The 508304-nt window shown below is 34.3% G+C and overlaps 31 protein-coding genes, 2 long non-coding RNA genes, 2 other non-coding genes and 1 pseudogene across 73 annotated transcripts in view; 23 read left to right on the top strand and 13 right to left on the bottom strand.

The window, feature by feature from the left end:
* Positions 1 to 6407, top strand: part of Calx (sodium/calcium exchanger Calx) — a 54674-nt gene extending 48267 nt beyond the window's left edge. The window contains 3 exon segments of the mRNA XM_070292720.1: positions 3516 to 3687; positions 5169 to 5478; positions 6071 to 6407. Of these exon segments, the coding sequence (XP_070148821.1) occupies positions 3516 to 3687; positions 5169 to 5373 (377 nt within the window). The 3' untranslated portion in view covers positions 5374 to 5478; positions 6071 to 6407.
* A 16409-nt stretch (positions 6408 to 22816) lies between these two features.
* Positions 22817 to 26946, top strand: LOC138931648 (alpha-glucosidase). The gene is made up of 10 exons (XM_070292638.1): positions 22817 to 23041; positions 23292 to 23471; positions 23543 to 23700; positions 23824 to 23958; positions 24419 to 24621; positions 24787 to 24985; positions 25207 to 25661; positions 25895 to 26041; positions 26453 to 26553; positions 26674 to 26946. The coding sequence occupies exons 1-10, from the start codon at positions 22870 to 22872 to the stop codon at positions 26847 to 26849; spliced, it is 1926 nt and encodes a 641-aa protein (XP_070148739.1). The 5' UTR covers positions 22817 to 22869; the 3' UTR covers positions 26850 to 26946.
* Positions 26947 to 30064: 3118 nt separating this feature from the next.
* Positions 30065 to 32901, bottom strand: Cog3 (conserved oligomeric Golgi complex subunit 3). Its single transcript, XM_070316142.1, has one exon. It carries the CDS (start codon positions 32729 to 32731, stop codon positions 30293 to 30295), a length of 2439 nt encoding a protein of 812 aa, XP_070172243.1. The 5' UTR covers positions 32732 to 32901; the 3' UTR covers positions 30065 to 30292.
* Positions 32902 to 43736: 10835 nt separating this feature from the next.
* Positions 43737 to 58151, top strand: LOC138944915 (collagen alpha-1(III) chain-like). Its single transcript, XM_070315986.1, has 8 exons — positions 43737 to 43776; positions 51095 to 51218; positions 51447 to 51788; positions 51983 to 52045; positions 52974 to 56354; positions 56449 to 56574; positions 56736 to 57625; positions 58059 to 58151. Exons 1-8 carry the CDS (start codon positions 43741 to 43743, stop codon positions 58059 to 58061), a joined length of 4965 nt encoding a protein of 1654 aa, XP_070172087.1. The 5' UTR covers positions 43737 to 43740; the 3' UTR covers positions 58062 to 58151.
* Positions 58152 to 59491: 1340 nt separating this feature from the next.
* LOC138944963 (keratin-associated protein 19-2-like) lies at positions 59492 to 62929 on the bottom strand. 2 transcript variants are annotated; one of them, XM_070316067.1, is made up of 4 exons: positions 62820 to 62929; positions 62032 to 62182; positions 60484 to 60676; positions 59492 to 60103 (listed from the first exon to the last, which is right to left on the bottom strand). In XM_070316067.1, the coding sequence occupies exons 1-4, from the start codon at positions 62835 to 62837 to the stop codon at positions 59740 to 59742; spliced, it is 726 nt and encodes a 241-aa protein (XP_070172168.1). In that variant the 5' UTR covers positions 62838 to 62929; the 3' UTR covers positions 59492 to 59739. The 2 variants fall into 2 exon arrangements, with proteins under 2 accessions (XP_070172168.1, XP_070172167.1); XM_070316066.1 differs by having other exon boundaries at positions 59493 to 60103; positions 60484 to 60694.
* Positions 62930 to 66298: 3369 nt separating this feature from the next.
* LOC138931804 (ankyrin repeat domain-containing protein 13C) lies at positions 66299 to 72245 on the bottom strand. 3 transcript variants are annotated; one of them, XM_070292939.1, is made up of 9 exons: positions 71523 to 72243; positions 71330 to 71371; positions 70979 to 71083; positions 70493 to 70624; positions 69022 to 69233; positions 68642 to 68773; positions 68294 to 68455; positions 67790 to 68190; positions 66299 to 66774 (listed from the first exon to the last, which is right to left on the bottom strand). In XM_070292939.1, exons 1-9 carry the CDS (start codon positions 71647 to 71649, stop codon positions 66759 to 66761), a joined length of 1329 nt encoding a protein of 442 aa, XP_070149040.1. In that variant the 5' UTR covers positions 71650 to 72243; the 3' UTR covers positions 66299 to 66758. The 3 variants fall into 3 exon arrangements, with proteins under 3 accessions (XP_070149040.1, XP_070149039.1, XP_070149038.1); XM_070292938.1 differs by lacking the exon at positions 66299 to 66774 and adding an exon at positions 67324 to 67401 and having other exon boundaries at positions 69034 to 69233; positions 71523 to 72245; XM_070292937.1 differs by lacking the exon at positions 66299 to 66774 and adding an exon at positions 67324 to 67401 and having other exon boundaries at positions 71523 to 72244.
* Positions 72246 to 73982: 1737 nt separating this feature from the next.
* Positions 73983 to 80119, top strand: LOC138931700 (lipase 3-like). Its single transcript, XM_070292721.1, has 9 exons — positions 73983 to 74054; positions 75665 to 75999; positions 76235 to 76433; positions 76777 to 76891; positions 77113 to 77356; positions 78223 to 78381; positions 78582 to 78666; positions 79016 to 79158; positions 79441 to 80119. Exons 2-9 carry the CDS (start codon positions 75787 to 75789, stop codon positions 79606 to 79608), a joined length of 1326 nt encoding a protein of 441 aa, XP_070148822.1. The 5' UTR covers positions 73983 to 74054; positions 75665 to 75786; the 3' UTR covers positions 79609 to 80119.
* Positions 80120 to 80804: 685 nt separating this feature from the next.
* Dgo (ankyrin repeat domain containing protein 6 diego) lies at positions 80805 to 100224 on the bottom strand. 5 transcript variants are annotated; one of them, XM_070292698.1, is made up of 11 exons: positions 99551 to 100224; positions 98475 to 98770; positions 92293 to 92398; positions 90425 to 90523; positions 84586 to 84795; positions 84002 to 84100; positions 83549 to 83786; positions 82565 to 83463; positions 81986 to 82226; positions 81455 to 81697; positions 80806 to 81259 (listed from the first exon to the last, which is right to left on the bottom strand). In XM_070292698.1, exons 3-11 carry the CDS (start codon positions 92383 to 92385, stop codon positions 81096 to 81098), a joined length of 2286 nt encoding a protein of 761 aa, XP_070148799.1. In that variant the 5' UTR covers positions 92386 to 92398; positions 98475 to 98770; positions 99551 to 100224; the 3' UTR covers positions 80806 to 81095. The 5 variants fall into 5 exon arrangements, with proteins under 5 accessions (XP_070148803.1, XP_070148799.1, XP_070148800.1 ...); XM_070292699.1 differs by having other exon boundaries at positions 98475 to 98741; XM_070292701.1 differs by having other exon boundaries at positions 98475 to 98741; positions 99812 to 100224.
* On the top strand, positions 87251 to 87369 carry Trnal-caa (transfer RNA leucine (anticodon CAA)). Its single transcript has 2 exons — positions 87251 to 87288; positions 87325 to 87369. It is a non-coding gene; the product is annotated as a tRNA-Leu (tRNA).
* On the top strand, positions 88918 to 88990 carry Trnar-ucg (transfer RNA arginine (anticodon UCG)). The gene has a single exon. It is a non-coding gene; the product is annotated as a tRNA-Arg (tRNA).
* LOC138931686 (uncharacterized) lies at positions 97998 to 100492 on the top strand. Its single transcript, XR_011446663.1, has 3 exons — positions 97998 to 98811; positions 99017 to 99149; positions 100192 to 100492. It is a non-coding gene; the product is annotated as an uncharacterized lncRNA (long non-coding RNA).
* A 1855-nt stretch (positions 100493 to 102347) lies between these two features.
* LOC138944914 (uncharacterized) lies at positions 102348 to 103584 on the top strand. Its single transcript, XM_070315985.1, has 2 exons — positions 102348 to 102645; positions 102806 to 103584. The coding sequence occupies exons 1-2, from the start codon at positions 102348 to 102350 to the stop codon at positions 103582 to 103584; spliced, it is 1077 nt and encodes a 358-aa protein (XP_070172086.1).
* Positions 103585 to 103660: 76 nt separating this feature from the next.
* Positions 103661 to 111088, bottom strand: LOC138931826 (nucleolar pre-ribosomal-associated protein 1). The gene is made up of 9 exons (XM_070292982.1): positions 110655 to 111088; positions 109969 to 110560; positions 109493 to 109786; positions 106047 to 109410; positions 105686 to 105813; positions 105413 to 105622; positions 105072 to 105292; positions 104252 to 104648; positions 103661 to 104045 (listed from the first exon to the last, which is right to left on the bottom strand). Exons 1-9 carry the CDS (start codon positions 111056 to 111058, stop codon positions 103782 to 103784), a joined length of 5874 nt encoding a protein of 1957 aa, XP_070149083.1. The 5' UTR covers positions 111059 to 111088; the 3' UTR covers positions 103661 to 103781.
* Positions 111089 to 111944: 856 nt separating this feature from the next.
* Vir (VIR_N domain-containing protein) lies at positions 111945 to 117645 on the top strand. The gene is made up of 5 exons (XM_070292690.1): positions 111945 to 112118; positions 112493 to 112605; positions 112708 to 113074; positions 113264 to 116897; positions 117122 to 117645. The coding sequence occupies exons 1-5, from the start codon at positions 112065 to 112067 to the stop codon at positions 117412 to 117414; spliced, it is 4461 nt and encodes a 1486-aa protein (XP_070148791.1). The 5' UTR covers positions 111945 to 112064; the 3' UTR covers positions 117415 to 117645.
* Positions 117057 to 119916, bottom strand: LOC138931681 (pentatricopeptide repeat-containing protein 1, mitochondrial). Its single transcript, XM_070292691.1, has 4 exons — positions 119705 to 119916; positions 118132 to 119354; positions 117763 to 118068; positions 117057 to 117629 (listed from the first exon to the last, which is right to left on the bottom strand). Exons 1-4 carry the CDS (start codon positions 119796 to 119798, stop codon positions 117519 to 117521), a joined length of 1734 nt encoding a protein of 577 aa, XP_070148792.1. The 5' UTR covers positions 119799 to 119916; the 3' UTR covers positions 117057 to 117518.
* Positions 119917 to 120306: 390 nt separating this feature from the next.
* Positions 120307 to 127896, top strand: Hdac6 (histone deacetylase 6). The gene is made up of 19 exons (XM_070292689.1): positions 120307 to 120527; positions 121228 to 121392; positions 121560 to 121982; positions 122151 to 122248; positions 122450 to 122623; positions 122770 to 122962; positions 123051 to 123110; positions 123579 to 123668; positions 123775 to 123881; positions 124073 to 124216; positions 124375 to 124481; positions 124929 to 125098; positions 125292 to 125632; positions 125725 to 125920; positions 126066 to 126195; positions 126342 to 126923; positions 127015 to 127178; positions 127301 to 127588; positions 127742 to 127896. Exons 1-19 carry the CDS (start codon positions 120525 to 120527, stop codon positions 127823 to 127825), a joined length of 3519 nt encoding a protein of 1172 aa, XP_070148790.1. The 5' UTR covers positions 120307 to 120524; the 3' UTR covers positions 127826 to 127896.
* A 1364-nt stretch (positions 127897 to 129260) lies between these two features.
* Positions 129261 to 132160, bottom strand: Pig-z (phosphatidylinositol glycan anchor biosynthesis class Z). Of its 2 annotated transcripts, XM_070316104.1 has the most exons (5): positions 132035 to 132160; positions 131628 to 131799; positions 131162 to 131562; positions 130425 to 130963; positions 129261 to 130351 (listed from the first exon to the last, which is right to left on the bottom strand). In XM_070316104.1, the coding sequence occupies exons 1-5, from the start codon at positions 132044 to 132046 to the stop codon at positions 129427 to 129429; spliced, it is 2049 nt and encodes a 682-aa protein (XP_070172205.1). In that variant the 5' UTR covers positions 132047 to 132160; the 3' UTR covers positions 129261 to 129426. The 2 variants fall into 2 exon arrangements, with proteins under 2 accessions (XP_070172205.1, XP_070172206.1); XM_070316105.1 differs by lacking the exon at positions 132035 to 132160 and having other exon boundaries at positions 129264 to 130351; positions 131162 to 131326; positions 131628 to 131759.
* A 342-nt stretch (positions 132161 to 132502) lies between these two features.
* Ythdc1 (YTH domain containing 1) lies at positions 132503 to 136305 on the top strand. Of its 3 annotated transcripts, none has more exons than XM_070292687.1 (7): positions 132503 to 132802; positions 133623 to 134025; positions 134335 to 134551; positions 134738 to 134942; positions 135076 to 135343; positions 135457 to 135603; positions 135769 to 136305. In XM_070292687.1, the coding sequence occupies exons 2-7, from the start codon at positions 133676 to 133678 to the stop codon at positions 135941 to 135943; spliced, it is 1362 nt and encodes a 453-aa protein (XP_070148788.1). In that variant the 5' UTR covers positions 132503 to 132802; positions 133623 to 133675; the 3' UTR covers positions 135944 to 136305. The 3 variants fall into 3 exon arrangements, with proteins under 3 accessions (XP_070148788.1, XP_070148787.1, XP_070148786.1); XM_070292686.1 differs by having other exon boundaries at positions 132503 to 133522; XM_070292685.1 differs by having other exon boundaries at positions 132504 to 132802; positions 133107 to 134025.
* A 308-nt stretch (positions 136306 to 136613) lies between these two features.
* LOC138931677 (carbohydrate sulfotransferase 11) lies at positions 136614 to 141098 on the top strand. Its single transcript, XM_070292688.1, has 5 exons — positions 136614 to 137480; positions 137554 to 137750; positions 138013 to 138132; positions 138300 to 138446; positions 138558 to 141098. Exons 1-5 carry the CDS (start codon positions 137229 to 137231, stop codon positions 138940 to 138942), a joined length of 1101 nt encoding a protein of 366 aa, XP_070148789.1. The 5' UTR covers positions 136614 to 137228; the 3' UTR covers positions 138943 to 141098.
* Positions 136790 to 142654, bottom strand: Uba2 (Ubiquitin-like activating enzyme 2). 2 transcript variants are annotated; one of them, XM_070292684.1, is made up of 9 exons: positions 142474 to 142654; positions 141907 to 142061; positions 141545 to 141832; positions 141313 to 141380; positions 140851 to 141069; positions 140517 to 140774; positions 139784 to 140370; positions 139453 to 139706; positions 136795 to 138687 (listed from the first exon to the last, which is right to left on the bottom strand). In XM_070292684.1, exons 1-8 carry the CDS (start codon positions 142615 to 142617, stop codon positions 139461 to 139463), a joined length of 1965 nt encoding a protein of 654 aa, XP_070148785.1. In that variant the 5' UTR covers positions 142618 to 142654; the 3' UTR covers positions 136795 to 138687; positions 139453 to 139460. The 2 variants fall into 2 exon arrangements, with proteins under 2 accessions (XP_070148784.1, XP_070148785.1); XM_070292683.1 differs by having other exon boundaries at positions 136790 to 139706.
* Positions 142655 to 142881: 227 nt separating this feature from the next.
* On the top strand, positions 142882 to 159539 carry Spn (protein phosphatase 1 regulatory subunit spinophilin). 9 transcript variants are annotated; one of them, XR_011446660.1, is made up of 20 exons: positions 142891 to 143231; positions 145410 to 145503; positions 145814 to 146085; positions 146356 to 148172; positions 149720 to 150806; positions 151233 to 151253; positions 151524 to 151748; positions 152175 to 152358; positions 152607 to 152870; positions 153237 to 153595; positions 153725 to 153980; positions 154332 to 154385; positions 155121 to 155426; positions 155525 to 155911; positions 156100 to 156364; positions 156610 to 156813; positions 156896 to 157048; positions 157503 to 157609; positions 157888 to 158239; positions 158334 to 159539. XR_011446660.1 is itself a non-coding variant. In XM_070292676.1 (19 exons), exons 3-19 carry the CDS (start codon positions 145826 to 145828, stop codon positions 158137 to 158139), a joined length of 6201 nt encoding a protein of 2066 aa, XP_070148777.1. In that variant the 5' UTR covers positions 142882 to 142950; positions 145410 to 145503; positions 145814 to 145825; the 3' UTR covers positions 158140 to 159539. The 9 variants fall into 9 exon arrangements, 8 of the variants coding, with proteins under 8 accessions (XP_070148777.1, XP_070148779.1, XP_070148780.1 ...); XM_070292676.1 differs by having other exon boundaries at positions 142882 to 142950; positions 157888 to 159539; XM_070292678.1 differs by having other exon boundaries at positions 145824 to 146085; positions 157888 to 159539.
* A 3101-nt stretch (positions 159540 to 162640) lies between these two features.
* LOC138945145 (dynein axonemal assembly factor 4) lies at positions 162641 to 167560 on the top strand. 4 transcript variants are annotated; one of them, XR_011448920.1, is made up of 8 exons: positions 162641 to 162829; positions 163013 to 163250; positions 163773 to 163971; positions 164148 to 164913; positions 165166 to 165266; positions 165346 to 165499; positions 165888 to 166570; positions 167135 to 167560. XR_011448920.1 is itself a non-coding variant. In XM_070316413.1 (7 exons), exons 1-7 carry the CDS (start codon positions 162710 to 162712, stop codon positions 166092 to 166094), a joined length of 1785 nt encoding a protein of 594 aa, XP_070172514.1. In that variant the 5' UTR covers positions 162641 to 162709; the 3' UTR covers positions 166095 to 167560. The 4 variants fall into 4 exon arrangements, 1 of the variants encoding a protein (XP_070172514.1); XR_011448919.1 differs by having other exon boundaries at positions 166744 to 167560; XR_011448918.1 differs by having other exon boundaries at positions 165888 to 166934.
* Positions 166264 to 166949, bottom strand: LOC138945146 (placenta growth factor). Its single transcript, XM_070316414.1, has 2 exons — positions 166800 to 166949; positions 166264 to 166626 (listed from the first exon to the last, which is right to left on the bottom strand). Exons 1-2 carry the CDS (start codon positions 166865 to 166867, stop codon positions 166281 to 166283), a joined length of 414 nt encoding a protein of 137 aa, XP_070172515.1. The 5' UTR covers positions 166868 to 166949; the 3' UTR covers positions 166264 to 166280.
* A 2962-nt stretch (positions 167561 to 170522) lies between the features above and the next one.
* Mgtor (nuclear basket protein megator) lies at positions 170523 to 183532 on the bottom strand. Of its 7 annotated transcripts, none has more exons than XR_011446655.1 (14): positions 183034 to 183532; positions 182583 to 182745; positions 182102 to 182323; positions 181455 to 182014; positions 180913 to 181304; positions 179034 to 180788; positions 176519 to 178954; positions 176012 to 176410; positions 175537 to 175899; positions 175264 to 175438; positions 174702 to 175025; positions 174196 to 174336; positions 171809 to 172302; positions 170523 to 171702 (listed from the first exon to the last, which is right to left on the bottom strand). XR_011446655.1 is itself a non-coding variant. In XM_070292663.1 (13 exons), exons 1-12 carry the CDS (start codon positions 183206 to 183208, stop codon positions 174221 to 174223), a joined length of 7080 nt encoding a protein of 2359 aa, XP_070148764.1. In that variant the 5' UTR covers positions 183209 to 183532; the 3' UTR covers positions 170523 to 172302; positions 174196 to 174220. The 7 variants fall into 7 exon arrangements, 3 of the variants coding, with proteins under 3 accessions (XP_070148764.1, XP_070148765.1, XP_070148762.1); XR_011446653.1 differs by having other exon boundaries at positions 170523 to 171699; XR_011446656.1 differs by having other exon boundaries at positions 171809 to 171876.
* LOC138931669 (uncharacterized) lies at positions 170747 to 173268 on the top strand. The gene has a single exon (XM_070292671.1). The coding sequence runs from the start codon at positions 171331 to 171333 to the stop codon at positions 171826 to 171828; it is 498 nt and encodes a 165-aa protein (XP_070148772.1). The 5' UTR covers positions 170747 to 171330; the 3' UTR covers positions 171829 to 173268.
* Positions 183533 to 184087: 555 nt separating the features above from the next.
* Positions 184088 to 197382, top strand: LOC138931666 (uncharacterized). Of its 3 annotated transcripts, XR_011446657.1 has the most exons (4): positions 184088 to 184408; positions 184856 to 185309; positions 185690 to 187374; positions 187863 to 197382. XR_011446657.1 is itself a non-coding variant. In XM_070292666.1 (3 exons), the coding sequence occupies exons 1-3, from the start codon at positions 184377 to 184379 to the stop codon at positions 187322 to 187324; spliced, it is 2115 nt and encodes a 704-aa protein (XP_070148767.1). In that variant the 5' UTR covers positions 184088 to 184376; the 3' UTR covers positions 187325 to 187854. The 3 variants fall into 3 exon arrangements, 2 of the variants coding, with proteins under 2 accessions (XP_070148767.1, XP_070148766.1); XM_070292666.1 differs by lacking the exon at positions 187863 to 197382 and having other exon boundaries at positions 184862 to 185309; positions 185690 to 187854; XM_070292665.1 differs by lacking the exon at positions 187863 to 197382 and having other exon boundaries at positions 185690 to 187854.
* A 760-nt stretch (positions 197383 to 198142) lies between these two features.
* On the top strand, positions 198143 to 200947 carry LOC138931670 (superoxide dismutase [Cu-Zn]-like). Its single transcript, XM_070292672.1, has 4 exons — positions 198143 to 198439; positions 198821 to 198917; positions 200061 to 200248; positions 200636 to 200947. Exons 1-4 carry the CDS (start codon positions 198359 to 198361, stop codon positions 200741 to 200743), a joined length of 474 nt encoding a protein of 157 aa, XP_070148773.1. The 5' UTR covers positions 198143 to 198358; the 3' UTR covers positions 200744 to 200947.
* A 520-nt stretch (positions 200948 to 201467) lies between these two features.
* Positions 201468 to 204362, top strand: LOC138931671 (superoxide dismutase [Cu-Zn]-like). Its single transcript, XM_070292673.1, has 4 exons — positions 201468 to 201741; positions 202100 to 202196; positions 203397 to 203584; positions 203964 to 204362. Exons 1-4 carry the CDS (start codon positions 201667 to 201669, stop codon positions 204069 to 204071), a joined length of 468 nt encoding a protein of 155 aa, XP_070148774.1. The 5' UTR covers positions 201468 to 201666; the 3' UTR covers positions 204072 to 204362.
* Positions 204363 to 205908: 1546 nt separating this feature from the next.
* Positions 205909 to 213716, top strand: LOC138931672 (chitin synthase chs-2). The gene is made up of 17 exons (XM_070292674.1): positions 205909 to 206162; positions 206239 to 206460; positions 206655 to 206957; positions 207176 to 207609; positions 207685 to 207958; positions 208217 to 208491; positions 208653 to 208863; positions 209158 to 209405; positions 209500 to 209692; positions 209784 to 209938; positions 210108 to 210407; positions 210679 to 210905; positions 211140 to 211524; positions 211894 to 212070; positions 212397 to 212558; positions 212830 to 213067; positions 213368 to 213716. The coding sequence occupies exons 1-17, from the start codon at positions 206009 to 206011 to the stop codon at positions 213613 to 213615; spliced, it is 4206 nt and encodes a 1401-aa protein (XP_070148775.1). The 5' UTR covers positions 205909 to 206008; the 3' UTR covers positions 213616 to 213716.
* Positions 213717 to 213883: 167 nt separating this feature from the next.
* LOC138931667 (BRCA1-associated protein) lies at positions 213884 to 220273 on the bottom strand. Of its 4 annotated transcripts, none has more exons than XM_070292667.1 (7): positions 217189 to 218531; positions 216456 to 216641; positions 215924 to 216221; positions 215605 to 215794; positions 215108 to 215426; positions 214462 to 214886; positions 213884 to 214277 (listed from the first exon to the last, which is right to left on the bottom strand). In XM_070292667.1, exons 2-7 carry the CDS (start codon positions 216538 to 216540, stop codon positions 213894 to 213896), a joined length of 1701 nt encoding a protein of 566 aa, XP_070148768.1. In that variant the 5' UTR covers positions 216541 to 216641; positions 217189 to 218531; the 3' UTR covers positions 213884 to 213893. The 4 variants fall into 4 exon arrangements, 2 of the variants coding, with proteins under 2 accessions (XP_070148768.1, XP_070148769.1); XM_070292668.1 differs by lacking the exon at positions 217189 to 218531 and adding an exon at positions 216716 to 216876; XR_011446659.1 differs by lacking the exons at positions 213884 to 214277; positions 214462 to 214886; positions 215108 to 215426; positions 215605 to 215794; positions 215924 to 216221 and adding exons at positions 219000 to 219414; positions 219582 to 219819; positions 220198 to 220273 and having other exon boundaries at positions 216543 to 216641; positions 216716 to 218789.
* LOC138931668 (uncharacterized) lies at positions 216739 to 218396 on the top strand. Its single transcript, XM_070292669.1, has 3 exons — positions 216739 to 217030; positions 217210 to 217687; positions 217833 to 218396. Exons 1-3 carry the CDS (start codon positions 216997 to 216999, stop codon positions 218350 to 218352), a joined length of 1032 nt encoding a protein of 343 aa, XP_070148770.1. The 5' UTR covers positions 216739 to 216996; the 3' UTR covers positions 218353 to 218396.
* Positions 220274 to 223625: 3352 nt separating the features above from the next.
* On the top strand, positions 223626 to 232503 carry LOC138931663 (purine nucleoside phosphorylase). 4 transcript variants are annotated; one of them, XM_070292659.1, is made up of 6 exons: positions 223626 to 223868; positions 227765 to 227859; positions 228476 to 228669; positions 229470 to 229645; positions 230469 to 230659; positions 231510 to 232503. In XM_070292659.1, exons 1-6 carry the CDS (start codon positions 223771 to 223773, stop codon positions 231731 to 231733), a joined length of 978 nt encoding a protein of 325 aa, XP_070148760.1. In that variant the 5' UTR covers positions 223626 to 223770; the 3' UTR covers positions 231734 to 232503. The 4 variants fall into 4 exon arrangements, with proteins under 4 accessions (XP_070148760.1, XP_070148758.1, XP_070148761.1 ...); XM_070292657.1 differs by having other exon boundaries at positions 223633 to 223868; positions 228446 to 228669; XM_070292660.1 differs by having other exon boundaries at positions 223635 to 223868; positions 228476 to 228654.
* A 1690-nt stretch (positions 232504 to 234193) lies between these two features.
* Syn1 (Syntrophin-like 1) lies at positions 234194 to 447067 on the top strand. Of its 3 annotated transcripts, none has more exons than XM_070292653.1 (9): positions 234194 to 234523; positions 235254 to 235893; positions 241637 to 242237; positions 355988 to 356176; positions 413506 to 413714; positions 426236 to 426459; positions 444433 to 444647; positions 445797 to 446014; positions 446379 to 447067. In XM_070292653.1, exons 2-9 carry the CDS (start codon positions 235870 to 235872, stop codon positions 446469 to 446471), a joined length of 1773 nt encoding a protein of 590 aa, XP_070148754.1. In that variant the 5' UTR covers positions 234194 to 234523; positions 235254 to 235869; the 3' UTR covers positions 446472 to 447067. The 3 variants fall into 3 exon arrangements, with proteins under 3 accessions (XP_070148754.1, XP_070148755.1, XP_070148757.1); XM_070292654.1 differs by lacking the exon at positions 234194 to 234523 and having other exon boundaries at positions 234865 to 235381; positions 235461 to 235893; XM_070292656.1 differs by lacking the exons at positions 234194 to 234523; positions 444433 to 444647; positions 445797 to 446014; positions 446379 to 447067 and adding an exon at positions 435648 to 437142 and having other exon boundaries at positions 234865 to 235893.
* On the top strand, positions 245508 to 247656 carry LOC138944869 (uncharacterized; annotated as a pseudogene).
* On the bottom strand, positions 434869 to 436429 carry LOC138931664 (uncharacterized). The gene is made up of 3 exons (XR_011446652.1): positions 435643 to 436429; positions 435228 to 435306; positions 434869 to 435039 (listed from the first exon to the last, which is right to left on the bottom strand). It is a non-coding gene; the product is annotated as an uncharacterized lncRNA (long non-coding RNA).
* A 14164-nt stretch (positions 447068 to 461231) lies between the features above and the next one.
* Positions 461232 to 477584, bottom strand: Dachs (unconventional myosin-IXb-like dachs). Its single transcript, XM_070316381.1, has 17 exons — positions 477425 to 477584; positions 470323 to 470685; positions 469716 to 470002; positions 467272 to 467443; positions 467024 to 467196; positions 466577 to 466736; positions 466343 to 466459; positions 465910 to 466145; positions 465054 to 465243; positions 464533 to 464810; positions 464042 to 464231; positions 463598 to 463769; positions 463098 to 463309; positions 462601 to 462863; positions 462120 to 462395; positions 461660 to 461759; positions 461232 to 461394 (listed from the first exon to the last, which is right to left on the bottom strand). The coding sequence occupies exons 1-17, from the start codon at positions 477513 to 477515 to the stop codon at positions 461237 to 461239; spliced, it is 3438 nt and encodes a 1145-aa protein (XP_070172482.1). The 5' UTR covers positions 477516 to 477584; the 3' UTR covers positions 461232 to 461236.
* Positions 477585 to 508304: the final 30720 nt, after the last annotated feature.

The following is a 508304-nucleotide window of genomic DNA, read 5'->3' as shown; positions in this document are numbered from 1 at the left end:
GCAACTAAATTATTCTATGCCTCGTGATTCCTTCTCTAATAAGTATCTCGAATATTTCAGATTCCAAAGAATTTTACATGACAATTTAAAAAGTTATTATAAAAAATAAACACTATATATTAGAGAACGCAGTTTTTAACATTTTTATTTAACTGTATCAAGACTGATTGTATATTTTATTGCCCGAAAGATACTGAAATGTCCGAATGGAAATCTTTAGAGAAAAATCAATGTTGATTTATACAATATTAAGATTTTCAAGGATAATATTGCAAACCCCCAACACTTTTGTACTATTTTCGTATAAAGATCTATTCGAAATACAATTCGAAAAACAAAAGCATTTAATAATTCACTTGAGTGGGCGTTATCAAAAGTTATTAAAAGCTTAACGACAGCCGTAATATTTCAAGTTTCTGGGTCAATAGGTTACGTCGAAAATTTGCATCTAAAACAGCGGCTGCCTTGCATGAAATTGATTATCCCAAATATGTCTATAAAATATTAATGCGCGGTGAATGCAGCTATTCCAATTTGATACCAGGAATTAATGAAGAGATATCTTCTTAATTCTGGTACAATTTTAACTATCATTATTTAAAGACGCATCGCGATGCTTTCTTCTTGGAAACTTTTGCATTCGCTATAAATAAAAATATGTATATAAAAGTAAATATATTCTATTGGCGAGATAACTTTTTCACTATATTTTCTCTTACTGTCCTTGAAGTATAAAATAAAGCATGATTTTTATCGGAAACGGTTGAATATATATACCATATACCATATATATATATATTTAAAAAATTCAATGAACACCTCTGTGTTGTAGAGAATATTTTATATGGTACAATTTCTTCCACTTTTATTCTCTCTCTTTCGAAATATCTTTCTGCTTTCCCATATCTGCAACCATTCTGGAGTTTCTTAAAGAAATTGACTCTTTCTCTTTTGATCTTGATGCCTGGATTTTCAAAATATATCGCTGTTTCATATACACGATATCAGTATCTTTTTCTCAGTACGTAATTTTTTTTTTGTAGCATTGAAATGATTTCTTGCTTTTCGTAGATCGCATAACGGAATATGCGCTTCAAAATTGTATCTGTCCTGGAGGCTGAGCCATCACGTTCCGAATATCGACGAAATTTGCATGACGTATTGGCTTCCCCTGGTTAGATTACTTAAGTCGCTGTGCTCTCCTTGCTACTCTCTCTCTCGCGCTCTCTCTCTCTCTCTCTCTAGGTGTTTCTTCTCCTCGTAGGAACTCCGCAAGTAACTTTCTTCCCCCAGAAACTCATCAATATTTATGTTGGGGGGTACCTCCGATCTCCCAAAGTACCGCTCGAGATCAGTTCAACGAGATCCTTCTTTCTGTGCATCGTCGACGAAAAGAAGTACAGAGAATTTTCTGAGAATACCTGTATAGGGTATCCGAGAATCGCACCCAATATTCGATACAATGCATCGCTACTAATCCCATAAATTGTTACTACTGTCTCTCTTATTATATTATATAATTAAATTGAAATACGTCAAATCGTAGGACGTACGATGAATTTTTTACAGTTACGTAATTGATAGCATGGTAATATCGTAAAGACAAGATGTTTATTCTCTGTACATAACTAAGTCACAGAATTACATAACATCATAATTAATTATATAAATTCATATCCTATATTTCATATCAACCACCGTTTTCACAAATAAAACCTATCCATTTACTTTTCTTTTTAATTAATCGATTAATCTCGTTGCAAGAGATTAGAAAAATTCAGTTTACGATCGATAATTAATTAAACCTTTTAAGCGTGATAATTTTGATCGAAAATCGATAACCGAAGCAATCGTTAAAATAATTAATTATCGCTCTGTATTAATGCAAGGCTGATTATCATTCACGGCTGATGAATTATTAGGCATTATTATTGCGCGATGACAGCCAGTAGTAAATATCAACGGCGTAGACCGGCGACGTAAGCTCAGCGTAAACAATCGCGCTCGCTAATTCGATTGATTAATTAGCACGCGGGGAGTGCTTGAAATAAGCGCAAAGTAAAGAGGAAAGAAAAGAATTACAGGAAGCGCGACGAAGAGGAAGATCAAATTTTACCGATCGCATATCGGAAATAATGATAAAGATTTTTGTAAAAATATATTGTAAATGCTCGTTCCGGGAATATATAAATTAATATAAATTAAATAGGATCTTCTCTCGCGAGAACTCGCGTCATTTTATTTCTCCAAACAGAACGCGACTTCGGGATATCTGTCACATCCTCGCATCTATACCGGGACATAATTCCGGGAGACCGATTGAATTCGCAAGGCGCGTTGCCCCGCGTTATTACGCCACGTTTCGCGAATCTCTATCTCGTGATAGCGGGATTTTCTTACCCGCCGCCGCTTCGACATAACGACGACGCAGAACTCACTTTGGATCGAGATTATTCTGCCGTGAACTGCAAACTGGTATCGAATCGCGTGCACGGCGCCAACGTCGAAACATCGCCGCAAATCGTTCTGCCTCGGTGGAGCCGACAATCTTTGATTCCCGATGGGACGCGTCCCATAAATCCACCCCGCTACAATGATACGCAGTTTTATATCACGAACGCTGCGAATGAAGCGCATGTAATACGCGCGAGCCGCAATAAAAAAAAAAAAAAAACGGCACTGGCTTAAGGTTAACGGCGGACTCTAGTTTACTTGAAAATTTTTTTCTTAAATTCAGAGAAAATATGTTTACGAATAAATTTATAATAAAAATAATATAAAATAATATAATTTTGTAAAAGTACAATAATATTAAGTATTCCTACGTTCTGGCATGAATTCTAAATTCTGAAATAAATGTCCATTGATCATTCTATTAAAAATAAAAGCGAGAGAACGAGCGATGAAAAAATAATAACGAAAAAAAAAAATATCTCAGAGAATAAATGGTGATCGATATGTATACGTACAATACGAATACATTTTTCAATCGTCGAGCATAGATATCTCGGTCGTCGGCCTTACAAAGCGATATTTGAAACACAATAACGATATATCGAATTGTGCGCTGGTCTTATAACACCGGTCTTTCTTTACTAAAGCTACAACATCTTATTTGACGTATTTAGTTTGATGTTATCAATTAATTAAATTATATTATCCGTAATTAATGCGATTTATATAAATATGCAAGGTAGTATTATTTAAAACTTAATTATCCTCCACTTTTTCATATCTCGAGTGGATCCCTATATGATTTTAAAAAATTAGTCCTTCGATGAAAAACGTATAATCGCATTTCTATCTAAAATAGAAAGAAATATGGTAAGGTTCTACTTATATTTCGCGAACGTGTCGTATATTTTGTGCCATAATAAATGCATAACGCCGGAGAAAACTTAAGAATATTCTAACAAGACTCTCGTTATTCGTTATTTATCGATAGTTCCTATATCGGTGCTCTCGATATATACCCCCCTACTCGTTAAAGTGACAAAAACTCGAATTTATTCCAGATACGTTCGCGAGCAAAGTGGCAGCTTGCCAGGACAAGTACGCCGACGCGAGCGTGGGCAATGTCACCGGGAGTAACGCGGTGAACGTCTTCCTTGGAATCGGCGTCGCGTGGAGTATCGCCGCCATTTATCGCGCCTGTCACAGCGAGCCGTTCCTCGTCGAACCCGGCAAGTGAGTATAAAGCGATGAAAGAATTAATTAATCAGTATCATAAAGGAATGTTCGATTCTCGTTACAAACTCGAGCGATAGTACGAAGCATGATTCGATGATTTTCGAAGATGTATCGCCAAATTATTGGAAACTACTTCTTCCTGAAAGACAATCTTCAACGTGACAGATAACGAAGCGATGATATTAATTTCGTATCAAATTTCGATGAAATTAAAGAATTTCAGGAGATATATTCCGCGTTAATTGAGACGTATGTATTCAATTAATCTAGGCAATTTTCACGTGCGCACGTCTCCAGTACGCGATCGATAGAATCTGGATAACATGATTCAGGATGATGTCGAACGAGATAATATTAGAATCAATTTAAAGCAAAATGACGAGGCGTGTCCTCGATAACTAGCCGTCATTTCCCATTTACGATCCTGTTCGTGAAACTATTGCCAAGAAATTTGATCGAGATTTAACAAGGGCAACTTGGACGGCGTTGCGATAGATAACGTGCGTGACCGTCATTGCATCGATAGAAAAATCAGCTGTTTATATTTTTATATATCTGTTTTAATAGACATGACACGTTACGATGAATTAATGAGAACTGCTTTGAACTTTGTAAATTCGTAAATTCTCGATTAAAATGACTGTATTTGAATTTTCTACATTTCGTGCGCATTATTTCGTCTGGAAAATAACGCTGTGTCGTCAGTTGTGAATCCCTGCTTCACAATTTTCCACGCTACGGCGTTGATATTCCATTTTACAAGGATTTCGACGGGAGTTGCCGTTCGCGAGATTCAACTTTGTATCGAATAACATTTTCGCGAAAATTGACGACGTACACCTATACACAGATACGTATGGTGCAAAAAATATTTCTCGTATTTTAATTCATTTTATCAATTAAGAATTAAATTATCGGCTCCGCTAGTCCATATAATTTCGCAAAAAGTAAATTTTAGCTCGTTTTCCGAAAAAATAAATTTAAGCGACAAACTTAAGTTGTCAGTTCGCTGTACATAGTTATCGAACTTGGAAATGCTCGTCCGTCGATCGACCTTAAACGAGAGTCAAGTTTCGACGTTGCCGATCCGGAATTGGGAATGAATCTGCCATCGCGGTTAGAAAGTTTTCCCATTTATCTTCGGAACGAGAAATCTCGGTGAAATCTGGAGTTCGAAGTCTCAAGAAAATAGAAAGATGTCCTCTAGTAAATTTTCTAATCTAATAAATATACTAGTTTATTTAACGCAACGAACATAAACAAGATCTTGATCGAAGATTTCGATTAAATCGCATTAATTTTTATAACTTTCAGGAATTTCAAATAATATTCTTTCAAGAAAGAGAGATATAATTTTAAACAGTTAAATTCAATACTTTGCAGTTGGATCTCTTTCGCATCTCCGCGCTCTAAAATTCCAAATACATAACGATGGTTTTTTCAATAACTACATCCACGTGACATATTTTATGACGCAGCTTGGCCTTCTCTGTCACCATATTCTGCAGCGAGGCTTGCCTGGTGATCGCGGTGCTGTTGGTGAGGCGAACCAAGTCCATCGGCGGCGAATTGGGTGGACCTTTTATACCGAAAGTTGTCACATCCGTGTTCCTGTTCTCCCTCTGGCTGCTCTACCTCATCATGTCCACCCTCGAGGCCTACGGCGTAATCCAGGGCTTCTAAACTAAGAAAAAGGCCCGTGCGACGCCATTACGTCGGCCTATCCACTGCGTATATATCTTAGCTCTGGCGTCCGCCAAGGCGTGTGCTCAACGAAACTTCTATTCGGTAAGTCTGTCAATTGCTTTGACATTTTCGCGCGTTTCAATTGCCGTGCGACTCGAGATTATACTGCGTCTATTTTTGAAAAAGCGAAAAACCCGCGCTACCAAGAGTCCGTTAAAATATCAAAGATGTTGTTTGAAGCTGCAGCAAAACTGTTGAATTCAACTGCTATGAATTAATATGACCAAATATTCGAAAACTAATCGACAGAGATGTCTCGAGCCATTATTGAATATAGCGAATGATCGTCATCGCGCGGACAACCTTTTGCGTTCGGTTTCACATGACTTACATACGAATTAACTCGCGAATGTTACACAAATTAACAGAGTTTTTTTTTTTTTACTCTACACATATCCTTGTTTTTCTCTTAAGAGTTTTATTCGGAATGCATAATAGGAAAAAGTAATTTATACTGCAAATATTTCCTTTACACATCCTTCTCACCTAACATAATTATTGTATTAATTTCCATTTGATTATTCTTATCTCATTTTAAGTCAATTTTTTTACATTTTTCTTAGCACCCGAGTCCTTTTAATTCCTTTTCACATCCGCGCAAGTTTCTTTAAACGATCCCCGATTTTGATTGCAGGGTACAGAAGCGGAATCGGAATGGCACGATTCCGCGAAGAACGAATTCTGAACTGTGCCGGGAACTCACATAAGTTCACCCCTGACCTGAGACAATTAACAACGAACGTGATCGCGTGACGTATTAAATGCGTGAATACGTGTATGTGTGTGCGTATGCGTGCGTAGATACCTGAGAGCGCAAGTGTGCGTGCTTGCGTGAATCCGTCTAATGAAGAGAAGAAAGAGAATTGATCGAGGATCTGAGAACGAACGAAGGAAGAAAAAGTAAGGTGGCGAAAAGTGCGTGAGAAAAAGTGAGTTTGCCTTAAAATAATGCAAAAAAAAAAAAAAAAAAGAAGGAAGAAAGAAAGAAAGATAATTGCGTTCTAATCATACCATATTCCCCGCGAGGAGAATTTGGTTGCAATCGAAAAGGAAAAGAGAAAAAGATAATATTGTATAAGAAAATATACGTATGTGTACGCGGATATAAAAAAAGGACATCTCGCGAGTACGTACGCGTATTTATTTAATCCTATAAGAAGAGGATTTCGCGAGTACAGGTTTCTATGGTATTTTAGTAGCGGACTGTATTGTGCAATTCCTTTTTCGGAGAATGCGACGTTTAATTTTATATACGCGTATATATTATTGTACGATATATTCCTTTTATGTGTTGAGGAAGTCTCTCTCTCTCTCTCTCTCTCTTTGATGTCGGATCGATTTACGTAAGATTTCGAAGGGATGCGAAAGCACCTGAGAAAAAATGAGCAACTCTTGAACGTAGTTGTGCAATACAGGACCAGCTTTGAAAATCAAATTTTTAATCTCTCTCTCTCTTTTATTTCATAAAATTTAAAAAATTATTTTCTATTCTAATGTTACATATAGCTCCGACAATGATCGTTAAATTATTTCGTATTTTCCGTTAAAAATATCTTTTCTTTTTCTCGACGTAATTCTTTCGGTAAAATGTATATTATTGTTTGCGACGAAACGTCAAAGTGAAACTTACAATCTTTGAGATTCGAGAGATGGCGATTGGTCCGACGTTGCACGACCGCGTCGGATTTGTGGTAGAATTCAAAAACATAGTGCATTTTATCGTTGCAATAATTGCATAGCCAGAAAATATGTGTATGTGTGTGTGTGTGTGTGTGTGTCTGTACTCACACGCGTACGGATCTAATCGAATTTGCCATTTTGGTAAGATTTGCCAATGGTCAAAGTTGCCATTGGAAAAGTCATCCTTTCATCTCGGATCTAGAACAGCCGATGTCATTGCCATCTGTCATATGTGAAATGAATAAATAAATATAACTTTTTGACAAACGACCGCAAGTAAATTGCGCGATTTATTTTACGTGTGAAAGATCGGACAAGCTTCTAAAAAATGGGGCTTATAAAAAAATTGTTATTAAAATCTTAAAAAAAAAAAAAAAAAAAAAAAAAAAATCCCCCATTGTAATGCCATATATAACGATTTAAATTTCAAAGTGAGACACATGGCGTAGTAGAATTTAGATCTCAGGCAACCCCGTTTGACGATTTATAAATCCCTCTCAGCGCGTTCGCGACGAAAAATTATACTTCCCCGTTATTCAGATTAGATTTTTACACAGGAACGTCGTAGACTAGGTTTCCGTTAATACGAATCAATGTTAATGACTCGTCTGTCCAAATTATATCTTTCAAATCTTATATAGACGAATAATTTATAGAGAGCATTCATAAACGAGTAATAATTACTTGGATTTATGGATGGTTTCATTACAATCGTAATAAAACATTGATCAAACAATTCTCTTTGTCACTTGTCATCAAAACTCTTGAAAATTACAACATTGATTACAATTACATGTAATTATAATATGCTTCATTGAAATTGAAACTAGCAATTAGAACTGTATTATTTCCATAACAATTCAATACGTACATATATACAAATGTAAGATTCCGCAAGAATTCATAAAATTACTGCATGATATTATTGACAAAATATGAAAAATACAATTTTGAAAACAGATCTGGCTCTCAAACTTTAAAAGACATAATAATAATAATTAAAAAAAAAAAAAAAACTGAAAGAAACAAAACTCGTGCGTAACACACACATTTTCTAATCTTTCAAATATTTTTTGGACGGATATCTTCGGATATGTGTCAGCTGTTTTTATTATTTTCTTATGAACGTCATTAAAGAGGGATTTCGAGATTGTCGTTAATCGAGAAAACAACGTGAATCGTTAACAAACATAATAACTATCTTGCCAGCAAGATCACGTTATTAAATACCAGCAGAAACATATTTACAATTGTTAAGGATAGCTAGGTATCGCGACAAACGTTAATTAGACTTGTCCCTTCCCTCCACCCTCCGCGAGTTGCATCGCGGCCTTCGTTCGAATGTATAAATCGCACTCGTTTTTTTTTCCCCAAAATTACAACGTAAAGAATTACATTTTTTTTTCCGCGATCGATGTGTAATCTAACATGTGTGGCATCGAATATTTTGAATTTTTATTTTATGCGATTAGATTCTCGTAATTCTATCGTGACATTCTTGCAGGTTAAAAGTTCAAATACATCGACGTTATGATGAAAAAAATACGTTTCTTTTACGATGTCAATTTTGAGAAAAAGGGACGTATAAAATGTTCTCGTTGGTCTTCACTGCCTTTGATCGAAGGTCGCGTCATACGCGAGGCGAACAGTTATTCAACAGTTATTCGTATTAGACGCACTATGATCCAACGATACCCAATTTAGGATGTTAAAACGATTCCTGATATGCTTCGAAATCGCATCTGCATACACGATCTGAATTCAGAGTGTATGTCAGTGCGCCTCCCCCTTTCCCCCTAACCCCATTTGCGCGATCAGTATTGAATTTTAAGTTTGCGATTGTTACAAGAATCTCGTACGATTTTAGGGAGATTTTTAGAGTACGTCTGAATATAGGCGGCCGTTTTTAAAGATCGCGACATGTTCTATGGACAGAAGCAAGGAAATACCTCATATGAACATGATGCGAATATTATTGCTAGCATTTTGTAAACCGGCTTTTGTAACACGCATCGTGAAGGAAGAAATTGTTTCTCACACACACACATTCTCTCTCTCCCCCACCCCTGTCAACAATTAATCTCAGATTTAATCTCTGTCGTGTGGTCTTAAGATGAGGTGCTCTCTCTTACAGGATGTCGCTTTAAAATTGTTGCATCTAAACGAGCTGCACGTACGTGGATAAGCTCGTTGCATGTTTGTTTCTGTGAGTATCAATCTGATACATATGAAGTGACAAATACGACATAATTAGTGGCTACTGCACAGTATTACGAAAGCGGGGCGATGAGTAATCGGTCGATAGCGCTAATATGATCAGCGTTAATTCTGATTCTCCAGCTATTGCTTTATTTGCGATATATGGATAAAAACATGATTTAAAAAAGGACAGCGAATCGTTGTTACTTTGGTAATTATTTCATGGTGTAATTCTGCTCGCGATGGAACTCTCTCGTTCTCTTTTACCTTCTATTCCACCCCCCCCCCCTCTCTCTCTCTCTCTCTCTACAGTCATATTGGATTATGATGTCAAATATAAAATATTATAGAGCAATTTCTTTTGCAGTTTGAAAATCATTTTCCATTAATACGAAAATAAACGCGAATCATCCCGATTTATAAATCGCTTTTATTTTATAAAATTTAAACTACGTTTCATTGATTGAAACACTTGTCTGATTTATCTTAATCTCAATTAATCCAATGAATTAACTTTTACTGTCAATTTTACATTTTACAAGTTTTGTCAAACGTTAACGATAAAATGGGGGAAAATGAGTTGCTTATTTCCAGACGTAATTCATACAAAAATAATTCATAGAATCTTTCAATTTTGACATCATAATCCAACATGACTGCGAAACATAGTATATCTAATCAAATCGTCAGATCAATGTAGTTGATCTGTCGAAAAATTGATATCGTGCTTTCAGGAAGGGGAAAAAAAAAAAATTGATTTGAATCTGGTATATTCATATATTCCGTTTTTCGTTTCAAAATACAAAATTTCCTTTCCGTCCTAAGAAAAAATTGCTTCCATTCAATTTGATATATTAACTAATGTGGCTGTTTTTGACGTACACACAGAAAAATATTATTTTATTGCTAAGAAAAATGATTACTCAGTTTTCTTTACTTCTTTTAAGTAGCAATTAACTTTAACAAAGAATATTTTCTTAATAATAATCTTAAAATAGACCTGTCACAAATTTTAGAAAAACTCATTATCGTGTACTCAAAAAAAGTAAATATTTTCCATTGAAGAATATTATAAAATTTTATCGAAGAAAAGTCAGGGATATGGTTAATTTAACGTAAGAGAATTTATTAGATCAGAAAAATTTTGTGTATCTCTTTCAATTACACAATCTAATATTCTTGATTGAAGTATTAAATTTATTAGGATTCAGAATACATTTTGAATAAATTTAATGCTTATAATAAACTTATGATACATTTGAGGATATATGAATCTTTGAAATACTTGAAACGAATATTATTTACTTGTATATAGTATGTATTTTTCTGTGTGTACATATCACACAACGTTAAATTAATATTTATTAAATAACCCTAATAAAATATGGTATATAAAATTTAAAAAAAAAGAAAGAAAAAAATGTAAATGAAAAACATTCAGAGATATCTCAATTAATTACATTACTTATATTTTCGCTCAATATATTTTGTGTAATAATATGTTAAATTATTAAATAATATATTAATTTATTTTTTTGTTACAGTATACAATAATTTATACGTATTTACTACGCAAAATAAAAAGTTTCTTATAATAAGAGAGTGTAAGAAATTATTATTATATAGTATACCAGATTTTCAAGTTACTAAATAAATCAAAAGTATATACGTATTTGTCATAAACAACAATATTGCATATTTGGATATAAATTTATTCTCAAGAATACTCAAATTAAATAGAATTATCGAAATAATAATTTATATTATTATTTATGATTAATTATTTTTATAAGCAAAACTGTATATTGTGAGACTTGTTATAATTGTACACAATTAATATTTTTTCTATTATTCTTGCCCTTACTATAAAAATATTTAGAATCTAAATTTGATATTGAAATAAATAACTGGTCGCAACATTATCATAATTAAATATTGTGAAAACCATTTTCTTTTTATTAATTTTAATTCTCAACTATTGCAGTGTTAAAACTAATCTAATCTTGCAGCTTTTTTAATTTTACATCAATCATACGTGATTATACATATAATAAAATAATAAAAGTAACAAATTTTAATCTACCGACCTATAATATAAAAGACATTTAATAGTTTTTAGTAGTTTGGTTTTTTTAAGATATCTGACTAGTAGTTAGATAAATTCGTCTCTAACACATTTGATTAAAAACTTTTGAAGAATTCCGCTTGTTGGATCAATATATTGTCAACTTTTTTCAGTTTAATAAATCATTTGAAATTATCGTTTCTTTCTTTTTTATATTCCTTTTGTGATTTTCCCTTTGTTCCTACTGATATTGCAATTGAATTTAAGTTAATCAATCAACTTGCGTTATTAATGTAAAATATTATAAATACAGGGAAAACATCATTTTCGTAAATTAAATTAAATTGATCAATTTTTATATTTTGCTTTAAATATGAAATTTTATCTGAAACAAATTTTGCGAAATATGTAGATTTGAATCGTTATCGCTCTTCAACTCATTAAAAATTATTTCGTTTTTCTCATATTTGAATTTTTCAATTGCAGCTTTTCCTTCTTGCGACAAATTAAGAAAGAATACAAAGTAATTTTCCAAGTTTTTAATTTTTATCTCTCTCTTTATTCATAATCCGGATATATTAATTTTATTTTATTTTAAACGTGAAAGGTGTATATTTATATGCAAAAAAAATAGCTAAACGGAAAATATCTGAGAGCGCGAGAGAGAGAGAGAGAGAGAGAGAAAGAAAGGTAAATTAAATGTACGAGGAGGAAAGAGAGATGATACGTTTAATTTAATAGCAAAGAAATGTAATGGGAACTTAAAACGGCAAAGAAAGTTTCTGCCATTAGTCTACAAATTAAATTAAACGCAATGATTTCAATCATAAGATTGTTCCAGTACGTTTAATTTACTGTTTACTAAAAGCAGAACTTTAACCGTGTATCTTTATCAAGTTATTAAGCTCAAAATAAATGTCAAAAGATGTTTCCAACCGCAGTCACGCAGAGAGAGGGGGAAAAAAAAAAAAAAAAAAAAACGCTTGTAAAAAGAAAAAAATGAGAACAACAGGCGAATAAATATTTTATTAATCCGAATTTCGCGATAGTTGTGTATTATGTAAGTATGTATGTGCGCATACAATAAGGCGTACACAGAGATAGACACTCAATAGCAAAGCGTTCAAGTGATAATACAGTAAATGGGATCCGAGAGCGTCTCCCGAACCTTCGTCGCTCGACTGCTCGACCGATTGGACAGCTATTTACGCGTGATAGTTTTAACGAAGACAGTTATATACGAGTAAATTCGCCGTGATACGAAATGTGCTCCAGGTGGCTAAGTGAATGTTCCGAACAACAACGGCACACACATCCGTCGTTTCGATCTCTTACTTCTCCAGAGAATTCCGCAATAATGAACTCGCATGACGCAGAGAAACGAATAATTTACTCTCGTTTTATTAGTTTTACATCACACGCCGGACGTGTTTATTGCCGTGACGAGCATAGATATCAAAATAAAATTAAATTAAATAAAATAAAAAAAAGAAAGCGAAAATCACAACACAAATTTATTTTTTGAAAAATAATTTTCCACGCTTCGTTCCAACTTGACAATTGGCGCACCTGGTCGCACGCGAGGCGCCGTGCTGGGAATCAGAGACGACAGCGAATGAAAATAATTAATCGAGCGTAATCAAAAAGTGCTACACGTACCTCAGCGCTCGTTTGCATTGCGGCGTCGTCGACGAGGATTCAACAATGACGTACGATCTCTATATTTCTGTCTATCCTATCTCTTTCTACTTCACCTTTTTATATCTATCTATCTATTTATCTATCTACCTGATTTTCTTCATATCTATTCCTGCCTTCTCTCTCTCTCTCTCTCTCTCTCTCTCTCTCTCTCTCTCTCTCTCTCTCTCTCCCTATTTTCAAATACACGATTAAAGAGTTTAGAAGAAGAATGCAAAATTTATTATTTGCAAAGTACATATTCGATAGTTAAAAATTAAAAGAGTTTAAATAAAAAATAGAATTCTAAACTCTTAAATATGAAATCACACAACTTAAAGTAGGTCTTACGAAATATGGACTTGAAAATCTGTCCTGTTCTTGCACGATTCTTTCGATTCCCTTTAATCTAACATTAAACAATTATAGAGTAAGGTGAAGCACGATTAATGATAAAATTTTACACGCTAATCGAAAAATCAAATTGCAAAGATGAATTTTTTCGAGATTTAGAACGCATTGTCAGACATAGATTCAGACAAATTGCGTGATCAAACTGTTCGAATAGTTTGAAATAGAAATTAAAGATTCTGAAGTGCTCGAACAATTCGTAGAGTTCAAACGGAATTGATACATCGCACTGTTCGATCAGGTCACGATACTCGAAAGTTCGATTATTCAAACAATTTAGGCACAAAAGAAAATTCGAACGCGAAATAATAGTATTCCTCGGAAAAGAATAATAATCAATTGTAGAATATGTTCCTTTCTCTCACGATATTTCGCGCGCCTAACTTTACTTTATTACATATTTTATCTAAATTAAAAATAAACACACACAAAAACTGTGTTCAAATATATTCTGAGGCCTGAAAAATCCAAACAATTCAAGTTATTATATAATTAAGCTTAACTCCTCAATATAAAGAATTTTTCATATCATATCGATAGAATTCGCGCGCAAATCTTTCAAAATCAATTAACTTTGCAACGAATTGTAAAGGAATGTGAAGTACGACTGGATTGATAAAATTTATTTTTATCCGAAAATTATCGCAGATGTCAAATTTTTTTTATTGATAATAGTGTTGTTCTCGTTTTTACTTTCAGATACTAAAATGTAATTTATATTTTCCACCAAAACGCGAGGACATACCTCATAGTTGTCTCTGTATCGTTTCATACGTCTGATTGTATATTTTTTTATTTTATTTATTTCTACTGTAATTAATACATTTTATATATGTACCTATTCCCATCTTTCTTTTTAAGCGATGTCTTTTGACATCTTTTGTATTTTAAAAGCCCATTTCTATCAATTTCATACAGAATAACATTTATTGATATCTTGTCTCTTATATATTTTATTTCTCGATTTTCATGAAAGATTTGACGAGTCAATTTCAATTTTAAAATCTATGATTCTTTCAATTTCTGCATATGTATCCGCGTTATAAAAATTCGTTGAAGAATATCGTTAACAATTTGATAAACATTGTTAAGTTGAATATAGGCATGACGGATTGAAATCCGTCAAGAGCGCATCCACGCGTTTGAGAGTCTCTTCTTTTTCTCTTTGTAAATTTCCGATTCGGGCCGATTGATAACAGGCCAACCGTTTATTGCGCTCCGTCACAATAAAACGGACGTAGGTTTGGTTAGGCGAACCGTATTTTGCGTATCGAAACGTGACGCGCTTAAAAAATCGCTGTTCCGTGAAAAGAATTCGCGAACATCACGCATTCGATATTCCGCACGAGAATTTCCGGGCGTGGGGGGGGAGGGAGGGGGGGGGGAAATCCCGCGGGAATAATTCCATAGCTCGTCGCTCTCGATGAACAATACTGATTGAGATCGAGTAGATCCTTTCGTCATACGGGGTGTTAACGAAAAATGAATGTACACAGAGAATGTTATATTTTTTCTAAAGATAATACTTAACTTCTCAAAAAAAGATTATTTGAATTCTTCGTTCTATCAAGCTAAAGTTTTATTAATTGGAAAATCATATATATGATTCTGAGATAATTTTGATACACGCAAGCTTGTATCACATATACAAAGACATATATATATATATATATATATATATATATATATATATATATATATATGCACATATGGAACAGTGCAGAGTCGCATATTGCGCGATAATATTTGATTTTCAAATTATAAGTGTATGTGTGTGTGTACTATTAAATATATATGTGTGAAATATAGAAACATTTCCACTCTGTTTAAGTTAAACTCAAGTTCAAATTGAAATTGCGTGACGTGAGAGTATTTTCAAAAACTTGGATAAACATTGTGTTGCAGATGTAACAGCACGTGAATAGTAAATAACGGAAACGCTGTTGTGTAAAAACTATTGTTAGAGAGTCAACAATCAATACGCATATTGTAAAATAATATTTCTATTTTCCTTTCGTTAACAACTTCAAAACAATTAGCCACAGCGACTTTTTAATTTTTATTAGTATTTTCAAATGCAACACTCTCATCTATATAGAAACGCCAAAATTATCGAAATTTGTCTCGCATTATCAATAAAGAAATCTTGCATATAATGCATACCTGTCATTTATGACATATTCCCCCGATTTATACCATACATGCAATCATAATGGCCAGTGATATGATAAAGGTAAAAATATAATTGCTATTATACGAGATGACTAGATACACTATTGATATGAAATCGATTATTCAATTTAAAGTAACTTCTTCTGAGATTTCTAACAAATATCAAAGAATATTTGTCGACGTATATTTAATTTCAATATCAGTCTTATAAACTCTTCAATGATAAAAAGATTTAGGTAACAAAAGAAATCAATTATATAAATTAAAATCGAAAGAGATTTATCTTGTAGGATAAAAAAAAAATATTAAAAATATATGTTGGAGATATCTTACGACAATTTAGAGACACCCTACTACTTTTACATATTTATACTGCGATAGTTATCCTTTAAATTTTTGAAGTGTGCAACATTTGCAAACGAGAGCGACGCGCTTAAAATTATTTTCGCGAAAAATATTACAATTTGCATCATGATTGATCGTTTCAAATTTATGCCGTTTTTGAAAAATTTTTCTCGCAAAAATTTTATAACAATATTATTAAAGATTTATAGTAGACACGCGGTTCGGATGCCAGATTCGCGCGTGTCGTGTTGAATTAATTTGTATTAATCTGATAAATATATCTATAAAACTCAATCAATTTACCTTTATTACGGCAATCTCCGTACTATTACACGCAATGCGTTCGATATACCGTTTATTCCGTTTCAAAAATAGAAATTGAAGCCACGGGGATACATACAATTTCGTAAAGCTTAAATTCCGATGTTTAAGTACACAAATGAACTTTATGTGCGCGACTTAAGATCGCTTTCTCGTGTCTAAAACATGGGCGAAATTAAACTTTACAAGATTTATATGAATGCTATATTCAAAACACAGACTGTCATTACATGCGGCCAGCCCCTATCGATACATCCGTGAATAACTATAAATGTCTATCAAGGACGTTAAATTCCAAACAAATTTAAGACTGGATTGGAAAGGACCAGAAGTTATTTTCGAAACAACCGTTCGAAACTCCACTTTGATTACAAGAGACCGTTGGTTGTTTCACATTTATTAGCCTTTTATCCTTTTAGTTTTACTACTTCAGAGAAATTAGTTGAAATTAGATTCGTACTATTCATTTAAAAGTTATATGTCATAAAGATTATTATAAATTTATTATAATTGAAATTATATATAATAATAATATTAAATATAATATTATTATTATATATAATAATTAAATCTTTGCAAAGAACTGTTAAACGGGCCAATTTTGCGTAACATAGTAGAGCGAATAATTATATATAAGCTGTTTATATCGATACTTATTGAATGTCGGATGTTAGATCTCTTCGTTATCTTTTTAGCGCGATTAAATCGGAACGATTCAGGTTTATTATCTTTGAAATAAATCGTTGCGTATTAAGGAATGATGTAATCGTATAATTATTTTCTACAAATAATCGATATACTAATAATAACTTCCTAGTACTATGTTTCTTTATAAACTCGTCGAGATAAATTGCGTCTGTAACGATAATCGGCGTTCGTGGAAACAAAATTAAGCGATACGCACAACAAGGACCAGTAGAAAGTACGTAACAAAAAACAAAACAAATCAAAAGTCTGAAGTAAAAGATGAAGAAAATTAATTTTTTGCACTTTTTTGCTGTTACATTTTATAAGCAATAAAATAATAAATGTCAGTTGCAATAAATCTGAAAATAATCTCTAAAATAATATATATTCTCAATATTTTTGAATATCTCATAATTTTAGAATTCGTTAAATTTTTAAAAATGTAAAAAAATTATTGTATATATATATATATATTTTTTAGTTTTAGCTGAAATATTTCACACGACTGATCAAAATCAATCAACACGAGCCATCGATTTTTCTATTATATTATATATTGTTATAATTATTTATTTGATACAAACTACTTTGGTCCTTCGTCCGATTAGTTAATAAGTCATAAAAACGACCAACATTCAACGATAAAAAAACTTTTGTGCTCGGATCAAATTAATTGATTCATGATTATAACAGTTGCATAAATTATCGAACATTATTCGTGAATTAAAAAGGAATAAAAAACACTGTTCTGAATTTTCACGATAAAATCGAGAATGAAATTTTCTAATTTCTCAATGTTTGTGCATTTAATATTAAATTTTTTTCTTCAAGAAAAAATTAATAAAAACATAGTCTTTATTAAATGTTTTGCGTTCTATTTCTGTCGAATCAAAAGATAGTTTTTTCTAAATTAACAAATCATATTAACAAAAATTTTGGCATAATCCTAATTTACGACGATAGTTAGACACTGTTTTTAGATATTTATAAAAAATACATGCACTTTTTAAAACGGAAATTTTAACAAAATATAACCGTTACTCGCTATAAAAATAAAATTTATATTATTAATTCATTTATTTCTCCCTCTATTATTTCGGCTCGATTACATTTTATCTGGATGACGTCGTAACCTAAGATTTTACCATAAAGTTTTTAAAGCATTTATTTAATAATTTATTTATTCATTTTTATATATATCACATTTTTTATATTATATCTTATGTAATTCGCAAGGGGATCATACAGAAGTCTTTTTAATTGTTGAAAAAAAAAGACAACTGTACGATAAAACTCATTTATCGATTCAATTTCTCACAAGACGAAAGTGGAAACGACAAACTTGTTCGAAAGTAGACGCCTACGTAAGATGTATTAGAAACAGGTATAAAACTTCTTCATAAGTCTAATTTATAAGAAACAGATTTTGTACTATTTCTAGTGTTTTAATATACAATTTCTGCTTTCGAATCTTATCGTCATATTCGCGGGGCTGGCCGCACCCCATCTTGTAAATATCAAACAACCCAGATAAAAGTCGTTTCTGCATTTTACCAAAAAAATTGTAGATCTCCTGGATCTTCCCTTCCCTCTCTTACTCTTTCTCCAATTTCTCTCTCTTTTTTTTCCCCCCTTAAAAATATATACACATAGACAACACACACATCTTTATATAAATTATACATATAAATACACACATACACATACAATACACATATACGTATAACACATGTATGTATACCTATGACTATACTATGTACCGTACTACTATCGTGTGAAAGATATATCACACTCTATCATTCAATCTATCTTTACTGTCTTTACATGTCTTTAACGACGTAGACGATATTAGTTAGCGAACAAAGATATTTATAACTATTGCTCTCTTCGAAAGGAGAACGAAAATTGCAAGAATAAATATACGAAGAATCCAGAGTAAAAAAATAGACCAACTTCGTATATAAAATATTCATATAATTTTTTACTTTAAATATATAATACTGTTGTTGAAGTATATTAATATTTTATTGATATTAACGTTTTTTATTAGCATACATATATAAAACAAATTTTTTATCCTCGGTATGGGCGTTTTCTTCACTTCGCAAAGTAGAAAAAAAAAAAGAAGAAGAAGAAGAAGATATTGAGGTTTTTCTCCGAACGAATAGAATATTTGGTCTATGTATGTATCGCGTATAAATTGCGTCTTTTGAATATACGTGTCGTTAATTACATAATATTACTTTATTAATATAATCGCCTAGTATTAGAAAAGCCACATGCATATTTTAAAAAATCCATGAACTTGGTCTGAATTTGACTCTGAACTTTTCGGATACGACTGCGAAGTCCGCCTCATCGACGATCTTCAACTCTGTGTGAAAGGATAAAAGTAAATTACGTACAAGATAGTCGGTGTGCGTGTGCGCGTTCCTTAGAAAACAGTTTTGCGATTAAGATTACGTAGGGGCGGTTCTCTATAAACGGCGAGAAAACTGTGGTAATCCGCAACAACGTCGCTCCATTGCAAAATCGCTTCCGAAGTTATACATTTAAGATAGCGAACTGTTATATATACGACGAGAAAAGTACAGAAAGCTATCGTCCTAGATCGCGCGCGAGTACCGTTAATATTTATAGTATTCCGGAGAATATACAAATTCAAGCTGAACAACGAGAACTTTCAATAGATAAAGAGAAACTGTTGTAATAAAAACAATAAAGAGAGAGAGATACCTATGTAGAAAGATCAATTTAGCATTGTTGGATATCACACGATTATGACAAACCTTAACTTAATCTAATCACCGAGCAGCTATCTCATAAAGTTATTCTGTTTTAATTTAAGGTAGTTGTTCCGAGAGATATCATTTTAAAATTAAACCGCACGACGTAAGAAAAAAAAAACGTAATTTATAACTAAAATTTATCTCTCTGATAATATATAAATATATTTAATTTAAAAAAATATATTTAATTATGAAATTAATTTATAATTAATTTATAATTAAAAAATTAATTTATAATTAATATTGTATATGAAGAAGAAAAAATAATTTTTTACTGCACAAATATATCCTTAACGAGAATTTAAATCCAGAAACAAATAATTAATCAAAAATATTAGCGGACCACGCGATACAGGACGATCAGGTTCGACGTTAATTAAAGGCTGCGTCGAATAGCAAACGCAGAGAACGTTGTATGTGAGTTTTATACCGTATAAGCGAAACATACATACTGCTCGCCAGTAGACGTACATACATATGTATATATGTATTGTTATGTTATTGCCTAATAACTACGAAATAGAACGTTATGAGAATTATATATAATCCACATTCCTTTCTTTTCCTTCTTATCTTATCTTATCTTATTATCCAAGTATCGTTCCTCAAATATAGTCGATCTAAAGGGGAAAATAATATATAGAAAACATATACATGTAGAAACATCCACGTTGCAAATCAATGATCGCGCACAACTGTGAGATATATTGATACGATAAAATGATACAACGAAAAAGAGAATTTTATAATCATCTAAAATTAAAAATGTTTGTAAATCTAACACTTCTTTATACGTATTATGTCCTTATAGGAATAGAAATATTACTATTATATATTCAAGCGTCATGTGGAATTAACGTTAATAGATTTCTGTTCAACAGTTTATTCCTCTAGCAAATAACTAATAATCTCACTTGATACGACGATTATAATTATCGGCATGTGTCGGCTAATCGGTGTTTTGTCGGTATTTGTGTGTCATTATTTGTCAAAGATTATTTATAAAAAGATTAGAATTTAAATAAAGAATATCAATCTCTCTTCAATTTGATTTAATTTAAATTTTGCAAGCAATTAATAATATTAGTATTAAAATTTTATAGACAAATATATATTTTATATTTGCAAGTATACACAATGTAGTTTTCTACATTTTCTTACTGCTTTCCAAAAACATTTTACACTATCAGCTTAAAATCATTAACGAGTAATTACAATGCTTCGACATTGCTTCAATGGAAATTGTAATGCTATAATGATAATGTCATATGTAGTCGAAAATTGTAATGCTATAATGTCATCAATTATGACGTGACATTATTAATGTAATTAGATGCTATTACAGTATTATATGCTTTTACTGCGTCCTAATTATGGAACGTAATTTTTCAATATGATTAGTGCTGGCATCAGTTTATACCGACACAAGATCTAGATATATTATGTTTATATATTTCATATTTTGTATATGTATATATAACGCGTATTATATAAACTGCGTCATTATTTGTCGCAATTATACGCTTCTGAATTGCTCACAATAAATAAGAAAGTGGTTGATATCGATCATGGTTATCACGTTGACACGTAAGGTAATTATCTTATGATCATTAAAGAGTTTTTCGTGTTACATTTCATTTCATACACATGATTCGATGATAATGTCGGCTTTTTAATCTAATCGCCGACACAAGAACCATACAGTATATTGCTGTAATATATAAAGGAGCTGTAATATTTAATAGTTTTAAATTATATTATCTGTTATTTGTCATCGGTTTACTCTCAAGAAAGATGACAGACGATAATTTTATAAACTATAAATTAATTAATTAAATAGAGAGATTAATTCGATTAATTAAAATACAAAATAATTAATTTAAAAAGTTTAGCAACTAAAGATTTATTCTTGTTTGTTTACTTTAAATTAAAATTACAATAAAAGTGTAAATTCATGATGTATTCCTCGGATAAAGTATCATTTATTTAAACTATTATTATTTTTTTTCATCGCATAATTAACTAATGCAATTAACGACAGTCTCTCATATAGCATCGTTTTTTTATCGTTTTTTTAAAATAATAATAAAAATAAATTAAATCATTCGCAACGAATTGGTACGAAATAAATTTACCTTCGCATATTTTTAATGAACAGGCATGATGAAAAAAAAAAATGTTACAAATTAATCTCAAAATTTATCAAAAGATAAAATAAATTCAATTATGATCTTTAATCTTCTAATCAATTTCGCGATAAAATTTTGTATCATATACGTCATTTATCGAACAACACATTTTTAATATGAACGCTACGCTATATTAAATAATAGATTTGAATACTTTTGGTAAATCGTTACATCACGATATAATTAACGCACAGTTGGTGGCACCAACTATCTTCTGTAATAATTGCATTGCGCTGTAACAGTTGCAACGAGAAACGCAATATCGTTCATTACTATGCCCTCGGATATCAACGGGCAAAAAAACAAAGATACGATATATTTTTATGCGGTCAAAAGTGATAAAACTTGCAAATTAACCCTTGACGTTTTGCGGTTATTGAATCGTCGCGCTACTTTCTTAATGTGATAAAAGAATAGAATAGATACGCGATGTATGTGCAATGTACACACACATATATATATATATACACGTGATATTTAAAAAAAAAAAATTATCATTATTCTGCATATATTATACATATAATCTGCACGTCGTTGCTATCAGAATATAAAAAAAGACTTTTCTTCGAGAATGTTAACTATCAGTTCTTGACAGAAGGATTGATAGAATAGGAATGTTTGAATATCCCTACCCTAAATAACGACGGTGATAGGCGGGACCGCGACACCGATAACATAATTATCTATTGTGCAGACCGTGAAATTTTTCCCGCACCATTTTTACGTCGTTCACGAAAAGAAGACGATGTCGCAAACGGACGTATGGGAAAAAAATATATGAATATTGATAAATACAATATATTAATATAAATAAAATATTTAAATTGATTGTGATCAAGCAAAAGTGCAGTTAATCAATTAACAATCGGCGAGGAAGATTTATCAAATTTAATACGCCATGTTAACGCTTATACGCTACATCGCACTGATAAGCGCTTTAGGATTTTTTATAAGCGACGCGGATAGCGAAAAGCCTGCGGATAGAAAATGGTGGGAAACTACATTGGTTTATCAGATTTGGCCTAGAGGATTTCAGGATAGCGATGGCGATGGTGAGGGAGACCTGAAGGGTAAGTCACACAAATTGCTTTAGAGCAGGAAATTATAATCGAATTAAGTTTTCATCGATCACGTATAAATCCGTGAAATATCCGTATTAATATATATATATATATATATATATATATATATATATATATATATATATATATTCATATATATATTTATTCACGCGTATACAATATGCTATAAAAATATTTACAAGATATTTTTTTAATGCGTATTAAATTATTAAATTTCTCTAACACATTTAAATCGCAGGTATTATTAATCGACTTGATTATCTCAATGATCTCGGAATCGAGACAATTTGGTTAAATCCTATTTACCCTTCGCCATTGATCGATTCAGGATACGATGTTTCCAACTATACAGATATACATCCCCTTTTCGGAGATTTAAATATTTTCGATAATTTCATACAAGAGGCACATAATCGAGGTATAATAATATGCCATATATAATTTTTTTAAATCGCCTGTTTATTTTTAATTTTTGTTAATTCCTTTTAGAATTAAAAGTCATTCTAGACATTATTCCGAATCATTCCAGCGATCAACACATATGGTTCCAAATGTCGGCAGAAAATATCGAGCCGTACACTGACTATTACATATGGTCAGATGGTAGGATCGATAAAAATGGCGCAAATATTCCACCAAATAACTGGGTATATTTTTGCCAGTTTTATTGTTTTATTAATATAGCATTATCCCATCAATCTCTTTTGACCAAACTTACCTATCTTAAATAAAGATAGGAGAAACATATATTTTTTATCATTTTCGTATAGACGAGCACATACGACGATAATAAAGAATCTGCATGGACGTGGCATGAGAAGAGAAAACAATGGTATTATCATAAATTTCATCATTCTCAGCCGGACCTTAATCTGAGAAACGAGAAAGTAATCAAAGAATTAATGGTAATTATATATATATATATATATTTACTTAATATATAAATAAGAAAGTATTGTTTTATATTTCTAAATCTAAATTAAAAAATAAGATAAATATTTAAAAATATTGAAAAGAATAAAAGTTAGAATGTAAGATTCTAATTTTCTTACAGCAGACTGTAATTTTCTTTTTAACAATTTGGTAAAGTTTAAAACTTTAAAATTCAAAAGCAATTTAATATTAATTAATAATTCAAATAAATTGAAAAAAGAATAAAAATATGTATTATAAATCACTTTCTCTCTTTAAATTCAAAGAAATATTTAATCGATATATGTATATGAATTATATTAATATATTCAATTAATAATTAATATACACATTTCCAATTTTTATTTAAAAAAATACGAGATTCCGAAGAATATATAATTCTTATTTTTTTTTATCATAAATAATTTATAAATTATTAATTTTTGTCCATAGGATATATTTGACTTTTGGTTGAAAAGAGAGGTCGACGGTTTCCAAATTAATACAGTGCCGTATTTCTTCGAGGACAAAGCCTTAAGAGACGAACCCGAAAAAGGCATTTATACCTTTGGTCTTTCCGAAAGCACTGCTCTTCTTTACGTATTTCGTAAATACATCGATGATTGGATATCGACTCATAATAAAACTACATCAAAGTATGATATATTAAATATTTCTAAGACGAGTTATTTGAAATGCTATTATTAATATATTATATGTATAATATTTATATAAAATAATTTCAATATATTAGTCTTTATTTCAATATATTAATTCTTATAACTTATTATACAACTAATATGATTTAATGACATTATTAGATTGTTAATCGCGGAATCATATGATATTTCTGACGATAATTTAATGGCATATTACGGAAATAGCACACACAAAGGAATTCCACCTTTCAATTTTAAATTTATTACACATATTCGCAATAGCAGTAGTGCTAATGATATTAAGCGTATCTCGGATGAATGGATCAAACTTCTTCCAGAAAATTCTAGTACTAATTGGGTGGTAAGAATAAGCACTGAATTAAAAGTAATTTTATCAGAATAAAAAAAAAACATATATATATTTATTATTGTATTATATTATTTGATACTTAAAAGATACTTGCATATATTCGTTCTCTCTCTCTTTTTATTTACTAATAATTAGAATTTAAAAATATATAAATACTAATTTAATGTACGTTTCTGGTGTCATTCATGTATAATTATTTTTTACAAATGCAGCTTTCAAATCATGATAATTCGAGGGCAGCCTCGAGAATCGGATTTAATCGAGTCGATGGCCTTCATATGCTTAGTTTGCTTTTGCCTGGACAAGCATATACATATTACGGCGAAGAAATAGCCATGTTGGATACGAAGATAAGTTGGAGCGAAACCATCGATCCTATAGGATGTGCCAGTGGCATAAACAAATACGAATATTTCTCGAGAGATCCAGTGAGAACACCCATGCAATGGAATTCCGAAATTTCAGCTGGCTTTTCAAAAAATAAAACTACATATCTCCCTGTTCATAATCATTATAATAGCAACAATGTGGAGATGCAGAAAAATAAAAATGAGAGTAATTTAAAGACATACAAAGACTTGGCTATTTTGAGAAAAAATCCAATTTTTAGGAATGGAAATTATGAACTTGCAAGTTTAAATCATGATTACGTGTTGGTGTTAAAAAGGTTGGCACATTAAAAAAATATTGATATAATAATAGATATCTTGTTAATATTGGGATTTATAAAAAAGAGATATCTATATTATTTATAAGATATTATTTAACATTTTTTTATATTTATACTATTTGTGTGTGCATGTGTGTATGTGTGTGTGTGTGTAAATTATATAGAAATTTACAAAAGTCATATAAAAAAATTGCAATTTTTGTTGTTAATTATATTTTTGATTGAATTAGATTCTTGGAAAATTATCCAGCCGAATTATACATCATTGTAATTAATCTGGGTCTGCGGCAACAGAAGATTAATCTGAGTTCTATATATCCTAATTTGAACAAAACTTTAGAGATTGTTGTGGCTTCTAGCAATGCAATTTGCGATACGTAAGTTTCATCACATAGTGTACAGAATATTACCGAATAGTTTATTCTTTTTGATCGATCTTTTCCGTTAATAAGAAAAAAGTAATATTTTTCTATATATAAATCTTCATTAAAAATAAATTTATAAATCTTTAGCCAATCCTAAATTAATTTTTCCTTTACAAAAATGTTTACAAAATTTAATTTGGCAATTTTTTAAATCAATTTTCTTGGAAATAGAATACCGTAAAAAAAAACTAAACGGAATAAATTCTAAAAATGTTAAGCAATTTTAATATTTTCGACTTTTATTTTTATGAGAAATTATCTTTTCCATTGTACGATATTACAGTTATCAACACATATAATAATAATTTTTTTTTTTATTTTATTCGATTTTCGCGAATCACTCTATTAATATATGTTTTTTAGAAATATTGTTCCACGGGATAATATTGAATTAACAGCGAATGCCGCATTTGTATTAAAAGGCCAAGAAGAAAAGGAACAGAGCTCAACTAAACCTAGCACAAGTGCGTGTCTTTTTAATTAATTACAATTACATATTTATCAGTATTTATCAGTTTCGTTAAAATAACAATAATTATAGATCTTATCAATATATAATATGTTACTCATAAATATTATTTTAGCGGCAAAAGATGAATCCACTATATCTCCCATAATCGAAACAACAACCAATCCTACTGACAGCACAACGAAAAAAGGACAAGAGTCTAATAATGCAGCCTCAAATTCTACACTTGTATTTCAAATAATGATAAGCGCCGTTATAACTATAATAGCATCGTACAAACTTTATACATAGCGTAGGAAAGAAATAAGAATTTGTACAATAAAAAATAGAATTCTAAATACGTATATATAAGGCGCTTATCAGGTTCTTGATAATCACATATACGATATTTTAGATCCAGCATTCCAGATATCACTATCTTTCACTGATAGATACTTCGATTCATTTAGAATAAATTGTTTGAGAAAAACTTTTTTTAAGAAGATATCAAAAAGATATTTATCTTCTAATACAAAATTTTTTATGATTAATTCTGAAGAGTTGAAGAAATCTTTTTTGTGTGACTAATTTTTAAGAGTTCAAAAAATCTGTTTATTTGTTTTTTTATCTGTTTATTTATTTAAAATTTAATAAAAAATATAAAGTTTCATCATATGTATATAAAATTAATTTCCCCTTAAAAACGCTATATTTTGAGTCATTTATAATTTAACTTTGGTCTTTCAATATTTTTGTAATTAATCAGGTAGAAAAAAATATCATAGATCGCGATACTTAAATAAAATCGATAGAAGCTATATATTTAATGAATGTAATATTAATCCGACACTTTTAATAAATAAAACGCGCGTGATTTAATTAAAATACTTTTTGTTATAATTAGCCTAATCTTTAGTAGCTTAAAAATTCTTAGATGGAAAGTGATTCGAATTGAAAATAATTAAGAAGATCATCTAATAATGGCACAAAGCAGAGACTACTTTAAATAGTGACTCATAATGAGCTAAGAAAAACGTAACCAGATGTTCGCGGAGGTCATTCGGGATCATCAGGTGCATACATCGAAGAACACGAGTTTATTATAATAACGATATTTACGCGGTAAATATGCTTGATGATCTATTCTTTGCGAAGACGTGGATGAATCAACATCTATGTTATATTTATTTACAAATTAAATCTGAGAAGAAAAAAATCCAGCTCAAATTTCAGTCGGAGTGTGAAGTGTGTCAGTGATAACTTACAATCATTAACGCGAAAAAATGTGAAAAATATTTTATTTAAAATTTTTTTTATTCGTCTTTTTGCATATTTAACAGAATCCGTTGACAGACAATTTTTAATAACGTATCCAAAGAGAATGTTATCGCAAAAAATTGAGCTTGACCCCGAGAATTGATCGCTCCAATTATATGTTATCGATATACATATTCGTGTTCAATTAATAAGAATAAACAGCAGATAACTCGGGAAAGCAATGACTACGATAATATACAGTTAATGAATAATGGCTTTTTTGCACTTTTATCTTTCGTATATATTGCTATCTTTACCCATACTGTTCGTTTGTACCCAAACAATTTTTCTTTCACACAATTCGATCTAAATCTTCGTACGAACGATGTTTATGTCGACAGGTTCGTAAACATCGAAAAAGAGACGAAATGAAAAGGTCCAATTAGAAGTATTTGAAAATTTCTCTGCGCAAAGTTTATACTGTTATTGTGTATATCAAGGAAAGCATTACAAAATGGAGCTACAGGAAAAATCCGCCTTTGCTCAGAAAAACCTGATTTACGACACCATCCCTCTTATTATTATCGATAAAATGGAGAGGAAACATTTCAAAGGTTCGTAAAGTTTCATTATGCTATCCAATTTAAAAATTTCTCTTTTTCTCTTGTAGAAATAATAAAAGCAAGTTATTTTTAACCTTTATTGCTCCTAATTTGAAAATATAATAATTAAAAGATATCAGAGAGAGCATCATATATCTTTTATTCGCAAACTGTTTTATAAATAATAGCACAATGGCGTTAAATACTTTATAAATATTTGAAGATGAGATATATATTGTATATATATAATAAAAATAAAGTAGACTTCAAAATAATATTGAGTACATGAAAATATATTAAATAGTAGGTCGTTTCTTATTTCAGATAATAGAGAAGCCCCGAAATATTATTACGTTTCTAATCCATTTTGGATGAAGTTCCGTTTATTATTATTTTGGACATTGTGGTTTGTATTGATTATGGCGATGATACTCTGTATTCTCACATATTTTTGTTTCATACCTCGAATGTATTATAGTTCAAACATACACAGAAATACAAACGGATGAGTAAGTATCCAAAATTGAAATTCATCAAATATACAGAATGTTCAAAAATTTATGGTATGTTTTTTACGGTAGGTTAGGCCTTCTCGTTTATTTTAACGATTATACGCGTGCAAAGTTTATGCCACAAATTTTTGAACATGTTTTTTAATGTTCTCTCTCTCTCTCTCTCTCTCTCTCTTTGTAAGAAATATATAATTTTATAAAATCCTCCCAGATTCTGTTATCCAGTTATTAGTTTTTATCAAAGAACAAATTTTTGTGAAATTCAATTAATTTTGTCAATATTTAAGTAATTTCGTTCGTATTCAATGAAATTGATAATCTATTGATTTATAATATCGCTCCAATATGTCTCTCTCTTCCAATATTCAACTATTTTTAAATAAAACAATAATATCCCATTATATTTTAAATATATCAATGTATGTTTTAAATGTGTATGTTTCAGCAAACCATCATTCCAAAAAATGCAGTGTAAATGCATAATAAATGTAATATATTATAATGATTTGAATATTATTATATGTTTGTACTATATAAATTATAAGAATTAAATTGTTATATATATTTTTTGCCGTAGAAGATTATATAACTTTATTTTCTAATATTAACTCTATTTCCCACAATTTCATGTAATTATATTTCTAACAAAGTTTTTATCTAAATGCTATATACATGTATTATTAACGTACAATTTCAAAAGTTACATAGCAATGTAAAAATTTAAAATTTTTATTTACACGAAAATAATTTTTATCGCAAAAATTTGACAGAAATTATATATAATTACATTATGAAATAAAATGACAAAGATTAGACAAAACACAACAATAACAAAAAATAAATTGCATTACAGCGATGATGATAAAATAAGTAAATCATAGCTTTGTTAAAAAAAAAAAAAAATATATATATATATATATATACATAAACAATTTTATTTTATTTTTTAAAATAAATAGCAAAGATTTAATTTAACTCCAAATTTTATTTTTAATGAATAATTAATTTGATCTAATAATGATAAAAAATTAATCACTTTATTTTGAGTTAATTATATTTATAGAATTATAAGATATATATATACCATATATATATATATATATATTGTATCGTAAAATACAATTATATATGAAAACTGATGTGTATCTCTGTTAAAATCTATCTTTTTCTATCTTTATTCGATTTAATTCTGAAATTTAATCAATTTACTAATTTTATTTCAACTTTACTTTTATTTTTTTATCATAAAATTTTTTTACGTTTATATAAATAATTATATCTAGCATACAAAATTTTTATGTTCGTTTTATTATAACTAACTCACTATTCTGTCCAATACTCTATACAATTTCGAAAAATAAGATAAATACAGAAATTTTAGAATTTAAACTTCTTGTTTAGTAATCGACTGCGACCGTTTAAGAGTTGATTCCCGATTTAATTTTCCTTGAACAAGCGTCGTCGAGCTCAACATAACAGAAATCTGTTCTGGTAAAGGACACGCGATTAACAAAAGTTCCTCTGCATTATAATACTTATTCAATATTTGATGCAACTGTGTGAACGCGGCGCAAATGTTATTTTTTATCGGTTTAAATAAAATAAATTCAGTTTCCTTATTAGCCAAATACAATTGCATCGATTGCTGTATCTCGGGACATTTAAACTTGATTATCCTTAAAACATCAACCACTATGGCTGCCACTTCCTTTGCACTTCCTAGCGCATTTTCCTGACTGAAGTTTGCATCATGCAATTTGTCCTTTTCCAATAACTTGATAATAAGATTAATCAATAAATAAGTTGCATGTTGTATCAATCGCTGACATGTAAACTTCAACTTTGCATCCACATGTTTTCTCGAATCAATAAGTTGTTCTTTCATCTGCGGTGCACCTTCCAAGAGAAACTGTAATAATGCATTGTTCGATAAAGTGAAGAGCCTGGAACTTTTCTCAAGCAGGCCAAATGCAGCGGTCTTCACTTTGGAAAAGTCCAAACTATATTCCTTAATAGTAAAGTCAACTTGAAACGGTGCAATTTGCTCTCTAAGAATCAGCAAGTGTTTTATTTGAAATAATTCCGCGTCCAGAATGCTCGCTCTCTTCTCAATTTCTTGCCTGGCATTCTCGATGCTTTGGACACAGAGGGAAATAGCCTCCTGGCTCAGCGATTGGAACACAGATCTATCCACACAGCGATAAAGCCTTGATAGACATACCAGAGTCCTACGAACTGTAGGATACCACATAGCATGTAGATCTGCCGGAGAACTTCCCACATATGTCTTTTGGTAAATAGAATCCATAACTATATGATTTCGAGAGACAGGTTCTAGAACAGAACTGTCAGCAGATGACACCGAGATCTTTTTCATACGAGTCTGGCGATTCTCTTCTCTTATCGACTCCGCTATGTCCTCCATCATCTTCAATTTTTCTGGATACGCCAAGTCTCCTGACGAAGGATTGTAGTTCAATACGTCGGATTGTAGATACAAATGCGCGCGAAATACTAATCTCTCTTGCACATCGTGTAACAGCTGCAAGCATATGTTTCCAAAGCCTTCCAACGGTTCGAAATTGTTCTGTACATATTCGTCCAGCATTTCTATTCGTAGAATACAGCAGATTTCTGCCAACGTCTCGAGATGATTGATGTGTATTATGAAAGGTCGTAATGCGTCGTACAGCGAAGTGCACAAACTCTCCAAATATGCGGTCAGCCCGCTTGATTGTTTCGAAAAGAATTCATAAAAAAGTTTGTGCTCATCTATCGATGCGTGCAAGAGCAGCGCACAAGAGTGTCGTACTAAACTACAATGATCACCATTGTATTTCTCCCTGATAGAATTCAAAGATTTTTGTATGCTTGCACCCAACACTAAGCCTCGTTGACTCCAATAATATTGATGACATTCAAGCAATAAACTATCATATTCCTGTCTCTTGTACGACTTGTTTTCAATCTGTTCAATAACCGGTTTTGTCTTGGACAAAATTGTCTGAAATCTGCCATAGAATAAAGCAAGTGCTGTATCTGTATTTTCTGGTGAGCCTTCGCTGTCTTTTAAATTTAAAATGCTCTCTGTAGTTTTAGAGAACAGATTGAAAATATAATTCTGTATCAGTGTAATTGCCTTTGATTGGCAATGCCTGTATCGTATCAAATAAACTCCGCTTTCATTGTATGACGAGTTATTTTGCATAAAGTCTATATTTGTATCAATTTTGTCTAATATAGCGAAAAATATTTCGCTATTGACCGACAAGATAGGCGCATCTAGTTTCTCCGTGATCATATTGATTTCCTTGAAATATTTAACATATTCTGTAATACTGTCGATTGTCGCGTTCAATTGCTTCTGATCAGAAATAAGTTGCTCGCTAGCATCGTATAGAGAAGTGGTTTTAGCAGAAACTTCGTTATACTGTTTATAAAGCGCAGAAAGATCGTCCAATGCTTTCTCTATCTGGGAACAAACCTCGTGGCATTCAGATCTCCTCGACTTCAGCTCGTCGAGATACAGATTGTACTTCATATCATGCGTAGACATGTATTTACTCTCTAAAGACAAGTAATGCTCAAGTAACTCCTGATACCTTTCTATCGGAAGGTTGTTTTCCTGAGAATCTTGCTTTTGCAATTTCTCTTTATCGCTATGGATTACATTGTTTTGCAGATTCGACGACGGAAAACACGAAGTTATGGCAGTTTCTAGATTTGTTAAACAATCCTTTTGACACATTGTCAATGGGGCCAAAGGATTGTCATTCTGATCCCATTGAATGAGGTTATGTGGAATCGCTCTTGCTTTAGACATACTTTTACTCGCGATAAGAATATTCAAATCTCAACATAATCGTACGTATGCCATTTATCCTGACCCAGAAAACGGTCCAGAATTCAATTTAGATGTGCGTCTTTAACAAATCGTATATAACAAACTTTAGAAAATTGAGTAGAAATTTCAAGAAACTGTCTACGTATGACACACCGACATTACCGACAGTACTAAAGGAAGAATTTCCCGTTAAATCTCTACCTAACCCTACCTACGTATCGCTGACGCGCGTACCCCTATTTATTTAAAAATAGTGTAATATGTAAATCGTCCTCCCCGAGAATGAAATATCGTCATTTTTATCAATTCAGTCAATTGCCTCCACAATTTAAATAAAAAATAATTTAACACTCATCGGCGCGATACGCAACGGCGCTATTGTAGCAGTACACCAGTTTTGATAGATTTATAAACAAATATATCAAAATTAAAGCAATATATCCGATAATCAATATATCGAAAGGAAAGAAACATTATTACGCGCGTATCTTTATAAGATATTAGATTATAAATTAATAGAATAATTAATATAATTTATTAAATCGATTATCAATTTTTGTAAAATTATTTCGCGGTAGCGATCGAGAGAGAGAGAGAGAGAGAGAGAGAGAGAGAGAGAGAGAGAGAGAGAGAGACACAGGGAGGGAGGGAGGGAGGAAGAGGGAGAGAGATCTTACGTTAAAATATAATATACTAAGCATAAAATATTATCGTGGATATTATGTTAAAAAAATAAAATTTCATACAAAATCATCAACATTCCTAATTAAATAATATAATTAACAAAATTATAAACTGCTTACCTCACGGTTACTCCGTCCGACGCCTCCCCGGATCTCCACCTCCTCCTCCTCCTCCTCCTCCTCCTCCTCTCGTCATCCGTTCATGGCACTCACACGCGAAAATACACGCGAGATTAATTATACGCGATCGCGCGGCATTACCGATAATTTATTTCATCGTCGAACGTGAACTTATTCATTATACATTGCGATCATTTACGACGTTTCACTTCCACCGACCGTGCAAATCGACAATGTATACGTAATCTCGATACCGGACGGCTACTACGGGATACGGGAACGAATTAACGACAATAGCGATAATAGCGGAAAGTAATTATTCGCACTGATTGACAATCTTTAATTATAATTATTTTAATAGAAATGATCGCGTTTATCAATCGACACGATCGCGTTTCGAGACACAATACAACGAAATACACGGAGCGACTCGCGTTGTTGCCTGCTCGCTTGACTTTTGGCGCGCGAATGACCTCGCGATGGAGGGGGAAGAGAGAAGAGTCACCGGCGTATGTAGACAATATCACGTTACACGTCACGCAAAGGGCCGGCCATAAAGTATTGTACAAGCTTCAAGGTTTGTTGTTGTATGCAAACAATATCACTCTGTACATCTCAACAGACGGGCCGCGAACACGTTCGAGGTTCGTTGTTTCGTTAATATATTAATATAATAATTTAATCGCTATGTAAATAAATTCATACGCGAAATATTTTGGGTTTGTTTAGTTGTAGGTTAATCGTGATTAATAAACGGTTGATGTCATCGTGATTTTTCGCTTAATTTTAGTCACTCGATCCCGTTATTCCCGTATGGCTGTGTTCTCATCTCTGGAAATCATTGAAAAATTGCATGCTTTGACTCGGCGAAATATTTAATGGAGATATATATATATATATGGTATATATGTGTGTATATTCGCATTCATGCATCGTTGGAGAAACCATATAGGTAAGCGTTGAATTATCAATCGTAAAATTATCACGATAGAATGATTACTTTGTAATTCCCATCCCCTTTGATTTCTATGAAAATTTATAATCATTTGAACATTTCAAATTAGATTTTGATATTTATCTTTTGATCTTTTTGTATGATATCTTGAATTTTTATCAAATATCTAAAAAGAAATTCTTTTCGTAAATTATATAATTTACTTATTAAATATGTAAATTTAGAATTTATTCATTCTTATAAATTGTTTAAAATATCTGAATCTTTATTTTATTTATTTTTACATTATTTCTATATTAAAATAGCATCAAAAATTTAAATTTGATGCAATAAAAATGTGTGTGCTAATCGAAGTGCATGAATTTTGACTAATTTACGCGATTATTTGGCAATTTTTTTTTCTGTTTTCTTTCTTTTTTTTTTTTGAAAAATTAATTTTATTAATTACGCGAATATAATAAATAAATTTACTAATCGGTGCAACACTACTGTCATTCTGTCAATTTCTTTGTCGACGAGAAACTCATCCAGATTTTACTTGGAAAAATTTAATTTTCGAATTTTCGATGACGCATGTCGATTATTAAACTGTAAACGTGTTTCATTCGGTTCCTGGCGCGATCTCTACTTATATGTCATAATTCGCATTATTTTTACGATATGTATTCATTCGCAAAACTTTTTTTGATAATATCAACATTGTACAAAATTGTAGAGAAACACGCACGTAGCAATTATGATTAAAAATAGATATAAGTACTATTATATATTTTTATTAATATATTGAAGCAATATATTTGGAACTACAGTTGCGCGGAATTAACTTGACGAAACTGCTGCACGTTCGTATTACGATTCGTGATATAATTATAATCCCTGGGTAATTTTATCAATATGCTTAATCTCCAATGTTTCTAACTATAGTTGTACAAACTTCTTTTAATAGAATCGTCACACGTTTGCATCACGATGTAATATACGGCATGTATGCATAATAAAATAATCATCCGATAATTTTTTAAATATTCTTGATACTATATGATTACTTACAAATGCGCGATATTTATTTTTAATAACTTAAAATCCAAATAAATAATAATTATATATACATATATATATATATATATATATATATATATATATAAGTATTCAATTATAATTAAATATTTATAAATTTATTAAGAATAATTAAGTTTATTATATTATATATATATATATATATATATATATATATATATATATAATAAATTTTAATATAAATCTTTTTTTACTTTCCATTTTTAGTCAAAAATTCTAAAAAATCACCAATAATAAAAATCACCAACTTTTATTTTATTTTATTTTTTTTAGTTTTTAATCTCTAAATTATTTCTATTAATTATTATAAAATTTTTTTTTAAACTTTATATTTATAAGATTTATAAAAATATATATTTTTATATATTAAACTTCAAAGGTTTAAAGTGTAATTTAACTTAAAATCTTATTATTTTAATTAAAATGGTAATTAATGATATTATAAGTACATAAATAAAAAAAGAATATTCGAGATAAAATTATTCTTAAATATAAAAAAAGGTAATTTTTTTAAATTAATAAAATTAAATTTTATAAAAATGTTATTAAAAAGTTTAGATTTATATATATATGTGTATGTATGTATAAATTTATACTTTTTAATAATCCTTTTATAAAATTTAGTTTTATTAATTTTTAAAAATTACCTTTTTTTATATTTCAGAATAATTTCGCCTTTAATTATGAAGAGAGGAAAAAAGATTCTGAGATACTTTATGCATGTTAAATTAATATATGCGCGGATATCATGTGCTATAGTAATATAACAATAGCCTTCCAAAAATTCAGATTTTCCGAAATAGATGAAGTTATATAAATGCATTCCTCGCGTCGTTCTCACTAAGATCGTGACTTGTAAGAACATATAAGACAACGGTCATTTGATCGATCTATTACATGGATCGAGTACACTCGCTCCGCATTTGAACAACGCCACGATTGGTCATGAATCAATCTAGGTTGCTATTACAATGGTCACATTCTACGAGTCGAGGATTCTCCCTTTTTTTCTGTGCATTCTTTTTCGTGGATCTATTTAAGGATTTTCTATGACCAATAGGAAATTAATGTTACTAAAAAGTGGTTTTTTTTTTTTTTTTATTGGAATTGCTGAACTGAATTTTGAGTAGTTCATTTCAAATTATAAAAGTATTTTACATATAAATTGTATTATATTCTCTGGATTAAAAAAATAAAATTTTCTTGTATATTTATACGTGCTTTTAATTTAACAAGATTTTTTAAAGCGTCAACCATGTTTCAACTTTTTCCTCGATTGGCATGTAATCTTTATGCAATCTTTGCAATTTTTATGAATTTCATTAGTAATTATTTCATTAGATATATACTTTTATTTTTATATAAATCTTTTAAATGTTCTCAAAATATTTAGATTATATATGTATATGTATTATATGTATGTATATATAATGCATATAAAAAAAAAATTGTGGACATTCAAGATCTTCAAAATTTCCTATCTCTTCGATTAATATATAAAATGACAAATTATATATACACACTTTCTCAATATATTTGAGAATTAATTTAAAATTGAGTTTTTCTAAACATCTTGTAGTTGCAAACATTGTGCGTTTCTAATACTAAATAAATATAATTCTAATAAATTTCCGCGCTACATAAAATTCTTTCGTAATATATATAAATAAACGCTTAAAAAAAAAAAGAGAAAAGATATTACATTTTGAGTTTGTGAAAGAGATATGATAACGGACATTTAGATACGTATTAATTAACGGAAAACGAAATCAATGATTTGGTCGGTAGGTCGTCGCCTTGAAAAATATCTGCGGGCTTCCTAAAGCAATTTCACGTTACGGAGAATATCATCAAACCGGTTTGCCCACCCTAATGGCCCAGGGTCCTTAACCTTCCTGCAAAGACAATGATTTAAACTGCAATGCCGAGCTCACGAGATAATCCCACGCGGTTTCCAACATAGAGCATGACGTCACGGATGTAAATTCTCAAAAAGCAGGAACTCTGCGATAGGTTAATTGCGTAGGCTAATTTCCAGAAGAATTAGATGCGTAAAGCATCGCTATACTTCTCAGGCTGACATTTACGATCGATAATACCAAATTATGCCGAATAACTGGATTTTTGCTATAGCCATGCATCGTCTGATTGTGATCTTCATAGCCATTATGTCTGTTCTATTTCCTTTAAGACCCTAAAAATTTCTTACAACCCGGAATCCACGTAACGAGATATCTTAGATAACGTTGTAACTAATATAGTGATAAAATGTTTAAAATCCCACGCAGCTCATCTTATACATCATCATCACATATTATATCTTATCATGTTATAATCTCTAACTCCATCGGAATTTTAACCCTGTCAAGATAAAGTTTAGAACACGGTACATAGTATATGGAGATTGAAAACTTTTAATTTGAATTCGCAGGACGCAGTTAATTGCCTCGTATATTTAAGAGGGAGAAGAATTTTGCGTCAAAAGTCTTGGTTAATCGTAGTAACTATCAAGATAACGAGAATAATTTATGTCTGTACGTTTTAGTAGCGCTTCCTACATTTTGTTTTTTCGTATTCTTACCTCAAAACAAAGATAAATATTTTAGACAATTTTCTTTGAACATAGTTAAAAACGAAGTTAAAACGAACGAACCTTACGAATGACAAGCGAACACTTTCTCCAGTAATAAAATTCATCTTTGATGTAGCGTCCGAGGCAAATTCCTGCCATATATTAGCACATCAATTTATCGCGCCAACTCCCAAATTCTTTTCAATGGGTGCCGATAAATTCTGATACATTTCCGGCATCTGATAACTCAGGATAAATTAATGCGAGCGTCAGAAGTGTCTCCGTAATTCGGAATTGATAATGCTTTCTTGCACTTTCTGTCTTTTTACAGTTTTTCTCTCTCTCTCTCTCTCTCTCTTTTATTTTTCTCTTTTTTTCTTTTGTCTCTCTCATTTAATATACTTTATTTCAACAAAATTCTAATAAAAAATTCTTAATTATTTGAAAATATTTAATATTCTGAAAATTGAAGAATTGTAGAAAAGTCACGTTCGTTCAAATTTTCGCTATGAAAAATAAACGTCAAATTTATCAAAGAATACGCCTTCCAAGCTTAACAGAGTATTCCAGAATTAATTAGTAGAAAAAAAAAGAGGAGTAATACGTGTATATAAATTTTCGAAACTATCATGTTACATCTACTTATTACTCGACAGTTTCTCCAAATAGGATCAATATCAGAAAGTACTCGATGTTGGCAGTAAAGTATTGATGTATCGGAAATATTAGGTTCGATAAACTAATTAATTATGTAACGCGATATTCTGAGGTATCTCATATCTTTTTGCATTTTAATTCGAAAAGACAAAATTCACATTTCAAATGTTAATTTAACCAGAGAAGACGAATCACTTATATTCCATGATATCGTAATTATACGCGATATTTCATCTTATTTTCTATACGTGAACTCGGCAAAACCCTGTTTTCGAATGTCTAATGGACCGACGGCTAAAAAATTCGAAGCAGAATCTCCAATGACATCACTCGCGTGAATTTCCGGGTCGGAATCGGAGCAAGCCGCAAAAACATCCTCGTTCCTTCGCATATACGTGAGCTCCCTTTCGTGGCTTTCCTCACAAGTATTCGCATTTCTTGCAACAACAGTCAATCCTAATTTAACCTTAATTAATCTAATTTAATACAAATTTATTCTCACATATATATTCTAAATTACGAATCTATAAAAAATTTTTTACCGATTAAAAATAATATAACTTACATTTATAACGAGTTTTTGCCCTCTCAGTCATTGCGTGTGAATGCAGCTTTACGTAAGTCCTATATATCTCTGACAGCAAGGAGGGCAAGAAACGAGCGGACTTTAAACGACGCGTAAATATGCATATCAATCCGCTGACATCGTGAGGAACTGCTTTACGCCAGCGGCATGCGAAAAACGCATGGCTATCACCGGAGAATGGCAGCATGCGTATTTCAGAACATTTGTAGCAAGTTTCAATGCCGTACTCTTCTCTTTTATATATTGTATTTACTATAAATATATAAGGTACTCCACGTTACACAGAGCTCATATATTTATCTAGAAATTTTTTTATTATTATTTTGTATACCAATTATTAAATAAAAAACGATTAATGAAGACAATTTTTCAGAAAATAAGTAATAGTCCTTATTTTTTTATTTTTTTACAAAACAATTTTATTTTAACAAAACTTATAAGTTAAAGTTTAATTACAAAGACACTTAAGGAAGAATTGGCGATTAATTATAATCTCCTTCGACATTTTATTAATAAATAATCGAGTCGTGTTCGAAGAGAAGTGGCTTGTTAAATTTCGAACACCTTGTACATTCGCTAACCGTTGGTATAATCTGCAAACGAGATATGCTAACACGAATCACAATACGCATCGTCCTCTCTCGCAGTCTAAAAATTTACATACATTTACGGTGCATCTGTGTAGACGAAATCAGCCAGCTAAAAATATTATCCTAGAGAAACGTCATTTACGCCGTGACGAAATGTATCGTTAAAAATTAATGAAATAAAAATTAAAATAAAATAAAAATAAATCTTGTTTATATATTAAATCGAGCGACGTACTTTGCGAGAACAAATGTTCTTTATTTCGGGTCACCATAAATCCATCATTGACTGTCGAAATCGGCAGATATGCTTCCGGAAATGCGTCTGGATTCTTACATACTTCAGGCATCTTATATTTACACATCTCGAAATCTTGTCGCCTTTAACATTTTTAGGTAGCGTTAGCATATATTTGCCTTAGAATATTCTGAAAGAGAAATGCCTACTTTTTACTCTGTTCCTAACGTATATCTGATTTTATATGTTCGCGTTAATCGTATAATATGTATTTGTCAGAATTATTTATTTGAAAATAATTTGGAAATAATATATATCCTTCTGTCATAAATTCAACTACATTCTATATTAAAGTATAATATAAATATATTATTATATATTTTATTTAAAAAACGTACTTGCAGTATATAGACAATTTCGAAGAATAGATAAAATGTATGTATGTTTTGCGGCTACTTTTGCTATATATTGCTCAAATGGTTCTTTCTCTTTTGTATAATCTTATCTTTCATATCTTCTAAGATATTATATTTGCATTAGAATTGATTATTAAACGTGAATTTGAAAGACAGGCACATATATATATTAGTCGGATATTTTTAATGAAATATTAAAATGCTTCCTTCTAACAAAAATTATTGAAGGCTGAAAATTTAAGAATTTTGATTAAGATTAGATAGAGATAGAGTAATCTCATATACTTTAAGATCTTGCAGTTTCTAATATTGGCCGTATGCTAAATTTGTTTCTCTTAATTTAATTAAAGTTATATTTTAGATTTAGCGACTTTTATATATATTTTTTTGCTCGGAATTTAATTGTTGAATTTAGGCGCTTATTTTGTTAAATTGTAAACAGCTGAATTTCATTGGACATTACTTTCTTTTACAGACTTTTAATGTAAAGTTACAAATGATCGAAATACTAAAAATATTGAATATTATAAATTGAATATTTTCAAAATTATTTTTTTCCGCGAATGTTTTTTTAAGTAATTGGTTACCGAACTTTCCTTTCGTTACTTTTATACTCGCTGCAAACCGGATCAGTCGGGATTATTTAAAGGTAAAATAAGGATGATGTGAATCAACCGCGTGCGTTGAGGTAGAATGGTTAAATCCGATAAAAGACTCTTTATACTTCTCGGAAGGCATCCTTGCGTGCTGGACGATACTTCCACAAACTATGCATTATTTCCAGAATCAATGAATACCCGATTTATCGTAAAAAAAAAATAATGAAATGTTGCAGGAGAGAAATGCGTTTAGAAAGAAAGATATAATTCTTAGCATAACATGCTAGTGTGTACGAAACACAAAAGAAATAGCTTAACAATTTGTACAATTTCTAGAATATATTTTATAAATAACGGTACAAAGAGAGAGGGAGAGAGAGTATTTACTTATTTAGGATATGTATATAATATCTCTTTATATATTACAAAATATAAACAAATATATAAATTGTTTAAAAAATCAATCAATAATTTTTCCATATTATTAAAAAGCTACATATATTTTTTTATGCTAATACTTTATTTAAAAAAATGAAAATTTGATGAATTGAATAATATTAAAAGATATTAGAGAGAATTAATACTTTTCTTCTCTCTCTCTCTCTCTCTCTCTCTCTCTCTCTCTCTCTCTCTCTAGAATTTATTATAATTGGTCAGGTGGAGATTCGGGAATTAAAAGTTTTCAGTATCTGCAATACTTCTTATTGCGGATCTGCGTATTGTCATTTCAATTTTAATTTATTCGAGCTCATTTGGAAGGAAAGTGACTCTTGCCGGTATGTTATAATATCTACATCATTAAATCATATCTTCAACATCATTAACAAAGCACAGCAGGATTTCGGCAAGAAGAAAGTTATTTTTAAACAGATAAGACATGTATCGCGCGCGATAAGTCTATTAAAAACAGGATTTCTAACATCGATATTTTATATAAAAAAGCGTCTTTTTTTAAAATATTACCAAATTCTATTATACGGGAGTCATCTATTATAAACATGTCTATTATAAAGTAATTAATAGCTGTTATTAAGAATCTCCCTGGAGAAATCTTTAAATTTCTTTTCACAAGATCTGTACACAAAGAAAACAATAAGAACCTATTATTGCTATAATTTCCACGAAACGTGCGCCGAATAGTGATAATAAAGATGTGCTTCAATTAAGAACGCGATTGCTAATAATCAATTAATGTTTATCGACATTTCGAAGCCATCGTTTCACGCGATACGTTCTTCAAAGAATAAATAAATAAATTATATTTTGGTAAATTTTTTAAAAATAAAATTTTTTAACAATTAATGAACTAATCCTTCTGATTTGTATCTGTTACACTAATTAAGCAAACTTTTGACCAATTGATTCTGTAATCAATAATACAAAACGATTATATGCTAAGGACACACAAAGAGAAAAGTTAACCGTTGCAATGAACAATGGCCATGCATTCTAGAATCATACAAAGCCTTATAAAAGTCAACCGTATACGAACAACAACACAAAGGGCATTGAAAGAGCGATTCCTCGAATCCAAACGGCATATTGATCCATAATTAATTAATTCCTCTGAAAGCCGATCGTTATTAATCACCTCAACGTATACTCCACGCGTTACCATTAACTAAATATGGAGAAATTATTCGAGATTAATTCGTCTGCTTACCCATCAAGCGTGGGAGACAAACATAAGGTTAAAGACTTAAGTACGCTTACGTAAGACCTCACCTGAATCACATTCCCCGAGCAACGCATCTTCAATCGAGGTCCATCCGTTTAACCAACCGAGATCAAGATGCGCATACTGATAGGAATAATCCTTCGCAAGCGATATCGAATATCAAGATCCTATCACACATCTGATCCCGTTATTTCCAGAGACAGAGATAGATTCAGAGACAGAGTAAGGCAAATATAAATTGAATTGAATTAACGAGATAATCTAAAATAATAAATATAATAATAATATAAGATAATATAAATATAATAAAAGAAAATAAGATGACATTATATTTACATCTTTGTAGTTTCGCATTATAATAACGCAAGCGAATGCTCGTAATCTTTAAAAGACAAGAATTGTCGAATAATGTCCTTCGTAAAGTGAAGCAATTCAAAATGCAATCTCCGAGACGAATTAAGATAGAAGGAAAATTATAACGATTAGATAATGTACTAAATTAATTCTATCATTACTAATGACTCGGAATGGAAAAATTATATTCTATATGAAAGAGGAAGAGAGCGCAGGAGAGTCGAAACGAGAAGAATAGGGAAAAGAGATGATGCGAGCATGTGGATATAGGATCCGTCGGGGGGTCGGTCACCCGGGACCCCCACCCTGTATAAAAGTCTTTTTCTGCCGGCGACCTGTTCAGTCTTTCAGTTCGAACGGCGCGCTGCGTGCGATTATCTTCAGGAATCATCCTCGTTCTTCGTCGTCGTCCTGCAAAGGTGATCAGTCGCATACTATGCCCTACTGAGAGAAGATTCTCGTTAAGATGCTGCGGCGTGCCACCGCTGCTCTCTTCACCCTGGTACGTTTAACTTCCTTCATATCGTTCCGCGCGCTTCCCTCGGGATTTAGAAAATCACTAAATTGGCAATGAAAGCCGCAATCGCTCTCGAACTAATTTCCTTCTCGAGATGCGAAAAAAAAAATAAAATAAAATAAAAAGGTTTAATTAACTGATCTAACGAACGAAATGGTGAAGCAAGGATAAATTATAAAATGAAGAATAGAATTTTATCATATGTAAATAATTGTTTTATGTCAAAAAATTTATTGGAAATAATTAATTAAAAATTAAATCTGAAATTTATTTAAGTTGTTTTATATTAAATAAAATTAAATATAAATTTAACATAATTAATTTATCTATTTCTTAGAAAAAAATATACCTACGCTTCTATATTGCTTAGAAATAATTATTTCTTTCCCTTAATAAATAATAAGCGTTAAAAGAATTAATATTAAACGTTAATAAAATCTTAAGTTAGCGTTTAATTTTTATATAATTTAATGTCTAATGTTTTTCTCCGGCACGGTCATTACTATTACTATCTATTATATAATATTTATGCAGTACGTAATAGTACGTAATAGAAAGTGACGCTGATTACAAGCCGATAATATCCGCGCTTTGTCGTGACTCATTATCCATGAGACTTTCATTGATCTTGGCACTCAGTCAAGGGAGAGAGAATGCTATTGCACTATATTTCATTCATAACTCTGTCGATGCCGCGATGTTGATATCGTGCAACATTGTGCGCGATGCATAATGCAGTGTCTTAAACTTTGACCTGCGACTTCTCTATCCAGTTAACATCAAACTTGCCTAACTATCTCAATACGCTATTAATATATACATTATATTATTATTTAATTATTATATACATTAGTCTCACGTATCAACATTATTCTATTATTATATAAATATCACATTGTTAATTTATATTATGCAAATTGATCGACTTAAATAAACCGTAATTGTAACAAGCGAGTTATTAATATAATATATAATATTTTAAACTTAATTTATATACTTAAAAATATCATTTTTTTTTGTTTTTTTTTGTTTTTAGTAGCATTTTCGATATGAATATAGAAACACCGTATATCTTCAGATTTATTAATAGCAAAACGGACTGTATCCGAAGATAGTTTCTATAGATGCAAGATAATTATAGTATGACCGGTAGTCGTCAATCATTGCCAGAACCACTTTCCATGGAATGACTCGAACATTTCGCAAGTACGATTCTACCCTGTAATTCGAGTCGATTTTATGTTTCCAAATTAAACTCGAGTGCAAGATCTTCAATATTTAGGACGCATCCGATAAGATCTATTTGTTTTATGTACCTTGTAAAATGCGTTTTTTTTTTTTTGTTTTTTTTTTTAAGATACAAAGGTGTAGGTATGTATTGAAAAGATCAAGGTATGTATTGAATAATTTTTTATGAATTAATATAAAACAGAAAAAACAGAGATCTTTTTAAGGTGGATTTTATTTAGAACTTTAATATAACACTTAATTATCAAGATAATATAAAGAAAAACGAATTCGAGTTGAGATTGATTAAAAAATGACTTAGTAAGTAAAGTTCGTATGAATTTTTCGAGAAACCGTTTTATTGATTCTTTTAACGATAATTGTCGGTTAACTGAAGTCCATGGAAAAATTCATGGAAAGTTTATTGCCAAAATAGGTATCGGGTCCGAGAGGCGATCAAATGTCAGATGTCGGGCAAAATGAGTCACGTGCAGAGGTTTGTCGTTAAAAATACGTCATTCACATCAGATGCGAAGTTTCGTCCTTGGCGTGCCGGCACGTTATTTGGAAGCGTTAAAAATAAAAGGCGTGTGATTCTGCATACTTCGATAGATCTTCTCCTCGTATCACCTTATACGCATTTGTAGTTTGATTGATTGACATCGGAATGTTTGAAACATCAGACTTGCTTATTTTAATTGTACTCTTTGTACAAATAAGTATATTCTAGTTGTAACGACAGATAAGAAAGAAACAAAGAGTGCAATTATAATCTTTTTAATAATCTTTTAAATTTATTGTATTATATGAATATTTATGAAAATATATATATTTTATATAAATCAAAATATTCTTTTGAAAAGTGACAGATATTTTTTATAATACTTAAGTAAGATTGAAAATCATTTAGCAGAGCTACGAAATATATATTTAATTATACCATATGTGTATAAAAAGAGAGAGAGAGAGATTTATTGTCAATAAAATTCATTAATTTTAATTATAATTACCGGTATGAAAATTGGTTGCGGTTTTATGGCATAGTGTAATGAGATGGCGGTACATAAAAAAAAAAAAACTGAAAGACACGATAGAGGATATTTAAAGACAGTTATTCTTACATTTCATTAACGAAATCCCGACATTTATAATTACCTCTTTATCGGTTCTGTTATTGGAATATTGAAAAATTATTTGAATGTTGAAAAATTATTAATCTTGATTGAATTTTATTTTTAATGAAGCTACAGACAAAATTATATGAAATATCTTAAATAATTCACTATTTATAAGAAACCTATTTATAGAAAACTAGCGAGTTTTTTTTCAACATTTTGTTATCAAAAACAGATGTAAAAATAACAGGCAATTCCATCAATATATTTTACCCATTCATTGCCAGTGTATATTTTTAGTCACTTGGAACTTTAACAAGCTTGCTCGACATTCAATAACTTTATCCGTAATTGACTTAAAATAATAGACAGGGTAGATATTGCTATTCTCGTTCTCCCCATGCACGATTAATTGATCGAAATTTTTTTTTAAATGACTGAACTCTAACAGTGAATAATATCGCTGAGATCAATGCCGTCGACCGTGCAAACAATTGTGTACCGGAGGCTTCGCCCCAGGCTAAAATCGCTGATTCCTTACGCAACCGCTTACAGGTGACTTTCACTGGAAGATGATGCATTGATCCGGCCCCTATGTACGCGATTCATAAGGTGATACAGCTTTGGCCATTTGACGGACAGATTTGCCACGAGCAATTAAAAGAGATCCGGCTACGTCAAATGTCGTCCTCTTTACCTTTAACTCATACTAAAGTCTCGAACACGCATCTTTTGTTTGTTCCGATCGATTCTTGATATAATGTTCAATCGCACAGATTCGCAGAAAGTAAATGCAATTTTATATGTTCGCGATCAAAAATATTAACCACCCTCCCTTTCTCACACTGTGATTTTTTTCATATAATTCATGTAATACAAATGTCAATTAAATCCGCGATAGTGAAAGCAATTTTAATGATCAGCTCTTTAAAGACGAAGGTTGATTAGCGATTTCTAGCATAATATTAAAGATCGCATTGCATTCTTTGCGTAGTCAAAGATAAAGTCGAGATCGAGTGAGATGAATCCGCGGCTGAAATAAAAGCACGCGGTTGCATTTTTCCAATGCTATTATATAGATATTAATACTAACATTTTTTAAAATAATTTTAAATAATAAAATATATAAATAAAATAAAAATGAAATATGATAATAAAACGACTGAAATAATGGAATAAATAAGGTATAATGAAAAAAAAAAAAAAAATATATATATATATATATATATAAAATATAATTTAATTAAATAATTTAATAATTTAATGATTATCTATGCATTGAAAATTTATATAGATTACGTAATGATAGTTATTACTTCTTTCACTCTGTATATAATATATTTGGCAATTGATAATCGATTAATCAGTAATTATTGGCAATTGTTGCAAAATTTGCTAGATCTATTAATTCACTTTTCATTTGTAACCTCTTTGATTAATTTGAAATGGATTAAAAGGGGGTTTACTAGGTCTCTGGAGCATTTCTTTTAGCATTACGCATCCGCCCATATCGGAAATTTGACTCATGGCATTGCATAAATTAACATATCTTATACTATATAGTCAATGACTCTATAAAACGTTTGCTTAAGTCGAGGGTTGAAGCTATAATTAATAAATCGTAGTATCGTAATTTTCACAGTTTAATTTCCGAGTAAATACGTGGGAAAAGAACTTTATTCCAATTATTGTTTTTACTATTACGAATGTGTATTGTTCTCAAGTCTAAGTTTGTCATTTCAATTTAACAAATAGATACTGGTTCCGATCCTTTAAACAAGACCAGCTTGTATCTAGACATATTCATATTTTTTAGCACATAAAAAAAATCAAAATTACGAAAACTAAATCAAATCGATATATTTTAATTTATTTCATTATTTTATTAACATATTTTTTTATCTTACATTAGTTTTAAATTGTTAATGCTCGGTTGTCAAGTTTACAAATTATTTATTAATTGAATTTTTGGGGTGAAAAGAGAGAAAAAAAACATGTATAAATGTACTTTAATAAAATAAAATATAGAATAAAACATTTTGTCTGAAATCAAAATAAATCAAATATGAAAATAAGATTGCATCAGAGAGCAAATGGCTTGTAATACTTAAACATTATGATTGCCTTGACTGAAACGATCTCGCTCTTTCTCTCTTTCTCTCTCTCTCTCTCTCTCTCTCTCTCTCTCTCTCTCTCTCTCTATTGTCCACTAAAATATCGCAATATATAAATACCGTAGGGATTAATCCTCACGGCAACATTTGACGTGGCAAGTGCGCACGGGGGAAGGGTTCGGCCGTTCGGAGTAGCATATATTAACCTTTTCGTTATATAGTCTGTCAACTCTCGGGGAAGAAAAAGACGACGAAGAGGAATCCCGCTCGCGCAGCCTTCTTGGAATCGCGACTTTCCCTTCTCGTGGGTGGAACGTTGAGATCATCAATCGCGCGACATCGAGCCGCGGATTTTGGGGCCAGACCTAACTTAACGCGGCCGACCAGGACACGTGCTACTTTTGACAGCACGAACGAACGCTCTCTCGTTACTTATACGAGAAGTTTTCGCCGAACATGAATCGATTACGAAATCGGATAGAATGATTTATACTAGCGATTGTTAAGTATCGTCGAACCAAAAGTTTTAGACATGAGTGAGAATAATTGAGAGATTATCTTATGTAACTGATACGAAATATAAAACATGAATATAAATTTAAAAAATTGAAAAATTATATTTAAAAAAGTGGATTAATCTCGGTTAATTGTTGTGATACAAGTAGTTTTTTTTTGTTCCACCAGATAAATTTATCGTGACAATCAAACAAAATTATTAAGCGTATTTTATAATTAATTAAAATACTCGGGGCAAGTGAAACAAATATAAGAAATTAAGTTTGGCTTTTTCGTGATTGATTTTAAAATACTGGAGCTCAAGATACAAACATAACAATTTATTTTCATTGGATTGAGACTTAAATTTAATTTAAATTAATTAGGTATCAGTAGTCTTTCTTTTTCGCAGATTAAGTGCGCGATTAAACATCTGCCAAACGCGTTTAGATATATCATGACGAAGGAACTCCAATAATGCATCCTTACCTTGACATTCTCTTGACTTGTAAGTGCGAAAGAGACCATTTCATTCGCCACGTCCATTTAGGGAGATAGTGAAGACACAAGTGTAATCTTCCGAGAGAACATTGCTAGCTTTCGTAACAGCATTCAACGATCCTGTTACGAGAGCACAGGTATTCATCGTTATTATTATCGCCACAAAGCACATCGGTGATAGAACAGCGAGAGTGAACGGGGAAGGTTTCGGATTCGGTACCAAATTCGAAAATTTTATCTCTGGAACTGATTCACCGAAGAAATATAGAAATCACCTGTTCTTACATTCGCGTAAGATTTTATTATCGAGGTTTATCAAATAATACATGTGCCTCTGACGAATAGCGCATATGAAATAACGGTTTGCTAATTGTTTTTAAATATTTAATTTTTTTTTATTATTACCTTCAGCATCATTGAATTATCTTACGCAAGCAATTAATTTGCTAGAAGCAAGTTTATAAGAGAGTCTTCGTCTCATGCAAATTGAAAATTAAAAAAAGCATTTCTACTGTTAGTTATTGATCATCTTCGACTTTCGCTTATGCAGAATAGATAATTAATTGAGATCGGAAACGGCAGCGAAAGATACATAATTTGTTTACCATTCGAGAAAGTGGAAATATATTACCTCATCGAAGAGATGGCAATATATTCGAAGATAAAGAAGATGAGTTCCGCGTATTGAGCAATCTTCTGTTTTAAAGGTGTATCTTGATCTCATTTCAACTCTCATAATTTATACATTACGCATATTTAGCGAGAACTGATCTGTATAGCTACTAATTGAATTCTCTTAAAGTCGAAGTGATACATCAATTTGTCTTTTTACGTATTACAAGAAAAAAAATTTATGCTTCTATTGAAGAAAAATATTAGATGACTTTAATCTCTCGTAGAAAAGCATTAAAAAAATTTTTGACATTTTGTTCTTCATCGAAAACCAATAAATTTTTTTGTCCATATCATGACAAATACTTTATATACAATATTTTCTAAATATATATTACATGTAATGTGATTAAAAGCAGTTGATTGACAGAAATATCGCGCTCAAGGAGAGATTTTTGTATTTCCATAATCATACGATACATCTTGTGCTTAAACTCAGTAGTTAGAAATCGCTCCGACTGCAGGAATGGGAAATATCGATGATATTTCACGATTGTACTTATAGATCGTATCAAATACTTAATCTTGGTGACTGATATTAAAGGGCAACTGTTTTTAAACACCACCTGATAATCACGTTATGACGCGTTGGAAATGTCACTATGTCACGAGCCTTGACGAAGCAAAATTATTGCGACTAGTACAACCATTCCTTATTAGCACAAGATATATTTCCATAAAGGTAGCATAATGTCTTATAGCACATACATTTATGTGAGTTTGCAGAAATAAATGATTATAATTTCATTATTAAACATTTGAAAAAATTATTATGTTTATATAAGATAAAATAAATATATTTGAATTTTTATGTGTCATATGTAATAAATTCGTAATAAAAAATTAAATTTTCTCATTATTAGAGTCATTATTAACGATATAATACGATGATGCAGATTCGTTGTGAATGGAACGTTATCTTCTCCATTTTTTATTCAATTCCGTTTTGTTATCAATTTTTAATTTTTTAGCTTACTAGATACATCATATTGTATACGTGTGTCGCTAATTTATTAATAGTATTTTTTGTATTTCTATTTTTGTAGGGAATTAAATACGACTTGTAAGAAAATAAAAATAAAAATTGAATTGCGGATTAAATATTCACATGGCTTGTATGCAGAGTTGAATTATCTCTGTCTCGACACTTATAAATAAAAATTAATAATTGTTTTTTAGTTGATTGCTACATCCGTGTCGCAACTCACTCAGGAACCAAAAAGCAGTAAACGGGACAACGATGTGATTCTGAATATTAGCGATGAACAAAAAGTTCAATATTTGAGTCAAAATGTTGATTCGGGTAAGTAAAAAAATAAGAATAATGAAAAAAACTCATTATATTGCAATCCACTACAAGAATTAAGAAAGAGAGAATAAAAGTCTATAATTTATATAAAATTTACATATAAAATTCTATCTAAAATAAATCATACAATCTATGTATTTCTTTTTCACTTGTGGTAAAGAAACTTTGACTTATAACAGAAATCGCAATTATATAATTGATATTGTATAATATTTTACACAGAAGCATATAAATACGGTTATGACGTCGGTCCAAATGGTCAATTCCATCATGAAGTGCGTGGACCAGATGGTATCACCTACGGATGTTATGGTTACATTGATCCGTTCGGTCAACTGAAATCGACGTTCTACATCAGTGATGGATGGGGTTATCGCGTTGTTCGACCCGGAAAGGAAGTGGAATTATTCATTCACCAGCATGAACATCATCAAACCGAAGGCAGTCATGATCACCATGAACATCACGGTGTGGTTACACCATGGCGAGAATTGTATTTTCCCGCAGTATGCGCGCAATACGAAAATCCAAACGTTCCACCTCACGTAAAACCAGGTGCAGGGGGTACGTATAAAAAATAAAATGAAAGTAGATAGAAAATACTACATTATATAGCATATTATAAAATATATAAAAATTTTATAAAATATATTTTTCTTTTTTATATAAATTAATATTTTTTCATATACATATATGAATATAATGTACATGTGTGTGATCTTTATTCCAAAATAAAAATGTTCACGTTTTACTTCCAGCAGCACCTATCGGAAGTGGATCAACGATAGACGCAAGACCGATTGGACCTCCTTATAAACCTGGTATAACTAGTATATAATTTCTAAATATATATCGTGTTTTATAATTAATAGTATTTAAAAATTATATATTGCAAAAGATTAGAAGCGCTGTAGCATATATATATATATATATATATATATATATATATATATATATATGTATGTATAATAAAAAGAGAATGGATTTTATATATAATATATATATATATTGAGAATATATATATATATAAAGAATTAAATTATCTTTAGATGAAAACCGAAAAAACGGCTGGAATTTTCCGTTCAACTAATACAATAACTTTGATCTCATTTGAAAGATAATTTAATTCTCTACAACTTTTGTTTCGGTACTTTTTGTTAAAAAGTGCATACACTTTCCCTGATATTTATAAAAATATAAAAAACATCCGCGACTCCACAGGTTTTTAAGTGCTAACTTTTTAAGGAAGCATTTTTCGAACTAGGTATATGTATAGAAAACTTTGTGTTCGGATTTAAATTATCTTTCAAATGAGATCAAAGTGATTGTAATTCGCTTCATAGGTTTTGAAATAAACCAGTTAATAACCAATTGCAATACCGAAACGAAAATGTTTTTTCGGTAATTCGAAAATCTATGGAAGTACATAGTAATTTACTAGAAAGAGTATGTATTTAACAATAGAAATAAATATAGAAATAAACAAAATGTTTATCTTGATTCTTAAAAAATGTATATATAATTTTTCTAACGAGATAAACATTTTAATATTATTTCTATATATTTTCTATTGTCTTATACATATACTAATAAATTATTATTAGATAATATAAATAAAACAAGTATATACTATTATAATTTAAAAAAAATACTACGTAAAAACATATAGCACAACGCTAAAGTATTAGAAGGAGCAATATAATAAATATCATAAATCAAAGTTATGATACATATTTTTTCTGTCCCCAGAGCATCCAGGAACTCCTGGTAGTCCTGGTACTCCGGGCACACCGGGCTTGTCACCACAACCAGGATATCCCGGCACGCCAGGAACACCCGGTACCCCAGGCACACCAGGAAAACCAGGAACACCAACTTATCCGGGGTATCCAGGAACGCCTGGCATTCCAGGAACTCCGGGCACACCGGGCTTACCACCACAACCAGGATATCCTGGCACGCCAGGGACACCCGGTACTCCAGGCTCATCAGGAAGACCAGGAACACCAGCTTATCCGGGGTATCCAGGAACTCCTGGTAGTCCTGGTATCCCGGGCAGACCGGGTTTGTCACCACAACCAGGATATCCCGCCACGCCTGGAACGCCAGGAACACCCGGCACACCAGGAAAACCAGGATCACCGGCTTATCCAGGATATCCTGGAACTCCTGGCATTCCTGGAACTCCGGGCACACCGGGCTTACCACCACAACCAGGATATCCTGGCACGCCAGGGACACCCGGTACTCCAGGCTCACCAGGAAGACCAGGAACACCAGCTTATCCAGGTCATCCAGGAACCCCTGGTAGTCCTGGTATCCCGGGCAGACCGGGTCTGCCACCACAACCCGGATATCCCGGCACGCCTGGCACACCCGGTATTCCAGGCTCTCCAGGAAGGCCAGGAATACCACCTTATCCAGGGCATCCAGAAACTCCTGGCACACCAGGAATCCCGGGCACACCAGGAGTGCCACCACAACCAGGATATCCCGGCACGCCCGGAACGCCAGGAACACCCGGCACACCAGGAAAACCAGGAACACCAGCTTATCCAGGACTTCCAGGAACTGCTGGAACTCCGGCCACACCGGGATTGCCATCACAACCAGGATATCCCGGCACGCCAGGGACACCCGGAACTCCAGGCTCACCAGGAAGACCAGGAACACCAGGTTATCCAGGTCATCCAGGAACCCCTGGTAGTCCTGGTATCCCGGGCAGACCGGGTCTGCCACCACAACCCGGATATCCCGGCACGCCTGGCACACCCGGTATTCCAGGCTCTCCAGGAAGGCCAGGAATACCACCTTATCCAGGGTATCCAGAAACTCCTGGCACACCAGGAATGCCACAACCAGGATATCCCGGTACGCCTGGAACGCCAGGAATTCCCGGCACCCCAGGAAAACCAGAATCACCAGCTTATCCAGGACATCCAGGAACTCCTGGCATTCCTGGTATCCCGGGCAGACCGGGTTTGTCACCACAACCAGGATATCCCGGCACGCCTGGAACGCCAGGAACACCCGGCACACCAGGAAAACCAGGAGCACCTGCTTATCCAGGACATCCAGGAACTCCTGGCATTCCTGGAACTCCGGGCACACCGGGTTTGGCACCACAACCAGGATATCCCGCCACGCCTGGAACGCCAGGAACACCCGGCACACCAGGAAAACCAGGATCACCGGCTTATCCAGGATATCCTGGAACTCCTGACATTTCTGGAACCCCGGGCACACCGGGATTGCCATCACAACCAGGATATCCCGGCACGCCAGGGACACCCGGTACTCCAGGCTCACCAGGAAGGCCAGGAACACCAGCTTATCCAGAGCATCCAGCAACGCCTGGCACTCCAGGAATCCCGGGCACGCCGGGATTGCCACCACAATCAGGGTATCCTGGCACGCCTGGAACGCCAGGAACATCCGGTACACCAGGAAAACCAGGATCACCGGCTTATCCAGGATATCCAGGAACTCCTGGCATTCCAGGAACTCCGGGAACACCGGGTTTGCCACCACAACCAGGATATCCCGGTACGCCTGGAACGCCAGGAACTTCCGGCACCCCAGGAAAACCAGGATCATCAGCTTATCCAGGACATCCAGGAACTCCTGGCATTCCTGGTATCCCGGGCAGACCGGGTTTGTCACCACAACCAGGATATCCCGGCACGCCTGGAACGTCAGAAACTCCTGGCACACCAGAAAAACCAGGAACATCAGTTTATCCAGGACATCCAGGAACTTCTGGCATTCCTGGAACTCCGGGCACACCGGGATTGCCATCACAACCAGGATATCCCGGCACGCCTGCCACGCCAGGAACACCCGACACACCAGGAAAACCAGGATCACCAGCTTATCCAGGACATCCAGGAACTCCTGGCATTCCTGGAACTCCGGGCACACCGGTATTGCCACCACAACCAGGATATCCCGGCACGCCAGGGACACCCGGTACTCCAGGCTTACCAGGAAGGCCAGGAGCACCAGCTTATCCAGGGCATCCAGGAACGCCTGGCACTCCAGGAATCCCGGGCACGCCGGGATTGCCACCACAATCAGGATATCCTGGCACGCCTGGAACGCCAGGAACACCCGGCACACCAGGAAAACCAGGAAAACCAGGAACACCAGCTTATCCGGGGTATCCAGGAACTCCTGGTAGTCCTGGTATCCCGGGCAGACCCGGTTTGTCACCACAACCAGGATATCCCGCCACGCCTGGAACGCCAGGAACATCCGGCACACCAGGAAAACCAGGATCACCGGCTTATCCAGGATATCCTGGAACACCTGGCATTCCTGGAACTCCGGGCACACCGGGCTTACCACCACAACCAGGATATCCCGGCACGCCAGGGACACCCGGCACCCCAGGCTCACCAGGAAGACCAGGAACACCAGCTTATCCGGGGTATCCAGGAACTCCTGGTAGTTCTGGTATCCCGGGCAGACCGGGTTTGCCATCACAACCAGGATATCCCGGCACGCCTGGAACGCCAGGAACACCCGGCACACCAGGAAAACCAGGAACACCAGCTTATCCAGGACATCCAGGAACTCCTGGCATTCCTGGAACTCCGGGCATACCGGGCTTACCACCACAACCAGGATATCCCGGCACGCCAGGGACACCCGGTACTCCAGGCTCACCAGGAAGGCCAGGAACACCAGCTTATCCAGGGCATCCAGGAACGCCTGGCATTCCAGGAACTCCGGGCACACCGGGCTTACCACCACAACCAGGATATCCTGGCACGCCAGGGACTCCCGGTACTCCAGGCTCACCAGGAAAACCAGGATCACCAGCTTATCCAGGCACTCCTAGCATTCCTGGAACTTCGAGCATACCGGGCTTACCACCACAACCAGGATATCCCGGCACGTCAGGAACACCCGGTATTCCAGGCACACCAGGAAGGCCAGGAACATCAGTTTATCCAGGACATCCAGGAACTCCTGGCATTCCTGGAACCCCAGGTATACCAGGATTACCACCACAACCAGGATATCCTGGCGCGCCTGGGACGCCTGGAATACCCGGTATACCAGGAAGACCATGCACATCGTCATATCCCGGATATCCAGAATTGCCTGGAGCATCTAATGTGTCAGGTACATGTATAATATTATTATATTAAAAATATTTTAGAATTCTTGTTGTTATAAAGACATGCTACTAATGCTACAAATACATTATCTTATTTAGGATATCCAGGAACTTCCAGCAAGCCAGATACATCAGGAAAACCAGAAAAACCAAGTATTCCATCATATCCTGGAACTTCAAATACATTGGATAAACCAGTCGTTCCTTCAAAACCTGTCGGACCTGGTATGTTATTATTAAAATTATGTTTATTTTGAATTAGGATTTTATATATATATATAATATTAGTACTTTTGCGAATATGTTTTATATAGGTTTTTTACAACTGCATAAGATATGCAGTTGCATAGATGATTAATGATTTGTGTTATGTTGCTTTCTTACAGTTTATCCAGGTTATCCTTCTTATCCCGTTTATCCAGGATATCCGGAAGGTCCAAAGGGTCCAGAAGGACCTGACGGCTCAATTGGCGGTGTAGGAGGTATCGGTAGTGTAGGTGGTGAAGGGGGAGATGGACCTAATGGACCTGATGGTCCATGGCCAACTGGGTCACCTGGTCCTGATGGACCCTGGCCTGGTGATCCAGGATATACACCTAGAGTAAAAGCAACAAGTAGACCTTCATACGCAGGACCAATAAGAAATCAATATCCTAAAATTTATCCACTTGATACTGACAATTATAATCCTGTTACGAAATATTATTCCAGAAATAAGATTGATTCTTCATACACAGGCAATATTGTAAAAGACAATGAATTGACAAAGTTATCTCATTCGACAAACGTTAATTCGCCATTATATACAAGCCATGAAGAGTACAAACCACAATATGAAACCAAATCTATACCATCAATCTATGAAAAAGAAGAGACCATTCACAATGCAGATGAGATCAACTCACTTTTGCAAACTAGCCCGACGTCGCCATCATTGCAATACAACGGCGAAGACTATCAAAACATAGATTCACTCAAGTTGACTCCACAACCTTATGATTATACTACCCAATTTGGGTTGAGAAAAGTAAAGAAACCATTGAAGAATGATTTCAACCAATTTTCTGTGCACGATCAAGATCAATATCAGAAGTCAGTATTCTATTCGCCTCATAACTTGCAACAGATATCTTCCAAAGGTCGATCAAGTAAATCTGGACAGGAGAGTGTGTTTAATGTGAACGAACAGTACAATAATTCTACCGATGTGGATAACAAATCAATTCCTAATCTATCTTTTCAGCCGGATGGACCCTTCAGTGTTGCGGGAGGACAGGTAAATGCACGTTTTGAACAGTCATTTCAAGCGAATCCCGGCCTCGACGCTATTGGGGTTCAGCCACCCAGCTCCATCAATGTTAAGCCCTTTTCGTTACCTATAGGGCCAGACCCGCAAGCATGTCCTTGTTATTTAATCGAGTCAAATAATAATACAAACATATCAGCCGGCACGACTCCCATCCCTATCATTGGTCAGGTCGGATTCATTCCTGTTATTTTTGTACCATACTGTCCCGGTGATGAAATGGACAGCAATAAGATGAAAGTCATGTTCCCATCCGTTACCCCCGTCCCATATGCATGCGACGCATGTGGCATACAAGACGGTAATTTTGGAATAAAAACGCTCGATGTAAGCCAGCTTGGCAATATCGATTATCTGAAACAGGCGTTAAGTCAAGCCAATATTGGCTTTTTGAATGTTCCAGTGAAGAGCAGTGCCGAATCAAGGAAGAGCAGAGGCAGAAAAACAGAAGAATGAGAAAGAATTAATTTATTGCTTTTAAATCGCGATTATATATTTTGAGGAAAGAGAGCTTATATACTCTTCTGGAAAATATAAATAAATATAGGATATTGGCATTGCCTGTCCGCCAGCTGATTAGCTGATGGATGGCCAATTAGAGATACTTATAACACTTGTCGGAATAACCAAAGCTGGTAGAATACATGAAGAATTTAGATCAAAAGTGAATTTTTAATTATCAATTTTTTTTAGCATTGTTAATCCCATTTGTATAGATGCATTTAACTCTTTGTTCACATAAGATACAAACAAACAAATAATTATTTGTTCAATATTAAAGTCTCAATCCAACCGATTAAAATTAAAAAATCTGAACATAAATTTAGAAGTTGTAAGACTCACTTTAAATACAAACAATAAAAAAATATTACAAATTATAAATATAATGTAACAATATCTTTCTTTTGAACTTTTTAGATATTGCTTTATTATTTTACTACTTTTAAATATGCTATCTTGTATTTATATGATCTATAAAAATTAACACCCTTATTTAAAAATCGATAGATATTATGACTTTTCTATTAGATCGTTGCTTGTGGTTATTTTCATTTAATATCTAATATGATTTAAACCTATTGAGATTTTTTGTAGATGCCACTTTCAATCTCGCGTTCCGACATCTACCAATATCTTAATATTTATTATTATAACTTATATATGATAGGAATACACAAATTTTTATATCGCGTAGTGTTTTATATTAGATTTTATTTAGGTTATAGATTTTCTGAGATATATAAGTGAAATTAAATAGTATATAAAATAAAGTACATCAGATTTAGATTATAGTACTCTTAAAAATGATATATAGATTGATATAATAAAATATATAGAAATTTATTTACTTTGTTTATTATTTCAGTCTTGGACACTTAATAATATTTGTAATAATTAGATGAATGAACAGATGGCATAAATTAAATAATATAATTTATGCTGCATATAATCGATGAAAAAAATATGTAATTAATCCACGATTAATCCATATATATATATAGTTTATTTCTATCAATATGTATTTTATATTTTAAAAATTGCCGAGTTTACAATTCAACGTAAGAAAATATATGTCAACTAAATAGCATAAAATTATCATAAAATAAATCTAGAAAACTGTATACACAAATATATTAGCTCTACTTACTTTACCAAATGTATTATGAGCTTCAGAAATGTTATGAATATTAATAATATTATAATAAAAACTTCTAATAATGGAATGAAGGACTATACGAGGAATAATATAAATGCACATATATAGGAAAAATAAAACATATAAATATTATAAATATAGATAAAAATATATATAATATTATATTGTTGTGTTATGTATAAAATATAAGATTTTTTATTTTATTACATAGCTCGTATCTGTTTTAGATTGTAAAATTATACATTATTGTTTATTTTTTTGTATTACACATGTGAGAGACATTATTTTATACATATATTGAAGAGTCTTATAGATGAGATTAATCGCTTCATGTTGATAAAAAGAGGCCTTAGCAATAATAGACATATGTATTTGTAAAGATATTGTGTGAAAGTTATGCGAAAAACATATGTATATAGAGTCACGTTTAAGAATAACCACGATAACCAGTTGGATTACCGAGGGAAGTACCATAATTACCACCACGATAACTGTAGGGACTTCTTGCTGCGTATGTCGAACCATATCCGCTTCCATAATTAGAAGTATCGTATCCATCGTAACGACCGTAACCACCACGTCCATATCCTAAATAACCGTCCTCGTAACCTCCGACACCATAACTTCCGTAACCTCCGTAACCTCCAGGAATAGATCCCCTTCCATAATCCCCATAACCACCGTACCCGCCATAACCACCATAGCCGCCATAGCCGGACCCTCCATATCCTCCATATCCGCCATAGCCGCTGTATCCGGGATAATTTCCTACGTTACCGTAATATCCATATCTGCCACAAAAGAAGACTTATTTTTCTTTGTATAATTTATTATTACTCACAATCAAATACGTTATGTAAATATGCAAGGAAGAATGTATATGCATTTTTTATGCTTTTCTATTATTATTTTATTTCTATTTTTTTTTATCTAATATTTTTTTTCTTCATTTTTTTCTCTCCTTTATTTACTTACTTTTCTATATATTTTATATTTTAGATTAAAAGAAAAACTTGTACTAAAAATTCTAATTATATTTAAATGGATAAAGTATTATAACATTAAAATATTGCACTTTAATCAAATCTAAGCAAAAATATAATAATAAAACGTAAAAGAATTTAAAGAATATAACGCAATATATCGGAAAGGTCGCATTTGCAAATCTTACCCGATATTACCGGTGCCGATGAGACCTGGATATTGATAACCCCTATTATATCCTGGAATTAGGCTGCTACCGCGATATGAAGTACCGGGATAAACAGATCCAATAATTCCCGGAGTAGTGCCATATGAATACCCAGGATATACTCCAGAATATCCTCCAGGATATCCTCCGGGATATCCAATTGATCCATAATCTTTGGTTATATGGAATGCTAATATAATTATTTTTTATATTAATATATATTAATAAATTATATGTCGAGCAATCTATGTTATGGGAATTTTTTTTTTATTTTGGAAAATTATTATCAAAAGTAGGGCTACTCACACAGAAAAGAATTAACAAAATTTATGAAGATACTAATGAAAAGAAACTAGTGTCTTAAATTATACATTAATATATCTTTTTATTGTATTAATAAATTTTGTGTATATTTTTTAAATCATGTTCAAATTAGATCAACTTAAATCAAATTGGATATAAAAATAGATCTAATCAGATTTCAATAATGTGATCTGATTTTGATCCGATTTGAACTGATTCGGTCTAATTTGATCTCTCATTTTTTCCGCGAATTTACATTATATATATAAATAATTGTTTAGAAAAGATATATTGTATAAAAATAATAACAAAAATTTACATCCTAAAAATCCACTTTGATATTTCTATTGTGTATTATATATTATATCGTGTATTAATTGTTTATAATTTAAATTTGTTTGTTTAGAAAATGAATCATTATCGTTTATATGTTAACTGCTGTTATTAATAATATAACTATTATAGAGCGAGATAATAATCGCAGAGAAGCAAACATGTAATAAAGTGAATTTCCTATTCCGCGTAAAATATGCGGAATAAGATTACGAGCGGCGATAGGTGTAATAATCGATTCATCTATTCCGACGTGATATAATGTAGTAGTGCTATGAGTAATTGGTATATATCATCTGTAAGTGTGTCACTACCGTTCTCACGCTCTGACTTCGAGTATCGGGCGCTTCCCATTACAAAAAAAAAAAAAAAAGACACTTGTGATAATAAGATGCTAATATACCGAACTGTTTGAAGGCCTTTCCTCTCGCGAAGACATAACACATGATTCATGGGATTTCAAAGAAAATAATTTCAGCATATATGTGCGCGTGTATATATGTGTGCACTTCTAAAAATATATATACATAACATCGTACTTCTCTGTATAAAAATAATCCACTTTACAAGATTCTTAAAAATATTTAACAATTTTTTTTAACTCGATATTTTAAAAATTACAGAATAATATTAATGTCACAAATGGAACGGTATTGCTTTTGTTATTATACGTTATGCAACAAAGTAGCTATTAAATTGTCATATCAAAAAAGTTAATTCGGAATTATGCGTCAGTGATCTCCTTGAATTACATTCCGCGTTTAATCATTTACCCAAGGTAGGATTATTCCTTTTTTATTCGCGTAAACCATATATTAAAAGGATATTAAAAAAAATATATCAATAATAATAGATGCTACAAATCTAAATAAAATATTGCTATACTCTTACTTCGATCGCTCGCAGATGTAGTCAAATCTCCCTGGTTATCTGCATCACTCGCGTATACACGTTGTGCATCGTTTAATTTTGGGAATAATTTTGATTCCGGAGATTCAGTCGCACTATGGCATAATGCAACTAAACCGCTTATGGTCGATATCTGTGTGAAACATGTATAATATATATTAATAATATATTACATATAAGTACGTAGTGTTGTATATAGTATAATAATATAATCCTGGTCTCACTTTTTAGGAAACAACAAATTTTAATCCAAAAAAATGACATTTTCAAATATGAAAAAAATTTACTTTGATGTTTAAACACATTCTCTATGTTATATTTTGATATTATTTAGCTTGTTATTAATTTCTATTTAAATTTAATTTTTTTTTTTAATAACAAATATATATATATATATTTTTTTTTAATTAAAAAAAGTAATTTGGAATTAGAATTTTATAAAAATTAATGAAATTTTACAAATTAGAATAGAAAACAATTTAATTCGTGGTTATCAAAATATTGAATGCTCAAAATAAAGAAACTATATACACGACAAAATACACAAAAATATGTGATATTAAATAAGAAATAGACTCCAAATTCGAGATCGGTTTAATGTCAATTTAGCTTGTCCGCCAACTTAACTTAAAAAAAAAAAAAAAAAAAATCACTTTAATATTTACTCTCGAATGCGGAAACTGTAAAAAAAATGCAGCGAGAAAGATTTAATGTGTAAGTATAATCAGATTCGCGGAAAAATATTTAATAATTTACTAATTTTTACTTACAGCAAGAAAGAATTTCATATTGCTGTTGTCACTACTTGCATTTTTCGATGAAACACAGTGTTCGATACACGAACAGATATGATCTACTCTCGCACCTGCATGCAAAACCTCTATATATCCTATTCTCTAACGAGATACCCCTCCTCATATTTCAAGGTGGTCTCGGTTGTTTGAGCTTAGGTCGCTCTTAGGAGCCGCGATGACAAGGACATTGACAAGAATCGGTTCGACACGCCCGAAGATGTAGAAACTATCTCTGCTTTACATTTCCTTTCGTTCAAATATACACATATGCATATATCAGTCTCTCTCTCTAAGGTATGGGATATTATGTAAGTATCTTGCAAATACTGACACGTAGGTTTAAATATAGAAGCATTTTGCAATAGCAATTTTGTTTCTTAGGAAATTATTCTGTTATGTGTTTCCCATCATTTTATACGTTAAGAAAACACTTTGGTGTTTTTATAAAAATATTCTTCGGAGATTTATAGATAAGTTCATATTGAGAGCTGGATTATGTTTTTGTAACAAAAAGCTGCATGCGATACTATTTTTCTTAATGTTTATTATTTTATTTCTAAAAATATTGAATTATATTAAATGAGACATATCACAAGTCGATAAATTTTTCAACAAATGTTATTCAGATATCTCTAAAATCCCGTACAATGTAAAGCATTCATTCCACTTATTTAATTCCAACTCGACTTTATTTGAACGGAATTTTAAATGTAATGCTTAATTAATTGACATTTGATATCGAAAGTTAAAGTGTGAGAAAAACTAGACATGTGATTTCGGGTTTGTAGAAAAAATCAAATTCAAATTATTCAATGAATTTATCCCTAAATCGTGTGTGTGCGTGCGTGGATTCTGTATATATTATATGTGATTAAAAAAAAAAAAAAAGTTTTCCACTTTTTTTTTCTTCTGTAAATACAATCTTATGTAACTATTTCTATATATAGTTATGACATTTAGGTTCGCCATCATATCGTTACGTTTCTTGTATGCTTGCAAAGAGTTAGTTTCTCTTCATTAAGCCTTCAGTACCAAGATACGTCAAAGTTTCGATAAAATACAGAAAGAGAGAGAGAGAGAGAGAAGTTCCTATACTAAAATGTTTTATTCTTTCTTTTCTTATTACGCTCTTTTTTAATCTCCTCTTCACGCTCTTCAATTCCTATATGGAACTTTATTTATATTAATTTCAAGAATGGAGCTTATCATTTTACAAGTTTTAATGTCTATAAATTTTTGATTACACATCGTAATTTTTTTAGAAATATATCAATCTTACGCAAAGAACGCATACATGTCGTAAATGCAAAAGACCGGAACTTTCGCAATAATCTGAAAGACAACAGACTCTCTCTTTCTGTAATCTTTATCAGTACCTATGTGTCCACCCTAATTTCGTATTGTAAATATATACTCTTGGTATAGAACAAACTTTGCACAATCAGAGAATATCACAAAACGGCTTCACACAACTCTTTCATAATCATATTTACTTTAAATTTCATTTTCACTATTCATAATTTTTCGTTTTGATATGTTTTATTTAAGAATAAGACAATATCACAATTATCAATATATTTTTGTTTGTCAAAAACGAAAGATGCAAATTTAATATTATTACACTCGTTTATTCCGAGATCAATCAAGAAAGCGACAAAAGTTAAACAAATACAATAGTACAAGTTATATGCAATTTGGCATTTTATATATTTTTTAAATTTCTACATATTACAATTGATATTAATCTTTTATTACACATGCAATTAAAATAAAACTGAATTAAAGACGAAACGATGCAAAGGAAAGTGAACAATGAGACATGTTTGCATAAGAATTAGCACCCCATAGGGCGTATCCTTGTTTTCAAAATAAATAAATAAATATACGTACATATTGTTCTTCAGTTTTGGCTGCGTCAGTCGACAAAGCCATGCAAATTGGTCGTAAGTAGTCCAAGATCGTGTGACGCGTGACGTCGCGATTTACTTCAAGGGATGACCGTGCTCGGATTACATGACGATTAACGAGAATCGCGTGTCGCGAAGTAACATGCGTAACGTATCCTATGCATCGCACTTATTGTTAAACATGTTCTTTATTTAAATTTGTATAACAAAAATTTAATACGTTTTTAAAATTCTATATTTAATTTTATAAAAAATATAATTAATTAAGTTTAATTATATATAAACTGAACAAAAAGGTAACAAAATTTATATAGTAATAGACAAAGAAGATTGTGTTCATTGGGAAATTTATCTATTATTCACTGAAAAATCCACACTCTTCACAAAAGTTTCATCGAGTTAGGTCTTATTGTGATTAAGAATTATTCAATAATATTCAATAGCGAGGAAGTTTGATTCGAACTTATACTTTCACATTCTTCAAACAATATATCATCCAATAAGCTCTTATTTACACATAACGCGATATATATACAAAGTGTTGAAAATCTGCATGTACAAACTTCGGAATTATATTGAAAACGAAAAACGTAAAAAAGCTTCACAAATGTACCAAACAGGTACCAAAATTTTTATTTTTTTATATATTTTCAAGTGGACTCAAATTGTTTACTTCTATAAAATTTTAATGTAATACTTAAATATCAAGATATTTAAAAATTTTTTAAAAATTGTAAAAAAGATGGCATACAATCAAATTTTCGCTAGAAAAGAAAAAATCAGTTTGATCATAGAATCTCAAGATGAAGTTTGTAGATATTGTTTTCCAATACTTTGAATAACTACAACATTTACATTTATATAAATAAATAACGTTTAATATTGAATGCAATACGAATATACAAACCGTTATTATTGTTATTTTGAAGATGGCTTTATGCACTGATTTGTGCAAGAATAAAAAGCTGGAGCAAGTTTCGTTTAAAAACAATGTTTTTGTACTAAAGGAGTATTACAATTGCTACAATGTAAATTACATAAGTGTGAACTTTTAATACTGAATTATATATTATAGACTAACATTCTTTTACCGATCGAATGCTATAATATTTATGAAATTCCAATAGTAAAAATACATATTGCTCATAAGAATAGCGAAGAAATAAATGTGAACAATTATCTTCGTTCTGTTTGAAGGAGATAGATAATTAGCGAAGAATACTAATACAGCAATACCATTCATTATCTCTAATTCACTTTGTTTAATTATTATTTCCTGATCCATCATTGCAATCATATTGAATTATAAACAAAAAATCATATAAATATATTTTTTTCACTTTGCATTGAAATTAATTTGTTTTTCTTTTCATTATTATTATTAATAAGAAATAACTTATGTATACATTATGCAGAAATAAATAATATATAAATATTTCATTTATAACATATTATAATCCAATATATAAATGCAATAACAGGAAAAATGAAATAAAAAAACTTTTCTCATGCAAGAGAAATTTAATTTTCTCATTTAACTAATTTAATTTTCAAATATATTAAAAAAGAATAAGAAAATTTTTAACATGGTATTTAAAAAAATTAAATTATCCTTATATATAGCACGCAGTATATATCTACCGATTGCAATACGATATATGGAATTGATATTTATCTTTATAAATTAAGTTAGACAAATATTGTGATTAAGTTTAAATAGTAAAAGATTATGCGCGCGCTGAATGCAAATTTATCTGATTTTAGTGCACTGATTTATCTCTCTCTTAACTTTACTTCCATATATTAAATGTTCCATAAATATTCGACACTATTCGCTGTTAGATGTGTGATTAAATTACAATGATAAGTTACTCAATGAACGACACACAATGGCGTAAGTAGATGCTTTCCAGACTGGCCCAAATCTCAAAAGCCAGATTGTCCCCAAGCACAGAAGAAAACACACTCCAACTAAGGTGGCCTCGATTAATATTAGGATGTCAAAGCGTCATAAGTCTGGAAATCTGCAAAGCGATTGCTAATAATTAGTAAGAATGTTATGTATGATGTAAATGCTGCAAATGATATAAAAAACATTTAAACGAGTATGTTATACATAAAATGATAAATCGTGCATCAATTACAAAGAAATTTTTAAATATATATTTAATGTGAAGCTTGATTTGAAAAACTCGACGAAATATTTGCAGACATCAAGATAGATGCTACTATCACCAATCCTGCTTGCTTGTTCTATTTTTAAACGTGCATGTTTCATTAAAAAATTATTTCACATAATATATCACCCATATTTAGAAACAAAAAAATTAATGAAATTGTTTGTATAGAACATGCAGTTGTTAGAGAAAAATAAATCATAAAAATATATTAGTGTTAAATGATTTATTATTTAAATAAATATTTGCAACATCTGTTTTGTGCAAATATTGATATGAATTTTTATACTTTAATAAGTTAATATAATTAGGCAAAAAACAAATATTAAAATAATTTGTTAACAAGACAAAAAATTTATTAAAACAATAAAAATTTGTAAATTGATAATAGAACACTTTTATTTTGAAGTTTATCTTCAAACACATGATGCGTTATGAAGAACCATCATCATAATCATGTATGCATCGTAATCTCTGAAATGTATTATTGTGTTTCAGATTTAAAGTAATGTATGTGCAAAACATTTAACATATAATTTATTATTTACCTTTGAAAAATGTCCAAATTCAAAAAAAATTTTTATTGCCGATCTTATACATTTTTTTATATGTACAGTCGAACCCCTATATTGTTGGTATCTCTTCTCCTGTTACTTTCGGTTACTTCCTGTTACTTACTCTAATAGTTATTACTTCCCGGTATACTACTTTTCCACTATTTGCCATGTGACCATACAATTAATACATTGGAGCACGAAAGAAAAAAACAAAAAAAAAATATCACTCGCAAATTCAACTAATATAGGAGCACGACTGTAACAACAATAAAGTATGCAATCTATATTTTCGAAAGCAAATTTACCTCATTGGATCTTCGAAGTAGTCGGATGGCACTTGAAACAACTCTGGATCTATATCATTTCGAAAGGCGAACTCTTGAAAAGTTATTTTAGCAGTGACTGTAGGCAAAATCGGTATGTCGATCTTAACTGGAAATCCAGGGGGCAACTTCATAAGTACAAATTGTCGTAACTTGCTTAGATGCTTAAACGGCGTGATCACTTCCAAAACATTAAGTAACATGTCGACGGTGAGGGGAAAATCCGGACTCATCGCCACAGTGGCTTTGAAAGATTTACTACTTTCCTTATAAACAAGATTTCTTCCTAGAAGCGGACACTGACCGGGTGGTGCAATGATATATTCATCCCACGTGATGTTCGATTCTGGCGGCGGATTCAACGATGCTCTTCTTAGAGGAGGCTGAGTAAGTAAAATTAATTATACAATTTATTACTACATCAATTATTTTATGTAAGCTATGAAACTTTTAAAGCTTAACACTACATTTTAATTGAAATCTCACCTCGCCATTTTTAAAGCTTTGAGAACTACCCTTGGTAAGAGACTCCATAATAGCTTTATTTTTTTGAAGATCCTCCTCACTTAAATGTTCGCGACGTTTTCTACTTTCCAGTACCATGCCATTGATTTGATAGAAATCAGCATGAAAGGCGCCTACCATTTCCTAATTTTAAATATTTATTTCAATATTATTTTTTCTCTATGCTATACCATTCTTGAGCTAATTTTGAGTGTAAAATATCATAATTGACTCAAGCTTAAAAAAATATAAGTTAATTTTACTCTGTATAAATTGTTTTTTATCCTATTATCAGTACTAATATAATTATGAATATGTGTGTATACTTACTCTTTTGTCTTCTCTAAAAATCCATCCTGTCTGTGCTCTAGAAAACGTGATACCTTTGGTAGACATTTGTGCTGCCATAATATCACTAGACATAAGAATATCAACTTCATCCTCTATCTCGAGTTCCGTTTCCTAAAATGTATTACAAAAGAACATTGCATTAATAATAAATAAGATAAAATAGTCATCTATAGATTCCATTTTTCTCTATTGTGGGATTTCTATTTTAATATATGTATAAAAGGACAATCAGATTTATTGCTAACATTATGTATACTAAGAACATTCATCAAAATTTTAATGTTTTCAGAAGTTATACAGAATAAAGTTCATTATATATAATGTATTTTACCCCACTATATATGTGTAAGTATGTTAACCTTATGTCTCACTCTTTGGAAAAGTTTGGCTTTATTGTCGAGGACAGTCAACGAATGGCCGGGTTTTTGGTCACCATTGAAGATGAAAGATATGTCTCCCCTTTCCCATCTCATGTCGTTAAAGTCTACAAGAGTCGTGTCCATTCGAATCGAAGCCCCACTTTTATGGATCTTACAAATATCCGATGGCAACACTCTCGAAACTAATGGTACTGAAAAGAATTTATCGTTCGTCCACGAGAGAAACGTACATATAAAATTATATTTACATAGCTAAGAAAAGATGACATATATGATGCATCTGAAAAAGTGGGAATAAAGTAATTGAAATTTATTTTTTGATAAATCAATAGATTTGGTACAAGAATATCTTTCATTTGTCTGTTTGCTCTATTTTAAACATGATATTGTATTTAACCCTTAGTAGACAACATAAATTTTGTTACATTTTTAATATAACTGTACATATGTACACAATTGATATGTATAATACCATTAAAAAAAAAGTATTTATTGAAAATATTAAAAATTTATAAAGAGAAATATCTTTTAAATTATACATAATCTTATAAAATGTATAATTTATATAAAATTTTAGTTTTTATATATTATACTTGGTTAATTATAGCAATCTTTTTAAATTTGTAAAGAAATCTCTATGGTATCTGATTGAAAAGTTGAAATATGCTTTATAAATTATGCACTCACCTCATATTTTAATACAAGAGGTAGAAGCGTATCAGAGCCTTATTATAATATTTACTATAATAACTTGAATTAATTATTTGAGATATTTATATAAGATAAAGAAATATATTTAAAAATTCATATATAAATATAAAATAGTAAAAATTCATGCAATTTTAAAATAAATATATTACGAGATATCGGTTTCTACTGAATCGGTTGTTAATAATAAAAATAATAGTAAGAAAGTCTTCTCTGGCAAAAAATTTAATTGTCCGAATTTTTTCTACTATTTTTGTTTATTGTATCCTTTCCAACTATTCCAAATAATTTTTTTTTTTTTTAAGAAAAATAGTAAACCGCTTTTGACTTTTGGTAAAAAAAAGGAACTAAAAATGAATAATTATTTACAATTTCGAATTTGAATGATAAAATTAAGAACTTTTAGGATATTTCCACATACATGTTATTTTGAAAAAAGAAACATCAAATATTTATACAGTTATAAGTTAACAGATTTTTTTGAGGAAAGTACAAAGAGAAACAAATTATTCAGTTCAATTATTTCAGTTCTCTCAGCGTTAATTCGAGAAAATTATTTACATGAAAGTAAAAACACATAATATTATGACGAAAGTGCTAAGAAAAAATTGAGATGCCATATTCATGGAAGTAAATATTCTGATTATTGCTTTCCACCTTTCCAGGTGCATGCTAATCAATATAATTCTCCAACGAAAATAATCAAGTAATTAGAGACATAAGCAGCGCTTGAAAAGCTTACCCCAACTTTGAAAATCCCATTTTAATTCCATATAAAAATCGCCCATTTGATGTAAGGCGGCAACTAGATTCGGCCTCCTTTCTTCCATCTGCTCCCTTGTTTGTTGCTTCAATTTGCGCACTAAAGATGATACTATAAAGAAAATATTACAACTCTGATCTTATATATCATAATTATATAATAGTACATAGAGTATATCATTTTGATTAAATAATTTTTCAATTATTATTATAATTCAGAAGCTAAAAAATTAGTATTTCATATCTCTCAATATTAAAATGTTTGTCTCCAATTTACTTAAGCAATCTGCTTTTAATATAAAATTCTTATCTACTTATTAATAAAAATACTGACATGATTTGTTACATATAATAAAGTATGCAGAATGAAAAGAAAAGTCAAAGTTTTACAATTCTCTTTTTAACACTTTGTATATGAATCACAAAAATAAGTGACATATATATTAAATTGTTATATTATACGAACTGGTTTGCCTATCTCCGTAACTGATTGCTTCAGCTAATGGACTCCAGCCAGCTAGATTCTTCACTTTTACAGGTGCACCATGTGCAAGCAATAATTGAACACATTCTGTAATATAAAACAAGATATATGTCGATTCCTTCTACTTATCGATTCGAAACATTTTTATTATTTCAAAGCATTAGTTCTCTCAAGCAAAACATTTAGATAAAAAAATTTAATTGCTTGATCAATTATTAATTATTGCATAATAAGCATGTTATATTTTTTATATCTGATTAAATGTTTCTGTAATTCTGCAGTTTAAATGCTAATATGTATATAGTGAAAAAAAATATATAAAGATTTCCATACCTTTTCTTCCTAACATCACAGCTAAATGCAAAGGTGTATTTCCTGGAACAGAGATCGTACAGAGATAAATACAAAACTGCACTATATTTCTTACTTCAGATTCTAATCTTATTTTACATTTCTTTGTGTACTAGATGTCAACGAGAACTATACGAAGTATATTGTGGAATGCAATTGTATTACAATGTCACACCTTGTTTATCCTTTTCAGCAATATCGTATGTCTTAATTAAGGAACTCAGCGTCTTGACGCTGCCTTGAAATATACATCTGTGAATCGGGTACTTCTCGCCTTCCTCCTGCGCCATGATCATCGGCATTTGAGATCTGTCATGCGTTACAACGGTAGGCGAGTTGAACGCAAGGCGCAGCGTTTTACATCGTAACACGTTCCACGTGTGACGTTAAAGCGTATCATCATAAACCATCATATTGACGTGATGTTATAAACATCAGAGCACATGTTTCATTTTCTGTCAAATTTGCGACTCAGTGTTGTTACACGATACTTACATAACTCTCGCAACTCTCTCTCTCTTTCTCTCTCTTACTTAAATTTTATACACCTCTATCGACCTTCTCTGATGTTAAATAACGTCGTTTTGTCACTTAAAAGTGAATTTCTGCGGAACTCTTATTCACCATTGCACACTTGCCCAAAATCCATACGCGCATATGTACGTATGTATGTATACATATATGTGCCGAGACCCGAACTGCTCTCGCTATGAGACGTTAACCTTACTCAAGGCAAGGCAATGCTAATTTGCAGCAATTGACAATAGACGGCGGATGATATGGGATTTTTGCTGCGATTTACCGTGAAACTTGTATTTGTTTTTACGCAAGTGTGCACCATCATCGGTATGCTGCTAATCACTGCTAATTGTCCCAAGAAGTATGTTCGTAAATTAGTACGATCGAAGATTGAACGAGCACATTTACCGCTGAATTGTGTATACACCACATTAAATGCCATTCGAGAGAGATCTTGATCATTGAATCTTTCTAAGTCTAAGAAATCGATCGATCAGGAAATTTATCGAAAAATGAATTGATTGAACTTTTGACAGGGCTTTTGACTCGGGGGGCTCTTTCTTTCTCTCTCTTCTTTCTATCATTACTTTCTTTATACGAGGATTAATTTTTAATATAATTTTTAATTCGATTAATTTAATTATCTGGCAGACCTTGTCCTAGTATGTCGATCCAAAATTGTTGAATGGAAAATTATTTAACAATGGATTTAGGAATCGGAATATAAGCTGAGCCCAGTAAACACAAAGTAACAATAACATGACATTAATGTTATAATTTCCCATTCAACAATGTAACTGTTTTACGTACAACGCATGTTACATTATAGTTACATTGTTGAGTAGGAAATTATTATAATATTGATGTTATATTACTTTTGCTTTGTGTTTACTGGGAGGTATAAATGTGTTCTAAAAAAAAAAATTCTTCCGAATTAATTGTTTGAATGTCAAAGTTAAATCTCTCGAAAACAAAATTTCATATAAAAAAATTTTGTTTTGCATTTTCAACTTTTACTTTTACGCGAGATATTATATTGTATTTTCTTTCAGTGTTGCACCATTTCATTCTGCATTCACATATCCTACATTATATATTATTACGTATTAAATACAAAATGAATTCTCTATGATGTTATTTGCTGCATATTATTATTAGAGACGTCTCTACTATAATTAGAGATGCTTTATCTTTCAAGATGGACTCCTACGATCCTGTAAAAAGATGTTTTGCATCACTATACACACGTGTGTATTTTTAATATCGCTATTATTTTGTAATAAAATATTTCTACAACGCTTCATTTTTTTTTTTGCTGTGTAGATATAAAATTTGATCGACATTATTTTTTTATAAACCTTTAATTACTTTTACGCTAAATGTCTAGATAATAAACATTAAAATTACACTGAAATTCTCCTTAAATAAAATTAATTTAAAATTATGCAACTCACATACGCACAAATGGCTATTTATCATCCACATTCATATTTTCTCTTATTTTTACGAAACATTGGAAGTTTTCCTAAATTATGAATATTTTTTTAATGATTTTTCTTTTATCTTTTATATGAATTATGATGAAAAAAAGCAGCTTATATAAAAGAAATACAACGAGAATTGATTTATGTAAAAAAAAACAACATATTGTCTCATTTAAATATAAACATAAACTTGAAATTACGAAAATGTATGTATCTATATCTGGAAAATCGTGTTGACTGGAATTGTATCGTGCCCTCCTTCTATATAGGAAAATTAAAATAGAGAGAATAAGCTTTAATTAAAATATTTTTTTAAATAATCAATAGTTTTGTAAAATAATCTTGCATAGCAATATAAAAATATGTACACCCTATATATAAATAGATCATAATGTTGAGACTCTTAATCTTGATCATAGTCTAACTGCATCAATATGCATCAATAAAATCTCGGATTGAATAAACAAACTTTATTTATTCAGGCAGATTGCATTTTTTTCCTTTCTTTCATAAAAATTGATTGGCTGGATGACATTGAGTATCAAGGTGTTTTTCACGTGACCATGAAGATATGTATAAAAGATTGCTACATATATATATTTAACAGAGTGAAGCACTTCTTTATTCACAGTGTCATTTTATACGCTGCACGTGATAGTGAACATTTTTCGAAATAAATGTGATCTCGTGTGTTTACGAATTAGGTATTTCACAATTGAATAATGAGTAGACGTATCTTCTTTTATTTTCTTATTTTTTAATTCAAAATATATTAAAAAGCTTGTGTGTGTCTGTATATGTATTGAGTATATTAATACAAAAGAATAAATAAAAAATAATAAACAATGTAAATAAATAACAGAAATATTTGAATTAAATTTCTATTCTTTAAATAAATTTTTATTGCGGATTTTGTAAACTTAAATTATAAAATCAATAAAGCGAAAAAATAAGAAAACTGATAAAATATTATAAGAAAATATTATAAAAGATATTATAAGAATACTTTAAAAAATGTTATAATAAAAGAATATAGTATGTTAAAAAGAACTTTAAAAAATATTATAGTAATATTTAAATAAATAATATAGAATTTGAACTTGAAACTAACAATAAGACTGAAACTATATAACTTGATACGAAAGAAATGAAATATTTTCTGACAAAAGTAAAATCTTTGAAAGATTGCTAAAAAAATATAGCCAGCGGAACAAAAAATATATAAATATATTAAATAATACCATAAATTCCATAAACAATATCTGCAGGTTTGGAAACACTAAGTATACATAACTATGATTATGCTGAATACTAACAAACAAGATATGAGACTGCACTTGAAGTGACGTAATTGTCAGTCGTTAACCGTTGGTATAACGATATTACGCATATGTGATAATCGTGAAATTGTTATATAATTATACGTAATTTAATATAACTGTAATATAATTTAATAACCAATAAATATAAATTTATATAGAGAAGACCCTTTAATTCGAAAAAATTTAATTTCAAAAATTAATCTTATTTGATTCAACTGAACACTAAGTTTTAACGATTAAATCTCTCTTTCCTTGAATCATAATTAATTCAAAGAACTCTTTCGTTTACTTTATCAGAAACTTAAACTGCGATTATGTTATTATCTCTTATCTTATTAAATTTTAAGAAAAGCTATGGTAAATTATACGAATAACTGTATGATTATTGTGAAACTGATATTAGTTTTCAGATAAAAATGATGACGTTCCACGGTTGTTAAACAGAATTGAGCATCTTCAAAAACTTGTTCAAAAATTTATTAGAAAATCTTGTAATCTTAAAATTACTAATTTTTTACTGTACTGAAAATAAACTGTTTTAGTTAATCCATTAATTTTAATTTACTCAAGGAATTATTAAATGTATATTTGCTGATAATACCTGCAGAAATATATAATTAATTTTTAACGTTAAATATACATAACTGTGATAATTGTGCTAAATATTAACAATAAGATAAGAGACTGCGTGAAGTCACGTAATTATCAGCCGATAATCTCTGCATAATAACGCATACATGATGAAGATATTATTATAACGACATATTAAATATATATATATATATATATATATGTGTGTGTGTTTAAAAAATTAATAAATAATAATATAAATTAAACAATTTAAAGATAACATTATTACCACAATTATATTACCACAAAATGTCAAAAGATCATTAATTCATGAATAATAAAAGATTGAAAGTTAATAAGACAATGATAGGTCGAACTTTTGTAGATTAGATGAGTAATAAAATTTTATATTGTACCTATAGATCTTCTGGTAATGGAGATGTGAACAATAAGTTCCACAGAAGAAGTACTTCAAAATAGTCCTGTACCTGTATATGTTGTATTCTATTGTGCAACTTATAGAATCGCAAGGATCATCTAAATTATGGAAATGGACGTGAAATTCCTTTTAATCTCATTGTCATTAATATTTATTATAATGTTATCGGAAGCAGAACTGATCCGGTCAAAAAGAAGCATATTTTTTAACGAAACAGAGTTTCTGCTCAACCTTGTTTTTCCTAAAGAACCCAATATAGTAAGAGTAAGAAACTCGGCAGAAGCCAGAGCAACGAATGAAGTGACCACGTTAGATTTCGTAAGTGTAACGCGATTTTTTTTTAATCTTCTTCTTATTAGCACCTTTTCGAAAACCGTTAACGTAATCGAAAAAAAATGATTATTTAAACAGAAAGATTTTATCAATACGTCTTGTATCAATGATAACTATATAATAAGTGTAAGCAATTTTTAATGTTTTTTTTTTAACGATAAAGATATTAAAATCATATATGTCTTAATTCTATTCTGATTCCGATTATGCACTTGAACAGATTGGTTTGATAGAAAGATATGGCTATCCCAGCGAGGAGCATCATGTTACAACGGAAGATGGATATAATTTGAAAATACACAGAATACCTGGTAGTCCTCTGTCTAATAGCCAACAAAATAAAATAGTTGTGTTTCTTATGCACGGTATCCTATGTTCGTCCGATTGTTGGGTGACATTAGGTGCTAACAAAGATCTCGGTAAGTCCATCAATAAAAATAATGCTAGAATTGTCTTATACATTTTAGAAATTATCAATATTTTTTGTTGTATCAAATTTATTCAGTCTGATTCAAAATCGATGGAAAAATCCATTAAATGAAAAACGTTAATTCTGAATTATCGAATTGTACAGTATATTTTATTTTAATGTATAAATTCATGATATGTTACATCATTTTGTTGAGTAAATTTAGCAAGAGGAAAACATTTGAATAAAAAGCTGTTTTTGCTCTATCTTTTTATAAAAGATTATATTAATAATCAATTTTACGATATAGTAAAAAAAATCAATTATATGTATATTGTTATCTTGTATTGCAGCATTCTTATTGGCTGATCAAGGATACGATGTATGGCTTGGAAATTACAGAGGAAATTCCTATTGTAGATCACACATCGAAATGTCTCCACGTGATGCCAATTTCTGGCAATATAGGTAAAATTTTATTTGATCATCATAATTTTGAAAATATGTTTTATTTTTCATTGAATCTTTATTCTCTTAATTTATTTATATAATTATTATAAGTGTTAATTTTGCTTCTCTTTTTTATTTAATTTTATTTCAATTTTCTTAAATCTTTAATACTTTGCACGTATAATACATACATATATAATACGTAAAAAAGAATATTAAAATTTATTTTTATTTTACAGTTATCATGACATAGGAACAAAAGATTTACCGACTATGATCGACTACGTACTTAATTATACAAAATCCGAAACTCTGCATTATATCGGTCATTCAATGGGAACTACCGTATTGTTCGCTTTATTATCCACGAAACCTGAATACAATGCAAAAATAAGATTAGGAATTTGTTTAGCTCCGATTGCCTTTTGGAAGGAAGTGTCTCCCATAATCAAATTTTTAATTGACTTAGCGCCACTGCTTGAGGTAAAGATGGAAAAAAAACTTGTTCTAGCTTTCTTCTTTCAGAATCTAAGATGCTGGTTCCGTCCATCTCCGGGTTTTTTTTTTTTTTTTTTTTTTGGGCTTATTTCTATAAATGTCCTGGAACTCAAATCAGAACATCTTTTTTTTCCCTTTTTAATCTGAAGAAATCTGAATAGATTCGTTCGTCTTCTCCGCTATTTAAACACCTCTCAAGACCGCCGTTATTTACGATTGAAAAATCATGACATAATTTTCGAATCGGGAATTCTTTTTCATTCTTGCATGATATAAATTATTGAAATGATTAAAATCATTTTAAAATCATTTGTACATCAAATATTTGTTTCCGAAGAAATTGCATCTTACGCTTCTTCTATGTCCAGGAAGTGCATCTTGTATGATCGTCCAAAGTTGCGTATAATATCGGCGTAATTCTACTACGTCTTAAAGACAAGATAAAACCTTTTTCGAAAACCTCGTGCCTTCGGCATCTTTTCATTTCCTCTTGCATCATAAATAATAGCAGCCATCTCTATCACCATATAAGGGAACGGTTCAATATTAAATAATATTTTCATCGCTGCCATCTACGTATATGGAATGGTTCAATGTTACAATATTGTACTTTTTATAATTTTGCTTTTTTAAATATATATATATATATTTTTTTTTTATTTTCTAAAATATTATTTTTGCAAGATGTGTTTTGATTATAATTGTCATACATCTCTTTACATACATAATAATATATCATTTTACACATTACACTATTACGATATTATTTGTAATATCAGATATATTATGTTACATATTGTAGTTTCTATTACAGCTCTTTTATGTTTACATCTTTTATATCTGCTTATTAGGTATTTCTCGATAACAACGAAATAAATGAAATAGCTCCATTGTCATCGACAAGTGTTACGCTAGGAAGAAAATTGTGTGCAGATGAAGCAATTACTCAAGTTTTCTGTATTACAATGTTGTTTTTATTTACAGGACCCGATCTAATACAACTTAATGCCGTACGTTATACCGTATTTCTATTTTAGCATAACTTTGCTAATTTTAATACTATTTTTTTATTTAATGTTTATTTTATAAAATTTAATAACTATTTTGATCTTTTTAAGAACAAAAAAGATCATAAAATATAAATTTTTATTTATTAATATGTTATATAAATCTATCTTTTTTAAATCTTTCTCTAATAAAATTATTACAGACGGCATTACCGGAAATACTATCGTATTATCCGGCCGGCACTTCTGTAAAGAATTTACTGCATTATTCTCAGAATGTAATTAGAGGTACGTATTTTTTTACCTTAAGTATATAATAACATAATACTAATTATAAAGATAAAAGTATTCAGTATATATAAAATATATTCTAAGTTCTGCTAATATTTTTATTCTTATAATTAACATATTGAAATTTATAATACCTATCATCACTATATTATTATTTACTAGAGAACTGAATAACACATAAGATAAAATATTTTTATTCTCTTTAGTCGTCCTTTTCCTTTTACATATTTTATGTATTGTATGTATAAACAAGAAATAAATTTTATTCCATCTTAAAAAATATTTCTTCAGTTATATACATATATACGTTTTACATGTTTACGATTATCGATATTGATTGTTTCAGGTGACTTTCAAAATTTCGACTACGGACGTCTGGGCAACTACGAGCGATATAAACAGCCAACACCTGTGAGATACGATTTAAAAAAAATTACTGCATCTATAGCTTTATTTTATGGCATTAACGATGTACTTTCTCTGAAATCAGTAAGTATTTTCTACTTCCAAATTTATTTTAATAAAAATATTATTTGTTTAAAAATATATTTAAAAAAATATTTGTGCAATTTTTTATACATTATAATACTTACTTATATTTGATTCTGTGCTTATATTATCATTTACATATATGAAAATCATTATATTTATATATATATATGGAGAGAGAGAGAGAGAGAGAGAGAGAGAGAGAGAGAGAGAGAGATAAATGCTTATATTCTAAAAATTATTATTTTCAGTATTATCTTTTTTGTTTTGTTTTTTTCCTAGAATGTCCTCTATTTATATGAACGATTACCAAATGTTGTCTGGTTAGAAGAGCATCCGTTTAGACTTTTAAATCATTTCGATTTCCTGTGGGCCGTCGATGCAAAAACTCTGTTATACGATCGATTAATAAAAATAATGCAGAAGTTTGATGCTGAATTAGACTCGTAACGGTTTTAGTGACATAAAGATATATCTGAAAGTCATAATAAGCAGTTGCTCATAAATCAAACACTCGAAGTTATGAGCTACAAATTTGACGAATTCACATATCGTCTACAATAAGACTCAATGAAAATCTCGATTTTATATCAACGACGATTGAAAGTACAAGAAGAAAGATTTAATTAATATTAAATAATATTAGAACTAGTATAAATCTTTCTCTTATTTTAACATATATTTCATAAAATTATTACAGGAATTATATTTAAAATATAATGTTAGAGAAAAGTTTATTTGTGTGATTGTATGCGTATGAATATAATTTAATTTATAAATTTTTATATTTTCGGGGGTAAAGGATAATTGAATTTTTTAAAAATAGATATGTATCCAAATTGTTCGAAATTTTTTTCATAAATTTTTTTAAACATAAATATGCAAGGAAATATAAAAAAAATAATATTATTAAAATAAGATACTTATTGTTATGCATATTGTTAAAATATTGTTTATTTTTTTACTTTAATGTACATATTAAAATAATCTCATGTACATATCAAGAAATGTGAATATATATATATATATATATATATATATATATATATATATAACCAATGATTATGTTTTTTTCATGCCTGTGACCATATTTGGTATCGCGATATCTCGCGTAATATTGATTTGAGTATAAAAATGTTAAAAGTTTCTTTTATATCTCATGGAGTGCTACTCAGAACTCTAAACAAAAAGCTGGAAATGCGAAAAATCTACCCCTCTCGATACTTGAATATATATATTGTATATCTTTATGACACACAAAAAATTATCATTTCCAGAACACGAAGTTCCATTCTATTATAATTATTGTATTTTTCTATGTTTTTAACCGTATTCTTTTGAGTTTGAAGAGTTTTAATTATTAACAGTGTTAATTAATTTTTTCACGTTTATATGATCGCCCGATGATAGATACGCTGTCAAGTTTTCGCACAATATTATACGAATAATCAAGATTTATTTGCAATATTGGTTTAACCGTAAAATTGTTAAGAATCTCTTTTGAATTTCGTTGTGCTGCTACACAGAACATTAACATTCACTCGACTCACATTATCGACCACTGATCAGGCATGCGAGAAAAGGGTAACAATAGAATCAAGAAATGTGATTCAAACACACTTCGCGCATTTCATAGATTTTTTTATTATGGAGAGACAAAATTCACATATATTACAGAAATAATAAATATATTGTTGCTCTCATTTTATAATATTTATTTCTATTTCTGTGTAAAATAAAATCATGGCAATGCGGACGGATATGACACTTATAACGATGATATTAACAGCAAAACAGTCATTGCTTTAACATCTCTAGAGCAGCCTATGTATATATTTTATATATGTACAATGTGTGTAACACATAACTACATATATTTTATATATTTTAAAAATTATTTCCTTTTCGATTGAAGAGCTATTATGGTTTCAGTTGCGCTAAACCAGACTGGCAGTACCGATGTTAATTACGACATTATCAGCATTTCGTTCGTAAACTGTTAGATCGTGTCCTCTTGGCTGCTCCAACAAAGCGGCGAGTTGTTCTCCATTCGTGAATGATCCCGTCGAAGGTGGTAGAATCACGTCACATTCTAATTGACCTGTACAGAGAAAAAAGTGATATTTTCTAGAATATCCAGAATTTCCTTTGAGACATCATTCTTTAATGACAGAATTTTCTCTTGAGTTGCAATTATAATTAATCAGTTAAATGGAATATTTCGTAAATGACATATATATATATATAATGTTTTTTATATAAATTACTTCTTCAATATCATCATTTTTTGATTTACCTGATAAGGAAGGCGATGCGCCTTTGCTAGAGCCGTACATACGAGTACTGTATCCAGAATCGTTATGGGTATCGTGCAGAGGCGGTGTAGGACTGTATACCGGATTGCGTGATCTGTAGGGCATTCTCGCGATACTATCGTAGTGCATGTCCTCGGGAATACCTTTTATACAGTTCGCTCCTTTGTATGCCTCGGGTTCTTCGGTGTCATCGCCTTCTCCTTCGCTACTTTCGCTGTCATTATCTGTGACATCGATGTCGTTTAAGATGAATTAGTTCAAATTGACAGTATCTTTTTTAATGATTTAGTTTTTAGAGATATTAAAATTTTGTTCTTAAAAAACAACGATTAGACTTTTCCTCTTAATCATGATAACTTATATTGTATTTTAACGTAACATAATCTAATTTAATCGATTTTTTTTTTTTTTTAATTTAGCTATATCTTTACCCTATATAATTCTTTCCTGTCGCTATAACTATAATTTTTATTTGTTTATTCTAACATATATGTTTTCTATTCTTATATCACCTTGAGAATGCACTCTCTGATTTTGTGAACATTTAGTATATTCATCCAGATTAGCCTGTTCGTTACTTCTCGAGCGAATCCTTTGCCAGCCATTATGCATATCAGGTACTTGCTGAAACCGCTTAATTATCTCGTGGACGCTGCGACGATCACCATTCCATTCCATCGTATTTCCATCGCCGATATTTCGAGTATTATTATTATCCACGGCCATTCCATGCATATCATACGACGCGCAATCCTTAAAAATTTACAAGATAAATGTACTTTATATTCAGCAGGTTGATTTTAATTTGCAGAAATATTCTATCCCGAGATAACTAATTATTCTCTAATATGTTAAAATAACGTTATAAGAGAGATTCTTGTTATCATGAAATTTTTTTATTATGGTATGTCAGATTTTTTAACTATTTATTATAGGGGTTTTTTATAGGCAACAAAAATAATAAAAAATAATTTTATTATTGGATCTTAATTTAAGATTTTTTTCAAACAACTGTTAACTCGCATTTTTTGTATTCATTTCTTATAGAAAAGTCATGATAAAATTGCAATAAACGATAATATAATTCTTACCCTTTGTTGATGCCTTCCTTCCATACAAGGTGATTCCGTCGGTGCTGCGTCTAAGGGCGAGATTTCACCCTGTCGAATGACCCCGTCGAATGTTTCGTTCAATCTCGGAGGAATGTCCAACACTCTGAGCGCCGATCTAGCCGTTCCAGATCTCGAAGGTAGATCTCTCATGGATGTGCTAAGTCTAGGTATGGCCGGTATATCAAGATCATCCAAACTTCCGCGATGAATCGGCGTTTCCCCCGGAATTTCGAAACTACGATCCTGCGGCCGATCATCCAACAGATCTTCCAGTGATCTCGTTCTAACCGGTATCACCATCTCCGACTGACAGTAGTTGGTTTTCATCGGTCTTTCGCTGTATCTACCTCTTCCACCTCGCTGCAAGTATCGCTGAAAGTGCGAGTACCTCTCGTCGCATCTGGATCGTTCTTCCTGAACGCATCGTGTCAGTTCGGAGATCTGTCCCCTGGTTCTTCTTTCCAGATTGGCCACCTTTAGATCCAGCTTCTCGTGAGCCTGATCGATGTGCGCTTTTAACTCGGCCTTGTCTCGTTCCAGCTTTGCTTCCATATGACGGAAAAATGGCGCGCAATAGCACGTATATCCCACGCCCACCGGACCTTTTCTGATATTGCCCGCTAGATCCAAATAATACTGCTCGCCTCGTCCTAAAGGGTCAGCTGGCAAGGAGTCCAGACGGGGTTGAGGAAACGCTTCCGGATCAGGGTAGTAGTGACAGCCATAAGGCGACCATTGTCGGCCCATGATGACCTTTTCAAAACGGACCTTGTGCTGCTTGTTGCTGAGCTTGTGTTTCTTTCGATCTTTCTTCGAGTTGCTTCCGCCGCCACTCGTGCCACTTCCAGTCTTTTCTCGCTTTTTATTCATTGCCTTATCTAAGATAAAATCATGATACTCATCAAATAGAACATTTATAATAGATCGCTGAAAATTTTGTCGACGAATTAATTAATTTCTCACCGTTATCTATCTTGCCGTCTACTAAGTCTCTTTCGCAGCTTTTGCTACGCATTCGGCTTTTACCGCGAGCCTTGGAGATAATCTCGAGAATTTCGGTATGATTCTTACGGCGAGCGATATCCTTCGCTGTTTCACCCTGTTTGTTTCGCAGACTTCGATCGCAACCGGCTTCCAGGAGGATTCGCGTCAACTTCCGGCGACCCATCGCAGCGGCTATATGCAAGGCGGTGTCGCCATTCTAAGATAAACCAATTTATCTGTATTATGAATAATTGAATAATGCATGCGCACCGCGTAAGAATTAATCGCGAAAAAAATTGTTTTCTGGCAGGCAAATTATTTGATTTGATTTTTTAAATTAATTCCTTCTTGCATTTATGCTCGCGTGATCACGCGTTTGTGAATAATTTCCATCTCTCGAAGATTCAAAAATAATGATTATAGTTCACTTACTTTGTTCCGATCAGATACCCTACACAGGGCTGAAATTAGTATACGCGTTACACCGGCATGGCCGTAACGCGCCGAAGTATGAAGTGGCGTATCGCCATACTGAAACGAATGATTAAAAATTTATAACTGTCTCATTTTTCAAGTGATACAGGTAATCAAAGTTTTTCAGATAATTTTGCGGAAAAAAATGGCATTCATGACGGCATCTTTTATTAATAAAAATTTGATATCTATTTTAAGAGAAATCTCATATAAGAAAATGATAAATAATAGTACTACTATGTTTGTATATTATTCACTTCATCATATTTTCATTCAATTAAAAGTGTACTGTAATATTATTTCCTATAATTAATTTTCGTACATCTACCATTTATTTATACACAATGTTGTCTTTACGCATCTGTATGAAAATGTTGTGTGCGTAACGATATTATATCATTGCATACAATTACGTGACAGAGGGATCTCCGTGGGGTTTGACTTCACGCGATATTAATGCTAAATCCCTCTCTTTATCCCTCATCCATGTGCCGCGATGAATGCGATAAAACGGTTGAAAAAAAGATCGGCCGATCGCTCACGTTATTCTGAAGATCGGGATTGCTGCCGGCTAGGAGGAGCTCTCGACAGCTTTGATTATGGCCGTTTTGACAGGCGAGGTGAAGCGGTGCAAATCCGGCGAGATTCCTAGCATGCAGAGGGGCCCGCTGGGTCCCGAGGGCCTTCGCCAGAACCGCCACGGTTCGACTGTATCCGCGCCATGATGCCTCGTGTAGCGCCGAGTTTCCATGCTGAAAACACGCAGACGTATTCATCGAAGGTTGTTCAGGTTCGAACTATAGGGTGTCTCGGAAGAGTTACGAATTATTTGTAAAATATATATACAGAATAATGACGATAATATACCTACAATAATTTCTATTTTGTCACCTTGCAGCATCTTTTTCAGTTTTTCTTTTTTTCAATTTTTTTAATCATGCACTTCAGACTTTACATAAAGATCATTATATTTTTTATTGCAAGAAGAGCGAGAAAGATCATTGGAAGCTCTTCTTCTTAAAAAAATTTTTCTATTTTTTTGGAACAAAAATGCAAAGTTGCAAAGAGAGCGAGATTAGTTTCGAATATTATAATAATCTTAATCAAGGTAGCTTAATTTGTAATATCAGTTTGTACTCTAAAATTATTATGTCGCAAGAGGTGAAAATTAGCGGTACGCTATTTCGCCCAAAAATCGTCATAATGCGCGCGATACACCATCGTGCAGCTGGTGTGCGCACAGAGAAACTGGTGTACGGTACACGGTGTAGCTCAACAAAGGAAAAAGGCGGACGGGCAAAAGAGGATGACCGAGAGACTTACAACCGCTCGCCCGTACTCGCTGGTCGATGAACCGTGCTATGCCACTCGCGACAGCATCGCCGCGCATACACCTAAACCATGCGTGCTCACGCACGATGCTGCTCGACATATAGGGTGTCGGAGACTTGGAGAATAATATAACTTAATCGTACTCCGACTATTTCTATTTCTCTAAAAGAAACTCTGAAAATGACGTTGAACATTTTTAAATAAGTTTTCCAAGTCATCTTCTCGAGCTTCCTTTAAATTTGAAATCTTTTTAACACAAGGTACTCTCTAATAAAAAAAAAAGGCGGTATAATTATTCCGCGGGCTTATTACCTGATTTAAATTATGTAAAAAGATATTTGGATTGTTCTAGCAATGGTAAATAATTAATATTAAGTTAAATTGCATAGTCGATATACCGTATAAAGATCAAATATATAATTTTTTAATCTTTTAATTTGTATATAATTATGGATTTTGAAAAAAAAAATATTAATGATATAAAATATGTGATGAGTATTTTATATAATATATAGAGATTAAATAAAAGTTAGCATACTCTAACGTACATATATTTATATATAATTTTAAAAAAATATACGATTTTTTATAATGAAGGAAAGCTGGAAGACTAAAAGGTATAAAGAGATGGTCTTTCGTTCTAACTCTTTCGCCTTATCTTTCATTCTATAACAAGAGGGTACCTTGTCTCCGTGTATCTTGTTTTCCCTTCTCCGGCCATGAAAAACGACACCATAGAACGATAAAGGAGTGCGAGATGCTCATATTTACGATTCATCGTCAGGGATCAATCCAGTGACGGATGTTAATCTTTTTATGATCCTAAATCATAAAACGTAGTTAAAAGTTTTTTTTTTTTTTTTTTATTTACACCCTTGATCAAATTAAAGAGATTTTAATAATAAATTAAAAATATTTAAACTAAGAATGAAGTTCACGTTCCATTCGTTATTATAATTTGAAAAATAAGTTAAAAAAGTGATTCGATTAGCAATTAACACGTTGAAGTTTTTATTAAAAGAAAAAATTATTAAGATATATTATAATTACACAATTTTTTTTCTTTATAATAATCGGAGGATAATTTCTAAAATAACACGAGGCATTATTTTGTAATGCAAGAAATTAAATCTGTAGCTTGTTTTTTTTAGTTTAATCCTCATCCGTCGACTTTCCTCTATCGAATCATACGTTTTGTCCTTTGACAAGTCGACGTCTCTGATCATAAGCTAAGCAATCCAAGTAACTGCATAATATTAATGACGCTTTTTGTTGTTTGCTTGGCCACAGTTTTATTGTAATCACGTAGCATAGAATCGTCTAACGATAAGAGCGATAAGAACGAGAAAAGATAGTGTGTCATCCAGCACTTTCTTCGTTGCCGTATAGAATAAAAAAATCGTAGACGGCTTTCATCGATACGAACCCATACAGGACTCGTATAATTACGTAAGGGGTATTCGGAGAAGTTGACCATGTGACAATTCTAAAATCGAATTTACATAAACAGAGAAAGACTCTTGAAAGATTTTTTCACTCTATTAAATTATAAATATAATATCATAAATATAATCTCAATTTTTTATAAGAATCAAGAAATTTTTATTGCAAAGAATTGCAAAGATTTTCAATGCAAATTTTCAGAAACTAAAAACAAATGAAACCAAAAAAAAATCGATACTACATTTCAACAGGCAATTTAATATATAGTATATCGAAAGAAAAAAAAAATATCTCGATAATACACGTGTTAAGCACGTGTTGAACTTACGGCTCTTTAAATACGCAGGAACTTTATTAAGAAATTTTATCAATTTTTATCATTTTTAAATTCATTACTGATTTCAATTACATTTGTCCGTGTAAAATTTACATGTCAGGATGGCCGAGCGGTCTAAGGCGCCAGACTCAAGGTATTAACCTTACCCGTATATGACGGGTGCAGAGCGTTCTGGTCCTCTCTGAGGGCGCGGGTTCGAATCCCGCTTCTGACACATATTTTTTGTATTTTATCTCGCCCTTTTTTTAACATCGCATTCTTATCTCAATATCATATCTTAATGTCCAAGCCGCGAATTAGAATTCCTTTTTTTTTTTTTTTTTTATTCTACACGAATATTACAGAGAGCGCGATATTTATTTGCTTATCTCGTATATTATTTAATAAACTACGATTAAAAAATCTTAAATTTAAAACAAGTAGAATTGTGTGCTGAAAAATATATAACGAATATATATAAAGCGTGTTATTTAATCTAGGGAATTAAAACAATAAAGATAAAAATTCTTAATTAATAAATCATTGTTCCGTTGCGATCTTTACGAGCAATAATTATAATATTTCTCTAATAATACTTGAAGTCAAATATATTTTTCAATACTTCAAATCTTTTTTGTCAATCTAATTTGCTATTTGCATTAAGAATGTACAATAAGAAAAACTTTGTTATATATTAATTATTTAATTAATAAATATTGTAGATATAATTTCAGAAACTTATGTCCTTGGTATATATATATTATAACATGTAAAATATGTTGACAACGTGAATTAACCGTATTCAGCGTTATCGACATTTCTAACATCATATATAATACCAGATAAATCGCGAACCGCTGTTTATTCAAGGTCACGATGTATATAATGATGGATCATGTATTCAAATACTCACCCACACCGATTGTATACCATGCACTCACACATATTCACGCACAAATACACACACAGACACATACTTGCAGATATACTCTTTTCCACGCGTTTGTCGAGTATCCGGTGGGATGTTGCCGCGAGGAACACTTTAATGTATTCACCCCTCCTATAAAGAGGAGAGTCGGACCGGGCATGCTAATTGTCTGCGGGACAATGGTGGGATTCTACGACGACCTGCGATTCCCCAGCCGCGTCGTATCATACATCGGGAATAATTTCATTTTATTTCAACCCACGCGTATACGCACGACATGAGCCGTTTCCTGCATGCTTTCGGTTTAAACTTTAAACACATCACGAAGATTGAACAATGCGGATGAGCGAATTTAGAAGCAGTTTGTCGCATTAAATTTAAAGTAAAGATTTTATCCATTTAAATGAAGAACGTGATATATATTAATGTATTATTTAATGTACATAATTACACACATGCATATATTCATATACATTAATTAATTACTGCTGATCACAGAACACACAGAGCATGCAGAATGTGAAAAGCAAAGAAAAAATATATTTTTCTTATAAATATTATTGATAAGTAATTATCTCAATTATTTCAAAATAATTTTAATTACAAGTTTTTCCACTCTATATTCAGTTGAGCAGTGTATTGATCTATTTATTTACCAACGATAAATAATAATGTTAAATAATTGTCTGAAATTTTAATCTTTGCGCAACAAATAATCTCTCTTAATTCCTCGTATTAAAAATAATATATAAAAAATTTTAATAAAGCGGAGAAAGTTAAATATTTAATTTTAATGATGTTAGCTTTTACGAGATTAATAATGAGTCTAGGGAGATGGGGTAACTACCCCTAATAGACCGTGTGGCCTAACGGATAAGGCGTCGGACTTCGGATCCGAAGATTGCAGGTTCGAATCCTGTCACGGTCGATAAATTTTTTGCTTTTTGCAAAAATGACAGAGAATAGAATACATATATGAAAAAATAAGCTACATCAAGAAATTGAAGTGATAATATGAGAGTTATATATTTTTTATGGTTTCAAATTAATTTACCCACACAGAGAGAGACGTTAAATTATATTTTATCAATATAGATTATACATCCTAAAATTTTCTTTACATTTTCTCGCAGCTATAAAGCTTTCGATCAATGAAAAAAATTGATTTTTCCCTATAAAAACTTTAACAAAAAAACCTTCACGGCAAATATTATTTCGATTTTTCAAAAATACATCCGGTAAATCTTGATACAACCAAGATAAGAAGATAATTTTAGTAAAAGATTACAAAAGGGTAAATAATTAAATTTTTATCAAAAGAAAGTGAACTCGAAATTGATTAGAAAATCGATATAAGAGAAGGTCGCAGAATTCACATATAAGCGTAGAAATTTGATATATCGAAAATTGAAGAAAGTACGATACTTGGACAATCTCTGTAAAAGATTGCTAATAAAAAACACAGAGTCTATATACATATATATTATATTTAATTTTTATTTATAAGAGAAACACATCAAACAACGCGCACGCGTGCGTATTCGAATGCACGGCGTCGACCTACACCTTCAGCATCGATTAATTCTCCCTCTGCCTCTTGTCTCCCCTTCTTTATCATCTCCTTTCTCCTTCTCGAAAAGATTATCCCTCGTCGAGTGTCTTTCATCCTCGAGAAGTGAAATTATTTGCCTTAAGCAGACGGTATACATGCGAGAAGATGAGAAAGAAAGACAACCAATGCACCGAAGAGATGAGAAAGAGTAGAGATGTAAAAAAATCGAAGGAAAGAAGATGAAGTCTCAGAAGAAGGCGCGTTTCTAGTTGACCCATGATCGCAAGTTCACGGTTTGCAAGCTCACGGTTGGCAGGAAATATCTGTTTGCGAAGATATCAGCCGCGATCGAGCGGACAAACAAGGGTGGTAACTTATATTACGGAGTTTTTTAAGTCTGGAGAAAGAAAATTGAAAGTCTCGTAAAGATGATGGGGGTTTATGTTAATCGCACATCCACGTTGAATAAAATTTGTTAAATAACAGATTGTTAAAAAAAAATAACATGTCTTATAACTAAACAAACTGTTTTCTTCCTATAGTATCGAATTAAGATATTACTAGAATATATTCAGATAAATTAATATGTTGCAATTCATTTTATTAAGAAATTTAAATTAAACGTAGATATTTGAACTTTTTTATGACGGTCATTTGCCATTTTCTCCTTCCATCCCCCTTTAGAGAGATATTTTTATCGACGGCAAATTCTCGTAACAAGTTTTATTAAATTTTTATTGTCCTTGCTGAAATTAATAGTTTCTGCATTCTGTTTAGGATATAAAAGAAAATTTATGCGATACTACTCACATCGTCTGCGGCACTAACGTCGACGCCTTGCAGTAACAGGGTCTCGCACACTTCCACGTGACCACCTGCCGCGGCCAACAAAAGGGGCCCCCGGCCATTCTGAAAGACGACAGGAATTCTGAACATCCTCGTACGACCATGCTGGTAAGCGTGCTCGATAAAACTCACTAATTAAGAAACGTCCACCGAAAACATTCGAAAGTGGATATCATCTCGTTTGGTGACGCCCAATAAAATTTCTTAATCAGACACGGAGTCAATCGTTTCAATACAAATTAATGTCTCTAGATTTTTCTTGTCTTTTTTCTTTAAATTAATATTTCCAATAAAAATTAAACTTTTAATAATATATTAATAAACTTACTTCTCTTTGACGTAAATTTTATATATTTTTACGCTTATAACGTGCAGGTAATTTTCTCTTACTTTAGGAAATTTTTATCAAAGACGTTACGTATTTTACAACTTATTAATTCCCAATTAATTATTTTAGAAAAAAATATATTTAGTTATACCCCCATGAAAAAAGCATAGTTAGGAATTTAGAGAAGAGCAAAACTTTTTTATTTTTTATTATAACTCAAAGATAATTTACGTTACATTATTTTACAAAAAAAAAAAAAAAAAAAAAAAAAAAAAAAAAAAAAAAAACTGTTTTAAAATAGTCAGTAAATCTGTATTAAATAAAAAGTATAATAATCAAAGAAAGAGAAAGAGAAAAATTAATTATATATATACTTTTTATATGTATCTAATATTTAATTGTTATATCTTTTGCTATATATTTATACTCATATAATATTTATTATATAAATTCTTGAGAGAGAGTAATTTCAAAATTGCGTGTTGAATGTCATCTTCCAGTAACACAACGATTAATAAATCGAGTCCAACAGCGACGAAAAAAATCTCTCGGCAGCGATTAATTTCATCGATGTAATTAAAGCAGGAGCAACCTCAATAACCGTATAGATAATCAATTGGATGTTCCATTCGTTCGTATTCTTCGTACGCTTTGGACAAATTGCGTGTCTATCTGTATTTTAAATTTAATCTAATCTGCTACGCAACCACGCATATACACACACATAAAATCGCGCTGCCTGAATTAACAAATAGATGAAATTAATTTATTGCTGTCAGTTGTGCTCGGAGTTGATAAAGTTTTCCCTCCAGCTAATATCGTAAGCAATTACAGGAGAAATTCAATTTAACGTTTTGCGATACTTTGTTAATTTAATATTTTGCAATACTCTACAACTTTCTTAATTATATCAATTTATCGAAATATCGTATGACGTTTTTATTCTATCTTTTTTTCCTTTAAGAGATATATAGATAAATATAATCGAAAGCAAGTGTTACAAACAGGAAATAAATGCAAGTATAAATATAGAGAAGGACACTTCATTATAATCTTTGAATTGCTGAAAATTTCTTTTTCGAGTTAAACCAATTTTAATGCGAATTTAATTACCTTCTTTTCGGTCTGCTATATTTGTGTGTGTCACGCCAGTTAAAATTTCAAAAATTAATTTTTCTCAAGATCTTAAAAATAGTAAATTATAAAAATATGTCAGAAGAATTGTTTGTAAAATTATGTGTAACTAATATTACAAAATAATTCATATAACATTAGAATACTTATTTTATACGATATATTTATAAAAAGTTTTTTGGACAAAAGTTACACGGTTTCTCTCAAGAGACCCATATAATATGTGACTTCCCTCTTCTTCTTTTTATTATTTTTAGGTAAAATTGTATAAAATTAATTGTATAAAATTGTATCAAAATTGCATTAAAAGTTCCAACGTTAGACAAATTATCTCATATATATTTTTAAAAATCTATGAAAAATATCATACCTCGTCGGGTAACGGTTTAACATTTTCATCGAGCAAGCGTGTGACTCGAGCAACGTCGCCGCGAGCAGCCGCCTCGCGCAACTTTTCTGCCATTCCAGTCGCGCATCTGTAACAAAAACAATATTGAAAAACAATTATTAAATCGTATTTAATTCATCTAAATTCTTATTGCAACTAAATAATGTCTTTATTGTAAAGTTTCTCTACAGTCTTCGCTCTTACTTTATATATGCAAAATAAAATCACGAAGCAAATGTGAAAAACAAGACGGACAAAAAAAGATCACTTTACTTGAGTACTTGATAGATATACAATAAAAATAAGATTATATATATTAATATACAGCACTTTATACGGATATTCAACTGTACTCGTTCTGAGATTAATTTAATCATATATTACGCTCTATAGATTACAAATTCTTATTCGTCATTTCATTTTACTTAAATAGAATCTGAACGTAACTTATTTAATCAAGATATATATGCTGAAGAAATTCGAGAAAAGGCGTAGGAGTCAGATAATGAAATTTTTATTCACAACTTTCTTTTCGAAGAATTCGTGAATGAAGCCTGTAGTTTTCTCTATATCTATGCTTAGCTCCTCATATTCTTGTCGTATAAACCGTGTAACGCGGACAGTAAATTATCTCGATGTCTAGCGAGGCGATATATGATCTAGGATCCGAAGTATGTCCGCTAATGAGATAGACTATTACATTTCCCTGGCGAAGCGAGGCTCGTCCCCGTTTGGAATATTAATCTCGATCACGATTACTTCTTTTTATAGCTATAACGATCCCAGAAATAACGTTCACGCGAACTGAAAGTACGCAAGCAAATTCGTATGTGAAAGTATAATACTTTGCAAGGTGCGAATTAATACATAGTTTTGAGGAAAGCTACCGATAATTTTTAAAACAAACACGATTTTTTTAAAATACGCTGAGAAAGATATAAAGAGGAATATCCTTCATTTCTATCACTAGTAGCAATATTGGGTCATAATCCATTTGCGAGCAAATCGTAAAAATATATTGAAGTACGAATTAAAATGAATTAAATTTAGTTTAATCTAGTTTTAGTTATTAAACATCTCAATATAAAGTTACAAATACTTACTTTGCTTTGCGTATCATAAAGACATGCGATACACGCTGTAAACTGTGTCTATATTTATTACGTGATCAGCGATGCGTACGTGCGCCTCCTCTTATAAAATATACAGGGCGCACCCTCTGACTTATTAGTGATGTAATTCCGTCACGCGCTGCAGCGTCGAATTCGAGTTTGAGGCATGCGATGACGGAATTACGCTTCGCCGATTATTCCAATATAGCTGAGCACCAACTATCGCGGATGTACACAAATAAGGGTGCAGTTTTTGTTTGGGAGAAATTTTCTTTTATTTTGTCTCGATTAAATTACGTCTCTCTAGCTGACAAGTAAATTCGAATAATTAAATTCCAGATATTAGTTCAAGAGACAAGTTAAACGTCTAAAATTTTATTTCCGGGATAAAAAAAAAAGAAAAATGTCAAGTAAATTCAGAACTTATATATAAAAATAGCATAAGTTCGTGTTATTCGCCAAACAAGTTTCTATCTTTTTAACAATATTAATTGTTTATTAAAATTAAAAAAAAAATCTGTATTACTCTTGTCTCGTTAAATATTGTAATAGTATATTATCGAAATTTCTTTCTTCAATTAACTTATTTATTTCCAAAATTATATTAGCTTGATATTAATACGCATTTTCCGAATTTTTAATAACGCCCTTAGATTGTTTCTCTATATCAATTCACTTGACATGATATCGTATAATGTACCTCTCGTATAATAGAAAATAGAATAGAATGATTATATATTACGAGACCCACATATTCAATTCATTATGAACCGAACACTTTCTCCAGAATTATAAACCAGCTTTTATGTACTTCCTTATACATAAATGCATAAGAAAGCACAGAGAGTATTTTACAACTAGCGATTATTCCACTCCAATCCTGACGCTAAGAGTCTAGTATAAATGGCTGCAGCCTCAGCCTCTTACATTGAATAGGAAAAAAATGCGGTTCTTTACAATCATCTTTGCTTCCTATTTTCTATTTGCGTGCAACGAGACTCGACCTTGCCGATAAAATGAGCGGTGTTATGGCGGGTAAAACCAGCAATTTTGTCTTGTTTATTTTATCCGCGACGTCGATGATGGTGCATCTCGTGGATCATAGTGTTTCCTGCTGCGACATTATTACACGCAGGGCCGACCGTTGTGTTTCGCGCTCTTCTCATTAAAGAAGTTAATGGAACTACACTCTCTGAGTACAGAATCAATACGTTGGATCGCATATATACAGGACGCTGAAGAACGAAAGAGAAGTATGCGCATGAATTTTTATTATCTATTTAAAATCGATTTTTTTTTTTTTTTTTTTTTTTTTTTCAGCAAAACTTCGATTATAAACCATTTTTTTTCTTACGTTTCCTCAGTTTTTAATAGCAAATATTTTAATGTGAGATTAAGCATCGTATTAAAATTTCGTTTGAACAAAATTTATTTAAAATTAAGTAAAAAGATGAGGATTTGGTACATCTATAAAGATTATTTCATCGTCTATTTTGTTTGTGATTCAGAAAGCAAAATATATCCAGATCTATATATTTATATTAGATTTTGAATCCTCGATATTTCTAATAAATAATATTTTTTTATAAATAAATAAAAGTAACATTTTAAAGGGGCAAAACACATCTTACAAATTTATGATAGTTGAAAGATACAGTCTCGGCAGCGTTTCTCGAAGAACGGGAGACTTGCTTGAGAGAACGGCCCTATCTGTAAGATTATGGGCAGTAACTTAACGAAATTGGCATCTTAAGTGTTTCCAATCGTGGTTTCACCGGTAATCGATCTAACAACTTAATATCACGCGAATGGTATCAAGGCCGTAGTTAATTATTATCTCGCATACAGAAAATGCATCATTGACTAGTCAAAAAGAAGTTTGTAAAGGAAAATTGCCGGCGTTTGCCATCAATTATACATAATTAATTTTGGCGAGATAAAAGGAAACAAGATATATATCTATAATACAAGCTTTTGTATTAGTTTTCGCGTTTCTCATAAAATACAGATAAATAATATCGACAAAATATAACATGTAATTATGTAGATATTTTTGCATAATCGATGAAAAGAATTCAAAGTATAATTAGTAAAACATCTTTAGGAATTAAGAAATAAAATTAATAATATAATTTAATTAATTAATTTCATTTCTTTTCTTACTTTATTTTATATTATTTCTCACATATTTTATTTAATTTCATTGCATTTAAAATTCTTTATTTTTGCTTTTGCCAAGTGCATTTTTTCTCCTAAACTGTATTTTTTTTTAAATAACACTAAACGTGTTTTCCACGCATTCCATAAACTTCCGCCATTGATAATGGAGGTTGTTATAAATGTAACCTGTTATAATCTTTTTGCAAGTCCAACGTTTCTATCATGCCGCATTTATCACAGGGTGTGCTCATTTTTCTCAGAAATTATAATGCTCCGTCGTAAAGCCCGCATCCCGCTGTTTTAACGCAACTCAAGTCGGAGCGGATTATCGATCACAATCAGTTTGTCGTTCATATGCAATTTATCTGTCGCGATTTATCTGTTTGTACAACAAGTTATTCATAACACGTTTTATTACACAGGCAAAGTTTTGCTACGTTTGTAATCGAGATTCTAAAATTTTATTTTATTCAAATTAACTTAACAAAGGCTCTTATGAATATATCATACAAGGGAGATAAAAGGAAATCAAAAACCAGCGCGATAATTTGTGCGCGTGTGTTTTATTATAATCAAATTATATTTAAAAAACGCTTAATTTCTGAAATAGTATACATTAAAAAACAAGAAAATAATCTTAATTTATAGATGGATACGGAATGTTTATATTATCCTTATGTATGTACGTGATCGATAAGTTACCAAAACTTTGAAAGTCATGCTGTCTTATTTATAAACATTCCTCTGTATACTGTATTTTTACTATATATATCGTGCGATATGAAGAGATTTGACATTCTGTCTCGAACATCCGTGTGTAACATTTGCCTTCTGTACAACATGGATAACTCATTCAAATTCGGTATAATTATATTGCCAGTTATTTTTTAATGTAGTACATTTTATCGGACAGTCTCTTTCTGTCTCGAAATTATATTATATAACATTTATCACTTTTTATCTCCTTCGTATGATTTATTTTATTTTATAGAGAAATTTTTGCCAAATATATACATTTGTAATCGAAATCCTGATCGATAGAACACTGGCAAAACTTCTGTGAACTCGTGTTTTATTAACCGGAACGTATTTTTTTGGCATTCTTATTTCGACCGAAACATTGCGGTACGTTCCGGTCCACTTCGGGCGCTGCCCTAATGTGGTCGTACAACTAGAGAGAGAATCGCCGTAGGCAACTCCACAGCATACATCGGTGCATCCTTCTAGCCTTAAATCCTTGAAGCCTAGCATTACGAACGGCATGCCTAAGCGTGGTCGCACAAACGCACCATTTTCTTATTGGAATATTTGCGCACGTACATATATCAATTATTCATAATCGGAATGATAGAAGTTATAAACTGTAAATAGAACTGCATCAATTTGCCGTAACTCTTTCAAAGTTGTAGAAATTTTTCGGGAAATTGATAGCAACTCGGATTTATTCATTACCTCCCTCGTTAAATTATACGACGATATTTTTCTTCTCTTCTTTTACAATTTTTTTTTTCTTTCTATAAGAGATAAAAATAATAAAAAAGTAAAAATTTGAAATGATGTTGTTTCTAAAATAATTAATTCATCTTTTAATCGCTTAATCGTTTGGTTAATAAGAGAAGTGTTGATTTTCGCACTTGATTGCGGTACAATTTGTGATCCCCCGTTCTCAAGAAACGCGACACAAAGGCACAGTCGGGGCCCGCGCGCGGTCTTAACTCGGGGAAAATACCTGACAATTATCTACTCGTCTCGCTATCTTGAACGAAACCGCTCCATCCGGCTCCAAGGTCCTGCGCGTTCTGCGTGTTCATTACTTGACGTTACGAATCCATGTTATAATAATAACGAGACACGAGAGCTATTTTATTTGAAAATTAAATGTACGAATTATAGCCGATCGCACCTGGTCCCTCGCAAAGCGACCGTTAGTGAAGAAATTAAGAGCTTCATCTAGATTAGGGCCCGTTAAACTGGCAATTTTAAAACGCACGTACACAGTCATGTTTATATATGTATAATAAAATAAAAAATTTTGAATTAAAAAATTGTGAAAAATATTTTCTCTCTTTATTTCTAAATTTTGTAATGTACACATATATTTTTGTAATCTTGAAAATATATATATATATATATATATATATATATATATATATATATATATATATATATATAGAAATAAAGAGAGAAAATTCTATTATTACAAATCTTAAAAATATAAATTGTAATAAAAAAATATAAAACGCAAATTTAAAAATATAAAATGTAAATTCGTTTAGAGAGATAATTGACAATTAGAAGATATTTACATTATACTTTTCGAAGTCAAACGCGGATACGATTGCATAATTTGTTGATGGAACATAGTGTTCTCGAGTGAGTAGCCACGGCGCCGCCACGTGTGAATGTACACATGTATGTACATACAACCACGTACGCGCTCACGAGCGAATATCCACTTGCGTCTAACTCGCGCGAAACCGGTATTTGCGCCTTTCAGAGTAAATCTTTATATACAGGGATACTCACACAGAGGATACAGGGTGCTCCAACAAGCTGTATAATCTGCATAAATCACGAAACTTTCTGAATACAGATACTGAAACGTTACAGATACGACGAACCTTCTGGGATGGCACTATATAATGTAAGGACTGAGAAATAAGTTATGAAATTTTTAAACGAAATTTTAAAACAGACTTCAACAATTATTTAGTGTTCAAATAAAATTGAATGAAAAAAAGATTGTCTCAATTTTTAACGAAGAGTCTTACTCCCTATCGAACATTCTTATTATTCCGCAAACAGCCTATACAATCAACAAGGAGGTTCGATCTCTGCGATCATTATGCGCTATTACTACTTATGTTAGAGAGGCTCCATAAGGATACTTACCGGCCATATACGCTTATCCAAAAGGCGTCGTTTGCGAAAGTAATCCTTAATCCGTGTCGGAGATAGTTCGTCTTTTACAAAATCCACTACCAAGTTAAGCACACAAGCCGCACATCACTTCTTATAGCACTCCGAAGAAGCTATCGCACAAAGACTCGATCACGTAGCTCGCAGATCGAGTATCAGATATAGTGAATCATCGTCAATGTAATGATATTCGGTTCAACAGGATTTACCGTATAACGAGATTATTTATCACGGTGAAATCTACATCGGAAATCAGGATTTTTTCAGATCTATGCCACAGATTGCCAAATTTTATATAGTATAAACGTGTGTGAGTATATATTCCTAATCAGTCTTAAAGAAATAATTATATCGATTTAGAAATTAATTTTGCATTCTTTATATTTCTTTCTTAATTAAAAAACTCTCTCTCTCTCTCTCTCTCTCTCTCTCTCTCTCTCTCTCTCTCTCTCTGAAGAAAAATGTATATTTTATTTGTTTTTATTCGTAAATTATCGGAATTTATTTTTATATAGATTAGATATATTCGATCGATCAAATTTCTAACAAGCAAGGAGTACAGCAGGAGATTTCGATGCCCGCACGTGTCGCAGGAGACTTCGATGCTCGGATATGCAAGTCGGCCGCATTAGTTGCAGATCATATATTGTTAAGTATTTCGTAGAATTGAATTCTTCAGCAAAAATTTAATTTTTTGCGATTCTCATTTTCATCAATTTAATTTTTCACCCATTTATTCAGACAATTAAATTTAATTTTAATTAAATATGTTTAGATTTCTTTCGTGAATGTATAGGTATAATAAGAAATAATGAATACTTTATTATATAATATATATATATATATATATATTATATACGATACGCGCGTAATAAAATCTCATATATTGATAACGGTTTTATGCCGCGGACAATAGTAATGCGTAATATACAATTTTTGGGATATATCTTGTTGAAACTCCTTGATTTTTCAATTTTACGATCATTAAATACTTATTTACACAGCAAAGTTTAAAATATATAAAGGATCAAAATCTTTTAGACGTTTACCTGAATAGTTTTTATAGCGGATAGTTCTTGAACTTTAAAATACCGTTGAACGAAGTGTGAACCAGAATGATATAATAAGTAGCTGATTTGCAATCTTTTAAAAAATTCACAAAATTGTAAATTCAACAAAATAACTCTAACAAAAAATATTAATTTTTAATACAATAGGAACTACAATAAACTGAGATCTGTAATTAATTAGTTTCAAATCTAATGAGTATTGTCGGAATCGTATTTTTTAATCTACAAAATCTCTTTTACTTTCTCGAAAAATTTCAAAATGGTTGGCGACACAACCGATGTTCTGTGGATGATACACGCGCGCTTCAGTCACATAATATTTCTTCAATGGCAACAGTTGTTCTCGGGAAATAATGTATTTGGACTTAAAACTTTGGGAAGTTTTTCTATAATTGCAATCACACGATTTTTTAACTATTCTTAATCATTTTCGATCACTCTTCCCATCTTTTTCCTCAAATTTCCGACATTTCCAATGCAAAATCACGGAATGAAACACTTGAAATTTTCCACGAGCACATCCGCGATTTAATTCATTTTTTTTTCACTTTTAACAGCGTACTCCGAATTTGCGATGTATATCGCTGCTTGTCGACATGACTAATTTGTGCATGTTTCAGAGGACGTGTTCTCTCGATCGGAAGACTCGAAAGGCGGCCGCATCGAGACTGGTCGCATCGGGAGAAAGCTACGAATTGTAAGCGATTCTCCAGGAACCCACGCCAGTACCGGCACAATCCATCGACTCGATAAAATTCGGAGTTAAAAGAATGGAGCAGAGAGTAACGCTGTTTAACAAATCCGATAAGAGTCTTACGTTTCTACATAAAAAAATGTGTTTCTTTAAGTCTTTAATATTTTAAGTTAAATATTTATTCTTTCTCTTTCTACATAACTTATGAATTCTATTCAATTAATAGATAACAATGGGATGTTGATATATACATATAAATCTATATTTTAATTTTATCTTGAAAAATATATATTTTTCTATATTTGTATAAAACTATACATGTAAGAGACATAAAATATGTCGCATCTCTCTTATTGCTTGAAGATACAATTCATAATTTAAATAAACGCGATAAGAGTTTTAATTCCCGTTCTCACAACACACATAATTACTGTTTTTCATAAGAACAAACTGATATTAACAAGCATGTGCAATTCTTTACTGGATAAAATTCGTGGATCATAATCCACGAAACAAGAGATTATATAATATTTAAAAATCTAAATATCATTTGGATCCAATAAGGGCAACTTAAGACTCCTTATCCGGCACTGTCCCCTTCTGTCGAAGCAATGTCATCCCTTCCCTCATTATTTCGCTACGATAACCGAACTACCCGACTATTATGAATCCGTTTTGTATCGGCCAATGGCGCAATTAATGATAGCGTTTGAGCCAAAATCTTCTTATTAATAAAAAAAGGCTGTTTGTCACATTTCGAAATTTTGCGAAAAAGAACTGTCAAGTAATTAATTCTCGGAAAAATTTGATACATAATAAAATTATCTCAATTCATGCGAAGTTGATTGCAAAGAAGTAATCAGCAAAAAATCGTTGATTCAAAAAAATGAAATGCTGCAAATGTCACAGAAACAATCACAAAGCAACGAAAGTTGCTTTGATCGGTTCGTTATGTCGTCAAAATAAAGAAAAAATATTTTAAAAATCTAAAAAAATTTTAAGTAAAAATCTTATAAAATCAAAAAAGAAAATGTCCGCCATTCTAAATTCAAATTTTTATCAAAATTACGGTGTAACATAATAAATTTTCCACACAGCACAGAAAAGAGGTATACTAATATAAATCTCTTTGCCTTTTTACATTTTAATATTTAATTTAATTTGTAAATCTTTAAATCGTTTTTAAATCTATTTATATTAATATAATTATTTTTATTAATTTAAATTATATATATATATATATATATATACGTATATACATATACATATATATCAATACATAACGCGTATAGTCTAAATAATAATAAATAATTCAATTAATAAAATACACATCGAGTAGTCTAAATAATAATAAATAATTCAGTTAATAAAATACAAATAATTTCCTCTATAAGGAAAATATATATAATTAATTTGAATATTAATTGTATAATAGATATTGTTCAATAAAAAAATTTAAACAGGGTCACAAAATGCAGCAGGGAACAAAATGCAATTAAATTGAAAGATGTGATAATTCTGCAAATTTTGCAAATCATGTAAGCTTGTTACTTTGGAGGCTTAATTCTCGAATTAATCTGGAGCAAAATTAATTAAAGATGTCAAGAAGCTTTTACACTAAAATTAATGGCAAATTTGTAAAGGTATGTGAAATAGATGATTTATAAAAAGATCACATTCTTCAAAAAAAATCCCAAAACAACTTTCAAATAATCATTGTCTTATTATCAAAGAAAAATTTCCGTTTTAGACAATTCTATAATCAAAGCTTTATAAAAATTTCACTAATATATATATATATATAGTCTCTCTTAATTCTCAAAAATAATTGATTTATTAACTTCTTTTATTTTGTCATTATTTTTGTAAAATTTTATTAATAAGAAATTTTTCTTTTTTCTTTTTATTATCTATATCGTATTCTTCGTTTCCTATATTTTTTTCTGTCTAAATGTTAATATATTTTTCCTTTGTATGTATTTTATATTTCATTTTATAACAGAACTCGAACTTCCACAAATCGAAATCAAAATTGCAATTCCAAAGATAGCATTTCATTCATTTAATACAACTTTTGGAAAAATGGCCGAGGCTCAAAAAATTTGCGATAGAGAAGTGCGCGGAATTCGATCATCCAATTGTTACTTTAATCGCATAAATAAAGATAAGATTGACAGAATTAAACGAGCGGAGGACATTATACAAGACCTGGAATGCCATGGGCCAGCTGGTTTAATACACATCAGTGTCTTAAGTAATATAATTGGAAAACCCATCCAGATATGGAACCCTAACGGTAGTTTAAATAGAATCATCGGTAATGGAAAAACGGGACGTCCCATAGACATCGAATATCATACGACCGATTCAGAACAGATAGGTCAGTTCTTAGCTAAAGAGTTTCAAACAAAAGTAGATAAAGGCAATTTATAAGATCCATATTTGCGTTATTCTATTTTAAGATGATTAATTTTATAATCCACTTGATACAAATTCAAAAAGCGTTAAAAATAAAAAAAATAAAAAAATGTGGAGAAAAGCATTGCGCGCAATCAAGACTTTTGAAAACCAATATTTCACTCTTGTTTGTAATCCTATCCACAATTTCCATCCCATCCACTTCCTTAATCCTTCTCTAGGACATTGGACTCTGAAATACGGGAAAGATCCCGATAACATCTCTATCGATTTGAATAGCTGTCTCTTTTCGGTGATCGGTTCTCAAATCGGACGAGATCCATCAGAACTTCGTAAATGGACAGTGCTAAAGCTAAAGAGCAAATTTCGAAAGTTGGTCAATCTGATAAACAAAATCCTAAGATTGGAGAAAAATGGCGAGATAATCTTGATGATTGGTGGGGCTCGTTACTGCGGTACCTCACCCAAGCATGCCAGGATTATCCTAGACAATTCGCAGGATCATAAATGCCACGGATTTTCAAATCCGGGCCATCCCAGAGGACACGCATATCATCCTTCTGGTTTTAGCATCGTGCATTATTCTCTAAACTCTGTAAAGACAGGTTTTCCAACACGAGCTGATCAAGACTATGTTACTCATTTGGCCTTGAGGACAGAACAAGCTCAAAATGCGATGACTGTCCTCAATAAAGGTCGTGATACAATAACTATACATGTAACTCCTAACGAATTAGGAAATTCGGGAAATTTGCCCAGAGTGATAAAATATACTAACGGAATAGAGGAAACAACAGGCGACATGAGAGATGTAGTTTTGGTATTAAGGCATCACGAAGGCCAATTCGAAAACCCGGACGCGGATGTTTTCGTGCAGACTTGTTATCCCAGATTGGCATAACTTAAAAAAATATAAATAAATCGAAATATATACAGAGTAATCGTTTATTTCGTAGAGAAATTGAATTTACAACAGACTTATTTATTTTAATTGCATTTCTTGCACTTTATTTTTTCCCATTTGTCTATTCTCAAATATTATACATTTCTGTTTCAATCACGGAAATTGCAAAAAAATGCAATTAAATAACGCAAATTTTATGTTTGTCTTGAATATGTTTTTAATCGCAGAAGTATCCTAAATAATAGAAATTTGTAATGAGTAACGTTCTCTGTTGAATTGTCGAAGCTATTCAGTAGATTTTCAATTATACTAATAATAGTTCCAATTTCTGTCTCACAAACGTTCTCGTCACGGTGAATAATTTCGTGCAGCCAAGGAAGTATACCGTATCCTCGTGCGAGGAGCAAGGCTGCCTTGGGAATTTTGGTAGTAGAGGCGATCACTTCCAAGATCAGTCTCTGAGAAAAAAAATCAAAAAATATGAGTTTATTGATATTAATATTTAAATCAAAGATTCATTTGCTATAAGGAATCTTTCTTAGAATCATATCTGCTCAATTATTTTTTTAATATACAAAACAGTAGGTGAATTAGATCTAGAATATTTCTTGATTGAAGTTAATACATGGAATGTATGCCAAGCAGAGAATTGTTTTTAGCTTACCTTAGTCTTGGTGTCTGATAGTATGCAAATGTAAAAATCTAGAAGCATCCTGAACAATACGCATTTCAGAGCTATATCTACATCGTTCTCCTTTCTCATGCCGTCCCGAATGTTCTCTAGGATCCAGTGCCGATGCGCATGATGTTCTATGTGTGAACTATGCAATAACTGCAACAGTTCTGGTATGGTGTTTAGATTCAATGCAGGTTTGGCCATTAGAAAGGTATGCAATGCCGAGTAAAGCGGATGCAGAGGTTGACTGGCGATCAATGAAGCCCTGGCGAGGAAAGTGGTCACCAGACAACTCAGACGAACATTCTTTAATGGACATTTCAGAAATATGATGCCATTTCGTAAAGCATCGATCAGACGCATCCATAATAATTTCTCTTTCGACCTGATAAATAGAAAAACTTAGATTACAAATTAAGGAAAACTGCAATAATTCTCGATTATTCAAATAGATTTACTGAGGATTTGAAAAGTATTTTTAATATATATGTAACGATAAATAAAAGATAATACTTTTCAAAAAAACAAATAAACTTTTGTACTTTAACTTTAAAGATACATTTCTCATAAAAGTATAGAAATATAAAAAAATTAATTAAAAAATGTTAAAAAATTAGCTAAAAATTGAGTTTAAAACTTGAAGAATTAAAATATGTAATCAAAACTAAATAATTTTAATGTACATGTATTATAACACACAAACATGAGCTAAATTAAATTATAAGCAATAATTTTTCTACATTGTAGGCCATTTTGAAATTTCTCATTATATTATGTAATCTGCTATTTGTTAAAATTGCTATCGTACTTAGACACTTCCAAGTGGAAATAATATCTAGAAATGATGGTGTATGCTGCCAACCGAATACCACTCGAATCGCTACAGCACGCGACAAATACCAATGCTAATATGCCGCACTGATTTATTTTGTGACACGCAATGACGTTGTTTTCCGCTAATAAAGAACACAATAACGGCAGATAAAATGCTGGATCATATACTTTGCTGTTATCATGTACTTCATCAACCTGCAGAAAAAAAGGGAATAAAATGGTTAATTTGTTATTTCCCAGAGGATAAATGACAAAAAAATCTATATAATATAGAGTATCGAAAAGAACATTATGATACTATATATACTGGCTTACTTCCAATGTCCTATATATAGGATAATTTCTTATAGTCTCGTTGATAATATCCTTATCGAACAAGTTAAAAACCTCGGAAGTGGAAGGTTGTCTCCAAAGGACAGTATCTGTCTCTCCCTTTACACTGTAACGCGTTGCCGCCGCGTTTCCCCATAAGTATGGCCAGTATTGTTGAAGTTTAATGCCATGAGCCTCATAATACCGAAGAATCTGAAATAGTTGAATGACATCGTAATTCTAATGATTGATGATATAATGACATTGATATATTACCTTCAAAATGCGCTGATCGGCATTGCTGAGAGTGGCGTTGTAAGCCGCGAGATAAAGAGGCACGTGCGAGGTAGTTATCACCGATTGATTCTTTCGAATGAGTATCCTGAGTAATTCGACCAGATCGTCTGTAGTTTTATAAAATATTCAAAGGAATTAAAATTCTTTATCTAATAAAATGTTCCTTGCACTTCAATGCTTCATAGCGTCGCAAATCGAAAGCAATTTTAACGAACGATGAAAATGAATTGCGAGTGGATATTATCGTAAAACATAAAACTATGATCAGACAAGCTTTCTTTATTCTTTCTTATATTTCTTCTCGAGTGACAAAAATCATTGATAAAATCATTGAATTTACCTTTGACGGTGGACGAACCGAGCATAACGTTAACAAACTCTGAATGAGATGTCGTCATTTCGAATAAAACCTTCACATATTCGTCATTCTCGTTATCTTCGTACGCGATATCGCATAAATTGCTCAGATTCTTCAATATATTCGATTGAATCTCGTCATCCTTAGCATCCTTCAGACCTAATTTTAAGGAGAATCTGGTAAATTGTGGCCACGAGTAACTCTTGTTTAGTAAACTGAAGATGAAGTCGCATTTAATTTTCTTTAAACAAACCACTGTATTGTTAAGCTTCTCGCATAATATTTTGATCTTTTGTATGTTCTTTGACTCCTTCTTCAGCGTTGAGGTCATTACATGCAATAATATCAATATCAGATCGGTTAAAGGCTTTTCTTTGATCGTTATCAAATTTTCGTGTCTCTTGTACAGACTTTCCAACAACTGCACGAAATAAATAGACACCATGTCCAATTTATCGCCGTTTTGGGAAATACTGTCACAAGTTTTTTCACATAAAGGACGATCAAAAGTGTTCTCGATGAGATAGGCGATTGCTACTGCGTTTTCTTCGATCCAGGGAACAGGATTTCGTGGCTCGGTTAAATATGCAGCAATATCGCTGCCATAACATTTGTAAAGACTTTGAAGAAATTTTTCGGTCCACTTGTATTTTAAGTTGCTACCCAATATTGGAAATACGATATCTCCTTGCTTCACATTCTCCATCTTGAGAAGGTATTTCATCAGTGATGGAATTAGTCTAGTATTTTTAACGATTAAGATCGCTATCAATTGAATCATAGACGCAGTAATGCCCTTTGTTAACAATAATGCAAAAGTGTCAGTACTGATACCAGCAATATTATGTGGAAAAATAGACAAGTATTTTGTCAAAGCTTGTTCCCATTTTTCTACGCATTGTATTTTATTAGATTTCAGATGCACCAGGTATAGGCTCAATTTTTCTATAAACTGTTCGTTCAATGCATTACATTGATAACACTGCAATATTGACTGTTCACTGCAATACATATCTAACAATATTGGAACGATATGTCCGAATACGGACAGATTTCGTTTATCATTTGAGATAAATACAATTTTCTTCAATTTCGTCAAAGCAAGTAGCAAATTCGCAATATCTTGTGCCTTCAATTGCAATATTTTCAATAATGCTATGTCATAATTATTACTGCAAGTTTCCAGAGGAACTTTTTCAATAATGTTTTCCAATTGAGCAAGGAATTTATTTCTAAATGCAAAGAAGATATTATAGACTTCTGCACTATAATGTTTCCCGAAAAAAGACACAACAACTTCACAGAGCTCTAGGATAGTTCGAGTTACCATATCTTCGGTCGAATCTTTGAACGCTTTTCCACAAAATGGTGAGAAATAATGCAACAGAATAGGATGCGTAAAGATACATTTTACGTTTTCTTCAAATATCTCCAGGCTTTTTAGATTCATAGATTTTGCAATATTTAATAGAGAAACAAGCAAGATTTTGCAGTTTTCATTTTGGATCTGTTGTAAGATTTTTCTCTGAGCTAACTGTGCTAAATAAAACACAGTCATCCTAAGTAAAGCCTTGATATCATATGAAGACAAAGAGTGTTTAATAATGATTTCTTTGTTGCCATATTTAAAACTGCATAAGTGATCATCGCCAGACAGCTTGAAAAAATTAATTATGTCTACCTCAGAATTCATTAGCAACATATTGCTCAATTTGTGCAATAACTTCAAAGATGGAAGCTTATTTTTTAAGGCAATTGGTCGCTCGTTACTCGACCAACTTTTTAAGTATTTATAGATCGGCAAATCGGTCATGATTTCTATCGCTATATGAATCAATACATCCGGAACAATCTGATAATGTAAAGTGTGAATTGTCACATAAGATAAATAACTCAAGATGACGATGGAATAATTTCTTGCTCTGATTTTTTCAAAAGCGCAACATAAGAGCGGCGATACCAATGTACAAGCTTGCATTTTACAAGGATTAAGATTTTCTTTGCTAAATTTGTTGAAGGGATGATTGATCACATTATCAGTGATTTTACCCAAATTAGTAAGTTCGTTAATTGAAGTTGTCACCGATGCAGAGAAAACTTTATTCAAAGGGAGAGAGTGGCCATTAGTATTAGAAAGAAAACTAATGGAACTGACCTTATCAAGTAACCGATTGATCTTCTTCACTTCTTCAAAATTAGTCATTTGCTCATTCCTCTGCATTATGTATTTATCATTATGCTTAATGGCGACTTTCGAGTTTTCTTCGTTGAACTTATTGAAACTATAATTAATTATATTATCTCTCTTTATATCAAAATTTAATTTTCCATTAATTAAAGATGATTCTATTCCAAATTCTTCTTTGCAAGGATTCGGGTTATTATTGGCCTTATCAAATAACTCATTAATTATATCTTCTGCTTTTACATCGAGACTAGCCACCTGGTTGTTTAATGTTTCTTCTGCTTGCGTTATGTTATTTATATATTTATCAATATGTCTGGTGCAACTTTTTAAAACGGACATAAACCAGTGTGTCAATTCTTCCTTCTCTTTAGATTCGATTATCATCAAGAAACCATTAATCCAAATATCCAGCTCATCATTACAGGTTTCAAACAGGCCTGTCGCGTTTAATAACATTCTAATAGTATCATAACTTTCTGGTGATGCTGTTTGATGAATCTGAGATAACAAAAAAGGAAGAGCTTCTTTGAAAGCTTTCTCTCTAGGCGCGAAGATGGAAGAGTCCAAAGCGAGCAGAAATTGTATTGCTTTCACCTTCATGCAATTTAGTCTTGTTAATTTGGCTCCTCCATCCTCTTCTTCACCATCCTGGAGATTATTTAAGCTTGATAGAAGCACATTCGGCTGCAAATTCATCGAATTATGTAACAATTCTGGGCATATATCTTTGTACGAATGAAGAACGTTCAAGATGATATCGAGATGATCTAACAAATCGGGGTTGTGAATATTTTCAGTATTTTCCGAATTTATCATATTAGCATCAACTTCAAAGGCTTGGTTCCATACTTTTAAGATCATTTCCAAGTTGGGAATAACCCTCAAAATAAAATCCGTAATCTGGTTTTGAACTACAAACATCTTGTGAGAGTCTTTTAAGGTAGAGAAAATGATTTTCAACTGAGATGTCATTGCTAGGAGAAGAGACAAGATCTCATGTCTAACAAGTAGACTGCTGTGACTTAATCCTGGCAAGATAGCGCTTTTTATAATTATATCCGGAACTGTCAAAGACAATAGCGTGTTTATCAATCTAGTTACATTTAATTCCATAGTACAAATCTTGATGCAACTGACTGGATCAAGCGATTTGATTATCTACAAAAAGAAAACTTAGTAACTCAAAATGAAAAAATAATGTGCAGAATTACAATTTGTATGTGCAGATATCTCATTCTACCTTTTTTACAAATCTAAGAAGACAAATCCATTTGGGCGACACGCGAGGTTCGAGAAATGGTTCAATGACACCATATTGCGAACGTATTAAATCCGGGCAAGCCCCCATTATTTTGATAACTAAGTCCGACGGCTTTTCATGTTCCCAAGGTTTCTCCAAGTTCTGAAGAACTGTATGCACCAACTGATTGTGCTTATTTTGTGAACTACCCAATGTTCGATCGTGGAAAATAATTCCATAACGATGTGATGTCAATAAAGTGATTAAAAATGCATGAACTGCATCATTAACGATCTAGATTATAATAGAAAAAATAAAGAAAAAAACATTAAGCACAGAAAATTTATATTTTTACATACATTAATATCAAACAGATCTATAATCGTTTATCAAACAAACTTCCTGTTAAACAGTTTTATATTGCATATTTGATGTTTTCGTAATATAAAATATCATATAAAGATTATTATAATTACCTCTTTGTCTGCTAGAAAGTCATCGCTCTCACCAGGATAGCGAGTTTTATTTTTGGGCCATTTGGTTGGGCCTTTCCAGTTATACAGTGATATTAGGTTTAGTACAACAGATGTAGAGAATACATGTAGTTTTATTGTTTTGGTGATGCTAGTGTTCTCCAAAACATATGTTTTCACAGTGGTCAGAGTCAGAGTAACAATGTCCTTGGAATCATACAACAAATCTGAGAAGATGCAGGACAGTAAACTACGCTTATCCAACAATGTTTTAATCACTGATGAATCTCTCTCCACAAGAAAAGCAAGAAGAAAATGGATGAAACATGTCCTGACATTTTGAGAATCCGTGGGCTTGTTGTGTTGTGTTAGATTCTCTAATACATTTCGTTGCAGTGATAGATGTGCAAGTAACTCTCTGGATAAACTATTATCCAAGGACACTACCGCTGTGAGCAGTTTCAATATCACTTTACGCTGCTTGATATTACTTTGAATTGAAAGCATTGAATGTATAACAGACATGTATGAATTCAACAAGTGGCGACATGCTTCCACTGCATTATTCTGATATTGAGGATATTCTGCCAAGATCCTATAAACAAAAAGATATGTCTGATTAATTAAAAGAAAAAAAAAGAAAGAAGATATCAAGTATTCGTAAAGACACAAAAGATATATAAACATACTTCATGAGTAAGATGTTAATTGCGGAAAAGACGGTAATGGCATTAATAGTATTTTTCTTGTCAGAGGACTCTAATAGTCTCAGAACTTCGAGAACACCACCACCAGCGAGCAAGTACTCCGCTGCAAGGTCCCTTTCCTTGTTCTTGTTGCATATCATTACGAACTTTCTCAGAGCGTCTAAACCGTTAGATGAGGAAAGAAGTGCTCTCAGAGATCGTCCGTTGAATTCATCCCATTTCTCGTTGCAAATAATGTCTTTTGTATCATTTTCTTCCGAATCTACATCACATTTAAGTTCTTCCTCGATAAATCCGTTGATCCTTGCCTTTTTCGTCGGCGTTTCATTCTTACTCTGCGAGATTCGCTTACTCGATTTTCTTGGCTTGAGGACCGCATCATCCATTATCACGTGTTTATTCGCACATGTACCACATGGATGCTACCATAGTTTTTAGCCATAAACCTTAGAATGACATTAGATGTATCGTGCAAGGTCGGTATTCATAGTCAGTCCTTACATTTAAGACCGTCTTAGGCTGATATTACATTTGTCGTACGACAAACTTTTTAAGCGCATTGATTAGATAATTTCTAGAGACTCAAAAAAGTTTCTATTTTGCAGCCAATCAATATGCTTAAAAAGTTCGTCGTACGACAAATGTAATATCGGCCTAAGGCACAATCTTAAGATGTCCTAAACCAATCACAGAGCCGTATTAGCATCTTAAAGCCCGTATCAGACTACGCATTGAAAATTGAGATTAAAGATTGAAGATTAAAATTTGACCAATTAGGACAAAGAAATTTTAGTCCCTTTTATTCTGATTAGTCAAATTCCAATCTTTAATCTTCAATCTTCAATTTTCAATGCGTAGTCTGATACGGGCATTAAGACATTATTTAAGACAGTCTTGAAATAAGAACTGACTATGAATACCGACCCAAGTCTATCGAACATATCTGATTGGTTATTGAATAGAAAATTTCTAGGAGGTTTTCAAAGTTTCTTGCAATGACAGCCAATCAGTGTATCTGATAAAACTCGTTATGCGATACATGTAAATAGCATCCAGGGTGATGCCAATCCAGTGTTTCAATGGCTGCGTTCAGCAGAAAAAGCAGCTTTGCAACTGTTGTAAAATTCTTTAATATGATTGGTTTATACATTTAGATCCGGCAGGAACTAAGGGCAACAACCAATCATATTAAAGAATTTTACAACAGTGCAAAGCTGTTTTTTCTGCTGAACGCAGCCATTTATGCTTTAGCTCGATATAAACATAACCAAATAGAATAAAAAAGATAAATAAAATAGATAAAATGGAAAAGAGAATAAAAAATACTCAGTTTATTATTAATAATTAATTGTTGAAGGATCAAATATTATTCGAAAGTGTTCAATTGGAAACATGGATAACACTGAATTATTATTCTTTGATACATTTTCCCACGACATTTCAGAGGTTTGTTTTTTTATTACATAGATTTAATAGAATTAAATCTAAAATGAAGCTTTAAAAAAACAAGAGGAAAAAAACTACCTATTCGAATGATTATTAAAAAATTACTTTTGCATAAAATCTTAAAAATTAGAAAATCTAAATACTTACTGAAAATGGCATTGTATTATATATATCATAATTTTGTTTTCCTTTTAGAAAAGTATAGTATTAAATTTACAATATCGAAGAGAGAGAGAGAATTTCCAGATTATTTTATTTATGATAATTTTCCTAAAAGAAAAACATGTAACATAAATGACTTCTATAATTTTTCCTACTTTAGAAAAAATTGTTTTGAACATTTGTGAAATCTCATTTCTCTCTCTTACTTGCAGGAATTAAATTTGGATTTGGTACAATTTCCCAAACCTGTTTATATCAGCGAAGTGAGAATAATTCCATTAGGTGCACGAGTACAAGCGGACTTTCCAGGAGGTGTGCGACTTGGGTAAGTAGTGCTTTATTTTTGATATTGATAACCATAAAAACTTTTTTGGTTACATGATATTAGTGTTCCAATCCCTAAAGATAAAACTTGTTATCTTTCCAGAGCAACCAATCCCTCTCAATTTGAAATTGAGTTCTTTGTGAATGATCTCAGTAAACCTGGAGCTTCCACATTTGAATTTTTGGGAAATTTAGAATACAAACAGAATATCCATATTCAATTGGAATGTGAACGGAAACAGATTCCAACTGATGGTTTAGTGTTAAGAGGATGGTACACCACTATAACACTGGCAGTGTATGGTACATTGACTAAATCACTGAACAATCCTCAGGAAATCGTAAGTTCAGCAGCTGGATCCACTGCTTGTGTTAGTGCACTCGAAGAAAATACTGAGAACACAGCACAGGTTTCCTCTGAACAACAATCTGAATGGTACTACGAGAATCAGCATCAAACAAATTCATTGGTAAAGACACCTGCATGGTATTGTTGCAATGATGGAATTTATTCTAAAGACATTTTCTAGACAAAAATTATCTAAAGGATATCGAGAAGACGCATCTTAAAGATGTACTTTAGATGTCTTTCAGATGTCTTATTTTAATTCAATATATATTTAATCCCCTACTTAAGTTTACTGTATTATCACCAACAGGAAACATGCATAACCGCAACTCCACCGCCTCCAGTTCAACCAATACAAGTAGTAGAACCATCCAGAACATCCGCATCAGATACTGGAAAGACAGAATCAGTGCAATGGGAAGAAGAGACGTCTAACGCGAGCGAAAAGATCTCAAAAAGGCCTTCGTCTCCTCCTACCGAATCTCTAATTTCCCTCAGCCCCGAATCTATTTCCGCCGAGGAAGAGGAGGCAGAGCAACAGGAAGCTGGCGAACAGGAAACTGGCGAGCCCTTTGAGCCTATATTATCGGACGAAGATATAATGACTGATGATGTTCCGCCTGCAGTCGACTTCGAATGCGAAACCTCGCAGATCGACGAGATTTATACGCTGATACCACCAGATTTGTTGAATTTGGAGAAATTAAGTAATTTGGAAGACATCTGCGTGAACCGCGAAACTATGTCAAAGATCAAAGAGATTCTCCAGTCTTTGTCCAAATCGGTTTCGCATTTCCACAATGTATCGGGTCAAGAGAAGGAAACGTTTGTTCACAACTGCGAAACTTTGTGCGCCATATTAAGTCCGTTTGACTTCAATGCAGACGATATCGATAACTTAACTAGTATCGTCAATGCCGGCCTGGATATGGAGCTTGCTAGAGCTCAACCGCAACCGGCATATAAAGTACGTCATGTGAAAGTAGGAGTTCGTTTGGCTGAAGCACTTTGTCGATTATCGAAGGGTCCAGAGATCCTACTAAAGGTCGAAGTTCCATCCAAATTACTGTCTCTTTGTATGCGCGAAAATGTGGCTTTGCCGGTGAAACTTTCCGCTCTGCGAGCTCTCGACGCCGCGCTGATCAGTCCTGTAATCGTACAAGAGTTTCTAAACTCGAGGAACAATTTGTACAGCGAGGCATTGACGATGTTGGACACGGCGAAGCTAGCCCGCCTCAAGTATGCCCTCAGCTCGCTTCTTCGCAAGGTCCATGTGTACGAATATCTGGAGGAAATCAGAGAATTCGACGAATTCGGTCTAACGGAATTGATGAACACTTATGTGTGCGCCCCGACGTTAATGGCGCAGCCTAAACGTCAGTTACCGGCTAGCGCGCAGATGGAATTCGAACGAGAACACGCTCGCAATCCTCGCGCGCATCTAATAGCTTATTTCGAGCACCATAAGCTAATCTATCGTCTTTTATTGGCATTATCCTCTCCCAATTGCGACTTGAAAACAATTAAGTTAATTCGTCGTTTTCTCCTACATCTCTCCTGTACGAAAGACGGCCTGTTCTATCTACTGAAGGAGACGGAAACGATTCGATTGATGTTGAAAGCTTTAAAATACGAATTACCCGGAATTGGCTGCATTATAGCGTGGCGTCTTCAGGTTGCACAATGTCTGATTCGCCTAAAACAGACTTCCGACTGGACGATCCTGAAAAAATTGCATTCTTTTCTTGCCTTTCCTGATGGTTTGCGCGCTATTATCACGATTCTACCTTTAGGCGATTTTATAGACATCCTCATCCCCTTTCTATCGGATTCTAATCTTTGCGAGTTTGCCGCCGAGATTATCTCTGCCATTGTCCGTTATTCCGATAGAGTAGAAATCTTCCAGAATCGAGCGGAACTGATACTCGACAAAGCTCGCGAGCATGCAGTTCTTAGAGATGTGACATCATACTTGACAACCGCCGCTCAAACTTCTCACTGGGATTACAACGATGTTTCTTTGTTGGTGGCAATTATCAGGAAAAGCGCGGAAAAGGCTGCATCACTTCATGGCCAACTAATTACTGCTTGCAGGATTTTATATTATCTTATTTTTCCATTTAACAACGACATCGATCCTATGGAACCATATATCGAGCTCAAGTACAGGAATGCCCTGACCCAGCTCTTCGCCGCCGATGGTCTTACCGCTCTGATCGCCGTAATGATGAACGTGTCCGATTTCTACGAGCAACCATTCCTTCATCGCGCCGCCCTGACAGGTCGCAGAGGTATGGCCTTGATCGCCTTGTTGCTACCCTGTGTGAAGTTGACCAGAGCGCTGCTCGAGAGACTTGTCAAATGTATGGCGACAGACTTCAAAGATCTTACGGCTGTTGTTCCGCTGCTCGGAGTTTATTGTTTAATCGAAGCCATTCCGTCTAACCCGATGATGCAGACTCTGTCCGAGGAGATTGTGGAAACACTGCTAGTGTTCACCCAAGCCGTCGATTCCGACGGTTCCGGCAATGTGGCTAAATCACTGTGGACTCAGATGCTTGGTGAAGTCCTGAAAATGGTCTCCCTCCGCCCATGCAATTTTGTACCAGGTTTGAAGCTGTTGACTCGTCTGCTACCGCCTGTTTTAACGCCGAAGGAAACTGCTACTGAAGATGCAACGAGAATCTTGGGCTTGCGGAAACTCTGGTCAGCGCATCTTCAAGCTCAGGCCGTAAATCTCACCGAAACCCTACGACTACTATGCGCCAGTTGGAACAGAGATGTTTTGCTACTTTTGTCGACGGTTTGTAAGCAATTGAGTGATCTAGCAGCACCGACGGCTCTTCTAGTTGGGAGATGTCTGTTAGACGGTATTCTAGTAGCCACTCCCCTAGAGAACAATCTTCCTATCCTCGCTCTAATCAGCGACCTGGTCAGGCATGCGCCTATGAAGGCAACTCTACTGACTTTGACTAGTCCCGCATCCAGGGCGCAAGTAAAATCCGACCAAAAGTACCCGCCGGTCATTGAGATGATGTGTACCATTCTGAAAAATAACGGCGACGTGCATGTGCAATATGAGATTCTCGGCATCTTTGAGACTCTGTGCGATTGCAGCCTCAGCTTGGTACAGGAAGACAGCGAGTCCTTCGAGAAGAGACTGAGGCATTCAGTACCCAGCAAGGAACCTCTCTTGTCTATCCTCACGGTACTGATCGAAATCCTAGCGACTAGCACAAAGTTCCAACTGGATATAATAGAAAATACACTGCACATTCTCTTATCTCTTAGTAGTCACAACTATGGCTTATATCATGTGAAGAGCTGCCTAGAAAATAATCCCGGCGCTTTATGCGCGCTATTAGACCACGTGTCCACTTTGGAAAAGCCTGAAACGAATTCCATTACGGACTTAACTGTGACTTTTCTGGAAAATTTGATTGCTTCCGACTCTGAACGGAGATCCTTGCATTTGCGTACGCAGCAACTGGTGTTATTGATTTCTTGGGAAAAAAACGACCATCCCTTAGAGAAATTAAAGCGAGCGGAAGAGTTGGTAGAAACTTTGAAAGCTGCTGAAGAGAAAGAAGAGAAAGAACCTATCCCGGAGATGTTGGAGCCTTTATTGCCCACTCCGGAAGCTCTTTTAAACCAGTTCTCGCAAAGATATCTTGGTGCGATTAGTAATAGTCCATTTCGATCCAAGAAGTTCTTATTTACGATGGCTAATCAAATACAAGCCGAGAATACGGTAGATCTATTAGCACTTGCTTCTGAATTACTACCTGCCGATTTTAATTTATTAGCAGAAGCACAAAATTTATGCTCCAAGACGCCTCCCGACGATGCCACTCAACCTCTACAATCGAAACCGCAGGATGAAAATCAAGAAAATAGAACGGAAAAACAAGCTTCTCCAATGGTTAAATCGAAACAGCCGTTTGGTAAGATTATTAACGATCTATTAAATGTTTTTTGAATTTAATTTCTTTGTACTTTGTGAAAAAAGTAAATATTGAAGAAACGAGATTAACAACTCAATTTTTGATTGAAAGAATATCGTTTGATTCTTCATATCAATTATAATCAATTACTAATAATTATAATCAATCATATCAATTACAAAGCGGTCTCGTTCGGCAATTTCATATTTTCTATTTCTTTTTAGTGACTCCAGTACGAGGTCGAACACAATTTACCAATTCATTACGGGGTGGCCCAGTGGGTGGAGGAGTAGGTAGAGGAGCTGATCCTTTCCGATCGAGGCCCCCCAACACTTCTAGACCACCGTCTCTTCATGTAGATGAGTTTGTAGCGCTAGAAACTTGTGGAGCTCAGCCGACGGGCCCTACTGGGTATAATAAGCTCAGCATTCGCGGAACGTGCCCGTCGCGTGCCATTAGCGGCGGTGGCAGAAGTCGACCTTGGGCGCAAGAAACTCGTCCTCCTTACCTTCGCTGACTCATTTTTTTCGTTTCATATATGTATATATTTACGAACATATCAATAATGATATAAATTTTTCCAACAAATTTACGCGTTTTGTTGAAATAATACATTTAATTTCACGACGAATTATTCTTGTCTTCTATCATCTTTTGCCATTTCAGATACTGCTGTTTAAATTTCTCAATGTGCTTCTCTAAACGTTTCAATTTTCGAAATCTATATTTTCCCTGCAAAATATATTATTCTATGTATATATGTTTGTGTATAAAAAAATTTTAAATATTATTTTTAACTTATTAAACACACAAGAGAAAAAATATCGATTCTAATAATAGTTATGACAAATCCTTTTCAACATACTGTCGGTTTTTTGATATTCGATAATTCTTTCGAAAATTTCTCCACTTCTTCGATGGCTTGCGTGTTTGGTCTCATTTCATTTTTCAGCATATAAATCATAACATATAACAGGTATTCAAAGTTTTTCTTATGGCAGGCTATGTGGATGAAAGTACTCATGATTATACTATTGGGTCTATAACTAAAAGCCTCCATTCCTTTCAAAAATTCTTCAGCCTCTCTACGTTCTTGACAACCGAGTGCCAGGACTCCGAAAGTCATCACAGTTGGGGAAAGATTCCTCTTCTCTGTCATGCTTATCACTTCCTAAATTATTAAATTGCATCATGCGTTACTCGAATGATAAGATAAAAATTTTGGATAGCTTACCTTCGCAGCTTTGTAATCAAATCGCATGCTACGCCTTTTAATAAGCATATTGAAAAAATCAATATCCAACTCGATATTTCTTTCGTCTGCAGCTGCAATGAGTAAATTCTCAGCTTGCACTGAGTTCGGAATTAAATAAAGAAGCAACGTAATAGTTTTAATGTCGGGTTTGACTTTGCAATAAGCCATTCTACTTAAGAATCCTTCCATACCACCAAATAAAATCAAACGATTATTGACCAACACATCATTCAAATTTGTCGATTCTATCTCTTTCTTTGAATTAATATCATCTTGTGTAACTTTTTGTCCTTTTTCCGCTAGTAATAGTGTACTTAAAATGGGTGGAGATGCCAACAAGTCTGGCCTCTCGCTTTCCTTCAATATAATTCTACTCTTCTCCCATCCCGAGATAAGAATGTCATCAAGCTTTAAATTCCCCAATTTGGTGTCTCTGATCGATCTTAGCAAAAGATTATATGTAGTCAAAGTTGGATTAACCTTTTTTAGACGCATTAAATGCCATATAATCAAGCTGTGTCGCAAGCCAGCCTCCTTATCAGCAATCGCTCCATGGAATAACGAATTGTAAGTACTCTCTCGAATAGGAATTTTATTGTCTCGCATCTCATCTGCTAATTTAAAAACTTCGACAATCTGATTGTGCCAACTGTATGCTTTTATCATGATGTTGTAATGCGTTTCATTCAATGGAAACTGCTGTTCATAGAGCGATTGTCGTAACCTGTTCAAGTGTTCTAGAGCTATCTCGTTCTTATCACACACAGCGCATGCATTGAACAAAGTGGTATAGGTTGGTGCATTTGGTTCTAACCCCTCTTTCTTCGCCTTATTATATAGACGGAAACATTGTTTTATGTCGCCCTGTTTGGCGAAAGAACACAATAGCAGATTGTACAAATATATTGTAGGTTTGTCCCGATTTTTCTTTATCAGATCGAGCACTTTCAGAGCAGAATTCAGATCCTTCTTAGATAAATGTGACTTGATCATTTTAGCGTACCCTCCTGGACTAGGTTTCAGTCGACGTGGAATACGTGCTTCGGTATTTTGGAATTTCTCCTCTTCCTGCTCCCTTTCATCCATCTTAAAGTGTTCAAATTTCCTGCCCGATATGTCTCCGAAAATATTGGCAGTCTTCGGTAACTTTTGTGTACAGAAATTACTGATCGGAGACTGCCATCTGAGTTGCTCATTTTTAGCTGTAATAAATATAAATTTAATTGTTTCTGTCATTATTAATGTGCTTAAACTTTTATTAATTAATTCCTAAATGTTATTTTCAGAAGATAATTTATACATATATAAATAAGAAATAATAATATATAAAATAATAATTCTATATAATTATTATTTTATATATTATTATTTCTTATGTATATATATATATATATATATATAAATTATTTATGAAAATATACGGGATGTAAAGTAGTATGCTTAATTTATTTTCTGAAAATATAATAAAACAGAAAATCTCGAACTAATTGACAAACTATAAAGCAGAATCATTATTGATATTAATTATTTGTTATTTATTCTTTTTACATACGTTGTTCATTGCATGTGATCATATGATTGAATTCATTGATATAACCTATGACATTTCTGAGCTTGATCGACATGCGAAGTTTCGGACAAAACATTTTGCACACCAAAAAATAACTGCATTAAGAAAATAAACTTCGTTTCTATTCGATAATTTATTTTTATAATACTGGAACCAACTGAAACCGTACAAAAATTGTATTGAATTAAATTAGGTTATGGCTTTAAACATTTAATATACGTAGACCATAGAGTGTATATTGCTGTGCAGCTAAGGCCGGTATTCATAGTCAGTTCTTATATTTAAGACACGTTTTAAGCACAACTTAAGATATTCTAAACCAATCATAGAGCCGTATTAGCATCTGAACTAACTGACTATATGAATACCGACCTATGATGATTTTATTACATGACAAACTCTGCGTTGATTGGCTGCTATTGCAGATGATTTTTAGAACCCTAAAAATCTCTAAACGATAGTGAATTGGTTTATCCGACAAATAGTTGATCGTATGATAAACGTAAAATTTATATCTTGTTTCCTTCCATCATGCAACTGTCATTTTATGACATTATTATATACTATAGTTGTTTTTCGTCAGAGATAAACACGAAAGTGACGGTGAAATTGAAAAAAAAAATGAAAAAAGGCAGATAAAACAATGCGAATGAATCAAAAGTATTTTATTCTTTGAATCTCTTGGCTTAATTTCTGGGAAAAAATTAATTAAGTGAATAGTAATTTGCATCGCTTGTGATGAGTTAATGTCTACTTATAGTATCTGATTTTGAAATTTATTAGATCTTCCTGATTAGAGCAAATGGTAAGAGTAATCATTGTTAATTATCTCTACATATTTTTATGCAGTGTTATCTTATCATTAGTCTTTGAAAATAAAGCGATAATATGTCTGAGGGAAGGGATATGTCTATAAAAGAACAGATTGCACCGCCTACATAACGAATAACTTTGCTTTATTAAGCTTTATATGTAGGCATTACTTTATTACAGATTTTGACATTACAGATTAAAGGTGATCTTGGGAAATGCGTATTTTTCTGAAACAAAAATTGCAGAGAATGGTTTTTCTATTGTTTTGCATTTGCTAGAATTTGTCTTTGTCAATTGATTTGCACTGATTAAAAATTTCAGAATTCTTTAGTCAAATAAATGATTTTTGTAAAACTGTTCTCTTTTTTTTTCATAAAAATTGCAGAATTAGAACAAGTCCAATTCTTTTTGTTTTTTCTAATCTTTCTGTTCTTTTGTAATTTAATCTTGTTTTTGCACTAGTTTTGAAATTTTTATGCTATTAATATACTCACACATAATATATACTAACATTAATTATAATATATACAAATAAAAAAATAATAATAAAAATATGTTAAATAATATGATTATTACAAATAATGTAAATAATTTAAATAATATATCTTCAGAACATCTGTCTACTTGTATCTGTTCATATGGCTTATATATCCATGCTTAAAATTTTATAAAAAAACATTATAATTTTACAGACTGAACCTATAGTGAGATCGGATTTATTCACTGCTGCTAAACAATTAGCAGACAGTGAAATTGAGCTAATAAAAATGATTGAAAGTTCCAGCAAGTGCGAAAGAACTGCTACAAATATGTTTGAAAATGTTAAGAAAATAAGGAAGACTGGAAAATCAAAAAATGTAAATATTATTAACAATTTATTATATTGCTAAACATTATGTAAAATCTTATTAAAAAATATATATACATATTTGCATAGATCATAATATAACTTAGCAAATTTTTCTGTAATCAAATCTCAAATATTTAAAATCCATATAATATATGATATTTTTTGACATTATAGATTCATCCATCAGCTGCACTATTGGCTGCCAAGCGAGAAGCAGCGCAACGACAGCTGCTGTTGGGCAAGAAGTCCAATAACAGCTTTATACGAGACGTATATCAAAATGCAATTGATGCATATAAAATAGTGCGAAAGGAGACTGGTCTTGTATTTGATCAAAGTATGGCAGAGCATAAATGTCTCTGGGATTCAAATTATCCCGAATGCCCTGCTAGATTTACACAAGTTTTGCAGAGGTGTGAAGAACTGAGTTTGATGCAAAGATGTAAGCTCATCGAAGCAAGACTGGCTACAGAGAGTGAGATTATGACAAAACACAGCCAGAAACAAATTGATATCTTGAAAGCGACAGATGGCTGTGTAGATTCTGAGAATTTGGAATTGCTGTCCTCTAAATATGACGCTATCTTTGTTCATCCAGTACGTACAGATATAATTTTGTTTTAAATGCTAGTAAAAGAAAATAATAATAATATTAATTAATAGTGAGATTATATTTTAAATGAAATAATATTTTCCTTTTATACATATATATAAATATATAAAATTGTTATATTGAATATATCTATAAATTAATTGTATTTACAGTCTACATATAGATTATCTTTACTAGCTGTGGGCTCAACGATGAATCTGGTGGAAAGTATCTGTAAAGGCGAGATTCAAAATGGTATGGCTATTATTAGGTAAGCTAGAAATATTTCTTGATGAAATGATCTTGTCGATCTTTGATTTTATTAGATTTATTCAGTCATACCAAGAAAGATTGATATACAATGTAATTTTAGATTTAATTTATTAATCTTATTTTATTTTATTTTATATGAATGATGCATATAATATTATTATTAGATAATAAATTTTAATATTAACATAAATTCTTTTAGACCACCAGGTCATCATGCCATGAAATCAGAATATTGTGGTTATTGCTTTTTTAACAATGTGGCTCTTGCAGCAGAGAAAGCTTTGAGTAGTAATTTGGCCAACAGAATTTTAATTGTAGATTGGGATGTTCATCATGGACAAGCAACGCAACAAATGTTTTACAATGATCCACGGTATCTTTTTCGTCTTTCTCTTTTAAATTTTTGTTTTGAATTATTTTTAACATATATTAAATATTTTGTTGGTATTAATTTAATAATTAATCTATAATGTAATTTTATAATAATGTAATTTTAATTGCTTTCAAATTTGTTTACAGTGTAGTTTATTTTTCAATACATCGATATGAATACGGTGAATTCTGGCCTAATCTGAAGGAATCTGATTTTCATTATATTGGAGAGGATCTCGGAGAGGGTTATAACTTTAACATACCCTTAAATAAAACTGGCATGACTAATGCTGATTACATTGCGATCTTCCAGCAAGTTCTATTGCCCATGGCTTATGAAGTACGTATTATAACATGTATTTTATTAGTATATTCAATTGGATTAATGTGCAAATTAATTTTTAATGAAAGTATCAATATTGTTATAGTTTCAACCAGATCTTATAATAGTATCAGCAGGTTATGATGCAGCTCTAGGTTGTCCAGAGGTAAATTTATGCATGTTTTTTATTATTCTCATTTTTTTCTCAGTTTTCTCCAGACCTCATTCTTATTTCCGCTGGATTCGATGCCGCAATCGGTGACGAGAAGGTTAAAAAATTTTTTATTATTTTATATAGCCATGCATATATTATTTATCCCAAGAAATTAATTATTTTTTATTATAATGGCATTTTTATTTAATATAAATTACAAATATTGTTAATGAATATATTTGTTTTATTATTTTTGTTAGTTAATATAATTGTTATATATTATGTATTTAAGTTACTTTTTTATCAGAAAGAAATATTTATAATATATAGAACTTTATTTCATCTCTTTTATAATTTTACTTATATAAAATTATTTTTTAAGGTATATTATTTGTGTTTGTTATATTAAAGCCTTATATAAATCGATAATAAATAATCATCAATAATAAATTGATAATGAATTATTACATTATTATATAGGGTGAGATGTTAGTAACCCCAGCGTGTTATTCTCATTTACTATCATCGTTATTAAGTCTAGCAGCTGGAAAAGTCGCTGTAGTTTTAGAGGTAAAAAAATACTTTTTTTCTTTAATATATATATGTTTGTATTTTATTTATGTCATTTAAATATATTTATATATTTATATATTAAATATAATGTTTTAACATATAGGGTGGTTATTACTTAAAATCTTTAGCAGAAGGTGCAGCACTGACTTTAAGAACTTTACTGGGTGATCCATGCCCTATTTTACAAACACTTGACTTGCCATCATCAAGGTAAGCAATGAAAATATATATATATATATATATTTTATAACTTTTTTAATTTTAAATTTATTATTGTATATAAATTAATAATATTGATATTGTTTTTAATATTAATAAATCTTGGGATTATATATTGTTATCTATTATTTGTTGTTGCAATATTAATAATATGTTCTTTACAAAGCTATTTATTGTTCCAGTATACGTGACACTATTCTGAATGTAATCTATGCACACAGACCATATTGGAAATGTTATCAGTACCAGGATACGCATAGCATCAATAGCATAACACATAATAAGGAGGAACTTGCTAATAGACATGTAGTTATGGTTACATACAAGTAAGAAATTAATTTATGTTATTTTATAATATATATTATTATATAATATAATTTTTTAAAGAACTTGATATTATATATATATAAAAGTTTTGTGTGTATATGAATTTTATTATAAATTATATTTATTTAATTATATTAGCATCTTGTCGTTATTTCAGAGGCAGCATTTTTAAACAAGACAAGTATGAAACACGGAATTGCTATCCTACACAAAGCAAAGAAGTTTTGGAAAGCATGGATAAGAAATTGAATGAATTGATACTATGTAAGTATTAAAAAATTGCTTTGTAAAATTGCTTTGTCTACAAAAATTATTTGTAGACAATCGAATAAAAATATTTAGATAAAAAGATCAGAGTATACATTTTGTTTATTATTTATTGTATATAAAACACACTTAATATGAAACATTTTTACCATCTATTGATCTTAATTTTAATACTTTGTCAATTAATAATTGTAACAATTGTTTCATTCAAATAGACTTGTTATTAACTTTTATTTTTTTGATGTGTGCTGGATTTTTTATTATTTCTTATGGAACATTTGAGACTGTTAAAGATGAAAAGATCAAATTTATTATTTATGAATAAAGATTTAAATATTAAAATACACATGATATATAAAAGACATCTGAAATATATATATATATATTGACAAGAAAATATATTATTTTATTATTGCTATTATTAAAGACTATTAAATTTCGCAGTTACAAAATTGCATAAGACACCTCATAAAGTGTGTATCGTTTATGATGAAAAAATGCAGAAGCATTGCAACATTTCTGACAATACTCATCCAGAGAAGCCAACTCGCATCTCTAGCATTTATAATAATCATGAAAAACATGGCTTGCTAGAACGGTGCCATTTGCTACAAGTATGACAATCTAAATATATATATAAATTTAATTTTCAAATTAACAATTATATATATCTAAGTTATATATAATTCTATATATTTGATTTATTATAAAGAATCTTGAATACAGTTTAACTTTTTATTTAACTCAAAACAAGTTACAGAAAAAGGAAAAAAAAAATATGATTATTTCTTTTTCCCACACACAAAGGGAAGGAGTGCAACAATAGAAGAACTATCCTTGGCTCATTCAAAAGACTACATCGACAGCATCAAAAGAACATCGACTTTAAAACCTAAGGAATTGCAGAAGCAAGCGTCGGATTATAATTCCGTTTATCTTCACACCGAAACGTGGTCGAGCGCCTGTGTGTCTGCCGGTTGCCTTTTACAAATGGTAGACGCGATTTTAAATGGGGAAAGTCAATCCGGAATAGCCATTGTGAGACCGCCGGGACACCATGCTGAGGAAGATATTGCATGCGGTTTTTGTATTTTTAATAATGTGGCTATAGCTGCGCAATACGCTGTACAGTTTCATCATGTAAAGAGGTACACTATCCAGTTCAACTTTGTGAATGATCGTGGATTATCTAGCAATTTTATAATGTGTATTTTAAAAATTTAATACATGTGTGTTATAGAGTGTTGATAGTGGATTGGGATGTGCATCATGGTAATGGAACACAATCCATCTTTGAAGAAGATCCAAAAATTCTTTATATTTCTATTCATCGTTATGATAATGGAAGTTTCTTTCCAAATTCCAAAAGAGCTAATTATACGAACGTTGGTTTAAATGCAGGCGAAGGATTCAATGTAAACATACCATGGAACAAAGTAAATAAATAAACAACTAGTCATACATCGTTTCAAATAATATTTCAAACTATTATTTCACGTTTTATCTTGTAAAGATTTATATTCTAATAGAGAATAAACACGTAATAAAAATTATATATATTTTTATTTATTATATTTTTAGAAAGGAATGGGAGATGCTGAATACGTAGCAGCTTTCCAGCAAATCGTGATGCCCATTGCTTATCAATTTAATCCGGAACTGATCTTGGTTTCTGCTGGATTCGATGCTTGCGTGGGTGATCCCCTTGGAGGTAAATGCATTTTAATGTAAACTAATTATTGAATATTTGCAGTTTTTTAATAGAACATTTAAAAAATTTAATAAAAGAACATATATACTCCAAAAATATTTACTTATAATATCTTTCATTTCTAATGAATTTTTTTATTTTGTAAGGTTGCTTGGTAAGTCCAGAACTCTACGGCCATTTGATCCATTGGCTGTCGTCCCTGGCCAACGGTCGTATAATCCTCAGTCTTGAAGGAGGCTACAACATCAATTCCATTTCTCATGCAATGACCATGTGCACCAAGGCTCTCTTGGGCGATCCCCTGCCTATGCTGGATCCTGGTTTGATCCCCTGCGCTAGCGCAATCAATTCCATCAACAATGTGTTAAAGACTCATAAGAAATTCTGGCCTAATCTGCAATATGGAATGTCCTTGCCGAAAGAAAAGCTACTTCCCAAGCTCAAGAAAACTCTAAATAAGCTTGACGAACAAGGAAGAATTACAGAAAAGCCGAAACAAACGGAATCGAAAATCGCCTTAGAAGTAATTGAAAGCGAGAAACTGGAGTTGAACTTGGCGATCGATAAGAATTGTTTGAATCTAGTGACGGATGAAGAAATTCTGAAATTGACAAATGAAGTGGAGAATATTAAAATTAAGAACTCTGAATTACGCCCGACGAGAAACGCAACGGACGAGACTAGGAGAAATCTTGGATTGAAAAAAAACGAAATAAAAAAGTTCGATGGTATAGATATAATTAAATTTGCGATTTCATTAACTTTATGAATAATTATTGTATCCGATCGTAAAATAAATGACATGCATTTGACTTTCAGTTTCGCAAAGTATACAAAAATGCTTAAACAAAACGAACCAATCGAAAGACAGCCAGCAAGGAGGTTCTCGTACACACGAGAATCGTGATAACGAAAACGCGATCTCTCAAATACATAATACACCATTGGGATCTCTTAGGCAATATCTCTCTGAAAATTTTCAGGTAATGATTTAACGTGTGTCGTCATACAAGATGTCTTTTTCATGTGAAAATAAATTTTTATGAAAATAAATATGTATAAAATGCATATAGATAAATAAATGACAATATTCTTCACTGCATAGGCTCTGACAGCAGAAGAAATGTTCGCGGTGATACCTCTGCGAGATTGTCCTCACCTGTTCACAGTCAACGAGGTTCCTCCTGGTGGAATCGATGTAACTTTACCTTGCATGGAGTGTGCCAGTACTGCGGAGAATTGGATCTGCCTGCAATGTTACACCGTACATTGTGCTCGTAGTGTCAATCAGCATGCGATGCAACATGCAGAGGAGTGTGAGCATCCCATCACGCTTAGTTTCAGCGACATCTCCGTTTGGTGCTATAGTTGTGAAGCCTATATCGATAACCCTGTAAGTATATCTTCTTAAAAAGTTAAGAAAATGATTTCCTTGAATAGAATAATTCAGGATAGTACAATCAGATAGACTAAAAAAAAGTTTTTTAAATTAAAATTGATTACTTTGTAAATAATATTTTTATATAGCTGATTAATGCATTTCCAGCGATTATACGCAGCAAGAAACGCGGCTCATCAAAGCAAGTTCAATGCACAACTTCCTTGGACTTATAACGAAAATGACATATAAATGCATTTTAATTAATAAATTAGTAATAAATAAGTTAATTAAAAAAAATAAAATTAATAAAACAAAAAAAATTTCTGAAATTTGCAATTAGATAAAAATTCGGAAGATGATCAGTATATATTCTATTCAGTATAATTTAATATATTCTATAATTTAATAAACTACGCAAAGAAATTACACTATATAAATTACACAAAAAATTATTGCGCCATAATGTAATTAAAATCTACATATATATAATTACTTCCAATTATTTACATATTTATTTTCATAGTTTTGGACAACTTAAATCTGAAATTTTTTATAGGTATAAAAATTAATTTTGACAATTTTTTAAATTAAATATTAGAATGCTCAAACATACTTCAAAAATAATATGTCCTACTGTACATTAATCTTCGTCGATGTTGGAAACATCTCACTTTAAAGGAATTAAATAATGAAATTTTTCATAATTTACAAAAATGTTTTGTTATAAAAAAAAATTGAGACATTAGGACTAAAAATAAAGTAACACACCAAATTAATTTATTATTATTATTTGTTAGAAAATATATTTTATCTATAATAAAATAAAAATACCTTATGCTGATTCTCAATTATAGAATTACATATAGTGTTCTGAAATTTCAGGGATTCAGCGAATTTAAAAAGAATTCTTTAAAAAGTAATCCGCTTTTTCAATGTAAATAATTTAACCGTTTAATTCACTAAATATATAATATTCTTTACTGAAATTTTTCTGGTACACTGTATGTATTATATTTTTCTATATGTATATATATATATATATATATATCTGATAATCAGTCATTCTCTCTTTCTTATGGGACAGAACATAGAATAATATATGTGTAGAAGAGAGTAAGAGTGTTATAGATAAAAAATTATATCAGAAGAATAAAATTTTTGTTCATAAGAATTTCCATAATACTCTGAAGAGTATGAATATTATCACATATACAAAGAGAGAAAATGCAAAAACAACAATACATTTTGTATTTCCAATATGTTATGTTACACAATATCTTTTCAAAACAGATAAATTAATGATTTCATTTTTCTTGACTTAACTTTTAACAAAAAATTCATTTTTTCAAATTAATGAATAGAAATCCATTCTTCCAAATTAATTTAAAAAGATTTATCCTTTTGTATTAATCAAAGGAAGTTTGGATGCTGAGAAATATATGTTTACTTTAATAAAATGAATTATATTTACAAAAATAATTTCTTTTGTTGAAAAGTTAAAGAAATAAGTAGACATGAATAACAATAAATAAAAATGCGTATAAAATTTGTATTGTCATTATTTATTTATTAATTTCTCGTAAATTTCTAAATCTTTAATGATCTCCTCGCGCATATAAAACAGCTGTTTGAATTGAAATTTATATCTTTACTATATTGCTTATGCTACATATATTGCATATATATAACATTCTTTATATAAATCTTTTAACAATCAATCACACTTTAATTTATTTTTTTCTCTTTGATTAGTTTTTATTATTTTGTTATTATTATTTATATTATTATTAGCTTATAGAAGTAAAAGTCTGGATATATTATTTCTTTTTTATTTATTCAATCATTATTAATTATTTCTTTAATTTGCTCATTGTACTTTGCTTCAACTTAGGCAGAAAATATTCGATTTTTAACAATAGTAATCTAAACTGCTCGATGTATTCATAAACATCCTTTGTAACTTCGATAAAGCTACCAAAAATATCATCGCTCTGCAAATTTAACAAATTTTCCAGTCTGTCGAGCGATCGCAAAGATGGTAATCTTTCTATGGAGATGTGGGGATAGAAAGTCTTAACTATGTGAAATCTAAACAAGTTCGATTTGTTGTTCGACAATTCCACAAACTCACTTATCGCAGAGGCCGGTAACGCGTAATACAATCTATAAGGTATTCTCTTGAGGGCGAATTTCTCTTCACAGTCCGTGATTTTCCTGGCGATGCTATCAAACACCTGTGGCAAGGGCTTAGAGCCCTGCTCATACAGGTGGAAATCCTGTGTCAACTTATATTTGTGATTACTGCTGCTACGGTAGATTCTGCGAGTATTGCGAAGCTGTAGCAGTGCTGTAGGCAGCGAGTAACTGTATGAAGTGTATAAATGCACATGCGTGAGATGCGGTTTAGCCCTCAATTCCGTTGTAATGTGGGATGTCAGCGGGAAAACCCCACCCTGATGCGCGAAAGCATAGAAGAAAGCCAGCAACAGATTGCTGACATACCAAAGCGTTAACTTTCTGGGTTTGCATCTGTGCGGAGGTTCGGCAGCAGATTCATCGCCGTTATCGTCGAATCTTCGAACGATATCCAGACAGGGAACTTGACTTAACTCGGGCGCGTGAAGGAATACCAGTGGGAAAAGTACCGGAATTATAAAACGAGGTTCTTGATGGGGAAACAGAGACAGCAAGGCGATTGGAATGATGAACGTGGAAGTCATCAACCCTACAATGCTCTGCAGACGTGGCAGATGTAGCCATTGCGCCTTCAATCCGCTAGAAACGAATATTATTGTTAGTTCATTTCACTATGCAAAAAACGTAGTTTTCGTATATATATATGACTGACCTGTATACCATTTTCGCAAATGTCAGCAATCCGACGATGCCAAGAACGCTAAACAGTAACGGAACGTTTACGAAAAAGTGCAAAAGACGAGGATGCAGTCCATGTGCCTCCAAGTTCTTCGTATTTGCGTTATATTTGAAGAAATTGATCGGTGTCACCACAAAATTGTTTATCCCGATCTTCAATTGGCCTATCTCACCCATCGTCAGATATCCGAAATAGAAGCTATCGATTAGGATGAATAGCAGCGTGGCCGGTAGTCCGCAGAGAATTAAAACAAATATTCTAATATGGAAATCTTTGAAGCCAATGCTTTTGGAACCCAGGCCTCTTTGCAGCCAAAAGAAGATGGGAGCGAATGCAAATGCAACGAAAGTCGGTCTGTTAAATATTCCTATTACCGTTATCGTGGCTAGTACGAAGCAATGGTTCAGCGAATGCGAGGGTAACATAGCCCTGAGTTTATAGTACTTGACACGCTCCACTCCTGTTGTCGCTTCCTTATACTTTTTCGAAAGATAATCGCTCTGGAGTACCACCTGTGATACAATAAAATTGTTAAAACAGAAATATGCATAAATAATGACAGAAAACAAAATACGAAAAGTTCTTAATTATTTAATTATACAAAGAAAAAATTTGTCCTATAAAATTAGATTCGATGAATTTTTTTTTTTTTTGATATGTCGATCGTTTCTATTCGTTGCATAATCTTTTTAGAGGGAAACTAGACATACCTTCTCCGAATATGCCATGCACTGAGAAGCAAAGTATAACAATGCAGCAGTCAACACCAGTTCGATAGAGTTGGATAATGTACGAGTGGCGTAAGTCAACATAATATAGGAACTGGCATATGTGACTAGTCTGACTCTGTAGTTCTGCCCATACATACAGCATATCTTGTACAAAAAATAATCCGACAGAAATGACAATGCACACATGAAGAGACGCGGAAAGAGCACGAAAGAATATGGTCCCTTCAATGACAATCCAAAGAAATGAAATGTATACAAAGACAATCTCTTGAGAACTGCATAAGGCAAACCGACTACGAGCTGAGGAATGAATGCGGTGCGTATAGGAAATGTGGCATTGAATTCCCATGGCTTATAAACATCGATGTCAAAGTGATCTCCTGTTTGAAGGAAATAAAAACGTATTGGAAAACGAATATTGGAACATGACAAAACAGTGACATACCGGAGATAACTTCGATAGATTGAAAGAATTCATCAGGATGAATGTAGCCTGTCTGTGGAGCAAAAGTCAGAGCAATCCTTAGCATAGCTAAAATCCAGTAGAGACCAATCTTGCGTCTGACAGGCGTTGCAGGCTGATAGTCATCGATAGACCTGCGATACTCGTTTTTGTGCTGACAATTATAAGAATATATAAAAAAGAATATATATAGAAATAAACTTAAATAAAAAAAATAATAAAAAGGAGATATAAGAAAATACATACTAATAAATAAACGTGAATTTATACGAATATGATTGAATTATAAATAAATATAAATGATTCTTAGGCAAATTTAAAGATAATTGAGATATAGAAACATATGCATAAATATATTTATAAATTATGTAACGAGATATACAAATTACCTTTAATGACATATTCTTAAGAATTAGTTTATCCTAATTTAAACTCAATAATAATTTTTTGATATTTGCTTGAAATATATATCGCTGCCATATTTAACCGTATTTAAACCTGCGACACACAGTGCAATTTTTCATGCCAAATCGCATGAGTTAATAAATTATTAGAATTGCAGCATATAGCAATTTATATTACTAGATCAATCTAATAAGTAACTACATCAAGCATACCAATCAGCATACAGTATTTCTAGTAATTTACTAGTGCGCATGCGCGAAAAAAGATCTGCGCGGCAAAAAGATTTGCGAGTTTGCGACATTCGTGCTCAATCTATTCTTTACTATATCTATGGTCTATTAGCTCTGCTCTATATAGCTGCGCTCTTTCTTTACACCTTTCGTCTTTTCTCCTTTTCCTTCCAACGCCTAAATATACATCTATCTCATTTTGAATACCGAAAGTGTATAATAAGTGCAACTATAATACGGAACAGAGCACAGAGCTCTCTATTGATTGGCAGAACCCAAGAACACGTCTTTGCGGTCACGTAGTGCATACGTCATACAATGAACGCTGTAGTTTGTGTACTACAACGATCTGCTCGCGCGAACAATTGTTTACCGTTGTAATCCTCTCGGATCTCTCTCGCGACTCGCGCGTCCGTAAGATATTTGGAACGTGTGTGTAGTGCGTGACGTGAGATCGTGTTGGACGATCCCCCGAGCGTGCTACCGTGTGAAGTGTGTCAATGAAGGGACAAAGGGTGTCACGTAAGTGTGTGCGCCGCGAGCCCTCGGGAGGACTCGTCACGAAAAAAAAAGACTTCGAGAAAAAAAATTTTAAGAATTATAAATGATGACGAGAAAGTAAAATTTCATATTTAGTGATCTACTATCTCCGCGTGACAAACTTTTCTAGATAACTAAAAAAAAAAAAATTTGATAAAGTAAAAAAAAATAAAACCCGATAATAAACGAGATCTCTTTTGACAGACTCTTGGCAGGTTTTGCGAGCAAAAATAAAACGGTTACGCTGTAAAAAAATCTATCCATAACTCATCATCTCTGCTTTCAGAAGGAGTGTATAAAAGATAAATAACTACTAGGACGAGAGGCAAATCGCAATCCAAAATAAGAAAGAAAAAAAAAAAGAATTTCTTCGTGTTTTCAGAGACTCTCTAGAGTAGCTCTCCGCATATGGAGCAGCCTGTGTTATCATTACTACATAATCTTCAGGACTGTTCGTAAAACCTAGTTTACGTCCCGGCCAGATAGCTGACTGAGCTTAAGGCTCAGTCAAGGCATTGCCATGTGTCCCTTTGATCGATTTGTGTTAGGTGTAAGAGAGCTGGGTGCCACTACGGCGCGTGTAGGAGTTCTTCCAATTGAAAGTTCTCGGGACAGTGTGGACCTTCTGTTCGATTCAGAATCCCCGAACTATCCTTGCTGTATACTATATAATCCTTTGCTACTGCGCTATTGTCGTAAGATGTACGAGAAACGTTACGATACTTGGTCGTACCTCCTGCCGGAGTGCTTTCACGCGACTCGCGACATAGTAATAAGCCTCTCTCTCGTGTTTGCGTTACAGGCAGAAACCTTGCCTGATCCTCCGGCGGCAGCGAGCGACAGCCCGGATTGACTATGGGCAGCAACACAGACGGCGACAATTTAAACCTCAGCTGCGGCGAGAACGACAACGGCGATGAATTGAGGATTGCCGCGGACGAGACTTATGACACTCGTAGCGAGGTCTCCTCCAGCAGTTCTAATACCAGCAACTCGAGCCATCCCACTATCAGCACAGTTTCCAGCAAGTCCTCGCGCGGCGACAACAAGCGCGGCAGAAGAAACAGAAACAAGCGCGGTAGATCTAGTAGAGATTCCAAGTCGTCCAGTCCTGAGCCTAAGCGAGCCAGGTCCAAGGAGAGCAAGGGGACCACTAAGAGCTATGACTACGCCACCAAGTTGAATTACTTATTTAGAGATGCAAGGTTCGAATGGGGATAACAATAAATAGCTATTGCAGATGTTGCATTGATATAATGAGATTTGATAAAAAAACATTTTTGTATATTAAAAAGTTTAGATTTGTTCAAAAAATTTTATAGCTGTTTACATATTTTTTATTGTTCTATATATTTTATAGGAAACTAGACCTAGAAAACTTTCCGAATGATTTGAAATTTATACAAACATAATATTTGTATCAAATAAATGTAAATATTTTTTTAAGATTGTGTATTTAATAGAAAATGTCTAAATTTGGAGTGTTTTAAATGTTTTCAAGTATCTTTTGCCAGATTTTTCATCATCAAGTCCAATAACGCGGAGAATGTGACACTGTCCAAGGCCAAGGGAGTGTGGAGCACGCTTCCGCAGAATGAAGCAAACCTAAACCAAGCCTATAGAGAGTCGCGAAATGTGTTGCTGGTATTTTCCGTAAAGGAATCAGGAAAGTTCGCTGGCTTTGCGAGACTTAATACAGAATCGAGAAGAGATGCTGGACCAGTTTCTTGGGTATGCAAATAAAATATGAACAAATTAATAAATTTATATATATATATATATATATATATAAGTACAATTGTGATTTGTTTTTATGATTAACTGATTAATTTTAATATATATTAATTATCTTCTTATTATATATATAATTATTTAGATTACAAAAGGAAGTAACATAATGTTTTTAATGCATTTCAGGTTTTGCCTCCTGGTTTATCGGCAAAAGCTTTAGGTGGTGTATTTAAGGTTGATTGGATCTGTAGAAAGGAATTACCGTTTACAGCTACATTACATTTGTACAATCCTTGGAATGATGGCAAACAAGTCAAAATCGGTCGAGATGGTCAGGAAATCGAGCCTAGAGTTGCCGAGGAATTGTGCAGACTGTTTCCAGAAGACGAAGGTAACTCTCGAAAGAAATATATAAATATATAAAATCTATTGATAACATATTTATATGCAATTTTAATATATTATACAATTTCGTGTATATTGATAAATTATATTCTATATATAAGTAGAATATATATCTGCAGGAATCGAGATGACACCTATTCTACGTAAGTCCAAGGAAGCGGGAAAGCATGTTGTAAAGTCGTCGCGTTATCGCGATAAGAGACCCATAAGCAGTTCCAGATTTTTACGAAGAGGTGGACGGGGGCGTAGATTGTTCTTGACTTCGAGATCGCGTTTAGCCTCCCTGGCCAGAGGTTCCCGCGGCGTTGCAGGCGATCACAGGGGCTCCAGAGATCATTCCTATCGGTACACACCGTGGTTTAATCGAGGAGATTCACCTTATACAAAGTACGATCCGTCCAACTGATTATTTAAAACTTCACAATTTTAACATAACTTCAACAATTTTTAAAATGTAAAATTATATGTAATTTATTCTATATAATAATTAATCATTTCAGAGGTTATGGAGCTGGTCTAGGCGTCGCCGCGGTTGCAGAGGCTTATGTGGCAGATTATATGCGTACCATGCAACATCAATTGCCACCGTTGCCGCCTTACGGTCCACATCCGTACGACACTTTGCCACCTCCTCCTCCACCACCAAGGTAAAAATATATTTATTGACAAACAACATATAAGTTTTAATTAAAATTGAAATTAAATCAAGATATTTATTTAATATATATATTAAATAACTTCTGTTAACATTAAATGAAATAAAAAATATTATTAATATTAATATTTTTTTAAGAAAAATTTTTTCTTTTAAGATATTATGACGGTCTGCCACTGCCTCCGGATTATAGCGCAACAGCGTCTGCATTGGAGAAGCGTAGTTATGAGAGGAGCGTCGACGAATTTTTGTGGAGAACAGCTAGTCGTCACAGTCGCCATAGCGATCATCGTTCTTCCCGCGATCATCACAGATATAGAGATCGCAGATAAGAATTGACTCCATTGTTTCCCTATCGGCCCGTCGATTCCCAAGTCTTGCTCTATTACTAGTGATAGTGATAAATTGGACAATGCATCTATCATACACATATAAAAAATTCAGATAATGTTTCTCAGAGAAATTCTAGATAAATTAAATTGTATATAAAGTAAATAATAAAATTTAATCTTAATAATTGAATTTTAATAATTAAAATATTAAGATTGATATCTTTTCCAAAGATGTATAAATTCTGAGGCCTATAAAGAATTTTGGGAATTGACGGATTCAATCATATATCCATTATCACAAAGGCAATCGCGCGCGCGCGCGCGCATGCACAGAATCATGTTTCAATAGCCTTCAATTGTCATTAATCATCGAGCTGCCTGAGTATAGATAGTGATTGTGAACGCATTTTCTCTATTGTAAAATAGCATTGATTAGTTAAGTAAATTTTGTACTATTGAGTATTGAAAATTCGCGATTCTTTCTATGAATTTTCCACAAACAAAATGCAATAATATCGAAATATTTCATCTTCATTCTTGATTACAAAAGAATCTACATAATAAAATATTTTTTCTCTTTCTACAGTTTTTTTTAAACATATATATCTGTATGTATGAGATCAGTGTGCATGTGTATGTATGTGTGCATTATCATTTTAATTATATATTTATACAAGATAATCTTTAATGAATATAAAAGCTGATGATTTGATCTCTAAAACGAGATTGATTTATTTTTCAATGAATTTAAGCAAAATAAGATGTTTTTCAGTTTAATAATTTTTGTGTTTATATACATATGTATGTGTATATATATATATGTACACGAAAGACTTACAAGATACATAACATAAGAAAATTATCAATATATTATTTTGCCTTATTGTTTTTTCAATACTTGATAATTATTTCATAGAAAAAAGTATTTAATAAATGGAATAAGGAGAAATCAGCAAAGATGAGATAAGAATTATCATTCTCATACCACCCACATAAAGAGGGAATCTCCCAAACAGATATGTTTATCCATGATATGACAGAAGACAAAAGTACAGAAGGATTCTAACACGCGTTGCGGTATTATTTTGCCGTCAACTTTTATTTTTTTATCTTTCATAAATTTCAGTTAAAGAGTATTGTGCATAATGTCCAAAATTTTAATTAAATATGTATATATTTATTTTTCAAAATTTACATATATAATCATTATAAAATTTTTAATTTCTTTGATGAATTATTTTGAGTATCACGTGGCTATACATTAGACTGTTTAACTGCATTAACAATGTCTGTTAAAGCGGAGTGTTTTAAGTGCGGTTTGTGCGTTGTGTTTTATCTCGTCGTCTGCTTTATTTTAATTAATATGAAGAAAAGTTTTAACTTGAAGGAAGAACAAACAGACAATCTGATAGCGACCGAACGTCAATTGCAAACACCCGGGTTCTCGATTCCAGATAGAATAATCAAGAAGAATGTCGAGTCGGAGCTCGATATGTTGCGGATAGACGAGTTGAATGGTGAAACTATCGATCTGCAGGTATAAAATTCGAAAGAATCTACGATCATCAATTCCAACTTTCTGATATGTATTTCTATATTCCTGTTAATAGAAGAGCACGACTCTACTCAAACAGGTGTCGAACGTCTGCGCGAAGTACAATCTGACAACTCCTTTTATCAAAAGGCATTTTTTATATAATGCTAAACACAGATCGCTATACTGTTGGATCCGTAAGATTGCATCCACCAGTTTCACCAAATTATTTTCCGACATGAGCAATCGTCAAGTCAGCCACAATTTTTACAAGTAATTATATTAATATATATATTCTTTGCTTTAATTTTTTTATTTGTTTATTTATTTCCACGAAAATAAAGTAATAACAATATTGACCTCATACACACAGAAAACGCTATTTCCGGATATGACGCATACAAATATATTCAAATATGAAAAAATTGTTTTATTTTAATAAAAAATTATAGCTTTAGTATGTTATATCTATTGTATTATTCTTACAAACAAAATATATTATTATATTAATAATTCGAGACCACGCAATTTGCAGAGAAGTGGACTTTTTATCGCCGAAGAGTTTGAAAGATCTTCAATATCTTGCTACCAATAATACTGTCTTTAAATTACTTATCGTCAGGCATCCGTTTCAACGGCTGGTCTCATCCTATAGGTAATTGATCTTATCGCTTTATTAAAAACAATTGATATTCTGAATCCACAATTGGGGTATTTAAAAGAAAAAAATGTAGATTTCTTTATAAAATTTTGAGTTATTGACAGTATTGATTATTCTATTACCGAGATTAGCATGAAACAGTGATATAGAATTATATGTAGGGATCGCATTGAGGACAATAGCAGATATACTGCGCAATCTTGGCTCTATGCTCGTCAGATTCTTTATCTTTCAAGACCGGAACTCTTTCGTCCCAACATAATACAAAGTGGCAACATTCTACAAAGGGTATTTTCAGCAAATAGAAGGTACACATGGCAAATGTGCTTAATCCATATCTAATTCTCTTACTTTGTGTGTGTGTATAATGTGTATTAATTTATATAAAAAAATTGGTTTCTGTCTGCATCTCTTAACAGATTAAAAATGGTGCCTAGCTTCCGAGAATTCTTGGAATGGTTGCTAAAGCAACCTCCAGGTTATGATGATGATCACTGGGCCCAATATTATACTCATTGCGCGGTCTGCGATACGAGCTACAATTTCATCCTGAAATTAGATGAATATACTTTTGGGGAGGTCAATTATGTTCTGTCGAAATTGAAATTGGACAAAAGTAAAATCTATCTGCCTATGTTGCAGCGCACTCATGCTGGGATCACTAACTTTGATATAACATGCAAATACTTTAATAATCTGACAACCGACATAATCCTACAGCTGTACGGAAGGTATAAAGTGGACTTTGAGATGTATAACTATAAAATAGATATGTATTTGCCTTGCGCTAAGAGAAAAAATTAATTCTGACTTTACAATTAATATTTTACCTATTGATATTTTAACAATAGAAAATACCAAAGGCCTTAATCGATAAAAAAAAGGTTCGAAATTTATTTTTTAACTTTTGTACATGATCTTTTTCTACAGATGTCAAGAAATGTATATAAATTTTTGTAGTTTTTTTGCATTTGAGACAGCTAAAACTGCGACAAGATATTGTAATCTGTATGTGACAAGGAATAGAGTAAAAAAAAATGTATGACTTATAAGAATCGATATAATCTTAATACGTAAAAAAACAATCTAATATTATGATTTATATTTACTATACAAAATTAAATTATCATATCAATTCTGTTCTTCATAAAAAAAAAAGCAAACGAAGGGAAAGAACAATTTTTCTGCATTGAATCTCAATGTTGTGTATAATTCCCAATAGAAAAAAAAAAAAAATGTTTTTATCCTTCTGTTTTTTATCTTCGATCTAAGTTTCAAACATTCTCGTGTTAAATTATAAAACTTATCTATTACTTTTGAAACTAATCAGTCTGATCATCACACACTATCAAACAATCAGTGTCCTCGGAAAATTTCCGTTTCCTTGGGGTCGATTTTTTCAATTCGGGTAAGTTCTCATGGGATTCATCATCATTGTCAATAATCCAAATGTCATCGTTATTATTCTTGTTATTATCAATTTCCACTTTGCGTTTTTTGGCTGCAATTTCAGGTTCGGCTGAATCGTTTTTACGCTTTTTAGCCGTATCTGATATATCGGTCACGTTCTGCGCAGAAAATTTTTCTTAGTAAATAAATAATCAAAACAAAGCAACAAGAAATATCTCTAAAAATAATTATTTACCTGTCCATTAGACGTCGAGGCTTTCTGCTCTTCCTTCTCATCTTTCGGTTTAAGTGCATTCTTATCAGCCAGTATCAAAAATTGTGGACTGTCATCTTTTGGACCAGGTTTCTCTCGGTAAACTACAAAGATAGTCAGCGAATAATTCTGCTGGAAGTCATCGACTTTGAGAATAGCTCCGTCTCTGATTCCCAATTCTTCCAATTTTTTGTTGTTATTGCTTTCTGTCTCGCCCTCCTCACTGCTGATGACGACAGCGCCTGTGCCATCAATTATGACATCAGGAGCGATCATGTTAAGTCTGTTTTTGAGCACTAATTCCTCTAGTTCTTTAATAGTCATATTGGAGGTGTCGACCGCCAGCACGGCCTGCGGAGTAGGCGCACAGACGTAGCAGTACGGATTGGGTGGATTCACTGCCTTCTCTGGTACCAGCAACTGATTACGATGGTTCATTTTCAGACGCAGGTAAACAGATCTACAGGCCCGTAAATTATTTTCAAGAACTCGGAAAGCGTGGAGAACCACCATACCCGCAATTATAGCGTTTGTAGTTGCGATCGCTGGGATTATATTGCCGGCCATTGCTAGAGGTGAGAAAATGAATTTGACATGTGAAAATTACAATTAAATTTCGTAAAAAATAGTTTAAGACGAGATACTTTGCAAAAAAAGAAAAGAAACAAAATGCGAAAAGAGTAACTAAATAAGCAAAGTGATTATTGTTATTAACATTTGATATCAAATCTGCTCTTTTGAGGAATTCCAAAGATGTGTGCGCGAATATTAGCACATGCGGCGACGAAATCCATGGCATGTTGATCATCCTTATCCCAGACTAGATGATTGTTCAGCGATTTTTCTTGGGAAGCTTTCAATGCCTGGCTCAAATTTTTCAATGAATCAGCGAAAATGGAGCCACATTTAGAAATGCTCCAGCGTTGTTGATCCTTCAATCCAAGCTGATTAATCTCTTTACTACATCCAGCCACTTTGAAAAGAGATAAAATATTATTAATCTCGATGAGAAAATGAAAGAAAAAGATATTTATGGAACAATGGTAAACCTCCATCTGGTAATTCCCTCCAATTCAATGGTGTTGGTGATCTGCGCTTCTTCCACAAATTGTCCATACTTAACAAATACTTGATATCATCATGAAAAAGTTTTGTGAATAATTTTTCTGGATCGTAGTCGCAAGATTGGGCCCAAACTCGCGTGGAAATTCTATCAATATTGCCTTTGTCATTGTGCTCTGTCTGCAAAGCTCCCTCCCCTGCTATGTCTACAATACCAAAACATTCTATATTGCTTCATGACTTATATTAAGATATTATCAATAATAAAAATAATTATAATTAATAATTATAATAAAAAAAGTAACAAAGTAAAATAAATGAAATTGGTTAATATATAAGACAATATAATTTTTATAACAATAAATAAGTAATAAGTAAATTATAATAAGATAAAAAACAAAATATTTGATTAACTCTATCCCATATTACAATATAATAATAAGTATTACCAGCAGCTTCAGGATCTGCTGTATCTGGAGAAACATCTTGATCAGGATCTTCTTCTCCAAATAATTGACTGTAAAATAGATTAATTAAAAATAATTATTCATGCTCGTAAAACTAAGTGGCATAAATAAAATATACAAAATATACAATAAAATATACAAAAATCAGATTAACAATATAAAATATTTGATCCCCCCCCCCCCAATACAAATTATATATTCTAACAATACTTACTTGAAGAGATGCTTGGCCCACACTATGCAGTGAATAGGCTCACTAGGTGTATTACGAATTGTGCAACCAGGATAAGTTTTTTGTGCAGCTTTGGGCGTGCACTCATAGCATTGGCTCAGACCTTTTTTAATGAGTTCTACCTGACCTTCATAGCCTGCAGTACCAGATTCGATCAATGGTACATCTGCTGCTAAGCACATTCGATTTACATGATTTCTGGCTGCTCTATTGTCAAGAGCATTTAAAACCATTGTAAACCTCTTAAAAAACGACAAGCCAAACTCTGATCTGCAAGCATAGAATATCAAATAAATGTGATATCAATATTGATTTATAAAACAAAAATGTCAAGATACACTTACGATGTAATACTGTCATGGTAGTGTATCACTTTGATATCTGGATTAAATGTTAATGCAGTTTCACATGCGACACTGGCTTTTGACTTTCCCACATGTTTCTTTTGAAACAAAAATTGTCTGTTTAAATTGCTTACATCTATTGTATCCAAATCAATCTGAAAAGCAAATAGATTTATTTGTAGATAATCTATGATAAAGATACAATATTTTAATCATATAAAAAATGATCCCAAAAACATTAAAATATACGATATATATATGTATATATATATATATATATAAATTAAAATATGATAAGTAAACTAAATTGGTCAATAACATATATAGCAAAATTGAAAAGAGCAAGTAATTAATACAGCACCTGAGTAAACAAAATTAAAAACAATGGAACAAAAAAAAATCACGAAAAATAAAGAAAATTATCGGTTTGACAAGAATAATTCACGCGAATATAAATTTTTCCCGAATTGTTAAAATTATTCTTATACAATAAATAGAAGAGATAGATGTCAACTTGTACGCGCGCATAAGTGAGGTTATATTCGCTACCGAAAATAATACACTTACGATCTCGACATCCGCGAATCCGGACATGACCAGGTTCTTCAGGATCTCGCAGCCGATGCCGCCGGCACCCACGACGAGTATCTTGCTGCGTAAAATTGCATCGCGCAATTCCTCACGAAACACTCCGCTCACGGTGGTCGCCATCTTATGCCAAATGAGCCGTTTGAGGTTTGAGCTATTCCACGCGAAATACAAAATTGTGCAATCTAACAAATTACCAGAAATCCACCAAGAAGCACGCGACTTCTAGTCAGCTTCGACAAACGTGCCGATTGGTTATAGCTGGGGAAAGTTCTAGGGAAAATCTGGTGGAAAAATCTAGAGTTTTTTTGAGTACGCAGCCATGTTCGAAACAAACGTGGCGGTCGACCATCTTGGTTCGTTCCGCACAATCGTTGACGCAGTCGGGCAGTGTCCGCGGTCGGCACCTCGCGATGCGGAACGGCGTGTCGCTGAAACGGCGATTTATAATTATAGGTGCGCGCGTGTGTATGTGTGTATGTGACTCGCGAATTCGAGATCGACGTCGCGATTAAGCTCGCCGGATATGGCGTTCGCGTATTGTTAACAACGTACGCGAACAGTTCGCCGAACTCGTTCGCGCGGCCCTTGGGAAGGGCGAGAACGCGAACGCCGTTCTCGAAGCGCCGCGGAGCGGAATCGTGCGGAGTCGTGCGGCTTGTCTGATCGAAAGATAGAGAGAGAGAGAGAGAGAGAGAGAGAAATGCTAGGGCGCACATGGTGACATCGTCTTCCGGGTCAGTTGGAAAGCAAATCCGAAGTTTACGCTCGATTATATTAAAGCCCTCGCCTTTCCGGATGACGCCGTCATTGACGACGACGGCGTTTCTGTGGAATTTCCGGCGAGCTTACGGAAAGGCGACGCTTCCATAGGGGCAGGCCTATGGGGTGTAATGGCGATTGGGAAGGTGTTTTGTTTAATGAAATTCTGGAATTGGCGAATACGAAAATGATATTTGACTTGTTGCTTTAATTGGGGTTTTGTTGCATTTAGTGTATATTGACATTTTTTGGTACACTAAGTTGAAGTTGTGCAAAACTAGACAATTTGCAAGTATTGATAATCAGGGAAGAGCGGATTAGAAAGTTTTATTTTTAATGAAATTGAATTATATATCAGTGAATTTAAGGATCAATATTCGATTTTCATTCCTGATCTTATTGGAATATTAATCAAAGCGACATATATTGGAATTATATGTAATACAATCTGGAAATTTAATGTTTGATACTAATCGGAAAACTATCTTACTTAAGCTGTGATTTTACTTAACAATGCATATAAAAATCATATTATTAATATGCATTTTGCTAAATTGTTACATTTGAAATTGATGGTGAAATCACATAATCATGATTTAACATCACTGTTTAATGGTCATTAAAGGAGCGTTATGAGAAAATTCACAGAATTCATGAAAATTTGAAAATTTTATTTTATATGATTACTATTTGATTAATTTATACATTTGATGGAGATTAAGACAGTGTTTTGTGTAGTAAAATCAAATTTTATCTATTGTTATCTATTTCATAATTATTATTAGACTATGATTAATATCTTAAACATATGATTAGATATCTGGGACACGCAAGATAACTGCAACATTATCACTTGTTTATTATTATTCCAAAACAGATTATAGAAAAAATTAAATTTGTCATGTTATATATATAAATGACTAATATAAGTATAGATGCTGTATGTATGTGTGTATATGTGTGGATAAATATATACATATATATTTTCAGAAAATATTAATTATCTAGATACATTCATAGATACTTGTTAGACTATATCTAAATAACAACATTGTCAATGAATCTCATAATAAGCTCCATTCGATACAAATATAAATCAATCTACCATCAACAATTATGTGAGTGATGTAAAATCACACCTGTCTACCACAGGGACAGCACTCAAGTATTGATTACAATAGCATGGTGTGCTATGGGAGGAGGATTGAAACCCAGACAAGAGAAACAGACCTGTTTATTATAGTATATTTTATTCCTATATTATTCAGCTTTTGCTTTCCTTAATATTTTTTTCTGATACTCTATGAATTTACAATATGTTAAAATTTATTTTCTAAATTTGTATTGGTTATATTTATCAAAATTTAATTATTATATCAATGGACAGTTCTATTATTATAAAATTATTATCTTTCATTATTCAATAATTTGTTACACAAAATTAATTTTTATTGTTATTGCATAAGATTTGACTTCAAATTACTTTTTTATTCTTTTCTATTTTTATACTGTATTTTTAATGTGTGTATATATATATATTTTGTATTATATTTGAATTATATTCATTTTATTTTTTAAATGCAAAAAAATTTAAATTTTGGAAGAAATGTATGGGGTATTAATTTTCTAAGAAAAGTAGATATTCAAATTCTGTAAAGGTCAGGAAATCCAATTGACTGTGCTAATGTGTGATAGCTATAGACGAGTGATAGAAAGTATGTGTTGCGTAGTATAGTGCGAAGACATGATGTGTGTGTCTAAATACAGATTTTAACTATGAATATCAATCGTAAATTTATTTTTGAATACACAAATTCCTTCTTTGTACTATTTGATGATTTAATATGATTTATTTAATTGATTAAAATTGAATTAAACTTAAATTGTGCAAATTGTAACTAAAAAATATAATTAAAGGTATATTGGAACATAGTAAAATAAATTAAAATAAGAAAAAAGGAGTATTTTATTAAGTAATAATTAAATGCAAATTAGATTTGATCGATTAATAATTAATTAATTTGTATAAACACATACACACATATATAAACCTTAAAAAAAGCATTGTATATATATTTGTCTAAATATTCTAATATTTCATCTCTCTTTAATAAATATTAATTAAAATATAGATTTAATATTTTATTTTATAGATCTTTCTGCATTGAAATGCATGAATGACAATGGGCTGAAATCCTTGAATGATTAGCATCTATACTTAATTGTTACAAACTTATTGTCAACAAGGTAAAATATCAATAAAACATTTTGTTAAATACTCATAAAAATATTTGATTAATTGAAATGTGTTTTGTCAAAATATAAATTTTTTTTTAAATATTAAAAAGATTTGTCAACAGACATTGTTAAAAAATAATTATAACTTTATTATATTATATTCTTTATCTATGCATGTTTAATATTTGCATTTATATTATTCTCGAAAATTTGTTAACATCTTATAATTTTTTAAAATCAATTAAAATATAAAAACATAAGGTAGTGAAAAATAATATTGAAAGTATATGAAATATAATTTTATTTTCTTGTGTGTAAGTTTGCATCAGACATGGCAGCTATAGAAGAGAAAAAGCGAGTTGGTGGCTCCAAGGTATCAGCCATTGCAAACATCTTCCAGTCCAAGCCACAATTGGATCTAAGCCATAGAACTAACAATATTTTGTCGGAGGGATTTAAGGAGCCAACTGTTCCACTGAAAGAATCCCCGACGCAAGTAACAGTGGTCAGAACGGAGAGTCATGTAGCACGTTTTAATAATGCTCGAGCTCTCTTTGAGAAGCTTGGTGAGGAAAACAAATCAAGCAGGCCGTAAGTATTCAGTTTGAATTTTACATATCCTCTCTTTTTGTAAAATGATCTTTTTGCTTATTTTTATCAATTAATTATTTTCGAATTTTATCAATGATATTGTTTTTATATGTTTTTATTTAATTTTTTGACTAAAAGTTTTTGATTTTATTAATTTATCGCTCAATTTATAATCACATAAATTAATTTTTTTTTAAATCAAATCTCTCTCTCTCTCTCTCTCTCTCTCTCTGTTATTGATTATATTAATACATTACATTTATATTATAGGGTGGATCGGGTTACTAAACCCAACAATTTACACGGTCTTCGGTCCCGCTCTAGCTCCGCAAATTCGGGTTCCGGGTGCACCTCTCCCGCGAGGTCACCTCGTCCTCGTTCACCTTCTCCGCCAGGCAATCGCGAGCATCTGAGTACATGGAGCGCCAGTGTACCAGCTTTGAACGCGGAACGGCATTTTGAGAACGGCCATTGTGCACCAGATCGACGTCTCTGTGCGGATAAGGTCGAGCGGACGTTGGGCAAAGAAAACGATCGTCCGGAACGGCCGGAGAAACCGGAACGTCGGCCGAATTCAAAAGAGCTTATCGAGAAGCAGAAGAATTGGACTAGCCATTTCTCCAAGACCAGACCAAGCCGCTACAATTCTGATCCGAATCGTTCGTTGGTGCAGACATCCCTAAATTCGCAGAACCAGCAATCAGCGTCCGTCGACGTCTGTCAGAGCTCGGTGAGCGCGACGGTTAATGACTCCGTCAATCCGGCTACCAGGTCGGCGAGCTTCTGTTCGGCACGTTCGCCTCCACCGCCGCCTCCGCCTATTCGGAATTCGTCCGCGGCCGGCAGGAGAGAACGACCGGCGAGTATCGCCACTGTCAATCCGTCCGAGCTATTGGAAAGCCCCGAATACGCGACGGTGGAGAGGTTTGATGACATTTCGCCGACTATTCCCGAATATGCAGTTGTTCAGAAGACAAAGAAGCTCCAAGATAATATGAAAGAGAGCCAAGATAGTGGTAAGATTCAAGATGCCACATTGCCGGAGTATGCTGTTGTGCAGAAGAACAGCTCGAAGGCAGCTTTGAAAACAACGGAGAAGGAAGCTATCAAAGTCAATGCAAGCCAGAAGAGCGCAGCTACTTCGGAGGCAACTTCAGGAAGTAAAATTGTGATTTCGAAGTCCACAGAAAGTGCCAAGGACATCTCTAAGATCACTTTGCAGAACTCAAAGAGCTCAGCAACTGCGGAAGCAGTTCCAGGAAGCAAAACTGTAGTTGTAAGGCCAGTAGAGGATACCAAGGAGATTTCCAAGCCTGTTGTGCAGAGTTCAAAAGATTCACCAGTTGTGGAAGGAGTTCCAGGAGGTAAAAACGCAATTTTGAAGTCAACGGAAAACTCGAAAGAAATCTCGAAGAATTCCATACCCGTAGATGGAGCACCAGTATTCAGAACTGCGATTTTTAAGCCAATAGAGGATTCAAGAGAGAAGACTGAAGGATTAAAAGAAGTTATAAAATGCTCGACAGTTACAGAGAAAGTTGCAGAATCTAAAACTGCTATCACAAATGAAATTAATAATGATATTTCCGAGCAAACAAAGGCATCACCAATATTGCATTACGAGGTTTCTAGTCCGACTCGAAGCGTCTCGGATAACGTGCTAGTAAGGAGGGAGAGCGATCTGCTAGAAGCACCGGAATATTTTAATTGTCCTCCGAGCCCGATTCATTCGCCGGCGAAGACTTCTGAGTGGAGAAATGAGTGGCTGGCAAAAAACGACGAGATTTTAAAGAGAACTGTAGATCTGAAAATCTCGACGAAGGAGGTCCCAGAGACAGAGTTGCGTAGCGAAGTCATCAGACCGGATCCGAGACCCGATTGGGCCAGACCAAGCGCGAATGCGAAAAGGAAAGACACTGTGGCGGACGATAAGAAAGTCGAACTGATACGCTCTCCAGAATCCGAATTAGGACTGCCCTCCGTAGGCACGGACAGCGCTTCATCCAGTATGAGCTCGCCTAGTTCACCCTCCAAGGATAGCAAGGAGGAGAAGGCAGAGAAGGAAATGTCAGAAAAGCATCAGACAGGTAAGTTATATATATATGAAAAAAAGTTATAAAAAATATTTTAGGATCGAAAAGTTTTTTAATTATTCTTAATGTATATAATTTTGATTATTAATATTATAAATTGGTTTTATTTTATTTTATTTATACTTCGATTTTAATTTAATATATATTTGTTACACTTATATATGTATGATAAATAGCTTGTTTTAAAATTAAATCTCCACATTTTTATGAAGTATTGGTAAAGTCAAGTGATTTTCGCTGTCGTGAGCTGAGATGGCAGTGGGCCAAAACGCTAAAAAGTAAAAGTACCAGACGCAATCCCCCTTCTTTCCCTTTCTTTTCTCCCTCCCTCGTTCTGTCGCCTTCTCCTACCGATGTGCCACGGTATTATTTATAGAAATCACTGTGTAGCTTGTCCAGCGGCCAAACGTTCGTGCCTTGTCGCGTTTACTTTGCAAAAGTGTCTCTGGGACTTTTCACAGAATTTTGGAATTTTGAAATAGTCAATATTGTGCTCCAAACAAATTTTTGATTATTATAATGACTTCTCTGAAAATAGAATGAGCTGTAATACATTTTTAAAATTTGAAAACAATAAGTTTGTAAAATACTTTTATATACAAATTTGATATAAATTTCTGAAAATAGATAATATTAATTTTTTGACAAATATACATAAGAAAGTTTTTGGATATATTTTTTAATATTTTTAATATTTTTAATATTTTTGGGAAAAGAAAGGAATATGTTTATATAATTGTACATAAATAGAAGTTTTTATTCTAGTTTTATATACATATAATATATATATATATATATATATATATATATATATATATATATTTCTTTTATAAATTAATAAACTAACAAAAAAATTAAAGAAATTGCGTATATAAATTGAAGAATTAAATAAAATGAAAAGTAAACATACAATTTATTATAAGAGAAAAAAGAACTGAAGAATTTTTATATTAAGTATTTTGTTCTATAGTAAATTAACTTAAATTAAGGGATTAAATATTAAAATGTAAATATATATTTTTCTGTAGAAACAATATATAAATATTGAATAAGAGTTTTATAATAACTTGAATATATTATTTGTTTGTTCAATATATATAACTTATTATTTATTTTATTTAAATAAGTTGAAATAAAACTTGAGTAGAATTATATCAAATAACATTAAATAATCTATATCTCTTTTAATATAAAATTTTATCAAGTTTGTATTACAATTGTATTAATAAAGATAAAGGTTATGCTCTATGCAAGTGGATAATATGCTGTAATTGTACAAATATAGAAGACCATAATACAATATTTATATATGAAATATTGTGTATTATATTTTATGCAATTAAAATTTTTATATCTAAGTGAAGTTTGAAGTTCTACGCATATCAAAAAGACATAAAATTATGTGCCTGCGGTTGCTTTGCATTGATTGTGGAGGTACTTTAGAGAGATGTATTAGTTTGATAAATATATTTTTTTAAATAATAAAAGTGTTAATTCCAATATTTTTTAAATATTATCATTAATTTATTTTTTAAATCTAGGTCGCAATAGCTATGACTTGGAGACAGAGGACCAAGAAAAACCAGCCACATATCAAGGCTGTATCTCGGACATGGAGAGCGTCTCCGAAAAAGATCAGTTCCAGTTTAATGAAACAGACACAACTACAGTCATTCGACGTTCTCACGTGCGCCTTGACCTTCAGGCTGCGGGTTTAGGTCCACGTCCGCCCTCTGTGATCAGTTCTGACCAAGAATATCCTCCATTGGAGCACAAGGATATTCCTGTGCCCTCTCCATATGCCATAAAGCTACAGAGTGAAGATACTGTTTCGCAGAGTAATATTGAATGTAAAATACAAACTAAACTAAGTGCAGAAACGAAGAATGATAGTGATGCTACAGAGGCAATAAAAATCAATTCTACATCTGCGGAAGTATTGTCAGAGACTAAGCCAAAGCCCAGCAGTGATGGAGTATGTCAGAAGACTGTTTCGAATGCGAAAAATGATCAAATCAAGATCAGTCTAAGGGAGAAAATTGCAAAGAACAGAGAGGAAGTCTCTGACAAGCGTTCCAGCTTTGTGGAGGCAGAAAGCAAGATTGATGGCGTAGACAAAGTGACCCATCGCAGCCAGGAAATGAACAATTTTGGATCCATTGCAAAAGAGAATAAAGATGAGGAAAAATATGCAACAGAGGTGGTCAATTCCGACATCAACAACAGAAAGGACTGCATCGCAGCAGTGAATAATGTCTTAAACAAGAAAGCGGAGAATGTGAAGCAAATCCAGACGACATGGGAGCAGGAGAAGCAGAAGGCTGAGTTGGCAAAGCTCAGATTAACGGAGAATTATAATCAGAGTTCTCTATTGGCATCTAATGTGCTTTCACAAAAACATTCCAGCAGAAAATCCATCGAGCATTCTGCATCAGAAAGCAGTCAAATCGAAGACAGTGATTCTAGTGATACTAAGACCGTTACCAATGTTGAGTGCGCGACGATGGATATGCAAAATAATCCTCCTAGATTAACGGAGACTCCTTCGAAGATCGGTGTCAATCATATCATTCCTGTGACGCCAGATACCATGACTCCAGATGAAGCTGAAAATCTGCTGAGCTCTCGGTGAGTATTTTATGTGAGTGAGAAAATGAATTTTTAATCAGTATATTAGATTGCATTTGAAATATATAAATAATAAGAATTTTGACAATAAAAATTTTAGATGCGTGTAGCTATTTTTTACTCTATTGATATATATTAATGCATTAATATCACTTATCAATAAAAAAAGATCTTTTTGTGAAAGGATGCTGTTCTTGTTTTTAGGAAATAGATTATAATTTTTGCTCTTTGATACAGCGATTGCATTTTTCATAGTGTTTATATATTTGACAATATAATCAATATTTCTTTTGTGCTACAGTTTTATAATTTAATATTTGTTTTGATTTAAAGCTTAATATTAACAATCTTATTTCTTTTTATTTCGATTCTAATACTTTCATATTTATTTAAATGCAAATCTCCTGATCGCCTTGGTCTATGCAGCATCTTAGAGAAAAAGATCAGGTGAGTACAGTGCAATTTGCAATTTTGTAATTGGACCATAGAAGCAGATATGTCATCTTATAATAATTACAAGATCATGTATTGACATTTTTTATTATTATTTCATTATATTTATATAGATTTATATAGATTTTATTATTTAATTGAATTAATTCTTCCAATCGATATAACTGCATCTGTCAACTTTAATCGCGGAATTGATTCGCTATCAACGACGACGTAATTGTTCGTTTGTAAAGCAAAGTTGAATGATTCGTGAACGTAAATTAGACAAGGTTCGGCATTGCTATCGGATGAGGAGGCGCAGGAGATAGCGAGGCTGCTGTCTCCCACCGGTGCCGATGGCGCGGCAGGTGACGGGATTTCTAATGACAAGAATAAGGAAGGACAGGACAGGGATAGCAGAGACGACCAGGATAACACGCCCGATTGGCTGTCCGATGTCCTGTCTGCTCCTGATTCCAGTCTTATCAATAGCGCCACTCACGATTATAGGTGAACGAGCTTAATTTTCATGTTCTTTTGTTGCGCGTCTCTTTTTGCACTTTTAATTTCTATTCTTCAATATTTTTCATCCTGAAAGATTTTAAACTTTAAGACTTTTTATATCATGTTAATCATATAAACTGTGTGTGCGTGCGTGCGTGCGATTGGAGAATTATTTGCTACTTTTTAATAATTGAGGTTTTTTAAATCCTTGACTTCTCCAATACTTGATATTGTATTCCTAGAATTTTTATAATTTTAAAAGATACCTTTTAATTCTTGGATAATCTTGGATCCAGATTCTAAAATCTTAAATTCTAAAATCTTTGAATTTTTAGAATTGTTGAATTTGTTGCTAGGATTCTCTTAGACTTAAGATTCTAATTTCAGTATTAATTTCCTTATTAATTTGCTATTGTCAAATCTCTGTTTCAGCCTGTCCCATAGATCCCGCAGTGACCTGACAATCGACTCGTTGACGGAGAGCCAAATAGGATCAGTTACTGGAAGTGAGAGTGGACTGCTAGGCTCCGTCAGTAGTTTAAATGACACCCAGGAAGCTAACGACGACACCGAAACCGAGCATCAGGACGAATACATTCCGACTCCAGGAAAAATAGTAATATATATTATAATACAATGCTAATATATATATATTTTTTTAACTAAACTAAATCTCAAAAAATAATTAAAAAAAATAAAGACTAAATTAATAAAAAATATGTTTTTTTATATAATTTTTTAATAGAAATTTTATCTGTTTTGCGCAACATCTTTATTAGCAGAAAATATACATTTTTCGGTGATTTGAGGTGGGCTTAAGGAGAGTTATATGATCGTATTAATTTGGATATATCAATTGATCAGGTACTCGTCGAGAATGGCGTGCACTATTTCGAGGACGGCCACTTCTGGATGGAGGTTGCGGGAATTCCAGAATCCGATGAGGACGACGAGGATTATCCGTCTACCGTGCCCGTGAAGAAGACTTCCAAGGTGTCTTTTGACACTGGTCCCATGCGTGTTTATTCTACGCATTCGGTCAACGAATACGATCGCCGCAACGAGGATGTCGATCCTGTCGCAGCCAGCGCGGAATATGAGCTGGAGAAACGTGTCGAGAAGATGGAGGTAATGCTGTGAATGATTCACTTCCGATTCTTGACAATCTTTTCACTGCCAGAGAATAATAGCGATCGATTTGGAAATTTGGAAAGCGATCCTGAGTAATTTTTTTAGTGTAATTGTTTGTTATGATATATAAAATTTTTGAAAGTTATTTTGTCGCTGCGTTCCCATTGATGATGAATTTATCCTTGCTCGCAAAAATTCCATGACGATACTTTCTGGCCACTCCAATGAGAGCCTGAGGCATCTTGGAGTACTGAGGGAACCAGCTTCGTATATAAAATCAAGCTTTATTTGTTTTATTTTAGATTAAATACTCATTTAAAAAACTTTTGCTATAATACTAATCAAAAACAAAAAAAAACTTAGGTTTTCCCAGTCGAGTTGATGAAAGGCCCGGAGGGTCTGGGTCTCAGCATAATTGGGATGGGCGTGGGTGCGGACGCAGGTTTGGAGAAGCTGGGCATTTTCGTGAAAACTATCACAGAGAAAGGTGCGGCCGCGCGCGAAGGAAGAATCCAAGTGAACGATCAGATCGTCGAGGTCGACGGCAAGAGTCTCGTTGGCGTAACGCAGGCTTACGCCGCCAGTGTGCTAAGAAACACTTCCGGTCTTGTACGATTTGTCATTGGCAGGGAAAAGGATCCCAAGAATTCTGAAGTGGCAATGCTGATTAGGCAGAGTCTCCAGGCGGACAAGGAAAGAGAGCTGGCAAATGCTGCCAATAGGTAAATCTATTCTATTCAAATATAATTTATTCATATCATATATAGTTTCTATAAATTGAATTTGTAAATTTTACGCGAATTGTACTTTAACCAGCCAATTAAAAGGATCATTCATTGCTTTTCAAACAGAAAACTCAATTTTTCCGATGCATCCCCCGACGGCCAACGAGGCAGCGAAGATATCTCCATCGGTAGCGGAATAAGCGGGATTCCCGGTTCACCGGCGATGTCTTCCTGTTCGGAAGGGGAACCAGCTCATAGCCCCATCGAGAACTACCTATCACCTTCTAGTCGCAGCCGATCTCCTATACTTAGCTCATCCATGCCACAACACACTGCCACTACACAAAGCGATGTAGACAGTCTGCGATTGCTCTTGCAAGAGGTACCTTTGGCACTTACGTTTTGTACTTTATGAATCACAGAAAATGTATCTTTTTTTTATTAAAATATTTTATAAATTTATTTAGCAAGATGCTTTATTTATATGTATACGTGTGTAGTAGTGTTCGTTAGTATTATTTTTTGTAAATAGTTATTAATATAGTTTTCAGCAATTTGTGTATTTCCATGATATATAGTGCATTTTTTTGCACATCTGTACGTATGTAAATGAGGAGTCTGTGCGCGCGCGCGCGTGTATCACGTGTGTATGTAAATTTACTGCAATTGCACGGTGTGTATCATTGATTTCCTTTGTTTTTGTTTTGCTATGTGTCTCATTGGTTGCTTGCAGAGTCAGTATAAACTTGCAATAGCAGACGAAGAAGTTGAAAAACTCAAAGCAAAGGTAACGTACTATTATAATAGTTATTTAAATAATTAAAAAGGATAAAATAATTATAATTGATCTAAAATTATTCAAGTAATACTACACATGTAATTGCATGTGAATTAACAAGATTTATTGATATTAATATAATGTATAGAAAATCTAAATAATATAATGTATAGAATTAATGTAAAATCTATTTAAAAATCTATTTCTCTCTCATACAGAAAAGTAGGAGATGTGTTTGACATATCTGCATGTTTATTGCATTTGCATTTATGCTTTAGCATGCTTTTCTTTGTTTCTTTTTTCGAGTCTACAAACTTGTCTTGCTTTTCTTTCTGGCTACCTTACTATATCAAAATGCATGAAATATTAAATGTATAATATTTATAACTTATAAATTGTGCTATTGGTTGAATCTATTAGCTTGTATCTTGTGGTTGAAATAATATTGACACGATTATTAGATCCTTCAGATAGAATATTTCTATGCCATGCAGATTCAACAAGAGAGCTTTTGAAAGAGTAAATATATATATATGCGCCTTCTATCCTCCTCTTCCCCCAAAGAAGGATTAAATAATAAAAATTGTCCTTCTCTCTTCGCTATAAAAAATTTGTCCTTCTATCGCCACATTTTATACGATTAATTTCTTTATCTATTATTGTATTTTTTAAATATAAATTTTTTTATTATATATGTCTTGTAATCTTAGTTATATTATAATTTTTATATTATGTTTTGGACAGTTGGTGGAATTGGAAAACAGCGGAGCGAGTAGCGAGGAGTACGCGGCCAAGCTACGGGAATCAGGATTGCGTCTTCACGAATCGGAAAGGGCGTTAAGTACTGCCCGTCAGGACCTGTCGACGGCCAGGGAGATGTTATCACAGGCGACAGCGCAAAATGCGGCATTGCAGCAAAAATATGCCAGGGCTAGACGAGCCGCCAGAGAGCTACGAACGGACATTGCGGCCAGAGACGAGTTTTATCAGCAATTATTGCAGGAGAAAGACACAGAGTACAATGCATTGGTGAAGAGTCTTAAGGATAGAGTACGTAGTACGAATTAACGAATCAATTGGCTTTGACTAATAATATTATTTATGATTTCAAATCAGAATGAATGTGTTTAAAAAAAAATTTATTTCAGGTGATCACGTTGGAGGTGGAGTTGACGGAGACGCAGAGACGATTCGGTCTGCCAGTACGATTGCCATACGACAATACGACTGCCAGGATAGTAACGCCACAGCTTTCCCGTCGACAACTACCTCCGCCGCCTTCGTCAACCAGCTGCCAGCTCTCAGACACGGAGACTTCCGATCTCAGTAGTCCAGATGACGGCGACAAGACCGCGACTGTGGAGAGAAAACTGCCTCTGCCAATACCGGTGAAGGAGGAACTAGATCGCGCCGTACCGGCCCATCGGCTGCTGGATAATTCTGCGGGCAAGAGCAAGGCTGAGCTGGCCAGTCGGGGCGGTCTGGCTAATCGTCAATTGCCCAAACGCTCCGGAGGCCTCAGCAATAGCAGCTCCGTATGTTAATCTTTTATATTAATCCATTAAAGGCCGTATTATATAATACACTGTTCGATATGGCCACAAAAATATAATTATTTAAAAATTAAGATACGAAAAAATAAATATAACACTGGATTATCGCACACTGTATAAACAATTTTTAATACGATGTTACATGATTAATAAATTAACTTTGATTTTAGGATTACGGTCTGGACGAATCAGGCGATAATACAGATGACGATTCTTCTTCAAAACTTACCTCGCAGGACAACAGCAGCAGGTCGCCCAACGACTTCACATGCAAACAGTCCAATTTGAGTTCTTACTCCAGTACTTCGTCTATCAGTTCGCTCAAGGGCAAATCGCACATGGATCCTATACATGCCACTATGATCCGACAGCACAGTACCATTAGCTCACAAGTCAGAGCAATGACCGAACAGAGCTGGCCACAATCACAGAAAAGTATGTTAAGTATATATTTGCCTTAATATGTTGATCATAAAAAAAGAATATGCAAATTTTAATATGCATTCAAAATCATGAAAAAACAAAAAAGTTATTACATTTATTTCACAAGGAATTATCTTCTTGCCAGTTATACTTTGATTTTGGAAGCATTTTGTATACATTATATTATAGTTTTATTTTATATTTAGCTTTATTGAAAAATATTTTAATAATAAAAAATTCTGAATTTCTTTTGATAGCTTTAACTGGACCTCCTGCATCATTGGCAGAACAGCTAAAGCAGGTTTTAGCCGAGAGAGAAAAACGACTTGGCGGAAATGATTCTTCGCGAGAAAGCTCCGGAGACTTCAGTGATCTCAATAATCCCCATAATGATCCAACGATGGTTACACATCATCTTGTGGAAGAGATACGACAAGCTGTTAATGAGGCTAATCAAAGAGGTAAATGAAAATAAATTGAGATTTAAATTACAGTCAATTACAACAATAAGATTTTATGCTAATTAAATTAATTATTTCTCAGTGAAAAAGGTGTCAATTTCCTCATCGAACTTAATCAGTAGTGGAAGTGCACCTTGGCACCATCCAGGAAGTTCTCCTTCAAGCTTGTCTTCAGGTGGTTCTGTGAGTCCTCCTGGTGTTGATCCTAGTTCTTCAAAAGCTGGTAGCCTAGCAGGTACTTTGGATATTTTACATATTAATGTAGTCCCAGCATATACTTTATTTTCTCTTAGGAATTAAAATTGTTTAAATCAAAATTAAGGATATCTCTAAAAAAGTTTAACTTAAAGTTAAGAATGAATTTCTATCAGCTTCTTTCAATTTGCTTCCTTTTAAAACGCTATCAATATAATGCTTTATTCAAAAATATAAAAATCTTGCTTTATTCGCTTAGCAATCTTAATAATGCATGACGTTTTGATTCAAGACGTTTTCTTTTTTTTATAAAAGTTAATATTTATTTAAGATATTTAATGAAAAAAAAATAACGAAACAGTTATTAGTAAAATAAAAGATGCAAACATCAGAAAGGGATACGGTTAACGATAATTTGCCAATAAAGACCAATAGCATAATAAGATTTTGCTACATTTTATTTATTTTCCATCATGCATGCATTATCAATATAGATTCGAGCACAGTTTGGTTGCCCGCTCACCTAAGCGACTTTGGTTTAGGTGACAAAAAATCTCACTTCTGGCAGAACGCACCAGTGACGGATTGGTCCAAAGAGCAAGTGAGTATATTCGACTGACTTTTTAAAAAAAGATAATTTGCGATTGAGAAGAATTCATTTTCACACATACATACAAATTGTTTTAAATAAACATCTAAAAAACAAGCAGATTTTGTGCTGGAAAGTCTTCTTAACATAATATATATATATATATATATATATATATATTTATTTATTATGTTATTTCCTTTCTCTCTCATCTCTCATTGTCATAAAAATAGTTATACTTTGCTTTTTTATTTTTAATATCATACGGTTTAAAAAATATCTTTTTATAGGTTTGCCAGTGGCTTACAGGAATTGGTTTAGAACACTATTCATCGCAATTTTTGGATAACGGCATCAACGGGAGTAATTTGTTACGTTTGGAATCCAGGGAATTGAAAGCCCTAGGAATTTACGGCGAAGCTAAGGCGCATCTAAAACGCAAGTTGAAAGAGTTAAGAGCCCAGGCCGATCGCGAGCGCAAAGAGCGCAAGGAAATAGAGCGAATGCGGCGAAAAGCGGAAAAAGCCGCGCGGAAAAAGTAGCTCGAGAGCCAAGTATAGAGGTGTTCAATATCAATTAGAGGCGCCCGGTAAAATAATGCGGATATTCTCGAGGCTAGGTGTACAGGGTATCTCGAAAGAGGTAAATAGATGAATTAATAAAATGAATTATATCAGAATTTATGTATCGAAAAATTATATTTATTGAGAAACATTGGAGATCAAATTTGTCTTAGGAAATTCGAATAAAGAAATGACGATTGACGCCGTCCATTTCACACAGGATGTCACTTAGATATATCATCTAGAAAGCTACGTATTCTTGTCATATTTATGAAAGGATTGTACGTAAGCAAATTTTTTAAATATTGTTTTTTTTCTGACAGCCATTTTTTGGGGGTTCGTCATCTTTTAAAATAATTTCAAGCAGTATAGAATTGAGAACAAAATCATATTAAATAGTTACTGATAATAACTGAGATCATAATTATTTCAAATAATTCATAATAGTAATTATGAGGGTAGTATTAATTTTGTAATAATTTAATTTAAAGAAATAATTTATGCTTAATTATGTTTATGAATTATTTGAAATAAATAATATAATGTGATGACACATAATAGCAATTTTTCGTCATTTAATGTCATTTGTTACTACAATCTAATTTTAATCAAAAGAATTATTATACTTCAATAATAAATTATCAACTTTTATGATAACCCTTTTAATTTTAAAGGAATAATTATATTAAAATTTTCATTAATTTTAAATATTTTCTAATAAAATAATTGTAAAAGTACATAATTAGTCGAAATAATTCCTAATAATTGAAATTATTATTACAAATAAATTTTCATAATAATTTAAGTTACCTCTCTGGGACACCCGGTACACACTAGCGTTTTCTTCAAGATTACTTCGCTTTCGTTCAATTGTAATCTGTTTCCTTAAATGAGGGCCACGTACTGAGCCTCCGCATTTATTTGTTATCGCCATACTTATACTTTTGCTATTATATATATATATATATATATATATATATATATATATATATATTAGTATTTTTTTCTTAATTATTAATAATATTTAAAAGAGAGAGCGAGTGTGTATGTTGTGAATGCGTGTAAAGAAATTCTAGCGATTTAATTAAACAGCCGCGTTCTAATAACGCGTCTTGCCTTACATTAGCGGCCGCTCGATTTTCGCTTTAATGAATGCCGATTCTTTTATGATGGATATAAAATTGTGAGCCGCTTCTATATTGCTAGACGGGTTTAGAGCGCGGAAAATGTGTAATAAAAGATGTCATATTACTTAAATACACTTTTTTGTAATTGTATGTACGTATATAGTATACATACTCTTATACATATATGTTATATATTGCCACATATATATAAACATTGTTCCCATATTTATTTCTACGATCGCGTGAATTATATATATATATATATATATATATATATATATATATATATATATATATATATATATATATACACATATATATAACTTATTTGCAACTAAGGATCGATCTTTCGAATGAAATGTAATCATCATTTTCCCTCGATTTTATATATGCATCGCGTGCGTCAACGAATTATTAATTAAAAGTTTGTCTCTGATCAATTATGTTGGATTTTTAAAATGTCTGAAAAATTTTAATTTTAATTTTTTATAATTATCTACTTTAAGTAAATTTTAAGTGGAAGAAAGTTACTTTTTGTTGAATAATTATGGCATTTCGCACTTTGTTACATTGTAACAAGCGCTTGGAAAAAATAATGGACCATTAATAGATCATTCTATGCAAGCTTAAGGAGAATGAAAGCACTCAAGAGTACCAAGAGTGGATCCTGTACACTGCAAAAATATCTATCAATAATATTAATAATAATAATAATATATATATATACATACAATCTCTCAGTATATAAATAGTTATAATAAAAATATATTAATATTTTTCAATAATAGTTATTAAATATTAGCATATTGTTTAATCAATGTCTTTTTCAATTAAATGTTAACATTTATATTAAATACGAATTTGAATATTAATAATGTTTTAATATTGTATGATATAAAAAATACTGATAAAAATATAATTAAAATTTGATCAAAATTCTTGTTAAAAAGAGAAAATGAAATTGATCAGAGACAACTTATACTTTACAGACTTGTTATAATTATTTTGTAATTAAGAGATACCGTTTCCCGTAATTTATATTTATTCGCTCCGAATTTGCTCAAAGCGAGACTTTTACATGTCAGATGTTAACAGATTTGCATCCTTCCCTCGATCATTTTCTATAGAATTGTCGAACACTCGTGAAAGACTCAAGGATAAATCCTTTGTTGTCAAGCTATTGCTGTAAATTTCGGGATACTCAGTGTCGAACATTCCACGTGAAATCAGATAGAATAAAGCAAAGCGTGTGGCCAGATTGCTCCCACGTTAAGGAGAGATTCTGAGCGAGCAAGCCTGCAATAAGTCGACGCAGAGTTGCGCCGGAGACGAGGACGAGCGTACAGCTGTACGCGTACTTATTTATAGTAGCTTTGAACTTTTGAACGCTCCACTTTGAACATTTCGAAACGCTACGCAAACCGCGAAGGATCGAAAGTGTTGAACATTGGAGCGTAATATGTAAATATTACGTATGTACTGAACACGATATATGATTAATAACGACGACTGTAACTGGTGAGAGAGAGACGAATTAATGTATATGTATGCATGTGTGCGATTTGTATGAGTACGCGGAGTGACAAAAAATAATTACAGTGTCATAATGCTAATCTACGAGGCATAATCCTGAATTTTCATCGTCGTAAATTCTTATAGAAGTCCTCCATAGTTGCATTACTCAGCGATTGCAACACGCACTTGTTGTTTTTGTTGTTATACTCACAACGAACTGCGGGAATGAATTGTCTATGTTTCTTATAAGGATTGTAATGATATATATCACCGTTGGCGAAACACGTTTCATTAACGGAATGATCCTCCTGCACTTCGGTTATCCATAGTGAAATTTTGCTTTTATTTCTTTCATTACTCGTTTAATTACACTTATTAAGAATCTGTGGATCTTGAACTTTGAGGATTTCTTAGTGTCGTGAAGACTATAGATGTTCTGGAATATTTTAAATTTGATCAAATCTTTCTCATTTTATTTTTTTATTTTTGGATCTGTAGAAAATCTATAGTCTTCTTACAGTCTATATATTTGTAAAACTTCAGATTATTCTTATGATTTTATATTTTTGAAACGCGTTGAGTTCTTTGAATTCTCTGGTTTTTTTGAATGAAGTCCTGTATTTTTTTCATTGTATTGTACATCTGGAAAATCTTTGAAATTTTAGATTCTTATAATTTTAAAAACTTCCAGATTCTCATGGAATTATTATTCTTAAGCTCTTGGATTTTTAGATTGTTTTCAAATATTTGAATGTTTTTAATCAATCAATTTATTATCAATCTAATCGTTTTATTCTTGATTTATTTGATTGTTTTTCAATTGTTAAATCGAACACATTCTTTTGCTCTTTGAGCAAATTCTCAAGTTTGGACTCTCATTTATGTACTTCCGTTCCCCAAAACTCCTGATCCTTCAGTTATCCGTTATATTGAATTATGACGCGAGAAATCGTGTGAATGTTTTAAAATAAATTTTTGTAATAAATAACGGCCGGAATAACAAAATTTATACGTATCATAATTCAATATAGCTGCAGTGAGAAAATAGGAGCCTTTTGGGATGGAGTCTTTATAAAGTCGACTGATTTATCATAAGTTTTGTAGCCAATTTTCAACATCACTTAACCGCATAATTTCGAAAAGCGCCTCATACACGATCCGATTAATCGCTTAAATCAGCAAAACTCTTAAAAAAAAATTCTCACCGTTTCTACTGGATCATGTTGCGCGATTGTTTGACTGTCTATAGCAATTGTAAAAGCAGGAAGATAATATTTAAACGTATTGCTGTAGCATTAGATACAACATAGCGTGATTAATCGTAAGTGACAAGCGCGTGTAACATATATATGTTTGATTTTATATTATAAATACTTCGAGAGAGATATATTGATAACTTGTTTTTTAAACGTTATCGCATACATTTTGCTTTTGTCGGATCGTGTGTGATTCGAATCATGTACATGTTTTCATTAATTTGAGATTGTTGCTTACGAGAGGGAAAAGATAAGGTGGAAAAGAGATGGTGAGAAAATGATGACAATGGAAGTACATGCGAAACGGCAGCTTTTTAATATGTCTACGAAAAATATTGTCAAACAATACTCTTGAACGTTTTAATTAAAAATAATTCGTACGATACATAAAACCTGATTTTTTAATTTTTTACTCTTAATATTTATACAAGGGTAAGAAATTTTAAGATTTCTTGCTTTGCATAAAAATATATATTTATTTAATACGTTTTTATAAAAAACAATTTTGACCTTTGGTTTATATATGGTTGCTTAGATACATTCGTTTGATCGATATTTTACATAACATTGTATCGAGTTTTGTAGCAAACACACAAGAAGAGAAGTTGCATTGAATTGAGTGAACTATTTGTTAAAATTCGAATTCGAATTATGGCAATAATTATCAAGGATTATCAATGGCGTCAGACAGAGAAGAGGATAATAATTTATGTGCCTTTGAGAGGTCATCCTAAAAATGTAAATTTATTTGTGATAGATGATTACGTAAAGGTATATTCAATTGTTTTTTAATTTTTGAAATAATATTCTTTTACAATTTTTCTGTTAAAATTTTAGTGACTTTTAAAAACGATGTATGATATAAGTAAAAAAAATTCAACGTATTAAAATATCATGAGTCGTAAATATCACAATTCATAAAACTTGGAATGATATATTGAATTTTTATTGAAGATTAGTTTTCCGCCATTTATTTTGGAATTATTTCTATGGGCAAACGTACTTGAGGAAGAGAGCGAATGTACTTTGACAGATACTGAAGCAATCTTTTCTTTGCAAAAAGCGAACGTGGCTTCTGACTGGCCAAATCTTGAGGTGAAGGACATTAGCGAGGAGCAGAAACGCGATTCTAGAAAACGAGCTTTAGAAAAAGCACAAAACGTTTCGGATAATCGTGCAAAATCTAAAAGTGGTAAAGATTGTTAATTAAAAAATGATTCGAATCCTCACTTTTGAACTATAAATATAGAGCAAGTAATTACATGGAAAAAAGATTGGCATAATTATATATATATATACATATAGATAAATCTTTATTATACACATAATATATGTTATATTAATTGATATTTTTAGATATTAGGTGACATATATTCTGTAATATATACTGTTTATAGATTCATTTATATTTGTGTTATAAATATTTATTAATTATTATAATATATAATTCTAATTAATTACTTTCTGATCTTTTTCGAATCGAACAGGTAAGATATTTATAACAGCATTCTAAATATATTAGAATGTGTAATATATTTTTTTATTTTTTAATATATATTTTACGTTATAAGTTGAAGAAACTAGAAATATTAAATTGGAAATAATATTCTATTCATAGAATTAAAAAATATAAGAGTAATTATTTTTTTAAACTAAAAATATTTTTCATAATAAATAGGAATTATTTATTGAAAGATGTACCACTGCTTTGCAGAAAAACGTCAATATTTGCAAAAAGAAGCCGTAAAATTGCAAGTAAATTTGGATACTGATACATTAAATAAAATAGAGGCTTTAAGAGATTCTCAGCGTAGAGATGCAATGCAGGATTTTGAAGAATGGCGATCAAACGCAGAACTGCCGATCTTTCAGGATATTTCCGGCAAGATGCAAGAGAATAGAAAGGCATACAGGTATTGTTTAAAAAAAAAATAAAAAGTACGCCAAACCGATTAAAATTTCACATATTAAACGGTTAAAGATTGATACATATTTTTGGAACTATAAACGAAAATGACATCTCTTTTTCTATAACATATTCTATAAAATATTAGATTCTTTTCATTTAATCAAAGAATTTTTTCGAAAGAGCTCCGCTTAAATGGTTCAAGGATGATCTTGGCATTCTGCGCTCTCGAGAAATAGATAAGAAAGAAAAATTAAATGAAGAACTAAAAGAAAGGCAACAAGACAGCTCAATAGTTATAGAAGAACTAATTGTCGAAGAAAATGTGAAGAAAACATCATCGATTGAAGAAAATCTGAAAAAAGAATTAATTGTTGAAAAAGATACGAAGAAAAAATTAATTAACGTAGAGAATCTGAAAGAAAACTCAATTATTGGAAAAGAACTAAAGAAAGAATTAAATATTAAAGAAAAAATGGAGAAAGAATTAACCGTTAAAGAAAAGTTGAACACAGAATTAATTGATAAAGTGAATCTGAAAGAATATACAGTTCTCGATGAAAATATTCAGAAAGAAGGGAATATTTTAGGGATAAAGGAGGCAACTCTAAGTAAGAGTTCCGATCTTGAAGAACAGTTTTCTAGTTATTCCGAGGATTCCGAGTCGGATTATGAAACGACATCCTCCAGATCTGCAACAAAGTCTTTAATCAAGAAAATGGATCAAAAATCTTCGCAAAGATTCTATATGAAAATGAAGAAACAAAAGCCAAATCAGAATTTGATCGATAAAGTACTAAAGGGTCAATATTGCAAAATGAATCAGATATTTGATGAATCAGCGAACGCAGTTCCACTTCCCAGAAGAAACGGAACTATCAATGTAACTTTCTCTGAACGAGTCTTTCCTACTCCAGCCCGGGAGAGTTCTCTTATTGAGGAACAGGAAGTAAGCTATATATTTTTTATTGTATTATAAATTATATGATAAGTAATCTTCTTAGCAAGAAAAATTGATAAAAATTACATTTTCTTAGTAAAAGATTGATGGAAATGAATTTTTTCTTAATTGAGAACCTGAAAGTCAATTTTTCTCTTCGAACTTCTCTCATCCTCTTCGAAATTCCATAAGAATTTGTTCTTCACATATAATAATAACTTGATATTAAGTAATTTTACAAATGTACATATTTATTTTCAGTGGCTTTCCAAGCAAGCGGAAGCTAGAAGAAAAACTGGATTTGTTGTCGAGGATCTTCGTCCTGAAGAACAGGATCCTCAATGGTTAAAGGATAAGGGCGAGTACGTTAATGATGTTAAAACGTGTTTTGTCACATATTTTTTGATTATTAAAAATTAATTATTTCTATATTTTTTGCAGTGATTTTTTCAAGGCGGGAAATTATCTGGCTGCTATTAGCGCGTACACGCATGGGATTAAAATCAGTAACGAAATGACGCCGCTCTACGTGAACAGATCGGCTGCGCATTACGCTCTCGGAAATTATTACAGATGCATTGACGATTGTTCTAAGGTAATGAAAATCTTAATCGATATATATTATTTTAAAATATGTTATTCAGAAATATTTTTTAAAAGTTTCAAAAAAATTGAGAAGATAAGGGAATAAAAAAATATACAGAAAATATAAAATAGGAAATAAGCAACAAGTTTACAATATGAAATCGCTTAAAATTAAAAAGGTATAGAGCAAAAGAATATAGAAAAAAAATTATGTATAACTTAGTTGATTTTCAATTTCCAAACATTTATAATTAAGTTTTATTTTTGTTTTATTATATAAAACACTGAAAAATATCGATATATGACAAATATTTTTTTATATCACTTTCAATTCTTAATTTTTACATAAGAAATATAGAAAAGTATGTAATTAAAAAGAAAGGATTTTCTTTTTCTAGGTATTGGAGCTGATGGAACCAAAATGTGAGAGTAACAGAGTATCGAGGGCAAGATGTCACGCTCGACGGGGCGCTGCACTTTGCAAATTGTCTGCACCGCAACACGGAATTCCTGAATTAGAGGCTGCTCTGAGATTAGACCCTAATAACGAGAGCATTAAACACGATCTTTTCGCCGTTAAACAATATTTTAATATAAAGGAATAAGCATAGGGACAAAGGACAATTATATCGATTTAACAAAATTTTCCCTTTTGTCATTACAAGGATCTTTCGATTTTTTTTTTATTTTAAGAAATAGAAATCCTCTAATCTATATAATTCATTTCCATTGTTTTCTTTTAATTCATCTTGCGTTAAGAAGATTATTGTCCTCATATTTATTATTCTTGTTTAAAGCTTACTATTCTTAGCGGCCACAGATTCATTCATACAGGCGCACTTGATGTGCTCCAGAGCATGGATGACTTCATGATGACGATCTCGTTGTTGATCGATGCAATGCCTAATCATGAAGACGAGGCTAACATTTTTGGTCTCGATCGGAGCGCAAACTTGCTTGGAATCGGGACAACATCCCGACTCTGCGCACCGCGCTAGAACCGTGGATGCGGGATAGAAGATTTCGTCAGGTCCTGGACCCGCGGTTAGGAGATCCTCCACCCGGACAGCCCTTGGTTGAGGTAAGGAACATTGAAATTCATAAACCAATTGCGCGTGGTTCAGGAAACTACTATCCCTGTATTGAATAAAAAGAATGTAGGTGCGTGATTATGAAAATGGAGAAAATGAAGATAGAAGAAAGGACAATGAAGAATAAACCGAGAAAAGAATTTGATAAATAATTTTTTTTAAGATATTAAAAAAGAAATAATAAGTCATAAACACCGACTGACTACATCATGTTCTCACCTGTAATATCTGCCAGTGACAGTTAGTGCGAACTGAACGCAAATTACGAGCAACAAAAATTTTTTCATCTTCAGAATATAATTCAAGCAAGCTTTCACAAGTCTTTAAATCACTGCAACGTTTTTCTCAATAACAGTAAGTTTAATTCAGTAAATTCTTTAAAGCGAACGTTACGACATTTTCATAAAAAAAAGCACTTTCTTTATCAATGATGTTTAATAAAAAATTTAATTTCCCGAATAGCGATTACAATATTTATCAAATATACGTCACTTTGTTTCACCACACACAATAATTATATATTTTTCAAAAGATTCAATTTTAATTTTTTCCAGAAAAAAGCCAGTTCTTTTTTATTCTTCCTCCCCGATCCTCGCAAAATTCGCACCGAAGATGCTTGCTGCGATTGCTGTCGAGACTCTACGATCTGAATTCTTTCGTTCTGTGTATATACGTAATTTTTATCCAGACTGTTCCCTCATTCTCGTCCTCCCTTCTCCGATTTCTTGGTCTCACCTGTTATTCGATGTTTTTTCGCTTGGAGCATCTCCCTGCGGATTCACGGTAAGAGAAAGAAATTCGAAGAGGGATCAGTCTAATGATTCCGAGAAGTTCTTTGAGTTAACTATAATTACTAGAAACAGCGAGAGCACGATATTGCTTCTCGTGATTCCTTCCCATTCTCATTACACTTTTCTCCTCCTTTAAATGTTTTCTTTCTTCGATTCATTTAATCACTTATTTTAGGATACAGAAATCCGAAAAGCTAATACAATGAAATAAATTCAATAAGTCGTCTTTATTAATTTTAGCGATTAATTTAATTAAGTTTGTTTAAAATTATTAAAAGATTTTGAAGTTCTAAGAAGTTAATACTTTTTAATATGTATATTTTCAAATCAGCGGATTTTACATCATAATTTTACCTCGTATTGCAAATTTTGAAATATATTTTTAATGTTGTATTAAGTGATTAAATAATAATAAAACTATGACTAATTTATGAATAATAAATCCATGACGAAATTCGTACCGTTTTGGCGATCATGTATTTCAAAGATTGAATCACCATTGAGTGACTCATATAGAATGAATTTGAAATTTTTATGGGACAAATCGATATATTCTACTGCTTATTTTATTGAAGTGAGCGTGGTATTAAAGTATACTATAAATAAATTAAAGCCGATATATTCTTGAAAATCTTAAGTAGCTACAATAGCATTTTGAAATATAGAAAACTTATAGTTAAATAATTATAGGTAATAACTTATAGGTAAATAATTTTTATGTGATTAGAAAGAAGGAAGAAAAAAATTTGACAATGAAAAAAGTTAGAAAAGAAAATAGAATTATAAGTAAAGATTCCGATAGCCATTTGGGTAAGCATACGAGTCATCCATCGTGAAAAAGACTAGAATAGAATTTGTATAGCGTTCATTAAAATTAATTACATCATGTAATCGTGTCGTAATTATAAACCCACTCGTATCATGTTTTATTTCTGGAACAGAAGTCTGGTCAATGAGTTTCATAACCCAAGCGGAAGGAAATTCCATTTGCGAGAGGAAGATTAGGAGTATATACCAACGGTATTCCGATATAACAATACGTCACTTTTATGCCTCTCTCTCTCTCTCTCTCTTTTAGATATTTATATTTTTATGAGATGGATTATGCGATTAAATTAAACAAATTGATTACTACGTAATATTTAATGTACCGATATGTATTACTATCCAATAATATGATACAAATGATCTAAAAATATGTGCTTCTTACAAGCATGTACATTGAAATATCCGGTATAGCGTGATGCGAATGACAGAAGGATGCATCAGCAATAAGGAAACCCCCCAGTAATAAAAAAAGAATATCTTCTCGACTCTATAGATGTTCTCATCTACGTCACAACAGGAAATTCACGGTATTCGGGTCTTCTACATAGAATTATCTGGCGCCAGTGAAATCATTTCGCATTCTTCATCTGCATTTAATTCTATGACTAATGACTTGCGTAAATAAAAAAACGTTATTAAGTTTTCCACAATTTCTTAAAATAAAATATATGTATATCACATTTTTTTATTTAAATAATTAGAAGGCTATTTTATAGGAGTTGTATTTTGTACTAGTTCTTTAACTGAAGGTATTTTGTAGATCATCATGGGAAATGATGAAAGTTGATATTTGATACATTCATTTCTTGTTTTAAAATCTAAAAATTTGCGTCATAGATTATTTTACATAAATTTATTAAATAGTAGAAAATAACTATTAATAAAATATATCTATATAAAATGTAAAGAATTCTTCAAAGGGATTGCACATATACTTGCAATCGTTTTCAAATTACGTAAATTATAGAGTGTTCCAGTATTTATGGCATCATCTTCTATGAAGATCATTAGTAGCTTGGAATTTTAATCTGTTCTTGATAAAGAAATGTCATTTTATTTCATGTATATCTTAAAAATTAAAATAAATTATTTTTATAATATTAAACTAGAATAAAGTTAACACTATATATTTTTGAATTATTACAAATTAGACAATTTCTTACACATATGCACATATACTCGTAAACTTTTGAATTTAAAATAACTGTTGTATGCCGTGAACACGTGGTGCACGACTCTGATAAAGAGGCGCGTATGTAATTAAGAATTCCGATCTTGAGCTTCATCGCATGTATAATTATAATAGCTAAGCAACACAAGTTCTAGCGGGAAACTTAACCACAATGAGAGACTACCAAGTATATTGGATTCGCTAAAAATACCGTTTATTTCATCTGAGTCATCTAGCCAGATGCCGATTCCTAAAAAAAAATGGATAAAAATGGAAAAGGAAGAGATTCCTTACTTTATCCTGAAATAAATTCGAAGATTAGGGACTTCGTTATAGGTGTAAAATAATTTAAACTTAATTTTAATTATTTTGTAAAAATGCTTATGTTAATTATGTAAAACTGATCTGAAATAAGATGCCTATAAGACAATGCCTTAACATAAATCATGTCATAAATCAGGACGTAAAACTATGAAGACGTCATAAAGCAGTTTTTTTGACATCTTTGGAATTTAAAGACGTTTCAATTTTATCTTAACATTTCAACCATGCATCCTTACGTATTCTAATAAACGAAAGCCGTGCTGCTGATGATTATTTAATTGCACGTTGATAGTCATCGTAGTCGTCAATATAGTCGCAAAAAAAATGCTTTAAAATGCAAATGCGTCATATTACAATATGCAAACCAGTTTAATTGATACTAGGAAGATAAACGTGATCGATTTCATTGCGTTTGGTTATTCACCCGCTAAGACATACGGAATATATAGCATCATCGAGTTCTGATTTTCCAAGAAATTTATCTTCGTACTACGAGTCAACTTGGAATTAATCTGGATAAATCTAAGATGCACAATGATTTCAAGTCTTAAAGTCTATAAACTCTGGAAAAGGAAGAGAATACGAAAAGAACTTTATATCTAAATTTTTCAAGTTTCATCAATATATCAATCAAAATTTGCATCTTTTTTATAAAATTATGTTATTTGCAAGGAAAGAATATATGAATTAAGAAATTGCAATGGTATCGCATTTATTCTTCCGGCAGTACTTACATCCTAACGTTTGCGATGAGATTAAGCATAGCAAAACGAGCCACGCCACTTATTTTTTACGTGAGATGAAAAAAAGTATATTTTATTAATTTTATTATTATTATTATTATTTGTCTTCATTATATCACATCATTCATTGCATCAATAGCATTAATATTATATATTGATACTTGACAATCCGATTATCAACTACGAGAATTATTATTCTAAGTGCAAGGGGTTAAACAGCAACGATGCGGTCGTACATTAAGCGCGAACAACGGTGTTGCACAATAAAGCGGAATCATCGCGGAAGGCAGACACGATCCGGACTTTACGCGTGCTCTCGTGTGAGGCATGCGTGTGCAAGCTCTTCCATATATAAATACACGTATGCCAGTGGGAAAATCTCAGTCGACCGATACTTGGTGTCTGTAGCTTCTCGTCCATTCGAGCTACTTCCGTCCAAAAATTAAAAATTTATCGGGACCGCCACGTGAGTCTACCGTCCATTAATCCCCCCCCCCCCCAAAAAGAAGAATATTTCATCAAGAAATATATCAAGTTCACTGTGTCGATACACATTTTCTTGTCTGAGAAAGTTGCACACGAGGTTCGTGAAGCGGAAGAGACAAGAGAAAAAATTTTTTATCTTTGAAAAAGCAACAAGAGAAGAAAAACTTCTCATTTGTTCTGCATATCTTTAGTTTTTCATCCAATAAGCCACAGTATGAGGCAGTTTTCGAATTAGGTATTCAATGGAACCAGATTTTTATAAGTTCAACACGATTGATTTCTCATAGCCAGGAATCATTGATTTCTCTAATCAGTGATCGAGTGCGATTTAATTTTTGAACGGAAAGTACAGACTTTATGTCCGCGCAATTTCCATATTGAATTAAACGGATTCAGGTGAAACAATTATGAAAAGCAGATCGATGAAGAGATCTCTTCTAAGACTCTTAATTTTGATCCTGACGACGGTGGATCAAATCATGGTTGTTTTGGCGACTCATCACGGTGGTCATCATCATCTGGTGTCGAGGAGGATCCACCTGTCGCGCGCGATGGAGGCCACTAAGAAGTTTCTTTGCAGAGAACCCCAGTCAAGAGCCTATAATCTGAGAGATCTGATGCAGAGTATGCATCCAAGCGAGAGCGCAAATCAGCCAGTGTACATCGTGTCAAAGAGATGCGACAGTCACTCTGGTTGCTGCGTCAGCCCTGATCTCAGTTGCACGCCGGTGCAGACGTCAATCTATTACGAGGAGATGGAAGTCGAGGTTTGGAGCCTGCTGACAAATAGTACGAGGAGGGCGTGGATTAGAATTGAGCAACACGGCAGGTGTAGTTGTGAGATCAGTAATGCCACTGAAAGACTCAGGACAGACATTCAACTACCTGGTATACAGATCCTTTGAGAAGTTCATCGAATCCATTCATTCAGTATTATGGAGCAGAATGGAAGGCTGTAATTGAATTACCCAGGAATTGATCAAATATCTTGCATTTTTCTGTTAGACATAGTTACGGTACAAAAAGAATAACATTTTCAGTGGTAATTGAAATTAGTTTATCAAGACAAAGAGACTGAAGTTAAGGTTTTTTAAGGTTGATTAGGATTGAATCTTTTTAGTTAATTAGAAAGAATGAATTTAGAAATGCATCAATAGTAGTAGTGATCTGTTCATAAAAAATATTTGAACCTGATCAGTGCTATAGTGTGAAAAAATTAATATAAAGTGCTAAACAAATATTAAATAAATAAATATAATGATATAAAAATAAATATAATTATGATCATAACTGAGACTGAGACAGATTAGATTAAAATAAGCTTCTTAAAACTTCTTCTATTAATACTCATCTGAATTTAATCTCCATTATGGCTATGACTACGACGATAAAGGACAAACAATGATAAAAAGTGAAATTAGTTGACAGATATATAGCAGATTTATAATATCAGAGATTATACAAATTTAAACTACATTGTAAGGATCGCTAAAGGAAGATATGGCCGGTGAAGATCTTTCTAGGATATTTAATAAATAAATCATGAGAGTGATTGTGATTTAGAAGTATATTATAAGTATTTAAGAATACTTTGAAAGGATTGAATATCAACTTAGAAATATAAAAATTTGGATGACTGATAAGAGGTAAAAGCGAAAGTCTTTCAGTTGATAAATATATGCGAAATAAAATACCAGTCTACTTTTCTCACAAGTTCTACACTCTATTTCGACGTGATATTTATATGAAACTTAATAACACTGCAGAAACTGACAGCCTCGTTTAACGCTAAATATAACTTCACGATGTATTGGTAAAATTGCGATGCTGTTCGCGCGTTAGACACAATGTATATGCTTAGTTAAACAAAGTCCAGACGCGGCGAAAATAACATATTGCGTTTATATGTAAATAGCACTGTATCTTTCGGATACAGGAATAAGACGTTTTTAGTTATAAGATTTTTTACGATGTAATCAACTCGGCAATTATCGTAGCCAAAATTAGAAGAAATTTATATACAATTTATCCAAAAAACAGTATTTTAATATTAGTTTTAAATTTAATGTAATTTTGATAAGCGTTCACTTTTTTTATAAGATAATTTATTAAACAAATTATTTTTCAATTGTAGAATAAATAATTGATAAGCGAGACGAGATGTGATATAAATCAACACGTCGAAAGGATTGAACAGTATTCCTCTAGTATATCTAATTAGAAATTATTAATATATATTACTCAATTATTTAATTTTTATACTAATTAATTTATGTATATATCGATTAATTTATGCAAATCGATGCGATAAAAATGTTTATAAAAATAAATCGCAATTTTGGCTATTTTTATATCAATTCATGCAATTTATTTCTCCATATCTTATTTATTTTTAATTTTCATCTTTGATGAAAAAATCCTAATAAGTTTTCTTATATAATATTCTTTTCTTAACAATTCTTAAAAAAAGGAGTTTAATTAAAAATAAAATTTTTCGAACGGTTAATATTAATATTTATGATTATAATTTTATTAGCTATATATATAAATCGTTTATCTGTCTAACATCAGCAGAACGGAAATAGTATAACAATGCGAATTCTCGATTTAGCACATAGACATGCGAATAGAACTGGGTTGGTGCCCAATCAGGACCCGCTATGTCAACGCCGACTCTCGCGGACACCTGTTCCGCAAAGTTAGCTTTGTTAAAAAGAAAAAAAAAATTTCGCTACTCATATACACAATCGAGCCCGAATTGAGTATCTGTATAAAAAAAAACATTTCGATATTATACAATATTATCTGCTGGAAAAATTGATGTATATTTTACATATGTGCCTATTTAAATTTTACATATGTTTGTTTAAATGAAATGGTAGTGGATATTTTGCATTTTTTTTTTCCAAAGAATCCACTCGGAAAAATATAAAATTTAATTCTCTATTTTCTTAAAACTAGAAAAAATTTATTGTAATTTGTTGTAGGATTTCAAAATAACAAAACTATAATCAAAATCCTTGATCTTTGTGAAAAAATTCTTCCGGTTTATCTTTAAATAAACAATTTACTACAAAAAAATATAGTATAAACATTCCTACACATAATTGGTCTGCACATTGTTTAAAAAAAAAAAAAACCAGAAAATCAAAGTATTTATTATACAAGAATGAATTAATCGATTTACTTACTAAGTTACCTTTACTTGCTTAACATACAATAAATCGACAGTATAAACTAAGCACAGAATGTCTGACGAATAAAAGACTTACAAGACACAGAAGTCGATGTGCGATATTAGGAGTATCGGGTGTAAGGATATTTCGAGCGCATTCGTCGGCCTCGTGTTCCTCGTCCTCGTCCCCCCTCATTGCCGGTTCCTCTATTAGCGTGTCCTCGCATTACAGGTTGTCCTTCAAAAATAAAGATATTACAAATTTTGTCACATAAAAAATATCTTGATAATGCTAAAACGGGATACACAGCATATTTTATTGTAAAATCTATTTTCATCAGAGACAATAAGGAGATGTTATATTTTACATGTACACACGTGCGCGCGTACAATTATTTTTAAATAGCCATAATTCATCAGCCATATGCATAAATAGTAAATTAAATGTATTTTTCTAAAGAATTAATAAATATATATATATATATAAAAAAAAAATCTTTATATAAAAAATTAATGTAATAAGAGAAAAAAATAATATAAATTTATATTCTATCTACAAATAGACAGATAAGGATTTAATAGTCGCTCATTCTCTCCACTCACCTCTACCCGACTGACTATCTCCCCACACAATCGGCGTAGGCCTCGCGCCCCTCGCTACCCTGAAGGTCGATCTCGGTGATCTTCTCACAGTCATTCCCCTAGCACCATTAGGATCACCCGCAGTTGCCAGACTGGCTGCCATTGTTCTTTGACGAGTGTTACTGGATGGCGAAGCCTCTGCTTCGCGACTCTCTTCTTCGACTTCGTCTTCAGCAAGTTCACTTCCCGCTTCTTCTGTCACTTCCACCGTGTCTACGGTATCGTCCTCGCCGGATGCCAAAGCTATTGGCTCTTCCGGTCGTTTTTCACCCTCCGAACTCACTCCTGCAAAGAGAAAAAAAAAGAACGATAAGATTGATACGGATTGTAACAAATAAGTCGTTATTATTTAGAATTAGAAACCAATGAGCAATGTAACGCAGTAGTAGATAATCATAATTTTCTGCTAAGTGGCATATTAACACGAACAACGTTATGAACTCTTTTCATCCGGTCTCTAATAATTATTTTTATATAATATCTGTTTCTTAGAATAAACCTTTCGATGAATTTGACGAGATACCTTCGTTCGGAGCTGCGCCAGATTCTGTGGCTTCAGTCGAACCGCGTTGTTGGTCATCGGCACCGATGATGCGGATATTAGGAATGCCAGGTTCCTCAACATTGTCACCGGAAATAGCCGTTACGGAAACGGGGGTTACAGTGGTTTCTTGTTCCTCGGATTGGCCACTACTTGTCTATTTGTTTTAGATAGGAATTAAATAAAAGTATTAATTATTAATAATATTAATATTTTATTTTTATAGAAAATAATGATAAAAAAAGATTGCCTTACCGAAGGTGGCAAGTCCGCAGCCGGAGAGACCTGGAGAGGTGTTGTAGGAACGCTGCGACCAGTTCCGCCGTCTTCCAGCTGTGTCAAATCTATCCTACTATCGTCCATGCTTTCTTGAACAACCTGAGCTACTGTAGAACTGGAAGAACCAAATATGGTCCTACTAATAGAACCTGTAGGTGTTGCTAGGGACGGTGTTGAGGAGGCTGTTGTAGGTGTTGAATGATCTCCGAAGGTAAAACGTCCCTGAGGTACTTGTGGAGAACTCACAGCTTCCCCGAAGCCGTCGCGACGAGGAACAAAAAGAGTTGGTGTGCTAGGAACAATGCAGTCATCGCCGCCGTCTTCGTAACCTGGTTGAGGCTTTTAAAAGAAGAAAAAGACAACAATATGAGATGCGCGTATGTAAAATTTTTTTTATAAATTAAAAAATTTAAATTTCAAATTTTAAAAATGTTATCTTTTAAATATCAACCAGAAGAAGATGTTGCTGTTGCTGCTGTCTCGGCATAGGCGCGATTCCTCTAGCTCTTGTGAAGGTCGGTGGCTCTCCGGTCGGTCCAGCGCTGCTAATGGCTTCAGATTGTTGCTGATTAGTAGGAATGGATGCTTGACCTTGTCTAGGAACTTCGACGCTAGTTCTAGAATCTTCCTCCATGATAATTTCTACCTCGTTATTATCCCGTTCTACCTCAACTTCAACTTCATAGGGCATCTCTTCTTCCTCTTCCATTTCCTCGTATGGATCATTTTCAAATTCCTCTTCTTCTTGGGCCTGATGGTTGCCTCCACCTTCACCCTCATCACAATCTACTACTACTACACAGCCTTCTTCTACTTCTTCATCTTGATCCCTCTGACTGGATGTAGGCACCTGATAATATCGATATCAGTTAAAAGATTATTTAAAAAATTGAATTGTACGCACGCATGTATACACAAATCTTTTATCTTTTTGTTGTATTGTTGTATATGTTCTTACCTGATATTCCACTTCAGAAGCGCTGGCACTCGCAGTCGCGCTAATGTCCTGTCTACTCCTCTTGGTCTTTGGACTCTGCACCTGCTCCTGCCGTCCGTGATCTACCTCTTCGGCTATCCCGGAGCCAGAGGCAGTTGAGTCCAAGGCCCGGGGTCTCTTCAGTCCCGAGGAAGCTTGGGACGTACTAACCGACTGCGTGGAGCTGCTCGCTACAGTTTGTTGTTGATCGCTGATAGCAACTTGCTGCTGCTGCTGCTGCTGCTCTACTCTGGGACTTACGAGCGCTACTGTTTGCTGCTGCTGTTGTTGGCATTGTTGCTGCTGCGGCTGCATGTTGAGCGTCTCGGCACTTTCCGGGTCTTCTCTCTGTGTGGATTCGGCCGATTCACTTAATTGCGGTTGAACCACCAATTGACGAAGACTACTGGTTTGCGCACTCTGCGAAGAACTGCTGGTGCTTGCTGGCTGGAAGTCGGTTAAACTACTAGTCGGCGAGCTCGTCTCTGTGGTATGCACCACTTGTTGTTGTTGCTGCATTTGATGCGGCGCGACCATGACTGGGGCGCTAGCCGTAGTTGGCAACACAGCCGCCGTTCTCGATTGCACGACGCTCATCGGTCTGATACTCGCCAAGGGAGTCTCTGCCCTTGCTGACATCGGCTTAATGTTCGCCGTGGGCGGCTCCGTAGTTGCACTCACTCCGCTTATTCCTGACAGCTGTCTCTGCAGCTGAGCAACTCTCTGCAACAGCGCCTCTTTCTCCGCTTGCACTTCTAATTTTTCATGCTCCAATCTGGAGATGCGGCCCTCCATCTGCGATTTTAACGCCATTAATCGCGCATCATGCTCCGTATCGGGATGATCTCCTTGAACTCCTGCGCTGCCTCCTCCAGATTCTATTCTAGATCTTAAGTCTAATAATTCTTTTTCGCAAATCTTTTTCGACTCAGTCAGTTGCATGATTTTCGTTCTAGCACCTTTAAGAACTTGTTTTGCTCTTTCCTCCTTCTCCACACTATTGCGATTCATAGCTTCAATTTCCTTTTTCAGATTCTCGGCCTCGCTTTGAGCCGTTGTCATTTGACGAGTTAAATCATCTACCTTCGTTACAAGTTCGGCGTTTACCTGACGGAATTCCTGACGACCCTCTTCTCTCAATTGATCTTCGCGGTCATGGACAGTTGTGCCGGAAGTTTCATCATTCCTGGTTTCTTCATTACGGTTCTTTTCTTCTTCTACGGTTCTCGCTAGCTCTTCGAATTGTGTTTTGTATTTTTTAGCTATTTTGCGGATCTGAATCTCTTTATTTCTGATGTCGTTAAGAATTGCTTCCTTGTCGCCTAGCTCTTTTCTGAGGAAAACCAAGTCTTTTGCCTTCGAAGAGGAGTCGGCTAATGCCTCGTTGAGGTCTTGGCCCAGTTTGCGCGCCTCTTCCGATACTCGTAACATTTGTTCATCTTGCGCTTGTATCTGTCTCTGCAATTCCGCCATTTGCTCTTCGAGTTTTGCTTTCTCCGTTTTCACTTGATTAAATTCCTCATTTCTCTTTGCATGAATTTCCCTCTCTGATGTCAGCAACTTACTCAGGTTCTCTCTTTCGGTCTGAAGCCGCCGCCAGTCCTCAGGGCTGGCCTTATTTGCCTTCTCTAATAATGTGTTTGCCCTTTGCCTCCATCTAGTCGCTTCGCCTTTCAAGCTGTTGTTTTCTTCAACCAGAGCTTCAGTTTTGGCTGTCAAGTTTCTAGATATATCTCGAAGAGGCACTACTTCTTCTGATAAAGCGTTCGCTTTAGCTGAAAGTTCGTTAACTTTTGCACTTAGATGATCTCTTTCTTCTCTGAGGATTCGGTTAGAATCTGTAATGGCATTCAAAGTCTCCACCTTGCGCAGCAATTCTGCATGTTTGGATGTAGTCATCACATCAATTTCGGATTTTTCTCGTTCAGAATTTAGCAAGATTTCGATTTCTTTCAGTCGTTTCTCCGCTATCTCGATCTGTGATTTCAATCTGAGGTTTTCTGCTTTAAGAACATCGGATTTGGCTAAAGCCAGGTCTTTCTCTCTTCTTAAATACTTCATAACCCTCAACAACTGTTCAATTGAGTTGGAATCTTCCTCTAAATTACTGTAACTTTTATTCAGAGCTTCGAAACTAGTATCAGGACTATCTCCTCCACTTATCTTGGTCTGCTGACTCTGCATGACGGCGACTCGGTCGCCCAATTCCTGAATCTGATTATGCAAAAGCGCATTTTGGGCATCTAAATCTACAATCCTTTTTTGTGTTTCCTCGATCTCATTCACGTACTTCTGCTCTCTTTCTTTGGAAGCTAATTTCTCGATTTCCAAAGCTTCCACTGCTGTGTTTCGCTCTTGAGTTAAAATGCTAAGTTTCTGTTGAACTTGCTGGGCTTCTTCTTTCAACTTGGCCAAAACCTAAAGAAACAATTATGTAAATGAATAATTTCTAAATTTGTATAAAAATTAATTAATTTTTTTTTATTGCTAGACTTGCCTGCAAATCGGATGAATGCTGCATCATCTCCCTAGTATATTTGTCTTCTGCCTCTTTAGTCGTGATAGACATAGATTTTAGATCGTTCTTCAACAATTCTAATTCACCTTTCAACTCATCCAATTCCTCGACTTTTCTCTCGGCCTCAGCCAATCTATCTCTCAACTCTGAGTCAGTTTCTTGTCTGCCATTCGATATTTTCGCCAATTCATCATTCAGTTCCTTTACTCTCTTGTGTAATGAAATAATTTCCATGCGTGATTCTTTTAAAGCGTTCTCTAATTCCTCTTTACACTTGTTATACTCAGCTGTCAATTCTCTCAACTGCGTTTCAGCGCTCTCGGCTATGTCACAGTATTGTTGATTCTGCTGTCTGGCTGCTTTCAGATGTTCAGAGAGTGATTTTGCTTCAATCTGATAAGTGCTCAGTTGCATTTCCAATTCCTTAACCCTTTTTACAAGATTTTCATCCCCTGTCAAAGGTTTAGAAATAGAATGGGCAGCTGCCTGTCTTAATTTGTTGTTTAGTTCATCAATCTTTTGGCTGCTTTGGGTCTCAGTCTCTCTTGCTTGATCCAATTCAGCTTTAAGTCTCTCATTTAATTCACGTTCTTCCTTTAATCTCTCCTGGACAGTCGCCAATTGTCTTTCCAAATGGCCTGCCAACTCTCTGAAGCGATCCTGTTCTTCCTGAAGACGACGCCGAAGAGCGGCACATTCTCTGTTGGCATCGTCAAGTCTCTGCTCAGCTCTGAGATGTCCTTCAGCCTGGACTCGCTCCAGACTGGCCTTAATAGATTCCATGTCTGCTCTAAGCAAAGATTGCGTCTGTCTTTCCCTTTGATAGACTTCTCGCTCCTTTAGAAGACGCCCTTCGGAATCTTTCAAGAGTTGACGTTCCTGACGAAGATTCTCCAGTTGAACCTCAGCTCGGGCTAAGCGAGTCTGAGCGGCAAGCGTCTCGTCCTTTAGAATCATAATACTTTGCTCGTGTTTACCGATAGTGACGTTGTAATTAGTGCATTTCTCTTCAAGGACCTTGATCTGGGATTTATAAGAAGCAACATTGCCTTGCAATAATGTAAATCTTTCGTTCGCCGAATCTAATTGTGCCCTCAGTCTACAACACCTCGCTGAATTTGCCTCTGCTTCTTTCCTGAGCCTTTCCACTTCTTCGCTCAACATCTTCTCATGCGCAGTCCGCTCCTTTCGATATATCTCGTACTCATCTGAAACGTGTTTAAACTTATCCTCGGTTTCTTTTAACTTCCTAGACCATTCCTCCTTTTCTTCATTATCTTTTGTCGTCTTCGACTCTTTGTTCGATTTATGCTCTTCGACATCTTTTTCTGTTTCCTTTTTCTCATTGGAGCTTTTCAGTATCTGTTGGTACATGTTCTTGTATGTGTCTCTCTGCTTCAAGAGACCATCCACCATCTTTGAATGTCTATCCTGTGCAGCCTGCATGTCTGCCAACTGTTCCATATAACGCTCTAGCTTCTCCTTCATCTCACCCGAATTTATCTCATCAGTAGCCCGTTCAATCTCTTCTTGTCTAGATGATAATGCGCGAACAACCGCTAAAAGTTTCTGATTATTTTCTTGCAATTCCTCAATATCCTTGAAAGTCACTAATTTCTTGCTGATAATCTGTGATGACAAAATGTCATCTGTATCCATGGAAGAAGACAAATCTCTAGTTTCTATGCGAGTACCGATGCGGCTTTCTTGAACCTCTTTGAGAAGATAACATACCTGCAGGAATGCAAATTGATATAAACATGTATATCAAGATAGATCACTTCAATTTATAATTTTTGGAATCCCTCTCTTTAATATATAATAATATACAAAAAATATGTAATTGTGTATAACTCACTTGTCTGGCCAGATCAGCAAGTTCAGTTTTCAATTTTTGATTTTCTGTAGTGTGATGTTTGGCAAGACGATTGGCTTCATCAGAACTTTCGTGAAGACGTTGATTTTCTGCAAGAAGTTCGTCCAATCTAGAAGTTAGTGTTGCCACATTTGACATGGCAGTTTCATAATCTTGACGCTGTTGCTGCAATAACGGTGCTTTTTGCTCTAATTCGCGAAGAATCAGGTCCATTTGTGATTTCAATCGTTCATTATCTTCTCGTTCCAAGGTCAATTCATTGGTGGCTTCAACTAACTGAGTATAAATCTGCGTGAGACTTAGGCCCTTTCGTAGCACTCGACTTGTTATTGCTGCTGTAGGTGCCAATTGTTCTACAGCTTGGTCTAATTTCTCTATAAAATCAAAAAGTTTATATAAATATTATTAAAGGTTAATACGATATATCCAATCCTAAGATATAAGATGTGTGTAATTAAAAAGTATCTGATAAATATCAACTAACAATCATTGATACATGACAAATGGAAAAATATATAACTCACCCTGTTGGATATTTTTTAGCAGTTCATTAGCGTGTTCAAGTTCTTTCGTTAGATCCTGAATATTTTGTTCCTTGTCATCAATATCTTGCTTGTGTTGGAGCATTAATTGATTGTACTTTGTTTCCAAGGTTCCGTACTCTTCTGCAGTGCTATCCACAAGTTTCTGTAGCTCGCTTGCTGCATTGGAAATTGCCTCAGCCTTAGCATTGGCATCATCCTTCATAGATTCATACAAACTAGCTAGATTTTTCTGCGCATTAATTTCTTTCTGATAAGAATCATTTATGGCAATTTCATGAGCACGCTGCTGTTCCAATTTCTGCGCTAGTTCATCACATTGCTTTTGAAGAGATGAGACTGATTCTCGCGATTGAGAATTGGCTTCATTAGATATTCGTAGCTCTTCTTCACGCTGAGACAGTTTGGTATCAATTAAGAGGGCTCTGCTAGAAGCTTCAGATCTTGCTGCTTGTAATTCAGAAGTCCTTTTAGCCAATTCTTCTTCGAGACTTGCCATTTGCTGGGACAGAAGTGATCGTTCTTGTTCTAGCCGTTTCTCCCTGTATACATAGCATATGAAGTGAATAATATATGTTACTGAATTTCTACATATATATAAAAGACAGATTTTCTTTCAACTAACTTACTTAAAGTCTAAAGTCATTTCTCGACTACGAATTTCCTCTGTCTCAGTTAAAGTGTGGCACTTGGCTGCAATAGCAGCTTGAAGCTGAGAGCTCAAAGAAGACAACTCAACACGCATCCTTTCGATCTCAGTGTCCCGCCTCTCAACTTGCAGTTGTAATGCATTTGTCTCATCCGTAAGTGTATCTCTCTGCCTCCGTAATTCACCATTTTCTTTTTCCAATCTATAATTCACATTATATATAAAATATTACAAGAGATTATTAAATATAATTAAAATTACATTAAGAGCAAGCACAAAGTCTTCTATGTAAACATAAATATATAATTTTATTATTTATATTCATATTATATTATTTTATTTTTTAGAGTAGTAGTAAAAATAGTTATTAATATATACACATTTTAAAATATATACATATATATATACATATACATATATATATATATATATATATATATATATATATATATATATATTACCGTTTAACTGATTCTTGTAATCTATGTACTTCATTCTTCACTTCCTCAAGGTTGTTAGATATCTCTGCATTATTCTGTTCAGACAGTTCTAATTTTCCCCTACATTCGTCAAGATCCAATTTTTGCTCCGAAACTTCCTTCTGTGCCTTCTCTAAATTTTGTTCTGTATGCCAACATATCATATAATTATAGCTTTCTACAGTGTTTATTCACAAAAGAATTTTTAAATTTTATTTGGTTATACATTTTACTATACTTCTTATATTTAAGCCCACACTTAAGACCGCATTGAAACTTTGAGAAGTAAACATGCATCAATTAGAAGAGATTTAAACGAGAATGACAAAAAACGCATTTTCAAAATACGGTTCTTAGAGATAATGTAAATAAAACATGTGTGTCGTGTTAATATTCATTCGAATGTAAATTCCACAACCGGCATCCAGCTTACCTAAGGTCTTCCTGCTAGTCTCGAAAACGGCCTTGGCGGTTATAAATTCATCGAACTTCGCATTAAAATGCGCGTGAATCTTTCTCGCGAGCTCTTTCGGGATCTGTTCCAGTTCCTCATCGCTCGCTATCTCCCGAAGAACGTTCGGTTGCTCGCCGTCCTCGACCGTTTCCATGTCGGTCGGAGGTGTCAATTGTAATATTTTACCGAGATTAAATCAGCGTCGTCGAGGTATACGATCACAACGTTCTTAGATTCCGGGAATTAAATCGTCCAAGTTTTTTTCGGTAGAAGCAACATTTGCTTTGCACCTTCGTCAACTTGCCGCGTTTTTCTCCCGAATGCGAACGATTTGCCGCCCCGTTATCATGTAGCGCAAACCAACATGAACCAGCATGAACAACGCGAGAATCGAGGATCATCAGAATAGCCAATCATGTGTCTAATGTAAAAGTGCCGCCAGATTCTAGATATTCACTGTCGACATTCGACATCCAATAGAAGAGTTTATTTTCTAGAAACAAAAATGTCGTTGGTTAAAATCCACAATTTCTATTAGATATCAGCATTTGATTGACCAATCAGGACAAAGGAACCATTCCTTCCGATTGGTCAATCAAACATTACTCCGACGAATAGATTTTTTTATGCAATCCGAGAGAGATAGCGAGTATTCTTTGTCTTTCAATATAATTAGATTAGACAGTTTTTCTGTAAAGATTAATCAGAAAAGGAAAGGGAAAATGCGACACAGAAAGTACTCGACTATGGGAGTCTTCCACTTTTTAGATATCAAACAATGATTTTTTTCCATTTGACAGTCATATTGTGTGTGTTTCTTTCTGAAGAGTTTTCTATATATATTATGGAAAAATCCCACGATCTGGGAGCAGTGCTCTCTGAACTGTCCGTTCTATACCTGCGAACATTGATCGATCGATCGGGTCAACTGCGCGTGCGCGGCGAGCGAGCGGCCGGACCAATCGCGCGTGCCCTGACTCGCGGGTCGATGCCGCATGTGGAAGCGGAAGCGCTGATCAGTCGGCCGCTTCCGTCCCGTCGGAGCTTGTCAGTTCGTTAGCAGCTCCGTTCGCCGGCTCCTGTGGGTTGAGTCCGTGGATTTGCTGTACCGAGAGCACGCTCGTTCGCGAGTATTATCGCTCGCGCGACAGCATCCGAAGTTATACGAGGACCACGCTTTTGTCCTTCGACGTCCACGATCTCGTTGCCGTACAGGCGTTACAGCTGACGCGCTGTCTTCGTGACTCCAGGGCCCAGCCAGGATCCACTTCTGCCGCCGATTAAACGTCACTAGACTCAAACTGGACCGCGATACCGTAACAATGTACAACGGATACTCCCAAACGCAAAGCAGGTATGTCCGAGATATGAGATTAGTTCGTCGTCGAGGGATACTGAGATCTTTTTTCGTGATGGCTGTCTCTTGGACTCTTTGGGCCTAGCGGCCGCCATTTCGTGCTACGAGCTTGTAGCTGCTCGCTCCATTTTCTATTTACGAGATGAAATTAAATCCGACGGATTCAAAAGCATTTTAAGTGCCCGACGGATTTCTTTTATCTAATAACTGTGTTATAGCGATAAATTGGCCGCGGTGAAAAAATATATTGTATTGTAAGAATAAATTTATTTTTTTTTTATACTTTAAAATTTTAAACAAAGTGAATATATATACAAATACATACATTATTAATTCGAAATAGTCGACAAAAAGGATTTTGAATCATGAATTAGCCAAAGGTATCAATTATGTTTTTATTTTCTGACTTTTTCTTTGTTCAGATATACATAAGTTTTCAATCAGTTATAGGACCAGGGGAAATCGAGACCATGCTAATCGCACTGGAGGAAGTGGCGGAACTTACTGGAACAGTCAGCAACAGAGCCAGAAGGAATATGGTGCAAAGAAACAGAACAGGAAGACTCCAGGCGATTTGTTAAAGAAACCTAGTTGGGATCTGTCCAAATTGCCTACAATAACAAAGAATTTATATATTCCTCATATAAATGTTCTGAATAGAACACCTGATGAGATTAGCACGTATCATGCGGGCAAGGAAATTACTGTCAAAGGCAATAATACACCTTCTCCAATCCAAGCCTTTGAGGAGAGCAATTTTCCAGACTATGTAATGGAGGAAATCAAAAAACAAGGATTTGCCGAACCTACTGCAATTCAAGCTCAGGGCTGGCCAATTGCACTTAGTGGACGAGATCTTGTTGGGATTGCACAAACTGGTTCTGGGAAAACCTTGGCAGTGAGTATAGCGTATTAATTAAGTAAGTATTAAATTAATATTTCTGATTTCTCTTCTATACTATTGTAATATTGAATTGATATTAAAATCTAGTAGGATGTATGAAAAAACTAATTTATTTGACATAAAATGCAAGAAAAAAGTTTATACATTTTCTCTTATTTAATATCAATTTAAAGCTATGATGAGAGAACAGAAGGTTTAATTCTTTAATTAGGATATTGATACAAAATAAATTTGAATGGTGTTATTTAGAGAAATCGATTGATGAATGCAAAGAAAAATTTGAATGATATAGATATGTTTACTTCTTAATATAACATAACACAAATTTTATATGAAGAGCATTATATATATTTTTTTTTCTATATTTGTTTTAGTATATCCTTCCGGCAACAGTGCATATCAATCATCAGCCTCGCCTCAACCGCGGCGATGGTCCAATTGTTCTGATTCTCGCTCCCACGCGCGAATTGGCCCAACAAATTCAAACAGTAGCGCGTGATTTCGGCTCGTCATCGTGCATTCGCAATACCTGCATCTTCGGCGGCTCGCCAAAGGGGCCTCAAGCTCGCGATCTTGAACGCGGGGTGGAAATTTGCATCGCGACACCCGGCAGGTTGATCGACTTCCTTGAAAAAGGCACCACTAATCTACGTAGATGCACGTATTTGGTATTGGATGAGGCCGATCGAATGCTGGACATGGGTTTTGAACCGCAAATCCGCAAAATTATCGAACAGATCCGGCCTGATCGACAGGTGCTCATGTGGTCTGCCACTTGGCCCAAAGAAGTGCAAGCTCTTGCCGAGGATTTTCTCACCGATTACATCCAGATTAATATCGGCTCTTTGACTTTGGCAGCCAATCACAATATCCGACAAATCATCGAAATCTGTCAAGAACACGAGAAAGAATTGAAACTGTCGCAATTGTTGCGCGAAATCGGAACCGAACGCGGCAGCAAGATGATCATTTTTGTGGAGACAAAAAAGAAGGTGGACGATATCACGAAGACGATCAAACGCGAGGGCTGGTCAGCTATCTCGATTCATGGCGACAAATCGCAGCCGGAGCGCGATTACGTTTTGTCAGAATTTCGCAATGGAAAAACTATGATTCTTGTCGCGACCGATGTGGCGGCACGCGGCTTGGACGTCGAGGACGTTAAGTATGTCATTAACTTCGATTATCCTAACAGCTCCGAGGACTACATCCACAGGATCGGCAGAACTGGCCGCTGTCAGAGCGCCGGCACCGCCTATGCTTATTTCACACCGAATAACGCGAGACAGGCAAAAGAATTGATTGCGGTGCTAGAAGAAGCTGGTCAATCTATAAATCCGCAACTGGCAGACATTGCAAATTCTATGAGGAACCAATATGGCAAAGGACGACAGCGATGGAGCCACGGACGAAGCAATAAAGATAACAATCCTCACGGCAGTCCTAGGAACAATATCAGTCCGACGATAAGTAGCTGGCAGAATCAGCACATACCGCACCAGACGAACCAGCACGTACATAGTCAGATGGCGCAGGAGAAAATGGTAACGCGTCATCAGCGTAACAGCGGTTATCAAGTCAATCGTCAAAATAATTATCAGCCGCAGCATTCTTATCAACAGCAGCAACGACAGTCCACTAACAACTATCAAAATGGTTACCAGGCGGCTAACAGCACGTGCCAGCCGGCACATCAAACCGCCAGCGCACCCAGATACCAAGGTAGAACCACTGGTTATCAGGGTAATCGTTTTCAAAATCGACAGAACGGCTTCAGCGGCGGCCAGAACGGGCCGAATGTGTATTCGATGCCGCCGCCCTTCATGATGCCGTCCGGCGGGCCCGCGGACTCCGGGATACAAAATCTCGTGAATAACAAGTTCTTCCAGACTAACCGACCGCCGCCCAACGCCGGCGCTTGCGCCTACCAATCGATGGGCCATTACAGCCAGTTTCAAGCGGTGCCGACATACGGATACCCGTATCCGCCCACGCCGGTGCAGCAGTGACGCTTCCCGCGGTGCAAGACCGTCGGAGTACGGGCTAAATGAAGAATTAGGTAAGCAAGCAGGCAAGGGGCCCCGCCTATCGGGTGCTCTTGTATATGATAGCAGATCCAATTTAGCTGCGGTAGACTGTCGATGATAATTAATTGATCTGTAAAAAGTTGAATAATCTTATTTTCAAATATTTATGTGGTGTATTCTGGAAATTAACTACTGGAACTCGAACTCTTTAACCGGTTAGAATCTCTTTTGGATTTTAACTCGTGAAATTTCTTTAACACCTTGTAAAAGGGAATTATCTTTGTTAAAAAAAAGTTACTAATATTGTTTTGTTTTCTAAAGATAATATTAAAGATTTTTTTCGTTTTTTTTTTTTTTTTTTCGTTTGAAATTAGTCTGAATTTTGATTTGTTTAATTTTCCATCGATGCCAAAATTTGAGAAAATCGGCAGTCTACTATACCTATATCTTTAATGTAACACTTGTTTTTATTTTTTTCATTAATTTTTTCTGGAATTGTGCCCGTTCAACGTTTTTTCAGTATTTATTTCAAGATATTTAATCGACGAAATTGTTGCTCGAAGAGTCATAGTTTGGGAAATAAAAAAATATTTGATTTTTGTTTGTTATCGTCGCAATTGAGGAAAAATAGATGCTTTAACAATTTGAGTCCAACTGATATGTTAAAATAACACTTGTTACAATTAAAAGCTGTAATATGAATCTGGAACAGCGAACTAGGTACAAATGGTACAAGCATATTCAACTATATATAAAAATTATTATAAAAATTATGAAATAAAAAAAAAAGTTATCTTAAATTATTAATATATAAAATATAATCTATTTTTTAAATTATGTAAATTATATATGAAATATTTTCAATTATATATATATATATATTTGTACTTTATTATATTAAATTATTATTATTATATTAAATTATTATTATATTAAATTAAGAAATATATCTTTTCAATATTGCATTTATACGCGTTTTCAGATCGAAAGAGTTCTTCTATAATATATCTTACTTATCTTTTTGTTTGTCCTTCTCGTCTTAAATTGAGAAGTTTGACGAAAAGCTATATATGGACTTGAATTGTTAAGCGGCAAAAAGACCGGAGCAGCGCTTTAATCAATCGAGGCACATTCTGGTTTTCGAATTTTTGATGTAGTATTTAGCATAATTAGCGATGAGCATACACACGATATAATATCGAATCTAGATGTTGATCGTCACGTTGATGGTCTACGAATCCCTTTAATGGTATAATTGAGAATAAATAGTAATCCTCTTGTGCGAGTACTATTGTAACTATATTATAAATGCTTTTTCCGAAATGCACGAAACATATAGAAGGGGGTGGGTTAAGACTATATATATCAGGTGTAATAATTTATAATTTATTTATATAGTTCGCGTGAGATTACACACCTACACAGAGAAAAAAAAGAATAAAAGCGAATAAAACGCGCGATATGCTCTATGTGGAAAGAAAATTTGTAAGGCCTTTTGCATAAAAATTAAGCCATTTTTTCATGTGCTGAAGTACATAATAAACAAGTTGTCATGCCCACTGTTTCGCGAGCAAAAAATTAAAAAGATAAAATAAAAAAACGAACAAGAGAGAGAGAAAGAGAGAGAGAGAGAGAAATAGAGTAGAACAGCTGTAGAATGTCTATTCGTCTGGAACAGCTTTGCTGACGGAACTATACTGATTTCTGGGCACTTCGATACAAATCTAATCGTAGCGTTATAAAATAAGTGTCTCGTGCTCCGGTGATCCTACAAAAATTCAAACGAGCCTCGAGGTCCTTGAATCCTTGAAATTCTGCAGAAATTCGGCGGCTTCGAGATATTTGTAACTCGTATTAATATAGGTCTTCCGAGTCCTTCGAAGTTTGTTAATATCTTGAGTCTCAAATATACATCTTGTATTTATCCAGGATTTTTAAAATGCAAAAACATTTTGTCAAAAATCTAAATTTCTAGAATTCTTCACTCGGAGGATTCCATAAATTTTAATATTTGGGTGTTTTAATTCTTATATATTTAAAATCTCTTTATATTTTCTCGGATTAATTCCATATTTTTTTATAGGCTCAATCCTTGGATATATAAATATATATACATTATCTTCGGATTCTTTCAAGCTTGTTCTCTCTTGGACTCTAATCTTTGGATATCTTGTTAACATGTCAAGTATCTAACTTCTCCCTAATTCTTGAAATCAGAGATCCAAGGATCTTGGCGAGGCTCGAACACTCGATTCTTGGAGAGACGCAGATGGTTTCTAGGGGACAACACACGTAAATTAAGCACGTAGTCACGATGGCTGTGTACCTCGACGCAAATCGACGCAAAAAAGTTTGATACCTTATTTTTATATATATATCGAAAGTGATTTGTTGTTGAACCAACGAATGATTATATGATACATTGTTGTTTGATGTTTATGCAATTGGCCACTGAGTGGTCTTGTCTCTGCGCCTTGTACGCGCGGACTGGCCGCCATCGAAACTAACGTTCAGTTGTACCTGCTATTTTAGTTGATTGTGACAAGCAACGGTCCAAATTACTGCGCCGTCATTTCTCACTCCGGTAAACAGTGAGCGATTATATATTTTATTTTTTGCTAATGTTTCATTCTTTGACCAGTAACTCGTGTTTTCTTCAAGATTTGTTCTTCAAGGATTTCAAAGAGTCAGAATCTTTTATTTCTTCAATGCTATCTGATATTTTCATTCTTAAGAGTGTAAATTTTAAATGCTAAGAATTTTTGGTTCTCAAACAAATTAAAGTCTTTAGATTTTGCGTTGAGATTACAATGTCTTGAAGTTGTATTTAGCGAATTCATAAGAGATACTGGTTGAAGGATGAATTGTCTTGCGTATAATGAACTTAGGATATAACATATTGTTGTATTCTGAAGCAGCCCTTTGCGGTACCGGAGGACATTTTTTAATCAACATGCCCGATTAATTGTCGAACTAATAATTGGCGCACGGCTGATATAGGGCATGTGATACATTTTATTAGCAGCGTATAGCAATTTTGCGAGCCTCCAGATTACTCTGCACATACCACCGTATATCATGTAATTATCGAGAAAAAAGATAGGAAGAGATGGTGTGATAAAGAGAAAGAAAAAGAGATAATTCTCTGGTCTCAATCAGGGAAGAAAGCAACTAGTCGAAAACCTCATTTTTCTCATAAGAGCATTTCTCTCATCGATTTCGCGCTCTGTTTAACAGCAATTAATATTGCGTAATTAAAAATATAATTTTATAATCATTTATTGAATTTCATATATATTTATTTTCTTTCTTTTGTGAACAATCATAAAAATCGCGGTGTAAATAATTTTTTTTTTTTTTTTTTTTTTTTTAACTTTCTAGAAAGGCCAGAGAATTAATACGGATAAATAAATGCAGGAATGCACTCGCGCAGGGACGCCATTATTTAATGACTGTTGATTGTTGCCACGTGGCGATTATTCACTCTCGTAACTTGTTTTTGTAAAATAATTAGCCATTATCTCATCGTGCGCACAGTGCACGAAATGCAGAAATGCAGAAATCTCTTTCGCAGAAAGATCCCATTTGTCTCAGTTAGATTCGCGCATACTTTAGGGATCGGACATGATCTCCGTGGATTTTTGATTTCGGACGCTGTTAATTGTCATAGAATCTATGGTATTTTTTACGGGGGAAAAAAAAACGATAGTCAATAATATTCAACGAAGTGGGCCATTCGCAGTTCCTGGGGATCGGTATACTCGTGTCTTCGGATCCTTGCATCTTTAAAGATTCATATCTCAGGGTTGCTGTTATCACAGTTTTGTCGTGTGTCGACAAAATTGTCGGGTGGATTTTCAGACAGATTTTCAAATTTGTTGGAATTCCGAATTCCACAGCGCTCCGAGAGCCTTTACAACTCTCGATTCTTTAAAAAAGGAGAGAGAGAAGGACAGTTTTGGAAAGTCTTTGAAAGTTTGGAACTCGGAAGTTTCGGGTATCTTAGGATCTTCAGTGAAAATATGATAAATGTAAACATGGTATCAATTTCAAGACTTTAGCGATTAGGAATTTTTAGTATTCCCACAGTTGAGAATTTCGAAACTTTGACAATCTCGAATTTCAAAACGCAAAGGATATCAGAACTACGGCACCTTTGGAAATTCTGGCATTATCGAATTGCAGAACATAGGGATTTCGTACTTTTGGAACTTATAGTTTACGATTATTTTAAAAATTTTAATCTTTTAGAATTATAGAATCTCTTACTTCAAGTGTTACGAAATATGCAGCTTTATTATTTCGAAATATTTGTCCTTTGGTTTTTTTTTCAATCTCTCCATTCGATGCCTTTCGAAAATGAAACTTTGAAAGATCTTGCATAGTTTTATCTCTGGAAGATTAATTTTTTTTACTGCTAATTATACGTGGATACTTAAATCTTCGAGTTAAAGGATCCCTGGATTCTAGGATTCTTGATCGGCGAACATTCAGCTCGACACATGCGCCTACTTTGTCAGTCTGACTACATATGTGGATGAATAGTGATATAATAATAGGAAATGTATGTGTTGCGAGCATGAAAAAAAAAAAAAAATATTAAATACTCTCGCACATTACGTGCACCTGCTATCAAATCGCGACAATCTTTCATCTAAATCGAATAACGAATGGCACTGAATAAAAATATCGTTATAAAGTTAATCAATTTAGTTAATTTCCTTCGATGAGAAGAACTATTGTCACAATGTTGGAATAATCCTTACTATTGCTATTTGCATTTTACTTTGCTTTTAAAAAAAGTTTGGATTGATTTACAACATTGCATAATTATTATTTTATCATAATATAATTTTGAATCCTTTTTCTTTCTTTCCGTTTCCTTTTTTTGTCTTGTCTTCATTTTTTTTTAGATAAAATAATAAACAATGTAGATAGCGGGTGTACGTGTAGTTCTGTGATATGTAAAATGTAGCATATTTCTAGACCTACCTATCGTGCATCATAATTAAAGTAAGGAACGTATTTTCTCAGTTTTATAAGCAGTATATCAATCATCTGATCGTAACGATATGCTTAATGCAGGGTCATCGATATCCATTTTTTTTTTAGCTAACGGGAAACGAAAGGGAAATGACACCGAAGGCACTTTTTTCTCACTTTTCTGGGGTAAACAATATATGTATAACGAGATGGACTTAATTAGATTGTTTAAAGTTTTTCTGACCAGGAGATAACAACTTGATATTGTCACTTTATTTAACAATCTATGCATTATTTTTTTTTTCTATAAATTCCCGATGTCTATTAATAATAAGCCGTTTTGCACTCGTCTTTAAATATTAAAAATATTTTTCCACAAGTTAAGAATTATGAATTAATTCGCTTTTGTTAAACTATATTATTTATATTAACTATATTATTTATTTTAGGAGCAGTTATATATTTCAAACAAAAATCATGAAATATAAATCTGTAAATGTAAATTTGGTACCTGCGTCCATAGTGTTTACCCTATATCATAGCAGATATTACGATTCAAATTGAGATTATTCAAGAAGAATTTAAACTTAATTTTGCAAGTATTAAATGTACAAGTTTCGAAGTTGAAATTGTACTTCGTAAAATACCATGAAAATAACGTATTTTAGGATGATATATAATCTCAGGATTGAAACGAAATTTTTTATATCTTGTGAATATAAAATGCAGTTACAGAGAGAGCTTTGTATCCATTGAACATTTTTCATCTTTATTTTTATTCAAACCAATTAAAATTTTTGCAACCCCTCAATCCTTTGCACGTAATTCGTAAAGGAATTAGAATCGTTCGATTCCTCCGAGATGAACTAGAACGTTGTAGGATAGCAAGCTGGTTCGCCATTCCGTTTGAATTTTCGTTGATTAAGATCATCATTATTCAAAACTGTCCAATAAATCGTTATGGGACTTATAATAATCGACGCGCCCCTGTGGTAGAGTCAAGCATCGGTAATCGATCGAATCCTGCGACGATAAAACGGAGTCGATATAATCGCAGATCGAGGGAGAGTACCTTCTTTTTCTTCTACTTTCTTCTTCTCTTCTTCATACGATGAACGCTGACGAGTGCTGTGATATATAAATAAACATTTTAATTAATCGCAAACATAAATATCGTAATATTATAGGAGCTATTCTTTTTTTACACGAAGACTGAATCTCGCCAATTTATATATGAGTTTAGTAAATCCCTTCTCTCCCTCTCCCTTCCCCCTATACTCATCTAAACACGTGTCGGTCGATGACAAAGAGTCGCTTGCGATACTCTTTTCTTTGGCAGGCGCAAAAATTGCGAGATATCGCTCTCGATCGAAAGTGAAGACAATTACAATCTTTTTTGTTATCGATTGTATTTGTATATCGTGTACGAGACGATACCGTTAATTCTTTTAATGTTTGGTGTGATTTCATCTTGTTCCGAATGTGGCCATGTAACCGTGTATTGTTACTACTACTTTTGATCGTTCGTGTATTTTTCACTTTATTTAAAAAGACGTTCGTGATTTTTCAAGTACTTTATATAATGGATCCTATGGTCTCCGTGATCACGATTTCGGGTTTTTCCTCTTTTCTCTCGAAACTATCGTTATGTGCTCTCTTCAGGAATTCTTCTTTCGTAGAACCCCGACTTGCATTCTAAGGGTGTCCTTATAAAGAAATTAATAAGATAAATTAATGATGCGTTAATTTTCTAGATCTAAATATTTCATTAAAATATGTTTCTATTTTTCTTAAAAATACGTTAAATATTCGTTAATAGAAATATTAAATCCGAGATATGGTCGACAATTTTATGCGAACGGTGACGGATTAAAATATATTAAATTCAACTCATTATATGAAATGTCGGTATAATTTTATAATAACAAAAAAAAAATCCATTTAAGTTCTTAAGATATGAAAGGGAACTTGAAACAAAATTTTCTCTTCATATATGAACTTCTTAAGATTATGTCCGTCTAATAATAGTTAAAATCTTTAAGAGGCTACCGAATACAAATAAACGCACACATAACGTTTTTAATTTAATATGCTCTTTAAAACGTACTCATTAAATATACTTTTAATTTAACAAGGATAACGGTTTTTTTTTTTTTTTTTTACCAAAACAAAGAACTGTTTAAAAGTTATTAGAGCACTTATAATACTCGGCGAGATGAATCATTTCGATCGATCGATCCGTCATTGTAAACTTAAAACTTAATGAAAGAGCGATCAAAATGTTCAGCCAAGTTAGATTCAGAGGCTGATTTTTGTTATATATTCATAATTTTCTCGTTTGAACTCGCAATAAAATGTTCTATAGTATAAAACTAGTATGTGCGCAATTATTAATAAAACGCAGAAAAACATCATCGACTAAAGAAATTGAGCCACTAAGATTAATCGAACCGTCGCGAGATAAGCAAGATGGCGAAAAGTATGTGCCGAAGATGTAACCTGTTGCTCTCAAAAAACAAAGTATCGCGATTAATTATCCTCTCTTTACTAACATACTCGGAACAGGTGTTGCAAGACCTGTCTCGCGCTTCATTTTTTGTGGTCCTTCGACGGGTGAATCCTTCAACAACAGTATGGTATAGCGCGTCATATATTGATCAGATCGCGTTTGGCGGCACGTTTTTAGCGCTAAACATAATCGTCCGATCCTTCAATCGAATTATATACAATCATCCTCAGCACGTGCGGATTTGTTCGATTCGATATTCAAACGAAAAAAATTGTATGTTGAGCGCTAAGCGTGCGCCGAGAATGCGATGCGTTTTGTCCTAATTCGAATGTACGATGAACAATGAATTCGACACGGAAAATGTGATCCGTAGCGATATTTTTTCTTCTTCTTATTTTACTTCCAAAATTCTCCGTTGAGACTCGTACGCCTGTATGTATGTGTGCTTATGTGTGTATGAGTGTATTATCTTCGACTGGGGAATCGAGGTTGCTAAATTATATAAATTTATATCATTAAATCTAACTTGCGAAATAAAAAAAAAAAAAAATATATTGTATGCGAAAAGAGGGAACTTTGCGAGTTCCAATATCGCCTTTGTTTGATGCGAACAAAACGCCAAGTTAACGCGAGACATCGTCGTTACGCATGTCACGTGCCTGCGAATGTCACGCGTGACACGTTACGAATAATAATGTGGCGAAAGTTGCGCGCATGATATGCGAGAAAAACATTGAGAAAAATTACATTACTTCTCATCCTTTTAATATTTTAAGCTCCAAATGTAATGTCACATCGCATTTTAGCGAATTACGAAACTGAATAGTAGTATCTTTTAGAATAACGTCCAATACAAATCACACTCCTCTTCGAAATGAAACTAGAACAATACGATGTCGCTGAACTTTTCATCTCTGAATTATTCATGAAATATTATGATGACAAACATAATCTTATCCAAAAATATGTGCGATCAAGATTTTTGTAATTGACTTATTTAATTTATTTAGAAGAGAGCGTATATGTGGTGTGTGAGTGTAGTTATGAGAGTGGTAAAGAATGAGCTCTTAAATCATTGCACATAAATAATATGCATATATTTATGTGCGAATACAGATTGTATTTATATAATTTTCAAAAGCCACTCCTTGGTCGTAAAAATGTCTCTGCCGTTATATATCAATAAATTTTGTTAGAGTTTCGAAAGATCATTCGCCAAGTATGACGTCAAAGAATTTAAAAGTTTAAGACCTCGCGATATATGTATACAATCGTCCAATACTTCACTTCGATATTTTAGTCTTGCTACAATTTTTTTCTCATTTTCAATGCGTACAAGATGTATCATAGTTATCACAATTTCACCCACTTTCTCTTTAATTTTCTGCGCAAATGTATGCAAAAATATTTTTGCATTCTCGAATCGCTGGCTTCTTGGATCTTCGAATCGGATCTTGAGAAAAAAATCTAGATTGTCTATTTCGTAATTGGGAGGGGAGAGGAGGGGGGGGGGGGAGGGGGAGGCATCCTGTTATAGTTTGTGATATTAAATATCTATAATATCTAGTCAGAACAGAATTTTATAACGTTGCTTGATGATTCATAAAACAAGTTTTAAACACCGCATCTCTCAAGGAAAACCTGCCGTTTTATGGCGAACGAGTTCGGGAGTCAGCGACACGGCGTTGGCCACAAGATAATATAATTTATAATGTTTTTCGTGAGAAAGAGCAATTGGAAAAAAAAAATGTGCCTGTAAAGAAGTGAATAAATTCGTCGAAATAGCGAAATTCTAGTCTTTAAACTTAAAATTATGTGTGCGTGTGTGTGATTTGGAGTTTATAGAAATTGAATCTCTAATCAAAGAGCTGTTCTTAAGAAGAGATTGGGGGCTTGATTGAGTGAAACAAATTTTCCAGCGCAATTCTTATAAAAAAAACATTATGAATTATTAGCAATGTGTGTTGCCAATTATAGATCCATTCCTATCTTGGAGCGATCCTGCTCTTTGCTTGATACAATCGAATTTGCTACAAGGGTGATATTGCAATACACAAACGAGGAGTCATTAATTATACCATGTGAATCGCGTGACGATTCCATTTCGCGGGGATAAATTTTTACGTTTCGATAACACTTGTCGCGATGTGTAAAGGGGAAAAAAGACGTAAAAGTAAGAAATAGAAAAAAAAAAGAAAAGAATGAGCGGAAGCAAAGAAGTGGCGAAATTTCCCGATCGCGAGTGATTTTATTAACTTCAGTGTGTAATTATTTGATTAATTCTCACGGCCAAAGAGAGGTAACACATGGGAGAAAAAAAAAGTGGCTCGTTTATTTTTCCACCATGACATATATTTCAGAGCGGCAAGTATGGTAATAGCGGTATACAATAGCGTGTGTGTATGTGTTTAGATGCGTGAGTATTCGAGAAGCGAACAGTGAATGAATTTGTCGTACGAATCGCTTATATTAATCGAAAAAAAAGAAAATAACGATTAATGGAAATATGTTTGCGTTTGTTGCTAAGCGAGAGAGAGAGAGAGAGAGAGAGAGAAAGAAAAAAGTATACATTTGTTACATTGTGTATTTACGGATGCAAAGGCAAAGAATAGCGCGAAGCGATGTTAAGAGAGTATCAGGCTCTATATTCAGATTCTCTTCTGTAGGTTTCATTAAAGTGCATTTCTTGTATGTTATTACAGTATTACAGTAGAACATAAGAAAAATAAACGAATGCAATAGTAAAATGCATTTGTCTCTGTTTTATTTGTATGCTCTCGCGAAAGCAGAAATATATATATATATATATATATATAATTCATTTTTCAATCGTTCATTCTTTTTTATGTATTTTACATGAAATAAAAGTGCAATAGAGACAAGATATATATAAACGAGAAATACATAATCCCTAAATAAGTAATTGTCAGATGGAACAAGGATCACCCAGTTCAGCTTCGAGATATAAGAGACTCATTCAATTTATATAAAATTAAAAAAAAAATGGATATGATACGATATGGATACGCCATGTTGTTGACACAAGGTATCGTCTGAACCCTGATTGGTTACACGTTACACGATGCGCTCACTAGTGACAATATATATAATAGTTACTAGACATAGTTCTATCCATAGACTAAGTAAAAGAGAAGACTACTAAACTTGATACAAAACAAAAATCTAGAAAGCGTCTCGTATCTGTTTCTCTTCCCTTGAATTTCACCAGTAAAATATTATAGCAATATTATAGCGTTCTTTATTACTATATTTTATTACTATATTTATGACCGCTCCGCTATCAGTTCGTTATTGGCTTATTGGCTATCTTATCGCTTGAAATTTCGCCGGACATAAATATATATTAGCCATTGTACATAGCATGTCAGCGATTTTTCTGCAATTTTGATCAGGCGTGATTCAGCAGTTCAATTTTTTATTTCTTGCATAATCCGAGTATCACGCAGTCTATCTCGAACCATCCATCCATCAAGTAGTCTTGAACGATCAAGAATATTCGCAAAATGACGGTCAAGGCGGTCTGTGTCCTTGAGGGGAGTCATAACGGCAAGCTTATTAAGGGAACCGTTCACTTCGAACAACTGGTAAATCTTTATCTATAAGCGAGCTTAAATTTTCGAATCGATCTCGCTACGTTTTTCCGATAAATTTATTTATTCGCATTTATTGCGTCGCGAATTTAAGATTTTTGTCTTTGAGACGCAATATACAACAGTATTTTGTACTTAATATATCTTAAATTTTTTTTTATATAAATTGAGTCTGAATTATATCAAACAGTTTATATATTCTCTGATTTGTGATCTTTGAAAAGGTATGATTGATCTCTATGAAAGCTTGATTTCATATAATGTTTAATTATTATAATCTTCAATTTTTATATATAATTAAAAAGAAATCTTTTCTTGATTTTTTTTTCTTTTCTTTTCTTTTCTAATGTATAGTAAACTTGATTTGCATTGCAGGATGGTTCAAGTTCAGTGAAAGTGACTGGAGATATTACTGGATTAGAGAAAGGCTTACACGGCTTTCATGTTCATGAATTTGGCGATAACACTAATGGTAAAGATTGAAACACAAGAATATTTAAATATATTATTTAAATAACTGTCTTGCATAATTAAAGAGTTTAAAAATTTTTAAACTTATAATTCTTCGAAAAAATGATTAATTTATAATTTAAATTTATTGTAACATTTTTAACTCTTTCAAATCTAAATTCCAATCTTGTTAGTTCTAAAACTTTGGTATTTTACTCCAAATGTAAATATCACTTTTTACATAAGAATTTTCTTTTTTATTTTACAAAAATTGATATTTCTTTAGTTTTTGTATTGTGTAATATTTTGCGAAATATACAATTTTATATAATTTAATGTATATTTTCTGCTTTATAAATTTACAAGAACATGTGAAATACAAAATTAGAGAAAAATAATTGAAGATGATAAAAGTATTGACTTTGATTCTTATCTTTATTCTCAATAAATTATATATATATATATATACATATACATATATCAAATATAATAAATATGTGCAATGGTATGCATTAGTAAAATAAACTGTTATGTAATGTTATGTAAAAAAATTGAAGTGCAAGGGATTATCTTGTTTTTGAATTTATATAATTTCTTAGTTTATTTTTGTATTGTGGAACTTATCATTTTAATCTAGTTATTTTTATCTTTTGTAAAGTTAATAATAAATCAATTTTTAAAAAATTATATGATATCTCTGTTTACTTACTGATAGAGACAGAAGATAGAGAGACTATATATACGATATCTAATATACAACATACTGTAACTTATTTATAATTGTTCGATGAATTGTTTATGAATTCAAATTAACTTTCTTTTATCCCATTGGTCGCAACATTAATTTTTAATATATGAAGTTGTTTAGTTAATATTAAATTAACATTTTGTTAGAATGGGTTTCATGCTGAATGTAGAATGTAATTATCATAGTCTTGAAACTTAATTTAGTAACATGTTTTTTCAATGATTTATTTAAATTATAATTTGTTTATTTCTATTGTTTACCTAAAAATTTTTAAAGTTTTTAACAATTGTAAGAATTCTTGTATAATTTTAGTATTCCTTTGATGTAAGATTTGTAGCATGCAAATACATTAAAATATTAAAATGCACTTTTAAACCAAATTACAATACATAAAATATATATCATGTTTTTGTGCAGGTTGTACAAGTGCAGGCGCTCACTTTAATCCTTTGGGAAAAGAGCATGGCGGTCCGGACTATGCTATGCGCCATGTTGGAGATTTAGGAAACGTAGAAGCTGGTGCTGATGGTGTCGCAAAGGTTAACATCACCGATTCCCAGATTCAGCTTAGTGGTCCGCATAGTGTCATTGGACGAACTGTTGTGGTATGTATTAACTTTAAATCTCGTTTTCTCGTCCTCGTTCGCGTCATTCTACATATCATCTTCGTATTTACAGTATTCATCATTTTCATAATCCACAATGTGGATTCGTGCTTTACCCAATTGTAATGCAAAAATTATTCCAATTGTATGTGCTGTATTCTTTAGCCTTTTATTACTACACATAGTACTTAATAGATTATTTGTATTTAACATATCTAAGAAATGTAGAGTCATTACAAAGTAAGCGTTTTGATGATTTCATCAGAGATATTTGCATATTTATGTTTCAATAGTACTATTAAGGAAAATTGTGCAATATTTTATATAGATAAGGTAATCATTATATTCTTTTCTTGGCTATTTTTTTTCATTCTGTTCAATTTTCAGGTTCACGCTGATCCTGATGATTTGGGAGTGGGCGGCCATGAGCTTTCAAAAACAACCGGCAATGCTGGCGCTCGTCTCGCTTGCGGCGTTATTGGCATCACGAAATAAAAATTCGTCTATATGATTATGCGAAAAGTTGATGGATAGAGGTCAGACTCTACTAGAGACATACTATTTTCTTATTGTTCAGCTTTGATGTATTCATATTATGCAAACATATTACTTTTAGTTTTTTTCGTTATATATATTAAGCACGATAGAAGCTATCAGTTCTTCCTTAATACGAAAATAAAGCGCCAAAGCTTCAACTTATATATGTCTTTTGTTGTATATTAAATAAGAATATATATATATATATATATATATATATATATATATATATATATATACATAAATACAATTGTAGAACATTCCTTCATAATACATTAATATTTATAAATATATATCTTTTTATTATTTTAGAAAATCATATCTTTGCGTTTAGTGTGTGTTTATTGATATCGTTTATTCATTTATAATTTGACTCTGACAAGAAATGGCCGCCATATCCCCTCCATTTTGTCTCACTTTTCGGCCGAAAGCCGGGAACTATCAGTCTAGTAATATGTAGGAGCACTGTGGTAGGAGTCTGTAGGTATGGTTCTATCCATAGACTAAGTAAGAGAGACTACTAAACTAGATACAAAAAAATCTAAAAAACATCTCGCGAATAAAAATCTGTTTTCTCTCCTTTTTCTCTTCCCTTGAACTTCACCAGCAAAATATTATGACAGCCTCGCTCTGTTTATTACTATATTTATAGTCATTCCGCTATCAATTCGTTATTGACTATCTTATCGTTTGAAATTTCGCCGGACATAAATATGTATCAGCCATCGCACATATGGCACGTCAGCGATTTTTCTGCGGTTTTGATCAGTCGTGATTCAGCAATTCAATTTTTTATTTCTTGCATAATCCGAGCTGTCGCGCAGTCTATCGCGAACCATCCATCCGTCAAGTGATTTTGAAGAATCAAGAATATTCGCAAAATGACGACTAAGGCGGTCTGTGTCCTTCAATATTACGACGAACCTGTTAAAGGAATCATTCAGTTCGAACAAGCGGTAAATATTATCAATAAGCGAGCTTAAATTTTCGAATCAATCTCGTTACGTTTTTCCGATAAATTGTTTATTCGCATTTATTACGTCGCGAATTTGAAAGATTTTTGTGTTTGATATAATAGTACTTTGTATTTAATAGATTCTATAAATTTTTTTATATATAAATTGCATCTGAATTATATCAAATAGTTTATATATTCTCTGATTTGTGATCTTTGAAAACGTATGATTGATCTCTATAAAAGCTTGATTCCATATAATGTTTAATTGTTATAATCTTTAATTTTTAAATATATTAAAAAATAATCTTTTCTTTTTTTTCTTTTTTAATGTATAATAAACTTGGTTTGTATTGCAGGATGGTTCAAGTAAAGTAAAGGTGACTGGTTTTATTAATGGATTAAAAAAAGGTTTACATGGTTTTCATATTCATGAATTTGGCGATAACACTAATGGTAAAGATTGAAATACAAAAATATTTAAATATATTATTTAAATAACTGTCTTGCAGCATTAAAGAATGCATGTTTTTAAATTTGTAATTCCTAGAAAAAAATTATTGATTTATAATTTTAATTTATTGTAACATTTTTAACTTTTTCGATTCCAAATTCCAATCTTGTTAGTTTTAAAATTTTGGCATTTTATTCCAAATATTACTTTTTACATAAGAGTTTTCTTTTTCTTTTTATAAAAATTGATATTTCTTTAGTTTTTGTATTGTGATATTTTGCAAAATATGCAATTTTATATAATTTAATGTTATAGTTTCTGCTTTTTAAATGTACAAGAATATGTTAAACACAAGTTAAGAGAAAAATAATTGAGGATAATGAAAATATTGACTCTTATTTTTATCTTTATTCTCAATAAATTATATATATTTCGTTTTTAATAAAAGTATAAATATAGAATGCGTGTGTATGTGTGTGTACACACGTATATACATATATCAAATATAATAAATATGTGCAATGGTATGCATTAGTAAAATAAACTGTTATGTAATGTTATGTAAAAAAATTGAAGTGCCAGGGATTATCTTGTATTCGAATTTATATAATTTCTTATAAAAGTTTATTTCAGAATTGTGGAATTTATCATTTTAATCTAGTTATTTTTATCTTTTGTGAAGTTAATAACAAATTAATTAAAAAAAAATTATGTGATATCAATATCTCTGTTTACTTATTGATAGAGACAGAAGATGAAGAGACTATATATACGATATCTAATATACAACATTACTGTAACTTATTTATAATTGTTCCATGAATTGTTCATGAATTCAAATTAATTTTTTTCTATCCCATTGGTTACACAACATTAATTTTTAATATGAGATATATTGTTGAGTCGATAAATTAATATTTTGTTATAGATTGTACTTCATGCTGAATGCAGAATGTAATTATCATAGTTTTGAAGCTTAATTTAGTAATATGTTTTTTTAATGATTTATTTAAATCATAATTATTATTATATTTATTTCTATTGTCTACCTAAAAAATTTTTAAGTGTTTGTTTAAGAATTCTTGTATAATTCTAGTATTCCTTTGATGTAAAATTTGTAGCATGCAAATACATTAAAATATTAAAATGAACTTTTAAACCTAAGTTACAATACATAAGATGTATATCATGTTTTTGTGCAGGTTGTACAAGTGCAGGCGCTCACTTTAATCCTTTGGGAAAAGAGCATGGCGGTCCGGACTACGCTGTGCGCCACGTTGGAGATTTAGGAAACGTGGAAGCTGGTGCTGACGGTGTCGCAAAGATTAACATCACCGATTCCCAGATTCAGCTTAGTGGTCCGCATAGTGTCATTGGACGAACTGTTGTGGTATGTATTAATTTTAAATCTTGTTTTCTCGTCCTCGTTCGCGTCATCCTACATATCATCTTCGTATTTATACTATTCTCATTTTCATAATCCACAGTATGGATTCGTTCTTTATCCAATTGTAATGCAAGAACCATTCCAACTATGCGCTTTATCCTTTAATACTACACATAATACTTAATAGATTATTTGTATTCAACATATCTAAGAAATGTAGAGTCATTACAAAGTAAGTGTTTTGATGATTTCATCAGAGATATTTGCATATTTATATTTCGATAGTATTATTAAAGAAAAATTGTGCAATATTTTATATAGATAAGATAATCATTATATTCGTTTCTTGGCTATATTTTTTTTCATTCTCTTCAATTTTCAGGTTCACGCTGATCCTGATGATTTGGGAGTGGGCGGCCATGAGCTCTCGAAAACAACCGGCAATGCTGGTGCTCGTCTCGCTTGCGGCGTCATCGGCATCTCGAAGTAAATGCGTCTACATGATTTATGCGAAAAAATTGATGGCTAGAGATCAGACTCTACTAGAGACATACTATTTTTTTATTGTTCGGCTTTGATGTATTAGCCGTATTATGCAAACAGGTTACTTTTGGTTTTTTTGCTATATATTAAGCACAATAGAAGTTATCAGTTCTTCCTCAGTACGAAAATAAAGCGCCAGAGCTTCATCTCATATATGTTATTTGTTGTATATTAAATAAGAATATATACATAAATACAATTGTAAAATATTCTTTTATAATACATTAATATTTATAAATATGTATCTTTTTTTTATTACTTTCAAAAATCATATGTTGTTTAGATGCGCCTAGTGTGTTTATCGATATCGGTTACTCATCATTCACATGTTCACCAAAATATGTTATCTTAAATGAAGAGTCGGAAATATTTCGATTCTTTCCGAATTGACCCTAATTTCGAATCTTATCTGACTTTATCGTAACATCTATGATAATAGTTTATCGATCGATGACACATCCGAAAACCGTATCGCGAATACATATTAATTCCAGCAGTCTTCACGATCGTAAGTCGCGAGATTCATAAATATGTCGTCGATAAATCGAGAAAACGAACCGAGAATCAGTATCTTCGATAATGACTACGACGACAGCAGTTCAAATGAAACTGAGGAAGAGGGGTACGTATTTAAATCAATCTATTTTTTATTTAGACTATAACTAATACACATAGCTCTTATAATAATCTACGAATTAGTCGAAAAGTATCCATGAATGAAACAGCTCGAGAAATTTATTTATATACAGAATTATTTAAGAATACTGAGTAAATACTGAATAAATTTTAAATTAAAAATAATAATGAATAGATAATAGTAAGTAAAATGTTGAGAGAAACACACAGGTTTTAGATCATACGTTTTCCAGTTCGCAGAAAGATGTTCCACACTGGGACATGTTCAAAAGCTTTCCCTCTCAAATAGAAAATGGATCTTTGCAGAATAATCAGTGTTTTGAGATTATCATTTGGATTTTAAAAGTGTTAATTTACGGGTTGTTATTTATCGTGGTTTTATGTAGCAGTATCGCAGCTAAGACGGGTGTCTTATTTGCAACCTCGCAGTTGCAGAAGAATCAATCGTTGCGCTATTGCAACGTTTCAGGTAGATATGTAATTAAAAGATTTTATAAACAATTGACCAAAGAAAATTTCGAGTTTTCAAAGTTTAGAATTTTTAAAATATATATTTGGCAATTTTTTTAAGAAATTTTCAAGATTTTAAACACAATTTAAATTTTGTATTACAGTTATAAAATATAAATTTTGAAATTGATTAATTTTTGCAGTTAAAATTTTGTATAAAATTTAAAAATCAGATATTTAAAAGACTGCTACAAAAAAAATTGAATAAAAAGAAAGTTAAATTAAGATTATATAAATAAAAAAAATATTTTAAGATTTAAGATAATATTTTATTGAAAAATATAATTAAATAAAAAGAATTTAAATTAAATAATATTTACATAAACTTTGGAAAAAAGTTCATAATTTTATTGTAATATTGAAAAAGATAATACTATCGGGAATTATCTCTCTTATCGTTAATTTATGATATTACCATACAATATATGTATAGCAATATATATATGATATATTGCAATATATTTTGCTATACAATATATATTGCTATCAACTCTATCATATTTTGCTATTAACAATTTTGAAGCAAATTAATTTTTATCGTATTTACGTGCACACAATATATCTTTTTACGTAAAAATTCTGAGTTTTCTAGGGATGGAGCGACATGAAGTTTTGATTGAACATACAGAAAACGGTCGCTTAAAATGGACTTGGTGTTTGATTTTTATATTCCTCGTGCCGGAATGCATCGGTGTATTAAATACATTATGGCATCACTTATTCAAAAGGAAACCGAGGATGCCGAAAATACGAAATATCATGTTAATGATCTTGATAGATACTCTCCATACTATCGGTTTGCTGTTGTTAACTTTTATCATTCTACCTGAAATTGAGGCAGTGCAAGGCGCCGCTATTTTCTGTTGTCTATGTTTCGTACCGGGATTGTTAAGTAAGTTTATGATCAGAAATAAATTCATATCTCTATTTCTGCTAATTGAATTTATAGTATTAATAATATTCTACAGATTTACTTTCGCGAAATGAAAATCAAAATTTATCGTCAAGCAAATCAAGATTATTCAAAATTTTTGATGCACTGGCGTTAGTCGCACAAATTAGCGGAATGTTTTTGTGGCCGATTAAACGACATGATGTTAACAAAACGTCGACGTGGATCTTTCCCGTTGCTCTCATATTGTGCTCGATTCGTTGGTGGAGCAACTTTGTATCCTTTCATAACAATATTGGTATGTATGAATTGTATATAGATGATACATAATTTCTTTAGAGGTGAAACTTTGGAACAGCAGAGAAAAATTGTGTTATTTCAGCAAGATAATATATGATTTGTATAAAAAAAGTTGAGATCAAATTGATACAGCATATTTAGAACTGGTTGGATATGTAATTTCTTAGCAACTTTTTATATATTTTTTTATAGGTCTGGTACGTTTCTTATCCTCTGTGAAGAAGGATCTCCAGCCAGGTCAGCATATCGTACAAGGATATGTATCTCTTTGGAGGATGTTTGTTTTTATCAATGGTGCTCTCGTCGTTAATATATGCGAAGGATTGGACGCCAAAAGCTTCTTCTCGCCTAGATTCATTGAACAAACATACAACATTAATCTAATTGATTCTGCGAACTCATTGCAGAAGAAAAATTTTTTGATTGCAGATGGCTTTATGCCCTTTTATATCTTTGCGATACAAGCCATCTGCGCCATGATAATGTACCAAGCTTGTAAGTTTACAGATAGATGAATTTGGATACATGAAAAAAAAAAATCATATAAATCCATACAACATAAAAAATCCGAACAGTAAAAGATTTACTTTAAAATAGGAAATTGACATCTTCTTTTACTTTGATTTATTATATGTTTCCAATTTTTGTATATTTCCCCACAATTGGACGACTCTTCTGAGATCTTTGAATTTTTAGAAAAGAAATGATTTCAGGCAAATTCGCCTATAGGACCCATATGTATCAGTTTGGCTTCGCGTTTCCAACAAGTCTGGCTGGTCTAGGAACAGTATGCTTGATCATGGCTTTTTGCGATATCAGGAACAAAGACCTTTGCGCCTTTCACAATGTTCCATTTAGAGACTACTCTGTAGTTTTCTTCCTCAGAGAATCCTTGTTCGGAAATTGGAGCGAATTTATCTCCACTTGGTATGTTTGGTGTTGGTTGACATGGTTGATGTCGCAAATATGGATCACGAGGCATTTGTGGACCACTGAGAACGAAAGATTGGCATTAGTAGAAAGAATCTTTTCCACCATCATTTACGACTCGCTTATGATTGATCAATGTTTAGCCTTGAACAGAAAAACACAGAATGAGAATGATGATAAGAACGATGAGGAGAAAAACAAAAATGCCGAAATTTTGGTAAGGAATTAAATGATTTATCCATCTATTATCGCAATTACATTTATTATGATAATCAATCTTAGAGTTTTTCAGAATGACGATGATTTTAAAATAGAAGCTATCGATATCAGTTTAGACATTGGTAGGATCGAGCAAGATTTTGACAGGGAAGATCTGAACACGACGATCAACAAACGCAAAGATCGTGTCACGAAAATTTACGCGTGCGCTACTATGTGGCATGAAGAAAAAAACGAAATGAATCATTTGGTGAGCAGTATCCTGCGATTAGACAAGGATCAGTGTGCAATGCGCGTCACGCAAAAATATTACAAGGTTTATATCGAGGACTATTATGAATTGGAAAGTAAGTCGTATTCATAGGAAATTGCAATTAAAATAGATATGTACAATAATAAATATTACAAATCACAAATTTTATTTGGGCAATAGGCACTAAGTGAATGATCGAATCTATATATTTGAGTCAATTTTGATTTGGTACTTTTTAAATAAAAAAGACTAAAACTGAACTATCCATGACATACAATTTAATCTTCTCTTATTTTGTAAATACCGTGTTCTTTTTTACTAATACTTATGTAGTATCTTTTTGATACTACAGCACATATTTTCTTCGACGATGCCTTTTGTTGCATGCATGGTTGTATTGATCTGTGCAACCACGATGAGAATGAGACACAAGTCAATCAATATGTGATAACGCTGGTAGAAACGATTCAAAGAAATGTGGAGAATTTGAGGATGCATTATACACCGCCGATTAAATATCCGACGCCTTACGGAGGTCGTCTTGTATGGACGCTACCTGCAAAAACTCAACTGGTAGTTCATTTGAAGGATAAAAATAAAATCAGACATAGGAAACGATGGAGCCAGGTAATTGAACGTAGAAATAAATATATCGATATATAAAGTGCATCAGAAGAAGCAAATAGAGATACTGTGTTTCTATATAGTTCTTGTCTTAAAGAAAAAATTCAAGATGTTTCAAAAAAATTTAACTGTGATTTAAAAGATATTTTGTATAATTTTTCGAGGTGATGTACATGTATTATCTTCTGGGCTATCGCCTGATGGGTTTATCAATCGATGTGGATCGGAAAGAGATCGTCGCTGAGAATACATATATTCTTACACTGGATGGAGATATCGACTTCCGTCCTGCCGCTGTCAAGATTCTGGTGGATCTAATGAAAAAGGATAGGGATCTTGGTGCCGCATGCGGTCGAATACATCCGGTCGGATCAGGCATGTATAGAGGGTGTGGAACTCCAATTAATATCTAATCTAGAACGAGACAAAAATGTAGGGGTGGATGAGACAAATTAAATATTTAAAATCTAGGATGATAGAATGAACTCTTATTGTGATTAGAACGCGGACAAAGAACGTGGTTCTTTGTGAAAATCGATAGATGGAGAAAAGTTTCATTGTTTATTACGTAAATAATAAACGATTTTTCATATTAAATTCTCTCTCTCTCTCTCTTTCTACGTAGTAAAAAGATTGTTTTAGACTCAAATGTTTTATCATTCTGAGTAGGTCCAATAGTCTGGCTCCAAAAGTTCGAATACGCTATTGGCCACTGGCTGCAGAAATCTACAGAGCATACGATCGGTTGCGTTTTGTGCAGCCCTGGCTGTTTCTCGCTCTTTCGAGCGAAGGCATTGATGCAGAATAACGTAATGGCAAAATATGCAACCAAGTCGACCGAAGCCAGACATTACATTCAGTACGATCAAGGCGAGGACCGATGGCTCTGTACATTGCTTCTCCAAGTAGGTTCTAAAGTAAGTTGTAAGATGTATTAAATAAACTGAGAAAGCTATCAATGCTAAACAATATGATACTATTTAAAGAATTAATCTACTTCTCTTCTGTTAGGTTGAATATTCGGCGGCAAGTGACGCGTATACTCACGCACCAGAACGCTTAAAAGACTTGTTCATACAACGTCGTAGGTGGATTCCCTCCACCGTCGCGAATATATTTGATTTATTGATGACCGCTAAAGAAACGAGAAGGGTGAATGACGATATCTCGTGGATGTACATCGCTTATCAATGGATCCTGATAGGTGCATCTTCAATATGTCTTGTATATCAGCGTAACATTAATTATAATTCTCTATTATATAAATTATATATTAAATCGATCGTTTTTTAAAGGGAGTACAATCTTAGGACCGGGTACGATATTTCTGATGTTGGTCGGTGCATTTGTTGCCGCATTTCATATTGATAACTGGAGCAGTTTCTGGTACAATTTGATTCCAGTCGGCGTGTTCATTGGAGTTTGCTTCACTTGCAAAGAACGCGTACAGGTATACGATTTGGGTATTTTATCTTTGAGCAAGTAGTAGAAATTTCAAAGATATTTGAAAAGAATGGAAGAATATATTTTTTCATGACTTTATTAGACTAACTGATGATTTCATTGGATGGACAAATATATTGTACAATTATGCCTGCTAATAAAACAATTTGACATAGTTAATATTAGCTGAGATCATCAGTGCCATGTACGGACTGGTGATGGTGATCGTCCCGGTGGGAATTATGCTACAAATCGCCGAGGACGGATGGCTAGCACCCAGTAGCCTTCTATTCTGTATTGTAGCGTGCCAAATGATAGTGGCTGGCTTGTTACATCCCCAGGAAATGACATGTCTACTATGCGGTCTTATCTATTACATCACGGTGCCGTCTATGTACATGCTGCTGATCATTTTCTCCGTCTTCAACGTGCATAACGTTACATGGGGTACGCGAGATTCGAAGAAGGCGAATACCGTAAGTATCTGCTGTTTGCTAACTTCGAGTTATTCAGAGATGTAAACTGTAAATATATCACAAAAAACAGTTAGAATACTATTTCTTCAAGAAATATCATTTTCTTTCTTCGTCTAAATCATGTATATTTTGTAAATTTCTCTTAGAGAATTTAATCTGAGTTTATGAATTCTTTTTCTATATTATATAAAGAGTACTCTCTTTATAGAATTTTTTGATAGAATGTTGTGAAAAATAATTGTGTTACAATCATAATGAAAAAATGAAGAAGCCTCAAGAGGAGCGGAAATCTATGGCAATTGGCAATCTGTCCGAGTTTATGACGAGAATAGGGAACAGACAAGATAGGAATCAAAAAGGTTCATTCGAGTTTTCTTTGGGGGATCTTTTTAAATGCATCTGCTGTATTCATTCGGGAATCAGTTATGAAGAGAAGCGATTGAATGAGATCAACGAATCCTTACAACAAATAAACAAACATCTGAGCCTATTAGACAGGTTTGAAGGAATCGTTTTATTTACAATCAGTCATTTTATTTACAATGAAATTCAATCATTTAAAGTTATTTTTATATTATAAGATGTAAACGGAATGTTATTAAGATTCCTTTTGTATTTTTAATATATATTAAAATTTTATTGATCGCTAAAAAATTGAATTGTCTAGATAGTTGATTTACTGATCTTATAGGACTTGTATATAGTATAGACTTAATTATTGATAAATTACAGACAACTACATGCAACAAACGTAGAGGCAAATAATGTTGCTCAGTCATCTTCCAACACTGATATGTACACAACATCATATTTTCCAATGGAAGAGATAGTAGAAGAAGTACACGAGGAAATCGAGCTAGAACATATGACCGATAAAAGCGATCATGAAAACGAGATTTATAAGGACGCTGATGAAGATGAAAGCGACGTTCTGACGCAGGTGTCGGAAGTCTCTAGCCATGATCGTTCTTCTAATTTCCTTATTAGTCCTTACTGGCTCCAGGACGAAAGAATGCGAAAGGGCGAGGTGGATTTTCTATCGAATTTTGAGGAAGAATTCTGGAAAGATTTGATTGGTAGATATTTGCGACCCATTGAAAGCGACGAAGAAAGTCAGGTATAAACTCGATCTATTTTTATCTATGAAAAAAAGAAAAAAATTAAATCAAGAAAACAATTAATGGGAATTCGTTCTATGATATCCGACAGAATATATGTATTATAAGGAGCGTAACTTCAATCTGAAGATTATGTCCAAGATGTGCAAAAAGGATATCTATCTATTCTTGTGTTTTAATGCTGTTTGTATGCTTAAATGAAATAATAGTAGAAATAGAATACGAAACAGAAAAGTAGATATGCAAAATTTTCTTTCACAATATTATCAAAGAATAGTTCTATTCTTTTCAGTATAAAATGACACTGAACCGCTACTAAGCGATTTATATGTTTCTTATTGTTTTATTTTTTAACTAAATTTTTTTAGAATAAAATAACTCAGGAACTAATCAACTGTCGTGATGCATATCTATTAAAATTCTTTATGATAAATGCTCTGTTTGTGCTGATCGTGTTTCTTATGCAGTTGAATAAAAATATATTGCATTTGCAATGGCCACTGGGATCGAAATATAATATTACATATATTGTGAAGAGAGATGAGGTAAATATTTTTATAATGTACAACATATTATTATCAGTTCATTAACAATAATGTCACATATTTCTTATATCTGATGATATTATACAAATCCTAATTTAACATATGTTATATAGAATATTATACAATACATAAATTTGTAAAGCTCAGCGCAAAAGGATATAGTTAAAAGTACATAATTTGTAAGATCTGCTCTAAAGAGAAACTTATGAATTATGTACTTTTTCCTTTCTTGTCCCAAGCTCTTTAATTACAGAAGTTAAATTAAATAATTCTTGATTACTATGCATTTTATCATGCATTTCATCATGCATTTCAATCTTTTACAGGTGCATTTAGCAAAAGAATATTTAAAACTAGAGCCGATTGGATGTCTATTTATTGTTGCATTCATCAGCATATTGAGCATTCAGTTTTTTGCAATGCTATTTCACCGATTCGGCACATTTTCCCATGTGCTCGCTAATGCGAGGCTTTCTTTCTGCACTAAGGTAATATAATTTTTAAGAATATCTTATTTGTAAAATACTATTATTTTCTTTTCAAATATTTTGAAAAAAATTGAGAATTTTTGTGACGTTTTTTTAAATATCTATTAAAAAAAATTTTAGAAATATAAAATAAAATAAAATTTTGAGAGAGAGATGAAGGATACGGAATTTTTATCAGAATTTAATTTAAATAGAAAATTTCTTTTTTCTACAAAAATATATAATTCTCTTTTTCTCTATTATATAATTTCTCTTTGCTTTATCTTCTTAGATGACTTCTTCAGAAGATAGCATATTTGAGAAAGATGCTGATAAAATAGCACAACAACTTCAACGCATGGCAGAGGACGATTTGATTTTTGAACTCAGGCGAAGTACCATGACGGCTCCTAGCAGACGAAGAACAATACACGAGTTAACGAAAAAAGAGACGTTGCAAGGGCCGTCAAGGATGTTGGGAAATTTCGAAAGGCTCTTTCGACGAAAGCTTCGTGATCCAAATGCATCAGGTATAGTTCTTTTTAAGATTCTTGTTTCTTTATACTTAATTTTTAAATTAAAGAACGTAAGCGTTTTCATAAGCACTTAATTACCAAAGACAAATATGAAGTTATCAAAGTTGAGAAGGTACAAACAAAAAATAACCATATTTCGAAAAATAAAATAAAGATCGAAAAATTTAATACTATTTATCTCACATATACACAGTGTATACACACATATACATTCCTATGTTAATGCAATGGCATTTTTGTCACATTAATTACTTGTATAAGTTATTTTTGTTGAGAATCTTATTTATTTCGCAGGTTTGTCGCGACACATGTCCACACGAATGTCAAAAGATACATTTAACGCCTTTGAGCGGAGACGATCAACTATTCTAGCAGAAAGGAGAAGGACACAGACTCAGAAACCATATGATATTTACGATGATGCTAATAATTTAAGGAGGCCTTCAAATAATCAGATTTTTAAACTGCAAACAAGACAATCGAATTCTAATCAATTTCAATATGATAATCCGGTATTTAAACAGGACGAGACCATGTTATGAGATATGTTAAAAACTAATTTAGTTTAATGACATACAGTGCCGACAAAGTTTATGTAATAATTTCTCATTGTTTGATAACTTAGAGAATTCCTTTTATGATGTTTTGGAATATTAAAAAGTTTTGTAACTGACATTTACAAAAATATTGTTTTTCGCATTTTTTTTTTACAAATCAACAAAAAATTCTCAAATCTAAACGAAAAAGATTAGACTCTAACAGACTCTAAACAGATCAAGGATGAATATCAAATTTAAGCTTTCAACAAACCTCGATGATGTTAATGCCTCTTATGACTTTTGTGCCCTCGAGATCCTGACGATTTCCCATTCTTAGAACTCGGAGGAATGACAATACGACCAGAGGCAATTTCGTCTCGATCGGCAGACTCCTCGATTTGTTTTTGAGCATCAAGGAAAAACATGAGATCTCGGATTTGTTCTTTCAAATCGGTGATCTCGATTTCTTTAGTTGCTTTTAATTCGGATAGTTCATCCTGCAATTTCTTGTACTTTGTTTGCCACGAAGTCTGATTCAGTTGCAGAGCTTTTCTCAAGTCTTTTTCTTCAGTTAATTCCGCTTGCACTTGTGCTAATTTGTTAGTGGAATGTTGCAAGCGCTTTTCCAGTATCTGTTTGTCGCGATTGTGCATCGCAAATTGCTTCTGATAAAATAAAGATATTTTCTTTGTGTAATTAAACTAACAAAGAAGAGAGAAAAAGGAAAAAAGAAAACGGATAAAAAAAACGATAAAAGATTCCACTAAAAAAAGGAGGAAAAAAAAGAGTAAGAAGAAGACAAAAAGAAAAAACATATTTGTTTTACCATCGATTTTAACGATTATCTACCTTGAACTGCGAATTTTCCTCGAGCATTTCCCCCAGCTTATCCCTCAGCTCGTTAATATCCGCCATGGAGCGTTGTTCCGAACGACTTAGTCTCTCTTCAAAATACTGCCGTTGTGTTTCCAATTGAGACGTTAATAAATATGTAAACTCCAGCTGCACAGAATCAACCTTCTCCTCCACGGCAGCACCCTCGCTTTTGGCTGCGGAATGACCACCTTCCACCATTTTACCATCTTTGTCCTGCAGTAGTCGATGCACAAAATTGTCACCTACGTAATCCCAGACACGATTGTTGCCCAGTTGCATCGCATAGCAATGGTGTGTGTCGCGGTAATGTTCGAACGCATGACCCTGATGATACCGCGAGCAACCCACATGACCGCAAATCAAACAAATCCACAATGCGTCATTGCTAGTATCTGCAACTGCAAAGGAATTCATATCTCAAATAAATATAAAGTACATTTCAAATTTTGATTTTGATAGAAATTTCGAATAATCATCTTTATAATAATCGAAGGAATGCAGAGTTTTAAAAGAAAGATAAAATATCTCAACTTTTTAAAGAATTATATATCTTATCACAAGTCCCGACGAGAGATTCAAGTTCCAAGCAACTTGAAGCAATTAGACAAATTATGCTTACCACATTCCATGCAATGGCTATCAGCCAATGGCTCAGGTGTTTGTGCGTATCGACAAATCGGACAGGACGTATCGCCCCACTTTACGAGACAGCTGGAGTGGAAGGTATGATTGCACAATATTGTTAGAATTCCGTCCACGCTCTCGTCCATTCTTTCCAGACAAACGGGACATGATGGTAATTCTGTGTGTCCACTTAGGGGCATTCCATCATCTCCTACTTCGACTCTGGATACAAATACCATATGACAAACCACCTCTGGTTCCAGAGAATTGTATGGTGCACCATTAAAGGTTTCATAGAACTCGCTTGCTGCGCTCTAAAATGTAATAAACTTATCAAACTTTGGATGTAATCTCTAATTAATTCTTTACATTCAATTATTTTTATACAATCTTTTTTAAACATTTTAATTTAAAACTATTTAATTTTATATATAAAGTCAGCAAGTTTTCTGAAATGCCAAAAATATATTGCTCAAATTTTTATTTACTTACTGATGATCTGAACGTAATCAGAGCCATGTATTGATTAGGACTGCCATCTCTAAGAATTCTAAAATGTTGTATGTTCTGATGACAAGCTGCTGTGAAAGTTAGGAGGTCATGGCAAGTCATTGTCGCTGGTACTGACAGGATACAGATAGTGTGACTGCGATCGGCAGCGCAGCGCATCTCAGTCAGCTCACTACAATAAAATAAAAATAGAAATTAAATTACAAAAGAATTAGCACTATGTTTTTAATATATTTGTATAAACTACATATAAATCAATACTATATAATTGAATGATTTAGTAAAAGAAAAAAGAACTTACTCTTCCTTAAAAAGATGGAGAATGCCTTTTGTAATTTCGACAAAGGGATTTCCAGAGATAAAACTTATTTGATCTGGTGAAGTGCTGGAAGCGGCACAGTTAATGTCACCTGGACAAGTAGCATGATTAGAATTTACAAATGATGTCTCTTCAGAATTAGACCTTGAAGATGAATGTGATTTGCTTGTGCTTTGATTTGACAACAACGGAGATGTGTTTTCTGTTACATTTGTATAAGTTTCCACACTGATATCCCTCGATTCTCTGCAACCTCTCATTTTCCTTGCAGCCATGGTACCTATAACAAAACAAGATATTATGTAACTAAAACTTTTTTATCCATAATTTATAATCATCACTATATAGTCGACTCTACATAGTTATTTATCAACTAACGGAGAATCAATAAAGTTAGAGTAATTTAATTTTAGGCTATCGCAATTTGGAGAAATACATACGATATTAAAATATAAAACATATATAAATAAGAAACTACTTGTCGCAATAAATTTGTAAATTGCAAGATACCTACGTTCACTAGTAGTTTCTTCTAATTCCGGATCACAAATCTCGATGCGAATAACGCATAGGGATACCAGGACAGCGGACGAATTCATGCCACATAATCAAATTATGACATATTATACAAAACATTTCCTATTTCTTGTTTTGTTACTACAAGTGTCGTAGGTCGTCGCCATGCTGGCTCATCGTCGATCTGCAAATAAAATTTAAAAATTCTATATATGTATATATATACATATACATTTGTACACATACACAAACACATACACAACCTCCAACCCAACGTATCATCGATGGAGATTGCGCAGAGGTCCCGCCTGATGGGATTCGTTCTACGATCTTTTGTATGTCATATGACATATGTGTTTTGAATATTTTGAACATTTATAACAACAAAATAAATTGCGCTAAATTATTTATTCGAAAATAATATATCTTTTAAAGAAACATATTCATATTAAAAGATAAGGATATAAAAGGATTAATTATCTCGTTGTATCAGTTTGATATCATTTAAATTGTGAATTTGTTAAATAAAGACATGAATCATGAGTAACTTTAGTGATCTTCGTCAAATATCGGGTGAGTGATGTATTTTAACTTGCAAAATTATAGACAAAAATTATTTTGTTAATAAAACTGATATTTTTATCTAAAAGTTTTTATATATCTATCTATATGTATATATATAGTTTCACACAATCGCAATACAATAATATTAAAATCTTATAGATTCTTACAGATATAGTTTGTCCTTACAGATATTTCCAGCATTTCGACAATTTCTCATTCTAGCAGTAGATTTATTGGCAGAGTGGACTCGTCACAATGCTTGTTAGACAATAATTCTAGCATTATAAAAAGTAGTAATGATAAGCTTACGATAATCCAAGAAACAACTGCAATTGAGAAAGCGATGAAATCTTTTTTATTATGCGAGAAAAATATGAATGAGCACAGAAAAGTCAATATTGTTTATCAATGCGTGAAGGAAGCATCCTTGAACGACAAAGATATTCTGTCTAAAAGCATAGCAAGCAAATTGCGAGTATTACTCTTAAATCATGAACTTGACAAATATATGCATCTTCCTTCATCAATAAAACATATGCAAGACGAATTGATGCTTTTAGGAATTATTGATTTACCATCATCAGACTTAAATCCTGATGAGAAATTAGAGATTAAATGCTGTGTCGAGACAATGCTTCGAGAAAAAATACACAATATAATATTAAGGTAAATATGCTATCATACAGTTAAAGAATAATTTTATCAGTTTAATACATACATCAAAATATCTAATATCTAGTATATAATATACATAAATTTCAATATTTTTTAAATAATTTTAATATATTGAGTTTATTTCTATACATTACAGATATGAAGAATTAGGAGGAAATGTCAAAAAGGCATTGAAGAGCAATGAGTGCAATGTGCACAATAAATTCCTGACATACTATGACATACCAGCAGTAGAATGGAAGAATAAAATTGAGGAATTAATTATGCAATGCAAAAGCGATTCCCTGAAATATATAAAATTAATTGATAGATGGAATAAGATGAAATATGAGAATATGACCCAAGCATATTTGGAGAAGGCGGAGCATTTACTGCTGCAGGCACAAGTTGCTGACTTGCAAGCAAAACTAACAAATATTTCTTGTACGATCAGAATGTTTAAGGAGACTCCAACTACAATCGACGCTTTCAAAATGCTAAATCAACTGGTTGAAGAAAAGTTGAAGGCAATCAGAGATGAAATCCGTCAAAAAGAAGATTTAAAGAAGCTTTATGATAGTTTGAAAAACACAGAATATGATAACATATTGGAAAACTATTTGCAGCTTTGCAATGCAATAAAAAAAAAGAAAAGTATCTTACATAAATTAAAATAAATTTTTAAATAAAATTGGAGGATATTTTGATAATAATAAAAGGAGTATTTCTGCATTTACATCTTATAATCTCTATATTCGATTCTTCTTCGATAAACGTCCTATATATTGTATAGTTTTTAATTAATAAGTTATTCCACGTTTAATTAAAAGATCTCTCGCGATAAATCATCTTTAAAAAGATGACAATATTAAATTTTCTTTTTATTCATTATCTGATGTCTTGTTTTCGTTCTTCGAAATGATGAGAGGTCTACAATTTTTGTCTGCAAGTATTCCATGTTCAATAAGAAATATTTCGACATCTGATGAGTAAAAGTCCATTCCGAGATGATCTGTCATATGTACAAAATTCCCTATAATTTGTCCTTTTTTATATACTAACAATGCTGGCACACCATACTTTTTGAATTGTTTGCTGAGGCCTGCAATTGATCCTGAAAGAGCATAATATTAAAAGAATTTAATTGAACATCCAGATTAAAACAAGCAGTTGAAAAATAAAAACATTCTATTATATATTCTATAACAAGATTCTATTGTTGATTTATAGTCTTAAAACTTGATAATAGAAGCATTTAATTTCATTTAATTAATGATAGATAATGGAAACTTAAATGCATAATCTTAAAAGTTTTAGCACAGACCTAGAATTCTGCAAAATTTCACATGAGGATACTCTTCAGCAAGAGATATCAAGCATCCATTCATAGCTTCACAGCCAGGTACATTGTCTTCATAAATATGAACAATAATAGTCACTGATTTATTTTCTTCATCAATAGCTTGCAAAAATTGATCCGCACTCTCTAAATCAATAACTTTTCCAAAGCAAAGCTTCTCTGTTTTTGCTAACATCTCTTTCATTCTCTGTTTCTGATATTCCAATAGGAATTCATCAGTTAATAAATTTACCAGATCTGGATCTGTCTCATTCAGCTTTTCTTTCTCTTCATCCAAAGCACTGCGGCATGTTAAACTCAGTTTTTTAAATAACTCCAACTTTTCTTTCTTTTGTAATTCTCGCTTTTCTGCTTCTAGTTGCTTATATCTTTGCCAATCCTGTCAAGAATACATTTAAAAAATATTAAGGGTTATATCTTTTAGACTCGAAATTGATTATTCGACAATAAAACTTAAATATAATTATCTAGTATCTTTTCCACAATTAAAGAGTATAATTATAATAAATAAGTATAAATTATGATTAGTATTATAATATTTTATACCTTTATGACACCTTTAGGTCCTGTATTGTTGGAAACTCCATCCCATTCTGCAGGTGCAGCATATTGCGCAGTGTCCTCAGTGCATTTCATATCATATTCCTTATCGAAATCTCCAGAATCATCATTTCCCTCATCTTCGCTCGAACTGCTGCAGTAGTAGTGCAACTTCTCTCCCAAAATTTTATCCTCCAATGTGGACATAATCTCAGGATTTTATATAACAATGGATTATATATACCTGTCGATCTAATGGTCTGTTATTCTCTTGATTATTATTCATGAACAATGAATTACATATGTACATGTAAGACAGTAAGACCCTCTTTAACTAGTCATATACAATATGACAAAATAATTCCTAATTTAGATACATAATACCTGTATTTTAATCGAAGAAACACATTTTTAAAACATTAAAAACTCGGAATAATTGATAAATTTAAAGAACGTTGTTGAATATTGTACGAATGTAATTAGATTCTTAATTTTCTTTTTACATCAGCAGAGTAAATTAATATTTAAATGTGTATTATATATTTATACTTTGAAGACTTTTAAAGAAAAACATTAAGAAAATCGTCTTTTTTATATTGATATTGACATATCGTGTACTTGCTTTTTTCAATTATATTTAGAACTGTTCTTTATAGCTGAAATGGCTGCACTAGTGGCACTAGTTTAGAGTTTATCTTTTTCTCTTCTCTTTGGAAGGAGAAAGATAAAATCTGAATAGTGCAGCCAATTCAGTTGTAAAGAACACATCTCTTGCCTAGTACTTTTCAATATTTTTAGAACTAGTTTTATGCAGCTAGTTTTTAGTTTGCGCCTAGTGTAATATAAAATTTTTGATTGACCAATCGGAGCAAAGAAATCTTTGGTTCCTCTTGTCCTGATTGGTCTATCAAACTATTAGTTGGGGATATAGCTAAATCCATCACTCCTATTGATCCTTGTTCGTTTTACTTTCTATATTATTCGTATTCTACGACCGTGTCATTTGCATACTTGTTGGAAAACTATGTGTAATTTCATATTTAATTCTCGCAGGCTTATTTTTAATATCGATAAAAATATGCAAAATTTTCTTTTTTTTTCTAGCTTTTGTGCATTCTATTTTTATTCTTATAGTAAAATATAAAGCGTTTTTTTTTTATTCTTAAGCTAATGCCAAATGTAATAAACACAATCAATCTTCATTTTTTAATTACGCGTCAAAATATCAACTTTTTATTTATATGTGTAAAATTGAAAATTAAAAATGTATTTACGTAATTCATTGACGCTAAAACCATTGATTGAAAAAAAAAAAAAAAAAGACTTGTTGATCGAGACAATATTTCTTATGTGAACAAAATCGATTTTAATATGTCAAGGATTAAATAAAAATCTATATTAGGTCGTTTGAAAGAATAAGTGTGGGCTATTAACGATATTATTTCGAACAATGCGAGAAGTGGAAAGGTTAACCCGAAGAGACAATTGTAGGTTGTTGCCAGCATCTGATGGTTAACCCGGAGGTAAATAGGCAGCCGAGAATATTCCTACTTGTTGCTTAATATGTAGCGCATATATACAATATATACGAATAGTTCTCTGCATTAGGTTTGCTTCATCTTTATTATTCAAATTATTGAGAGTTGAATTATATATATCGTTTCTCATATGTATATTTAAATATATTGAACAAATTTCCAGGGGTAAACATTTTTGGAAATTCTTTTTGTAGAATATAAATCTTTTTATACCGAAATAAAAAATATAAGTCTCCTTAAAAATTAATTTATCCTTAATTTGTCCTACAATATAATTTAACTAAATTAATAAAAATTAATTATATATATATAAATCTTTTTTTCTGTATAAAATAATTATAATCAATTATATATTATTTGATTAATTAATTGTGATATTTTAATCTTTACATTTTTTGATTCACGAAATGCAAACAGAATTAAAATAAAATAAAAAAACAAATCGGATTTTTTGATACATGGTAATACAATACATTGTTAGAATATTTCACGTAGTTTGAAACATTCGATAATTCTCTTCTCCAATAGAGTTACAACTTTCGACCAACTATGCTGACCAGTTTTGTCGTTCAATAGTTGGGTTATTAAGTACACGCACATTATTCAGTATTGTGCATGTGATAGCGCGTTATCTAAAATATTAAAATTTACTTAAAAATTGATTTAAAAGAAAGAAAATTTTCTTTTATGATGACTTTAACGTCGCGTTACGTAAGTGCATTATCCATTCCTAGATATGTGTTTCTAATAAAAGATATCTTATCGCTCTTTAGACATTTTTGAGATTTTTTGCCCTTTTTATATACAATATGTGAGTGCTATCTGGATTGCTCTATATTGATCATTTTGAATAAAATATTCCCTGGCATCATCTCGTGTATGATGCAATATTATTGATTAATTAGGAAATCATGTAGTATAACATTATAAATGTAGCGTATAATAATAGTAATTTTTATCATGTATATTAATAGGGTCTAAAATTACTTGTTTCATTGAAATTTGAAAATGAAAGTATTATAGTAGGAGTGGAGAGAGAATGGAGAAATTAATGGAGTGATTTATTACAGCCAGCAGATAAGCGCAATACACAGACGTCATATAAAATGTTGTAAGACTACAAGGAAAAGTAAAAATGCGTCAATCTCGACCCAAGTATGATCCATATAGATCTGCTGGGGTTCTCATCGGTTGACCTTCAGTAACTTATCCTTATAGTTTATCGTTTTAAATTTACGAGCGCAATATGCTGCGTGTAAATATTATGGCATGTTGAGTCCGATGTTAATTAGTTTTGCAATCGCAAAATGCAGCAGCTAATCTGACTCAAGTCAATTCGTTTTTACCGATAGATTTCTTCGAAGGATTATGGGAGCCGTAAAAATTAGCACTTTGCTGAAAATCAAAACTGATCCATTCAAAGATGTCCGAAAAATTTAGGTTGTTTAAAATTATGTGAAAAAGAAACTAAAGAAAAATACAGATCTTTTCTCTTCAATAAATAAGATTTAAATATTTTATTAATAATATATTAGGAAAATATTGAAATATTCTGAATAATCTAATATGAATTCGTAGAAAATAGGAAATGGACGAGCACAGTTTTGAGGACACATTTCGTCATGCGTAGTAACTATGTAATAACATGGGAATGCTTCTGTATATTTCACTTGCTTGTCTATCGATGCTGCGGCGAGAGAAATAATAAAATTGCATGCTTCACAATTGAATCCAAAGAAAAACGAATTGATTTGAGAGCTACGTTTTATCCTTTACATTCTGTCTACTTTAAATTATTTTAATAAAGGAAGATTTTCTTGTTATTATTTATGACAAATAGAGGAATATTAGAGATATCAAATTATATAGGATTGAACATAACTGATTATTTTCAATCAAAAGTAATAGAATATGTTCAATTCATGTAATTAGCTGCTTGAATATAATTACTCAGATAATTAATTGAGCATGAAACTCTGACTTTATTTATCTATCTATTAATTTTGCATTTAATTTTAAAAAATTAATTATATTATTATTAATTAATTATAATTTTTTATATCAAAGATAACAAATAAATATTTAACTACAATTATATATAATACAAGTAATATTATTGCACTTGAATTATAAATATAATAAATAAATGACGGATGTTTTATAGATTTCTGTTGTATCTAGTTTTTTTTAAATCTTTCCGAGTCAGTTTCCTTTAATCAGTTGACGTCAATTAAAATATTATTCTGGCATTTCGTAGCGCTAGATTTCGCGCCTCATCGACGTCAAAACGTCATTGTTGGAACAAATAACAATAATTGGACCACTTGCTCTGTAATGGGTTATCGTCTTATGCGTTTTCTCCCCTCTTCATCTTTTTTCTGATTATCCTATGTGTCAGTACTTTGCAGTCGCCGATTGGTCAATGTGCTCATGCGTGCTCTCGATCACTGGTCGGTTCATTAACGCTCGCATTTTTTCGACTCGTGCTTGAACTTTTCTATAAAACGGGAGTACGAGAGTCACGCCGGTCATTAGTAAAAGCGTGTTCGAATTGATCTGTCAGTTGTTTGCGGTGTTCTTATCTTTTTTTAAATTTTATCGCTAGTTATTAACGAGTAATTTTTTTTTTTTTTACACGTTATATATTTAAAGTGAAAATGCCATTTCCGGATACTATTAACGGTCACGACAGTTTTCCGGCCATCAAACGATCGACCAATAACGACATGTCGCAAACGAATATGAAGCGACATACGTAAGTCCGATTCAAATTGTTTTGTCGTAAAATTTCGAGATTGACGTGAAAGATGCAAAAGTCGCATTTAAAAATGAAGAGAAGTAAAAAATCGACAGAATTTATATTTTCTTAATGTAAAATTTTTGCTATAAATCACATAACTTCTTGCAGCTCTCGTAACGTATAATGTTAAGTGCCTCTGTAATTGACATTCGAGTTGAAATTTTCCAGAGTTTACATTTGCAATCGATTCAAGATAAACTGTTCAAATTATTATCAAATTATTATCGAACTTTATCTGAGGTTTAATAATCTATTTCAACATCATGGTCCCCCACGTTGAGGAAGAATACATGTATATAGGATGTAATAGAATTGGTGTATGTTAAAATATATACGTGTACAAACAATATTTGCTGAATGCAAATGATTACCGATATTACAAAATTAGTTGGGTTAATTGTACCTCTCACAAATATCTGACGCAAATCGAATGAATGAAGTATTCCGAGCGCGCCCACTATAATTCGATATAATTTCGCTTCGAAACTGGTACAAAACGGTGCGGTTACCTGCTAAACTACCGGCACGCTCAAATAGTAGCGGATTTAAGCTAAATGCATAACATAGGCTTCAGGGGTATTACAAATCATGCATCGGAATATGTATGCGCGTACGCGAAATGCGCGATTGCCGAAATATACGTGGTGTTCAAAAGAAAGTCGTAAGCCATTTTTGTGAGGTCTTTTAATTATAGATTGAATAGAAGTTACACAGAGTAATGATTTCAATGATTAAAGACATGTTTAAATCGTGAAACGAAGAGGAGGAATTTTTCAAAAAAATTATGTAAATTATATTGGAGATCGTATATATTATTATTTTGGTAAATTATTTCAAAGTAAAATATTTACACCCGTGTCTATGTATGATAATAGTACTTTAAAGATTAATCTGCAATATCAATTTGAAACTTAATGCGCTTTAGTCGAATAAAAATGTGACTGACAATTCGTCATAGTATTTTTCCTTCATGTACATATATTTATTCAAGGAGAAAATTTCACAGTTACGAATAGATCGATTGTTCCATTCGCTTTGAATGACTGAATCAATTGTGAGTGACACATTGATACAACGGTTTGTCTGCTAACCGTAATACATCAACGATATCATAAATGAAGGACAATTAAATATAGCCTTTTGTTGTTTTTTTAATATTCAAGAATAAGCTGAAAGGCAACTTTCCAATCTTCAGTTGATTGTATTTTTTCGATGGCATTCACCGTGTGAGCGAAAATCGATAAGCGCGCTCTCTCTCCTCCTCTCTCGTGGATATATCCTGGACAAACGCGCACTTTTATCCATATATTTTTTTTTTCTTTTTCGATATTTCGGTTACACTGTGTATGCCGAATTCACGCACAATTGCATCTATTGTGTATGCGTCGCGCGCATACACGCGCGTAAATGCATACGCAAAATTTCCGCGCATTCAGATGAATAAGAACGCACGTCACATGCGAACGTAGTTATCGAATTTACGTAGTATTGGAATTTACTCGCAACCACTTGGTCAATTGGTGTTTATAATTTCGCAAAATGCCAGATGTTACGGTCAAAGAAATCTCAAAATGCACGATCTCAATCATTCGATCTAAGGATCCAAGAATTTAAGAGATCTCCAAATCTCGAGAGCGAACGATTTAATAATTCGTAGATCAAAGAGCCGGTATAGATCGTGTATGCTCGCGAATCATATGAGGCAATTGCCTGATTCAGAAAAGACAAACGTTCTATAAAAGAAAGAGAGAGCGAGATATGTAAGTGGCGTGAGAAACTCAGGAAACCGAGACGAATCAAGGTTTTAAACATTCAAGTTTTTATGAAATTGCAGCATCAAAAACATGACTTGGAAATATATATGTTTTAGCGTTATTATAAAATAAAATTTTTATACACTCTTAAAAAAAAAAGGTATAATATAAAGTTGAATAGAATTTTATCGTTGCTTCTTTCTCATAATGCTTTTCTTGTTATAAGCTTTGTTATACGTTCGTATTACGAGCAGTCCTTATCGCGTATATTTCCACTATACATATTTCGACAATGTTAGGGTTAACAATTATGTCAGTGATTTGTTCGTTAAAAATGAATTTAATATTGATTGATTTGACGTCGCAATAACATAGCGCTAGATTAATTTATTTTCTTCTCGCATGAAAATATTCCGTTATTGTGCATTCGATCTTTAGAATTCCATCCGCAATAATATCGTTTTATCTAAGAGTTTTAAATTTTTTATAAATAATGATTATAGAATGCATGAGCACATATAAAAAATTCCAATTTTTTTAAATTTATGATAAATGATTATGCTATAGTAGTCACGTATAACGAGATAAAAACAATATTAGTTATGTCATAAAAATCAATGTGTCAGCTCTGTGTGTTGTATGAAAATTAATAGAGTTAATAATATACACACATATATATATATATATAATCGGCTCCGAGCGTACGAACTCTCAATACTAATGTTTAATTATGGTCGCTTATAACTTTGAAAGCTTGTTTGTAAATCTTGATATTTCCACATCAGGACTTTCGACTCTAATTAATTTCCAGAATACGAAATTAAAATAATTGATTTAACGTTTTATGTATTTTAATTTGATTTATGAATACTGCTATGCAAAATATTAAATTAATTAGTTTAATAATGTGTTCTGAAAATTAATTAGGATCGAAATTCCTAATATACAGAAATATCAAGGTTTATAATAGTATATTCAAAACTATAATTATGCACACCGTTTACTCTATCAATTCTCTTAGCTCGACTAATATAGATTCTTGTTGCATAATTGATCTTGTTTCTTTAACTTATTATATGACCAATACACGGTACATACGCACAATATCTCACATAAATTAAAATAAGATTTAAATTTTTAATTTACACGCTTGTACGGGTATACGTATCTCTTGATTATTATTTATATAAAGTTCAAGATTTTATAATCTGGTTTTACTTGCGTATGGATATATCATTCAAGAGATATGAAATATCAAAATAAATGCAAGAAAAAAATAAATAGATCGTCGCGCGTTACATGTGTGACGTCATATCAATCAATGACAGTAAAGTTTTATTTTTAAAAGTTAAACTGTCGTGATCTTTGCGATAACAGCTGCTTGGTACGGTACGAAATAAGCATATTAATACTGCAGAAATAGTGAAATTCGATTCGACTCAACTTTGCACGTTTTGTTTTAAGAGCGAAAAATTAATTACGAAAGAGAAATAAATGGCACACAGGATGAGTATTATTGCGTTCCAGTAGTCATTATTAAATGACCGTCTTTGCAACATCCAACTTTTGAAGTCATCTGGATCGTAGCAACTACACGATCTCTATAGACGTCATTATCATAAGCAAAGCTTGGGTACGCAATTACATGTAATCATGACAGGACGTTTAATATAGTCGCGCGATAGTTGTAAGCTGTGGCGGCGGGTACGACGTCCGCTTAATCAGTACCAATCTGTTGAATACGCTTTAATATGTCTCTGCGATATTGGCACAGAGAGAAGGAAAGCCGCGCCATGTACGACCGCGCGTCTGAAAATTAGTTCGCAGCCCTCTTACATCATCAATAGCTTCCCCTAACGGGTCGATTTATAATATCGTGAACTAGGGTAAATTGGAAAGTTGCGTGAAATCACATGAATTACATGCGAAATTCACATTTCTGCAGAGGACTTGAAGTATCTATATTCGATCATATGAATTTTTTTTTTAGAATATTCCAGACGCATACGTCTTTGATTTCGAACAATTCCCTCAATCGACATTTATTACAGCAAGAGAAAAAAAAAGAGAAAAAAAAATTTATATTGTGTCTTTCAGGTACACCTTTGAAGCGTTGCAAGAATCAGCGCAATATTTATTGAGTCGCATCAAGATCAGACCGAAAATAGGAATTATATGCGGCTCGGGAATGGGTTAGTGATTGCTTATTTGTACACTTAAGTGTAAACAATTTGTTCATTATTGAATTATTAATGAGATAATTTTATTCGATAATAAATTGGTATAATAAAATCCATTACTAATTCATTATCAATCCAATATAAATAATTGTACAACGAATAAAAAATGTCATAAATTTAAGGATTTACTAATTTGTACGTATATTCTAAATTTATATATAAATTTTTTTCTTTTTAATATGCAAGTGATGATTACAATATTGATTTATCACGCGTCTTGAAGTTATAAATGAAAAAAAATTCTTGTCCATCAAGATTAAAGATTTCGAGATATAGTTATAAAGGATCTTACACGATATTATTTGTGTGATATTTTTGAATATTATTACTATAGTATTAATAATGTCCGTCTGATTATTTATGATTCTGACATTCACGCTTATATATTATATTTGGTACTAAACTTATCTGGGGTTCTGACCCTCTTTGTATTGTTACTTATTTTTTACCACGCTAGAAAACTCATGTTACTTCGAACATTTATGAATGGTTGCGGGACCGTCAGTATGTATATCCTACCCTTTTTATTCTTAAACAGGATCATATGAGCAAAACGAGTTGTGTCCAGGTTCAATTGCGGAATCTCTCGTGGACAAGCGATGCTTTCCCTATGAAGAAATTCCACATTTCCCGGTGTCTACGGTAAAGGGGCACACCGGCCAGATGGTCTTCGGGTATCTTCAGGGTGTACCGGTCATGTGCATGCAGGGCAGGTTTCATTATTACGAAGGCTATCCATTGTGGAAGGTACGGCAAATTTTGGTAATTACGCACAATCGTCAAATAATATGGCGTATTATGCAGGATCGGGAAGTAACGGGTTACTTGTAACGTTGTTACCGTTACAGTTACTTTTCTTCGGTAACGATCGTTACTTTTTTTCTGTTTGTAACGGTAACGGTAACGTTGTTACATTTCTTACAGTAACGGTAACGAATTAGCCGTTACTTTTATCGTTATTTTTTGGTTCTTTATTATCTTATATCTATTCAATGGGATAGATGTATTTTTTGAAAAATATTTTGTAGCCTTCTATCATAGGCTGCATTCTGATAGTCACTGTCAGTACTGAAAATCTGTAGTAACGTAAATTACAGATTTTGCAATACTGGCAGTGAAATATTTGAATACACTCTTAATAATATCGATATTTCTCTTATCAATATTTAAAAACAATGTTTGATAAAAATTTTCGACAAAATTGAAATTTTTAAATTACAATTTAAATTCCTATAAGGACAAGTGTATTAAAAAGTAAAGATATTAACCGAAAAAAATTAGAATAATTAAATAAGTTTAATATAAAAAACGCTTGTGCTATGCTATATAGAGACTAATTTAGAGTTTTTAATTGTAACATAGATTATTACATTTAATATTGATTATTAAATAATTTTATAATCTAATAGCTTATATTCAGCATTACAAAAAGCAAAAACAAAACGAAAAAGTAACGAATCGTTACTTTCCAAGTAACGGTAACGGTAACGCGTTACTTTTATAGAGTAACCTTCCCAATCCTGGTATTATGTTAATCGAAATGTAACAATGCCTATCCGCAGTGCGCCATGCCAGTGAGGGTGATGAAGCTGGTAGGTGTGACGCATTTAATCGCCACTAACGCAGCCGGCGGTTTAAATCCTACTTACAAAGTTGGTGATATCATGATGGTGAAGGATCATGTGAATATGATGGGTTTTGCCGGCAACAACCCGCTTCAAGGACCGAATGACGACAGGTGGGACACAGGATTAAATTTCTCTCTCTCTCTCTCTCTTTCTCTTTCTCAGGGTATATTAAAGAAGATTAAGTTAAGTTAGAAGAAAGAATTATATGCGTACAAAAATATTCCGAAAAGATTAATAATCTTCATAGTCGCAATTGACAAAAAATTAAATTCACTCGTCTGGGAAAAGCGAGAACAAATACAACTATCGAGTTGGTTAAGAAGTTGTAAGAGGATTCGAGGAAAAAGGTGTCGAACGATGAAAGGAGGTAAAAGAGAGAAAAAGAAAAGTGAGAAGGACCGGGTCAAGGGAGCGAAGGGGGAAAGAAAAAAAAAGAAAAAAAGAAAAAAAAAGCAAGATAGAGCATAGAAAGACTTTGCTGAGCAAATACGTCAATCAGCTTCTTTATATCGCCGTGTGTAAATAGTTCATCAATCCGATTTTCGAGAAGTTATTCCAATAAAATAAATTAATGCCATTCTTTCTGTTAGTCTCCGTATTCCCTCTCTCTTTCTTGTTTCCGAGAGTTCTTCATAGATTCGACAAGTTTCGATAATGTTTCGAAGAATTCAAGCGGAAGCGGATTCGAATTCGTTAATAATGTAAATTTCTATTGTTTTTTTTTTTTTTTTATCAAATTTGTTAACGTTTTTAAAACGAAGAAAGATATTTTACTCTTGCTTTTTCAACGGATATTGAAAGCTAAATAAATCGAAACTATCTAAATATATGCTCAAAATATTGACAATCACGACATATTGTTCTCTTAATAATTTATTATCGATTATTAATTATCGGCATTCTTATCTTTTAGCACATTTTTCTTTTTCTCAGATTCGGTCCTCGATTCCCGCCCATGAATAAAGCCTATAATACCGAACTGATGGAGATCGGTATGCAAGTAGCCGAAGAGATGGGTATCGGCGATCTCGTACACAAGGGGGTTTATACGTGTTTAGGTGGTCCTAATTTCGAGACAGTGGCGGAGTTAAAAATGCTGAGGATGGTCGGTGTTGATGCAGTTGGTATGTCGTTCATTTTAATCGAGCCTTACAAACGTGTTAATATTTGTTTGCGAATATCTTATAAGTAATAAAAAAATATTAATATTTAATTATTAAAAAATTAATATAGCATGCTTTATTACACTCTGAATATTCAAATCGGAAAAAAAAACAGAATTGTATTAATTTTTTGGTTCTTATAAGCGACACTCCTTAATCATAAAAAATATCAATGAATATTAACACGATTTAAAATACTATGCTATGAATTATTGAGTGTTGATAATATCAACGATATTAATATTGACATTATGCAATACCGCGTATACGTTAAATGTAAGTAAATAAAAAATTTTTTTCACAAAAAAACTAATGATAGATTCAACATGTTTTGCAATTTCATATCTCGCGTTTATCAGCATAACGCAGCAGGGAGTAATTAAATCTATAAGGCAAACGACATAACAGAATGATGAAATTAGTATTTCCTTTACAATCATTTTGAAAATTAATTCTAATATTTCTAATATCTCTAATAATTATCATAATACGATATATATAATTGAAAATTTATTTATGTTATTTTATCATTAGATACAAAATACATATATAATAATTATTATTAATTTTGTCTTTAAAAAATTATCGCGTTATTTTTATTTGGAATGAGGTGTTAGAGGTGTTCATTATCCTTATATATAAATTTATTTCCGCATACGCGTTTATATATTTAATTATTTTTTTAATTTGTTTTGAATTTGTTTATTGTTACGTTATATGTAACTAACATATTTAATTATTTCTTTATTTCTCTGTACGCACGTTTTTTTTTTCATGTATAATATTATATATGACATAATTATACATTTAGGAATGTCCACGGTTCACGAGGTTATCACTGCCCGGCATTGCGATCTCACCGTATTTGCGTTCAGTCTAATTACCAATCAATGCGTCACCGAATACGAGGATCATGGCGAGGCGACTCATGAGGAGGTAATGGACGTCGGCAAGGCGCGACAGCCACTTCTTGAAGAATTCATATCCAGGATCGTGATATATCTTAGGGATATCCTGAAACTGTCAACAAATTGATTGAATTGAGACTCATTCTCTTATGACGATTAAAACCCTTTCATTCTAAGAAATTCCTTTGAATCATTGATTCATTCGTTTTCGTATTTATAGATAGAAGTTTCATTTATTAGGGATAAAAAGATATTGATAAAACAAGTAACTTTTTCGTACCGTTATTTTTAAATTTAAGATTTGCTTCTTCGTTATTTTTTAGTTTTATTAACAAAAATATCAAGGCTTTAATGTAGATTTGATATAAAATAAGTCAATTAACAAATCAGTCCTCGAATCTTCATTATCTTATCTTCATTATCTTCATCGTGTTTTACCTATTTAGTTGGCGCTTGAATTCTACTTATTTGAATTCGAGCTCGATTCAGATCTCAATTGATTCGTTACACGCCCTGAGAGGCCTTGAATTGGAAAAGGAGAGATGAGAAAAGGGGAAATAGGGAAGCCTTACAGACGGTTAGTCGGCGCTTTCCCTCGATTTTCCACCCTCGTTTCGTTATCCTCATCTCGTTTTCGCCTTCTTCTATCGCTAATGCATCGTCGTTCAGCTCCAATAAATCTTAAACCTTGAAGACCATACGGCGCAGGAATAGCAAATTAAATTATGATTCGATAAGCGGAAAAATTGTGCGGTATTAGAGCTATTGTATCAGAAGTATCTTCTTGCTAAGCTTACGATGTCTTGTGGGTTATGAAATTCTTTTTTTTTTCTTTTTTTTTTTAACAACGCTTAGTTTATAGGAAGGATATTATATTCGAGAATAATTTTTTTTTTTTAAGAACTATCATAAACATTATGTATAAAGAGAGGTTTGACAATCTTCGTATCACAAATTTACATGAAATTTCATAAAAGATATAAGAAAAAAGTAAGGCATAAATGTAATTATAAGATTTAAGTGTAAATATCATAAATAAAAAAAAAAAAGATATTTATATAAGTAATTGATGCAATGCATATCTATATTATCGCGTTAATTATTTCATCTTGGAAATTGGTTATCGTGTGCAACATAGTAAAAATTATACAGAAATAACTTTCATTTGGATAACTTTTATTAAAATTCGATATTTCTTATGTGAGACGATGAAGGAATTCAATATCGAAATTCTTATTTGAAATATCGCGTGTCTCTCTACAAGAAATAGAATTGAAAAATAACAATAGAATATCGATGTATTTATTGATTTATTATATATTTATTACGAGCAATGAATTATATATTTATTATAATATTGATTGAAGAAAATGACGATACAATAATGAAAAATAAAAAGAAATTAAATATATCAAGAAAAATATTTTTATTTTAACGATGTGATAATTCAAACACAAATTAAATATACTCATGTTGCACTAGTTAAAATAATTATATGACATTATCGAATAGAAGCAATATAAAAAAAATTAAAGGTAAAAGCGTAATTTTATTACGGACATTTATTGCATTTTTTAATCAAATTATTTTTAATTTAATCATTTCTTTACTATTAAATATACTAAATTGTTTTTATATTTATTGCTAATACAAGTTATTTCTAGTTTGACAACTATTCGATTATATGTTCTAATTGATAATTTATTTTTCATTTACGTGTCTCAATATATAGTTACTATTATTATATACGTTATATTATATGTTATATTATTATTATATGTACTTATATATTTTCAATCTATTTTATAATTCTACAAGGCTATTATTTTTTGATAAACTTTTCGTCTTTTATAGACACTGTCAAGAAGCAAAATTTTTCATTTTTCTAAATGGAATATAATGAATAAGGGAGAATGTATATTGCGATTTAAAATGTAGATTTAAAGCGTAGAAGATAGTGTTATACTTTAATTATATATACATCGATTAACACTGTATCGACAAGGATTGTGTAACAAATTGTTATCCACCGAACGAGATTCATGTATCTCCAGTAAATGAAAGATGCAAAAATGCAAAAGGTGTGCATTTCGTATAGTTGTATATATATGTTCTGTAAAATGGTATGCGTAATCCGATTATCGATTATCTCATTTACTTTCTAATTCGTATCAATAAAATATTTTCGTTGCCCAAATAGTTTTACGTAATTTTAATTTTCGATATTAGATATTTATGTGTATGTGACAGATCATTTAACAGAGATTCTTTTAAATTTTCTGTATAAAATCCGATTAAAATTTAGTGCAAGAATTAAATGAATTTGAATTATAATAGATGGCGAGATGTAGTCGCGAATGTACTTATATAAATCAAGTATAAAAATATAAAAGAAACTGACGTTATCCGCGTTCGGCTGAAACGGGTCCTATCTGACATCCGAGCAAAGGAGCCCCTCGTGGGTCGATAAAGAAGAGACCGCCTTTACGGCGCCAGCTGTCGAGCCAGCCTCGCCATTTCTCTCTCGATCATATATGACGTCATCGTATGGCGCGTTTCTCCCATCGTTCGCCATCGCCACCTACGGCAGGTTGACTGCGACGAACGGAGCTCCGTTGAATTTCAGTACGTTTGGTGCTGTCGCGGAGTGAGGTTAGGCGATATATCGTTGTTTTACGTGATTCGCGCTAGCGACATGGTCGCCCCTCGCCAAGGATCGTGCGTCTCATTTTGCGTCGATTACTCGAATCTCGACGGCATTCGAATTTCGAACGCGCATTCTCGCAGGTTCGCGGCGTGAAGTTTGGCGTACGTGCGTCATGGTGCGTGTCTGAAATTCGATTCATCGTTATTCGCATCGCTTCCCGCAAGACGTTCAAGTACGACGTGCGATGCGCGTATCCTCATCTGATCAATCGTAAATCGTGCTTTAAAAAAAGAAAAAAAAAAAATAAATAAAAAAAATCGTTCCCTTCGAGAAGTCGTTCGTGACTTTCAAAGATTGGTGATATAATTTTGGAATAATCGAGCACAATATTTGTTTCGAAAAATTGATTTTGCCAACGCGTGTCTCTCAAATGAATATATTACGTCGTTGCTTCGGAAAGTAGATAGAATTTATTAAACTCAGAATTGAGAATTTAAACATTCCGATTCAAGCGTATACATATCAAGTTGAGATATGCCAACTTGAAGATTTAAATATATCTGAAGTTTTTCAAAAAGAAATAAAATAAAATAAAAGGAATAAAATAAGACTTCGGGAATATTAAGATAAAAATTTAAAAGATGAAAGATTTAGATTTAAATATCAAAATATAATAAAAAATTTAAATATCGCGCTTTATAAACATATCATAATTTAAAAGTTCGAATATAATTTTCGATGATACTGGAACCTGAATAACGCGGCAAACTTAAGAGACATTTAAAATTTCAATAAATTTCAAATTAACAATATTAGTATTTTAGAATCCAAAGAATAAATTATCTAATTATCTAAAACTCTAGAGTTTGAAGCATTCTAAAGTTGTGCGGGGATAATTAGCGAATCATTCCAAAAATCAAGCGTTTCATGATCAGAAAAGTTGAATTCTTCAACTTTTATCTTCGAATTCACAGCGATCGAAGATTTATCTATTTCGTAGAGCACTTAATCAAAAGTGGAACATTTCATTGGTTCCGTGTATCCACAATATTCTCGTAGAAGCTCAATCTCGTAAGCGGAGAGAGGACTACAGCGCGAGGTCGAGAGTAAAACAGGTCTTCGCGAATTGTAGGTGTCCGTTTGGTGAACGGGATAACGAATCGACTCGTCTATATTCAAGACGACTATATACTTTTCTTGTTAACAGTGACAGACTTAGATATCTTGATCCCTGATGCGTACATCGACCTGGGGACGCTCATAGACCAGGCAATCACGTCGATCTCTCGCTAAAAGACGGATAGGGTGATCACGGTCGGATTGATCGCTGAAGGAGCGATAAAACATGTCGAGGCTGCTGAAAGGAGAGCCGACAGGCGGTTATGTGATTGCCTCGTGCGCGGATCGAGGATCGTATTAGCCCGACTGGCAGTGACGCATGTCGTAAGCCACGTGAGAACGGAGAAACGACGCGGTGGACGCCACGCAGGATTTACGAAGAGAGAGAGAGAGAGTGTGCGAGAGCAAAGCAAGAGAAATAGAGAGAACCGCGATAGAACTAGTACGAGCGCAAAACAGGCCAGACGACGAGCCTCCCATTACCTACCGGAAGTCATATGCCCATATACGCGCGTAAAACGGTAAATCTATACACACACATATATATATATATATGTATATATATACACTATTTTGTTTTATACTATCATTCAGAACTTTGTAGGTATGAATTTTAAAATTATTTTTGCAAATACTTTAAAATATGAAAACATTTAATGGGGCAGTCTATCTTGGGGAGCTTAAAATTGTTTTTCCTTTTGTTTTTTTACGAAAATGCATGTAGATTTTTATGATATTTTTTTTACGATATTATATATGTTTATTAATAATTTAAATGTGTTAAAATTTTAGAGAAAAAGATATTTTGCAAAAGTTAGTTTTTGAAAAAGATGAAATGAGAACTGAGAATGAGAGAAATAATATTTATATCTGGGATTGATAATAAATTATTAAATATGAAACTAAATATGAAATGGAAATTTTTTAATTATGTACCCACAAATGACAGTGAGTAAACAACAAGGAATGGTTAATGGTACGCCTCTGATAGGAGAGATTATTCTTCTTTATCGGGCATATCATTAACGATCGTTCTTCGATTTAATATTGTTTTTCGTATATTATTAAAAAGTCACAGTAAATAAATCTACATTTTTGGTGCATAATCCGGTGATATATAAAATTGGGTAAAATCGAATTGGCGATGATTAATCCGACGGAGAATCATTCGTAAAACATGAGAAATCCCATGCGAATTACGCAACTGACACATGCATCGGGATGCCTGAGGGAGTGAGAGGATCAGAAAGAGGAAATGACATACTGGAGCGCGGAAAAGCATGGCGCGAATCATTCGCGCGGCTATAAATATGCCACTGGGTAGACGGAGATTGTACCGGATGGCGTAATTGAATTAGAACGGAGACGAGCACGTGAAACCAGCCGGCAGTCGCGGCTCTTCATTCTTTGGTAAAATCGAACACTCGCTAAAAAAGAACAATATATACCGTGTAGCGAAAAATCTGCAAAAATTTAGAGGCAGGTCACGCAATAAAAGAACGCGAAAAAGATTACGCTACATTTTTTAAAATCATATTTTGGCCGCAGATTTAAAAGGAGCAAGTATTTAATCTTGCCGGTAGCAACATATTTACTTCGTATTTTAAAAATGTATACTTGCATTCTTATATAATGCATAAAATAAAATTAATTCTTTGTAAATATTTTCTCAACAATATCACAACGCACTATAAATTTGTTATAGATTTAAAATTTTTGCAGTTAATCTTTTTATCTGTGATTAAAAGATACTGTTCTCGAAGAGTTTAATAATATCAATAAATGTGATAATTCAATGTTTGAATGGATGCTTGTGTTATTTCTATTATAATAATTATTTTTTTAGATATATAATTAAAATATGTACGTCAGAAAAATGGTATCTGACAAAAGAATAAAATTTGCATAAATATGAGGTCTGGAAATATCTTCTTTTCAAGTCGCATTGTTGAGACTATGCTAGCTGTTATGAAAATCAAATAAGTAGCAGCAATAATAATACTGAAATACTTTGCTTAATCGTTTTTGTAAGTTTTTGATTGCTTTTTATTTTAAAAGAATACTGAAAAAATTGATGATTTTATAAATACATTGTTCGAGCAGCGGATATTTAGATAGATACATTTTATTTTTATAAAAAATATGTTCTTTTCCAACGATGTTAATAAAATTGAATTATTTTAGTCGTTGGACATCTTTTAATGAATTTATATATTTGATTTTCTGAGAAGCAAAAAAAAAAAAACATGAAAACCGTTAATAAATATCTGTATAAATGCGAGTTGCATTTAAAACTATTATTTTTTTTAAGTTGAATATTAAACTTATATCGGGGAGAATGCTGATTGATATTATCTTTATATTACAGAATAACTCGAGAGAATAGTAATTTCTAAAATATTTACATAAACTTTTTTCTTTTCTTTTCTCTTTCTTTTCGTTACTCTTTTCCATAGTTACGTTGTATATTTTATCGGGGTGTATCAAGTTTTAATAAAAACGCCTGCGAATATTCTATAAGAAGATTCAGGGATTATTTTGGAGAAATAAAATTCACTCGCGCAAAATGGAGGTACATATATGGTAGCGTGTATACGGCACTGTCAAGCCCCTTGCAAAAACCAATAACCTCAGCGTACGTCGGGTACTAGTAGTTTATGACCACTGAGTGCGCGTGCGAGAGAACAAGGGAAAGAGAAGGAAAAGAATAGACGTAGATTGGTAGGTGGCCGAAAGTGCGAGTGAGAGAAATGAGAGAACAAGGCAAGATGTGCCGTCGTTTGGAAAACGTTGGTGGGAACAACGCTTAACCCTTGAACTTGTTACGTGTCTATTGTGCCTGCCATGTGATCGAAATCACGTTAGGGATTTAGACCGATAGCAATTTATACAATATATACGAGCGTGTTACAAATGCATACGATCAAGCATACGATCTCAATCGGATTTATCATTTTTTTTTCAAAATTATTAAAACCATTAAATTCTTGTTAGACAAATGAATTTGTTACATAAAAATTTCTCTATTAATGATATTAATGTAACTAAAGTATTATTTGTAATTATTGAAATTGAAAAGACTGTTTAATCGAAGAGGTTTTTGCAAATAAGAATTAAAAGAGCAAAAAAGAATCAACTAACGAAATCTTGTATTTTTTTACATGTGATTTTAAATGATTTCTATTTTAAGCAAATAATTTAAGCAACTAAAAGACTTGCGCTTTTTTTGCACTCTATTTTTCGATGTTGCGGTTTATTTTCGCGATACAATGCACGTGCGTAATGTATTTTCCAAATATTCGACATCCAGTCAAAATTTCCCAACTCTTCCATCTCGCTCTTTCCTCTCTATGCTATTCTGCTCTGTCTCCCCCCCCCCCTCCCCCCCCACACACACACATGGACACGATAGTTCGATGCATTCGCTTTATGCACGCGTTTTTGTTAAAACGATTGCGCGAACGCGCACGTGGACGTCTGTTTCCGTATTTTAATACCTCGCGCGAATCAATTTAGTTAAAATGATGGCGTGACGCGACACTTTTTATATTTTTATTTACGCCGTTGAAAGCTTATTTATGTCATATTGCGTAATTTTATTAATGCTTTTTTGAATGGATTAAACTTGTATAATTAATTTTATAATATAAATCAATAAATTTATTAAAAATTGTTATATATGTTGTAGTTTTAACAGTTTTGGATTTTTTTTGACGATATTAAAATCTTTGCAAATATTGTATTTGAGATCGTATACAGTTTCAATTTATATTTGTTCAAATTATAATTGAAAGACAGTCTATGAATTATAACATTATTAAATTTCTTAAAACGCATATAATACATATAATAAGAAAATTTTCCGAATATTAAAATTCAATAAAAACTCGAATCTCTTTAGGTAAAAAATATTCATTTCATATTGGTTTTCAATACATTTCTCTCTCTCTCTCTCTCTCTCTCTCTCTCTCTCCATAATATGTATAATTATGTAATTATATTAGTATAATTCGTGCGGGCCCTGAAAGATTTTGTTGAGAGTTTTATTGTCGAATGCGGTTATCATATATCTGTATTTGTGAACGTTCGAAATTTCTCGTATCGTTTCTCTTCCACGGCTACGATCTACCAACGCTAGTCCATCGTTATTGAGAGCCAACGTTGGACCCGTTTAACAGAATCGGCAATTTCTACGGACATCTATCTGGTATCATTTCGCCCGATAGCCCCGATATGAAATCCTCGCCGCGAGGTTGGAGCCGGAATCAATTCATTTCTGTGTCCTTGTGCGTAAAAGGATCACTTGCGGCCGTAGCGAGTTTATCGCGCCGAGGGCATCGCGAGACTAAAACGACTTAAATTTATATCCGCGTGTGAACTGTTGCAGCTCGCATCCGTTTGCTTGTTCAAAATGTTAATATACTTGTTGGTTCGCGACAACGATCATCTCGATGTATTTCTACGTTTTTATCTAGGAATTAAATAATTAAACACGACTCAAATCCGATAATCTATCCGATTACGTTTAATCCTTAAATTTGTTTGATGAAATGCTTGAACCGGTACAGTATCATATATATGTAGCTGATATTTGTGCGCTTTTTTCCTTCTTGATAAACGGATTAGAAAGAGATAGCAAAGACTTTTTAAATTTAGCATTAAATCTTTAAAGATTTTTAAGCTCAAGGCACGAAATAATCAGAAATGCGAAATTGATCATTATGGGAGAGATGATCTCGTAAGAATGACTGATAATAAATTCAGAATCGTACACTTACGGCAAATGAGAGGCTATGAATATAATATAAATTGGTCTATAGAAATAATTATTAAATTGTTCCAACTCGTATTGTAAATTTATGATCCCGGAAGGTGCCAGATGTTAATTGGCACATGGTATGTATGTAATATCGTGGGCGCGCTGCACACATTTATATCATCCATGAAGACATCTCTCGTGTATTTTCACGTGGGCGACGCGAAGGCAGAACTAGCACAGGACTAATTCCCAGAGACAAACACTTTAATTATAACCTTGCCACGTACCTACGTGCCGTCATATCGTCACATTCATTAAACATGGTCGCTGTCGTTCGCCGTACCGTTCGCGCTATCCCATTACTTTTGTGCAGTAGAACTCCATTGGGGAAACCGCAGAGACTTTTTGCAGAGATCTCATTTGCCAAAAGTATCGTTTTGTATATAGGGCATCCAATAATATACACAATTAAATTGCCATTTTCAACCAGATCTCCAAATTAACCAAAGAGTTAACGCTACCATAATCTAAACTACAATACTTTCTCGTACTAATTGTAAGTGAAATGAAGATGGTTTTTCTCCGATGAAAGTGCTACGTACTTTAAGTTCAAAATTTGATGAGACTTTGAATTTTCGAATTGTTGACTTTTGTTTTGCAGATTTCTTGTTTTTATAAACTAATTTTTTAACTCTAATTATTCTTCTCGCAACCTGAATTTATTAAAACTTTTAGAATTAATTAAGAACAAAGTATTATGAAATGTATATTAGTTGGACGACGTTATCGTAAGCGCATGCAATTTTCTTCTAATTATTTGCCATCCGCTGCGCCCATACGCCATTTCGCGCGTGCAATAGTAACGCTATTGTTGCGGCGCGATACTGGATTGATGGTGATAATGGTGCAGGGGGGAAAACAAAGAGAACTTGGCCACGTCACTGCCGACTACTATCAATTATTTTCAAATTACGAATTTTGCCGGGATATAGTACAATTGATTTATTCGCGTCGTCCAGTACCGGAGCCATTTATTCGCGATGCATTATAGCATTCATTTTTTTTGTCATTCTTCTGAAATCTCGCAGACAAAATTGAGCGACAAATAAGTGAAATCAAATTCAAGATATTTTCTAATTCTCTCTTCCTCCGTAAAAGCGTGCCTCTTTAGTACCGTGGATAGCATCTTTATTTAAATCTATTTATTTTCAATCGCTTTTGACTCGAGAAGACAGCTTTTTCAATTTTCAGAGTTTACATATATAAACTTTTTATTTTATTTTTATATTCCCAATCGTAAGTTTGTATTACATAATTTTTTATCATAGATATTAATATATATGAATAGTTAAAAAAATGATCAAAAATTGACCTAATATATATAAATAAATATATTAAAATATTATATATTATATAATGTATTAAATACATAATATATTAAAATGGAAAAATGATAAAGAAGAGAGAAGGGAGAAGTTATGCGTGAAATTATTGGTCTGTTGCAGCGTACGGCTTGCGAAGAAATTGAAATGGTGGAGTTGTGTGGCAGCGGCCAAGCTTCTTCGGCCATGGGGGTGATAGGCATCGGTTCGATGGTGTCCGCGGCGACTTCGTCGTCTTCTTCGTCGACTACCACGACCACAGGCGCCTCATCCTCGGCATCGGGACGTGCCGGTGTCCTCGAGACTCAAGTGCGCGGTCAGTGGTACCGCGTCTTCGTCTCCTTGGAAGACGATTATCTCAGTATTTCGCTCGACGAGAGTTGTGAGACCGGTAACAACACCCTCAACAACGGTAATATCAATAATAATAATGTGGACAGTCTGAACGATCCGGATGTGCCCGACTCGGTGGCCAATCAGAAACGTATCGTCCGCGTGGTGAAAAGCGATAACAACGGCCTCGGAATTTCCATTAAGGGCGGAAAGGAAAACAAAATGCCTATTCTCATCTCGAAGATCTTTAAGGGTATGGCGGCAGACGCTACTGAACAGCTTTACGTTGGCGATGCTATTTTGGCGGTAAACGGCGAGGATCTACGAGAAGCCACGCACGACGAAGCGGTAAAGGCGCTGAAGAGAGCCGGCAAGGTCGTTGAACTGGAAGGTAAGTGCTTCCTTTCCATTATTATTTGCCTCGATACACGGATATAACATATAATCCATATCGTATCGCGACTACATTATACAGAGAAAACATACGAGATATTAATTTCACTTATGACTGTTCCTCGACAACTTTGTAAACAAGTTTCATGGATCTGTTTCTCGGATCTTAAGATAAATGTACTAAATGACACAAAACGTCCCTGATATATGCAATATTAAATTCCGCGTCTTTATTTGCACTCTATTTTGCGCCGTTTGTCATCCCTTGCGTACCGGAAAATGTTAAAGAAAGAGAATCAGAAAAAGAGCGTACTTGCAAGCGCTATCCAAGGCTTTTAGCTGGATTGGTGCATCGAGTGTGTGCAGCCAGCTAGAAAAAGTCGACTAGTTTTTTTTTTTATACTCGGTAAAAGGGTCACTGTTCTGTGCCCTTTGCGCTGGAAATCAAGAAGTTTGAAGATGCATCGAGAAAATTGTCATTTTAAGAGTATACACTTAAAGGAATATGATATTAGATAGGATTGGGAGTATAGTACATCTCTCCTTATTAACAGAAACGCGCTCGATCCTTTTCTATTGATAAAATAATATAATGGATTTTAAAGTTTAGCTTTCAAAAATTAACCAATAAATCTCGGCTCATCGACGACGAGAGATAAAAGAGAGGATAAAAATTAATGATTTTCAGAAAAGAGATACATACGCTTGAGAATGACATAATGTCATAAAACGGAACGAAACATCGCTCATAGAAGTAAGATAATATTTTATAAAATTTTTATGATATTCTGATTTTGAAATATTTTCTTGAATTTTTCTATCATTGAAAATTATACAATCTTTTTCGTACTTTTTTCTCTTTTTCCACAACATCAATTCACGATTTCTGTCATTCTCGCATTCTGCATTCTTGATCATATAAAAAGATATAAATATAAGAAATAAATACAAAAAGCATCATCGAAACTTACACGCAGTTATCGTTCGTTATTTTGCGTCCGCTTTTTTTCCATATTTTTTCACTACATATATTATCACTTTACCGTCTTTGTTTCCGACTATCGTTAGTTCTCATTCGAGTATGGAATAAAGCGACACGCGTTTCTCTGCATTTTACATTTCCCTTCTCGATGAACAATCGGCGAGTTGCATCATTATGCCTTCGGGCTCTTCGGGTATGGGAGATCATCATACTTCGCTGTGTGATTGTATGCGCGTCCGCCGCATCGTTATTTTCTCGCGTCTAAAAAGTTAGAAAACGCCGCGATGGTTGTTACCGGGCTATTTCAATTCACAACCCTCTACCTTTCCGCCCTTGCTCGCGCGTTGGACCCGCGGAAGGACGCGACAAAAGGAATTCCACCTCGAGCAATAGGGATCGTTGGTGGCGTATACGTACCAATTGAAAGAACCATTTACTTGATGCAGCAAATAACGAAGTGCTTTCAATCTCGCTGAATCTTGAATCGTTTCTATGAAGAGGCACTTTTCACCCCGATTTTATGCAGTGTTTGATGAGAAATACTTTAGATATTTCATGGAAATATTTGTGTTGCGAAAGCTCATTAAGGATTGGCGATTGTACGATATTATGAACTAATTAATAAGCAAAACTTTCTTTTGATTTGATTTGTTTGAGAGTCTGAGAAATCGTGAAAAATTTTGGCAAGAAATTTACAGATGTGGTAGTTTGTTTTCAACATATATTAATTGTTGAATAATTGTTATTATTATTACACAAGATGGGAGAAAGTTTCCATAAATATAGCACTGGAACTGTAAGCAAATTATTATTAAGGTAAAATCGACTTTAAATCGAATTTCAAAGGATCTGCAAACTTTTCTTAACAAATTTGTCTATATCTCTATATGATTATTTAGTATACAGTATGACTCGTTTCCACGCGAATTATCATCAAATAACACTGATTATCCAAAAATTAAAAAAAAAAAAATTATAATAACGATGAGCAATGTAAATATATTAATATATTTCAATCGGCTAAATACGAATTCATCTATTCAGCAGTTAAATAGGAAATTAGATCGCGTGATTATACGAGAAATTCGTAGAGCTAGGCGCGAAAGTCATGATGATGCTCTCGCGATACGATCCTCGCAGAGCACAATGCCCAACTTTGCGTGACTTTTCCGCAACGGTTATCTATTTGCTGCTTGATAATCTTTCCGTCAGATCTAGGAAATTCTGTCTGTGAGATATCGCATGTCCTTGATTATGGATCACCGCGAACGAGTCGCTTAAGCGTGCACGGGTGTGTCGTGTTGCGTAATCGTTATGCACATATATAAAGTTATTACGTGCGGCAGGTTATACGAGACAAAAAATAATAATGCATCTGTATTTTATGTATAAATTACTGTAATAGACACTTTTTCCTTTCGCGACGTCCTTGTTTTAAAACATTACACAATATTAGATTAACGGTGCCTATATGTCAGAATCGAAAAGTAACGTTTCCGCATTCGCGATTAAATTTATGCACGCAAAATTTCAAAATAGACATGAGAAATTTTTTAACGTACCATTTTTTTCGTTTAATAAATAATCAAGGTACCAATAGTCAATACTATAATTTACAAAACAGTTAGAATTGTAGTTTTGACATGTGAGAGACAGGAAAAGAATGAAAGAGAGAAGGAGAAGGTAGAGAGAGGGAAGAGAAAGGAGCAGATTGCTTGCAGTGTTGAACGAAAGGAATTCCAGTTTGTAAGATTTAAGATGCAATTTCCTTGACGATGTCGCACGTCATTCGTTACGCAGTATTCTTCGAGGAACAATGCTAGCCGAAAATTACGCATTCCAATTACTAAAACGCGTCAAATGGAGGAAGTTATCCGATGGCTTTTTGAGAGGTTCAATACTAATCTAAATTGTAGCCAAATGTCAGCATTACATGCAATTTGTTAAGAGAATGTAAAAGATTCTATCAGATGATATGGACGTATAAAATTTAACGAAAATTGATGTATATAAAGATCTAATATTTATCGATACTCTACGAAAAGGTTGCACAAAAAGGACCCAAAAGGATGAGTTATCTTTATTTAACAAAATTTATATTTAGAATAAAATATTTTTGTATTGAATAAATATTAATATTTTGGATATATAACTCTCTCTACACACACACACATATATATATATGGTCTCACAAATTAAATAATAATAATCTTAAAAATGGCCAGAAATTCTAACTCACGCGCAATGTTGATTAGCAAATAATTATTCGTAGCTGGGAACTAATTAGCAACGGATATAAATTAGAGAGTGTTCGTTTTACAGGGCATGATAATAATTAGCTCTCCGCCTCGTCATTAATCACACAATAAACAAACGATGATTTGTGCAGCAACGAGCTGGTGTATTCGATTGTAGCTGTCGAAAAAGTGATTATAGAACGATTACGTAATGACGGTACGTTTGTAAATGTTCGAAATTTTGATAGCGCAGCCGCGTGTGAAGTTAATACGATTATATGTATATACAAGGTGTGGCTATCAAACGGGATTGATTTTTTTGCCGATTCTCTTGCTCGGCAAGGCACAGAATGGAATAAATGGTCTGTGCTCTCCCCGCTATCTACCGTTACATGTCCAAGTACGTGCGGTCAACTATTCGGTTATCCAGTAGCCTTTGAAGCGAACCGTGTATCTGAGCTCCGTCGGAATAATGTTAAGTATTAACGTGGAGAAACGTGTCAATGTGAAATTTCTCGTAAAACTTGAAAAATCCATTACAGAAACGTACAATTTGTTAATTTGGAAGTTTATGGTGATGAGTGTCTATTCCGTACTCAAGTTTTCGAATGGTTCAAAAAATTTAAAGACGGAAGGGAGAGATCGGAGACAGACGCTAATTGAAAAAGTCGATAAAATTGTTTGAAAAAATCGTCACCTGAGCATTCGAGCAATTGCTGAATTAGCTAACATCGATAAAGAAACTGTTCGACAGATTATACATGAAAATTTAAACATGAAAAAAATTTACTCAAAGATGATGCCGAAACTTCTCATTTTTGAACAAAAGGAAACTCGAATGAACATTCGTGCTGACATCCTTCAAAACATTGAAAATGATCCAAATTTTTTAGGAAATGTAATAACTTGTGATGAATCATGGTTTTTCTAGTATGACCCAGAAACTAAGCGCCAATCCATACATTGGGAGAGTCTCATCAAGACAAAGTTCATCAAGACAAAGGAAAGCACGGACGAGCAAATCTAAATTCAAAGTAATGATGATCGTTTTTTTTTTTTTTATATCCGAGGAATTGTTCACGTTGATTGGGGTGCCTGAAGGTCAGACCGTTAATCAGGTTTATTATAAGGAGGTTTTGATAACCCTTCGTGAATGGATGAGAAGAAGATCTGACGTGTGGAAGAACGGTTCGTGGATTCTTCAATCAAGACAACACGTCGGCACATAACGCGCTATCTGTCAAGTTGTTTTTAGCGAAACACAAGATTCCCATGTTGGAACATTCACCGTACTCACCTGACCTAGTCCTGCGTAATTTTTTCTTATTTCCGAAGATCAAGTCTGCATTAAAAGGAACCTATTTTGTAGATGCAATGAAGACAAAAGCGACAGAGCTCATGAACAAGCTATCAGAAGAGGATCTGCAGCATTGCTTCCAACAGTGGAAGATTTGCATGGAGCGGTGTAGAAATCGGGGAGGGGAGTACATCGAAGGCGATAACATTTCCATTGCGTATTTGTTGAATAAATAATTTTAGAATCCGGTTCATTTTAAAGCCACACTTCGTATATATGTTGACGGGGCACAAACGATACTCATTCCGTAGTTATGATAATTCAAAAAAATATTTTTCAGGTTTATATTTTAATACAGTTGAATTTTCAATTGTCTGCAAAGCTTCATTTAAATTTGAATTTTAAGTAGATTGACATATCAAAGTTTGCGATATACGTTATCGTTAATTTCTACAAGCGTTATAAATTTACAAATTTATAAATTTAATAAAATTATTCTACTTATTTAACGAAATATTCAGCTCATTAATTCAAAATTAATATTACTGCCAATACGAGCCTAAATATCATTGCGTGGGTATAGAATTCTTTTATTTATATAATTAAATTTCTAGAACGTGTTTTGATCAGTCGCTTCGGTCATCTCTTCAATCATATACAGGGTGTATTTGAAATGATGCACTAAACTTAGGAGCGTATTCTAGAGGTCAAAATAAGACTTTTTTTTCTTATGAACATGGGTCCGCGAATGAACCCTATCCCCCCCCCCCCCCTCGAGCTTGGCAAATTAATGTTTTTCATAATATACGTTTTTATTTTTTCATTTTTTCATCATGGCTTACTTTACTTCGTAATTTACTGGGCTATACCAAATTTTAACCTTCTGCCATTTTTTTTTCTGAAATACAGCCAATTTTTAATTCTTTCCCCAAACTTTAGGGGCTTCTAGCTCATGTTCATAGGGAAAAAAGTCTTATTTTGACTTCTAGAATGTGCTTCTAAAGTTTAGTGCATCATTTCAGATACACCCTGTATATATAATTATATTTTTAAATTAATTGGCGACAAATTAACGGATAATATAAATGAAATTAAAGATTGACATGACACAAAAATTAAAAAAAAAAAAAGTATTTCGATTTGAACATTTATCGTAATTTATAATAAAATTTTTGAACATCTCAAAAACATTTTCAAGTGGCCATTTAGTGACTAACAGCGGAATCGGGTCTTCAAGGATTAAATATTTCAAGGATGTCTGCCGCGTTTATGCAATCCGCCGTATCTTATCGCTGCCGTGACCTACCGTATCAAGAAAATGAGAGAGAGAGAGAGAGAGAGAGAGAGTTCGAAGCAGCCGCGACTTCCGTCGAAGCCGGATCAAAGGAGTCCTTTGGCGGAGCATCCTTCTCCGACTACCGACGAGAAAATTACAGGCGGGTATACTGACGCGACGGAAACCATAAGTAGAGGAAGGAAGGAAAAGCGTGAGATACGAGAGAAGGAACGGACGAGAGAAAGAGCGAGATATGCGCGTGCACGCGCGCGATGCCGTCGTTTCTCATGCGGATACATCGTAAATCATGACGAAGTACCGTAAAGGACGAAATGAAAGGCATGCGAGACACTGCGGGACGATATATAAGACTCGTAGAGGACGAGAGAGCGCACAGCTCATGGCTTATATCCGAGTCAGTATATCGTGCCGGTATAGTAAGTGTTGTACTCGAGCAGCACTAAAGATGAACATGAGACGAAAATTTTCTCCGTCACCAACATTTTTGCACTTGTACGTAATTTTGATAAACCTATCTATTCTTCGTTACTAATTTTTCGCACCGTTACAATTCGTGTTAGAATGCGGAAACACATCATTTGTGCGTCTGATCATGCATGTGATTAAGCTCGGGTCGGTCTAAATAAATTCTGTATACTTGTTGATTGAGGTTCATCATTACTTTTCGTCCTGTCACGTATATTATCCGCGTGAGCTATATTATTATATAGTATTTTTATAAAATTTAATTTTTCGAATATTTGGCATTATGGAGCTTGAGTCAATCGTACTTCTTAATTTTCTCCGATTTGACATCCGATTAAATTTTATATTACATTACAAAACTGTCTATGATTTAAAAAGGGGGAAAAAAATATGGTGTATTGAAAACGTATTACCTTAAATTTGAGATAAATTTTTGGAACAGGTTTTAAAGATTAGTTTTCTGAAATATTACTGTGTGCATACATTTGCAAAATAATTAAATGAGAATCGCTGTTTCGTACGATTGAATTCCAAAGTTCTTACCAATTTGTGAGAATGATGTTTCAGAGCTATTCTAAAATTTGTTTCAAAAATTTATTTTGAATTTACAATATAATATTGTATAATATTCATTTAATGTTAAATTGGAAAATATTAAAAAATTCCGATTCGATAACAGCTACACCGTAGTCGCGAAAAGATAGCGGAAAGAGAGTTAGATTACGAAAATCACACTTTGTGTTTGGCAATCAGGTCAACGTGATGACGACGATCGATCTGCAAGTAAAGCGTGAATTGTTCGTTTCGCATGTAATTATCGCTAGAGACGGCTATAATTGTAATATATAACGGCCGATGTTCGAGCCCGGAAGATATCGCGTTTTTGTAATCACCATTGTGAGGCCGCACGTTCGCTATTACATGTAAAGTGGCTCAGGTAGTAACGATGGTGGACCAGTATAAGGTAATTGCTGCATTGAATTAAAGGTTGATGTATAACGGTATATTGAAATAAAGTACTTTTTTTGAATAATTGGTATTGTTAAAAATAGATATACCCTTTTTTTTTCAACGAGAGAAATATTTATGACGTGAATTTCTTATACACGTCAACAGCTTTATATGAAATATTGGTTCGGTGCGTAAGCAATATATAAGGGAAGAGAACATCATTTTCCAATGAAACATTAAATATGCATTAGTTGATTAACATTCAGACTCACTGCTCTGAGAATTTTCTTGTAATATTTGTTCTGACGTATCGTACAGCTCGATAAATATTATACACGATTTAGTTGATGAATTAAGACCAGCAACATGCGTAGAAAATATTTCGAATCGATTATACAATCACGTTTGTCGCTGTTTTTGTCGACGCGTTCAATTTTATATCGCTCTCAATCGTTATGGATGCGGAAAGTTATAATAATTTCCAGTCTTATAACGTGCAATTATTCTATTTTGTCATCTGTTCATAAATAAATGTAGCGCGTGCACAAGTCTTCGTGTCACGATACGGAGATATATCTCGCCGAAGATCCTCTATTTCCACGATGTAATGCAGTGAATTACGTCACTTCCAGCTCCTTTCAGCCACGCTCTCTTCCACGAAGGACTATCGTAATTCGTAAAACTTCCGAATTTCCCGTATATAATAGAGCACGATAATAGTCGTGCTAATTAAACGACACGATCGTGTCCCTCTTGTGTTGCTTACACGCGTCGAATATCTCAGAATTTATTATGTTTTTATTTATAAGAAATATGTATATTTTTCTTTCCTTTTCTGTCGAACAAATATGTACAAGGATATTAAATTTTGCTTCGTAATAAATACTGTAATCAGTTTGAATCGTCTGTTTTTAACAATAATCGAACATTTTATCACAAATATAGTTATTGTAATATCTCTATTACAATATAGCTTGTCCTGAAGATTCTAAAATTTAAAACTCATCGAAACCTCATCTCGCTATGATTTCTATCCCCGAAAAAGCGCGCGGGGTTAAATCTACAAGCTCGAAGAGTTAACCAGCGAGCGTATAAAGGCGTTAAACAATAATTACGTGTGAAATAACGAGACATCCGCCGTCGATGTTTCGGTCTAATGATCGCGTGATTAATGCGGACTGTAAGCGCGAAGGGGGTTGGGGCGGGGGTAGGAGGAGGGGACCTAATTAATCAGCATCAGAGGCGTCTCGAAAGCGCGCTGCGGAATCACACAGACGATTTTCCAACAGCGATTCGCGACTTCATTGTGTCTGGGCACCGAATTATCCCGTGCGAGCCTGATAACCGCACGACACACAATGGTCGGAACTCGGGCCGGAACAAAGAGCATTCGGCTTCGTCGACGATCCACCAGCCAGGCGACGCCCAAAGTCCGAAAGAAGCGATATTCTCATCGTAATGAGCTGTCCTATTCACTACTTGGATCTCTTTTCCTTTATATATATATATTTTTTTTTTTGCCTCTCTCTTTATCAAGTGCTATACAACAGTTGTATGCGCTGCAACTGTTCCGGAATGCAAGCTTAATCTTTCCTGTATACGCGTTAAGCATTGTTCTATTATACTTTCGATAAGATGCGAATTTTTTTTTTTTTTTTTTTTTTCTAACGCATTGGAATATTGTACGGCAATAATACTGTAGAGCTCCAATTTAGAGGGATACGCGAGGAAAACACGAGAGAAAACAGGTCGTATAGTAGTAATCGCGAGAATCGATAACGGTTAAATATACAGTAGCCAGTTGCATAAGTTAGGTTTGCACGAATATCGGGGGGGGGGAAAGAGTGAGAGCGTCTAAACGCTTCCCGGCAGGACAATCATTTTGGTTGTTGTGTTTTGCGTTGCTCCTCGATATCAATATTCATCAGAGCGCGAAAAGCCGCTTTTAATATTCATATCCTCTGATCGCGTCTCGACGAAAAGTAAAGCGCTTCGCGGTCGGTAGAACGATTAGATGGATGTTTGCGGTCGTTCAAAGGAACAGGGATGAACAGAAGATAAAGTGATTTTTTTTTTTTTTTTTTTTTTTTAACTTTATACCATAGTAAACATATATAAAGCAATTAAGGGAATCAGAATCTATCAGAAGCCAATCGTGTTATTAAAGGTAAAATAATATTAGTATCTGATATGAATGAGAGAGACAGGGGGGGGGGGAGAGGGAGGGTAGAGAGGGAGAGAATTTTTATATATTTTTATTTTTATCTTTATATATTTTTGCATTTTTATAATGTGTGTGTGTGTGTGTGTGTGTGTGTGTAAAAGCTAGTTTTATTAAATAATATGGAATTAATGCAGAGATATTTATTATTTTTATGAGAGTACCTTACAAAATACAAGTCAAGATTAACGCGAATTTACATAATTATTGGATTTTTCAGGTTATACGCACACTAATCGGCGAAATATTGATTGCAATATTAATTACATAACTGATTGCAAGCCCCTTGGCTCTTTCATCTGCTAACGAGCAAATTATTCCAAGTAAATAGTTAAACAAACAAGGTTCCTCGATTTTCACGTTTATATAGATTTTTCTTTTTCCCCTACATGCAAATTCGTTCTGACGTTTTCAACACGCATCGATTTAACTTTTATATTTTATTTGCCTAGACAAAAATTCAAAATTTTATTATTTTTTAGATTTAATTTAACTCGTAATATAAATACAAATAATAGATCTGTTGTATTCAAAAAAATAATTACGCTTAAATTAATTTTCTTGATTCACCCGCTAATCTTTAATTTCTAAATGACGGATCTAAGTTGCTATGTATATTACTTTTGTATGTTGTCGTATGTTGACTTTTTCTTCCCTTAATCCAATTTAATACAGAGCTAAAAATTCTTATTTTTACTCGCAATCAATAAAAGTGAAAGACTGAAAAAAGATACAACGCAACATCAATGTCAATTTTTCATTAATTTCAAAAAAAATAATTTTGTATGAATAAAATAATAATGCAGGTATCTTTGTGCGATTCTGCAAAAAGTACTATGCTGGCGTCGCGTGTTCTCTTTTTATAAGATTTAATTTAAATATTAATTTTTTCTCATATATGATTTTATCTTGATTTTTCTCGATTTAATTTAAATTATCCAAATGCATTTTTTAAAAATTTAATTGATGAATGTGAAATTTAAATACCTTATAGATGATTTCTGACGAAAGAAGTGAGAGAGGAGAGAAAAATAAAAACGTACAGTTTGGAAGAAAATTCGAGAATTTCACGATGTATCACGAGAGTGATGTGTCGCATTTATCACCTGTCTTGATGATTATGTATGACAGGTCATGTAAAATCGAGCAGTTTCAATTGGCCTTTGAAGTTCGCGCTTTTTAATTGCCGAACGCCAAACGCTCCTGCTTTAATTAGAGAACTCCCATCTATGTGTGTGTGGTTGAAAAACAAACTTCAGCGGCGCTGCAGTTTCGGTTCCCGCTGCATCCCCATCTCTTACCGTTTTCATCGTCGCTGTTGCCGGCTGCTTTCGAGAATGCTTTACAACCAACAATTTTGCAGCTTGGTTTGTTAACGGCGCGAAAGGGAAAATTCTCAATGACCCGAATTAGCATGAAAACGCGATAATATATATTATCATATATATATATGATAATTTATTTTATTAAATTAGTTAAAACTATCGAGCCAAATCGCGATTAAGTCATTTCTTGTAGTACTTAAAGAATTTACAGAATGTGAATATCGAGAAAGTTCCAAATCAAAGTTCAGAATTTCCTGGAGTAGTTTTGAATAGTGCAACGAAATTGTGTCGCAATCAAGCGCGAATAAACATAACTTTAAGCGAAAGCTCTGGGCTGACTTTACTAACAAATACTTTATTAACATTAAGTCATGGATTTAGATCGAATATAAACTTTGGATTGCAAAATTTTTTTAACATTATTTTACCGTTAATACGCGTTTCAAAACGGTAGGAGATAGTTAATGATGATGATCTGGAATGATTTGAGTTTGCATATTCAAATTAATAATTAAGCGTGAAATTTTATTTTTTTATTTGATATGATTATACGATTTGAATTCTCTTAAATTTATAGAAAATCTATCTATATTCTTTATCTCTTTTTTTATAAATATTCTTATTCTTACAATTATTTTCTATTTATTCTTGAAATCTGTTATCTTAAATCTCTTTGTGTAATTTTTATATTCGAATTCTCTTTCTGAGTTTTTGTGTTTTTTGATATAAAAGATAAACATTAAGTTTTTTTTTAAGAAATGAGGGGAAAAAGAATGGAATAATATATCCGTAATAATGTAACGCTTCGATGCAAGTACTATCCCGAATACAATCAACGGATAATAATATTTGTTATCACGTCCGCTATGTTAGCACATCGACCTTTACGTAATAAATTAATTAATCATGGTTGATTTAATTAACACGAAACCGATGACACGGGCGCTGTCGAGTAAAATGCGAGTCGCCATGACGCAACGGGAATAATTGACATTTTATGACAGATCGATGCGAGCACACCTCGCCTATAGTGACGATAGTGAAGTTTTAAGCTTTAAATATCAAAATTCGCGGTTACCCTTACTACCTTAAGTCTTCCTCATTAAAATAAGGATCGCGTGTCATCGCGCTGCCTCTGGAATCGATAACCCCGTTATCGCACATCTTATGACGGCTCTATCGGAATAGGAGTTCTCGCTCGTATGCAATCACGCTATGCCACACACAAGCAGCGCGTTCGATTGATCGACCGATGCATCATTCAACGAGACATAAGTGGCGTTACTATGTTTCGAGACTCCACGCACATAGGCTTGAAGCTAAAGAAGAACGACAGGTAAGTCGCTATGAAGTATTCATATTCGCTCCGCTTTCAAAACTTCGTGCATAAGTTAAACAACGCCGCCGACGGGGTTAAGATCTAGCTTGACAATATATCCATAACATACTATTTTCGAATACTACTTCGAAATATTTATTACGAGCTTGTGTCAAATCATAATGGAAATAGAAGGAGCGATAATCGGAGTTACTTAAGAAATAAATGAGATACAAGATGTGTCGAATTAATTTCAGCTCTCTTCAATATTCAAGAAATAGGGGTATAATAATTAAATTTTTCGATCCCTCTTTTTTTCTTCGGGATAGATATTTTCATACCAAATATCGACAGTTGGGAATAGTTTAGAGAGAAATTCCGAACGAAAAGTAATGCTGCAAAGGGATTTGAGCAAGCGACAGAAATGAAGAGGCGACTGAGATAGCTGCCTTCTGTCGAAAGAGAGAGAGAGAGAGAGAGAGAGAGAGAGAGAGAGAGAGAGATAAAGAGGAAAAGAGAGATCCTTGGCATGCCTAGTGGAGTTTTTCTCTAAACTCTTTGATCTGCCATCCCATGCCTTTTGTTTTTCAACCGTGGTTGTCGCGCTCGAAATAAAAGACTTTAAATGCGGTCTGCACCCTTACGGAGAGTGCTCTATCTCCTCTTACTTCCGTATTCCCAGCCTTTTATTACCGTTGTACTTCCAAATCGTCCGCGAAATGCGCGTCTTTGTTTTCTAGCCGTGCATATTGTATTTCACTTTCGTCCAGATAGAATGTTCCGTTTGCGGATTTAAAGTAGTAGCAGTAGTAGCGAATGAAATTGCAAAAGGTTTTTTTTTATCGCGTGACGATATATACGCAAAGTGCTGCGCGAGCACACACGAATTGCGAAAAAAATATTGCGTATTTTATGGAGAAAAATTCTGCACTCGACGCGATAGAGCTAAAGATAAAAAGGGAGATTCGCTAGCTTTTTCTATATATGCAAAGTTACTTTACATTTATAGGAGAGATAACTTGGTCCACTTGCGCAAGTTGGGTATTAAATTATTAGAAGGAAGTGTGACTCTCAAGTAACAGTGCTGAATGCAGCGCAGTTATACATAGCGACATATAGTACATAAGCGTATTGTTAAAGCAATAATATTACGGATTATGTAGAACAGTACAATGTGGACTAGACTGATAGAGGCACATGGCGCTTATATCCACAATTTATAATGTAAAATGTTAAATGCTAAGCGCCCTACAATTGATAGATCTACATACACGGATGTAAATATGAGTAGAAATGTATTTTAATATAACTCGAAATTGATTTCTTTTTTTTTTTTTTAAAGTGTGGTTTCTTTTTTAAAACGTGTTGTTCTTTAGTAATATTTCCAAAGATCTTATTAATTTATAGATCTAGATATCAATTGTAATATGTATGCGATAAATTTTGTATATTGTATATTGTATGTTAAATGTGCATTTATATGAACTCTCTTTCTTTATTTTTCTCTCTTTATATGCAATTTATTCAGTTCCAATGATTTCACATATAAATTAATTAGTCATTTCGCTTTGTTTCCGTAAATTTTTGCTCGCAACAATTGATTATCGAATAAATCTATAATTTACTGTATGTGACAAATTTTTCACAAATGGCAATTAATAATTACATAAATTTATTAGATTAATATTTTAAGATTGAAGAAACTATAATCAAAAGCTCTATTTTTATATTACCTTTTTCTATTTTAAAAACAGTATAAAAGTAAAAGTTTCGTTCTTTAAAACAGTTTCCAAAATTTTACTTTGACATAATTGTTCAAATTATATTTCAAGTTATAACGTTCCAGGTTTAACAATTTTTGTCGAGAAGAAAGCAATTCTATTTTTTATTGAGTAATATATATATATAAATATGAGAGAGTTATAGATTATACATTGAAAGTTCCAGCATCAAAGCTTACACATTCAGAGTTCTTTTTTAAATATCTTTTTTTACCCTCTACTTTTATGCTATCTCTTTCTTTTGTTTAGTTTCCTTGGTTTCCCACCAAAGTTGCGGCAATCCCTCGTCGCGTCTCTCTGACGCCCATACCGGCATTATCCTTTCATTAATGGTTTATTATCCTTTGCAAACAGCTTTCCTCTCCGTCCCCTTTTCTCTCTCTTTCTTCTCTCAGCCTCTCTTTCTATCATTGAATCTCCTCTTAACGTTTGTAAACTGCGCACGCTAATTAATACCCGCATCTTAAGCATTACCGGGATTTTAACGGTGACTTTACCCGTTTTTCAATCCACTCTCTTAAACTTCTTTGCACCCTCCCGGCCACCTTTTCCAGTCCGTTTCCCTCACACTTCCCCTCACTCTCTTCCATCCTCTAGTCCTCTAGTTCGAGCGTGTAACCTTTGTGGGCCGTGTTTTTGTTCTTTCTTTATGCCTCTCTCGAGCCAATAAGTCTTGCTTCGCCTCCACTCAGAATTTTCTGAGGTAAATTCTACCGAAGTCCTCGCCATTTTCGCTATTAATCTCGGTCGAAAAATTAATCGGGAGATTTCGAATAGCCGGAGTAATACAGGGTATTTTAAAAAAATTAGGATTTTTTTTATATATCCAGACATCTAAGTTTCATTTTCGATTTCTCCTTCTTGATATTAGTATAATATCGTTTTATTAATCAATGTTATTAATCAATGAATCAATTTAAATATTATTTATAAATTTTCCAAAAGTGTTTAAAATCTTAGATTAAAATATATCTTAAGCGGAATGTACATGTTATACGTATACTATGTTACAATCTCCATTCATAATTTTCTGTCAAATAATTGCGAAATAATTTTTTTCATGACAGTCAAACTCTTTCAAGAGTATTATCAAATTTTTTCATAGAAGATTTAACGTGGACGTTATTTACTTATACATAAAAACGCGAGAAATATTGTTTGAAGATGCTATTGTAAAAAAGTTGGTAAGCTACGAGTGAACAGCACCGAAATTGAATATTTCTGCTTTGTTCTGAGTTTTTTCTCGTGACTTTTAGCTTTCCCACGTCCTTCCCATACGATTTCATTTCTTTTTTGCACAAAAGCCGATCAGATTTGTGCACGCGGCTGATTGCCAAAAAGTAAGACAAATAGCGCGTTAAAATTGAATTAAAATCGAATGACTGGCGAATCAATGAGTGAGAACAAGTCAATGCATACGTAACGTCGTTATAGATATGATAAAATAAAGGAAACCATCGTGGTGTCAATATAAATTTGATATCATTCAACCGGATATATCCGTACTAGCGTTCATAATTAAGCAATAATGATATAGGTCTTGTATTTTTTTAATAATAGTCTCTGAAATCAGTTTGCTGTTGAATAAAATATTCCTTTCGATTAAATAAAAAGAAAAAAACAGTTTGATTTACATATATAATGCATAATCATACGATTCTTGTCGCTCCTCTACGTAAAAGGAGAGAGAGAGAGCGGGTTATCGAACAAATATTAAGATTGTACAATTGTTTTCGAAATCATTATGGAATTCAAGGCAATTAGTTAGACATTCGTTTGTTTTTTAATTTAGAAAAATCCAATTGAATGCATTAGAAAAATTCAAGTTAAAACGCTATTCTTTCGAATTGCGTGTATCGCGGTTTTCATTGTATATTCCGACCGCATCGTTCTTTTGCAAGTATCGAACGGACTAATCGCGTTGTTCCAATGATTTTCCTGTGCCATCTCCTCTCCTGAATCGGAGGATGCATTCGTTAAAGAACAGACGATAGTAATAATCAATCGTGTGCTCGATTTTGTACGAGGTAAACTTTATTATAGAATTGTCGAATGCGATCTCGGTAATGATTCAGACAAAAGAGAAAGAGGGAAAGCTCATACAAGTCTTTCCTTTTTCTTTTCCGCCTTTCTGAATCATCCCTAAATCCTGCGTTTACCGAGAGCCAAATTTCTTCAGCAGATAAGTAAACATGACCATGAGATAGAAATCGACTCAATGAGAGCAACATCAACGAATTCAATTGATTTTCCAAGCTATTGAATCATCCCGATGTCAGATTATTTACTTTCTTTGTTTGGAGACAGTGATCTTGAAGGTTGAGAATTTTTATTTGTTCATAAGATAACACAAAGTAAAAGGCGAATCTTAAATGCATTGCAGGTGAAAATTTTTTCTCACTTGTCAATTGATCTCCAGCTTGTTTGTTTCATAATTAATATAAGTGTTTTCATTTGTTTCGCAGTTTATTAATATTGTATTTTTAATATTTTTTGTTTATAGTAAATTTAACAATATTAATCAATGATATTCATTTGAAATTAATATAGTAATATATACTGAATATTTTAGTATTCATAAGGATATTCATAATGGGAGGGTCGCGATTATCGAATCGGAAATATAACTTGCTGGATTTTAGTTTTTCGCACGATTTTAATTAATACAGGATAGTGATCTTCTGGGAGAAGCAATTAGACCGATAAGAACATAATAGTATATCTATTAGAACGCTTTAATTGAATTCCCTTCTTTTTCTTTATCTTCTCTTTTATCCTCTTCTATTTCGCGATCAGAAGCACTTGCGGATGAGCTCAACCGTTTCAACAGTTTCGTCATACTTTTCTTTTTCTTGCAGTGTCTACAATACCTAACGGCTTTCGATCGTCAGTATATTGTTATTAAATAGTCTCGAGATATGTAGAAGATAATTCAACATGATATTACATTTTTTTGAATTTACAGGAGCGATGCTACAATTTAATGGGATATCGATACTTTAATTTGTTTGATACTGATACTGTTCCATATTTTTCTCTAAATATATATCCATTTTGTATATATATATATATATATGAATTTTTTTATTTTTTAGATATTAGAAATTTTAAGATTTGTTTATCGCTGATGAAATTTAGCGTCTTTTCTCATAAGATTATAAATATTTGAAAAACATAGAGTCGATCAATCTGTTTTATAATACCTGAGGAGGATACATTGAGGAATTGGAATGAGAGAGAATAGAGAGAAAGGAAAAAATCCCCGAAGAGGTAACAATGTAAAGTGAAAAATTAGCAAAACGAATGAAGCAGCAATTTAAATCCGGAGGGGGTAGTTCCACCATGCTCGGTAATAATTCAGTCCTCTACTACTCCCCTTTCCCCTCTGCCTTTAGAAGGGCGACATAATTCATCCCCATTTATAATGCAGCACTGCCTTTTCATTCACTGCTGCCTCGTACAACACGCATTAGGACTATAGCTTACGTAAACGAGTTACAAAACAGCCGGAAGTTTGCGTTCGCCACTGTCACCGTGACGAAATAATAAAAGCAGACAGCAAAAATTAATTACGGAATTAATTAAAAAACTTAATTACCGATTCTGGAAACTAGCACGATTAGAAAGAAAAATAATATTCCTGATACTGAGAATGAAAAATATAAAATTAATATCTTTCCTTAAAAAATAAAATATAATGTTCAATATAATCCCCTCTCTTCAGTAGCTTTCATTATTAAATGATACATTTGTACACTGAATAATTAGATATACGTGTCTGTTAAGGGTATGTTAAATGTATGTACATACATCGCGCTTCATGCTAACTGTAGTTGAGAGATGAACATGAGAGAAGATTGAAGGTAAGGGACGAGGGAATAGTAGAGGAAGAGAAGTCTACGAGAGAAACGAGCTCCTCGATCTTGCGGACGTTAACGTACACCGATTGGGCGAGCGCCAAAGCAGCAATTTCTAACCGAATCTCCCTATTTATCTATTTATCGATTCTTGTCCCTTCGGCCTCTTCGTCTTTTTCACGCATTTCATGAAGTAAATCCATCTAGAAATCAAAAATGTTGATGCCTTCGATTACATTATTCTTTCCCCTTTTCTCTGACCGAGGATTGTAATCTCCGGACTCGATCTCCATTAGTCTTCTACGTGAAAAAAAAAAGCGACGACGAAAGCAAAAGAACGAAAAAGATCAATAAGATTGCCTATCTGCCGTGTCATCGAATAAGGACAGATTCTCTCGGGCCATTTCGTAATAATGGCAATCCTAGGGGTGGCTTTTATTTCGGCAGACATTTGCTATTACGAGCACGTTGTTAAGTATGCATAGTGATAAATATAGTATTTATTTAATTTTATAAGCGTTAATATGTACGCGAAAAAAAATTAAATAAAATTATATGCGAGACAGAATCCATCAATATTATTATGAAGTTATGAATATTAATATTATCGATATCCACAGAGTAACAAGTGAAGTATTGATGCTACGGCATGACCGAAACAAGAATATCGATATCTCGGTATCGCGTCGATATCTTTCGGTAAAAAACGTGATCGTGTCTGCGGTTGCGGTCGCTCTCGCAAACGAATCGACTAGTAAAAGCTTTTTTCGAATGCTGATCGAAAAAAATGGCGAGTGAGCGGGGAAAGGATGAGAAGGTAGTGGGAAGGGAAATGGAAGGGGGCGGTTGGAAAAATTCACGGTCGGTCATGCACGCGGAGTTAAACCGGTAACGGAAAAATTTGTGTCCGTGCTTGTGTTCCGGGCACGGTTAAGTGAACGCCCCGGTTGTTCATCGGACGGGATGGGGGAACACGGGGGCGGGGGGGGGGGAGGGGGAGAATGAACTATCGAGGGGTCGACAAATTGCGCGCGGCGGTGGATTTACAATCTTTCGTTGCTGCGTTTCCTATGAAGCATTGTATTGCCATTTAGTGAAACACGTTGGGCCCCCGAGTGTGTCCGATTGCCGTTCACGGGGGGCACATCGGTTAGCTGGCTCGTTAAATAACGATCGGAATTATAAAGATATATGCCATATACTCGAGCTATCCCTGTTTTTGCCAGAAATTTTATTAGTCACATATATAATATAAGAAATATTTTTTGTTTAATAAGAAATCTATAAAAAGTTCGAATGAACGAAGGAAAAATTGTATTATTCGAGTTATTTTAATTTAAACTGGGCTTAAACCAAGTTAAACTAGATTAACGTAAAATAAATTATATACAAGTTAGATTAAATTACATTAGGTTAAAGATAAAATTTGATGGTGTAATTGAAATAACAAAGTCTTTTGAAATAATACAGTATTTTGAGATACGGGGGTTGGGATAAGTCAGATTATAGCTTTCTGCGGATGTGTATGTGTGTGTTATTTTAGCCAGGGGACATTCTATTTGTATAAAGTGTTGTACGTCCCGATGTATATTCGATTTATTTGAAGGAAGCTCCAACGATATTTCATAAACATACTCGGGAAGTTATCTTTCCCTATCTCATTCACCATTCTTCTTCGATTGCTCGGACATCCTTTTTTGATTGCCTTATCTCTGGCAGTCCCTGTGACAGTATATTTATCTCTTAGTTTCCTTGACGGACGTATCGGAGAAACGATGTTACCGAAACACGCAAAATATAAAAATATGGATAACGTTATAAATACATAAAATAGGACAAGTTAGGCCTGAATTTTTTAGAGAGTAAAACGAGAGGTAGAGTGACACTTTATATAATATCAAATTTGTTGCTATATATGTGTATTAAAAATAAATGATTTGGAAATATTTGAAAATAAATGATTTGAGAAAAGATCGTAGAAATATTTCATATGCATTTTAAAGAAAATTTACACACCGCGTACAGCATTAATGATTGAGAAACATTGCACGTTATAGAGGATACATTATGTATGGATATTTCGGAGCTTTCATAACGTGACATGTGTCTGTTCTGGGAATTCTTCTTCGGAGAATTCCATCGAAGCTGCTTGTTGAACGTGCTAATTAGTCGCGACAAATCAGCCGGAGGGTTCTGATTAATTGACTAAAAACCTCTCTAGAATACGCGCGTAGACGAGTTTTTCGATAATTTGGATGAACAAACCAGGAAGTTTGAATTATTTCAAGAGCGATCCATGTTCGCGGATTCTCACGAAACTTTCAAGAGGAGATAAGAAAATAATGTGGCAGACTTACTTTTTGATTTTTGTAAAGATGTAGGTTCGATCCCTGCGTGTTTTATTATCTATTTTGAACTGTATATAAATCGATTTTGCTGATAGTTTTTTCTCTTCGTAGATTTTAAGAGAGTTTTTAGCTTGTCTTTTAAATTATTCATCTCTTTCTTTAATCGTGTAATTTTCTTTTAACAATGATAAAATAAAAACCTTGTAATTAAAACCTGCTTGAATTTTCAAAGTTCGTAAATTAAAAACTTCGAGTTTGTAATGATATTAGATGAATTCTTATATCATAGTACATTTTTCGTGGAAAATTGTCTTAGCTGTTTATATTTGTAAGTTTCATATTTTTTAGATATTTTATATAAGAAAAACTGTAGAAAACTAGAAAAAAATGTTGAACAACCTAATATGTATAAAATCATTATACACATTATTATTATCGTCGCGTTTAAAAATTTTTTAAAGGAAGGATGTAAAATTAATTAGAATTAATATATATATTCTTAATATATATATTAATCCATAATTAATAAATATAATTAATATATATATAAATATATTCAAATACACTTTTAGAAATCAAGAGATTAATAAGACTGAATTTTTAGGATTGTATATAGTTAAAGAGTATATTGTATATATATATATATATTTATGTATAAATATGTATGTATAAATATGCGTTATCAAATGTAACATAGAAAAATACTAGCATTATATTTGAAATAATATGAGATATAACTGAGAAATAAAATGACTTATTAATGTTTGGCAATGGCAAATTTCCTATCGTCATGTATTAGAGCCACCTACTCGTACATTCGCGATCGTAAACGTATTTTATACGGACACTTTATGCACGATTTGTGTCAACTTGCCAGAATAAGTACGAAAATTTAGAGATGGGAATGTATCAGCCGTAAAGCGTTGAGCAATATTGATCTGCGGAAATTACGACCGCCATAAAATATTAAACAGTCTCGACGACGCATTTCACAGTTTTTTCCCCTCTTCCAATATCCTTTATCGATAGACAGAAAATAATATTCGGATAATTACTCAATATAGATCTTCTTGAGTTTAAAAGATTGACATGAAATAATAGAGAAACAGGGGAGAAAGTACATTTCGTCCTTTTGGACATTTACTATATCATTACATCACATTTCTATCAGAATTATTATTATGGAAGAAAAATTGCGAGAATTGTATAATTTTTTTTATCCCTGCAATTGATGAGACAGCAATGTACCACAAATCCCATTCTATCTCGCAATCTTTATATCCTAGAAAGTTAATTACTCGGGGCGGCTGATAAGGATCTCAGGATCAGCGGACGACGAGGTCCTCCATCGTAGGAAATGGAAGTGTCGAAGGCAGAGAATGTGTGGTAAGAGTCGGCTCTCGAAGCTCTTAAAGTTCTCTCGTTAAAGGACTAAGGAGGAGAAGAAGACACAGAGAGGCGAAAGATGCGGAGAAGAAGAAGAAGATGGAGAAGCGTCATGAGAGGGGAAGCTCCTGCGATTTTCTGAAAGGAGAGGACAAGAGGGGAAAATCTTGGGAGATCTTGTACGAGGGAGAAAAAGACGAGCTAACCTTTTTACAGCCATTACTGGGGGTTAGGGAGTATAATGTCGTTAATTCGACGTTTTCGCGAGCCGACTTCCGTCCCTACCCCATCTCTCTCTTTTTCTCTTTTTCTCTCTTCTCGAAGACTGTCTCAGGCCAAAGTTGCTGCAATCCAATTGACCCGACAGGCCATATCCACGTCGTCACCGTGATGTTTCATCGTGCCGAACTTGTCTTCTTAACCCATTAGCGCCCGATAACTTCGATAAATTGAACGTGAGGGCAAGTATTTTGCAGACGTTACATTTCGGGACTAGTAATGCATTCTCGACTCTGCATAAGCATAATTAAAAATAAGAAGATAGCTGTTCTTTTAATCTGTCAACGTTTAGCAAGTTTATTAGACGATGAAATGCGCGAATTATTATTGAGGCATTTTTAATTTTATAAAAAGATTTGCTTTAAATTAGTTGAAGAATTCATTATTAAATATATCATGCAAATAAGTCATTCTATAAAAATTAATTATATCTTGGCATTTATAATATATGTATTACTCAATTTTTCTCGTTATTACTATAGACACGGTAAAGAAAGTATTTCTTCTCTTTCGATTATTCCTAAATATTTTTGTTTTTGATTGAAGAGAAGGATCTCGCTATTTTCGTATCATTATTATTCTGTACACAAAAGGTCTATATTTTTGTAAATGTTTAGCGTTATGTTTTTTAACTATAATTTTGTATCTTTTATATTTTTGGGTTGTGAAGAATTGAAATGCTTCATTCAATGAGATGCATTAAATTTTTCCACCGCGTCTAAAATGTAAGTATGCGGTCCGTGGATCTTGTACCATCTCTCCTCTGAATCCTTCGCTTGCTTCCGAAGGATTCAATTTAAGGTAATGCTGATCGTCACGCGTGAAGCATTTCCTCTTCCTCAATCGTCGCTGTCTTACTAACCGAGAAAAAGAAGGCGCAGGCAGCGCATAATAATCGCATAAGCCTGGTTGAAAATCCTATTACTTTCCACAAACTGGGGAGATTTATCATTTCAATTTTCAAATTCAAGCAATTTCGAAACTCGGAAACGCGATGGTCTCTTTTTCCATTTAATGAATAATATTAATATTTTAGCAAATGAGATAAATAATTTTGCTTGTGTATTGATTTTAATAAAACCTGTCAGATATTGCATTATTGATCAAGATAATTTGACATTTTTATTTAAAATTTCATGGCTAAAATGAAATATATTTGAAGATTGAATATTGGTTATTAAATATTATATATATATATATATATATATATATATATATATATATATAATTTTTTCAGATTAAACAGATCGTAATATCTAATGTCTCTGAAAATTTAATATTTAATATTTTAATATTTTATATATGAATACTAAGAATTTTATAAAATCAAAGAATATAGAGATACAATTCTAATTTTAATTTATGAATAATCTGTATTATATAAATGCATATGTATGTTTATATGAGACATACAAATCAGATTGTCTCAGATCCTGATGTCTTAATCTGGACTTTTATAGCGCGAAGCATCATAGTATATATATATGTATCTAAGGTTTCTGCTAAAGGATAAGGTCAGAGTTCGCAAAGTCGCGTCGTGTTCATGTAACAAATTGATCGTCGCCTTTGATCAACGTCACTTTGAAGCCTGATCAACGTCACTTTGAAGGTTGCACCGCGACGAGTAGCGAAGCTATTTCTACATATAAGTAATCTGTATAATTGAATAGCCGGGGCACCCAACTTCTCTTAGTAATCGCTTAGTTGGGAGATTGTTCCGCAAAACAGCACGTGGCTATATCGATCAAAAGTTATATACGATTAAATTCCGTCACGCGCGATTGGCCCGGAATTAGCATTAGCATTTAATATCAGCGTGCAACGTAATTAAATCAGCTGTGATCTTTGCGCATTTAAAGAACTTTTAAAAATTAGGATTTTTTTTTTTTTTTTTTTTTTTTTTTAAAGAGATATCAAAAGTTTCTCTTTTATAGAAAAAAATCCATCGCAAGATCATATCTCTTGTATCGATTATATCACAAACAGATATGATACCTGAAATATTAAATTCTGTGACATTTAAAATTAAGTCATTTTATTTTTTTTTTTTTTTTTACTAATCTTATTAAAGATTTGCGAATTTGAGAAATCGACGTACGGGATGTCGACAAAAATGGCGAACAGTCGTATGGACGCATCCGTTAGGTAACAATTTTCGGCATAGTTTAGCTCGAAGGTCTGAGTTACGAATAACGAGGCCATAAATACAAATGGAAAGGAAATGGGAGTGGAACGGCGCGAACTTCTTCTGCACTTTTTCACCATCCCCCTTCCCCCCTTTTTCCCACTTTCCTCTCCCTCTTCCTGTGCTCTACCGTCTCGTGCCAGTCTGTTTCTTCGCTGCCGACAGCGAGCAACCGATATATCTTGTTTAAAGTTATCGCCTATCTAGTTATCTTGAGACTGATTGCTTCTGCGTTCGCGTTAACTTTCAAATTCCAGAGACACAGTTAGGTCGGGTTAGATATAGACAGGTAAAAAAAGGTCGGAGAATATCTGCGGTATGTCTTTCCTATTTATGAGGTAGCTGAGGATAATTTTTGAAGGTATAAAGCAACTTTTAATGAAGATAGAGCAACAAGGTTAGAAGGAGAGCTGATTGATCAGCAACAAGATAGCGCTTAAGAAATATATTTTTGTTTTTCATGTTTCGGTTCTTTTTTCTTACTCGTTATAAATATTTTATTCGTAATGCTTTTTTACGGCCAAATAAATATTTTATTTGAGTATTAGAATGAATGTTCAATGGACATTATTGGCAGCACATGACGCGATAAATTTATTCGTGTTTCAGTCTCTACAAAAATAATTAATTTACCATACATATGTCATATTAATAGCATAAGCTTGATAAAGCATTTAATGTATTTTACTTATCGCACATTAGCACAAACAATAATTAAAAAAATGTAGATAATATATGTATATTATCTCTAAGAAATATGGCCTGCGTTACACTCAGAATAATATCTGCGAATCAGAGCACTATCGCAGGATCAACATCGCTACGGTTTTCGCCGCAATTTTCGTCGTGTCGCCTTTACATTGTACATTCCGTAGATTTTTCTTTTTCGCCTACGAAATATCGGGCACTCTAGCTAGCCGAACTGGCGGATGGCGGAAGTGGGGTCGCGGCAGGACACTCGAGAGAATTAAAAAGCTTTTGAAGTTCCGGAAGCGCGAATTTTTTATTAATGAAAAACTTTCGTATCCACTCTTCGCATACACAATGTCGGCGAGAAAGCGCGTGTTTAAAATCTCCGGTGGAAAATTCCGCGTCGCCAAAGTTGTAAAATTTTTAATGATCGTCTCGCGCATCGTCTCACTGGCTACATGACATATTATTAATAATTTATAAAATTCCATTAACTGCAATTCATCAATCTCAGTCTCGACGACGGAAAAGAATGCGATATGCAAATATGTAAATTTACTTTATCACGTTTATTTCAGGAGCTCGAGATCCGTGCACGATGCGTATGGTTTAAATTAAAACATATTTTAGATTCCCTCGACCACCTCTCCCCAAATCTTCCATTTTCATTTTAATTTTGTTGGTTATATATCTTATAATCTGATGTATGATTTGATATCGAGATATTACGCTATTGAGGAACTCTGAAACATTATCGATGTTTAATTAATTCAAATAAATACGAGTCTTATTTTTTCCCTTTAATTTTTTCAACTTAACGAATTGAACAATAATTGACAATAATTTTGAACAATTTTACAGAAAATAATTTATGAATTTAATTAAATTTATATTCTTTTCTTTCTATTTTTTTCTCTATTCTTTTGACATTTTGTATCGAGCTCTCTTATCGAGAAGTGACATTCCATTTTATTGAGATACTTTACGATACGTGACATGAAATTTGTAGCGATATGAAAAATGGGATCTTCGCGTAATCAACGCGTGTTATAATAAAGAGGAGATTGGCAGAGAGATAAGTGGGATTGAGAATTCGCCGTAGCGCGCAGTATGCATTTCAAAAGCCCGTCGACTGGCTAATGTATAAAGTTGATTAAGCTCAACGTGCGGTCAAAATTATACGGCGCTAATTGACGGATGGCTCGCGCCAATCAGTTGTACGAGCAATTATTGTAAGTGGCCAGCTCCCAGGCTGGACTTTAGTCGAAAGCCACTCGCGTTCTCGTGTGAGATCAACAATCGTGAAACCGCTTAATCGTTTCAGCTTAATGAGCAATGTGCTCGAACGAAGTCGAAAAGAGCATCGACTCGCTATTCGCATTCGCGAACATTGTCAACAATCGATAAAAGCGTAAAAAATGTTTTTATTCGTGCTTTTTCTCCGCATTTTCTGTATGCTTCTACCGCAAAAATCGTAATTAAATACCTTTCATCTCTTACGTCTCACATAAATATTACACAATTTAATGCGCGAATCACAAAATTACCTTAGGTATACGTACATATTCAATTCGATTCAGCTTTCAATCGATGGTTATTTCAATTCTTAATTTAATATAGTTAACTCCGACTATATATATTGCAACACTTATGTATATGTGTGCGTGATCCCATTCGTATTATATAATTAGCGATGTTTATACATTATTCTAGTTTATAGCGTATCAATATAACCGGAATTAATAACTTTGTAATAAAATTTTATTTTTGTTGATTTGATTTATAATTAATAATGGCAATCCGATGCATTTGCATGAAGCATGTTTGAATTTAGTACTAGTTATGATTCATTGTCTATTAAAATCAATGTATCTGTAACATTATATTATATTATATATGTGTTAAATATATTTCATGTAAAGTGTATATATAAATCTTCTAAATACACTTGATAATTTTGTTCACTTTACAATATTATTTAAATGAGATAATATGAAAAAGAATTTTTAATTATGATTTACTTGTGGAAACTTTCTTGCCGGTTTATCTGAATTCTAGCGAGCATTCTGAACGAAAAATAGTAGCAAATTTAGAACGTTTTATTAAACTTACGTACAAGTAAATGTAGATCGATCGTGTCAATTTTTTAATGCGTACATGTTTATACGCAAACTTTTAAGTGATTGTATGCATACCGTTTAGTTCAATTCGGTGCACGCATTCATGCAAATGCATGCCGAAATTTTTCTCATTATACAGTCCGGAGGACCGAATCGAGAGTGTTCCGCGAAAATGGCATTCCAGGCGCTTCCTCTCTCTCTCTCTCTCTCTCTCTCTCTCTCTCTCTCTCTCTCTCTCTCTCTCTCTCTCTCTCTCTCTCTCTCTCTCTCTCTCTCTTACGGTCTGCGCCTTCTCACGCCTCCAACTGCACACCGTTGGGACATTAATTTTTATTACGATCTTTTTTCATTCGCCCCAACCCGTTCTTCGCTATACGGCAGACAACAATAATTATTCCCTCGCGCAATTATAATGATATCTAATGAAACGCCACCAATGTACTTTCCTGCGAGTCGGCAGAGAGTTCGTTTTTTTAATGCATCTTTAAAATTCGAAACGAGCTGAATTCCGAGACTCTTGTTGCGAATGAATCATTAATCCGTAAAGTCACGGCGGCGAAGCCGTGAATTAAAATTATCGCGTGCATAATTACAATGAATTATAAACACGCGTAATTAACGTAGTATTACGTAGTATATTTTTAATCCGATGGTTAAATTTTTTACGATCTTTAAAATTTCTCACGCGAATCCGCCATTCGGTCCGCGCGTATGCGAAAATACGCGAGGTAATTGTCTCCTTTCCATCACGGTAAACATAAACGGAATTTTCGAGAGGCCGGAGAGGGCGAGTTTCAATCCGAAGCGATGCCTGCCCGAATGCGCGTGGTCCACTCGTCACCAGAGAAGATTTTTCCGACAACTCGGACACGCATGAAATCTCGCGGGTGCTGAAATCCGCGAATTTATCGTCGCTGTACGTCGTATCAACCGAGCGCGGCATCGCGCGGCGCGATACGCTGCGTTGGCGCGTCGTGACGTTGCGTGACAAACGACAACGTGGCTGTTACTTCCAACGAACGCGACGCTGTCACCCTGATGCTACTAGGGGATGCAGGAGAGAAGGAAAAGGGAGGAAGGGCTGTGTGCGTGGGTGTGCGCGCGGCTAGAGGAAAAGATGACGTCGTCGGAGAGCGAAGAGAAGTTGGAGTATATGATGCCCGGAAAAAAATATAAGACGGAAACCATCGATCATGAGTTTTGCCGGCGTTTTTCCTCCTTTTTCCCTTTGTCCCATGTAGATAACGGTATCGAGGAAGTGAGTAGTTGCATTGTAAATAATAACACTATATAGGTAGCTACATGTAAATAACATTTGCGATATAGAAAAAGAGATGTGAGATGATATCATATTTAGCGCAATGATTCTGGAAATTATCCCTTAAAAGAGAGAAACAAAAAAGAGAAAGAAAGAGACGAAAAAATGGTGATATGGTGCGAGGAAGAGAAAAAAGAAAGAGAGAGACGAAATGGTGAATAGATGGTGGCTAAATAGATGGGGGTGAGTAGATTTTAATTTAAAATTTAGAAAATGATTTTGTCGCGACCATCTATTTTTGCACGAGTATAAAGACATAACAAATATTTATAAGAGAGAGAGAGAGAGAGAGAGAGAGAGCTTAATGTTTCTCAATTATTTTTAAAATGTAATTAACATTTGTTTTTATTTTTCATATATGTATCTATATAAATACAATTTTGTAAAAAATATATTCTTAAAAGATTTTTTTCTTTAAATCTTCAGCTTGGCCTCAAATCAATTTTAGTTTAAAATTAAATTTATCTTTGAACGCAGAAGATCTTTCTTTTGTTTTCATTATTGAAAATTAAAGATTTTATGTTATTTCGATGAGAAAATTGGTTACAGTAAAGGATAAAAATGGAAGTTGAGAAATTTTATAGATATTGAGAGCACCGCGGGTTGTTAAACCATAAGAAGGACGAATAGAGGGAGGAAGAAAATTGGAGAAAATTGATAGAAAGCATAGAAGCAACCATCTGGTATCTTGGGTGGTTATCGGTTGGCGGTAGATATCAAACCATTCGTGATTTAGTGGGGGCTTCGAATAAAAGCAAAATGAAGGGAATTGAAATAGCGGGATTTGCAGCATCGGTAGGTAGGTGGAAACGGACATCAAGGTGCCGATTGGAACCAGAAGGTAAGAGGAAGAGAAGGAGGGAATCTACGATTAAAGATACTGCGATTTCCTAGAGATCTCTGCACAAGCTATCTTCCTCGTTTCTATTAAGTGGCGACTTTTTCCGAGGACTTCCAGATTTCTGATACACTATTTCTATTCAACATTGAAAGTTCGATGGATATTTGCGGATGTACCATCTACTTTTATAGGATATCGCGAGAGCGCGATACACGACACGCTATTAATCGTAAAATGATATTATTTAATCGTGAAATTTTTGTAGAACATACTTTTTCAATTAAAAACATGGATAATTTTGATATAAAACTATCTCCGTTAATCTGACATTTTATCACGTGATTATAGCGTGATTATATTGCCTGGTCTGTTAACTCATGTCAGTATTCTTGAAATATTTTATATTTGCAGTATTTTTTAGAGCAATTAATTAGCGATTAATTTTAATATGTTTGTTATTTTATGGAGATGTTATCGTAATGGCCAATCGACATTCCTATTTTTAAGATTAATTTTCTAAATTGATTGCTAATTGAAGCAATAAATTCGAGAGGTGGATAATAAATTAATACTTTATTATATCATATATTCGAGGTTGATTTCTCGTAATGAGAATACCAGATTAACGGTCATAAAATTCGTATTGTTGGAACTAGAGAGAAATTTGAAACGATATTTTTAAGAGAAATCTTAGTTAACGTAATTTAAAGTCGTATCTGAAATTTCAGATCAAAGCTTAGATGAGAATTTTATTTGATCGATTTAATAACCTTTTTGAAGCTTTTTAATGTTTACTCTTCACAAAAACATGGCAACGATGTGTGGTTCTAATCGGGAAATGGCCTGAATCTTCGTGACGTTATCTGTTCCTGACGAAGGATATGAAAAGGATGAGGGTGCGAGAACGGCGCTATTGATCGGTTTACCGACTATCTCCTGACAAAGCGGTTCTTCCAACATCCTTCGCGCGTTTGCTCATGCGTTAATAGATAATATCTCAATAATACCCATGATACCACATGATTTGTAATGTCATTCTTCTGGCAATTATTACCACAATCGTGGGCCGTATATCTTTCATAATACTTGATAGTATCAGCTGAATTGTATTTCTGAATTTGATCAAATTATTTATTTATCAAATAATATTTTCTCACGTAAATAATTGTTATGAACGTGTAAGCTGTTTGAATATTCAGAAAATCGAAGAAACTTAGTTTATAGAAAATCTTTGGAAAAGTTAGTTCTAAAAGAAACTGTGTATGATTAATCATAAATCAAATCGTAGATCATAGATCAAAAATGTTCGAGAACATTTTATTGCGATGCAGATATAATCAAAGAAGCAAAACAGTGATAAAATGATTTAACTGACTGAGTAGAATAAACATCTATATTCGAATTCAAGTGTTGTACTTTTCTCAGGTCAAACAGCACGAGTTTTCTCTGTATCTTCAGCAAATAACATTTTTGCCCTCGCCTACACCTTCTATACGCTTTCTATCTCCGTTTTTCCCCTATACGTCCCGACAGTTGTCGTATCTGTGTGTTTGTATCCGGACCGGACAATCTTCCCGTTTCGCTTGAATTTATCGCGATACCCACCCTCGATGTCGTCTATACGCCTTAAGCTCACTCCCAATAGGGGGGTTGGTTTTAGTTTCGATCTGGTTCGTTTCTCCGGGGAGCCGCGGTCCATTACTCTCGGCATTCTCGCGGTGGGATAAATATTATGAAGACAAAAGATTCCGGCTTCCTGATAAAATATAGCGGCGACCTCGGCCCGCGCGGAAGCTTACAAGAAGGGCTGTATGATAAATCCGCACCCCTGTCCGACACTACCTTTGCGCTGGCCTGCGATAATGTCCCTTCGCAATTATTTATGACGTAACATAGGCTAGTCGCCCGACAAAATGGCCTCCCCGTACGCTGGGATATTCCTAATTTAACTATTAGAACAGTTGCGATTTTTTCTTTCAAGGGATAAAAGGATTATTTCGGAATATTGTGCGTTTCTCCGATTAAAGTAGGATATACGTTAATAAATTATCTTTTCAAAAATAGAGTTTGCGTATCCGTTCTAAAAACTCTTTGAAAGTGAAAAAAATAGAAAGTCGAAAGATTGTAACAAATAAGTTAAAAAAATAGGAAACATAAATTTCTACATAAATTATTTCTATTGCTTTTGTATCCCCCTTTTATTGTTGAAGCGAGCCTATAGATTATGAAACATTCTATATGTTACAGGATTTTTTAGAACGCACATTTATCGATGAATTTTTTTTTTGTCAATAAAACTGATTTAAGGATTCGACGATATTTATCGTCAGCGTCTTACTCTTGAATTTTTACCGGCCTTTTCAGTTTCTTTTTCCACGTTTAAATAAAATAGCGCCAAAGGAACATACGGTGCGACGCCTCTCAGCTTTTCTCCGCGACTGCTTTAGGAAGTGACCTCTTTAAGAGTCGAACTGAGATCGGTACACAACGCCGGGCTCTTTTTCGAGCTTTTCCTCTCTCTTTTTTCTCAGTACTATTTCTCTTTCTTCAAAGTACACTAAACGCTCTCACGCGTCCGACGGCATTAGGAAAAATTTTCGTTATTCTGCCGAGTGGAAGCACACCGGGTCGTAGCTGAGCGAAGAAGGTACTTGGCAGGGCCCCGAGGCGACTATGTACAGTTAATTGGGACCTTCGCGAACTTTGCGCCAAGTCGAGTCACGAATTACTATCGGCAAAGTTTCGCTCCTCTCTCCTTATTCCGTTAGCGTCTCCTCTCTCCTTCTGCACGGCCGATTGCGTTCGCAGGAAGTCGACGGGAAAGTCGAGGCAAAGAGAGTTTTCGTTCACGCGACGATAATTTCGAGTTGAATTCAAGGTTGCGTAATGATAAGGAGCCTCTTAGGAAGATAGAGGTTCAGTTAGGATGACGAAATTCGAATAAACCATGTCGTTGGTCTTTCCCGTATCGAGACTGTTCATTTTGTCATTTTAACACAGTTTAAGAAGTTGAAAAATAACTAGTGTCAATAATTTCAGAATTAGATATAGACAATTAGAAAAATATGCAGATAAGTTTAGATTTAAAGATATTGAAGACAAAATTTATATATGCCGTTTTGTAACTGCAGTGAATTAAAAAAATTAACTGTAGATTTGATAAAGGATGTTAGGATATAATGAAAGCAAATTACGCTTGCTACGTCAGCATCATTGATAACGATATAATCATGATATTTATACCAATTGAAATAATTCGGATTGCATAGTTCCGTGAAGCACAAATACGTTATTTCACTCTGTTATGGCATGCTAGCTTAATCCTTTTTACAGTCGTTCAAGTCAGAGAATTTTAAGACAGAAATTTTATTTACTACTTGAAAGTTTGAATGTTTAAAATTCAGAGTTATGCTTTAACGTCAAAGCATAATTCGATTTTTGCCTTGTTTGAGAATATCTCTCCAATCATCCGAGGCAAAATTTACAGAATTTCGTGCTTTCGACTATTAGTGAAGTTTGCAAGGACACGCGCGATTAAACAATTATTATTCGATTTTCCGAGCACGTTACGCTCGATCGAGTCGCATCTCGCATTGTTGAATTTCACTTCCACCATCGCGAAAACTCCGAAACTTGCCAGATTTTCATTGAAAAAATATTCGTTCAACTCTGATAAGAAAATATTAATCTCAATTTTTGATAGAGGCTATTTTTTTATTATCATTAGATAAGTTTTCTCGTTGGGATATTGTTTTAATTTTAATAAAAAATATTTTTTACAGTTTGATAAGAGGGATGTAATCTATATAAAAATTCTTTTTCGCTATAAAACAATTAAAAAAAAAAAAAAAAAAAATATTTTGATCGTACCCATTCTATTTCAATTTCTAGCCAGAGATTGAAAAAAGAAAAAATTCCTATTGGAGATAGGTAAATGTAAAGATTTTATTCTCGTTTATACAATTGCAAGATAATCGTTTTTGTCGGCGGAAAGCGGATTATTCATAACTTGTGCCTTAAAATTATTTTATAAATTATAAGTTTGAAAATAATGAAAATAAAAAAAAATATTTCATATGTACGCGTATAGAATTAAAATAAATATCTTTAATTAATATTTTGAAAATATTTCTTTTTTTTCTTTAATTACACACTACATACAAGTGGCATTTTAAAAACAGAAGAACAGTTCAGAGATATGATAAAAATATAATTAATTTAAATTTTAATATAAAATTTTATTTTTAGATACACGTGTTAAAAAAATTTTGCTACGAGTCAAAATTCCCAGAATCCGCCGTGCGTGCGGTGTCAATCTGTTCTCATTGTAATTTAAGTACTAAGTAAGTAGAATGCAAGAATCTTTTGCCGGGGAATACCTAGGAGTCAAAGATCCTATAACTTGAAAATCTACAATTTGTAGTCCCAGATTACTAAAATCTCCCCGAGATTATCAAGGATTTCAAGTCTCAGCAAGGATATAACAGGAATTCCATATTTACCTAATCGGGTCATCGCCGGAAAAGTAAAAGAATGGAAATTCGATTGGGCTTTCCGTGAAATAACGTTCTCGAGGATCTTTTGATGCAAATCGGAGACATCTTTCCGTATGCTGGCTTCCGCTCTTAATCTCCATCTTTCATCCATCACCTGCCACCAATCATTTCTCGAGACCGGCGTCAGGAGAGCGGTAGGAGTGAGGAGACGATTTTCTCTGATGTGTGAGTAGTTTGGGAGATTTGCGCGAGTTTGAAAAAAAAGGAGGATCTCAAGCAGGAAACGAGAAATCGAAAATGACGCGAGAAAAATTTTCCTGCATATATAAGGTGACCCATTTAAATTTTTCCGCACGGTTATCTCTAAAAATATCAGTTTTTATACGATAGTAACTCACGCAGGTTGAAATGACGAACGTCTTGATGATGTAATTACTTAATTAAGAATTATAATTGAGAGAGAGACAAGCCGAAATTTTATTCTCGATTGGTTCTTTGATATTGAGTAAATAGTGCAATCTATTCAATACTTTTCTCTAATAAACTTATTTTCCAAAAGATTATGCAAAAAGAATGTACATGGTAAATCTGATCTTTATTATAGATATAGATGATGACGTGCATTTGGATAATAAATTTTCTATGATATTTTAACGTATTTTACGTTGTTGTAGCTTGTGCCACTTTGGTGCAACGATATAATTTAATACGCGCTTTTATACTTTAACGTGCTCAAGATATCTCGTTTCTCGGTTGGAAGTACGGATCTTATCAGAGAACACATTGTTCAAAGCTCGTCGTTAGTTAGGTTCTAAGCCACTCGTATTAGTATCCTACTAGTCTTTGTAATAAAAAATTGTAAGGGATTTTTCTTATTCCCCTCATAATTACTGATTATAGAAGTAATACAAGTGACTGTGAATAATTGCTTTTTCTACACCAAAATGGTTGGTCGAGAAAGTCCAGGTAGGTTGTGTTTTGGGACTACAATGTATAGAAACACCACTTGAGCGATGAAGCTCTAAATAGAAACCGCTTGATGGACTTTTCCGACTTCCTTTCCCGACATTCTTCGTATTCCAGCTATCGAGAGGCAAAAAGCGCTAAAGAACCAAAGACAATGGTTTTTAACTCCGACACAGGATTAAAGCGAAGCTCTAGTAATATAAGAGACTCCGTGAGAAAAAAAACACACAACTTTTACAAGAATTTTAGAAAATGGAGAGAAAATGTAGTTCGTTTTTCTTTTTCTTTTTTTTTTAAGTAACGAAAAAGGAAAATTTTTTTTTCGTATATCGAAATTGGGAGAAATGAAGGGAGTTACATATATCAAAAAGTGTAAATCGTTTGATGTGACTGTGAGTTGAAAATCTCACGGAGAAAAGTGAAAAGTCAAAGAGAAAATTGCGATAAGAAGGATAGGATGTTCGGAGGAGTTAATATCACTCAGAGGAGATATTCAGACTATTAATTGTCTTCCGAGAGAAAAACTGGAAAGTTTCGACACCTTTGTCGTTTGCTTCGTGTAAAGCAATCGGGGGAAGAGAGGGTTAACTTCTCGCGACACAGCTTACCAAAAACTCTTTCGTCGAGAATTTTTGATTTTCTTTCTATCGTTGTCATTAACGCACATTTCACAGCCAACATTTTCAAACATCATTCTTAGAATTAACTGGCGAATCTCTGGATTGATTTTTCCGTCTATTTAAATGCGCCTCTCTTAACGATCATTTTTATTTGCATATTATTCGAGCTTTGAAATACGAAAAACATTTATGTCCGATGAGTGGAAGATTATTAAAATTTTATCGCAGAATAATTTCCATCTTATTTTAATCGTAGTAAAAAGAATTTGTGAAGGATGTGTTTGGATAAAAGAACCTATTGTTGAATTTTGGCATTTTTCATAGTGTTCTTTATCATGTAATAATCTAGTACATATAATTTAGAATATAAAAAAAAATGCATTAAGAATTTCGACATATTTTTGCAAAACAAAAGTAGCTTTAAATTAGATAAGATTATTATTAAAAAAAATATATATTTTTTTTTCATTACGTTATGTTTTTGGAAGCTTCCTGTACGTGAGATTCGAGATTATCAAACTAGCAGAATTCTAACGTTACTTCCTAATTCTGGCATTTTTGCAGTCGGTCGGGAACGCAGTTTATTCTAATTAAGTCGATACAGAAGTGGCTCATCGAAAATGTAATGGCGAATTCCCTCGAGCGATTCTCGACCTAATTCATCAATCAGTAGCAAAGGGTGAGTTTGTGACCGGAAAGTACTTCGAAGCGAAAAAGAGGCTGTCGGATAATTGCGAAACAGAAGGAAATGCTATTTACGAAGGATTTTCCGTGATACTCATTACAACCGATATTTCTTTCAGTCTCTTTAAGATCAGAGATGTAGAAAGATATTTATTTTCTCTGTTTCTGATGTTTATTTTCTCTCTGCTATTGACTGATGATTAGCATAATATCTTTCGGAAACTAATAGAATTTATATAAATTCCGGAATATATATATATATATATATATATATATATATATATATATATATATATAGAGAGAGAGAGAGAGAGAGAGAGAAATTTTTATTAAAATTTATCATCGAAATTACCTATCGAAATAATCTACATATTTGAGTTACAGGGTGAGGTTGAGTTACATATATGGTATAATGGATATTTATCTATTTGTATTTATATATGCATAATAATGTTACGATTTTAAATAGAAATAAATTAATAGCGAGTGTGAAAATGTTTACGCGAATATAGTTAGAAAAGTGGATTGATAGGCGGGTAATTTTTTCGCGAATATCGCATCCGGATGATAAATTTTTCTTACAATCTTCTACGCGAGCAGTATCTCCTGAAAAGACGAATGGCTCTTTCGTCATTTCTCTCTCCTTTTTTGTTTCCAGTACTTCTTTTCTTCTATTTGGAGATAGCGTTCTATTTTTAGTTCCCTCCCCCCCTCCCCCTCCCTCCCCTTGACATCACTTGGTAAAGAGTAACGACTGTCTTCTGGTTGAATCGCGATTATGATGAATGGATTTTTTAAAACGCACCACTACTTAATAGCTAGATAAATATTGTTTGCAATAGCTTCCTTAACACTTTCTTTTTGGTAGATCTAATAATTTTATTATGTTAGCAATATTGATTCATACGATACTGAACAATATTTTATTACTATTATTTAAGTAATTTTAAACAACTAAATTTTATTAAATTTTGAAATTATTTACATTATTGCGCGTGCATGCGTGCATATCTACGTATATATGACACAATTATAATAGCTTGTAAAATCTTTTATATATATGTAAGTACGTATACATACACGCACAGAAAAGATATTGTTTAATTATGAATAGAATATTCCTTCCAAAACGCGTAGCGATAATGTAATATAGAGTGACACTTGATCGGCGAAATTTGTTACTCGAATTTTTCATCGCCAAAACCCGGTAAAAGCTTATTGAGAATTTAATCGCGCTTAGGAAAAACGGCAAAGACCCCGGCGAGGAGCCACCCTTTACTTTAGTCGTAGAGAAAGATATGCTTTCATATTTCTCTCCTTTTTTACGATCTCATGTCGCTAGTAGTGGGATTGTCGATGAGGACAGGAGCAAGGGTGACACACTTCTCATATATGTATAAGTGTAGGTAGAGGTAATTTTGCGAAGAGTAGAAAGACTTGAGAATATTGGAAAAGTTAGGAGAAAAGTAAGGAAGGGGGAGGAGCACAACCCCTTTTTTTCCTTCCGACAACAGAATGCATACGGAATAGGGTGCGTCAAAAGAAGTTCCGTGTCGCAGCTTCGTCGTGAAAAAACGTAAACAATACTTACGTGTCGCTGGACGACGAACTAATCAAGAAAATTTTCAAAAAGTTTCAATTGACAAAGATCGTTCTCAATAACGCGGAACTAGTTTCAACGTTTACTCAAGATCTTCCTCGCCCGAAAATTGCAGCTCGGAATGAAGGTTGAAACTAACTAATTCCGAGCGAATTTTTGAGAATATTATGAGTTATGTACTTGGAATACCCTGTGCCACCGAATATTTATGTCTAACGTCTCGTATTGTCTCAAACATCTTTACTCTGATTTCTTTCCACGAGCATGAGGCAATAATTCACTTTTTTTTTTAATTTCATTTTTATATATGTTTATAATATATAATTATTTTTATACATGTATATATTTTTATACATATATGTTATATATATATATATATATATATATATTTTTATATACGTGATTGAATTTATTTCGAATTATTTGAAGCAAATGCACTCTGATTATTCATAGGAAATGCAACATAATAACATTGTTATTTAGAAATTAAATCAATCCGATTATAAGGAAAGTAAAAATCATGATTTAAAAATTTTTAGAAAAGGTTTTTTTATCTATCCTGTTATTTCCGATTCATCACCGGTACACATGCGATCAATGTTTACTTTCGATGAAACAATTCTCTCTCTCCTTCTTCCTTTCATTCATCCCTCCGGGCTTCTTTTTGCATGTAACACAGCTGCTAACATATGCATGGAAAGTTACTTCACTTGCGAGGCCCTATAACATCCGGTGACAAAATAGTCTGGAACGGGCGGTTCTTTGCGTTCGTGCTGCCACTTTCTGAATAGTCTATTGGAGGGATTCTAAAGCATGCTTGTGTTTATTTTTTTTTCTTTTTTTTTTTTTCATGGACACCAATGTGTCGCGCGAATATATGAGAGCGTTTAGAAAAGATGAGATGCACATTCTCGCTATATATATGGTATATATACAACAGATATAATCGCGTCGACATATGAAAAAATATTGTGCAGATCATTGCTCTCTCAAGAATATCCATTGGTATAATAATTGAAAAGTTTTAAGAATTGAAAAAAAAAAAGAAAAAATTCTTTAAAGAGAGAAAAATTTTTTTAAGATATTCTTTTAAATTTTCTCATTTTTCTACGTACGTGCAAGTGCTTCTTAAATCGTATACAACTAGCGAAATGATAATACTTCACAAAAAAATATATCTTTTAGAGACAATGTGTTTTAAATATAAAAATCGGTTAAAATAAAACGAAATAAAAGCCTTTTACAATCTATTTTACGCATATTTTATTTTAACCGATTTTTATTTAAGTATAAAAAAAAGTTCTATTTTAATTCTTTTAATATGTATAATTCAAAATAAATGATTTTTGAAGCATCGTATTAAAATTATAAATAAATTTAATATCCATATTCGATTTTTATTTAAGAATGAAGAATTTCTTAGAACTCACGAACGGAGTGTTTATTTGTGCTCTACAATAGGAAGCGAAACGGAATGGTCAAACGAGAGATTTCTCTCAGAGCCGCATCGTGTTTGCCTGTGAGTTTAATCGTTTCCATCCCCTCCGGAATCGTTCTTGATCGCACGACCTTGCTTTCCGCGGTTTGCGAGAGCCCGCAATTTTGTTCGCCGCAACCTCTCGTTAGCTCTCTGTCCCTTTTTAGTCTATTCCTTCACCCTTGCTCTCCCAACTCTCTTGCACCGGTGTACCGCTCTTTTCTTTCTACTTCCTGACGTTACGGTCTAATTTAAAGCTCTGCATTGTCGCGAGCCCATTCTCACTGTATGCACTCGCTACGCCGGAATAAGGGACGCCGACGAGAATGGAGGGAAGGCGGTGAAGAGGATAGGCCGAGAGGTTGATTGTCGTCTAACAAGGAAGAAAGGACGTAGAGCAGACAGAGGACGGAAGAGAGGCGGCGGGGAGCTTTTCAACAAAGTTGGGGCTGAAAGTTTTTAAAGAGTGTCAACGCAGGACGCGCTATCCCTTTTCTTCGTATCTTTTCCCCTCTGCTCTTATCGCTGCGTCTTACAAGCATCTCTCGAAGCACCAAGCGAAAGGATACTTCCTATAAAAGTCCCCGCACCTGGCACTTTGTATTTAGAAAGGCGATACTGGTTAAAATAGCGGGATCTTTTTTGAAAGCGTGAAAAAAAAGTATCTGCAAGATCCTCAAGATTTATATATTGACCCTTATTTAATTTTTAATTCTTATATATAATTATGAATATTCTCTCATAAATTATTTTTTTATTAAAAAAAAAATAGTATAGTCATTTTGGTCAAAGAATATTTTAGTAATACTAAATATTAGAATTAACTTAGCCTTGATTTTGTTAATAAATGAAATGTTAATACTATAAACTTCTATGTATAGGACGTGTGTCCTAATTATAATCACACAGTAAAGTTAATTAAATTTTAGAGAGAGAAATAAAGTTATCTTGGAAATTAAATTAGGTATTTTTTTGTTTATTATTTTTTATATACAATAAAAATAATTAAACACTCACCGGTACGATGCGCAACAGCGGTGTTGTAGTACACAAAGATGATCTGTAAAATATAAATATATGCAAATTATATACATAAAGCAGTGTCGAAAATAATTTATATTTAAAAAAAAAAAAAATTATTGCAGACAATTCAACCTTTTATTTGTCCTTTAAATAGATTTTAATAAAATGTTACATAATTCCCGAAATAAAGTTTTCTTTTATATTAATTTTTATAAATTATGAGAAATAAAAATTACTTTTTATATACAAATTATCTGAATAATTATAAATCTTAAATAATGTCAAAATACTTTACATATTTGCATAAATATTATTTATTATAGATATTTTATTAAATATTTTAAATATTTTAAAATAGAATATAAAATATTTTATATTCATTATATAATGATGTAAAATGAACGGCGGAGGTAAACGAACAATTAATTTTCACAAATAATAAATTAAATAAATTATAGAATATTTACCTCACGGTTGCTCCGCCGTCGCCTGATGCCTCCCCGGGTCTCCTTCTCATCCTACTTCTTTCTCGTTCATCTTTTACTGCTTCTTCATGCCACATTTACTCGCGAAAACATAAATAATTACGATCGCGCGCGTATTAATCAGCAAAATACTATAATCGCGCGGCAATTTACACGGCGTTCCCGACATTAATCACACGCGACATGCACTTTATCATATTGCGATATGATGGAACAATACGAAAATTATATATCGCGAGAAACTATTCTTCATTCTTTCATTCGCACGGTAGATTTACGCATCAATTACCGCGACAATACTATCTCTAACCTCTTAACAATTAACATACGTTGGCATTTTAAGCTCATCTTAATATCTTGCATTATAAATCGTGAATAAATTAATGTATAAGTTAAAATTAGAGATAAGTATCTATAGAATGTAATATTTGAAAATATGTAATCGTTTTATCGATTATTAGCGAGACAGATTTCGATGAAATAAATCTCACGAAATTTGGACAAGTTACAACGATATATGGTAAACGATTGATAAAAAATTACAACACGAATTTAATAATTAATCGGACGTGATTAATTGAACGTATTTATTAATTAAATGCGTCTCGCGATGCGAATCGTTTCGTCTCGTATTTGCGAGAGACGCTCTGTTCATAACCTGTACATTTTAGAATAATTTCAGCGACTTGTTACTTTAACGCGATATTTTTTACACGAATCGAATTAATAGTTAGTAAATATCGATGTATTATACGAAAATATACAATAATCGTTGTACCATTCGAAAATACAATTAAATTTCAATATTGTACGCACGATATATTTCGAACGTAAATTTGGTGAAATAAATGTATTATTAATAAACTCGGTCAATACATTTCGCCTTTCTTTTGCTCGAATAGTTCGATTCGATAATTTATGTACTCTATTCTATGTATTCTCGACTCGCAAATTATATTTATATCGACGGAAATTTCAAAGCGCGATGCGAGATATATTCGCATCCAAGCATTAAATAAGTAATTATCGCTCTAGATATTGAAACGCAATAATTTATAATCGTATAATTACCTACCGATACGCATACGATCTCGTACGTAATCGTAGGTATTAACTAATCGCGCGAGTTGATAATCACTAATTATGTAATAATCGAGAGAGGAAACGAAAGGATCGCGTTGACTTTCCCTAGTGTACTTTCCGCGCTCGCGTTTCGAAGGAATGTGTGCGACGTCAGATGACGATGGTACGCTCCGCGGCCTTCGCGTCTTTTCCCCCACTCTACGCGCCAAGGACGGCACAGTTCACGTGTAATAACGCAGCCATATTCATTACGTCGCAGGCAACGGGCGCCGAAACATCGCGCGAGGTAATTCGTTCTTTCACTGTAAAATATTTAACATATTACAAGATAAATATATGTGGAATATTGTGTTGCTTGTATTTCATGTTGATCGTCGAACGATCCACGCAGCTTTTCGTTATACCTTTATCACTCGATTCTGCAATTCGTGTGGTATCGTGCGTTTTCTGCGCGAAAAAAAAAAATCAACGAGTATTACATTTGAATGGACGAAAAATTCAAAGGACGAGGCGAAGAATATGCGTGAATCCACGCAGACGTTTATCGAAATGCGTACTTTTCGCGATATATTCATTTGAAGCAGGAATGTGGTATGGGAATTGTTTTTTTATCGCCATATTTGCGAACAATTATGACTTTTTAAATATACATGGATTCGTGCATATTTCGCCTTGCCATTTGAATTTCTCGCTGATGTAATAAATGTAACTCGCTAATCTTTTTCGAATTGAGAACGCTTAATAATACTCGAATCGCGAAATTAAGCGATTAAAATATAATGAAAAGCCGTGAGATACATTGACGTGCTAACTGTTACTATATTTAATTAATATTTAATTAATTGATTTGAAATACAAGTAACAGAATATTTTACATGATTTTATTTTCTAATATATTAAAGATTTCGTAGCGAGTGGGGGGAAGCACGAAGTGGAATACAAATACAGCGCTATTATTTACATTTCGTGTTACTATTTATATTCCAATGTCGCGACGTCATGATCTTGTTGTCGTTCGTGTAGGAAGGTTGCGAGGAACTTCACGCGTGTTGTCGTCACATTATCCTTCGAGACACGATCGCGGAATGTGCCGGTAGAAATAAAACGCGATTATTCCTTTCGATTATTATATATATATAACTGATCATCGCTGTAGTTATTACGCGTGAATGTTGCTGTCCTTTGCGCGATGGGTAGGGGAAGGCGCGGGGCGCGAGGTGTTTATGTCGATGTCATATGACGTCACACATTCCTCCGAATACGAGCGCGGAAAATATATAGTGGGATAATCCTAGGGGAGAAATATAGGGAGAAGTCAAAACGTGATGCTTTCGGTTCCTCTCTCGATTATTATATAATTAGTGATTATCAATTCGCGCGATTGGTTAGTACCTACGACTATAGAGATTGTAAGCGTATCGGCAGGTAATTACAATAATAAATTATTACGTTCCGATATCTATAGTGATAATTACTTATTTAATGCTTGGATTTAAATAGATATATCTTGTATCGTATTTCGAATTTTCCATCGATTTAAATATAATTTGCGAGTCGAGAACATAGAAGAGAGTACATAAATTATCGAATCGAACTATTCGAGCAAAAGAAAGGCGAAATGTATTGATCGAGTTTATTAATAATACATTTATTTCACCGGATTTACGTTCGAAATATATCGTGCGTACAATATTGAAATTTAATTGTATTTTCGAATGGTACAACGATTATTGTATATTTTCGTATAATACATCGATATTTACTAACTATTAATTCGATTCGTGTAAAAAATATCGCGTTAAAGTAAAAAGTCGCTGAAATTATTCTAAAATGCACAGGTTATGAACAGAGCGTCTCTCGCAAATACGAGACGAAACGATTCGCATCGCGAGACGCATTTAATTAATAAATACGTTCAATTAATCACGTTCGATTAATTATTAAATTTGTGTTGTAATTTTTTATCAATCGTTTACCATATATCGTTGCAACTTGTCCAAATTTCGTGAGATTTATTTCATCGAAATCTGTCTCGCTAATAATCGATAAAACGATTACATATTTTCAAATATTACATTCTATAGATACTTATCTCTAATTTTAACTTATACATTAATTTATTCACGATTTATAATGCAAGATATTAAGATGAGTTTAAAATGTGCCAACGTATGTTAATCGTTAAGAGGTTAGAGATAGTATTGTCGCGGTAATTGATGCGTAAATCTACCGTGCGATTCCCGAGCGAAAGAATCAAAAGTTTCTTGCGACGTATAGTTTTCGCGTTCTTCTATAATCGTAATACGATGAAGTGCGTGTGCGATTAACGTCGGAAGTGCCGTTTAAAGTGCCGCGCGATTATATAGTATTTTGCTGATTAATACGTGTGCGGTCGTAATTACTTGTGTTGTCGCGAAGGAGTGTGCTATGAAGAAGTAGCGAAAGATGAACAAGAGGGGAGAAGGAAAAGGAGGAGGCCCGGGGTGGCATCGGGTGACGGCGGAGCAACAGCGAGGTAAATATTTTATAATTTATTTAATTTAATACTTATTACGGATGAAAATTAATGATACGTTAATTTTTTTGATCCATTTTACATCAATTGTGTAAGGCATATAAAATATTTTACATTTTATTTTCTAAATATACTTGAAATATTTAATGAAAAATATTTATACTCTAATTATAATATTTTTATATAGATGCATATTTAAAGGATTTTGACATTGTTTAAGATTTATGATTTAGATACTTTTATAAAGATTAAATTTTTATTTTTCATATTATTTTATAAAAGATGAATGTTGGTATCAAAAAAAAATTTTTTTGCTCTATAATTATTTATAAAAGATGAATAAAAATTTAATTGCCTGAAATAATGTATTTTTTATTTTTTTTTTATTTTTTTGGAAATATTAATTGTTTTGGACACTGCTTTATATACATAATTTGGATATATTTTTGTATTTTACAGATCAACATTGTGTACTACAATTCCGCCGTTGCGCATCGTACCGGTGAGTGATATTTTTTTTTATTCTCGTGATAATATGGATTGTAAAAATTGTATTGTAAAATTATAACAAATGCGCGGCTTTATAATATTCTATATTAGTTTACCTTACAATATTTTTATTAATCTATATAATTCTAGATAATGCTCAGAATATACGGTTATTTTCAAACAAAATTTTTCCTTTTAAAAATATTTCTACAACCCATACGATCTCTCTCTTTCTCTGTGTTTTTTAGTTCGCCGATTGCGATAAACTATATTTCTGACAAAATTTTAAAAGAATCTGCAAGAGTGAAATCATGAAATCTTGTTGGCCATACAATTGAACCTCTATTATCAATTCATTTTAAAATAAAATAAAATATATCGAGTAAATAGTTGGATTTAATTTTTAAATATATTAGGTAAAACACTTATAAAAATACATGTCTCTTTTATCTCAAGCCATTTTACAACATGTTTGAAGTTTATTGAAATGGGAGAAAGAAATAAAATAGTATGCGTTTCTTTCGAAGTAAATAAATTAAATCTAATTAAACAATTTTAAATTCAAAACATCTTGAACTGTAGAAACTCTTGAGAAATTATCACGAGTATCTCGTTTTATCAAATTTTTATATTTTCCGTGCAGATATTCGTTCTTGTTCTCGTTCTCATTTAAAAGAAGGGAAAGAGAAAGGGAAAAGTTCGCGTTACGGTGGATGATTACAGTTTACGGCGACGATTAACGTTATTGTCGTTATTAATATGGCTTATTCGCGACATTTACTGTCCGCGGAAACTTTCTGCACGAGCAAGCCTAATCTTAATCGTTACGAAAATCTTGTTCGGGTGGCTTAGGCTAACCCTAATTCGGTGTCACCCTAGGTTGACGAAGAATTCGCCAAATAAACCGATCAATAAACCGCTCTTGCCTCTGAGGATAAAGGAAACGATATTGAACAATGGGTCATCCTTTCACGTGAAGTGAAAGAGGATTTCCTTTATTCCAAGCGATTTTAATAATAATAGAAGTACAACAAAAATATAAAAATAAAGATTATAAACAGATATAACACAATTAGCATTTTTTTAATTTACAATTAAAATAAGTGTTCTTGACAAAAATAAGAAAGTTAATATCACGTTTATTTAATTCGTCAGTAAATTTTATATATCTGACAAAATTCATGAGAGAAAAACGGATTCTGAAATCGAATTCTTATTTTTCTCGATGAAACGAGACATTGGGAAAATAGAAGGCGGACTTTGGGAAGAGAGAAAGAGCGCGGCACAAGAGGGGAAGGGATGCAATAGCCCGCGCAAGAGTCGTACGATTAAATTGAAATTAGTTGCGGAACTTTTTAATTGCATATTCGATAGTGGCGCGGGTGTGCGAAGGGAGGGCGGTAACGCTACAATTTATCCGAGTCCTGGTCTCTCTGTTTATCCCCGCTCTTTTCTTTCTCCTCGGGATGAAAATCCAGGACCGTCTTGGCGCGTTCCGCCTTACAAATTCAGTACTCTGGAAGTGCGCTTATTATTGAGCGACGACGCCGGATTAACTTCTTGCGGATCTTCTCAGGTCCGTTCATGGTACAAGCTCAAGTTTGCCCGCTGTTTTCCGTGCTACGAGTCAGGTTTGAGATGGTGAGAATAGAACGATTATGTTCTATTCACGCACGAGTCGTGTTTAGTTTTGCTGAATATTATCTGACACTGACAAGAGAATCTAGCGGAAAATATATATAAAATATAAAATCATTCAATGATTTGCGATCGGTTTATAATTGGACGCTTAAAATTGGACGGTTTATAATTAGGATGCGCTTTTTATATTGAATTATTAAAATGTCTTTTAATGTCAAAAATATATATCCCTGATTTTTAAGTTTTATCTATAATATATTATAATGATCGCACACATATATCGAGAGAAAGAGAGAATGTTATAATATTATTATAATATTGGGTTGAAAACGGAAAGTTTGTGCCGTTCTTTCGATCTTCATCTCTTAGTAAAAAATGGAACGAACTTTCCGTTCAATAGTTGTATGTTTTACATACATTTCTCAAATAAAATTTTATAAAAGATTTTAGATAGAGAATTAAAACTCTCGATATACAGTATATAGATTCTTTTATTGTTTACAATTACATTTATTGTAATATCTCGTGAAAAAATCTTTTTTCTAGTAAATAAAATTTGAATTTGGCAAGATGTAACATTAAATAAATCTAATTATAGATGTAACGTTAAATAGAGAATAGGAATATACATAAACAGTAGATGCAGCTCTCTCTTTCTTTTTGCGTTATCAATTGCATTATTGTCATTCAGCGTGACAAGCATTTCGTAGCTTGGAAACAGATTAATGAAGCCTGTCGTAGTATCGTGATTTGACCATTGAAGATGGTATTACTAGTGTTAGTGACCAACCATTGGAGGTGAATCCGGTTTTAAGCGCGTTACACAATTAGAACTGTGAGTGGCCTCACAATCGAGATGAGGGCTTGTCTGCGGCTTTATATATATTAGCGATAATAAGAAGGAAGTGAAATTTACTGTCATCTTCAAGAAATTGCCGTTAGAATCGGGATCGTTCAAAATAATTGAGCGAACAATGAGAATAGCATAATTGGACAAGCGATTCGAAAAATTATAAGCAGACTATACGCTACAATAATAATGATCTTAAATGAATTACAATCTCAGAGAAAAGTAAGAATGTTGACTGCAATTGTTATACAGCCAAATTATGCAAAGAGCTTGTATTATGCAAAAAAATTATTAAACTCTTATTTATTTTTACTATTCCTTTCGTCTTGACAGAAGAAGAAGAGTGGACGGACAGTTAATAATCAAGAGATGCGGTAGTGTCTCGACAAAGTACATAAAAGTATCGACAGGTCGGCTGTAGTCGATGTTCATGTCATTGTCTATCGTAGAGCAGCTTCTTTTTATCCGGAAATTTTATGTCAATTGTACTTTCGAATAAAGTATCTCGAGAATTAATGCTATAATAAAAATCGAACCATACTTTTATAATCTATAATGTCGAGATATTCCTTTAAGTATAATTATTTTGGGAATTAAAATTGGTAGGCTCAATTGTGAGATCTCTCGAAATATAAAGTATTCAAAATTTCAAAATATTTTGGTCTCTTAAATAGAAGTTTTAACCTTGTTCTATGCGATTTGGAATTTATATGAAATTTTCTTCCAAACTATATACATCGTATAAAATGTGTTTTATGAACTATAGGAATCTTGAATTGTTCATAATCGATTTATAAATCGATAATATTTATAAATTGATTTATAAATCAATTTATAGATGAATTGATATATAATCACCTGTTTAACTAGTTGCATTTTGTCAAATTTTTACATTTTGAAACTTTTGTATACATAAGTTTTGGATACTTCTTTATGTATAATACTTGACGTACGTTTTTGACTTTCTTTTTTTAAACATTACATATTATTAAAAATATTTTTTTTTGAATATACAAATTAGTATATTATTTTAATAACATTAATCTGATTATTAGAATTATAAATTTTTATTCAATATTATTTATATTTAATATTAATTAAATTATTGGAATTTATATATTTTTAATTTACTCTCTTGTTTTTAAGATTTAAATTTATTTTTAAAAACTTTGAGACAAAGAGATGTCAGTCTGATGAAATCTTAGTTATGTCACCTTGGGAAAATCCTTGAATGCATCTCTACCGTAAGAATGAAACGAACTATTCTTGGCACATTATTTAATATCATTTTGCTCTTATAAAGCAAAGAGATCGCCGGTGTGATGGGATTGCGCTTCGTTACTCGAAAGGGTCGGAAGTGGCTGTAATAAATTTGTCCCAATGTTTTATACGTACCTCTGCGTTGTTTTCCGAGTAAACATTTTAAGCCTCAATTTTTCCCCGACGCCTGTCCCACGTCCCACGGCGCCGGTCGCTGCGCGAGAAAGCTTCAGAATGTTCCTCTTCACGGACCCAAATGTATTTAGCGCTTTTGCACTTTGTTCCGCGAGAAAAGCTCCTTTCCTTTCAGAGGAAACTACTCGCCGGCCGCCTCTCGCCTCTCGGCTGACAAAGTCGCAGCTGTGACAATCAAGCAATTCCATTTGCCCGAGCGATTGCTTATTTTCTTTCGTCGACTCGACGGTGCGTTAACGGCCGATTCCGTAAAATGCGATAATGCGAATTTGATTTAACAGATTTCCTCAGTTTCTTCTTTTCTTATCGCATTTTACGCGAAATGCACAACAACTCTCGAACAAGTATTCCCTTGTCTATTGTGCGCTGACTCGCGATATTTCGTAAATATCTATAAAGTAGCATCATTCATTTAATGTTTTTAAAATATTTTTTAGATATTTATGGTGTGGGAAATAATTATTAATATTTTCATAAAAATATGCCTTTTTTATTTTCAAAATATATATGCACACATGCAATAGTTATGAAAAAATGCAGGATTTATCATACCTTTATTTATTATTTCTGGATTACATAATATTTGAATATTTCATTATTTTTTGATAATTTATTGTATAATCGCATCGCGCTATTTATACACAAATATCCAATAAGTTTCCCTTAAACATTGAATGATAATCGCTTTTGTGTGTACATTCCGTTTCAAAGTCTCATTTTATCTTGATATCTTGAATTTCAAAACGCTTCAAGACGTTGTGTATACTTACGCCTTAAGAAATGCATGAAAGACGTATGAATCCAAACCAGCAATCCCAGAAAATCGTTGTAAGCACTCAAGAGAATATGAAAACGAGCAGCGAGAGCGTCCACGCGCGCTTACTCGGTTTCTCGCCGCTCTCTCATATAATTTAAAGCTACGCGAGCACGGATAAGCTCGTTTTATTTTGCTTTTACTACCGCGTTTTGTATTCTCGGCCCGCCGGCTTTCGCACAACCGCCAGGGTACTTTAGTTGATCTTGCAAAGTTAGTATGTAGTTTCCCCTTGGTCGCCCGCGACGCCTCGGCTATATGCGTATCGCCACGCCAGCGTCTTGAACTTTTTTTCTTCTCCACAATTAACAACAATTAGTTTCAATTCTTATTATGTGAATAATGAGAAATGCCGTGTGCACAGAAATAAAGATTAGAAATTTAATTAATATTCAATTTTGAGATGTCGCCAGTAAATAAATTAATAGACGGCTGTTTATACGACCAAACTGGCAATTTATTGTTTGATTGTTATATCGCAACGTTTCGACCATATGATTTTGGTCCTTATCAAGTGAACTGCGTTATAGTTGACAAGTTGAGAGAGAAAAATCGATATGTCATAATGACTGTGTCAACTCTCTTTGAGAAAGACTAAACGACATTTATCAATCTATCGTATACCATATGTTATTTAAATTCTCTGTGTCCTTTTGAGAGTTAATAATGTTGTCATATTTTTGAATAAAGAACATTTCAGTTATTTTTCTCTTTATTACATATCTTTCGGTATGCAGAATATCAGGCGCTGACCAATCGAAGTCATGATCGTTGAGTTTTACTGTTCCTGTTTATTATAGATACGTGGATGATATCTTTGCTATCATTTCACGCGCAACGCTTAAAATTCACGCATGAAATAGAATCAGATTCATGTATTAACTTTTGGGACATCACTGTTATCCGTTCTAATGGAAAAATTTTAACTAATTGGTAATTTTTAACTAATAGAAAACTTACTTGTTTCAATAGATATATTAATTTTTATTTTAACCATCCTTTTAAATATATAAAATAAACACCATTTTTAATCTGGTTGACCATGCTATTTTACTATCTGACGATCAATTCCATGGTAAAAATATTGATGTCGTGAAACGGATTTTACTCAATAATTGTTCTCCGAGACACATTATAAACCGTTATAATATAGCCAGTACCATTTGTTGAAGGTTCGAGTGACAATATCAATCGGTTTTTAAAAAATATGGGTTGTCTACAATATACTTAAAAAATTAAACTCATTGATTAAAGATTGGTAAAGGTGGCCTGCTAGTAATAGAACGGAAGTTGTTTATAAAATAAATTGCAAGAATTGTAGCGCTTCATATATTGGTCAAACGAATAGACATTTAAGTACCCGCGTGAAGGAACATTTTGATAACATAAAAATGCACGCAAGTAATCTTTCCGTAACTAGCAAACACAAATTAGAATTGGATCATGACTTGGACTGGTAAGCGCCTGATATTCTGCATACCGAAAAATATGTAATAAAGAGAGAGAAATAGCTGAAATATTCTTTATTAAAAAGTATGACAACATTATTAACTCTCAAAAGGGACACAGAGAATTTAAATAAGATATACGATAGATTAATAAAGGTCGTTTAGTCTTTTTCAGTATCTCAAACAGAGAGGTTGACACAGTGTCGTTATGACATATCGATTTTTTTCTTCCAACTTGTCAACTATAACGCAGGTCACTTGATAAGGACCAAAACCATATGGTCGAAACGAAAATATGTCTCTTGGACTCTTGTGTATCATCATAGTTTATTATTATTTATCATATACTTTATTTACCCTCTACATCTCTAGCTCTAAGAAAGTAATTTTAAAGCACGAACGTCGAACGTAAAATAATGCATCGTAATTAAGAAAGGATCGAGCCTGCGTAGTATAAAGCAAAGTCCAGAGATGCCTCGCACTCCGGAGGCTTGAATAAACAACAAACATACACCTCTGGAATTTCTCGATGAGAAGCGAGCGGTGTAGTGGGATTGGGGGAAAGGAGGGAAGGATTTCAAGTGTTCGCGCCGCGGCAAGTCGCATGTCGGCTTCGTAATTCTAGCCGGATAAAGTGGATAAGCCTGTCGGTCGGGACTCGACGAAAATTCGACGGACCTTGCCTCTCTTTCTCCAATTTCCCGACATCGTCCCATCGCACCAAGTGGATTCGACCCAGTCCGATTTGACCTAATCATTCGGTGGCACGCGATTCACCTTCCCTCCGTCCATGTTCACGTTTGCTACTGCTGGTCGAACGATTGATCCGAGGGGATTACATGACGCATTAATCTATCTTTGCATCTATCCTTGCAATTCGCGCCCCGCGTGCTTCCCACTTTCACATCTCAGACGTGTGTGATTACAGCAGCATTTTATACAGATAACATGTTAATTGATTTCTAATTGAAATGCGCCTCAAGTTAATCAGAGTTTCATACAATATATAAGGGTGATTTATTTATTGCCATCGAATCGTGATGAAACTTTGATTGTGCTCCTCGACTTGATCTGGGTTAAAAAATAAACGTATGTTTAGATAAGATAAGGGCTTGCGATAGCTACGATCTTAATTGAAAGAAGTTTCGAATCTTGTGGGAAATCGTGAAATTTGCCACGCGGCGATGTAGAGCCACTTGCGACGAAGAGACGGCGAACACGGTTATGAAAGTCAACATTCTGTCCGAGCGAGACTGCACTGTCGTGACATAATTAAGCACCTAGTGAGGATGTTATATTAAACAGCAACCGTTGATAAATGGTGGCGCGGATAACGAAGGCGGCGAGATCGCGAGAAAAGACGGCAATGGCGGAGACGACGAGGTTTCAATTATGAATAATGCATTGTTAAAAATGAAAACCCAGCCACGTTTCCTTGATTATAATTCGACAGGAAACTCGGATAAATCTCTGTACCGTGATATCTAGCCACTTACTTACGCGGTGGGAGGCTAAAGTTATGAATTTGAAGTTTTCGAGAATGTAAACTGAGCATAAACGTACCATGTACATAAGTATCGAAAAAGGAGAAAGAGAGAGAGAGGATAAAAAGAGGGAAAGCTGAGAGGAAAAAGGCGCGCGAAAGAAACAACGAGAATTTCTGGTGAATATACATATATACTCTAGAGAGATTCATTTAGCTATTTGTCAGGATGACACAAATCCTCATGGAAGTTACCAAATCCCTTATGAAAATTTCGCGCATATAAACTCATATATACACACAGCACATTCACAATGTAGAATTCAATTCAAAATGTAATACAATTTCTTTTTTTTATATTATTTATAAAATTTTTATAATAAAACATATCTCATCTCAGTAGAAATATTTTTAAACATTTTTCTCGAAAAGATTAATATAGCGCCACGTTAGAATATTAAGAGGATCAGCTGGAAGTATTATTGAATTTAAAATAATCCCAGGTCTTCAGTGACGGGGTGAGCCGATGATGCAATTAATCTGTATAACGACGTAATGAGACATAATGGATCTATCACAATGTATCCGTTGTACATAACTCATTTGCTCGCCTAAATTGATATACGCGGATGGTCGTTGGGCGGATTTATTGCCGTTTCCCCGACCGAAATTTTACCGGTCTGTCCGAAACTTTTCAATGTGTAGTCCAGTTTTATTTGCATACACCTTTTATCTTTCTTTCTCTCTCTCTCTCTCTTTTTTTCTCTCTTGCTTTTTTTTTGTCATACGCGTCGGCTTTCTACGCGCACAATGTCATTCGCAGCATACGAATTCTCATAGCTGTTATAACGTTGCTTTGTTCGCGCTATCGCCCACCTTGTGTTTTATTAATTATTCCGCGTTTCTGCAACGAGCCCGGAAAAAATGCGTAGCGCATACATAGGGTGTGTGCAGTGCGTAACAAATATAGGCGCGAGCAATTTGAAGCATTTGTTGCAATATAACTTTTCATTGAAACACGAAATATTGTATGGAGGAATTATGTAACCGACGATGAGAAAGAGCGGGCACGTTCGAAGAAAATGCAAGAAGTGTGAGAAAATTGAAAATCGAACGAAACTCTTTAGATGATAGAATTATATAAAGTATGATTACGTATAGTAATTAAGAATATCGAGATTTTACAAACGGTGAATAAATTATATAACAACGCATTAATAATATCCGTTAATTTATAATGTAACTTCTCTTGCTGATTAAAATTAAGATTTAAGATCGAACATCCCGCAAATATCTGTTGCGTTACGTTTATCCCCAAAATGGATAACTTTGCAAATTTTTAATGGAATAATTTCAATTTGTCGCGTGGTATCATTAACCTGCTCATAAAACGCATAAGGGGGCTCTCTATTTTCGCTTTTCCACGAGAGTACTCAATTAAATTTAACTCGTGCGGGAGATAAAACCGAATCCCGGGGGATTTAAACGTTTTCTTTCCAGGAATGGAGAGAAAGACGAGGATCACGAGGAGCTTCTCGTCCTCATTCTTTTCTCTATCGTTGGTTAAATACGAGCGTGCGTGCCTGTGGACACAGAACACGACCGCACGCAAACACACACACACACACACACACACACACACACGTGTGGCTGGGCATACGCGTATTAGAGAATCCAGCCGTATCAGCGGGAATTCTTCTCTCTTCTATATAATCTTATCCGGTCGTAATCTCTTCTTTTTTTGGTCGATACGAGTTATTTCACTTCAAAACAGTCGCTTTTCGGAGCAAAAAAAAAATAGGATCTCTCGTGTGTATATTTTCGGCTCCGTCTACTTATATATTCCTTTTAAATTCGTCTCTCGGAGATTCATATCGCGAATGCGGAAGGAAGATCCGAGTCGGGTGTTTTTAGTCGCAAAAGCGGTAGTGTGCTTCCAAGGATAATCGAGATGCACTTTTCGAGCCGAAGAACATTAGTAATGACGGTGGGAAGAGAAACGAAAAGTTCACGTGGCGCTATTCCTGGGGAGAAACTTGCCGGGGCATCCCACTTACATCGGCAGAACGCCATTGTTCTCTCGCGATCAGGGGAGAGTTGAAACAAGAAACGCTTTTATGCGCTCTCTCAAATAATAAATTTGATGGTCGTATTTAAGTATTGGTACTTTGCTCGCGGAGATCTCTCACGGCATTGTTTAATTTTGCCCTCAATAATTGCGCCATTTGTTAATATTACGAGAAAATCGCGTGCAATTTGTTTCGAAATATATTGCCAATCGTATATCGAATTACATTTGGGAGATTCGGGGATGATTTTAACGATGCGATATCGATAGAGTCACGTCAGAGTTATAAATGATCGAGTTTAACGAACTTATAATTAAGGTGTATTTGATATACATCATAGCGTACAGTTAATTTTTATTCGTTAATTTATTTTTTTAAATGAGAAAAAAAGAGATAATCATTAGCATATTAATTCTGAGCGTGAACATATTGAATCATCCTCGCTCTTTAAAGAGCCGCCCGTGTCGTAAAAATTTTCTACGCGCGAGAATTGAGAGTTCCTTTCAGTGTGCGAAGACAGCCGCGACTCCATTAGCGCGATGGAAGTGCGTCGTTTCTGCGGCCAATTTTTTCCCTTTTCTTTCCACCCTTTCCCGTCACCCGTTCGCCGCCATCGCCTATGTCGTTACCTTCGCGGCAGTTAGGGACTCCTCCGCACCCTTCCCAACGGATGAAGCCGTTCGATTGCTTTTAAATTATCGAGTGGCATATCTGGAGAATTGCTTGAAAATTTATCGGCTAATATCCCCCGAGGGACATACGGAAAAGTAAGTCAGTCGCTTCGAATGGAGATGGACGGAGTGTCTTCGCGAATCGAGTGTCTTTTCACGAATAGTCGGAAAGGATTTCGAGAATACGATGACTGGAGGTGATAATCTATAGTTAGACGAAAGCGAGAGTAATTCAGATACTAGCAGATTTCGAAACTATGAAAATTCAGAGGACGTTTAAGGGATTCGAAAACTTGACAATCCGAATGACTAAGGACTTTAGAATGTAGACATTTGAACATCGAGAACTTTTCGAGAAAATATTTGCTAATTCAGAAATATACGAATTAGAGGAAATTAAATCGAATGAATTAACTCCTTATTATCAGAATTTAGCGATTTAATCCTGAAAAAATACTAAGAGTGAAAATATATAGATTGAAACATATTACATAAACATGATGTTATAACATGTATGATTTTGTATGGATTATCGATGCGCAATGCTGATATTTATTTATATTTATTATTTCTCTCTTTATATAATAATCACTTGTATAATATCAAAATATTTCTCTGTATATATAATATTTTGAATGTATAAATCAATTTATTCTTCTATCTTTTAATTATTTTCTCATTTATTTACGTAAATATATTATTAATCTTATTTCTTATTATAAATATTCTTACATCATGTATTTTATATCTTCGTGATTATACTTTTCGAATTGTAACCTTATCACCTTATCCGTATATTATTACGTGCACCGCAACTTCTTAGCTAAATTTCTAACTTTCAAACTATTGTAAAGCGAACTTTCATAACTCCCATAATGTAGTAATAAAGTATTGTGAATAGTATCTTATTCAAAAGTCTCCGTCTGTCTTATCAAATTGATTTATCGCATTTGAAAAGTGATGAACGCGCCGATAAAAAACCTCGCGTGGATCGCGAATCATGAATTTGCATTCCGAGCATTTTTACAATCTTTAAAATTCTCGTTGCGAATGCGAAATTCCAGTGACGTCGACAAATCGTTACACATCCGAGATGCGCGCATCTGTGGCGCCGGCTACAGATTGTTGAAGAGTTCTCTCAGAAGTCATTAACGGTGTCACGTTAGGGGTGTTGCCGTAACGACGTCCCCGGCTTAGGGAATAAGTCTCTACATCGACAGCATCCAAATAGGATTCCAGTTTGCGGCAGTCGCGGGAGTCGCGGGAGTCGCGGGAGTCCCGCAAACGGCAATTCGCGAAATCCGACGATACAACGCGCGAGGACGCTTTCGTCACGTTACATACATAATCGCATGATTAAATCCCGCCGGCTTAACGCGCCTGTTTTCGGCTCGCGTTACTACTACGTCTCGCGCTTCATTATGCTTCGCTAAATTAATTACAGCTCCTGTAATCACCGCAACCTCCTTCGGAGAAGCTGCAAGGCGCAGGTTGCGAAAACGAGGGATTAGCGAGCCCTATGCTTGATTATATGTTGGATATATATATATATATATATATATATATATATATATATATATATATACGAAAGGCACGGGGGAGCGATATACAACGTTCTTCTTGAACTGCATTGTATTAGATTTCCAGATTATACACAACTGTACACAATTGCGCGAGAGATGATTTTCTTCAGAGACGATACTTTTTAATTAATAAGGAGAATATTAAGCTTCAGTTTTTTGTCTCTTACTTAAAAGATATTAATCGAATGATAAAATTTTTTTCTTTTTTCTGCGCTCCTTCTTTAACTCTCGGTATAAACTACGAAGCCCTTTAATTTTTTGTTGACGGAGGAAAGTCAAGTCTAAATTCCTCAAAGGATTCAGGAACAGCTATCGGACAGCCGTCAACTATTAACTAGATTACTATTATATTAGGAGCTTCGCAACATTTCTTGTAACAAGTCTCAGGCGGTTTCTCAGTGTCTGCGACGGTCGGAAAATGGCGGCGGAAGAGAGTGAAGCGGATTACGGAGACGAAGAAGACGACTGGCTACAATTGCGTTGCAAAAACCGCAAGCCGACACCCCCAGTGGACCCGTATCCTGGGACACTGTGTTATTTCGAAGCTCGAATGAAATTTCCTCACCGAGGCGGAAAACCACGTTGACCGAACAGCCAGCTTCGTCCGGCGAATAAACGTAAAGCGCGATTTTCAAGCGCCGCGAAATAAGAGAAGTGTGAGCACAAATTTCAACGCCCTCGTGACATGAGGGTATACTGGAAGCTGCGCTTCGTAAAATTTATAATTTCGCTAGTTGAAGATCAATACGAGATGAAATAGTAGAAATGGGAAAAAGCAAAATAGAATGACTAAAAGAAATTGGACGGTTTTATTTTCCTCTTGCGATATACTACACAATTCAGAAGAATTTTTCTATATTGTAAGATTAGCTCCGTCCCAATACAAAATAAGTTTTCTAAATAAAATTATATTTATCGATGTCGTATGAGAGACATATTGAATAATAATAATTCTTTTCTCCAGGGTGTATTATTCGCAAAGAAAAACATTATTTCGCTTATTTTCATCACATTGTGAAAATTACAATTTTATTAATTTGAAAGTTTATAAAACCAAATGAATAGTAAAAATCCGACTGTTAATAATTATAATCTTTATCTGCTTTGGTTATTAAAAATAAAAATTTTCATGATTATATTTTTATATGATATATAATTTATATGATTAAAAGAAAGCCAAAGTATCTAAATGAAAAATTTAGCAACACCATAAAAGATTTTTATAAAAGATGAGAGTATCCCTAAAATTTTAAGTTGCTGAATGATTAATCCAACTTTCCGCATTGCCGTAAAAGTCGAAGCGGAGGTTCTAAATAACGCCGCGGCGAGAGAAGTCTCGTGTAACGCAATCGTAATCATTCGCCTTACTCGTGATTCCTTTGACCTTTTCCACCGTTATTACACAGGCAATGAGGAAAAGAGGACAAAGCAAAATAAGTCCCGTAGTCCGCGGAGAGGCGGTATAGTTTCGGTATATTAACCGTTCGAAATTTATGGTTACTTTTGGCTCGCCGGTTTCACCGCAGTTCGCGCACGTGCACCAGCAATATGGCAGAGATCTGACTATTTTCTTCTTAAGGCCGTCGTTTTTCCACGGCTCTTTCGCGTAATGAACGAAAGGTCCCTGTAGGATAAATATGTTCGTGAAAGAAAGCGGAGGAAACGTTTCTCGAAATAACGGCACGCATTCATAAGCGACATAAATTAAAAGTTTTGAATTCTTTGATGAATAATAATCATTTCATAAATCTTTTTTCTTTTTATTATTTTCTTAATTATAATATCGTCAATTAAAATCATTGCTATTTGACTCAAAATTCTTAAAGATTTATCATTTCTCTCTGTCTTATAGTTTCGAAAGATTGATTAAAATTTAAATAGCTAATCTGTATCTACTGTTTTAATTCACCGAACTATTAATCTACTGCTTAAATTAAGAGAAGACGATGAGAGAGGAAGAGATGAAAAGATATACAGAAGAGGCATGAGAGTTACGAGTTCGAGGTTGCCTTCACTCATCGTTGGGTGTATGGCGATTTTTTTTTTTTTTTTTTACATCCGTTATCAGTGGGGAACTTTGATCTAAAACTCGAGCGCGCGCGGGTATGAAAGCATAAAAATGGCCGACGATAAAAACGCACGGGCACACATATAAAGCAAGTGCCGTAAAACGTTCAGAGGCTGGTACACTCGACAGTACGTGCGAAATTGTTCACTGGGTGACGAGGGAGGGAAAGGGGTTGGAAGAGAGGGAAAGAGATGGTTCCGGTACGCGGAGTACGTTTCTGGCATTTCGCGGAATATTCGCACTGCCAGGATACTTGACGTGCCGACGAATGTATAGGTGTCGTTGATACGCGAGTATCCTTTCGGTCGGATAAAACAATAGCGGAGATCTCCCTTTAGAATTTTTGGAAAGTGGCGAGAAATTGTGGAAAAATTAAATTCATTATTTTGGGGGAAAATTAAATTTTTAATGCTTATAATCTAATACGATCTATTCTTCATAATGGAATCAGTGTATTATCATTGATAAGCATAAGGTTTTAATATAACATTACGAACAGTGAAATCTCACTGATAGTGAGAAGAATCAATTAATGATAATGGTTGATTTTTCAATGAAACTATTCTAATTAAAACGAAACATAAAACGGAGGAGCAAAGTGTGACTGTTTTCACTAAAGATCAGTGAAATACTCACTGATTTTCGGTAAAATCTTGTCATTGCTTTAATCAGTGACATTTTCACTGATTCAGTGGAGAGTATTTAACGTAAATTATGATTTTATCCAATCTGATGTACACACCTACATCTATAAACTTTTTAATATAATTTATAATCTAATTTAATTTAATATAATCCGTGACGTTTTAAAAAAATTGTTAACAAATTAATATACTTCATAGTTGTATGTTAAAATTCTAAATAAAAAATCTCGAAATTTAAATTTTTATTTCTTGAAAATATTTAGCGATAGTTATTTATATGCGCGCTAAAATTCCGTATATTTTTTTTTATGTATAAATTATATGATTTTAGGATTTTTTTAAACCATTTTAATATTTTTTTTTTTTTTTTTTTTTTTGCGATGCACTTTTATAGCGAAATATTCGAATACGATCGTATGCAACTTGGAGTCTTATTCATCCGTGAATTCTCATCCTTCCTACAAATATGTACAGAACGAAATTAACTCGTGTTTCAACAAGCAACTCTTCGCGACTATATTCGCTCGAATATCCCCGTTTCTGGTAAAGCCTGTCGTTGCGAGGTGTATATATATATATATATATATACATTAAGGAAAAGTTCCGGAAGTGCCCACATTTCCACGCGTATGTACTTTTCCGAATGCTACTCACGGAAAATGTCTCAGAATTTTTGGCGACAGGTAAAATCTTGAATTTTTTGGTCACATTTCTAGTACTAATTGTAAGTGTAATCTCGAATTTCATTTTCAGAATATAATATAGATAGAATATTGATAGAATATAATACTCTTTTTTTTTTTTTCAAATTATACACAATGTCTGCGAACAATTAGATATTTCTCTAATTTTGTATAAAAGATGATTAGATTTGATGGAAGATTAGCTTAATTTTAGCCAGCTTATTTTTATATTTTGTTTTATTTTTTTTATTTAGTAGAATATATTTTATATCTTTTAGAATTGTAGTTTTTATATTTCCTTCTTGCCCTCGAGAAATAAGCTTTTCGCTCAAAAGTTAAAAATTAACTTATATAATTTGCCCCAACATATTCCATAAAAAATGCAAATAAATATAATGTTATGCATGTGAAAAATAATATAATTTTTACAAAGAAAAAACAAATATAATATTCTTCTTTCTAAATATATTTTTTTTTTATTTTGACGAGGACTTATTATCATTATAACAATAGGAGATAAGATTTATTAATCTCTTTGTGATTTTTTCGAACATTTTGTATAGAAAGAAAATGTATTTTATGCGAAATATTGAAGACTTCACATTTATGATGTTTGAAGAGTTGGATGAAGGATCCAACGAATTAGAATCTGAAATAAAGTGAGGTGGAAATGAGGTAAAGTCGCACTATAGAAATTTCAAGAGATCCCGTGAGCACAAGTTTAATAAATTGCCACCCCTTATATGGGGGTGACTACGCCGTCGCGACGTTGCCACGTTTAAATCTGAATTATCTGGACGGGCGTGGTCCTTAGATAGCATTTTTTTCTCTGAGAGGGGAAAAGATCTCTTTATATTCCGTTAATAAACAAGTCTTGTTTAAGATTTTATGTTTGGGAAAAGAAGAATCTCTTTATTTTACGTTTACGATTCTTTAGGGAATGTTTCTACAAAATAGTTGGATTCTTATATTTTCATAATAATTCTTATATTTTATAATAGAATGAGAAAAATAATAAATAATATTGAAAAGTATTGGAAAAATAGAGAAAAGCAATATATAACGATATATATATATATATATTTATAAATATACAATTATATAAAAAAAAAGTAAATACGAATCAAAGTGCAAGAATGAAATATATTCTTAAGAAATTTCTGTTTTTTGTTATATATTTATCGTATGTATTCACCATCATTTAACGACGATAGAAAGGCAGAAGCCAACTCTACATTTTTTTTATAGAATTTGATGATTTCTTGCAATGTCAGTCTCCATTTTGAGCATTAATATTTGATCTATCTAAAATGGAAGTGGTACTTCCCTCGGGAGAACTACCCTTTTCCGAACTCAGCTCGAAACTTTGTACATCTCTATTATTTTATCATCTTGCCGCGTATTAGCGCAAAGTTCAGGTCGTCTCTCGCAAACGGTGATCTCGGCAAACGTGAGAGGATCCAGAAATAATTGCCAAATTTTCTTTCGTGCTGAAAATAACCCGCTTATCAACTAATTTAAATATGAATCCTGATAATGTGATAAGAAGCAAATGCAGCGAGAATAAAATTTTCAGAATTTAATATCGGATAAAGTTAGAGATACATAAAAATTAAATTTATAAAAAGCAAGATTTTTGAAGATTTACAAAAATTATTCGAGAGTTTTATTCTAAGATTTATAAATATATGATAGAGAATTATAGAGAAAGAGTACAACTTGATTTTGAATAAAAAGACAAATGAAAATTACAGAATTACGTAAAATATATTCAAAAATTTTTTATTGATGAAACAGCTGAGTTTATGGTTTTCACGATATGGCTTTAACGATATGTTATATATATCTCGCTATTTTTTCAAGCTTTTCAGGATTTTATATAAAATGAAATATTATAATATTTTTCATGAAATATTAGAGATTAAAGAAAAGGACATCTACTAGTTTTGTCAGACTTTACAATTGTCCTGAGATACTATTCTTCGAAACAAATTCACAATTTACGTTTCTGCACTTGAGCAATATTTAACAATATCAGAATTTGAAGACAGGATATAAATTTCGTTATCCGCAGCAACATAATTGACAACGGCATAAAGTCTTGCGAGAGATCCTTTTGCAAAGGGAAAGCTGTTAAATGTGATTAGTTGAGAAAAGCGTTGCGCAGAAACTCTTGTTAAGATGAGCTACGGTGACGTGACGTCCTGAATTATCCGTTTCTACTTTCCGGCCTGTTCCACTCCATCTTACCGGAGCATCCCTCCAGTGCAAATGAAACGCCCGGTGCAATCCTCGCAGACGAAATTCTCGCCGTGCTGCAACCTCATTGAGCCATTCGTGCTGCTTATAATCTAGCTGCCATCGCTCTCATTTGACTTTTCCAATTCAGAAGGTGTAATAACGAACTACTTTTGAATTGATTGCAATTATAATGAGATAAAAATATATACGAAGATAGCGAAATATTTCTCGTCATATTTGTTGTTGATTATTGTTGCAATATCTCTTAAAGAATCTATTGCATACATTAATTATTGCAGAAGATAAAGAAAAAGTCTTTGTATCTCACAGAGAATATCTTATTTTTCAAAGCATTTTATAGATAATTTTTTGTAGCTACAGTATAGAACTGTATATATATATATATATTTTTTTTTTATAAAGAACTGGTATTTATGTAAAAACGAGAAGCTAAACAGAATAGAAAGTATTTATTGTAGATGATCATCAAGAGTGCGTGTATGGTTTCGACATTAATTATTATTATTCAAGAAGATCCAAATTTAATATGATGGAAAAAATTAGTTCTTATTCCTAATTTTCTGGTGTCTCTATACGTATATGCACGAAATGAATATTCGTCGTCAGACTTAACGATATTAGATATTCGATAGAAACGAGTTTTGCCTCGCACCGGATCACAATATGGCCGATAATCATAAAGATGCAACGTGAGATTATACGAATACGGAAGCAAACGCTCGAACGTGTCCCATCGTCGAAATAGCGGATTGTCTATATTTAGATATGTTCCTGTTCGGCTTAAAGCGCCTTTTCTTTTTTACTCTTCGGAAAAAATACCAGCGAAATAAGATTCATAATATATGCCACAATAGCTAATTAAATGTTTAATAATGAGAGAGAAGAGCAATGATAATACCATGTCGCTTCATTTTTCTTTAATATTATCATAATATATAGTAGTACTTTTTGATCTCCCTTTAGAAATAAAAATTATTAGAAAATTGTTTTTTTAAATTAAAATAAATTTAATTTTCCTTAACTTTTTATTTAATTTTACATATTCATGAAAATTAAAAATCTTAATCTTTTACTATCTTTACATGTAACATATATTATGATTTAAAAAAAAAGAAGAAAGAAACACTTATATAAATTTCATTATTTGAATAAAGCAAATATTATTAGTTCAATTTAGAGATAAGAAAATAAGACAATAATATTCGAAATTTCTATATTTGTAAATTTCTTATTATACCGCCTATGAGAATATTTAATAATACAATAAATCCGAGAGATAGAGAACATAACAGATTACATGATGCGTTGTTGGGATCGCGCGAATAAGTTTTGTTCGGTCTTACATGCAATAACCTGAAAATGTTGCGTTTAGGTATTTGAGCGATGAGGCCCGGTGTTATTTATGTGCACGCCAGCATGGGAACTTACCTTTAAAGTTAACGGCGCATTCGCAATTCGCGCTAGCTTGTGTGCACGTATCCTCATCGTAGAACTATAAGTTAAAAGTAATAAGAGGGGGAGAAAGAGAGAGAGAGAGTTAGCAGTATGATAAACGATATTACGCTGACTTCTCGTACGAATGACTTTGCCAATGTATCTTCAACAATTGCGGGATTAATTTTAATTAACTGTGGAACACGTTATATTATTGGTGGAACGAGATACACTTTTTTTTTTTTTTTTTGACACTTTAAGGTAATATTAATAGTATAGTTAAAGATCAATTAAATAGATAAGTTTAATTAATATAATCTAAGAATATATAAATTTTATTTGTCTTATTCTGATGACAGATTAATAGATTAAAAAAATAAATATAAATTAGAGTCTTTTTGTGTTATATTATATTCGTTTGAAAAAAGCTTTAGAAATCTATCACTTTTTGCATAAAGATGTTAATCTTTTTTTATATAAAAAGAAAGCATAGAAAGATTTATAGAACTTGAAGGTTCGAAGAAAATTCCGAGTCCAAAGTTCTTGAAAGATCGTTCGAGTGAAAATCTATACGTGGGTTTTCCGATTTGTGAGAAATTACTAGTTTCAAGATACGTGACAGTCCTGCGGCAGGATGCGAGTTATAGGCATATATATGTACACACATGAAGGATACTCTGGGTTTAGCTGTAGAAAACTTTTCCAGTCTGCAATTTCGCAAAGTAGCTTCATCGACTTATATCCCATTTCCATTTACCGATAGAGCGATCTTCGGGAAAGCATTGGATACCTTTCTCGTTTTGTATTCTTCCGATCTATGTTGAAATCAGAAAATGCGACAAAATATATTGTATATATATATATATATATGTGTGATTTGAGAAAAAGTTAAATCATTGGAATTTCGGACAAGATCCGGCATTTCACATGTGCGATTATATATTAGCGGATGGGAAAGAAATTGTAATTGCGATTTCCGTGAAGTTTCTTGTTACGAAGCAATTAAACGGGACAATCGACACAAGTTTATTAGACAGAGGTTAGAGGCAAAAACAGAGCAGGAAAATAGCAGGGAGAAGAAAATACTTTATGGTGCGCAGAATCGTGAGAACGGCGAAAGTCTTTTCTTCTCAGAACAATTTGCAAGGACGAATGATTGGGGGAAAAGGGACGATTTCTTTCAATCTAACTAAATGAACGGATAGCAAATTAGCACACGAGTATACATTGGAAAAATTCTGAAACTTTTTATAAATATGCTTCCGTTCTTCCCAATTTTCTTAATATATTTGTTGACACGAAGTTGGAACCTATTTTTTCGTTTTTTTAAACATAAACCTGTCAGAAATTAAAATTTTCGACTGTCATCACCGATGTGACAAGAAATGACGTTTGACTCTTTATAAAAAAATTAATAAAAGATTAATTTATTATATGGTATATATAAAATAAATTTTTATTTATTTATAAAATCTTGTTTTAGATTTATATCAATACAATCATTTTACAATATAAATAATATATTACGAAAAAGGATTTAAGAGGTTGAGAAAGATTGTATGGTAGATCGGCTTTATGACAATCGCGAAGCGAAGAACCCTGTCATAGATATTACATAAAACATTACTCTCATAAGCGGTGAATAAACAACATTACGTGATATTTAAGTAACGTACTAATATGGCGTACCAGCCATCGCTGTTACGGATCATCGATATTATAAGGTGAATAGCAGAGTTTCGTGCCTCGAGCGATGCGCATTTCAGCTTTTACGAGCGATACGAAAATTAACGACTCGTCTACGTGTTTGGCGGTAAACCGCTTTTACGAGTGAATAGCCGCGAATAAGGAAACTCCATCGACATTGAACACAAACAAATTTGTTTATTTACGTGACTAATTCGTCTCGTCGCGCCTAGCAAGACCAGCATTTTGGAATTGCATTTCCATGCTGTGCGAATGACATTTGTTAATATGAAATATCGAAATTTATATAGAAATTTGTGTTAAATTATACATTAAATTATCATACACATATGCAATTGTGATAATATATAATATATAATATTATATGAAACAAATTGATTGCTATATTTCAGTGTTATATTGAAGAATAGAAATCTTTTAGAAGATAAAGAATTCAATTATATATATATATATATATATATATATACATAACTTTTCTATATTTTTTTATTTCATCATTTGTCATTTATGTCATTTGTGGACCTTTAATTTATTACATAATCTATTTTATTCGTTAAAACTCGTGCATTCTACGACAGAATCACGACTGATAATTGACGCTCACATTTTCAATCGTTGCTCGTTATTGAAAACGCGGAACTATTCCCGAATTCTCCGGCGATGAGACCGATTCCTTAGCCCTAACTTATGGATATCTAATAGAAGTTCTTCCAAGTTGGAAACAGTGGTGCAGCATGTATGGCAACGCGAGTGACGATAAAAGCGCTGCAACGGGGAGAGAAACCGGCCGCACAATGAAGCATGGAATGGTGGCACATTAACGGCGAGAAGTCGTCGAATTCCTAGCAGACTGGAAGCCGAAATATCTTTGAAAGCATTTGAGAGAGGGAGACAGAGATAGAGAGAGAGAGAAAGAGAGAGAGGAAGAGGGTGTGAGACTTGGTCACGAAGCCTCCCGAGGACTCTTTTGTCGAAAATTCGTCTGCAAGACGACAAAGGACCTTGCGACGAATTGCTCTTCCGCTTGATATCGTCGGGATCGGGTTCTGCCAGTTTGGCTTAAAAGGCTCCGCAGGACGATGCGTATGGAACATTCTCAAGGTTTCCGCGTCTTTTTATGAAGAAAAAAAAACCGAAAAGGGAGAAGACGACAATGATTTTAGTTTGCAAGAGTGGAGAAGGAAAAATGTCATTTTTTAATCTTTTTTTCTGAAACTGTAAACTTATGCCACTTACGTAAACTCATTTATTTAGTCTGTTTCAAACAAACATTGTTATTTTCCTTCTCCAAATAACGCATGTGTGACAAACTCTTATATTAAAAAAAAACATGCCAAGGGAAAAAAAAGCAGGTTGAAAGCGGGGTGCGAAGAGTCAACCCATTTCCACCCCATTCCCAATTCCACCGACTTTACCGCCCTATCACGTAATGGTGTAACTTTTACTATGAGAATGGTCCGAGGGGGTGAAAAAGAAAGAAAGTCTCGAGAGAAGGGAGGAGGTGGCAAAAGGGAAAGAGGTCGACCCAGGGGAGTTTTAACGTACGGTCAGTTTCTCCTCGGGATGTGACCATCTCCGTTCACTATCGCTATCCTTGCGAGTCGATCAAGTCGGTGCAAACTTTTATCTTCGTGGCTTTCAGGAAACAGTCACCCACTTTCTGTTTCATATATATATATGTGGTATATATATAAAATGAAAGAACGAAAAGTTTCGACACAATGTCTTCCAAAAAAAAGATGCCAAAATAGAAATTGGATAGATAATTTAATCGATAGATATTACAGTATCTGCTATATTTATTCTGATCTTACTTATTTTATATTTAGTAAGAAATTTTTTCCCATCAAAGCAAAATTGAAGAAGATATAATTAACATAATTAATTTTATTTTTAAAGGGCAATATTTTTAAATTAATGTTTTGTTAAAATTTAATTTTTTATTAAAATAATATTATTTTCTAAATTAATTTTTTCCCATCAAAGCAAAATTGAAGAAGATATAATTAATATAATTAATTTTATTTTTAAAGGGCAATATTTTTAAATTAATGTTTTGTTAAAATTTAATTTTTTATTAAAATAATATTATTTTCTAAATTAATCATTAAAAGCTAATATTAATGTTATATTTGTTCATTCTATTATATTGGATAATACGTTAATACAATAGTAAAAAACGTTTTTTGATATTTGTATCATTAGACACCAGATCACGTGATTCTTCGTTGGTAACGTCTGTTACGTCCCGGCATTTGAACTTTGCAATTGCTTGTTATACTCTTGATGAATTTTAATAGGCGACCGCCCATCTGGGTCAACTTTATTAATCAAAAGTCGCCAGAGTTAAGAAGTAGAGTGGTTACTGCTGAGATTGTCATTGAATCAAAAATATAAAGTTTTTGCACTTCACAGAAGTATAATTGAGGAATTAATAAATGGATACAAACGGTAAATTTGTTGAATTCTTATTTATTGTTTATCAAATCAAATCAATTTTTGATGAAAATAATGCGAGAGAAGCTTGCTTAATTTTTTCTGTTATTTTTACTTTATATTCTGATAATATTATAGAATAAAGCGCTTTATTTCTGTTATTACGGTGTTTTAATAATAATTTTTATATGAAAATAGGGCATATATAAATTATGCTTTACAAAATTAGAGATATTCAAGTTTGTAGTTTAATTCAAGGTATTATTAAAAAGCTTTAAAGATTTATTACGACAGGGAAACAGTAGATTATTTACCGAGCCCGCAGCGATGAGATCGATAAAAAGCGTGCAACGTAAATACTTACATTCTATTTGTTTTCTCTTTCTCGTGTTCAGTGATCTCATCAAGCGACCGACCTCCTTCATTATTTGTCTTTGATAGAAAGGTGAGGGTGAATCGAATAAGGGTCTTTGAAAACGTCATTTTTTTGACTTTTACTTTCTCGCGATGCAGTCTCCTATTTTTATAAAGATTATACCTTATCTTTTTGTGGAATACAGAATTGAAATATGGCTTTTATTATTGAGAGATTACTAAATCTAATTGTTGTTCTTTTCTTTTTTTTTTAAGAAAAAAAATTAATAGAGTTAATGTTAGTGTTTAAAAAAAAATCTAGTCTTATAAAAGATATATAAAATTGATCACTCGAAAGTATAAATAACAATAATTAAAATGATAAAATAACTGAAACATATAAATAGGATGAAAAATCGAATGATATGTAGATTTTTCTTTTCTAGACAAACCTCATTTTCTAAATATGTATTTATACATTAATAAGAGAAATAATAATAACTCTTTTGCATAGAATTTACGTTCTACAATATTTCATTTTTGTATAGAGATTCGGTTTACACGTTTCGCTTCCGCTCCGTTTTGGATGATTCATCTGGAATAATGATACAGACCGAAGCGTGTAAATTCGCCTTTAGCGCGAGCGTTGTGGCTACATTACGACGTCGGGCTGCGAGTAACTTGCTTTATCTACTTGCGCTACGCCCCTTCCTGTACTTCGTCGCGAATACCAACCGCGACTACAAGCAGTAATATCTCTTTCTGTCCCTTCTCTCTCTCTCTCTCTCTCTTTCTCTTTCTCTTTCTCTTGCTTCCCTTTCCGCGATATAATAATTATCCTACGACGGAGCACACGATACTGAATGTGGCTGGAACTGCAACCTGGAAGTTACGCAATGTTCCGACTCTCTCAAAAGTCTTCCAGTGCGACCGAGAAGATAGAGGAGAGAAAATTATATTGTTGAGAGATGACGAGGAACGTGCTGGGCGAAAGATACGCGACAATCGCTGGATCATCAGAAGGCGATGATTGCTTTTGCCGGGAGTATCTAGGGAAGTCGCGATTCGGAGAAGAATGGTGATGGAAAGATTGTTCACAGATTTTTCGATTTTCGTAAATCCTTCAAATTTGAACTTTCGAATTTGTTTAAGCGTACTTAATTGCAATTGCAAGCTTTGTACACTGTTGTACGCTTTCACGAGAGCATTTGCCATGGTCCGCAGAATTCAGGACCGCGGAGAGGTCCGAACGCGGGAGAGGAAGAGGGAATGGGGAAATCCCGAGTCAAGTCAAGTCGAGTGTTTTGTCGGGCTTAACAAGAGTTACGCTCGATTGATAACGAGGACATCCGTGCCGTCTCTCGTTCGGCAAACGAATCTCGACAAGTTTGCATAACTCTGCAGCGACTGGCGCAACGCGAAGTGGCGCGATGTCTGTTTTGTCAGAGATGCCGGCTTGCTTCGCAGAGAAATAGGATAACGTCGATAACGACAGAAATATGGCCAGAGGTGGAATTTGTAGTTTATTGGATTTGCGTGTAAACATATAAATCAAGTTTTTCAAGTTACTTCGACAATATTTTGCTCCGAATTACATAGTTACGAAAATATTCAATATCAAATATAAAAAAGGCCTGTAAAGAGGATAATGATTTTTACTAAGAAAATATCAATTATATATTGTGATAGAAAAATCATAAATGAAAGGGGAAACAGCAAATTTGAAATATCGAGCAGATTCGTATTGATATTCGCTGAACTGTTGTCTCTAATTTATAGGTAATGTCTACATTATCTTTCGATTATTCGAGTGATAAACGGTAATAGGTATCTGATCGTCTAATTGTCTAATTTAATAAACAAATCGATGAGATAAGAGCGAGCATCAGCGGAAGGATGGAATTTTCGAGATATCGATCACGAGTTTAAGAGCAGTTCGGTGTTGATCCGTTAAACTCGGTCAGTCCGTTTGCGGTTAAGCTTTAGCTGCTCTGTCATGATCCTCCGGTTGCAACAGTTGCCGCGAAGGATCATCAATTACAGGAAATATTCCGCCGTTCGTCAAATCGCACGCAAGATCTGTCTGACAGCAACGGACATGCCTTTAGGATACGTCACACTTCAGTCAGCGAAATTCCCGCGATTATGAGAAACGCATTCGGAGATAGAAATTTGATTAGACTAGAGTGTTAAATTTCAATGCGCATCCAAACGGAAAGACTTATTCATTTGACAATTTTCTTTTTTTTTTTTTTTTGCTAATATTTGGACTAACATTTAATAAATGATATATATGTCTAACGATAGATGTAATAAATATATTATAGACATATAATAGAGGAGATAGATATTGAAAATTATTAGATTAGATATTCAAAAATTGAATGGGGATAATTAAATTTTTTGCTGAATTTAATTAGATTCTCGGTACGTTTGCATAATATTCTGTTCATCGCACACTTATATTACTCGATTTTTTCTGATATTTCGGTTTTCAATCATCGTGTTATAAATTATAAATGTCACTGGAGTGAATTATTGTACGTCCGATTTATATTTTGCTTATATATCGTCGACATTCCCCTCTTCTCGTTACGAGATACATTTCCATTCGACTCTTTGTTCTTTAACGAGATGTCCTGCGCATCTCTGCCGCCGTGACAGTGACTGACCCGCGCGAAAAGGACGATGGTGGAGGCTCTTTGACAACGGCTCGACGGCTTTAAACAAAAGCCAGTCGACGTTTACATTGAAAACGAAATTCCTCCGGACTACTGATATTAATTAGTCAGCGTTGGCATGTTGCTTCAGTTCGTTTATACTCGTATTTCATAGCACTTGCACATCGCTGAAGGCCTCCTCATGTTTGCTTCGACGGTGGCTGACTTCGTTTCATGGCTGAGTACGGCGTGTCTCGTTAGGAACTTGAGCTTTCCCATTTTCCTTTCCCCTCCCTTATCCCGCCGTCTTTACGTAGTCCCGTCAGGGTAACTCTGTTAAGGGCTAGTTTAAAGATATGTTCTCAGGGTTTAGATATCGATCTAATTTTTGACACGATAGCACGGATGACACGATAGCATCTCTTCTTCTTTTTAATCCTTTTTCTTCTCGTTGCTTTTTTTTTTTTTTGCAAAAATAGTGCCCTTAACTGCATTAGCAATTTTTCATTGTACATGGATTAGAGCTTTTTGCAAAACGTTATATAAGTAAGAGCGATAATAATGATTTAATTTATATCAATGGTAATAAATAAATTTTCTTGCAATGAATTATATATAAAACGACTCGTTTCTACCGAATATACTCTCTTAAATGGAATCAATGTATTATCATTGTCAAGCGGTGATGAGAACTGACAAGAAGAATTAATTAATGATAGTAGCTGATTTTTTAATAAAATCTCTAATAATCATTATAATGAGTAAAATATAAGACGAAGGAGCAAAGTATGAATATTTCATTAATTTTTGGCGAAATTTTGTCATTGCTTTAATCGTGTAATATTTTAATCGATTTAGTTTCAAATAGAAAAGACATTTGAGGGAAGAAATTATTATTTTTCTACAGAATATTTTGACATTCATTTTCACTCGAGTTTTACCGAAAATTATAGTATAATATTGGCCAACGTATGCTCTGCGAAATGGTTAACTATGCCGACGTTCCAGATTGGGCTTATCTCTGATAGTGATCGGGGAGACAACACCGGGTGTTCACGAAACACGAAAGAGGTGGGACGCGAGAAGGTGGATGATGTGCGATGAGGAGACTAGGATCCGGTATCGTCTCCTTGTACCGGGCTTTCGTGCATGTAAAAGGAAGCTTAATCCCGCGCGACCCCAGCTATGATTCGCTTTGAATAATAACTCAAAGGACCAGACGCGAGACTATATGCGTACGAGCGAGAAGCGTGAACGTCGCTCGTTGTCCTGCCTATATCGCGCGCTTATGCTTTCATACATATTTCAGTAACACTCCGCGAAGCATCATACTTGATAATTCGAGCTGGCTTTGTCGGAAACGAAGCGGACGAGAAATCGTTTCGTTATCATCTCTCTCACTTTTCTCTTTCTTTTCACGATGATTAGAGATTACTGTTTTTTGGTGTATGATTGTATCAATTATTACGCAACGCATATCTTGCGTACCGTTTTAACCGACGAGCTCTTTTTTTCCATATAAAATCTCGAAACTAATTTTCTATGTAATTAAGATCGTCCGTTATTGCATTTTTAAACGGTGACCGCGGAAAAACTAAAGTCACGTAATTTAGAAATTGTTAGAGACAAAGGGTTAATAATTTCTGTGTGCAAGTGCTTATTTTAATCTAACGTCTCTCTTTGTTATACTTTTTCTTCTCAATTATTCAGGAGTTTCATTATCGATGATATTTCATCGCGGTAAAACGTTGAATTCTATATGAAACAAGAGAGGATAATCGCGTTTCTCTTGATGGTCTTTCAGAGGCATTGTTTCAGAGCCGTAGCTAATTTCCGTTTCCGGCTGCTGCGTGACTTCCGGGTATCGCGCGTAGCCGCTCCCTCGTTATCCGGAATGGCTATCGTCGGAGCACGGGACCAGCGATCAAAGCGATCTTTGATTCCTTGCGAAATGTGTAGACGAGAGCCCGGCTAAACTCCAATTTCCCAGAAGCGATGCGTCAGATTGCGGCGATTCGGACTCGCCTCCGTTTAATTTCCACCGCCTGACAAATTACGTTGCGCATATTGAGCTTTTCCTACGCTTATAGGATCGTTCGCATCAATATTGGCTCTAACGCTCTATATCCTTTAATTAGGTTTCATTCGCGTTGCAGTTAATTTCGCGTTCTAAAAAGAGCTGGAAATTCCTTTTACTATTTATATGATATTCTTCCAGACAACGGAAGATTTAAAGAAACTTTTTCATAAATTTCATCGCGCGCGTTGCAAGTTATGCATAATTTTTAATAGCACTTTTCGTGAGTTCATCGAGATATATAATTTTTATAAATCTTTTTCTTGGTTTTGTCAAAAAAAGTAGAATTAAGAGAATACAAAATGACAAAATGTCACGCGCAACGTCACGTGCTCTAGGAAGCCATTGAGGTGCTTGGAATTTGAAGGAGACTTTCCTGTGTAATCAGAGGGGATAAAAAATTTTCGATATATATGAAAGGACATATAAAACGATAAAGCCACCGTACCAAAGGTAATGAAGAAATTAATAGCAAGAGTAGGTGTGGTAGTTTTGCAATCTCTGTCAGGAGACTGAAAATGACGGATTGGAGACGGATAATTAAGGTGTGGATTTCTATTGGGAATCTTCATCGTCTTTCCTCCCACTCCTTTCATTAGGCCAGTTTTTGTTAATCCAGTTTGGAATTAGAAGGAAAGTCTTTAAATCACTTGCTGTATTTGAGGGCAAATCCTAAATTATTATCCCTTGCTTTTGTCTACATTTACGCTTTTGTCTTATTTTTATTATCATAATTTTAATCGAACAAATTCTTTGGTTCTTTATTTGGCGGATATGTTTGTATTTTCTTTAATGCTCAGCTTAAGAAGTTAATATGTGTAAATTTTATGGATTAGTAATCGCGTAAATAGAGACTTTTTCTTCATCTTATTTTTATGTAAGTTGATATACGAATAACGGAAAAGGAAAAATTCTGAAAAGTGTTTAGGAAAATTTAGATGTTTTATAGAAATAATCATTCGTGTTATAAAATCACGTAAAATCAGTTTATTATATCTTTTTTTCTCTTTAAGAAAATTTCAATTTTTCTCCCATCAAAAGTGTGCAGCGCGCAATATATTTTTCGAGAGAAGAATAAGCGATACGCATAAATTATTTAAAGAATCATTTATTTAACGTATTACACGCGTGTTTTCTAAATCTCATACACATTTGAGATCGCGGCGGCTCTTGCTCCATAAAACTATCGCAATAATAAGCAGCCAGGCAGCCAGGGTACGCTATTTGGTAATGGTAGTGATCGTGGCTAATGAGAGCGTGCTGCCGACACTTATGAATGGGAAGAGATTTGCGAACGAGATTATGAAAGGTATCATCCACTTAAGTGCGCCAAGCTGTGGCTCGCTATAAAACATCGAGATACTGCCTTTAGTAACTGATTTGCTTAAATTCTCGGTTTGATCAGTAATCGTAAAATCGCAATAAAAAAGTTTGCAAAATGTAGGAAGAGGTGATGATCGCGCGTGATGGGATACAAATTTCTAGAGGAAGCAATACTTCTTTTAAATTCATTATTACTCACGTATTTCACTATAAATACTTTATCATCAGAGCTTTTATTATCGCGAATAATACGATAATAGTTTGTTCTCATAAAACAAAAATCATGAATAACAATAAAGTACGTTTAAAAAAATTTCATATATAATGTTTGATTTATAACTTTTGCGGAACTGATTAAATATTAGTCGAAACGATTTAATTAAATATTTTCGCGCTGATTAAAATTTAAAAAATTGAATTTTATTCGAAATATTCGAAGTAATGTGCAATTTCATTGAAGCGGCATACATATATCTCGTAAGTCAGACAGCAATTTTGTATCATAAGCTGTACTAAAATCTTTTAATTTCCTTTTTAAGAAGAGACATCTTTTATTTTTTTCTCGATAAATATAATTTCAGTTAGGAACAATGTGTTAAATGATTTTTGCAACTTTATTCTCGTAATGCGGAAACTAACGTAAGGAGATGCACGCATGTTGAACTAATTGGAGTAAAGGGTGACAATTGTTATCTCTGATCTTTGTCTCTTTTCGCTTCTTTGATGATATGTTGCGATGCTTTGCTTGTCACGATCTCGCAGTACGTCTTCTTTCACGTCACTACCGACCTTGTTTTCATTTTCCTTGTTTCTTTTCTGTTTTTTTTTCTCCCGTTTTTTCTCGTTTTCCTAAATGTAATGGCTTTTAAAATATTTACTAATGACTTTTTCCATTATCTTCCAGGTCGTAATATTTTATTAGAATTTTCAGATATTGCAGCCTATTAAATTTACAGCTATCCATTGATGGAAAAAAATTATCGTTTTATTAATTAATCAAATGTTTATTATTTTATCACAAAATGCAGAATGTTTCTCTCTCTGTTTTGCAACAATTTGACAAAGTATCTACATCACGAGAAATTTATGTAATTTGATCATATACAGATAGTAAATTTTCAATTAAGAGAAATACGAAATTTACGATTTTTATTATTTCTAGGAGACATTTAATAAGTTCGAGATATCTACAGTACATATTATACACGAGTAGAATACGGTGCCAAATCTTGGCGATCTATTTCAGGAACACCCTGTATATATGGGCAGTCCTGTTCTCAGCAGAATCTGTACAACGAACACAATGGTATTGTGTACGGTACTCTATGAGTTATTACCCCTCCAGTCTCTAAGCTTCATTCCTCACTCCTCCTCCGCTCTTCATCCCCGGCAACTCCACGTACACATAATTCAACATTCTATACAGTCTGACGATGCTCCCCGTTTTTATCTTTCGCCGCGTCCGATAATGTTTCATTATCACTCTTTTATCTTCAGCACACTTATCTGAATATTGAAAGAGACATGTATTTATTTTTTTAAATCCTTCAATGATTCAGTATCTGTATCATACGATTTTGTATTCCACTTTGTTTCTTTTTTGTTAATCTTTAATTATTTTCTTACTTTTTAAGAAAATATTACACAAGTTTTTAAATTTCATTTACTTTCAAAGTTCTTAGATCTTAAAAAATAACGATGTCGACATCGTTATCGATATTGTCGATTATTTTCTTTTCTACAAAATTTTTATCTAGAAAAATATCAGCGGTTTTTCTCTCTATTATTGTTTCATCGGTAGAAAGTTTAAATTAATTATTAGAGAAATATATTTCATAGATTTAATTGAAATTTATACTTTTGAATGGACGCTCTAATATATTGAATCGTGGTAAGATACGAACTGACGGACGTATACATTTTTTACGAGATTTTGAAAACGCTGCGAATGACTGATGTCACTCTCAAAATGAACGACTCGTATAAATCCCACCGAATAAATCGTCAGACGGTTGTGTCGATTTTGTCGAAGAGAGAGAGAGAGAGAGAGAGAGAGAGAGAGAGAGAGAGAGAAAGGGAGCACACACGCGCTGTGGTAGTTGGTATCGAACAAATGACAATAAACGGCGTGACATGTCACCAAAGACAGTTCCAATTTATTTTCTAAAGAATTCCCCGATAGAGTCGATCGTACATACAGCAGCGTTTCGATTTTTTTCTACGATTTCTTCCTACGCGCCGGACTATTTTTTTTCGAGATTCTCGGCTCTTTATGATTCAGATAATTTTGATAATAGATCAATATTATGAGTATCCCGTTAAATGAGCATTCTTTAATCAATATTGGAGTGGAAGATAATTCCCTGCATCAAATTCAGCTTGATATAAAGCTATAAGGATTAATGTTATTTAATTTACAAAAACGTAAAAATAAATTTTCATCAATTCCTCTCTAGGGGTTTTATAATAAAACATATATATATATATATATATATATATATATATATATATTATAAAAATATTATGTAAATTGTTAATAATTTATAGGTTATCTATATATCTATATCTATATATATCTGTTGTATATATGTCTATATATAATATATTCTTTTAACTGAATTGTTGATTCTGTGACCAAAAAAGATCAATTTCTTTTAATAATAAAAATAATGAAGACGAAACATAAAAGTCGATGGAGAAAAGAAATAATTGATAAAGAGAAATAATTTATTTTATCTTTCTTTTCATATATTTTTATATTTCAGAATAAAATAAAATATATATACAGTAATAATAATTTATTTCAATTTTTTGACATTATTTTTAATAATTTTGAATAATTAAATACTATTTAGTATTACAATTTTCTGTTGTTTCGCTGAAATTTTTCATACAATTTTTATCACGATGAATTATATAGAACGAGAGGAGGAGTATTTAAAATAACAGGAAAAACTGCGTACTTGAAGTTGACTTATTAAATTATAGAGAATAACTAAATTGGTAAATAGGTAAATTTCTTCAACATATATGCAATATAAATCAATGCATTATTTGTCCGAGTGAGAATATTATACGCTTACAAATATTACGATGAATTGCATTGTGTGGCTTGCTTTTTATGTAAATATAACAAATGCAAATATTATCCTGAAATTCGGTATACATTTCTACATTAAACTCGTATAAAGTGAATAATGAATAAAAATATCAATCGGGATAAAAATTTTCTGCTGAATTCTTTTTTCAATTCGTTAGATCTTTCTCCGAATAATATGAACTAAGAGAGTATAATATACATATATAATTATTATATATAAAATATTATATAAATACAATATATATATATATATATATATATAATATAAATATATAATTATATATATTTAATAATCAAAATATTTTGATATTGAAAAATAGAATATGTATGCAAAATATGTCGCATAATTATTTAAGTTAAAAGATAATGCTATTTAGTCTAATTTAATTTTCTCGAGAAGTATGATATCGTGAGATTATTTTTTGTCATTGTCTTGTTCACAGGTAAGGAAGCCGAGCCTGCATAGTCATTGCCAATGATCCTGTTACGGTAAGAAGCTTGGCGCATGCCGTGTTTGCTAATCTGAATTACTTAATGATCATTAAAGCGACGGCTGCCACGCGAAACGCGCTTTGGCACCTTCTAATTCGAGCCATCTGTGTCACGTAATTAGCACGTAAACGTTCCTGTAAATTCTCGTGTAGCCTCTCTACAAAGTAACGTTAATAGCGCGTATGTGTTGAAAAATATAATCTCCAACAGTTCCGTTAGCGGTCTGCTGCGATACATTTGATTTAATTTCTTTAGCACTGAATCAAATTTCTTTTAATTTCTATTTTAATCCATTGGATTTTAAATTAGTGAAATTGGCATGCTTGTCCGTAGTTTTATTTCTTTTTTCTTATCGATGTTAGATATCGATATCTTCTTTCATCATCTTGGAGGCAAAGATACTATTTAAAGCTCTAGTATTATCTAATAGCAAAAAAGATTGCGGTTAAATACAAGATTAACGGCAGGATTTTACATTCTTATATTAAACATATTCAATAATAAATCTATAATTGTATATCAAAATACGGCGATAATTTTCTTAGCTCGTCGAAGATTAATTAATCTTTTCGAAATTCGAATTCTATTAGTTTTATACGGATTAATACTCACTGGTATATCCTTCCTAATTCGTCATAATGTGACGGCGTGCGCGATGAAGTACGGGAACAGTCGGGGTGAAAATTTTATATACGGCGTTGAGTAGCGCGTTTTTCCTCTTCCGAAGCCCGATTTCAGAAGCAACATCAACACCCCGTAAGGATCGCTTTCACGACACACGCGATACGTATCTCTCCTCCGTTCACTTAGTTAGGATCCTTTTTCCGCGCGGCGGTAAACCGAGTCGAAATTCACACGCTTTATGCACACGGTATGAGCGTATCGCGGCCATCTTAATTCCCCAGCTTGCGCGAGCCCTTATCCACCCCCCTGTCGGCGTCACCCTTCTTGCGCGCCGTGACAAATAGCTTTTAATTTCTCGGCACTGTTTACCCAAGCTACTCCCGAATTAATTGCCCGTTACCCGCCTTCCGGACGTTATCTTATCGCCGGCCACTTAAACAGGCCTTCCTTACCCCCTCCTCCCACTTCTCCATCCACTCTACCCCGGCCAGCAATTCACCCTCGCGGAGACTCCACGGGGGTGCGATGTCAGATCTAAACCGATGATTATAGATGCAGACAGGCGTGGAAGTCTTCGCTAGGGCTCTGTGTTCGTCTCAAATGAAGGAGGTCGGCGAAGGGTTTCCGTTTGCAGAAGAAACACCGTTATTTTTGACTGTTCGAACTAAACTAGCAATTAATTTTTGTTGATAGCTAGAATTTACCGCATCTCTCGCTTTATCGTGCACATTGTGTGCAATATGTGTCTCAATAATCCATCCAGAGAAATTTTATAAGGTGTTTGAACTGATATCAGGAACTTGATGGCAGCTATTATTTTTAATCAATAATCGTTAAATTAAAATCTCTGCTCGAAGTTACTTGATTATTTTCTTAAACACTCCAAAGGTGAAAGATGAAAAAAGTTATATAGACGTTTTTATCGAATAATTTTAAAAAGAAATTTTTATTTATATTAAATTATTTTATAATTTTAATACGCACGCGTAAAGATTTCATAAATATTTTATATTGATGATTATGAGAAATGATGTAAATATCCAAATGTAATGAAATGACTGCATGAGAATTGTATTTTTTTTTTTTTTTTTTTTTTACGAGGAGAAAGTTGTATATGTATGTTAATGCTTTCTTCTAATGCTCTACAAATACATTATTTTACAATGTCAAGTCCTATCAGGATGATTTAATCGCATCCGCGAACGACATATCCGATTTTTATGTTCGAATTCGGATCGTGCAAGGCGAAAGCGGGAGTCATACAAATGTATTACACGCGCGTAAATCATCACGGCAAGCTTTCTATGAATATGCGAGGAGCCACGATGAGTTATAATCAGCGTTACCGAGTTCGTCCTCCCCTACATGCCGCGTTCACTCTGTTTCGCAAACGAATTTACGGGCGAATTGATTAGTTTTTTGATTTTTTTTTTACAGAGGATTTTGATATATCCGTTAACGCATGAATTTTTCGCAATACAATCTTTCGACAAATTGATTTCATTGAAGCATCTGTTAAAAAAAAAATGCACACACACCCACACACAATATTCCATTTCAATCGATACAAATGCATGTGTGTTAAAAAGGTAAGCAATAATGAGAAGAATATTTGAAACAAAAACTGTAGAAAATAGAGAAGAATATTCTATTTTTGTCACTAAAGTTATGTTACAGATAGATGTGGAGGCATTTCCAAGATATAAAATTTATCTTTTTTTTTTCTTTTTTTCTTTTAACGAAACTTATATAACCTCGTAGAGATACGCGTGAAAAAAAAGTAACGCTCCTACAGAAAGTTTTGCATCCTTAGCAATACTCTGATTATTTATCTTGAAATTTCTAAATATTTTCCGTAAAGCTTTATCTCGCTTCTCTGGCGAATTTGAGTTGACAGCGTATCGCTAAAATGAGAAACGAATGTCACTGATTGTGAGAGAGAGAGAGAGAGAGAGAGAGAGCTCGAAATTTCCAGCATTGTTCCGATGGTCTCGTGAGATTCGTCTCCTCGGCCTTTCACGTTTACGATAGCGTCGTTAAATTCGGCACTAACAGCGCATTAGAGACATTCGCCGGATTCCTTTTACGAGTCAGCATATCTAGATACTGTAGCTGGTAGACAATGCCTGGAAATTAACGCTCTTTTTCCACGAAAATTCTTCTTATGAAATACACTTTTTACTCTGTGCAGTAGATATTGTAGGCATAATATTATTGGCATTTAAAAAAAGATATATTTAGATATATTCACAATTATCGATTATGAAAAATGCAAATTTATATTTTATTAATTAATTTAATAATGTGTTAAAAAAATATAATTTTTTAATTTCATGTATATTAAAAATATTTAAAAATGTCAAATTTTTTAACACCTTTGATTCAAATTCGACGTTCATTTTAGAGAGTATTTTAATCGTCTTTTACGAATGCTTCGAAACGTTTAAAGCGCCATCTTAACCGAATCTATGCTCTTTTGAAATATAAAAAAGTGGAGATGTTTGAAGTATTCGGGAACATCAGGTGGAGTGCATTCTCGATTGCCTGGAATTGCTCACTGAACGCCGCGGGCGCCAAGTGGAACAGATCAGAGTTTGCGAACGCCAAGCAAAACATTCCTTTCACAAAGGCTGCCAAACACATGAGTTTGAATCATTTTTCCGTCATATTTTAAGATTCTTCAGATTCAAACAATGTCAATGTACAATAATGTTAACATTAATACGTAATAAGTGTTTAACTGGACAATAGACGTACAAATATATATCTGGCTAAAAGAGAAAAGCTACTCTTTTTTTATCTATTTTTTATTATCGTAAAATTCCAATGAAAGTTTAGGCGATGTACGAGTAAATTGACCGATTTTGCATATTCGCCGAAACGCACATGACAATGCGCGATGAGACGCCGAGTCGCGCATATCAATCGCCTGTTCTTGCGAATCGTGTCACATCGCGTTTTCGCGTGTGACTGATAAGGGGAAATTACTTTATGTAACAGAGACAACCGCGAGATAGTCTCCCGCTGCTTTTATTGCATTCGTTCCCGGCTTGCCATTCCTAAGCTCTCGAGCCAGAAGGTGCGTAAAAAGCGCACCGAGCCACCAGCTGACTCGATATTACGATCACGTACCGCTCCTCCGCCATCCTTCGAGTGCAGTCTTTATGCAACGAATCGTTACTCGCCTCGTTTTACATTTTTCTTTTGTTTCTCTCTCTCTCTCTCTCTCTCTCTCTCTTTCCTTTTATTTTTTCAACGATACAAACTGTCTTCAGAGATGACAATGTCTCGAGGAAAGACACACAAAGTACCTGCAGGTTATATGCTATATACTAATATCAAGAAAAGTTTTAGTATTCTCCTAGAAATTCTCTTCTGTGACAGAACGATTTCTTCGCCGGTCAAACATAGCTAATGCGATGATTTAAAATCAAAAGTTAAATTTTTAATAAATATATCATTAAATTATATTAGCCTGTATAATTATAATTTATTTCCGTCATCTTGAAACTCACAGCATTCGAATTTCTAATCTTTTAACGTAAATTTTATCAATACTTTTTTTGAAGATTTCTGCGTTCCCACTTTTGCAGACATTTATTTTTATATGTAAATTGTCAGACTATATTTATGATGAAAATTGGATCATCGTATTAAACATGCCGATATGTGAGAATCTGAAATAAGAATTGAGAGAATTTATACGTTTATGTTTAACTGTACGAAGAAAAATATTCAGTCAATTTTTCAACTTTTCACGTTCAAACGACGAGGTACAAAACTCGCAAACAGAGAGATGTTCGGGGATGGGGACGACAACAACGATCGTCAGATGCGTGCGTAAACAGCCACTTCGGGCTTCATGAAAGGAAATAAGAAGGATGGTGGAAAACGCGGAAGAGGGCGACGGCACTTTTCGAGTCCGAAGGAAGCTTCGTACATCGCGAGCGCGGCGCTACCCTCTTTTACCTTACCTCATTCCCTTTTTCTCTTGCTTATTTCGATGCCGTTCTGCATATTGGGGCGCCATTGTAGCGTCGCCCGAGAATACGAACGGCGATCGTCGCCGTTGAACGGCGAGCAAAAAAATCCCCTTTCTCGTTCTCGCGATGCAAGTCCGTGCATTCTTGCACTTTATTCGCGAAGTGCTTTGAATCCACGTCGAATAGGGAGATGGGATTCGACAAGCAGCTGTTTCGAAGGACGAAGATCCGCGAATCCTGGAATTGAAAGATTCGAGAAATCGGAACCGATTTATTTATTTACTTATTTTTTTCAAAGAAGTTCTCTTTATAAAATCCGGATGCTCTTATGCTGCGAGGAAATAGATACGTTATCGATGAAGGAAATAGAATTTTTCGATCGAGTTTTGTATATCGTCGCGTAATGTGTTTTCTCGCTATAATATTATTAAGAGAAAAAAATATTTATTATTTAATATTTATTGTATAATAGAAAAATGTATAAAATATGGTCTAAAGATCATTCCATGTATTGTATTTCTCGACGTCAATATCATTTATAAACGTCGTTCTAAAGTTTCAAGAAAAAAGTTAGCGTCTCTATTCCGTCTTACGTAACGCGATCGACGAGAGATTTGTACGGCGTGCATTAATCGGCGCGTAGGCGAGACAAGAAGAAAGGGATAAAGAAAGAAAAATACAGAGAGAAAATGTGAAAGAAATTAAAAAACTTCACCAATTAAGAAGTTAATCGCTGCCGCGCTTGATAACGAACACCCGGTAGCTCGATGTTTCTCCGATCGGTCGATACTCTTTTTATCCACTTTATTCGTTCAATGGAGTCGCGACCTAGTTCGCGGTAATTATCGGCGGCTTTAATAAAACTCGTCGTCGACAGAATAAAGCGAATTTAATTGGCGCGCCGCTATCGAAACGGACGGGATTCAGGGTCATTCGAGATATCGCGCGTAAATGTATTCTTTCTAAGTCCGATTCAATTAAAAATTCCCGGTGCAATTTTGAAGTCGCTGCGCTGCTATTCTTTCAGAAGTGACACAATAAATGAGTTCGTAGGCTAAAGCATAAAAAGAAAGAAGAAAAAAGAAAAAAGAAAAAAAAATTGATCGAGTCGACGGACATTTGCGAGGGCGGAATTCAAAAAGGGGTGCGTACTATTCTTAATTATTATAAGTTATTAAGATGGAAAATTTTTGGATCATTCAGAGAATCAATCTAATCGATATATTATTCTATATAATAAATGTACGATTTCAATTTCGATGAGAAGTGAGATCGGAGAGTCCTCAAAGAGATAACGGCACATGAACTAATTACGCATCCGCACAAAGGCTGGGCTATATTATAATCGTATGGAAATTAACAACGGTTGCCAAACGGGACCCCGCTACTAATTATTAGTGCGCGATTAATTCATTAGAGCGGAGGTTCTATGTGCGTGCGCGCGAGAACCACAGGCGATCCTTGCGAATTGGGTTTCATGGTAAAATCCACAAAAACTCGGAATGCTTCTTCGTGCAGAAAGGATTATCCGCACTCGTGACGATCGGCCGTGAACACAATCAGAACGGTCGAACAAACGCGCGTAGATCATTGCGTTCCGGGTCACGTGGCCCCGTTTCATGGACGAGCGCGAACCAAAATAATGACGTTCGCGCAGCGAGATCTCCTCCGCTAACTGCGGCTTTACTTAACTTTTAATGAGATTCGTAAGATTCTGTCGAGAATATTTCCATTCACCTCGCTCTTTACGTCGGCTTAAATCCGCTGCTGGTTTGAAGGTTAACTTCCCCAGACTTCCCGCTAGAAAGTCTATTGACGGAAGAACTCGCCGGGGATATCGATCGAACGTATCGTGGGAAAAATTTTGTTTCTCCACGATGCGTTCCTCCGGTTAAACGAATATATGAAAATAAACGAAAATGGAGTACTAAAGCTTGTAAAATTTATAATGATAACGCATGCATATTTTTAAGATAACAATTTAATTAGCTTAGGACCTTCGTTTTTTAGAAATTGAGTCACAAATCTGTTTTCATTAATTTCGGCAATTTTAAAGATCAAATAGATGAATTTCTAGATAAGGATTAATTAATATAATTTTAGCTGTTAATTATTGAATATTAATTTCTCCTGCAAAAATCTCTATTTTACTAACTAGAAAGAAAGAGAAGGAATATGTTCTAAGGAAATATCATTAATATTTGCCATAGGGGCATGTTCGGCTTTCTTTTCACAGTTACATCCTATTTAAATTCAGCTTTCGAATATTGCCTCGAAATGTTTCTCTCTCCTTCACTTATGAAATCTACCATTTCTCAAAAGAGTTTTATTAAATTGAGTTAGGATGAATTTCTCACAAATAAACGTTGTAATAAATGAACAGCAAAATACATAATCCTGACGAAAATAAAAAAATTTATAATGCATTCTTTATGTGCTTGGATTTTTCATTGCGACATTTATTCGGCGAAAAGCGCTTGCGCAAAGCGCGCAAAATGAATATGCATACGCATGTGCGAGATACGCGCGTATTCCGCTCCGCGAATGTTTCGAGTATGAGAAATGACCGAAAGTTGTGGCGGGGATTTCTCATTTTGTGTAAACGTAAGAATTTCCCCGCGCGTTGCGAAGTTGCGAAATTCCGTCCGCTCTACACACGCGAAAGTTACGGGTGATTTTTCTGGATACAATACTACGCAAAAAGAGAAACGATGCAGGGTAAAAATTTGATATTTTATCAAGGGAATGCTTTCTTCTTCTCAGTAGCTCTTTCTTTCCGTGTGAGATCCTTCATCTTTCTTAAACGGTTCAATTAATCTCACCGAACGCGAACGTACATACCAGTAACAATTACACGTGTACAATGATAGATACTATTGCATTTTCTTTTTACATTCGATCCTCGATGAATATTTCTGTCAGAGAAACTTGTGATGTTGAATTGATTTTCGAATCTATTGTTGCATTAGTCATAGATAAAAAAATAATTTAATGCAAAATCAACTTTCATTCTAATCGGTATAAAAAAATTTTCACTTCAAATTTTGAGGTTTCGTTTATATTATATTCAAATTCAGCGATCTCAGAAATTCTTAATTAAGAAATATGATAAAATTGTATTGTTGATATTGTAGCAGATGCGTAGAGATATCATTTTTATTAAATTTTTATATAATATTTACTTAGTTAAAGGAGAAATGTTGATTTTTCTATCGCATGTCGGAAATTTCTGCATTTTCTGCATCGCCATATTCGAGGAATACGATTAACAATATCTCATTTAAAGGTATGCGTCGATTTTATGAGATTTGCGGCGCTTTTTACGCCGCGTTTAAATGGCCCGTGAACTTTTAATTAGCAAAACGATTTTAGCCGGCTTAATTCAAGACGAACAATTCCCTCGCGCTCGTCAGTGGCGCCATGTAAACTGGATTGCACATCGAAAGGAGTACATTAGCACATTCGAGCGGGTTTCCCGAATTAACGGCCGAATGAGCGAAAACTTGGGCCACTTAGCATGATTCTACGCTCGGCTGCCTCGCGCCGCATATAGTCATTCCTTTTACGGCCATTCCACCAGCCGAAATGGCATCCCCTTCCTCAAATTCCGGATTCTTCGCGACCGCCAAGTTTCTAGGTCATAAATTGCGAGGAACGCGATTGCCTCCGAATGCGACCGTAATTATTGCTTTGTACGAAAGGGGATTTCGGAACGTGCATCAAGTATTACTAATTGAAGACAAATTTTTTACTTTAAGTAAAATTAATTAAAAAAAAAAAAATTTGTCTCCGCGTTTTATACACATATAGGATATCTGACATAATGCCCCAGAATTATCTTATATTTATCTATAATATTATAATATATGTGTATAGAGAACGAGATGTAGAGAATCAATCTGCGTATTGTGATCCCTCGGGGCTTTGACTCTCGCCATAAGATTGCGGAAGAGACTACGAGAGGCTTTCTCGATTTTCTAATGGAATTACACCGCGTTACACCCGCGACGTCTCACCCTCTCGTCCACTAGTCCGGTTGTAATCTATCATTTTGAATTTATTGCCTTTGCGCTTCATCGTTCAATACGCCACGGATGAATTACCTTCCCCGCGTCGATTCTCTGATAGGCAATCGTCTCTAATACAACCATTCCCGCGCTCATTCGCGTTACCCTAACGTCGTCACCCTAAACTCGTCTCTACTCCCCTCTTGCAGCCATCCTCTCGGGGGGTTAGAAGGGGTGGGGGAGAGTGGGTGGGTTGGTGCGCCGAGTCATCGAACTCTGGAGGTGACGCCGGTCCCGGAAACGAAGCACTTGTATCGTCGTAATATCCTGAGTGCCTCGTTTTACCTGATGCGCTGTTACATACCCATATATCTCTTATGTTTTATGCGAAACGGCGCAAGGTATTTAATGACGTTGCGCTCGTCGAGGATGGCCACGACATGCTCCACACTTTTACGAATTTTTGTTCTTCGAAGTAGAAATCTAATGCGTTTCTATCCATAGAAGAACTCTAGAATTTTTGCGAATGAAATAATTTTGAAATCTATGCCCGTGATCACTCGAAGTAAGAGCGTTCGATAAGTTTTCGATTTATAAGAACACTTTAGATCTTAGAATCTGGTGGTCTTTCGTGAAAATTGAAAAAATGCAATAATAATTGGCTGAAAATAATCTTGGATTCAAAAAATTAAATAATTATAAATTATTTCCCATAAAGAAATAAACAAGTACTTTTTGGATTGGTCTGGTTTTATCCTACACATACATACATACATATATATATATATATATATATATATATAGATATATAATATAATCAGTCTAATTAATAATTAATTGTTAATTAGAACCACGTATAAATATTTAAATTGTAATATAATATAGTTGAAACAGCTAAAGCAAGTAAAATTCTAATTAATCAAAAAGTAAAAATGGGTTGATTAAAAAGAGATCGAGGGGGAATGGGGGTGAGGAAGTGGAGTAAGGGAGGGAGGGAGGCGGGTTAAAAAAGTTAGAGATCAAGCTAGAACGAAAGTATATAATCCCGGCGTATCCGGGATCTGCGCAACCAAGGAATTTTTGTCACAGATCCGCGAGAGTTCGGACATTTTTTAATCGGATTTAAGAGCCGCGGCATCGGGAAGTTCGAGGAGAAACGGAGGCCGCTGGATCCCCGCCAATCCTGTCGCGCGGATCTCGTCGTTGTTTCATTACGGCGAGCTCACGTACGTGCCGTAACGACGCTCGTCGCTTTCCCATCCCCGTCCCCTTTCATCCCCCTTTCGCAATCGTTTCATCCCTTCCCCTCCCCCCTCCCCCCCCACCTTCCTTTCTCCTTCCTCTTTACCAACGGCACCGATGCGTAGTACGGTCCGGGTGTCCGGGATACTCGACCGGCAATTCCGGACCGATTAAACGTCGATCAAACTGGCTCAGCTTCTCTATTTTTCGAACGGCTCGAACTCGAAGCGACGCTAACGAGCTGAGAATAAAAGTTGTCGCCCGGATCTACGAACCTTCGATCGGAAATTATGTCCGTTGATGTGAATCGCGCCAACCGATCCTTTTTTTTTCCGCTGAATGTCTTTCCAACTTTTCACTATCCGCCTTGATTTAATTTTGCGCTTTCTGTACAGGTCTTTTTATATTTTCGCGTTTATCGTAATTTAAACATCACGCAACACGAATTTATCATTAATTTGCCGGAAGATTTGAAATTTATCTACAAGAGAAGAAGAAGACTAGCACCATCTGATATGTAATTTTTCCGATGGAGATATGTATTTTCATGTTTTCTAAAATATTTCATGTTGAAGAAGCGATGAGCTATAATATCTAAAATTATATGACAATTGATATATCTAAAAATTGTAGTCAGCAATCTGACTATACGAGCAATTGATTGCCTTTCCCCCCCCATGATGAAAATTATACTTGATTAATTCTAATCGATCCCTTTCAGCAGCTTATTCCTCATGATCGAAATAGGGAGGTGGAATTATTTCTCGTGTCAGATTGAGTATAGCCGAAATGTAATTTTCCTAAAGCTATCCGCACCCCGCCTATCCCATTTCCTGCCACACGCTCCCTTGAGAGGCAAACCTTTGGAATCGTCTCTCCGGCGTAGCTCGCATTGGGATAAGCCATATCGAGGGAATGACGATCGAGAAAGATGGATTTTCCATCTTGTACGAGCAGCGTCGACTTGTTTTCCGCTATATAGCGTCGAAAAAGTAAAAATATTAACTTAGCGCGAACTAATTCCGTGAAAAGATCAATCGATTTATTTTATAGAAAGTGCAAGTGCGTTTAACTTAAGAAAAATGTATCTCGTAGAGAATACAATATGTAATAGAGTATAATAACGTATATATGCGTATTTAAGAAATTGTGATAAAAAATTTTGATACCCTGCCTTCGATGAAACTTTACTACTCGCGTACTTGAAAGACGGCAACATGTCTTATTAAATAAGATAAGCTTTTCTTTTCTTCATCCTTTGTCCTATGTTTTGCAAAGTGGCGTTAAGTTCTTTTCTCTTTAGCTCGCGTATTCGAACGATTTATTTGCATGGAAAAAAGGAAAAGGATGGGGAAAAAAAATCTAGAATCGCGCGTACATAGATACGCGCCACGAATACACATTTGCGAGCGAGAAATGTTTTTCCCGATATTTGGGAGATTTTGCCGCCGCGCGTATCGGAAAATACGAAGAGGCGCGGAATGACGACGCGAGCGCGATATGCAACGCGCATTAATGTTATGAGATCGAGGCGATGCGGGCGCGTCGGGCGTAATGTAATGTAAAAGAGTTTTATCGATGCTCGCCTCTTTCGGGTCAGCTACTTCCGTCCCTTTCCCTTCCCCTTTCCAGCCCTTTTCCCCCTCCCCGGGCTTCTTCCCTCGGGGTACACTTTGGGAAACTCCCACACTTTCCGGGCGCCTTTAAACTTAACATAATATCGCGTAAAATATCTCCGCGTCTGTTGAGGCTATACGGAGGCTGTAACGGATGTAAACCGGGCTAAAATTCGTCAGCCTTCTCGCGATAAATTCGCTTTTCCGATACTCCCTGATAAAATGTTTCCCGTCGTCGGAATTAAATTTATGCATACAGCCAAAATTGTTGTTTCTCTCGCGGGGGGGGGGGGGAGCGGGGGAAAGATCAGATATGTTTCAACATTCGCGAAATTTTTAGACAAGATTGCCAGTGATTTTTTACATCACGTTTCGAGTCTGTACATGTGTATGTATTTAAATTTCTATTTTTTTTTTTTTTTTGCACTCTATACAATGTATACTTCTCTTCAAAAACTCTTCTCTTTGAATCATTGTGAAATTTGAAAAAGGGAAGAGATCGCAGATAGAACTTTATTGGATACTGGCGCGCGTACATGTAAAATCTTTTTTTCGGCAATATATTTTTATCGGCATTCCGAGAGAGATATACGGCTGCCGTACATTTGGGAGGAACACGCGCGTTAGCCAAATTGAATCGGAAGATGTGCATCGGCGCTTGCGCATCGATAATAATCGGACAACAAGAGCATTTTTTTTTTTTCTTTCTCAAGATCAATTTCTCTCCTATTATTACATCTATTTTGCACCGCCACGATTCATTATCCTGCATTGGTGGCCGACAGGAACAAAGAGCTAATAGACAAATATACGATAAATCTCTTAGTTTATATACATAGAATGCATAAAAATGTATATATACATACATATAAATATATTTAGTTAATATCTGTATAACATGTATTCTTTATAATTTTATATTCTTAAATTTGAGTCTTGGGATATTACAACAAAATTGCACATTGAAATATTTTTTTATTTAAATCTCTTAATAATTCTTTTTTTCATTACTTTATTATATATGTAATACATTTATGCATTATATATGTTTATATTAGGATGAATTTTTTAACATCTTGCGTACATATACATATATTTATTTTACGTTTTTAAATCGTAAAATTACGGTTTTTGCAGAACGCATTTTCTGAAACTTCTTTTAGAAAAATCAATATTAAAGTGTTAATATCATGCTCTTTTTGTGTACGGATCTCTTTTGCGTGCTCTTCATCTTAGAGGATAATTCGCGGAGATTATTAGCCGTCCTTGTGTAAAAACTCTATTCAATGAAAATATGAAGTCTGATGAATGATCTGTCATTAGCTTAATTAACATTGAATCATGATTAATGCACAATTTTTTCTCTCTCTCTCTCTCTCTCTCTCTTTCCCTTATTCTCAACCCTCTTTACATTTCAAAATTCTAAAGATTCTAATGGATGTATTCAGTACATCGATATAAATATTCAAAAATTATATGATTATATATTTTTTATTTTTTTATTTTAATATATTTATTTTTATCATAAAATAATAGAATAATATAACAAAAATAATTGTCCTTTTTTCTCTCTAACATTATTTAAAAAGATAGTATATATTTCGAAATTAAAAAAAAAAAAAAAAAAAAAAAAATTCTGTTTAGATATACGAGATTACTAATTATATGCCAAGGATTGCAAAGAATTCAATGAGTCATCAATCAAGGGGACATTATACTTCGCTATTATATATCCATTCCTTTTTGAAAATCGATAATCCCGCATCCTTTAGTTGCGAAAATACATATCCTTTTATTGGAATCCATAGCGCGTACAATAAGAATATGGAGGTACAAAGGGGGAAGCAGGGAAGGGGTATGCAAAATATACTCGACGCTCCGCAGCATGCGATGCTAACGTCCATTTTATGCATCCGGAATTCCTTCGAACCGGTAAAATATCGAGCGACTTATATTACGTATGCGCTATCAGGACGTACACTTGCGTCCGCGTGCGCGCAAATGCGCATGCGTGCTAAGAAAGACAGCTATAAAGTAGCAAGACTTCCGTTTTCATAAAATGTACGCTATGTCTTCCGAAACACGATCGCTCAGTCAAAATTCCATCGTATATCGAGTATAAAGAATCATAGGGATATAAAAAGCTTCGGAAGTTATTCACTGCGACATTATATGAGAAAACAAAGTTAAAAGAATTAGAAAATTGTCGTCTAAGTTTTAAAAAATTTGTCACTTTTTGCACAAGCTTTGTATTTTTCATATTTTATTCTCTCTCGATATTTTTGTAAAGGAAAAACTGACTTCGAATTGGCTATCCTTTTTCTCTTCCTCTTCCTCTTTCGACAAAAAAAGACTTATTTTTCTTACATTCTCAAACATTCCAACCCGGTTGTCATGACATAAAGTGTTACGAAATCGTTTATTGTAAAAACGACGAGTGGCACATGTAACAACAACAAGTACAACGACAAGCTCTGCCAGTGCAGCATTAAGCGCACATTGTTAAACATGTCGTACATGTGGTACAAGCCAGTGGCACAGCAGATATATGGGGGCGTACGTATAATTTGAATATTGAATTGATTCAACTAAAAAATGTGTGTTTTTTTTCTACATAGACGTATGGTCTGCTTCTAAAAAGTTAATTAAAATGTCGAAATTAAAATATTGAAATGTCTAATATTAAAATATCGAAATTACTATGTCAGAAAACGTTTTATTAAATTGAGGCTAAAAATCGAATATCGTATTCGAGAAAATCAAAATTAATTCTATTAATTTGCTATACTATATTATACATATATATATGCGAAATTTTGAAAACGTGCTTAAAACATATGCTTTAATTAATGCCCATCTCATTGTTTGCAATAAATGCTTGAATAGTTTTTTTCAATTTTTGTTTTGTCTCTAAAATTTTCTGGATTGAATTTTTTTCTTTTTTGTTGATATTTTTTGTTAACAATGTTTTTATTATATATATTGTATAAAATTATAATTCGTCGTATAAATGATTTATTTATTTAAAAAAATGTTTAAAAAGTAATAGTTTACAAAAGAGATTTATATATCTATCTCTTTTAAAAGCAATTTATTCAGTCCCATCGACATTGGTCCATCTCTCTCATGTTTAAAGAATAAAAAAAAAAAGATCGTTTTAAAACTTTTGATTTTAAAACGTTTTAAAAGATTGCTAATCGAATTATATAAGATTGAAAATATTTAGTAGACTCTCAGTTGAGTCATATTTATGTATCAGAATATATATTATGCATAATACTTATGCATATTTATTTAACTTTTTGAAAACTTTTAATATTTTGTTTAAATTTTTCAATTTTCAATTAATTTTATTTAGTTTCTTCCATTTAGTTTATATATAAAAAGTGATTAATTCTTTTTCTCTTGAGAAAACTTGGAAAGAGATTATTATATTTTTATTTTACCGGCAAGTTTTATTAAAATCATAAATGAGTAGCCGGTTGCTGGTTGAATCGCCATTTAGTTTCCTGATGAAGTTACTTTATTTGACGAGGTGTTTCTTTGAAATCTGCTTCGGCTTCATCAAAGAAATTATTCCGTTGATTCAATTAAATCCTTTTTATAATCAAAACCGAAGCACAGACTACAGGATTTTAATAACTGAAATTATGTGGGGGGAACGATTATAAAGAATATTGTCAAAACCAAAAGCGTAAATTAGAATAAGAAATTTCGCGACAACATTAAAAGAATTTTTATAAATTAAGCATTTTTATAAATTATAAATTTTTATAAATCAAGAATTTTTATAAAATTGCTATTTATTATAAGGAAAAAAAAGTTGGAAAAGAGATTAAACTTTTATCGTGCAAAAGTCAGGTATTCTTCTTTAGAAGACTTCTTCTGAAGATAGTTATTTGACAATTTTTAGAGAAGGGAAATGATAGACTAGGTCGTTTTTCATATGGAATCGATGGCACGTCGCAAAATTTTTACGTGGCTAGGCAAATGTCGACGTTCAGTTGCGAAGACAACTTTGCTAGGGGAGCGTCGGGGTCACAGTGCGGTTTTGAACGCTGCGACGATAATTATGTTACAGATTGGGAATTTTCGGGGCATTTCAGGTGCGAGATGACGATTTTCTCCGTTCCTACATGCCGGAATTAACTAATTCCGCTCACGTGACGCGAGAATGTTTCAGCGGTGATGCTGATACTTTTGCATTCCCTTTAACTATTAGACTTTCAAGATTACGGTATATTTATAGCACCCTTAAAAAAAAAAAAATAATCATTCTTTCTCTTTCTCTTACCTTGGACGTTTCATATCGAAATCGCCAAATTTTTTTTTCATATTAATCGACTTCAGTGCTAAATCACGGCTGATATATCTACAAAGTAGATGTCTGCTGTAAATCTGCACGCTTATAATTAATTGTACATAAGGAAAATGCCAAACGCACCATGAAATGCTTCAATATTAACTCTAATACGTACAGTTTACATTCGCATGTTTGACTTTCAAGTCTTTAATGACATTCGTATATATCTTTAGGAAGATATATTTTATCAACCACGATTCCCCTTCCCCTTCTTACACAGTAAACATTTTGTTTGTAAAGAACAAATTTGTTTATGCGGTGTAAATTATATCTACCCGTCATTAATTAGTCTCATATCGACAGAAAGACAGATTATGCATGACATAAAAATATTTCGGCGCGCTGACGTTAATACGTGTCCATCCTCTTTAACTGTTTGGCTACCGAGCTGCGGAGATAGGAACAAGTGTGTATAACCCGAGTACATTACAGCTCTTTTTTTGCTTAAGGAAAACATCTTTTCCCAGCCCGAATGGGTAAGGTCCGATTAAACATGTTTTATCCTCGAAGAACATACATTTACTTACGAGATATAACATTCTACGCGCGTCTCGCTAACTCATATAACTCAAATTTATATAGCAATCTTTATCAAGCGAGGTAATTTCGTCGGAGCCCTGCTCGTTCTTGCAGCTTTATCATTTCCAACGTTTATAGGTACATATTTGTAACTTTAATAGTACGAACTAAAATTTCTGTTAAAAGAACGTCCGCTTGAAGGCAATTGAAAACACAAATATCGATACTTTTATTAGCAACGTTTTTAATAAAACTCACTAATTTTACACGCATATATAAAATTATATGTAATTAGATATGTCCTTTGAAATTTTTATTAATATAATATGTAAGATTATTATTTTATACACTTATTATACATTATTATTATTTTACATATTTATATGCAATTACGCTTAAAACGCTACAAAACGCTTGTACGAAAACACGTGTCGTATCTGCCTAACTGCCCTCTTCCACTCCCTTTGTACAATACGAAGATAACGATCGCGAGCGCTTGAAATAGAGGCGCTTATTGATTTACAGAAGCGTTGCAGACGGCGTAGACAAATCGCGGATCGGAAGTCGGCGTGGAATCACTTTTATCATCGTGTGATTGCACAGTCAGAGACGGAAAATTGGCGGCGGTTGCTTGTAGCGGCACGTTGTACACGTATGTAAAGTGGCGGTTACGTCGACGGGATAAGAACAGGGGCGGTGGGGGGGGGGAAGGAGGAGGAAAGGGAGGAGAGGAGATGGGAAGGATGGGAGGAGGTAGTCTGGCGGAAGGGAGGAGAAGGAGAAAAAGGGGTTGGTGGCGCATATAGGGAAGGGGGTGAATTTCGATAGGAGAGCGCACGGCTGAAGCTAAGGTACCCTTAGGGGGTGTTCGTAGCGGAGTTATGCAGATCTAACCTCCCCCCCCCCCAAACCCTACCCTCCCTAACTGCTGTTTCACACGCGATATCATGCATTTGAATGTACAACAGCTTCCAGCTAACTCTCGCCGCTCTTGTTGCTCCGAATAAGCTGGCGTTCACTGACCCGATCGCTGAAACACGCGCGGTTATCGGAAAAGATTTTAACCATTCGATTAAGCTGATGGATAATGATTAGAAATGAAGAGCGATGGCACGTTCCGATGACATGAAATTAAATCAACGGTACTGGTGATAGCTACGATTAGCCAAGAAGAAATATTGGAATATTAATATCGTGCGTGTGGATACTTGTTCTTTAATAGTTCTTTATATACCATATATCTTAAATATAAATTATTTTTTATCGAAATAGATATGAAATGATACAGTTATTTTAGAACTTTCGATGTAACTATGGCTCTTGCTAGCTCTATTAAAAATAATAATATCTTTATTAATTTATTATTACCAATTCTGCCAAAATTGTAAATTTTAAAATTGAGGTTCCTGGCTTAGATTTTCGATTTGATAAAATTTAAAATTCTGTACAATTGTTATAATATGCATATATGTTGTAATTTATTTTTGCGAATACTTTGGAAAGAAATTAATTCGAACACATTCTAGCAATATAGTTAGATAGGCGTAGATGGGCGTAGGGATAAGAGCTGACTTTCCTGGTCAGATTGGGGCATGTTTGCATGGTATTTAGCCGATAAGGGTTGAAGGTATCGAGCGTGTAGATTACATGCTTTTAACTGATCCACGATGGGCGTTACTCGAAGCCCTTCTCTCTCTCTCTCTCTCTCTCTCTCTCTCTCTCTCTCTCTCTCTCGCACTACTTTCTCTCTCCTTTCTCTTTTTTATCGTGGCCTTTTTAAGCTCTATATGTCATCCCCCATCTCTCTACTCCCTCATCTTCTTTTTCGTGCGACGAAGAGGTACGCGTTCGAGTCTCTAATTAAAATTTTTTTCCGCCATCCCTTTAATCAAAAGCTCCACTGCCGCTACATAATGCTGTAGAAACGAACGATTGTGGCGAAAAATCTAAAGGAGAGAAATACTCCTGTTGATTCGCGCAGACAACCAAGGATATCTACTCGTATTAAGCATTTCAGATAGTTGGACATCTTTGAACTTTTTTTTATTATGTTCTTTTGTGAATATCGTATGATATTTATTTCAGCTCATACGAATATGTTAGATATATTATCGCAATTAAATTTATTATTATTAGTATAATAATTTTCTATTTTTCAATCCAACATTTTTTATCTTATCATGCATTAGTTGAAACAATGGTTAAGAAAATATGGAAATATAGAGCTCTCTTTGATTTAATAAAAAATATATAATATTTATAAATACAATTTCTTAAAGTTTTCCTAGAATATTTTATTTTTTATTTAGATACATTTAATTTTAGCAGATTTCTCTCTATTTAATATAAAAAAAAACTGTGTTATTTTATTATCTTTTATCGAAACATTAAGCTTTAATACTTTAGGTTCTGTTTTATAAGATTAGAGAATTTCAGAATTCCCTGATGAATCTATCTAATTCTCTCGTCCATCTCGTCTATCTTTCTCCGCTTCGTTCGATTCTCTTCGAATTCCTGGTCAAGAGATCACGCGCCGCAACCCGTAGTGAACAATGGTCACTTACATGACGCTATTAAGGAGATTCGCAGACTGTCCAGTTCGCTCGCAATCCGGGATTGCGAACGAACCTTGTCGCCGAATGTTTGCTCGCTAATTGTAATTACGGCGATTTGCTCCCGTTTTAATGAGGGAATGGCGCCGGTGAGGAGGTAATTAAAAACGTATCGGTACGATCTTCTCCCCCCGATATCGACCGATTGAAAAAAGCCCAGCAGTTTATCTGGGCGGGCCTTTTTTCGCGGGCCTCGCGCTTCGAAATCACACGGGAACGAAAGAAAAATTGATGGCACCATATTGTGCAATGGCAATGTGACGCGCGCCACCCTATAAAAGCGAATAATCGCCGTTACAGGATTTACGCTCCCCCGGTGAAACCTCTATCGTCGTTGCGTTTAATGCAACTTGTAAATCGTAGGTTTTAAGCGTTTTAAGGTTTTTTTCTTTAGATTTTTCCAAACAATTTTATAAAAACTTTGACATTTATTACAAGATGTATTGTAATTATTGCGTTTTTTATTTTATAGGAAGCGAGTTCTTCTTATCTTTTATCTCTCTCTCTTTTACGACATTTGATTTAATTCTCAAAATCTTCACTTTTTCGCTTCTTTTTGCGTTTCTCTCATTTTGGATTTTTCGAAACGGATTAATTTCATATGTTCGACTAATTATAATGACACAGTTATGATTCGCTCGATCGAGAAATTCACGCGATGTCGTTAAATTGGCTGTCGTCGGTCGCGATCATAAACTCGCGAGGAATTTCGCGAAATTGACATCGGGTGATGCAGTGGGACAGGTCCATGGGACGGTAATGAAGCAGGAATTTCCGACATACCGAAGCATGATTGCTGGATAGTGCTGATTGAAAACGCAGTATAGCCATTTCCAAATGACCACGCATTGCCAATTTACGTCAACCCATAAACAGCGATGTTTAATTCTTCAATTAATTCAGGGTTGGTTTCGTCGATTGATGATCAACGATTTAACCTTAAATATGATCATTTGAATCTGTTTTTAATTGTCGATACACAGTTATAATAGTTATTGTTATAATTTATAACTGTTGTTGTTCATAAGTAAATTGTTGATATTTTTTAACGAATATAGTAACGGTTGTCGATACTTCCCTTCGTTACGTAACTTTTGGGTGCGGTTTAATTTTATCGTTTAAATTTCTATTCGATAATTTTTGATTCCAATTTATATCAGGATTACGACAGGCAAGTGTTTTTATGGTCTACTAAGAAAATAGACAGATGACGGAAGCAGACGATTGAGATTTCTCAAGGAAATTTAGTTTACACTGGGAAACAAACGCCGAGATCTACGTGTACCACATTCAAGCGACAATAATGTTCTTTTCTAACAGTTATGGCGAAGCGATATTATTTTCGAAAATTCTTAAAAAATTGAAAACATTCTAATCGCAGTTTGTCTGCTACAAACATATTTTCATTATTGTAGTCGATTGTACGATATTCAACAAGTACAATATAAAATAATCAAGAGTTTATTTTGGTTTAATTTATATATACCGACAATATCGATATATTGATTTAAAAAGTGTAATCTATAATTTAACAAGCGCGATAGTAAAATTTTAGTATTTATCTATGTATTTTTTAAAGCAAAATTAAAAATTGAAAATTTCTCTTTTATTGCGGAATCTCCAATATTCGGAGAAGACATGTTCTAACTAGAACATAAATACATACATAAATATACAATGCAAGATATTTGTATACATATTGCAAATTTGTACAAAATATTGCACATGTCGATTGTAGAAGTCAAATAATGGAAAATATCGATTAGTTTGTATAAATAAATTAATTTTTAAGTAATTTATATCACAGAAAGCAGCCATGCTTGTGTACAAACCAGAAAATCGGAGCAGGATTAATACCGTCTTATTAAGGCGCCATCGCGTATGTTTAAATGAAATACGTGCATGCGTTATTAAACCGCCACCCCGCCACTGTCTAATAATACAATATCTCGGAATTTACACTTGAAACGCTAATACAGAATAATATTTTGTCGATTTATAAAAAAATCAATAATTGTGTCCTGTTTAAGAAATTGTCTTATTTTTTTCTTAAATTCTTATATCGATTTTGACAATTGTATAATGATATTAATTAAATATTCTTACATTATATTTTTGTGATTCGAATTGAAAAAGTTTTTATACAAAAACAGATCAATATTTTTTTTTACCCTTGTAAAAATTTATGTCTCCTTGTTGTTATAAAGATTTCAACGATATTTTTTTCGAAAAAAAAAAAAAAAAAAAAAAAAAAAGTCGGTATAATTAGGGGGAATGAATTATATATTATATTTCTTATACTATGTCTCCACACAGTGATACAAGGATCTTACTTTCATTTTTCTTTCTCACTTGACATCCTCGTTATATATGTACAATACAATCTTATATTCAATTCTCCAAATTCCCTTATCAATTTTCGCGGCTTTCGTCGGCGACGTTTTTTCTTCTTTATCCATTTACCGCAGGCGTTTCCGGTTATCTTCATCTTCTCGCTCGCGCTACGCCAGTGTGACTCGATTTCTGTCGAGATTTAGGGTCTGCGAGCTGGCCGCAGACTCTCTCCCCTCTTTTTCTCCCGACTCCGATCCTGGCGGCGAAACCTCAAAGCCTTAAATCTCCCGGCCACCCTTTAAAGGCGGCCATTTCTCTGAATGTAGCCGCCACCGCCGTTCCCGCGGGTGTCGTGAATTTCTCCGGAAGTGAGAAAAAAAAAGAAAAGAGTCCGGGTAGAAGCAGAGAGAGAGAGAGAGAGAGAGAGAGAGAGAGAGAGAGAGAGAGAGAGAGAGAGAGAGAGAGAAACAGGTTGAGGAAGGGGTTGAGGGGTGGAGATGCTACGACAATGCGAACCGTAGCGTGACTATCTGGATGCCGGCTTCACATACTTGGTGTCGCGTAGAAACAAAGTGATGCGTCCGGGATTGAAAAATTTTAGAACTTAATGTGTGTGTGTGTGTGCATGTCATACATATATATTCAGGCGTGTGAGCATAAACATATGCAGATGCATAGTATATTTTTCAATTTATCTGATATCCTGAATCTCCCCCTGTTTTAGCGTTTAAAACTCCGATAATCGGAAAAAGATTTAACGGAAATAAAGAAAATCTGTTAGAAATAAACGCGTCTCGATTTAAAAGGATCAAGTTTTTATATTATTTACAAGCAAAATAATTTTCTTTTGTTCATTCTTTAAATAAAAATTAATTCTGCAAAGAGTTCTTCACAAAATTTGCCAATCGATATTGTTTCACTTCTCGAACGATCGACATTCGTTAAAACTCGACGCTCCGTTAATTCGTGAATACCCCGGGGATGATTCATCCAAGTACTTTATTCGACTACAGACTATCGTTAACGGAGTCGTGGTATACCCAGAGGCAACGTAACAGCCGCAACGAAACAGAGCTTCTAATTTCAAGCAGCTGCAACAGCAGCAGAGCAGTTTCCGTTTCTCGTTGGTGATATCTCTTTTGTACGAGATCATGTATAATCGGATTGAGAGCTCGTGTAATTTGACACGTGCGCACCGCCAGTCGTATGGCCACTCTTTTAATTATGTCGTACTAGATGTACAATCGGCCGTATACGAGATGTTTTCGGATAATTAAAGGAAAATATTCGCGACGTTTTCAGTGCGCTTTCTATAAGCCGCGATTTATTTAGATTCACATCCTTATGATTGTTATAACGTACATTCTTCTCGTTATTATGATTCCTTTTACATTTGATGATATTTAATAAAGAATGTTTTTAAATAATTAATTTTAATTAAAATTTTAGATTTCATAGATAAAAATAAGGTTTAAATAAAAATTTTAAATCAATTTAATATTTTTTATATAATTAAACAAATAAATATATATGTCGTGGCAGCGAGTGGGAGAATGCTTATGCTCTTTTTCTCTTTTTATCAAATGGTGAAATTATAAAATTAGCTTCTTTATACGTAATACATGTTAATTATTTTAATTAAATATAGTTAAATATACATGATATCTCTATCAGAAACATGTCGATTCTTACGAAATATATATTTATATTTAACACTCTTTGCATTTGAAATAACCCGAATTAAAAAGAATGCAATGTTCCGTAGACAACTGCTCTTTTCATTGGTGCCCCGTACACTATGGAAACGTATTTGTCCAACTATGGAAAAGCAAACAAACGAACGTCGGCTCGCGGTTATCGAATAATTATCGGGCAATTTATATCTCGCTGCTCCACGAAGTGTGCGCGCGCGCCGTTCGCTAATTTATAATTCATAATTCATAATTTTACGCCGCGCCGGGGACGAGATTACAAATCGCTGCCATTGTTTCTGTCTGTGCCCTCTTTATCATGCCCGCCATCGTTGTAATCGACGATCGAAATTTTACGGTTATCGACGCGCATTTTGTGCCGCGCGACGATATTGTTTCTCCTCTATTACGACATCTTCGGGATACGGAGAGATACATACATATGGGATACGCAGTATCGATCCATAGAGCCGCATCCTGTTGTAGGATATGCAACGTGTACGTATATGCCTCCAGTCTCTTTGGCAGTTTCAACAATTTGACTGATCTTCGAAAGCGAACAACTTTTCAATCGCTGGCGCGCTCGTGGACACTTTTAGATTAAATTAGGACGTAAATTTCCCTGTAACAGAGTCTCGTCGATATCCCGTGCAAAGGATCAACCTGTCCTGATTTGTTTTGCACCGGGGCGGCACCGCGTATCGCTGTGACATTGCGGTCGCGATAAGAGCAATTTCGTTTAATTAGCGAGAAGAAATTTGCGCGGCGCGTTTTCGAGCCAATTGATGACTTAAAGCGCACCGGATCTTTTCGCGGTCGCGACCTCTTCCCGTCTTAATGATCAAGACAAACGCGCCCAACGACCCCTTGCCAAATTTTTACGACTGCGAACGATAGACTGGTGTAATCTCCATTCCATTTAACTAATTTAATTAATTCAGCTAGAGGAATGTTTACGTTTGATCTCGAAATGTCAATGGACTGCTTTCGAAAAACCTCAACAGCTGCAGTCAATAAGTATTACTAACATTTTTGAAACATATTAATAGCATTTTTTTACACATAACATGAAAAAATTTTACATTTATATATCATATAATATAATAAAAAATATTTAATTAAATTTTTTTTTTTTTTAAGTTATGCATCAAACGAATTTATCTTTAAATTATCGAAATTATTCTTTTAAGGAGGAAACGGGAGAAAGATGGGGAAGAGAGAAGGGAATATTATATGAATATGAAATATTTTTTCTCTATTATCGATAAACTTCTTTAATCTATCCCATATACAGCAATCCGCGCGTGTACATCGTTACAAGTATAAGTTACAACGAAACTTATTTGTGAAGAAAAGTTGCGGAACACCCGAATGTCCGACACCCTTGAAAATAAATGGCCCATATTCCATTATTTATGCAGCTATTCAAGAGAATGTGAAGACTCGAACCGAGAGACTAAAGCCCATCTCCCCCTCACCCAATCCCGAGATAAACGCGACGGGCACGGCGCGAGCATCTCGTCGCGACAGGTGCCATGCTGGAACAAAAGTGCCTCAACCAGTGGAGGTGCTGTAGCCGCCCTATGGCGACGTAGTGACGCGGAAGGGAAATCCATCGCGGCGCGAAGAAACACTTGAACGATTTTCCGTGAGCGACGCGCTCCAATAAATTCCGCCGCGATGCGTCCCGTGAGCGAACTCCCGGAGAGCATCGAGCGCTCTTCCAACCCCTCCACCTTCCCCCCCCCCCCCGCGTCTATTTCTTCCCCTCTGTCCTCCCGTTTGCCCGTGTTTTCCACGTGTTTCGCGCTACCCGCGTCTCACCAGCAAAATAATTGTCAAAGTTTGGACCGTATTCTCCCTCTCTCTTTCTTCTTTCCTCCCCTGTCCACCCGTCACCTCTCGTCGCAAATTTTTGAGAATTCTTCGAATGTTGTTTGCGAAGCATTCTTAAATATTGAAGAATGATTCTGCTTAATTTTCTCGATTAATTTTTTTAAAATTAAATTCGACTTTATATAAAAAAATTGAATTTATTATATTACTTTTTTCTATATATGTATATTATCAAAAAAATTATCGATAATTGAAAATTCTCAGAAATGCAAAATGCGATTGCAATTATTTTTTCTCGACGCTGTTCACATATGTCCTTGCGAAATTTAATCGTTCAATGTAAATTAACGAATTTAGTGATTTTATTTTTTTCTCGATTAATTAATAATATATTTTTTTAAACTTGCGCAGGTATATACTAACGCGCGCGTATCTAATAATGTTTTTAAACGCGGCTGTACATTAAACCTTGCCTTGTTCTTTCGCAGCTGACTTTCTTCATTTTTCTTCATCCCTCGTTTTAGAGTCCTTAACCGCAAATGGAACGCCTGTTTCGTCTTGAATTTATTACAAGCCCGTGAATTTCTCCCGAGTCCCATTTTCTCTTATTTCGCTTTTATTATTATTATTAGCATCCAGCGTGGTCTGGCCCATATTTTACCACTCCCAATCTACCTCCTATCTCTTCGGTCGTCATTTCTTTCCCTCTCTCTCTCTCTCTCTACTTCTCGCATTCTTTACCTTTGTTCTTACTCTCTTTTTTCTTACATATTACTTCTGGTTAACGTTAAACTCGCGATATATTCCAGACTTTAATCGCCTCTCTCTGTCTCTTTCCATCCCGCCCTTTCGTACACGGTGATCATTAAGTATCGTGCAACGCCATGAAGTCGAAGCGAGGGTGGCGCCTGTTCACTCTCCAAGTAGAGGGATGCTTGCGAGCGACACAGACTGTGAAAGAACTTGTGCAAACGCGAAGGGATGAAAATGAAGGAGGGTTGACGCAAAGGAAGGCTGGACCGACTGCTTGTTAATTTTATTACCGTCAACTTTGCCTTTTGAACTCGACAAAAGAGAGAGGTAAGAGAGAGAGAGAGAGAGAGACAGAGAGAGAGAGAGAGAGAGAGAGAGGTGGATTGGATACATATATCGAGAAAATTATCCCTAACTTTAACTGAATTTTTTGAAATCTTCGAGTGATCTTTTAAGTAAAAAAATATGCCTTTTAGAAAGAATTTTTAAATTTCTCATATTTTTTGATATCCGAATTTTGAGATTCTCGTATTTTAAAAAGATCTCTCCGCTTCGATTTGTCGAGAAAAATTAAAAAAGTTTTGACATTTATTCGATCAACAATTGCAACCATATAAATTTGTCTTTGCAATACCAAACACAATTTATAAAAAGGACTCTTACAATCTACGGCAATAAAAATATCGCGATCGATAAAAAGCATGCAAATATTATTCTCCGTGTGACTGCGGAGAAATTTGTTAAGGATGAGAAGTTTTATTATCCAAAAAATTACAAGAATGGAAATAGTCCGCGGTTTATTATTGTATATATGCGTGTGCACGTTTATATATGTACGTTTCATATTGTTAGGCAATGGAAAAAGCGCGCGGTGGATGGTTCACTCGCGTAAGGAAAGTAGAAAGCCGAGCTTATTGAATACGAAAGAGAGTATAAGTATTTCGAGTGGCGCGCCCACATCTTTTCTCAAATAAATCACGTCGGGGGTAAAAGACATTTATCGCGTAAAGGACATAGTACAAAGGGACAGATAAACGTGCGGGTGGCAGCGAATACAATATTGTTAAGCGCGATTTCTCTTTCACAAAAATATATTTTATTTAAAAAAGTCATATAGATATTATATATGTAAACTATAAAATAAAACAAAAAATACAAAGAAGAATTTCAAGATCCTTCGTGCAGCGGATTAGTATGGAGGAAAGTCTCACAATTCTAAAAATAATCAAGAAAGAAATTCTTTTTTATAAACTGAAAACATTTCGCACTTCTACGCGCATTGTTAATGCGGATACGAATCGTAAAAAATATATTTTTTTTTACCAAAATATATTCTTTTACAGTCGCTTTATATATCGAAAGGGTGCAGAGTGAAAGGATGTAGATTTGCCGGATATTAAAAATATCTTCCGCCGACAACAGACGGAGATCGACTTCCGGTTAGCTCGTTTTATTCTATTTCTAGAGCGTCGTGAAAAATCAATTGGTCGCCGTTACAAAACCGATCGCGCGCAGTCTGTGTGACAAGTCATCGGTTCGTCCGTGGTTTGCATTTGTCTGACAAGGAGATCGAAATTGAAATAAATTTCAAAATTAGATGAATATATATTTTTATATGCACGAGAAATAAGAGAATGTGTGCGTCTCTCAGATATTTTGAATTCTACACAATTCGTGTGAAAATTCTCGTTATATATACGTATGCTTTATGTCGTGACCTATGACACAAAATGGACGTAAATCGCGCGCACTATTCCTCGTACACGAGGCACGTAGAATTTCCGGGCTCTCTCACATCAAAGCGGCACCCTTCGCGCCACTTTCGCGCGAGAACATTCCATTCCGCGGCCTTTATACCCATGCGTCATCTAATAATGCGAACGCGAGCGCGAGTAATGCCCGGTTGTTGACAGAGAACAGGATCGACAATCAAATTCAGGATATCGACGTACCTGGGATTCGTACGTTCGTCCGAGTGTGACGGCCGGGCTGGCGCACGAAGGGATTGGGGTACCTGCGGGAATAAGGGAATAAAGTCGATCGCGTTCGCTCGCACAAGGGCTGTATCCCTCGGGCGTTTCAGTGGGATCGACAGGTGGTAGCGGTCTTTCCTACCTACCTATCCACCTATCCTACACTCGCCGCTCACGATGTATGTATATGTGTGTGTGTGTGTGTGTGTGTGTGTGCCGAGAAAATACCCTTTTCACGCGAAGGTGCCATTTCGCGTACGTCGTGACATGCCCCTTTGACGTAAATCATATCGTTTTCGAAAGCGCTTTTCCGATCGCGAACAGGCATCGAAATAATGGGAATAAAACGCGCTGGGGTGAAAGATAGTGCGAAACTTTTTCTATACTCTGTACCAGCGCTCTTCTTGTGGAAACTTTGGAAAGTCAGTGAGCTATGTTCCTTCTTGAATCAAATTTTCTTCGTGATAAACTCTGCTAATGTAATTGTTCAATTGTCTTTTAAAGATATTTTTATGACGTTCTAGGAAAATTAAAAAATATTGCTCTATTATTGGCAAAAAAAAAATGGTTTCGCACATATGAAATTAGCATGCAACGCTCGCATTGTTAATTTAATCTTTTAGATGTCTTTTAGAAATATTTTTATGACGTTCTAGGAAAATAAAAAATATTGCTCTTTTGCTGATAAAAAAATAAAAAATAAAAATAAATATTTAGCTCGAATGCAAATTACTTCTTCGGGACAGAATAATACTTGAAAATTTCAAGTCCTTTTTCAAATAGTGTTGTGTACGGTAATCAATCATTTCTTTGATTGATGAACGAGTGATCGATTTGCGGCATATCAAGACAATCAAAGAAAGATCTTTCTGTATGTTTCGAAGGATACGGGAAGGATGTGCGGGAAGTTTAATGATATTGAGGCATACGAATCCAAATATTTTATCGAGTATACGTATCACGAGGCGGCTCAGCGAAATAAAGCAGCTTATATTTTTTATTCACACTCTAGGAGATTTTAGAGACGCGTATTTTTTTGAGAAATCCTCTTAGAGAATATTTTTATCGTTTCCCGCGTTCAGCTTGAAATAAGATTTTATTTTTTAGACGTATTCTCACGCATTTTATTTATCTATGAATATGAAAGCAAACTAGACGTAATATAACGTGCTATCAATGTGTACTTTTGTTAGAAGCTTGCGGCTGTTTTGATTCTCATCTACAGTTTTATTCGAAGATTTTTTCTCGTTCTCTTCTCGTATCATTTGTCGGGTGAATTATTCGTTCAAATATCCGCAGATTAAACGTTCTTTCGGCAACGCGTTCTCAGAGGAGAACGGCTGATCCCATCAGATTTTTACTCTCGGACAAGCGGTTACATTTGAAAAGCCACCCAAAGAATCTGCTCTTTTCTGCTGTTACCGCCGAGTAATCGTATGACTCTTGTAAGAGAAAGTTCCGCGAGAGTGTTTAAATATGAGAATCTCTATCGAGATTTACCAAGCCGATCTTTGCAGCTTTCGTTCTCCCGAACAAAAATTCCTCTCCTCGCGGATTGATTATTAGCTTATCTGGGAATCGTACTTATCGATTTCGTTCTATAATACTCTGTTCATTTCATTACATTAAAGCTAACGCGATTTGAATGCGAATCTAATATTAACTAGACTGAATAAGCTGATTTCGAAAGTCTCTTCACTAACTTGAATAAAGTTTGATAGCATTTCTTTCTTTCGGAAAAGAGTATAGTTTATAGTATGCGCTTTTTTATTATGATTTATTTACGCCATTACAACTCGCAGCTCTTACTTATCCGAAAATGTTTTTATATCTCCCAGAACGCGATTATTCTAGTAACGTGAGAGAGCCAGTTAGATATCGCGAATAAATCATGAGGATTTCAGATTTACACTTATGCAAAAGAGAAGAAGAGGGAGAGAGAAGAGCGCGAATGCCCTTTTTGAGAATGTTTGCAAATCAAATAGCTACCAACGTGTTTCTTTCCCCTTCTCCTTGCCTTTCCAGCCCCTACATACACGCGTAGAGTTAAAAAGAAGCGCAGTCAAGTTGAAGTCTATGAAAGCGGTTGCGATTATAAAAAGCGCAAAAATTGCACGCTTCGTCGATTGCGAATACATATACATATGCACATGCCACATGTGATATATTGGATACATCAATAGGGTGTAGAGCGTGTGTAACACACGGACGAATGTGTACTGCGACCGTGTGTGTATGTGTATGTGAGTGGGAGAAGAGGTGGTTACGTAACATGCTGCGCGTAAGAGAAAGCGGGGTGAGAAAGAGAGTGGAGGGGAGTGTGACAAATTGCCGATATTTGTGCGACAATATCAACACACGAATGTGTATGTGTGTGCGTATGTGTTAGGTTAAAGCAAATTTACACTGCCCGTTCATGCTAGTAATTTTCAACGGATCGTTTATCCCTTTCTTTGATGCCACTCAAGTATATCACAGGTTAATTCTAATTAATAATTTATAGATGTTTATATTGGTATAAATTATCCTTTTGTCTATCAATACATTTTCACGTCGTGCGTTACGTGTCAATACATATGGAGTGTTAAAAGAAAGAATTTTGTCAAGACTTGTAAACAAAATGCTCATTAAGTCCCTAGAAACGTTACGGAATATATTTTTATTACATATATATACAAGTTGATATATGTTTACATATGTGCACTTGAAATTATTGAAGAAATTGTAAATGAAATAAAAGTTTGATAATATAATTTATTTTAAACGTTAAAGGATTAAAAATGCACGAATGTTCATAAAATTAACTCGAAATGTACTGGATAATTTACTTCGCAAGAACTAATTTTTACTCGATAAGTCTTGCATGATTCATCGAAAGCGTACCGTATAATTTCGGCTTTATGCAAAATATATGCCGGTCTATCGATCATTCGGCTGATAACTCGTGCGACATTTTTTCCCCGATTCTCATGTCGCGCGCATTTCCTGTAACCTCGTTATCGGCAGGATATCGCGTTCCCGAGATACGCGATTTACGAAAAGTGACGGTGTTGAATTTAAAGTTACGGGATCGCGCAAACTATTGATCGAAACTGTTGATGAACGATCATCGACGAAATTGAGGACATATATGTATACATTCTCGGATCAAAATATATCTTTATTTAAAGTATGCATTTTTGTTTTTATTTTAAGTAAATTTTATTTACGCAATATGATTGCAATTAATGTATAGAAAATGTGGCACAACCGAATATTATAATAGCAAAAATTTGTGAAATTTTTATTGTTTTATCCTCGAACAATTAAGACACTTAGAGGAGCTAAGATTGCTGTGCCAAGAAGAAGTAAAAGACTCGTTTTCCCCAAACTTTGCTTATCGCGGGATGAAAAGGCGGAAAGCGAGTCGCAAGGACTTTCGGTCTAATGTTTTTCCCCGGATAGTCCTATCAGAATTTGCTGGGACTCGGAAATCTGTCGAGAAATACGCTCCACATCGAGAACGCTTCGCTCTATAGAGATCCTTTGAGAGCAATTCCTGGAGGCTTTACTGTGGGCGCGGAGAAACAGATGGTTTCTCTCCGCGTAAGAACAGGCAGGATTCGAATTCTGTTGCCAATCGCGCAACGGGAGTGTTCGAAACGAATATCGCTCCCAGGACGAGTAGCCAGATGCGATATCTTTGCGATATCGTCCTGCGTTCTATCAGTGGCTATTTTCATCTACGTCATTCGTTTTAGGGATATCCCAAGTAAAAATCACGAGACGCGAACCGAAAATAAAATAAAAGTATAATAAAATAAGTATATATTAAATTAATGATAAAATTAATGATAAATGATAAATTTTTTTTAACGTGTAACAGAAAATAATAATAACATAATAACGCTCTAAAAAATTCGCGAATATATTTCTCCTTCTTCCTCTCTTTCGCATTTGTACACAAATTTCATTTTTTTAAATAAAATATAAAAAAGAACTGAAGATTATATTAGAGACAGTTTATTAATGAAGAAGAAGCCAGAGAAAATTCGAGAATTCGAGAATTCGGAATTATATTGAAACTTAATTAGAGTAACATACGAATCCTCCCGAATACGTTCGTATCGTGTACGTAGTGCAGCTTTGAATTATAGGTTCTTCAATAGTCCGTGACGTATAAAGATCGAATTACGGATCTTGGGATCGAGACATGATCGATTTATCGAACTGGGCGCGATAGCCGCCTTCCGGTTTATTAGCTTCCTATCTGGCCGCAACAAGGATGACGCGACGAGGGATGAAAGGGAGCGAGGAGGGGGCGGAGGATGGCATCCTTCCTGAATGCAGGGGCCAGCTTTCGGGCCACGAGATGGGCAATTGATATTCGGTACGCGCGGTCGCCATCGAAACGCTTTTTCCAGACGCAGGAAACGAGAGAACCCGATTCAACGGGCGCGATTATGGTCGATTGATTCTGCGCCGGCCACCCGGCCCGATTCGACGGCGAATGCAAGCGGAATGCGCCGCTGAAGCAACGCACCTCGTCCTCTCGGATCGATGATGATGTGTTCTGTTTTCTTTTTTTGCCCGAATTTCGATTTCTTACAGCGCGAGAATCGCTTGTTCAAATGCGAAAAATCTCGATCGCCTGAAGTTTAAGCTCATAACTTCAAACCCTTAAATATACTTTATTTATTATTTGATTCTTTTGCTGTCACGTATCGTTTTTTACGATATGCATATACATTAAGTTGCAGAGTATTTTGCAACAGTTATATATTCGCGGCTCGGTATTTTTCCAATTCCGTTTTATATCTCGTGTATCTAAAATTTATTTCTCCGCACATATGTAGGAGTCAGGGTTGGGAAGTAACGCGTTACTTGTAACGCCGTTACCGTTACAGTTACTTTTTTTCGGTAACTGTAACGGTAATGGCGTTACAAATTTTATTTGTAACGGAAAAAGTAACTTCGTTACGTTTTTCGGTAACGAGTAACGAATTTAACAGTTACTTTTATCGTTACTTTTTTCAAATTTTTTGATTTATTTAAGATATTATTCTTGCTATTGTGCGTGATAAAATTTTTATCTTAACCGTAAAGCCGTAAGCAAATCGACCAATTAGCATTTTTATTATGTTGTAAAAATGCTTGAATGTGATTGATCCAACTTATGGCTCTTGCAGACCAGTGCGATGACGCGACACGCGATATCCAATGAGAGCTTTATCTTTTCGGAAAAGCAGAGCTCTCATTTACTACCAGTTCTAAGTACCTTGCAACGAAAATTAGAAAATCTCAATAAATCTGACCTTATAGATTGCCATTCATTAGTTGAAGCTATTCAGCAAGGTTTAAATAAAAGGTAACTTATTAATTTGATTAATACATATGTTATTTAATTTTAAATAAGGATTTAATTGAAAAATATTATTTTATTTTAAACTATTGATTCAAAAGTATTAATTTCAATAAAACAAACAATGTCGCTTCTTAATTTACTATATTTGATTTTAAATTTCTTACAATATTTGAATCAAAAGAATTAATAATAGCAGCATGTTTACATCCAAAATTTAAGTTAAACTGGTTAACCGGAGAAAAAAGAAAACGTGCTGAAAATTACTTGGAGAATTTATTGGGAATCCGATCAACTGAAAATTCTTCAAAAGTTGGAAAATCTGACGATCGCGATGATTTTTTCATTTTTGAGCAAAAAACGGTGCAAAATGAATCTGAACAAGAAGAATTGCAACGGTTTTTAAAATCGAATAATTGTAATATAGAAATGTTAAACGACTATCCAAAACTTAAAAAACTTTTTAATGAATATAATACAGCTCTACCAAGCAGTGCATCTGTAGAAAAAATGTTTAGCATCGGTGGCTCTGTATTAACACCATAAAGAGAGCATTTAAATAATGATACTATGGAGCAACAAATTTTATTAAAAATTAATAAAGAATTTCGATAAAATTTAATCATTTATTTTGTAATAAACCTTGAATGAAATCTTGCTTGCAATTTTTTAAAAGTTTTTCTTATGCAAAATAATTTATTAGTTTGTATTGTAAAAAAGTAACGGAAATTGTAACGACTCGTTACTTTTTAGTAACTGTAACGGTAACGAGTTACTTTTTAAAATTAGTAACGAGTAACGGTAACGAGTTACTTTTTAGAAAAAATAACGGTAACGGTAACGAGTTACTTTTATAAAGTAACTTTCCCAACCCTGGTAGGAGTTGAGATAAAAATAGTAAGGTTTCTCGGTTGCTTGTTTTACACATATAAATTGTAAGAAATTATTTTCTAGATGCCATAGTGCAAATACTTAATATATAATGTAATTTAGTTTCACGCTAAATTCAAAACTGATATTTCGGGAATCGAAGATTGAATTATTTAAAATTGATAATGCACTGAATATCTCCATCTTGGTATAAATATAGTATCGAGTGTGCGATATTCATAAGATTAAATGGAGTGAAGGTTCGCTGATTAATTTTTAATTCCTTTAATTATTTGTGAAGATATTACGAAATTGCCAAAATTCTTTTTTTTACAATCAATGTGAATTTATATTTTGCAAACTTTTCATCTTAGAAACGTTAGAGATATGACTTGAGATCTATTATGTCGCATCCAAATGCGATCAGGAGTTTAATTAGTATCGCACAATCACCGTTAAATACACCTGAAAGCTCAATCAAAGATCACCGATCTCCACGTCGCGTCATTCTACGGCGCTACTACTTGCCGACAACAAGCGGCACAATGTCATTCAATCCCGGAGTCTCGCGAATTCTCCCTTGGTCAAAGGCCGCGCCGCGAATTGACAGCTCGCCGGCGAATGAAAATTAGCGGGCCTTTGCTCGAATTAACGACGACATACAGACGAGACATGATTAATTTCGACGCCACTTTCTCGCCCGAATGAATGCACGGCGGATTAAGAGCTGCAAGCCCGAGAGGACACGACCGCACAGCGCGGCAGTTACGGTGCGAGATTCGAAGGGTCGAAGGCCGAAGGGAAGTGGAGAAAGGGTGGAAAGGGAAGGGAGGCGGAGGAGTGGATATATCCGTAGAGTTATGGCTGGTATGAAACCCATAGCAAATGATGCAGGCATACGTGACTGGCAAGCGAAGCGTCCGCTGCCAGTCGAGTCCGGCGCGTCTCGATGCGCCCTGGCCCCGGCCTGGCCAGCTCGATGTAGCTGCAATCAGCAACGTGCGCGCCGCGTCCAGGATATGGATTCTACCGAAATAAATTCAATAGAAACACACATCGCGCGTCGGCATGGACGGAGAGGTATATACGTGCGCGCATGAAAAGTTGCACGGCAGCTTGATCTTCGGTTCGCGCGCGCGGACACAATTCTATCCCCGGGAGTTAAGCCCTTTCAGCGTGAAATTAATTAATTCCATCGCGTACCGTATCTCCCGACTGGGAGATTGCCTGAGAAATATGTCGCTCAACCTCCAACTCTAAAATGCTGTTGACTTTGCCGTTATGATACGCGGAGATTATTCGCTTTCAACTTTTATTTAATAAAAACTCTAGGCTTTACGTAGAAAGACGAAATATATTCGCGAATATTAAAAAGAAGAAAAAATAAAACGATTCCATCTATGGATATACGTAAACTTCTTGCCATGTTAATTCCGTAAAATCAACTAAGGTCGCGTCAAGGCAAAGGGGCCGACATTGTGCGCAAACGCTGATGAATGCTGATATATTCAATTAAGGGGATTGACACGATCTGCGGAAATGTCGTTCGTGATCGAAAGGGAGTAAATACAAGCCGGTTACGAGAGGTGCTCACATATAGTAGTATCCGCGTGAAGCTGCGTGGCAGACATATTGCATCATCGCGGATACGATACATCAGAATTCCATTCTCATCACGCCGCTGTCGCCACGTGACGACGATGTTCTCCATTAAATTTCGCGTAATAGGACCGACAGGATGTCGGCTAAGCGGAGGAGATACCCGCAATTCGATAGGTCGATACTCGATTTCCGCGACACGACTTTCGTTTCAAAGCCTCAAAGTGAAGAAAGTTTAGATTTTTCTTGCCGATCCCCGAACTCGCGAACCTATGTTTGAACCTGTACGAGTAATATACAAAGTAACCTTTTTCTCTTTATTTTCCAGCGTCTGACATACTTCTCCTATTTTCAACTTATACTTCTCCTCGATAAGCTCCGAAATTCCAGTATTGTTTTTTTCTTTCTTAACAAAAATAATTTTTTTGTTCGAATTAGAGTAATTAAAAGAAATTTGTAATGTTTGTTGAAGTTTTAATGATGAAAATATATTTTTTTGAATTAAAAATTAATACGACAATTAGGTAAATTCATCGTCAGATCCACATGATTTTGGTTGCGCTTGTATTCTCGCGATCTTTCTGTGCTTAAAATCGTACATTATAGATACACGCTCTCAAGATTCTTTTAGAGCGAGAAAAAAGAGAAAAAAATATAATTATAAAATAGATAAATATTTTATGTAGACAATTCTCTCTCTCTCTCCGAGTTTCAAGGAGGTTAAAATGTAAACGTTTACGTTTCCTGCCGATCTCTTTAGTCAAACGAGACGCTGACGATGCTCTGTTGTTGCAGTGAAATACCTGCGGGAAGTGACGCCGTACTTCAGGAAGGCTTCGATCATCCAGGAAGTGGGTTGGGAACTTCAGCGCGGCTTCCTCAGCGCGACGCCGCCGCCGCCAAAGTCACCACCGCGGGCGGACACTCGTTATCTGCCATTACAACTCTGCCGACTCACCAGGGCGCATCCCACTTCCGATGCCGGTGAGTCTTAACGGCAGACCGAAAGGTCGATGGCGCGGTTTGAGCGTCCGTCGTGATAGTGAAGATTAAACCCTCGTCGGAGTAGCGCGGTTGTCGGACTACTTATAGGCTACATTCCCCGATCCGTTACAATGTCAACGCGAAAGGGGATTATCACGCGTTTCTCGTATATCGTTGAGATATTTGCTGCGAAATTCGTCGCGACTGAGATTCATGACTCTTGAAAGAGGCGTAAAATAAATTATGCTACGCGAATGAGAACGTTCTATTAATGAGAATCTCATTATTGCATTTATGGTATAGCTGTCTGTCATTTATATGATAATTTTAATATCGGGTCGAAGAAGCGACCCGATGCAGCGCTTGTAATACTATATATATTTTATTATCTGAACGTTAGCTTCACAATTCGTGAATTTTACAACTGTTTTTTATTTAAAAACTATTAAACTCTTGACATTTTAATTTTACGATATTCTATTCTTCGAAAGTCCGTTATTAAAAGAGTGATATAAAAAAAAAAAACTTGTGAATATGTAAAAAATTGTGTATCTCTGGTAACGCGCGTGACAACTTCAAATTTAATTCTGTACTGTCGACGGTAACGTTTTAATCTTTTCTTGAACGAGAAAGTACATAGTTAGAAATTCTTAACTATTAAGCAATTACAATTGCTTTATTGGATTTCTCTTCTCCGAAGAAGTACTTCTTAAAACAATTAAGGGGGAGAGCCGCCGATTACTTCAAATTTAATTTAAAACTGCAAGACTCTTTCCTTTTTGGGCGGGAGGAGGAGGCAGAGGAAATAAACTCGAGGTAAGGATGGAAAATGAGAGGAGGCAGCCGTGCGCGTTTTTGATTAACGAAGTAGCGCAATCTAGATCGCGGCCGAAGAGAGTCGAGTAGAGAATCGGGAAAGATCTCTCTCGTTTACCTATTTGCCAAGCGACGGCGGTAAATGGCCTCACCAGCGGGATAAAAGTCCGGCCCTTTTATCGGAGACAGTCGCTTTCGTTCGCGTAGTGATTAACCGGGGGGATGAGTTAGCGCACGGAGAGGAGGAGGATATCTCTTCCCTCCTTGGGTTCTCGCGGTGAGTTAACGAAAGGAGAGAATAGCTCCTTAATTCTGTAAAGCTTCTCCCGTTCTACTCTTCTCCGTTTACTCTAAGCGCGCCGTCTCCGTTCAGGGCCGCCCGCGCGAATTTTCGCCTCTCGGGGGTTGTTAGCGGCGTCCCATATGTGGCACGAGCGGCGGTTGCGTTATATATTTTAAGCGCTTTGGTTAAGTGTCTCCATTATCTCAGTCGTATCGTCACTTACTACGCTATAATCCCTATTATCTTTCTACTTCATATTTTATTTACGACGACCGTATAAAGATTCTAAGAAGCTTAGAGAAATCCTGAAAAATGGATGATGTATACCATCCATTGTACCGTCATTTTTTCCGGTTCTAAGCTTCTTATAAGGAGGAATTAACATTCTAATACAATATAATCACTTAATTAAATAAACAGATATCGTCGGGTCTTTTAATTACATTTTTCATAAATTCTTTAATAACATACGTTGTTGTACAAAAAGCAAGTTATACTGAGATTATAAAGGAATTCTTGAAGCTAAAAGGTGGTTAAATCCGATCCTGGGACTCTTCTGGAACGACAAAAGAAAAACCGCGAGAGAGAATAGCTGCGCTGTTAAGAGGAGGAACGCGAAGGGGAACGAAAGACAGGCGCGGCGTTGGCGAAAGAGGTGGCGGAAGGACGGGGTGGACAATAAGGGGTAGCTGCGAACTAAGAAACGCAATCAGAGACGTGCCGTATCTCTCGCCGGCATCTCTCGCCGAGCCGTGTCATAGAGTAACGCTTACTGATATTTTCGCGCTCTGATATTTCTTAAAACCAATGCGGTCGAGTGAATTGCATCCGCAATGCGGTATAAAAAAGGATCCGGATATATCATAATGATTTATTAAATTTGCTTATTCGTTTAATAAATTGTACAGACAAAAAGTCGTATTATAGGCGCGAAGAGGGGGTGAAAAGTAATTTCGACGAGAAAAATTGCGTTAAATTATTCATCGCGCGCTGAGTGTCTTATGATGCGTCCGTTATTTTGAGATTAGCGGCCGATAAATTGAATCCTCTCGCTAGATTAGATGTGGTGTCGGTTTTAGAGCATCATCGGTCATCCGTAACGATCTCGCGGACGGCGAACATTCTCGTCAACAATAAATTTTACAGCCGGCGCGGTAAATTTTATGTCATCGCGACTATGATCGCATTATATTGCTTCGACCGAGATAGACGCGAATGATAACAGAACGATAAATGGAAATATGCCGCGCGTCGTAAAGCGCTATAGTCTTTTTCGCGTTAAAGCGCGGATAAAATCTCGATGGTTTAATGACTGATATTCGAGGAAAGACAATTACGGAGGATGGGCTAAAAATTCTGTTGCAGTAGAGGAAAAAGTATTAATTTTTTTCCCTTAACACTTTTAATTATATTTAGAAATATTTTTTCCATATTTTATCTAATTAAAAATATATTTGAATCTCTCTGTATTTAAAGTTATGTACATGTTTGCACCTGGATAAGCAGCTCGGCTTTGAGTTAGACTTGGATTTGTGCCATTTCTGCATCTGTTTTTCGCGCGCGCGCGCGCGTACAGAAGTACAATATTTTACGTTGCTGATTATGACGTTTGCGAGAAACGCCACGACGCGAAAATGAGCCTTTATGTAGTGCAGGCACGCGGCCTGCGGCGAAAGGAGAACAAAAGCGTGTGTGTGTCGGAGGCGGGCGTAAAAAAAAAAAAAAAAAAAAAAAAAAAAAAAAAAAAAAAAAAAAGATTGTGTGTCTCGCAAACGCTGAATACGCGTGTTTACACGATGCCCGGCCACGAGCATCATTTTGTGGTTGAAAACGTTCAGTTACACTCGTAGCGCGTTGAAAACAAACAGTCGGGCCTCGATTCGCTGCCGTTTCGAAAGCTCGCTTTCGGAGCTTTTCTGGATCATGAATTGCAAAAGCCACAGCGCTAGTAGCGGGCTGTCAGCGCGGCTTCGTAAATCGTTGAGATAAAAGTGCATCGTGCACGGTGATTTACAAGACCTCTATTCGAGTCGACCCGGTAAAACGGAAACAATTTCGAAGAAATGTGACAATCTGTTTATACACACATTATGTATAATACTAAATATAAATTCGAGCAGAGAGTGTTTGCGTGGCGTCGAGTTTGTTAAATATTTTTCGCTTTTGAAAATATTTTAGAGAAATTGTGGAAGAGTAACTTTAAACAAATATCTGTTTAAATTAATTAATTTTCAACTTTTAAATTTCACACACACTTTGTGTGTCTTTCCTTTGCATTATATAATATATTGATTGCAAACGTGCTTCTTATATAAACAATTTATAATGTGGAAATCGAAACATACAGTTCGTTAAGATGTTGCGGGGAGATCTGATATATTTCCTCAGTGTTAATTAATTAACAATCAACGCTCTTTGATCGTTTACCCGTATACGTAAGCGTACTCTTGAGCATGTATATATCGGACGGGAGTTGACATCGCGACGCGAAGTCAGTAATCAAGCTTTCTAGGCGACTGTTCCGGGCAACCTTTCGAGATCTTACTGAGTTTCCCTCTTCGAGTGAGGAGGAACCAGCCGAGGAAAACGGCTGCTTTGCTCGCGCCAGGCAACCGCAAGCCGTGTGAAAGCACTTTCTGTAGGAGGAGTACTGTGTGTCCTCCCGAGGATTCCTCCGAATCGTTTCCAGAACAACCTCTAGAGATAACCGAGAGCAATACCGTGATTGCGCAAATATTAATTAATCTCAGATTCTCGTAGTTCCGCGAGCAATCGCATTTTAGGAGCAGTGATCTTGAGTACATGTATATTGGCAGATATAAAGAAATGGAAGATCTTAAGATTTTTGGTTTAAAGAATTCGGATAGAATGCGAGGGATTAAATAGAAATCAGACCTCGTTTCATGAAAATTTTTTTTCCTGAGTAACTCACGAAATAATTTCCATTAAGAGGAACGTTCCATATTTTTGTTAAAAGGAGAAAGTAGGTCGGAAACATATATATTTTATCTGCGTTTAATTTTAATAATCTCTCTCCAAACTGAAGAGAGAGAGAGAGAGAGAGAGAGAGAGAGAGAGAGAGAGAGAGAGAGAGAGAGAGAGAGAGAGGATAAAGCAGTTTGAATTATGCGTTGCGTTATCTATCCTGAATAATCTTGGCATTTAAAAAATTTTTCAATTCTACCTTTCTTTCGTCACAAAATTCGTTATCCAGGAGGAAGCCACGAATCGTTCTTCGATGACAAGAGAAAATGGGTGGCGAAGGGTTTCAGTATCCCTGATGATCTTCGCTCAGCCGCGCCTCATTAATCAGACGGACGGCATATAGGGCGCAATTATCCGACGGTAATTAACTTCGCAAACTGCAGCGCCCGCGAAGTCCGGGAAGGTGGTGGGCGCACACGTGTTAGGGGGGAGATGCCTCGTACGGCGTTTGCGGGAGGGGTAGGGGATGAAGAGGTGGAGAGAGGGTCCGGGAAGGGCGGTCGGATAGTCTGGATGGAAGGTTCTTCGTGGGTTCCGGCCTGATGGAGCTGTTCTGGAATTATACACGGGGGTTAGTCCTGAAAACCGGCCGGCAGCCAGCTTTTGCCCCGGAAACTAATTTAACTCTCGCATCCTCCACTCTTCCCCCCCCCCTCTCTCTCTCTTCGCTCCCCGTTTCTCTCTCTCTCCCTCTCTCTCCATCTCGCTGCTCTTTCGCCTCCCTTCAGCTTCTGATTTCGACTTGCTGACGATCGTCCGGATGTCTGAATGCGATACATGCCGGTGGGGCGATCAATTTCCGCCGGGGATGAATCGATACGCTCGAATGTAAGATGGTTTGGGGTAATTTTGAAGACGGATATCGATTCGCGTGCTGTATGTATGCATATTGAAAAATACAATATTATTAAATTAAATATTTATATATACTGAATTGCGTAAGTAAAAAAGTATTGTGAAGACGTGACGCGCGTCCTATATTTTAATCTCGATCTTATTATTAATGCCTTCCCCCGTTGGTTAAGTGTCTCGAAAAAAACGCACTCGATATACAGCGTTCTGCGGAAAGTTCTATATTGGCTTGTTATATCGATAATTGAATGAGCGCGAAGATAAAAGAAATTTTCCGCGCGAGAGAGAGATCGAACTAGTTATAAGTTTGTCGGGGAACACACGAGGAAATTAAGAGAGATCATCTATAGCAAATATTTTTCAAACTCCTTTCTTTTCATTTCTACAAGCGATATCTCCATCGAATATACCGGCGAATAACCATGAGTGTGAAAAAAGAAAACCGGCAGATTGTATATGCACATATCGCGATGAAAATAGGCTAATCGAGTCGATCATTTCCCATAGGAGAAAGATATCCCGCGCAGAGAAGTTTTTCCCATAGCCATTCGATAGTACTGTTGACCTTTAACACTGCAATCGCCGATTGTTATCGATTGTTAATACGGCGTGTCGAAATTAGCGAGAATTTGCTAATGAATAGCACCTGTCGATGTTTTAACAGCACGTAATTGCAATTGTAATTGTGAAGCGCGTGGAATTTATCCTTCGATTAGGTAGCTCATTTTTTTTTGTTTACGCAATTATAACAATGAATTAATGAAACGATTTAGTGCACATCTATACTTAACTGCGATTCGTCTGAATTGAGGGATTTACTACATTTTTCTTCCAAATATTAATTATCTCTTCTGATAAAAAACACTGAAAAATAATAAGACTAGCAAAAATGAATGCAATAGTTTTTGCATAGAATTTATAGAATTTTTCTTCAAAAATGATTTAAAAAAAAAAAAAAAAAAAAATTATTTTCTCTCGATTTTTTAGCGATGTAAAATTGAATTCGCGCCACGACATCGTTTCGCAGCAGCGATTAAATTTATCCGATTGCTATAGATTTTGCGAATGAATGCACATTGTTGCGACACTGTCCATCAGAGGCCTTCAATACGTACTGTGTAACAAGAAACGGTCTCTATCCTGTGAAAATCACAGGGATGGACATTGGGAAAAAAGGACGGTAAAAATGCGAAAGAGCGGGACGGGAAGGAGAGGGGGGGGGGAGGGGGTCGACAGAGGAACCACAGGTAACGAGCAATTGCGGGGACCGTTATCGGTAACAAGCGGAATTGCATTGTGCGCCGAAAAGCCCCTCCGGCAAAGGTCTCATTACCATCGTCATGCGAATCCCAAGCGATACAAACGAGTATACCCCGTGTGCGAGCAACACGGACACACGTGTGGGACGCACGTCGTGCGTGTAGCGCGTCGTGTAAGTACGAGTATTATCGCGCAGTGTACACGTCGTCGGTGGCTAGGGCTCCATTATACTCTGATATCGTTACGCGAACCGTGCCGGGACGGTTTGTATAAGTGATGGCTCTACGATAATGCCGTAACATTAACGGCGAAGGATTTTGTTATGGCGATCCGTTCCCCGCGGATCGAGTATACAATGAACGGGTTAATTATTAAAGACCCGAGGGTGTGGGAGGGCACAAAGGACTAGGATAGGTTTTCTCAGTTGCAACGCGACACGATGGGATTATCGTACTGGGAGAAGATTTCGGAATGAGTCCGTAAGGGACTCCGCAAAGTGCTGATGGTACTGCACTTTAATTGATTGTAGGGATCATGAATGTTACATATGTCACGTTTCAGAATTCAGTATATACTTTTATACAGAATGAATTGTTTATCGCGCGTTTTTATTGCGACGAGACTTCATTTATGGAATTCGATAGATTTTTGATTCTCAGACAAATTGTAAGCTTGCGAGAGAAAATATTTTTTTCTTTTCATATAATTGCAGGTAATTTATAACGCAAAAATGTTTCAGTGGTATTCATGAAATAATTCATTATCGATTTTTACTGCGTTACGCCGAATTAATTAAAACATTAACTTTATTATTTATAATATGATATATCAATTATCTTGTAAACAGAATAGATATTTTTTAAAACAAAAATGTGATATACATATGATATACGACATTTTTCTCTCTTTGTATTATATATATATATATATATATATAATATTGAATTATATACTTAGTTAATGATATATTTTGAGTTACAATCTGAAAAGACCTCAATTTTCACATATAGATTTCTTTTATTTCCAAAACAGAGTCCTCCCTATTTCTTGATTTTTTAATTTTTAAACTTTTCTAATTTTCCATCTTATGCGCTTTATTAATATCCGATTTTTTAATGTTGCGTCAGATTTATCGAAGAAAATTGAGATTTGACTGGATTAGAATTTCCCTTTTTCCTCGTGTCTTCGATCTTTTTTTATCTTTCTCTATTCATTGTCGGACAAAATTTTCGCCATCAGGTATAGATGATAAGTGCAGCCCGTCATCGTTTTCTTGAGCGTTTGTAGCAATTTCAAATCCGATTATACTACGAAGGCGCTTTATCAGAGAACTTCCCGGGACCGTATCGAGTCTGGTTTCTTCTTCGTGTCTTCCGGTAGATTCGCGTTTACTTGCTACGACTCTCGCATAGCTGGCCAAACACTTTTCAGATTCGTTACACCGGCTACATAAATCAAGACGATGTAATAAACTTGAGATGAAGCCGTGTCTGCGTAATAATGTACTTTAATCAGCGCACTGTGCTTGCGGCTTAATTTAATAATTTTGCGATTCTGTTAGACTGTGCGCTTTAAACGGAATGCGTTCCTTCATAACTTGGCACTAGAAAAATATAATTCAAAGATTTGTTTATTTGTCGATTAAAAAATGTTACATAACATTATAGGAATTACACTTTGACATTTTGGACACTTCGGTATTTTGAAAAATATTACATGTATAAGTGACCTATATGTATATAAAAATATCTCGAGAGCGCAAAAGGGACCAATAGATAAATAAGACGCGCTTGACGAACGCATCTGACACGCTGATAAATTTTTTAAATATTTTTATATATTGTATTTATAAAATAAATATAAAACGTGATATGTGATCCGCAAAGAGAATTCATAGCCCACAGAGCTTAAAATTAAAGAATCTTACGTATAGTTTAAGTTATTGGATTGAGAAATTTCTGCCACAAATTTTTACACAGTATTAATAAAATTATTCAATTTATTATATTCAAAATTAATAAAGCGTACAAAATTCGAAAGAGAGATGCAAGAGCAACTTTACAGACGCGAAGCGACATCGCCAACAATTCCCTCGGTAAATTCACTCGGTGACAGGAGTAAAAGCGGTAGGAACGAGACATGGGATGTCGACCATGACGACGCAGACCGCGTATATCTGCGTACGTGCGCGTGCTCACATGAGCGACTCTCAAAGCGCGACGGACGCGAAACGGTTACGACGTTGGCGCCGTTCGCGTCGCGAATTATTAATTTTGCGCGCCAACTCGATGCGGCCCCTCGCGCAATTCTCGTTTTGCGGCGAGATTTCGCTGCCGCTTCCGTCGACGTTAAAGCTTATCGCTCGCTACGAGCTTCGGAGATTGCAGCTGCGACGTAAACGCGCATTAAGAATTGAAATTCCGCTGAGAGGGACGTAAAGTTTTACGGGCCCAATTTATGTTTTTGTCTCTTCCCCCTTAGATTGATTATACGCTTTCCTTTCAATTTTTAATTCCCGATACTTTATTAATGTAGATCGAGGCAACGTAATTCGTCTCGATATTGCTAAAGAATCAAAGCATGTCCGACGAGAGAGAATTATTATTTAAAAAAATAATTTCTCTTTCTTGTAATCTCCTCTGCTGACGTTTATTACCATTTTCTATATCAAGATTGATATTTTTATCATTTCATTGTTTACGTAAAGATGCGAAGGAACAAAACGAATGGGTACATGCTGCGTGAGATATATTCGTTCGTGTTTCATTGAGAATACGCGTATTTTCTCCGGATGTTCCATAACACACTCATAGAGTGGAGCATGGAAAACATTCATTTGAGTTTTTTTAGAAATAAAGAAACGGCACGTTGTTTTTTCTACCTTTTGCCGTTTCGTTGTACGCATTTCAGATTTTACTCGTAGCCAAACAATTTTTATTATTCTTTCAGCTTTGTTATGTTACGGTACTTATGTTGATTTATATATATATATAACGCGTACTTTTAATTAAGCATCAATAACATAAGTTGATTTGAAATTTTGCATCATGTATAATTTATATAAAAACGAAAAATAAAAAATGAAACGCATTTTTTTTTTACTCGTTTCTTGCAAATATATTTCTTTTTTGTCTCAACTCGTTGCTTTCACCGGCAAATAGACAATCACTGAAAGAAGTTCAGATAGGAGTAAAAAGCACGATAAAACTTGGAGATACGCTTTGTCATCTCCTTTCGAAGATGTTCTGTTTCGTCAATAGCACAAATCTCGATATATACCGTAAAATTCCTATCGTCGAGAACGATTGGCCTGATATCTAAAAATAAAGAATGAAAGTGGAAAGAAGCGACGAGATGGGCTTGCAACGGGAAAGGAAAAAAAAAAAAAAGAACCCGATGAAAACTTTGCCGTGATTGTTAGATCATCAGTTTCCAGAAACGGCATTTCCCATCGAGATAATTAAAATTTCGGCGCGCGAAATTTGCGCCGATCACCGTTTTGCGATGGAAATTAATTCTAAATTTATGCCGATGGTAATGTTGTGTAATTGAAATATCCATGTATCAAAATTGGGTAAATAAAATAGTAGATGAAGAATTGTCTCTAGATCGTATGAAAATTCACATTTTTGATCGTTCTCGTGAGATTATTAATAATAATTATTATATACGCAATAATTGTCTATTCTTCACCTGATTTGAATGCATTTGAATAATAGAAAATATTTTTTTAATAACATAAAATATTTTTTCGACGATCAAATAAGTGAATATTCACTCTTATGAAAGAAGCACGGTAAAATGGATTACTAGAAATTATCAAAGTTTATTGCTGCTTCTTTTTTCCGATTCGATTGATTATTTCTATATGGGCTGTACGTTTCGTATCATTGAGGATCTATTATTGATCGAGTTTTTATCGATCATTATGTGATTTCGAATATATTGGAGTGAGCGAATAATTTTATTTCGTTTGATGCGAGTTTAATACGACTGCTTTTGAAAAACGGAGAAAGTTCTAATATACTTTTCTCGAGGTTTGCGACAATATGTTGAAAGGCTGTCGTCGCAGAGATTATTTTGACAGCTCTTTTAATGTCGAGCACGCTGCGACCAAGATCGACTTGCAGCGTATTACTTTCGCCATGGATAGAAATACAATATAAAGATTACTCCGATAAAAGTATTAGAAGTAACATAAAAAATAATGTTAAAAAATTAAAATATTATCTCAATAAAATATTCTGATTGACAATTGTAAGTGATCAAAATAAAATAAAATTTATTAGAGATACTTGTAGACAAAAACTTGTTATTGAAAAATAATCTTAAAAGCTTTTTGATACATCAAATTAAATTAAAATTATTTAAAAAAAAAATGTTACTTTTTTTTATAAAAATTGCTACAATAATTCTTTTAACGTCTATAAATAATATAATAATAATGTATGATATATATATATATATATATACAATGATTATAAATAATATAATAATTATGTATAATATAATTGATAATTCTAAAATAATAAAACAGTTGTGAATTATATGAACGACGCGCGCTGCATACTAGTTACATAAACATTTCAAAAATTATCTGTCAATTTTCTATCTATTTATATTGAGATGTATCAACGATTACAGTTTTTTGAGCTTGATATTTTGGGATGTATCAGTCGTAATCGGTTTATGCATATTGCAAGAGAGATCGATGATAATCTCTTCTCGTATTATTTCAATAGATTGTCGACTAATCTTAACGCGCGATCGCTAATAAAATTTGCTTACACAGGCGTGTACAGGATAAAATTTAAATTGTTGCACCCGTCAGACACGTTGTGATTCTCTATCTGAATATATTAGTTGAGATTTTACGCGTGGAAATCCCATTGGCCTGCGTCCAGCGAATCTACAAATCGCGCATTTTATTTAGCATAACAAATTACGCCGCATAAATTTTCATACGGATACGCAATAACGGTGACTCTGTTCGTGCTTGTATGTTATGTGATCATTCAAAATTGCCGCAGTTCATTTAAATATATTTTACATTAGAATAATTTTATATTAAATTTCTCTTTTAATTGAATTTAATATAAAACTGAATTTTTTAAATTTAATTTAACCGAGTCAAGTTTTCAGAAAATTTTCAAGAATTCCTGAAATATCTAGAATTAAGAAATTAATCTAGAATTATGTTGAAAAATATTTCAAAATAAATTTCATTATTTTCTTTTTAATTTTTTTTTTTTTAGAAAAAAGGATAGATAATTTTCTTTTAATGAAAATTAAGATGTGCACACATTGATAAGGTTAATGACAATTATATAGTTTAATAGATTAATAGATAAATTATATACTTTAACAGATTTATATCGCATAAATGTATTTTTTATTTATGTACATCTATTATCTCTCCCTGATATATTCTTTTAAACAATCTTTTTATGATTCCCTTCTAGAAAGAGTCAGGATACGGAATATTCTGATGATTTATAAAAGTTTCACGATAAAACGACTAATTCGGAATTCGCCACTTTAATATTTGACAATCCAATCGTATGAGGGTAGCGAGTAGCACGAGTCCTGAAACGTGTTCGGACTCGGAAAGCGCACGATCCTTATTTGCGGTAAATTGGGAGACCCTTCTTGCACAAATAATGGGAACATATACGTTCTGAATATAAACGTCCAGAGCGCGTTCGTTCATTCAAAAAGAAAAAAAATGGATCTGCGATAGTTAGAAATACATCGCGAGCGCGAATTTCTAATATTCAATCGATTCAACAATATGCTCAAGCATATATAATATTTAGATACTTTGTCTCTTCGCAAATTGAATTTAGATCTATCTCTGACCGGTATCAATAATGGATTGATTTTAATCCAATCTACTTGTTAAGTAATCTAATTTTTAACAAATTCATTTACGTAGATCTGTAATAAATTAAAAAAATTTTTCACTATGAATCTCTCTCTTCGTTTTCGAATTCAAAATTCAAAACGATTGATCGCGAATCTCCTTAGGTAAAAATATTTTTAAGCTTAATTTACATTAAGCCCTTCACGTTCCTTTAATTCACATATTTCTATTGTCGAATGTATCGATAAGTCATGTACCGTGTGTACCTTTTGTCTCTAGGATTTCTTAGCCATGCTGTTACCATTGGATTAACATTGCCCATACAGTAATATCATTGCGAGAGTGCGCGTCTGCGCGATTGTCGCCACGGTCGTTGTAGTGTTTTTAATTAGCAATTAGCGAGCCAATACATTAATTTCCGGCTTGTCTGTTGCGGCGTTCTGTCGGAGACCGGCGGTAAATGCAAATAGGCGCGCTACCGACCAATTAATTGAATTGACTCTCGCGTTTACGGAATGTGCGTAGCCTGTATCCCAGTTTCCTGTATTAAATGAATTTGCTTTACTTATTAATGAAGAAATGCACGGCGTATTCTTAGCGACAAGTATGTTGAAGTAGTCTCTCGCTTAACCGAAGAATATGGAATGTATCGTTCTGTTGCTACAATTATTTCATATCAGCTATATAATAATCGGATATATAATAATATAAAATAACAAAAAATATTTCTAACAAATATACGAAATATCTTTACTAGATTCATATATATGCCTTGGATTCCTATATCTGTGTGTTCTTTATCAGATTGAACGCGTATAGAGGATGGATAGAGTAAGATAAAAAATAGGAGAGAAAGAGATAGGAAGAAGAACATACGTAATGCGGTTTGAATAAAACGAGTTTTGCGTTAGGACGACAAATCAACGTGAAATACAGACAACACAAATAGAGAGATACATAAAGGGGAAATGAAAGAGCAGCGAAGAAAGAGTGGATGGCTATTCGGATGTGCATTAGTGTGACTGGGTCTCTCACAGTTTTCTGTTTGCGAGATCACTTTGTGATGAGGCAGGTATTTTGGAAAGAAATAGACTATATGACGATAATGCGCGTTATTTAAACTGATTTATCTGCGTGATTTTAACAGTTAATTATTATATATATGCTAAATATAATAGAAGTAGAAGAAATCGCGTTATATTCGGAATAAGTACAGAGAAAGTAGCAAAGATATGGATCAGAAATTTCTGATTCTATAGAAATTCAAGTGTGTATATATATATATATGGATATTTGAAAACACATGTTATGACGCGTGATAATCGGCTTATCGACGGACCTTGCTCGATACGGCCGATATCCAGCTCTATTAACGGGCTTTATATTTCCCTGGATTTCGTTTTACGTAGGAAAAGTAATAATACGCGAATATGTCAGAGCTCTCTATATTTTTTTTTTTTTTTTTTTTTGCTGACCGATTGTCCTTTCCTCGTATCAGATGAAAAAATAAGTTTATTATCCTTTACAAATAGTCGCGATTGAACGATTTCCCATTATTAGATTCATTGTTATTCGAACTCGATTAACGACGTTTTTTCACAGATTTTGTTTCTTTCCGGGAATTAATTTTTTTTATTGTTATCTTTACTTACTTGCCAATTTTGATTAGGAAAATCTATCGTGCAGGGATTACTTTCGAAAAGTTTTTGTCATATAAATTCGCTACTGATCATATTAAGAAATGATAAGAAGAGGATAGACAGAATATATTGAGATTTGATTTTTATCTCGACCGGAAGAGGACGCGGTGGCTTTTATTTTTGCGATTCTTCTTCAATTTTTTTATATTTGAAAATGAAGGAAAGGGACGAAAATGGCGGTATTTTTGGATTTTGTTATTTTGAGAATATACAAATATTGGGCGCTCCAAATCGTGGGGGGAGGTCTGTGATGCCTATAAAACCGAATATGTATTCCTCGGGGTATTCCCCTTTTATTTTACACACACCTATGAATTTTTTTTAACTCTCGACCAAATGTGTGATTACGTGAATATTTTTTGACGTAGCTGGTGAATGCGCGCGCATCGATTCCCTTTCAAAGAAGTTCTTGGATCTGTTTTGCTTGGAACGAAACGTTTCTCGATTTATATACGAATCGAAAAACCGAGAGATTATCAAAATTTTCAATTGAAGGGATCGATCAATTAAAAATTTAAAAATTTCAAATAACACTTAAATTTAAAAAGAAAAAAAATTTGAAGTTTTATAATTTTACTTCAGACATTTTCTAATTCTCTCGAATGATTATTATATTTGTAATAGATCAGAGGGGGTCTTTCAGTGAGACTTAATCGAAGATTTTTGAATGAAAACAACATTGTATTAAACTTTTCGATCGATATGGGCGAGCTGCTGAGGGAATTGTGTAATCCCTTCGTTTGTTTGAGATTACGCGCTGAAACCATCTGTCAAAAAAAAAAAAAAAAAAAAAAAAAAAAAAAAAAAAAAAAAAAATTAATTTGGATGCACGTGAAAATGTGTATGTGTGTTATGTTACGTATGATAAAACTGTTGAGAATATTTTTATTATTTTTTTCCATTATGTATTGTCGCGAGTTTAGCGTCACATTATCCTGTTGCTGCATCGCGTTTTCGTGCTTTTAGATGGAAAGCTTTGTATTAAATATGGTGTGCCTTCCAATCCGTTCAGAATTAACGCGACGGCCGGCTTCGCTATTTTAATGAGAAATCTACGTAATTCTAAACAACGGATTATTCCGGAATTGAATTTCGTTATTACGCTAAGATATACAGATATGATAACCCTTATAGTCATAGGGCAAAATAATCCCGCAAAAATAAAATATGAGCACTGAGGGTAGAAATTACACATGTACAAATATATAGGATACATTTTATGGATCCATTATATACATAATAAAAATTACAGTCGAAGAAATTACGTAAGCATTTAATAAAGTTTAGTTAATATAAAATTGAAATTTTTTGTATACATATAGCAACATCTTTTGTCACATTGTATCACGTGTACTGAATATTTTAACAATTTATATTCTTTGTTCATCTCTGGTGGAGCGCTTTATTTGTTGCCGCGAAAAGTGAAAAATTCGAATTTTCTGATCGAGTTCAAAAGTTGATATACGTTCTTGGACTTTTATCGAGACGCGGCGAATCTACTTCCGACGCTTCTTCCTCGTCCTTTTAAAAGATTAGTAGGGCGAGAAGGAGATTTACTGATGGTGAAGGCTTCTTTGTGAGAGAAGGCGGGAAGCTTTGCGAGAGAAATCCGTTGCTTTTATTATTTCAAACGGAGAATAATGGCATTTCGCGTGACCAACGTCGCGAAATGGTGCAATAAACCGTTTCGTTATCTTCTTATATTGTTCAACTGGCTGATATCACGGCTGTTATCCGCGCAGGAACGAATATTCTCGCGCTTTTATAATTTATCAGTTTACGATATTTAATATTATATTATTTTATCATCTCGAAAAATATTTTAATTAACGTTTAATCTATATAAAACCTTGAAATTATCGGATGCCTCAATATCAAATTTTTGAAACGCACGTAATATTGATTAACAATCGATTTATTTGCGTTATAAATTTTTGATTTTGACTTCTCGATATACAAATTATAACCATGTTTGACATATTGAAGAAATTATTTAATAATCAATAATCTTTATTTAAAATTAATTTTTGTAACGAAAAAATTAAAAAAAAAATTAATATTTTAATTAAACGTGATGCATTTTAACTCGAAAAATGTCATCGTACATTTCGTAAGTGTTAAGGCATGTATGACGCGCACAATAATTGAAAAGGAAAGAGGGAAAAAAGAGAGACATGCGCTTCGCGTTGTATTCGCGCTAGATGAATCTTGGTTAATGCACTCGAAATGTTGTTTGCACGGTGGCAGCGGCTGATTCGGGGTACCGAATTAATCAGGGATTCCCAGAGTTTTAACCGATTTAACGTTCGTTTGCGATGCCGGGCGCAGTCTAAATCAGGACGCTATATAAAAGCTTTCCGTTGTATGCGCACTTCCGTAAAAAGGATACGTGCCGGGAAATTATGTGCCGCCTTTCTGACGGCGACAATCCATTTTTCAAGTCCTCAACGACGCGTACCTCCCCTTTTCGTGTACAAGAACTTTTGGCGCTATCTTTTTTTGAATTTTACATCACTACCTATTATTAAACATACGTTTCAAACGATCTTTCAATGTTTCTTCTCGAACCAGCTCTTCTTGGTGGTTGATTTAATTTAAAAAATGAAATACAAACTTTAGAATCGTAAAATTTTTTCGAAGCGATCAAAGAATGAAAAGGATAACTATACTTAAGCAACTCTAAAGATATCAAAAATAAGAAAACACCGATGGAAACGTTGGAGTCAAAAAGAAAAAGAAAGAGAGAGAGAGAGAGAGAGGAGAGGGGGGAGAGAGTTAACTCTTTTTATTATTTCTTGCTTATATTTAACTGTATGATCGACACAAGAGTGTTTATTTAATATGATACAATGAAATTAAAAATGCTACAATTATATCTTTGATTGATTTCCGGATGCACTTCCGCTTTGATCAACCAAACGACGTTTTCTCGTGAAAGTATTTTTTTTTTTTTCATGTAAAAAACTTAAAACAGTAAAATTAAATTAAAAGAGCAAATTACAAAAGAGAATAGAATCTTTAGCAACTTTATTGACAAGATAAAAGCTCAAAGTGAAATTAAGTGGATTTTGATTCGCAATCTTAGCAAGTATTTGCGCTATCAGATTCTAATAATCCTTCCACACAATTTCCAAAGTCCTACTCTCTCCTGAATCTGACAAGTTTTCTTTTTCCAGACAAGAAAAAGGGCGACAATCAATGTGTAAATTAATCGATTGCCACGGGCACGTCGACGAGCCGATTATCGCGATATTCCAAGGGCAAGCTCTTTTGTCTGTCGGACAGTGAACAGCGCGAGATTGGCTTGATAAAGCTTATCGTGGCGTCGACGAGGCAAATAGAGAGCGAGCACACCTTGCGAGGGATGAAAACCGCGCAATTTCCAATGGCGGTTCCTGCTCCAAAAATTAATGGTCCGATCGGGCCTGTCCGCGACTACAAGAGTGGTTAACATCGGGGTTGAGTTCCCAATTTCCTGCTATCTTTTTTTTTTTTTTTGTATGTTTTTTTCATTTTCCTTCCTCTCCTTTCTCGCGTCCCGCCGCGTCGCCGTCGCCGAAGCGATCGACGAAGCGTCGATGCGCCATCAAATGCCATAAAATGAAATGTCCAACGATGAAAGGGAATGATGGTGGTGGAATGAGATGAAAACGAACGAGCCGGGAATGAACGACCGAGCCAATCGCGATGTCCCATCGTTAGACCTGCGTTTGACGCGAACGTTAAGTGTACAGCGTCGTATTGTTGCGTTTAGCGAAAAGACGACTTGTTCAATAATTGAGCAATTAATTTCCGAATACTAGGTCCGTCCATTGTATGATTATTTCATAACGCGTCAATCGGATAGTTTCTCTTTCACCTTTAGTACAATTTATTCACTTATGGTATGTAAGTCTACCCTCTGTCGCATTTTCAAATGCATTATATTTACATTTGAAATAAGATACTAAAAAGAGAGAAAGAGAGAGATTCAAGCTAGATTAAAAAGAACATGCTCATATTTTATGCTACTACAAAGTGTCTCGCAAACATTACATATGTACATTCATTAATACTTGCTTTAGAGAGAGACTGTTCCAAGGATAATACTTTTTTCACTTACGCATTTTTTGTTTAATATGAGAAATTTAGCGATTGAGGAACAATTTAAAATATAAATTTAATTTTTCTTAATACACAAATCTCTCTTGAAATTTAATATATCTTGTATTTCTCAATACGATGTGAATTGAAAATAAAAGGCATATTGAATTAGAGAAATGCTGATTGACAGTGAATGTTTGTTGTTGAGATTTAATGTTCTAGGAGCGTGATACATAGAAATTTTCTCATCTTTGAGAAGGCGAAAATTAAAAATATTGATAAATTGTATCTCATTTTCATTCTCTTCCTCACGAATCTAATCTTTGCTCTCTAAATATATATATATATATGTATATATTGTCAGCGCGATTCACGTCCGAAATCCCTGTTGTCATCAGCGAAATTTCCTTGCGAATGGCGTTGCGGGTCGTCGCGATATTAAACGACAACCGTGGAACCGCGTTAGAGAATCGTGTAATACTCTCCGTTAGACACGTCGCCATTGTTCTACCCGTAAGGCGGCTCTGGAGAAAATTATATTGGTTGGAGGCTTTCTTCTCGAGATGTTTGCCGGGTGAGAGCGCGATATCTATGACAGAGATTTCGACAAATACCGTCGCGCGTTCATCTGAGAGACTTCTAGAAGCCGAGAATCGGAAACGTATCCGTGAATTATACGCGGATACATAGGTAGCAAAGAAGATACGTATGCTCGAAAAGATTCAATATACGTTCTACGAGCAATTTTATTTTATGTTATCGTATTTTTATACATTTCAATTTAATATATTGTTTTTTTTTTAATATTTTATTTAATATATCGCTTTTTCAATATTTTATGTTTTTTTTTTTCTTTACTGCTTCAGGAACTTCATAATTAGATTTTTCTTTAAAGTTCCATATATAAAAAAAATTTGCTTTAGATAAAGACAAATTTCGCGAATATCTCTGGTATATTAAAAAAGGATGATGAATATATCATGGGGGTGGGGGGGTGGGGGTGGGGGGAGGTGAGACGATGAACGGCAGACGCCGAGCATCCGCTTAAAGACAATTTAATGCAGCATAGATAAACCAACATAACTCGACGTGCTTACAATAACGCTATTAATTTTAGTTGTTAAAGTTACACGAGCCGTGAAACTCAAGGAAAAGTAAATATTTGGCTGGTGGCACTTGATGTTGGCGCCCGCACCATGTTCGCGTATCAAGTGGCACGCATTAATTGGCGCCACACACGCGTACTACCAATATACATAAAGTTAATATTTATCGAGCAAGAAGTAGAGTCCATATCGCGCTTGCTAAGAATACCGCTTGCGCGTATTTTGTTTAAACTTTGATCAATCGAGCTGCTCCAGATCCTATCGTAAAAATGCACATATCGTAACATTTCTTTTTTTTTTTTGCGCGTGACTGATTTTCTACTGAATGATTTAACGAATTATTTGTAGATTCAAGATGCAATTATTCGATATAAAATGTCATGTTACGATATCAAAAAAGATATGGAAGGGTTTGTATATTTATAGACTAATGAAATTATTCTGTGGAAACGAACTTTCGTTTCTAAATAAATCATAAATTATATTTAAATTTACCGAACTGTAAAATCAAAGATTCTATTCAAGAGAGAGAGAGAGAGAGAGAGAGAAAGAGAGAAATTTGCGAATCTCAAAATATTTTCCCCACAATAATTCCTAAAGCTAAAGATCCATGTCCCCATAATACTTACGGATAGATCCTTCTTTAAAACCCTCTGTTCCTCCCTCTTTTGAAATGATTTCCACAATATCCTTCACGAAATGTCATTCCATTTGAATCTACCGAAACGTAATATCATTGACTATATCCTGGTATTATACTACTGGCTTGTATTTGTAACGCGCTCCCGCGCGATAGGTACCGACAGGACAAGATCTGTAGCGACAGGATGGCTGCCGATATAATCCTCTTATAAGCGTGAACTCTCGGTACTTGGTCGATTACAAAGACGTCGCGAGACGAGATGTTATCAAAGAATACAAGTTCGCAAAGCGATCGATTACACCGTTCGGCGGACCCGAGATTATGCGACGTTCTCACACACCATTGGTCATCCGGGCCCTTCAACGAAGACATCAGCTACTGGCTGCAAATCTTATTTGAATTGGAGATGGCAAGTTTACCCCTTGGGTCTCGACCGACCTCGGAGAGGGTATAGGCAGCTTAAGAGGGAGATCGGGAGTAAGTAGCTTAAGGAAGCTTGCGGGAGGTGAGGGCGAGCATGCGGCTGTTTCGTCCATTGGTTCTCTCGGATCTCTGTTTTGATACCGGACGTCTTCAAAGGCTCGCGGTCCACGTGTTCGTGAATATTTTATAAAGTTTTCTCTCGTCGTTTCTCTTCCCCCTTCCCTCTCCCTTCTCTCCAAAGGGAAGGGTACGTCTGCCCCGCACATATTCTTTTTATTTAAAAGAATTTTTCTTCTTTTCGATTCTGCTTTTCTACGACAGTATGTGTTCTCTTTTGTTCTATATAATTCTTAAAAAAATATGTACTCACTTGTAGATATTAATAATTTTTTTGCTGCTCCAAATCACGTGTTTGGATGTTTTGTTCAATTTTATCGATCCATCAATTAGCTCTCAATTTTTAGTTCTTTAATAATATGATTTTTTCGCGAATGTGCTCGTGATTTCGTAAATTTTTTTAAGGATTCTTGTTTGCTTAGAATCGTGTACAAAATTGCAAAAGTTTCTTGAAACGGGTCAATAATGTAGGTTGTAGCTCTCGCCGGGACGTTATCTCGATCGTCGAGCGTGTTAAAAAAAAAACAAGACCGTAAGAACGCGGGAATCTCGGGTATATAAAGTTGAAATATGGATCAGCACGGACGTGGATATTCGTGTAATCGTATCCGTTGCTCGCTCCCTCACCCCCTCACTTCCTGTGCCAGTCCCGCGCGATCTTTGGGCCTCCCTCCCAGATAGTAGTGATGGGAATGGAAGTACTTATTGAAAAGTTGGCGATTTACGAGCGAACTTCTCGGCTGCATTAGAACGCGTATAGCGATAAATTGAACCTCGCCATCGGATCGCGCCATCGGATGTACACGAGCTGTACAAGAATAAGGGTGCATCCTGCCGTTCCGGAGAAAAAGGGAGACGATAAACGTACACGCGGTATCGCGATCATTCGAGACCTAACACAACGATCCCCTTGCTTTCCTTTATCACTGCTGATTTAAAGTGTGCTCGTATAACTTGGATTCGCATTGATCTCTCCATGTAATATATCTAGAGTGCTATATTAAAGATCTCTTCTCTCTCGTTTAATAATCTGCGATATAATTTCCTGACCTGTTGAAGCGACGCTTGTTAATTACGTGTTCTTGCAAAATTTCTGCATTGTGTTGTGTATCATTTATGGCGTGCTTTTGTTTCAAGATGTACACTATCAAACTGTACATCGCAGCTGGTACACGACGATGCCGTAGGTGTATTTACAAGCTTGTGACGAAAATTGAAGCGAAATAAAGAGGGGTCGTGTTTGCCCTGCCGGGTTGGCTCGTTGTGCCTGAAACGACTTCAGAAGGGACATTACTACGGTTCGCAAACATTTCTTCCTCTCGGTGGAGAATCCTCGAAAGGGAAAAATATAAAGTAAGAAAACGCGCCGAAGAACTCGTCGGGTAGATAAAATTTCAGGAATCCGATGTGTCCGAGATCCGATATATAAAAATTCAATAATTCTCTCAGGATTTAAGGAGTTTTATACGTTACGTGCATATATTAGAGCGTAATACGAGATGTTTTAAATTTTTCGGATGTTTCGGTTTCTCAAGACACGCATATTCGATCGCGCAATTATTTACGTTACTCACGTGAAATTAAAGCGTATTTCGCTTAAAGGAAAGAATCGTAGCAGTCGTTCTCTTCCTTTGCTTTGATATTCTACTCGTATTTCAACCATTTCGAATTCTACTCCGTACATTATACACATATATGCAATATGTTCGTCGTATCGTCCAGATTCTCCAGATGCTTCTATAATGCCGTGATTATGCATCGGGGAGCAAAGGAAATCATACAGACAGATATAATATCCGATACTGTAATGCTTGTATTTCTTTTTTCACCGTCCATCTCAACGTTTTTCTTTTTCCCCAGCCTTCTCGACTCGAGACATTCGAGATGATGGAAAATACCAACGGCGGTGCTTATCGAGGGATCGATATCGAATTCCGCGCACGAGTAACGCGTAAGCACGTTCGCTCGAACAGTTCCGGCGTTTTCAAATTTCCCGCTGGACCAACGACGATGACGGGGTAGCCGGATAATAGCCGGCTGCATCGTCTTCCGAGACCGCGATGGCAGGGGATGAGGTCGATACCAGACTCTCCTCTCGTTTCCCATCCTCTGACTCCTTTTTCCCTCCCTCCACCCCCTCTCGTCCCTTGATTTTATTGGCCATCGTTTCGCCTGACTTTAAACTGCGAAAGACGATGGTAGATCGGCGGGTTGCTGCTGAATTTAAATTCGCCCATGGGAGTTAAATGTCCTCGCGCGCGAACTAAATGTTAACTTTATTACCGCGTCCCCTCATCTGCCCCCGATGGGCTATCTCAGACTCCGTCTGTAAATATCGATGGCAACAACTCAAATTCTTAACTTTATAATTAATCGACTTTAACCGTTTGTTCATTTTCGACGCGAGTTATAAATAAGAAGTTGGCGAGTTGACTTGGTTAGTTAAATGGAGACTTGCTCGGACCGCAAATAGGATTACGTATTTCTAGAATTATATAGAATTATATGGAATTATATTTGCTAATAATAGAGGAAGGGCAAACCGATGTTATTTACTTGCTATTCATAATTTTAATTTTGCATAAATTTTCTAATATCACGAATATATTTAAATTTAGTCGCAATTTACTTTGTAAATCGTGATTATATAGAATTTTATAAATGACTTGAGCATTTTGTGTGATTCGATTATTTTAAAGACTGTTTCGAATGTATGATATTAGTAAAATTTTGAATTCGAGGGTAGAATTATGCTAATCCGAATAATTCCTCGACAAAATTACAAGCCCTCCGGATCGTTCGCGGTTCAACGTTAAGTGTATTAGCGTCCCCTATTTCGAATACATGTGGAAATTTTAAATAAACGAAGTGCCGACAAGTCGAAAGCAACGTCAAAGGATGAATCCGCGACACGAAAATCCGATGGCGTCCTTAAACACGGCTTATTAACTTGGGATAGGATCCAAATTCAAATATCATCCAGCCCTCCCTTCCCTCCCATTCAATTCCGGGCAAGGTAATTGAATGAAATCCGATGGACTGAAAAAATGGAGCTTTATGAAACGAATATGTCGGCTCTTTTACAGACGCGTTGTAATTAAAATATTGTTCCGATTTGATGCCTTTGTGTGCGCCTGTTATTGTGCGATTTTGTGCAAATTTTAGCAAAGCGCGACGTTTTATGTCCGTATAAAATGTTCAATGTTAAAATCGCCTTATGACGTAACGCGCTTAATTAGATGAAAATTGCATTGGAAAAGATTTACGCGTCGAAAGATATTGAAAATATATAATACGCGCATGGATATCAGGAAAGAAAATTTCTAAAATAAAATGTAAGTGCTTTTTGTTATGTTGGATACAATTTTCCTGAAAAGCACGAGAATAATACAACTTTTTAAAAATGTTTCTCATCCTTGCGTTTATTATACATTTCTCTCTTTCCTTCTCTTTTATTGGGCATTCTGACGAAGCGAGAAAGCCTGGCGCGTCATTCGCCGACCTATATCACTTTTCGTATGGATCCTCACCGTCGTCTCTCCGAATGCACTTGTGGAGCCTGTCCAGTGGCGTTGAGATGGCACGCAGTCGGAGTTTCAAGTGCACGCGAGCCAACGTTGGTGTGCAACTTGAAATTGAGTTGTCATCCGCTCGCGAAGTTGCACCGTGCCTTTATAATGTTGCCGGTGATTGTAACGCGGAAACTATTAGGTCCGAAGCGGGTAGCCTTGTCAGGGCAGAGGGAAATTAAATCTTCCGTCAAAGCCGCGAGATTGCCACTGACAAGTTAGATTGTTCTCTTTCCATATTTCTAGACTGTCTGACCGAGAGCGAGAGGCAAAAAGAGAAAGAGAGAAAGAGCTTTGTTCTTTCAATCAATAATTTTTTCAAGACACGTTTTCTTCGATAGACACATTATTTTTTATAACTATTATTTTATAACTACTATATACACGCGTCGTTTAGCTTATTTTGAAATAATTCAACATTATACCGGCACTTTCTTGTTAACGGGAAGCATTTTTCACGTTTAACGCGAAGCTAACTCTTGTCGCCGGTATACTTTGCAGACTTATTCTCCTATCACTGCCCACTCCTGATCCGATCCCTCAGGGCTGGTAACGTTCGTTATCGCTTAAAAGTGCGGAAGAAGAACGAGCGTGGAAGTGGATACTTTATATAAGAGACGGCAGACGTTTGTTACCGTTGGTTTCTTCGCCATCCCGTGGGGACGAGAGACCGGATATGCAGTTGCGCTGCGTTCGGGCAGGTTCTCTTCCCTTATTCAAATTCGTTCGATTTGCACGAGTTGGCGAGAAGCATTTAACTATATCGACAATATACCGGAAAAGAAGAAGAATTTCGTTCTCAAATTTCACGATTCTCTATTGCTTTAACAGTTTATTTTTGTATGCACTTATACGTCTGTTGCAATTTATCACCGAGAGAAAAGATTGGTCGAGAATAAGTTTCTCGAGTGGAAAGTATAAACATACGAGAGAGGAATAAATTTTTTTTTTCTAGAATTCCTCATATCCTGGATTGCGCGTTGATGCTGTATTTTAACTTACGCGTCTTTCTCCTTCATCGTAATCTTCTCTCTCCGAAGATGGAAAGGATGACGAAGAAACGGGCATAATATAAAGTATAAAGAAGAGACGTCGTTAGACTTGGCGCACGTAAAATTTTTTCAACCTTATAAATTTTTTTTTTTTTTTTTAAGATTTTCTTTCCAGTTAATAACATTTTTAGCGGACAGATATATATCCAGAAACAAAACCAGAAAAAATGATCACCAAAAAATGCGCATGCATCATCTTTTCTTTCGCATTTACAAATTTTCGATCTCCTTTCCCTCTCGCGATCGAGAATAAAATGTATTTTCGTGTGCGATTCTCGTATTCACGATGAGTTTTCAAGTTTTCCGGAAACTTTTTTTTTTTCTCGCGGCCAACGTGATATTGCTAACGAGGATAAAGGCGGGGAAATATATATCGGATTGTCGCAATGTAACATGGGAGCGAGTGAAATGATGCTTTTCCTCTCTTTCTCTCTCTTGCTTCTCCTTCGCTAGAAAAGAGCAAAGAGCACGTGCCATTAAAGTCAACCGGGAATATTCTGGCTGGTATACGAGTGCCCGTTATGGAAGGATTTGCATTCAACTTCGATAACGATCGGTGCGAGCTGCATTAATGTAAATGTAAAGAGTGACGTATGTACAATATAACCCAATGGTGCTTCGTATTTTGTATTTACCATGGGGTTTTACAATATATTGCGCTCTCTCTCTCTCTCTCTTTTTGGTTTATTATCCTCGCGCGAATTTAGTTGCTAGTTTAGTTTCGCGAAGCTTTCGCGTTAGGTGGAAGTAGAAAGTTGGAAATACGATTTAATCTTAGTTTAAATATCCTAATCATGCTAATCGAATTAAATATATTTGAAAATTATTACATCTTTCTTGCCATCCTTATTTTGTATTATTCTATCGCAGCGTTGGTTCTATCGTTACGTATTTTACAATGATAAGAATCCTCTTCTATCATAAAAATCTTTCCATCAAATTCTTCGTTCCTTCTCACAATCGCGTCTCAAGAATTCGTTATCCGTTATCCTCCCACAAATCGTGCCAACAATGAAATTCGACATCGTCCGAGGCCTGCGGTTGAGAACGCGACGAATTATTCCTCGTGAATTCTGTAGGAGCGCGAATAATGTTGGCGAGGAGAGAATCTTGGACGAGAAGGAGGAGGGGAGGGGGAGCCCATTTTGCAACGCTCGTTCTCAGGAGATCGGGAGTTTATCCATCCATAGAAAACTTGTCTCGCCGTTGAGTGCTTCGTCGTCGAGTTCGAGTGTTGTCCGAACTTCGGCATCGACATAAAGATCGCGATACTACTTGTTTTCGCATACGTTAAAGCCGGTTTACACGAGACCAGCGAGGCAACAAGCCGGATGCGAGAAATCTTGGTCCGAAGGGTTTTTTTTTTGTAAGTAAATATATAAAACAAGCTGTTTGCATAAGAATTCGCACATGTATCGCATTTTCGTCAATTGCAGGCATCGACGTGCGTTGACATGATAAGAATACCGCGTCTATCGATTATTTTATTTTTTTGGGGGGTGGGGAGGGGGATTTATTCAAATACGATTGAATATAATATTCTTTATTTCTCAATATTTTTCGTAAATTTATTCTCATTCCATGCTTATTATCTAGATTGTCATGAATTTCCATCAAATAGTCGCATGACACGAACTTTTTTTCTTATACACTTGTTAGATATTTAAAAAATTTGCTTTAGCTTTTTTCGGGCTTTGCGGTTACTCGCGTTACGTTAGTGGACATAATTAAAACTTTATGCAAAATATGTTCAAAGATGTTGTCAGTTGAATATCACATGGACTGGACTTATATTTCTTCTCTATACTATAAGTTTCGTGTAAATCGATCTTCATATCGCGCTTACTTTTCTGTCGCGGGATTCGCGTGCCAGCGAAATATTTTTCTATGAATACCGAATGTAGCGGTGAATTCGATCTCTTTTCGCGTTGACGTATGTGTCAAATGTCGCCGGCGATCCGAACTTTGTCCATCATCCGTTCTCCTATCATGCGTCGCGAATCTCTAATTCGGCACGAATTCAAAAGCGCGGCGAGTACGTGGGACGAATTAACAAAATTGTAAGATCGATACTTGGCTTTTACGATCGCGCATCGCGATTTGTTGCCCCGGTATTTTATGGATTTCCGATCGATACAGACACAGCGGTGAATTAACATACAAATGGCCGATCCACGATTTGGACCAGATAACTGAGCGTAGTAAACGGGCTTTTTCCATTTTCCTCCGCTCTTTTTTCGCTTCTCGATCTTTTCTAATTTTAATCTAGTTTTCCTTCGTTTTTTTTTTGTTTTTTTTTTTTTATTAAAAAGACGAAATGATACATTCTGCATTAATTCGCACACGCGATATCGATCATAATCTTTTCCGAATCTACCAGACGAAAGAAATGGCATGAAGGTAAAACAAGAATATTTAAAATAGAGATTTTTTTCCTTATACAATCGTTGAATCTCTTTCTAATAAACTTAATTTTTCTTTATAGCGTAATAGCAGTTATATGTGACAATTGTTGTTCGAAATAGGTGCAAGACGCTTGCTACAATATCGTTCATAATTTAAAAGTGACATTTCCAGCATATGGTAGATGTATGGTTTTTCGTTGCTGCATCTTTTACGATGCAAAGTTTGAATATTCCACGGACCGAGCTGAATTCGGAGGATGTAGAGAGAGCGTGTACTTGATATTTAAGAGATAGACGCGCGAGCGGAAAAGGCAAGTAATTTGGAAGAAGAAGAAGAAGAAGAAGAAGAAGGAGAGGGCGATACTCTGCGAAAATAGAGGGAGACAAGACACGAGACTATAAACGTTTTATCTCGCTCGATGGAACGCCACGGCACGCCAATGGGGTGACTCGTTCGTCCGTGCTTTGGTGTTTCAGTGTGGAAAACACAATTACCGAGTTACCCTTGCCCCTCTCATACCCCGACGCTTCCCCTTTCCTTCTCTCATTCATCCGCTCGCTCGTACCGCGTAAAAGCTGTCGATGAGGATGAGTCTTTAAGGCGCTGACCTCCAGCCAACCTCTCCCGGTCGTATCCGCTTCCGAGGATGAGAGCGCGAGAACAAATGGACCCCGCCCGGAAACTTATCCCTCTTTCATGATGCGGCACGGAGCAAAATGTAATTCTTTCGGGTTTTTCGTTGGTGAATTATCCGTGAGATTCGCCGAGATAAAATCGAGAGTCCGCGTTACGTTCTTGCCCGATAATTTCGACGTTGATTACACGAGCCGGTAAATCGTAGCTTTATACTTTTGACCCTTAATAGTAAAAATCTCTACCCGATAACATATACGCTTACTTAACTACAAATAGCATCATCGACCGCTAAAATCTGCTTGTAATCCTGTCGCGAGAGATGCTTTCACGAGACACGACTGGAACTATTTCGCATTACGAGCCGAGCGCAGTATAAATGGAGCTATTGGACATGAACTTTAATATCTGTCAAAGAGAATTGCAGCTTTATGGGAAATAACTTTTCATCAGTGCCGTTCTCTAATATGACATATAAAGCGATGTAGCAGTTTCTATAAAAAGTAACAAAATGGCCCTATATGTAGTCAATGCGATATTCTTCTTCGTTGCGAATTATTTCGTGTCACTCTATTAAAAAGATTTGAAAAAAAGAGATAAAAATATTCTATTCTCAGTCAATGATTTTGATTTCATATATATCTCGCGAGTCAATTTTCAAATTTCAAATTTCTTTTCACACAATTATTTGTTTTTCGGTAAATTTTATTAATACAATGCTAATTACGTAAGTAGGGGAAAACCTATTATTTTATCCTCCGGAGTTTTGTCGTACAAACTCAGTCTGTTCCGGTATAACGAATAGCCGGAGCAACAAAAGGTCTTGTTGTACGCTTAATAATCGTTAAAATTCGCGGCGTGCGCTGTAAGACACATTCCATTATTACGCGGGGGTTCCACGTCTGTACACGAGCAACGCAGTCCAGACACGCGCTATTTGCATACGTTGGTTACGTTAAATGCGGGGCTGGTAATGACGGGCTGGAAAAGCAATTCGAACGACGCGACGTAAGTATTATACGAGCGTAAAATGCGGCCATCACGCGATCATATTCGTCGTTCTTATCTCGGGGTAATTTTAGAGATCGAAAATGAGCCGCCCTCGCACGAGCGGATTCCGGCGACAATCGCGCTAGGTGGAGGAAATTTGATAAACGAGTCAAGAGGCCACCTGTTAAAAGACATTTCTGTTAATACGCATGCGAGATTTTGTCTCCCGATTATGTCTCATCGAAGATCGACGATCCAATAGGTTTTTTATTTTCTGCAATGTTTTTTTTTTTTTCGTCACCGCACAAACAAATTTCCGCTTATCAAAGGCTGCGATATATCCACGTGAAATCGAATCGAGAACCGATGTACCGTAGTATGTATCATCTCTTCGTGCATCGAAATATTTTTATATTGTTTGCCGGAGAATGCCTTCTCTTCTCATGCAATCCTTTGTGAAATATTACACGTTCGAGCGGCGCGAAGTACATTTCACGAAAAGTTTATCGCGATGGTTTTTCCCGTATCTAACAGACGAAAAGAAATGCTAGGGGTATTGAGAATGAGAAGCAGTCGAATTTACATGGTTCTATAATTAGGAGAAAAGAATGATGCGATTTTTAACTGTATCAAATTTATATGATTTCTTCTAAATAATAGTAACCGATGACACTCTGCGCATACCGTCTAATTAAATTTAATTTTATATTCGATCGATAAATTATCGAAATTCTTCTAGCGATTCTCTTTGATCGCAAAAAAAAAAGCAGTTTGGCATTATGTATTTAATTTTGTTCAATAAACTTTAGCGATACGTAACGAATATAAAAAAACTTTGTGATTCTCTCATGAAAAGAAAGATGATTGTGTCTGGATTTTTAAAAAAATATTATTTGATTTATGTAAACAATATTACTTTTGCGCTCCAATTTGCCATTTTATATGTAACGTAATTTAATAAGTAATATAACAAGCCTGTATTTTTCCCCTTTGAAAATCGCGACAACCTCCAAACTTTTTTTGTACGGGATTGTCGCCGCCGAGATATCCGTCATCGGTGAAACGATGACGTTCGCGAGGGCAGAGAGGAAAGGAAAGACGGGAGAGAAGAGTATGTAGCTGGTACTCGAATGTCGAATACGGATAGGTTTAGGTCTGTCCAGAGAAGGCCGGGGTCGTAATGTCGACCCATTGTCCCGCGCGGCTTCGCGGATCCGAAACCTTGTTAACTCTCCGGAAACTGTTAACAGCGGCACGTTCGACAGCCCCGGTAGTCTACTCCACCGTTCGCCTTCCGACCAATCCGATCCAAATCACGGATGCCAACGTTACTTCGTACAAATGGTCCGATGGCGGTTCGTACATACAAACGAAGATCCGCCCGATCAAATAAATCGCGCGCCGCAACATCACGAATATTGCGGCAACAGATGGAAGAGCCGATCGAAGAAGTGCGACGTCAGCTCGAAAAGTTTTTTCAAAATTGCGTAATATCGCGACGATACTCGCGCGCGCGCTAAACCGGACCTAATCGCTCCTTGACGCATGGAGAAAAATCTTGCGTTTAAAATTAAAATAATAAATACGCATTTAAAATTAAATATCGTATTTGAAAAAAAAAAAATGTAGAATTCTTTTTCTTTTTCAAGTCACACGGGGAGTATTTGGATTGGTTCCTTTCAAGTTTTCGTTCGGCTACTCGAGGGACCAATTTATCTCGCCTAAAGGAATCTTGTCCAAATCCGTATCACGCGCGGAGCAATGTCGTATGAGCGTGTAGCGTGAATCAGAGGTGCGATGATGCCCGGATACGGTTGAGACTCGCTTACGCGGGAACGCTTCGTATCTGCTTTTGGCGGACAATTGAACGCCAGCAGGAAGCCAATCGGGGCGATCTGATCGAATCGTAATATCGTATGAAGTGTATACACGAGATGTACATCCTGTACATTTACCCGCGGAGAGACGAGAATCGAGGGGGTGGGGGTGGGGGGGCGGACGCGGGGGATAAAATAGGATGGACGCCGGGGTGTGACTAGATTTCAATCTACGGCCGCTATATGTACGTTTGTAGTCGCGTGGCTCGCGATCTGGTCTAAGCTTTCAGCACGCGATGTTTAATTTAAGCGTATTACGAACCCCACCGGTCGTTCTGGCGCGAAGTTTTTTTTTCTTTTCCTTCTTACGGATATCCGTTTCATTTGGAATAAAGGAAAACCCTGTACTTACCATTTACTTTCTTTTCCTTTTTTTTTTTCTGATATTCCATTACGATCTTCGCAGAAATCTCGTAAATAATTATAACCGATGACAATTTACATACCGTCTAATTAAATTTCGTTTTATATTCAGTCCATAAATTATCGAAATTCTTCTAGTGACTCTTATCGATCGCAAAAAAATTTGCAATCTGGCGTCATGTATCGAATCTTGTTCAATAAATGTTATCGAAGACATGATTATAAATACATAAATCCTAAATATTTTGTCGCAGTTTTAACTAGCGATCAGAATATTTAAAAAAATGTACAAAAATTTATATATATTTCTCGAGAAAGTAAGAAAACTGATCATGTACAACGAAAGTTATAAAATCAATTTTAAACATTTTTTTTAAGCTGAACAAAGTTACTTCGAAATATTGTTAAAATACCGATAGGATCAAAATGATTCATATATCTATAAGGGTCAATAAGATAGATTAATTTCGTATGAATGTGATATTTTTATTAGTGTGCATCATACTCTTTCATGTTAAAAGCTACTACTGGCTAATTCGTTGCAGGATTTTCAACTTTTGAGAGGGGGTTGGCGCGAATGAGGGTGGGTCTGGTAGAGATAATGTTTTAAGCCCCGACGAGCGTTGTTGAAAATGCTCGTTACTGAATTCACTCTGTACGCGTATATAAGGGCTAAACGTCGCTTATAAACGAGGTATTACGGCTCGTCCCGTTCTCCTGCCACAATATTCGTCCGCCATCGTTATAACTGCCGCTTTCTCTCATTTTTCTATATACGCATCATCTGCGTAATCCGTCTCTTCTCATTCCAAAATATGCGTGTGAGAATTTAACTTTTATTACTTGAAAACATTAATACGGTTTTATTAGCATGATTGAATTATGAATGTTATCTCCGGCATTTTTTTTTTTTTTTTTTTGCAATACGTGTATTTGATTCTCGAATTTTAAAGTTATCACATTCGCTTCTCGAATATTTAATCTCTTCGTCTCAAGTCGATCTTTGGATAAATGCGGTTGAATCTCGCATTTTTTTTTTATATCTTAAAAGTTTTGGTGGAAGCTATAAGTTTTACGCGTGACTAAAATAAATTTATATAGTATTCAACCGTTTTCAAATCCTTAGAGTTTAAAGTCTTAGATTGTTAGATCCTCGCACTCTCTCTCTCTTCTGATCTTCGGAATCTGATTTAATCTCTCCCTTTTCTCATTTCCTCGGCTCTAACCCCTTTTATCTGCTTTCCTCCTGCATTTACGCGAAGATGCGTCTAATTCGGAATTGTTTGTCCAACTACTAACTAAGTTTGTAGAGTGACTGCAAAGCCACGGAGAGAATCGCCAGGTTTGTCAATGAAAATTAGCCCGCAATACAGATAAGCCTCTCCACCTCTAATATATTAATTCGGTGCCTTTTCTGATTCCTGCATATTTTCAAAGAGAATCAAAATGTACAAAACTTCAATATTTGAAAATTCCAAAATTTAAACGTTACGTTATGCACACAGTTTTCTTCACAGGTGTACGAAATCTGCATAGTTCTGCATACATGGTTCAATGTAGTAACAAAAAATTTGAAATGAATGGAAAATGAAAGCTAATATTGTGAAGAAAGGTGAAACCATTAGATGAAACATAGAAATAAAAGGATCAATTAATTATAGCGCGAGAGTATGTATATAATTATAATATTTTAATAATAATATAGTAACTTAAAATAGATATTGTATATGTATGACACAGTGCGCGTATTTTTTTTTTTTTTTTTTTCTAAGCTCTAATTGATTCCTTTATTTCCTCCACTGTGATTCTGTAATAAACGGACCGTACAAAGTATCCATTTTTTTTCTGCATTATATAGATAAAGCGTTTCAAAAATTTGAATCTATAGCGCAATCACAAAGTAAAACTCGTAACGGTGGCAGTGACCGAAACAATTTACGCCGCAAACCGATATTAAAAAACAGAAAGAGAGAGAGAGAAAAAGAGAGAGAGAGAGAAAAAAAAACATGTAACAAATCCATCCGTGAAATTAAAACGACCATTTATCCGCGGGGAGTGCGAGGGGAGAGTCGTTTAATGTCTCCTCACCTTCAGACGTTTTTTTTTTTTTTTCCGTTTCCTCGACTTGCCTTGTTTATCACTTTCCACGTGTACTATAGTCGCACTCTCTTATCGGCCATTTAGGATCGCGCGAGCAATCTCGTTTGCGTATACACGCGGGCGGGCGTTAATGCCACGACGTTATTACAACATTTCGTATCCGGCTCACCTGCGTACGTACACGCCACTTGGCGCTCGACTTAATCACCGTTACGGACAGAAACTATGTCGGAAGAAATAGAAAGAAACGTCTCGGGACACGCGAACGAAACATAGGCATCCAGCGAAATCTAGATTTTTATCCAGAGTTGAATTTTAATTTCTCCGATATCCAGATACGCACACGCGAGACACGGTCCTTCCTAAGAGAGTATCGAAGAAAATAAAAATGAAAAGTATGCATATCGCTAATTAATTTCGAGGAATGGAGTAAGTTACGAGATCGCTGGAGAGTAACGAAAACAGTGAGAACGAGAGAGAAAAGGGAGAGGCAAGCGTTGACGGCGAACGAGTGGCACGGGGGTGAAAGATACAGGGGTAGGTGAGGGGGTGGAGGAGAGAGTTGCTAGTCAGTGGCAAGCAGCAGCCCGCGCGAAAATTTCACTGCACCAGAGTTTTCCCATTCCGCGCGTCCGCCCCATTAATGTCGGCCGTCCAGCCGCGCGCGCGCTCGCTCGCGAAAAGCCCAATCGTGTTTTATTCGGCCGCGCTCCTCCACGGTCGTGGGAGGAACAGGGAAAGGTGATAGACGGGATCGATATCCTCTCGGTTTCGCAATTCCCGTCCTTACGCAAGAATCCGAATGAACTCTCGGCGAACGCATCCATTTATCGCGATCGATTAGTTCGTGGAGATTTGGTTGGACGCATACGCGTGTTTTTATTAATTTAAGCCGTCTGTTTTTTCATCCCGGATTTTGTATATTCCATGTGTAAGAGGGAGAGAGAGATTTTTCATAAAACCATCTGTTATTAAAAAATTATAATTCTCCTGTGCGAATACAGTTCCCACACGTGTACGTGCTGATTTATCCTTCCTTTGTAGATTTAAGTATTATCTAAATTCTTCCGCGATATTAAAAATTTTTCATTTATTTAATAGATACCTTTTTTACAATTTTATCGAATTATGGTTCAAATAACAAATCGCACAAGTTTTAATTTGCTAAACTGTACGATGTAGAAGAGTTTGATCGGTACCATCGCTATACGGAGCAAGAGAATAGAGTGGATAAAAGCTACACGTACAGAATGAAGTACGCGGGATGGGAAACATAGGAAGCGAATGATAGGGTGTGCAATTTCTCAGAAATAGATGATATTAGGGACAATAAAGTTCGCGCGAGGCGTTGAACATTGTGGAAAAGTTCCATCGTTCATACATATATCGTCAATATATATTTATCCTGTCTTAGCCTCGCTCGAGAATACGTAAGATTGAGAAAATGAAAGCGCACTGTATACGTGCGTGTGCGCGAGCATTTATGCGAGGAGATTCTTCGTCTATAATCGTAAAAAGTTCGCGCACCTTTGCAATTTCTAACATAACGCTCTGCATTTGACGGCAACCGCAAGTGGCTCTTACGGAAATCGAAGAGAAATAAATTCGACATGATCCCGCCGCCGGCGGAGAACGAATCTCTTGCGAGACACTCGCGGAGTATCTTACGCTCGGGAATCCGACGTAGCTTAGTAGAGAAAGAGCAGTCGTCTCTGACATATAAGCGAGAGAATTCGGGATTCAATTCCCGATTCCAGTCACTTGCGCCCGATACTCTCTTCGCTCGCGTATGCCTATATATGAAATGCCAATATATTACTCCTCATCTTAACGTAGACGTATAGATTCTGATTGTAAAAGAATTTCTCGAAGGAGTTATTAAATTTTTCGCATTATTTCGGAGACACCTGATTAGCATTCTTCGAATATTCGCGATAAGAGATTATTATATATAAATACACTCTCTATCTCATTTTCTCAAGACGAAGCTATTCCAAGTATAAAATTGAGTTTGTGCCGCGGTTGCGTTGCGATAAAAATTGCCGTCGTTTGCATGGCAATAAAAAAGTCGTTTCGCCATTTCCTTAGGTAACCTGTTTTAAGCAAAGTCCCGCAATTCCTTCTCCATTCGCCCACCGTCTTTTAACTCGACCAATATTGTTATTTACATAATAATCCCATTAGTACGACCTAATAGGTGGAATAATTATGCGGTCGCTCAAAGATGCATCCTTTTTTCCCCTCGCGTACGTGTCACGCGAGCGCGGGATGATTAAAGCTTGATTTATATTACAAAGTCAGTAATATGACAAGAGGCGTTTTCGCATATTCATATTATTTCATGACATTTAAAGCTTATCGAGTATAACGCTATTTATATATTAACTAGTCATATAAAGTGTTCCAAAATAGTTAGATGTCTTTTTAATAATAAATTCTCTGGCCAATTTGGGGAGACCATTTTTTTTTGTAAAAATTTCGAGAAATTAATAATATCCGAATTATAAACGATTGGGGAAAAAAAAAAAGATATTTTTGCAAACTATACTTTGCAAAGTTAAAAAATTCAAATCTCCATTTTTTAGTTAATTTTAAATAGAGTTTAATAAAATTTTAAAAAAATTTGTGGTTTAGTTATAAATAACTACATGGAAAAAATTGGAAAAAAATTCGTGAAAATGATGATGACCTTTCTCGATATTTTCGCAAAGAAAAAATCGACTTCAGGTTGGCCACAGAATTTACTATTAAAGGAATATTCGGTGATTTTGTGCTTTACGTGTCAATTAAACGGTTGAAACATAATTTTTATGTGGTCGAAAAACGTTATATACTATAATAAGATATAGGCACACAATTTATTTTTGAATAATAAATTCAACAAAAAGAAATTAAGCAACAGCTGTATACTTTTCTCTTGCTGTTTCCGTTGTGTTTTATACGATTATATTGCGCGCACATCGTTGTATTTGTTAATATTGTCGCTACTAGCTCTCCCTATATTGTGAATTAACTGTGTCAATCAACCGTGTGCCAGTCGGTGTGTTGAACATGTGGATCGATTCACATGTCCCTTTAGCGCACGTGAGGCATGAAAGGGAGGGAAGAAGATTAATGATGTGCGCGGCGCGGCTCGAAGAGCGACAGGAAACTACGTTCGACTTCTTGCTAACGACGAATCGTTGAAGAATAAAAATTGAAGCGTTTGTCGAACGCGATTCGAAGATGTGCAACCAGCAGTAAGAAGCGAGTTCTTCATCTTCGATAAGCGGAAATAAGCACGTATTACTAGATAGATGGAAGAAAAGAAGGATCCGTTTGCCTCCGACAATGTAACATTTATCTTATAAGTTATTGTGATTTAATATAAAATATCCAAGTTTAAAGAATAAAATTATATACACACATGTACGCGCATGCAACTCATTAATAGACGATATATACTTTTGTGTGTGACTGTTACATATATATATATATATATTTTAACATTTATTGTAATTTGCGATTGTTTAGTAATTTTTTTATTAATCCAAGTTTAACTGTATATTCAATATTGCACGTGCAAAAAAGATATCCACGTTTCCCTCAAGTTAGACTTGCGTCAATCCTATGGTAAGTAGATACACTGGTCACGGCTCAGAAAACTAACGAGTTCTTCAAGACTCCCGAGACGGATACCCGACGATTCTTAAGAGACTCTTCCGCTTCCCGGACACGTGTGGCCTGCTTCTTCGACTATACCTGTGCACCTGCGTTCGCGTTCTGAAGAATGATGGATCACCTCTATATAGCATTGCTACGGAGTCGAGAAAATACACCCGACGATATAAGGATCTGACGCGTTAATTCGTTTGGAGTTGTCAGAAAAATGACGAGGATAGTTTGTCAACTAGGAAAAGTGAAACTGTGCGTAAACTCCCTATCTCAATTAATTCTTTTGCAACAAGATTTTGAAACAAGACATTGTTTTTTCTCGTTTGTTTGCGAGAGCAATAAACTTGGAATTGCAGCCTCTTGATCGCTCTTAATTGCAGTTATTTGTAAGAATTATTTTTTTCAAAACTTTTTTTGAAGAAGCGATACTCTCTCTCTCTCTCTCTCTCTCTCCTCTTTTCATCATATTCCAACACCGTATACACGTATATTTTGCTCTCGTAATAAATGTATTTAAACCACTGTATCATTTTCCCTAGGACTCATCTCTAGGAAAATTTTGAATTTAGCAGAATCTTTATATATATTTTATACTTGCGGCTATGATGTCGTCATAATCGCGTTTAATAACATCTACTATCAAAGATCTTTTTTATGTTATTAAGGTAATTTCCGTGTAATCTCGCAATGGTGTACTTTAATCAACGTTAAAAAAGCGTCGATATATTATATCAATCATATAATCACCGTTGACTGCTCCGGATTTCTATTTTGCACTGCACGAAAGAAAGAGCGAGGAAGAAAAAAAGATTCTTTTTTAAATATATTATAATTAAAATCGACAATTTTCTTAAAATCATCGTACCCGACATAGCTGTTTATTTTCTTGGAAACAATAGTAACGATAATATTAAATAAATATCTCCAACACAAAAAATTTATTAACGAATGAAAAGAATGATTTAAAATCTTTTCTATCGTGCAAAAAAAAAAAAAAAAAATATATGCAATCCAGTTTTTTCACTGTGCAATTTCAAAGTTCCCCCACATAGTGTATTTCCGCGTTACTATTTAGAGCGAATCAAACCTTTGACGTATTTATATTCGACAAAAGATTGATTTAGGAGATCACCCTCTTCGGATACATCCTGATGAAAATTAAAGTCAATGCTTTTTCACCTAGGAACGCATCTCTCATCTCGCATTCCTAAAGTTTTCGGCGATACTTCCGGATCACGATCTATCGAATGGATAGATGAAGCCTCTGGCAAAATTCTGGCACCGTATCCGCGAAACAAAGCGAGAAAGGGCAATGTATCGCATCTCCGATTCATTTTCGCGTTTTCACGACAACAATAGAGACCCCGTCCGTACCGATACGAGGATAGGATTTATCGGACTCTACGATGCAACATTTTGGCGCGCGATTCTTCGTACACGATACGCGAGCGATAGTATGAATGTACCAGGCGACACTGCAGTAACGAATAACGAGTTAATAATCGCCAGCTGACGGGCGCGGAGAGAGGGGTTGGAGAGAGGGAGAGAGGCGTACGGTCTGACAATCGAAAAGGGAGAAACGGATGTTTGTCGGTGACAAATGGAAACGCGAAATTCACGCGTATAATGATTAACGATTCGTCGTCGTACGGCCGTGTGATTCGTTTAACGGGAGGGAGGGCGAACGCGATGCTGCGACCTTTTTCGAACCGTGGTTATCGTTATTCGCGCGAGGCTTTGAATTCTAGGATAAATCGTTAAAAGCGTTATGTTTCGCGCGTTTCGTTTTGAAATTTCGTAGTAATTTTGGATGCCCCCGTATATTCTAGATCCTCAACACACACACATAAACATATATACGTATCTTTCGAGTTCTCATCGAACGTTTAATCCCGATCCATCTCTCTTTCACGCTCGTAAAATTCCTGATTTATATCCTTCGTCGATCTCGCGCACGAGATAGACGACGAGCAAGGCGAAGCAAATCGTGAGAATAGGATAAAATCATGGAGAGAGGGTGTCGGAAAGTTGAAAGGAGGAAGGTAGGCAGGCAAATAGGTAGGTAGAAAAAAAGATTAGCGAGTAAGAGAGAAAACGCGTGAAGAATGGGGGGAAAAGGTGAGACAGTTCGGGGAGGAGGGAGGGAGGAAGATGGCGAAACGAACAAGCGCAATTTTCTAGCATATACCTCGCTTTGTGCGTGCCCGTACGCATACGCGGATGCGTAGACAAGTGTGTACACGCTTGCGTACATACGATTCACAATACGCCCCAGTGACTTCAATCTATTTCACGATAGGCTGCGTACGAGCAGCGAGGGTGAGAGGGAGATAAAGCGCGAAAGGACTTTCCAAACGGAGACGTCTCTTTGAGTTGCGAGTAAACAGGCTCGAAAAAATACTGCGCGCCGTTGCGTGACGGTTTCCTCGACCGCGAGATTTTCTTCTCTCCGACAGTGTAAAATCAACGTAGACGGCGTGAGCACGCGGTGACTTTTTCGCAATTTTATCGCAACGCGTTTACTGTCTTTTATGCTGAGAAATTTTCGCGGTAAAAGTAAAAATCGATATTATTCTTATAATGAACTCGTATGAATTTTTTTTTATACGAATTGATATTTTGCCTTTATTATTTATCGCAGCTTTTCAATTTTTATACTTTTAATAAGAAGATGGATTTCAATTTAACGATCGATATATGCGCGAAAGTATTATAATTTGTGTAAGACGACAGCGGAAATTATTTGACGTTGAAATAGAATGATACACTTTGTGGTAATTTCGTCATCTGCGCCAGCGATAAAAGTGCCGAGGAAGATTCTCTTTCGAATGCGTTAAAGGCTCTAACTGCATTAAGGGCGAGAAACGAATGTTTCGGTGACATATTATAAACTTGGGACAGGCAAAACAGAAGCAAATACAATGCTAACTGTTATGAAAATACGCGGTGTCCGTTCCCGGCCGTTCTCTCGAAAACTGATGGTGGTTTAATCTAAGCGCGAGTGTCGCGAGCTTCTTTCACGTCGCTTCCGAAGCGTTTCAATGTGCCATGTCATAAGAACGAGAGAGGAAGCTCCGGTGGAAGCTTATCCGAGAAGATTGCTGCGGGCAACAATGTGGGCAGAGAGACGTTCGCCCTCCCTCATCTCTCGAGGATACCGGCGAGGTTTTCTCCTCCTCCCCTTCATCCACCTCCCACGGCACCAGCGCAGGTGTCGCGGTGCAATTAATTCCGAATGGAAAACTTTATAATCCAATCCCGACAATATTGCGGGCCGCGCGGCTAAGCAATTAACTGACGATTGGATCCACCTAACTCTCACCACCCGGGCCCGGCGCACAAACGCACGCGCCACCAACGGCGTCCAATCACTCCCGCCTCCTTCCCACCGATCTGTCTCTTTCTCTCTCTCTTCCCTTGTCCTACCACCGGTACGTAAATGCGCCCTCAAACTGCGTAGAGAGAGAGAGAGAGAGAGAGAGGGGGAGATAGAGAGAGCGCATCGTAAACTATTTATACCGCGCATAAATTTTGGTCGACCGACGTTGTGCTCGTTCGGCCGAATTTGCCCGAATTTCGTTGGAAAATTCGAAAATTCGTCGAAAATTCGTCGGTACACATCGACGAGCGGTAGAAGGGGAGGGGAACGATGTGGACAATCACCCTCGCGCCGAAATTTCGCGAGCGAGGAGAGAGCGGTCGCTTTGGCGAACCGCTGCCGCCAAATCGCTGCTGCTTTTCACGTCAATTCGTCCGTCGCTCTGATAAAGGTTCTCGAACGATAAATTATTCCAATATAAACCCCCTTTATGACCTTCCCCTTTTTCCTACCCTCCTCTCTCTCTCTCTCTCTCTCTCTCTCTTTTCTGTCTCTTTCTCTCGCATCCCTTTCCCTCCAATCCCTCGTGCCATCTCCTTCCCCCGATCGATCTGTTGGCCGGAGTTGAATGTTACATATGTCGAAAAAAATTTCGCGACATTTTCAATGGGAATTATTCGCAGAATGAGAGAGAGAGAGAGAGAAAGAGAGGAAAGATCAAACGGGATGTCTCTCGAGCTTTGAAACACACAAACGCGATGAATATTAATTAAACGTTAAGGTTTTTCAAATTCCTCTGAAAACAGATCAGCATTCCGCGATATTGTTAACTTCATATTCTGTTAGCTTCATCGTCGTATAGCTTCATTAAAATTATATTACATTTTAGCAGAAATTGCACGCGCGTTTATACTTTGTGTATTATATTGTGCGCTGCCATTTTTAATTGTTCATTATATGTTCGTGTGTGTGTGTGTGTGTGTGTGTGTGTGTGTGTGTGTATGTGTATATATATATATATATATATGGAAACTGCAATACGTAATATCTCTAAAATCTCGTTGCAATACCTCTCAATTTGAAATCTACTACATGTTTATTGAAAAGCTATACGGTACGCAGCTGAGACACTTTGTATATCGACGATCAATATCAACAACTGATTACGAATATTGTTACAAGCGTATCAGCGTGGCTATTATGGCGAGTATATACTCTTACTAATAATAGTATCACTATATAATACTATTATTATGTTATTAAATTACAGTCCTATATTATATATATATATATATATATATATATATATATATATATATATATATTATTATTATTATTAGATACATTATATATTGGAATATTAAAAAATAAAATATCTCAGAAAACAATAAATCTGCAAAAAATTTTGCCAAAGAAAAAACGACGTTTATTTATTGATAAAAAATACCGATCTATATCCTATCTTTATAAGCCACCCTGTATATATATATATGAATCAAACATTTGAATTGTATCGTATATACAATACTACGGATCCTCTAATCAGAGTCACGAAATAATGCCCCTGATTTTGATTGGTGTCGCATTTTTTAGCAAAAATGATAGATATAGATACAGATGTAGATATCTGGGTTGAAGGCATTTCATTTTTAAATAAACGATGATCAATAATGACAATTCATGAATTTTGCTGAAAAATCGCATCGCCGATCTAACTTAGATGTTATTTTTTCGTGATTTCGATTAGAGAGTTTCTAGTATCGTATATCTATTTATTCAGAAACAGACAGATCTCCGCATTCGTTATGTGTATCCTTGCGACTCGACGTAACACATCGACCTAAGATCTTTCCCGAGGACGATGCGGAATAGATGCGGAAGGAGTCCGATGTGAGAATCGCGTTTGTACGCGACCACTAATGACGCACCGTGTCGGCAACGGCGTTCTGTTTACATAGTAAACCTTCCTAGGCTGTGCGCGATCGTGGTTAGTCGTCGTCAGGTCCATAGAACTCCCGTCGGGACTGTACGTATATAGAGCCGTCACATTGGTCGTCACCTACGATTATTATTCAAGGAGACACACCCCCCGCGGAGAGGCAGAGAGACGAGAGAGAGAGAGAGAGAGGGAGGGAGAGCGAGAGAGATAGTCGGAACTTCGCGTGAGTGCGTTTCGTGCTCACCGACTTTGAATTCGAGTACTACGATTATATTTAGAGGGTGGAGGCAACCCGTTCTTCGGGATCGTTCACATATCCCGTTTATCTATCGCTCTTCATTACTTATTTAACGTTACGGCATCCCACGAATATGACAGAGGCATCGATTAAACATTAACGCGGAGCAAATTCCGCTTTCCATCAACTTAAATATGAATGGGCTAAAAGATATAAAAAAAAAAGAGACAAGAAAATGGAAGAAAATAATATTTCGCGTAGGAAATGTTATTTCTCGTACTAGCTTCATTTGCGAATGAGAAATTTACTTCTTCTTTTCTCACATCCACACACGTACACGAGAGTGACTTAAACTTTCCTCGAGTAATTCTTTTCAATTATAAACTATCTATATATTTTTAAATAAATAAATTATTCGATGGAATGAATAAATTCATCCATCTGTCTATACGTCCATCCATCGCTTCGGCGTGTTGAGAAATCTGTACCTATATAAACGCGTATTGCCCATGACATGTAATAGCTTAGTTACGACACCCCGACGAGAGGTCACACCCTATACAGATGCTGCACGCACACACGAGCAATATATATATATATATATATATATATATATATATATATATATATATATATTGTATATTTATGTACATAACACATATATGTATGTACGCGTATGTATGTATATGTACGTATATAGGGTGACTGGCGTAGGGCTCGATGTAATGCGATTTGCAAGCGTTATCTCGACCCTAACGCGCCATCCGACCTAACATGAATTTCCATAAACACACGACGACATCTGGTATTGTTTTCCGCGCTCGCTCGTGCGTCGTTATTAGCTGGCGCGCCTAATTATCTTCGAAATGCCAACCCGATGCCACGTGCACCCCCGGGGGCCCGATTCCAATTGACTTCCTCCGGGATTGGAGGACAGAGAGGAAAACGCGCGGTGGATAGAGAGAGGATCGACCGGCACCTCGCGCGCTTTACCTCCCTTTGACATCTGGCGCGGAAACTCGATCGGAAATGCTAACGCGAGTTTTCGAAAGACGACGTTATTGCGGCGAGAACTGTTTGCGAGGAAATGTAATCGATGTTCTGACGACCATGTGGCTTGTGCGACCCTACGCTATGAGGGGGTGGTTTTCGACATGGATTGCGCTCATCGAATTTTTTTGTCGACCATCACACTGCTGTTAAGATTGTGAAAAAGGGGAAAAGATCGGGAGGGAGAGGGGGGGAGGGGGAGGGATAGAGTGAAGAGAGATACCGATTGTGAAATGAAGAGGTTCGTGGATTGAAAAACGATCTTTAAAAACCAAGCCATCGGTTTAATTAAATTAAAATAAACTGACAGAGATTATATCGTTCAAAGAGTAACTCAATATTTCAGCACAATGTTTCGACGTACGTATGCATTTGCGACGGTAGTTTCTAACGAGAGTTTCAATGAGTTAGCACAAACTGCTAATTAATAATTCAGCCATTGGTAACGTAATTAAAACGGTTCGAAAATTTGTATTACGCCGAAAGAGAGCAAGAGAAAGAGAGAAGTTTAGAAATTAATAAATTATCAAACACGTGTTAAAACATGAAATATTATTTAATAATAAGATTCGGAAATTAATCTCACTTAATACAATGTCTTTTTCTTTATAATACTGTTTAAGTAAAAAATAGTTATTTGCTATTCACAGCATTTATGTTAAAAGTAAAATTTCAAATCTTTTTTTTTTTTTTTTTAGTATGTATATATTAATAGCTTTTATGCAAAATGATAGCGGGGCTCAGGTTATTTGTTCATCACGATTCATCGATGAAATTTTTTAATGTCATCGATCGTGATTTTGATCTCCCTTTCTCCGTCTCTCTCTCTCTCTCTCTCTCTCTCTCTCTCTCTCTCTCTCTCTCTCTCTCTCTCTCTCTCTCTGCACCCGCGTAAAAAAAGGGGCGAAAGAACGAAATGATTCCTCGGCGGAAATGTTTAACGTAAGCCGATTTTATCGGCGGAAGCTCGCGCGAGGAAAAGGGGAGTAACGTATTCCCGTAAAGTTTCCGACGTTTACCCTCCTCCTCCCTCCCCCTTCCTCTCTTCCCTTCACCACCCCCTTTTACCTTCAAAGGAGTTCGATAGGACGCCGGTCGATACCGTCGAGCATTTGAAAGTACGCAAATTTGCGTATCAAACGCGCCGGCGGTTTACGTTGAAATACGAGCGGAGCATCGCGATGCTTTTTTTCGCTCACCTCCGTTTCGTGCCATCGTTGCCGTCGTCGTCGTCGCCGTCGTCGTCGTCGTCGTCGTCGTCGTCGTCGTCGTCGTCGTCGTCGTCGTCGGGGTAAGGGTAAATATTTTGTCAATAGCAGTGGTATCAACGCAGAGTACTAATCGCGTTTGCCCGTAAGGAGGAAAACTCGAAAGCTTTTAGCTGTCCCCTTTGACTTGCTCGCATGTTTAAAGAGCGTGTCCTTAAAATTGGAGATATTCAATATTACCATAGCCCGAAGGGAAGCGGAGGAAAGATGCAAAATTATTTTTCCCTTAATTTATATAAACTTTGAGTGCTACTTCGAGTAATATATTTGCGAATAATAAATTTCTCCTGTGATTTTTTCCTTGAAGCAATTTCTTTTTATGTTAAAATATTTTTAATGAGATTGTCAATCTTCAAAATTAAATTTTGCCAATTTCAGATTTTTATATTAATTTCATTACTTAAATTGAATGAGGAAAATACAATGGATTTGCATCTGTCTTTATGCGATGATCGACAATAAATAATTTTACTCTGAAATTTTTCATTAAAATGAAATGCGCCTCATCTCTCTTCTTTCATTCTAAGAAATCATTCTTGGTATTTGATAAATATAATATTTTTAAATATAATGCGCTTGTTTGCACCGGAACAGGAAATGGCTTATATTTTATCAATAATCGTCGACGGCGATTACCTTACCCATCATTATTCCCTAGGGTCACCCTAAGCTCTTGGTCTCCATTAGCGCGACGAGTCGCATATGACTGCGTAATGCCGTACCGTCCCACTTACCGTAATTTGATTAAAACACCTATGGTCATCCACACCCGCCATTTTCTGGTGAAGTGCCGGCAGTGTCGGCGAGTTCACGCGCCCGCGCTTCCTATATAGATTTTAATAAGATTTCTCTATGTAGTTAATTCCACGCGATGTCCTCGAATAAAGCATGCCGCCGTAAATGCCTGCGCAAAGTGCATCCCTGCCTATATCGCATCATATAAAAAAGCCAAACCCCCGCTACTTTAGGACGCCCAGAAATGTATCTTACACTTTGCACTTTTAATATTTCGACATTACGATATGTATTTTGCGATCACAGTATTATTGATTCAGAGATAAATCGTATTCGCCTTTAAAATTGTCGCGCGATTATTTTTTTCTTGTGTTGCATTATTATAGATTATACATTATTGTTTATATTGTATTTAGCAAATAGTGAGGGGAGGGGGGGGGGGGGCGGCAAAGATTTCACAATGCGGATGACGACCATACGGTTTCCAGAGTTTCTTATAAGTCGAACGTTCTGGGAAGGAGGAAAGAGGGTGAAGAGGATGGAGGGAGGAATGGCGGCAGTTTTCATTGTGCGACGCCGCTATTGTTGTATTCCGCGCTCGAGCGCTTTATTTGCCGGCCGGAGATGGCTTTTTTGTAGTCCAACGGTGCAAAACTAAATTATCGCAGCCGCGGAAAAACCGTGTCGTGAATATTATGAAATAGATATATCACGCCAAATTGCTATTCTGTCAACCGGGCAAATTGGATCCCGCAGAGGAGTTCTCTCTCTCTCTCTCTCTCTCTCTCTGTCTCTCTCTGTAAAAACAGTATTGGAAAAAGTGTTTCAAACTATCCCGATGTCAAATAAAAGTGAATTACGTTCCGCATTAATTCTTCTAGACGTGATCGCTCAGTTTGACGCACATTGATGTGTGTTTGATGCGTATTTTGTTCTATTGCTCGTTCCAACCTCTTGGATCGTCTAAAATTCGAATTCGTTTGGGACAGTCGAAGCGAAAAAAGAATTCAGGCAATATGTGCTTTTTATCAATTTGTTTGCTTACTTTGAGAATAAAAGAAATACTCTCTATGAAATTCAAAAAATTACATACTTAATCTAAAATTAATGGTTTTGTATAAAATGCGCTTATAAATATCTTTTTCCAAATTAGGCTTGTATAAAGAGAGAGAGAGAGAGAGAGAGAGAGAGAGAGAGAGAGAGAGAGAGAGAGAGAGAGAGAGAGAGAGAGGAAGAGACTTGTTAAGTATAATTTGCCTATTATAATTCTTAGAATCTGTAGTTTTTTGAATTATAATATAAGATCTTTAAATTCCTTTGAATCTTTCAATATATCCTTGAATTTAAGCCGTGCGCTCCTGAAGAATCCAAGAGAGATCCAATAATCCAGCTTTTCAAGAATGTATTATTGCTGACAATATGTGTGAGATTTAGAAAAAAATATTTGATTAAGAAGACTTAGCATTTATTAGTTTATATTAGAGAGAGATCACACAATCGTGCATTAAAATTTCTAAAAATTGCAGACTATATATATTTATATATAATATATGTATAGGAATCTTGTGGTGTACTTTTTTTATCGATTCTCCCATACTGGGAGTGAAACAAAACTGGTCACGTTTGCGTACACGTCGTTTTATCGATACGTTCGCATCGCAGTTTGCAGTCATACGCATCCCGATAATTTCACCCACGCGAAACAAATCAAACAAACTTTACGTGCACCGCGATGCACCGATGATAATATCGGCCGGGTCAGCGAACGGTCCGCCGTAGAGCGATATCGGCTTTCGCGCGTTATCGTTGCTATACTGTTGGCGGATGGTTTGAAGTTTCGCACGGCCGGATATTGGAACGAGCGCGCATAGAATTTTAGTATAGTCCGGAAGAAGCTCCCGAAACTTCCGCACAATATTAGATATTTTAAATCAAGAAATAATTCGTAAAAAAAAATATGAATTAAAAATGAAGAATTACGAATAAATTTAAAAAGATTAATTTAGCAGACTAAAATATATTAAAGATAAAGGAAAGAGGCAAAATTTTTCTATTTTATATAAATAGTATTTTATTTTAGGTCAAATTTATTATTTACCTAAATTTATTCGTTATATTTATCTCTCGTTGACTTGTATAAAAAAATCTTTTAAGATTTTTGTACCGATTTGGAGAAACGATAATTCGCAATTAAATTTTTTGTCATTCCATAATCATATTAAGAGATACAATTTTGCGGCAAAATTAATTAGAGTAGCTTAAATTGTCCTATTCTATTATTATTATCTCGTGACACATTGGAGATTTCAGAGATAATATCTCTAAATGAAGAGATCACAAAATATAGATTTAATTATATATATATATATATATATATATATATATATATATATATATATATATATATGTATATAACTGTATCCTGCTTTGAAATATTAACAAAATATATTCAATTGTATGTGACATACCATAGGTATGAAAAGGCAAATTTTATTAATAAGTTAATAATGATTAATTATTAATAATAATGAGAAAAAGAAAAGTTTTAAATTGCTGCGTAAAATAAATTATTAGAATTTAAAAATTTATGAACACGTTTGGAAATTATTAATTATATACTAGACATTTTTCAGTGCCAGTATATATTAATCATGTGTAATAGCTATACTCTTTCCGATGATTTCTAAAATTATAGATATTCTATATATAATAAAACATTAGGGAGCTCGCAATATCGATTTTTGATTGTATCTAGAAACGTACAATCTCTCCTGAGAATAATCCGGGGTGGATCAAGAAAGTGCCTGGTACTGTTTTCAAAAGGCAGATCACGTCAGGATACGAAAGCTCATAAAAGCACACGGTCGAACGTCAACAGCAACGTCTGCCAAACCGCTCTTCAGTTTGATTTAGCCAATGTCTTCTCAATTCGAGAACTCGCCTTAAGTCCCGCAGGTCAAACAGCTACAGAAGACGCGAGCTTTTCTACTTCTCCCCTGGCCACTTAGAAAACATGTTGTCAATCCCATCTATATATAATACATACGACTTTTGTACAGGGTGACTTATGCTTCTCAAGTGGAATTGTAATTCTTACATTATTGTTAATATACATATAAAAACGGATTAAGTTAATACAGATTCGTATAATTTATCTAGATTACAAATCCTTTTATGGACCAGTCTGCATTTTAACTTGCATCCGACATATCTTTCATTCTTTCGTCTGATTTATCCGCGTCGGGCGACAGTTATTTATTCTGCCGTCGCAACGTCGGGAAGTCCACTTCCGCCGTGCGATATCCCGAATCTTCCCCTCGTTCTCTCTCCCATTTTTTTTTCCTACCCTATGTAAACGGGAGATTCGGCTTCTCCTCTTTTGAATTCTCGCTATCCCCTCCCACCCCCCTTTTTTTTTCTCCCCGCTCCACGGTGTACCTCGTATCCGAATTTCTAGTCTCGTTTCCGGTTAGTCTCGTTTTCCCATTTCTCCCCCCTCGCACTCGAGTTTTCCCGCTCCTTCTTACATCTGCATTCGCATCTGCGACGCTCCTTCCATTTGCCGGGTGCGCTTCTCGCGTAATTATTTCCATCCGCGATTGTGATGCAAATTTTTACTGTTTCCCATCCCGCCGGTCAACTCATCCGCCTTCATCCTTTTTCCTGCTTTCTCACGCGTTTTGTCTCTTTTTTTGCAGTCGCGCGTTCTTATTTTTCATTTTCTGCAACGCACCGTATTTTATTTTATACGTTTGCGTTGTTGTATACGAATGTTTTATGTTTCATTACTTTGTAACGTGTCAGTGACAATAAAGCATTAGAGGGGTGTAGAAGTAAATTAATTAAAGTGTATTTGAGAGTATACACGATGAATAAATTATAATTATGATACGAAATCTCTGTGATAAGCAAACGTATAATTACCTTTCTTAAAAATTTTTACCGACAATGTAAAAGAGCGTGTTTCAAATCGTAAACCAATATCTACCTCTGAGATATCTCTGTAATATAATTTTTATTTACCTACTAATACAAGCTTTTTCTTTTATTAATACAGCATTTCTTAATATAGATTACTACGGAAGCTTTTTATCAAACATAGTTTATCAGATTATTTGAGATGGAAAATGTTCAAGAGATCTAGTTTAATAATGTTACGTTGAAAAGCATAATGCATAATTCTTACGAATCTTTTAATTTTTTTCTTTTTTTTTAAACTCTTTTTCTCTAATAAAAAAAAAAAATGTCTATCTCTTGTCTAAACTTAAATCGAAATTATATAATTATGGATAATTTTGGTAATATTTGCCGAAAATGCCATTTTTAATTAAAAATTCAGCATAGCTAGAATATCAAATGTACGAATCATGCCATTTGCTTTATGTTTTAAAAACACGAGCTCTGGTTTATCTCGATCGTTAATTCGTCTAATCTTAAATCACTATAAATAAACTTTTCAATCCTTTATAATAGACTTTCCTTTACGTAAAATGGGCAATTTTCGCGAATATCTAATCTGATTCTTCATTTCTACGATCGCGTTATCTCCTCGGACATCTTGCGGTTAATCCCGGTGGCTGCATCACCTATAAAAGCAGTCTCTGTTGGAAGATGTTGAGGGGCGAAGGGAACAGCGTAAAATTAATTACCTCGTTCGGTCTCCTTCTCCCTCTCATCATCAAAGGCATCGTCAGGTATTCTCCAACGATCAACACCGTGCATCAATACAGCTTTATTATTTTATCAACTTGGATTAATTAGAAAGTTTTCGAGTGGCCCGCAAAGAGAAAGAGAGAAAGAGAGAGAGAGAGAGAGAGAGAGAGAGAGAGAGAATTAAGTAAGGAGAGATGGTGGATGGAAGACAGACTAGATTCTCGCGCCGTTTGTCGGATCGCGAATGCACTTCACAGCATAGCGGAAATCTGCAAAGTTGTGTTAATGTGCATTTTCGTCTGCGAGTCATTATATTATCAACATTATCCGAAATTAATCCACTGGAAAAAGACAAGTCTTGCCAAGTTTGAAGTAGCAAGTAAAGTCGAGAGACCGCATTATTTAATTTATCTGTCTCTCGTAAAAATATGAAGAAATTAAACGTATTTGAAAGAAAAATGACTCGAGTAGACATTGAGAAGGATTTGAGATACACTCATTTAAATTTTTTGTGATTTTTTAAAAAAGGATGGTACATTTAATTTTGAATTATTATATAATTTATAAATATCTCCCCTCCTCCAACAGGATTATGTAAAATATTTTAAAAAATAATCAAATGAAACGGAGAGAAAGAAAAGATAGATAGATGGATGGATAGATAGATAGATAGATAGATAGATAGATAGAGAGAGAGAGAGAGAGAGAGAGAGAAGGCAGACTAGAAACTTCCTTAAATCTTTTATAAGGGTGAAGAATTGGAACATTTGTGCGGAGAGTTTTAGGACGCTCTGGTAGAAAAGTTGTGCGATTCAAAATCGGAATTCCACTGTACAAGATTGCGACGTACTTTGAATCTTTTCTGTCAAATGTACTGGTAATCCCCTTAATTACTCGAGACCATTCTAATTAAACGACGTCGTCAGAAAGGCGAGAAGATTTACCAGAAAGGACCGTTGCCCGAGGATCGAGCAAACTTCCGCTTAGGCTTATTGGGGAAGGAGTTGCCTTAATCCTTTCGGAATATTCCTATTCGATCATATCATTGATTCTTTGATACTAGTGGATTGATAAAGGAGCTTAGTGGCATTTATATTAGAAAATTATTAAAATCATAATATCTGATATTAACAATTTTTGACATATTGATGATAGAATATCGAAACAATTAATTTCTTCTCAAAATCAATTCTTATCTAGTTGTACATTTCTAACGAATTTTTTTTGAAGTTTAATTGAAGTTATTAATAAAAATTAGTATTAAAAAGTTAATAATTTTAACAACCTTTCGTATTGTCATGTTTTCACTGCCAGGGATAACACATTAAACGTACATTATTTTCATCATAGTTCTCCGGATACGCGTTTCTAAATAATGAAATACTCCGCTCTCTCACGTTCCCCATAATTCTTAAAAGTTTATGAATTGAATTTGGCGACACGACGAGACAAACTCTCTTTCATAATTAATCCCGTATTTGTTGCGAAATACTTTCTAATTAACGAGGAATCCGCGCAACGCGCCAATTACACGGTCGCGGGCGCCCTCGGGATACGCATCCTTCTTCAGGAGTTCAATTTCCGTAACATCAGCTTACTCTCGCAATCTAAGTTCTGCCGTTCAGACCGATTGTTCCCGCGCCGGGAACTTCGGGAAGCGGATCATCGTGGTCGTCGTTCTCGTCGTCGTCGTCGTCGTCGTCGTCTTCGTCTTCGTCGTCGTCATTCCGCCTTTCCGGAATCGTTTGTGTCGTCCTAAATGCAAACGGCATGAAGAATCGCGTGCAGCTTGTCTGACGCAGTTTCACCCTGAAGATACCGCCGTTGCACGGCTCTTCAACCATGTGCGAGGGAAGGAAACGCCAGCCGGTGCCGACGTCGTGGCTGGATTCGCGCTGTTACTCGCTCTCGTCGTGTCGTCCCGGCATTACACGGCGGTGTAATACGCCGCCGTTGTCTCTCTTAATGAATAATCGCCCCGGGGAAATAGTTTGCGACGCGAGAGCGTTAAGATGTAAGGATCTTAGGCTTGATTCACGTTATAAGATCCCTTATTCCGTTCACACCATAGGTATGTATAGATACGAGAAGCGTTCCGCTTAAATATTTCCAAGATGTTTCGTCGCGGGAACGGAAAGTGAATTAATTCCACGGAATGGGCACACATTCGAGGACCGTTTAAACTTGTGAAAGTTATTGTACAAAACGTTTCTAGAAAAATAATTAATATTTATGCGTAAATAAATTTATTTAATTTTTGTCTCTATCGAGGAAATGAAACCGATGAATAAATTAAGTAAGATTTGACATTTTAATTGTTAATCTTACATCTTAAAACGAATGTACACATATTTCCCTTAATCCATTTGGGAGAAGAAGGTATATTGCGCCGAGCATTTTAATATTTTTCATTATTTATTCCCCGGGCGTCAAGAGGATCAACAGAACGACTCGTGGGGAGAATGAGTAGCTCTGATTAGAAAAGGCGGGTGTGGCTTGACGACAATGCTGTCTGGCTGTTAACATCTCGCTCACTCTCTTGAAAACCCCTCTTCTGGGATACTCTTCTTTATAACGCAGCCGAGGCAGCCGCCCCCTTGTCTTCGGAAGCCTCCCCAGCACGTAGACACCATAGTATGCGACGCGAGATGCTGAGAAAGCGAACGAAGCGTCGGACGAAGCCAGGGATGGTTATCGGGCGGAGGAGGGACGGAGATAGAGGGCGGGGTGGGGAGGGAATATGAGGGGGTGAGTTCGCGCCACCGTTCCTACAGTTTATTACGGGCTCGTCTTTATGATATTCCAACCTTCAAAAATGCATTAAGCGCGCATAAAGAGACCCGGAACAACCTGCTCGAGTACGCCATCTTCGTTTTCGGCGTTCTATCGTTTCCGGATGGCTCATCAAACTTTAAAGCGAATGGATCTGCTTTTCTTTCTAGGAAGAATCGAAAGCTCTGGTTTAAACCCGTAAGTAGTTGTATCTTAGACTCGAATAAGTGAATTATTGACGAATTGAGAATATACGGAAGAGAAAAATAAAAACTCCTAAATAAAATAAAATGTAAATTGCAAATGGATTTATATTATTTTTTTATATTCTAAAATCTCTGGATTTATTTGCGATGGTCGTTAAAATTCGCTATAAATCTCCTTTGGATTGCGCAATTTTCGGGACATAAAACTGGCGAAAAATCTTGCAAGATCGATATCGTATAGGCAAATACGACGAAATAGATAAAATGATATATCGGCAATGAACGTATTCTACAGAAATTTGTAACATCATGGATGTTATAACGCGTCCTCGGCGCGATTACATTGACAATTATTTGCCCCGGTAATATAATTAATAGGTACGATGCTATTCGGCAATAATGCCGTTAATAAGTACGGAGTAGGATTCCGTTGATTGAACGTTATAGAATGTAATCAGCCATGATCGCCTATTACTCGGTATCACGTGACGTTACGATATTATAAGCGGCACGGTTATTAACGCCGCGTGAAATCAAATGAACAGTAATAAAGCACGCGTCAGCATGCGTTATCGCTCCCATTGTCTCTTCATGCGACCCCGCATATCCCCCGGGATTTTGTGAAAAAAAGCGTTAATTTGAAACATGTCGGTATAGCCAAGATGATTGATATATCGATATAGTGAAGATTTTTCTTATTCGAGATATCAAGAGATTTTTAGAAAGAATTTTTGAATTACAGCAAGTTACAGAATTTTACACATTTTAAAGATTAAAGAGAATAAAAAAAATTGCATTATACCCCACCGTGTAAGATCGTTTCTGTCTTGGTTCTGCTTGTCATGCGTTCGCTCCTTCAGGACTTGACAAGCAGACGAAGCAGACGAAGCGCAAAACAAGAAACGAAAGCGAAATCCGATCGATCGGATGTCCGGAAAATTACGTTCGAGGGAAATCGCGCTGTTAAAAGGGAAAAACGCGAGGGTGGAAGGAAGAGGTGAAGGAGAAGGTGGAGAGCGAGGTAACGAAATGACGCGCGAGCGCATTTCGATTTCCTTTGAACCGCCGCGCCAACTCTCGTCCTTCGAGCAGCCCTCGCTTCTCCTCCTTCTCTTCCTTCTTCTTCTCCTCCTCCTTCTCGTTCTCTCGCTGCCTTTGTCGCTTCGACGTTTTATTGCCCTCGCCCTTTCACGCTCTTTAGAGCGAATCAGAGACCCTCGCAGATTTTTCGCGGATCCTGGCAATCTTGTTCGCCGACGAAAAGCAGTTCGTCTTGACGAAAGGACCTGTTCCGGCACGAAGTCTTATAAGCGTGCGGGCGGAAATGCATTTATATAACATCAGACACTCTCTATGAAGGCTCGTACAAAGGAGAGATCTCAAGATTTAAAAATTGAAAGAGTCGAGAGGATTGATAAAAATGTAATATTGTAGAAAAACAGAGGAATACAGAGAACGCGTTTTTACATATCGACTTTCTCCCTCTCCTTTTTAGTCCTTTCTATATAATTCTCATAATTTTTATTTTATTTTATTAGAATTCTAAATAAAATAGTACGATATAAAGTACGTTTCTAAATATCGACTCTCTTTCTCTTTCACTATTATTTTCATTATAATTTTTAAAATTTTATTTCAGTACAATTTTGAATAAAATAATGATTGATATAATTTTTTTGAATCGAAAAATTTCAAATGAAAGATATTTTGCTCGCAAGTGAGAAAATTCTCGCATTTTTACTACTTTTGCATTTCGCTACGTGATTCTATTTTTCTTCTTCCATTTTCTACGTTCTCCCTATCCTGTTCACCTTTAACGACTATGAGGGTCCTTCGCAGAGGGAAGGTTGATGCGAATCAAGCGATTTTCCGTAGATCTTACGAGATCTGCGCGTTTCGGCGAGAAAGCACGCATATGCGGAAAACCACCAAGAAATTCTTTCTTGTAACAACGTGCGAAAAATACGCGGAGGCACGTTTCGCCGAGTACATACGTGTAGACACGTGTTAATTCTACCACCTTTAAATTATTCGCGAAACGGGCCTTCGCTTCTTTTAAATCACGTTATATATAACTTTCGGATGAAGTGAAAATTTGACGTTGCATCACAAATATTCCTTTTTCTCTATCTTTCGTGAAACAACTTAAATGCGATTTTTTATATAAAGTAATATTCTTTCCATGTATATATAATGAGACAAAGAAGCAAGATTACGGTGTGTTTTTTGGTGTTTTTTTGGCAAATGAATTTTACTCACGCACGACAACCGGGTAACTGGATTTCACGGCGTTAGTCTCTGGCGTTGCTTTAAGAATGACCGATTATCACTCAGCACGCAAAAATGCATCTAAAATTATATTTCTCGCTCTTGCGATCCCTTTTACCGAGCGTATTTATTTGCGCGTGACTAACACGTTCGGATGGCAAGTTTTGCTTGTCACAAATAGCTCTCTTTAGCAGCAAAAAGTATTTTTTTAAATACCTACAGACTGTAAAACTTGCATAATATCAGCCGACGTAATCAATTTTTTAATCTCTTCGCTGAGCTTACCGGAGATATGCTGCGAAATGCTTCGAAAAAGTCTACTATAAAATTATGTATGTTGTTTTAGAGATATATTTTTTTCGCAAAACTAGCGTATGAAATATTGTATGCGTGTGTGTTGCGTTGTAATTATTGTTAGTCATATAGTACGCGTAATTCAATATCTCCTCGAGGGAATTGCGATATATCAATTTTCTGCTTTTCGTTGTAAAATTAAACGGGAGTGTACTCCCGATCGATTAAATTTTTTTTTTTACAATAAAATAGAAGAGAGAGAGAGAGAGAAAGCATTAATCACGTGATCCTATCATTTCGACATCACGCTACGTTTGCCGATGTTTCTGTCCCCTTTCGCAGGAGCGACGTTACGTTCCGTTTGCCTCTTTTTGGGTAGGGAAAGACCGGGCAGACGGGAGTGACATAAAGGGGCTTTTAACTCGAGCGTAATTTCCTTTTGATCGGAAATTCGATATTTTCTTACGCGGCCGCCGCGCTTCTCGCGCACACGTAGCGCAAGTTTGCCGCTTCCGGAACTTTTCGCGCCGTTTCTCGATAGAGGGGCGATTAGAATGCGAAATCGGAAAAGAGAGCATGGGATACGTTTTCGTACGAAATGCCGATGAGTTTTACGTGAATCTGAACTGGGATAAGAGAATGATGGGTGCAGTTTCGACTCGTGAATGTATCGCGTTCATCGAACTTCTCTCCGTACAGAATGCTAGAAAATATTTCACGTAATTCGCTCATATTCAATACACAATGAGCAGAATTCAAAAAATTTTACAATACTTTGTTCAAACAAGTGGAAGTTTATTTTTTCAAATACCTATCGTGTTTAATTAACACATTAAATGTTTCGACAATTATTGACGTAAAAAACTTTTTAAAGATTTAAAAAAAAATAAAAAATTTTTATGCAATGATAAAATTAACTTTGTAAAAATAGAAATAAATATGAAATTATTTATAAAATAAGATACATTGCTAAAAAGAATATTTCTAAAATGTACAAGTTGCTCTTAAATCTGATAAATTTAAAATACTAAAAACTTAAACACGCGAGGGATAATTCGACGGATCGATAACAAGTTGCGCAATCATCGGCGTTGAAAAATGAGTCTAGCATTAGCATAATAAATCTAGAAACTAGAAGCCAAACAGGAAATTGCGAGGCTCTCGAGATTCACAGTGTACGTAGACGAATTATGCGGGCTGTCGAGAAGCGAGACAATTTCCAGAGCAGGGGATACTACGGGTTATAAACTTATTCCCGGGCCTTCGTGACCGATCCCGCAAGAATTTATGTCAGACGTATTAAAGTTTTCGTGTTAACGAAAAGAGGAAGGTTTATAAGAGCTACCGGGAACGACGCCGGGCCAGTTCAATTCTACCATCGTCGTTTGCCTCGCTTTCGCCATGCGAGGTTGGCGGAAGCCAATCTCTGATTACGAAAAGAAAGAATGGATGTTTTTCGACAGCTCTCGGTATAAAAAAGCTGTTAAATCCTGTAGAATTTAAAATGAGATTGCAGATTGAATTGCGTCGGTACTTTCTTCAAAATGAAACGTAGATAATCAATTTTGATAATTAGATACATTACAGGAAACAGATTGCTTTCTAACAATTACTTTCGATTGATAATGGCAAAACACGAGATAAAAATAAGTATTATTTCTATGGTAATTAAAGTTCTCAAAGTTTTTTAGAGAAAAAAATACGCTGTATTCGAGGACAAACAGGCATATCTATAGAAAGCAATGATTGGTTGTAACAATCTTTGCCATTTTATCGAATATCACATATATTTTCTTCTTCTTTTTATTATAGAAGGCCGAATTCTCGAGCTGCACTCGCCTGACGGCGTCCACGAATGCTGGTTGAGAGCCGCTGACAGCACCGAGGCGAATGTCTGGTTTAATGCCTTGCACTCGGCGTTGGCAGCTCTCACCTTGAAAGCATTACGACTGGCCTCAGCACTTCCGGATCCGCAGCAGCTTCAGCACATCGGCTGGCTCGCGAGGAGACATTGTCTTCAGGTGAGAAAAGCTCCCGAACAATCACCGGAGAAAGTATGACGCCTGACAAGCTTCTAACATAATGCCTCGTGATAATTCAGCCAAGTATTGCAAGTAGTACTCCCGTAATACTGACATTAACGAAGTACTGTAATTCAACGATGACGACCTCATTCACAATAATAGACTCGGGCTAAAGATATTCATTTAACTTTCTTATGATGCGACAAGTAAAACATCTCTACTGCTATCTCTGAATTAAAGTTTTTCAATTTTATTTTTATACCGTTGACGCTAAAATTAAATTTCTTATTATTTTGTGGTTGAATAATAGATTTTGAACGTCACGAATTCTCTAACAAAGCGCTCTTTATTTTAAATAAAACTTTAAATTAGAATTTGCATTCCATAACTGATTTTAATTGATTTTAATTGTATATTTTTTTGACGTCTTTTTATCTGCTCCGTTTAATTTAATTCCCAGTCAGACTTAAAAAACGCGCATCTACCCATATCGAGCGTAGATCTTTTATTTCACGCTTGAAACCATGTATCCCCTTCCGGCTCCTTCACACATTCCCACCGGCGTCGTACAGATTGAGAGTGATCTTCTTTTCGGCAGTTCGAACAAAGGGTTGACACACGATCTCCGATAAAAAGTACCCGCATGGGAGCACGACCGCAATTTGCCGAAAATGTTTTCCATCGATCTGCCAGTTTGCATATACCTCCTTCTGATTTTTTTTCCATTCTTTTAACAACTCAATAATAAATTTTTACGCAATTAAATCTGACAATAAAATGAAAGTACGACGGCGTGTGTCGAGATATTTCGTGGAGACTGCAGATTATTCAACATCAATGTTATAGAGGAGAAAACAACGTTACGGACCCATGTTAATCGGCCTTCCTTAGTCGCGCGCGTCATATTGCCTGATTATTGTCGCGAACGCCCAAATCGCGTAGCGTTCAGTTCGAGGAGGGAGAGAGAGAGAGAGAGACGTATGTCGGCCGGTATTTAAGCAGCAGGCCGTAGGACGATTTTGGAGGAGGGCGACTGGCAATCAGGCGCGCTAATGCCAATCAATTATGTGCCGGTATCCGCGTGCCCTACGGCCCTCCTGCGGCGTCCTTGATGCTCGCCAGGGTCCTTTATCAACAAGGCAACATCCGGCGGGCCGAGCTACGGCACGAGTATTAGTTATCGATTGCCGTCGGTTACATGATCGGTGGATCGATAGCAGCATCGCAGCCATCGGTCTCGCCGTCCGCGCGTTTACCTGCTGCGATCTCTGCGAGTGACACGGAGCTGGATGGGCGAGATGGAAGGCGGAGATGAGAAAGATCAACTGTCGCACCTCGGATATCCCGTAGTGGCGATATTTAATTGGAAACTGCGGATATAACGGATCTGCGGATCTCTATACACGCGATTGGGTCCGCGATTTTGGCAATAAATATATATGTAGTCGACGCGATGTAGATGAAAATTATAATACAATTTAATTGTTATCTATCTTCTAATTTTATTAGACGTTTGTTGATAGGCTTGTTTTAAATTTCATAGAAATATAAACATCGATGTCATCGGGCTAATTTTTTTTCTCTTCGAATAATGACAATAAATCGTTGATATTGTATGCGGTTTTCTTAAAAATGGGATTTTTTTATTTATCCCATCATCATTCTTCAAAGTTCATTATTAAACATTTCATCGAGAAGAAAGTCATATGTTTTGAATTGAAATGGATAAAACGTATATTTCACAAATATGGAAATGTAGTAAAAAAAAACTGTTCGTAGGTAATCTTTGTGGGAGAGTTAAAATAAAAAAAAATAAAAAATAAAAAAAAATAGAATATTCTTGAAAAGGGATGTTGATTCTCCGATAGCTATGCAAATTCTTTTCATGCCTTTGAAAAGTATTTATCGCTTCTGATTGGCATTCTACCCGCGAAAAATTCTAATACATATCAATCGTACCGTGCATACAGGCGGATCGAATAAATATCGCCCCCGTTATAGAAATCGGCGATATTTACATTTTCGCATAAATCGCGTACGAATCTGAAACGCTTGCCACCAGCGCGCGAGTAGCTCGGCGGTATTCATTAGCGCGTTCGAGTAGAATATATCGACCGGCGCGATCCATGACCCGGTGGATCGAGCACGCCGTGTCATTTAATTAACGATCCGCGATGGGGTATTTAAGTGCCGCTGATCGTTGATCGAGCGCAACGTTTATGAATTTCACGTGACGTCCCGTTGATCGACTTGCCCCGTTGAACGAGTTGTATCATTATTTAGCGAGCGCGACCGATCACCTCGTAAACCCGGATATTGTGTTTTATGAACACGGTCTGAGAGGAAAAGCGAGGCGAAATCATGGTGCGCGCGGCGCGTTTTCATAACTGAAACAAAATTGCTGTGAAAAATTGCGAAAAAACTGCCGCGGAGCGAAAAACATCACCCACGCCGGGCGTCGCGCATAGTTTCCAAACCCTGTGTATTACAACACCGTGTATTCGGCGTTGCCGTTTTGTCATCCTGTTTAATGTCGTCGCGCTCAAATGGTCGATTTATTTTATTTGCCGTTGAATGTAATCGATTTCCGGCTAGTTTTCACTCTGTCGACGATTTTCGTGCCGGCCGATTAAAGTAGTTATCCCTACCTGTTGGACTACATAGTCTCTGAAATGTACGTACGTAACATACTGTAGTTCAGTTGTTTCGATTATTTTTTGATTCACAAGGTGACACTTTAATCGTTGAAGTTAAAGTAATTTAATATATGCGCACACACAAGAGTATAAGTACATCGGTAGGATTTTATGTTTTTCTTTGCAATTATTATTTTATTTTATTTTATAACGAAAAATAATTATTGTAATACGTAAAATATTTCTTTTTTAATAATTATTTACAAATAATACTGGCGATTCGTGATATGGTCAATGAATTAATTCGTTAATGAATATTTGCAGAAACATGTTAACGAGAATTAACGGAATCACAAAATGTAGCTTATAATATAATATAAATCTAATTAATTACAAAACCCGCGTAATATAATAATGTTATAAAATACATTACTAAAATTTAAAATATACGTATATATGGTATATATATCGTATGTATAAAATGGTATAGATCCACTCTTTTTCACTATATTTATATATCTTAGCAATTTGGCGGATACATATTTGACACGCACATTTCATCTGCTCCCTCCGGCGTGATATCAAAATAAAGACTCCTATTTCGTTCCGTCCTACCCTACGTTTTACGATTTGGAAAACATTGTCGGAAATGGATTGTTTGGCGATTGGCTCGCGTGTAAGCGCAGCGTCGCGAGCGGTTCTTTGTCGCAGGGAAACGAAATGCGACATCTTGCCCCGGGTCGGCGATTTGTAGAAGACACGTGACGCAAATACGAGTCACGACGGCTGAGGCCGAAGGATAAGGGCATGCCGATAAATCCAACAAGTTCACATATTGAAACGATCGACGCCACCGGAAGTAACGCTCGGGGGAGTACGAGCATAGGGGCGGGATGGTGGAATGCCGTTTCCCTTAATCTCGTATATACGACCGCAATAAAGTGTCAATCTCGAAAGAGAGAGAGAGAGAGAGCAGCCGGTCGTGACGTGATTCACGGCATGAGAATCTGTATCGATACGGATGGAGATTAAGCGAAATTGAAATCACGAGAACGCGAGAAGATACGAGACTTACTGCCAGTTTCTTCAGAATGGATTAAAGCCTACTCTATAATCCTTCTAATCCTAATCTAATCCCGATCGAATCCAAACTCTAATCTGACCTTAGCTAACCAGTTTCCCCGTTTACGGAATAGAGATTATCCTTTCACAGTCTTCATCGATCGTGAATGAAGAAGACATTATTTTATTCTAAAATAACAAAATTCGTACATACGTGATGCGTGAAAGGAAATCTGAAATTACGAATAAAGATCGAGCAGTCGATCGCAAGGAGAGATAGTCGAATAGTCCGTAATTAGCTCCGTAACGACTTTCCTTTTAACAATCACGCGTCCGCGCAAAATAAAATAAAAAAAAAAATAAAAAAAAAGATTGACTAGAGGGAAACAAATAGCGAGGATACATCGAGCGCGCAAAAAGCGTTAAAATTCCACATCAAAGTGCATCGATGGCGTCGATTAATTTTGTCGTACCGTGTCTGCCCGCTCGCGATAAACGTATTTTCACGGAATTTCGGCACTTTCCGAGGAATGGCGACGAGCCATTATAATTTCCATGAAAATCGAACGAACGGATGCCGGCGGGACGGATCGCTTTATTTCGGCGCAATTCCGCCCGGATATAAATTCGTCCCCAATCATACTGCAATTTCTGTTTACTCAGTTCTTACGCGCGGCCTTGTTTTCGGCACATTGACAGAAGCATATTTAATTGTCGCATTTTTATGCAAAGTAATCGGTTTTCAATAGGCCGAATACAAACAATGATATTAATTTAATATAAATATTGATAACGGCAGAGCACATTTTGTACGATAATTTCATTATGTCGCGAAAAGACAGTAATTATTTTGCGTGTATGTGTAAAATTACATATATATTACGGATGAGAGGTAACAAAAAATTTTGATAAATTATATCTTTCTCTCGTTGCGCAATTACAATTATATCTATTTACGTAGAAGGGAAATATTAAAATGTAATTTATTGTTATTATTGCTTCTGTCGTCTCTTTGTCGCTTACATATCGTAGTTTTATTATTGTCGGATCTCTTTCAAACAATGAAACAATGGCGGCATGAGGCTTGGAGGCAATTTATTCGCGTATTCCCGGCGAGTGTGCGTTGCCGTTGGATTAAATCTGAGGCCGAGCGGGCATTAAATTAGTCGTTGAAAATTAACGGTACGCCATTTAAGTATATTTTAATTAATCCGAGCATAGAGAGTACAGCCGCACGCGCGCGGCGGACGTTTCGCATATTTTTTCACTAACTCGGAGTTAATGTAATTGGGCAAAACTTAAAGCGTCCCTCTCAATTAACCCCCGGACAATAAAGCGTCGCACTTTGTAACGTCTTTCCATTCATAGTCAAATGTAAAATTAAGCGCCTAGGGGGATAAGTAGAAAGGTTTCCTGCTGGTGTACAGAGCAGCGAGGGATATCGAGGCCGCCATTCGTTACCTCGACAATCACCCAACGATTCTCTGAAAATTTACGAGAAAATTAGCGATAAGTTTCTTCAGACGAGCGCGATCTATCGTCGTTTACTATTTTGCTTCCCTTATGACGACGAATATGCGCAATATTTTTTTTTGACGGCAACGATAAATAATAACGCAACAACTCCGCTATGTGTATGACTATATACTGATAATATCACTTTTTCTAATCTTGAATATTTGCACGTGAAATGTCTTTTTAAATTTGAGGCGAAAATACATATACGATAAGATTCGATTTCCTTTTCTTTGAACGTTAGATAATGGTATATTGTAAGGAGCGACAATAAACTTATCCCTGTCGAGGCCCTTCTCTGCCACTCTTCCTTTTTTATTCCCTTTTGCTTTCTCTCTCTTTTTCTCTTTTTCTTATCGACAAAAGTCCTTCGTCCCGGCTAACCGGAAATAGTTTCAGGGGTCAAGAAGAATAGAACTTAGTGAGAGGAATGCAGAATCAGCATCGGTCGGAAGGAGAGTAGGGTAAGGGCACTTTAAGCCGACTAGGCTTTTCCGATCGCTCAAGCCCACCAATCGGACGGTTCCGTCTGGCCGACGGTATTTATTCGGTGTGCCTTTCTCGGGGGAAGCTCGCCGGTAACCGCTATTTTAACCCTCTCGATCACCCGCCCTCTCTTTCCCTCCATCCTCGTGTTTTTCTCACGATCGAAAGAGCCGTGGGGAGGCGTCCGCCTGTTAAAATACTTCTTATGTGTGCGTCCACACGCACTAGATCAGCATCAGAGATAATGCAATATGAGAATTAAAATCTGTCATATCAGTCAAATTAATTTAATTTTCGAATAAATCTGAGGTGAAAAAAATAAGTATATTTTATATTTTATATTATTGTAAAAAATATAAAATATATATAATATTTAACACGAGAATTTATATTTATTGAATCTAAATTTATCAAGATATTAGCATCCTTTCCGCTTATAATAATAAGAAAAATCAATATCCATATGTGCATATTGAGGATAACGTATTGATTGAAGAATTGATATGTGACAAAACGTGCCACATTTCCGGAACGCTTTCTATTATTTATAGATAAAATTCAATGTTACGTTAATGTATCAAACTATTTATTGGTGATGTAAAACTTTATTAAAAATGTATTTCAAATAACTGAAAAATTTTTCCCGAGTTTCTCAAATATGAATTAAAAATTGCCGGGGGTTCGCAATCTTTCCTCTTTTAACGTAAGTGCCTCTTCCAGTGCACTCTTTGCCCTTCGATTATTCGATTCCTGAAAGCTCCTTCATACATGGTGCACCCTGCAAAACCCGCAAACTGCATCAAGGGGCTCGTTATTAATTAGAACGCGAGCCACTATCGGTCCTCAAACACAGACACCAACGTTCTCTATCCATAATCTTCCCTCGGACCTTCCTCTCACCCTTTCTCTATCTTCTCTCTCTCCCTCTCTCTCCCTCTCTCTCTCACTATATTCCACTCTTCTACAGTGTCCATCTCACTTGCGCGGAAGTGGATAGTGCATCAGCAATGCTAAGCAAACTGCGGCTGGAACGACGGATCAAGAGACGATCGTGTACGTGTTCGTTTGCCAGTGACAGCGTGCGTGTGCGTATGTGTGTCAATATCCGTGCAAGTGTATCTACTGTACGATGGTATAGATAAATAGGGGATATGGGATTGGCACTTTTACGTTTGTACGTACGATGGATACGACGCGCTATCGTGAATTATACCAAGAGTTTTAAGTGACGTCAGTACAGAGAGTACACATATTGTTTAAATAATCATGGAATATTCTCTTTTCTTTTCTTCCATCATATTCTAAATATGTAATTGATATAGAATATCCCATTGAAAACAAACTATCGCGTAAACTTGTTTCGAGATGTCCATTGGAGAATGAAAATATAAATGAAGAAAGAAAAAAAAAAGAATTTTTCCCGAGCACACAAATTTGACGGGAAACATGTCGACGATGCATTCAATCAAATTTCTCGGTCATTTGAGTTGGAGAAGCGAACGAGGTAAAATCTCCGGAGAAAATCTCCGGCTCCGTCTGGATGCTTGCAATTTTAATGCGGTCTCATTTCCGTCGTACCCAATTAAGGTGTAATTGAATTGCCAAGGAAAATTAATTTGTCGGTTATGTCCTGACGGTGGAGACGGCGGTCCATGCGCCGGTCCACCGGTCCTAATGTTTTCAGCAATTATGCGTAAATTCGCGTAAACAACCGTGGTCGCGTTATTATACGATTGTCGATTAAGAAATGATTTCCTTCTCGGTAACGCGACACTGAATTTCTCGGCCCACTTATCCTATATTTCCATATAATCTAATCTCTTCCACGTGCTCTCATGATGAATTGACAGCGTGCAGATTTCTTCTTAAACCTTTTTTTTTTTCTAAAACTTATTATTATCCCAACTACCTCTCTTCGTTATTTAATTTTTCAATTTTTCTCAAAATCTAATACATCATTTTAATCCCAATATTTTTAACACAATTATAGTTCCGTCTAATTTCTTTTTCAATTTAATTTAACTGAAATATTCTCGATTATCAAACCGTCGCAATTTCTATAAATGTGTTTGAAGAAATTGGAAATCTTCCTTGAATAAGTTGTAATTTAACTTCCTTTCTGTCGTCGAGATTTCAACTAAAAATAAGGTAAATTGGTCACGAGAGCTCAATAATAAGCCAACAATGTTATTCTCCTAAGGATAATCTTGCGCCGGACGCGCTGAACGAAATTCTATTTTCTATTTCCTCGGTCGTAAGTTCCCCTTTAAAGGTATCTATTCGGTAAATACACGGACACGGACGACTTTAAGAACGATATCGTAACGTTTCCACTCGCTTGCGCGGAAGCGCCGTCGAGCTGGCTAACATCGGCTCCTCGCGCGTTCACCCCTCTCGTATACGAAGTGAGAGATATATACCTCTTAACATGCTTTCCATTAGGGTCGCCGTCGCAAGGATGTAACAGACGGATATACAGGATGATCCTATCATCGTAAGATAATGGTTATAACTGGGTATAACGCAGAGGAAAAAAAGCCCATGTTCTTCGCAGTCTCACCGTGGGATAAACTGCGAGCGTTATGTTTTGATTTCATTCGTTACATTATTTTATGAAAACACGTATGCTTTCTAGCGGTCTTCTAAAAAAGGAAGAGAGAGAGAGAGAGAGAAAAAAAAAGATATATAGTTATAAATGTTAATATCTCACGAGAAAAAAAGAGTAGCAGGATAATAATAATAATAATGAATTAATTTACATTTTTGCGGTAATAAATAAATTTTCTTGCAAAAAGTGAATCATGCATGAAACGATTCTCTTTTTTATCAAGTGTGTGTATATATATATATTTTAATTAAAAAAAAAAAAAAAAAAAAAAAACCTGAATCATGAGATTTATATTTTCTGTTGTCAGAAAAAAACTTCCAAATAAGAAGCACGAATTTATCCCGAAGTTTTGAAATTGCAAGATTCTAATTTAAGATTTTTCACTGCACAAGCACACAAATGCAATTTGCACAATACCTACGACATTCTAGGCAGCAGGCCATCCCATTTTAAGCCGATTTTGGAGAATCGCGACATTTACGAACACGCTACTACGACAACAATCCTGCATTCCTGCGCTTCTCTCGCTCGTAGTTTGTGCGCAATTTGAGTTTGAACACACTTGAGTTTTGCCGTCTATCTCATGTTCGCACAATTCCATTATTTTCCGCACTTTGGAATAGGCTATATATCTATTTCGTAGTTATCGTTACATCAGATGGAAACACAATATATTTTGTCTACAAATATAATATGTTTTAGAATTAAAAATGTTAAAATTTCTACAAGTGATAAAATTTTTACAACTCAATATATCCATATATACATATATAATTGAAATATTCCAATATCTAAGTTCCACTAACGTGTAAAAGTTAATTTTGCAAGTACATTAAAATCGAAATCTTAATACTTTGGCTTAAATTATAACTATATATAGGATAGAAGAGAGATTAAATACGCGATTAACTTCTCCAATTAGGATTTTCGTATACACGATCGCCGGTTGTCCGATTAGTTGAAACCACGACCATGTGTTACCCTTCTGAAATGCTAACGGTGATATATCACCGTTAGAAGCTCTCTCAGATCCGCTTTATAATGCAAGAGCGCATCGTTGCAGGCATGTACGCTAATTCACGTGTTTAATACGGCTAATATGTTTGATGCACTCGCAATAATAGCATTTTGGCTTCCGACATGGTTTCACTTTAGTATTATTACATGGATTTTCGTCCACTTCGTTCCTCTAGGATTATTATAGTAAATAATTCCGCCGTCTTGAATTTTTGCTAAGACAAACATTGACGAAGATTTCCCGGCTAAAAGCGGGCACAAAGTTGATTAAGGTTTTCCCGTATTTCATTGTAACCTTAACCGAAACAAGAACTGTTCGCAGAGTATTTTCTACGCAGAGAGTGTGGGGTATCCTCGCCACATCGCGGGATATACCTAGCTTTGTTATTAATTCGCCGCCCCTGCGCGCTTATACCGGGGGGAAATTATTATTTTATTGCCGGTATAAAGATTACGCGAAATTAGTCGAGATGATTTAGGGCGCGATCGCGCGAGATCTCTTCCATCTCGCGCTGAGCTCTCTTATAAAGCCCGCGAGCGGATAGAGATATTCTGCGTTTAATCTTGTTTTAATCCTTGGCTTCCCGACGAATGTACAGGTGGGATTAATGGATCGCGAAAATATCGCTGCGATTACACTTGTATTACGGTGGCTCGGAAGGATACGGCGTTCGATACCACTTCGGATTTCGGAAACATCGAGGGCGAAAGGGGGGCGAAAATCACGTTGCAAAAAAGGAAAAGGAGACACGATATCCCGATAAACCGAGGGACAGTTATTCGACTGAGAGTATATATATATATATATAGATTAAAAAGAGAGAGTAATGAAACGAAATAAGAGGGAACGAACTTTGGAAGATTGGCACGTATGATAGAATGTCATGTATCCATTTAGCTTCGCCGAAATGTGGAACGAAGAAACGCGGCGAGAGCGACGAGCGAGATATCGCACGCGTGAAAAACGCGCGAGGGTGAGGATGCAAAAACTCGTACATCACGGGTTATCGCTTGTTTTAGGACGCGAGCAACCAGATGCCAGATCAGAGCCGTTAGGTTCGATTCGCTATATTGTCCGGCTGGATGGTGCGCATCCTGTTTAGTTACACTTTTTGCTCTCCCTTCCCTTTGTTGGTGCCTGTAAAAATTTCATTGTACATTCGTTTCGCTCTACGCGCCTTCGAGTTTTCCGCTAAAAAGGCACGAATACCGATATCGTCCTTTACACGCATATCTGAGTACGATAATCGGATCCGCGAATTCGAACATCGGAAGATTGGAATATCTAAAGAGAGCCAAGAATATTTATACTTAATTCGATGTTCGTCTTTACTCCGGAACAAAAGGCTAGTCTGCTGGCCGATAATTTTGTCGCGGGCGTTTCTTTATTATCTATCCGATCCGCACGAAATCGTCGACGATGCGAAATCTCGTCGGGGTGCGCTCCCGCAGAATGAAAAGGGACGAGGCGTCGCCCTTCTTACCTCTTCTTAATAACTATCCTCTCGCCCTTCGAACTTTCCCGACCCCACAGAGGTCGATCGACCTTTCCCTTCTCCCGTTAGACATTCGCTCTCGTTTAATATTTCTCTCTTTTCGCTTGATTCCACATTGGTACCCTTCCTCGTAGATTGCGCGACGTCTCTCTCCCTTTCTCTCTTCTCCGCTTTTCTCGCTCGATTTCACTGTTGCCGCGACACGGAAGAAAATCGGCGATAAGACGCCAACGGACGATTGTGATGTCTGCGAAGCATTGGAACGGATCGAAGGAAAAAAGGAACAGGCGATAATTCTCTCCGATTCTGGCGCATTAAATGCTTTAACTTTACCTCTTTTTTTTTTAATTATCGAGATATTGTCGATTTTCTTCGGATTTTATAATTCTTGTATTTCCGTGTCCCGAGATAGAACCTTGCCAAGGGGTGCTTGCATCTTAGTTAGATACTACGACTTGATACTTTTTTTTAAATTCTAGTAGCTCGTATATTAAGATGCTGATTTGATAAAAACAACCGTGCGCTTGGCGAACGAAATTTTCCTTTCCATATAAAATATACGTTGAACTAGCTCGACGGTCGCCCAGCGTAGAGTTTTTTAATCTGCCGGATAAACTTTCCGATCTGATGTCGTTCGTCGGCTGAGAGCCGACTTCGTCAGAACTTCCGGTCTTTCCTTGTACACGGGATGTATCTCCTTACGCCGCTACTTACGCCAACTTTTTCGCGAAGCTTTAGGGAGGCCGAGGAGACGAAGTTTGATCCTTCTTTTGCCAAGAGAAAGGGGCAGGAAGTCGTTTAAGATTAATGTGTTCTTCTTACGTTGCTCCTCTGCGACTTGAACGGGATTACGATCTTACTAACAAGGGAACAAACTGGGAACTTTTGATTTCAATGAAACTTTTGGGAAATATGTAGAATAGCTTGTTGGTAGAAAAAAGAAAAAAAAAATAATGCAAAGATGCGCGCAGCGTTATTATAACATATTTAAAAATCTCGCCTTTTCTTCTTTTTTTTCCTTGTCTTATATTTTTTGCAACAATTTTTAACATAATTTACGTAAAACGACGCCCTTTCTTTTCACATCTATATTATTTTCTTATTATTAGTGCGGCTTATGAACCTCAAAATTTCCCAAAGTGAAATCTTTTCTTATTTTTCGTTTACCAATGCCATTGTCTAAAATGGAAGAACATCCAATTTTGCTCATGTTGTCAAAACACAAACAAGGTAAATGTCAAGGCGTCGCACAATAACGTAATTATAACCGAGCGTCACGTTTCGCTTGACATCGTGCTGCTAAGATATAAAACGATGAGAAACGATCGATCACGCGCGACTACTTACTCGACAATTTCTTGACTTTTTTAATTTACTCCTCCCTTTACTTTATCTCGATTTTTCGAAATTTTTTCATCCGAAAATTAATAATTTCTTAAATTTAAAAATGTCACAAGATTAATATATGATATGTATTTTTGTTTCTATTTCTTTTTTTCTCTTTCGCAAGCTTCAATTTAAAATCTTTCAAATTCCAAGAAGACCTCGAAAAGATCAATTATTAAATGTTAAAGCTCTTGACTCTTTAAATATTTTCTTGAGAAGAGAAACTGCGGTGTATTTACGTCCTTAAGTTTTTCTTCCTTGACACAAAGATTGGAAATTGAATATTCATTATTGCCGTGTGTGTGCTTGCAGAATGGACGAGCGAGTAGCGAGAGCAGCGAGGACGGGGCCGGAAGTAGCGCGAGCACTTCGCGAGGAGCCGGAAGTGGATTCGGTCTCGCCGGCGGCTGCACCGGCGGGTGGCGCAGTGTCTTTGGCGCAGTTTCAGGCCGAGAACTCAGATTGTACGAATGCGCGCCTTGGAGTCCAGAAGCTTGGGCTTCGCCGAGCATTACTTGTCCCCTCATCGCCACACGGTAAGAGAGAAAAGAGAGAGAGAGAGAGAGAGAGAGAGAGAGAGAGAGAGAGCTCTTTACAATATTTAGAATTTTGAAGAAGAATATCTGGTCGTCCTTCTCTCGTTCTTCAAATTCTTCTTTTATAACAGTCGCAGGAGATCAGCGCTACGTTTCCTCAGATATCATCTTCATACTTGAAACTTTTATACTTAAGATATGTGAAACTTGATATAAAACTTTTTGATTGCGTACACATTATTTTGAAGAACAGCTTTCAACTTATTTTACATATTATCATTCACTTTTTAATGGCAGATTCTCTAGTTAATTTCTTTAACGAAAATATCGAGGGTGGTCATTATTCTTCCAATTTTTCTATTTTTTTGTCTGTTATATAATTAAATCTTTTAAATTAAAACTTATCAAGTAAACTCCTAAAGTTAACTGAAGAGTGTAATTATATTTAAATTCCATATATATAGCTTAATTTGCGAAAGGCCCTTTTTCAATTGCCTGCAATCTGAAAATTATGAACGTTTTGACGTTTTCATTAAAAAAGGTCATCTCGAAATTAGACAGAATCTACTATTAAAATGAAATGGTTCTGAAATATCTTACGCAATCTGAAAGACCTCGACGCGTTACTTTGTTATAACGTTCACCGTAATATTCACAATATCGGTTCTTTTCGGAATATCTTAACACATTCGTCTCTCCACGTTTCTTGCCACATTCGCCATGCAAACGTCGCTATATCGAAACAACCCCAATTCTCGTCGGTGCTCGTCCGCTTATGGACCAAAATGGCGTAACAATCCGCTATCGCGGTCATTAACGCGACGATTCACGTATCGTATCGACGATTCGACGTATCGACTACGATACGTGAAAGAGCGGAAACGTGCTTGCGAGCGAAACGGACCGCCACCAATATGAGCCCTACAACCGCGTCACATTGTAGCACGTACGTCTCGTCGATTTCACGCCGGTTGGTGTGAGACCGCCCCGTGTGTCGTGCACACGGGACTTGCACACGGGGAATTAAGCGTGAAAAATTCACCCATGTCGCGTGCGAGGAGCGACGCCGCGTGACAAGCTACTCCCAATGAAGCGCGACTACGGGAGGTTTTACACGATATCTTCAGTAGCACATACACACACACACACACACACAAACATACGTGTGTAGACCCAAAAATTTATTCACGCGAAAAAGACACGCTTATACGTAGCATGAGATGTGGCCTCTCCACTGTACTATGAGACCGGAGGATTATCAATGAAGCACGTCGGATTACGGCGGTTAGTGATGTTCGTTAGACCGCTATTTTAATTAAGACTATTACACGTCCGGCCGCGTGATATCATCATTGCGACGCTCGTTACGTGCATAGCTCGCGAAATCGTTTCATCCATCTAGCGATTCGTTTTGCGATCATCGCCGATGCAACGTCGACGCATCGATGCTAATCACGAACGTGTCGTTCATCCGTAGTACAGATGTGTGTAAATTTGAGCTTTCAACATCTAATTATTCGCCGCGCTGTTTCGCATTATTTCGTGTAATCCGTGGGTGTCGCGACGAATCATGAAACACTCATCAGTCTTCATGACTCGAAATACAATAGTATTCGAGGAAATGCGTACTATTTCTCAACGAGTCGTATCTTTTTCTTCAAAGTTGCGTATAAAAACGGAATTTCGTAGATAGCGATGCTAGGTGTATATCGCCTTCTCTCTCTCTCTCTCTCTCTCTGTATTCAAAGTTAGGAGGTTTCCTATCTCGAGTGACGATACCTCGAGCGATATTTCCGATCGAAGTATCTTTCTATATGTCATATTTTCGCCTGATGGAAAATGTTTCTCAACGTCAAATTCGTTGAAATGGATCGTGTCGGCGGAACGTCTATGTCAAATTTGTCGAAAAAAACAAAAAGAAGAAAAATTCCAAACTCTTCTGTCGATTTTAATTTATAAAATAAACTTTTTATATTTTAGCAATTTATCTGTTTTCACAAAAAAAAAAAAAAAAAAAGTCTTTTCTCAGGGTTTAGAAATACATACAGGTTCAAATCTAGTGGTCGGAAACTATATCGGGGAATACCTGTAAACATCCATAAAGTCTATTTTCGAAAGTTATACATTGACATCCGGAAGCGTTAATATATAACATGAGCAAGAATTCCATCGGGATGTAGATAACGAGATTTTATACGGATGAATAAGCCGATGTTTAAACAAATGCATCGATCGAACGTTTATTAATTCCACGTAACGTCCTTTCGCAATCATTGCGGCCGTGCTGCACGCACTAATCACGATTGGTTTCGGTTTTCATGGCGGATTGTTGGCTTGGTAAATAACCGAGTGAACAAATATCTCGACAGAGCATTTGTCAATAACAGGCTGAAATTAATAGGACGGTAATACAGATTAGATCGTGTTAGAGAGATATTAATATAATATAATATTAATTTGTAGCATCAAATTTTGGGCAATTTTTTGGGAAAAACACCTCTAACTGTCTCTAATTGCCTCGAACAATAAAAGATTTACAATCCAAAGAATTTTATGCAAAAATGTATACAAAATATTTTTTTTTTTTTTTTCCAAAAATTTTGCACGGTGAAAAAGAAAATTTCGAGAAATGTATTATTTTCTCTATAAAATGATAGGACGCACGTACACGCACAATCTGAATCGTGAGATGTAATTCAGCTGTATGAAATAAGAACGCTTCTTTCTCTTTTGCGCTTTTACAATATTAAATTACAGTAACCGGAGTGTTGTGTCTCTGAAAGATGAATTTAATTAAACGTTTGTTTATTTATCTAAACAAATGATTCTTTCTATCTCTTTCGCGTCTATCAATAATGCTGCTTCGGTGGCATAATATCACGTTACTTTTATAGAATGGCGTCGTTTCCGCTGCATTTTTGTTCATATTTATGACGACGTCTCGCGACCCATTTCCGTTCCTCTCCCCATCTCGATATCAACGTACAATCGATTTCAACGTCTCGTTCCCTCTGAATGTTTACGCATCTACCTGTCCGCTTTATTTATTTATTTGCCCATTCGAATGAGAAGGGATTGCGATCGCTGCAACATCGTCGTATTAATATACGTTTGAGTGCGATCAATTTATTTAGACGTTGTTTATTTATTCGCATGCGGATGTTTATTCAGCTTCAACTTCGCATTGCGATGAACGCGAGATTGGCCGAGAGATCGCGCGTGTTGTTGTATCAAGATTGATTCTAGTTGCAATCGTGACGTCTTGTTCTAAGATATTATTGGCAGGTGCATCAGGCTATTGCAAAATACGAAAAATTGATATATTCGATTGTCGAATGTTTAAATAAAAAAATTCGTATATGGGAAAGATTAAAAATTAATAGTTGGATCGGTACGTATTTTTGCGTCATTATTCTGGTAATCTGAAATAATCATTATATGTGTGCGACGTGCAAGCGACGTGCAAGAAAAAATTTATTTCACCAAGACGGCGTCAAGTATTTGTCGCTCCTCTCGAAACGTTTCGCGAATCGGATATTTCTCTGGAAATGTTACTGCTTTTCTACAGAAACGCCGCTTCAATTTACTGCTCCAATCGTGAATCTCATTTACGGGACTCAGCATCGCGGAAAGCGGCTTACAAAAAATTTAAAGGAGCTTTAGTTTTAAAGCTGACTTCGAGATAATTTGTGTCGCGAACTACACGTTAAAGTCCACTTTAAATCTCGACTAACTTGAAATTCCTCGAGCAAAACCGTTCTAGACGCGTCGCCGTCGTCCAGGAATTATCTCTTGCTTCTTTAAACCGTCGCCGTGTTGCGATAGAATAATTAATCGTATGGAATAATTAATGGATCGGCTAATGGCTTTCCATTCCATGGAATTTATATGCTCCGAAATAATGCTAAAATAATAATTAATTTTGGTAAACAACCCTTATAATGTCGCAAGATACATTTCACTTTATGATTTAGAAACTAACATATGGGGAAAGTATAAAAAAATGTTAAAATAAAAAAATATCATTATAGATAATTAGCAATATTAATATTAATTACAGAAATTTAACTTAAAAAATTGATATATTTCGAGGGAAATATTATTATATTCGCTGAAAATAAATCATCGATAATACCATTTACCGTTTTTAATCCTCAAATCGTCACATGATTGACGTTGTTGCAAATATTGATTAAACTCTGTCTTTTATAAAACATTAATAAACTGTTTAAATCTCCAGAAAGCGTTAGAGAGAGAATAGGCGGCGCGTCACGCGAATAATGGCGGGACAACGTGAAGATTTTCATAGCGATATTTTCTCAAAGACTGGCTGCTCAAAAGCAACGTTCATTAATCCGCGAGAAAATGTGGCGCTTCATTATTTACATCCGCAGAACTTCGCTTCGCGGTCTTGCTTACACGGCGCGCGCCGTCGCCCGCCATTTAAACTGTCGCCGCGTCCGACGCGGTGATTAACCGAGCGGGTGATCGTAATTAACGGCCCGGCACGACGCCTACGAAACTTAAGGACCGTGACCGTGCAATCTTCTCGGATCACGAAGCACACCGCAAGCCGCCGCCGGGGCTTATTTCGAGACCTTATTCACGTTTCGGAACATTTCAGTCTTCCATTAGGTCGATTGACCTGTTCCTTTTTTTCTTCTTCTCGAAACGTATTGCGTGTGCGATATTTTATATACTCTAGAAGACTTTAAATTATTAATTTAATTGAATTTTTTATAGGTAATAAGCTGAGATGCGTTAAGGTTTTATTTGAAAAATAACTGCTTTCGTCTCTAATGATGGGAAGTATGTAATCTTATATTATATTTTCCTTACGTCCGCCTTTTGTCCTAGCTAAAGAAAATAATAAAGCTATACAAAGCTCTTAGGATACATCTCGTCTGTCTCTTGATGTGTATCTCATTCCCTACGATCACTCTCTTCATTTCTGCGCATCCTATATCTTTCTCTGCATTTGTATTCGTGGATCGTGTTCCGCTCGACGGTTTCTTTGACAAGGGTTGTCAGACTCCGATAATTAATCACTTGCTATTAATTAACCGAAAATCAGGTCGTTCTTCCTTTCGCCGTCGCCTCCTTTCAACTATACTAACTATCGCGTAATTACTAGTATTCCCTTTACGATTAGCGAATGCTTAAGACGCTATAGGCTTTAAAATTGATTAAATAAAAATTAGTTATTTCTAAATATATATACGGTATAATAAAATATAGCATATGTATATATTTTTTTCTAAGGCATTCTAATTAGTTGAAAATATTGTATAAAATTAGAATCCCCGATCTTTTTTTTTTTCTTTTTCTATCGAATCGTCTTTTATTAAATTCTTACGGGAAAATATGATATCTTTACATTGATTAATCAGTTGTGTGTAATTAATATATTTTCTATTAAAATCTGTCTATTAAGATCTGTCTATTTTCATTTATTTCCTGTTCTATTCTCCTACGGACTTTTTTTATAAACTTGTTTTAATATATTATTGATAAGTTATAAGCGATAAAAATAAGTCGCGTTTAGGACTTGCTGAGGGTGCTTTTCCGCGATATTCTTATCCGCACTCGTCTTGGAAGAAGTGCGTTAAGCCAGTGTTAGTTCGGTGTAAAAGAAACTTTATCGTGCCCTGTCAGCCGCGAAGTAGACGAATGGCGCCCTTAGCACCCTTATCTATCTGCAATTTTTACGCTTAGCCCCTTCCTCCCTTCCCTTCATCTCATCTTTGCTGCTTTTTTTTTTCTTTCTTAGCCTTTCCTCTTTGGACTTGCATTAATATCTTCTAGAAGAAGCTCAACTTTAATCCGTCAAATCCGAAAAGCCTCACGAAATAAATGTCTACAGGGTAATACATGTGAGCGATCGATATGGAACAGCAAGATTCGATTCGAAATTTTTATCAAGAAATGATCCTATAATCGATGTATCATATAAAGAACGATGATCGGCTTCGTCTAATCTCTTTCGTTCGGCATTTTGGATGGGAATTTTGGACATTGTCTTTTTATCGACAAGCTTCTTCAATGCAATTGTTTTTTAATTATCCACTATTCATGTATTGTATAATGCAATTTTTAATTATTTAAGAAAACAACCCGAGAATTAACTATTATAATAAAAAAATTTTAATAATTTTTCTAATTCAAAACTTATGAATTTATGAGTTTTACATTTATCTTATTTGAACGCAGTTCTCTAATCTTTCTAAATGGATTTCATGTCACTGGAAAATAATGTATATTCCCTAACATAGAGAGACGTCCAATACGCTCTCAGTGTGTTCGTAAACATCCACGGATTGGTCGTTCCAATATTCGCCGTGCAGATTAGGTGCACACGTATAATGGGAAGACTTTTTTTCTTCTCACGCGTTTATTTATTATCGGCGACGGTTCGCCTCGTGACCATCAATTCAGATTAGAGCTCGCAGCTCAACAGGAATTTTCAAACCGCTGTCATTTTTTTTTCCGCACGTCGTTGTAGATTTATGATATCTATGGTGCTCATATGCGTGATGCATCGGAACTGAATATCACGTACGAATATTACGACGCGAGAAAAACGAACAACACGACCGATCTTTAAATTAGACATTAAACATTATTCAGATAATTTATATAAAAGAAATGCACAGCATTCTTTGCATCGTCAGGTTATTTCTGGCGCGTCAATTTTAAGCTTTATGACAAGAATACATACAAGAAATCTAATTTCTATGGTTCTATAAAGTAAACAATTTCTTATATCGCGAATATAATATCGGCTAAAGAGACCTTGCGAGGCGGCACCATTTGCCGCTAAGTGCCCGATTGTTACGAGGTGATTCAACATGCAAGCCGGGACTTTGGCGGGAAATCAATTAGCTCTAAAAGTTTTCCGTTGTCGGTGAGCCTGATGAGCGACGACTAAAGGAATACCTGACGATGCAAGGAGTGCTGCGCATTCATCTCTTAAACTACCTAGATAATTTTTAATTTCCTTCCATCCGCGTCCGTCTCCCCCCACCCCCCCCCCCCTCTTTCATCACTGAGTAATTCAGATCTAATTAGCTGCTACAAAGAATGACACCCATTCTCATTTTTAATTTCTCAATTAGCTGCCGCAGAACGGATGTCGGCGCTATGTTTTTCGTTACGGCCTGGCGCAATTATGGAGATTGCAAGTAAACAGAATTCCTGATCGAGACTGGAAATGGGGGTGTTGTATTGCTTATTAAATCGCGGACACGTATTTATCCAGGAATTTAATAATCATTATTGAATTTTTTTAGAAAATTGAAAATAATGTCGATAATATCGTAAATATTATACATATATTGAAGAATTAAAATTGAATTTTACAATGATATTTTACAATGGGAATAATGATGCAAAGTAAAATTGGAGTTATTAAAGCGATAAGAGAAAGAATAAGAGCATTACACATACAATATGTATGTATAGTAGGATAGATTTCTGTTTCTAAGAAATCAATTTTTTTCTATGTCGTATCACGTATCAAGATATTTCTAAGTTCCGAGGGGGATATCAAAATACTTTGGAGCCCTTATTTTAGGGAGCGTGTTCCTAATCGCGTGCCCTACTCGCGTGCCCTACTCGCGTGCCCTATTCGCGTGCACTATTCGTGTATTGTATTCGTGTATCCTACTCGCGTACCCTACTCGCGTGCCCTAATAAAATGGACATCAGGATATTGCTTCCGTTGGACTAGTTGGACCTACTTTTCGTTGATCCTGGCCATATTCATGCCGGCTACATTTAGCCAGAGATGTAGCTTTGACCTCTATCGGAGATCAATAAAAGAGAAAAATTCCTTCCGTTGCCGATTAATTATTATCGCCGGTGCATGAGCATAATTTTATGCTCGTTTATGGTCGTGATAAATTACGACAGTTTGTCATGCATCATTTTAATATAGCTTTACTTAAATTAATCTAATGCCAAATTATTAATCAAATTTAATAATTGATTGAAATAATAATATATAATCTTATAATAATGTATAATATTATTTATAATGATATACAATTTATATTAAAATAAAATTAATAAAACATTTATGTGTCTTTATATATTATTTTAATAAATCGATAATTTGGCTTTACATCAATTAAAGTAAAGCTTTCATTGATATAATAATATAAATGAATGGGCTATGAAAAATTAGAATAAAATCGGCGCAACATAAAAATAAGTTATTACTATTTCATATAATTAATAAAATTATTTGCGCCTTCTTCATCAAACAAATTAAATAAAATCTATCAATTGAAAAAAAATATTTTATATTCTTTTCAAATTTTTGTTTCTATTTATACTTTAAATTAGATGTATAATATGTTTTAATATATATTTAAAAAATCTATTGAAAGTTATTTGGTTTAATCTATTTTAGCCCATCCATTTTGAGGCAACGGATCTATTTACAATCTACAATCTACAATCTACAGTTGCATCTACAATATCTACAGATCCGCTAACTGAAAATAAAATGAAATATTGTACATCACTCACCGGCACTGACGCGCAACAGCGGAGTTGTTGGTCTTGAGGCTACGTTGTCTGTAACATACAAATACAAAGTCCAAATTATAGCGGCTATAGTTCAAAATATAATTAATATTTCGTGCGGAATATTTTATATCCGATACGTACGTACGATAGTAAGCGATATATAAATATGAAATTTTTATAAACTTTAAAAAGATTATTTTTTCTTTTTATAATAGAAACAAATAATAAATACTCACCCTTGGGTTGCTCCGCTGGTGCAGGAAGCCTCTCCTAGGCCTCCTCCTCCTCTCAGACTGTCAGGATCGCTACGTTGCTCTGTAACATGCAAATAGAAGATCCAAATTGTAGCAACGTTCAAAATAATTAATATTCTCAAAAGAACGTTATATTTGATTCATATAATAATATACAGATCAATAAAATAATTTTATAAATTTTGAAAAGAACATTACTAATAATTTTAATAATTACATATAAAAGCTGTAATCTAAAAAACTTTTACAAGATTATAGCTTTCATATAAAAATTCTTTTTTCTAATTCTCTTTTGTTTAAATCATATAAATAAAAAATCAAATTACGCAATTAATTGGTTAATTTAAATTGCACGTACAATTAATAAATAATTAATATAAAATAATAATTTACTTACCACAGGGTTGTTCCACCGGTGCCCGATGCCTCTCCTAGGCCTCCTCCTCCTCTCAGATCGATTCACACGCGCAAAACTTTAAACGGCACTCCCGCACTTTTATTGAAAGATTACTTCCGCACTTATACGCGCGATACTTTGAACGACACTCCCGCACTTTCGAATTTCGGCACGATCGAACCCCGCTTCACGTGAGAATCACACTTCGAGTCGACAAGTCGGGAATTCACGATTACTTCGAGCAAAGGTTAAGCGGAAGCGGAAGAAGACGAAATCGATTGATGGAATCATCGCGAATGGGGTTCGCTCGACTCTTGACCCGCGCCTGCTCCCATCGAGGGCCGACTAGAACATCGTTAGGAACGATTTCATACGAACCACCAAGTCTCTATCGTACAGACTGAGCCGGGTTTATCGTAAGGCTGATAGACGGGTCGAGAATGAAGATACCCACCTTCTACGTGCTAACAATCTAGCACTTCGAAAGCGAGAGATCAACTTCTCTAGCGAGCGAAAATCGAACCTAATTAGAACAGCCAACTCCTCAGATGCCAAACATGTTAGTATTTCTACAATGTGCTGTTAGACGGTACAAGAGAAGGGACCCATGAACGACGATTCCAAAACAATCGACCGAACTCTAACCGATTCGGGCCGAACCGTTCGTCGGAGCAGAACGTGCCCTCAACAGCCGATTCTCGAACCGAAGTTCAAGATTAACCGCGCGAACATGCATCTATATTATGCACGAACATACGTTGCTACGCGGCCGGCATTCACCTCAGCCGCGATACTGAGGCGTTTTAACGTTGCCCCTACATTAATATATTAAATTTATTAATACATAAATATTTATATAATATATAATATTAATATAGTATTAATATTAATTGATATTGATATAAAATTAATTATATTAATAGGTATTAATATATTAAAGATTGCAACGCTGAGAGATATCCCATTTAGTCGGCAACGAGGTATGATTCTCGATGACAATCGTGAAAACGAGATAGAAGTCCAACGCGAAGACGCGACGACGCGAAAACGCGATATCGCGACAACGCGACGCATCGTTGCTCGTACGGCACGATGACGGCAACGACGACGCACCAATGTGCGTTCAACGCACAAATGCGCGTGCCACGTATGAGCCATTGTGCGACTCGTGGCAATGCTGTACTGACACGCGACGCGAAAGACGCGAAATCCGTCCGCGGCACGATGACGGCACCGACGACGCGGCAAGCCATCCGCGGCACGATGACAGCATCGACGATACGACGAGCCGTCCGCGGCACGATGACAGCAACGACGACGCTGGGTACTTGGTTTCCCCTTCGCAGTAAACCTCGAGGACGCTTAGGACCTTAAGGCATACCGTCCAGGTACTGAAGCCACTCCACCACGTCAAGGTGTACCCATGGAGGGTTATTTTATACAATATATAATTTTGTAATACAATATATAACTTAAGAGAGAGGAAAAATATATTTTATAATTGAGAGATTAACTATATCGCATATATCTCTTTTTTTCCTCGATTAAAAGAGATGCGATGTAGATATGTTTTGGAAAAAAAAACAAAAAAAAAACAAGCAATACATGCATAATATTATACGATAATTTAGATTGGATCTCGTATACTATTAAAGAAACGAAAAAAGAACGAGCAATGTGTATATTTTGAAATTAATATAGATGGTAAATAGAAATAAATTGTTTACCGCTCATACCGTTGCTCCGTCCATCATCGGATGCTTTTCAGGATCTCCTTTTCTTCTCTTGTTCATCTCTTGCTGTTTCCTCGTGACATTTACACTCACTCGCGAAAACACAGTCAATTACGATTAGTCGAATATATAACGATCGAGGCATACTTTGCATCGGCACTCATGATCGCGGAACGATTACCCGAGACATACACTTTATTATATCGTAAAAGAGAAAATTAAGATTTGCTCGATGTTTACGCGACGTCAAAGTCATCGCCATTCGTAAGAGCGATCTCTATTGTTGAATTATTTTTTATTTCTTATTTTTAAAAGTTTATTAATCGTTAATTGTAATAATAAATCATAGCGAATTATATTTTAATATTTATCGCGATCGCGTATAAAAAAGAAATTTGACGGAGTGTCTCGCGCTTTACTACCTTACTGTTTGAATGTCGTCGTGCGAGTGATAAGGCCGTAAATCGTAATACGTAAACAATAGCGCGCTAATGTTTATATCGCCAAGATACCATGTTGTTGATAATTTAAATGCCTGCCGAAATATTTTTCGTACTATGACGTATGTACAAGCGGAATATTAAATTATATAAGTATTTTAAATTATTTATTTAATAAACGATTAATAATATTTCGGAGTTTATATCATTAATTACTCGGACACGTGATTGGATTATTTCATTGCGCGTTTTCAATCCGAATCATATTTAAATCGTTGAAAAGTCGAACGATAAAGCATCGGACGAAATATAATTGAACTTTAAGTATTTTTAAAGAAATAATTATTGCTTATAAAAGGAGAGAAAGATCGCGACAAAACAATAATTTACAATTTTGATTCTTGTCACTTTGATTCTTGATTGTATGTGCATCATGCCAACTACGCGTCTCGAGATTTATTGTTGCAATATAATTATGTATTATATAAGATATTTATAAAAGATAATTAATTATTAATCTTATCAAATTATTTTCTATTACTTGTCGCGATTGCGTTTAAGAAAGGAATTTTACGGAGTGTTTCGCACCGCTACTTTATTGCTCGAGTGTCGTCGCGCGAATGATAATAGAATCGAAGGACGTAAATAATAGCGCGCCAATGTTTACCATATTATTGATAATTCGTTGCCGAAATATTTCATGTATTACAATATATACGCCACATATATATATATATATACACACACACACACAAAATATTAAATTTTATATATAAGTATATATTTTAAATTAATTTTAAATATTTCAAAGATAAATTTTTTCGCAATTCCAGTTTTAAAGTTTTGAGTAGCATCCTACGAGATATAAAAGAAACTCTTAACATTCTTAGCAATATTGCAAGAGATATCGCGACAATACACGCTCGCCCTTATAATATTCTAGTATATATAAAAATTTTTGCAAAAGAAGAACAAAAATCGCTTCGTTTCATTTACAGATTCACATTGCGGATTCATTCACTCTTCATTTTTTCACACTATCGTAAATTTATAGCTTTTAAATTCTATTTCTATAGATTTTCATGGATTTTTTGAATTTTCAAGTCCAGCGATTTTTTCAATTCCTATAATCTTGAGTAATTATTTTTTATTTATATTAATAATATAATTTAATACAATATATGTATACATATTATTCAAATTGATTTATTTGTATTATTTACCCTGCGCTATTACTGCATATATAATTTTCTTATACACAAATATATTTATTATAATTAAATATATATATATGTTTTTTATTATTTTGAAAATTTTCATCTCTGAAAGACGAAATAAATCTGCTCTAATATAATTTAACCTAATTTCACTGTCTACTTTTTCTTCTCAATTTCCATTCTCTGTCTTTCTTTCTCTTTCTCTCTTTCAACTCTCGGTGACACACAAATTCTGTTTTTCTTCAACGTTCTCCCCTCAGTCTCTTCTCTTCACGATGTCCGGTGACAAACGGTCGCCTTTCCGCGGCAGCCGGAAGAAAAGCCAATTCAAAGAGCAGGGAAAACGAACGTTGGAAAAAAAGCGGCAGACATTCCGCAGGGAGAAATATTTTCTAGCGTTCGTAACTCATCGAATCTTCCGCGTCACAGAACTCCCACTGCAAGAAAAATTCACTAGCGGCGAATTGACTTTTAATTTATTAATTTATTTTAATTTATTTAAGTATTTATTTATGGCTGAAATATTTTATCTTGTTTTGCTTCATTTATCTTCCAAACTTTGCTAAGGGATTTGAGTAATTTTGAGGGCATATGGTATATTTAAATATAAAGAGGCTATTGAAATATTTTATAAGAATTTTCGAAATATTTTCGATATTGTTTTATTCTGACGACTTTTCAATTTTATTTTTGGGTTAAAAAATTAATATTAATAATTTATTTATATATTTCGACAATAACTAAATCTATTTTTTATATAAATTTTTTCATAAAATTTTGTTTTTAATATTATATTTTGTTTGTTAAATATCGTTATGTGCATCTAGAATCTTTCTTATCTTATATATCCTTCAAATTTTTCTTTATATCCTTAAACGTAACACGTCTTCGTCGTTTTTGCGTTAGCTTAATAAGATTCATAATTGTCCGCCATAGTAAATTAAAGATCATAGAGATAGAGTTAAACTAAGTGGATAAGGGCTAGATAAGAGCGACTGAAAAAGGGGATAGGCGGAAACGGTGGAAGAAGAAAAGGGATGGGATATGAAAGATGAGATCTCGATAATCGAACGGCGAACTGGATCAATTAAATCCTCCGGGGTAGACATTAATTATCGGAGGTGTCGTCGACAGTTTCCGATCGCACGTGCAATCGAAGTACGATATTCGGGACGAGTTTAGGATTTTGCTCGTGGCGCTTCCTCTCCTAACGTCTTTCCCTTCACCTCTTCTCATTCCCCGATTGATCTCGTTCGAGTTATGTGAGACTGCTGCTTATATCGATTTTTATTTCCACCGCGAATAAATTGTCAGCGTAAATCATTTCATACAAATGCGAGACGCCAACAAAAAAAATGTCGAATTGGCGTTTCGGTCGTTTACATACATGTTTTGTGCGAGAATAATATTAATTAATCAATAAAAGCAAATTTTCTCTAAAATAAACCGCCTTTCACAGTACATAAAAAACCATCCAAATTTGTATGTAACAAATAAAAGTTTAAAAGAACATAAAATTGATACATTTTATTAATTTCGTTACACCTATTGATAAATAAAATTATGACTTTAAGACTTTTACATATACATATACGGTCCCCATTCTGACCGTATCGATCTGGACTCAATTTTTAAGAAAAAAGTCCGCTCGCGATATGTTTCTTTTACCAACGAGCGCGCGACGACCGAGTCCGCTCGCGGCGACAAGTCACGCGATCCATATGACTGAGCTTGTCAACTGTACGTTGACACCAGTAGATTCACTTGAATGAATCAGCTGTGCGTACGCGCGCTCTCACGCGTGTAGTAGAATAGCCGCGCGCGATCTATTTCCTTTCCTCGGTTCATGCGCGCTTGATTTTATGGATGGTTCTATGAAAAATTGACATAGTTAAAATCATGTTAATATTACGTAAATAATTTTATTTGCTTGAAACGCAGAATTAATGTTATTATTTTTGAAAAACGAAGAAAACTGCATACATTTCTTTCGATTTCGCATCAATATGTTGAATGGCTGTCATTGCAGGGATTACTAATTCACGGTAAATTTTTCGATGATGGTTAATCGACAAATATAGTTGATACGACTGAGTGCGAGTGTCGACAGAATCATGCCAAAAGTCAAAACTCGTTGTGACGATATCTCGGATCTTAATCGGATTCTCCGTGATTCAATATTCTACGTTATTTCTGTCGCCGATCGTTATTACAATATTTTCGAGAATGACATTTGAATGATATTTTGGTTGCATGCTTTTACAATATGTGTGTATTACGTTGCGAAAATATATTCTTTAGGATGTAGTGAGTTAATTTTGATTAGAATAATAAATATTAAAGTATATGTGTGTGTTTATGTTTGTTCATATGTATAATAAATTTAATAATTTGCAAATATTATATAGTTCGATTTTACGATTTAAAATATATAAATTAGTATCAGAATTAATAAACAAATTGAATAACGCGTAAATACAATCGAAATTATTGATTTAGAAAATTAATTAATATATGAATATAAAAACATAATTTAAAAAATAAAAGAAGATTCTTAAAAAAAAAAAAAACATCATGCGTAAAATACTATATTTAAACTTTAATTTTTGCGAATGAAAGAAGAGACGAGGTTTTAAATTCTAACATTTACTTTCTATTTCCAATATTTTTCTTCTACTTTTTCAGATCTTTTCTTTCAAATAATTCTTTTTCTATCCCTCTTTGATTATATCCTTTATATGTTTATAGTGTTTCGTAAAGTTTGTATCAAAGTCTAGGTATGTACTCTCTTTAAGACTTGATTTGATTTTTTGCACAAGTTCCAACTGACATAATTCTAACATAATTAAATTAGCATAAAGATAAAAAGATATTATCCTTCATATGCCTTTGAATGGAGTACAAGTCATTCAAAATTCATAGTTATCGAAACAAATTTTGAAATTGCAAAAACAGGACGAAAAAGAATTATCTTTAAATTCAAACAATACGCAAAATGTTACGTTCATCTTTTATTGTACGTTTAAAATTATAATAAATGTAAAATTTATATTGTAACCTTATGCGTATATGTAAAAATGATTATCGTTTAATATATGATGCGAAAGTTCTCTTTGTAAATAAGCTGAAAAATAAAACGCAAATATTATGAAGAGCAAATATTATATGTATTGAGCATGCCGGAAAAGTCTCGTTGCATTATTTTATATCCCGTTAAACTTTTCCCCACGCGTCATTGTTGCGAATTAATGTCAGGTTCATTTTTTTTTAACTACGAGTGCCTGGCATTTTCGAGCGGCTTAAATGCGGTGTCAGGCAGTCACGCTGTTTGAATGATCGGCGATCCAGCTAAGCTTCGTTTAAATTTTAAGTGAAAAAGGCCCGAAAGTCTGGAAACACAGGCATCGATCGTTCGTTCCGTGGCAGCTTACGAGCCAGCGTCTCTGTTTCCGATTATAATTTTCTCGTAAACAAAAATCCCAGAAAAGAGAGCAAAAATACTGTTTATTTCATTGTTGAGGAATCGGCATTCTTTGTGTGTATATATAATTTAAAACATATTTTTATATCTTTTCTTTTTTTAAATAAATTTGCTAACTCTTTAAAAAAGCCACTTTAAAAATTCTTTAAAGTGGCTAATTTTTATGTAATAAAGCTGAAAGATCATATGGAAGAATTAAAAATGTTTTTTTTTAATCTTGTATCATATTATTATTTGTTTATCGATTGAAGACATATTTATTTGTTATTCTTGTACATTTGGACAATAGTATGAAACAATGCTACTCAAGCTAGTAATTAAATTTGATTAGTACGTTTGTACAATCGATACAGATAGTACCAAGTTAATCACAATAGAAACAAATTTGCTGGTATTATCATATAGATTAATATGATATAATTCACATTAATAAATTAATTATGTAACTTTACATATTTTAGGTCCTACAAATCATTAAATTTTTTAATATCCTATGATTATTAAGATACTTTTATAAACGGAGAGATTTACTAATATTTATATCGAAAGGAAATTTTCTTCGAATTTTATATCGTCGCTATTAATCCTTTTCTTCTTTGCCAAACATTTAGACATTGTTTCCTCAAAGTTTTTCTTCGAACGGCAAAAGACGTAAGAAGCTGAAGGACGCGTAAAAGAAGCGAAACAGGAACGTCAGAAGGCTCTATTTCCGGTCGAAAGGGCCCGTATCAGGCCCGACGCGAGAGCGCGAAATGGCCGACTTAAAGAAGTTTTACTGCGAGACAAACCGGAAGTGATTCGGCTATCCCGAGGGAAACTTTCTTTCCTTCCTGCGGGCTTTTTCGTCGGATTACGGCCGCCGACGAGCATCCATTCTCGTTTAACGCTTTTATTTACCGTTTGCGGCTGTCTCGCCAGTTTCCTCTCGCTTATCGGAATTTTCTTTCGTCGCGCTTCTACTGCTTTATTTTTTTTTCTTCCCTGTCTTCATGATACGCGTTAGCGATAATGACCAATGAATATCCATTATGTCGAGTGAAATCGAATTATTTCCGACATTAACGATGTAACTATAAGAATTTTTTTTACTTAATTTTTTTATCTTAAGATCTATTAGGTACGTCGAATGATGCCGGGAGTATGCATTTTTTCCAGTCCAAGTGTGTCACTCCTTTCCATCCTCTTTCTATCCTCCATTGCACGGGGGATGTTCTTCCTATCGCTCTTTGTTTCTCTTTTTTTTTTTTGGCGAGAGAAAGGGGAGGAGGAGAGGAGAGAGACAGAGAGAGAGAGAGAGAGGGGCGGGGGTCGGAGGGCTCGCCAGTGTCCCTCGGAAAAATCTATAAATCTAACGCGCGGGCTCGCGAACGTCGGGACCATTCGTCAGCGGGCAGATTGGGATGGGAGAGGAGAATGGGATTCGTGGAGATCGAGGGGGGGTGAAAGAGGGGATTGGGGAGATACGCGTTCCGAACCCGTGTCAGGTGAACGCTGCAGCTTCGTCCCACATGCAATAAAGCCGCGACGATTTTACGAGGAGGGTGAGCCGGATGACGAGGTAATTTACCTACCTACCCGCCGGGAGAGAGGGATGAAGAGACGACGGGAATGAATCCATACGGGAGTGACTCGCTACAAGGCGATTCGATCGTTTCGATAAAGGTCGCCGCTTTTTACCCAGGCACGAAACTGCAGAAGAGCCGCGCGTTGCGATTTTCGCGATAGAAACTCTCTCTCTCTCTCTCTCTCTCTTCGCGGAATTTTCAATTTTCCTTCGGAAAACTATCGATTTAATACGCGGGAGGAGCGAGAAACATCGCGTTCGATTTGAAATGACGATAATGCGAATTGTGTAACCGATAAAGATCAATAATGTACGTCTTCAAGAACGAACTCGAATTGAACGGGACTGGTTTCAGACTGGTTTCCTCCCCGACGCGACAGAACGAAGCGGCGAGCAGCAGTAGTGGTTCGACTCAACACGGGGCGACGTTCGCGGTTCGGGTTGGCACGATCGACGGGGTGATCACGCATCATTTACGAGCTGAAACACGAAGAGATCTGGCGGCCTGGGCCCGAGCGATCGTTCAGGGATGTCACGCGGCCGCTAACTCCTTGCGGGAGTACACCGTTCGTAAGTAACCTCGCGTGTCACCTATATTATATTTATGTAGATATATATATATATATATGATTCACTCTGTAAATATTCCGTAAAAAGGACTGGGCTTTTTAACCAGCAAGAATCTCTGGGCTTCTCGAAATTCGCGCGTTCAAAATAATGGATGTAAAATCAACAAAGCGGCAATCTCGAAAAATTGAAACAATGGAATTGGTAAATGGAGATTTGAAATTGTGCATCGGAGGGGGAGAAATGCCTAGAATGAGAAATACTTCAAGAAATGGCGAGGCTGAGTTTTTTCTTTTTTTTTTTTTCTTTTACCAAAGCAGCCCGTATAACGGCGGATGATATCTAGACTCAACATCTATACTCTCGTCGTTCTCTGCGCTCGGTCCGATGAATTTTAATTTCTTTTCAGCAACGACGAACGGCAATAATAAATTGAGACGAATGCCTCGCCCGTTTCATAACGCGTCTTTTCGTTTGTGTCTCGCGTCGAACTTATCGATGATAAAGAACCAATGCGATAGAATCGCGCGATGGGAAATGAAAAATGTATACAGACTGTCTCATAAAGAGAACGCTGCAAGAAATTCAGTTGAAAATTTAATGTTTAATTATTGATAATTATACACGATGGCAACTGATCATTTAAATAAGCTTGTCCACTTATTTTTTACTCTCGACTGCTTATACAGTTTGCAAAAGGGGGATTATTTTTTTTTCCACATCGATTTGTATTTATTTCTGATATAACTGTACTTATATGGAATTTTTAGCTCTATTTTATAATGTATTCAATCAAAATTTTGTTAAAAAAGATAAACTGATAATCTAAGAGATTTGTATCTTTTAAAAATCGATTTATCTAATGTGTTTGTTTTTATAAATATAAATTGTTCCATTATTTTATTTATTATTTATAATAGAGGTAATGCAACATTTTATAAAATAAAAATTAACAGAAAATATATATATGTACACAATTTATATATAATATGTATTATATAATATATTATATAATATAAAAATAATATGAAAATGTCTTTGAATTATATCGGATTGATTAGAATTCATGGGATTAAGTGAATGCGTTAAGTGAATAAATTTTCATTCTTTTTTGAAGATTACTTTAATTTTATAATCTTGCATACGTTATAGGTTGCACGTGGCAACGTAAGGCCTGTCAGTTAGTTGTCAACCATGAGGAAGGATTCGCGCTTTATGCCGCTGGAACGCGGAACACCGCCGGCAACGGCGTAAGTCCTGGATCACCGCCCGCGCCGCTCTGGAGAAGATCCTTCGACAAATTGAAAATGTCCGCGGACGACGGCGCTCGTCTCCTGTGGCTTGATTTTGGGGGCGAGGATGGCGAAATTGTGAGTACTCGATAGACATTCGCGAATTCGAGAATATCGAGATTAGAAAGAGATTGAAAGAATTCAACGTTTTCCGAGGAATATTGATGTCGCAAATTTACAAACAAGTTTGCGAATAAAAAAAGATATTTGCTGTAATTTTTCCATTATATTCCCTACGATATTTAATATAAAATCGCTTTAAAAATAGAATTGTCGTGGTTTATCAATTTTTTTTTTATTGATGAATAAAAACGATTATAATTGCTCTTATTTATCGTAAAAGTGTGTCCTTACTTTCTGAACTTATAAATACTTAGAAGGTTTATAATCGTCAGTTTTTCGTCATCAGTAAGTAAAAAAGTGTCGATTGATCCTATTATAGGAGCTCGACCTGGAGAGCTGTCCGAAACCGATCGTGTTCGTCCTGCACAACTTTCTTTCGGCGAAGATTCACCGGCTCGGTCTGAGCGCATAGGGGCACGAGGGGGCCCTCACAGAGGCCCCCAATCTACCCCCTCACACTACCAGGTCTATTACCAGCGTCTTTCTTCATTGAATCAAAATGAATCACGGCGCGAAAGAGAAAAGGGCTTTCTCTCTCTTCGAGGATTCGATATTAACGAGGTTTGATGAGGCACGTGTAAGAAATGCAAGGATTATCCTTGCTCGTCGCATCGCGTAAGGTTCTGTTTCGCGACTTTAAAACGTGAAGAAGAGATTGGTTTGAAATAAAGATGAGTAAAACAATTTGATGAAACAATTTGGGAATGACTGATATTAGGGCAGATAATTTAGAGAGAATAACAGTCCGAGGATTCTAAAATTGTAAGATTTTTATGAGAATCTAACAAAGTCCCAATATACATAACTGTTCCTCGAATTAACATCTCTCTTCATTTATTTAATACAATATCTGAAAATTGAACATTCTAAGAATCAAATATTTGAGGTTTTAGATAAATATTTACGAGTCTAAAACCTTGAAAAATTTGAGAAATTTTTAAAAATAGTTTTAAAAAATTCAAAAAATGACAATTTTTAACTTTTCTCAAGAATTTAGCACTTACAATTCCAAATTTTATTGCATGTTTAAATATTTAACATATCAAGAATTTTCAATAAGTAAAACATTTACTTATTGAAAATTGCAATAATATTTCACTCTTTCTGAAATTAAAAATATTCTCTCGATACCTAAGATTTAAAAAATTTAAAAAAAAAACATCTTACCGGCCTAATTCTTTTTATCAAAGATGCAAAGATTCAAATTAATCGCACATCCTAGAATTCTCGGACATGGCTTTAAGGATTCCAAGACTGGAATTGTTAGAGAGATACAAGTAATAAGATGCAAAGAAGACTATATGTGTATAAGTTCGAGAGTCCATATAGAATCTTCAAGAGAAGCTCGATTACACGATAAATCGATTCGAGATGATCCTTAAAAATCGGGCGACAGTCCCTTTTCTCCTTTTTTTCCCTCAACGATAATCGATACGAAGCCATCCACGAGACGATATATTGAAGAAAGTACGACACGCAACAAGGACAGAGAGGCGGAGGGGTGAGGAGGAGAACACCTACGCCACTAATCACACGCCTAAGTAACTAATTATATAATTAACTATTTACCTAATCATAAGAGTATATATATATATATATATATATATATATATATATATATATATATATATATATATATATATACACATACATATAAGACTAATCGCAAAAGAACTGATTTGGCGGATTATCGATAAATATTCACTGATCCCGTGTTGGATATCGAATTGTGGTTATTGTAACAAGCAACAAGGAAACCAGATGGGCGCGATTGTTTAAACGACGTTATGAGATACTTTAATGTATTTCGATTTTCAAACACAATTCGATAATAATCTAAATTTTGGGAAATAATATACAATTGTACACTATTATATTTAGATGATTGCTAAAGGTGTCCAAAAAAAAAGTTTTACTAAATTAAATTTTATTTTAATATTGGATTTCAATGTCTAGAATGTTCGGTTTAAAAAAATTTGTAAGAAAAATATATTATAAAAAAAATGAGGGATTAGTAATTTAATTTTATTAATATAAATATTTTGATTTTAATTTTAATTTAATTAATTCAATTAAACCAACTTAATTAAATTACGATATTTTAGGTAAATGCTATTTTTAATTTTACCAATTTATTTTATCAATTTATTTTAATGCTTTCAGTAATATATTATTATTCGTAAATTGATGTAACGATATTGAGATGAGATATTTTATAATCTATAAGCTTCACACATAAATACACAAACATATTGACATTTTATTTAGTCAATATTTATATATTCATCGTGTTATTTGACTAAATAAATTTTCAACATATTTTAATTATTCTTATATACACGTTAAAACATTTTGCATAAAAAAATCTTGGAATTTCTCTTTGTCGTTTAAACAATCGCGATAATTCTGATCTCGCGCATGATCGAGACATTTAGGCGAAGCGTGTAAGGTACTCGTTACGAGAGTAGAAGCTATCATAATAAGGCCTATGTTTTCACCGTACGTATAACGTTAACGTGATCATCTATTTCCAATATCCAGCTCTCTCATCGAGATATCACGTTGTATGCATTTGATGTAAACATGGCTATCAATCATATAATCATCTTCGAGATCGCGTGATATTATATTACGACATAATCGAAACACATTCGCGATCAAATTTATTGTAATATCAAAAAATGATAGAATCGTTGCGACATTTGCCATCTTTCTGTCAATGCAATGCGAAGAAAAACTTTAGCGTTAAATGCGCGATGAAAATACGGTCATTATTATCCAACAATGAGCCGCTCATTGGTATTTAGACCCTTCAGTTCCCTCGAAAATTTGCAGGGTACGCATTTCTTTAAATTCACCTTTAAATTCAAAGCATAAAGAGAGAGAGAAACAAAAAAGAATAATAATAATAATAATAAATCTGTTTATTATTGTAACTAAGCTTCGTCAAATTATATTATACACATGTATATTGCAATGCAGAAATAAAGAGAGAACATGGGGTAGATATTTCATTGCGGTTAATTATAATTATCGCGTGCATGCGCGCGCGTTACTTTGTAGAAACGGGCTCTTCTCAATTGGCAAACCATTTTATACACCGAGGAAAAATTATTACACATTTTACGTGCTTTAATTTTACACGAGGATCTGGTCAGCTTCTCTCGCGTTCTTGGAGCAAAAAAAAATTTTACGCGCATCACACGGTACTAAAGCCCACGAAGTTGGGAACACCTGGAAAGGACTTAAGGAGTTTACTCTCTTGATCTTCCAGCAGGGAACTTTCCGCGAGATAACGTGTTTCGTTTCGGTAAGGCGATATTTATGTCACTCCCCCACCTGCCCACAGTCAAAGCGCCTCGAGTGAGTTCGCGCAAGTTGGAATATCCTTCCGCGCGTTTCTCGACCAAAATACCTCCTCGGAATTGTACTTGAGAGGCGATCGCCATCGATCTCCTAGCCAGACAAAATGGAAATATCCTCCTGGCGGCCGTTTCGTGACGAAGCGAGGCGAGGCGGAAATCGAGCTTGACTTACGTTCAAGATCTTCCATCTTCTCGTGTTCTCGTGTTAGAGAAGAGGTACCGTTTTTAAATTCTAGAATTCGGCAATATTTGCAAGATTCTCATCCCGCATATATTTATAAAGCGAAAAAATCAACTCGTACTAACATGCAAAAGGGCAATATTTGTAAGATTCGTAATTTAATAAAAGAAGAAGTAGACGATTGTCTTTCTTCCAAAGTCAAGAAGGGACGTTTATCGCGCAAGGATCGAGGGAACCGAGTACGTATGTCGATATTAATCTAAAAGAACGATCCGTTGCACAATCTAAAAGAATTGCACAAACGACTGTCGCACGAAATTTATCAAGTATTTTGATTTTATAACATATGATTCGTTTGAATTAGATTTAACGCGAAACGTTTATAATTCCTATACGTTCTTAAGATATCCGTGCAAGAGCCGTTGTTGGGCAAACTTTTAAATAGTATGTGGATCGCGAAAAATATCGTTCTGAATCATTTTGGCGTTATTTATGACTTGGACAAAATTTTATCAAAAGAAAAAAAAATACGCTCGAAACAGAAGGTTCCTTGATAAATCAATGGGCGGCCATTTTAGTTGTTTTGTACGATATTCATATTCTTTAACGCAGATAAACTTAAAGTAGCAAAAAGCGTCGATGTGCAGCCTGATTTTTTTGTTTCTTAAAAGCAATAGTTCACCTGAATGATTGTTCATGTTATATGTTGCTCAGATTATAAAAATAAAAAATTTATAAAACGAGATAGGAAGAGAATAAGATTGTGAGGATTTCCAAGGATCCGAGATTTTTAGTCGAAAAATAAAAATAAAATAAAGATTATTGGAAGATATAATCAAACGATTTAAAAAAAATCATCATTTCCTATATACGTGTATATATAATCTTGAAACTCATTTCATTGCGATATCTCTTTTTGCTTATAAATAGATTTATTTTTAACTTTTTAAATAAATTTTAAGATAATTGCGGTCTGATGTTTAAAATATATGAAAGTTAGAAACTTAAGGAAAAGAAATTCAACACTTTATATACGTCTAAATAAAATATAAATAAAATTTTATAAATTAAGATAGTATTAAAATTTATAAAAATCTGATTCCTCAAAAATATAAGAATTTTCAAAATGCAAAATCCTTGGAAACCAATCTACAAATTATATGTGCTCCTAATTTCTAAAAATATGGAGGATCTAAAATTTCTTTTTTTGATTACGCGACTTGACAATTGAGAATCTTTCTTAAGTCGGTCTTTTCCAAAGACATTAGAATATCATTATAATTTTATCGACAATATATTCTACGTATTTCTTAAATTATCTCGAAACGAGGAAATCAGGCATCTAACAAGTTATCTTTGACACAAGGTTACGAAAGAGTGTAAGAATGAAGGCTTCTTCACAGACTTTTATAGCATATCGAAGTGTACTCGATATATCGTATTTTATCAGACTATATATCGGTACAAATAACCATTGGCCATTGCGCTATTATTCATTTATGTATTACGAAATAAATCATCTATATTATCGAATAATAAGCTTTCTCTCTCAGGAACTTGTTTACTATTTCTACATTCTCGGAGTATTAATATGACCAAATTTTTCAATGCTTCACTTCTCCTCAGTACTATCCTTCCGTGCCTTTAATTTTGACTATTCTATTAATAATAATAATAATATTAACGAGAGATGATGATAATAATAATGATAATAATGCGTCTACTTAGGACAGCGACATGAAACGGGTAACTACCGCGATGCCGGGGGTCTTGTCACAGGGTAATGCCCGCATAGCCGCCTTGTAGCTTCGGAGGCTACAGGACGGAATTGACAGGCAAACCTTTAAACAATAATGAAGACGATAATAATAATAATATTTCTAACTACCGAGACAAATTTTTCTAATATATCGTAAATTTCGCTATCACGGAAATGGTCTGGCGTGTGTTATAAAAGCCTGTGATCTCCTCTTTTTGATCTGTATAAAAAAAAGAAAAAAAAAAGATACGAATGTCTCCCATCGAGATTGTTGAGTGTTGTACAGGGTGGACGTACAATAATAAGATTTCGAGATTAAGTAGACATATCAACGAAATCATGTAATGTTGATTGTGCCCATTTGTCACTTTCCGAGCGCTCCTCGAGCCGAACCGGAAGGATCTTTTATTCTTGATCCTTGCCCGTATATGCGGGTTCGTCTATGTACATTGATTATTTAACGAAATCGCCGCTACAAACGATAAGATTGCTTATTTATTTATATCTGTCAAAAATTACTGCATGGCAACAACATTAAATATTATATTACAATAATTGTACCATGCTATATTAATTACGATGTATAATATAATATATAAATTTCGAGATTTTGAAAGGTTAAGATTAAATTAGATTGATATAATTGAAATTTGACGATTAGTTTTATTTAATTTACGGTTTAGAAAGCTCTGTGTACAGTATTAAAAAAATTATTTATGTAGAAAAAAAATATATAGAATAATTAATATTTTAAGAATACTTGAAGAATATATGTTTAAAGAGAACAATTAATATTTTGTGAATATTTTATGAACGTGTTGGAGGGTGAGGCAATCTCAAATCTTTGGTATCGAGCAAAATTGCTGGGCAAGGAGACCAATATGGTAAATTAATGCATCCGTTTCGGATCGATGGAGCGCGACTCGCATAAAGGCGCATAAAGCGACTATTAACGAGTTAGTAACATGATCATTATTAACGAACTAAGTTGAACATCGAGGATTTTATTGAAATGTGTCAGTTTTTTTAATGATTTCGAGTGAGTCGTTGCCAGAATGTGACGGAATCCTTCCGTTTTATTTTCTTTAAGTTTTACAGCGAATTTTGTATTTCAATGAGTTACCAAATAAACAAGAACGGTTAGAACAACGAATGAATCGTTATTCTTTGTTCTATTTTATAAAATTACTTAATTATTATTATTATTATTATTATTATTATTGACATTTATTACGATTATTATTTATAAAAATAACAAACGAATAAATAATAAAAGACGTTTTAAATAGAATTGAGATAGACCAGTAGTTGTTACAGTAAAACGTCGAGTTGATCAAATCAAGTATATATATGCCTGAATTGTAATTTTCATTTCTAAAAAAATATATATTCTTTTTTTCTAAATAATAATTATAGTAATTATAATAATTTTAATAATAATAATTATTATTATATATGAGAATTTTACAGGATTTATTAATAATTTAACAACGCGTTAAAGTTCGAAAATTAATTAATATAAAAATATTAGAATTGTATATATATATATATATATATATATATATACAATTCTAATATTGTATATATATAAGTTAATTTTTAAATTAAATTTTAAACACAGATTGAACAGTTTAAAGAAGTGAATATCTTATTATTAATATATTCGTGAGATGAAGAAGAAAATCAAGAAATTTTGAGAAGCTTTCAGAGGTAGGTATATATGCATATATAACAGAAATCAATATAGGAATAAAAATGATAATATTCATCTTACTGTGAAAGCCAATGTGGGATACGTATGATATTTATAAGCGCAGGATTTAACGTTTTTAACTATCCTAAAAGGTCAACAAATTCGAGAGATATTCATCCCGTGCAAAATTTATTTACAGAGTGCATTAAAAAATTGATAGTGTAAACTTTGAATGCGTATAATATTTATCGAAAGTAAAAAGATTTTATTAAACGAGAATCTATACACATCAACAATTATAAATTCCTACTATACGATTAACTAGACCTAGAAAATTGCTATATTACATTATTTTTATCGATGAAGATTTTTTGAATTCACGTACGATCAATAAGAAAATATTTTGCCTGATAATTTTGTCCTGCTAATTTTTTTATTTATCTCGACGACTGCTATATTGTACACGCGTGTTCGATGTTGGGATCATCAATTTTAACGCATTCTGTATAAGAAGCGTTTAGAACGCAGCGTGTGATTTACGTGCGGTAAGCCCCGCGAGCGAAATGGAGGAGATCCTCCAGCCGGAAGACAGATCGGAAAAGTTTCGCGAGGCAATCGCGAGACGTGGATATTGGGACTGCCGATAAAAATGACAAAGTCTCGAAACTTTTTGTTCCTCTGCTCTGTGAAAATCTACTTTTGTCGTTTCCAGTCACGAAGCTGTGCGCGATTCTTTTGAATTTCTTTGGAACTCCAATCGTGCAGTCGGTATAAATTATGTATCGAAACGCGAAAGAAAGAGAAGGTGGGAAAAATTTCTTCTAAATTGTATCTACCGCTACATCGATCGCTAATCGAAAATCGGACAACGAAAGCATATAACATCGTACGATTATTCTCCGTCTCGAATCTCTCGAACCCGCGTAAAATTTAGGATAATCCGCGTGATAAAAATAATTTAATATAATTAAATATCACAATAATAATTTAATATAAAAATAAAATTATAAATCACTAACATTTTTTTGTCGTTCCGCCGTTGCGCCTTGTCTCGTTTCCTCTCTTATCCGTTCTTTGCTGCTCCTCCGGGGCACTCACTCGCGAAAACACGGCTAATTACCATAACGGGCGTACTAAAGACTTGGATATGACGATGTGACACTTTACACAGTATTACATTAGTCGTACGAGATGTTCACTTTAGTTTATATTACGACGAAGTAACGCGAAAACTACACTTGAGCACGAAATAGAGAGCTCGGCTCTCGCGAAAACTCGCGAGGACACGCTCGTACAATATTCATAAGGGATGATCGCGTTCGATATCTTTTAATACTTGGCACGAGAGATAACACACGGAGCGGTTCCTACTCGTTTGGGTGTCGCAGTGCGAATAATAAGAAGGCCATCGTACGTAAACACAAGCGCGACAGAGGCCTTGGAATTTTTGTGACGTAAACACGCTACTGTTTATGATATTTTTGTTGTTATTCGCGCGCGACGAGAAGTGCTTTATGTATTGTTATATTATCTCTCGCTTTTTTTTTTACTAAAAGAATAAAATATACATTTAAATCATTTTTGACGAATATTGTGCGAATATGTACGCGAAATTTTTTAGTTTCGTGATTTTCGCGTTGCAATGTAAAATCGAATTCGTGTACAATTAACGTTAAAAGCGTCAAGTAAAGTGCCGCGCAATCGTTCTATAATATTCTCGTGATTAGTGAGCGTGCGATTATAATTAACTATAGGGTGTGAATAATTTATTATTTTATTAATTTATGACCTATTATTTGCAAAATTAATTGCTCGCTTATCTTTGCGGCAATGATTTATATATCAGTTTATATCATTATATAAAATGTGTGACGCATCTAAATTATTCTACATATTTTAAAATATTTCTAAAATATATTTATATAATAAAATATTTATAATTAATAATTATTTTAGCATTTAAACGATAATATTTATATAATTTTTCATATAATTTTTAAATTACTTATTATAAGATTAAAACCAAAAGCTTGTAAAATAAATACAAATATTGTTCATATAGAGGAAAATTAAACGCGAATTTGAAAAGGATTTTGCAAAAGCGTTTTCTACAATTGTTGACCAACAACAGACATTGTCGGATGTACCTGACATTATTTGTCGGTCTGTCACCGTCACACGCATCATGGAATAGTGTGACTTATCATTGTGCCTAGCCGATTATACGCTTGAAAAAAAAAAAAAAAAAAAAATCGGAGCGGATAAAATTGGTCGGAGATCGCATATTCGTCAATATCGTTTGAGTTTGTGTGCAATAGCTTTATCATGTTGGCGTTATGAGGGTTACGATATCGGCATCGTGCTTTGTGTTACGAAGCTTTATTCGCGTATTTGCAGATATTGATTCGACGCAAAATTCGAAAATAAAAATACAAATATTGGGCAGAAAGACATTAACTGATATTTCTGTATTGATACTTTTTTTTATGAAAATTTTATAAAAAATTTGATTATTTTACATCAAATATTAAACCATTTTTATTAATTAAGCTTCAACAGATAGTAAATAATAAAATATTGCTTTTCAGTTTCAACTTTACGTATAATTTATTTTACTGGAGAGATATTATTTGAAACATGATTGCCTGAATATTTTAACGCTCAAAGTGACAAGTTTACGTCGCGTGTTGACAATTATGAATATTCCATAATGTCTATGAATAGCTCAATATTTTTCAATTCATACGAATAATATTCGGCGAGAGGAAACGTGCTAAGTGCGCTTTCCGTTGAATTTTTCTTCCTCGACGTTTCCCTCTTTTCAGCACTCTTTTCGAGGTGAGATTTTTAATCTTCCTCGTCATATTAATCCTCGTTCTGCAGATCGTGCGGTCGCAGGCGCAAAATAGCGTCGCGTGCGCTCCGCTTTGACATTAATTGAAATTACGGCTTATCCAAGCGCGACACTGCACTATGACGTTAATGTGTTGGTTGCGGCTTGATAGCCGGCACTTTTGCAACGACGTTGCCTATTTGCGTGCCGCGGCGACACCCAGGGAAAAGGACGCGGTCTGGAATTTGACACAAGCGCATCTCGCCGAGGTTAACGCCGCCGGGACCGAAATAACGTCGACCGCCACTATTTGCATTTCAATCGACCGTTTATCGTTCCCGATGCAATCACCTTGCAGGACGCATCCGTATTTCGATGCATTCGTTGCGTTCGCCGCAGCTGTTTGCCGCGCGAAATATTAATACTTTTAGGTCTGGCTTTTATATAAATATACGTATACGACTGCGCTACTTATAGCTCAGGTAATGAATACATTAAATTAGGTAATGCATACATTAGATTCTTTAATTCTAGTAATTTACGGAAATTTTATATAAAGAAACAATTATATACATCTATAAAAAATTAAATAATTAATTTCTTTAATGGGGTAATTATTCTGTTAATAGCTTCTTGACACTTTCTTTACTATTTTTTTTTTTTTTTTTTTTTTTAATTGATGAAGATAATAATTTAATTTTCACTTTTCTTATTTTTAGGTTTTAACAGGTATTATAAGATATATAATATAATTTATGGATATAATATATCAATTAAAAAATATTATATATATATATATAATTTATATAGCTATATATATTATATATATAAAAAGAATAAAAAATTTTAAAAAATATTAAAAGTTTATAATTTGTTCGCAAAATGAACACTTATGAACGAATTGACATTCACCAAGGCAAAAGCTCGAATAACTTTCGCCGATATTCTCCGGAAATATGCTGAAAAAAGTATTTCAAGCGAAAAGCAACGGCGAAGATGTATAAGAGACGAGGAGGAGTAAGTGCGAGAGGGTGGGGATAAGATGGAGAGGCAAAGGGGGCAGGGTGAAAAATTTAATATTCGTCATATTATGCATCGTCGTTTTTGATTGGCGGAGAATCTCGCGGGGATATCTCGCGAACGCTTATCGATCCGCGTATAGTCGTTCTTACGTCTTCCTGAACATTCTACGGAACAACCGAGCTTTTGTGGCAGGTTCGAAAGCTCCGACGGCTTGGTGCGGATTGGTTATTAAAGGCGAAAGACGATGTACCCGCCGCTGCCGCGCGCTCGTTGCACAGCTTAAGCTGTCCGTTACAGTTGCGTAATAGTTGCAACTGGCGGAATAAAGCGCGACTGTCGAAACGTATGTAAGACACGCGAAGTACATTTGAATTATATCGAAAGTAAAAAGAATCCCTTCTCTTATTCTTGTCACGCGGGAGAAAACGCGCGCGTACAATATCATGATACAAGAGCGCACATATAATGACACAAAATACTTGAAAAAAAAAAAAAAAAAAAAAAAAAGATAAAAAATTATAAAAAAAAATTTATTATTTTGGACTGATCTTAATAGAAACGAAAAATTAAATTAAAATAAATCTTGATCCGATTCGCATTCCATAGATTAACGCGATTTTAACGAAACGAATCGAAGGAGGGAGAGATAAACGAGAAAGTGCATGATAAATGTTTTCTCAATTTAAACCCCTGTATCCCTTCGATTGATTTCTCGTTCTACGATCGACGGTATACGCCTAAGGTGTCACAGTCGATCGCAGCGGTCCTCCGTCTGCTAGGATTTCTCGGGATTCCCTCGGCGAGATGCTGGAAGCGGGTCAGTCGGACGCATTCGAGGGAATCGCGACGGTCGAACGACGACGTCCGAAGCATTGCGATTCAATATCGTTATCTCCGTAGCTTTCGCAGAGCAGGGCAACACGTATCAGAGCGTCGTACGTGTTCCACGCTTAGAACACCCGAACATATAGAATACACAATCTCGTTTCTCATCTTCTAGACTTTGCTCTTCTCGCTCTTTACGAGATTCCCGTCTTTCACCCAGAACACAACGCATTCCGTTTGTATTGTTTGAAAGAAAGTCTTGACAATATCAATTTAGCCTTGAAGGATACATGGTAATAAAACTGAGACAGAGAGAGAGAGAGAGAGAGAGAGAGAGGGGCATTGGATATTCGAATGTGCCATTGATACTAAAAAAAATTTTATCTTTACGTATTTAATTTTTAGAGCACGTAGGAAATACTCTTCTAAAAATCATAATTTTATATATATAAAATATAATAATTATACATATATGTATATATAAATTATTATAATAATATATAAAATTATACGTATATGTATATATAAATTATATATAATATATATGGTATAAAAAAAAATTTTGGTACTAAAAAAAGATTTTATCTTTACGTATTTAATTTTTAGAGCACGTAGGAAATAATTTCTCTTCTAAAAATCATAATTTTATATATATAAAATATAATAATTATACATATATGTATATATAAATTATTATAATAATATATAAAATTATACGTATATGTATATATAAATTATATATAATATATATGGTATATTAGTTTTAAATTATTATTTACAAAAGATACATTTCATATATTTAAATAATTTTATATAATTATTTTATATTTAAATAATTTTATATTTTTGTTATACAAATCATCCTTTTTTCTGCTTATTCTAAAATTCTAACGAATGTTATTGTGGATATGCGCGCGTACGAGCGTCGCGCAAGCTGAGATCTTACCGGTTTCTGTAAATGCGTAGTACATGTCAACGTTGGCGCCGACGCCGCCGTGGGAGAGCGGCTTAAAGATCTGTTTACGTAAGAACGCTGTTCGCGGAAGGGAAACGCAACTCTCTCCTCTTCCCTATCTCCCCGCAATAAAGCTCTCTCGGTTCGTGAGATGAATTCCGTGGTATGTGTTTAGAGTTGCGCATCAAAGCCAGTACATTCCGACCATGCAGGTAAGCTCGAAACACACGCAAGATCCCGGTATTTCCGGTTTCTTGGATTCCTACTTTTCTAGGTATTCGACTCTTTTACGCTACGTAAACGCTACGAAATACAATTTTCCTTAATAGATGTTTGCACAAGCTTGGAAATGTATATATTTTCTAAAAAATATATGTATGTATTTCACATATATGTTCTTACATACATATCTTTACATATATATATATATTTTTTTTTCTCTTTGCTATTATTTAGAAAACATATAAAGTCATTAAATAGAGAAATCTTTTTATATAGAACTTTTACTCTCTTCTGAAATCTAAAATATTTAAATCTTTAAATTTTATTGAACACGTATTCTTACTGTGTCGAGAAATCGTGTGCTAGTTAAAACTAAAATTTTATCCTATCATAGATGAAATGTGTCAAAAACAGAGATACGGAAAAATGAAAAATATTGAAGTGGAAATATTTCTATTTCAATATTTGAATCGGCAAGATAATATTACGACAAAATTGGGGAAAAAAATAACAGCTACTACAATTGCCCTTTTTTTTTTTTCAAAAAGGTGCCGTATACTTGATCTTTATATAATCTTCGCATACAATTATTCATATATATGTATACATATATGCGATATATATGTCGCTCTGATACTTGAAACCACACTCGACACGATTAATACTTTACGTATATACACTTTCGCGCACCTCTCAAAAGAGATTAAGATATTTAACGTGAGTTTCTGATTTATTCTTGCGATTCCTACAAAATTTTTTTTAGAATCGACGAGCTTTCGGAGCGAACGAGTTTATTGGATATCTACAAAAAAATGAATCTTTCTACGGCGATAGTACTAGGATTCTCACAGTACCGTGAATGTCATTATTCGTAAACTAGCATAAATCTTATAGTATAGATATATTATTGTGGCAGTGTTCTCTAATTGGCACTAAGAATTCAGAATAGACAAGCGAATACTGTTGGTAAGTAGTATTATAATATAGAATCTAATTTGTCCTATGTACCGTTCGCGTGTATATTCTATCTATTACATGTATGTAAATTACATATGTAATCCGTAACCTGCTTTTCAAGTGTTCAAAAATGCAAGTCTGTTAAATACCTAATAAGAATATGCGCATGCGCGCGTGAACCATAATTTTTTTTACATAATATATTCTGAGATAAAACGACTTTTAATAAAATGCAAACGAAATTAAATATATCTGATTAATATAAAATATGAAATAAATACATGTATCAATAACTTGTGATATTGTTCAAATTATTCAATCTGTTGAGAGAATTGAATTTTGATTTTTAATTAGCATAAAAAAGATACGGTTTATTAATAGTATCAATTTATCATTCAATTTAACCCATCCTCAATTTCATACGCATTTATTTCATATTTTTACGTTTAATTTTAACTTATTATGTTTTTTGGCTCACACTCTTCTTGTCAGTATACCAGACTTTTTCACGAGAATCTCTTATCTTATGGAAGACGAATATAGCTTAACGTAAATCAGTATGCCGTGTCTGAAATGAGCGATAAGCACGGCTGCGATGACTTCCGCGTTAAGCTCGTTTAACGGGAGGTGTAATTAATTAGAGGACGAAGTTCACTGTCCTTTAGAGCTGACTTAACCGCGAGTGACGCCGCCGGCGCTCTCTTAATACTAATCACCCTACCCTAACTTTTGCCGGCGCGCTTTCCGAGACGATCTTATGGCAATTAATTGACAGACGACAGAGATGATCGAGACCAAGTGACTTCGCGCGAAAAGAATATAATGTTCCCATAAGATGCTCGACAAAGAGCTCGACAATTTTATTATTTTATCAACCCTCAATGGTCTAACTTATTTTTCTTTTAAAAAAGAATAATTATTATGTTTTATTTGCGGAAAATAAATTAACGAGAAAAACTATATATATATATATATATATATATATAGTTTTTTTGTTGCAAATTTTTATTTATTTAGTTAATATATGTACACACACATAAATGAATATGCTTAATAACTTTGTAAGATAAATGTTGCTTCGAATTCATCTGAATCCATAGAGGGTTAATAAATTTGTAGAAATAATATAAAATAAAAATATAATATATATAAAAAGATTCTTTATACCTATATATTAAAAATATAAAAATAATACTATTATTTAGATTTCTATTTCTTGTTTCACATTTGTGGTAATCTTTGTACAAGCTTTTTATGGAGGGATTTAGACAAGTGTAATTTTTTTTTAGAATTGAATCGAAGAAGGCAATAATGCAGTTTCTTCTTATCAAAGTGAGACTGAATAAATAGATCCATAAACATCATTAAACATTAATATTGCAAGGTTTTAGTTCCATAAATTGATACGGCACATGTAACGTAGCGTTATTGTGTTCTACGAGAAGATGGCCTCGTCTCGGCGATGCACCTACGACTAAAACTGTCTCTCCCTTCAATAGAACCACCTCGCCTTCATCCTTTTCTAAAATATATGTATTAAACCATTAAATAATTATATCTAATTATTAATTATTAAGGATTATTTTTCAATAACATATAAAACAAATTCATTAAAAAAAAAAGTTATTACATAATTTTTAATAAAAAATTCTATAATTTATATATGATATAGAAAAATAAAAATTTAAACATTTAATTAGAATTAAACACATATATTTAGGATTTTTTGTTTCATACTTAACATTATTATATACGTAAAATATATTATTCTAAATAATACTTCTTACCTGGGAAGGGCATTTTCATAATCCTGGTTTGCGGATAACCAAGTTTTGTGTTCCCGGTCACAGTGTAAGACCTGCTAGGCGGAACAGGTGGCGGTCGCTCCTGTATGAAAACACATAAAAGGGATTTAATTAATAAGATTTTCTTTGCAGAATTTTGCGATAAAATTTGTTATTCTACTAAAAATATTAAAGTATTAAATACATTATTAAAACATATTATAATATTTTGATATTTTTTATAAAATTATTACATCAAAAAATATAAGAGAAAGGAAAAACGAAGATCTATATATTTATATATTTTTTATATATAAATATAAACATAATTTTATATCGATTACTTCTCTTATATTTTTTATTATCTTTTTGAACTGTATGAGGGGATAGTATACTCAGAAGCTCACCAGATCTAGTCCGATCTTTTTGAACTGTATAGGGGATAGTATACTCAGAAACTCACCAGATCTAGTCCGAAAAGTGTACAAGTCTGTTGGATCATCTTCTGATCGGCGCATTTCTCCGAAGGATCGGGTGGAGGTGTACCAGCGATTGGCTGCGGTCTTGGACGAGTGCCAGTTCCAGTTCCTGCTCCAGCAGTGACGTTCCTCTGAACGGTTCCGGTATTAGTTCCCGTGGGTGGTTGCTGCGGCTTTTTCTGCCCGATTCCGGATGTTACGCCTAGAGTTGTCCTTCTTAAAGGCCATCTCTTTCGTACTCGCCATCCCCTCCATGTAGACTGATAATAACATAAAAACAAATCGAGAAATTGTTCGTTTCTTATTTTTTCTTCTTTTAAATGCAAAAACACTGCGATGATTTCTCAACTAATTTTTTCAAATAAAATAAAATTTCACTTTCTCATATAAAATAAGAATGGTTTATACTATTACGCAAAAAAAAAAAAAAAAAAAAAGAAATTATTAAAAAAGAAATATATCTACCTGTATTACTGTCGCAGCTCTCTTCCGCGTTTCCGCCCGCAGGTTTTCGAGCTGTTGTCTGATACCTTCGCTGAGAAAAATATGCCTCTTGCCAAGAGCCCAGCTAGTGCTGGCACCGAATTTACTTTTCAGCTGCTGCGCGTTTTGCAAAATCAATTTCGTGTCTTCGACAGCCTGCTCCTCGGCGCGACGCAGTTGCTTGAAGGGCGCGATGAGCCTATATCTCGCGTTGAAGGCTTTGAATCGCATTCTGTGCGGATATCCTGCACGCGAGTTAATAAATAAAAATTATATAAATATTATCTCTCTCTCCAGGACTATCGTAATTAAATGACGCTATATCTTGTACGCGTTTCTTTATGATTATCATATATATGTATTTTTTTTTTTTCTAACAACTTGAAATAATTTAAAATCAACGATTATTGACAGATATATTTTTATAAAAATTTAGATCCTTTATATAATTAAGTTAAAATTATATTCTGACATCTTACCTCCTGCCATAAGGTTCACCGTTTCCAGTACCTGTAACGAGCGTATCTGACGCATCGTGACTCCCCTGTCGAGGTGCATCGGAGTCTCGGTGCTATTGCTTCGAATGCATCTGACGAAGTGCGGTCTAGCGTGAACCAGAGTCCTCAGGAGATTATCTAATCTCGTATGAAAGTCCTGCGTCAACGTCGATATTGGCTCGTCCCCGTTCAAACTGTAAAGAGAAGCTTTAACTTTCTTCCCGCGCGCTTCGTTTTAATTAAGTTTCACGGACAATTCATCATCGGGGAAATCAATAATTGTTACAATGTTACAATTAATTGTGTACGCATTCCGAATTAATTATTGTGATAAAAATATTTCAGCAAATATAGCGATAATTTTTGCGGAGGAAAAAAGAAACGATTCAATAATGAATAAAATAGTTTTCTTAGCAAACAATAATTATTTATTGAGAATATTATGGAACACGTTAATTGATGTTACGTAGTTAATTACTTACAGATCGGTGTGAGAAGTTGGCGATATACGGAAACTGACGCCCCTTGGTACAGTGTCGCTTGCGTATAATGCTTTCAGCTCGCTACCAAAGAGATGCGTGGCAAAGCCGAAACTGCAAGTGTGTTTGTAGAACACCGCCACCAAATCATCAGGGACAACATCCTTATTTGTATCTTCAAAGATGAAATGTTTGAATTTAATAATTGCAACATTTTGTATTTACTCGCGATTTAATTTTTATATATATTAATATTATTATTATTATTATTATATTATATTATATATTATATTGTTATTATATTATATATATGTAATATAAATTGCATAATATTTTATTATATATATATATATATATATTCTCATTACATTGTCAAGTATTAATTCATTAAGTCATAAATATTCTTTTTTCATTATCATGAAATATAATGAGAGAAATCTTACGTACCGAGAAAGTCCGAAGCGTCGTAAATGACTCTTCCTGCAAAATGCTGAATACCGAAGGACCTACAATCGACGGTCCTTGGTTCGAATAACCGAGGATTTTGCTTGTGCTGCACCTTTGCTTTGGCAACGTAACTTTCTGCGGTCCCGTGTATTGAACCTTCTACATCCAACATGCTTAGCAATCCGGTACGCTGTAAAATCAAAATAAACAGATGTATTAACATCTAAAGCAATCGTATCTTTAATAAATAATGTAAGAATTTAGGAGCAAAATTAAAAGGAGAATACTATTTCAAGTTATTAATACATTCCGAGAGTTTAGAAAATTTAAAATCTTTATTTTATCAACACAACGTTCTCTCATGTAACTATATAATATCGAAAAATTACATTGAAGGAAAAATAATTGTTTTTAATTTATTTTATCGAGAATGAAAAAGTGTTATACGAGCAACGATTTTCGTATTCGATACAAAGAGAGAAGAAACTTACCAGAGAGGAAATGAGATCAATACATGGCACGTTGTCAACGTAGTCAACTTCGACGTCACATCGGATGCCTTCGTCGCGACAGCTCTCGATGGAGCTTTTAAATATGTGAGTATTGTAGAAGTGCTGCATCGTCTCCGCGCAGAGATTGATGCAGAGATGCTCCAGCTGGCTCGGCTTAGGATCCTCGAACCCGAACATGTCCAGGATACCGATGAAACCGTCCGTGGCATGTCGCACGGCGTTATTCAGGGCGGTCATGCTTCTCGATCCTGTTCCTCCTGAAAAATTCTCATCCTTTACCTTATTCATCACATTAAAAAGTAGGAAATTTATGCCATAATTCTTGGAAGCGATATATGAGTGTCGAAGAAAATGTATTTTTTTTAAAGAAATTTTTTTATTAGAAAATTAATATTTACCAATAATTATCAAATTATGTAACAAACTATTACTTGCGAACTATCGAATTACACAATTGAAGTAATATGGAAATATTTTAAAATAATTGTTTTGATAAAGACCTGCCGAACTGCCGACTGTAGAAGCATGTTGGCTAGTGATCTCCGCTTGATTATGAACGGATTCGTTGGAATCGGATGAGAGGGTGCCGAGAGTTGAGCCGAGTCTCTTCAAACTGTTGGCTCGTCTCACGATTGTGGCTACGGTGCGGCAATAAAGAGCCTTTGCTAGCGAATCCCTGGTCATGTTGGACTGTGTAAACAAACATCGTGCGTTGAACATGTTTTCGATGTTACATAATAACACTTAATCACAGTGCCGAGCAACTTTTTAATAACTCATTTGGCCTTATTGTGATTTGTAATTCAAAGCATATTTGCGATTCGGAGAAAACTTGTAACTCATTTGTGTTTCGATCATCCCTCGCTAAATAATACAGAAAATAGAAATTAAAATTCAACTCCAAGCCATTTTCAAACTTTTCACGAATAAGATATTAAATTGGAAAAATTAAATATCCTGAAATAAAATTGTAAAAATAGAAGAATCTAAGAATGTAACAATCTCGCCGTTTTATTTTATGACTGAAAAGATTATAGGATAAAGTATTTATGAAAAAGTTAACATATAAAAATTTAGTGATCTAAATTTTTTAAAAATTAAAATACGATAGTCGAATGATTCAAAGATGTAGAATGTAATCTGAAAAAGGAAAGAATCAATAATCTACGCGGAAAAATCATTTACTCGCAAATATATAAAAAATTCAAATATTTAGCATCATGTAGGATAAAGTTTGCGATATTTTAGAGATCCTAAAGGATCAAAAGAGAATCATTTGATCCCTATACGCGTGATAAGGTGGGATAAACTTGCTCATCACTGTCTCATCTCATCAGCAAGGTTCTATAACGGTACCATATTAGCGTCACAGACGGATTTAACGAGCTGACCGCGCGCGTTGTGAGTCCTCGAGGTGAGTCCTCGCAACAAAGCTGGCGGAGGAACCCCCAAGAGTGCTGCCACAGAGGACAACTCATTGTCGCCAATCACTCCTACCTCCACACCAGGACCGTCTGTGAAACCGACGTTTCCGAGTATGAGCACCGCTGCTAATACTCTCACGACATCCAAAAACGGAATGCCCAAAACGCCTAAATAAAGGATCAATTTTAATAAAAATTAATCTAGTGTGTTTTTGCAAAAAAAAAAAAAAAAAAAAAAAAAAACAATTTAATTAAATAGAAATAAATAAATTATCGTTTCATTTAATTGCCTCGGAAAAAAATATTTTATTAAATTTAATCAAAGTCGAATTTTAGGCGATTTCTTTCGTATAACTGACACGTACCTAAACAGGCTTTCCACGCTTGAAATCGAACGGCATCCTCGGCTTCGTCCTGCCGCGTGTCACCGTGCTGGAGGTATCTCAAGTTTTTGAGATTATATCCCTCCAGATTTAATTTAACTACAAAAGTTGTCAAGGTAATTATTTCTTTGTTCTAATAAATTAATTTAATAGAATATTACGTATATTACATTATTAGAGAGTACTAGTATTTGTTATAATTAATTGTGTTGTTACCTCGCTCGTCGTGGGACAATCCGGCCAACATCTGATAAAATATATGGTAGTTTTTCTCATCTGGCAATGGTCTGATTACTCTCGTCTGGTCTAAGAAATAACAATGAATTTTTGTCCTGTATAAAGCACCATCCGTTACCTGAACCTCGATGAAATGACCCTGAATATACAGTAAAAGAATCATTTTTATTAATTAATAATATAAAATATCGCATTGTTATTATTATTATTATTATTATTATTATTATTATTATTATTATTATATAATATCACTGCTTTTCGTATACTATCGTATACTGTTGCTCGTTATTATTCATATTATTTCTAATTTTAATATATTGTTACCGATTTTATATAATCTCTCTTTTCACAAGCTACCCTTCTCCTTCTTCCTTCCTTTTCCCGCTATCTTCTTCTATCTTATGCATTTTGAAGCGAAGCACTTACTATCCTCGAGCTCTCCGAGTTTGTGGCGGTTTTCGCTGAGCCCAAGGATCTGAGGACCGTGAAGGCTGCCGCTAGATGTTTGAAAGCGTCCGTTTCCGGTCCGCCGCCGGCGACGTCGAAGAGTTGCCTAAGTAACAGCATTGAAGCGTACGTTTTTCCGGAACCGCTTGTTCCTGTAGGAGGAAATTCCGGAGATCTCATTGTTGAATGGGCGAAAAGAAAGGGAATGAATCCGTTAGGAGACTTACCGGAAAGGATAATCGCCTGAGGATATCCGGTCTCCGATTGCTGCCTCACGGCTTCCTGGACAACCTTGTTCAGTTGAGGCGCTAATGGCACTGTCCTGGTGCTCGTTAAAGTTAACGGATTCCCCACGTCTGTATACGGATTCACACAAACCAATATGGGACCCACATTTGTCTAGAACAATATATTTTTTTTAATAAGATTGCTTTCTGATAAAAATCACATTTCTTTAACACAATATCGTTAAATTGTTTTTAATGTGTTGTATATATATATATATATATATATAATATATAATATATTCAATTTTAATTTGGCAAGAGTTTTTGCTTAGAATGTTGAATTATTTTGCTCGTATCAATAATAATTTCTTTGAAAGTAATTCCTAATTGCAGGAAAGATATTCTTAAAGTTTATAGTTTTTATATAATATTGTATGTGAGAAATTTAAACATTTGTAAACGTTTTTTTTTTCTTGAACCATTACTAGAGATTATAATTAATTTCTTAATCTTTGTAGCTTAAATTATATTTAACGTTTTTGGAATTAAAAAAAATTTAATAAACGAATAAAAGGAGTCTTATAAAAGCGGCTTCAAGTTTGTCAAAATTAGTGGAAACGGAGAAAAAAGGATGAATTTAGTTTCTTGATGAAGTTTGTAGGATGGGTGGCGAAAAGAAGGCGATCGGAATCTGCGTATTCGAGCTGTAAACAGATCACGCACCCGTGCGTGCTCGTCGATAATGGGTGAGAGCGTCATCAGCGGCGAAGAAAACTATCGTGATCTCGATCATAAATTTCCATATGCGAACGGTCGTTTAATACACGGAAATCAAGTATAAATCAACGAGTATAGCTTAGAAAAATTTTCAAATAACGTGTGCTTGAATTGAAATTTGAATAATATTGTAATGTTGAAATATTTCATCTAATTAAATTAAATTAAATTTACATTTGCACTTGATCATTATTTTGTGAATAATCGTAATCGTACATAATTATTCTGCAGTCTATGTTGATAAAAAATTAGGGAATTAATTTGTGATTTATATAAATTAAATATTTAAGCTTAGAAATATTGAACGAAAGATCGAACACAATAATTTTTTTGAAATTCTATTCAAATATCGAAGTTCAAGTCTGATAGATTGCATTATGAGTTTCCGTAAGTATATGATTAGCTCGTTTCTTGTGATCGAAAGGAGGTATCCAATCGACCATAATCGATGAAGAAAAAAGGAAAAAGGTCTTCACTCGCCCGAGGAACCTGGATCACGGAGAAATCAAGAGTTTCTCAACTTCTCACGAGAGAGGTTCTCAATTTCTCAGATCCTCTAAATGAAGAACAGTCTCGAAGAAATCGAACGTTTCGTATAAAAAGCTTGCCAGAAATTGCTTTATCATGATGAACGACATATGGGACAAGTTATCGTGGTAAAATTTATTTACAAAAAAAATTGACTATATATATATATATAGACTTTAATTAAAACTGTAATTAGTAGATTGCCCGAGGAAAGGCAATTTATTTATCACTAAATTTGATTCAATCAGTGCATTTATGTCTTCTTGCATATATAATCCTTTTAAATATATTTATATTAATGGATTTTTAAAGCTTTCTTCCTATCTGTAATCGTCTTAATTAATTGTTTAATTGAAGACTGTAAAGATCGAAATTGAAGGTTCTCGGAAAGCAATCAATCCAAATTCATTGCCGAGGAAATGCACGGTTAACTGGAATAATCCTAGTCGATTACATACACGGCACGATAGGAAATGTATGAGAAGTAAAGCCCGGCCCGGCCGATCGCATCATCGGAATGCGAGCGTGCGTGCCACCTGTGCGTGGGTTTCCCGCGGCAGGGTGGCATGCACACGAACCAGCCGAGAGACGAAGGGTGAATTCTTAATGACGGCATATCGGCCCCGGTGTGTTTGCGTTATTGCGGCCACCAACACCAACACCGACTCGCATATCGTTCCGTGTACTTATGAATATGATTCGAGACCGCCTCTTTGCATTCCGCTCCGGCACAACCGCGTTACGTTCGTATACACGGATACATTACTTATTATGTTTGTACGTGAGCGTGTATACACGCGCGAGATTCGCGAACGTTAGTTCTCCGGAATCCTTGGATCTTTTAGAGTTTAAGATCGCGAGATCTAGGAAGCTGTGGCTTCCGCAATCGACATTCATAGTACATGTATTCGCATAATATATTTAACATTAAATGATCGTGTTTAATTCACAAAACGCCATATTATAAAAATGTAATTTATCATTTTTTATTTCACACATACATAAAACTATTTTTTTTTTTTTTTTTAATATTTTAATGCAAAAGAGATACGTGTTTTAACGTTAGAATTTTTAAGTTTCCGTTTTTTATTTTCTCTTGTCTTAGGCATTTTATCTATTTTAACATTGATCTCTCTCACATGGTATTGTTTGGCGCAGAATCGTGCTTGAAGACACTTGAGTACCGCATCCTCTGTGAGAGGTCCGGGTAAATGAATGAGGTCGTCGAAGGCCGTGGTGGTGGCAGGGCCGGGCGAGGGAGCGATGGCTTTCGGGAGGCATCGGTGCTGGCTCTGATTACTCCTCGCGTTCTTCACCTCGGCGATGATGCTGGAGATCGGCGGCGATCGGAGGCATCCCAGCGCCGTCACGCATGATACTATTCCGTCGTCGGGCACTCCGTTGTGCCGCTTCAAGGGATCTAAATCTGAACACGTCAAGAGGAAAAAAAAAAAGAATTTATTCTACTTTTTACGCATCCACAAAATTTGCATTTGTCTAAAAAAATGATGGGAAATTATCTTCACGGAACATGATAAAATGAAGCATAATAATTTTGTTTTAATCAATGAAAGTTGAAGATGAATAGAGATTGATACCATGCAAAAAAAAACCTCCCTTATGTAACGTTAGATAACCGTAGATGTCGTGTAACGGTATATATTCCGCGATTATAGTCTATAAAATATCCAGTTAGGAGAGTCACGAGAGTGTACAGGGAACGCAGAGAGATATCCGTGCACTAACCAGATATTAAATTATTGGTTGCGGTCGAGTTATGGTTGAGCGCGTTTGCGCTGGCGTGATTGACATGCGGATGAGCAATCGCGGAGGCTGTCAGCGTGTGACTCGCGGGATGACCGATCCCGTGGGATACGGGAGCGCCGCTGGCGGGTGGTAGGGTCGTCCTCGGGGGTACTGCCGGTGCCGGCGAGGGAGGTGCGCCACCCTTTTCCGAGCTCTTCGACAGGGGCCCGGATGTGACGTTCGCCGGACCTGACGCGCTCCCCGGTTGACTTACGTGTAGCCGGTTCCTCAGGGTCACCAATTCCGTGCTGAGACTCCGTAGGCGCTGCTGTAGGTGCACCGCCTCGTTCGACGAGGAAGCATCTGCGAGAACCAAACGTCTTTGAGATATGATGCCTCGCATCTTATTATTCGGCACGAGATAAAATTTAATTCAATAATTTGCATCCAGCTGAAAATGATATTTTTACTCGCTTGATTCATAATAATATTTTAATTAGCCATATTTGTTCGACATTTTCTAGATATAATTAGATCTTTAAAGTAATTATATTAAAGTTGAAATATAATCACGGAAGGAAAGAATTCTTCGAGAGTCAGTGATTAAGGATGTACGTATGTATATCGATCTCCACTTGTGATACATTCTTTCTCATTATGCTTTGACTGTGTTCTCGAGTTCACTTCTCATTATCCTCTTTATATCCGTCGCGTTTCTCGAGTGGCCGCTCGCGTACAGCTCTCTTCGGGTACCGTTAATCTAAGATACAATAGCGGATAAGTCGAAATGAAGGAAGCTGCGCTCTCGATGGAGAGATGAATTTCTCTCCGTCACCCGAGGGAAAGCTGAGCGCTGTTGCGGTCGATTGTAGCCGCGTATCATGCGAACGACTAGTGTGCGTTACTCCTTTACTGATATGATCCCGCGTCAGGGGATCTGACGTTGACTTTTCCGAAGGAAATTTTAACGAGTGCAACTCTGACGCACACATACACGTACGCAATTTTTAGAAATAATATTTAAAAATAATTATAAAATTAAATTAAATAAAGTCTGTCGTATTTCCTGTTTTGAGGAATTTCACAGGAAATTTTGAACATTATACTCAATTAATATCAAGATACTAAGTTTTATTAGACACTTTATATAATTTAAATTAATTCTTGCTTTTTTTTAGAGGAAGAAAATATTGCGAATCGAAGAGGGAGAATGTGGTTGATATAATTTTAAATCATCTGTCTTATAAAGTAATAAAATTAATTATAGTGTCGTAAATTAGTCCTTCTTTTAGCAATCTTTCAATCTATAATGGAAGTTACAATGTAATCTGAAAATCTAGCATTTATTTATTAATATGTGGATTTAGAAATGTATTTTACATAAATATATTAATGTACTATGCATAAACAAAATAGATTGTAATATCAATTGTATTAAACATGCCTTCATAACAATCACAATAATTTTCATTATTAATTCCGCTCTTGTTACTAATTTATTATTATAATATACTAATATATTACACTATTTGTATATATTATTATCTAAAATGAATCAATCTGATAGTTTATATAATTTATTTTTATTTATAATATAAATTTATGTGCTGTTCAAGAATCTCTTTTTCTTTCTCCGAAAAAATTGTAACCAGTTTAAATTTATGAAAAGCAAAGTTGATTCTCTGAAACAGTTTTATTAAATTCTGTTTTTTATCGGCAGTAAATTTAAATTCTCAAATTAACTACAATGTCGACGCTTTGAGATTATTCCGGACAATTAATAGTGTTGAAAAATTGCTCGAACGTCTCCCCATCGTGTCGCACAAATATTACACAGCATATTTATTCACTTCTTTGCACAGACAAACTACCTATATGTACAAACACTTAATACAGATCAGTGAGTCAGTTAACTAGCTGAGATTATGTCAGCGATCTGAAATCGGGTTTGCATCTCATCAGCATCTTCTCCATTCGGTCGATTCTAAGTGCGATCGAAAGTGTTTCCTCGGAATGTCGCGTTCTTCCAGAACGTGTTTCCCTTCGTTTTCTTTTTTCTTCCTTTCGGGGAGAGCCGCTAAACTTCATTCGACCGGACGACACACGATACCCGGTGCTTGATTCGCATCGGGAAACTGGTCTCGTTGCTCGATACAACTAACTTCCGGATACGGGATTAGTTACATAACCGGTTCTGGAATTGCGAAGTAAGTTGTTTAACGCGCGCGGTGCTTTATTTACGCCCAGTTCTCGCTGGAGAGCCGATTCAATGCGGGATTATTTCAAACATTCCGCGTCTTTGTGGATTATGATAATGCTCGCCGATGTTGAACCCAGGCAAACGCATTGATTCAAAGGGAACTACATTACCGCCGCAAGGACTATACGTGCACTATAACTGATTATAATAAACAATGATAAATTCAAGAAAATTCATTTATATGTATTATATTGACAATTTGAAGAAATAGTTATTATTATTATTATTATTTTTTTTTTTCATAAGAAAATAACTTATGACAATAACGAGAAATTAAATACGATAATGAATGATATAGAAATAGAAGCTAACATCCATATATTTTATTGTGCGTCGATGATTATTCTCTAAAATAATCCTAATAAATTTAACCGGTATACAATAAGTAAAATATGTCTTGTAAATCATAATAAACGATAATAAACGGTAGTACGAGAAGAACAAAAATCTTACTTTTCAAGCACCCTGTAATATAGCGGACAGGTCCTACTACGCGGGAATTAAACTGCTCAGGTACCTTTGGGAGCTGAACGCTCTCCTTCGAAGAAAACAGGTTCTTTTTCGTCTTATTCTTCTCACGGCACCGCACGCCTACACTCCGTTCATAGTAACTCTTTCGACTAATGTTTCTTCGACTTATATCGACGTTGACCTCCCTTTTCTCTTTCTCTCTCTCTCTCTCTCTCTCTCTCTCTCTCTCTCTGTATCCTTTTTCTCGGATATTAATTTTTCTTTTTTTCTAACTCTGCGGATTTGCAGTTCTCCTTGAATCTATAAATGGAATTTCTCGTGTTCCTTGAATATCTATGGATCCTTAAAACTCAGAGTCTCTCACGTATTTAGGTTTCAAGAACTGAACTAATTTTAGCAAAAACTTGCGTTATCTTGCGTTTAAATTATGTATGGCACATAAATGAGATGAATATTTTAATTGCCATTACTCGCATAAATTGCGTCCATAATTGATGAATTTGTATATAAAATTAAAAGCTTTCAGAAAAATGAATATTCTTATATCATAATTACGTAACAATATAATATGTATTTAATGAATTTAAAGCGGTTTAATAAAACTAGGTAAAATTAATGGATAAATCGAATAAAAAAGCTCAATAATTTATAGTTATAGCGATTTAGAAGTAAAAGCAGATTATGCGATGCATAACATCAAAAACAGCCAACTCGAAAGAAATTGGTGAAAGAGAAGGGGAGGAGAATTTTTCCACTTTATCCTATCTCTGTTCTTTCAAAATGTAAAAGAACAGAGATAGGATGAAGAGGAAAAAAACGGAGTACCTGCCTTAAGTGCGCCCTTGTGCTTTGACACAGATCGCCAGATAACGAAAGAGGTGAATTAATCGCGGCGGATACTCTACGTTTCTTCCTTGCGCGCGCAGATTAGGAAATCGTGGCGAAATTAATGGCGACACCCGCACGTATGTCGAAACTTAATTCGTAATTAGGCACAGGAGGGGTGCTTATTCTAACGCGTGATCCATTTACAAATTTGTGGTCAGCAAGCTGTCTTTCTCCGGAAAATTCGCAATATCGCGCGCCGAGCTAATTCCGCTAATAGAATTTTCGAATCTGCACGAATGTAAAGAGTTCGTCTCTTGTAACGCGTTAAAAATATCTTTTAAACTCTGATATTATTATAAAATCATTACAGATTGAATTGAATAGTTAAATCAGTTAAATCGGTACATTTTCTGTGACCTATAAGACAAGTGAGTTAATTTTTTGTCAAAATTTTAATTAACTAGATCAATTTTAGAATCACCATAACGCATAACTTGTTAAATATCCTTTCTATTTTTTCTCTTCTTCTTATATCTTTATATATTAAAAATATTTTATTAAATTAATAGAGATGCATAAATTGGATGGACCAAAAAGAATCATTTTAGTAAATCGCAATTTCTATGCATTGCTTTATGGTACATCTAATTGGAAAGCAAACAAAGCTTGCCAGACAATGCAGAGAGCTTATAAATTTCGTATATGATATTTCCATTGGGATGAACAGAAACGATAGGATATATACGAGATAAATAAACCGTTGTCGAATCTATATGTTGGATCTTAATAAAATGATAATTTCCCACGGTACCAATTTGCCGCGCAACTTTGCGAAATGTAATGCCACGAAGTGGCAATAAGCGTAACGAGCTTGAACATTATCAAATCAAGAAGGCCCATATAGGATAACATCGCGTCCGCATCTCTATTCATGAACGAGTTCTATCGAATATTATATATCGTGTTTATTATTAATTATAGATCAATTAATTGTTATTTAAATTTTGCTATTTTAGAGCGAAATTAATATATATGTAGCACATTTTGTATAATGTATTGTATCTCGCGTGATAAAAACTGGAAATATTAGAGACATTAGACGTTACGGGCTTACTCTACAGAGCACGTTGGTATCATCTTCTGATTTCTTTGAGTTAATCATAAATGCGTATTCACGTACGCGTCACAGCGTGACCTATGTATATATCGTCTACTTTTGTATCTTTTACATGCACGTGCGCCTGCAGCGCGTGGGCAGAACGGTTGCAGCTGGATGCACTAGTTTAGGCCATTGCTTCGCATAAATCCCGATAGAAAAGAAAAGACCTTTTTCTGCTTATTATGTAACAAAAGGTGCTTGCATTTCAAGATTATGAGATTTACATAATTATCTAATTGTCACGACTTGTGCTACTTCAGAGTTACTTTGGAAAACAAGAAAATAGTTTCCTTTTTTCTTGAGAATCATAATAATTTTCCGTTTCTCTTTTCTTGCCTCTTTTTCTAGAATTTCAGCTACTCTGTACAACCTTGACATCATCAAGGATTGGTTCTGGCAACCGGTTGACTTACGTTCTTGTAACTTTAAGGCTTAAGATATTAAGCCTAAAAAAAAAAAAAAAAAAAAAAAAAAAAAAAAATAGTTTTTAAACTTATAGTTAAACAACGAATTTACGATGCGTAAAGAAACGCGCATACTTTTATTTAATTTTTTGTTTATAAATCAAAATATCATTTAAAATTTTTATATATTTTCTGTTCTCTTTTACATCAATCTCACACAAATAAGCGAATAAGAGAACACTATATTACAATGATTAAAATAAAAATTTAAAATATATAGAGAAATATATATAGATTATCTTATTCTAATTCGTTGTAATTCATTTCTTGAATGTTGCACATGCCTTTCCTAATTACAATAACATCTTACAGCATAGCCAATTTCTTGCAATTTTTCGTGCGCGACGCGGTTAATGATGGCAAAGAAATGAAAGGTATTTTAATTATATCTCGCCTCCCTGCTCCCTTCGCCTAATTACTCGGGGAGCCCGTAATCGTGAAGGACGCGTTACAATGAAACAATAGCTGTAAGGCTGTCCTAGACGGCAGAATAATGACGCTTCCGAGTTGGGAAACAAGCGAGTGAAAAAGTTATCTCGATCTCAGAGCGCGTTCCACATTTCTTCTAAACTTTTCCCGACGCATTTAGTGCTGTTTAAAGTGTCTAAAAATCTAGCGTTTGCATTTGCACACGAATGACGTTACTGACATTTACCATTTATAAAGAGAATTTGTAAGAAAACCTGTTTTGGATTTGAAAAAATATATCTCGAGTAAAAATCAAATACATGTATAATTATATATATATATATATATATATATATATATATAATTCTTTGAATGTATTATAGTGTATATGTAAAATTATAAGAAAAATATTAAAAAAATAAAATAATTTATTTTCAACTACAAATCAACGATAAATTTGTATGCTATAAATATTAAGTATTAAAGAATTTTAGTGAAACTTAAATCAATGTTTAAATTAAATGTAATACATGTTGATTGAAGAGTCAAATTAAAAATTTTGTCATCTTAAAGTTGATGTACAATTATTTAAAAAGTAAAATCTTTATTTATACTTTCTATCTTAATTTTTATCTTAATTCGTCCAAATCTTTATTTTAATTTTCAATTCGGAAGCGATAAGTGCCTGAACATTACTAATCGGAAATAATCAGCAGTTAATTAGTTTAAAGTACAATACATATATACAGTAGAGCAGAAAAGTTACATGAGTATAAATGTTTATAGTCGCCTAATGTACACAGTGTAAATTTCTGATTCCGGAGATCGCGTAAATTTTTTTACGAGAGATTTTAACCTCTTGGGTACAGTTAAGAATGCTGGGAGGTAATCAAGAAGGAACAGCCGTGAAGATATAAAGAAACTGTATTACTTTAACTGTAAAGCGTAGGCAACTTTTATAATGACCACCACAATTCTTCATTTTTTTTAGTAAGGCAGGGTTATATCGAATATTTCGAGCACCCTATTGCCTGCGTTAAAATATAACGAGTCTTTAGATACAGTCTACAAAATTTTCGCTTCTAAAAAAAAAACCTATTAATCAAACGTTGCACAATGTGTAAAAATTTAATTTTTAAATATTATAAAAAAAGAGAGAATAATGAGTAAAAACATGTTTGCGTTTCTGAAGAAAAGCTTTTTAATTTTGGATTCAGCCTTTCTTCGAACGTATCTAAAATCTGATATAAAACTTAAAATAGATAACAGTTTCTTCAAGAATGGAAAGTTCCAAGGAACCGAGAATCTAGGAATACATAAATCATATGAGAGATTATAAAACATTAAAACACATATTTCTGCTAATTCTAAAATTAAAAATTTCTGATAAAAGATTCTATAAATTATAAAAATCCAAGTAAATTTTTTTTAGGATTAACAAGAAAGAAAGAAGAACATTCTTGATCATTAGAATTAACAGAAGGATACTGTCGTAGCTTTGAAGCTTTGTACCTTGCAGCTTCTTCTCGGTCTCCCAGAACTTCTGCAGCTCCGTGAAATACTTGTCCAATATGAAGACTTTGGAGAGACCGAGGGTAGCCATTTCAGGCGTTCGGAACTTAATCTCGTCTAGAGAATTTTCCTCTCCCGCTGAGATTTCTCTTTAGATTCAATCAAACGTTTTTGCGGGGTCCTAATGAGACATATCACAGGACATCTCGAAATTTCCGCGTCTTCGTGTCCTCAGCGCACTCGCCATCACACTCGCACATTTTTCACCAGTAAAATTATCCAGCAAAATATGAAAAACACTCAAATTTAACATAACACTGCACTATATGGAATATCGGTTGTATTCGATCCGAGGGTTTGTATACTAGATTATTTCTCTCTCTTTCCTTGAGAAATCAAGAAAACTGTTTCTATCTCGAAAAATTTTGCAAAAGTACGTCGCAAACGAAATTTTTGGCCTTGAAAAACACAGATGCGAGCGATGACGCGTATCCACTATAGATAAAGTCTACGATCGATTCGGATCATTGCACTAAACACTATCGCGATTTTCTATGATCGGCAAACTTTGTCAAACATCAGGCATCGCGTACTTTCAGGCACGCGAGGAGCGCCGAGCCGTCGCGTTCAACTGGGCGTCATTGTTGCTTGGGACCCACCTTGTGGGCCTTATTTCTTCTAAAGCGTCTTTGCCGTAACTCCAGCAGGTAAGAGCTGCGAGGCTTACTTGGTTCGCAGGTAGTTAGATGGAAGGCACCACACGGGCACGCCGAGATTCAGGATATCTGTCGAGCGGAGTTGGAGGGAAGAAGAGGGTAAAAGGAAAGGTGGGGAAGCTGGTCTCTCCGACTGGACCGCTCCGTGTGAGGCAAACCTCCGCGATTCACTCCGGTTTATTGTGCGTCTTGCTAATCTACTCGGTGGACCTTAAAACGGAAACCGGACCCGAAAGCAAAATTTAACAAGGAGTTGTTTGAATATTTAACACACGTATATTAATTTGAATAGTTTCAACGATTCGCGAAAGAGATAACCAAGTTTCAAAAATTCAAGCAAGAATAGCGAGAAAAATAATTGTACGCATTCTGCAATGATTTACTATTCGGATATTAAAAGATTGAATAAGCGAGATTTTGTGGAAATAATTTTTCATTAGCATAATCAGCTGACAATTATCAAATAAAGAATTTTGCATTAAAGAATTTGAATGCATAATTAAACTCGTTATAATCAGCTGTTTTTAATCGCCAAGTGCACGTACACATTACCGAGTCTAATGAAAATTCGAAACATTTCTAAAGTATAGGCATCCATCCACTACTTCAAGTCACTTGTTGCTTGGCGAGTATTCATCTACTGACAAGCAGCTATTGAGCCGCTCGATGAGCGCGACACGCGACACACGATACATGTCACCTGACCTATCTACCCGATGAATGGCTGCTCGCAAGGTAGCCAGGATCGAAGAGAGGTACAAAGTGAAGAAGAAAGATGAATCTGAAGAAGGTTCGCGCTCTCGTTTCGCCAGGCAACCGAAAAAGAGAGGACAAACGAAGCTTTCGATCTCTGTGGCATTCTCGGAGCATCCTTGCCCCCTTTTTCGTTGGAAGCGACGAAAACAGAAAGAAGAGTAAAGGACGAAAATTCGCAGGATGGCATATTCGAGGGGATGTCCCGAGTGGATGTCCCGAACGGGCGCGTTCTGCCTTATAATTTTGATATACAGCCGCGAAAGGAATCTAGCATGGCTGTACCGCGGCGTAGCTTACCCCGTGTGTATGTCGTAAACAATGGTTACATCGTCGTTGCGAGAGAATGCTTTCTCGCTTTATCTCCTCTTCCCTTATTCCTTCACTCGTTCCTCATCTTCTCCCGAGTCTAGCTTCCCCTCCTCTCAATGCAATGGACCTGCTGGGGCCTGCTTCTCCTCACTTTGTACGATGCGAGCGGAGAGAGGAAAGGGGTGCGAAGGCTTCGTAAGTAGTAACGCGGAGGGAGGAAGACCCTGGCTGGGGCCGACGACCACTATGAGATCCCACCATGCGAATGCGTTCGCTATCGACAAGTATATTGTAACAAAGTTATCTTGTTACGAGAACAGATTTGGCGGGAACAGTAGAGATTTAACATAAATAGCAGATTTTTTTTTAATGAGATGAAGATTAGTTGTATTTTTATAATTCTCGATGAATAATATAATTAATAAATATAAAGATGAATATGACAGCACATTTGAATGTTTAATTTGAAATTATTTAAAATAATATTGATTATTAATTAAGTTTAAATTTTTAGAAAATACATAAAGAGTTTAAAGAGAATATTAGAATAGCAACACGAAGCACCTACATATTGTATTTAAAGAAAATTTTTTGTAAACTTTAAGATTTTGTAATATATTTTTCTCTCAACAGTTTAGAAATCTGAAATATAGATTCTCATGAATTTAAAAATTTATTGAAGTTTAGTTAAAGAATTCTAAGATTTTAAAACTCAGCATTTCAGTCTCACTGCATACAATCTAAAGATTCATAATTATTGAAATATAAATATTTCGGTATTCAAAGAATATGTGCGAATCACAAATTTAAATCTAATGAATCGAGGAATCGTTGAGCATTTCTGATGATTCGATATATAAGGTCCAGCTTCTCGGCTGGAGGAGAAAGGCAACCAGAAGGAAGAGGATTTGTTCTTTGCAGCGAAATTCAAATCTCTGTAGAAAACCGGTTTCAACGTGAAGGAGATAGACTCGAGAATGGAAAACAAGCTTACGGGGCCTCATGCAGGTTCGGTTCGCGCTAACTTTGCGTCGATAAGGTAGACGACTTATACTACTCAAGTGGGCCCGTAGAACTGCTAGCACGATCTGGTGAGACAACCAGAAGAGCGTGGATCTGCTTCGGTTGATACTTTCGTTCTTCAAAGAAAGATCTTTGAGAGAATCCGCTCGAACGATGTATTACCGATTCGGAATTTGTCTTTTTCCTTTAGGGCCATTTTCAAGGATTAACGATATAAAACGCGGGGCCTTGCTGATAGAAATCATTATCTATGCAATCAAACAGTATGAGATTAAAAGATTAAATAGATTAAGCAATCAAGCAGATAAGACCAAAAAGATTTCAGTAATCTTATATATCATTATATTTAAAATATAATATGAAAAAATTTATATTGTATTTTAATATAAGCTATTTGTAAATTATATACAGAAAATATCCACAATGATATTTTTTTTATACGTTGTATTAATTTCTTATACTTTTTATTAAAAAAGAAAAATTTATTATATATATATATATATATATATATATATATATATATATGGTTCTATAAATTTATATTATTTTTGGAAGAAAGATCTCGCACAAGTTGTCAAGTAACTTTCCTTAGACTTATCAATTAATAAAAGACAAATTTTAGCTAATTTTTCAGAACTATATATTATGATTTCTGAAATAACGACTTGCTTAAAAATTATCACTGCTTTAATTACATCTGTTAATTGCAAAAAATTTTGCAGTATAAATATTTCAGACTCACAATCGGCGCTCTTTTATTAATTTGATAGTAACACATTCAACGTTATTAATATAAAATGGAATGCCATGATAAAGAGTTAATGTAATTTTTCTTTCTATTTGTTTGGAAGAATGATAGAAGTTACAGGCAGTTAACAATAGAAATTTGAAAGAATCTGATGATGTAGAAATAATGGATCCGCGTTCACTCGGCTGGCTGTGAGTTGAAACGAATGAAACGAAGGGACTACGGTATCGCGGATTCGTGAGACCTTGAGGAAACTCATGGGTCCATCCGTCAGCGGCTGACACCGGACCAGATACGTTTTTGTCTTCCTTTCTTCGTCTTTCTTTGTTTCTGATTCGCCGGTCAGCATCCTATGCGCGAGGGGATCGAGATGAAAAATTCTCGAGGGAGAATCTTATACAATTAGAATCGTAAAAAGATAAAATATAAAAATCTAGAGATGCCAGATCGCGCAAGCATTCGAAACACATGTCATCAAGGATGAGAACAATTAAAAATTTAGGCATTTAGAAATCTAAATCTCAAGGATCAAGAGTCTGGAATATTCTCAAAAATAAAATCAATTTAAATCTTACGTTTCCAAAACTGCGGATTACGAAGGTTCCGCAGATCAAGCACTTCGAAATTGCAGATCTATAAATTTTGAAAAACAATCTGTGTGCTGATGTGAACTTTCAGATGATCTCCTTTCATGTTTTATCTTTTTGAGTCCTACGATTTTTTCCTCTGCTATCCTTTTTTTTATTCTCCCTTTCCTGAAACTTATATCTTCTGTTTTTGTCCTCCGTAGAAGATTCTGGTTTCAAATGCTTTTACCCTCTTCCCTTTTTTCTTCTCTCTCGAGTTATTCCATCTCCTCTCTCTCTCTCTCTCTTTGCCTTTTTTTGATCTTTTCTTGATACAGACGTTATGCTTTCTGACCCCTCTCCGCTCCTTCCATCCTTTATGCATCTTCCTCCCTCGTGGTGGTCCCGAAGCCGTGCCTCGCTCGACGTTTAATTGGATGAATAGAAGGGACATCAAACCACGAAACATGCTTATTTGCGTAATAATGGTAATCGATTTGATTTTCTTTTTCAAAAAGATCTGTCATTGTGACTTGCGTTGCACTCGCAATGTAAATACGATGAAACGCTGATGTTACGTTTTTTTATGCACGAGTAAAGTTTAATTCGCATAGCGGGAAAAAGCCATCTCTTTGCACAAACTTTCACAACAATCCGATACGAAGCAATTCTACATTGTAACAATAAAAGTTCTGTACTTTTTACTTCCTCTAACTTTTTATTCCACACTAGCGAATTCATAGCGTAAGATTTAATTTTACGAGCCGACTTCACCCACGCGCTTTATTCGAAACACGTCAATCTACGCTTGAAAATCGGAAAGGATGTTTCTGATTCAGCCATAATTTTTCAAGCGTAGCTAAAAGGAAAAAGCTGCTGCGACATAATGACCTTGGGGATTTTCTTTCCATGACTAAAATCGAAAATCTCAACGATCCATCATTCGACGTCACCCCGCGTGCCAGACACGCGGCGATATAATTTGTTCGCCCCATTACATATTGAAAAGCCGTGAAACCCGATCGGTTAGTTTAGCGGATCTTAAGGGATTATATTGGTGACGAAGAGGACGTGTCTCGATCATTGATCTCGCGATACGAGAGATATCGTCCGTCTCGATCCATCCGTAGGATTATTTGCTTTCTGATCTTAATTACGTGACGCAGGAGATCAAGAATATTAAAATCTTGAAATTTGTAAAAAAAAAGCCCGATTAGTCGTTGTTGTTGATACGAGGAAAAATTTTTTATTCTACTATTCAGGACGCTGATCTTTCTTTCGAGCCAATTAAAATGGAAAATTTTGAAAAATCTTCATCTCGGAGAATCAAAAGCTTTAATTATCATGGATCAGAAGTTGACAAAGTAAGATGCAAATGTAAATTTACAGAACTTACTCGTGCTCAAAATATGTATAAATATTATCTTTGCGAATTTATCTCTTCTCCACCAATGCAACTTTGCATGCAAACAAAGCACCCTTATTTGCAATAATAAACAAGAGAGCTATAAAGGAGAAGCGGAGGAAACGAGAGGTAAGAGAAGGGAAAGGGGATAAACTAATCGAAAGGCAATAAGGTCCGCTCGCGTTATCCCGGCGAAGCACGATACGCGCGATTATGGGAACGATTGGAGTTTATGTCAGAAGAGCACGGCGACGGGACGCGTTATTAATATTACGACGAACGCGAACTTGAGAATACATCGGGGCTTATCTCGCGGCCTCCCGCGCCTCTTCCGAGAACACGCAGCCGGATCCTTTAAGTTCCAGCACACGAATACACGGCTTATCTCGTCTGGTGGAGGAGCTACGGCGACCATAGCAGAAAATGAGATTCGCATAAGCGCGGATCGAAGCGCTTCTCTACGGATAGGATAAATGGCTGCTGGGATCAGGCGCAGTCATCTGAATGATTCCTGGCGACGTGGCGCGTCAAGATCATCTGCTTGGCGAACACGATTTTATAGAACGACATGGCGATCTCCATCGTATCGTAATAAACTTCAAAATCGTATAGATATTAATTGAATTCTCTGATAAATCTTATATAAAATTATATCGATATAATGAGATGATATACGTATATGTATTAAACAGAAAATCTTCTCCCTTTTTTCTTAAAAAGATTCTTTAACACTCGATTGTGAATAATAATCGAAATTCGAGTCAATCGTTCTCTCTAGCCCTACCATCGCTATTCTATTACTTTAAAATCACTCTCACACGGTGAGAATTTATATCTCCTCGATGAGACACTGCAACAAATCTTTTTTCTGCTTACTGTAACAAATCCCATTTTCGTAATAGCTGGATAATAAAGGAAATAACAATAACGGCATCGCGTTCGAACGAGTAAAGCTCCAGAGTCCTTCGCGATTGTTCAAAGCATTTGCGCGCGGACCTATATGTATTCGGCTCCTGCTTTTAGCGACGATGGCCACCGATTTTACAGATGCTCTTACCGCGCTATACGACGCCGGTGCTTTTCGTAAGTGCGAAGACTACTGGTGAAAACTTATGGCAGCTCGCAAGAACATTTATCTATCTAAGAAAGGTGGATATATAAAGGAAGCAGAGAATTGTAGCGCAACGAAGGCGATGGCTCGAATTTCGACAATGGGGTGTCACAATTACTTTTTTTTTTACCCACAATCTAATTAATTTTGCATAACTAATTCTTCTCTTTCTTTTATTTACGTCTTCAGTTTTGAATAATTTTTTATAATTAATATATAAATAATATAAATTAATCTTTTAATTTTGAAAGAAATATTATATATATATATATATATATATATATATATATATATCAATTATTAATATAAAAGAAATATTTTATATTAATTAATACATAAGTGATATAAATTAATCTTTTTATTTTGAAAAAAAAATATGTCTGAATTATTAGCTTCATCTCCGATCTGGAGTCAATCTCGAGATTTAAAAAGGGAGAATCTGATTTACGATCACGCTTGATTATTATTTCGTTTTGGACTGACAATGAGTATTAATATTGATTAATACGCGTAGTCGTACAAAGGCGATCTGCGCGCGATAGAGAAACGCGTCACGTTCTCACGGCACGTCTTATTGCTTCTAACAATAAGTAGACTGCTGACACCACAAATGGTGCTGAGTCTCGACTGCTGCTGCGTGCGGATATAAATCACAGATCTACACAGTAATGTTACACGCGCCGCGTCATTTTCGCAGCCTCCGAGAGATCTATTGTACCAAAATTATTTAGAGCTCTTATTATGCTGATTTATTTAAAAATAATATAACATAAATTGATAAATCTCTCTGTGCGCGCGATTTAAAGAATTTAACGTAGAAATCTTTCCAATGAAGATTATCTAGTGTTATTTAAGATACTCTGTACACTCCTTATAAATATAAAAAATCTCTCGTATATCAGAATTCACACATAGCTAATATGATTAAATTTTATTTAGGTCATTTAAAACAATTAAAATCAATTAAATCGAATCAATTAAATCTAACTTGAAAAAATAAAGATTTAATCGAATAAGCTTGGAATGAATTTTCTAAATTTATTTAGCACTTTAGAATTCTAGTTTTAATCCGTGGCACTCTTTGTTCGCGCTCGAGAGATTCATCTCGACGATCGTATTATATCTGCGCATTGTTCACCTACTGGCCTTTCGTTACCATCGGATCGTCGACACCTCGTTACAGCGCTAACGAGATGCTTCTTTTAATCGACCTGACAGCCGCGCGATCAAAAAACGCTTCGATCACTGAACTTTATGATTTTCTTCAAAAAACCTTGGAAATTTCATTTTTCCAATCTTCACTGTTTCGCTTATAATATTTCGATAACTTGTCGCAATGTAATTTTTACAAGTTTGCGATAATTTATACTAATGTTAGAAAAAAGACTACATTTCCAAAAATCTGATACAAAAAAAAATTAATTGCAAAATATTAAAAATTAATTATAATTAAAAAGAATAGCGTTACTAATTCAATTTTTATATTATTAATATTACGCTTTCCATTACTTTCACTTACTTCATTTTGCAAAAATATTACGGTGGCACAATTATTCTCTTATTTTTATACCACGACGCAAATTACAGACGCTGCGAGGATCGAATGATCTCGCACCGACATCGCATACCGTTGTATGTCTCGACAGAAAATAAATTCGACGGTGGGCGGGCGCGATCGATCATTCGCGCTAATTAATTCATCCGTCAATTAGTAAAGCGCAACGCGTGTGCATACGTATGCGCGCGTCTTCGCGTCGACGCGGGCGTGCAAGAAAAAAAAAAAAAGGTTCATTCGCGTGGAGAAGGTGAGGAAAGGGGGCGAAGAGAGCTACCGTTTCTCCGAGAATTTAATTAAACCGAGTGGCGACGACGAGGGTAAGGCGATACACAGGACGTCGCGCATCCGCTAGAAGCTCTCGCGCATCCGAGCTCGTTCTTCTGGCTCACTTCGATAATGATTTTCTCGCCTTCGTATACGCACGTGTGTGTTTTGCGTGTGTGCGCGCGTTACTTATACATATACGAGTTTGGTTGTAAAGTAATATTCAAATTGGATGAATGAAAAAATAAAAGTTTCTAAAACCGTTTACGTACAATTACAAGAGAGACGCAACTTTATTTAAATATTGTATAATAGTAATTATAACGCATACACGCACACATTGCGTATAAAAGTGCGTGCTCGCGTTAAATCTAATCGAGGCAGCGCCCCCCGATTGCCTTTTCTTCTCGCGACGGTGTTATAAATACTACGAGAGAGACACTCACCGACGCTGTTAACATAAATTTGCATCAGGGCTCGGCGCCCTTTTTGCGGAGCTTGCTATGCCTCCAGCAAGAAGAGGGCACGGCGGTTTCATAGACAAAGTTAAATTGACGAATTTAAGATACTAGACTCGGAACACCTGAATGCCTGCCATCAGTGATCGATAGATTCATGCATTTTACTACAATTGAACCTCTCAGTGATATAATACGAGAACGTGCCACTATATATAATATACAACCCTTCGAACGTGATAACAAATGCGTTGCGCTAAAAATTTATTAGATTTTATAATAATTTATTTTCTATTTTCATTTCGGTTATTTTTTTAAATTTTCTTATTTATATTAATTTAAAAAGAAATCTATAATATATAACATTTATAGATTTTTCTAGCTAATTCATAATCTTCTAGGTCTTGTCTTTTATATTATCTACGATGACAAGTATCGTCGCAAAGTCACGTATACTTATTCACACAGACGGGTAATGATACCTGATAACTCAGTCCAACAGTATATAATTATCAAACCGTATAATTGTTAATTATTGTGCCATTGTTAGCGACCAGTAATTAATGCCTTACCAAAGTTCTAAGTTATTCTCGTGTCTCACGCGATCACCGCGATTGATTAGGATGTCCTCGCGCCCTAAGCGGTGGCTGAGAAAATTCATCGAGAACAAAAATATTGTTTTTAATGAAAGTAATATACGATATATTAAATAACGAGAATTATATAACTTTCATATGTTTTGGAAGAACCTTTAAATTATTCCTAAAGCAGAAGCTTTTTCTTAACGCTATGACGTTATTATTTCAAAAGAGGAATAGATAAATGTGAGAAATGCTCGTCTTGTATATCCCAGAAGTTGAAAGTACAACTGTTGAGAATGTAATGGCCGATTCTTTAAGAAAGTAAAAGCACTCTGAGAGGAAAACGTATCCCTTCCTCGAAATAGAAAATAATACGCGGCATTATACAACGTTTATCTGGTAGAACCAATCGATACACTTTGCGGACCTTTTCGCGCCGCATGTTTTATTTATCGAATGCATCGGAGCGGCGCAACGAAGACCGAAAGAAAGGTGGTACGTACGTACGTACGTACGCAGTGATTTATGGGGGCAACACCTGACGGCATTTTGTTCGCTTTTGCATCAGCGGCGTTGTTACGTTGGCAGGCAGTTCCGCCCTTTTTTGCCTCCTTCCTCCACCTCGCCCCATTAGTAATGCCTCGGTCATTACGAACCCCCAGTCGATTCCCCGCGGCTAATAAATCCCGATAAAATTTCCATCCCTTTCTCCCCCTTATCTCTCCCCATTCTCCATCCACTCATAGATTAAATGGAAAATTGGAGTAATTGAGTCAAAATTGTCCCTAATGCTATTTAGTTGCACATGGGTTTCGAAATCGCATTCGCATGTTTTGACAAAATAATCTTAAATTTCAAAAATGAGATAAGATATTCATGTATCTGAAAAATCTGTTATACAAAAAATACGAAAGATCCATTTAATTAAAAAAAAAGCATTATTTGACTATATGATAATATTGTATATACATTATATATATATATATATATATATATATATATATATATATATATATATATATATATGTTCGTTTTATATGATAACTCAAATCAATTAATTATTCATTTCTTCAGCAATTTAATAAAAACTATAAAAAACTCATGATTATAAATTAATTGCGATGCTATTACCAACATTTTCTGCTTCTCTCTTTGCGATAGTAAATAGTGGTAAATCATCGCCGGAAACAAAGAATTTCTCTTAAATAATAAAAGTAATGCGTAAAAAGTTTTTTATTCGTCTGTTCGTAAAATATAACGAGCAAGCTTTACGATCGTCAGCTCGCGGCATTAAACTCTGAGATGAAACAAAAAAAAATAAACCAAAGTTTCAAAATTTAGCGGAAAGTTAATTTCATCGTGTTAATTTATTAAAATATACAAACGTCATTCAAATATTATATAAAACTTTTAATATTCATAAATTATATAATCCATCTATCTAACAACTACTTTAATTATATACACATGTATATATAAATTCGAAGAATTATGTTGTGTTTAGGTCTAGTATTTAAATGTGAATTAAATTAGTAATTGATTTAATTCTCAGTAACATAATCATAAAATGTAAGATATTCTAAATTGACACGTTAAAATCAGATTTTAGATAGTATACGATTATATAATACCACCGATTACAGTATGTATTAAACGATCATAAAGCATATTGAAAACCGATATCCAATGATTTACATACGTCGGTCGTGCATTTAGCGATTAAACGCTAATTCCCGCCGTATGTGCATCTCTTCTTATATAGATATATAAAACGATAATATAGTCTAGTTCTATCGCGACAGTGATTTATTTATAAATTTCAAAACTCCCTTAAATTACGTTACCATTTTCGATGCTGGCGAGACTCGCTAATGAATTTATTTACAAGTTTTCCTATACAAAAGTTTGTATCTTGAGACACTCGGAAAATAATCTGCTTTGTATTATAACATACTTTGAAATTATTGTCCGATGATAAATCCAGATTAGATCTGCTCTTAGCGCGAAGACAGACTCGGTGGTATATTAACATAATTAGCAGCGATTTGGCGACAATGAACCCTATTATAAGGTCCGTCAGTTAATTAGGTTGCGCGTTGATTTATTACGATCGCGAATTGCGTATTCGCCAGTTCTGGATCTCGCATACCTCGTTGCATCTGGATCAGCCGTGCCGGCTGACTCGTCGCATATGCCATGCATTCGGAATGCATTTCGATCGTATGAGAAGAACTTATTCAACGATCGCTCTTAGATCACTCTAGCATGATCTCTCTGTAGATTCTCGCCGAGTCTGTCGAGACTCACCCAGCGATGATAGCTGAAGTAGATACTAACGTCCGGTATAGTTCTCTCTTTCCACCGTGTACAGTGTTGTACAATGTAAAATATATATCGGACACATTTTTTATCTTCTTTCTCATGTTTAACACTTTTACTTTCTGGAGACAGAGGAAAAGAGAGAAGCTATTTACCGGCCCGAAGAAATCTAATTATAAGTGTCCTAAACTGTGTAATTAATATTGCTCATTTATCTTCTTAATGAATGACATTAAAGGATGTTATAAAGAATCAAAGGACTTCTTCACGGAAAGTTTTTCAAGTATTAATTAATATTGATCAATATATAAACTGCGCTTTTTAATTTTTACATGATGCGCCATTAATTTTTAATTCTTTGGACGTTTGAAGAAAACCAACAAATTTCATGCAAATTGATTTGATAGATGTTGAATAATCTTTCTCAGAATTTAATTGATGGATCTAATTTTTATCGAAACAAAATTTAGTTTTTGCGCCAATATGTATGTAAAATGACATTCCATAAAATACTTCCATAATATATAATTGAAATATAAGGGACAGCGAGGACTTTTGAAGGATCCTGTACATCATCCTTCATCCTTCGGCCGCGGACGCTCGCGATTGCATCCCTTTATTGGAACGCGAGTGCAAGGAATAGCGGCGAGCGTGGGGCTCGTATTCTTATATGTATGTATGTACTATGTATATATAATGCCCGAGACGCTCCGCAATGCGATTTGTAGGGGAGAAATGGAGCAAGTTGCATGAGGAAAGTTGCGTCCCGAGAGAAAGAGAGGCGACTACGAATGGCGAGAGTTATCCCGCGTGTGTAAATAGACGAAATAGACGGAACAATCTGCGAAAACAGTGGCGCGAGTTGAGAGCTCCGTTTCGCAACTTGCCAAGATAATGCAGTTGTTGTTGAGGTCGGCGCGTGGCGGTCTTAATAATCGCGCGCAAAGTATATTTGGAAGTACGTAATAAACAAATCATATAATTATAAATATATATATATATATAAAAAATTGTAAATGTGTTATAAGTAAAAATTTTGAGATATCATTTTAGTCTGTTAAATAATACTCAGCGAAAGCACAAAGTACTCTTCTTATTCGTTTCCCACTTTTATATAGAGTATCTGAATTTTTCCAAACTATTATCAAGGGATCTGAGGACAGGTTTTCTCGATATTTACAGACCTTTTCCTACATCAAGCAAACTTGAGAAAGCGACCAATCTTTCACCTACATGCGTTTTACATTGAGCTCGATTTCCTTGTGCAAATTCGATTAAAAACACATTTTTATTTAGACGATTTAATAAAAAAAAAAAATATTTTTTATCGTAGAACTATGTATAATGGTCAAACTTTCTCCAGGCGTATCACAGACCAGATATGGAAAATCATTTCTTATTTCATCTTTACGTAGAGAAGCTGAAGCTTCTCTCCTTTTATATTTCTCTATGCATACATACATATATGTAAAGAAAATCTTCTCTTGAATACTTACCTGAGTAGAGTTGGGACCTTTTCAGCAACCAAGCCTGAAGAGCGAGACGCTCTCGATGCCTGCAGAAGAACTCGGGCCGGATGCCGTGCCTCTTCAGGAACTCGTCACACCTGCGGAGCGCCGCCAGCGCCTTGGCAGCCTCAATTTCGTCCACGTCTGCGATCAGGGCGTTGGAGGATCTTGCCTCGTAAGTTTCGTCGGGCAGCAGCATACCCATTTCCACGGGAGAGCCTCCTCTTCCAGGTCGATCGGAGAAATCTCGGATCCCGATGGCGTTTTCCTTACCGCACTTGCCACCGTAAGTCCCTCTGCCCTGACCTCCCACTCGTCCCAGGCACATATTAACCTCGTAAGAAGCTCCGAGATTCCCACGGGATCTTCTTGCTCCCGTAATTATCACGACGAAGAGAATTCACTTCTTATTATACTTCAGTTATGGCCGACTTAGCTGGCTCAAGATTTTTGCGCGAAGGATTTTGGGAGATATATTTTGATCTCCGACAACAGGATACTGCATATCTTTCGTCCTATTGTTTAATGGATAAAAATATTGCAATCTTGAATCGTAATATACTTTTCTATATAAAAATAGATTGGAGATAATATAGAGAATTATTCTCTAGTTAAAAATTTTAATTAATTTTTTCATCATAGAAAAGTCATTTTGAAAGAAATATGATTGATTTATTTTTTGATGAATATAATTTATTTTTATATATTTTAATATTATTTTTAATTATTTATTTATTTATTAAATGCAATGTTTCTTTAAAATAATTATATTTACACAACTCATATATAAAGGGGATTAACTGTTTTCTTATATTTAAATTATTGCATCTACATGTTTAGCATTTTAATCAAATATTCAGTAAACATGCCTGATAGCGATAAGCCGAGTATCTATCACATGTCCAGGGAGTAACAAGAACAGAACCAATTAATTTACTCAATCAATAAGATTAGCTTCTCTTTAAAATCCTTCTCTATATAAAGTACTGGGAATGATCAGCCAATAACTTAATTTTCTTAAATACACTTTATCTTACTATCAATTATCATATTCAAGCATATCGATTATCTTTCAGACAAAATAATGGTTATATTACATCTTTTTTCTATATAATTTGATAGATTTTGTTTAACCACCCATCTCATTCGCAAACTCCTTTTGTTTTTCTCAAAAATTTTTTCAAATATTCTTGTTAAAGAAATTGGCGATAGTTTGATCGCCAAACAATCAATTACATATAAAATACGATGCAAAAGATTATTAATACTTTCCCATATATTACAACAACTTTCTTTCTTTTTTATTTTCTTTCCTCATTATTCTCTTCTTCTCTTCATACATAAAGACCTTCCCACTTTTATTTAATTCTCGTTTAGCTGAGGTGACGTGATCGATCGTTTCCCAACGATGAACTGCGCAGGATTCAACAGATCAATCATTCCTTTATAAATTCTTCTTCGTTAAAAATAACAGTTTCTCGCGTACATCTTACACTTTTTATTCCCTTCTTATCTTTCCTATTTTTTCGAGAGATAAAACGCTGATCTGTTTAATAATTTATGTAATCATTATTTAAAAAAAAAATGATATCCATACATTTTATCTATAAATCGATCATATCGCAGTTACCGAACACGTACTAAAGATCGATCAGCTGATTGCCTCTTCATGCACAGCTTCGCGATTTACTTCGACATATTCGCACTTGGTCACGCGAGACATCCTCAGCAAACGATCTTCTACCTCAATCGACAATCCATCGATCTTGAATAGCGATAGCTTCGATGTTCTCGACGAAGTGGTACCAATACTCGAAGCAAGTTGTTGTTTTCCCGGATCAAGAGCCTTAGATATACGTTCACTTGAACGAGATATCGAACTGGGAAGTCCCCAGAGTTCTGTTATCCAGTCGTAGATTCTATCAACGCGACATCATATCATCTATTCCGCTAGCGCGACAACGCGGGAAGTCGCACGTTTCTGCAATCACGATCTACCATAAATATGTATATTATCGGAATCAAAGAATAGAAAAAATCCCAGATAAATTTTTTTAAAATCTGGATTTTATCGCGAAAGATATTGAGAGAGATTATCAGAAAAAATAAAGAGAATTATCGTAATATTATTGCTATTTCTCTTGGAATAGCAATGTTTCCACGAGAAATTTCGACGATTTAGATATCTCAAGATGTGCCGGAAGTAGCTCATCGAAGATCAATTACAATAGAAATAAAATGGAGAGATTTGAAATATTTTACGAAAAACCTCGTATTTATATGAATCGCCTAAAACAGTGCGTCGCCTATGAAGTTTATGGCGTATTGCTAGAGGATTATACGAGACGATGGCACCGTTTAACAGCACGACCATTTCCATTTTAGAGTACCGGCCAACAATGACACAATAACGACGCCGCAAACCACCATCACCGGTCATCATGCATTTTCGTGGCGTCATTGACAATCTCCGCGCGCGCGTGCACGTGCGAATCAGGTTATCAATTTCTGCGATGAGATGAAACGCATTTTAATGATGCTGTACCCGTATGAAAAACTTGTTCCCCAAAATCCCAACGACTCGTCTCATCCTTTTTTTCACGTTGTAGCTTTCGATATAATTTGGTCTTTAATTTTTTTTTTTTTTATTTAAAATTGTAGTGGAAACCTATATCAACTCGAAAGCACAAATTTTATAATTCTATTTTTATTGAAAATACAATAGTATACAATAAAAAATTAGTTGTTGTTGTAACTTTTTTTTTTCCGCGTTACAAAATATTGTAAAATTTCGTTTCATATTTCTTGTTTTCTGAATGCTGATAAATGTTTATAAAAAAAATATTTATTCAAAAATAAAAATTTTTCTTCTTATTTTTTTTTTTTTAATATTATACTTTTATGTAAACTGTTCAAAATTATCTTTAAATTAAAAATTATTTTTTAAAGTAATTTTATAAATTTTATATTTGAAAAATTACACGATTTATAAAGATTGTTTCTTTTGCATTTCTTAAGATACGGTGCACTGGATCTGATATACACCGTTGAGTGCATTGAACTTGCGACACAGGCAATCCGCGAGACTTGCTTCGTAATCCTCAAGAATCGCGGAAACGCAAAGTGGAGCTGGGACATTAATTAACAATAACATGCGGTCGATTCGGCGACGAAAGAATCGCGACAAGCCAGCACCGGTAGCGATTGGGACGATCGACCGACACGCAAGCTCGCCGGACTGTAATTAATCGGGTTTAATCGCCGATAAACCTTATTGTCGACGAATTTGGCTCGGACGCTCGTAAAGCGACTTTCACATATGAGCAATGGATCCGATGTATCAAAATATTTTTGTATCAAATATTACAATATTATCATATCGGCATCTTATCAGCCATATTCATCTTTCAAATCTGAAACGGAATTTTTTATAGAGGAATCTCGGGTGCCAGCGATAGTTGGAACAAGCGACTGCAAATTTTGTCGAGAGGGATTTTTCTGACTGCGCGATTGAATGCGAGACTTTTGCTACACCCTATGTAGGTAGATCTGGGAAGATAAAGCAGAAGGGAAAGAGAGAGGGAAAGCGAACGAGAGATCAACAACGTGCATTTAAGAGCGTTCACATAACTCGGCTTTTAGTCGGCGCGCGCGTTTAAGACGAACGCGTACAGTCTGCGTACGAGTGCGAGAGCGAGCCTGTGATTAGGGGGCCCAGTTGAGCCCCTGAGGCTTCGCAACCGCCCACTACGCGCGACGGGGGATGGGGGACCAGACTCCCTCAGACTCCCTCGCTCGTGTCTGCGAGAGCGCGTGGGAACGTGTATCGGCTCGTCCATCATCCCGTTCTTTCTCCCAAATACTATATCGTTCGGGATAAAGGGAAACGGAGGAAAGGATTAGACATACCCTTTGTGCGTGCATCGCAAAAAAAAAAATTGTGTAGACTTTCCTGTTTTGTCTCAAACGTACACAAATTATTTCCTTTAATAAGGAGAAGGGATAAGTGTTATCATTACTTACTTATTATTTTTATCTCCGTACATTTCTCTTATTGAGAAAAAAATATATATATAAAGGCTTTGAAATTTTTTTAAATAACAAAATATTTTAAGCAATTCTATTCTATTAATAGTATTATAATATATATACAATATTTTACGTTAAATAAAAATTGTATATATATATATATATATATATATATATATATATATATATATATATATATTATATTTATTTATTTTATATATATTTATATGTATCATAATTTAAAAAAGTATATAATTATAAATAATAATAAAAAGTTAATGAGAAAAAGCAGCCTCCCACGAAAAAAATGTTCCCACGCTCTCGGCAATATGTGCGGCTGTTTTTCGCGAATCTCGGAGGTACCATTCGAAACTTTCTCGTGACCTACGATCCCGCAACGGAACCGTCAGTATTTTGGTGGACCGGTGAGGTAGACGCTAAGTAATAGCAATGTAACATTGGGTCGTCATTATCATCGTATGTATGTGTATGTGCGTATGTGTGGTTGTCTGTGTATGCGCGCGTACCTGACACTTTCGTGCACGCCTCACGCGTGTGCTCTTTTTGCCTCCATCATAATACGCGCATGGTGCTCGTGTTGCACCCCGTTAGCTCTACGATCGTCCCTCTCACGTTGTGGGTGTTCATAATGCACCGACGCCACCACGGGCCGTTTGCCGGTTATCGCGAAAGATTTTGACGATGGGCCGTCGCGACACCTGGAACGCTCCCGGCAAATTCACGGGTCGATTCAGATCTCGCAATTTTGCTCTCCGAATCACTGTTTTATGTATACGGGGTGTCCCGGGCATTTTTCACGGCCAATTATGATTTTTGATATCAAATATTTTTTTTTTTTTTATTGCAAAGAAACGCCTCTCGTATAAAAAATAAGTGCTTAAAATATTTAAGGCTGCGAGATCGAGAGAAGAATTTGTTTAATTAACATTTCGATCAATACCATCTTCCTTGTTCTCTTAATAATCTGTTCTGTTGAAAATCATTCTTTTAAAAATCTCTTTTAACGTTGAGTTAAATACGGCTAAAAAAGATCTCTCCAATTAAAACGCTGTCAATTTTTTAATAAAAAATTGCTCATCAAATCAGAAGTTTGGATAGATTTTTGAAAGAACAAAGGGCTAAAGACACCCGGTAGATCCCATCCGCCGTACCCAACGTTCTGCCGGAACTGAGATTCAGCAACGGTAGAAAAGCTTAATTAAAATTCCAGCTACGCTGAGAGTCTACCCATGGAAAATATAAGAGATGTATCTACCTCAGTCCGCGCGGATCCTCTTTCCGTCCACGTGACATCTCGAGAAATTGCGCGGGAATAAATAAGTCGGATCATACTAGGAATTTTTTACAGCTCACGCTGCTTCCGTCAGTTTTTATTATCAGTTCTCTTTTTTCTTACGTCCTTTCCACTCGCGGATACTTTTGCATCAACGACTTGATCGTGCGTAAAATCGCTTTTATTTCGGAGATGAACTTGCCAGTTGTTCTTGGGAACTTGGACGAATTAAGAACACTGTTCTCGAACGGCGAGAGAAGAAATTGTATCTCATCTTTATCTTATTTAAATGCTGAGCCAAACAAAAAACTAATATAATTCTGCAATCAAACGAAATAGAGGTGTTAAAATTTTTATTATATGTATATATCTTCTTAACGTAAAGAGAAAGATACTCTTTTCTCAGATTTTTTTCCTAGAGATAAGAGAATATAATTTTTATTTACGTATATATATATGTATATGTATATGTTTGTGTGTTGAACTTTTGCGCCAGGAAAATATCGGTTTGTAAGATGGGCATGCAGGATGGGGGATCTCGCCTTCTTCTAGACCGACAATTGGCTCAGCCGCAACAGGTGCTACCGCGATCGCCAGCACCTTTAAAACCCTAAGTCCTTGCCCAGGTTCGCCAAAACTTGGTACGTAATCGTAGAACCAGCTTAAATGCTGTTTCCTTCCCAATCGCATTAATTAGTTTAACGTACAAGTCCTTTTAAAAGCACATTAAAAATACAAGTAAATGATAAAATATCGCATAATTGATAAAAATGTGAGCTATATTTAACAAAAATAAATATATGATAAAAAAAGACGACATTATTATATCGTGTTGAAAAATTGATTTCAGATTCGTCAAACAATACGTTGTTAAAATGAAGGCTGCAAGGAGTCACAGGACACCCTGTATATATATCGACGAGTTGGCAATAAATATTTCTTAAAGATACTATTAGAAGGAGAAACGCTCTCTAATTGATATATTATTGAGGATCTCTTAAATCTTTGTCCTTTCGAAGGCTAAGTAAGCCTGATGTTTTCAACCGTCCGTGAGTGAGCTTCGGGCTTGAAAAAGACGCGAAGGGAGGGAGGGCAGTAGGGTTAGAGAGGGATGGACTTCACCACCGGTCTGACTCTCTAATTATATGGTACATCGTGTACCAACCGAACGAGGTCGGAAGGTCACGGTTGCGAGAGGCACAAAACACGCCATCGAGGTGTATCGTAAGAAAAATTCAGCCACATCAAGAGACAATGAAATATTTACGCGGCCAATAATAATTATTCTCTCGCTGTCGAGCAGCTCTCCCTCTCTTTTTTTTTTTTTTTTTGGATATATTCAGGCCAGTTATTAGTTTATTACAAACAGATTTTTTTTATTTCCTACATGCAATAAAGTATGTGCAACAACGAATAATTATAATTGCAAAATAAGTTGCAAATTTAGCTTGGATGTGCGCTCAGAAAGATCATAGTAATTTAGTAAATAGTTTTTAACTTGCACGAACAAATAACAATTTTAAATGTAATTTAATACCCATTAGAAGAATTAATTGTTAATGTAAATAAATAAATAAATCAGTGTTTCATTATCTTTTGTTAAAATAAATTTGCAGGAACAATATCTCACAATATCAGAGAGGAATCTTAATGATATTCCTTTCTCTCTCTCTCTCTCTATTTTCTTCTCTCAAGACCGAGTAAAAAAGAGAAGAAAAAAATGCTTAAAATAGATAAGGAAATAAATAAGGGTTAAAATTCGTAGTTTGTGATATCTTTGATGATTCTCCCCCTTGGCCTTTATCGGGCCCAGAAGAGCCGACGAAACGATGCTCGCCGAAGCAGGCTTTAAGCGACGACGCGGCACGATAACGATACGTATAGTTTAACGCATGCAATGGGTACCGACTCGAGAGGTTCATATATGCGGATCCTGGTACAAGGATAGCCGGCCCCGAAGAGAGAAAGAGACTCGGTGCCTATTTACCAGCTCCATATTTACATGCGTGCGAGCTCAGCGCGTACATCTCTTGGGTTTTCTTTACCAGCTAATCTACCATCTTAGATCGCATTCCTCCCGCATACGAACCTAGCCAGATCCGCAATTATAGACGAAGTTTCGTTTGAACTTCCATCGACTGCACTCCACTATACATGTTCCAGTATTTTTTTTTTTTTTTCGTTTTTGAGCTACTAATTAACGATGTATTACGTATTACAATCTACAATTATAATATAATGCAATGTAATAATTGTCTTGTAATTTTTCTACAAAAAGGGTTAAAAGAATTGTAAGCAACAATACTTTGCGACAGCTTTCGCGAAGAAATTACGTACGTATCTGCGTGCGGCGTGTACGCGCAGTTTTTACCGGCTAATCTCTCATCTAAGATTCTTAACAACATTTGCATTTACGACACCGGTAATGTAATGCCGGCGATTACACGACGCTCCATGCAATTGTAGTAATTATCGCTACACTCTTCGCGAGGCCGAAGGGGGTGAATCGTTCGTTGATTTGTCCGTTTTCGGCAGCCTGGCATTTGCATCCCGATTGCTATTCTTATCGGTCGCGGTAATCACGCTAGACGATTCGCGATCGCTACTTGTTCAAATTGTGGATATCATGAATCTTGCCGCAGTGCGGTATATCAGAAATATTGTATATCGAATGATAAAGCGTTTAAAAAATTTGGTAGCTAAGTGTGTCAGAGGAAAATTTTAGGATAATTAATTTTAATGATATATATTTGTTAACATATTGATATATTGTAACAACAGCTCGCGATTAAAAAAATATAAAGACATATATATATTTTTTTCGTAGAACCATAATTAATATCGTTTAAACGTTTTTCTTAATCAAAGCTCTATCAAATATATTTCAAAATATTATTTACGATAACACGAGAATGATTTTTTCTGCAGCCTAACAATCATATGTATAGATATTCAGTGAAGGCGACCTCAATTTTACAAAATGTGTATATGATATGTATCGTAGGTAATGAACAACAAATATGGCGACTGAACGAATAAAGTGTAGACACGCTTTCAGAGCATTTTCGCCTTCTAAAGCTAAAGCTTTAAAGTGAAATTATGAAGATAATCTCGGGATTCATTATAAATTCCAGCGACGAAGCCCTCCACTCTTCCGTCGCGTGATTACTTCGGTCTGGCCATTTTTTTCCTGGTCGTTTCAATGGAAGGACAGCGGGAAAAAGTTGGCGCGCATATACAATAGCGTCTTACCATCCTGACGGTAATAAAGGAGTCGCGTATACAAGATATATATTTTCCGTAGCTAGCCTCCGCAAAAAGCCATTAACGCTTGTAAAAAGTTCAAACACGTTCTATTGTTAATTTTTTAACATCGTCGTCATTATTCAAAATTTCATTACGTTGCTCGAGTAACCGCGCGATACGATGAATACATTACAGGCATTATATAAGATAGTTGAATGTTACATCGGTCGAACGCACGATTTTCGAACAGTGTTTTTAATTTTTTATAAAGACGCTAATACACATAATTTTCAAAATATATAACATCTCTAAGTTTTTTTTTTTTTATGATAACAAATCGTGAAAACATTAAAAACTGAAGGCAATCTCTAGTCGCATCAATTTACAATTTTTTTTTTTTTTTTTTTTCATGTCTTATACAGGATATAACGTAATGGGATTTCGTGAGAATCGGATTTGATGAAACTCAAGATATTTCGTAGAAATGGCGTTTCGCGATTCAAAAATATATTCTGGATTGGAAACCGTCCGATCTATTAAACTCTAAGAGAGAAGAATACTCGTGTGTAATATTTTTATGTGTCATTTTTTTCAAAAGTTAATTCTTTTATATTGTTCCTTCTTTTAACTTATCGCGCAGAACAGCAATTGGTTCTTCTAAATGCAAAAACGCGTTTCCAACATTCAAACGCGTTTATCCCTTCTATGACCTGTTACATGAAATAGCATGAATTTGCAGAATTTCAACACTTCTTACTCCCATTATAACAGCAGTTGAGAGTACTGAATGGTGTTTTATCTTAACGTGTATGCGTGCGTCATTTTGCAACGTGTTCCAGCATAACTAACCCTTTTATTCAGGATCAATATTTTTGATCTATTTTTCACTCCTATTATTATTCATTATTTTATAATAATTTTAGTAATAATAACGCAGAAATCAATAAATTACGCAATTTTAGCAAAATGAGAATACGATGTAATGTCTCGTTTCTCTCGCGGCTATTTCAAGTCCTTATCTCCTTTATAAAGTCTTGATGCTTTGCTTGTCCTGCGGGTATTTAATACCCGCAGGTATTTGAATTTCGTATTCGCACTTCGAAGTGCAAACATTGAACTCCGCTCATTACGCGTCAGAGTCATATAATAGTGGAAAAATGATACGTAAAATTTATATCTATCTCTCATAAATTTAATTCCCGCATAAATATATTTTTCACATAAATTTGTCATAATTGTAAATTTATTTCGGAATATCCGCGGCCGATTTATATATCCAAATTAATGTATCCAAAGTAAAAATTTTACACAGTTAAAATTTTAAGTTTATGCGTTTAGCGGAAGAGCGAGCAAAGAATCGAGCAGCGTGTACAGTTGAACATGAAAACTGATTGGTGCGCAATGATACGATTCTGGAATGACACACGGCGTTTGCAGATGAGCGCAATCTCGGGGCTCAAAGTCAACAATGATATGAGGTTGATTGTGATATGCAAATGAAAGATCAGTGGAAAGGCAGAAGGAGGGGGCGCGTGGAGGGCACCCCCTAATGAATATTTATCCGTCCCGCTCGGCGACGGAGTAAAGTATATAGCTATATATTGATACTCTCGGCCGGACGTCGATTAAACGTATAATTTTCGAATTAAAGCCTCGATCGTATCGTTAAACAGTTGCCTCTCGTGTAAATACTAGACAACGCGTAAACGTTTCCTCTCACCCTATTTACCGCGTTTTTTTTTCTCTCATCGCGGTTTAGTCCCGGTTCAAATATCGTTCTAAATATATAAGAGAGGAAATACTTTGTGTTCCCCAAAAAAGTAGAATCTATGATCGAGCATATTCATTATCGAGATTTTTTTTTTTAATTTGTAAATATAATGTTTATTATATTTCGATAAATTTATACAAAAATAATTATTATAGATTATTATAGATAATTTTAGATTTGAAGATCTTTTAGAAAATTTTAAATTTGAGAATATGTGCGAGATCTAGAAACTCTACAATCGATATAACTCTCGAATAAAAATAGTCTAATAATCTCTAGTCTTCTAAATAATAAAACAAAATTTTTATATAAAAATGGTTTAGTGTAATTTAATGTTACCTTTACTTATATTTTTGTCATCAGTGAAAAATTATTCTTAGAAATTTCTTAACACTGCGATTACAGTTTCTTGCTTCCTTGGAGATATGGAGAGAAAGGAGAGTCTTAATTTATCAGCAAGGATTTATCAACGATACAAATAATCCCTTCGGGCGGAAATCAATCACTCACAAAATGTTCATCAGTCACTTGACTTTGTGACATTGTCAGTTCCTTTCCTAAAAACCAGAAACGTTTCTTCCAGGGTATAGACTTCTTCATCGCGAAGTAACCGTGTTTTCCTCGCGTAGAATACAACTCTTGACTCTGCTCCTTTGGGAAGGAGGTTCACTTGGGGGGCTTCCTGCAGAATCGATTATCGCGGACGTGTTCGCCAACTGTCAGAAGATTTTTTCGTCCCTGATTTGCCAGCCGTTAATCCATCACGCTTCGTGCGAAGCGGCGCGAAGAAAACCGCGCGTGGCGAATCGAAGATGGCGCGTTGCCTCAAAGAACACGCATTAATTCAACGCCAAAGATCATACGTTGACAAATGCGCGCCAGCTAAATGGAAGAAAAACAGAGCGCATCTTATATACCGCACGCGCGCATTCGGTTGTAAGTTTGTAGACAAATTTATAGAGAGTGTAATAAAATTTAATATTCGATATAATGTTCCGTAGTCATTTTTTTATATAAATATTTTTAGAGATATTGTTCCTTTATGTTAAAAAAAGCAACCCTTGTTGTTGTTTTATATATCATTGTAAAGATAATTTTATTTGTCTGTCCGATCGTTTATTTATTTAATTTTTTTATTAAGTGGCTTTTGAAGACAACCATAAAGTGCAAGTATTTGAAATATTGTATTAGGAATAGATTATGACGTTAATTATAAAAAAGAATTATAAGATAATAAAAGAAAACAATTTATTTTTATCGATTAGATGAAACTAAGAGAAGCATTTTATGCGAAGATTCTCGCTTATAAACTATTTATATAATTAAATATTTTCTAATAAATATTATATTAATAATGTTTCTGAAGTATCTATCAAACTCAATCTTTGCAAAGAATTTTACGAAGATATTAAAACTGATGTAGAGACGCGATCGATTAAGAATATCTTAGGTTTTTAAATAATTTAATAATTTAAAGTAAGAATGTTTATCTTTTGTCGAAAAATGCGGTTATATTGGCGTTAAAATTGAGATGTAATTTGCCGTTTAAGAGACAAAATAAGGCAGTGTACAATGACAGAATAATGCTGACGCATCGCTGACACCTGATCCTCCGATCAATCCTCCTTAAGGATCGCTTCGGGGGCGTATAAATTCTTGGATGTTTTTCCAGCGCGACGTTGATGAATAGCGCGTTTATCACGAAAATACAAAACGGGTGTCAAAACGGGAACGCAGTCATGAAGCCACGAGTGATGTTTGGACGAGACTGGTCGCGGGACGACCTTGCTGTGTGGATGATCCTTAAGAGGGAGGACGATTTCTCGCGCCCTGAAGATTCGCATGACTGGTTTCGCGTGAACGAGCGATCGAGTGAATGAGTAAACGCATCCAATTAACAGAGATTTATTAACCCAACAAACTCCCTTATCGAAATTAACCTTAATTAAAAGTTAACTCTCCATTAGCTCTTCATTTTCTTTCGACTCGCTTGTCGATATGTAAATATCATATAATATTAAGTAATTTTGCAGTTAATTTTATAACAATCTAATTTTACAATTTATGTAACGAGAATTGGCTTTGTTATTTAATTAGCATTAATTCTAACGTTTATCAAGTTATCGCAATATTTGAAATTTTTATTTCTCTTTTTGTTGTTTAAAATTATTCTTCAAATATTTTAATCTTTTGATTTTCTAGTTTATTATTTGTGATATTATAACTCTGTCAGGTTTACCTTGTCATGTCTCATCCTTGAAACAGTTGTAAAGAGAATTGCTCTGACACTATAACTTTTTCCCATTTTCAACTGCTCCAGACAAGTTTAAAAACACTTGTTTAAAGTAATTAGAAAAAATTAATAAACGCTTTAACCGTTGCACTTTTCAATTATATCTCAAAACTCTATCGAGTCTCTTATTCTTAATTCACAAATGTCTTAACAAGTATCCGCGTAGGGCTACACACTGAAAGACACTTAAATAAATTTTCCAAATTTTAACACAATTTCACATCGTATCTCTTCTTCTAATCACACTGTGTCTCCAAAACCGAAATTCGACAGGATCGGTTCTATGACAGAGCAGCGAGAAAGGTCCCGACGTGGTATGACACTTCGTGTCGAGGACGTTACTTTTGAATGTCCTTGTTGACGGTGGTGAAAGAAACGGAGGATATATACTTGGCGCGAGATCTAGCCGAGAGTGATACCACCGGCCACTCTGAAGAAGAAGTACCGTGTGCGGATCGCACACGGCCAAGTAAAACGAAGACAGGAGAGTTGAAATGGTAAGGGACAGCGGAGAGGCCGAAAGAGAAGTAGAAGGAGGATGAAGGGAGAGAGGGGAGGATACTCCGCGTCCTTTGCCATGGGAGGGAGACAGAGGTCCGTCAGAGGACCCGCAGCACCGAAAATGTGGTCATCTGGGACCTCTTCGTTTCTTCTCTCGTTCCTTTTTAGCCCCCTAGCTAAAGCTATACCGCTTATCAACCTTTACATCTATCTGCTCATCCCTTCACAATTTAAAGTTTTTATATTTCATTAATAAAGAATGAATATTGGAGTCTTTTATCAGCGAAAATATGAAAATTTCGTTTTTTTCGGCGAAATATATGTATATGTATATGTATTTATATTTGAGGGAACACACACACACACACACACACACACAATAGAAATCAAGAAATGTTAAAATATTCTATTAGAATCCTAATTCTGCAGTCATAAAGTGAAATGTTTTTTTCCTTAAATTTATAAATAAATTCAAACGAAATTAATATAATATATTCTTCAAAAACTTTCATTTCTAAAATTTTAAGATTCTTGCAAATAATTGCTATATTTCTCACGAGATTTTAAAATAAAAGAAAGATCTGAGGTACCAGTGATTGAACGGCTATTGATAACGCGGCAAGAAATCTCACGCCTTTACTCGGAGAACTAATCTTTTCGGGTGACACGTTGATCCTGAGGTTGCACGGGTCACCGTGAACGATCACTTGACAATTGCATCGTCTTTGGCTAAGATCGCGCACGAAACAGCGGATTGAAGACTTTCTTGCATCATCATCACCCTCGCCTCGCGTTCTTAAGGCATAATGCAATGGTCTTTTATTGCGGTAATACGAACATCAACCGGTAACGATCGTTGATAAAGAAATGTGTGAACGCAAGTACTGAGTCTGGAAGCATTGCTGTCTGTCATCGTCAAATGAATAAAATTCCTCTTTTACTAATCAGCATGAAAAAGATTGAAAATCTCAAATTATATGGTATATTCTCCTAAAAAGAAATAAATTTAAATTTATTTCTCCTAAAAATAAATGCCTCGTCACATATAAGCTCTTTGCAATTTGTGACAATGCAATTTTGGGTACTTAGCTTCTCCTTCGGGATAAACCCTCCAGGTACTGAGCCTTCCCACCAACGTCAAGGTGTACCCGTTGGGAAGGTTATTTTATATATTTTAATTTTGTAATATGATATATATATATATATATATATATATATATATATAATCTGTAATATATTTTATAATTGAAAGATTGACCAAGAAACTATATTTGGATAAATTAATTTAATATTTTTTATTATTTCACGCAAAATTTTCATATTTTAAAAAGACATTTTTTAAATTGAAATTTTTTTAACTGTAGTTTATTAAATATTACAATATATAACACAGGGAAATAAACAGCGCGCCCTTTGTAATACTCCAGTGTATTAAGAAAATATAATATTGTATTTGAAAAACACAAAAGTATTTTTAAACACTATTTAACATTGTAACTCGTGTTCTTATTAAAATCTAAAATGCAAAAGAATCTTAGTTCTTTAAAAGATCTTAGAATGCAGAAAAAACGAATTTTTTTTTTCTTAAGATCTTTGAAGTTTAAAAAACTCATTACGTTGGCGGAATTTATAACTGAGATATTAATTTTTTTAATTTGCATATATATACAATATATATATATATATATATATTTATAATATACGTTAGAATGTTAGAAAATAAACATTAAGAATTTCATTAAATCAGAAAATTAAAAGTACTCTACTAAAGCTTCGCGAATATTTTAGCATAGCGTTTCAAGACGGAAAGATCAAAGAAATATGAATGTCTCAATGGAATCGTTAATTTCATGATTTTTTACAGGCTTCCAATGCATTGCTACTGTCTACAGCGGTATCGACAACTGGGTCTGAGCTTCCCTCAACGAAGGACCTTGTATTATGGTAAACGAGACATCGGTGGTAGACTGCCAGTCAAGAATGCCCCTACTCTATGGACACCATCTACTTTCTTTCTCTCTCTCTCTCTCTCTATCTACCTTCTTTTCTTCCTGTACTTTGCGCTCTTCTTCGTAACCGCTGTTTGCAGCAGCTTTGTCGCGTTCATTTCCTCTTTACCGTCGCGGAACCCCTAATGAAAGCCCTTCCTCCAACCATCAGATTAACACCCACGTGACACCCGAGGGACACGGCGCGACATAATAAGAACGAGGATAAAAAAATACTTTAATTTTAATTTTCTCTCTCTCTTGTAGTTTTCGCAATTTAAGGGCAATTATTTACAATTATTTTACAATTTTTGTCCAACAATTAAATTTTTAATTATTTTAAAATAATTTTACGAGCAAAATGTTTCTCTTAAACATATTAATTAATTATAAATAATTCCGGTTTACGTAAGTTTACAAAATTATTCAACATATAATATTAACATAAGATAAGAAAAATTTCAGAAACCTGAAATTTTAGCGAAGATATTGAAAAGAGAAAAAATTGAAGCATATTATTTTAAGAAATATATAAGGGAAATGAAAGATATAATTCGTATAAGACTTCCGGACTTTGCGGTTAACGCTGTTAATCCGTTTAACGTTAATTCCGCGCGGCATGACAACTTGTGACGCGTAGCACGCTCGTTATGGCGGGCTGACTATCTCTTATAGGGACACATGATGATAATTCAATTACGGTCGGGTACACACGTTGAATAGCTCGTGCGCATGAATATTGGTTTCACATGCGGAGCGTAGGGACGGGGGACAACACATGCTATATTTACTCTAATGGATAACGAATGCGTATGACGTAAAAGAACGTCCCGTGAACGACGTTTGAGGCGATCTGCTAAACAGATTGGTATAACAGATGCTCGTAGATAAGCCAAGCGCATGTGTCCGCGCACATCATCGACTGTTCCACTGAAATCTTACCCAAAAACTGTTTTTCGGTAATTGCATATATTGAAATACCGTGATTCATTTAACAAAATCTTTTATAAAGGAAGTGAAAGGAAGATAAACATTTTTTTAATTTGAGATACAAGAATTTAATAAGAGTAGAATTTTATAAATTAAGATTCCATTAAAGGATTATGAATTTCGAATCCAAGATGCCAAATAAGTTTTTCTCCCTATTATTTTATCATCATTAAAATAATAAGAGATATAAAAGATATTGCTTAAATTTATCAACTAAAATATAAAATAAAAAATTTTTATTAATTAATTTTATTTTTGCAGAAAAAAGACGACAAAATTTAATAAATACTAATCTCATCGTTAGCAATTTTGCTATATAAAATTGATTATGACGATATCTTTTAAATAATTTCGACAATGTGGAAGATTTATTGTTTGGAATATAAATATACGTGAAATATTTTGCACTACATTTAATTAAAAAAGATAATAACCAATATTATTTTAAATATCATTTTCTGAGCGTTGTATGGGCGGATTGCATTCATTAAAATACAAACGTTTCTGCATATTAACGAGCAGATATCATATCAAGTTATCTATTTTGTCTGATAATATCATTACAAATTAATTTGCATGTTATGTCGCAGACATATACCGCATAAAAAATACATCCGCATCATTAATATCATAAACTATAAAATTTTAACGCAGCTTCACGAATAGCTCCAAGTACAATAAAAAATAATGATTTATTATAATTATTTAAATAATTACTTGGAGTTAATTAATTAAGGTTTTTTAGCTTTCTAGCATTCCAGACAAATGTTTCAAATTCTGTTTTCAACACCGTCATTTTTTAGAAACGTTTTATTCGAAAGGTTTCTAGAATTCTAGAGATAAATCCTCATACTTGTTCATAAAATTGTATTTTATGTACCACAAAATAAATAACAAAGATTTTTCTCTGCATTCTCGGCGCCTGTTTATTATTTATTTTATAATATATGTTTCAACCGCGAGAGAGAGAGAGAGAGCGAGATGCTGTTTTTTGCAACACCAGTATATGAAATTATTTTCACACCAGTAATCGCGTGCCGGGCTTGAATTTTGATAGTAATGATATTTAATCAAAGCAAAACCTTGTGTATATATATATATATATATATATATATATATATATATATATATATATATTTACATATATAACTATCTATTTTTAAAAAGAAACATGTAAATTTGATTATTTAAAAATATAGAAGTTTATTATTGCCGTTTTCCGATGTTAATTAATTATCTCTATAAATGTTTTGCATCAGTGAAGATCTGTCATTCAACAAAAATCATATAATTTGACAGCTTGAATATTGAAAGAGTTAATATAGTATGTAAATGATTTTATTCGCTTGTTAAAAGTTTAATATCACTGCTTTTAGAAAAAATTGTAATACACCTCTTTCAAGTTTGCAGTAATATGTTGAAAAGCTGTCATCTCAGAGATTACCT

This window comes from Polyergus mexicanus, unplaced genomic scaffold (assembly GCF_030449975.1).
Source record: "Polyergus mexicanus isolate NDT 795.1 unplaced genomic scaffold, iyPolMexi1.0 SCAF_3, whole genome shotgun sequence".
Classification (NCBI taxonomy): domain Eukaryota; kingdom Metazoa; phylum Arthropoda; class Insecta; order Hymenoptera; family Formicidae; genus Polyergus; species Polyergus mexicanus.
This window is presented reverse-complemented; position numbering and strand designations above follow the sequence as displayed.

Bases quoted from the DNA above. Each gene is read 5' to 3' on its own strand.
- LOC138931648 (XM_070292638.1), top strand. From the start codon at position 22,870: ATGTTAACGCTTATACGCTACATCGCACTGATAAGCGCTTTAGGATTT. The intron at 24,622-24,786 runs GTATGATATATT...TGACATTATTAG, and splicing joins CATAATAAAACTACATCAAA to ATTGTTAATCGCGGAATCAT. The intron at 24,986-25,206 runs GTAAGAATAAGC...TTACAAATGCAG, and splicing joins ATTCTAGTACTAATTGGGTG to CTTTCAAATCATGATAATTC.
- Cog3 (XM_070316142.1), bottom strand. From the start codon at position 32,731: ATGTCTAAAGCAAGAGCGATTCCACATAACCTCATTCAATGGGATCAG.
- LOC138944915 (XM_070315986.1), top strand. From the start codon at position 43,741: ATGCTGCGGCGTGCCACCGCTGCTCTCTTCACCCTG. The intron at 51,219-51,446 runs GTAAGTAAAAAA...TATTTTACACAG, and splicing joins GAGTCAAAATGTTGATTCGG to AAGCATATAAATACGGTTAT. The intron at 56,575-56,735 runs GTATGTTATTAT...GCTTTCTTACAG, and splicing joins TTCAAAACCTGTCGGACCTG to TTTATCCAGGTTATCCTTCT.
- LOC138944963 (XM_070316066.1), bottom strand. The intron at 60,695-62,031 runs GTAAGAGTATAG...TAATTATATTAG, and splicing joins TACATCTGCGAGCGATCGAA to CATTCCATATAACCAAAGAT. The intron at 60,104-60,483 runs GTAAGATTTGCA...CTTTTGTGGCAG, and splicing joins ATCGGCACCGGTAATATCGG to ATATGGATATTACGGTAACG.
- LOC138931804 (XM_070292937.1), bottom strand. From the start codon at position 71,649: ATGCCGATGATCATGGCGCAGGAGGAAGGCGAGAAGTACCCGATTCAC. The intron at 71,372-71,522 runs GTGTGACATTGT...TCTCTGTTCCAG, and splicing joins TGCTGAAAAGGATAAACAAG to GAAATACACCTTTGCATTTA. The intron at 67,402-67,789 runs GTAAATTTGCTT...AATACATTTCAG, and splicing joins TACTTCGAAGATCCAATGAG to AGATTACGATGCATACATGA.
- LOC138931700 (XM_070292721.1), top strand. From the start codon at position 75,787: ATGGAAATGGACGTGAAATTCCTTTTAATCTCATTGTCATTAATATTT. The intron at 76,434-76,776 runs GTAAGTCCATCA...CTTGTATTGCAG, and splicing joins AGGTGCTAACAAAGATCTCG to CATTCTTATTGGCTGATCAA. The intron at 78,382-78,581 runs GTACGTTATACC...AAATTATTACAG, and splicing joins ATCTAATACAACTTAATGCC to ACGGCATTACCGGAAATACT.
- Dgo (XM_070292698.1), bottom strand. From the start codon at position 92,385: ATGGCAGAAAAGTTGCGCGAGGCGGCTGCTCGCGGCGACGTTGCTCGA. The intron at 90,524-92,292 runs GTATGATATTTT...GTCGTCTTTCAG, and splicing joins TTAAACCGTTACCCGACGAG to AATGGCCGGGGGCCCCTTTT. The intron at 83,464-83,548 runs GTGAGAAATTAA...ATTTTATCTTAG, and splicing joins AGACGGCAAGATAGATAACG to ATAAGGCAATGAATAAAAAG.
- LOC138944914 (XM_070315985.1), top strand. From the start codon at position 102,348: ATGGCCGAGGCTCAAAAAATTTGCGATAGAGAAGTGCGCGGAATTCGA. The intron at 102,646-102,805 runs GTCAGTTCTTAG...TGTGGAGAAAAG, and splicing joins GACCGATTCAGAACAGATAG to CATTGCGCGCAATCAAGACT.
- LOC138931826 (XM_070292982.1), bottom strand. From the start codon at position 111,058: ATGGATGATGCGGTCCTCAAGCCAAGAAAATCGAGTAAGCGAATCTCG. The intron at 104,649-105,071 runs GTACGATAGCAA...TCTATTTATCAG, and splicing joins TTCCACTTGGAAGTGTCTAA to GTCGAAAGAGAAATTATTAT. The intron at 104,046-104,251 runs GTAAGCTAAAAA...TTTTTTTCTCAG, and splicing joins TATCAGACACCAAGACTAAG to AGACTGATCTTGGAAGTGAT.
- Vir (XM_070292690.1), top strand. From the start codon at position 112,065: ATGGATAACACTGAATTATTATTCTTTGATACATTTTCCCACGACATT. The intron at 112,606-112,707 runs GTAAGTAGTGCT...TTATCTTTCCAG, and splicing joins CCAGGAGGTGTGCGACTTGG to AGCAACCAATCCCTCTCAAT. The intron at 116,898-117,121 runs GTAAGATTATTA...ATTTCTTTTTAG, and splicing joins TAAATCGAAACAGCCGTTTG to TGACTCCAGTACGAGGTCGA.
- LOC138931681 (XM_070292691.1), bottom strand. From the start codon at position 119,798: ATGTTTTGTCCGAAACTTCGCATGTCGATCAAGCTCAGAAATGTCATA. The intron at 118,069-118,131 runs GTAAGCTATCCA...TTAATAATTTAG, and splicing joins TTGATTACAAAGCTGCGAAG to GAAGTGATAAGCATGACAGA. The intron at 117,630-117,762 runs GTATGTTGAAAA...TATATTTTGCAG, and splicing joins CGAATATCAAAAAACCGACA to GGAAAATATAGATTTCGAAA.
- Hdac6 (XM_070292689.1), top strand. The intron at 124,217-124,374 runs GTAAGAAATTAA...TCGTTATTTCAG, and splicing joins GTAGTTATGGTTACATACAA to AGGCAGCATTTTTAAACAAG. The intron at 124,482-124,928 runs GTAAGTATTAAA...TAAATTTCGCAG, and splicing joins ATTGAATGAATTGATACTAT to TTACAAAATTGCATAAGACA.
- Pig-z (XM_070316104.1), bottom strand. The intron at 130,964-131,161 runs GTATGTCTAGTT...ATTGTATCACAG, and splicing joins GCATGGCATATTCGGAGAAG to GTGGTACTCCAGAGCGATTA. The intron at 130,352-130,424 runs GTCAGTCATATA...ATTCGTTTCTAG, and splicing joins TTTGCGAAAATGGTATACAG to CGGATTGAAGGCGCAATGGC.
- Ythdc1 (XM_070292687.1), top strand. From the start codon at position 133,676: ATGGGCAGCAACACAGACGGCGACAATTTAAACCTCAGCTGCGGCGAG. The intron at 134,943-135,075 runs GTAACTCTCGAA...ATATATCTGCAG, and splicing joins ACTGTTTCCAGAAGACGAAG to GAATCGAGATGACACCTATT. The intron at 135,344-135,456 runs GTACGATCCGTC...TAATCATTTCAG, and splicing joins GGAGATTCACCTTATACAAA to AGGTTATGGAGCTGGTCTAG.
- LOC138931677 (XM_070292688.1), top strand. From the start codon at position 137,229: ATGTCTGTTAAAGCGGAGTGTTTTAAGTGCGGTTTGTGCGTTGTGTTT. The intron at 138,133-138,299 runs GTAATTGATCTT...AATTATATGTAG, and splicing joins CGGCTGGTCTCATCCTATAG to GGATCGCATTGAGGACAATA. The intron at 138,447-138,557 runs GTACACATGGCA...ATCTCTTAACAG, and splicing joins GTATTTTCAGCAAATAGAAG to ATTAAAAATGGTGCCTAGCT.
- Uba2 (XM_070292683.1), bottom strand. From the start codon at position 142,617: ATGGCGACCACCGTGAGCGGAGTGTTTCGTGAGGAATTGCGCGATGCA. The intron at 142,062-142,473 runs GTAAGTGTATTA...TTTGCTTTTCAG, and splicing joins GATTCGCGGATGTCGAGATC to ATTGATTTGGATACAATAGA. The intron at 141,381-141,544 runs GTAAGTATTGTT...TCTATTTTACAG, and splicing joins TGGGCCAAGCATCTCTTCAA to TCAATTATTTGGAGAAGAAG.
- Spn (XM_070292676.1), top strand. From the start codon at position 145,826: ATGGCAGCTATAGAAGAGAAAAAGCGAGTTGGTGGCTCCAAGGTATCA. The intron at 152,359-152,606 runs GTAATATATATT...TCAATTGATCAG, and splicing joins TTCCGACTCCAGGAAAAATA to GTACTCGTCGAGAATGGCGT. The intron at 156,365-156,609 runs GTATGTTAAGTA...TTCTTTTGATAG, and splicing joins CTGGCCACAATCACAGAAAA to CTTTAACTGGACCTCCTGCA.
- LOC138945145 (XM_070316413.1), top strand. From the start codon at position 162,710: ATGGCAATAATTATCAAGGATTATCAATGGCGTCAGACAGAGAAGAGG. The intron at 163,251-163,772 runs GTAAAGATTGTT...ACTGCTTTGCAG, and splicing joins TCGTGCAAAATCTAAAAGTG to AAAAACGTCAATATTTGCAA. The intron at 164,914-165,165 runs GTAAGCTATATA...ATTTATTTTCAG, and splicing joins CTCTTATTGAGGAACAGGAA to TGGCTTTCCAAGCAAGCGGA.
- LOC138945146 (XM_070316414.1), bottom strand. From the start codon at position 166,867: ATGAAAAAATTTTTGTTGCTCGTAATTTGCGTTCAGTTCGCACTAACT. The intron at 166,627-166,799 runs GTGAGAACATGA...TATTCAATACAG, and splicing joins GTCACTGGCAGATATTACAG to GGATAGTAGTTTCCTGAACC.
- LOC138931669 (XM_070292671.1), top strand. From the start codon at position 171,331: ATGAAAAGCAGATCGATGAAGAGATCTCTTCTAAGACTCTTAATTTTG.
- Mgtor (XM_070292663.1), bottom strand. From the start codon at position 183,208: ATGGAAACGGTCGAGGACGGCGAGCAACCGAACGTTCTTCGGGAGATA. The intron at 181,305-181,454 runs GTGAGTTATATA...TTGATTTTATAG, and splicing joins GCTAAAAAATATCCAACAGG to AGAAATTAGACCAAGCTGTA. The intron at 180,789-180,912 runs GTGAGTTATACA...GCATTCCTGCAG, and splicing joins TTGCTGATCTGGCCAGACAA to GTATGTTATCTTCTCAAAGA.
- LOC138931666 (XM_070292665.1), top strand. From the start codon at position 184,377: ATGTACAACGGATACTCCCAAACGCAAAGCAG. The intron at 184,409-184,855 runs GTATGTCCGAGA...GTTTTCAATCAG, and splicing joins TACTCCCAAACGCAAAGCAG to TTATAGGACCAGGGGAAATC. The intron at 185,310-185,689 runs GTGAGTATAGCG...TATTTGTTTTAG, and splicing joins GTTCTGGGAAAACCTTGGCA to TATATCCTTCCGGCAACAGT.
- LOC138931670 (XM_070292672.1), top strand. From the start codon at position 198,359: ATGACGGTCAAGGCGGTCTGTGTCCTTGAGGGGAGTCATAACGGCAAG. The intron at 198,440-198,820 runs GTAAATCTTTAT...TTTGCATTGCAG, and splicing joins CCGTTCACTTCGAACAACTG to GATGGTTCAAGTTCAGTGAA. The intron at 198,918-200,060 runs GTAAAGATTGAA...GTTTTTGTGCAG, and splicing joins ATTTGGCGATAACACTAATG to GTTGTACAAGTGCAGGCGCT.
- LOC138931671 (XM_070292673.1), top strand. From the start codon at position 201,667: ATGACGACTAAGGCGGTCTGTGTCCTTCAATATTACGACGAACCTGTT. The intron at 201,742-202,099 runs GTAAATATTATC...TTTGTATTGCAG, and splicing joins TCATTCAGTTCGAACAAGCG to GATGGTTCAAGTAAAGTAAA. The intron at 202,197-203,396 runs GTAAAGATTGAA...GTTTTTGTGCAG, and splicing joins ATTTGGCGATAACACTAATG to GTTGTACAAGTGCAGGCGCT.
- LOC138931672 (XM_070292674.1), top strand. From the start codon at position 206,009: ATGCCGAAAATACGAAATATCATGTTAATGATCTTGATAGATACTCTC. The intron at 206,461-206,654 runs GTATGTATGAAT...ATTTTTTTATAG, and splicing joins ATCCTTTCATAACAATATTG to GTCTGGTACGTTTCTTATCC. The intron at 209,693-209,783 runs GTGCATCTTCAA...CGTTTTTTAAAG, and splicing joins TTATCAATGGATCCTGATAG to GGAGTACAATCTTAGGACCG.
- LOC138931667 (XM_070292667.1), bottom strand. From the start codon at position 216,540: ATGAATTCGTCCGCTGTCCTGGTATCCCTATGCGTTATTCGCATCGAG. The intron at 215,795-215,923 runs GTAAGTTCTTTT...ATTTTATTGTAG, and splicing joins CTCCATCTTTTTAAGGAAGA to TGAGCTGACTGAGATGCGCT. The intron at 214,887-215,107 runs GTAAGCATAATT...ATTCCTTTGCAG, and splicing joins TAGCCATTGCATGGAATGTG to TTGCAGATACTAGCAATGAC.
- LOC138931668 (XM_070292669.1), top strand. From the start codon at position 216,997: ATGAGTAACTTTAGTGATCTTCGTCAAATATCGG. The intron at 217,031-217,209 runs GTGAGTGATGTA...TTGTCCTTACAG, and splicing joins TGATCTTCGTCAAATATCGG to ATATTTCCAGCATTTCGACA. The intron at 217,688-217,832 runs GTAAATATGCTA...TATACATTACAG, and splicing joins ATACACAATATAATATTAAG to ATATGAAGAATTAGGAGGAA.
- LOC138931663 (XM_070292657.1), top strand. From the start codon at position 223,771: ATGCCATTTCCGGATACTATTAACGGTCACGACAGTTTTCCGGCCATC. The intron at 223,869-227,764 runs GTAAGTCCGATT...TGTGTCTTTCAG, and splicing joins ACGAATATGAAGCGACATAC to GTACACCTTTGAAGCGTTGC. The intron at 229,646-230,468 runs GTGGGACACAGG...TCTTTTTCTCAG, and splicing joins CAAGGACCGAATGACGACAG to ATTCGGTCCTCGATTCCCGC.
- Syn1 (XM_070292653.1), top strand. From the start codon at position 235,870: ATGCCCATATACGCGCGTAAAACG. The intron at 242,238-355,987 runs GTAAGTGCTTCC...CTGTTGTTGCAG, and splicing joins CAAGGTCGTTGAACTGGAAG to TGAAATACCTGCGGGAAGTG. The intron at 356,177-413,505 runs GTGAGTCTTAAC...TTTTTATTATAG, and splicing joins GCATCCCACTTCCGATGCCG to AAGGCCGAATTCTCGAGCTG.
- Dachs (XM_070316381.1), bottom strand. From the start codon at position 477,515: ATGGCTACCCTCGGTCTCTCCAAAGTCTTCATATTGGACAAGTATTTC. The intron at 466,460-466,576 runs GTAACAACACAA...CAACTTTTGTAG, and splicing joins ATTGTCCCACGACGAGCGAG to TTAAATTAAATCTGGAGGGA. The intron at 461,395-461,659 runs GTAAGAAGTATT...CATATATTTTAG, and splicing joins TATGAAAATGCCCTTCCCAG to AAAAGGATGAAGGCGAGGTG.